We start from the raw sequence: 567,718 nt of genomic DNA on the forward strand, positions 1-567,718 counted from the left end.
AGGGTGGATGTGTTTGAGGTGGATGGGTTAGGGGGTGGATGGGTTTGAGGGTGGATTGGTTTGAGTGGATGGGTTAGGGGTTGGATGGGTTTGAGGTGGATGCGTTTGAGGGTGGATGGGTTTGAGGGTGGATGGATTTGTGGGTGGATGTGTTTGACGGTGATGGATTAGTGGGGGGAGGGGTTAGAGGGTGGATGGGTTAGAGGGTGGATGGTTAGTGGGTGGAGGGGTCAGAGGGTGGATGGTTTAGAGGGTGGATGGGTTAGAGGGTGGATGGCTTTGAGGTGGATGGGTTAGGGGTGGATGGGTTTGAGGGTGGATGGGTTTGAGTGGATGGGTTAGGAATTGGATGGGTTTGAGGTGGATGGGTTTGAGGGTGGATGGTTTAGTGGGTGGATGGGTTTGAGGGTGGATGGGTTTGTGTGGATGTGTTAGGGATTGGATGGGTTAGAGGGTGGATGGGTTTGAGGTGGATGGGTTTGAGGGTGGATGGGTTAGGGGTTGGATGGGTTTGAGGGTGGATGGGTTTGAGTGGATGGGTTAGGGATTGGATGGGTTTGAGGCTGGATGCGTTTGAGGGTGGATGGGTTTGAGGTGGATGGGAAAGGGGGTGGATGGGTTTGAGGTGGATAGGTTTGGAGGTGGATGGGTTTGAGGGTGGATGGCTTTGAGGTGGATGGGTTAGGGGGTGGATGGGTTTGAGGTGGATGGGTTTGAGGTTGGATGGGTTTGAGGGTGGATGGGTTTGAGGTGGATGGGTTAGGGGTGAATGGATTTGAGGTTGATGTGTTTGAGGGTGGATGGATTAGAGGGTGGATGGGTTTGAGGGTGGATGGGTTTGAGGTGGATGGTTAGAGGGTGGATGGGTTTGTGGTGGATTGGTTTGAGTGTGGTTGGATTAGAGGTTGGATGGATTAGAGGGTGTATGGATTTGAGGTTGGATGGATTAGAGGGTGGATGGATTTGAGGGTGGATGGATTTGAGGTTGGATGGATTAGAGGGTGGATGGATTTGAGGGTGGATGGGTTCGAGGGTTGATGTTTTAGAGGGTGGATGCGTAAGAGGGTGGATGGGTTTGAGGGTGGATGGGTTTGAGGTGGATGGGTTTGAGGGTGGATGGGTTTGAGGGTGGATGGATTAGTGGGTGGATGGGTTTGAGGTGGATGGGTTCGGGGGTGGATGGGTTTGAGGTGGATGGGTTTGAGGTTGGATGGGTTTGAGGGTGGATGGGTTTGCGGTGGATGGGTTTGAGTGTGGATGGGTTTGAGGGTGGATGGATTAGTGGGTGGATGTGTTTGAGGGTAGATGGATAAGAGGGTGGATGGATTTGAGGGTGGATGTGTTCGAGGGTTGATGTTTTAGATGGTGGATTCGTAAGAGGGATGGGTTAGTGGGTGGATGAGTTAGTGGGTGGATGGGTTTGAGGTGGATGGGTTTGAGTGTGGATGGGTTTGAGGTTGGATGGATTAGTGGGTGGATGGGTTTGAGGTGAATCGGTTTGAGGGTGGATGGGTTTGAGGGTGGATGGGTTTGAGGTGGATGGGTTAGGGGTTGGATGGGTTTGATGTGGTTGGGTTTGAGGGTGGATGGGTTTGAGGGTGGATGGCTTAGGGGTGGATGGGTTTGAGGTGGATGGGTTTGAGGTTGGATGGGTTTGAGGGTGGATGTGTTTGAGGTGAATGGGTTAGGCGTGGATGGATTTGAGGTTGATGTGTTTGAGGGTGGATGGATTAGAGGGTGGATGGGTTTGAGGGTGGATGGGTTTGAGGTGGATGGGTTAGAGCGTGGATGGGTTTGTGGTGGATTGGTTTGAGTGTGGTTGGATTAGAGGTTGGATGGATTAGAGGGTGTATGGATTTGAGGTTGGATGGATTAGAGGGTGGATGGATTTGAGGGTGGATGGATTTGAGGTTGGATGGATTAGAGGGTGGATGGTATTGAGGGTGGATGGGTTCGAGGGTTGATGTTTTAGAGGGTGGATACGTAAGAGGGTGGATGGGTTTGAGGGTGGATGGGTTATTGGGTGGATGAGTTAGTGGGTGGATGGGTTTGAGGTGGATGGGTTTGAGGTGGATGGGTTTGAGGGTGGATGGGTTTGAGGTGGATGGGTTAGTGGTGGATGGGTTTGAGGTGGATGGGTTTGAAGGTAGATGGGTTTGAGGGTGGATGAGTTTGAGGGTGGATGGGATTGAGGTGGATGGGTTAGCGGTGGATGGGTTTGAGGTGGATGGATTAGTGGGTGGATGGGTTTGAGGTGGATGGGTTTGAGGGTGGATGGGTTTGAGGGTGGATGGGATTGAGGTGGATGGGTTCGGGGGTGGATGAGTTTGAGGGTGGATGGGTTTGAGGGTGGATGGGTTTGAGGTGGATGGATTAGGGGTTGGATTGGTTTGATGTGGATGGGTTTGAGGTGGATGGGTTTGAGGTGGATGGATTAGTGGGTGGAGGGGTTAGAGGGTGGATGGGTTAGAGGGTGGATGGGTTAGTGGGTGGAGGGGTTAGAGGGTGGATGGTTTAGAGGGTGGATGGGTTCGAGGGTGGATGTATTTGAGGTGATGGGTTAGGGGGTGGATGTGTTTGAGGGTGGATTGGTTTGAGTGGATGGGTTAGGGGTTGGATGGGTTTGAGGGTGGATGGGTTTGTGTGGATGGGTTAGGGATTGGATGGGTTAGAGGGTGGATGGGTTTGAGGTGGATGGGTTTGAGGGTGGATGGGTTAGGGGTTGGATGGGTTTGAGGGTGGATGGGTTTGAGTGGATGGGTTAGGGATTGGATGGGTTTGAGGCTGGATGCGTTTGAGGATGGATGGGTTTGAGGTGGATGGGAAAGGGGGTGGATGGGTTTGAGGTGGATGGGTTTGAGGGTGGATGGGTTTCAGGGTGGATGGCTTTGAGGTGGATGGCTTAGGGGTGGATGGGTTTGAGGTGGATGGGTTTGAGGTTAGATGGGTTAGAGGGTGGATGGGTTTGAGGTGAATGGGTTAGGGGTGGATGGATTTGAGGTTGATGTGTTGGAGGGTGGATGGATTAGAGGGTGGATGGGTTTGAGGGTGGATGGGTTTGAGGTGGATGGGTTAGAGGGTGGATGTGTTTGTGGTGGAATGGTTTGAGTGTGGTTGGATTAGAGGTTGGATGGATTAGAGGGTGTATGGATTTGAGGTTGGATGGATTAGAGGGTGGATGGATTTGAGGGTGGATGGATTTGAGGTTGGATGGATTAGAGGGTGGATGGTATTGAGGGTGGATGGGTTCGAGGGTTGATGTTTTAGAGGGTGGATACGTAAGAGGGTGGATGGGTTTGAGGGTGGATGGGTTATTGGGTGGATGAGTTAGTGGGTGGATGGGTTTGAGGTGGATGGGTTTGAGGTGGATGGGTTTGAGGGTGGATGGGTTTGAGGGTGGATGGATTATTGGTTGGATGTTTTTGAGGTGGATGGGTTAGGGGGTGGATGGGTTTGAGGTGGATGGGTTTGAGGTTGGATGGGTTTGAAGGTGGATGGGTTTGAGGTGGATGGGTTAGGGGGTGGATGGATTTGAGGTTGATGTGTTTGAGGGTGGATGGATTCGAGATTGGATGGGTTTGAGGGTGGATGGGTTTGAGGTGGATGGGTTAGAGGGTGGATGGGTTTGTGGTGGATTGGTTTGAGTGTGGTTGGATTAGAGGTTGGATGGATTAGAGGGTGTATATATTTGAGGTTGGATGGATTAGAGGGTGGATGGATTTGAGGTGGATGGGTTAGGGGGTGGATGGATTTGAGGTTGATGTGTTTGAGGGTGGATGGATTAGAGGTTGGATGGGTTTGAGGGTGGATGGGTTTGAGGTGGATGGGATGGAGGGTGGATGGGTTTGTGGTGGATTGGTTTGAGTGTGGTTGGATTAGAGGTTGGATGGATTAGAGGGTGTATATATTTGAGGTTGGATGGATTAGAGGGTGGATGGATTTGAGGGAGGATGGATTTGAGGGTGGATGGATTTGAGGTTGGATGGATTAGAGGGTGGATGGATTTGCGGTGGATGGGTTTGAGGGTGGATGTGTTAGTGGGTGGATCGGTTTGAGGTGGATGGCTTTGAGGGTGGATGGCTTTGAGGGTGGATGTGCTTGAGGGTGGATGGATTAGTGGGTGGATGGGTTTGAGGGTGGATGAATGAGTCGGTGGATGGGTTTGAAGTGAATGGGTTTGAGGGTGGATGGTTTGAGCGTGGATCGGTTTGAGGTGGATGGGTTCGGGGTTAGATGGGTTTGATGTGGATGGGTTAGTGGGTGGATGGGTTAGAGGGTGGATGGATTAGTGGCTGGATGGGTTTGAGGGTGGATGGATTGGTGGGTGGATGGGTTTGAGGTGGATGGGTTTGAGGGTGGATGGGTTTTGAGGGTGGATGAGTTTGAGGGTGGATGGGTTTGAGGGTGGATGGGTTTGAGGTGGATGGGTTAGGGGTTGGATGGGGTTGATGAGGATGGTTTAGTGGGTGGATGGGTTAGAGGGTGGATTGTGTAGAGGGTGGATGGGTTAGAGAGTGAATGGGTTAGAGGTGGATGGGGTTGAGGGTGGATGGGTTTGAAGGTGGATGGATTAGTGGGTGGAAGGGTTTGAGGGTGGATGGATTAGTGGGTGGATGGGTTTGAGGGTGGATGGGTTTGAGGGTGGATGGGATTGAGGTGGATGGGTTAGTGGTTGGATGAGTTTGTGTGTGGAGGTGTTAGAGGGTGGATGGGTTAGATAGTGGATGGGTTAGAGGTGGATGGGGTTGAGGGAGGATGGGTTTGAAGGTGGATGGATTAGTGGGTGGATGGGTTTGAGGGTCGATGGATTAGTGTGTGGATGGGTTTGAGGTGGATGGGTTTGAGGGTGGATGTGTTTGAGGGTGGATGGGATTGAGGGTGGATGGGATTGAGGTGGATGGGTTCGGGGGTGGATGGGTTTGAGGTGGATGGGTTTGAGGGTGGATGGGTTTGAGGGTGGATGGGTTTGATGTGGATGGGTTAGGGGGTGGATGGTTTTGAGGTGGATGTGTTTGAGGGTGGATGGATTGGAGGGTGGATGGGTTTGAGGGTGGATGTGTTTGTGGTGGATGGGTTGGAGGGTGCATGGGTTTTTGGTGGATGGGTTTGATTGTGGTTGGATTAGAGGTTGGATGGATTAGAGGGTGGATGGATTTGAGGGTAGATGGATAAGAGGATGGATGGATTTGAGGGTGGATGTGTTCGAGGGTTGATGTTTTAGATGGTGGATGCGTAAGAGGGTGAATGGGTTAGTGGGGGGATGAGTTAGTGGGTGGATGGGTGTGAGTTGGATGGGTTTGAGGTGGATGGGTTTGAGTGTGGATGGGTTTGAGGGTGGATGGATTAGTGGGTGGATGGGTTTGAGGTGAATCGGTTTGAGGGTGGATGGGTTTGAGGGTGGATGGGTTTGAGGTGGATGGGTTAGGGGTTGGATGGGTTTCATGTGGATGGGTTAGAGGTGGATGGGGTTGTGGGTGGATGGGTTTGATGGTGGATGGATTTTTGGATGGATGGGTTTGAGGTGGATGGGTCTGAGGGTGGATAGGATTGAGGTGGATGGGATTGAGGTGGATGGGTTAGGGGTGGATGTGTTTGATGTGGATGGGTTTGAAGGTGGATGCGTTTGAGGGTGGATGAGTTTGAGGGTGGATGGGATTGAGGTGGATGGGTTAGGGGTGGATGGGTTTGAGGTGGATGGATTAGTGGGTGGATGGGTTTGAGGTGGATGGGTTTGAGGGTGGATGGGTTTGAGGGTGGATGGGATTAAGGTGGATGAGTTAGGAGTGGATGTTTTTTGGATGTGGATGGGTTTGAAGGTGGATGGGTTTGAGGGTGGATGAGTTTGAGGGTGGATGGGTTTGAGGGTGGATGGGTTTGAGGTGGATGGATTAGGGGTTGGATGGGTTTGATGTGGATGGGTTAGTGGGTGGATGGTCTGGAGGGTGGATGGTTTAGAGGGTGGATGGGTTTGAGGTGGATGTGTTTGAGGTGGATGGATTAGTGGGAGGAGGGGTTAGAGGGTGGATGGGTTAGAGGGTGGATGGGTTAGTGGGTGGAGGGGTTAGAGGGTGGATGGGTTTGAGGTGGATGGGTTAGAGGGTGGATGGGTTTGAGGGTGGATGGGTTTGAGTGGATGTGTTAAGGGTTGGATGGGTTTGAGGTGGATGGGTTTGAGGGTGGATGGGTTTGAGGGTGGATGGATTAGTGGGTGGATGTGTTTGACGGTGGATGGATTAGTGAGCGGAGGGGTTAGAGGGTGGATGGGTTAGAGTGTGGATGGGTTAGTGGGTGGAGGGGTTAGAGAGTGGATGGGTTTGAGCTGGATGGGTTAGGGTGGATGGGTTTGAGGTGGATGGGTTTGAGGGTGGATGGGTTTGAGGGTGGAAGGGTTAGGGTGTGCATGTGTTTGAGGTGGATGGGTTTGAGGCTGGATGGGTTCGGTGGTGGATGGGTTTGAGGGTGGATGGGTTTGAGGTCGATGGGTTAGAGGGTGGATGGGTTTGAGGGTGGATGTGTTTGAGGTGGATGGGAAAGGGGGTGGATGGGTTTGAGGTGGATGGCTTTGAGGGTGGATGGGTTTGAGGGTGGATGGCTTTGAGGTGGATGGGTTTGAGGGTGGATGGGTTTGAGGGTGGATGGGTTGAGGTGGATGGGTTTGAGGTGGATGGGTTAGGGGATGGATGGGTTTGAGGTGGATGGGTTTGAGGGTGGATGGATTAGAGGGTGGATGGTTTTGAGGTGGATGGGTTTGAGGGTGGATGGGATTGAGGTGGATGGGTTAGAGGGTGGATGGGTTTGAGGTGGATGGATTAGTGGGTGGAGGGGTTAGAGGGTGGATGGTTTAGAGGGTGGATGGGTTAGAGGGTGGATGGGTTTGTGGTGGATGGGTTAGGGGGTGGATGGGTTTGAGGGTGGATGGGTTTGATTGGATGGGTTAGTGGTTGGATGAGTTTGAGGTGGATGGGTTTGAGGGTGGATGGGTTTGAGGTTGGATGGATTAGTGGGTGGATGTGTTTGACGGTGGATGGATTAGTGGGGGGAGGGGTTAGAGGGTAAATGGGTTAGAGGGTGGATGGGTTAGTGGGTGGAGGGGATAGAGGGTGGATGGTTTATTGGGTGGATGGGTTAGAGGGTGGATGGGTTTGAGGTGGATGGGTTAGGGATTGGACGGGTTTGAGGTGGATGGGTTTGAGGGTGGATGGGTTAGAGGGTGGATGGGTTTGAGGGTGGATGGATTTGTGTGGATGGGTTAGGGATTGGATGGGTTAGAGGGTGGATGGGTTTGAGGTGGATGTGTTTGAGGGTGGATGGGTTAGGGGTTGGATGGGTTTGAGGGTGGATAGGTTTGAATGGATGGGTTAGGGATTGGATGGGTTTGAGGCTGGATGGGCTTGAGGGTGGATGGGTTTGAGGTGGATGGGAAAGGGGGTGGGTGGGGTTGAGGGGGATGGGTTTGAGGGTGGATGGTTTTGAGGGTGGATGGCTTTGACGTGGATGGGTTAGGGGGTGGATGGGTTAGAGGGTGGATGGGTTTGAGGTGGATGGGTTAGAGGGTGGATGGGTTTGAGGGTGGATGGGTTTGAGTGGATGTGTTAAGGGTTGGATGGGTTTGAGATGGATGGGTTTGAGGGTGGATGGGTTTGAGGGTGGATGGATTAGTGGGTGGATGTGTTTGACGGTGGATGGATTTGTGAGCGGAGGGGTTAGAGGGTGGATGGGTTAGAGTGTGGATGGGTTAGTGGGTGGAGGGGTTAGAGAGTGGATGGGTTTGAGCTGGATGGGTTAGCTTGGATGGGTTTGAGGTGGATGGGTTTGAGGGTGGATGGGTTTGAGGGTGGAAGGGTTAGGGTGTGCATGTGTTTGAGGTGGATGGGTTTGAGGCTGGATGGGTTCGGTGGTGGATGGGTTTGAGGGTGGATGGGTTTGAGGTCGATGGGTTAGAGGGTGGATGGGTTTGAGGGTGGATGTGTTTGAGGTGGATGGGAAAGGGGGTGGATGGGTTTGAGGTGGATGGCTTTGAGGGTGGATGGGTTTGAGGGTGGATGGCTTTGAGGTGGATGGGTTTGAGGGTGGATGGGTTTGAGGGTGGATGAGGTTGAGGTGGATGGGTTTGAGGTGGATGGGTTAGGGGATGGATGGGTTTGAGGTGGATGGGTTTGAGGGTGGATGGATTAGAGGGTGGATGGTTTTGAGGTGGATGGGTTTGAGGGTGGATGGGTTTGAGGTGGATGGGTTAGAGGGTGGATGGGTTTGAGGTGGATGGATTAGTGGGTGGAGGGGTTAGAGGGTGGATGGTTTAGAGGGTGGATGGGTTAGAGGGTGGATGGGTTTGTGGTGGATGGGTTAGGGGGTGGATGGGTTTGAGGGTGGATGGGTTTGATTGGATGGGTTAGTGGTTGGATGAGTTTGAGGTGGATGGGTTTGAGGGTGGATGGGTTTGAGGTTGGATGGATTAGTGGGTGGATGTGTTTGACGGTGGATGGATTAGTGGGGGGAGGGGTTAGAGGGTAAATGGGTTAGAGGGTGGATGGGTTAGTGGGTGGAGGGGATAGAGGGTGGATGGTTTATTGGGTGGATGGGTTAGAGGGTGGATGGGTTTGAGGTGGATGGGTTAGGGGTGGATGGGTTTGAGGGTGGATGGGTTTGAGTGGATGGGTTAGGGATTGGACGGGTTTGAGGTGGATGGGTTTGAGGGTGGATGGGTTAGAGGGTGGATGGGTTTGAGGGTGAATGGGTTTGTGTGGATGGGTTAGGGATTGGATGGGTTAGAGGGTGGATGGGTTTGAGGTGGATGTGTTTGAGGGTGGATGGGTTAGTGGTTGGATGGGTTTGAGGGTGGATAGGTTTGAATGGATGGGTTAGGGATTGGATGGGTTTGAGGCTGGATGGGCTTGAGGGTGGATGGGTTTGAGGTGGATGGGAAAGGGGGTGGGTGGGGTTGAGGGGGATGGGTTTGAGGGTGGATGGTTTTGAGGGTGGATGGCTTTAACGTGGATGGGTTAGGGGGTGGATGGGTTTGAGGTGGATGTGTTTGAGGGTGGATGGGTTAGGGGTTGGATGGGTTTGAGGGTGGATAGGTTTGAATGGATGGGTTAGGGATTGGATGGGTTTGAGGCTGGATGGGCTTGAGGGTGGATGGGTTTGAGGTGGATGGGAAAGGGGGTGGGTGGGGTTGAGGGGGATGGGTTTGAGGGTGGATGGTTTTGAGGGTGGATGGCTTTGACGTGGATGGGTTAGGGGGTGGATGGGTTAGAGGGTGGATGGGTTTGAGGTGGATGTGTTTGAGGGTGGATGGGTTAGGGGTTGGATGGGTTTGAGGGTGGATGGGTTTGAGGTGGATGGGAAAGGGGGTGGGTGGGGTTGAGGGGGATGGGTTTGAGGGTGGATGGGTTTGAGGGTGGATGGGTTTGAGGTGGATGGGTTTGAGGGTGGATGGGTTTGAGGGTGGAAGGGTTAGGGTGTGCATGTGTTTGAGGTGGATGGGTTTGAGGCTGGATGGGTTCGGTGGTGGATGGGTTTGAGGGTTGATGGGTTTGAGGTCGATGGGATAGAGGGTGGATGGGTTTGAGGGTGGATGTGTTTGAGGTGGATGGGAAAGGGGGTGGATGGGTTTGAGGTGGATGGCTTTGAGGGTGGATGGGTTTGAGGGTGGATGGCTTTGAGGTGGATGGGTTTGAGGGTGGATGGGTTTGAGGGTGGATGGGGTTGAGGTCGATGGGTTTGAGGTGGATGGGTTAGGGGATGGATGGGTTTGAGGTGGATGGGTTTGAGGGTGGATGGATGAGAGGGTGGATGGTTTTGAGGTGGATGGGTTTGAGGGTGGATGGGTTTGAGGTGGATGGGTTAGAGGGTGGATGGGTTTGAGGTGGATGGATTAGTGGGTGGAGGGGTTAGAGGGTGGATGGTTTAGAGGGTGGATGGGTTAGAGGGTGGATGGGTTTGTGGTGGATGGGTTAGGGGGTGGATGGGTTTGAGGGTGGATGGGTTTGATTGGATGGGTTAGTGGTTGGATGAGTTTGAGGTGGATGGGTTTGAGGGTGGATGGGTTTGAGGTTGGATGGATTAGTGGGTGGATGTGTTTGACGGTGGATGGATTAGTGGGGGGAGGGGTTAGAGGGTAAATGGGTTAGAGGGTGGATGGGTTAGTGGGTGGAGGGGATAGAGGGTGGATGGTTTATTGGGTGGATGGGTTAGAGGGTGGATGGGTTTGAGGTGGATGGGTTAGGGGTGGATGGGTTTGAGGGTGGATGGTTTTGAGTGGATGGGTTAGGGATTGGACGGGTTTGAGGTGGAGGGGATTGAGGGTGGATGGGTTAGAGGGTGGATGGGTTTGAGGGTGGATGGATTTGTGTGGATGGGTTAGGGATTGGATGGGTTAGAGGGTGGATGGGTTTGAGGTGGATGTGTTTGAGGGTGGATGGGTTAGGGGTTGGATGGGTTTGAGGGTGGATAGGTTTGAATGGATGGGTTAGGGATTGGATGGGTTTGAGGCTGGATGGGCTTGAGGGTGGATGGGTTTGTGGTGGATGGGAAAGGGGGTGGGTGGGGTTGAGGGGGATGGGTTTGAGGGTGGATGGTTTTGAGGTTGGATGGCTTTGACGTGGATGGGTTAGGGGGTGGATGGGTTTGAGGTGGATGGGTTTGAGGTTGGATGGGTTTGAGGGTGGATGGGTTTGAGGTCGATGGGTTAGAGGGTGGATGGGTTTGTGGTGGATTGGTTTGAGTGTGGTTGGATTAGAGGTTGGATGGATTAGAGGGTGTATGGATTTGAGGTTGGATGGATTTGAGGGTGGATGGATTTGAGGTTGGATGGATCAGAGGGTGGATGGATTTGAGTGTGGATGGGTTCGAGGGTTGATGTTTTAGAGGGTGGATGCGTAAGAGGGTGGATGGGTTTGAGGGTGGATGGAGTTATTGGGTGGATGAGTTCGTGGGTGGATGGGTTTCAGGTGGATGGGTTTGAGTTGGATGGGTTTGAGGGTGGATGGATTAGTGGGTGGATGGGTTTGAAGTGGATGGGTTTGAGGTTGGATGTGTTAGTGGGTGGATTGGTTGAGGTGGATGGCTTAGGGGTGGGTGGGTTTGAGGTGGATGGGTTTGAGGTTGGATGGGTTTGAGGGTGGATGGGTTTGAGGTGGATGGGTTAGGGGTGGATGGATTTGAGGTTGATGTGTTTGAGGGTGGATGGATTAGAGGGTGGATGGGTTTGAGGGTGGATGGGTTTGAGGTGGATGGGTTAGAGGGTGGATGGGTTTGTGGTGGATTGGTTTGAGTGTGGTTGGATTAGAGGTTGGATGGATTAGAGGGTGTATGGATTTGAGGTTGGATGGATTTGAGGGTGGATGGATTTGAGGGTGGATGGATTTGAGGTTGGATGGATTAGAGGGTGGATGGTATTGAGGGTGGATGGGTTCGAGGGTTGATGTTTTAGAGGGTGTATACGTAAGAGGGTGGATGGGTTAGAGGGTGGATGGGTTATTGGGTGGATGAGTTCGTGGGTGGATGGGTTTGAGGTGGATGGGTTTGAGGGTGGATGGGTTTGAGGTGGATGGGTTAGTGGTGGATGGGTTTCAGGTGGATGGGTTTGAAGGTAGATGGGTTTGAGGGTGGATGAGTTTGAGGGTGGATGGGATTGAGGTGGATGGGTTAGCGGTGGATGGGTTTGAGGTGGATGGATTAGTGGGTGGATGGGTTTGAGGTGGATGGGTTTGAGGGTGGATGGGTTTGAGGGTGGATGGGTTTGAGGTGGATGGGTTCGGGGGTGGATGTGTTTGATGTGGATGGGTTTGAAGGTGGATGGGTTTGAGGGTTGATGAGTTTGAGGGTGGATGGGTTTGAGGGTGGATGGGTTTGAGGTGGATGGATTAGGGGTTGGATGGGTTTGATGTGGATGGGTTTGAGGTGGATGGGTTTGAGGTGATTGGATTAGTGGGTGGAGGGGTTAGAGGGTGGATGGGTTAGAGGGTGGATGGGTTAGTGGGTGGAGGGGTTAGAGGGTGGATGGTTTAGAGGGTGGATGGGTTAGCGGGTGGATGTGTTTGAGGTGAATGGGTGAGGGGGTGGATGGGTTTGAGGGTGGATTGGTTTGAGTGGATGGGTTAGGGGTTGGATGGGTTTGAGGTGGATGGGGTTGAGGGTGGATGGGTTTGAGGGTGGATGGGTTTGAGGGTGGATGGGTTTGTGTGGATGGGTTAGGGATTGGATGGGTTAGAGGGTGGATGGGTTTGAGGTGGATGGGTTTGAGGGTGGTTGGGTTAGGGGTTGGTTGGGTTTGAGGGTGGATGGGTTTGAGGGTGGATGGGTTTGAGGTGGATGGGAAAGGGGGTGGATGGGTTTGAGGTTGATGGGTTTGAGGGTGCATGGGTTTGAGGGTGGATGGCTTTGAGGTGGATGGCTTAGGGGTGGATGGGTTTGAGGTGGATGGGTTTGAGGTTAGATGGGTTTGAGGGTGGATGGGTTTGAGGTGGATGGGTTAGGGGTGGATGGATTTGAGGTTGATGTGTTTGAGGGTGGATAGATTAGAGGGTGGATGGGTTTGAGGGTGGATGGGTTTGAGGTGGATGGGTTAGAGGGTGGATGGGTTTGTGGTGGAATGGTTTGAGTGTGGTTGGATTAGAGGTTGGATGGATTAGAGGGTGTATGGATTTGAGGTTGGATGGATTAGAGGGTGGATGGATTTGAGGGTGGATGGATTTGAGGTTGGATGGATTAGAGGGTGGATGGTATTGAGGGTGGATGGGTTCGAGGGTTGATGTTTTAGAGGGTGGATACGTAAGTTGGTGGATGGGTTTGAGGGTGGATGGGTTTGAGGTGGATGGGTTTGAGGGTGGATGGGTTTGAGGGTGGATGGATTAGTGGGTGGATGTTTTTGAGGTGGATGGGTTAGGGGGTGGATGGGTTTGAGGTGGATGGGATTGAGGTTGGATGGGTTTGAGGGTGGATGGGTTTGCGGTGGATGGGTTAGGGGGTGGATGGATTTGAGGTTGATGTGTTTGAGGGTGGATGGATTAGAGGTTGGATGGGTTTGAGGGTGGATGGGTTTGAGGTGGATGGGTTAGAGGGTGGATGGGTTTGTGGTGGATTGGTTTGAGTGTGGTTGGATTAGAGGTTGGATGGATTAGAGGGTGTATGTATTTGAGGTTGGATGGATTAGAGGGTGGATGGATTTGAGGGTGCATGGATTTGAGGTTGGATGGATTAGAGGGTGGATGGATTTGAGGTGGATGGGTTTGAGGGTGGATGTGTTAGTGGGTGGATCGGTTTGAGGTGGATGGCTTTGAGGGTGGATGGCTTTGAGGGTGGATGTGCTTGAGGATGGATGGATTAGTGGGTGGATGGGTTTGAGGGTGGATGAATGAGTCGGTGGATGGGTTTGAGGTGAATGGGTTAGAGGGTGGATGGGTTTGAGGGTGGATGGGTTTGTGTGGATGGGTTAGGGATTGGATGGGTTAGAGGGTGGATGGGTTTGAGGTGGATGTGTTTGAGGGTGGATGGGTTAGAGGTTGGATGGGTTTGAGGGTGGATAGGTTTGAATGGATGGGTTAGGGATTGGATGGGTTTGAGGCTGGATGGGCTTGAGGGTGGATGGGTTTGTGGTGGATGGGAAAGGGGGTGGGTGGGTTTGAGGGGGATGGGTTTGAGGGTGGATGGTTTTGAGGGTGGATGGCTTTGACGTGGATGGGTTAGGGGGTGGATGGGTTTGAGGTGGATGGGTTTGAGGTTGGATGGGTTTGAGGGTGGATGGGTTTGAGGTGGATGGGTTAGAGGGTGGATGGGTTTGTGGTGGATTGGTTTGAGTGTGGTTGGATTAGAGGTTGGATGGATTAGAGGGTGTATGGATTTGAGGTTGGATGGATTAGAGGGTGGATGGATTTGAGGGTGGATGGATTTGAGGTTGGATGGATCAGAGGGTGGATGGATTTGAGGGTGGATGGGTTCGAGGGTTGATGTTTTAGAGGGTGGATGCGTAAGAGGGTGGATGGGTTTGAGGGTGGATGGAGTTATTGGGTGGATGAGTTCGTGGGTGGATGGGTTTCAGGTGGATGGGTTTGAGTTGGATGGGTTTGAGGGTGGATGGATTAGTGGGTGGATGGGTTTGAAGTGGAAGGGTTTGAGGTTGGATGGGTTTGAGGGTGGATGGGTTTGAGGTGGATGGGTTAGGGGTGGATGGGTTTGAGGTGGATGGGTTTGAGGTTGGATGGGTTTGAGGGTGGATGGGTTTGAGGTGGATGGGTTAGGGGTGGATGGATTTGAGGTTGATGTGTTTGAGGGTGGATGGATTAGAGGGTGGATGGGTTTGAGGGTGGATGGGTTTGAGGTGGATGGGTTAGAGGGTGGATGGGTTTGTGGTGGATTGGTTTGAGTGTGGTTGGATTAGAGGTTGGATGGATTAGAGGGTGTATGGATTTGAGGTTGGATGGATTTGAGGGTGGATGGATTTGAGGGTGGATGGATTTGAGGTTGGATGGATTAGAGGGTGGATGGTATTGAGGGTGGATGGGTTCGAGGGTTGATGTTTTAGAGGGTGTATACGTAAGAGGGTGGATGGGTTTGAGGGTGGATGGGTTATTGGGTGGATGAGTTCGTGGGTGGATGGGTTTGAGGTGGATGGGTTTGAGGGTGGATGGGTTTGAGGTGGATGGGTTAGTGGTGGATGGGTTTGAGGTGGATGGGTTTGAAGGTAGATGGGTTTGAGGGTGGATGAGTTTGAGGGTGGATGGGATTGAGGTGGATGGGTTAGCGGTGGATGGGTTTGAGGTGGATGGATTAGTGGGTGGATGGGTTTGAGGTGGATGGGTTTGAGGGTGGATGGGTTTGAGGGTGGATGGGTTTGAGGTGGATGGGTTCGGGGGTGGATGTGTTTGATGTGGATGGGTTTGAAGGTGGATGGGTTTGAGGGTTGATGAGTTTGAGGGTGGATGGGTTTGAGGGTGGATGGGTTTGAGGTGGATGGATTAGGGGTTGGATGGGTTTGATGTGGATGGGTTTGAGGTGGATGGGTTTGAGGTGATTGGATTAGTGGGTGGAGGGGTTAGAGGGTGGATGGGTTAGAGGGTGGATGGGTTAGTGGGTGGAGGGGTTAGAGGGTGGATGGTTTAGAGGGTGGATGGGTTAGAGGGTGGATGTGTTTGAGGTGGATGGGTGAGGGGGTGGAATGGTTTGAGGGTGGATTGGTTTGAGTGGATGGGTTAGGGGTTGGATGGGTTTGAGGTGGATGGGTTTGAGGGTGGATGGGTTTGAGGGTGGATGGGTTTGAGGGTGGATGGGTTTCTGTGTATGGGTTAGGGATTGGATGGGTTAGAGGGTGGATGGGTTTGAGGTGGATGGGTTTGAGGGTGCTTGGGTTAGGGGTTGGTTGGGTTTGAGGGTGGATGGGTTTGAGGGTGGATGGGTTTGAGGTGGATGGGAAAGGGGGTGGATGGGTTTGAGGTTGATGGGTTTGAGGGTGCATGGGTTTGAGGGTGGATGGCTTTGAGGTGGATGGCTTAGGGGTGGATGGGTTTGAGGTGGATGGGTTTGAGGTTAGATGGGTTTGAGGGTGGATGGGTTTGAGGTGGATGGGTTAGGGGTGGATGGATTTGAGGTTGATGTGTTTGAGGGTGGATGGATTAGAGGGTGGATGGGTTTGAGGGTGGATGGGTTTGAGGTGGATGGGTTAGAGGGTGGATGGGTTTGTGGTGGAATGGTTTGAGTGTGGTTGGATTAGAGGTTGGATGGATTAGAGGGTGTATGGATTTGAGGTTGGATGGATTAGAGGGTGGATGGATTTGAGGGTGGATGGATTTGAGGTTGGATGGATTAGAGGGTGGATGGTATTGAGGGTGGATGGGTTCGAGGGTTGATGTTTTAGAGGGTGGATACGTAAGAGGGTGGATGGGTTTGAGGGTGGATGGGTTATTGGGTGGAGGAGTTAGTGGGTGGACGGGTTTGAGGTGGATGGGTTTGAGGTGGATGGGTTTGAGGGTGGATGGGTTTGAGGGTGGATGGATTAGTGGGTGGATGTTTTTGAGGTGGATGGGTTAGGGGGTGGATGGGTTTGAGGTGGATGGGATTGAGGTTGGATTGGTTTGAGGGTGGATGGGTTTGCGGTGGATGGGTTAGGGGGTGGATGGATTTGAGGTTGATGTGTTTGAGGGTGGATGGATTAGAGGTTGGATGGGTTTGAGGGTGGATGGGTTTGAGGTGGATGGGTTAGAGGGTGGATGGGTTTGTGGTGGATTGGTTTGAGTGTGGTTGGATTAGAGGTTGGATGGATTAGAGGGTGTATGTATTTGAGGTTGGATGGATTAGAGGGTGGATGGATTTGAGGGTGGATGGATTTGAGGTTGGATGGATTAGAGCGTGGATGGATTTGAGGTGGATGGGTTTGAGGGTGGATGTGTTAGTGGGTGGATCGGTTTGAGGTGGATGGCTTTGAGGGTGGATGGCTTTGAGGGTGGATGTGCTTGAGGATGGATGGATTAGTGGGTGGATGGGTTTGAGGGTGGATGAATGAGTCGGTGGATGGGTTTGAGGTGAATGGGTTTGAGGGTGGATGGGCTTGAGGGTGGATCTGTTTGAGGTGGATGGGTTCGGGGTTGGATGGGTTTGATGTGGATGGGTTAGTGGGTGGATGGGTTAGAGGGTGGATGGTTTAGAGGGTGGATGGGTTGGAGAGTTGATGGGCTAGATGTGGATGGGGTTGAGGGTGGATGGGTTTGAAAGTGGATGGATTGGTGGGTGGATGGGTTTGAGAGTGGATGGATTAGTGGGTGGATGGGTTTGAGGTGGATGGGTTTGAGGGTGGATGGGTTTTGAGGGTGGATGAGTTTGAGGGTGGATGGGTTTGAGGGTGGATGGGTTTGAGGTGTATGGGTTAGGGGTTGGATGGGGTTGATGAGGATGGGTTAGTGGGTGGATGGGTTAGAGGGTGGATGGTTTAGAGGGTGGATGGATTAGAGAGTGGATGGGTTAGAGGTGGATGGGGTTGAGGGTGGATGGGTTTGAAGGTGGATGGATTAGTGGGTGGAAGGGTTTGAGGGTGGATGGATTAGTGGGTGGATGGGTTTGAGGGTGGATGGGTTTGAGGGTGGATGGGATTGAGGTGGATGGGTTAGTGGTTGGATGAGTTTGTGTGTGGAGGTGTTAGAGGGTGGATGGGTTAGATAGTGGATGGGTTAGAGGTGGATGGTGTTGAGGGAGGATGGGTTTGAAGGTGGATGGATTAGTGGGTGGATGGGTTTGAGGGTCGATGGATTAGTGTGTGGATGGGTTTGAGGGTGGATGGGTTTGAGGGTGGATGGGTTTGAGGGTGGAAGGGATTGAGGTGGATGGGTTCGGGGGTGGATGGGTTTGAGGTGGATGGGTTTGAGGGTGGATGGGTTTGAGGGTGGATAGCTTTGAGGTGGACGGGTTAGGGGGTCGATGGGTTTGAGGTGGATGTGTTTGATGGTGGATGGGTTTGAGGGTGGATGGGTTTGATGTGGATGGGTTAGGGGGTGGATGGTTTTGAGGTGGATGTGTTTGAGGGTGGATGGATTGGAGGGTGGATGTGTTTGAGGGTGGATGTGTTTGAGGTGGATGGGTTGGAGGGTGCATGGGTTTTTGGTGGATGGGTTTGATTGTGGTTGGATTAGAGGTTGGATGGATCAGAGGGTGGATGGATTTGTGGGTAGATGGATTAGCAGATGGATGGATTTGAGGGTGGATGTGTTCGAGGGTTGATGTTTTAGATGGTGGATGTTTAAGAGGGTGAATGGGTTAGTGGGGGGATGAGTTAGTGGGTGGATGGGTGTGAGTTGGATGGGTTTGAGGTGGATGGGTTTGAGTGTGGATGGGTTTGAGGGTGGATGGATTAGTGGGTGGATGGGTTTGAGGTGAATCGGTTTGAGGGTGGATGGGTTTGAGGGTGGATGGGTTTGAGGTGGATGGGTTAGGGGTTGGATGGGTTTGATGTGGATGGGTTAGAGGTGGATGGGGTTGTGGGTGGATGGGTTTGATGGTGGATGGATTTTTGGGTGGATGGGTTTGAGGTGGATGGGTTTGAGGGTGGATGGGATTGAGGTGGATGGGATTGAGGTGGATGGGTTCGGGGTGGATGTGTTTGATGTGGATGGGTTTGAAGGTGGATGCGTTTGAGGGTGGATGAGTTTGAGGGTGGATGGGATTGAGGTGGATGGGTTAGGGGTGGATGGGTTTGAGGTGGATGGATTAGTGGGTGGATGGGTTTGAGGTGGATGGGTTTGAGGATGGATGGGTTTGAGGGTGGATGGGATTAAGGTGGATGGGTTTGAGGGTGGATGTTTTTTGATGTGGATGGGTTTGAAGGTGGATGGGTTTGAGGGTGGATGAGTTTGAGGGTGGATGGGTTTGAGGGTGGATGGGTTTGAGGTGGATGGATTAGGGGTTGGATGGGTTTGATGTGGATGGGTTAGTGGGTGGATGGCAAGGAGGGTGGATGGTTTAGAGGGTGGATGGGTTTGAGGTGGATGTGTTTGAGGTGGATGGATTAGTGGGAGGAGGGGTTAGAGGGTGGATGGGTTAGAGGGTGGATGGGTTAGTGGGTGGAGGGGTTAGAGGGTGGATGGGTTTGAGGTGGATGGGTTAGGGGTGGATGGGTTTGAGGGTGGATGGGTTTGAGTGGATGTGTTAAGGGTTGGATGGGTTTGAGGTGGATGGGTTTGAGGGTGGATGGGTTTGAGGGTGGATGGATTAGTGGGTGGATGTGTTTGACGGTGGATGGATTAGTGAGCGGAGGGGTTAGAGGGTGGAGGGGTTAGAGGGTGGATGGGTTTGAGCTGGATGGGTTTAGGGTGGATGGGCTTGAGGTGGATGGGTTTGAGGGTGGATGGGTTTGAGGGTGGAAGGGTTAGGGTGTGCATGTGTTTGAGGTGGATGGGTTTGAGGCTGGATGGGTTCGGGGGTGGATGGGTTTGAGGGTGGATGGGTTTGAGGTGGATGGGTTAGAGGGTGGATGGGTTTGAGGGTGGATGTGTTTGAGGTGGATGGGAAAGGGGGTGGATGGGTTTGAGGTGGATGGCTTTGAGGGTGGATGGGTTTGAGGGTGGATGGCTTTGAGGTGGATGGGTTTGAGGGTGGATGGGTTTGAGGGTGGATGGTGTTGAGGTGGATGGGTTTGAGGTGGATGGGTTAGGGGATGGATGGGTTTGAGGTGGATGGGTTTGAGGGTGGATGGATTAGAGGGTGGATGGGTTTGAGGTGGATGGGTTTGAGGGTGGATGGGTTTGAGGTGGATGGGTTTGAGGTGGATGGGTTTGAGGTGGATGGATTAGTGGGTGGAGGGGTTAGAGGGTGGATGGGTTAGAGGGTGGATGGGTTAGTGGGTGGAGGGGTTAGAGGGTGGATGGTTTAGAGGGTGGATGGGTTAGAGGGTGGATGGGTTTGTGGTGGATGGGTTAGGGGGTGGATGGGTTTGAGGGTGGATGGGTTTGAGTGGATGGGTTAGTTGTTGGATGAGTTTGAGGTGGATGGGTTTGAGGGTGGATGGGTTTGAGGGTGGATGGATTAGTGGGTGGATGTGTTTGACGGTGGATGGATTAGTGGGGGAGGGGTTAGAGGGTGAATGGGTTAGAGGGTGGATGGGTTAGTGGGTGGAGCGGATAGAGGGTGGTTGGTTTAGAGGGTGGATGGGTTAGAGGGTGGATGGGTTTGAGGTGGATGGGTTAGGGGTGGATGGGTTTGAGGGTGGATGGGTTTGAGTAGATGGGTTAGGGGTTGGACGGGTTTGAGGTGGATGGGTTTGAGGGTGGATGGGTTAGAGGGTGGATGGGTTTGAGGGTGGATGGGTTTGTGTGGATGGGTTAGGGATTGGATGGGTTAGAGGGTGGATGGGTTTGAGGTGGATGGGTTTGAGGGTGGATGGGTTAGGGGTTGGATGGGTTTGAGGGTGGATAGGTTTGAATGGATGCGTTAGGGATTGGATGGGTTTGAGGCTGGATGGACTTGAGGGTGGATGGGTTTGAGGTGGACGGGAAAGGGGGTTGGTGGGGTTGAGGTGGATGGGTTTGAGGGTGGATGGTTTTGAGGGTGGATGGCTTTGAGGTGGATGGGTTAGGGGGTGGATGGGTTTGAGGGTGGATGGGTTTGAGGTGGATGGGTTAGAGGGTGGATGGGTTTGTGGTGGATTGGTTTGAGTGTGGTTGGATTAGAGGTTGGATGGATTAGAGGGTGTATGGATTTGAGGTTGGATGGATTAGAGGGTGGATGGATTTGAGGGTGGATGGATTTGAGGTTGGATGGATTAGAGGGTGGATGGATTTGCGGGTGGATGGGTTCGAGGGTTGATGTTTTAGAGGGTGGATGCGTAAGAGGGTGGATGGGTTTGAGGGTGGATGGGTTATTGGGTGGATGAGTTCGTGGGTGGATGGGTTTCAGGTGGATGGGTTTGAGTTGGATGGGTTTGAGGGTGGATGGATTAGTGGGTGGATGGGTTTGAAGTGGATGGCTTTGAGGGTGGATTGGTTTGAGGTGTATGGGTTTGACGTGGATGGCTTTGAGGGTGGATGTGCTTGAGGGTGGATGGATTAGTGGGTGGATGGGTTTGAGTTTGGATGAATGAGTCGGTGGATGGGTTTGAGGTGAATGGGTTTGATGGTGCATGGGTTAGAGGGTGGATGGTTTAGAGGGTGGATGTGTTGGAGAGTGGATGGGCTAGATGTGGATGGGTTTGAGGGTGGATGGGTTTTGAGGGTGGATGAGTTTGAGGGTGGATGGGTTTGAGGGTGGATGGGTTTGAGGTGGATGGGTTAGGGGTTGGACGGGGTTGATGAGGATGGGTTAGTGGGTGGATGGGTTAGAGGGTGGATGGTTTAGAGGGTGGATGGGTTAGAGGTGGATGGGGTTGAGTGTGGATGGGTTTAAAGGTGGATGGATTAGTGGGTGGATAGGTTTGAGGGTGGATGGATTAGTGGGTGGATGGGATTGAGATGGATGGGTTTGTGGGTGGATGGGTTTGAGGGTGGATGGGATTGAGGTGGATGGGTTAGGGGGTGGATGGGTTTGAGGTGGATGGGTTTGAGGGTGGATGGTTTGAGGTGGATGGGTTTGAGGGTGGATGAGTTTGAGGTGGATGGATTAGTGGGTGGATGGGTTTGACGGTGGATGGATTAGAGGTTTGATGGGTTTGAGGGTGGATGGGTTTGAGGTGGATGGGTTAGAGGGTGGATGGCTTTGTGGTGGATTGGTTTGAGTGTGGTTGGATTAGAGGTTGGATGGATTAGAGGGTGTATGTATTTGAGGTTGGATGGATTAGAGGGTGGATGGATTTGAGGGTGGATGGATTTGAGGTTGGATGGATTAGAGGGTGGATGGATTTGACGTGGATGGGTTTGAGGGTGGATGTGTTAGTGGGTGGATCGGTTTGAGGTGGATGGCTTTGAGGGTGGATGGCTTTGAGGGTGGATGTGCTTGAGGATGGATGGATTAGGGGGTGGATGGGTTTGAGGGTGGATGAATGAGTCGGTGGATGGGTTTGAGGTGGATGGGTTCGGGGTTAGATGGGTTTGATGTGGATGGGTTAATGGGTGGATGGGTTAGAGGGTGGATGGTTTAGAGGGTGGATGGGTTGGAGAGTGGATGGGCTAGATGTGGATGGGGTTGAGGTTGGATGGGTTTGAAGGTGGATGGATTAGTGGGTGGATGGGTTTGAGGGTGGATGGATTAGTGGGTGGATGGGTTTGAGGTGGATGGGTTTGAGGGTGGATGGGTTTTGAGGGTGGATGAGTTTGAGGGTGGATGGGTTTGAGGGTGGATGGGGTTGATGAGGATGGGTTAGTGGGTGGATGGGTTAGAGGGTGGATGGTTTAGAGGGTGGATGGGTTAGAGAGTGGATGGGTTAGAGGTGGATGGGGTTGAGGGTGGATGGGTTTGAAGGTGGATGGATTCGTGGGTGGAAGGGTTTGAGTGTGGATGGATTAGTGGGTGGATGGGATTGAGGTAGATGGGTTAGTGGTTGGATGAGTTTGTGTGTGGAGGTGTTAGAGGGTGGATGGGTTAGATAGTGGATGGGTTAGAGGTGGATGGGGTTGTGGGAGGATGGGTTTGAAGGTGGATGGATTAGTGGGTGGATGGGTTTGAGGTGGATGGGTTTGAGTGTGGATGGGTTTGAGCGTGGATGGGATTGAGGTGGATGGGTTCGGGGGTGGATGGGTTTGAGGTGGATGGGTTTGAGGGTGGATGAGTTTGAGGGTGGATAGCTTTGAGGTGGACGGGTTAGGGGGTCGATGGGTTTGAGGTGGATGTGTTTGAGGGTGGATGGGTTTGAGGGTGGATGGGTTTTATGTGGATGGGTTAGGGGGTGGATGGTTATGAGGTGGATGTGTTTTAGGGTGGATGGATTGGAGGGTGGATGGGTTTGAGGGTGGATGTGTTTGAGGTGGATGGGTTGGAGGGTGCATGGGTTTTTGGTGGATGGGTTTGATTGTGGTTGGATTAGAGGTTGGATGGATTAGAGGGTGGATGGATTTGAGGGTAGATGGATAAGAGGATGGATGGATTTGAGGGTGGATGTGTTCGAGGGTTGTTGTTTTAGATGGTGGATGCGTAAGAGGGTGAATGGGTTAGTGGGGGGATGAGTTAGTGGGTGGATGGGTGTGAGTTGGATGGGTTTGAGGTGGATGGGTTTGAGTGTGGATGGGTTTGAGGGTGGATGGATTAGTGGGTGGATGGGTTTGAGGTGAATCGGTTTGAGGGTGGATGGGTTTGAGGTGGATGGGTTAGGGGTTGGATGGGTTTGATGTGGATGGGTTAGAGGTGGATGGGGTTGTGGGTGGATGGGTTTGATGGTGGATGTATTTTTGGGTGGATGGGTTTGAGGTGGATGGGTTTGAGGGTGGATGGGATTGAGGTGGATGGGATTGAGGTGGATGGGTTCGGGGCGGATGTGTTTGATGTGGATGGGTTTGAAGGTGGATGCGTTTGAGGGTGGATGAGTTTGAGGGTGGATGGGATTGAGGTGGATGGGTTAGGGGTGGATGGGTTTGAGGTGGATGGATTAGTGGGTCGATGGGTTTGAGGTGGATGGGTTTGATGGTGGATGGGTTTGAGGGTGGATGGGATTCAGGTGGATGGGTTAGGAGTGGATGTTTTTTGATGTGGATGGGTTTGAAGGTGGATGGGTTTGAGGGTGGATGAGTTTGAGGGTGGATGGGTTTGAGGGTGGATGGGTTTGAGGTGGATGGATTAGGGGTTGGATGGGTTTGATGTAGATGGGTTAGTAGGTGGATGGCCTGGAGGGTGGATGGTTTAGAGGGTGGATGGGTTTGAGGTGGATGTGTTTGAGGTGGATGGATTAGTGGGAGGAGGGGTTAGAGGGTGGATGGGTTAGAGGGTGGATGGGTTAGTGGGTGGAGGGGTTAGAGGGTGGATGGGTTTGAGGTGGATGGGTTAGGGGTGGATGGGTTTGAGGGTGGATGGGTTTGAGTGGATGTGTTAAGGGTTGGATGGGTTTGAGGTGGATGGGTTTGAGGGTGGATGGGTTTGAGGGTGGATGGATTAGTGGGTGGATGTGTTTGTCGGTGGATGGATTAGTGAGCGGAGGGGTTAGAGGGTGGATGGGTTAGAGGGTGGATGGGTTAGTGGGTGGAGGGGTTAGAGGGTGGATGGGTTTGAGGTGGATGGGTTTGAGGGTGGATGGGTTTGAGGGTGGAAGGGTTAGGGTGTGCATGTGTTTGAGGTGGATGGGTTTGAGGCTTGATGGGTTCGGGGGTGGATGGGTTTGAGGGTGGATGGGTTTGAGATGGATGGGTTAGAGGGTGGATGGGGTTGAGGGTGGATGTGTTTGAGGTGGATGGGAAAGGGGGTGGATGGGTTTGAGGTGGATGGCTTTGAGGGTGGAAGGGTTTGAGGGTGGATGGCTTTGAGGTGGATGGGTTTGAGGTGGATGGGTTTGAGGTGGATGGGTTTGAGGTGGATGGGTTTGAGGTGGATGGATTAGTGGGTGGAGGGGTTAGAGGGTGGATGGGTTAGAGGGTGGATGGGTTAGTGGGTGGAGGGGTTAGAGGGTGGATGGGTTTGAGGTGGATGGGTTAGAGGGTGGATGGGTTTGAGGGTGGATGTGTTTGAGGTGGATGGGAAAGGGGGCGGATGGGTTTGAGGTGGATGGCTTTGAGGGTGGATGGGTTTGAGGGTGGATGGGGTTGAGGTGGATGGGTTTGAGGTGGATGGGTTAGGGGATGGATGGGTTTGAGGTGGATGGGTTTGAGGGTGGATGGATTAGAGGGTGGATGGGTTTGAGGTGGATGGGTTTGAGGGTGGATGGGTTTGAGGTGGATGGGTTTGAGGTGGATGGGTTTGAGGTGAATGGATTAGTGGGTGGAGGGGTTAGAGGGTGGATGGGTTAGAGGGTGGATGGGTTAGTGGGTGGAGGGGTTAGAGGGTGGATGGTTTAGAGGGTGGATGGGTTAGAGGGTGGATGGGTTTGTGGTGGATGGGTTAGGGGGTGGATGGGTTTGAGGGTGGATGGGTTTGAGTGGATGGGTTAGTGGTTGGATGAGTTTGAGGTGGATGGGTTTGAGGGTGGATGGGTTTGAGGCTGGGTGGATTAGTGGGTGGATGTGTTTGACGGTGGATGGATTAGTGGGGGGAGGGGTTAGAGGGTAAATGGGTAAGAGGGTGGATGGATGAGTGGGTGGAGCGGATAGAGGGTGGATGGTTTAGAGGGTGGATGGGTTAGAGGGTGGATGGGTTAGAGGGTGGATGGGTTTGAGGTGGATGGGTTAGGGGTGGATGGGTTTGAGGGTGGATGGGTTTGAGTGGATGGGTTAGGGATTGGACGTGTTTGAGGTGGATGGGTTTGAGGGTGGATGGGTTAGAGGGTGGATGGATTTGAGGTTGGATGGATTTGAGGTTGGATGGATTAGAGGGTGGATGGTATTGAGGGTGGATGGGTTCGAGGGTTGATGTTTTAGAGGGTGGATGCATAAGAGGGTGGATGGGTTTGAGGGTGGATGGGTTATTGGGTGGATGCGTTAATGGGTGGATGGGTTTGAGGGTGGATGGGTTTGAGGGTGGAAGGGTTAGGGTGTGCATGTGTTTGAGGTGGATGGGTTTGAGACTGGAAGGGTTCGGGGGTGGATGGGTTTGAGGGTGGATGGGTTTGAGGTGGATGGGTTAGAGGGTGGATGGGTTTGAGGCTGGATGTGTTTGAGGTGGATGGGAAAGGGGGTGGATGGGTTTGAGGTGGATGGCTTTGAGGGTGGAAGGGTTTGAGGGTGGATGGCTTTGAGGTGGATGGTTTTGAGGGTGGATGGGTTTGAGGGTGGATGGGGTTGAGGTGGATGGGTTTGAGGTGGATGGGTTAGGGGATGGATGGGTTTGAGGTGGATGGGTTTGAGGGTGGATGGATTAGAGGGTGGATGGGATTGAGGTGGATGGGTTTGAGGGTGGATGGGTTTGAGGTGGATGGGTTTGAGGTGGATGGGTTTGAGGTGGATGGATTAGTGGGTGGAGGGGTTAGAGGGTGGATGGGTTAGTGGGTGGAGGGGTTAGAGGGTGGATGGTTTAGAGGGTGGATGGGTTAGAGGGTGGATGGGTTTGTGGTGGATGGGTTAGGGGTGGATGGGTTTGAGGGTGGATGGGTTTGAGTGGATGGGTTAGTGGTTGGATGAGTTTGAGGTGGATGGGTTTGAGGGTGGATGGGTTTGAGGGTGGATGGATTAGTGGGTGGATATGTTTGACGGTGGATGGATTAGTGGGGGGAGGGGTTAGAGGGTAAATGGGTTAGAGGGTGGATGGGTTAGTGGGTGGATGTGTTTGACGGTGGATGGATTAGTGGGGGGAGGGGTTAGAGGGTAAATGGGTTAGAGGGTGGATGGGTTAGTGGGTGGGGCGGATAGAGGGTGGATGGTTTAGAGGGTGGATGGGTTAGAGGGTGGATGGGTTTGAGGTGGATGGGTTAGGGGTGGATGGGTTTGAGGGTGGATGGGTTTGAGTGGATGGGTTAGGGATTGGACGGGTTTGAGGTGGATGGGTTTGAGGGTGGATGGTTTAGAGGGTGGATGGATTTGAGGTTGGATGGATTTGAGGTTGGATGGATTAGAGGGTGGATGGTATTGAGGGTGGATGGGTTCGAGGGTTGATGTTTTAGAGGGTGGATGCATAAGAGGGTGGATGGGTATGAGGGTGGATGGGTTATTGGGTGGATGCGTTAAAGGGTGGATGGGTTTGAGGTGGATGGGTTTGAGGGTGGATGGATTAGTGGGTGGATGGGTTTGAGGTGGATGGGTTAGGGGGTGGATGGATTTGAGGTTGATGTGTTTGAGGGTGGATGGATTAGAGGTTGGATGGGTTTGAGGGGGGATGGGTTTGTGGTGGATTGGTTTGAGTGTGATTGGATTAGAGGTTGGATGGATTAGTGGGTGTATGGATTTGAGGTTGGATGGATTAGAGGGTGGATGGATTTGAGGGTGGATGGATTTGAGGTTGGATGGATTAGAGGGTGGATGGATTTGAGGGTGGATGGTTTCGAGGGTTGATGTTTTAGAGCGTGGATGCGTAAGAGGGTGGATGGGTTTGAGGGTGGATGGGTTATTGGGTGAATGAGTTCGTGGGTGGATGGGTTTCAGGTGGATGGGTTTGAGTTGGATGGGTTTGAGGGTGGATGGATTAGTGGGTGGATGGGTTTGAAGTGGATGGGTTTGAGGTTGGATGTGTTAGTGGGTGGATTGGTTTGAGGTGGATGGCTTTGAGGGTGGATTGGTTTGAGGTGTATGGGTTTGACGTGGATGGCTTTGAGGGTGGATGTGCTTGAGGGTGGATGGATTAGTGGGTGGATGGGTTTGAGTTTGGATGAATGAGTCGGTGGATGGGTTTGAGGTGAATGGTTTTGAGGGTGGATGGGTTAGAGGGTGGATGGGTTGGAGAGTGGATGGGCTAGATGTGGATGGGGTTGAGGGTGGATGGGTTTGAAGGTGGATGGATTAGTGGGTGGATGGGTTTGAGGGTGGATGGATTAGTGGGTGGATGGTTTTGAGGTGGATGGGTTTGAGGGTGGATGGGTTTTGAGGGTGGATGAGTTTGAGGGTGGATGGGTTTGAGGGTGGATGGGTTTGAGGTGGATGGGTTAGGGGTTGGATGGGGTTGATGAGGATGGGTTAGTGGGTGGATGGGTTAGAGGGTGGATGGTTTAGAGGGTGGATGGGTTAGAGAGTGGATGGGTTAGAGGTGGATGGGGTTGAGGGTGGATGGGTTTGAAGGTGGATGGATTTGTGGGTGGATGGGTTTGAGGGTGGATGGATTAGTGGGTGGATGGATTAGTGGGTGGATGGGTTTGAGGTGGATGGGTTTGAGTGTGCAAGGGTTTGAGGGTGGATGGGATTGAGGTGGATGGGTTAGTAGTTGGATGAGTTTGTGTGTGGAGGGGTTAGAGGGTGGATGGGTTAGAGAGTGGATGGGTTAGAGGTGGATGGGGTTGAGGGTGGATGGGTTTAAAGGTGGATGGATTGGTGGGTGGATAGGTTTGAGGGTGGATGGATTAGTGGGTGGATGGGTTTGAGGTGGATGGGTTTGTTGGTGGATGGGTTTGAGGGTGGATGGGATTGAGGTGGATGGGTTAGGGGGTGGATGGGTTTGAGGTGGATGGGTTTGAGGGTGGATGGTTTGAGGTGGAGGCGTTTGATGGTGGATGAGTTTGAGGTGGATGGATTAGTGGGTGGATGGGTTTGACGGTGGATGGACTAGTGGGTGGAGGGGTTAGAGGGTGGATGGGCTCGAGGGTGGATGGGTTAGTGGGTGGAGGGGTTAGAGGGTGGATGGTTTAGAGGGTGGATGGGTTAGAGTGTGGATGGGTTTGAGGGTGGGTTCGTTTGAGTTGATGGGTTTGGGATTGGATGGGTTTGAGGGTGGATGGGTTTGAGGGTGGATGGGTTAGTTACTGGATGGATTTGAGGGTGGATGTGTTTGAGGTGGATGGGAAAGGGGGTGGATGGGTTTGAGGTGGATGTGTTTGAGGGTGGATGGGTTTGAGGGTGGATGGGTTTGAGGTGGATTGGTTTGAGGTGGATGGGTTAGGGGATGGATGGGTTTGAGTTGGATGGGTTTGAGGGTGGATGGATTAGAGGGTGGATGGGTTTGAGGTGGATGGGTTTGAGGGTGGATGGGTTTGAGGTGGATGGGTGTGGTTTGGATGGGTTTGAGGTGGATGGATTAGTGGGTGGAGGGGTTAGAGGGTGGATGGTTTAGAGGGTGGATGGGTTAGTGGGTGCAGGGGTTAGAGGGTGGATGGTTTAGAGGGTGGATGGGTTAGAGGGTGGATGGGTTTGAGGTGGATGGGTTAGGGGGTGGATGGGTTTGAGGGTGGATGGGTTTGATTGGATGGGTTAGGGGTTGGATGGGTTTGAGGTGGATGGGTTTGAGGGTGGATGGGTTTGAGGGTGGATGGAATAGTGGGTGGATGTGTTTGACGGTGGATGGATTAGTGGGGGGAGGGGTTAGAGGGTAGATGGGTTAGAGGGTGGATGGGTTCGTGGGTGGAGGGGTTCGAGGGTGGATGGTTTAGAGGGTGGATGGGTTTGAGGTGGATGGGTTAGGGGTGGATGGGTTTGAGGGTGGATGGGTTTGAGTGGATGGGTTAGGGATTGGATGGGTTTGAGGTGGATGGGTTTGAGGGTGGATGGGTTTGCGGGTGGATCGGTTTGTGTGGATGGGTTAGGGATTGGATGGGTTAGAGGGTGGATGTGTTTGACGGTGGATGGGTTTGAGGGTGGATGGGTTAGGGGTTGCATGGGTTTGAGGTTGGATGGGTTTGAGTGGATGGGTTAGGGATTGGATGGGTTTGAGGCTGGATGGGTTTGAGGGTGGATGGGTTTGAGGTGGATGGGTTAGGGGGTGGATGGATTTGAGGTTGATGTGTTTGAGGGTGGATGGATTAGAAGGTGGATGTGTTTGAGGGTGGATGGGTTTGAGGTGGATGGGTTAGAGTGTGGATGGGTTTGTGGTGGATTGGTTTGAGTGTGGTTGGATTAGAGGTTGGATGGATTTGAGGGTGTATGGATTTGAGGTTGGATGGATTAGAGGGTGGATGGATTTGAGGGTGGATGGATATGAGGTTGGATGGATTAGAGGGTGGATGGATTTGCGGGTGGAAGGGTTCGAGGGTTGATGTTTTAGAGGGTGGATGCGTAAGAGGGTGGATGGGTTTGAGGGTGGATGGGTTATTGGGTGGTTGAGTTAGTGGGTGAATGGGTTTGAGGTGGATGGGTTTGAGGTGGATGGGTTTGAGGGTGGATGAGTTTGAGGGTGGATGGATTAGTGGGTGGATGGGTTTGAGGTGGATGTGTTTGAGGGTGGATGTGTTAGTGGGTGGATCTGTTTGAGGTGGGTGGCTTTGCGGGTGGATGGGTTTGAGGTGGATGGGTTTGAGGTGGATGGCTTTGAGGGTGGATGGGTTAGTGGTTGGATGGGTTTGAGGTTGGATGGGTTTGAGTGGATGGGTTAGGGATTGGATGGGTTTGAATCTGGATGGGTTTGAGGGTGGATGGGTTTGAGGTGGATGGGAAAGGGGGTGGATGGGTTTGAGGTGGATGGGTTTGAGGGTGGATGGGTTTGAGGTGGATGGGTTAGGGGTGGATGGATTTGAGGTTGATGTGTTTGAGGGTGGATGGATTAGAGGTTGGATGGGTTTGAGGGGGGATGGGTTTGTGGTGGATTGGTTTGAGTGTGATTGGATTAGAGGTTGGATGGATTAGAGGGTGTATGGATTTGAGGTTGGATGGATTAGAGGGTGGATGGATTTGAGGGTGGATGGATTTGAGGTTGGATGGATTAGAGGGTGGATGGATTTGAGGGTGGATGGGTTCGAGGGTTGATGTTTTAGAGCGTGGATGCATAAGAGGGTGGATGGGTTTGAGGGTGGATGGGTTATTGGGTGAATGAGTTCGTGGGTGGATGGGTTTCAGGTGGATGGGTTTGAGTTGGATGGGTTTGAGGGTGGATGGATTAGTGGGTGGATGGGTTTGAAGTGGATGGGTTTGAGGTTGGATGTGTTAGTGGGTGGATTGGTTTGAGGTGGATGGCTTTGAGGGTGGATTGGTTTGAGGTGTATGGGTTTGACGTGGATGGCTTTGAGGGTGGATGTGCTTGAGGGTGGATGGATTAGTGGGTGGATGGGTTTGAGTTTGGATGAATGAGTCGGTGGATGGGTTTGAGGTGAATGGTTTTGAGGGTGGATGGGTTAGAGGGTGGATGGGTTGGAGAGTGGATGGGCTAGATGTGGATGGGGTTGAGGGTGGATGGGTTTGAAGGTGGATGGATTAGTGTGTGGATGGGTTTGAGGGTGGATGGATTAGTGGGTGGATGGTTTTGAGGTGGATGGGTTTGAGGGTGGATGGGTTTTGAGGTTGGATGAGTTTGAGGGTGGATGGGTTTGAGGGTGGATGGGTTTGAGGTGGATGGGTTAGGGGTTGGATGGGGTTGATGAGGATGGGTTAGTGGGTGGATGGGTTAGAGGGTGGATGGTTTAGAGGGTGGATGGGTTAGAGAGTGGATGGGTTAGAGGTGGATGGGGTTGAGGGTGGATGGGTTTGAAGGTGGATGGATTTGTGGGTGGATGGGTTTGAGGGTGGATGGATTAGTGGGTGGATGGATTAGTGGGTGGATGGGTTTGAGGTGGATGGGTTTGAGTGTGCAAGGGTTTGAGGGTGGATGAGATTGAGGTGGATGGGTTAGTGGTTGGATGAGTTTGTGTGTGGAGGGGTTAGAGGGTGGATGGGTTAGAGAGTGGATGGGTTAGAGGTGGATGGGGTTGAGGGTGGATGGGTTTAAAGGTGGATGGATTGGTGGGTGGATAGGTTTGAGGGTGGATGGATTAGTGGGTGGATGGGTTTGAGGTGGATGGGTTTGTGGGTGGATGGGTTTGAGGGTGGATGGGATTGAGGTGGATGGGTTAGGGGGTGGATGGGTTTGAGGTGGATGGGTTTGAGGGTGGATGGTTTGAGGTGGAGGCGTTTGATGGTGGATGAGTTTGAGGTGGATGGATTAGTGGGTGGATGGGTTTGACGGTGGATGGACTAGTGGGTGGAGGGGTTAGAGGGTGGATGGTTTAGAGGGTGGATGGGTTAGAGAGTGGATGGGTTAGAGGTGGATGGGGTTGAGGGTGGATGGGTTTGAAGGTGGATGGGTTAGTGGGTGGAGGGGTTAGAGGGTGGATGGTTTAGAGGGTGGATGGGTTTGAGGGGGGATGGATTAGAGGTTGGATGGGTTTGAGGGGGGATGGGCTTGTGGTGGATTGGTTTGAGTGTGATTGGATTAGAGGTTGGATGGATTAGAGGGTGTATGGATTTGAGGTTGGATGGATTAGAGGGTGGATGGATTTGAGGGTGGATGGATTTGAGGTTGGATGGATTAGAGGGTGGATGGATTTGAGGGTGGATGGGTTCGAGGGTTGATGTTTTAGAGCGTGGATGCATAAGAGGGTGGATGGGTTTGAGGGTGGATGGGTTATTGGGTGAATGAGTTCGTGGGTGGATGGGTTTCAGGTGGATGGGTTTGAGTTGGATGGGTTTGAGGGTGGATGGATTAGTGGGTGGATGGGTTTGAAGTGGATGGGTTTGAGGTTGGATGTGTTAGTGGGTGGATTGGTTTGAGGTGGATGGCTTTGAGGGTGGATTGGTTTGAGGTGTATGGGTTTGACGTGGATGGCTTTGAGGGTGGATGTGCTTGAGGGTGGATGGATTAGTGGGTGGATGGGTTTGAGTTTGGATGAATGAGTCGGTGGATGGGTTTGAGGTGAATGGTTTTGAGGGTGGATGGGTTAGAGGGTGGATGGGTTGGAGAGTGGATGGGCTAGATGTGGATGGGGTTGAGGGTGGATGGGTTTGAAGGTGGATGGATTAGTGTGTGGATGGGTTTGAGGGTGGATGGATTAGTGGGTGGATGGTTTTGAGGTGGATGGGTTTGAGGGTGGATGGGTTTTGAGGTTGGATGAGTTTGAGGGTGGATGGGTTTGAGGGTGGATGGGTTTGAGGTGGATGGGTTAGGGGTTGGATGGGGTTGATGAGGATGGGTTAGTGGGTGGATGGGTTAGAGGGTGGATGGTTTAGAGGGTGGATGGGTTAGAGAGTGGATGGGTTAGAGGTGGATGGGGTTGAGGGTGGATGGGTTTGAAGGTGGATGGATTTGTGGGTGGATGGGTTTGAGGGTGGATGGATTAGTGGGTGGATGGATTAGTGGGTGGATGGGTTTGAGGTGGATGGGTTTGAGTGTGCAAGGGTTTGAGGGTGGATGAGATTGAGGTGGATGGGTTAGTGGTTGGATGAGTTTGTGTGTGGAGGGGTTAGAGGGTGGATGGGTTAGAGAGTGGATGGGTTAGAGGTGGATGGGGTTGAGGGTGGATGGGTTTAAAGGTGGATGGATTGGTGGGTGGATAGGTTTGAGGGTGGATGGATTAGTGGGTGGATGGGTTTGAGGTGGATGGGTTTGTGGGTGGATGGGTTTGAGGGTGGATGGGATTGAGGTGGATGGGTTAGGGGGTGGATGGGTTTGAGGTGGATGGGTTTGAGGGTGGATGGTTTGAGGTGGAGGCGTTTGATGGTGGATGAGTTTGAGGTGGATGGATTAGTGGGTGGATGGGTTTGACGGTGGATGGACTAGTGGGTGGAGGGGTTAGAGGGTGGATGGTTTAGAGGGTGGATGGGTTAGAGAGTGGATGGGTTAGAGGTGGATGGGGTTGAGGGTGGATGGGTTTGAAGGTGGATGGGTTAGTGGGTGGAGGGGTTAGAGGGTGGATGGTTTAGAGGGTGGATGGGTTAGAGTGTGGATGGTTTTGAGGGTGGGTTCGTTTGAGTTGATGGGTTTGGGATTGGATGGGTTTGAGGGTGGATGGGTTTGAGGGTGGATGGGTTAGAGGGTGGATGGATTTGAGGGTGGATGTGTTTGAGTTGGATAGGTTAGAGGGTGGATGGGTTAGTTACTGGATGGGTTTGAGGCTGGATGTGTTTGAGGTGGATGGGAAAGGGGGTGGATGGGTTTGAGGTGGATGTGTTTGAGGGTGGATGGGTTTGAGGGTGGATGGGTTTGAGGTGGATTGGTTTGAGGTGGATGGGTTAGGGGATGGATGGGTTTGAGTTGGATGGGTTTGAGGGTGGATGGATTAGAGGGTGGATGGGTTTGAGGTGGATGGGTTTGAGGGTGGATGGGTTTGAGGGTGGATGGGTTTGAGGCTGGGTGGATTAGTGGGTGGATGTGTTTGACGGTGGATGGATTAGTGGGGGGAGGGGTTAGAGGGTAAATGGGTAAGAGGGTGGATGGATGAGTGGGTGGAGCGGATAGAGGGTGGATGGTTTAGAGGGTGGATGGGTTAGAGGGTGGATGGGTTTGAGGTGGATGGGTTAGGGGTGGATGGGTTTGAGGGTGGATGGGTTTGAGTGGATGGGTTAGGGATTGGACGTGTTTGAGGTGGATGGGTTTGAGGGTGGATGGGTTAGAGGGTGGATGGATTTGAGGTTGGATGGATTTGAGGTTGGATGGATTAGAGGGTGGATGGTATTGAGGGTGGATGGGTTCGAGGGTTGATGTTTTAGAGGGTGGATGCATAAGAGGGTGGATGGGTTTGAGGGTGGATGGGTTATTGGGTGGATGCGTTAATGGGTGGATGGGTTTGAGGGTGGATGGGTTTGAGGGTGGAAGGGTTAGGGTGTGCATGTGTTTGAGGTGGATGGGTTTGAGGCTGGATGGGTTCGGGGGTGGATGGGTTTGAGGGTGGATGGGTTTGAGTTGGATAGGTTAGAGGGTGGATGGGTTAGTTACTGGATGGGTTTGAGGCTGGATGTGTTTGAGGTGGATGGGAAAGGGGGTGGATGGGTTTGAGGTGGATGTGTTTGAGGGTGGATGGGTTTGAGGGTGGATGGGTTTGAGGTGGATTGGTTTGAGGTGGATGGGTTAGGGGATGGATGGGTTTGAGTTGGATGGGTTTGAGGGTGGATGGATTAGAGGGTGGATGGGTTTGAGGTGGATGGGTTTGAGGGTGGATGGGTTTGAGGTGGATGGGTGTGAGGTGGATGGGTTTGAGGTGGATGGATTAGTGGGTGGAGGGGTTAGAGGGTGGATGGTTTAGAGGGTGGATGGGTTAGTGGGTGCAGGGGTTAGAGGGTGGATGGTTTAGAGGGTGGATGGGTTAGAGGGTGGATGGGTTTGAGGTGGATGGGTTAGGGGGTGGATGGGTTTGAGGGTGGATGGGTTTGAGTGGATGGGTTAGGGGTTGGATGGGTTTGAGGTGGATGGGTTTGAGGGTGGATGGGTTTGAGGGTGGATGGAATAGTGGGTGGATGTGTTTGACGGTGGATGGATTAGTGGGGGGAGGGGTTAGAGGGTAGATGGGTTAGAGGGTGGATGGGTTCGTGGGTGGAGGGGTTCGAGGGTGGATGGTTTAGAGGGTGGATGGGTTTGAGGTGGATGGGTTAGGGGTGGATGGGTTTGAGGGTGGATGGGTTTGAGTGGATGGGTTAGGGATTGGATGGGTTTGAGGTGGATGGGTTTGAGGGTGGATGGGTTAGAGGGTGGATGGGTTTGCGGGTGGATCGGTTTGTGTGGATGGGTTAGGGATTGGATGGGTTAGAGGGTGGATGTGTTTGACGGTGGATGGGTTTGAGGGTGGATGGGTTAGGGGTTGCATGGGTTTGAGGTTGGATGGGTTTGAGTGGATGGGTTAGGGATTGGATGGGTTTGAGGCTGGATGGGTTTGAGGGTGGATGGGTTTGAGGTGGATGGGTTAGGGGGTGGATGGATTTGAGGTTGATGTGTTTGAGGGTGGATGGATTAGAAGGTGGATGTGTTTGAGGGTGGATGGGTTTGAGGTGGATGGGTTAGAGTGTGGATGGGTTTGTGGTGGATTGGTTTGAGTGTGGTTGGATTAGAGGTTGGATGGATTTGAGGGTGTATGGATTTGAGGTTGGATGGATTAGAGGGTGGATGGATTTGAGGGTGGATGGATTTGAGGTTGGATGGATTAGAGGGTGGATGGATTTGCGGGTGGAAGGGTTCGAGGGTTGATGTTTTAGAGGGTGGATGCCTAAGAGGGTGGATGGGTTTGAGGGTGGATGGGTTATTGGGTGGTTGAGTTAGTGGGTGAATGGGTTTGAGGTGGATGGGTTTGAGGTGGATGGGTTTGAGGGTGGATGAGTTTGAGGGTGGATGGATTAGTGGGTGGATGGGTTTGAGGTGGATGTGTTTGAGGGTGGATGTGTTAGTGGGTGGATCTGTTTGAGGTGGGTGGCTTTGCGGGTGGATGGGTTTGAGGTGGATGGGTTTGAGGTGGATGGCTTTGAGGGTGGATGGGTTAGTGGTTGGATGGGTTTGAGGTTGGATGGGTTTGAGTGGATGGGTTAGGGATTGGATGGGTTTGAATCTGGATGGGTTTGAGGGTGGATGGGTTTGAGGTGGATGGGAAAGGGGGTGGATGGGTTTGAGGTGGATGGGTTTGAGGGTGGATGGGTTTGAGGTGGATGGGTTAGGGGTGGATGGATTTGAGGTTGATGTGTTTGAGGGTGGATAGGTTTGAGGGTGGATGGGTTTGAGGTGGATGGATTAGAGGGTGGATGGCTTTGCAGGTGGATGTGTTCGAGGGTTAATGTTTTAGAGGGTGGATGGGTTTGAGGGTGGATGTGTTATTGGGTGGATGAGTTCGTGGGTGGATGGGTTTGAGGTGGATGGGTTTGAGGTGGATGGGTTTGAGGGTGGATGAGTTTGAGGGTGGATGGATTAGTGGGTGGCTGGGTTTGAGGTGGATGGGTTTGAGGGTGAATGTGTTAGTGGGTGGATCGGTTTGAGGTGGATGGCTTTGAGGGTGGATGGGTTTGAGGTGGATGGGTTTGAGGTGGATGGCTTTGAGGGTAGATGTGCTTGAGGGTGGATGGATTAGTGGGTGGATGGGTTTGCGGGTGGATGAACGAGTCGGTGGATGGTTTTGAGGTGAATGGGTTTGAGGGTGGATGCATTTGAGGGTGGGTGGGTTTGATGTGGATCGGTTCGGGGTTAGATGGGTTTGATGTGGATGGGTTAGTGGGTGGATGGGTTAGAGGGTGGATGGGTTGGAGAGTGGATGGGCTAGATGTGGATGGGGTTGAGGGTGGATGGGTGTGAAGGTGGATGGATTAGTGGGTGGATGGGTTTGAGGTTGGATGGATTAGTGGGTGGATGGGTTTTGAGGGTGGATGAGTTTGAGGGTGGATGGGTTTGAGGATGGATGGGTTTGAGGTGGATGGGTTCGGGGTTGGATGGGGTTGATGAGGATGGGTTAGTGGGTGGATGGGTTAGAGAGTGGATGGGTTCGAGGTGGATGGGGTTGAGGGTGGACAGGTTTGATGGTGGATGGATTAGTGGGTGGATGGGTTTGAGGTGGATGGGTTTGAGGGTGGATGGGTTTGAGGTGGATGGGTTCGTGGTTGGATGGGGTTGATGAGGATGGGTTAGTGGGTGGATGGGTTAGAGCGTGGATGGTTTAGAGGGTGGATGGGTTAGAGAGTGAATGGGTTCGAGGTGGATGGGGTTGAGGGTGGATAGGTTTGATGGTGGATGGATTAGTGGGTGGATGGGTTTGAGGTGGATGGGTTTGAGGGTGGATGGGTTTGAGGTGGATGGGTTAGTGGTTAGATGAGTTTGTGTGTGGAGGGGTTAGAGGGTGGATGGGTTAGAGAGTGGATGGGTTAGAGGTGGATGGGGTTGAGGGTGGATGGGTTTGAAGGTGGATGGATTAGTGGGTGGATGGGTTTGAGGGTGGATGGATTAGTGGGTGGATGGGATGAGGTGGATAGGTTTGAGGGTGGACGTGTTTGAGGGTGGATGGGTTAGGGGGTGGATGGGTTAGGGGGTGGATGGGTTTGAGGGTGGATGGGTTTGAGGTGGATGGGTGTGAGGTGGATGGGTTTAAGGTGGATGGATTAGTGGGTGTAGGGGTTAGAGGATGGATGGTTTAGAGGGTGGATGGGTTAGTGGGTGCAGGGGTTAGAGGGTGGATGGTTTAGAGGGTGGATGGGTTAGAGGGTGGATGGGTTTGAGGTGGATGGGTTAGGGGGTGGATGGGTTTGAGGTGGATGGGTATGAGGGTGGATGGGTTTGAGGGTGGATGGATTAGTGGGTGGATGTGTTTGACGATGGATGGATTAGTGGGGGGAGGGGTTAGAGGGTAGATGGGTTAGAGGGTGGATGGGTTCGTGGGTGGAGGGGTTCGAGGGTGGATGGTTTAGAGGGTGGATGGGTTTGAGGTGGATGGGTTAGGGGTGGATGGGTTTGAGGGTGGATGGGTTAGAGGGTGGATGGGTTTGCGGGTGGATCGGTTTGTGTGGATGGGTTAGGGATTGGATGGGTTTGAGGTGGATGGGTTTGAGGGTGGATGGGTTAGAGGGTGGATGGGTTTGCGGGTGGATCGGTTTGTGTGGATGGGTTAGGGATTGGATGGGTTAGAGGGTGGATGGGTTTGAGGTGGATGGGTTTGAGGGTGGATGGGTTAGGGGTTGCATGGGTTTGAGGCTGGATGTGTTTGAGGGTGGATGGGTTTGAGGTGGATGGGTTAGAGGGTGGATGGGTTTGAGGTTGATGTGTTTGAGGGTGGATGGATTAGAGGGTGGATGGGTTTGAGGGTGGATGGGTTTGAGGTGGATGGGTTAGAGTGTGGATGGGTTTGTGGTGTATTGGTTTGAGTGTGGTTGGATTAGAGGTTGGATGGATTTGAGGGTGTATGGATTTGAGGTTGGATGGATTAGAGGGTGGATGGATTTGAGGGTGGATGGATTTGAGGTTGGATGGATTAGAGGGTGGATGGATTTGCGGGTGGAAGGGTTCGAGGGTTGATGTTTTAGAGGGTGGATGCGTAAGAGGGTGGATGGGTTTGAGGGTGGATGGGTTATTGGGTGGTTGAGTTAGTGGGTGGATGGGTTTGAGGTGGATGGGTTTGAGGTGGATGGGATGGAGGGTGGATGAGTTTGAGGGTGGATGGATTAATGGGTGGATGGGTTTGAGGTGGATGTGTTTGAGGGTGGATGTGTTAGTGGGTGGATCTGTTTGAGGTGGGTGGCTTTGCGGGTGGATGGGTTTGAGGTGGATGGGTTTGAGGGTGGATGGGTTAGGGGTTGCATGGGTTTGAGGTTGGATGGGTTTGAGTGGATGGGTTAGGGATTGGATGGGTTTGAGGCTGGATGGGTTTGAGGGTGGATGGGTTTGAGGTGGATGGGTTAGGGGGTGGATGGATTTGAGGTTGATGTGTTTGAGGCTGGATGGATTAGAAGGTGGATGTGTTTGAGGGTGGATGGGTTTGAGGTGGATGGGTTAGAGTGTGGATGGGTTTGTGGTGGATTGGTTTGAGTGTGGTTGGATTAGAGGTTGGATGGATTTGAGGGTGTATGGATTTGAGGTTGGATGGATTAGAGGGTGGATGGATTTGAGGGTGGATGGATTTGAGGTTGGATGGATTAGAGGGTGGATGGATTTGCGGGTGGAAGGGTTCGAGGGTTGATGTTTTAGAGGGTGGATGCGTAAGAGGGTGGATGGGTTTGAGGGTGGATGGGTTATTGGGTGGTTGAGTTAGTGGGTGGATGGGTTTGAGGTGGATGGGTTTGAGGTGGATGGGATGGAGGGTGGATGAGTTTGAGGGTGGATGGATTAATGGGTGGATGGGTTTGAGGTGGATGTGTTTGAGGGTGGATGTGTTAGTGGGTGGATCTGTTTGAGGTGGGTGGCTTTGCGGGTGGATGGGTTTGAGGTGGATGGGTTTGAGTTGGATGGCTTTGAGGGTGGATGGGTTAGTGGTTGGATGGGTTTGAGGTTGGATGGGTTTGAGTGGATGGGTTAGGGATTGGATGGGTTTGAGGCTGGATGGGTTTGAGGGTGGATGGGTTTGAGGTGGATGGGAAAGGGGGTGGATGGGTTTGAGGTGGATGGGTTTGAGGGTGGATGGGTTTGAGGTGGATGGGTTAGGGGTGGATGGATTTGAGGTTGATGTATTAGAGGGTGGATAGGTTTGAGGGTGGATGGGTTTGAGGTGGATGGATTAGAGGGTGGATGGGTTTGTGGTGGATTGGTTTGAGTGTGGTTGGATTAGAGGTTGCATGGATTTGAGGGTGTATGGATTTGAGGTTGGATGGATTAGAGGGTGGATGTATTTGAGGGTGGATGGATTTGAGGTTGAATGGATTAGAGGGTGGATGGCTTTGCAGGTGGATGGGTTCGAGGGTTGATGTTTTAGAGGGTGGATGCTTAAGAGGGTGGATGGGTTTGAGGGTGGATGAACGAGTCGGTGGATGGTTTTGAGGTGAATGGGTTTGAGGGTGGATGCATTTGAGGGTGGGTCGGTTTGAGGTGGATGGGTTAGGGGGTGGATGGTTTGGAGGTGGTTGGGTTTGAGGGTGGATGTATTGGAGTGTGGATGGGTTTGAGGGTGGATGTGTTTGAGGAAATGGGTTTGATTGTGGTTGGATTAGAGGTTGGATGGATTAGAGGGTGGATGGATTTGAGGGTGAATGGATAAGAGGGTGGATGGATTTGAGGGTGGATGTGTTCGAGGGCTGATGTTTTAGATGGTGGATGCGTAAGAGGTTGGATGGGTTAGTGGGTGGATGGGTTTGAGGTGGATGGGTTTGAGGTGGATGGGTTTGAGTGTGGATGGGTTTGAGGGTGGATGGATTAGTGGGTGGATGGGTTTGAGAGTGGATGGATGAGTGGGTGGATGGGTTTGAGGTGAATCGGTTTGAGGGTTGATGGGTTTGAGGGTGGATGGGTTTGAGGTGGATGGGTTAGGGGTTGGATGGGTTTGATGTGGATGGGTTTGAGGTGGATGGGGTTGTGGGTGGATGGGTTTGAGGGTCGATGGGATTGAGGTGGATGGGATTGAGGTGGATGCGTTAGGGGGTGGATGTGTTTGATGTGGATGGGTTTGAAGGTGGATGGGTTTGAGGCTGGATGCGTTTGAGGGTGGATGGGATTGAGGTGGATGGGTTAGGAGGTGGATGGGTTTGAGGTGGATGGATTAGTGTGTGGATGGGTTTGAGGTGGATGGGTTTGAGGGTGGATGGGTTTGAGGGTGGATGTGATTGAGGTGGATGGGTTAGGGGGTGGATGTGTTTGATTTGGATGGGTTTGAAGGTGGATGTGTATGAGGGTGGATGAGTTTGAGGGTGGATGCGTTTGAGGGTGGATGGGTTTGAGGTGGATGGGTTAGGGGTGGATAGGTTGGACCGTGGATGGTTTAGTGGGTGGTTGGGTTTGAGGTGGATTGGTTTGAGGTGGATGGATTAGTGGGTGGAGGGGTTAGAGGGTGGATGGGTTAGAGGGTGGATGGGTTAGTGGGTGGAGGGGTTAGAGGGTGGATGGTTTAGAGGGTGGATGGGTTAGAGTGTGGATGGGTTTGAGGTGGATGGGTTCGGGGGTGGATGGGTTTGAGGGTGGATGTGTTTGAGTGGATGGGTTAGGGGATGGATGGGTTTGAGGTGGATGGGTTTGAGGGTGGATGGGTTTGAGGGTGGATGGATTAGTGGGTGGATGTGTTTGACGGTGGATGGATTAGTGGGGGGAGGGGTTAGAGGGTGGATGGTTTAGAGGGTGGATGGGTTTGAGGGTGGAAGGGTTTCAGTTGGATGGGTTAGTGGGTGGATGGGTTTGAGGGTGGATGGCGTTGAGCTGGATGGGTTTAGGGTGGATGGGTTTGAGTGGATGGGTTTGAGGGTGGATGGGTTTGTGGGTGGATGGGTTAGGGTGTGGATGGGTTTGAGGTGGATGTGTTTGAGGGTGGATGGGTTCGGGGGTGGATGGGTTTGAGGGTGGATGGGTTTGAGGTGGATGGGTTTGAGGGTCGATGGATTAGAGGATGGATGGATTAGAGGGTGGATGGGTTTGAGGGTGGATGGTTTAGAGGGTGGATGGGTTGGAGGGTGGATGGTTTAGAGGGTGGATGGGTTAGAGGGTGGATGGCTTAGAGGGTGGATGGGTTAGTGGTTGGATGGGTTAGTGTATGGAGGGGTTAGAGAGTGGATGGGTTTGAGGGTGGATCGCTTTGATGGTGGATGGATTAGTGGGTTGTTGGGTTTGAGGGTGGATGGATTAGTGGGTGGATGGGTTTGAGGTGGATGGGTTTGATGGTGGATGTGTTTGAGGGTGGATGGGTTTGAGGGTGGATGGGTTTGAGGTGGATGGGTTAGGGGTGGATGGGTTTGAGGTGGATGTGTTTGAATGTGGATGGGTTAGATGGTGGATGGGTTTGAGGGTGCATGGTTTTGAGGTGGATGGGTTTGAGTGTGGATGGGTTTGAGGTGGATGGGTTAGGGGGGATGGTGTTGAGGTGGATGGGTTTGAGGGTGGATGGGGTAGAGGGTGGATGGGTTGAGTTGGATGGGTTTGAGGGTGGATGGGTCTGAGGGTGGATGGGTTTGAGTTGGATGGGTTTAGGGTGGATGGGATTGAGGCGGATGGGTTTGAGTGTGGATGGGTTTTAGGGTGGATGGGTTTGAGGTGGATGGGATTGAGGGTGGATGGGTTAAGGGGTGGAAGGGTTTGAGTGTGGATGGGTTTGAGGTGGATGGGTTTGAGGGTGGATGGATTGGAGGTTGGATGGATTCGAGGGTGGATGGGTTTGATGGTGGATGGATCAGAGGGTAGATGTGTTAGAGGGTGGATGGTTTAGAGGGTGGATGTGTTTGAGGGTGGATGGGTTTGAGGGTGGATGTGTTTCAGGGTGGATGGGTTTCAGTTGGATGGGTTTGAGAGTGGATGGGTTTGAGGGTGGATGGTTTAGAGGGTGGATGTGTTTGTGGGTGGATGGGTTTGAGGGTGGATGGGTTAGAGGGTGGATGGGTTAGTGGGTGGATGGTTTATTGGGTGGATGAGTTAGTGGGTGGATGGGTTTGAGGTGGATTGGTTTGAGGTGGATGGATTTGAGGGTGGATGGGTTTGAGGGTGGATGGATTAGTGGGTGGATGAGTTAGAGGGTGGATGGTTTAGAGTTTGGATGGGTGGGAGAGTGGATGGGTTTGAGGGTAGATGGGTTAGTGGGTGGATGGGTTTGAGGTGGATGGGTTTGAGGGTGGATCGGTTTGAGGGTGGATGGATTAGTGGGTGGATGGCTTTGAGGTGGATAGGTTTGAGGGTGGATGGGTTTGAGGGTGGATGGGATTGAGGTGGTTGGGTTAAGGGTTGGATGGGTTTGAGGTGGATGGGTTCTAGGGTGGATGGGTTAGAGGGTGGATGGTTTAGAGGGTGGATGGTTTAGAGGATGGATGTGTTAGAGAGTGGATGGTTTGGAGGGTGGAGGGGTTAGAAGGTGGATGGTTTAGAGGGTGGATGGGTTAGAGAGTGGATGGGTTTGAGCTGGATGGGTTTGAGGGTGGATGGGGTTGTGGGTGGATGGATTAGTGGGTGGATGGGTTTGAGGGTGGATGGATTAGTGGGTGGAGGGGTTTGAGGGTGGATGGATTAGTGGGTGGATGTGTTTGAGGAGGATGGGTTTGTGGGTGGATGGGTTTGAGGGTGGATGTGTTTGAGTGCGGATGAGTTTGTGGGTGGATGGGTTTGAGGGTGGATGGGTTTGAGGTGGATTGGTTAGGGGGTGGATGGGTTTGAGGTGGATGGGTTTGAATGAGGATGTGTTAGATGGTGGATGGGTTTGAGGGTGCATGGGCTTGAGGGTGGATGGGGTTGAGGGTGGATGGTTTTGATGGTGGATGGATTAGTGGGTGGATGGGTTTGAGGTGGATGGGTTTGAGGGTGGATGGGTTTGAGGTGGATGGGTTAGTGGTTAGATGAGTTTGTGTGTGGAGGGGTTAGAGAGTGGATGGGTTAGAGAGTGGATGGGTTAGACGTGGATGGGGTTGAGGGTGGATGGGTTTGAAGGTGGATGGATTAGTGGGTGGATGGGTTTGAGGGTGGATGGATTAGTGGGTGGATGGGATGAGGTGGATAGGTTTGAGGGTGGACGTGTTTGAGGGTGTATGGGATTGAGGTGGATGGGTTAGGGGGTGGATGGGTTTGAGGTGGATGGGTTTGAGGGTGGATGGGTTTGAGGGTGGATGTCTTTGAGGTGGACGGGTTAGAGGGTAGATTGGTTTGAGGTGGATGGGTTTGAGCGTGGATGGGTTTGAGTGTGGATGGGTTTGAGGTGGATGGGTTAGGGGGTGGATGGTTTGGAGGTGGTTGGGTTTGAGGGTGGATGTATTGGAGGGTGGATGGGTTTGAGGGTGGATGTGTTTGAGGAAATGGGTTTGATTGTGGTTGGATTAGAGGTTGGATGGATTAGAGGGTGGATGGATTTGAGGGTGAATGGATAAGAGGGTGGATGGATTTGAGGGTGGATGTGTTCGAGGGCTGATGTTTTAGATGGTGGATGTGTAAGAGGTTGGATGGGTTAGTGGGTGGATGGGTTTGAGGTGGATGGGTTTGAGGTGGATGGGTTTGAGTGTGGATGGGTTTGAGGGTGGATGGATTAGTGGGTGGATGGGTTTGAGAGTGGATGGATGAGTGGGTGGATGGGTTTGAGGTGAATCGGTTTGAGGGTTGATGGGTTTGAGGGTGGATGGGTTTGAGGTGGATGGGTTAGGGGTTGGATGGGTTTGATGTGGATGGGTTTGAGGTGGATGGGGTTGTGGGTGGATGGGTTTGAGGGTCGATGGGATTGAGGTGGATGGGATTGAGGTGGATGGGTTAGGGGGTGGATGTGTTTGATGTGGATGGGTTTGAAGGTGGATGGGTTTGAGGCTGGATGCGTTTGAGGGTGGGTGGGATTGAGGTGGATGGGTTAGGAGGTGGATGGGTTTGAGGTGGATGGATTAGTGGGTGGATGGGTTTGAGGTGGATGGGTTTGAGGGTGGATGGGTTTGAGGGTGGATGTGATTGAGGTGGATGGGTTAGGGGGTGGATGTGTTTGATTTGGATGGGTTTGAAGGTGGATGTGTATGAGGGTGGATGAGTTTGAGGGTGGATGCGTTTGAGGGTGGATGGGTTTGAGGTGGATGGGTTAGGGGTGGATAGGTTGGACCGTGGATGGTTTAGTGGGTGGTTGGGTTTGAGGTGGATTGGTTTGAGGTGGATGGATTAGTGGGTGGAGGGGTTAGAGGGTGGATGGGTTAGAGGGTGGATGGGTTAGTGGGTGGAGGGGTTAGAGGGTGGATGGTTTAGAGGGTGGATGGGTTAGAGTGTGGATGGGTTTGAGGTGGATGGGTTCGGGGGTGGATGGGTTTGAGGGTGGATGTGTTTGAGTGGATGGGTTAGGGGATGGATGGGTTTGAGGTGGATGGGTTTGAGGGTGGATGGGTTTGAGGGTGGATGGATTAGTGGGTGGATGTGTTTGACGGTGGATGGATTAGTGGGGGGAGGGGTTAGAGGTTGGATGGGTTAGGGGGTGGATGGGTTAGTGGGTGGAGGGGTTAGAGGGTGGATGGTTTAGAGGGTGGATGGGTTTGAGGGTGGAAGGGTTTCAGTTGGATGGGTTAGTGGGTGGATGGGTTTGAGGGTGGATGGCGTTGAGCTGGATGGGTTTAGGGTGGATGGGTTTGAGTGGATGGGTTTGAGGGTGGATGGGTTTGTGGGTGGATGGGTTAGGGTGTGGATGGGTTTGAGGTGGATGTGTTTGAGGGTGGATGGGTTCGGGGGTGGATGGGTTTGAGGGTGGATGGGTTTGAGGTGGATGGGTTTGAGGGTCGATGGATTAGAGGATGGATGGATTAGAGGGTGGATGGGTTTGAGGGTGGATGGTTTAGAGGGTGGATGGGTTAGAGGGTGGATGGTTTAGAGGGTGGATGGGTTAGAGGGTGGATGGCTTAGAGGGTGGATGGGTTAGTGGTTGGATGGGTTAGTGTATGGAGGGGTTAGAGAGTGGATGGGTTTGAGGGTGGATCGCTTTGATGGTGGATGGATTAGTGGGTTGTTGGGTTTGAGGGTGGATGGATTAGTGGGTGGATGGGTTTGAGGTGGATGGGTTTGATGGTGGATGTGTTTGAGGGTGGATGGGTTTGAGGGTGGATGGGTTTGAGGTGGATGGGTTAGGGGTGGATGGGTTTGAGGTGGATGTGTTTGAATGTGGATGGGTTAGATGGTGGATGGGTTTGAGGGTGCATGGTTTTGAGGTGGATGGGTTTGAGTGTGGATGGGTTTGAGGTTGATGGGTTAGGGGGGATGGTGTTGAGGTGGATGGGTTTGAGGGTGGATGGGGTAGAGGGTGGATGGGTTGAGTTGGATGGGTTTGAGGGTGGATGGGTCTGAGGGTGGATGGGTTTGAGTTGGATGGGTTTAGGGTGGATGGGATTGAGGCGGATGTGTTTGAGTGTGGATGGGTTTTAGGGTGGATGGGTTTGAGGTGGATGGGATTGAGGGTGGATGGGTTAAGGGGTGGAAGGGTTTGAGTGTGGATGGGTTTGAGGTGGATGGGTTTGAGGGTGGATGGATTGGAGGTTCGATGGATTCGAGGGTGGATGGGTTTGATGGTGGATGGATCAGAGGGTAGATGTGTTAGAGGGTGGATGGTTTAGAGGGTGGATGTGTTTGAGGGTGGATGGGTTTGAGGGTGGATGGGTTAGTGGGTGGATGTGTTTGAGGGTGGATGTGTTTCAGGGTGGATGGGTTTCAGTTGGATGGGTTTGAGAGTGGATGGGTTTGAGGGTGGATGGTTTAGAGGGTGGATGTGTTTGTGGGTGGATGGGTTAGAGGGTGGATGGGTTAGTGGGTGGATGGTTTATTGTGTGGATGAGTTAGTGGGTGGATGGGTTTGAGGTGGATTGGTTTGAGGTGGATGGATTTGAGGGTGGATGAGTTTGAGGGTGGATGGATTAGTGGGTGGATGAATTAGAGGGTGGATGGTTTAGAGTTTGGATGGGTGGGAGAGTGGATGGGTTTGAGGGTAGATGGGTTAGTGGGTGGATGGGTTTGAGGTGGATGGGTTTGAGGGTGGATCGGTTTGAGGGTGGATGGATTAGTGGGTGGATGGCTTTGAGGTGGATAGGTTTGAGGGTGGATGGGTTTGAGGGTGGATGGGATTGAGGTGGTTGGGTTAAGGGTTGAATGGGTTTGAGGTGGATGGGTTCCAGGGTGGATGGGTTAGAGGGTGGATGGTTTAGAGGGTGGATGGTTTAGAGGATGGATGTGTTAGAGAGTGGATGGTTTGGAGGGTGGAGGGGTTAGAAGGTGGATGGTTTAGAGGGTGGATGGGTTAGAGAGTGGATGGGTTTGAGGTGGATGGGTTTGAGGGTGGATGGGGTTGTGGGTGGATGGATTAGTGGGTGGATGGGTTTGAGGGTGGATGGATTAGTGGGTGGAGGGGTTTGAGGGTGGATGGATTAGTGGGTGGAACTGTTTGAGGAGGATGGGTTTGTGGGTGGATGGGTTTGAGGTGGATGGGTTTGAATGTGGATGTGTTAGATGGTGGATGGGTTTGAGGGTGCATGGGCTTGAGGGTGGATGGGGTTGAGGGTGGATGGATTAGTGGGTGGATGGGTTAGATGGTGGATGCATTAGTGGGTGAATGGGTTAGTGGGTGGAGGGGTTAGAGTGTGGATGGGTTAGAGGGTAGATGGGTTAGTGGGTGGAGGGGTTAGAGTGTGGATGGTTTAGAGGGTGGATGGGTTTGAGGTGGATGGGTTAGGGGGTGGATGGGTTTGAGGGTGGATGGGTTTGAGTTGATGGGTTAGGGTTTGGATGGGTTTAAGGTGGATGGGTTTGAGGGTGGATGGGTTTGAGGTGGATAGATTAGTGGGTGGATGGGTTTGACGGTGGATGGATTAGTGGGTGGAGGGGTTAGAGGGTGGATGGGTTAGAGGGTGGATGGGTTTGAGGTGGATGGGTTAGAGGGTGCATGGGTTTGTGGTGGATTGGTTTGAGTGTGGTTCGATTAGAGGTTGGATGGATTAGAGGGTGGATGGATTTGAGGTTGGATGGATTAGAGGGTGGATGGATTTGAGGGTGGATGGGGTCGAGGGTTGATGTTTTAGAGGGTGGATGCGTAAGAGGGTGGATGGGTTTGAGGTGGATGGGTTTGATGTGGAAGGGTTTGAGGGTGGATGTGTTTGAGGGTGGATGTGTTTGTGGGTGGATCGGTTTGAGGTGGATGGCCTTGAGGGTGGATGGGTTTGAGGTGGATGGGTTTGAGGTGGATGGCTTTGAGGGTAGATGAGCTTGAGGGTGGATGGATTAGTGGGTGGATGGGTTTGAGGGTGGATGAATGAGTCGGTGGATGGGTTTGAGGTGAATGGGTTTGGGGGTGGATGGGCTTGAGGGTGGATGGGTTTGAGGTGGATGGGTTAGGGGTTAGATGGGTTTGATGTGGATGGGTTAGTGGGTGGATGGGTCAGAGGGTGGATGGTTTAGAGGGTGGATGGGTTAGAGAGTGGATGGATTAGTGGGTGGATGGGTTTGAGGGTGGATGGATTAGTGGGTGGATGGGTTTGAGGTGGATGGGTTTGAGGGTGGATGGGTTTTGAGGGTGGATGAGTTTGAGGGTGGATGGGTTTGAGGGTGGATGGGTTTGAGGTGGATGGGTTAGGGGTTGGATGGGGTTGATGAGGATGAGTTAGTGGGTGGATGGGTTAGAGGGTGGATGGTTTAGAGGGTGGATGGGTTAGTGGTTGGATGAGTTTGTGTGTGCAGGGGTTAGAGGGTGGATGGGATAGAGAGTGGATGGGTTAGAGGTGGATGGGGTTGAGGGTGGATGGGTTTGAAGGTGGATGGATTAGTGGGTGGATGGGTTTGAGGGTGGATGGATTTGTGGGTTGATGGATTTGAGGTGGATGGGTTTGACGGTGGATGGGTTTGAGGGTGGATGGGATTGAGGTGGATGGGTTTGAGGGTGGATGGCATTGAGGTTGATGGTTTGGGGGTGGATGGTTTTGAGGTGGATGTGTTTGAGGGTGGATGGATTAGAGGGTGGATGGGTTTGAGGGTGGATGGGTTTGAGGTGGATGAGTTAGGGGGTGGATGGATTTGAGGTGGATATGTTTGAGGGTGGTTGGATTAGAGGGTGGATGGGTTTGAGGGTGGATCGGTTTGAGGTGGAAGGATTAGAGGGTGGATGGGTTTGTGGTGGATGGGTTTGAGTGTGGTTGGATTAGAGGTTGGATGGATCAGAGGGTGATTGGATTTGAGGGTGGATGTATAAGAGGGTGGATGGGTTTGATGTGGATGGGTTAGTGGGTGGATGGGTTAGAGGGTGGATGGTTTAGAGGGTGGATTGGTTAGAGCTGGATGGAGTTGAGGGTGGATGGGTTTGAAGGTGGATGGGTTTGAAGGTGGATGTGTTTGATGTGGATGGGTTTGAAGGTGGATGGGTTTGAGGGTGGATGGTTTAGAGGGTGGATGGGTTTGAGGGTGGATGGGTTTGAGGGTGGATGGGTTAGGTGTGGATGGGTGTGAGTTGGATGGGTTTGAGACTGGATGGGTTTGAGGGTGGATGGATTAGTTTGTGGATGGGTTTGAGGTGGATAGGTTTGAGGGTGGATGGGTTTGAGGGTGGATGGGAGTGAGGTGGATGGGTTAGGGGTTGGATGGGTTTGAGGTGGATGGGTTATAGGGTGGATGGGTTAGAGGGTGGATGGTTTAGAGGGTGGATGCGTTAGTGGGTGGATGGGATAGTGTGTGGATGGGTTTGAGGTGGATGGGTGTGAGGGTGGATGGGGTTGAGGGTGGATGGATTAGTGGGTGGATGGGTTTGAGGGTGGATGGATTAGTGGGTGGAGGGGTGAGAGGGTGGATGGGTTAGAGGGTGGTTGGGTTAGTGGGTGGAGGGGTTAGAGGGTGGATGGTTTAGAGGGTGGATGGGTTAGAGGGTGGATGGGTTTGAGGTGGATGGGTTAGGGGGAGGATGGGTTTGAGGGTGGATGGGTTTGAGTGGATGGGTTAGGGTTTGGATGGGTTTGAGGTGGATGGGTTTGAGGCTGGATGGGTTTGTGGTGGATTGGTTTGAGTGTGGTTCGTATAGAGGTTGGATGGATTAGAGGGTGGATGGATTTGAGGTTGGATGGATTAGAGGGTGGATGGGTTCGAGGGTTGATGTTTTAGAGGGTGGATGCGTAAGAGGGTGGATGGGTTTGAGGTGGATGTGTTTGATGTGGAAGGGTTTGAGGGTGTATGGTTTTGAGGTGGATGGGTTTGAGGGTGGATGTGTTTGTGGGTGGATCGGTTTGAGGTGGATGGCTTTGAGGGTGGATGGATTAGTGGGTGGATGGGTTTGAGGGTGGATGAATGAGTCGGTGGATGGGTTTGAGGTGAATGGGTTTGGGGGTGGATGGGTTTGAGGTGGATGGGTTTGATGTGGATGGGTTAGGGGTTAGATGGGTTTGATGTGGATGGGTTAGTGGGTGGATGGGTTAGAGGGTGGATGGATTTGAAGGTGGATGGATTAGTGGGTGGATGGGTTTGAGGGTGGATGGATTAGTGGGTGGATGGGTTTGAGGTGGATGGGTTTGAGGGTGGATGGATTTTGAGGGTGGATGAGTTTGAGGGTGGATGGGTTTGAGGGTGGATGGGTTTGAGGTGGATGGGTCAGGGGTTAGATGGGGTTGATGAGGATGGGTTAGTGGGTGGATGGGTTAGAGGGTGGATGGTTTAGAGGGTGGATGGGTTAGTGGTTGGATGAGTTTGTGTGTGGAGGGGTTAGAGGGTGGATGGGTTAGAGAGTGGATGGGTTAGAGGTGGATGGGGTTGAGGGTTGATGGGTTTGAGGTGGATGGGTTTGAGGGTGGATGGGTTTGAGGGTGGATGGGATTGAGGTGGATGGGTTTGAGGGTGGATGGCTTTGAGGTTGATGGGTTAGGGGGTGGATGGGTTTGAGGTGGATGGGTTTGAGGGTGGATGGGTTTGAGGGTGGATGGGTTTGAGGTGGATGGGTTAGGGGGTGGATGTTTTTGAGGTTGATGTGTTTGAGGGTGGATGGATTAGAGGGTGGATGGGTTTGAGGGTGGATGGGTTTGAGGTGGATGGGTTAGGGGGTGGATGGTTTTGTGGTGGATGGGTTTGAGGGTGGAAGGATTAGAGGGTGGATGGGTTTGTGGTGGATGGGTTTGAAGGTGGATGGGTTTGATTGTGGATGGGTTTGATGGTGGATGGATTAGTGGTTGGAGGGGTGAGAGGGTGGATGGGTTAGAGGGTGGATGGGTTAGTGGTTGGAGGGGTGAGAGGGTGGATGGGTTAGAGGGTGGATGGGTTAGTGGGTGGAGGGGTTAGAGTGTGTATGGTTTAGAGGTTGGATGGGTTAGAGGGTGGATGGGTTTGAGGTGGATGGGTTAGGGGGTGGATGGGTTTGAGGGTGGCTGGGTTTGACGGTGGATGGATTAGTGGGTGGAGGGGTTAGAGGGTGGATGTGTTAGAGGGTGGATGGGTTTGAGGTGGAAGGATTAGAGGGTGGATGGGTTTGTGGTGGATGGGTTTGAGTGTGGTTGGATTAGAGGTTGGATGGATCGGAGGGTGGATGGATTTGAGGGTGGATGTATAGGAGAGTGGATGGGTTCGAGGTGAATGGGTTTGGGGGTGGATGGGTTTGAGGGTGGATGGTTTCGAGGGTGGATTGGTGAGAGGTGGATGGAGTTCAGGGTGGATCGGTTTGAAGGTGGATGTGTTTGATGTGGATGGGTTTGAAGGTGGATGGGTTTGAGGGTGGATGGTTTAGAGGGTGGATGGGTTTGCGGGTGGATGGGTTTGAGGGTGGATGGGTTAGGTGTGGATGGGTGTGAGTTGGATGGGTTTGAGGGTGGATGGGTTCGTGGGTGGATGGATTAGTTTGTGGATGGGTTTGAGGTGGATAGGTTTGAGGGTGGATGGGTTTGAGGGAGGATGGGATTGAGGTGGATGGGTTAGGGGTTAGATGCGTTTGAGGTGGATGGGTTATAGGGTGGATGGGTTAGAGGGTGGATGGTTTAGAGGGTGGATGGGTTAGTGGGTGGATGGGATAGTGTGTGGATGGGTTTGAGGTGGATGGGTTTGAGGGTGGATGGGATTGAGGGTGGATGGATTAGTGGGTGGATGGGTTTGAGGGTGGATGGATTAGTGGGTGGAGGGGTGAGAGGGTGGATGGGTTAGAGGGTGGTTGGCTTAGTGGGTGGAGGGGTTAGAGGGTGGATGGTTTAGAGGGTGGATGGGTTAGAGGGTGGATGGGTTTGAGGTGGATGGGTTAGGGGGTGGATGGGTTTGAGGGTGGATGGGTTTGAGTGGATGGGTTAGGGTTTGGATGGGTTTGAGGTTGATGGGTTTGAGGGTGGATGGGTTTTAGGTGGATGGATTAGTGGGTGGATGGGTTTGACGGTTGATGGATTAGTGGGTGGAGGGGTGAGAGGGTGGATGTGTTTGAGGTGGATGGGTTTGATGTGGAAGTGTTTGAGGGTGTATGGGTTTGAGGTGGATGTGTTTGAGGGTGGATGTGTTTGTGGGTGGATTGGTTTGAGGTGGATGGCTTTGAGGGTGGATGGGTTTGAGGTGGATGGGTTTGAGGTGGATGGCTTTGAGGGTAGATGTGTTTGAGGTGGATGGGTTAGAGGGTGGATGGGTTTGTGGTGGATTGGTTTGAGTGTGGTTCGATTAGAGGTTGGATGGATTAGAGGGTGGATGGATTTCAGGTTGGATGGATTAGAGGGTGGCTGGATTTGAGGGTGGATGGGTTCGAGGGTTGATGTTTTAGAGGGTGGATGCGTAAGAGGGTGGATGAGTTTGAGGTGGATGGGTTTGAGGGTGGATGGGTTTGAGGGTGTATGGGTTTGAGGTGGATGTGTTTGAGGGTGGATGTGTTTGTGGGTGGATTGGTTTGAGGTGGATGGCTTTGAGGGTGGATGGGTTTGAGGTGGATGGGTTTGAGGTGGATGGCTTTGAGGGTAGATGTGCTTGAGGGTGGATGGATTAGTGGGTGGATGGGTTTGAGGGTGGATGAATCAGTTGGTGGATGGGTTTGAGGTGAATGGGTTTGGGGGTGGATGGGTTTGAGGGTGGATGGGTTTGAGGTGGATGGGTTTGAGGTGGTTGGGTTAGGGGTTAGATGGGTTTGATGTGGATGGGTTAGTGGGTGGATGGGTTAGAGGGTGGATGGATTTGAAGGTGGATGGATTAGTGGGTGGATGGGTTTGAGGGTGGATGGATTAGTGGGTGGATGGGTTTGAGGTGGATGGGTTTGAGGGTGGATGGGTTTTGAGGGTGGATGAGTTTGAGGGTGGATGGGTTTGAGGGTGGATGGGTTTGAGGTGGATGGGTCAGGGGTTAGATGTGGTTGATGAGGATGGGTTAGTGGGTGGATGGGTTAGAGGGTGGATGGTTTAGAGGGTGGATGGGTTAGTGGTTGGATGAGTTTGTGTGTGGAGCGGTTAGAGGGTGGATGGGTAAGAGAGTGGATGGGTTAGAGGTGGATGGGGTTGAGGGTTGATGGGTTTGAGGTGGAATGGTTTGAGGGTGGATGCGTTTGAGGGTGGATGGGATTGAGGTGGATGGGTTTGAGGGTGGATGGCTTTGAGGTTGATGGGTTAGGGGGTGGATGGGTTTGAGGTGGATGGGTTTGAGGGTGGATGGGTTTGAGGGTGGATAGGTTTGAGGGTGGATGGGTTTGAGGGTGGATGGGATTGAGGTGGATGGGTTAGGGGTTGGATGGGTTTGAGGTGGATGGGTTATAGGGTGGATGGGTTAGAGGGTGGATGGTTTAGAGGGTGGATGCGTTAGTGGGTGGATGTGATAGTGTGTGGATGGGTTTGAGGTGGATGGGTTTGAGGGTGGATGGGGTTGAGGGTGGATGGATTAGTGGGTGGATGGGTTTGAGGGTGGATGGATTAGTGGGTGGAGGGGTGAGAGGGTGGATGGGTTAGAGGGTGGTTGGGTTAGTGGTGGAGGGGTTAGAGGGTGGATGGTTTAGAGGGTGGATGGGTTAGAGGGTGGATGGGTTTGAGGTGGATGGGTTAGGGGGAGGATGGGTTTGACGGTGGATGGGTTTGAGTGGATGGGTTAGGGTTTGGATGGGTTTGAGGTGGATGGGTTTGAGGCTGGATGGGTTTGTGGTGGATTGGTTTGAGTGTGGTTCGTATAGAGGTTGGATGGATTAGAGGGTGGATGGATTTGAGGTTGGATGGATTAGAGGGTGGATGGACTTGAGGGTGGATGGGTTCGAGGGTTGATGTTTTAGAGGGTGGATGCGTAAGAGGGTGGATGGGTTTGAGGTGGATGGGTTTGATGTGGAAGGGTTTGAGGGTGTATGGTTTTGAGGTGGATGGGTTTGAGGGTGGATGTGTTTGTGGGTGGATCGGTTTGAGGTGGATGGCTTTGAGGGTGGTTGGGTTTGAGGTGGATGGGTTTGAGGTGGATGGCTTTGAGGGTAGATGTGCTTGAGGGAGGATGGATTAGTGGGTGGATGGGTTTGAGGGTGGATGAATGAGTCGGTGGATGGGTTTGAGGTGAATGGGTTTGGGGGTGGATGGGTTTGAGGTGGATGGGTTTGAGGTGGATGGGTTAGGGGTTAGATGGGTTTGATGTGGATGGGTTAGTGGGTGGATGGGTTAGAGGGTGGATGGATTTGAAGGTGGATGGATTAGTGGGTGGATGGGTTTGAGGGTGGATGGATTAGTGGGTGGATGGGTTTGAGGTGGATGGGTTTGAGGGTGGATGGGTTTTGAGGGTGGATGAGTTTGAGGGTGGATGGGTTTGAGGGTGGATGGGTTTGAGGTGGATGGGTCAGGGGTTAGATGGGGTTGATGAGGATGGGTTAGTGGGTGGATGGGTTAGAGGGTGGATGGTTCAGAGGGTGGATGGGTTAGTGGTTGGATGAGTTTGTGTGTGGAGGGGTTAGAGGGTGGATGGGTTAGAGAGTGGATGGGTTAGAGGTGGATGGGGTTGAGGGTTGATGGGTTTGAGGTGGATGGGTTTGAGGGTGGATGGGTTTGAGGGTGGATGGGATTGAGGTGGATGGGTTTGAGGGTGGATGGCTTTGAGGTTGATGGGTTAGGGGGTGGATGGGTTTGAGGTGGATGGGTTTGAGGGTGGATGGGTTTGAGGGTGGATGGGTTTGAGGTGGATGGGTTAGGGGGTGGATGTTTTTGAGGTTGATGTGTTTGAGGGTGGATGGATTAGAGGGTGGATGGGTTTGAGGGTGGATGGGTTTGAGGTGGATGGGTTAGGGGGTGGATGGTTTTGTGGTGGATGGGTTTGAGGGTGGAAGGATTAGAGGGTGGATGGGTTTGTGGTGGATGGGTTTGAAGGTGGATGGGTTTGATTGTGGATGGGTTTGATGGTGGATGGGTTTGAGGGTGGATGGATTAGTGGTTGGAGGGGTGAGAGGGTGGATGGGTTAGAGGGTGGATGGGTTAGTGGGTGGAGGGGTTAGAGTGTGTATGGTTTAGAGGTTGGATGGGTTAGAGGGTGGATGGGTTTGAGGTGGATGGGTTAGGGGGTGGATGGGTTTGAGGGTGGATGGGTTTGACGGTGGATGGATTAGTGGGTGGAGGGGTTAGAGGGTGGATGTGTTAGAGGGTGGATGGGTTTGAGGTGGAAGGATTGGAGGGTGGATGGGTTTGTGGTGGCTGGGTTTGAGTGTGGTTGGATTAGAGGTTGGATGGATCGGAGGGTGGATGGATTTGAGGGTGGATGTATAGGAGAGTGGATGGGTTCGAGGTGAATGGGTTTGGGGGTGGATGGGTTTGAGGGTGGATGGTTTAGAGGGTGGATTGGTGAGAGGTGGATGGAGTTCAGGGTGGATCGGTTTGAAGGTGGATGTGTTTGATGTGGATGGGTTTGAAGGTGGATGGGTTTGAGGGTGGATGGTTTAGAGGGTGGATGGGTTTGCGGGTGGATGGGTTTGAGGGTGGATGGGTTAGGTGTGGATGGGTGTGAGTTGGATGGGTTTGAGGGTGGATGGGTTCGTGGGTGGATGGATTAGTTTGTGGATGGGTTTGAGGTGGATAGGTTTGAGGGTGGATGGGTTTGAGGGAGGATGGGATTGAGGTGGATGGGTTAGGGGTTAGATGCGTTTGAGGTGGATGGGTTATAGGGTGGATGGTTTAGAGGGTGGATGGGTTAGTGGGTGGATGGGATAGTGTGTGGATGGGTTTGAGGTGGATGGGTTTGAGGGTGGATGGGATTGAGGGTGGATGGATTAGTGGGTGGATGGGTTTGAGGGTGGATGGATTAGTGGGTGGAGGGGTGAGAGGGTGGATGGGTTAGAGGGTGGTTGGCTTAGTGGGTGGAGGGGTTAGAGGGTGGATGGTTTAGAGGGTGGATGGGTTAGAGGGTGGATGGGTATGAGGTGGATGGGTTAAGGGGTGGATGGGTTTGAGTGGATGGGTTTGTGGTGGATTGGTTTGAGTGTGGTTCGATTAGAGGTTGGATGGATTAGAGGGTGGATGGATTTCAGGTTGGATGGATTAGAGGGTGGCTGGATTTGAGGGTGGATGGGTTCGAGGGTTGATGTTTTAGAGGGTGGATGCGTATGAGGGTGGATGAGTTTGAGGTGGATGGGTTTGAGGGTGGATGGGTTTGAGGGTGTATGGGTTTGAGGTGGATGTGTTTGAGGGTGGATGTGTTTGTGGGTGGATTGGTTTGAGGTGGATGGCTTTGAGGGTGGATGGGTTTGAGGTGGATGGGTTTGAGGTGGATGGCTTTGAGGGTAGATGTGCTTGAGGGTGGATGGATTAGTGGGTGGATGGGTTTGAGGGTGGATGTATCAGTCGGTGGATGGGTTTGAGGTGAATGGGTTTGGGGGTGGATGGGTTTGAGGGTGGATGGGTTTGAGGTGGATGGGTTAGGGGTTAGATGGGTTTGATGTGGATGGTTTAGAGGGTGGATGGGTTTCAGGGTGGATGGATTTGAAGGTGGATGGATTAGTGGGTGGATGGGTTTGAGGGTGGATGGATTAGTGGGTGGATGGGTTTGAGGTGGATGGGTTTGAGGGTGGATGGGTTTTGAGGGTGGATGAGTTTAAGGGTGGATGGGTTTGAGGGTGGATGGGTTTGAGGTGGATGGGTTAGGGGTTGGATTGGGTTGATGAGGATGGGTTAGTGGGTGGATGGGTTTGAGGGTGGAGGGATTAGTGGGTGGATGGGTTTGAGGTGGATGGGTTTGAGGGTGAATGGGTTTTAAGGGTTCATGAGTTTGAGGGTGGATGGGTTTGAGGGTGGATGGGATTGAGGTGGATGGGTTAGGGGTTGGATTGGGTTGATGAGGATGGGTTAGTGGGTGGATGGGTTAGAGGGTGGATGGTTTAGAGGGTGGATGGGTTAGTGGTTGGATGAGTTTGTGTGTGGAGGGGTTAGAGGGTGGATGGGTTAGAGAGTGGATGGATTAGAGGTGGATGGGGTTGAGGGTTGATGGGTTTGAGGTGGATGGGTTTGAGGGTGGATGGGTTTGAGGGTGGATGGGATTGAGGTGGATGGGTTTGAGGGTGGATGGCTTTGAGGTTGATGGGTTAGGGGGTGGATGGGTTTGAGGTGGATGTGTTTGAGGGTGGATGGGTTTGAGGGTGGATGGGTTTGAGGTGGATGAGTTAGGGGGTGGATGGTTTTGAGGTGGATGGGTTTGAGGGTGGATGGATTAGAGGGTGGATGGGTTTGAGGGTGGATGGGTTTGAGGTGGATGGGTTTGTTGCTGGATGGTTTTGTGGTGGATGGGTTTGAGGGTGGAAGTATTAGAGGGTGGATCGGTTTGTGGTGGATGGGTTTGAGTGTGGTTGGATTAGAGGTTGGATGGATCAGAGGGTGGTTGGATTTGAGGGTGGATGTATAAGAGGGTGGATGGATTTGAGGGTGGATGGGTTCGAGGGTTGATGGGTTTGAGGTGGATGGGTTTGCGGTGGATGGGTTTGAGGGTGGATGGGTTTGAGGTTGGATGGATTAGTGGGTGGATGGGTTTGAGGTGGATGGATTTGAGGGTGGATGTGTTATTGGGTGGATCGGTTTGAGGTGGTTGGCTTTGAGGGTGGATGGGTTTGAGGTGGATGGGTTTGAGGTGGATGACTTTGAGGGTGGATGCGTTTGAGGGTGGATGGATGAGTGGGTGGATGGGTTTGAGTTGAATCGGTTTGAAGGTGGATGGGTTTGAGTGTGGATGGGTTTGAGGGTGGATGGGGTTGAGGGTGGATGGATTAGTGGGTGGATGGGTTTGAGCGTGGATGGATTAGTGGGTGGAGGAGTGAGAGGGTGGATGGGTTAGAGGGTGGATGGGTTAGTGGGTGGAGGGGTTAGAGTGTGGATGGTTTAGAGGGTGGATGGGTTAGAGGGTGGATGGGTTTGAGGTGGATGGGTTTGAGGGTGGATGGGTTTGAGTGGATGGATTAGTGGGTGGATGGGTTTGAGGTGGATGGGTTTGAGTGTGGTTCGATTAGAGGTTGCATGGATTAGAGGGTGGATGGATTTGTGGTTGGATGGATTAGAGGGTGGATGGATTTGAGGGTGGATGGGTTCGAGGGTTGATGTTTTAGAGGGTGGATGCGTAAGAGGGTGGATGGGTTTGAGGTGGATGGGTTCGAGGGTTGATGGGTTTGAGGTGGATGGGTTTGCGGTGGATGGGTTTGAGGGTGGATGGGATTGAGGTTGGATGGATTAGTGGGTGGATGGGTTTGAGGTGGATGGATTTGAGGGTGGATGTGTTAGTGGGTGGATCGGTTTGAGGTGGTTGGCTTTGAAGGTGGATGGGTTTGAGGTGGATGGGCTTGAGGTGGATGACTTTGAGGGTGGATGCGTTTGAGGGTGGATGGATGAGTGGGTGGATGGGTTTGAGGGGAATCGGTTTGAAGGTGGATGTGTTTGAGTGTGGATGGGTTTGAGGTGGATGGGTTAGGGGTTGGATGGGATTGAGGTGGATGGGTTTGAGGGTGGATGGCTTTGAGGTTGATGGGTTAGGGGGTGGATGGGTTTGAGGTGGATGGGTTTGAGGGTAATTGGGTTTGAGAGTGGATGGGTTTGAGGTGGATGAGTTAGGGGGTGGATGGTTTTGAGGTGGATGGGTTTGAGGGTGGATGGATTAGAGGGTGGATGGGTTTGAGGGTGGATGGGTTTGAGGTGGATGGGTTAGGGGGTGGATGGTTTTGTGGTGGATGGGTTTGAGGGTGGAAGTATTAGAGGGTGGATGGGTTTGTTGTGGATGGGTTTGAGTGTGGTTGGATTAGAGGTTGGATGGATCAGAGGGTGGTTGGATTTGAGGGTGGATGTATAAGAGGGTGGATGGATTTAGGGTGGATGGGTTCGAGGGTTGATGGGTTTGAGGTGGATGGGTTTGAGGTGGATGGGTTTGAGGTTGGATGGATTAGTGGGTGGATGGGTTTGAGGTGGATGGATTTGAGGGTGGATGTGTTATTGGGTGGATCGGTTTGAGGTGGTTGGCTTTGAGGGTGGATGGGTTTGAGGTGGATGGGTTTGAGGTGGATGACTTTGAGGCTGGATGCGTTTGAGGGTGGATGGATGAGTGGGTGGATGGGTTTGAGTTGAATCGGTTTGCAGGTGGATGGGTTTGAGGGTGGATGGGGTTGAGGGTGGATGGATTAGTGGGTGGATGGGTTTTAGGGTGGATGGATTAGTGGGTGGAGGGGTGAGAGGGTGGATGGGTTAGAGGGTGGATGGGTTAGTGGGTGGGTGGTTTAGAGGGTGGATGGTTTAGAGGGTGGATGGGTTAGAGGGTGGATGGGTTTGAGGTGGATGGGTTTGAGGGTGGATGGGTTTGAGTGGATGGATTAGTGGGTGGATGGGTTTGAGGTGGATGGGTTTGAGTGTGGTTCGATTAGAGGTTGCATGGATTAGAGGGTGGATGGATTTGTGGTTGGATGGATTAGAGGGTGGATGGATTTGAGGGTGGATGGGTTCGAGGGTTGATGTTTTAGAGGGTGGATGCGTAAGAGGGTGGATGGGTTTGAGGTGGATGGGTTTGATGTGGAAGGGTTTGAGGGTGGATGTTTATGAGGGTGGATGGATTAGTGGGTGTATGGGTTTGAGGTGGATGGGTTTGAGGGTGGATGTGTTTGTGGGTGGATCGGTTTGAGGTGGATGGCTTTGACGGTGGATGGGTTTGAGGTGGATGGGTTTGAGGTGGATGGCTTTGAGGGTAGATGTGCTTGAGGGTGGATGGATTAGTGGGTGGATGGGTTTGAGGGTGGATGAATGAGTCGGTGGATGGGTTTGAGGTGCATGGGTTTGGGGGTGGATGGGTTTGAGGTGGATGGGTTAGGGGTTAGATGTGTTTGGTGTGGATGGGTTCGTGGGTGGATGGATTAGAGGGTGGATGGTTTAGAGGGTGGATGGGTTAGAGAGTGGATGGATTAGTGGGTGGATGGGATTGAGGGTGGATGGATTAGTGGGTGGATGGGTTTGAGGTGGATGGGTTTGAGGGTGGATGGGTTTTAAGGGTGGATGAGTTTGAGGGTGGATGGGTTTGTGGGTGGATGGGTTTGAGGTGGATGGGTTAGGGGTTGGATGGGGTTGATGAGGATGGGTTAGTGGGTGGATGGGTTAGAGGGTGGATGGTTTAGAGGGTGGATGGGTTAGTGGTTGGATGAGTTTGTGTGTGCAGGGGTTAGAGGGTGGATGGGTTAGAGGTGGATGGGGTTGAGGGTGGATGGGTTTGAAGGTGGATGGATTAGTGGGTGGATGGGTTTGAGGGTGGATGGATTTGTGGGTTGATGGATTTGAGGTGGATGGTTTTGAGGGTGGATGGGTTTGAGGGTGGATGGGATTGAGGTGGATGGGTTTGAGGGTGGATGGCTTTGAGGTTGATGGGTTAGGGGGTGGATGGTTTTGAGGTGGATGTGTTTGAGGGTGGATGGAATGGATGGTGGATGGGTTTTAGGGTGGATGGGTTTGAGGTGGATGAGTTAGGGGGTGGATGGTTTTGAGGTGGATGTGTTTGAGGGTGGATGCATTAGAGGGTGGATGGGTTTGACGGTGGATGGGTTTGAGGTGGATGGGTTAGGGGTTGGATGGTTTTGTGGTGGATGGGTTTGAGGGTGATTGGATTAGAGGTTGGATGGATCAGAGGGTGGATGGATTTGAGGGTGGATTTATAAGAGGGTGGATGGATTTGAGGGTGGATGGATTCGAGGGTTGATGGGTTTGAGGTGGATGGGTTTGCGGTGGATGGGTTTGAGGGTGGATGGGTTTGAGGTTGGATGGATTAGTGGGTGGATGAGTTTGAGGTGGATGGTTTTGAGGGTGGATTTGTTAGTGGGTGGATCGGTTTGAGGTGGTTGGCTTTGAGGGTGGATGGGTTTGAGGTGGATGGGCTTGAGGTGGATGACTTTGAGGGTGGATGCGTTTGAGGGTGGATGGATGAGTGGGTGGATGGGTTTGAGGTGAATCGGTTTGAAGGTGGATGGGTTTGAGTGTGGATGGGTTTGAGGTGGATGGGTTAGGGGTTGGATGGGTTTGATGTGGATGGGTTAGTGGGTGGATGGGTTAGAGGGTGGATGGTTTAGAGGGTGGATTGGTTAGAGGTGGATGGAGTTGAGGGTGGATGGGTTTGAAGGTGGATGTGTTTGATGTGGATGGGTTTGAAGGTGGATGCGTTTGAGGGTGGATGGTTTAGAGGGTGGATGGGTTTGAGGGTGGATGGGTTAGGTGTGGATGGGTGTGAGTTGGATGGGTTTGAGACTGGATGGGTTTGAGGGTGGATGGGTTTGAGGGTGGATGGGTTTGATGTGGATAGGTTTGAGGGTGGATGGGTTTGAGGGTGGATGGGATTGAGGTGGATGGGTTAGGGGTTGAATGGGTTTGAGCTGGATGGGTTTGAGGGTGGATGGGGTTGAGGGTGGATGGATTAGTGGGTGGATGGATTTGAGGGTGGATGGATTAGTGGGTGGAGGGGTGAGAGGGTGGATGGGTTAGAGGGTGGTTGGGTTAGTGGGTGGAGGGGTTAGAGGGTGGATGGTTTAGAGGGTGGATGGGTTAGAGGGTGGATGGGTTTGAGGTGGATGGGTTACGGTTTGGATGGGTTTGAGGTGGATGGGTTTGAGGGTGGATGGGTTTGAGGTGGATGGATTAGTGGGTGGATGGGTTTGACGGTGGATGGATTAGTGGGTGGAGGGGTTAGAGGGTGGATGGGTTAGAGGGTGGATGTGTTTGAGGTGGATGGGTTAGAGGGTGGATGGGTTTGTGGTGGATTGGTTTGAGTGTGGTTCGATTAGAGGTTGGATGGATTAGAGGTTGGATGGATTTGAGGTTGGATGGATTAGAGGGTGGATGGATTTGAGGGTGGAAGGGTTTGAGGGTTGATGTTTTAGAGGGTAGATGTGTAAGAGGGTGGATGGGTTTGAGGTGGATGGGTTTGAGGGTGGATGTGTTTGTGGGTGGATCGGTTTGAGGTGGATGGCTTTGAGGGTGGATGGGTTTGAGGTGGATGGGTTTGAGGTGGATGGCCTTGAGGGTAGATGTGCTTGAGGGTGGATGGATTAGTGGGTGGATGGGTTTGAGGGTGGATGAATGAGCCGGTGGATGGGTTTGAGGTGAATGGGTTTGGGGGTGGATGGGTTTGAGGGTGGATGGGTTTGAGGTGGATGGGTTAGGGGTTAGATGGGTTTGATGTGGATGGGTTAGTGGGTGGATGGGTTAGAGGGTGGATGGTTTAGAGGGTGGATGGGTTAGAGAGAGGATGGGTTTTGAGGGTGGATGAGTTTGATGGTGGATGGGTTTGAGGGTGGTTGGGTTTGAAGGTGGATGGATTAGTGGGTGGATGGGTTTGAGGGTGGATGGGTTTGAGGGTGGATGCGTTTTGAGGGTGGATGAGTTTGAGGGTGGATGGGTTTGAGGGTGGATGGGTTTGAGGTGGATGGGTTATGGGTTGGATGGGGTTGATGAGGATGGGTTAGTGGGTGGATGGGTTAGAGGGTGGATGGTTTAGAGGGTGGATGGGTTAGTGGTTGGATGAGTTTGTGTGTGGAGGGATTAGAGGGTGGATGGGTTAGAGAGTGGATGGGTTAGAGGTGGATGGGGTTGAGGGTTGATGGGTTTGAGGTGGATGGGTTTGAGGGTGGATGGGTTTGAGGGTGGATGGGATTGAGGTGGATGGGTTTGAGGGCGGATGGAATTGAGGTTGATGGGTTAGGGGGTGGATAGGTTTGAGGTGGATGGGTTTGAGGGTGGATGGGTTTGAGGGTGGATGGGTTTGAGGTGGATGAGTTAAGGGGTGGATGGTTTTGAGGTGGATGGGTTTGAGGGTGGATGGATTAGTGGGTGGATGGATTAGAGGGTGGATGGGTTTGAGGGTGGATGGGTTTGAGGTGGATGGGTTAGGGGGTGGATGGTTTTGTGGTGGATGGGTTTGAGGGTGGAAGGATTAGAGGGTGGATGGGTTTGTGGTGGATGGGTTTGAGTGTGGTTGGATTAGAGGTTGGATGGATCAGAGGGTGGATGGATTTGAGGGTGGATGTATGAGGGTGGATGGATTTGAGGGTGGATGGGTTCGAGGGTTGATGGTTTTGAGGTGGATGGGTTTGAGGTGGATGGGTTTGAGGGTGGATGGGTTTGAGGTTGGATGGATTAGTGGGTGGATGGGTTATTGGGTGGATCGGTTTGAGGTGGTTGGCTTTGAGGGTGGATGGGTTTGAGGTGGATGGGTTTGAGGTGGATAACTTTGAGGGTGGATGCGTTTGAGGTGAAACGGTTTGAAGGTGGATGGGTTTGAGTGTGGATGGGTTTGAGGTGGATGGGTTAGGGGTTGGACGGGTTTGATGTGGATGGGTTAGTGGGTGGATGGGTTAGTGGGTGGATGGATCAGAGGGTGGATGGATTTGAGGGTGGATTTATAAGAGGGTGGATGGATTTGAGGGTGGATGGGTTCGAGGGTTGATGGGTTTGAGGTGGATGGGTTTGCGGTGGATGGGTTTGAGGGTGGATGGGTTTGAGGGTGGATGTGTTTGAGGGTGGATGGATTAGTGGGTGTATGGGTTTGAGGTGGATGGGTTTGAGGGTGGATGTGTTTGTGGGTGGATCGGGTTGAGGTGGATGGCTTTTACGGTGGATGGGTTTGAGGTGGATGGGTTTGAGGTGGATGGCTTTGAGGGTAGATGTGCTTGAGGGTGGATGGATTAGTGGGTGGATGGGTTTGAGGGTGGATGAATGAGTCGGTGGATGGGTTTGAGGTGCATGGGTTTGGGGGTGGATGGGTTTGAGGGTGGATGGGTTTGAGGTGGATGGGTTAGGGGTTAGATGTGTTTGGTGTGGATGGGTTAGTGGGTGGATGGGTTAGAGGGTGGATGGTTAGAGGGTGGATGGGTTAGAGAGTGGATGGATTAGTGGGTGGATGGGATTGAGGGTGGATGGATGAGTGGGTGGATGGGTTTGAGGTGGATAGGTTTGAGGGTGGATGGGTTTTAAGGGTGGATAAGTTTGAGGTGGTTGGGTCAGGGGTTGGATGGGGTTGATGAGGATGGGTTAGTGGGTGGATGGGTTAGAGGATGGATGGTTTAGAGGGTGGATGGGTTAGTGGTTGGATGAGTTTGTGTGTGCAGGGGTTAGAGGGTGGATGGATTAGAGGGTGGATGGGTTTGACGGTGGATGGGTTTGAGGTGGATGGGTTAGGCGATGGATGGTTTTGTGGTGGATGGGTTTGAGGGTGGAAGGATTAGAGGGTGGATGGGTTTGTGGTGGATGGATTTGAGTGTGGTTGGATTAGAGGTTGGATGGAACAGAGGGTGGATGGATTTGAGGGTGGATTTATAAGAGGGTGGATGGATTTGAGGGTGGATGGGTTCGAGGGTTGATGGGTTTGAGGTGGATGGGTTTGCGGTGGATGGGTTTGAGGGTGGATGGGTTTGAGGGTGGATGTGTTTGAGGGTGGATGGATTAGTGGGTGTATGGGTTTGAGGTGGATGGGTTTGAGGGTGGATGTGTTTGTGGGTGAATCGGGTTGAGGTGGATGGCTTTGACGGTGGATGGGTTTGAGGTGGATGGGTTTGAGGTGGATGGCTTTGAGGGTAGATGTGCTTGAGGGTGGATGGATTAGTGGGTGGATGGGTTTGAGGGTGGATGAATGAGTCGGTGGATGGGTTTGAGGTGCATGGGTTTGGGGGTGGATGGGTTTGAGGGTGGATGGGTTTGACGTGGATGGGTTAGGGGTTAGATGTGTTTGGTGTGGATGGGTTAGTGGGTGGATGGGTTAGAGGGTGGATGGTTAGAGGGTGGATGGGTTAGAGAGTGGATGGATTAGTGGGTGGATGGGATTGAGGGTGGATGGATGAGTGGGTGGATGGGTTTGAGGTGGATAGGTTTGAGGGTGGATGGGTTTTAAGGGTGGATAAGTTTGAGGTGGATGGGTTAGGGGTTGGATGGGGTTGATGAGGATGGGTTAGTGGGTGGATGGGTTAGAGGATGGATGGTTTAGAGGGTGGATGGGTTAGTGGTTGGATGAGTTTGTGTGTGCAGGGGTTAGAGGGTGGATGGGTTAGAGGTGGATGGGGTTGAGGGTGAATGGGTTTGAAGGTGGATGGATTAGTGGGTGGATGGATTTGAGGGTGGATGGATTTGTGGGTTGATGGATTTGAGGTGGATGGTTTTGAGGGTGGATGGGTTTGAGGGTGGATGGGATTGAGGTGGATGGGTTTGAGGGTGGATGGCTTTGAGGTTGATGGGTTAGGGGGTGGATGGTTTTGAGGTGGATGTGTTTGAGGGTGGATGGAATGGATGGTGGATGGGTTTGAGGGTGGATGGGTTTGAGGTGGATGAGTTAGGGGGTGGATGGTTTTGAGGTGGATGTGTTTGAGGGTGGATGGATTAGAGGGTGGATGGGTGTGACGGTGGATGGGTTTGAGGTGGATGGGTTAGGGGATGGATGGTTTTGTGGTGGATGGGTTTGAGGGTGGAAGGATTAGAGGGTGGATGGGTTTGTGGTGGATGGATTTGAGTGTGGTTGGATTAGAGGTTGGATGGATCAGAGGGTGGATGGATTTGAGGGTGGATTTATAAGAGGGTGGATGGATTTGAGGGTGGATGGGTTCGAGGGTTGATGGGTTTGAGGTGGATGGGTTTGCGGTGGATGGGTTTGAGGGTGGATGGGTTTGAGGTTGGATGGATTAGTGGGTGGATGGGTTTGAGCTGGATGGATTTGAGGGTGGATGTGTTAGTGGGTGGATCGGTTTGAGGTGGTTGGCTTTGAGGGTGGATGGGTTTGACGTGGATGGGCTTGAGGTGGATGACTTTGAGGGTGGATGCGTTTGAGGGTGGATGGATGAGTGGGTGGATGGGTTTGAGGTGAATCGGTGTGAAGGTGGATGGGTTTGAGTGTGGATGGGTTTGAGGTGGAAGGGTTAGGGGTTGGATGGGTTTGATGTGGATGGGTTAGTGGGTGGATGGGTTAGAGGGTGGATGGTTTAGAGGGTGGATTGGTTAGAGGTGGATGGAGTTGAGGGTGGATGGGTTTGAAGGTGGATGTGTTTGATGTGGATGGGTTTGAAGGTGGATGCGTTTGAGGGTGGATGGTTTAGAGGGTGGATGGGTTTGAGGGTGGATGGGTTTGAGGGTGGATGGGTTAGGTGTGGATGGGTGTGAGTTGGATGGGTTTGAGACTGGATGGGTTTGAGGGTGGATGGATTAGTTTGTGGATGGGTTTGATGTGGATAGGTTTGAGGGTGGATGGGTTTGAGGGTGGATGGGATTGAGGTGGATGGGTTAGGGGTTGAATGGGTTTGAGGTGGATGGGTTATAGGGTGGGTGGGTTAGAGGGTGGATGGTTTAGAGGGTGGATGGGTTAGTGGGTGGATGGGATAGTATGTGGAGGGGTTGGAGGGTGGATGGTTTAGAGGGTGGATGGGTTAGAGAGTGGATGGGTTTGAGCTGGATGGGTTTGAGGGTGGATGGGGTTGAGGGAGGATGGATTAGTGGGTGGATGGGTTTGAGGGTGGGTGGATTAGTGGGTGGAGGGGTGAGAGGGTGGATGGGTTAGAGGGTGGTTGGGTTAGTGGGTGGAGGGGTTAGAGGGTGGATGGTTTAGAGGGTGGATGGGTTAGAGGGTGGATGGGTTTGAGGTGGATGGGTTAGGGTTTGGATGGGTTTGAGGTGGATGGGTTTGAGGGTGGATGGGTTTGAGGTGGATGGATTAGTGGGTGGATGGGTTTGACGGTGGATGGATTAGTGGGTGGAGGGGTTAGAGGGTGGATGGGTTAGAGGGTGGATGTGTTTGAGGTGGATGGGTTAGAGGGTGGATGGGTTTGTTGTGGATTGGTTTGAGTGTGGTTCGATTAGAGGTTGGATGGATTAGATGGTGGATGGATTTGAGGTTGGATGGATTAGAGGGTGGATGGATTTGAGGGTGGATGGGTTCGAGGGTTGATGTTTTAGAGGGTGGATGCGTAAGAGGGTGGATGGGTTTGAGGTGGATGGGTTTGAGGGTGGATGTGTTTGTGGGTGGATCGGTTTGAGGTGGATGGCTTTGAGGGTGGATGGGTTTGAGGTGGCTGGGTTTGAGGTGGATGGCCTTGAGGGTAGATGTGCTTGAGGGTGGATGGATTAGTGGGTGGATGGTTTTGAGGGTGGATGAATGAGCCGGTGGATGGGTTTGAGGTGAATGGGTTTGGGGGTGGATGGGTTTGAGGGTGGATGGGTTTGAGGTGGATGGGTTAGGGGTTAGATGGATTTGATGTGGATGGGTTAGTGGGTGGATGGGTTAGAGGGTGGATGGTTTAGAGGGTGGATGGGTTAGAGAGTGGATGGGTTTTGAGGGTGGATGAGTTTGATGGTGGATGGGTTTGAGGGTGGTTGGGTTTGAAGGTGGATGGATTAGTGGGTGGATGGGTTTGAGGGTGGATGGGTTTGAGTGTGGATGCGTTTTGAGGGTGGATGAGTTTGAGGGTGGATGGGTTTGAGGGTGGATGGGTTTGAGGTGGATGGGTTATGGGTTGGATGGGGTTGATGAGGATGGGTTAGTGGGTGGATGGGTTAGAGGGTGGATGGTTTAGAGGGTGGATGGGTTAGTGGTTGGATGAGTTTGTGTGTGGAGGGGTTAGAGGGTGGATGGGTTAGAGAGTGGATGGGTTAGAGGTGGATGGGGTTGAGGGTTGATGGGTTTGAGGTGGATGGGTTTGAGGGTGGATGGGTTTGAGGGTGGATGGGATTGAGGTGGATGGGTTTGAGGGCGGATGGCTTTGAGGTTGATGGGTTAGGTGGTGGATGGGTTTGAGGTGGATGGGTTTGAGGGTGGATGGGTTTGAGGGTGGATGTGTTTGAGGTGGATGAGTTAGGGGGTGGATGGTTTTGAGGTGGATGGGTTTGAGGGTGGATGGATTAGAGTGTGGATGGATTAGAGGGTTGATGGCTTTGAGGGTGGATGGGTTTGAGGTGGATGGGTTAGGGGGTGGATGGTTTTGTGGTGGATGGGTTTGAGGGTGGAAGGATTAGAGGGTGGATGGGTTTGTGGTGGATGGGTTTGAGTGTGGCTGGATTAGAGGTTGGATGGATCAGAGGGTGGATGGATTTGAGGGTGGATGTATAAGAGGGTGGATGGATTTGAGGGTGGATGGGTTCGAGGGTTGATGGGTTTGAGGTGGATGGGTTTGAGGTGGATGGGTTTGAGGGTGGATGGGTTTGAGGTTGGATGGATTAGTGGGTGGATGGGTTTGAGGTGGATGGATTTGAGGGTGGATGTGTTATTGGGTGGATCGGTTTGAGGTGGTTGGCTTTGAGGGTGGATGGGTTTGAGGTGGATGGGTTTGAGGTGGATGACTTTGAGGGTGGATGCGTTTGAGGGTGGATGGATGAGTGGGTGGATGGGTTTGAGGTGAATCGGTTTGAAGGTGGATGGGTTTGAGTGTGGATGGGTTTGAGGGTGGATGGGTTAGGGGTTGGATGGGTTTGATGTGGATGGGTTAGTGGGTGGATGGGTTAGAGGGTGGATGGTTTAGAGGGTGGATTGGTTAGAGGTGGATGGAGTTGAGGGTGGATGGGTTTGAAGGTGGATGTGTTTGATGTGGATGGGTTTGAAGGTGGATGGGTTTGAGGGTGGATGGTTTAGAGGGTGGATGGGTTTGAGGGTGGATGGGTTTGAGGTGGATGTTTTAGGGGTTGGATGGGTTTGATGTGGATGGGTTAGTGGGTGGATGGGTTAGAGGGTGGATGGTTTAGAGGGTGGATGGGTTAGTGGTTGGATGGGTTTGTGTGTGGAGGGGTTAGAGGGTGGATTGTTTAGAGGGTGGATGGGTTAGAGGGTGGATGCGTTTGTGGGTGGATGGGTTTGAGGGTGGATGGGTTTGAGGGTGGATGGGTTAGGGGGTGGCTGGGTTTGATGTGGATGGCTTTGTGGGTGGATGGGTTTGAGGGTGGATGGATTTGAGGGTGGATGGGTTTCAGTTGAATGGGTAAGGGGTGGATGGGTTTGAGCTCGATGGGAATGACTGTGGATGGTTTAGAGGGTGGATAGTTTTGAGGGTGCATGGGTTTGAGGTGGATGGGTTTGAGGGTGGATGGGTTTGAGGGTGGATGGGTTGAGGTGGATAGGTTTGAGGGTGGATGGGTTAGAGGGTGGATGGGTTGAGGTGGATGGGTTTGAGGGTGAATGCGTTTGAGGGTGGATGGGTTTGAGTTGGATGGGTTAGTGGGTGGATGGGTTTGAAGGTGGATCGGTTTGAGGTGGATGGCTTTGAGGGTGGATGGGTTTGAGGTGGCTGGGTTTGAGGTGGATGGCCTTGAGGGTAGATGTGCTTGAGGGTGGATGGATTAGTGGGTGGATGGTTTTGAGGGTGGATGAATGAGCCGGTGGATGGGTTTGAGGTGAATGGGTTTGGGGGTGGATGGGTTTGAGGGTGGATGGGTTTGAGGTGGATGGGTTAGGGGTTAGATGGATTTGATGTGGATGGGTTAGTGGGTGGATGGGTTAGAGGGTGGATGGTTTAGAGGGTGGATGGGTTAGAGAGTGGATGGGTTTTGAGGGTGGATGAGTTTGATGGTGGATGGGTTTGAGGGTGGTTGGGTTTGAAGGTGGATGGATTAGTGGGTGGATGGGTTTGAGGGTGGATGGGTTTGAGTGTGGATGCGTTTTGAGGGTGGATGAGTTTGAGGGTGGATGGGTTTGAGGGTGGATGGGTTTGAGGTGGATGGGTTATGGGTTGGATGGGGTTGATGAGGATGGGTTAGTGGGTGGATGGGTTAGAGGGTGGATGGTTTAGAGGGTGGATGGGTTAGTGGTTGGATGAGTTTGTGTGTGGAGGGGTTAGAGGGTGGATGGGTTAGAGAGTGGATGGGTTAGAGGTGGATGGGGTTGAGGGTTGATGGGTTTGAGGTGGATGGGTTTGAGGGTGGATGGGTTTGAGGGTGGATGGGATTGAGGTGGATGGGTTTGAGGGCGGATGGCTTTGAGGTTGATGGGTTAGGTGGTGGATGGGTTTGAGGTGGATGGGTTTGAGGGTGGATGGGTTTGAGGGTGGATGTGTTTGAGGTGGATGAGTTAGGGGGTGGATGGTTTTGAGGTGGATGGGTTTGAGGGTGGATGGATTAGAGTGTGGATGGATTAGAGGGTTGATGGCTTTGAGGGTGAATGGGTTTGAGGTGGATGGGTTAGGGGGTGGATGGTTTTGTGGTGGATGGGTTTGAGGGTGGAAGGATTAGAGGGTGGATGGGTTTGTGGTGGATGGGTTTGAGTGTGGCTGGATTAGAGGTTGGATGGATCAGAGGGTGGATGGATTTGAGGGTGGATGTATAAGAGGGTGGATGGATTTGAGGGTGGATGGGTTCGAGGGTTGATGGGTTTGAGGTGGATGGGTTTGAGGTGGATGGGTTTGAGGGTGGATGGGTTAGGGGTTGGACGGGTTTGATGTGGATGGGTTAGTGGGTGGATGGGTTAGAGGGTGGATGGTTTAGAGGGTGGATTGGTTAAAGGTGGATGGAGTTGAGGGTGGATGGGTTTGAAGGTGGATGGGTTTGAGGGTGGATGTGTTTGAGGGTGGATGGATTAGTGGGTGTATGGGTTTGAGGTGGATGGGTTTGAGGGTGGATGTGTTTGTGGGTGGATCGGGTTGAGGTGGATGGCTTTGACGGTGGATGGGTTTGAGGTGGATGGGTTTGAGGTGGATGGCTTTGAGGGTAGATGTGCTTGAGGGTGGATGGATTAGTGGGTGGATGGGTTTGAGGGTGGATGAATGAGTCGGTGGATGGGTTTGAGGTGCATGGGTTTGGGGGTGGATGGGTTTGAGGGTGGATGGGTTTGAGGTGGATGGGTTAGGGGTTAGATGTGTTTGGTGTGGATGGGTTAGTGGGTGGATGGGTTAGAGGGTGGATGGTTTAGAGGGTGGATGGGTTAGAGAGTGGATGGATTAGTGGGTGGATGGGATTGAGGGTGGATGGATGAGTGGGTGGATGGGTTTGAGGTGGATAGGTTTGAGGGTGGATGGGTTTGTGGGTGGATGGGTTTGAGGTGGATGGGTTAGGGGTTGGATGGGGTTGATGAGGATGGGTTAGTGGGTGGATGGGTTAGAGGATGGATGGTTTAGAGGGTGGATGGGTTAGTGGTTGGATGAGTTTGTGTGTGCAGGGGTTAGAGGGTGGATGGGTTAGAGGTGGATGGGGTTGAGGGTGAAAGGGTTTGAAGGTGGATGGATTAGTGGGTGGATGGATTTGAGGGTGGCTGGATTTGTGGGTTGATGGATTTGAGGTGGATGGTTTTGAGGGTGGATGGGTTTGAGGGTGGATGGGATTGAGGTGGATGGGTTTGAGGGTGGATGGCTTTGAGGTTGATGGGTTAGGGGGTGGATGGTTTTGAGGTGGATGTGTTTGAGGGTGGATGGAATGGATGGTGGATGGGTTTGAGGGTGGATGGGTTTGAGGTGGATGAGTTAGGGGGTGGATGGTTTTGAGGTGGATGTGTTTGAGGGTGGATGGATTAGAGGGTGGATGGGTTTGACGGTGGATGGGTTTGAGGTGGATGGGTTAGGCGATGGATGGTTTTGTGGTGGATGGGTTTGAGGGTGGAAGGATTAGAGGGTGGATGGGTTTGTGGTGGATGGATTTGAGTGTGGTTGGATTAGAGGTTGGATGGATCAGAGGGTGGATGGATTTGAGGGTGGATTTATAAGAGGGTGGATGGATTTGAGGGTGGATGGGTTCGAGGGTTGATGGGTTTGAGGTGGATGGGTTTGCAGTGGATGGGTTTGAGGGTGGATGGGTTTGAGGGTGGATGTGTTTGAGGGTGGATGGATTAGTGGGTGTATGGGTTTGAGGTGGATGGGTTTGAGGGTGGATGTGTTTGTGGGTGGATCGGGTTGAGGTGGATGGCTTTGACGGTGGATGGGTTTGAGGTGGATGGGTTTGAGGTGGATGGCTTTGAGGGTAGATGTGCTTGAGGGTGGATGGATTAGTGGGTGGATGGGTTTGAGGGTGGATGAATGAGTCGGTGGATGGGTTTGAGGTGCATGGGTTTGGGGGTGGATGGGTTTGAGGGTGGATGGGTTTGAGGTGGATGGGTTAGGGGTTAGATGTGTTTGGTGTGGATGGGTTAGTGGGTGGATGGGTTAGAGGGTGGATGGTTAGAGGGTGGATGGGTTAGAGAGTGGATGGATTAGTGGGTGGATGGGATTGAGGGTGGATGGATGAGTGGGTGGATGGGTTTGAGGTGGATAGGTTTGAGGGTGGATGGGTTTTAAGGGTGGATAAGTTTGAGGTGGTTGGGTCAGGGGTTGGATGGGGTTGATGAGGATGGGTTAGTGGGTGGATGGGTTAGAGGATGGATGGTTTAGAGGGTGGATGGGTTAGTGGTTGGATGAGTTTGTGTGTGCAGGGGTTAGAGGGTGGATGGATTAGAGGGTGGATGGGTTTGACGGTGGATGGGTTTGAGGTGGATGGGTTAGGCGATGGATGGTTTTGTGGTGGATGGGTTTGAGGGTGGAAGGATTAGAGGGTGGATGGGTTTGTGGTGGATGGATTTGAGTGTGGTTGGATTAGAGGTTGGATGGAACAGAGGGTGGATGGATTTGAGGGTGGATTTATAAGAGGGTGGATGGATTTGAGGGTGGATGGGTTCGAGGGTTGATGGGTTTGAGGTGGATGGGTTTGCGGTGGATGGGTTTGAGGGTGGATGGGTTTGAGGGTGGATGTGTTTGAGGGTGGATGGATTAGTGGGTGTATGGGTTTGAGGTGGATGGGTTTGAGGGTGGATGTGTTTGTGGGTGGATCGGGTTGAGGTGGATGGCTTTGACGGTGGATGGGTTTGAGGTGGATGGGTTTGAGGTGGATGGCTTTGAGGGTAGATGTGCTTGAGGGTGGATGGATTAGTGGGTGGATGGGTTTGAGGGTGGATGAATGAGTCGGTGGATGGGTTTGAGGTGCATGGGTTTGGGGGTGGATGGGTTTGAGGGTGGATGGGTTTGAGGTGGATGGGTTAGGGGTTAGATGTGTTTGGTGTGGATGGGTTAGTGGGTGGATGGGTTAGAGGGTGGATGGTTAGAGGGTGGATGGGTTAGAGAGTGGATGGATTAGTGGGTGGATGGGATTGAGGGTGGATGGATGAGTGGGTGGATGGGTTTGAGGTGGATAGGTTTGAGGGTGGATGGGTTTTAAGGGTGGATAAGTTTGAGGTGGATGGGTTAGGGGTTGGATGGGGTTGATGAGGATGGGTTAGTGGGTGGATGGGTTAGAGGATGGATGGTTTAGAGGGTGGATGGGTTAGTGGTTGGATGAGTTTGTGTGTGCAGGGGTTAGAGGGTGGATGGGTTAGAGGTGGATGGATTTGAGGGTGGATGGATTTGTGGGTTGATGGATTTGAGGTGGATGGTTTTGAGGGTGGATGGGTTTGAGGGTGGATGGGATTGAGGTGGATGGGTTTGAGGGTGGATGGCTTTGAGGTTGATGGGTTAGGGGGTGGATGGTTTTGAGGTGGATGTGTTTGAGGGTGGATGGAATGGATGGTGGATGGGTTTGAGGGTGGATGGGTTTGAGGTGGATGAGTTAGGGGGTGGATGGTTTTGAGGTGGATGTGTTTGAGGGTGGATGGATTAGAGGGTGGATGGGTGTGACGGTGGATGGGTTTGAGGTGGATGGGTTAGGGGATGGATGGTTTTGTGGTGGATGGGTTTGAGGGTGGAAGGATTAGAGGGTGGATGGGTTTGTGGTGGATGGATTTGAATGTGGTTGGATTAGAGGTTGGATGGATCAGAGGGTGGATGGATTTGAGGGTGGATTTATAAGAGGGTGGATGGATTTGAGGGTGGATGGGTTCGAGGGTTGATGGGTTTGAGGTGGATGGGTTTGCGGTGGATGGGTTTGAGGGTGGATGGGTTTGAGGTTGGATGGATTAGTGGGTGGATGGGTTTGAGCTGGATGGATTTGAGGGTGGATGTGTTAGTGGGTGGATCGGTTTGAGGTGGTTGGCTTTGAGGGTGGATGGGTTTGACGTGGATGGGCTTGAGGTGGATGACCTTGAGGGTGGATGCGTTTGAGGGTGGATGGATGAGTGGGTGGATGGGTTTGAGGTGAATCGGTGTGAAGGTGGATGGGTTTGAGTGTGGATGGGTTTGAGGTGGAAGGGTTAGGGGTTGGATGGGTTTGATGTGGATGGGTTAGTGGGTGGATGGGTTAGAGGGTGGATGGTTTAGAGGGTGGATTGGTTAGAGGTGGATGGAGTTGAGGGTGGATGGGTTTGAAGGTGGATGTGTTTGATGTGGATGGGTTTGAAGGTGGATGCGTTTGAGGGTGGATGGTTTAGAGGGTGGATGGGTTTGAGGGTGGATGGGTTTGAGGGTGGATGGGTTAGGTGTGGATGGGTGTGAGTTGGATGGGTTTGAGACTGGATGGGTTTGAGGGTGGATGGATTAGTTTGTGGATGGGTTTGATGTGGATAGGTTTGAGGGTGGATGGGTTTGAGGGTGGATGGGATTGAGGTGGATGGGTTAGGGGTTGAATGGGTTTGAGGTGGATGGGTTATAGGGTGGGTGGGTTAGAGGGTGGATGGTTTAGAGGGTGGATGGGTTAGTGGGTGGATGGGATAGTATGTGGAGGGGTTGGAGGGTGGATGGTTTAGAGGGTGGATGGGTTAGAGAGTGGATGGGTTTGAGCTGGATGGGTTTGAGGGTGGATGGGGTTGAGGGAGGATGGATTAGTGGGTGGATGGGTTTGAGGGTGGGTGGATTAGTGGGTGGAGGGGTGAGAGGGTGGATGGGTTAGAGGGTGGTTGGGTTAGTGGGTGGAGGGGTTAGAGGGTGGATGGTTTAGAGGGTGGATGGGTTAGAGGGTGGATGGGTTTGAGGTGGATGGGTTAGGGTTTGGATGGGTTTGAGGTGGATGGGTTTGAGGGTGGATGGGTTTGAGGTGGATGGATTAGTGGGTGGATGGGTTTGACGGTGGATGGATTAGTGGGTGGAGGGGTTAGAGGGTGGATGGGTTAGAGGGTGGATGTGTTTGAGGTGGATGGGTTAGAGGGTGGATGGGTTTGTTGTGGATTGGTTTGAGTGTGGTTCGATTAGAGGTTGGATGGATTAGATGGTGGATGGATTTGAGGTTGGATGGATTAGAGGGTGGATGGATTTGAGGGTGGATGGGTTCGAGGGTTGATGTTTTAGAGGGTGGATGCGTAAGAGGGTGGATGGGTTTGAGGTGGATGGGTTTGAGGGTGGATGTGTTTGTGGGTGGATCGGTTTGAGGTGGATGGCTTTGAGGGTGGATGGGTTTGAGGTGGCTGGGTTTGAGGTGGATGGCCTTGAGGGTAGATGTGCTTGAGGGTGGATGGATTAGTGGGTGGATGGTTTTGAGGGTGGATGAATGAGCCGGTGGATGGGTTTGAGGTGAATGGGTTTGGGGGTGGATGGGTTTGAGGGTGGATGGGTTTGAGGTGGATGGGTTAGGGGTTAGATGGATTTGATGTGGATGGGTTAGTGGGTGGATGGGTTAGTGGGTGGATGGTTTAGAGGGTGGATGGGTTAGAGAGTGGATGGGTTTTGAGGGTGGATGAGTTTGATGGTGGATGGGTTTGAGGGTGGTTGGGTTTGAAGGTGGATGGATTAGTGGGTGGATGGGTTTGAGGGTGGATGGGTTTGAGTGTGGATGCGTTTTGAGGGTGGATGAGTTTGAGGGTGGATGGGTTTGAGGGTGGATGGGTTTGAGGTGGATGGGTTATGGGTTGGATGGGGTTGATGAGGATGGGTTAGTGGGTGGATGGGTTAGAGGGTGGATGGTTTAGAGGGTGGATGGGTTAGTGGTTGGATGAGTTTGTGTGTGGAGGGGTTAGAGGGTGGATGGGTTAGAGAGTGGATGGGTTAGAGGTGGATGGGGTTGAGGGTTGATGGGTTTGAGGTGGATGGGTTTGAGGGTGGATGGGTTTGAGGGTGGATGGGATTGAGGTGGATGGGTTTGAGGGCGGATGGCTTTGAGGTTGATGGGTTAGGTGGTGGATGGGTTTGAGGGTGGATGGGTTTGAGGGTGGATGTGTTTGAGGTGGATGAGTTAGGGGGTGGATGGTTTTGAGGTGGATGGGTTTGAGGGTGGATGGATTAGAGTGTGGATGGATTAGAGGGTTGATGGCTTTGAGGGTGGATGGGTTTGAGGTGGATGGGTTAGGGGGTGGATGGTTTTGTGGTGGATGGGTTTGAGGGTGGAAGGATTAGAGGGTGGATGGGTTTGTGGTGGATGGGTTTGAGTGTGGCTGGATTAGAGGTTGGATGGATCAGAGGGTGGATGGATTTGAGGGTGGATGTATAAGAGGGTGGATGGATTTGAGGGTGGATGGGTTCGAGGGTTGATGGGTTTGAGGTGGATGGGTTTGAGGTGGATGGGTTTGAGGGTGTATGGGTTTGAGGTTGGATGGATTAGTGGGTGGATGGGTTTGAGGTGGATGGATTTGAGGGTGGATGTGTTATTGGGTGGATCGGTTTGAGGTGGTTGGCTTTGAGGGTGGATGGGTTTGAGGTGGATGGGTTTGAGGTGGATGACTTTGAGGGTGGATGCGTTTGAGGGTGGATGGATGAGTGGGTGGATGGGTTTGAGGTGAATCGGTTTGAAGGTGGATGGGTTTGAGTGTGGATGGGTTTGAGGGTGGATGGGTTAGGGGTTGGATGGGTTTGATGTGGATGGGTTAGTGGGTGGATGGGTTAGAGGGTGGATGGTTTAGAGGGTGGATTGGTTAGAGGTGGATGGAGTTGAGGGTGGATGGGTTTGAAGGTGGATGTGTTTGATGTGGATGGGTTTGAAGGTGGATGGGTTTGAGGGTGGATGGTTTAGAGGGTGGATGGGTTTGAGGGTGGATGGGTTTGAGGTGGATGTTTTAGGGGTTGGATGGGTTTGATGTGGATGGGTTAGTGGGTGGATGGGTTAGAGGGTGGATGGTTTAGAGGGTGGATGGGTTAGTGGTTGGATGGGATTGTGTGTGGAGGGGTTAGAGGGTGGATTGTTTAGAGGGTGGATGGGTTAGAGGGTGGATGCGTTTGTGGGTGGATGGGTTTGAGGGTGGATGGGTTTGAGGGTGGATGGGTTAGGGGGTGGCTGGGTTTGATGTGGATGGCTTTGTGGGTGGATGGGTTTGAGGGTGGATGGGTTTGAGGGTGGATGGGTTTCAGTTGAATGGGTAAGGGGTGGATGGGTTTGAGCTCGATGGGAATGACTGTGGATGGTTTAGAGGGTGGATAGTTTTGAGGGTGCATGGGTTTGAGGTGGATGGGTTTGAGGGTGGATGGGTTTGAGGGTGGATGGGTTGAGGTGGATAGGTTTGAGGGTGGATGGGTTAGAGGGTGGATGGGTTGAGGTGGATGGGTTTGAGGGTGAATGCGTTTGAGGGTGGATGGGTTTGAGTTGGATGGGTTAGTGGGTGGATGGGTTTGAAGGTGGATCGGTTTGAGGTGGATGGCTTTGAGGGTGGATGGGTTTGAGGTGGCTGGGTTTGAGGTGGATGGCCTTGAGGGTAGATGTGCTTGAGGGTGGATGGATTAGTGGGTGGATGGTTTTGAGGGTGGATGAATGAGCCGGTGGATGGGTTTGAGGTGAATGGGTTTGGGGGTGGATGGGTTTGAGGGTGGATGGGTTTGAGGTGGATGGGTTAGGGGTTAGATGGATTTGATGTGGATGGGTTAGTGGGTGGATGGGTTAGAGGGTGGATGGTTTAGAGGGTGGATGGGTTAGAGAGTGGATGGGTTTTGAGGGTGGATGAGTTTGATGGTGGATGGGTTTGAGGGTGGTTGGGTTTGAAGGTGGATGGATTAGTGGGTGGATGGGTTTGAGGGTGGATGGGTTTGAGTGTGGATGCGTTTTGAGGGTGGATGAGTTTGAGGGTGGATGGGTTTGAGGGTGGATGGGTTTGAGGTGGATGGGTTATGGGTTGGATGGGGTTGATGAGGATGGGTTAGTGGGTGGATGGGTTAGAGGGTGGATGGTTTAGAGGGTGGATGGGTTAGTGGTTGGATGAGTTTGTGTGTGGAGGGGTTAGAGGGTGGATGGGTTAGAGAGTGGATGGGTTAGAGGTGGATGGGGTTGAGGGTTGATGGGTTTGAGGTGGATGGGTTTGAGGGTGGATGGGTTTGAGGGTGGATGGGATTGAGGTGGATGGGTTTGAGGGCGGATGGCTTTGAGGTTGATGGGTTAGGTGGTGGATGGGTTTGAGGTGGATGGGTTTGAGGGTGGATGGGTTTGAGGGTGGATGTGTTTGAGGTGGATGAGTTAGGGGGTGGATGGTTTTGAGGTGGATGGGTTTGAGGGTGGATGGATTAGAGTGTGGATGGATTAGAGGGTTGATGGCTTTGAGGGTGGATGGGTTTGAGGTGGATGGGTTAGGGGGTGGATGGTTTTGTGGTGGATGGGTTTGAGGGTGGAAGGATTAGAGGGTGGATGGGTTTGTGGTGGATGGGTTTGAGTGTGGCTGGATTAGAGGTTGGATGGATCAGAGGGTGGATGGATTTGAGGGTGGATGTATAAGAGGGTGGATGGATTTGAGGGTGGATGGGTTCGAGGGTTGATGGGTTTGAGGTGGATGGGTTTGAGGTGGATGGGTTTGAGGGTGGATGGGTTAGGGGTTGGACGGGTTTGATGTGGATGGGTTAGTGGGTGGATGGGTTAGAGGGTGGATGGTTTAGAGGGTGGATTGGTTAAAGGTGGATGGAGTTGAGGGTGGATGGGTTTGAAGGTGGATGGGTTTGAGGGTGGATGTGTTTGAGGGTGGATGGATTAGTGGGTGTATGGGTTTGAGGTGGATGGGTTTGAGGGTGGATGTGTTTGTGGGTGGATCGGGTTGAGGTGGATGGCTTTGACGGTGGATGGGTTTGAGGTGGATGGGTTTGAGGTGGATGGCTTTGAGGGTAGATGTGCTTGAGGGTGGATGGATTAGTGGGTGGATGGGTTTGAGGGTGGATGAATGAGTCGGTGGATGGGTTTGAGGTGCATGGGTTTGGGGGTGGATGGGTTTGAGGGTGGATGGGTTTGAGGTGGATGGGTTAGGGGTTAGATGTGTTTGGTGTGGATGGGTTAGTGGGTGGATGGGTTAGAGGGTGGATGGTTTAGAGGGTGGATGGGTTAGAGAGTGGATGGATTAGTGGGTGGATGGGATTGAGGGTGGATGGGTTGAGGTGGATGGGTTTGAGGGTGAATGCGTTTGAGGGTGGATGGGTTTGAGTTGGATGGGTTAGTGGGTGGATGGGTTTGAAGGTGGATGGGTTTGAGCTGGATGGGTTTAGGGTGGATGGATCAGAGGGTGGATGGGTTTGAGGGTGGATGGTTTAGAGGGTGGATGGGTTAGAGGGTGGATGGTTTAGAGGGTGGATGGGTTAGTGGTTGGATGGGTTAGTGTGTGGAGGGGCTAGAGTGTGGATGGTGTAGAGGGTGGATAGGTTAGAGGGTGGATGGTTTAGAGGGTGGATTGGTTAGAGAGTGGATGGGTTTGAGGTGGATGGGTTTGAGGGTGGATGGATTTGTGGGTGGATGGGTTTGAGGGTGGATGGGTTTGATATGGATTGGTTTGATGGTGGATGGGTTTGAGGGTGGATGGATTTGTGGGAGGATGGGTTTGAGGTGGATGGGTTAGGGGGTGGATAGGTTTGATGTGGATGGGTTTGAGATTGGATGGGTTTGAGAGTGGATGAGTTTGAGGGTGGATGTGTTTGTGGGTGGTTGGTTTTGAGATGGATTGGTTTGACAGTGGATGGGTTTGAGGGTGCATGGTTTTGAGAGTGGATGGGTTTGAGGGTTGATGGGTTTGAGGTGGATGGGTTAGGGGGTGGATGGTTTTGAGGTAGATGGGTTTGAGGGTGGATGGATTAGAGGGTGGATGGGTTTGAGGGTGGATGGGTTTGAGTGTGGTTGGATTAGAGGTTGTTTAGATTAGAGGGTGGATGGATTTGAGGGTGGATGGATTTGAGGGTGGATGGGTTCGACGGTGGATGTTTTTGAGGGTGGATGGGTTAGTGGGTGGATGGGTTTGAGGGTGGATGGTTTAGAGGGTGGATGGTTTAGTGGGTGGATGTGTTTGAGGGTGGATGAGTTAGTGGGAGGATGGGTTAGTGGGTGGATGAGTTTGAGGTGGATGGGTTTGAGGTGGATGGGTTTGAGGGTGGATGGGTTTGAGGGTGGATGGATTAGTGGGTGTAGAGGTTAGAGGGTGGATGGTTTAGAGGGTGGATGGGTTTGTGGGTGGATGGGTTAGTGGGTCGAGGGCTTAGAGGGTGGATGGTTTAGAGGGTGGATGGGTGAGAGACTGGATGGGTTTGAGGGTAGATGTGTTAGTGGGTGGATGGGTTTGAGGGTGGATGGATGAGTGGGTGGAAGGGTTTGAGGTGGATGGCTTTGAGGGTGGATGGGTTAGAGAGTGGATGGGCTTGAGGGTGGATGGATTAGAGGGTGGATGGATTTGAGGGTGGATGGATTAGAGGGTGGATGGATTTGAGGGTGGATGGGTTAGAGAGTGGATGGGTTTGAGGGTGGATGGATTAGAGGGTGGATGGATTTGAGGGTGGATGGATTAGAGAGTGGATGGGTTTGAGGGTGGATGGATTAGAGTGTGGATGGATTTGAGGGTGGATGGATTAGAGGGTGGATGGATTTGAGGGTGGATGGATTAGAGGGTGAATGGATTTGAGGGTGGATGGGTTAGAGTGTGGATGGGTTTGAGGGTGGATGGATTAGAGGGTGGATGGCTTTGAGGGTGGACAGATTAGAGGGTGGATGGATTTGAGGGTGGATGGATTAGTGGGTGGATGGGTTTGAGGGTGGATGGATGAGTGGGTGGAAGGGTTTGAGGTGGATGGCTTTGAGGGTGGATGGGTTTGAGGCTGGATGTGTTTGAGGGTGGATGGATTAGTGGGTGGATGGGTTTGAGGGTGGATGGATTAGAGGGTGGATGGATTTGAGGGTGGATGGATTAGAGGGTGGATGGGTTTGAGGGTGGATGGGTTCGAGGTGGATGGCTTTGAGGGTGGATGTGTTTGAAGGTGGATGGATTAGTGGGTGGATGGGTTTGAGGGTGGATGGATTAGAGGGTGGATGGATTTGAGGGTGGATGGATTAGAGGGTGGATGGATTTGAGGTTGGATGGGTTCGAGGGTTGATGTTTTAGAGGGTGGATGCCTAAGAGGGTGGATGGGTTTGAGGTGGATGGGTTTGAGGGTGGATGGGTTGGAGGGTGGATGGGTTAGGGGTGGTTGGGTTTGATGTGGATGGGTTTGAGGGTGGATGCGTTTGACGGTGGATGAGTTTGAGGGTGGATGGGTTTGAGGGTGGATGGGTTTGAGTTGGATGGTTTAGGGGGTGGATGGGGTTGAGGGTGGATGGGTGTGAGGGTGGATGGCTTTGAGGTGGATGGGTTTGAGGTGGATGGCTTAAAGGGTGGATGGGTTTGTGGTGGATGGATTTGAGTGTGGTTGGATTAGAGGTTGGATGCATTTGAGGGTGGATGGTTTCGAGGGTGGATATTTTAGAGGGTGGATGCGTTAGAGGGTGGTAGGATTAGAGGTTGGATGGATTGGAGGGTGGATGGATTTGAGGGTGGATGGATTAGAGGATGGATGGATTTGAGGGTGGATGGGTTCGAGGGTGGATGTTTTAGAGGGTGGATGCATTAGAAGGTGGATGGTTTTGAGGGTGGATGGGTTAGTGGGTGGATGGGTATGAGGTGGATGGGTTTGAGGTGGATGGGTTTGAGGGTGGATGGATTAGTGGGTGGATGGGTTTGAGGGTGGATGGTTTAGAGGGTGGATGGGTTAGTGGGTGGATGGGTTAGTGGGTGGAGGGGTTAGAGGGTGGATGGTTTAGTGGGTGGATGGGTTTGAGGTGGATGGCTTTGTGGGTGGATGGGTTTGAGGGTGGATGGATGAGTGGGTGGATGGGTTTGAGGTGGATGGCTTTGAGGGTGGATGGGTTAGAGAGTGGATGGGTTTGAGGGTGGATGTGTTTGAGGGTGGATGAGTTAGTGGGTGGATGGGTTAGTGGGTGGATGGGTTTGAGGTGGATGGGTTTGAGGTGGATGGGTTTGAGGGTGGATGGGTTTGAGGGTGGATGGATTAGTGGGTGGTGAGGTTAGAGGGTGGATGGTTTAGAGGGTGGATGGGTTAGTGGGTGGATGGGTTAGTGGGTTGAGGGCTTAGAGGGTGGATGGTTTAGAGGGTGGATGGGTGAGAGACTGGATGGGTTTGAGGGTAGATGTGTTAGTGGGTGGATGGGTTTGGGGTGGATGGCTTTGAGGGTGGATGGGTTTGAGGTTGGATGGATTAGTGGGTGGATGGGTTTGAGGGTGGATGGATTAGAGGGTGGATGGATTTGAGGGTGGATGGATTAGAGGGTGGATGGATTAGTGTGTGGATGGGTTTGAGGGTGGATGGATGAGTGGGTGGAAGGGTTTGAGGTGGATGGCTTTGAGGGTGGATGGGTTAGAGAGTGGATGGGTTTGAGGGTGGATGTGTTTGAGGTTGGATGGATTAGTGGGTGGATGGGTTTGAGGGTGGATGGATTAGAGGGTGGATGGATTTGAGGGTGGATGGATTAGAGGGTGGATGGATTTGGGGGTGGATGGGTTCGAGGTGGATGGCTTTGAGGGTGGATGTGTTTGAGGGTGGATGGATTAGCGGGTGGATGTGTTTGAGGGTGGATGGATTAGAGGGTGGATGGATTTGAGGGTGGATGGATTAGAGGGTGGATGGATTTGAGGGTGGATGGGTTCGAGGGTTGATGTTTTAGAGGGTGGATGCGTAAGAGGGTGGATGGGTTTGAGGTGGATGGGTTTGAGGGTGGATGGGTTTGAGGGTGGATGGGTTAGGGGGTTGTTGGGTTTGATGTGGATGGGTTTGAGGGTGGATGGGTTTGACGGTGGATGAGTTTGAGGGTGGATGGGTTTGAGGGTGGATGGGTTTGAGTTGGATGGGTTAGGGGGTGGATGAGATTGTGGGTGGATGGGTTTGAGGGTGGATGAGTTTGAGGGTGGATGGGTTCGTGGGTGGATGAGTTTGTGGGTGGATGGGTTTGAGGTGGATGGGTTTGTGGTGGATGGTTTTGAGAGTGGAGGGTTTTGAGGGTGTTTGGTTCAGTGGGTGGATGGGTTTGAGGTGGATGGGTTTGAGGGTGGATTTTTTAGTGGGTGGATGGGTTTGAGGTGGATGGCTTTGAGGGTGGATGGGTTAGAGAGTGGATGGGTTTGAGGGTAGATGTGTTAGTTCGTGGATTGGTTTGAGGTGGATGGGTTTGAGGTGGATGGCTTTGAGTGTGGATGTGTTTGAGGGTGGATGGATTAGTGGGTGCAGGGTTTTGAGGGTGGATGGATGAGTGGGTAGATGGGTTTGAGGTGAATGGGTTTGAGGGTGGATGGGTTTGAGGGTGGATGGGTTTGAGGTGGATGGGTTACGGGTTGGATGTGTTTGATCTGGATTGATTAGAGGGTGGATGGGTTTGAGGGTGGATGGGTTTGAAGGTGGATGGATGAGTGGGTAGATGGGTTTGAGGTGAATGGGTTTGAGGGTGGATGGGTTTGAGGGTGGATCGGTTTGAGGTGGGTGGGTTAGGGGTTGGATGTGTTTGATCTGGATTGATTAGAGGGTGGATGGGGTTGAGGGTGGATGGGTTTGAAGGTGGATGGAACCGTGGGTGGATGTGTTTGAGGAGGATTGGTTTGAGGGTGGATTGGTTTGAGGGTGGATTGGATTGAGGTGGATGGGTTAGGGGGTGGATGGGTTTGATGTGGATGGGTTTGAGGGTGGATCTGTTTGAGGGTGGATGAGTTTGAGGGTGGATGGGTTTGAGGGTGGATGGGTTTGAGTTGGATGGGTTAAGGGGTGGATTGGTTTGTGGTTGATGGGTTTGACTGTGGATGGTTTAGAGGGTGGATAGGTTTGAGGGTGCATGGGTTTGAGGTGGATGGGGTTGAGGGTGGATGGGTTTGAGGGTGGATGGTTTGAGGTGGATGGGTTTGAGGGTGGATGGGTTAGAGTGTGGATGGGTTGAGGTGGATGTGTTTGAGGGTGGATGCGTTTGCGGGTGGATGAGTTTGAGTTGGATGGGTAAGTGGGTGGATGGGTTTGAGCGTGGATGGGTTTGAGGTGGATGGGTTTGAGGGTGGATGGGTTTGAGGGTGGATGGGAGAGGGGGTGGATGGGTTTGAGGTGGATGGGTTTGAGGGTGGATGGGTTAGGGAGTGGATGGGTTTGATGGTGGATGTGTTTGAGGAGAATGGGTTTGAGGGTGGATGGATTTGAGGGTGGATGAGTTTGAGGGTGGATGGTTTAGAGGGTGGATGGGTTAGAGGGTGGATGGTTTAGAGGGTGGATGGTTCAGTGGTTGGATGGGCTAGTGTGTGGAGGGGCTAGAGGGTGGATGGTTTAGAGGGTGGATGGGTTAGAGAGTGGATGGGTTTGAGGTGGATGGGTTTGAGGGTGGATGGGTTAGAGGGTGGATGGGATTGAGGTGGATGGGTTAGGGGGTGGATGGGTTTGATGTGGATGGGATTGAGGGTGGATGTGTTTGAGGGTGGATGAGTTTGAGGGTGGATGGGTTTGAGGGTGGAGGGGTTTGACTGTGGATGGTTTAGAGGGTGGATAGGTTTGAGGGTGCATGTGTTTGAGGTGGATGGGTTTGAGGGTGGATGGGTTTGAGGGTGGATGGTTTGAGGTGGATGGGTTTGAGGGTGGATGGGTTGGTGGGTGGATGGGTTGAGGTGGATGGGTTTGAGGGTGGATGCGTTGCGGGTGGATGGGTTTTAGTTGGATGGGTTAGTGTGTGGATGGGATTGAGCGTGGATGGGTTTGAGCTGGATGGGTTTAGGGTGGATGGGTTTGAGGTGGATGGGTTTGAGGGTGGATGGGTTTGAGGGTGGATGGGATAGGGGTTGGATGTGTTTGTGGTGGATCGGTTTGAGGGTGGATCGGTTAGGGAGTGGATGGGTTTAATACTGGATTTGTTTGAGGAGAATGGGTTTGAGGGTGTATGGATTAGAGGTTGGATGGATTAGAGGGTGGATGGGTTTGAGGGTGAAAGGTTTAGAGGGTGGATGGGTTAGAGTGTGGATGGTTTGGAGGGTGGATGGGTTAGTGGTTGGATGGGTTAGTGTGTGGAGGGTCTGGAGGGTGGATGGTTTGGAGGGTGGATGGGTTAGAGAGTGGATGGGTTTGAGGTGGATGGGTTTGAGGGTGGATGGGTTAGAGGGTGGATGGGTTTGAGGTGGATGGGTTTGAGGGTGGATGGGTTTGAGCGTGGATTGGGTTGAGGTGGATGCGTTAAGGGGTGGATGGGCTTGATGTGGATGGGTTTGAGGGTGGATGGGTTCATGGGTGGATGAGATTGAGGGTGGATGGGTTTGAGGGTGGATGGGTTTGAGTTGGATGGGTCAGGGGGTGGATGGTTTTGAGGTGGATGGGTTTGACGGTGGATGGGTTAGTGGGTGGATGGGTTTGAGGGTGGATGGGAGAGGGGGTGGATGGGTTTGAGGTGGATGGAATTGAGGGTGGATGGGTTAGGGAGTGGATGGGTTTGATGGTGGATGTGTTTGAGGAGAATGGGTTTGAGGGTGGGTGGTTTAGAGGGTGCATGGGTTAGAGGGTGGATGGTTTAGAGGGTGGATGGTTCAGTGGTTGGATGGGCTAGTGTGTGGAGGGGCTAGAGGGTGGATGGTTTAGAGGGTGGATGGGTTAGAGAGTGGATGGGTTTGAGGTGGATGGGTTTGAGGGTGGATGGGTTAGAGGGTGGATGGGATTGAGGTGGATGGGTTAGGGGGTGGATGGGTTTGATGTGGATGGGTTTGAGGGTGGATGTGTTTGAGGGTGGATGAGTTTGAGGGTGGATGGGTTTGAGGGTGGATGGGTTTGAGTTGGATAGGTTTGAGGGTGCATGTGTTTGAGGTGGATGGGTTTGAGGGTGGATGGGTTTGAGGGTGGATGGTTTGAGGTGGATGGGTTTGAGGGTGGATGGGTTTGAGGGTGGATGGGTTGAGGTGGATGGTTTTGAGGGTGGATGCTTCTGCGGGTGGATGGGTTTTAGTTGGATGGGTTAGTGGGTGGATGGGATTGAGCGTGGATGGGTTTGAGCCGGATGGGTTTAGGGCGGATGGGTTTGAGGTGGATGGGTTTGAGGGTGGATGGGTTTGAGGGTGGATGGGATAAGGGGTGGATGTGTTTGTGGTGGATCGGTTTGAGGGTGGATCGGTTAGGGAGTGGATGGGTTTAATACTGGATGTGTTTGAGGAGAATGGGTTTGAGGGTGGATGGATTAGAGGTTGGATGGATTAGAGGGTGGATGGGTTTGAGGTTGGAAGGTTTAGAGGGTGGATGGGTTAGAGTGTGGATGGTTTAGAGGGTGGATGGGTTAGTGGTTGGATGGGTTAGTGTGTGGAGGGTCTGGAGGGTGGATGGTTTAGAGGGTGGATGGGTTAGAGAGTGGATGGGTTTGAGGTGGATGGTTTTGAGGGTGGATGGGTTAGAGGGTGGATGGGTTTGAGGTGGATGGGTTTGAGGGTGGATGGGTTTGAGCGTGGATTGGGTTGAGGTGGATGGGTTAAGGGGTGGATAGGCTTGATGTGGATGGGTTTGAGTGTGGATGGGTTCGTGGGTGGATGAGTTTGAGGGTGGATGGGTTTGAGGGTGGATGGGTTTGAGTTGGATGGGTCAGGGGGTGGATGGTTTTGAGGTGGATGTGTTTGACGATGGATGGGTTAGTGGGTGGATGGGTTTGAGGGTGGATGGGTTTGAGTTGGATGGGCTAGTGGGTGGATGGGTTTGAGGGTGGATGGGTTTGAGCTGGATGGGTTTATGGTGGATGGGTTAGTGTGTGGATGGGTTTGAGGGTGGATGCGTTTGAGGGTGGATGGGTTTGAGGGTAGATGGGTTAGGGGGTGGATTGGTTTGAGGTGGATGGGTTTGAGGGTGGATGGGTCAGTGGGTGGATGGGTTAAAGGCTGGATGGGTTGAGGGTGGATGGGTTTGAGGGTGGATGGCTTTGAGGTGGATGGGTTAGTGGGTGGATTGGATAGAGGTGGATGGTTTTGAGGGTGGATGGCTTTGAGGGTGGATGGGTTTGAGGTGGATGTGTTTGATGTGGATGAGTTTGAGGGTGGAAGGGTTTGAGGGTGGATGGCTATGAGGTGGATGGGTTCGTAGGTGGATTGGTTTGAGGTGGATGGGTTTGAGGGTGGATGGGTTTGAGGTGGATGGGTTTGAGTTGGTGGGTAAGGGGGTGGATGGGTTTGATTTGGATGTGTTTGAGGGTGAATGGATTCGAGAGTGGATGGGTTTGAGTGTGGATGGGTTTGAGGTGGATAGGTTAGAGGGTGGATGGGTTTGAGGGTGGATGGGTTTGAGTGTGGTTGGATTAGAGGTTGGATGCATTTGAGGGTGGATGGTTCCGAGGGTGGATATTTTAGAGGGTGGATGCTTTAGAGGGTGGTTGGATTAGAGGTTGGATGGATTACAGGGTGGATGGGTTCAAGGGTGGATATTTTAGAGGGTGCATGTGTCAGAGGGTGGATGGGTTTGAGGGTGGATTGGTTAGTGGGTGGATGGGTTTTAGGTGGATGGATTAGAGGGTGGATTGGTTAGAGGGTGGATGGTTTAGAGGGTGGATGGGTTTGAAGGTGGATGGGTTAGATGGTGGATGGATTAGTGGGTGGATGGGGTTAAGGGTGGATGGTTTTGAGGGTGGATGGGTTTGAGGGTGGATGGGTTTGAGGTGGATGGGTTAGTGGGTGGATTGGGTTGAGGGTGGATTGTTTTGAGGGTGGATGGGTCTGACGTGGATGGGTTAGTGGGTGGATGGGTTTGATGGTGGATGGATTAGAGGGTGGATGGGTTTGAGTGTGGATGGGTTTGAGGGTGGATGGGTTCGAGGGTGGATGGTTTTGAGGGTGGATGGGTTACTCGGTGGATGTTTTTGAGTGTGGATGGGTTTGAGGTGGATGGGTTCGAGGGTGGATGGGTTACTGGGTGGATGGTTTTGAGGTTGGACGGGTTAGAGGGTGGATGGGTTTGAGGGTGGATGAATTAGAGGGTGGATGGGTTACTGGGTGGATGGTTTTGAGTGTGGATGGGTTAGAGGACGGATGGGTTTGTGGGTGGATGGGTTTGAGTGTGGATGGGTTTGAGGTGGATGGGTTTGTGAGTGGATGGGTTTGAGGTGGATGGGTTTGAGGGTGGATGGATTAGAGGGTGGATGGTTTTGAGGGTGGATGTGTTAGAGGTTGATGGGTTTGAGGGTGGATGAATTAGAGGGTGGATGGGTTACTGGGTGGATGGGTTTGAGTGTGGATGGGTTAGAGGATGGATGGGTTTGTGGGTGGATGGGTTTGAGTGTGGATGGGTTTGAGGTGGATGGGTTTGAGGGTGGATGGGTTTGAGGTGGATGGGTTTGAGGGTGGATGGATTAGATGGTGGATGTTTTTGAGTGTGGATGGGTTTGAGGTGGATGGGTTCGAGGGTGGATGGGTTACTGGGTGGATGGTTTTGAGGTTGGACGGGTTAGAGGGTGGATGGGTTTGAGGGTGGATGAATTAGAGGGTGGATGGGTTACTGGGTGGATGGTTTTGAGTGTGGATGGGTTAGAGGACGGATGGGTTTGTGGGTGGATGGGTTTGAGTGTGGATGGGTTTGAGGTGGATGGGTTTGTGAGTGGATGGGTTTGAGGTGGATGGGTTTGAGGGTGGATGGATTAGAGGGTGGATGGTTTTGAGGGTGGATGTGTTAGAGGTTGATGGGTTTGAGGGTGGATGAATTAGAGGGTGGATGGGTTACTGGGTGGATGGGTTTGAGTGTGGATGGGTTAGAGGATGGATAGGTTTGTGGGTGGATGGGTTTGAGTGTGGATGGGTTTGAGGTGGATGGGTTTGAGGGTGGATGGGTTTGAGGTGGATGGGTTTGAGGGTGGATGGATCAGAGGGTGGATGGTTACTGGGTGGATGGGTTTGTGGGTTGATGGGTTTGAGGGTGGATAGGTTTGAGGTGGATGGGTTTGTGGATGGATGGATTAGATGGTGGATGGTTTTGAGGGTGGATGGGTTTGAGGTGGATGAGTTTGAGGGTGGATGGATTAGAGTGTGGATGGGTTGGTGGGTGGATGGGTTTGAGGTGGATGGGTTGGAGGGTGGATGTCTTCGTGGGTGGATGTGTTTGAGGGTGGATGGGTTTGAGGTGGATGGGTATGAGGGTGGATGGATTAGAGTGTGGATGGGTTAGAGGGTGGATGGGTTACTGGGTGGATGGTTTTGAGGTTGGACGGGTTAGAGGGTGGATGGGTTTGAGGGTGGATGAATTAGAGGGTGGATGGGTTACTGGGTGGATGGTTTTGAGTGTGGATGGGTTAGAGGACGGATGGGTTTGTGGGTGGATGGGTTTGAGTGTGGATGGGTTTGAGGTGGATGGGTTTGTGAGTGGATGGGTTTGAGGTGGATGGGTTTGAGGGTGGATGGATTAGAGGGTGGATGGTTTTGAGGGTGGATGTGTTAGAGGTTGATGGGTTTGAGGGTGGATGAATTAGAGGGTGGATGGGTTACTGGGTGGATGGGTTTGAGTGTGGATGGGTTTGAGGTGGATAGGTTTGAGGGTGGATGGGTTTGAGGTGGATGGGTTTGAGGGTGGATGGATCAGAGGGTGGATGGTTACTGGGTGGATGGGTTTGTGGGTTGATGGGTTTGAGGGTGGATAGGTTTGAGGTGGATGGGTTTGAGGGTGGATGGATTAGATGGTGGATGGTTTTGAGGGTGGATGGGTTTGAGGTGGATGAGTTTGAGGGTGGATGGATTAGAGTGTGGATGGGTTGGAGGCTGGATGGGTTTGAGGTGGATGGGTTGGAGGGTGGATGTCTTCGTGGGTGGATGTGTTTGAGGGTGGATGGGTTTGAGGTGGATGGGTTTGAGGGTGGATGGATTAGAGTGTGGATGGGTTCGAGGGTGGATGGGTTTGTGGGTGGATGTGTTTGAGGTGGATGGGTTTGACATGGATGGGTTTGAGGGTGGATGGATTAGAGGGTGGATGGGTTTGAGGGTGGATGTGTTTGTGGGTGGATGGGTTTGAAGTGGATGGGTTTGAGGGTAGATGGTTTAGAGGGTGGATGGGTTTGAGGTGGATGCGTTGGAGGGTGGATTTGTTTGAGGGTGGATGGATTAGAGGATGGATGAGTTAGAGGGTGGATGGATTTGTGATTGGTTGGGTGAGAGGGTGGATGTGTTTGAGGGTGGATGGGTTAGAGGAGGGTGGATGGGTTTGAGGATGGATGTGTTTGAGGTGGATGGGTTTGAGGTTGGATGGATTAGAGGGTGGATGGGTTAGAGGGTGGATGGGTTTGTGGGTGGATGTGTTTGAGGTGGATGGGTTTGAGGGTGGATGGCTTACTGGGTGGATGGTTTTGAGGGTGGATGGGTTTGAGATGGATGGGTTTGAGGGTGGATGGATTAGAGGGTGGATGGGTTTGAGGGTTGATGGGTTTGTGGGTGGATGGGTTTGAAGTGGAGGGTTTGAGGGTGGATGGTTTAGAGGGTGGATGGGTTTGAGGTGGATGGGTTGGAGGGTGGATTGGTTTGAGGGTGGATGGATTAGAGGGTGGATGGGTTAGAGGGTGGATGGGTTTGTGGTTGGTTCAGTGAGAGGGTGGATGGGTTTGCGGGTGGATAGATTAGTGGGTGGATGGGTTACTGGGTGGATGGTTTTGAGGGTGGATGGGTTAGAGGATGGATGGGTTTGTGGGTGGATGGGTTTGAGGGTGGATGGGTTTGAGGTGGATTGGTTTGAGGGTGGACGGATTAGAGGGTGGATGGGTTACTGGGTGGATGGGTTTGTGGGTGGATGGGTTAGAGGGTGGATGGGTTTGAGGTGGATGGATTTGAGGGTGGATGGATTAGACGGTGGATGGGTTACTGGGTGGATGTGTTTGGTGGATGGGTTTTAGGGTGGATAGGTTTGAGGTGGATGGGTTTGAGGGTGGATGTGTTTGTGTGTGGATGGGTTTGAGGTGGATGGGTTTGAGGGTGGATGGGTTACTGGGTGACTGGTTTTGTGGGTGGATGGGTTTGGGATGGATGGGTTTGAGGGTGGATGGATTAGAGGGTGGATGGGTTTGAGGGTGGATGGGTTTGTGGGTGGATGGGTTCGAGGTAGATGGGTTTGAGGGTCGATGGTTTAGAGGGTGGATGGGTTTGAGGTGGATGGGTTGGACGGTGGATGGGTTTGAGGGTGGATGGATTAGAGGGTGGATGGGTTCGAGGGTGGATGGGTTTGTGGTTGGATGGGTGAGCGGGTGGATGGGTTTGAGGGTGGATGGGTTAGAGGGTGGATGGTTCTGAGGGTGGATGTGTTAGTGTGTGGATGGGTTTGAGGGTGGATGGGTTTGAGGTGGATGGGGTTGAGGTGGATGGGTTGGAGTGTGGATGTGTTCGTGGGTGGATGGGTTAGTGGCTGGATGGGTTTGAGGTGGATGGGTCTGAGTGTGGATGTGTTCGTGGGTGGATGGGTTTGAGGTGGATGGGTTAGGGGTTGGATGGGTTGGAGGGTGGATGGGATAGAGGGTGGATATGTTGGAGGGTGGATGGTTTTGAGTTGGATGGGTTGCAGGGTGGATGGTCTGGAGGGTGGATGGGTTGGAGGGTGGATGGGATAGAGGGTGGATGGGTTAGCGGGTGGATGGATTGGAGGTTGGATGGGTTTGAGGGTGGATGGGTTTGTGGGTGGATGGGTTAGTGGGTGGCTGGGTTTGAGGTGGATGGGTTAGAGGGTGGATGGGTTAGAGGGTGGATGGGTTTGAGGCGGATGGGTTGGATGGTGGATGGGTTCGAGGGTGGATGGGATAGAGGGTGGATGGGATAGAGGGTGGATAGGTTTGAGGGTGGATGGGTTAGAGGGTGGATGGGTTTGAGGGTGGATGTGTCTGAGGGGGGATGGATTAGAGGGTGGATGGGTTTGAGGGTGGATGGGTTTGAGGGTGGATGGGTTTGACACTGGATGGGTTTGAGGGTGGATGGGTCTGAGGGTGGATGGATTAGAGGGTGGATGGATTTGAGGGTGGATGGGTCTGAGGGAGGATGGATTAAATGGTGGATGGGTTTGAGGGTGGATGGGTCTGAGGGTGGTTGGATTCGAGGGTGGATGGATATGAGGGTGGATGGGTCTCTGAGGGTGGATGGATTAGAGGGTGGATGGGTTGGAGGCTGGATGGGTTTGTGTTGGATGGGTTTGAGGTGGATGGGTTTGAGGGTGGATGGGTTTGAGGTGGATGGGTTGGAGGCTGGATGGGTTGGAGGGTGGATGGGTTTGAGGTGGATGGATTTGAGGTGGATGGGTTTGCGGGTGGATGGGTTTGAGGTGGATTGGTTTGAGGGTGGATGGATTAGAGGGTGGATGGGTTACTGGGTGGATGGGTTTGTGGGTGGATGGGTTAGAGGGTGGATGGGTTTGAGGGTGGATGGATTAGATGGTGGATGGGTTACTGGGTGGATGGGTTTGGTGGATGGGTTTTAGGGTGGATAGGTTTGAGGTGGATGGGTTTGAGGGTGGATGGGTTACTGGGTGACTGGTTTTGTGGGTGGATGGGTTTGGGATGGATGGGTTTGAGGGTGGATGGATTAGAGGGTGGATGGGTTTGAGGGTGGATGTGTCTGAGGGGGGATGGTTTAGAGGGTGAATGGGTTTGAGGGTGGATGGGTTTGAGGGTGGATGGGCTTGACACTGGATGGGTTTGAGGGTGGATGCGTCTGAGGGTGGAAGGATTAGAGGGTGGATGGGTTTGAGGGTGGATGGGTCTGAGGGAGGATGGATTAAATGGTGGATGGGTTTGAGGGTGGATGTGTCTGAGGGTGGATGGATTCGAGGGTGGATGGGTATGAGGGTGGATGGGTCTGAGGGTGGATGGATTAGAGGGTGGATGGGTTGGAGGCTGGATGGGTTAGTGTTGGATGGGTTTGAGGTGGATGGGTTTGAAGGTGGATGGGTTTGAGGTGGATGGGTTGAAGGCTAGATGGGTTGGAGGGTGGATGGGTTTGAGGGTGGATGGGTTTGAGGTGGATGGGTTTGAGGTGGATGGGTTTGAGGGTGTATGGGTTTGAGGCGGATGGGTTGGATGGTGGATGGGTTCGAGGGTGGATGGGATAGAGGGTGGATGGGATAGAGGGTGGATAGGTTTGAGGGTGGATGGGTTAGAGGGTGGATGGGTTTGAGGGTGGATGTGTCTGAGGGGGGATGGATTAGAGGGTGGATGGGTTTGAGGGTGGATGGGTTTGAGGGTGGATGGGTTTGACACTGGATGGGTTTGAGGGTGGATGGGTCTGAGGGTGGATGGATTAGAGGGTGGATGGATTTGAGGGTGGATGGGTCTGAGGGAGGATGGATTAAATGGTGGATGGGTTTGAGGGTGGATTGGTCTGAGGGTGGATGGATTCGAGGGTGGATGGATATGAGGGTGGATGGGTCTCTGAGGGTGGATGGATTAGAGGGTGGATGGGTTGGAGGCTGGATGGGTTTGTGTTGGATGGGTTTGAGGTGGATGGGTTTGAGGGTGGATGGGTTTGAGGTGGATGGGTTGGAGGCTGGATGGGTTGGAGGGTGGATGGGTTTGAGGTGGATGGATTTGAGGTGGATGGGTTTGCGGGTGGATGGGTTTGAGGTGGATTGGTTTGAGGGTGGATGGATTAGAGGGTGGATGGGTTACTGGGTGGATGGGTTTGTGGGTGGATGGGTTAGAGGGTGGATGGGTTTGAGGGTGGATGGATTAGATGGTGGATGGGTTACTCGGTGGATGGGTTTGGTGGATGGGTTTTAGGGTGGATAGGTTTGAGGTGGATGGGTTTGAGGGTGGATGGGTTACTGGGTGACTGGTTTTGTGGGTGGATGGGTTTGGGATGGATGGGTTTGAGGGTGGATGGATTAGAGGGTGGATGGGTTTGAGGGTGGATGTGTCTGAGGGGGGATGGTTTAGAGGGTGAATGGGTTTGAGGGTGGATGGGTTTGAGGGTGGATGGGCTTGACACTGGATGGGTTTGAGGGTGGATGCGTCTGAGGGTGGATGGATTAGAGGGTGGATGGGTTTGAGGGTGGATGGGTCTGAGGGAGGATGGATTAAATGGTGGATGGGTTTGAGGGTGGATGTGTCTGAGGGTGGATGGATTCGAGGGTGGATGGGTATGAGGGTGGATGGGTCTGAGGGTGGATGGATTAGAGGGTGGATGGGTTGGAGGCTGGATGGGTTAGTGTTGGATGGGTTTGAGGTGGATGGGTTTGAAGGTGGATGGGTTTGAGGTGGATGGGTTGAAGGCTAGATGGGTTGGAGGGTGGATGGGTTTGAGGGTGGATGGGTTTGAGGTGGATGGGTTTGAGGTGGATGGGTTTGAGGGTGGATGGGTTTGAGGTGGATGTTTTGGAGGCTAGATGGGTTGGAGGGTGGATGGGTTTGAGGGTGTATGGGTTTGAGGGTGGATGGGTTGGAGGCTGGATGCGTTGGAGGGTGGATGGGTTTGAAACCTCATTTTGTCGCGGCGACAGGGAGAGCGATCTGGCAGCTCCTTAAGTGAGTTTGCAACTTATAAAAACTTCCCTTTTTGTTCCCACAATTTTTTCTGCAGCGGCGACAGGGAGAGCGAGGTGGCACCTGGGTAAGTAAGTCCTATATATTTGGGCAGCAGCTGAACCCGAGACACTGCACCTGTAGTGTCTCCCACCCGCCCTCCTCCTCTAACCAGAAAAAAAAAGGACTCGGTGGTGTGCAGATAAGGTAAAGCTTTTTCTATTTATTTTTTTTTCGTGTGATTCGTAAAAACCTTTCGTTCCTTTTTCATTTATCTAAGTTAAGACTAAGTTAAGCTGAAGATTAAAAATGGCAGGAGATCTCAGACCCGTGTTATGCTCCTCTTGCTCAATGTGGGAGCTCAGGGACACGGCTGATGCCCCTGACTCCTTCAGGTGCTGGAAGTGTGTCCAGCTGCAGCTCTTGTTGGACCTCATGACGGCTCTCGTGCTGCGGATGGACTCACTTTGGAGCATCCGTCATGCTGAGGAGGTCATGGCTAGCACGTTTAGCGAATTGGTCACACCGCAGATTAGGATTGCTGAGGGAGAAAGGGAATGGGTGACCAAAAGGCAGAGAAAGAGCAGGAAGGCAGTGCAGGTGTCCCCTGAGGTCATCTCCCTCCAAAACAGGTATACCGTTTTGGATACTGTTGAGGGAGATGGCCCACCAGGGGAAGGCAGCAGTAGCCAGGTTCATGGCACCATGGCTGGCTCTGCTGTTCGGAAGGGCGGGAAAAAGAGTGGAAGGGCGATAGTCATAGGGGATTCGATTGTAAGGGAGTAGATAGGCGATTCTGTGGTCGAAAACGAGACTCCCGAATGGTACGTTGCCTCCCAGGTGCACGGGTCAGGGATGTCTCAGATTGGCTGCAGAACATTCTGAAAGGGGAGGGTGAACAGCCAGTTGTCCTTGTGCACATAGGCACCAATGATATAGGTAAAAAATGGGTTGAGGTCCTACAAGCAGAATTTAGGGAGTTAGGAGCCAAGTTAAAAAGTAGGACCTCAGAGGTAGTAATCTCAGGATTGCTACCAGTGCCACGTGATAGTCAGAGTAGAAATGAAAGAATAGTCAGGATGAATGCATGGCTTGAGAGATGGTGCAGGAGGGAGGGGTTCAGATTTTTGGGACATTGGGACCGGTTCTGGGGGAGGTGGGACAATTACAAATTGGACGGTCTACACCTGGGCCGGACTGGAACCAATGTCCTTGGGGGTGCTTTTGCTAACGCTGTTGGGGAGGGTTTAAACTAAAGTGGCAGGGGGATAGGAACCAAATGAGGAGGTCAGTGGAAAATAAGGAGGTAGTAACTAAAGCCTGTAAGGAACTAGATAATGAAGTCAGCGTGACGAAGGGAAAGAGTAGACAGGGAGCAGATGATGAACGCAAAGGGACTGGTGGTCTGAGGTGCATTTGTTTTAATGCAAGGAGTGTAGTAGGTCAGGCAGATGAACTTAGGGCTTGGATTAGTACCTGGGAGTATGATGTTATTGCTATTACTGAGACTTGGTTGAGGGAAGGGCATGATTGGCAACTAAATATCCCAGGAAAGCGATGCTTCAGGCGGGATAGAGAGGGAGGTAAAAGGGGTGGAGGAGTTGCATTTCTGGTCAAAGAGGATATCACAGCTGTGCTGAAGGAGGGCACAATGGAGGACTCGAGCAGTGAGGCAATATGGGCAGAACTCAGAAATAGGAAGGGTGCGGTAACAATGTTGGGGCTGTACTACAGGCCTCCCAACAGCGAGCATGAGATAGACGTACAAATATGTAAACAGATTATGGAAAGATGTAGGAGCAACAGGGTGGTGGTGATAGATTTTAATTTTCCCAACATTGACTGGGGTTCACTTAGTGTTAGAGGTCTAGATGGAGCAGAATTTGTAAGGAGCATCTAGGAGGGTTTTCTAGAGCAGTATGTAAATAGTCCAACTCGGGAAGGGGCCATACTGGACCTGGTGCTGGGGAATGAGCCGGGCCAGGTGGTTGAAGTTTCAGTAGGGGACTACTTTGGGAATAGTGATCACAATTCCGTAAGTTTTTTTTTTTAGATTAGATTAGAGATACAGCACTGAAACAGGCCCTTCGGCCCACCGAGTCTGTGCCGAACATCAACCACCCATTTATACTAATCCTACACTAATCCCATATTCCTACCAAACATCCCCACCTGTCCCTATATTTCCCTACCACCTACCTATACTAGTGACACTTTATAATGGCCAATTTACCTATCAACCTGCAAGTCTTTTGGCTTGTGGGAGGAAACCGGAGCACCCGGAGAAAACCCACGCAGACACAGGGAGAACTTGCAAACTCCACACAGGCAGTACCCGGAATCGAACCCAGGTCCCTGGAGCTGTGAGGCTGCGGTGCTAACCACTGCGCCACTGTGGACAAAGACGAGAGTGGTCCAAAAGGAAGAGTGCTAAATTGGGGGAAGGCCAACTGTACCAAAATTCGGCAGGAGCTGGGGAATGTAGATTGGGAGCAGCTGTTTGAAGGTAAATCAACATTTGATATGTGGGAAGCTTTTAAAGAGAGGTAGATTAGCGTGCAGGAGAGACATGTTCCTGTGAAAAAGAGGGATAGAAATGGCAAGATTAGGGAACCATGGATGACAGGTGAAATTGTGAGACTAGCTAAGAGGAAAAAGGAAGCATACATAAGGTCTAGGCGGCTGAAGAAAGACGAAGCTTTGAAAGAATATCGGGAATGTCGGACCAATCTGAAACAAGGAATTAAGAGGGCTAAAAGGGGTCATGAAATATCTTTAGCAAACAGGGTTAAGGAAAATCCCAAAGCCTTTTATTCATATATAAGGAGCAAGAGGTTAACTAGAAAAAGGATTGGCCCACTCAAGGACAAAGGAGGAAAGTTATGCGTGGAGTCAGAGAAAATGGGTGAGATTCTAAACGAGTACTTTGCATCAGTATTCACCGAGGAGAGGGACATGACGGATGTTGAGGTTAGGGACAGATGTTTGATTACTCTAGGTCAAGTCGGCATAAGGAGGGAGGAAGTGTTGGGTATTCTAAAAGGCATTAAGGTGGACAAGTCCCCAGGTCCGGATGGGATCTATCCCAGGTTACTGAGGGAAGCGAGAGAGGAAATGGCTGGGGCCTTAACAGATATCTTTGCAGCGTCCTTAAACATGGGTGAGGTCCCGGAGGACTGGAGAATTGCTAATGTTGTCCCCTTGTTTAAGAAGGGTAGCAGGGATAATCCAGGTAATTATAGACCGGTGAGCCTGACGTCAGTGGTAGGGAAGCTGCTGGAGAAGATACTGAGGGATAGGATCTATTCCCATTTGGAAGAAAATGGGCTTATCAATGATAGGCAACATGGTTTTGTGCAGGGAAGGTCATGTCTTACCAACTTAATAGAATTCTTTGAGGTAGTGACAAAGTTGATTGATGAGGGAAGGGCTGTAGATGTCATATACATGGACTTCAGTAAGGCGTTTGATAAGGTTCCCCATGGTAGGCTGATGGAGAAAGTGAAGTCGCATGGGGTCCAGGGTGTACTAGCTAGATGGATAAAGAACTGGCTGGGCAACAGGAGACAGAGAGTAGCAGTGGAAGGGAGATTCTCAAAATGGAGACGTGTGACCAGTGGTGTTCCACAGGGATCCGTGCTGGGACCACTGTTGTTTGTGATATCCATAAATGATTTGGAGGAAAGTATAGGTGGTCTGATTAGTAAGTTTGCAGACGACACTAAGATTTGTGGAGTAGCAGATAGTGAAGGGGACTGTCAGAGAATACAGCAGAATATAGATAGATTGGAGAGTTGGGCAGAGAAATGGCAGATGGAGTTCAATCAGGGCAAATGCGAGGTGATGCATTTTGGAAGATCCAATTCAAGAGTGAACTATACAGTAAATGGGAAAATTGATGTACAGAGAGATTTGGGTGTTCAGGTCCATTGTTCCCTGAAGGTGGCAACGCAGGTCAATAGAGTGGTCAAGAAGGCATACGGCATGCTTTCCTTCATCGGACGGGGTATTGAGTACAAGGGTTGGCAGGTCATGTTACAGTTGTATAAGACTTTGGTTCGGCCACATTTGGAATACTGAGTGCAATTCTGGTCGCCACATTACCAAAAGGATGTAGATGCTTTGGAGAGGGTGCAGAGGAGGTTCACCAGGATGTTGCCTGGTTTGGAGTGCGCTAGCTATGAAGAGAGGTTGAGCAGATTAGGATTGTTTACATTAGAAAGGCGGAGGTTGGGGGGGACCTGATTGAGGTGTACAAAATCATGAGAGGTACAGACAGGGTGGATAGCAAGAAGCTTTTTCCCAGAGTGGGAGATTCAATTACTAGGGGTCACGAGTTCAAAGTGAGAGGGGAAAAGTTTAGGGGGGATGTGCGTGGAAAGTTCTCTACGCAGAGGGTGGTGGGTGCCTGGAACGCGTTGCCAGCGGAGGTGGTAGACGCAGGCACGATCGTGTCCTTTAAGATGTATCTAGACAGATACATGAATGGGCAGGAAGCAAAGAGATACAGACCCTTAGAAGATAGGCGACATGTTTAGATAGAGGAACTGGATCGGCGAAGGCTTGGACGGTCGAAGGGCCTGTTCCTGTGCTGTAATTTTCTTTGTTATTTGTTCATTGAGGGTGGATGGATTTGAGGGTGGATGGATTTGAGGGTGGATGGGTTTGAGGGTGGATGGGTTAGAGGGAGGATGGGTTAGATGGTGGATGGGTTAGAGCGTGGAATGGCTTGAGGGTGGATGGGTTTGAGGGTGGATGTGTTAGTGGGTGGATGCTTTAGAGGGTGGATGGATTTGAGGATGGATGGGTTGGGGGTGGATGTGTTAGAGGGTGGATGCTTTAGAGGGTGGATGGGTTTGAGGATGGATGGGTTAGTGAGTGGATGGGTTATAGTGTGGATGGGTTGGCGGTGGATGGGTTAGTGGGTGGATGGGTTAGATGGTGGATGTGTTATAGGGTGGATGGGTTGGCGGTGATTGGGTTAGAGGGTGGATAAGTTGGGGGTGGATGGGTTAGAGGGTGGATGGGTTAGTTGGTGGATGGGTTAGAGGGTGGATGGGTTAGAGGGTGGATGGGTTAGAGGGATGATGGGTTGGCGTCGGATGGGTTAGACGGTGGATGGGTTTGAGGATGGATGGGTTGGGGGTGGATGGGTTTGTGGGTGGATGGGTTAGAGGGTGGAAAGGTTAGAGGGTGGATCGTTTAGAGGGTGGGCGGGTTAGAGGGTGGATGGGTTAGTGTGTGGATGGCTTAGAGGTTGGATGAGTTGGGGCTGGATGGGTTTGAGGGTGGATGGGTTGGGGCTGGATGGGTTTGAGGGTGGATGGGTTAGAGGGTGGATGGGTTAGAGGGTGGATGGGTTAGAGGGTGGATGGGATAGAGGGTGGAAGGGTTTGAGGGTGGATGGGATTGAGGGTGGATGTGTTAGTGGGTGGATGGTTTAGAGGGTGGATTGATTTGAGGATGGATATGATGGGGGTGGATGTGTTAGAGGGTGGATGGGTTTGAGGGTGGATGGGTTAGAGAGTGGATGGGTTAGATGGTGGATGGGTTGGCGTCGGATGGGTTAGACGGTGGATGGGTTTGAGGATGGATGGGTTGGGGGTTGATGGGTTTGTGGGTGGATGGGTTAGAGGGTGGAAAGGTTCGAGGGTGGATAGGTTAGTGTGTGGATGGCTTAGAGGTTGGATGGGTTGGGGCTGGATGGGATTGAGGATGGATGGGTTGGGGCTGGATGGGTTTGAGGGTGGATGGGTTAGAGGGTGGATGGGTTTGAGGGAGGATGGGTTAGAGGGTGGATGGGATAGAGGGTGGAAGGGTTTGAGGGTGGATGGGATTGAGGGTGGATGTGTTAGTGGGTGGATGGTTTAGAGGGTGGATTGATTTGAGGATGGATGGGATGGGGGTGGATGTGTTAGAGGGTGGATGGGTTTGAGGGTGGATGGGTTGGGGTGGATGGGCTAGATGGTGGATGGGTTAGTTGGTGGATGAGTTAGTGGGTGGATGGGTTAGATGGTGGATGTGTTATAGGGTGGATGGGTTGGGGGTGGATGGGTTAGAGGGTGGATGGGTTGGGGTGGATGGGTTAGATGGTGGATGGGTTGGGGTGGATGGGTTAGATGGTGGATGGGTTAGTGGGTGGATGGGTTAGTGGGTGGATGGGTTAGATGGTGGATGTGTTATAGGGTGGATAGGTTGGCGGTGGATGGGTTAGTGGGTGGATGGGTTCGAGTGTTGATGGGATGGAGGGTGGATGGGTTAGTGGGTGGATGGGTTAGAGGGTGGATTGGTTAGAGGTTGGATGGGTTGAGGGTGGATGGGTTAGAGGGTGGATGAGTCAGTTTGTGGATGGGTTAGAGGGTGGATGGATTAGAGGGTGGATGGGTTAGTGGGTGGATGGGTTAGAGGGTGGATGGGTTAGAGGTTGGATGGGTTGAGGGTGGATGGGTTAGAGGGTGGATGGGTCAGTTTGTGGATGGGTTAGAGGGTGGATGGATTAGAGGGTGGATGGGTTAGTGGGTGGATGGATTTGAACAAAGAACAAAGAACAAAGAACAAAGATAATTACAGCACAGGAACAGGCCCTTCGGCCCTCCAAGCCTTGCCCGATCCAGATCCTCTCTCTAAACATGTCGCCTATTTTCTAAGGTTCTGTATCTCTTTTCTTCCTGCCCATTCATGTATCTGTCTAGATACATCTTAAAAGACTCCATCGTGCCCGCATCTACCACCTCCGCTGGCAATGCGTTCCAGGTGCCCACCACCCTCTGCGTAAAGAACTTTCCACGCATGTCCCCCCTAAACTTTTCCCCTTTCACTTTGAACTCGTGTCCTCTAGTAATTGAAACCCCCACTCTGGGAAAAAGCCTCTTGCTATCCACCCTGTCTATACCTCTCATGATTTTGTACACCTCAATCAGGTCCCCCCCCAACCTCCGCCTTTCTAATGTAAACAATCCTAATCTGCTCAACCTCTCTTCATAGCTAGCGCACTCCAAAACAGGCAACATCCTGGTGAACCTCCTCTGCACCCTCTCCAAAGCATCTACATCCTTTTGGTAATGTGGCGACCAGAATTGCACTCAGTATTCCAAATGTGGCCGAACCAAAGTCTTATACAACTGTAACATGACCTGCCAACCCTTGTACTCAATACCCATCCGATGAAGGAAAGCATGCCGTATGCCTTCTTGACCACTCTATTGACCTGCGTTGCCACCTTCAGGGAACAGTGGACCTGAACACCCAAATCTCTCTGTACATCAATTTTCCCCAGGACTTTTCCATTTACTGTATAGTTCACTCTTGAATTGGATCTTCCAAAATGCATCACCTCGCATTTGCCCTGATTGAACTCCATCTGCCATTTCTCTGCCCAACTCTCCAATCTATCTATATTCTGCTGTATTCTCTGACAGTCCCCTTCACTATCTGCTACTCCACCAATCTTAGTGTCGTCTGCAAATTTGCTAATCAGTCCACCTATACTTTCCTCCAAATCATTAATGTATATCACAAACAACAGTGGTCCCAGCACGGATCCCTGTGGAACACCACTGGTCACACGTCTCCATTTTGAGAAACTCCCTTCTACTGCTACTCTCTGTCTCCTGTTGCCCAGCCAGTTCTTTATCCATCTAGCTAGTACACCTTGGACCCCAAGCGCCTTCACTTTCTCCATCAGCCTGCCATGGGGAACCTTATCAAACGCCTTACTGAAGTCCATGTATATGACATCGACAGCCCTTCCGTCATCAATCAACTTTGTCACTTCCTCAAAGAATTTTATTAAGTTGGTAAACTTAAGTGGGTGGATGGGTTAGAGGGTGGATGTGTTTGAGGGTGGATGGTTTAGAGGGTGGATGAGTTAGTGGGTGGATGGGTTAGTCGGTGGATGGGTTAGAGGGTGGATGCATTTGAGGGTGGACGGGTTAGAGGGTGGATGGGTTAGTGGGTGGATGGGTCAGTCGGTGGATGGGTTAGAGGGTGGATGGGTTTGAGCATGGATGGTTTAGAGGGTGGATGTGTTAGAGGGTGGATGGGTTAGTCGGTGGATGGGTTTGTGGATGGATGGGTTGGAGGGTGGAAAGGTTAGAGGGTGGATCGTTTAGAGGGTGGATGGGTTAGAGGGTGGATGGGATAGCTGGTGGATGGTTTAGAGGGAGAATGGTTTAGAGGTTTGATGGTTTAGAGAGTGGATGGTTCAGAGGGTGGAATGGGTTAGAGAGTGGATGGGGCTGAGGGTGGATGTGTCGGGGGTCGATGGGTTTGTGGGTGGATGGGTTAGAGGGTGGAAAGTTTAGAGGGTGGAAAGTTTAGAGGGTGGATCGTTTAGAGGGTGGACGGGTTAGTCGGTGGATGGGTTAGAGGGTGGAAGGCTTAGAGGGTGGATGGGTTAGTCGGTGGATGGGTTAGAGGGGGGATGGGTTTGAGGGTGGATGGGTTAGTGGGTGGATGGCTTAGAGGGTGGATGGGTTACAGGGTGGATGGGTTAATCGGTGGTTGGGTTAGAGGATGGATGGGTTTGAGGGTGGATGGTTTACAGGGTGGATGGGTTAGAGGGTGGATGGGTTAGAGGATTGGATGGGTTAGTGGGTGGATGGGTTAGAGGGTGGATGGGTTAGACGGTGGATGGGTTAGAGGATGGATGTGTTTGAGGGTGGATGGTTTAGAGGGTGGATTGGTTAGAGGGTGCATGGCTTAGAGGGTGGATGGGTTACAGGGTGGATGGGTTAGTCGGTGGTTGGGTTAGAGGATTGGATGGGTTAGTGCTTGGATGGGTTAGAGGGTGGATGGGTTAGACGGTGGATGGGTTAGAGGGTGGATGGGTTTGAGGATGGATGGTTTAGAGGGTGGATGGTTTAGAGGGTGGACGGGTTAGACGGTGGAATGGGTTTGTGGATGGATGGGTTGGGGGTGGCTGGGTTTGAGGGTGGATGGTTTAGAGGGTGGATGGCTTAGAGGGTGGATCGTTTAGAGGGTGGACGGGTTAGAGGGTGGATGGGTTAGTGGGTGGATCGGTTTGAGCTTGGATGGGTTAGTGGGTGGATGGGTTAGTGGGTGGAAGGGGTAGTGGGTGGATGGGTTAGAGGGTGGATGGGTTAGTGGGTGGATGGGTTTGTGGGTGGATGGATTAGTGGGTGGATGGGTTTGAGGGTGGATGGGTTAGAGGTTGGATGGGTTGAGGGTGGATGGGTTAGAGGGTGGATGGGTCAGTTTGTGGATGGGTTAGAGGGTGGATGGATTAGAGGGTGGATGGGTTAGTGGGTGGATGGGTTTGAAGATGGATGGGTTGTGGGTGGAAGGGAATGAGGGTGGATGGGATAGAGGGTGAATGGGTTGGGGGTGGATGGGGATGAGGGTGGATGGGTTAGAGGGTGGATGGGTTGGGGGTGGATGGGATGAGGGTGGACGGGTTAGAGGGTGGATAGGTTAGAGGGTGGATGGGTTGGGGGTGGATGGGTTAGTTGGTGGATTGGCCAGAGGGTGGATGGGTTACCAGGTGGATGGCTTAGAGGGTGGACAGGTTGGGGGTGGATGGGTTTGAGGGTGGAGGGGTTACAGCGTGGATGGGTTAGAGGGTGGATGGTTTAGAGGGAGAATGGTTAGAGGTTTGATGGGTTAGAGGGTGGATGGTTCAGAGGGTGGATGGGTTTGAGGGTGGATGGGGCTGAGGGTGGATGGGTCGGGGGTCGATGGGCTTGTGGGTGGATGGGTTAGAGGGTGGAAAGGTTAGAGGGTGGATCGATTAGAGGGTGGACGGTTTAGAGGGTGTATGGGTTACAGGGTGGATGGGTTAGTCGGTGGATGGGTGAGAGGGTGGATTGGTTTGAGGGTGGATGGTTTAGAGGGTGGATGGGTTAGTGGGTGGATGGGTTAGAGGGTGGATGTGTTTGAGGGTGGATGGTTTAGAGGGTGGATGAGTTAGTGGGTGGATGGGTTAGTCGGTGGATGGGTTAGAGGGTGGATGCATTTGAGGGTGGACGGGTTAGAGGGTGGATGGGTTAGTGGGTGGATGGGTCAGTCGGTGGATGGGTTAGAGGGTGGATGGGTTTGAGCATGGATGGTTTAGAGGGTGGATGGGTTAGAGGGTTGATGGGTTAGTCGGTGGATGGGTTTGTGGATGGATGGGTTGGAGGGTGGAAAGGTTAGAGGGTGGATCGTTTAGAGGGTGGATGGGTTAGAGGGTGGATGGGTTAGAGGGTGGATGGGATAGTTGGTGGATGGTTTAGAGGGAGAATGGTTTAGAGGTTTGATGGTTTAGAGGGTGGATGGTTCAGAGGGTGGAATGGGTTAGAGAGTGGATGGGGCTGAGGGTGGATGTGTCGGGGGTCGATGGGTTTGTGGGTGGATGGGTTAGAGGGTGGAAAGTTTAGAGGGTGGATCGTTTAGAGGGTGGACGGGTTAGTCGGTGGATGGGTTAGAGGGTGGAAGGCTTAGAGGGTGGATGGGTTAGTCGGTGGATGGGATAGAGGGGGGATGGGTTTGAGGGTGGATGGGTTAGTGGGTGGATGGCTTAGAGGGTGGATGGTTTACAGGGTGGATGGGTTAGAGGGTGGATGGGTTAGAGGATTGGATGGGTTAGTGGGTGGATGGGTTAGAGGGTGGATGGGTTAGACGGTGGATGGGTTAGAGGATGGATGTGTTTGAGGGTGGATGGTTTAGAGGGTGGATTGGTTAGAGGGTGGATGGCTTAGAGGGTGGATGGGTTACAGGGTGGATGGGTTAGTCGGTGGTTGGGTTAGAGGATTGGATGGGTTAGTGCTTGGATGGGTTAGAGGGTGGATGGGTTAGACGGTGGATGGGTTAGAGGGTGGATGGGTTTGAGGATGGATGGTTTAGAGGGTGGATGGTTTAGAGGGTGGACGGGTTAGACGGTGGAATGGGTTTGTGGATGGATGGGTTGGGGGTGGCTGGGTTTGAGGGTGGATGGTTTAGAGGGTGGATGGGTTAGAGGGTGGATCGTTTAGAGGGTGGACGGGTTAGAGGGTGGATGGGTTAGTGGGTGGATCGGTTTGAGCTTGGATGGGTTAGTGGGTGGATGGGTTAGTGGGTGGAAGGGGTAGTGGGTGGATGGGTTAGAGGGTGGATGGGTTAGTGGGTGGATGGGTTTGTGGGTGGATGGATTAGTGGGTGGATGGGTCAGAGGGAGGATGGATTTGAGGGTGGATGGGTTAGTGGGTGGATAGGTTAGTGGGTGGATGGGTTAGGGTGTGGATGGGTTAGAGAGTGGAAGAGATTGAGGGTGGATGGGTTTGAGGGTGGATGTGTTAGTGGGTGGATGGTTTAGAGGGTGGATGGGTTTGAGGATGGATGGGTTAGTGAGTGGATGGGTTACGGCGTGGATGGGTTGGTGGTGGATGGGTTAGAGGGTGGATGGGTTAGAGGGTGGAGGGTTTAGAGGGTGGATGGGTTTGAGGGTGGATGTGTTAGTGGGTGGATGGTTTAGAGGGTTGATGGGTTTGAGGGTGGATGTGTTAGTGGCTGGATGGTTTAGAGGGTGGATGGGTTAGAGGGTGGAGGGTTTAGAGGGTGGATGGGTTTGAGGGTGGATGGGTTTGTGGATGGATGGGTTGGGGGTGGATGGGTTTGTGGGTGGATGGGTTAGAGGGTGGAAAGGTTAGAGGGTGGATCGTTTCGAGGGTGGACGGGTTAGATGGTGGATGGTTTTGAGGGTGGATGGTTTAGAGGGTGGATCGGTTTGACGATGGATGGGTTGGGGGTGGATGGGTTTGAGGGTGGATGGGTTAGAGGGTGGATGGGTTTGAGGGTGGATGCTTTAGACGGTGAATGGGTTTGAGGATGGATGGGTTGGGGGTGGATCGTTTCGAGGGTGGATGGGTTAGAGCGTGGATGGGTAAGTGGGTGGATGGGGATGAGGGTGGATGGGTTAGAGGGTGGATGGGTTAGTGGTTGGATGGGTTAGAGGGTGGATGGGTTAGTGGGTGGATGGGTTTGAGGATGGATGGGTTGGGGGTGGAAGGGGATGAGGGTGGATGGGTTAGAGGGTGGATGGGTTGGGGGTGGATGGGGATGATGGTGGATGGGTTAGAGGGTGGATGGGTTAGAGGGTGGATGGGTTGAGGGTGGATGGGTTAGAGGATGGATGGGTTAGTTGGTGGATGGGTTAGAGGGTGGATGGGGTTGTAGGTGGATGGCTTAGAGGATGGATAGGTTGGGGGTCGATGGGTTTGAGGGTGGATGGGTTTGAGGATGGATAGGTTGGGGTTGGATGTGTTAGAGGGTGGATGGGTTTTGAGGATGGATGGGTTGGGGGTGGATGGTTTAGAGGGTGGATGGGTTAGAGGGTGGATAGGTTAGTCGGTGGATGGGTTTGTGGATGGATGGGTTGGAGGGTGGAAAGGTTAGAGGGTGGATGGGTTAGTTGGTGGATGGTTTAGAGGGAGAATGGTTTAGAGGTTTGATGGTTTAGAGGGTGGATGGTTCAGAGGGTGGATGGGTTAGAGGGTGGATGGGGCTGAGGGTGGATGGGTCGGGGGTCGATGGGTTTGTGGGTGGATGGGTTAGAGGGTGGAAAGTTTTGAGGGTGGATCGTTTAGAGGGTGGACGGGTTAGTCGGTGGATGGGTTAGAGTGTGGATGGCTTAGAGGGTGGATGGGTTAGTCGGTGGATGGGTTAGAGGGGGGATGGGTTAGAGGGTGGATGGGTTAGAGGGTGGATGGGTTAGTTGGTGGATGGCTTAGAGGATGGATAGGTTGGGGGTGGATCGGTTTGAGGGTGGATGGGTTAGAGCTTGGATGGGTTAGAGGGTGGATGGGTTAGAGGGTGGATGGGATTGAGGGTGGATGGGTTAGAGGGTGGATGGGCTAGAGGGTGGATGGCTTAGAGGGTGGATGGGTTACAGGGTGGATGGGTTAGTCGGTGGTTGGGTTAGAGGATTGGATGGGTTAGTGCTTGGATGGGTTAGAGGGTGGATGGGTTAGACGGTGGATGGGTTAGAGGGTGGATGGGTTTGAGCATGGATGGTTTAGAGGGTGGATGGGTTAGAGGGTGGATGGGTTAGTCGGTGGATGGGTTTGTGGATGGATGGGTTGGAGGGTGGAAAGGTTAGAGGGTGGATCGTTTAGAGGGTGGATGGGTTAGAGGGTGGATGGGTTAGAGGGTGGATGGGATAGTTGGTGGATGGTTTAGAGGGAGAATGGTTTAGAGGTTTGATGGTTTAGAGGGTGGATGGTTCAGAGGGTGGAATGGGTTAGAGAGTGGATGGGGCTGAGGGTGGATGTGTCGGGGGTCGATGGGTTTGTGGGTGGATGGGTTAGAGGGTGGAAAGTTTAGAGGGTGGATCGTTTAGAGGGTGGACGGGTTAGTCGGTGGATGGGTTAGAGGGTGGAAGGCTTAGAGGGTGGATGGGTTAGTCGGTGGATGGGATAGAGGGGGGATGGGTTTGAGGGTGGATGGGTTAGTGGGTGGATGGCTTAGAGGGTGGATGGTTTACAGGGTGGATGGGTTAGAGGGTGGATGGGTTAGAGGATTGGATGGGTTAGTGGGTGGATGGGTTAGAGGGTGGATGGGTTAGACGGTGGATGGGTTAGAGGATGGATGTGTTTGAGGGTGGATGGTTTAGAGGGTGGATTGGTTAGAGGGTGGATGGCTTAGAGGGTGGATGGGTTACAGGGTGGATGGGTTAGTCGGTGGTTGGGTTAGAGGATTGGATGGGTTAGTGCTTGGATGGGTTAGAGGGTGGATGGGTTAGACGGTGGATGGGTTAGAGGGTGGATGGGTTTGAGGATGGATGGTTTAGAGGGTGGATGGTTTAGAGGGTGGACGGGTTAGACGGTGGAATGGGTTTGTGGATGGATGGGTTGGGGGTGGCTGGGTTTGAGGGTGGATGGTTTAGAGGGTGGATGGGTTAGAGGGTGGATCGTTTAGAGGGTGGACGGGTTAGAGGGTGGATGGGTTAGTGGGTGGATCGGTTTGAGCTTGGATGGGTTAGTGGGTGGATGGGTTAGTGGGTGGAAGGGGTAGTGGGTGGATGGGTTAGAGGGTGGATGGGTTAGTGGGTGGATGGGTTTGTGGGTGGATGGATTAGTGGGTGGATGGGTCAGAGGGAGGATGGATTTGAGGGTGGATGGGTTAGTGGGTGGATAGGTTAGTGGGTGGATGGGTTAGGGTGTGGATGGGTTAGAGAGTGGAAGAGATTGAGGGTGGATGGGTTTGAGGGTGGATGTGTTAGTGGGTGGATGGTTTAGAGGGTGGATGGGTTTGAGGATGGATGGGTTAGTGAGTGGATGGGTTACGGCGTGGATGGGTTGGTGGTGGATGGGTTAGAGGGTGGATGGGTTAGAGGGTGGAGGGTTTAGAGGGTGGATGGGTTTGAGGGTGGATGTGTTAGTGGGTGGATGGTTTAGAGGGTTGATGGGTTTGAGGGTGGATGTGTTAGTGGCTGGATGGTTTAGAGGGTGGATGGGTTAGAGGGTGGAGGGTTTAGAGGGTGGATGGGTTTGAGGGTGGATGGGTTTGTGGATGGATGGGTTGGGGGTGGATGGGTTTGTGGGTGGATGGGTTAGAGGGTGGAAAGGTTAGAGGGTGGATCGTTTCGAGGGTGGACGGGTTAGATGGTGGATGGTTTTGAGGGTGGATGGTTTAGAGGGTGGATCGGTTTGACGATGGATGGGTTGGGGGTGGATGGGTTTGAGGGTGGATGGGTTAGAGGGTGGATGGGTTTGAGGGTGGATGCTTTAGACGGTGAATGGGTTTGAGGATGGATGGGTTGGGGGTGGATCGTTTCGAGGGTGGATGGGTTAGAGCGTGGATGGGTAAGTGGGTGGATGGGGATGAGGGTGGATGGGTTAGAGGGTGGATGGGTTAGTGGTTGGATGGGTTAGAGGGTGGATGGGTTAGTGGGTGGATGGGTTTGAGGATGGATGGGTTGGGGGTGGAAGGGGATGAGGGTGGATGGGTTAGAGGGTGGATGGGTTGGGGGTGGATGGGGATGATGGTGGATGGGTTAGAGGGTGGATGGGTTAGAGGGTGGATGGGTTGAGGGTGGATGGGTTAGAGGATGGATGGGTTAGTTGGTGGATGGGTTAGAGGGTGGATGGGGTTGTAGGTGGATGGCTTAGAGGATGGATAGGTTGGGGGTCGATGGGTTTGAGGGTGGATGGGTTTGAGGATGGATAGGTTGGGGTTGGATGTGTTAGAGGGTGGATGGGTTTTGAGGATGGATGGGTTGGGGGTGGATGGTTTAGAGAGTGGATGGGTTAGAGGGTGGATAGGTTAGTCGGTGGATGGGTTTGTGGATGGATGGGTTGGAGGGTGGAAAGGTTAGAGGGTGGATGGGTTAGTTGGTGGATGGTTTAGAGGGAGAATGGTTTAGAGGTTTGATGGTTTAGAGGGTGGATGGTTCAGAGGGTGGATGGGTTAGAGGGTGGATGGGGCTGAGGGTGGATGGGTCGGGGGTCGATGGGTTTGTGGGTGGATGGGTTAGAGGGTGGAAAGTTTTGAGGGTGGATCGTTTAGAGGGTGGACGGGTTAGTCGGTGGATGGGTTAGAGTGTGGATGGCTTAGAGGGTGGATGGGTTAGTCGGTGGATGGGTTAGAGGGGGGATGGGTTAGAGGGTGGATGGGTTAGAGGGTGGATGGGTTAGTTGGTGGATGGCTTAGAGGATGGATAGGTTGGGGGTGGATCGGTTTGAGGGTGGATGGGTTAGAGCTTGGATGGGTTAGAGGGTGGATGGGTTAGAGGGTGGATGGGATTGAGGGTGGATGGGTTAGAGGGTGGATGGGCTAGAGGGTGGATGGCTTAGAGGGTGGATGGGTTACAGGGTGGATGGGTTAGTCGGTGGTTGGGTTAGAGGATTGGATGGGTTAGTGCTTGGATGGGTTAGAGGGTGGATGGGTTAGACGGTGGATGGGTTAGAGGGTGGATGGGTTTTTGGATGGATGGTTTAGAGGGTGGATGGTTTAGAGGGTGGACGGGTTAGACGGTGGAATGGGTTTGTGGATGGATGGGTTGGGGGTGGCTGGGTTTGAGGGTGGATGGTTTAGAGGGTGGATGGGTTAGAGGGTGGATCGTTTAGAGGGTGGACGGGTTAGAGGGTGGATGGGTTAGTGGGTGGATCGGTTTGAGCTTGGATGGGTTAGTGGGTGGATGGGTTAGTGGGTGGAAGGGGTAGTGGGTGGATGGGTTAGAGGGTGGATGGGTTAGTGGGTGGATGGGTTTGTGGGTGGATGGATTAGTAGGTGGATGGGTCAGAGGGAGGATGGGTTTGAGGGTGGATGGGTTAGTGGGTGGATGGGTTAGTGGGTGGATGGGTTAGGGTGTGGATGGGTTAGAGAGTGGAAGAGATTGAGGGTGGATGGGTTTGAGGGTGAATGTGTTAGTGGGTGGATAGTTTAGAGGGTGGATGGGTTTGAGGATGGATGGGTTAGTGAGTGGATGGGTTACGGCGTGGATGGGTTGGCGGTGGATGGGTTAGAGGGTGGATGGGTTAGAGGGTGGATGTTTTAGAGGGTGGATGTGTTTGAGGGTGGATGTGTTAGTGGGTGGATGGTTTAGAGGGTTGATGGGTTTGAGGGTGGATGTGTTAGTGGCTGGATGGTTTAGAGGGTGGATGGGTTAGAGGGTGGAGGGTTTAGAGGGTGGATGGGTTTGAGGGTGGATGGGTTTGTGGATGGATGGGTTGGGGGTGGATGGGTTTCTGGGTGATGGGTTAGAGGGTGGAAAGGTTAGAGGGTGGATCGTTTCGAGGGTGGACGGGTTAGATGGTGGATGGGTTTGAGGGTGGATGGTTTAGAGGGTGGATCGGTTTGACGATGGATGGGTTGGGGGTGGATGGGTTTGAGGGTGGATGGGGTAGAGGGTGGATGGGTTTGAGGGTGGATGCTTTAGACGGTGAATGGGTTTGAGGATGGATGGGTTGGGGGTGGATCGTTTCGAGGGTGGATGGGTTAGAGCGTGGAAATGTTACAGGGTGGATCGTTTAGAGGGTGGACGGGTTAGAGGGTGGATGGGTAAGTGTGTGGATGGGGATGAGGGTGGATGGGTTAGAGGGTGGATGGGTTAGTGGTTGGATGGGTTAGAGGGTGGATGGGTTAGTGGGTGGATGGGTTAGAGGGTGAATGTGTTAGTGGGTGGATGGTTTAGAGGGTGGATGGGTTTGAGGATGGATGGGTTAGTGAGTGGATGGGTTACGGCGTGGATGGGTTGGCGGTGGATGGGTTAGAGGGTGGATGGGTTAGAGGGTGGATGGTTTAGAGGGTGGATGTGTTTGAGGGTGGATGTGTTAGTGGGTGGATGGTTTAGAGTGTTGATGGGTTTGAGGGTGGATGTGTTAGTGGCTGGATGGTTTAGAGGGTGGATGGGTTAGAGGGTGGAGGGTTTAGAGGGTGGATGGGTTTGAGGGTGGATGGGTTTGTGGATGGATGGGTTGGGGGTGGATGGGTTTCTGGGTGATGGGTTAGAGGGTGGAAAGGTTAGAGGGTGGATCGTTTCGAGGGTGGACGGGTTAGATGGTGGATGGGTTTGAGGGTGGATGGTTTAGAGGGTGGATCGGTTTGACGATGGATGGGTTGGGGGTGGATGGGTTTGAGGGTGGATGGGGTAGAGGGTGGATGGGTTTGAGGGTGGATGCTTTAGACGGTGAATGGGTTTGAGGATGGATGGGTTGGGGGTGGATCGTTTCGAGGGTGGATGGGTTAGAGCGTGGAAATGTTAGAGGGTGGATCGTTTAGAGGGTGGACGGGTTAGAGGGTGGATGGGTAAGTGTGTGGATGGGGATGAGGGTGGATGGGTTAGAGGGTGGATGGGTTAGTGGTTGGATGGGTTAGAGGGTGGATGGGTTAGTGGGTGGATGGGTTTGAGGATGGATGGGTTCGAGGGTGGATGGGTTAGAGGGTGGATGGGTTGAGGGTGGATGGGTTAGAGGATGGATGGGTTAGTTGGTGGATGGGTTAGAGGGTGGATGGGGTTGTAGGTGGATGGCTTAGAGGATGGATAGGTTGGGGGTCGATGGGTTTGAGGGTGGATGGGTTTGAGGATGGATAGGTTGGGGGTGGATGTGTTAGAGGGTGGATGGGTTTTGAGGATGGATGGGTTGGGGGTGGATGGTTTAGAGGGTGGATGGGTTAGAGGGTGGATGGGTTAGTCGGTGGATGGGTTTGTGGATGGATGGGTTGGAGGGTGGAAAGGTTAGAGGGTGGATGGGTTAGTTGGTGGATGGTTTAGAGGGAGAATGGTTTAGAGGTTTGATGGTTTAGAGGGTGGATGGTTCAGAGGGTGGATGGGTTAGAGGGTGGATGGGGCTGAGGGTGGATGGGTCGGGGGTCGATGGGTTTGTGGGTGGATGGGTTAGAGGGTGGAAAGTTTTGAGGGTGGATCGTTTAGAGGGTGGACGGGTTAGTCGGTGGATGGGTTAGAGTGTGGATGGCTTAGAGGGTGGATGGGTTAGTCGGTGGATGGGTTAGAGGGGGGATGGGTTAGAGGGTGGATGGGTTAGAGGGTGGATGGGTTAGTTGGTGGATGGCTTAGAGGATGGATAGGTTGGGGGTGGATCGGTTTGAGGGTGGATGGGTTAGAGCTTGGATGGGTTAGAGGGTGGATGGGTTAGAGGGTGGATGGGATTGAGGGTGGATGGGTTAGAGGGTGTAAAGGTTAGAGGGTGGATCGATAAGAGGGTGGACGGGTTAGAGGGTGGATGGGTTATTGTGTGGATGGCTTAAAGATTGGATGGGTTAGTCTGTGGATGGGTTAGAGGGTGCATGTGTTTGAGGGTGGATGGTTTAGAAGGTGGATGTGTTAGAGGGTGAATGTGTTTGTGGGTGGATGGTTTAGACGGTGGATGGGTTTGTGGGTGGATGGGTTAGTGGGTGGCTGGCTTCGTGGGTGGTTGGGTTTGAGGATGGAAGGGTTGGGGGTGGATGGGTTAGTGGGTGGATGGGTTGGGGTGGATGGGTTAGAGGGTGGATGGGTTGGGGTGGATGGGTTAGAGGGTGGATGGGTTGGGGGTGGACGGAATGGATGGTGGATGGGTTAGTGGGTGGATGGGTTAGTGGGTGGGTGGGTTAGAGGGAGGATGGGTTAGTGGGTGGATGGGTTAGTGGGTGGATGGGTTAGTGGGTGGATGGGTTAGAGGGAGGATGGGTTAGTGGGTGGATGGGTTAGTAGGTGGCTGGCTTCGTGGGTGGTTGGGTTTGAGGATGGAAGGGTTGGGGGTGGATGTGTTAGTGGTTGAATGGGTTGGCGGTGGACGGAATAGAGGGTGCATGGTTCGACGGTGGGTGGGTTGGGGGTGGATGGTTTAGAGGGTGGATGGGTTAGAGGGTGGGTGGGTTAGTGGGTGGATGGGTTAGAAGGTGGATGGGTTCGTGGTTGAATGGGTAAGTGGGTGGATGGGTTAGAGGGTGGATGGGTTCGAGGCTGGATGTTTTAGTGGGTGGATGGGTTAGAGGGTGGATGGGGTGGGGGTGGATGGGTTGGAGGGTGGATGGGTTAGTTGGTGGATGGGTTAGACGGTGGATGGGTTTGAGGATGGATGGTTGAGTGGGTGGAGAGGTTAGACGGTGGATGGGTTTGAGGATGGATGGGTTGGGGGTGGATGGGTTTGTGGGTGGTTGGTTTAGAGGGCGGATCGGTTTAAGGATGGATGAATTGGGGGTGGATGGGTTTGAGGGTGGATGGGTTTGAGGGTGGATGGTTTGGAGGGTGGATCGGTTTGAGGATGGATGTGTTGGGCGTGGATGGGTTTGAGGGTGGATGGTTTAGAGGGTGGATCGGTTTGAGGATGGATGGGTTGGGGGTGGATGGGTTAGAGGGTGGAAAGGTTAGAGGGTGGATGGATTGGGGGTGGATGGGGATGAGGGTGGATGGGTTTGAGGGTGGATGGGTTAGAGGGTGGATGGGTTGGGGGTGGATGGGTTAGAGGGTGGAAAGGTTAGAGGGTGGATCGTTTAGAGGGTGGACGTGTTAGGGGGGGGATGGGTTTGAGGATGGATGGTTTAGAGGGTGGACGGGTTAGACGGTGGAATGGGTTTGTGGATGGATGCGTTGGGGGTGGCTGGGTTTGAGGGTGGATGGTTTAGAGGGCGGATGGGTTAGAGGGTGGATCGTTTAGAGGGTGGACGGGCTAGAGGGTGGATGGGTTAGTGGGTGGATCGGTTTGAGCTTGGATGGGTTAGTGGGTGGATGGGTTAGTGGGTGGAAGGGGTAGTGGGTGGATGGGTTAGAGGGTGGATGGGTTAGTGGGTGGATGGGTTCGTGGGTGGATGGATTAGTGGGTGGATGGGTCAGAGGGAGGATGGGTTTGAGGGTGGATGGGTTAGTGGGTGGATGGGTTAGTGGGTGGATGGGTTAGGGTGTGGATCGTTTAGAGGGTGGACGTGTTAGGGGGGGGATGGGTTTGAGGATGGATGGTTTAGAGGGTGGACGGGTTAGACGGTGGAATGGGTTTGTGGATGGATGCGTTGGGGGTGGCTGGGTTTGAGGGTGGATGGTTTAGAGGGCGGATGGGTTAGAGGGTGGATCGTTTAGAGGGTGGACGGGCTAGAGGGTGGATGGGTTAGTGGGTGGATCGGTTTGAGCTTGGATGGGTTAGTGGGTGGATGGGTTAGTGGGTGGAAGGGGTAGTGGGTGGATGGGTTAGAGGGTGGATGGGTTAGTGGGTGGATGGGTTCGTGGGTGGATGGATTAGTGGGTGGATGGGTCAGAGGGAGGATGGGTTTGAGGGTGGATGGGTTAGTGGGTGGATGGGTTAGTGGGTGGATGGGTTAGGGTGTGGATGGGTTAGAGAGTGGAAGAGTTTGAGGGTGGATGGGTTTGAGGGTGGATGTGTTAGTGGGTGGATGGTTTAGAGGGTGGATGGGTTTGAGGATGGATGGGTTAGTGAGTGGATGGGTTACGGCGTGGATGGGTTGGCGGTGGATGGGTTAGAGGGTGGATGGGTTAGAGGGTGGAGGGTTTAGAGGGTGGATGGGTTTGAGGGTGGACGGGTTTGTGGATGGATGGGTTAGAGGGTGGATGGTTTAGAGGGTGGATTGTATAGAGAGTGGATGGTGTAGAGGTTGGATGGTTTAGAGGGTGGATGGTTTAGAGGGTGGATGGGTTAGAGGGTGGATGGGGTTGAGGGTGGATAGGTTTGGGGTCGATGGGTTTGTGGGTGGATGGGTTAGAGGGTGGATGGATTAGAGGTTGGATGCGTTACTGGGTGGATGGGTTTGTGGGTGGATGGCTTAGAGGATGGATAGGTTGGGGGTGGATGGGGTTGAGGGTGGATGGGTTAGTCGGTGGATGGGTTAGAGGGTGGATGGGTTAGTCGGTGGATGGGGTAGAGGGTGGATGGGTTTGAGGGTGGATGGTTTAGAGGGTGGATGGGTTGGGGGTGGATGGTTTTGTGGGTGGACGGATGGAGTGTGATGGGTTAGTGTGTGGATGGCTTAGAGGTTGGATAGGTTGGTGGGTGGATGGGTTTGAGGATGGATGGGTTGGGGGTGGATGGGGTTGAGGGTGGATGGGTTAGAGGGTGGATGGGTTAGAGGGTGGATGTGTTCGTGGGTGGATGGGTGTATTGATGGATGGGTTAGAGGGTGGATGGGCTCGAGGGAGGATGTGTTAGTGGTTGGATGGGTTGGAGGGTGGATGGTTTAGAGGCTGGATGGGTTCGTGTGTGGAGGGGTTAGAGGGTGGATGGGTTAGAGGGTTGATGGGTTGGGGGTGGATGGGTCAGAGGGTGGATGGGTTAGTTGGTGGATGGGTTAGAGGGTGGATGGGTTAGTTGGTGGATGGCTTAGAGGATGGATAGGTTGGGGGTGGTTCGGTTTGAGGGTGGATGGGTTAGAGCTTGGATGGGTTAGAGGGTGGATGGGTTAGAGGGTGGATGGGATTGAGGGTGGATGTGTTAGAGGGTGGAAAGGTTAGAGGGTGGATCGATAAGAGGGTGGACGGGTTAGAGGGTGGATGGGTTATTGGGTGGATGGCTTAAAGATTGGATGGGTTAGTGTGTGGATGGGTTAGAGGGTGGATGGGTTAGTCGGTGGATGGGTTAGAGTGTGCATGTGTTTGAGGGTGGATGGTTTAGAAGGTGGATGTGTTAGAGGGTGAATGTGTTTGTGGGTGGATGGTTTTGACGGTGGATGGGTTTGTGGGTGGATGGGTTAGTGGGTGGCTGGCTTCGTGGGTGGGTGGGTTTGAGGATGGAAGGGTTGGGGGTGGATGGGTTCGAGGGTGGACGCGTTAGTGGGTTAATGGGTTAGTGGGTGGATGGGTTGGCGGTGGGCGGAATAGAGGGTGGATGGGTTAGACGGTGGGTGGGTTGGGGGTGGATGGGTTAGTGGGTGGATGGGTTAGAGGGTGGGTGGGTTAGTGGGTGGATGGGTTAGAGGGTGGATGGGTTCGTGGTTGAATGGGTTAGTGGGTGGATGGGTTAGAGGGTGGATGGGTTCGAGGCTGGATGTTTTAGTGGGTGGATGGGTTTGAGGATGGATGGTTTAGTGGGTGGAGAGGTTAGACGGTGGATGGGTTTGAGGATGGATGGGTTGGGGGTGGATGGGTTTGTGGGTGGTTGGTTTAGAGGGTGGATCGGTTTAAGGATGGATGAATTGGGGGTGGATGGGTTTGAGGGTGGATGGGTTTGAGGGTGGATGGTTTGGAGGGTGGATCGGTTTGAGGATGGATGGGTTGGGGGTGGATGGGTTTGAGGGTGGATGGTTTAGAGGGTGGATCGGTTTGAGGATGGATGGGTTGGGGTGGATGGGTTAGAGGGTGGCTGGGTTTGAGGGTGGTAGATTTAGAGGGTGGATGGGTTGAGGATGGATGGGTTAGAGGGTGGAAAGGTTAGAGGGTGGATCGTTTAGAGGTGGACGGGTTAGTGGGTGGATGGGTTTGAGGATGGATGGTTTAGAGGGTGGACGGGTTAGATGGTGGAATGGGTTTGTGGATGGATGGGTTAGAGGGTGGATGGGTTAGTGGGTGGATCGGTTTGAGCTTGGATGGGTTAGTGGGTGGATGGGTTAGTGGGTGGATGGGTTCGTGGTTGGATGGATTAGTGGGTGGATGGGTCAGAGGGAGGATGGGTTTGAGGGTGGATGGGTTAGTGGGTGGACGGGTTAGTGGGTGGATGGGTTAGGGTGTGGATGGGTTAGAGGGTGGAAGAGTTTGAGGGTGGATGGGTTTGAGGGTGGATGTGTTAGTGGGTGGATGGTTTAGAGGGTGGATGTGTTTGAGGATGGATGGGTTAGTGAGTGGATGGGTTACGGCGTGGATGGGTTGGCGGTGGATGGGTTAGAGGGTGGATGGGTTAGAGGGTGGAGGGTTTAGAGGGTGGATGGGTTTGAGGGTGGATGTGTTAGTGGCTGGATGGTTTAGAGGGTGGATGGGTTAGAGGGTGGAGGGTTTAGAGGGTGGATGGGTTTGAGGGTGGATGGGTTTGTGGATGGATGGGTTAGAGGGTGGATGGTTTAGAGGGTGGATGGGTTAGTGGGTGGATGGGTTAGTTGGTGGATGGGTTAGAGTGTGGATGGGTTAGTGGGTGGATTGTATAGAGAGTGGATGGTGTAGAGGTTGGATGGTGTAGAGGTTGGATGGTTTAGAGGGTGGATGGTTTAGAGGGTGGTTGGGTTAGTGGGTGGATGGGGTTGAGGGTGGATAGGTTTGGGGTCGATGGGTTTGTGGGTGGATGGGTTAGAGGGTGGATGGAATAGAGGTTGGATGCGTTACTGGGTGGATGGGTTTGTGGGTGGATGGCTTAGAGGATGGATAGGTTGGGGGTGGATGGGGTTGAGGGTTGATGGGTTAGTCGGTGGATGGGTTAGAGGGTGGATGGGTTAGTCGGTGGATGGGGTAGAGGGTGGATGGGTTTGAGGGTGGATGGTTTAGAGGGTGGATGGGTTGGGGGTGGATGGTTTTGTGGGTGGACGGATGGAGTGTGGATGGGTTAGAGGGTGGATGTGTTCGTGGGTGGATGGGTTTATTGATGGATGGGTTAGAGGGTGGATGGGCTCGAGGGAGGATGTGTTAGTGGATGGATGGGTTGGAGGGTGGATGGTTTAGAGGCTGGATGGGTTAGTGGGTGGAGGGGTTAGAGGGTAGATGGGTTAGAGGGTTGATGGGTTGGGGGTGGGAGGGTCAGAGGGTGGATGGGTTAGTTGGTGGATGGGTTAGAGGGTGGATGGGTTAGAGGGTGGATGGGTTAGTTGGTGGATGGCTTAGAGGATGGATAGGTAGGGGGTGGATCGGTTTGAGGGTGGATGGGTTAGAGCTTGGATGGGTTAGAGGGTGGATGGGTTAGAGGGTGGATGGGATTGAGGGTGGATGGGTTAGAGGGTGGCAAGGTTAGAGGGTGGATCGATAAGAGGGTGGACGGGTTAGAGGGTGGATGGGTTATTGGGTGGATGGCTTCAAGAATGGATGGGTTAGTGTGTGGATGGGTTAGAGGGTGGATGGTTAGTCGGTGGATGGGTTAGAGGGTGCATGTGTTTGAGGGTGGATGGTTTAGAAGGTGGATGTGTTAGAGGGTGAATGTGTTTGTGGGTGGATGGTTTAGATGGTGGAGGGGTTTGTGGGTGGATGGGTTAGTGGGTGGCTGGCTTCGTGGGTGGGTGGGTTTGAGGATGGAAGGGTTGGGGGTGGATGGGTTAGTGGGTGGATGGGTTGGGGTGGATGGGTTAGAGGGTGGATGGGTTGGGGTGGATGGGTTAGAGGGTGGATGGGTTGGGGGTGGACGGAATGGATGGTGGATGGGTTAGTGGGTGGATGGGTTAGTGGGTGGATGGGTTAGAGGGAGGATGGGTTAGTGGGTGGATAGGTTAGTGGGTGGATGGTTTAGAGGGTGAATGGATTTGAGGATGTATGGGTTGGGGGCTCATGTGTTAGAGGGTGGATGGGTTTGAGGATGGATGCGTTAGTGAGTGGATGGGTTAGAGGGTGGATGGGTTAGTGGTTGAATGGGTTAGTGGGTGGATGGGTTAGAGGGTGGATGGGTTCGAGGGTGGATGCGTTAGTGGGTTAATGGGTTAGTGGGTGGATGGGTTGGCGGTGGATGGGTTAGAGGGTGGATGGGTTCGTGGGTGGATGGGTTAGTGGGTGGATGGGTTGGGGGTGGACGGAATAGAGGGTGGATGGGTTAGACGGTGGGTGGGTTGGGGGTGGATGGGTTAGAGGGTGGATGGGTTAGAGGGTGGGTGGATTAGTGGGTGGATGGGTTAGAGGGTGGATGGATTAGAGGTTGGATGCGTTACTGGGTGGATGGGTTTGTGGGTGGATGGCTTAGAGGATGGATAGGTTGGGGGTGGATGGGGTTGAGGGTGGATGGGTTAGTCGGTGGATGGGTTAGAGGGTGGATGGGTTAGTCGGTGGATGGGGTAGAGGGTGGATGGGTTTGAGGGTGGATGGTTTAGAGGGTGGATGGGTTGGGGGTGGATGGTTTTGTGGGTGGACGGATGGAGTGTGATGGGTTAGTGTGTGGATGGCTTAGAGGTTGGATAGGTTGGTGGGTGGATGGGTTTGAGGATGGATGGGTTGGGGGTGGATGGGGTTGAGGGTGGATGGGTTAGAGGGTGGATGGGTTAGAGGGTGGATGTGTTCGTGGGTGGATGGGTTTATTGATGGATGGGTTAGAGGGTGGATGGGCTCGAGGGAGGATGTGTTAGTGGTTGGATGGGTTGGAGGGTGGATGGTTTAGAGGCTGGATGGGTTCGTGTGTGGAGGGGTTAGAGGGTGGATGGGTTAGAGGGTTGATGGGTTGGGGGTGGATGGGTCAGAGGGTGGATGGGTTAGTTGGTGGATGGGTTAGAGGGTGGATGGGTTAGTTGGTGGATGGCTTAGAGGATGGATAGGTTGGGGGTGGTTCGGTTTGAGGGTGGATGGGTTAGAGCTTGGATGGGTTAGAGGGTGGATGGGTTAGAGGGTGGATGGGATTGAGGGTGGATGTGTTAGAGGGTGGAAAGGTTAGAGGGTGGATCGATAAGAGGGTGGACGGGTTAGAGGGTGGATGGGTTATTGGGTGGATGGCTTAAAGATTGGATGGGTTAGTGTGTGGATGGGTTAGAGGGTGGATGGGTTAGTCGGTGGATGGGTTAGAGTGTGCATGTGTTTGAGGGTGGATGGTTTAGAAGGTGGATGTGTTAGAGGGTGAATGTGTTTGTGGGTGGATGGTTTTGACGGTGGATGGGTTTGTGGGTGGATGGGTTAGTGGGTGGCTGGCTTCGTGGGTGGGTGGGTTTGAGGATGGAAGGGTTGGGGGTGGATGGGTTCGAGGGTGGACGCGTTAGTGGGTTAATGGGTTAGTGGGTGGATGGGTTGGCGGTGGACGGAATAGAGGGTGGATGGGTTAGACGGTGGGTGGGTTGGGGTTGGATGGGTTAGTGGGTGGATGGGTTAGAGGGTGGGTGGGTTAGTGGGTGGATGGGTTAGAGGGTGGATGGGTTCGTGGCTGAATGGGTTAGTGGGTGGATGGGTTAGAGGGTGGATGGGTTCGAGGCTGGATGTTTTAGTGGGTGGATGGGTTTGAGGATGGATGGTTTAGTGGGTGGAGAGGTTAGACGGTGGATGGGTTTGAGGATGGATGGGTTGGGGGTGGATGGGTTTGTGGGTGGTTGGTTTAGAGGGTGGATCGGTTTAAGGATGGATGAATTGGGGGTGGATGGGTTTGAGGGTGGATGGGTTTGAGGGTGGATGGTTTGGAGGGTGGATCGGTTTGAGGATGGATGGGTTGGGGGTGGATGGGTTTGAGGGTGGATGGTTTAGAGGGTGGATCGGTTTGAGGATGGATGGGTTGGGGTGGATGGGTTAGAGGGTGGCTGGGTTTGAGGGTGGTAGATTTAGAGGGTGGATGGGTTGAGGATGGATGGGTTAGAGGGTGGAAAGGTTAGAGGGTGGATCGTTTAGAGGTGGACGGGTTAGTGGGTGGATGGGTTTGAGGATGGATGGTTTAGAGGGTGGACGGGTTAGATGGTGGAATGGGTTTGTGGATGGATGGGTTAGAGGGTGGATGGGTTAGTGGGTGGATCGGTTTGAGCTTGGATGGGTTAGTGGGTGGATGGGTTAGTGGGTGGATGGGTTCGTGGTTGGATGGATTAGTGGGTGGATGGGTCAGAGGGAGGATGGGTTTGAGGGTGGATGGGTTAGTGGGTGGACGGGTTAGTGGGTGGATGGGTTAGGGTGTGGATGGGTTAGAGGGTGGAAGAGTTTGAGGGTGGATGGGTTTGAGGGTGGATGTGTTAGTGGGTGGATGGTTTAGAGGGTGGATGTGTTTGAGGATGGATGGGTTAGTGAGTGGATGGGTTACGGCGTGGATGGGTTGGCGGTGGATGGGTTAGAGGGTGGATGGGTTAGAGGGTGGAGGGTTTAGAGGGTGGATGGGTTTGAGGGTGGATGTGTTAGTGGCTGGATGGTTTAGAGGGTGGATGGGTTAGAGGGTGGAGGGTTTAGAGGGTGGATGGGTTTGAGGGTGGATGGGTTTGTGGATGGATGGGTTAGAGGGTTGATGGGTTAGAGGGTGAATGGGTTAGTGGTTGGATGGGTTAGAGGGTGGATGGTTTAGAGGGTGGATGGGTTAGTGGGTGGATGGGTTAGTTGGTGGATGGGTTAGAGTGTGGATGGGTTAGTGGGTGGATTGTATAGAGAGTGGATGGTGTAGAGGTTGGATGGTGTAGAGGTTGGATGGTTTAGAGGGTGGATGGTTTAGAGGGTGGTTGGGTTAGTGGGTGGATGGGGTTGAGGGTGGATATGTTTGGGGTCGATGGGTTTGTGGGTGGATGGGTTAGAGGGTGGATGGAATAGAGGTTGGATGCGTTACTGGGTAGATGGGTTTGTGGGTGGATGGCTTAGAGGATGGATAGGTTGGGGGTGGATGGGGTTGAGGGTTGATGGGTTAGTCGGTGGATGGGTTAGAGGGTGGATGGGTTAGTCGGTGGATGGGGTAGAGGGTGGATGGGTTTGAGGGTGGATGGTTTAGAGGGTGGATGGGTTGGGGGTGGATGGTTTTGTGGGTGGACGGATGGAGTGTGGATGGGTTAGAGGGTGGATGTGTTCGTGGGTGGATGGGTTTATTGATGGATGGGTTAGAGGGTGGATGGGCTCGAGGGAGGATGTGTTAGTGGATGGATGGGTTGGAGGGTGGATGGTTTAGAGGCTGGATGGGTTAGTGGGTGGAGGGGTTAGAGGGTAGATGGGTTAGAGGGTTGATGGGTTGGGGGTGGGAGGGTCAGAGGGTGGATGGGTTAGTTGGTGGATGGGTTAGAGGGTGGATGGGTTAGAGGGTGGATGGGTTAGTTGGTGGATGGCTTAGAGGATGGATAGGTAGGGGGTGGATCGGTTTGAGGGTGGATGGGTTAGAGCTTGGATGGGTTAGAGGGTGGATGGGTTAGAGGGTGGATGGGATTGAGGGTGGATGGGTTAGAGGGTGGCAAGGTTAGAGGGTGGATCGATAAGAGGGTGGACGGGTTAGAGGGTGGATGGGTTATTGTGTGGATGGCTTCAAGATTGGATGGGTTAGTGTGTGGATGGGTTAGAGGGTGGATGGTTAGTCGGTGGATGGGTTAGAGGGTGCATGTGTTTGAGGGTGGATGGTTTAGAAGGTGGATGTGTTAGAGGGTGAATGTGTTTGTGGGTGGATGGTTTAGATGGTGGAGGGGTTTGTGGGTGGATGGGTTAGTGGGTGGCTGGCTTCGTGGGTGGGTGGGTTTGAGGATGGAAGGGTTGGGGGTGGATGGGTTAGTGGGTGGATGGGTTGGGGTGGATGGGTTAGAGGGTGGATGGGTTGGGGTGGATGGGTTAGAGGGTGGATGGGTTGGGGGTGGACGGAATGGATGGTGGATGGGTTAGTGGGTGGATGGGTTAGTGGGTGGATGGGTTAGAGGGAGGATGGGTTAGTGGGTGGATAGGTTAGTGGGTGGATGGTTTAGAGGGTGAATGGATTTGAGGATGTATGGGTTGGGGGCTCATGTGTTAGAGGGTGGATGGGTTTGAGGATGGATGCGTTAGTGAGTGGATGGGTTAGAGGGTGGATGGGTTCGAGGGTGGATGCGTTAGTGGGTTAATGGGTTAGTGGGTGGATGGGTTGGCGGTGGATGGGTTAGAGGGTGGATGGGTTCGTGGGTGGATGGGTTAGTGGGTGGATGGGTTGGGGGTGGACGGAATAGAGGGTGGATGGGTTAGACGGTGGGTGGGTTGGGGGTGGATGGGTTAGAGGGTGGATGGGTTAGAGGGTGGGTGGATTAGTGGGTGGATGGGTTAGAGGGTGGATGGGTTCGTGATTGAATGGGTTAGTGGGTGGATGGGTTAGAGGGTGGATGGGTTCGAGGCTGGATGTTTTAGCGGGTGGATGGGTTAGAGGGTGGATGGGTTGGAGGGTGGATGGGTTAGTTGGTGGATGGGTTAGACGGTGGATGGGTTTGAGGATGGATGGTTTAGTGGGTGGATGGGTTAGACGGTGGATGGGTTTGAGGATGGATGGGTTGGGAGTGGATGGGTTTGTGGGTGGTTGGTTTAGAGGGTGGATCGGTTTAAGGATGGATGAATTGGGGGTGGATGGGTTTGAGGGTGGATGGGTTTGAGGGTGGATGGTTTGGAGGGTGGATCGGTTTGAGGATGGATGGGTTGGGGGTGGATGGGTTTGAGGGTGGATGGTTTAGAAGGTGGATCGGTTTGAGGATGGATGGGTTGGGGGTGGATGGGTTAGAGGGTGGCTGGGATTGAGGGTGGCAGATTTAGAGGGTGGATGGGTTGAGGATGGATGGGTTAGAGGGTGGAAAGGTTAGAGGGTGGAAAGGTTAGAGGGTGGATCGTTTAGAGGGTGGACGGGTTAGAGGGTGGATGGGTTTGAGGATGGATGGGTTGGGGGTGGATGGGGATGAGGGTGGATGGGTTAGAGGGTGGATGGGTTAGTGGGTGGATGGTTTAGAGGGTGGATGGATTTGAGGTTGGATGGGTTGGGGTGGATGGGGATGAGGGTGGATGTGTTAGAGGGTGGATGGGTTAGTGGGTGGATGGTTTAGAGGGTGGATGGGTTTGAGGATGGATGGGTTAGTGGGTGGATGGCTTAGTGGTTGGATCGGTTAGAGGTTGGATGGGTCAGAGGGTGGATGGGTTAGTGGGTGGATGGCTTAGTGGGAGGATGGGTTAGAGGTTGGATGGGTTGGAGGGTGGATGGGTTAGTGGGTGGATGGGTTCGAGTTTGGATGGGTTAGAGGGTGGATGGGTTAGTGGGAGGATGGGTTAGAGTTTGGATGTGTTAGAGGGTGGATGGGTTAGTGGGTTGATGGGTTAGAGGTTGGATGGGTTAGAGGGTGGATGGGTTGGGGTGGATGGGTTAGTGGGTGGATGGCTTAGAGGGTGGATGTGTTAGAGGGTGGATGGGTTAGTGGGTGGATTGGTTAGAGGGCGGATGGGTTGAGGGTGGATGGGTTAGAGGGTGGATGGGTTGGGGTGGATGGGTTAGAGGGTGGATGGGTAGGGGGTGGATGGTTTAGAGGGTGGATCGGTTTGAGGATGGATGGGTTGGGGGTGGATGGGTTTGAGGGTGGATGGGTTTGAGGGTGGATCGGTTTGAGGATGGATGGGTTGGGGGTGGATGGGTTACAGGGTGGATGGGTAGGGGGTGGATGGTTTAGAGGGTGGATCGGTTTGAGGATGGATGGGTTGGGGTGGATGGGTTTGAGGGTGGATGGGTTTGAGGGTGGATGGTTTCGAGGGTGAATCGGTTTGAGGATGGATGGGTTGGGGGTGGCTGGGTTTGACGGTGGATGGTTTAGAGGTTGGATCGGTTTGAGGATGGATGGGTTGGGGGTGGATGGGTTTGAGGATGGATGGGTTAGAGGGTGGAAAGGTTAGAGGGTGGATCGTTTAGAGGGTGGATGGGTTAGAGGGTGGATGGGTTTGAGGATGGATGGGTTGGGGGTGGATAGGGATGAGGGTGGATGGGTTAAGGGGTGGATGGGTTAGTGGGTGGATGGTTTAGAGGGTGGATGGATTTGAGGATGGATGGGTTGGGGTTGGATGGGTTTGAGGGTGGATGGGTTTGAGGGTGGATGGTTTCGAGGGTGGATCGGTTTGAGGATGGATGGGTTGGGGGTGGATGGGTTTGAGGGTGGATGGTTTTGAGGGTGGATCGGTTTGAGGATGGATGGTTTGGGGGTGGATGGGTTTGAGGGTGGAAGGTTTAGAGGGTGGATCGGTTTGAGGATGGATGGGTTGGGGGTGGATGGGTTTGAGGATGGATGGGTTAGAGGGTGGAAAGGTTAGAGGGTGGATCGTTTAGAGGGTGGACGGGTTAGAGGGTGGATGAGTTGGAGGATGGATGGGTTGGGGTGGATAGGGATGAGGGTGGATGGGTTAGAGGGTGGATGGGTTAGTGGGTGGATCGTTTAGAGGGTGGATGGATATGAGGATGGATGGGTTGGGGTGGATGGGGATGAGGGTGGATGGGTTAGAGGGTGGATGGGTTTGTGGGTGGATGGTTTAGAGGGTGGATGGGATTGAGGATGGATGGGTTAGTGGGTGGATGGCTTAGTGGTTGGATGGGTTAGAGGTTGGATGGGTTAGAGGGTGGATGGGTTAGTGGGTGGATGGTTTAGAGGGTGGATGGGTTTGAGGATGGATGGGTTAGTGGGTGGATGGCTTCGTGGGAGGATGGGTTAAAGGTTGGATGGTTTAGAGGGTGGATGCGTTAGTGGGAGGATGGGTTAGAGGTTGGATGGGTTAGAGGGTGGATGGTTTAGAGGGTGGATGGGTTAGAAGGTGGATGGCTTAGAGGATGGATGGGGTAGAGGGTGGATGTGTTAGAGGGTGGATGGGTTAGTGGGTGGATGGTTTAGAGGGTGGATAGGGTAGAGGGTGGATGGTTTACAGGTTGGATGGTTGAGAGGGTGGATGGTTTCGAGGGTGGATGGGTTAGAGTGTGGATGGGGCTGAGGGTGGAAGGGTTAGAGGGTGGAAAGGTTAGAGGGTGGATCGATTAGAGGGTGGATGGGTTAGAGGGTGGATGGGTTAGTCGGTGGATGGGTTAGAGGGTGGATGGGTTTGAGGGTGGATGGTTTAGAGGGTGGATGGGTTTGAGGATGGATGGGTTGGGGGTGGATGGGTTTGTGGGTGGATGGTTTAGAGGGTGGATCGGTTTGAGGATGGATGGGTTGGGGGTGGATGGGTTTGAGGGTGGATGTGTTTGGGGTGGATGGGTTTGAGGGTGGATGGTTTAGCGGGTGGATCGGTTTGAGGATGGATGGGTTGGGGTTGGATGGGTTTGAGGGTGGATGGTTTCGAGGGTGGATCGGTTTGAGGATGGATGGATTTGGGGTGGATTAGTTTGAGGGTGGATGGGTTTGAGTGTGGATGGTTTAGAGGGTGGATGGGCTGGGGGTGGATGGTTTTGTGGGTGGACGGATGGAGTGTGGATGGGTTAGTGTGTGGATGGCTTAGAGGTTGGATAGGTTGGTGGGTGGATGGGTTTGAGGATGGATGGGTTGGGGGTGGATGGGGTTGAGGGTGGATGGGTTAGAGGGTGGATGGGTTAGAGGGTGGATGTGTTCGTGGGTGGATGGGTTTATTGATGGATGGGTTAGAGGGTGCATGGGCTCGAGGGAGGATGTGTTAGTGGTTGGATGGGTTGGAGGGTGGATGGTTCAGAGGCTGGATGGGTTAGAGGGTGGAGGGGTTAGAGGGTAGATGGGTTAGTGGGTTGATGGGTTGGGGGTGGATGGGTCAGAGGTTGGATGGGTTAGTTGGTGGATGGGTTAGAGGGTGGATGGGTTAGAGGGTGGATGGGTTAGTTGGTGGATGGCTTAGAGGATGGAAAGGTAGGGGGTGGATTGGTTTGAGGGTGGATGGGTTAGAGCTTGGATGGGTTAGAAGGTGGATGGGTTAGAGGGTGGATGGGATTGAGGGTGGATGGGTTAGAGGGTGGAAAGGTTAGAGGGTGGATCGATAAGAGGGTGGACGGGTTAGAGGGTGGATGGGTTATTGGGTGGATGGCTTCAAGATTGGATGGGTTAGTGTGTGGATGGGTTAGAGGGTGGATGGTTAGTCGGTGGATGGGTTAGAGGGTGCATGTGTTTGAGGGTGGATGGTTTAGAAGGTGGATGTGTTAGAGGGTGAATGTGTTTGTGGGTGGATGGTTTAGACGGTGGATGGGTTTGTGGGTGGATGGGTTAGTGGGTGGCTGGCTTCGTGGGTGGGTGGGTTTGAGGATGGAAGGGTTGGGGGTGGATGGGTTAGTGGGTGGATGGGTTGGGGTGGATGGGTTAGAGGGTGGATGGGTTGGGGTGGATGGGTTAGAGGGTGGATGGGTTGGGGGTGGACAGAATGGATGGTGGATGGGTTAGTGGGTGGATGGGTTTGTGGGTGGATGGGTTAGAGGGAGGATGGGTTAGTGGGTGCATAGGTTAGTGGGTGGATGGTTTAGAGGGTGAATGGATTTGAGGATGTATGGGTTGGGGGTTCATGTGTTAGAGGGTGGATGGGTTTGAGGATGGATGCGTTAGTGAGTGGATGGGTTAGAGGGTGGATGGGTTAGTTGTTGAATGGGTTAGTGGGTGGATGGGTTAGAGGGTGGATGGGTTCGAGGGTGGATGCGTTAGTGGGTTAATGGGTTAGTGGGTGGATGGGTTGGCGGTGGATGGGTTAGAGGGTGGATGGGTTCGTGGGTGGATGGGTTAGTGGGTGGATGGGTTGGGGGTGGACGGAATAGAGGGTGGATGGGTTAGACGGTGGGTGGGTTGGGGGTGGATGGGTTAGAGGGTGGATGGGTTAGAGGGTGGGTGGATTAGTGGGTGGATGGGTTAGAGGGTGGATGGGTTCGTGATTGAATGGGTTAGTGGTTGGATGGGTTAGAGGGTGGATGGGTTCGAGACTGGATGTTTTAGTGGGTGGATGGGTTAGAGGGTGGATGGGTTGGAGGGTGGATGGGTTAGTTGGTGGATGGGTTAGACGGTGGATGGGTTTGAGGATGGATGGTTTAGTGGGTGGATGGGTTAGACGGTGGATGGGTTTGAGGATGGATGGGTTGGGAGTGGATGGGTTTGTGGGTGGTTTGTTTAGAGGGTGGATCGGTTTAAGGATGGATGAATTGGGGGTGGATGGGTTTGAGGGTGGATGGGTTTGAGGGTGGATAGGTTTGAGGGTGGATGGTTTGGAGGGTGGATCGGTTTGAGGATGGATGGGTTGGGGGTGGATGGGTTTGAGGGTGGATGGTTTAGAGGGTGGATCGGTTTGAGGATGGATGGGTTGGGGGTGGATGGGTTAGAGGGTGGCTGGGTTTGAGGGTGGCAGATTTAGAGGGTGGATGGGTTGAGGATGGATGGGTTAGAGGGTGGAAAGGTTAGAGGGTGGAAAGGTTAGAGGGTGGATCGTTTAGAGGGTGGACGGGTTAGAGGGTGGATGGGTTTGAGGATGGATGGGTTGGGGGTGGATGGGGATGAGGGTGGATGGGTTAGAGGGTGGATGGGTTTGTGGGTGGATGGTTTAGAGGGTGGATGGATTTGAGGTTGGATGGGTTGGGGTGGATGGGGATGAGGGTGGATGTGTTAGAGGGTGGATGGGTTAGTGGGTGGATGGTTTAGAGGGTGGATGGGTCAGAGGGTGGATGGGTTAGTGGGTGGATGGCTTAGTGGGAGGATGGGTTAGAGGTTGGATGGGTTGGAGGGTGGATGGGTTAGTGGGTGGATGGGTTCGAGTTTGGATGGGTTAGAGGGTGGATGGGTTAGTGGGAGGATGGGTTAGAGTTTGGATGTGTTAGAGGGTGGATGGGTTAGTGGGTTGATGGGTTAGAGGTTGGATGGGTTAGAGGGTGGATGGGTTGGGGTGGATGGGTTAGTGGGTGGATGGCTTAGAGGGTGGATGTGTTAGAGGGTGGATGGGTTAGTGGGTGGATGGGTTAGAGGGCGGATGGGTTGAGGGTGGATGGGTTAGAGGGTGGATGGGTTGGGGTGGATGTGTTAGAGGGTGGATGGGTTGGGGGTGGATGGGTTAGAGGGTGGATGGGTTGGGGGTGGATGGGTTAGAGGGTGGATGGGTAGGGGGTGGATGGTTTAGAGGGCGGATCGGTTTGAGGATGGATGGGTTGGGGTGGATGGGTTTGAGGGTGGATGGTTTACAGGGTGGATCGGTTTGAGGATGGATGGGTTGGGGTGGATGGGTTTGAGGGTGGATGGGTTTGAGGGTGGATGGTTTCGAGGGTGAATCGGTTTGAGGATGGATGGGTTGGGGGTGGATGAGTTTGAGGGTGGATGGTTTAGAGGGTGGATCGGTTTGAGGATGGATGGGTTGGGGGTGGATGGGTTTGAGGATGGATGGGTTAGAGGGTGGAAAGGTTAGAGGGTGGATCGTTTAGAGGGTGGACGGGTTAGAGCGTGGATGGGTTTGAGGATGGATGGGTTGGGGGTGGATAGGGATGAGGGTGGATGGGTTAGAGGGTGGATGGGTTAGTGGGTGAATGGTTTAGAGGGTGGATGGATTTGAGGATGAATGGGTTGGGGTTGGATGGGTTTGAGGGTGGATGGGTTTGAGGGTGGATGGTTTCGAGGGTGGATCGGTTTGAGGATGGATGGGTTGGGGTGGATGGGTTTGAGGGTGGATGGTTTTGAGGGTGGATCGATTTGAGGATGGATGGTTTGGGGGTGGATGGGTTTGAGGGTGGAAGGTTTAGAGGGTGGATCGGTTTGAGGATGGATGGGTTGGGGGTGGATGGGTTTGAGGATGGATGGGTTGGGGGTGGATGGGTTTGAGGATGGATGGGTTAGAGGGTGGAAAGGTTAGAGGGTGGATGGTTTAGAGGGTGGATGGGTTAGAGGGTGGATGAGTTTGAGGATGGATGGGTTGGGGGTGGATAGGGATGAGGGTGGATGGGTTAGAGGGTGGATGGGTTAGTGGGTGGATGGTTTAGAGGGTGGATGGATATGAGGATGGATGGGTTGGGGTGGATGGGGATGAGGGTGGATGGTTTAGAGGGTGGATGGGTTTGTGGGTGGATGGTTTAGAGGGTGGATGGGTTTGAGGATGGATGGGTTAGTGGGTGGATGGCTTAGTGGTTGGATGGGTTAGAGGTTGGATGGGTTAGAGGGTGGATGGGTTAGTGGGTGGATGGTTTAGAGGGTGGATGGGTTTGAGGATGGATGGGTTAGTGGGTGGATGGCTTCGTGGGAGGATGGGTTAAAGGTTGGATGGTTTAGAGGGTGGATGTGTTAGTGGGAGGATGGGTTAGAGGTTGGATGGGTTAGAGGGTGGATGGTTTAGAGGGTGGATGGGTTAGTGGGTGGATGGTTTAGAGGGTGGATGGGGTAGAGGGTGGATGGTTTAGAGGTTGGATGGTTGAGAGGGTGGATGGTTTAGAGGGTGGATGGGGCTGAGGGTGGATGGGGCTGAGGGTGGAAGGGTTAGAGGGTGGAAAGGTTAGAGGGTGGATCGATTAGAGGGTGGATGGGTTAGAGGGTGCATGGGTTAGTCGGTGGATGGGTTAGAGGGTGGATGGGTTTGAGGGTGGATGGGTTGGGGGAGGATGGGTTTGAGGGTGGATGGTTTAGCGGGTGGATCGGTTTGAGGATGGATGGGTTGGGGGTGGTTGGCTTTGAGGGTGGATGGTTTCGAGGGTGGATCGGTTTGAGGATGGATGGATTGGGGGTGGATTAGTTTGAGGGTGGATGGGTTTGAGGGTGGATGGTTTAGAGGGTGGATCTGTTTGAGGATGGATGAGTTAGTGGGTGGATGGCTTAGTGGTTGGATCGGTTAGAGGTTGGATGGGTCAGAGGGTGGATGGGTTAGTGGGTGGATGGCTTAGTGGGAGTATGGGTTAGAGGTTGGATGGGTTGGAGGGTGGATGGGTTAGTGGGTGGATGGGTTCGAGTTTGGATGGGTTAGAGGGTGGATGGGTTAGTGGGAGGATGGGTTAGAGTTTGGATGTGTTAGAGGGTGGATGGGTTAGTGGGTTGATGTGTTAGAGGTTGGATGGGTTAGAGGGTGGATGGGTAGGGGTGGATGGGTTAGTGGGTGGATGGCTTAGAGGTTGGATGGTTTGCGGGTGGATGGGTTAGAGGGTGGATGGGTTGGGGTGGATGGGTTAGAGGGTGGATGGGTTGGGGGTGGATGGGTTAGAGGGCGGATGGGTTGAGGGTGGATGGGTTAGAGGGTGGATGGGTTGGGGTGGATGGGTTAGAGGATGGATGGGTTGGGGGTGGATGGGTTAGAGGGTGGATGGGTTGGGGTGGATGGGTTAGAGGGTGGATGGGTAGGGGGTGGATGGTTTAGAGGGTGGATCGGTTTGAGGATGGATGGGTTGGGGGTGGATGGGTTTGAGGGTGGAAGGTTTAGAGGGTGGATCGGTTTGAGGATGGATGGGTTGGGGTGGATGGGTTTGAGGGTGGATGGGTTTGAGGGTGGATGGTTTCGAGGGTGAATCGGTTTGAGGATGGATGGGTTGGGGGTAGATGGGTTTGAGGGTGGATTGTTTAGAGGGTGGATCGGTTTGAGGATGGATGGGTTGGGGGTGGATGGGTTTGAGGATGGATGGGTTAGAGGGTGGAAAGGTTAGAGGGTGGATCGTTTAGAGGGTGGACGGGTTAGAGGGTGGATGGGTTTGAGGATGGATGGGTTGGGGGTGGATAGGGATGAGGGTGGATGGGTTAGAGGGTGGATGGGTTAGTGGGTGGATGGTTTAGAGGGTGGATGGATTTGAGGATGGATGGGTTGGGGTTGGATGGGTTTGAGGGTGGATGGGTTTGAGGGTGGATGGTTTCGAGGGTGGATCGGTTTGAGGATGGATGGGTTGGGGGTGGATGGGTTTGAGGGTGGATGGTTTTGAGGGTGGATCGGTTTGAGGATGGATGGTTTGGGGGTGGATGGGTTTGAGGGTGGAAGGTTTAGAGGCTGGAACGGTTTGAGGATGGATGGGTTGGGGGTGGATGGGTTTGAGGATGGATGGGTTAGAGGGTGGAAAGGTTAGAGGGTGGATCGTTTAGAGGGTGGACGGGTTAGAGTGTGGATGAGTTTGAGGATGGATGGGTTGGGGGTGGATAGGGATGAGGGTGGATGGGTTAGAGGGTGGATGGGTTTGAGGATGGATGGGTTAGTGGGTGGATGGCTTCGTGGGAGGATGGGTTAAAGGTTGGATGGTTTGGAGGATGGATGCGTTAGTGGGAGGATGGGTTAGAGGTTGGATGTGTTAGAGGGTGGATGGTTTAGAGGGTGGATGGGTTAGAAGGTGGATGGCTTAGAGGATGGATGGGGTAGAGGGTGGATGTGTTAGAGGGTGGATGGGTTAGTGGGTGTATGGTTTAGAGGGTGGATGGGTTAGAGGGTGGATGGTTTAGAGGTTGGATGGTTGAGAGGGTGGATGGTTTAGAGGGTGGATGGGTTAGAGGGTGGATGGGGCTGAGGGTGGATGGGTTAGAGGGTGGAAACGTTAGAGGGTGGATCGATTAGAGGGTGGATGGGTTAGAGGGTGGATGGGTTAGTCGGTGGATGGTTTAGAGGGTGGATGGGTTTGAGGGTGGATGGTTTAGAGGGTGGATCGGTTTGAGGGTGGATGGGTTTGAGGGTGGATGGTTTAGCGGGTGGATCGGTTTGAGAATGGATGGGTTGGGGGTGGATGGGTTTGAGGATGGATGGGTTGGGGGTGGATGGGTTTGTGGGTGGATGGTTTAGAGGGTGGATCGGTTTGAGGGTGGATGGGTTTGAGGGTGGATGGTTTAGCGGGTGGATCGGTTTGAGGATGGATGGGTTGGGGGTGGATGGGTTTGAGGATGGATGGGTTAGAGGGTGGACGGGTTAGAGGGTGGATGGGTTTGAGGATGGATGGGTTTGGAGTGGATAGGGAAGAGGGTGGATGGGTTAGAGGGTGGATGGGTTTGAGGATGGATGGGTTGGGAGTGGATAGGGAAGAGGGTGGATGGGATAGTGGGTGGATGGTTTAGCGGGTGCATAGATTTGACGATGGATGGGTTGGGGGTGGATGGGGATGAGGGTGGATGGGTTAGAGGGTGGATGGGTTTGTGGGTGGATGGTTTAGAGGGTGGATAGGTTTGAGGATGGATGGGTTAGTGGGTGGATGGCTTAGTGGTTGAATGGGTTAGAGGTTGGATGGGTTAGAGGGTGGATGGGTTAGTGGGTGGATGGTTTAGAGGGTGGATGGGTTTGAGGATGGATGGGTTAGTGGGTGGATGGCTTCGTGGGAGGATGGGTTAAAGGTTGGATGGGTTAGAGGGTGGATGGGTTCGTGGGTGGATGGGTTCGAGTTTGGATGGGTTAGAGGGTGGATGGGTTAGTGGGAGGATGGGTTAGAGGTTGGATGGGTTAGAGGGCGGATGGGTTAGTTGGTGGATGGGTTAGAGGGTGGATGGGTTCGAAGGTGGATGGCTTAGAGGATGGATGGGGTAGAGGGTGGATGATTTAGAGGTTGGATGGTTTAGAGGGTGGCTGGTTTAGAGGGTGGATGGGTTTGAGGGTGGATGGGTTAGAGCGTGGATGGGTTGGAGGGTGGATGTGTTAGTGGGTGGATGGTTTAGAGGGTGGATGGGGTAGAGCTTGGATGGTTTGGAGGTTGGATGGTTGAGAGGGTGGATGGTTTAGAGGGTGGACGGGTTAGAGGGGGAAGGGGTTTGAGGATGGATGGGTTGGGGGTGGATAGGGATGAGGGTGGATGGGTTAGAGGGTGGATGGGTTTGTGGGTGGATGGTTTAGAGGGTGGATGGGTTTGAGGATGGATGGGTTAGTGGGTGGATGGCTTAGTGGTTAGATGGGTTCGAGGTTGGATGGGTTAGAGGGTGGATGGGTTAGTGGGTGGATGGTTTAGAGGGTGGATGGGTTTGAGGATGGACGGGTTAGTGGGTGGATGGCTTCGTGGGAGGATGGGTTAAAGGTTGGATGGGTTAGAGGGTGGATGGGTTAGTGGGAGGATGGGTTAGAGGTTGGATGGGTTAGAGGGTGGATGGGTTAGTTGGTGGATGGTTTAGAGGGTGGATGGGTTAGAAGGTGGATGGCTTAGAGGATGGATGGGGTAGAGGGTGGATGATTTAGTGGTAGGCTGGTTTAGAGGGTGGCTGGTTTAGAGGGTGGATGGGTTTGAGGGTGGATGGGTTCGAGCGTGGATGTGTTAGAGGGTGGATGGGTTAGTGGGTGGATGATTTAGAGGGTGGATGGGGTAGAGGGTGGATGGTTTAGAGGGTGGATGGGTTCGAGGGTGGATGGGTTAGAGGGTGGAAAGGTTAGAGGGTGGATCGATTAGAGGGTGGATGGGTTAGAGGGTGGATGGGTTTGAGGGTGGATGGTTTTGTGGGTGGTTGGGTTAGAGGGTGGATGGGTTAGAGTGTGGATGGGTGAGAGGGTGGATGTGTTAGTGGGTGGAGGGGTTAGAGGGTAGTTCGTTTAGAGGATGGACGGGTTAGAGGGTGGATGGGTTAGTGTGTGGATGGCTTAGAGGTTGGATAGGTTAGTGGGTGGATGGGTTTGAGGATGGATGGGTTGGGGGTGGATGGGGTTGAGGGTGGAAGGGTTAGAGTGTGGATGGATTTGAGGATGGATGGGTTGAGGGTGGATGGGTTGAGGGTGGATGTTTTAGTGGTTGGATGGGTTAGAGGGTGGCCGGGTTAGTGGGTGGATGTGTTAGTGGGTGGATGGTTTAGAGGGTGGATGGATTTGAGGATGGATGGGTTGAGGGTGGATGTGTTAGTGGTTGGATGGGTTAGAGGGTGGCCGGGTTAGTGGGTGGAGGGGTTAGAGGGTGGATGGGTTAGAGGGTGGATGGGTTAGAGGGTGGATGGGTTAGTGGGTGGAGGGGTTAGAGGGTGGATGAGTTAGAGGGTGGATGGTTTGGGGGTGGATGGGTTAGTTGGTGGATGGGTTAGAGGGTGGATGGGTTAGTAGGTGGATGGCTGAGAGGATGGATGGGGGAGAGGGTGGATGGTTTAGAGGTTGGATGGTTTAGAGGGTGGATGGTTTAGAGGGTGGATGGGTTTGAGGGTGGATGGTTTAGTGGGTGGATGGGTTAGACGGTGGATGGGTTTGAGGAATGATGGGTTTGGGGTGGATGGGTTTGTGGGTGGATGGTTTAGAGGGTGGATCGGTTTGAGGATGGATGGGTTGGGGGTGGATGTGTTTGAGGGTGGATGGGTTTGAGGGTGGATGGTTTAGCGGGTGGATCGGTTTGAGGATGGATGGGTTGGGGGTGGATGGGTTTGAGGGTGGATGGTTTAGAGGGTGGCTGGTTTAGAGGGTGGATGGATTTGAGGATGGATGGGTTGAGGGTGGATGGGTTGAGGGTGGATGTTTTAGTGGTTGGATGGGTTAGAGGGTGGCCGGGTTAGTGGGTGGATGTGTTAGTGGGTGGATGGTTTAGAGGGTGGATGGATTTGAGGATGGATGGGTTGAGGGTGGATGTGTTAGTGGTTGGATGGGTTAGAGGGTGGCCGGGTTAGTGGGTGGAGGGGTTAGAGGGTGGATGGGTTAGAGGGTGGATGGGTTAGAGGGTGGATGGGTTAGTGGGTGGAGGGGTTAGAGGGTGGATGGGTTAGAGGGTGGATGGGTTAGTAGGTGGATGGCTGAGAGGATGGATGGGGGAGAGGGTGGATGGTTTAGAGGTTGGATGGTTTAGAGGGTGGATGGTTTAGAGGGTGGATGGGTTTGAGGGTGGATGGTTTAGTGGGTGGATGGGTTAGACGGTGGATGGGTTTGAGGAATGATGGGTTGGGGGTGGATGGGTTTGTGGGTGGATGGTTTAGAGGGTGGATCGGTTTGAGGATGGATGGGTTGGGGGTGGATGTGTTTGAGGGTGGATGGGTTTGAGGGTGGATGGTTTAGCGGGTGGATCGGTTTGAGGATGGATGGGTTGGGGGTGGATGGGTTTGAGGGTGGATGGTTTAGAGGGTGGCTGGTTTAGAGGGTGGATGGATTTGAGGATGGATGGGTTGAGGGTGGATGGGTTGAGGGTGGATGTTTTAGTGGTTGGATGGGTTAGAGGGTGGCCGGGTTAGTGGGTGGATGTGTTAGTGGGTGGATGGTTTAGAGGGTGGATGGATTTGAGGATGGATGGGTTGAGGGTGGATGTGTTAGTGGTTGGATGGGTTAGAGGGTGGCCGGGTTAGTGGGTGGAGGGGTTAGAGGGTGGATGGGTTAGAGGGTGGATGGGTTAGAGGGTGGATGGGTTAGTGGGTGGAGGGGTTAGAGGGTGGATGAGTTAGAGGATGGATGGGTTGGTGGTGGATGGGTTTGAGGGTGGATGTGTTAGAGGGTGGCTGGGTTAGAGGGTGGATGGGTTTGAGGGAGGATGGTTTAGAGGGTGGATGGGTTAGACGGTGGATGTGTTTGAGGATGGATGTGTTGGGGGTGGATGGGGATGAGGGTGGATTGATTTCAGGATGGATGTGTTGGGGGTGGATGGGTTTGAGGATGGATGGGTTAGTGCTTGGTTGGGTTAGAGGTTGGTTGGGTTAGAGGGAGAATGGGTGAGTGGGAGGAAGGGTTAGAGGTTGGATGGGTTACAGTGTGGATGGGTTAGAGGGTGGATGGGTTAGTGGGAGGATGGGTTAGAGTTTGGATGGGTTAGAGGGTGGATGGGTTAGTGGGAGGATGGGTTAGAAGTTGGATGCGTTATCGTGTGGATGGGTTATAGGGTGGATGGTTTAGAGGGTGGATGTGTTAGAGGGTGGATGGGTTAGTGGGTGGATGGGTTAGAGGGTGGATGAGTTTGAGGATGGATGGGTTAGAGGGTGGATGTGTTAGATGGTGGATGGGTTAGTGGGTGGATATCTTAGAGGGTGGATGGGTTCGAGGTTGGATGGGTTAGAGGGTGGATGGGTTATTGGGTGGATGGGTTAGTGGGTGGATGTGTTAGAGGGTGGATGTGTTAGAGGGTGGGTGGGTTAGAGGGTAGATGGGTTTGAGGATGGAAGGGTTGGGGGTGGATGGGTTAGTGGGTGGATGGCTTAGAGGGTGGATGGTTAGAGGGTGGATGGGTTGTGGGTGGATGGGTTAGAGGGTGGATGGGTTAGAGGGTGGATGGGTTGGGGTGGATGGGTTAGAGGATGGATGGGTTGGGGGTGGATGGGTTAGAGGGTGGATGTGTTGGGGGTGGATGGGTTAGAGGGTGGATGGGTAGGAGGTGGATGGTTTAGAGGGTGGATCGGTTTGAGGATGGATGGGTTGGGGGTGGATGGGTTTTAGGGTGGATGGTTTAGAGGGTGGATCGGTTTGAGGATGGATGGGTTGGGGTGGATGGGTTTGAGGGTGGATGGGTTTGAGGGTGGATGGTTTCGAGGGTGAATCGGTTTGAGGATGGATGGGTTGGGGGTGGATGGGTTTGAGGGTGGATTGTTTAGAGGGTGGATCGGTTTGAGGATGGATGGGTGGGGGGTGGATGGGTTTGAGGATGGATGGGTTAGAGGGTGGAAAGGTTAGAGGGTGGATCGTTTAGAGGGTGGACGGGTTAGAGGGTGGATGGGTTTGAGGATGGATGGGTTGGGGGTGGATAGGGATGAGGGTGGATGGGTTAGAGGGTGGATGGGTTAGTGGGTGGATGGTTTAGAGGGTGGATGGATTTGAGGATGGATGGGTTGGGGTTGGATGGGTTTGAGGGTGGATGGGTTTGAGGGTGGATGGTTTCGAGGGTGGATCGGTTTGAGGATGGATGGGTTGGGGGTGGATGGGTTTGAGGGTGGATGGTTTTGAGGGTGGATCGGTTTGAGGATGGATGGTTTGGGGGTGGATGGGTTTGAGGGTGGAAGGTTTAGAGGGTGGAACGGTTTGAGGATGGATGGGTTGGGGGTGGATGGGTTTGAGGATGGATGGGTTAGAGGGTGGAAAGGTTAGAGGGTGGATCGTTTAGAGGGTGGACGGGTTAGAGTGTGGATGAGTTTGAGGATGGATGGGTTGGGGGTGGATAGGGATGAGGGTGGATGGGTTAGAGGGTGGATGGGTTTGAGGATGGATGGGTTAGTGGGTGGATGGCTTCGTGGGAGGATGGGTTAAAGGTTGGATGGTTTGGAGGATGGATGCGTTAGTGGGAGGATGGGTTAGAGGTTGGATGTGTTAGAGAGTGGATGGTTTAGAGGGTGGATGGGTTAGAAGGTGGATGGCTTAGAGGATGGATGGGGTAGAGGGTGGATGTGTTAGAGGGTGGATGGGTTAGTGGGTGTATGGTTTAGAGGGTGGATGGGTTAGAGGGTGGATGGTTTAGAGGTTGGATGGTTGAGAGGGTGGATGGTTTAGAGGGTGGATGGGTTAGAGGGTGGATGGGGCTGAGGGTGGATGGGTTAGAGGGTGGAAACGTTAGAGGGTGGATCGATTAGAGGGTGGATGGGTTAGAGGGTGGATGGGTTAGTCGGTGGATGGTTTAGAGGGTGGATGGGTTTGAGGGTGGATGGTTTAGAGGGTGGATGGGTTTGAGGATGGATGGGTTGGGGGTGGATGGGTTTGTGGGTGGATGGTTTAGAGGGTGGATCGGTTTGAGGGTGGATGGGTTTGAGGGTGGATGGTTTAGCGGGTGGATCGGTTTGAGGATGGATGGGTTGGGGGTGGATGGGTTTGAGGATGGATGGGTTAGAGGGTGGACGGGTTAGAGGGTGGATGGGTTTGAGGATGGATGGGTTGGGTGTGGATAAGGAACAGGGTGGATGGGTTAGTGGGTGGATGGTTTAGCGGGTGCATAGATTTGACGATGGATGGTTAGTGGGAGGATGGGTTAGAGGTTGGATGTGTTAGAGAGTGGATGGTTTAGAGGGTGGATGGGTTAGAAGGTGGATGGCTTAGAGGATGGATGGGGTAGAGGGTGGATGTGTTAGAGGGTGGATGGGTTAGTGGGTGTATGGTTTAGAGGGTGGATGGGTTAGAGGGTGGATGGTTTAGAGGTTGGATGGTTGAGAGGGTGGATGGTTTAGAGGGTGGATGGGTTAGAGGGTGGATGGGGCTGAGGGTGGATGGGTTAGAGGGTGGAAACGTTAGAGGGTGGATCGATTAGAGGGTGGATGGGTTAGAGGGTGGATGGGTTAGTCGGTGGATGGTTTAGAGGGTGGATGGGTTTGAGGGTGGATGGTTTAGAGGGTGGATGGGTTTGAGGATGGATGGGTTGGGGGTGGATGGGTTTGTGGGTGGATGGTTTAGAGGGTGGATCGGTTTGAGGGTGGATGGGTTTGAGGGTGGATGGTTTAGCGGGTGGATCGGTTTGAGGATGGATGGGTTGGGGGTGGATGGGTTTGAGGATGGATGGGTTAGAGGGTGGACGGGTTAGAGGGTGGATGGGTTTGAGGATGGATGGGTTGGGTGTGGATAAGGAACAGGGTGGATGGGTTAGTGGGTGGATGGTTTAGCGGGTGCATAGATTTGACGATGGATGGATTGGGGGTGGATGGGGATGAGGGTGGATGGGTTAGAGGGTGGATGGGTTTGTGGGTGGATGGTTTAGAGGGTGGATAGGTTTGAGGATGGATGGGTTAGTGGGTGGATGGCTTAGTGGTTGAATGGGTTAGAGGTTGGATGGGTTAGAGGGTGGATGGGTTAGTGGGTGGATGGTTTAGAGGGTGGATGGGTTTGAGGATGGATGGGTTAGTGGGTGGATGGCTTCGTGGGAGGATGGGTTAAAGGTTGGATGGGTTAGAGGGCGGATGGGTTAGTTGGTGGATGGGTTAGAGGGTGGATGGGTTGGAAGGTGGAAGGCTTAGAGGATGGATTGGGTAGAGGGTGGATGATTTAGAGGTTGGATGGTTTAGAGGGTGGCTGGTTTAGAGGGTGGATGGGTTTGAGGGTGGATGGGTTAGAGCGTGGATGGGTTGGAGGGTGGATGTGTTAGTGGTTGGATGGTTTAGAGGGTGGATGGGGTAGAGCTTGGATGGTTTGGAGGTTGGATGGTTGAGAGGGTGGATGGTTTAGAGGGTGGACGGGTTAGAGGGGGAAGGGGTTTGAGGATGGATGGGTTGGGGGTGGATAGGGATGAGGGTGGATGGGTTAGAGGGTGGATGGGTTTGTGGGTGGATGGTTTAGAGGGTGGATGGGTTTGAGGATGGATGGGTTAGTGGGTGGATGGCTTAGTGGTTGGATGGGTTCGAGGTTGGATGGGTTAGAGGGTGGATGGGTTAGTGGGTGGATGGTTTAGAGGGTGGATGGGTTTGAGGATGGACGGGTTAGTGGGTGGATGGCTTCGTTGAAGGATGGGTTAAAGGTTGGATGGGTTAGAGGGTGGATGGGTTAGTGGGAGGATGGGTTAGAGGTTGGATGGGTTAGAGGGTGGATGGGTTAGTTGGTGGATGGTTTAGAGTGTGGATGGGTTAGAAGGTGGATGGCTTAGAGGATGGATGGGGTAGAGGGTGGATGATTTAGTGGTAGGCTGGTTTAGAGGGTGGCTGGTTTAGAGGGTGGATGGGTTTGAGGGTGGATGGGTTAGAGGGTGGATGGGTTAGTGGGAGGATGGGTTAGAGGTTGGATGGGTTAGAGGGTGGATGGGTTAGTTGGTGGATGGTTTAGAGGGTGGATGGGTTAGAAGGTGGATGGCTTAGAGGATGGATGGGGTAGAGGGTGGATGATTTAGTGGTAGGCTGGTTTAGAGGGTGGCTGGTTTAGAGGGTGGATGGGTTTGAGGGTGGATGGGTTCGAGCGTGGATGTGTTAGAGGGTGGATGGGTTAGTGGGTGGATGATTTAGAGGGTGGATGGGGTAGAGGGTGGATGGTTTAGAGGGTGGATGGGTTCGAGGGTGGATGGGTTAGAGGGTGGAAAGGTTAGAGGGTGGATCGATTAGAGGGTGGATGGGTTAGAGGGTGGATGGGTTAGTCGGTGGACGGGTTAGAGGGTGGATGGGTTTGAGGGTGGATGGTTTTGTGGGTGGTTGGGTTAGAGGGTGGATGGGTTAGAGTGTGGATGGGTGAGAGGGTGGATGTGTTAGTGGATGGAGGGGTTAGAGGGTAGTTCGTTTAGAGGATGGACGGGTTAGAGGGTGGATGGGTTAGTGTGTGGATGGCTTCGAGGTTGGATAGGTTAGTGGGTGGATGGGTTTGAGGATGGATGGGTTGGGGGTGGATGGGGTTGAGGGTGGAAGGGTTAGAGTGTGGATGGATTTGAGGATGGATGGGTTGAGGGTGGATGGGTTGAGGGTGGATGTTTTAGTGGTTGGATGGGTTAGAGGGTGGCCGGGTTAGTGGGTGGATGTGTTAGTGGGTGGATGGTTTAGAGGGTGGATGGATTTGAGGATGGATGGGTTGAGGGTGGATGTGTTAGTGGTTGGATGGGTTAGAGGGTGGCCGGGTTAGTGGGTGGAGGGGTTAGAGGGTGGATGGGTTAGAGGGTGGATGGGTTAGAGGGTGGATGGGTTAGTGGGTGGAGGGGTTAGAGGGTGGATGAGTTAGAGGGTGGATGGTTTGGGGGTGGATGGGTTAGTTGGTGGATGGGTTAGAGGGTGGATGGGTTAGTAGGTGGATGGCTGAGAGGATGGATGGGGTAGAGGGTGGATGGTTTAGAGGTTGGATGGTTTAGAGGGTGGATGGTTTAGAGGGTGGATGGGTTTGAGGGTGGATGGTTTAGTGGGTGGATGGGTTAGACGGTGGATGGGTTTGAGGAATGATGGGTTGGGGGTGGATGGGTTTGTGGGCGGATGGTTTAGAGGGTGGATCGGTTTGAGGATGGATGGGTTGGGGGTGGATGTATTTGAGGGTGGATGGGTTTGAGGGTGGATGGTTTAGCGGGTGGATCGGTTTGAGGATGGATGGGTTGGGGGTGGATGGGTTTGAGGGTGGATGGTTTAGAGGGTGGCTGGTTTAGAGGGTGGATGGGTTTGAGGGTGGATGGGTTAGAGCGTGGATAGGTTGGAGGGTGGATGTGTTAGTGGGTGGATGGTTTAGAGGGTGGATGGGGTAGAGCTTGGATGGTTTGGAGGTTGGATGGTTGAGAGGGTGGATGGTTTAGAGGGTGGACGGGTTAGAGGGGGAAGGGGTTTGAGGATGGATGGGTTGGGGGTGGATAGGGATGAGGGTGGATGGGTTAGAGGGTGGATGGGTTTGTGGGTGGATGGTTTAGAGGGTGGATGGGTTTGAGGATGGATGGGTTAGTGGGTGGATGGCTTAGTGGTTGGATGGGTTCGAGGTTGGATGGGTTAGAGGGTGGATGGGTTAGTGGGTGGATGGTTTAGAGGGTGGATGGGTTTGAGGATGGACGGGTTAGTGGGTGGATGGCTTCGTGGGAGGATGGGTTAAAGGTTGGATGGGTTAGAGGGTGGATGGGTTAGTGGGAGGATGGGTTAGAGGTTGGATGGGTTAGAGGGTGGATGGGTTAGTTGGTGGATGGTTTAGAGGGTGGATGGGTTAGAAGGTGGATGGCTTAGAGGATTGATGGGGTAGAGGGTGGATGATTTAGTGGTAGGCTGGTTTAGAGGGTGGCTGGTTTAGAGGGTGGATGGGTTTGAGGGTGGATGGGTTCGAGCGTGGATGTGTTAGAGGGTGGATGGGTTAGTGGGTGGATGCTTTAGAGGGTGGATGGGGTAGAGGGTGGATGGTTTAGAGGGTGGATGGGTTCGAGGGTGGATGGGTTAGAGGGTGGAAAGGTTAGAGGGTGGATCGATTAGAGGGTGGATGGGTTAGAGGGTTGATGGGTTAGTCGGTGGACGGGTTAGAGGGTGGATGGGTTTGAGGGTGGATGGTTTTGTGGGTGGTTGGGTTAGAGGGTGGATGGGTTAGAGTGTGGATGGGTGAGAGGGTGGATGTGTTAGTGGGTGGAGGGGTTAGAGGGTAGTTCGTTTAGAGGATGGACGGGTTAGAGGGTGGATGGGTTAGTGTGTGGATGGCTTCGAGGTTGGATAGGTTAGTGGGTGGATGGGTTTGAGGATGGATGGGTTGGGGGTGGATGGGGTTGAGGGTGGAAGGGTTAGAGTGTGGATGGATTTGAGGATGGATGGGTTGAGGGTGGATGCGTTGAGGGTGGATGTTTTAGTGGTTGGATGAGTTAGAGGGTGACCGGGTTAGTGGGTGGATGTGTTAGTGGGTGGATGGTTTAGAGGGTGGATGGATTTGAGGATGGATGGGTTGAGGGTGGATGTGTTAGTGGTTGGATGGGTTAGAGGGTGGCCGGGTTAGTGGGTGGAGGGGTTAGAGGGTGGATGGGTTAGAGGGTGGATGGGTTACAGGGTGGATGGGTTAGTGGGTGGAGGGGTTAGAGGGTGGATGAGTTAGAGGATGGATGGGTTGGGGGTGGATGGGTTTGAGGGTGGATGTGTTAGAGGGTGGCTGGGTTCGAGGGTGGATGGGTTTGAGGGTGGATGGTTTAGAGGGTGGATGGGTTAGACGGTGGATGTGTTTGAGGATGGATGTGTTGGGGGTGGATGGGGATGAGGGTGGATTGATTTCAGGATGGATGTGTTGGGGGTGGATGGGTTTGAGGATGGATGGGTTAGTGCTTGGTTGGGTTAGAGGTTGGTTGGGTTAGAGGGAGAATGGGTGAGTGGGAGGAAGGGTTAGAGGTTGGATGGGTTACACTGTGGATGGGTTAGAGGGTGGATGGGTTAGTGGGAGGATGGGTTAGAGTTTGGATGGGTTAGAGGGTGGATGGGTTAGTGGGAGGATGGGTTAGAAGTTGGATGCGTTATCGTGTGGATGGGTTATAGGGTGGATGGTTTAGAGGGTGGATGTGTTAGAGGGTGGATGGGTTAGTGGGTGGATGGGTTAGAGGGTGGATGAGTTTGAGGATGGATGGGTTAGAGGGTGGATGTGTTAGATGGTGGATGGGTTAGTGGGTGGATGTCTTAGAGGGTGGATGGGTTCGAGGTTGGATGGGTTAGAGGGTGGATGGGTTATTGGGTGGATGGGTTAGTGGGTGGATGTGTTAGAGGGTGGATGTGTTAGAGGGTGGGTGGGTTAGAGGGTAGATGGGTTTGAGGATGGAAGGGTTGGGGGTGGATGGGTTAGTGGGTGGATGGCTTAGAGGGTGGATGGTTAGAGGGTGGATGGGTTGTGGGTGGATGGGTTAGAGGGTGGATGGGTTTGAGGATGGATGGGTTAGAGGGTGGATGTGTTAGATGGTGGATGGGTTAGAGGGTGGATGGGTTTGAGGGTGGATGGGTTTGAGGATGGATGGGTTATAGGGTGGATGGTTTAGAGGGTGGATGTGTTAGAGGGTGGATGGGTTCGTGGGAAGATGGGTTAGTGGGTGGATGGGTTAGAGGGTGGATGGGTGAGAGGGTGGATGGGTTATCGGGTGGATGGTTTTGAGGGTGGATGGCTTAGAGGGTGGATGGGTTAGAGGGTGGATGGGTTAGTGGGTGGATGGGTTAGAGGGTGGATGGGTTTGTGGGTAGATGGGTTAGTGGGTGGATGGTTTAGAGAGTGGATGGGTTAGTGGGTAGATGGGTTATCGGGTGGATGGTTTAGAGGGTGGATGGGTTAGAGGGTGGATGGTTTTGAGGGTGGATGGGTTGGAGGGTGGATGGGTAGAGGTTCGATGGTTTAAAGGGCGGATGGGTTAGAGGGTGGATGGGTTGGGGGTGGATGGGTTAGTGGGTGGATGGCTTAGTGGGTGGATGGGTTCGAGGTTGGATGGTTTAGAGGGTGGATGGCTTAGAGGGTGGCTGGGTTAGAGGGTGGTTGGGTTAGAGGGTGGATGGGTTAGAGGGTGGTTGGGTTAGAGGGTGGATGGGTTAGAGGGTGGATGGGTTAGTGGGTGGATGGGTTAGTGAGTGGATGGGTTAGTGGGTGGATGGGTTAGTGTGTGGATGGTTTAGTGGGTGGATGGGTTAGAGGATGTATGGATTAGTGGTTGGATGGCTTAGTGGTTGGATGGGTTCGAGGTTGGATCAGTTAGAGGGTGGATGGCTTAGTGGGTGGATGATTTAGAGGGTGGATGGATTTGAGGATGGATGGGTTAGTGGGTGGATGGCTTCGTGGGAGGATGGGTTAAAGGTTGGATGGGTTAGAGGGTCGATGGGTTAGTGGGTGGATGTGTTCGAGTTTGGATGGGTTAGAGGGTGGATGGGTTAGTGGGAGGATGGGTTAGAGGTTGGATGGGTTAGTTGGTGGATGGGTTAGAGGGTGGATGGGTTAGAAGGTGGATGGCTTAGAGGATGGATGGGGTAGAGGGTGGATGATTTAGAGGTTGGATGGTTTAGAGGGTGGCTGGTTTAGAGGGTGGATGGGTTTGAGGGTGGATGGGTTAGAGCGTGGATGGGTTAGAGGGTGGATGGGTTAGTGGGTGGATGGTTTAGAGGGTGGATGGGGTGGAGGGTGGATGGTTTAGAGGTTGGATGGTTGAGAGGGTGGATGGTTTAGAGGGTGGATGGGTTAGAGGGTGGATGGGGCTGAGGGTGGATGGGTTAGAGGGTGGAAAGGTTAGAGGGTGGATCGATTAGAGGGTGGATGGGTTTGAGGGTGGATGGTTTAGAGGGTGGATGGGTTTGAGGATGGATGGGTTGGGGGTGGATGGTTTTGTGGGTGGATGGGTTCGAGGATGGATGGGTTAGAGGGTGGATGGGTGAGAGGGTGGATGTGTTACTGGTTGGAGGGGTTAGAGGGTGGATCGGTTAGAGGGTGGACGGGTTAGTGGGTGGATGGGTTAGTGTGTGGATGGCTTAGAGGTTGGATAGGTTAGTGGGTGGATGGGTTTGAGGATGGATGGGTGAGAGGGTGGATGGGGAAGAGGGTGGATGTGTTAGTGGGTGGATGGGTTAGTGGGTGGATGGGTTAGAGGGTGGATGAGTTTGAGGATGGATGGGTTAGAGGGTGGATGTGTTAGATGGTGGATGGGTTAGTGGGTGGATGTCTTAGAGGGCGGATGGGTTAATGGGTGGTGGCTTAAAGGGTGGATGGTTTAGTGGGTGGATGGGTTAGTGGGTGGATGTGTTAGAGGGTGGATGTGTTAGAGGGTGGATGGGTTAGAGGGTAGATGGGTTTGAGGATGGAAGGGTTGGGGGTGGATGGGTTAGTGGGTGGATGGCTTAGAGGGTGGATGGTTAGAGGGTGGATGGGTTGTGGGTGGATGTGTTAGAGGGTGGATGGGTTTGAGGATGGATGGGTTAGAGGGTGGATGTGTTCGAGGTTGGATGGGTTTGAGGATGGATGGGTTATAGGGTGGATGGTTTAGAGGGTGGATGTGTTAGAGGGTGGATGGGTTAGTGGGAAGATGGGTTAGTGGGTGGATGGGTTAGAGGGTGGATGGGTTAGAGGGTGGATGGGTTAGTGGGTAGATGGGTTAGTGGATGGATGGGTTTGAGGGTGGATGGGTTCGTGGGCAGATGGGTTATCGGGTGGATGGTTTAGAGGATGGATGGGTTAGAGTGTGGATGGTTTTGAGGGTGGATGGGTTAGAGGGTGGATGGTTTAGAGGGTGGATGGGTTAGAGGGTGGATGGTTTTGAGGGTGGATGTGTTGGAGGGTGGATGGGTAGAGGTTCGATGGTTTAAAGGGTGGATGGGTTAGAGGGTGGATGGGTTGGGGGTGGATGGGCTAGTGGGTGGATGGCTTAGTGGGTGGATGGGTTCGAGGTTGGATGGGTTAGAGGGTGGATGGGCTATTGGGCGGATGGTTTCGAGGGTGGATGGGTTGGAGGGTGGATGGGTTTGTGGGAGGATGGCGTAGAGGGTGGCTGGTTTAGAGGGTGGATGGCTTAGAGGGTGGCTGGGTTAGAGGGTGGTTGGGTTAGAGGGTGGATGGGTTAGAGGGTGGTTGGGTTAGAGGGTGGATGGGTTAGAGGGTGGATGGATTCGTGGGTGGATGGGTTAGTGAGTGAATGGGTTAGTGGGTGGATGGGTTAGTGTGTGGATGGTTTAGTGGGTGGATGGGTTAGAGGGTGGATGGGTTAGAGGATGGATGGGTTAGTGGGTGGATGGCTTAGTGTTTGGATGGGTTCGAGGTTGGATCAGTTAGAGGGTGGATGGGTTAGTGGGTGGATGGGTTAGAGGGTGGATGGGTTTGAGGATGGATGGGTTAGTGGGTGGATGGCTTCGTGGGAGGATGGGTTAAAGGTTGGATGGGTTAGAGGGTCGATGGGTTAGTGGGTGGATGTGTTCGAGTTTGGATGGGATAGAGGGTGGAATGGGTTAGTGGGAGGATGGGTTAGAGGTTGGATGGGTTAGTTGGTGGATGGGTTAGAGGGTGGATGGGTTAGAAGGTGGATGGCTTAGAGGATGGATGGGGTAGAGGGTGGATGATTTAGAGGTTGGATGGTTTAGAGGGTGGCTGGTTTAGAGGGTGGATGGGTTTGAGGGTGGATGGGTTAGTGGGTGGATGGTTTAGAGGGTGGATGGTTGAGAGGGTGGATGGTTTAGAGGGTGGATGGGTTAGAGGGTGGATGGGGCTGAGGGTGGATGGGTTAGAGGGTGGAAAGGTTAGAGGGTGGATCGATTAGAGGGTGGATGGGTTTGAGGGTGGATGGTTTAGAGGGTGGATGGGTTTGAGGATGGATGGGTTGGGGGTGGATGGTTTTGTGTGTGGATGGGTTAGAGGGTGGATGGGTTAGAGGGTGGATGGGTGAGAGGGTGGATGTGTTAGTGGTTGGAGCGGTTAGAGGGTGGATCGGTTAGAGGGTGGACGGGTTAGAGGTTGGATAGGTTAGTGGGTGGATGGGTTTGAGGATGGATGGGTTAGAGGGTGGATGGGTTAGAGGGTGGATGTGTTAGTGGGTGGATGGTTTAGAGGGTGGATGGATTTGAGGATGGATGGGTTGAGGGTGGATGTGTTAGAGGGTGATGGGTTTGAGGATGGATGGGTTAGTGGTTGGATGGGTTAGAGGGTGGACGGGTTAGTGGGTGGAGGGGTTAGAGGGTGGATGGGTTAGAGGCTGGATTTGTTAGAGGGTGGATGGGTTAGTGGGTGGATGTGTTAGAGTGTGGATGAGTTAGTGGGTGGATGGGTTGGGGGTTGATGGGTTAGTTGGTGGATGGGTTAGAGGGTGGATGGGTTAGTAGGTGGATGGCTGAGAGGATAGATAGGTTGGGGGTGGATGGGTTTGTGGGCGGATGGGTTAGAGGGTGGATGGGTTAGAGGGTGGATGGGTTAGTAGGTGGATGGCGTAGAGGGTGGATGGGCTAGAGGGTGGATGGGATTGAGGGTCGATGGGTTGGGGTTGGTGGGTTTGAGGTTGGATGGGTTAGAGCGTGGATGGGTTCGTATGTGGATGGCTTAGAGGGTGGATGGGTTAGAGGGTGGATGGTTTAGAGGGTGGATGGTTTAGAGTTTGGATGGTTTAGAGGGTGGATGGTTTAGAGGGTGGATGGGGCTGAGGGTGGATGGGTTAGAGGGTGGAAAGGTTAGAGGGTGGATCGATTAGAGGTTGGATGGGTTTGAGGGTGGATGGTTTAGAGGGTGGATGGGTTTGAGGATGGATGGGTTGGGGGTGGATGGTTTTGTGGGTGGATGGGTTAGAGGGTGGATGGGTTAGAGGGTGGATGTGTTAGTGGTTGGAGGGGTTAGAGGGTGGATCTGTTAGAGGGTGGACGGGTTAGAGGGTGGATGGGTTAGTGTGTGGATGGCTTAGAGGTTGGATAGGTTAGTGGGTGGATGGGTTTGAGGATGGATGGGTTGGAGGGTGGATGGGTTAGAGGGTGGATGTGTTATTGGGTGGATGGATTAGAGGGTGGATGGATTTGAGGATGGATGGGTTGAGGGTGGATGTGTTAGAGGGTGATGGGTTTGAGGATGGATGGGTTAGTGGTTGGATGGGTTAGAGGGTGGACGGGTTAGTTGGTGGAGGGGTTAGAGGGTGGACGGGTTAGTTGGTGGAGGGGTTAGAGGGTGGATGGGTTAGTGGGTGGATGTGTTAGAGTGTGGATGAGTTAGTGGGTGGATGGGTTGGGGGTGGATGGGTTAGTTGGTGGATGGGTTAGAGGTTGGATGGGTTAGTAGGTGGATGGCTGAGAGGATAGATAGGTTGGGGGTGGATGGGTTTGTGGGCGGATGGGTTAGAGGGTGGATGGGTTAGAGGGTGGATGGGTTAGTAGGTGGATGGCGTAGAGGGTGGATGGGCTAGAGGGTGGATGGGATTGAGGGTCGATGGGTTGGGGTTGGTGGGTTTGAGGTTGGATGGGTTAGAGCGTGGATGGGTTCGTATGTGGATGGCTTAGAGGTGGATGGGTTAGAGGGTGGATGGTTTAGAGTTTGGATGGTTTAGAGGGTGGATGGTTTAGAGGGTGGATGGGCTAGAGGGTGGATGGGATTGAGGGTGGATGGGTTGGGGGTCGATGGGTTTGTGGGTGGATGGGTTAGAGGGTGGAAATGTTAGAGGGCGGATTGATAAGAGGGTGGACGGGTTAGATGGTGGATGGGTTAGTGGGTGGATGGCTTAAAGATTGGATGGGTTAGTATGTGGATGGGTTAGAGGGTGGATGGGTTTGAGGGTGGAAAGGTTAGAGGGTGGATCATTTAGAGGGTGGACTGGTTAGTGGGTGGCTGGCTTAGTGGGTGGATGGGTTTGAGGATGTAAGTGTTGGGGGTGGATGGGTTAGAGGATGGATGGGTTAGAGGGTGGATGGGTTAGAGGGAGAACGTGTTTGTGGGTGAATGGGTTGGGGTGGATCGGTTAGAGGGTGGATGGGTTGGGGGTGGATTGGTTAGAGGGTGGATGGGTTAGAGGGTGGATGGGTTAGTGGGTGGATGGTTTAGAGGGTGGATGGGGTGGAGGGTGGATGGTTTAGAGGTTGGATGGTTGAGAGGGTGGATGGTTTAGAGGGTGGATGGGTTAGAGGGTGGATGGGGCTGAGGGTGGATGGGTTAGAGGGTGGAAAGGTTAGAGGGTGGATCGATTAGAGGGTGGATGGGTTTGAGGGTGGATGGTTTAGAGGGTGGATGGGTTTGAGGATGGATGGGTTGGGGGTGGATGGTTTTGTGGGTGGATGGGTTCGAGGATGGATGGGTTAGAGGGTGGATGGGTGAGAGGGTGGATGTGTTACTGGTTGGAGGGGTTAGAGGGTGGATCGGTTAGAGGGTGGACGGGTTAGTGGGTGGATGGGTTAGTGTGTGGATGGCTTAGAGGTTGGATAGGTTAGTGGGTGGATGGGTTTGAGGATGGATGGGTGAGAGGGTGGATGGGGAAGAGGGTGGATGTGTTAGTGGGTGGATGGGTTAGTGGGTGGATGGGTTAGAGGGTGGATGAGTTTGAGGATGGATGGGTTAGAGGGTGGATGTGTTAGATGGTGGATGGGTTAGTGGGTGGATGTCTTAGAGGGCGGATGGGTTAATGGGTGGTGGCTTAAAGGGTGGATGGTTTAGTGGGTGGATGGGTTAGTGGGTGGATGTGTTAGAGGGTGGATGTGTTAGAGGGTGGATGGGTTAGAGGGTAGATGGGTTTGAGGATGGAAGGGTTGGGGGTGGATGGGTTAGTGGGTGGATGGCTTAGAGGGTGGATGGTTAGAGGGTGGATGGGTTGTGGGTGGATGTGTTAGAGGGTGGATGGGTTTGAGGATGGATGGGTTAGAGGGTGGATGTGTTCGAGGTTGGATGGGTTTGAGGATGGATGGGTTATAGGGTGGATGGTTTAGAGGGTGGATGTGTTAGAGGGTGGATGGGTTAGTGGGAAGATGGGTTAGTGGGTGGATGGGTTAGAGGGTGGATGGGTTAGAGGGTGGATGGGTTAGTGGGTAGATGGGTTAGTGGATGGATGGGTTTGAGGGTGGATGGGTTCGTGGGCAGATGGGTTATCGGGTGGATGGTTTAGAGGATGGATGGGTTAGAGTGTGGATGGTTTTGAGGGTGGATGGGTTAGAGGGTGGATGGTTTAGAGGGTGGATGGGTTAGAGGGTGGATGGTTTTGAGGGTGGATGTGTTGGAGGGTGGATGGGTAGAGGTTCGATGGTTTAAAGGGTGGATGGGTTAGAGGGTGGATGGGTTGGGGGTGGATGGGCTAGTGGGTGGATGGCTTAGTGGGTGGATGGGTTCGAGGTTGGATGGGTTAGAGGGTGGATGGGCTATTGGGCGGATGGTTTCGAGGGTGGATGGGTTGGAGGGTGGATGGGTTTGTGGGAGGATGGCGTAGAGGGTGGCTGGTTTAGAGGGTGGATGGCTTAGAGGGTGGCTGGGTTAGAGGGTGGTTGGGTTAGAGGGTGGATGGGTTAGAGGGTGGTTGGGTTAGAGGGTGGATGGGTTAGAGGGTGGATGGATTCGTGGGTGGATGGGTTAGTGAGTGAATGGGTTAGTGGGTGGATGGGTTAGTGTGTGGATGGTTTAGTGGGTGGATGGGTTAGAGGGTGGATGGGTTAGAGGATGGATGGGTTAGTGGGTGGATGGCTTAGTGTTTGGATGGGTTCGAGGTTGGATCAGTTAGAGGGTGGATGGGTTAGTGGGTGGATGGGTTAGAGGGTGGATGGGTTTGAGGATGGATGGGTTAGTGGGTGGATGGCTTCGTGGGAGGATGGGTTAAAGGTTGGATGGGTTAGAGGGTCGATGGGTTAGTGGGTGGATGTGTTCGAGTTTGGATGGGATAGAGGGTGGAATGGGTTAGTGGGAGGATGGGTTAGAGGTTGGATGGGTTAGTTGGTGGATGGGTTAGAGGGTGGATGGGTTAGAAGGTGGATGGCTTAGAGGATGGATGGGGTAGAGGGTGGATGATTTAGAGGTTGGATGGTTTAGAGGGTGGCTGGTTTAGAGGGTGGATGGGTTTGAGGGTGGATGGGTTAGTGGGTGGATGGTTTAGAGGGTGGATGGTTGAGAGGGTGGATGGTTTAGAGGGTGGATGGGTTAGAGGGTGGATGGGGCTGAGGGTGGATGGGTTAGAGGGTGGAAAGGTTAGAGGGTGGATCGATTAGAGGGTGGATGGGTTTGAGGGTGGATGGTTTAGAGGGTGGATGGGTTTGAGGATGGATGGGTTGGGGGTGGATGGTTTTGTGGGTGGATGGGTTAGAGGGTGGATGGGTTAGAGGGTGGATGGGTGAGAGGGTGGATGTGTTAGTGGTTGGAGCGGTTAGAGGGTGGATCGGTTAGAGGGTGGACGGGTTAGAGGTTGGATAGGTTAGTGGGTGGATGGGTTTGAGGATGGATGGGTTAGAGGGTGGATGGGTTAGAGGGTGGATGTGTTAGTGGGTGGATGGTTTAGAGGGTGGATGGATTTGAGGATGGATGGGTTGAGGGTGGATGTGTTAGAGGGTGATGGGTTTGAGGATGGATGGGTTAGTGGTTGGATGGGTTAGAGGGTGGACGGGTTAGTGGGTGGAGGGGTTAGAGGGTGGATGGGTTAGAGGCTGGATTTGTTAGAGGGTGGATGGGTTAGTGGGTGGATGTGTTAGAGTGTGGATGAGTTAGTGGGTGGATGGGTTGGGGGTTGATGGGTTAGTTGGTGGATGGGTTAGAGGGTGGATGGGTTAGTAGGTGGATGGCTGAGAGGATAGATAGGTTGGGGGTGGATGGGTTTGTGGGCGGATGGGTTAGAGGGTGGATGGGTTAGAGGGTGGATGGGTTAGTAGGTGGATGGCGTAGAGGGTGGATGGGCTAGAGGGTGGATGGGATTGAGGGTCGATGGGTTGGGGTTGGTGGGTTTGAGGTTGGATGGGTTAGAGCGTGGATGGGTTCGTATGTGGATGGCTTAGAGGGTGGATGGGTTAGAGGGTGGATGGTTTAGAGGGTGGATGGTTTAGAGTTTGGATGGTTTAGAGGGTGGATGGTTTAGAGGGTGGATGGGGCTGAGGGTGGATGGGTTAGAGGGTGGAAAGGTTAGAGGGTGGATCGATTAGAGGTTGGATGGGTTTGAGGGTGGATGGTTTAGAGGGTGGATGGGTTTGAGGATGGATGGGTTGGGGGTGGATGGTTTTGTGGGTGGATGGGTTAGAGGGTGGATGGGTTAGAGGGTGGATGTGTTAGTGGTTGGAGGGGTTAGAGGGTGGATCTGTTAGAGGGTGGACGGGTTAGAGGGTGGATGGGTTAGTGTGTGGATGGCTTAGAGGTTGGATAGGTTAGTGGGTGGATGGGTTTGAGGATGGATGGGTTGGAGGGTGGATGGGTTAGAGGGTGGATGTGTTATTGGGTGGATGGATTAGAGGGTGGATGGATTTGAGGATGGATGGGTTGAGGGTGGATGTGTTAGAGGGTGATGGGTTTGAGGATGGATGGGTTAGTGGTTGGATGGGTTAGAGGGTGGACGGGTTAGTTGGTGGAGGGGTTAGAGGGTGGATGGGTTAGTGGGTGGATGTGTTAGAGTGTGGATGAGTTAGTGGGTGGATGGGTTGGGGGTGGATGGGTTAGTTGGTGGATGGGTTAGAGGTTGGATGGGTTAGTAGGTGGATGGCTGAGAGGATAGATAGGTTGGGGGTGGATGGGTTTGTGGGCGGATGGGTTAGAGGGTGGATGGGTTAGAGGGTGGATGGGTTAGTAGGTGGATGGCGTAGAGGGTGGATGGGCTAGAGGGTGGATGGGATTGAGGGTCGATGGGTTGGGGTTGGTGGGTTTGAGGTTGGATGGGTTAGAGCGTGGATGGGTTCGTATGTGGATGGCTTAGAGGTGGATGGGTTAGAGGGTGGATGGTTTAGAGTTTGGATGGTTTAGAGGGTGGATGGTTTAGAGGGTGGATGGGCTAGAGGGTGGATGGGATTGAGGGTGGATGGGTTGGGGGTCGATGGGTTTGTGGGTGGATGGGTTAGAGGGTGGAAATGTTAGAGGGCGGATTGATAAGAGGGTGGACGGGTTAGATGGTGGATGGGTTAGTGGGTGGATGGCTTAAAGATTGGATGGGTTAGTATGTGGATGGGTTAGAGGGTGGATGGGTTTGAGGGTGGAAAGGTTAGAGGGTGGATCATTTAGAGGGTGGACTGGTTAGTGGGTGGCTGGCTTAGTGGGTGGATGGGTTTGAGGATGTAAGTGTTGGGGGTGGATGGGTTAGAGGATGGATGGGTTAGAGGGTGGATGGGTTAGAGGGAGAACGTGTTTGTGGGTGAATGGGTTGGGGTGGATCGGTTAGAGGGTGGATGGGTTGGGGGTGGATTGGTTAGAGGGTGGATGGGTTTGTGGGTGGATGGGTTAAGGTGGATGGGTTAGAGGATGGATGGGTTGGGGGTGGACGGGATAGAGGGTGGATGGTTTAGTGGGTGGATGGGTTAGTGGGTGGATGGTTTTGAGGGTGGCTGGGTTGGGAGTGGATGGGTTAGAAGGTGGATGGGTTGGGGTGGATGGGTTAGAGGGTGGATGGGATAGTGGGTGGATGGGTTAGAGGGTGGATGGGTTAGAGGGAGGATGGGTTAGTGGGGGATGATTTAGAGGGTGGATGGATTTGAGGATGGATGGGTTGGGAGCGGATGTGTTAGAGGCTGGATGTGTTTGAGGACGGATGGGTTCGAGAGTGGATGGGTTAGGGGGTGGATGGGTCGGCGGTGGATGGGTTAGAGTGTGGATGGGTTGGGGGTGGATGGGTTAGTGGGTGGATGGATTTGTGGGTGGATGGGTTGGCGGTGGATGGGTTGGTTGGTGGATGGGTGAGAGGGTGGATGGGTTAGAGGGTGGATGGGTTAGAGGGTGGATGGGGTAGAATGTGGATGGGTTAGAGGGTGGATGGGTTCGAGGGTGGATGGGTTAGAGGGTGGATGGGTTAGTGGGTGGATGGGTTAGAGGGTGGATGGGTTAGAGGGTGGATGGGTTGGGGGTGGATGGATTAGAGGGTGGATGGTTTAGTTGGATGGGTTAGAGGGTGGATGGGTTAGAGGGTGGATGGGTTAGTGGGTGGATGGGTTAGAGGGTGGATGGGTTCGAGGGTGGATGCGTTAGTGGGTGGATGGTTCAGAGGGTGGATGGGTTAGAGGGTGGATGGGTTGGGGTGGATGGGTTAGAGGGTGGATGGGTTAGTTGGTGGATGGGTTAGAGGGTGCATGGGTTTGAGGGTGGATGGTTTAGTGGGTGGATGGGTTAGACGGTGGATGGGTTTGTGGATGGATGGGTTGGGGGTGGATGGGGTTGAGGGTGGATGGTTTGGAGGGTGGATGGTTTAGAGGGTGGATGGGTTTGAGGATGGATGGGTTGGGGGTGGATGGGTTTGAGGGTGGATGGTTTGGAGCGTGGATGGTTTAGAAGGTGGATGGGTTTGAGAGTGGATGGGTTAGTAGGTGGATGGGTTTGAGGGTGGATGGTTTGGAGGGTGGATGGGTTTGAGGGTGGATGGTTTGGAGGGTGGATGGTTTAGAGGGTGGATGGGTTTGAGTGTGGATGGTTTAGTGGGTGGATGGGTTAGACGGTGGATGGGTTTGAGGATGGATGTGTTGGGTGTGGATTGACATGAGGGTGGATTGATTACAGGATGGATGTGTTGGGTGTGGATGGGTTTTAGGGTGGATGTGGTAGAGGGTGGCTGGGTTTGAGGGTGGATGGTTTAGAGGGTGGATGGGTTAGAGGGTGGATGGGTTTGAGGGTGGATTGTTTAGAGGGTGGATGGGTTAGACGGTGGATGGGTTTGACGATGGATGTGTTGGGGGTGGATTGACATGAGGGTGGATTGATTACAGGATGGATGTGTTGGGTGTGGATGGGTTTGAGGATGGATGTGTTAGTGGTTGGATGGGTTAGAGGTTGGTTAGGTTAGAGGGAGAATGGGTGAGTGGGAGGATGGGTTAGAGGGTGGATGGGTTAATGGGAGGATGGGTTAGAGTTTGGATGGGTTATAGTGTGGATGGGTTAGAGGCTGGATGGTTTAGAGGATGGATGTGTTAGAGGGTGGATGGGTTAGAGGGTGGATGGGTTAATGGGTGGATGGGTTAGAGGGTGGATGGGTTTGAGGATGGATGTTTTAGAGGGTGGATGTCTTAGATGGTGGAGGGGTTAGTGGGTGGATGTCTTAGAGGGTGGATTGGTTAATAGGTTAATGGCTTAAAGGGTGGATGGTTTAGTGGGTGGATGGGTTAGTGGGTGGATGAGTTAGAGGGTGGATGTGTTAGAGGGTGGATGGGTTAGAGGGTAGATGGGTTTGAGGATGGATGGGTTGGGGGTGGATGGGTTAGTGGGTGGATGGGTTAGAGGGTGGATGGGTTTGAGGATGGATGGGTTAGAGGGTGGATGTGTTAGATGGTGGATGGGTTCGTGGGTAGATGGGTTAGTGGGTGGATGGGTGTGAGGGTGGATGGGTTCGTGGGCAGATGGGTTAGTGGGTGGATGTGTTAGATGGTGGATGGGTTAGTGGGTAGATGGGTTAGTGGGTGGATGGGTTTGAGGGTGGATGGGTTCGAGGTTGCATGGGTTTGAGGATGGATGGGTTATAGGGTGGATGGTTTAGAGGGTGGATGTGTCAGAGGGTGGATGGGTTAGTTTGTAGATGGGTTAGTGGGTGGATGGGTTAGAGGGTGGATGGGTTAGAGGGTGGATGGGTTAGTGGGTAGATGGGTTAGTGGGTGGATGGGTTTGAGGGTGGATGGGTTCGTGGGCAGATGGGTTATCGGGTGGATGGTTTAGAGGATGGATGGGTTAGAGTGTGGATGGTTTTGAGGGTGGATGTGTTAGAGGGTGGATGTGTTAGAGGGTGGATGGGTTAGAGGGTGGATGGGTTAGAGGGTGGATGGTTTTGAGGGTGGATGGGTTGCTGGGTGGATGGGTAGAGGTTGGATGGTTTAAAGGGTGGATGGGTTCGAGGGTGGATGGGTTGGGGGTGGATGGGTTAGTGGGTGGATGGCTTAGTGGGTGGATGGGTTCGAGGTTGGATGGGTTAGATGGTGAATGGGTTATTGGGTGGATGGTTTCGATGGTGGATGGGTTGGAGGGTGGATGGGTTTGTGGGAGGAGGGCTTAGAGGGTGGCTGGGTTAGAGGGTGGATGGCTTAGAGGGTGGCTGGGTTAGAGGGTGGTTGGGTTAGAGGGTGGATGGGTTAGAGGGTGGTTGGGTTAGAGGGTGGATGGGTTAGAGGGTGGATGGGTTAGTGGGTGGATGGGTTAGTGAGTGGATGGGTTCGTGGGTGGATGGGTTAGTGTGTGGATGGTTTAGTGGGTGGATGGGTTAGAGGGTGGATGGGTTATTGGGTGGATGGTTTCGAGGGTGGATGGGTTGGAGGGTGGATGGGTTTGTGGGAGGATGGCTTAGAGGGTGGCTGGGTTAGAGGGTGGATGGGTTTGAGGATGGATGGGTTAGTGGTTGGACGGTTTAGAGGTTGGTTGGGTTGGAGGGTGGATGGGTGAGTGGGAGGATGGGTTAGAGGTTGGTTGGGTTAGAGGGTGTTTGGGTGAGTGGGAGGATCCGTTAGAGGTTGGATGGGTTATAGTGTGGATAGGTTAGTGGGTGGATGGGTTAGATGGTGGATGTGTTAGATGGTGGATGGGTTAGTTGGAGGATGGGTTAGAGGTTGGTTGGGTTAGAGGGTGGATGGGTTAGTGGGTGGATGGGTTAGATGGTGGATGTGTTAGATGGTGGATGGGTTAGTGGGTGGATGGCTTAGAGGGTGGATGGGTTAATGGGTGGATGGCTTAGAGGGTGGATGGGTTAGTGGGTGGATGGCTTAGAGGGTGGATGGGTTAGAGGGTGGATGGGTTAGTGGGTGGATGGGTTAGAGGGTGGATGTGTTAGAGGGTGGATTTGTTGGAGGGTAGATGGGTTTGGGGATGGATGGGTTAGAGGGTGGAGGTGTTCAAGTGTGGATGGGTTAGTGAGTGGATGTCTTAGATGGTGGATGGTTTCGAGGGTGGATGGGTTCGTTGTTGGATGGGTTTGAGGATGGATGGGTTATAGGGTGGATGGTTTAGAGGGTGGATGTTTTAGAGGGTGGATGGGTTAGTGGGTAGATGGGTTAGTGGGTGGATGGGTTAGAGGGTGGATGGATTAGAGGGTGGATGGGTTAGTGGGTAAATGGGTTCGTGGGTGGATGGGGTTGAGGGTGGATGGGTTCGTGGGCAGATGGGTTATCGGGTGGATGGTTTAGAGGATGGATGGGTTAGAGTGTGGATGGTTATGTGGGTGGATGGGTTCGAGGGTGGATGGGCTAGACGGTGGATTGGTTAGTGGGTGGATGGGTTAGAGGGTGGATGGGTTAGAGGGTGGATGGGTTCGTGGGTAGATGGGTTAGTGGGTGGATGGTTTAGAGAGTGGATGGGTTAGTGGGTAGATGGGTTATCGGTTGGATGGTTTAGAGGGTGGATGGGTTAGAGGGTGGATGGTTTTGAGTGTGGATGGGTTGGAGGGTGGATGGGTTAGAGGTTGGATGGTTTAAAGGGTGGATGGGTTAGAGGGTGGATGGGTTGGGGGTGGATGGGTTAGTGGGTGGATGGCTTAGTGGGTGGATGCGTTGGAGGGTGGTTGGGTTTGTGGGTGGATGGCTTAGAGGGTGGTTGTGTTAGAGGGTGGTTGGGTTAGAGGGTGGATGTGTTAGAGGGTGGTTGGTTTAGAGGGTGGATGGGTTAGAGGGTGGATGGGTTAGTGGGTGGATGGGTTATCGGGTGGATGGTTTAGAGGGTGGATGGGTTAGTGGGTGGATGGTTTTGAATGTGGATGGGTTGGAGGGTGGATGGGTTAGAGGTTGGATGGTTTAAAGGGTGGATGGGTTAGAGGGTGGATGGGTTGGGGGTGGATGGGTTAGTGGGTGGATGGCTTAGTGGGTGGATGGATTCGAGGTTGGATGGGTTAGTGGGTGGATGGTTTCGAGGGTGGATGCATTGGAGGGTGGATGGGTTTGTGGGTGGATGGCTCAGAGGGTGGCTGGGTTAGAGGGTGGATGGCTTAGAGGGTAGCTGGGTTAGAGGGTGGTTGTGTTAGAGGGTTCATGGGTTAGTGCGTGGATGGGTTAGTGCGTGGATGGGTTAGTGGGTGGATGGGTTAGTGGGTGGATGGGTTAGTGTGTCGATGGTTTAGTGGGTGGATGGGTTAGAGGGTGGATGGGTTAGAGGGTGGATGGGTTAGAGGGTGGATGGGTTAGTGGGTGGATGGGTTTGTGGGTGGATGGGTTAGCGGGTGGATGGGTTAGTGTGTGGATGGGTTAGTGGGTGGATGGATTTGTGGGTGGATGGGTTAGAGGGTGGTTGGGTTAGTGGGTGGATGGGTTTGTGGGTGGATGGGTTAGAGGGTGGATGGGTTCGTGGTTGGATGCGTTAGGTTGTGGATGGGCAGTGGGTGGATGGGTTAGAGGGTGGATGGGTTAGAGGGTGGATGGGTTAGTGGGTGGATGGGTTCGTGGTTGGATGCGTTAGTGGGTGGATGGGTAGTGGGTGGATGGGTTAGAGGGTGGATGGGATAGAGGGTGCATGGGTTAGTGGGTGAATGGGTTAGTGGGTGGATGGGTTAGAGGGTGGATGGGATAGAGGGTGCATGGGTTAGTGGGTGAATGGGTTAGTGGGTGAATGGGTTAGTGGGTGGCTGTGTTAGTTGGCGGATGGGTTAGAGGGTGGATGGGTTCGTGGGTGGATGGTTTCGAGGGTGGATGGTTTAGAGGATGGATGGGTTAGAGGGTGGATGGTTTAGAGGGTGGATGGGTTAGATGGTGGATGGGTTAGTGGTTGGATGGTTTAAAGAGTGGATGGGTTAGAGGGTGGATGGATTGTGGGTGGATGGGTTAGTGGGTGGATGGCTTAGAGGGTGGATGCGTTAGAGGGTGGATGGGTTCGATGTTGGATGGGTTGGGGTGGATGGGTTAGTGGGTGGATGGCTTAGAGGGTGGATGCGTTAGTGGGTGGATGGGTTCGATGTTGGATGGGTTGGGGTGGATGCGTTAGTGGGTGGATGCGTTAGAGTGTGGATGGGTTTGAGGGTAGATGGTTTAGAGGGTGGATGTGTTAGAGGTTAGATGGGTTTGAGGATGGATGGGTTAGAGGATGGATGGCTTATCAGGTGGACGGTTTCGAGGGTGGATGTGTTAGAGTGTTGATGGGTTAGTGGGTGGATGGGTTAGAGGGTGGATGGGTTGTGGTTGGATTGGTTTGAGGGTGGATGGGTTATTGGGTGGATGGTTTCGAGGGTGGATGGTTTCGAGGGTGGATGCGTTAGAGTGTTGATGGGTTAGTGGGTGGATGGGTTAGAGGGTACATAGGTTGGGGGTGGATGGGTTTGAGGTGGATGTGTTAGAGGGTTGAATGGTTACTGGGCGGATGGGTTAGAGGGTGGATGGTTTATCGGGTGGATGGTTTCGAGGGTGGATGTGTTAGTGGGTGGAATGGTTAGTGGGTGGATGGGTTAGAGGGTGGATGGGTTAGTGGCTGGATGTCTTTGAGGGTGGATGTGTTTGAGGGTGGATGGTTTAAAGGGTGGATACGTTAGAGGGTGGATGGTTTAGAGGGTGTAGGTTTAGAGGGTGGATGGGTTGGAGGGTGGATGGGTTTGAGTGTGGCTGGGTTGGGGGTGGATGGGTTAGTGGGTGGATGGCTTAGAGGGTGGATGGGATAGAGGGTGGATGGGTTATTGGTTGGTGGGATGGTGGGTGGATGAATTAATGTGTGGATGGGTTCATGGGTGGATGGGTTAGTGGGTGGATGGGTTAGTGGCTGGATGGGTTAGTGAGTGGATGGGTTTGTTGGAGGATGGGTTAGAAGGTGGATGGCTTGGAGGTTGTATGGGTCAGAGGGTGGATGGGTTAGAGGGTGGATGCATTCTTGGGTCGATGGGTTAGTGGGTGGTTGGGTTAGAGGGTGGATGGGTTTCAGTGTTGATGGGTTAGTGGGTGGATGGGTTAGTGGGTGGTTGGGTTAGAGGGTGGATGGGTTAGAGGGTGGATGGGTTAGAGGGTGGATGGCTTAATGGGTAGATGGTCAGTGGGTGGATAGGTTAGTGGGTGGCTGGGTTAGAGGGTTGATAGCTTAATGGGGAGATGGGTCTGTGGGTGGATGTGTTAGAGGGTGGATGGGTTCGTGGGTGGTGGGTTATAGGGTGGATGGCTTAATGGGTAGATGTAACTGTGGGTGGATGTGTTAGAGGGTGGATGAGTTAGTGGATGGATGGATTGGAGGGTGGATGGCTTCATGGGTATATGGGTCTGTGGGTGGATGGGTTAGAGTGTGGATTGTTTAGAGGGTGTATGGGTTAGTGGGTGGATGGGTTAGAGGGTGCATGGGTTGGAGGGTGGATGGTTTAGAGGGTGGATGGGTTAGTGGGTGGATGGGTTGGGTGTTGATGGGTTAATGGGTGGGTGCGTTAGTGGCTGGATGGGTTAAAGGGTGGTTGGGATGGGGGTGGATGGGTAAGTGGGTGAATGAGTTAGTGGGTGGATGGCTTAGAGGGTGGATGGGTTCGTGGGTGGATGGGTTAGGGGGTGGATGGGTTGGGGGTGGATGGGTTAGAGGGCGGATGGGTTAGAGGGTGGATTGGTTAGAGGGTGGATGGGTTAATGGGTGGATGGGTTGGGGGTGGATGGGTTAGAGGGTGGATGGCTTCGTGGGTGGATGGGTTAGTGGGTGGATGGGTTAGTGGGTGGATGGGTGAGTGGGTGGATGGGTACGAGGGTCGATGGCTTAGATGGTGGATGGGTTGGTGTGTCGATGGTTTGAGGGTGGATAAGTGAGAGGGTGGATGGGTTAGTGGACGGATGGCTTAGATGGTGGATGGGTTAGTGTGTGGATGGGTTAGTGGGTGGATGGGTTCGAGGGTGGATGGCTTAGATGGTGGATGGGTTAGTGGGTGGATGTGTTAGAGGGTGGATAAGTGAGAGGGTGGCTGGGTTAGTGGGTGGATGGGTTAGAGGGTGGATGGGTTAGAGGGTGGATGGGTTAGAGGGTGGATGGGTTGGGGGTGGATGGGTTAGTGGGTGGATGGGTTTGAGGGTGGATGGTTGAGAGGTTGGATAGGTTAGAGGGTGGATGGGTTCGTGGGTGGATGGGTCAGAGGGTGGATGGGTTAGAGGGTGGATGGGTTAGTGGGTGGATGGGTTTGAGGGTGGATGCGCTCGAGGGTGGATGGGTTAGAGGGTGGATGGGTTTGAGGGTGGATGGTTGAGAGGGTGGATAGGTTAGACGGTGGATGGGTTTGAGGATGGATGGGTTGGGGGTGGATGTGTTAGAGGGTGGATGGGTTAGTGGGTGGATGGGTTAGTGGGAAGATGGGTGAGTGGGTGGATGGGTTATTGGGTGGATGGGTTAGTGGTTGGATGTGTTAGTCTGTGGATGGGTTAGTGGGTGGATAGGTTAGTGGGTGGATGGGTTAGTGGGTGGATGGTTTATCGGGTGGATGGTTTCGAGGGTGGATGTGTTAGAGTGTTGATGGGTTAGTGGGTGGATGGGTTAGAGGGTAGATAGGTTGGGGGTGGATGGGTTTGAGGTGGATGTGTTGGAGGGTGGAATGGTTACTGGGCGGATGGGTTAGAGGGTGGATGGTTTAGTGGGTGGATGGGTTAGAGGGTGGATGGGTTACAGGGTGGAATGTTTAGTGGGTGTAAAGGTTAGAGGGTGGATGGGTTAGTGGGTGGATGGGTTAGAGGGTGGATGGGTTAGAGGTTGGAATGGTTAGTGGGTGGATGGGTTAGTGGGTGGATGTCTTTGAGGGTGGATGTGTTTGAGGGTGGATGGTTTAGAGGGTGGATACGTTAGAGGGTGGATGGTTTAGAGGGTGTAGGTTTAGAGGGTGGATGGGTTGGAGGGTGGATGGGTTTCAGTGTGGCTGGGTTGGGGGTGGATGGGTTAGTGGGTGGATGGCTTAGAGGGTGGATGGGATAGAGGGTGGATGGGTTTGTGGGTGGTGGGTTATAGGGTGGATGGCGTAATGGGTAGATGTATCTGTGGGTGGATGTGTTAGAGGGTGGATGGGTTAGTGGATGGATGGATTGGAGGGTGGATGGCTTCATGGGTATATGGGTCTGTGGGTGGATGGGTTAGAGTGTGGATTGTTTAGAGGGTGTATGGGTTAGTGGGTGGATGGGTTAGAGGGTGCATGGGTTGGAGGGTGGATGGTTTAGAGGTTAGATGGGTTATTGGGTGGATGGGATAGAGGGTGGCTGGGTTAGTGGGTGGTTGGGTTCGAGGGTGGATGGGTTAGTGGGTGGATGGGTTGGGTGTTGATGGGTTAATGGGTGGGTGCGTTAGTGGCTGGATGGGTTAGAGGGTGGTTGGAATGGGGGTGGATGGGTTAGTTGGTGGTTGGGTTAGAGGCTGGTTGGGTTGGAGTGGATGGGTAAGTGGGTGAATGAGTTAGTGGGTGGATGGCGTAGAGTGTGGATGGGTTCGTGGGTGGATGGGTTAGGGAGTGGATGGGTTGGGGGTGGATGGGTTAGAGGGCGGATGGGTTAGAGGGTGGATTGGTTAGAGGGTGGATGGGTTAATGGGTGGATGGGTTGGGGGTGGATGTGTTAGTGGGTGGATGGGTTAGAGGGTGGATGGCTTCGTGGGTGGATGTGTTAGTGGGTGGATGTGTTAGAGAGTGGATAAGTGAGAGGGTGGCTGGGTTAGTGGGTGGATGGGTTAGAGGGTGGATGGGTTAGAGGGTGGATGGGTTAGAGGGTGGATGGGTTGGGGGTGGATGGGTTAGTGGGTGGATGGGTTTGAGGGTGGATGGTTGAGAGGTTGGATCAGTTAGAGGGTGGATGGGTTCGTGGGTGGATGGGTCAGAGGGTGGATGGGGTGGAGGGTGGATGGCTGAGAGGGTGGATGGGTTAGAGGGTGGATGGGTTAGTGGGTGGATGGGTTTGAGGGTGGATGCGCTCGAGGGTGGATGGGTTAGAGGGTGGATGGGTTTGAGGGTGGATGGTTGAGAGGCTGGATAGGTTAGACGGTGGATGGGTTTGAGGATGGATGGGTTGGGGGTGGATGTGTTAGAGGGTGGATGGGTTAGTGGGTGGATGGGTTAGTGGGTGGATGGGTGAGTGGGTGGATGGGTTATTGGGTGGATGGGTTAGTGGTTGGATGTGTTAGTCTGTGGATGGGTTAATGGGTGGATAGGTTAGTGGGTGGATGGGTTAGTGGGTGGATGGGTTAGAGGGAGGATGGGTTAATGGGTGGATGGGTTATTGGGTGGATGGTTTAATGGGTGGATGGGTTGGAGGGTGGATGGCTTATTGGGGACGTGTTAGTGGGTGGATGGGTTAGTGGGTGGATGGGTTAGTGGGTGGATCAGTTAGAGGGTGGATGGGTTCGTGCGTGGATGGGTTAGTGGGTGGTTGGGATAGAGGGTGGATGTGTTTCAGTGTTGATGGGTTAGTGGGTGGATGGGTTACTGGGTGGTTGGGTTCGAGGGTGGATGGGTTAGTGGGTGGATGGGTTAGAGGGTGGATGTATTAGAGGGTGGATGGCTTAATGGGGAGATGGCTCTGTGGGTGGATGGATTAGTGGGTGGATGGTTTGGAGTGTGGATGGGTTAGCGGGTGGATGGGTTAGAGGGTGGATGGATTAGAGGTTGGATGGGTTAGTAGGTGGATGTTTGAGAGGGTGGATGGGTGAGAGGGTGGATCGGTTAGTGGGTGGATGGGATCGAGGGTGGATGGGTTAGAGGGTGGATGGGTTTGAGGGTGGGTGGTTGAGAGGTTGGATAGGTTAGACGATCGATGGGTTTGAGGATGGATGGGTTGGGGGTGGATGTGTTAGAGGGTGGATGGTTTAGTGGGTGGATGGGTTAGTCGGTGGATGGGTTATTGGGTGGATGGGTTAGTGGTTGGATGCGTTAGTGAGTGGATGGGTTAGTGGGTGGATAGGTTAGTGGGTGGATGGGTTAGTGGGTGGATGGGTTGGAGGGAGAATGGGTTAGTGGGTGGATGGGTTAGTGGGAGGATGGCTTCATGGGTAGATGGTTCTGTGGGTGGATAGGTTTGCGGGTGGCTGGGTTAGATTGTGGATGGCTTAATGGGGCGATGGGTCTGTGGGTGGATGTGTTAGAGGGTGGTTGGGTTGGTGGGTGGTGGGTTAGAGGGTGGATGGCTTAATGGGTAGATGGTTCTGTTGGTGGATGGGATAGAGGGTGGATGGGTTAGCGGATGGATGGATTGGAGGGTGGATGGCTTCACGGGTAGATGGGTCTATGGGTGGATGGGTTAGAGGGTGCATTGTTTAGAGGGTGGATGGGTTTGTGGGTGGATGCTTTAGAGGGTGCATGGTTTAGAGGGTGGATGGGTTAGAGGCTAGATGGGTTAATGTTTGGATGGCATAGAGGGTGGATGGGTTAGTGGGTGGATGGGTTAGATGGTGGATGGCTTAGAGGTTGGATGGGTTATTAGGTGGATGGGATAGAGGCTGGATGGATTAGTGGGTGGATGGCTTAGAGGGTGGATGGGTTAGTGGGTGGATGGGTTAGGCGGTGGATGGGTTAGGGGTGGATGGGATAGGGGGTGGATGGGTTAGTGGGTGGATGGGTTAGTGGGTGAATGAGTTAGAGGGAGGATGGGTTAGTGGGTGGATGGGTTAGTGGGTGGATGGTTTAATGGGTGGATGGGTTGGAGGGTGGATGTCTTATTGGGGGGATGGTTTAGTGGGTGGATGGGTTAGAGGGTGGTTGGGTTGGGGGTGGATGGGTTAGTGGGTGGTTGGGTTAGAGGGTGGTTGGGTTGGGGGTGGATGGGATAGTGGGTGGATGAGTTAGTGGGTGGATGGGTTAGAGGGAGGATGGGTTAGTGGGTGGATGGATTAGTGGGTGGATGGTTTAATGGGTGGATGGGTTGCAGGGTGGATGGATTATTGGGGGGATGGGTTAGTGGGTGGATGGTTTCGTGGGTGAACGGGTTAGGGGTGGATGGGTTGGGGGTGGATGGGTTAGAGGGTGGATGGGTTAGTGGGTTGATGGGTTAGTGGGTGGATGGGTTCGAGGGAGGATGGGTTAGTTTGTGGAAGGGTTAGTGGGTGGATGGTTTAATGGGTGGATGTGTTGGAGGGTGGATGGCTTATTGGCGGGAAGGGTTAGTGGGTGGATGGTTTCGTGGTTGGACGGGTTAGTGGGTGGATGAGTTAGAGGGTGGATGGTTTAGTGAGTGGATGGGTTGGTGGGTGGATGGGTGAGTGGGTGGATGGTTTAGAGGGTGGATGGGTTAGTGGGTGGATGGGTTAGAGGGTGGATGGGTTAGAGGGTGGATGGGTTAGATGGTGCATTTGTTAGTGGGTGGATGGGTTAGAGGGTGGATGGGTTAGTGGGTGGATGGGTTACAGGGTGGATGGGTTAGAGGGTGGATGGGTTGGGGTTGGATTGGTTTGAGGGTGGATGGGTGAGTGGGTGGATGGGTTAGAGGGTGGATGGGTTAGAGGGTGGAATGGTTCGTGGGTGGAAAGGTTAGAGGGTGGATGGGTTAGTGGGTGGATGGGTTAGAGGGTGGAATGGTTAGTGGGTGGATGGGTTAGAGGGTGGATGTATTAGTGGGTGGATGGGTTGGGTGTTGATGGGTTAATGGGTGGGTGAGGTAGTGGCTGGATGGGTTAGAGGGTGGTTGGGTTGGGGGTGGATGGGTTAGTGGGTGGTTGGGTTAGAGGGTTGTTGGGTTGGGGGTGGATGGGTTAGTGGGTGGATGAGTTAGTGGGTGGATGGGTTAGAGGGTGGATGGGTTAGTGGGTGGATAGGTTAGGGGGTGGATGGGTTGGGGGTGGATGGGTAAGAGGGTGGATGTGTTAGAGGGTGGATTGGTTAGAGGGTGGATGGGTTAATGGGTGGATGGGTTGGGGGTGGATGGGTTAGTGGGTGGATGGGTTAGTGGGTGGATGGGTTATTGGGTGGATGTGCTAGAGGGTGGATACGTTAGAGGGTGGATGGGTTAGTGGGTGGATGGGTTAGCGGGTGGATGGGTTAGAGGGTGGATGGGTTAGAGGGTGGATGGGTTGGGGGTGGATGGGTTAGTGGGTGGACGGGTTAGAGTGTGGATGGGTTAGAGGGTGGATGGGTTAGAGGGTGGATGGGTTAGAGGTTGGATTGGTTAGTGGGTGGATTGGTTAGTGGGTGGATGGGTGAGAGGGTGGATGGTTTAGAGGGTGGATGGGTTAGTGGGTGGCTGGGTTAGAGGGTGGATGGGTGAGAGGGTGGATGGGTTAGAGGGTGGATGGGTTAGAGGGTGGATGGGTTTGAGGGTGGATGGGTTAGAGGGTGGATGGCTCAATGGGTCGATGGTTCTGTGGGTGGATGGGTTAGAGGGTGGATGGGTTAGTGGATAGATGGATTGGAGGGTGGATGGCCTAATGGGCAGATGGGTCTCTGGGTGGATGGGTTAGAGTGTGGATTGTTTAGAGGGTGTATGGGTTATTGGGTTGATGGGTTAGAGGGTGCATGTGTTGGAGGGTGGATGGTTTAGAGGTTAGATGGGTTATTGGGTGGATGGGATAGAGCGTGCATGAGTTAGTGGGTGGATGGGTTAGATGGTGGATGTGTTAGTGGGTGGATGCGTTGGGTGTTGATGGGTTAATGGGTGGGTGGTGTAGTGGCTGGATGGGTTAGAGGGTGATTGGGTTATTGGGTGGATGAGTTAGTGGGTGGATGGTTTAGAGGGTGGATGGGTTAGTGGGTGGATGGGTTAGGGGTGGATGGGTTGGGGGTGGATGGGTTAGAGGGTGGATGGGTTAGAGGGTGGTTTGGTTAGAGGGTGGATGGGTTCATGGGTGGATGGGTTAGGGGTGGATGGGTTAGTGGGTGGATGGGTTAGAGGGAGGATGGCTTAGTGGGTGGATGGGTTAGTGGGTGGATGGGTTAGTTGGTGGATGGGTTAGTGGGTGGATGGGTTAGAGAGTGGTTGGGTTGGGGGTGGATGGGTGAGTGTGTGGATGGGTTAGTGGGTGGATGGGTTATTGGGTGGATGGGTTAGAGGGTGGATAAGTTAGAGGGTGGATGTGTTAGTGGGTGGATGGATTAGAGGGTGGATGGGTTAGAGTGTGGATTGGTTAGAGGGTGGATGGGTTAGTGGGTGGATGGGTTATTGGGTGGATGGGTTAGAGGGTGGATAAGTTAGAGGGTGGATGTGTTAGTGGGTGGATGGATTAGAGGGTGGATGGGTTAGAGGGTGGATGGGTTAGAGGGTGGATGGGTTGGGGGTGTATGGGTTAGTGGGTGGACGGGTTAGAGTGTGGATTGGTTAGAGGGTGGATGGGTTAGAGGGTGGATGGGTTAGAGGTTGGATTGGTTAGTGGGTGGATGGGTGAGAGGGTGGATGGGTTAGAGGGTGGATGGGTTAGTGGGTGGATGGGTTAGAGGGTGGATGGGTTAGAGGGTGGATGGGTTAGAGGGTGGATGGGTTTGAGGGTGGATCGGTTAGACGGTGGATGGGTTTGAGGATGGATGGGTTGGGGTGGATGTGTTAGAGGGTGGATGGGTTAGTGGGTGGAGGGGTTAGAGGGTGGATGGGTAAGTGGGTGGATGGGTTATTGGGTGGATGGGTTAGTGGTTGGATGGGTTAGTGAGTGGATGGGTTCGCGGGTGGATAGGTTAGTGGGTGGATGGGTTAGTGGGTGGATGGGTTAGTGGGTGGATGGGTGAGAGGGTGGATGGGTGAGAGGGTGGATGGGTTAGAGGGTGGATGGGTTAGTGGGTGGATGGGTTAGAGGGTGGATGGGTTAGAGGGTGGATGGGTTAGAGGGTGGATGGGTTTGAGGGTGGATCGGTTAGACGGTGGATGGGTTTGAGGATGGATGGGTTGGGGTGGATGTGTTAGAGGGTGGATGGGTTAGTGGGTGGAGGGGTTAGAGGGTGGATGGATAAGTGGGTGGATGGGTTATTGGGTGGATGGGTTAGTGGTTGGATGGGTTAGTGAGTGGATGGGTTCGCGGGTGGATAGGTTAGTGGGTGGATGGGTTAGTGGGTGGATGGGTTAGTGGGTGGATGGCGAAGTGGGTGGATGTTTTAATGGGTTGATGGGTTGGAGGGTGGATGGCTTATTGGGTGATGTGTTAGTGGGTGGATTGGTTAGAGGGGGGCTGGGTTGGTGGGTGGATGGGTTAGAGGTTGGATGGGTAACAGGGTGGATTGGTTAGATAGTGGATGGGTTAGTGGGTTAATGGGTTGGGGGTGGATGGGTTAGTGGGTGGATGGGAGAGAGGGTGGATGGCTTAGTGGGTGGATGGGTTAGTGGGTGGATGCGTTAGTGGGTGGATGGGTTAAAGGGTGGTTGGGTTGTGGGTGGATGGGTTCGTGGGTGGATGGGTTAGTGGATGGATGTGTTAGTGGTTGCATGGGTTAGAGGGTGGTTGGGTTAGATGGTGGATGGGTTAGTGGGTGAATGTGTTAGAGGTTGGATAAGTTAGAGGGTGGATGGGTTAGAGGGTGGATGTGTTAGAGGGTGGATGGTTTGGGGGTGAATGGGTTCGTGGGTAGATGGGTAGAGGCTGGATGGGTTTGAGGTTAGATGGGTTAGAGGGTGGATGGGTCAGTGGGTGGATGGTTTCGTGTGTGGATGTGTTAGTGGTTGGATGGGTTAGTGAGTGGATGGGTTAGTGGGTGGATGGGTTAGAGGGAGGATGGGTTAGTGGGTGGATGGGTTAGTGGGTGGATGGTTTATTGGGTGGATGGGTTGGAGTGTGGATGGCTTATTGGGGGATGGGTTAGTGGGTGGATGGGTTAGTGGGTATACGGGTTAGTGGGTGCATGGGTTAGAGGGTGGATGGGTTAGTGAGTGGATGGGTGAGAGGGTGGATGGGTTTGAGGGTGGATGGCTTAGAGGGTGGCTGGGTTTGAGGGTGGATGGGTTAGAGGGTGGATGGGTTGGGGGTGGATGGGTGAGAGGGTGGATGGGTTAGTGAGTGGATGGGTTAGTGGGTTGATGGGTTGGTGGGTGGATGGGTTAGTGGGCGGATGGTCAGTGGTAGGATGTGTTAGAGGGTGGATGGGCTCGTGGGTGGATGGGTTAGTGCGTGGATGGGTCAGTGGGCGGATGGGTTAGTGGTTGGATGTGTTAGAGGGTGGATGGGTTCGTGTTTGGATGGGTTAGTGGGTGGATGGGTTAGTGGTTGGATGGGTTCGTGAGTTGATGGGTTAGTGGGTGGAAGGGTTAGAAGGTGCAAGGGTTAGATGTTGGATGGGTTAGTGGGTGGATGGGTTAGAGGGTGGATGGGTTTGAGGGTGGATGGTTTAGAGGGTGGATGGGTTTGAGGATGGATGGGTTAGATGGTGGATGGGTTATCGGGTGGATGGGTTAGAGGGTGGATGTGTTAGAGGGTGGATGGGTAGGGGGTGGATGGGTTAGTGGGTGTATGGATTAGAGGTTGGATGGGTTATAGTGTGGATGGTTTAGAGGGTGGATGTGTGAGAGGGCGGATGGTTAGTGGGTGGAAGGGTTAGAGGGTGGATGGGTTAGTGGGTGTCTGGGTTAGAAGGTGGATGTGTTAGAGGGTGTATGCGTTAGTGAGTGGATGGGTTAGTGGGTGGATGGGTTAGAGGTTGGATGGGTTAGAGGGTGGATGGGTGAGTGTGTCGATGGGTTAGAGGGTAGATGTGTTAGAGGGTGGATGGGTTAGTGGTTGGATGGGTTAGAGGGTGGATGGGTTAGAGGGTGGATGGGTTAGATGGTGGATGGGTTAGTGGGTAGATGGGTTAGAGGGTGGATTGGTTAGTGGGTGGATGAGTTGGAGGGTGGATTGGTTAGTGGGTGGATGGGTTCGAGGGTGGATTGGTTAGTGGGTGGATGGATTAGAGGGTGGATTGGTTTGTGGGTGGATGGGTTAGAGGGTGGATGGGTTAGATGGTGGATGGGTTAGTGGGTGGATGGGTTAGATGGTGGATGGGTTAGTGGGTGGATGGGTGAGAGGGTGGATTGGTTAGAGGGTGGATGGGTTAGAGGGTGGATCAGTTAGAGGGTGGATGGGTTGGGGTTGGATGGGTTTGAGGGTGGATGGGTTAGTGGGTGGATAGGTTGGGGGTGGATGGGTTTGAGGGTGGATGGGTTCGAGGGTGGAATGGTTAGTTGGTGGATGCGTTGGAGGGTGGATGGTTTAGTCGGTGGATTGGTTAGAGGATGGATGGGTTAGAGGGTGGATGGGTTAGTGGGTGGATGTGCTTGAGGGTGGATGGTTTAGATGGTGGATGGTTCAGAGGGTGGATGGTTTAGAAGGTGGATGGGTTGGAGGGTGGATGGGTTAGAGGGTGGATGGGTTAGAGGTTGGGTGGGTTAGAGGGTGGATGGGTTAGAAGGTCGATGGGTTAGAGGTTGGATGGTTTAGTGGGTGGATGGGTGAGAGGGTGGATGGGTTAGAGGGTGGATGGGTTAGTGCGTGGATGGCTTAGAGGGTGGATGGTTTGGAGGGTGGATGGGTTTGAGGGTGGATGGTTGAGAGGGTGGATAGGTTAGTGGGTGGATGGGTTAGTGTGTGGATGGGTTAGTGGTTGGATTGGTTAGTGAGTGGATGGGTTAGTGGGTGGATGTGTTATTGCGTGGATGGGTTAGTGTGTGGATGGGATAGTGGGTGGATGCTTCAGTATGTGGACGGGTTAGTGGGTGGATGATTTAGAGGGTGGATTGGTTAGTGAGTGGATGGGTTGGTGGGTGGATGGGTTAGTGGGTGGATGGGTTAGAGGGTGGATGGGTTTGAGGGTGGATGGGTTAGTGGGTGGATGGGTTAATGGGTGGATGGCTTAGTGGGTGGATGGTTTAGTGGGCAGATGGGTTAGTGGTTGGATGGGTTAGAGGGTGGATGGGTTAGAGGGTGGATGGGTTAGAGGGTGGATGGGTTGGGGTTGGATGGGTTTGAGGGTGGATGGGTTCGAGGGTGGATCGGTTGGGGGTGGATTGGTTTGAGGGTGGATGGGTTAGAGGGTGTAATGGTTAGTGGGTGTATGGGTTAGAGGGTGGATGGTTCAGTGGTTGGATGGGTTAGAGGGTGGATGGGTTAGAGGGTGGAATGTTTAGTGGTTGGAAGGGTTAGAGGGTGGATGTGTTAGTGGGTGGATGGGTTAGAGGATGGATGGGTTAGAGGGTGGAATGTTTAGTGGGTGGAAGGGTTAGAGGGTTGATGGGTTAGTGGGTGGACAGCTAGGGGTGGATGGGTTCGGGGTGGATGAGTTAGAGGGTGGATGGGTTAGTGGGTTGATGGGTTAGTGGGTGGATGTGTTCGAGGGAGGATGGGTTAGTGGGTGGATGGGTTAGTGGGTGGATGGTTTAATGGGTGGATGGGTTGGAGGGTGGATGGCTTATTGGGGGGATGTGTTAGTGGGTGGATGGTTTAGTGGGTGGAAGTGTTAGTGGGTGGATGAGTTAGAGGGTGGATGGTTTAATGAGTGGATGGGTTGGTGGGTGCATGGGTTAGTGGGTGGATGGGTTAGAGGGTGGATGGGCTAGATGGTGGATGGGTTAGTGGGTGGATGGGTTAGTGGGTGGATGGGTTAGTGGGTGGATGGGTTAGAGGGTGGATAAGTTAGAGGGTGGATGTGTTAGTGGGTGGATGGGTTAGAGTGTGGATGGGTTAGAGGGTGGATGGGTTAGAGGGTGGATGGGTTGGGGGTGGATGGGTTAGTGGGTGGACGGGTTAGAGTGTGGATTGGTTAGAGGGTGGATGGGTTAGAGGGTGGATGGGTTAGAGGTTGGATTGGTTAGTGGGTGGATGGGTGAGAGGGTGGATGGGTTAGAGGGTGGATGGGTTAGTGGGTGGATGGGTTCGAGGGTGGATGGGTTAGAGGGTGGATGGGTTAGAGGATGGATGGGTTTGAGGGTGGATCGGTTAGACGGTGGATGGGTTTGAGGATGGATGGGTTGGGGGTGGATGTGTTAGAGGGTGGATGGGTTAGTGGGTGGAGGGGTTAGAGGGTGGATGGGTAAGTGGGTGGATGGGTTATTGGGTGGATGGGTTAGTGGTTGGATGGGTTAGTGAGTGGATGGGTTCGCGGGTGGATAGGTTAGTGGGTGGATGTGTTAGTGGGTGGATGGGTTAGTGGGTGGATGGCGAAGTGGGTGGATGGTTTAATGGGTTGATGGGTTGGAGGGTGAATGGCTTATTGGGTGGTGTGTTCGTGGGTGGATTGGTTAGAGGGGCCTGCGTTGGTGGGTGGATGGGTTAGGGGGTGGATGGGTTGGGGGTGGATGGGTTAGAGGGTGGATGGGTAAGAGGGTGGATTGGTTAGATAGTGGATGGGTTAGTGGGTTAATGGGTTGGGGGTGGATGGGTTAGTGGGTGGATGGGATAGAGGGTGGATGGCTTAGTGGGTGGATGGGTTAGTGGGTGGATGCGTTAGTGGGTGGATGGGTTAAAGGGTGGTTGGGTTGTGGGTGGATGGGTTCGTGGGTGGATGGGTTAGTGGATGGATGTGTTAGTGGTTGCATGGGTTAGAGGGTGGTTGGGTTAGATGGTGGATGGGTTAGTGGGTGAATGTGTTAGAGGTTGGATAAGTTAGAGGGTGGATGGGTTAGTGGGTGGATGTGTTAGAGGGTGGATGGTTTGGGGGTGAATGGGTTCGTGGGTAGATGGGTAGAGGCTGGATGGGTTTGAGGTTAGATGGGTTAGAGGGTGGATGGGTCAGTGGGTGGATGGTTTCGTGTGTGGATGGGTTAGTGGTTGGATGGGTTAGTGAGTGGATGGCTTAGTGGGTGGATGGGTTAGAGGGAGGATGGGTTAGTGGGTGGATGGGTTAGTGGGTGGATGGTTTATTGGGTGGATGGGTTGGAGTGTGGATGGCTTATTGGGGGATGGGTTAGTGGGTGGATGGGTTAGTGGGTATACGGGTTAGTGGGTGCATGAGTTAGAGGGTGGATGGGTTAGTGAGTGGATGGGTTAGAGGGTGGATGGGTTTGAGGGTGGATGGCTTAGAGGGTGGATGGGTTTGAGGGTGGATGGGTTAGAGGGTGGATGGGTTGGGGGTGGATGGGTGAGAGGGTGGATGGGTTAGTGAGTGGATGGGTTAGTGGGTGGATGGGTTGGTGGGTGGATGGGTTAGTGGGCGATTGGTCATTGGTAGGATGTGTTAGAGGGTGGATGGGCTCGTGGGTGGATGGGTTAGTGCGTGGATGGGTTAGTGCGTGGATGGGTTCGTGAGTTGATGGGTTAGTGGGTGGAAGGGTTAGAAGGTGCAAGGGTTAGATGTTGGATGGGTTAGTGGGTGGATGGGTTAGAGGGTGGATGGGTTTGAGGGTGGATGGTTCAGAGGGTGGATGGGTTTGAGGATGGATGTGTTAGATGGTGGATGGGTTATCGGGTGGATGGGTTAGAGGGTGGATGTGTTAGAGGGTGGATGGGTTGGGGGTGGATGGGTTAGAGGGTGGATGGGTTAGATGGTGGATGTGTTAGTGGGTGGATGTGTTAGAGGTTGGATAAGTTAGAGGGTGGATGGGTTAGTGTGTGGAAGGGTTAGAGGTTAGATGTGTTATTGGGTGGATGGGATAGAGTGTGGATGGGTTAGTGGGTGGATGGGTTAGATGGTGGATGGCTTAGAGGTTGGATGGGTTATTGGGTGGATGGGATAGAGGGTGGATGGGTTAGTGGGTGGATGGGTTAGTGGGTGGATGGGTTAGTGGGTGGATGGGTTGGGTGTTGATGGGTTAGTGGGTGGATGGGTTAGAGGGTGGTTGGTTTGGGGGAGGGTGGGTTAGCAGGTGGTTGGGTTAGAGGGTGGCTGGGTTGGGGGTGGATGGGTTAGTGGGTGGATGAGTTAGTGGGTGGATGGGTTAGAGGGTGGATGGGTTAGTGGGTGGATGGGTTAGGGGGTGGATGGGTTGGGGTGGATGGGTTAGAGGGTGGATGGGTTAGATGGTGGTTGGGTTGGGGGTGGATGGGTTAGTGGGTGGATGGGTTAGTGGGTGGGTGGGTTATTGGGTGGATGGGTTAGAGGGTGGTTGGGTTTGGGGTGGATGGGTTAGTGGGTGGATGGGTTAGTGGTTGGATGGGTTAGAGGGTGGATGGGTTAGATGGTGGATGTGTTAGTGGGTGGATGTGTTAGAGGTTGGATAAGTTAGAGGGTGGATGGGTTAGTGGGTGGATGGGTTAGAGGGTGGATGGGTAAGAGGGTGGATGGGTTGGGGGTGGATGGGTTAGTGGGTGGATGGGTAGAGGGTGGATGGGTTTGAGGTTGGATAGTTTAGTGGGTGGATGGGTGAGAGGGTGGATGGGTTAGAGGGTGGATGTGTTCGAGGGTGGATGGGTTAGTGGGTGGGTGGGTTAGAGGGTGGATGGCTTAATTGGTACATGGATCTGTGGGTGGATGGGTTAGAGGGTGGATGGGTTAGTGGATGGATGGATTGGAGCATGGATGGCTTCATGGGTAGATGGGTCTGTGGGTGGATGGGTTGGAGGGTGGATTGTTTAGAGGGTGGATGGGTTCGTGGGTGGAATTCTTTAGAGGGTGCATGGGTTAGAGGGTGGATGGGTTAGAGGTTAGATGGGTTATTGGGTGGATGGGATAGAGTGTGGATGGGTTAGTGGGTGGATGGGTTAGATGGTGGATGGCTGAGAGGTTGGATGGGTTAGTGGGTGGATGGGTTCGAGGGTGGATGTGTTAGTGGGTGGATGGGTTGGGTGTTGATGGGTTAATGGGTGGGTGGGTTAGAGAGTGGATGGATTAGAGGGTGGATGGCTTAATGGGTAGATGGTCACTGGGTGGATAGGTTCGTGGGAGGCTGGGATGGAGGGTGGATGGCTTACTGGGAGATGGGTCTGTGGGTGGATGGGTTAGAGGGTGGATGGGTTGGGGGCGGATGGATTAGTGGGTGGATGGGTTGGAGTGTGGATGGGTTAGAGGGTGGATGGGTTAGAGGGTGGATGGGTTAGAGGTTGGATGGGTTAGTGGGTGGATGGGTCAGAGGTTGGATGGGTTAGAGGGTGGATGGGTTAGTGGGTGGATGGGTTAGAGGGTGGATGGGTTAGAGGGTGGATGGGTTAGTGGGTGGATGGGTTAGAGGGTGGATGGGTTAGAGGTTGGATGGGTTAGTGGGTGGATGGGTCAGAGGTTGGATGGGTTTGAGGGTGGGTGGGTTAGTGGGTGGATGGGTTAGAGGGTGGATGGGTTAGAGGGTGGATGGGTTAGAGGTTGGATGGGTTAGTGGGTGGATGGGTCAGAGGTTGGATGGGTTTGAGGGTGGGTGGTTGAGAGGGTGGATAGGTTAGACGATGGTTGGGTTTGAGGATGGATGGGTAGGGGTGGATGTGTTAGAGGGTGGATGGGTTCGTGGGTGGATGGGTTTGTGGGTGGATGGGTTATTGGGTGGATGGTTTAGTGGTTGAATGGGTTCGTGAGTGGATGGGTTAGTGGGTGGATAGGTTAATGGGTTTATGGGTTAGTGGGTGGATGGGTTAGTGGGTGCATGGCTTAATGGGTAGATGGTTCTGTGGGTGGATAGGATAGCGGGTGGCTCGGTTAGATGGTGGATGGCTTAATGGGGAGATGGGTCTGTGGGTGGATGTGTTCGAGGGTGGATGGGTTAGTGGGTGGGTGGGTTAGAGGGTGGATGGCTTAATTGGTACATGGATCTGTGGGTGGATGGGTTAGAGGGTGGATGGGTTAGTGGATGGATGAATTGGAGGGTGGATGGCTTCATGGGTAGATGGGTCTGTGGGTGGATGGGTTAGAGGGTGGAATTCTTTAGAGGGTGCATGGGTTAGAGGGTGGATGGGTTAGAGGTTAGATGGGTTATTGGGTGGATGGGATAGAGTGTGGATGGGTTAGTGGGTGGATGGGTTAGATGGTGGATGGCTGAGAGGTTGGATGGGTTAGTGGGTGGATGGGTTGGGGGTGGATGGGTGAGAGGGTGGATGGGTTAGTGAGTGGATGGGTTAGTGGGTGGATGGGTTGGTGGGTGGATGGGTTAGTGGGCGATTGGTCATTGGTAGGATGTGTTAGAGGGTGGATGGGCTCGTGGGTGGATGGGTTAGTGCGTGGATGGGTTAGTGCGTGGATGGGTTCGTGAGTTGATGGGTTAGTGGGTGGAAGGGTTAGAAGGTGCAAGGGTTAGATGTTGGATGGGTTAGTGGGTGGATGGGTTAGAGGGTGGATGGGTTTGAGGGTGGATGGTTCAGAGGGTGGATGGGTTTGAGGATGGATGTGTTAGATGGTGGATGGGTTATCGGGTGGATGGGTTAGAGGGTGGATGTGTTAGAGGGTGGATGGGTTGGGGGTGGATGGGTTAGAGGGTGGATGGGTTAGATGGTGGATGTGTTAGTGGGTGGATGTGTTAGAGGTTGGATAAGTTAGAGGGTGGATGGGTTAGTGTGTGGAAGGGTTAGAGGTTAGATGTGTTATTGGGTGGATGGGATAGAGTGTGGATGGGTTAGTGGGTGGATGGGTTAGATGGTGGATGGCTTAGAGGTTGGATGGGTTATTGGGTGGATGGGATAGAGGGTGGATGGGTTAGTGGGTGGATGGGTTAGTGGGTGGATGGGTTAGTGGGTGGATGGGTTGGGTGTTGATGGGTTAGTGGGTGGATGGGTTAGAGGGTGGTTGGTTTGGGGGAGGGTGGGTTAGCAGGTGGTTGGGTTAGAGGGTGGCTGGGTTGGGGGTGGATGGGTTAGTGGGTGGATGAGTTAGTGGGTGGATGGGTTAGAGGGTGGATGGGTTAGTGGGTGGATGGGTTAGGGGGTGGATGGGTTGGGGTGGATGGGTTAGAGGGTGGATGGGTTAGATGGTGGTTGGGTTGGGGGTGGATGGGTTAGTGGGTGGATGGGTTAGTGGGTGGGTGGGTTATTGGGTGGATGGGTTAGAGGGTGGTTGGGTTTGGGGTGGATGGGTTAGTGGGTGGATGGGTTAGTGGTTGGATGGGTTAGAGGGTGGATGGGTTAGATGGTGGATGTGTTAGTGGGTGGATGTGTTAGAGGTTGGATAAGTTAGAGGGTGGATGGGTTAGTGGGTGGATGGGTTAGAGGGTGGATGGGTAAGAGGGTGGATGGGTTGGGGGTGGATGGGTTAGTGGGTGGATGGGTAGAGGGTGGATGGGTTTGAGGTTGGATAGTTTAGTGGGTGGATGGGTGAGAGGGTGGATGGGTTAGAGGGTGGATGTGTTCGAGGGTGGATGGGTTAGTGGGTGGGTGGGTTAGAGGGTGGATGGCTTAATTGGTACATGGATCTGTGGGTGGATGGGTTAGAGGGTGGATGGGTTAGTGGATGGATGGATTGGAGCATGGATGGCTTCATGGGTAGATGGGTCTGTGGGTGGATGGGTTGGAGGGTGGATTGTTTAGAGGGTGGATGGGTTCGTGGGTGGAATTCTTTAGAGGGTGCATGGGTTAGAGGGTGGATGGGTTAGAGGTTAGATGGGTTATTGGGTGGATGGGATAGAGTGTGGATGGGTTAGTGGGTGGATGGGTTAGATGGTGGATGGCTGAGAGGTTGGATGGGTTAGTGGGTGGATGGGTTCGAGGGTGGATGTGTTAGTGGGTGGATGGGTTGGGTGTTGATGGGTTAATGGGTGGGTGGGTTAGAGAGTGGATGGATTAGAGGGTGGATGGCTTAATGGGTAGATGGTCACTGGGTGGATAGGTTCGTGGGAGGCTGGGATGGAGGGTGGATGGCTTACTGGGAGATGGGTCTGTGGGTGGATGGGTTAGAGGGTGGATGGGTTGGGGGCGGATGGATTAGTGGGTGGATGGGTTGGAGTGTGGATGGGTTAGAGGGTGGATGGGTTAGAGGGTGGATGGGTTAGAGGTTGGATGGGTTAGTGGGTGGATGGGTCAGAGGTTGGATGGGTTAGAGGGTGGATGGGTTAGTGGGTGGATGGGTTAGAGGGTGGATGGGTTAGAGGGTGGATGGGTTAGTGGGTGGATGGGTTAGAGGGTGGATGGGTTAGAGGTTGGATGGGTTAGTGGGTGGATGGGTCAGAGGTTGGATGGGTTTGAGGGTGGGTGGGTTAGTGGGTGGATGGGTTAGAGGGTGGATGGGTTAGAGGGTGGATGGGTTAGAGGTTGGATGGGTTAGTGGGTGGATGGGTCAGAGGTTGGATGGGTTTGAGGGTGGGTGGTTGAGAGGGTGGATAGGTTAGACGATGGTTGGGTTTGAGGATGGATGGGTAGGGGTGGATGTGTTAGAGGGTGGATGGGTTCGTGGGTGGATGGGTTTGTGGGTGGATGGGTTATTGGGTGGATGGTTTAGTGGTTGAATGGGTTCGTGAGTGGATGGGTTAGTGGGTGGATAGGTTAATGGGTTTATGGGTTAGTGGGTGGATGGGTTAGTGGGTGCATGGCTTAATGGGTAGATGGTTCTGTGGGTGGATAGGATAGCGGGTGGCTCGGTTAGATGGTGGATGGCTTAATGGGGAGATGGGTCTGTGGGTGGATGTGTTCGAGGGTGGATGGGTTAGTGGGTGGGTGGGTTAGAGGGTGGATGGCTTAATTGGTACATGGATCTGTGGGTGGATGGGTTAGAGGGTGGATGGGTTAGTGGATGGATGAATTGGAGGGTGGATGGCTTCATGGGTAGATGGGTCTGTGGGTGGATGGGTTAGAGGGTGGAATTCTTTAGAGGGTGCATGGGTTAGAGGGTGGATGGGTTAGAGGTTAGATGGGTTATTGGGTGGATGGGATAGAGTGTGGATGGGTTAGTGGGTGGATGGGTTAGATGGTGGATGGCTGAGAGGTTGGATGGGTTAGTGGGTGGATGGGTTCGAGGGTGGATGTGTTAGTGGGTGGATGGGTTGGGTGTTGATGGGTTAATGGGTGGGTGGGTTAGTGGCTGGATGGGTTAGAGAGTTGTTGGGTTGGGGGGGGATGGGTTAGTGGGTGGTTGGGTTAGAACGTGGTTGGGTTGGGGGTGGATGGATTATTGGGTGGATGAGTTAGTGCGGTGGATGGGTTAGAGAGTGGATGGGTTAGTGGGTGGATGGGTTAGGGGGTGGATGGGTTGGGGGTGGATGGTTTAGAGGGTGGATGGGTTAGAGGGTGGATTGGTTAGAGGGTGGATGGGTTAATGGGTGGATGGGTTGGGGGTGGATGGGTTAGTCGGTGCATGGGTTAGAGGGTGCATGGCTTCGTGGGTGGATGGGTTAGTGGGTGGATGGGTTAGTTGGTGGATGGGTTAGTGGGTGGATGGGTTAGAGAGTGGTTGGGTTGGGGGTGGATGGCTTATTGGGTGATGTGTTAGTGGGTGGATGGGTTAGTGGGTGGACGGGTTAGTGAGTGGATGGGTTGGTGGGTGGATGAGTTAGAGGGTGGATGGGTTAGTGGATGGATGGGTTAGTGGGTGGATGGGTTAGAGGGAGGATGGGTTCGTGGGTGGTTGGGATAGAGGGTGGATGGGTTTCAGTGTTGAATGGTTAGTGGGTGGATGGGTTACTGGGTGGTTGGGTTAGAGAGTGGATGGGTTAGAGGGTGGATGGCTTAATGGGTAGATGGTCACTGGGTGGATAGGTTCGTGGGAGGCTGGGTTGGAGGGTGGATGGCTTCCCGGGGAGATGGGTCTGTGGGTGGATGGGTTAGAGGGTGGATGGGTTGGGGGCGGATGGATTAGTGGGTGGATGGGTTGGAGTGTGGATGGGTTAGAGGGTGGATGGGTTAGAGGGTGGATGGGTTAGAGGTTGGATGGGTTAGTGGGTGGATGGGTCAGAGGTTGGATGGGTTAGAGGGTGGATGGGTTAGTGGGTGGATGGGTTAGAGGGTGGATGGGTTAGAGGGTGGATGGGTTAGAGGGTGGATGGGTTTGAGGGTGGGTGGTTGAGAGGGTGGATAGGTTAGACGATGGATGGGTTTGAGGATGGATGGGTAGGGGGTGGATGTGTTAGAGGGTGGATGGGTTCGTGGGTGGATGGGTTTGTGGGTGGATGGGTTATTGGGTGGATGGGTTAGTGGTTGAATGGGTTCGTGAGTGGATGGGTTAGTGGGTGGATAGGTTAATGGGTGGATGGGTTAGTGGGTGGATGGGTTAGAGTGAGGATGGGTTAGTGGGTGGATGGGTTAGTGGGTGCATGGCTTAATGGGTAGATGGTTCTGTGGGTGGATAGGATAGCGAGTGGCTCGGTTAGAGGGTGGATGGCTTAATGGGGAGATGGGTCAGTGGGTGGATGTGTTCGAGGGTGGATGGGTTAGTGGGTGGGTGGGTTAGAGGGTGGATGGCTTAATTGGTACATGGATCTGTGGGTGGATGGGTTAGAGGTTGGATGGGTTAGTGGGTGCATGGCTTAATGGGTAGATGGTTCTGTGGGTGGATAGGATAGCGGGTGGCTCGGTTAGAGGGTAGATGGCTTAATGGGGAGATGGATCTGTGGGTGGATGGGTTAGAGGGTGGATGGGTTAGTGGATGGATGGATTGGAGGGTGGATGGCTTCATGGGTAGATGGGACTGTGGGTGGATGGGTTAGAGGGTGGATTGTTTAGAGGGTGGATGGGTTCGTGGGTGGAATTCTTTAGAGGGTGCATGGGTTAGAGGTTAGATGGGTTATTGGGTGGATGGGATAGAGTGTGGATGGGTTAGTGGGTGGATGGGTTAGATGGTGGAGGGCTTAGAGGTTGGATGGGTTATTGGGTGGATGGGATAGAGGGTGGATGGGTTAGTGGGTGGATGGGTTAGAGGGTGGATGGGTTAGTGGGTGGATGGGCTGGGTATTGATGGGTTAGTGGGTGGATGTGTTAGAGGGTGGTTGGTTTGTGGGAGGGTGGGTTAGTAGGTGGTTGGGTTAGAGGGTGGGTGTGTTGGGGGTGGATGGGTTAGAGGGTGGATGGGTTAGAGGTTAGATGGGTTATTGGGTGGATGGGATAGAGTGTGGATGGGTTAGTGGGTGGATGGGTTAGATGGTGGATGGCTTAGAGGTTGGATGGGTTATTGGGTGGATGGGATAGAGGGTGGATGGGTTAGTGGGTGGATGGGTTAGTGGGTGGATGGGTTAGTGGGTGGATGGGTTGGGTGTTGATGGGTTAGTGGGTGGATGGGTTAGAGGGTGGTTGGTTTGGGGGAGGGTGGGTTAGCAGGTGGTTGGGTTAGAGGGTGGCTGGGTTGGGGGTGGATGGGTTAGTGGGTGGATGAGTTAGTGGGTGGATGGGTTAGAGGGTGGATGGGTTAGTGGGTGGATGGGTTAGGGGGTGGATGGGTTGGGGTGGATGGGTTAGAGGGTGGATGGGTTAGATGGTGGTTGGGTTGGGGGTGGATGGGTTAGTGGGTGGATGGGTTAGTGGGTGGGTGGGTTATTGGGTGGATGGGTTAGAGGGTGGTTGGGTTTGGGGTGGATGGGTTAGTGGGTGGATGGGTTAGTGGTTGGATGGGTTAGAGGGTGGATGGGTTAGATGGTGGATGTGTTAGTGGGTGGATGTGTTAGAGGTTGGATAAGTTAGAGGGTGGATGGGTTAGTGGGTGGATGGGTTAGAGGGTGGATGGGTAAGAGGGTGGATGGGTTGGGGGTGGATGGGTTAGTGGGTGGATGGGTAGAGGGTGGATGGGTTTGAGGTTGGATAGTTTAGTGGGTGGATGGGTTAGAGGTTGAATGGGTTAGTGGGTGGATGGGTGTGAGGGTGGATGGGTTAGAGGGTGGATGGGTTATTGGGTCAATCGGTTAGGGGGTGGATGGATCAGTGGGTGGATGGTTTAGTGTGTGGATGGGTTAGTGGTTGGATGGGTTAGTGAGTGGATGGGTTAGTGGGTGGATGGGTTAGTGGGTGGATGGGTTAGAGGGAGGATGGGTTAGTGGGTGGATGGGTTAGTGGGTGGATGGTTTAATGGGTGGATGGTTTGGAGGGTGGATGGCTTATTGGGGGGATGGGTTAGTGGGTGGATGGGTTAGTGGGTGGACAGTTTAGTGGGTGCATGAGTCAGAGGGTGGATGGGTTAGTGGGTGGATGGGTTAGTGGGTGGATGGGTAAGAGGGAGGATGGGTTAGTGGGTGGATGGGTTAGTGGGTGGATGGTTTAATGGGTGGATGGTTTGGAGGGTGGATGGCTTATTGGGGGGATGGGTTAGTGGGTGGATGGATCAGTGGGTGGATGGTTTAGTGTGTGGATGGGTTAGTGGTTGGATGGGTTAGTGAGTGGATGGGTTAGAGGGTGGATGGTTTTGAGGGTGGATGGGTTAGAGGGTGGATGGGTTTGAGGGTGGATGTGTTATTGGGTGGATCGGTTAGGGGGTGGATGGGTCAGTGGGTGGATGGTTTGGTGTGTGGATAGGTTAGTGGTTGGATGGGTTAGTGGGTGGATGGTTTAATGGGTGGATGGGTTGGAGGGTGGATGGCTTATTGGGGGGATGGGTTAGTGGTGGATGGGTTAGTGGGTGGACAGTTTAGTGGGTGCATGAGTCAGAGGGTGGATGGGTTAGTGAGTGGATGGGATGGTGGGTGGATGGTTAGTGAGTGGATGGGTTAGTGGGTGGATGGGTTAGTGGGTGGATGGGTTAGTGGGTGGATGGGTTAGAGGGAGGATGGGTTAATGGGTGGATGGATTAGTGGGTGGATGGTTTAATGGGTGGATGGGTTGGAGGGTGGATGGCTTATTGGGGGGATTGGTTAGTGAGTGGATGGGTTAGTGGGTGGACAGGTTAGTGGGTGCCTGAGTTAGAGGGTGGATGGGTTAGTGAGTGGATGGGATGGTGGGTGGATGGGTTAGAGGGTGAATGGGTTTGAGGGTGGATGGGTTAGAGGGTGGATGGGTTTGAGGGTGGATGGGTTAGAGGGTGGATGGGTTGGGGGTGGATGGCTTAGAGGGTGGATGGGTTAGTGAGTGGATGGGTTAGTGGGTGGATGGTTTAGTGGGTGGATGGGTTAGTCGGCGGTTGGGTCAGTGGTTGGATGTGTTTGAGGGTTGAAGGGCTCGTGGGTGGATGGGTTAGTGGGTGGATGGGTTATTGGGCGGATGGGTTAATGGTTGGATGTGTTAGAGGGTGGATGGGTTTTTGGTTGGATGGGTTCGTGAGTTGATGGGTTCGTGGGTGGAAGGGTTAGAAGGTGCAAGGGTTAGATGTTGGATGGGTTAGTGGGTGGATGGGTTAGAGGGTGGATGGGTTTGAGGGTGGATGGTTTAGAGGGAGGATGGGTTTGAGGATGGATGGGTTAGAGGGTGGATGGGTTATAGGGTGGATGGGTTAGAGGGTGGATGTGTTAGAGGGTGAATGGGTTGGGGGTGGATGGGTTAGTGGTTGGATGGGTTAGAGGTTGGATGGGTGAGAGGGTGGATGGGTGAGTGTGTCGATGTGTTAGAGGGTAGATGGGTTAGAGGGTGGATGGGTTATAGTGTGGATGGTTTAGAGGGTGGAAGTTTTAGAGGGCGGATGGTTAGTGGGTGGAAGGGTTAGAGGGTGGATGGGTTAGTGGGTGTCTGTGTTAGAAGGTGGATGTGTTAGAGGGTGTATGCGTTAGTGAGTGGATGGGTTAGTGGTTGGATGGGTTAGAGGTTGGATGGGTGAGAGGGTGGATGGGTGAGTGTGTCGATGGGTTAGAGGGTAGATGGGTTAGAGGGTGGATGGGTTAGAGGGTGGATGGGTTAGAGGGTGGATGGGTTAGATGGTGAATGGTATAGAGGGTGGATTGGTTAGAGGGTGGATGGGTTAGAGGGTGGATAGATTAGAGGATGGATGGGACGGGGTTGGATGGGTTTGAGGGTGGATGGGTTAGTGGGTGGATAGGTTGGGGGTGGATGGGTTTGAGGGTGGATGGGTTAGTGGGTGGATAGGTTGGGGGTGGATGGGTTTGAGGGTGGATGGGTTAGTGGGTGGATGGGTTAGAGGGTGGATTGGTTAGTGGGTGGATGGGTTAGAGGGTGGATGGGTTAGAGGGTGGATCGATTAGAGGGTGGATGGGACGGGGTTGGATGGGTTTGAGGGTGGATGGGTTAGTGGGTGGATAGGTTGGGGGTGGATGGGTTTGAGGGTGGATGGGTTAGAGGGTGGAATGGTTAGTGGGTGGATGGGTTAGTGGTTGGATGGGTTAGTGAGTGGATGGGTTAGTGGGTGGATGGGTTAGTGGGTGGATGGGTTAGTGGGTGGATGGGTTAGAGGGAGGATGGGTTAGTGGGTGGATGGGTTAGTGGGTGGATGGTTTAATGGGTGGATGGGTTGGAGGGTGGGTGGCTTATTGGGGGGATGGGTTAGTGGGTGGATGGGTTAGTGGGTGGACAGTTTAGTGGGTGCATGAGTCAGAGGGTGGATGGGTTCGTGAGTGGATGGGATGGTGGGTGGATGGTTAGTGGGTGGATGGGTTAGAGGGTGGAAGGGTTTGAGAGTGGATGTGTTATTGGGTGGATCGGTTAGGGGTTGGATGGGTCAGTGGGTGGATGGTTTGGTGTGTGGATGGGTTAGTGGTTGGATGGGTTAGTGAGTGGATGGGTTAGTGGGTGGATGGGTTAGTGGGTGGATGGGTTAGTGGGTGGATGGGTTAGAGGGAGGATGGGTTAATGGGTGGATGGATTAGTGGGTGGATGGTTTAATGGGTGGATGGGTTGGAGGGTGGATGGCTTATTGGGGGGATGGGTTAGTGGGTGGATGGGTTAGTGGGTGGACAGGTTAGTGGGTGCATGAGTTAGAGGGTGGATGGGTTAGTGAGTGGATGGGATGGTGGGTGGATGGGTTAGAGGGTGAATGGGTTTGAGGGTGGATGGGTTAGAGGGTGGATGGGTTTGAGGGTGGATGGGTTGTGGGTGGATGGCTTAGAGGGTGGATGGGTTAGTGAGTGGATAGGTTAGTGGGTGGATGGTTTAGTGGGTGGATGGGTTAGTGGGCGGTTGGGTCAGTGGTTGGATGTGTTTGAGGGTGGATGGGCTCGTGGGTGGATGGGTTAGTGGGTGGATGGGTAATTGGGCGGATGGGTTAGTGGTTGGATGTGTTAGAGGGTGGATGGGTTCGTGTGTGGATGGGTTAGTGGGTGGATGGGTTTTTGGTTGGATGGGTTTGTGAGTTGATGGGTTAGTGGGTGGAAGGGTTAGAAGGTGCAAGGGTTAGATGTTGGATGGGTTAGTGGGTGGATGCGTTTGAGGGTGGATGGTTTAGAGAGTGGATGGGTTTGAGGATGGATGGGTTATAGTGTGGATGGTTTAGAGGGTGGATGTTTTAGAGGGTGGATGGGTTGGGGGTGGATGGGTTATAGTGTGGATGGTTTAGAGAGTGGATGTTTTAGAGGGTGGATGGGTTGGGGGTGGATGGGTTGGGGGTGGATGGGTTAGTGGGTGTATGGATTAGAGGGTGGATGGGTTATAGTGTGGATGGTTTAGAGGGTGGATGTGTTAGAGGGCGGATGTTTAGTGGGTGGAAGGGTTAGAGGGTGGATGGGTTAGTGGGTGTCTGGGTTAGAATGTGGATGTGTTAGAGGGTGTATGCGTTATTGAGTGGATGGGTTAGTGGTTGGATGGGTTAGATGTTGGATGGGTTAGTGGTTGGATGGGTTAGAGTGTGGATGGGTTAGAGGGTGGATGGGTTAGATGGTGGATGGGTTAGTGGGTGGATGGGTTAGAGGGTGGATGGTTTAGAGGGTGGATGGGTTTGAGGATGGATGGGTTAGAGGGTGGATGGGTTATAGGGTGGATGGGTTGGGGGTGGATGGGTTAGTGGGTGTATGGATTAGAGGGTGGATGGGTTATAGTGTGGATGGTTTAGAGGGTGGATGTTTTAGAGGGCGGATGTTTAGTGGGTGGAAGGGTTAGAGGGTGGATGGGTTAGTGGGTGTCTGGGTTAGAATGTGGATGTGTTAGAGGGTGTATGCGTCAGTGAGTGGATGGGTTAGTGGTTGGATGGGTTAGATGTTGGATGGGTTAGTGGTTGGATGGGTTAGAGGGTGGATGGGTTAGAGGGTGGATTGGTTAGATGGTGGATGGGTTAGTGGGTGGATTGGTTAGAGGGTGGATTGGTTAGTGGGTGGATGGGTTCGAGGGTGGACTGGTAGGTGGGTGGATGGGTTAGAGGGTGGATGGGTTAGATGGTGGATGGGTTAGTGGGTGGATGGGTTAGATGGTGGATGGGTTAGAGGGTGGATTGGTTAGTGGGTGGATGGGTTAGAGGGTGGATGGGTTAGATGGTGAATGGTTTAGAGGGTGGATTGGTTAGAGGGTGGATCGGTTAGAGGGTGGATGGGTCGGGGTTGGATGGGTTTGAGGGTGGATGGGTTAGTGGGTGGATAGGTTGGGGGTGGATGGGTTTGAGGGTGGATGGGTTAGAGGGTGGAATGGATAGTGGGTGGATGAGTTGGACGGTGGATGGTTTAGTGGGTGGATGGGCAGAGGGTGGATGGGTTAGAGGATGGAATGATTAGTGGGTGGATGGGTTAGAGGGTGGATCGGTTAGTGGGTGGATGTGCTTGAGGGAGGATGGTTTAGATGGTGGATGGTTTAGAGGGTGGATGGGTTGGTGGGTGGTTGGGTTAGAGGGTGGGTGGGTTCGAAGGTGGATGAGTTAGAGGTTGGATGGGTTAGAGGTTGGATGGGTTAGTGGGTGGATGGGTTAGAGGGTGGATGGTTTAGAGGGTGGATGGATTTGAGGGTGGATGATTGAGAGGGTGGATAGGTTAGTGGGTGGATGGATTAGTGTCTGGATGGGTTAGTGGGTGGATGGGTTAGTGAGTGGATGGGTTAGTGGGTGGATGTGTTAGAGGGTGGATGGGTTCGTGTGTGGATGGGTTAGTGGGTGGATGGGTTTTTGGTTGGATGGGTTCCTGAGTTGATGGGTTAGTGGGTGGAAGGGTTAGAAGGTGCAAGGGTTAGATGTTGGATGGGTTAGTGGGTGGATGGGTTAGTGGGTGGATGGGTTAGAGGGTGGATGGGTTTGAGGGTGGATGGTTTAGAGGGTGGTTGGGTTTGAGGATGGATGGGTTAGAGGGTGGATGTGTTAGAGGGTGGATGGGTTGGGGGTAGATGGGTTAGTGGGTGGATTGGTTAGTGGGTGGATGGGTTCGAGGGTGGACTGCTAGGTGGGTGGATGGGTTAGAGGGTGGATTGGTTAGTGGGTGGATGGGTTAGAGGGTGGATGGGTTGGAGTGTGGATGGGTTGGTTGGTGGTTGGGTTAGAGGGTGGGTGGGTTAGAATCTGGATGGGTTAGAGGGTCGATGGGTTAGAGGTTGGATGGGTTAGTGGGTGGATGGGTTAGAGGGTGGATGGTTTAGAGGGTGGATGGATTTGAGGGTGGATGATTGAGAGGGTGGATAGGTTAGTGGGTGGATGGGTTAGTGTCTGGATGGGTTAGTGGTTGGATGGGTTCGTGAGTGGATGGGTTAGTGGGTGGATGGGTTAGTGGGTGGATGGGTTAGTGAGTGGATGGGATAGTGGGTGGATGGGTTAGTGGGTGGATGCTTTAGTGGGTGGACGGGTTAGTGGCTGGATGAGTTAGAGGGTGGATGGCTTAGTGAGTGGAGGGGATAGTGGGTGGATGGGTAGGAGGGTGGATGGGATAGTGGGTGGATGTGTTAGAGCGTGGATGGGTTTGAGGGTGGATGGTATAGAGGGTGGATGTGTTAGAGGGTGGATGGGTTATAGGGTGGATGGTTTAGAGGGTGGATGTGTTAGAGGGCGGATGGTTAGTGGGTGGATGGGTTAGAGGGTGGATGGGTTAGTGGGTGGCTGGGTTAAAGGGTGGATGTGTTAGAGGGTGTATGCGTTAGTGAGTGGATGGGTTAGTGGGTATTTGGGTGAGAGGGTGGATGGGTTAGAGGGTGGATGGGTTAGTGGATAGATGGGTTAGAGGGTGGATGGGTTAGGGGGTGCATGGGTTAGTGGGTGGATAGGTTGGAGGGTGGATGGGTTAGAGGGTGGATGGGTTAGATGGTGGATGGGTTAGTGGGTGGATGGGTTAGAGGGTTGATGGGTTAGTGGGTGGATGGGTTTGAGGGTGGATGGGTTATAGGATGGATGGGTTAGGGTTCGATTGGTTTGAGGGTGGATGGGTTAGAGGGTAGATAGGTTGGGGGTGGATGGGTTTGAGGTGGATGTGTTAGCGGGTGGAATGGTTACTGGGTGGATGGTTTAAAGGGTGGATGGTTTAGTGGGTGGATAAGTTAGAGGTTGAATGTGTTAGAGGGTGGAATGTTTAGTGGGTGGAAGGGTTAGAGGGTGGATGGGTTAGTGGGTGGATGGGTTAGAGGGTGGATGGGTTAGAGGGTGGAATGGCTAGTGGGTGGATGGGTTAGAGGGTGGATGGGTTAGTGGGTGGATATGTTTGAGGGTGGATGGTTTAGAGGGTGGATACGTTAGAGGGTGGATGGTTTAGAGGGTGGATTGTTTAGAGGATAGATGGATTGGAGGGTGGATGGGTTTGAGTGTGGATGGGTTGGGTGTGGATGGGTTTGTGGGTGGATGGCTTAGAGGGTGGATGGGATAGAGGGTGGATGGGTTATTGGTTGGTGGGTTAGTGGGTGGATGAATTAGTGTGTGGATGAGTTCGTGGGTGGATGGGTTAGTGGGTGGATGGGTTTGTGGCTGGATGGGTTTGTGAGTGGATGGGTTAGTGGGAGGATGGGTTAGAAGGTGGATGGCTTGGAGGGTCGATGGGTTGGAGGGTGGATGGGTTAGAGGTTGGGTGGATCAGAGGGTGGATGGGTTAGAGGGTTGATGGGTTAGAGGGTGGATGGGTTGGTGGGTGGATGGGTTAGTGGGTGGATGGTTTAGAGGGTGGATGGGTTAGAGGGTGGATGGGTTAGTGGGTGGATGGGCTAGTGGGTAGATGGGTTAGAGGGTGGATGGGTTCGAGGGTCGATGGGTAAGTGTGTGGATGGGTTAGAGGGTGGATGGGTTCGAGGGTCGATGGGTTAGTGGGTGGATGGGTTAGAGGGTGGATGGGTTAGAGGGTGGATGGGATGGTGGGTGTATGGGATTGGAGTGGATGGGTTCAAGGGTGGATGTTTTGGAGGGAGGATGGGTTCGAGGTTGGATGGGTTAGTGGATGGATGGGTTAGAGTGTGGATGGGTTATAGGGTGGATGGTTTAGAGGGTGGATGTCTTAGAGGGCGGATGGTTAGTGGGTGGATGGGTTAGAGGGTAGATGGGTTCGTGGGTGTCTGGGTTAGAAGGTGGATGTGTTAGAGGGTTTATGCGTTAGTGAGTGGATGGGTTAGTGGGTGGATGGGTTGGAGGTTGGATGGGTTAGAGGATGGATGGGTTAGTGTGTCGATGGGTTAGAGGGTGGATGGGTTAGACGGTGGATGGGTTAGTGGGTGGATGGGTTAGAGGGTGGATGGGTTAGAGGGTGGATGGGTTAGATGGTGGATGGGTTAGTGGGTGGATGGGTTAGAGGGTGGATGGGTTCGTAGGTGGATGGGTTAGAGGGTGGATGGGTTCGATGGTGAGTGGTTTAGAGGGTGGAAGGGTGAGAGGGTGGATGGGTTAGAGGGTGGATGGGTTGGGGTTGGATGGGATTGAGGTTGGATGGGTTTGTGGGTGGATAGGTTGGGGGTGGATGGGTTTGAGGGTGGATGGGTTAGAGGGTGGAATGGTTGGTGGGTGGAAGGGTTAGAGGGTGGATGGGTTAGTGGGTGGATGGGCTAGAGTGTGGATGGGTTAGAGGGTGGAATGGTTAGTGGGTGGAATGGTTAGTGGGTGGAAGGGTTAGAGGGTGGATGGGTTAGTGGGTGGATGGGTTAGTGGGTGGATGGGTTAGAGGGTGGATGGTTTAGAGGGTGGATGGTTTAGAGGGTGGATGGGTTAGAGGGTGGATGGGTTAGAGAGTGGATGTGTTGGGGGTTGATGGGTTACTGGGTGGATGGCTTAGAGGGTGGATGGGATAGAGGGTGGATGGGTTAGAGGGTGGATCGGTTAGAGGGTGGTTGGTTTAGAGGGTGGATGGTTTAGAGGGTGGATGAGTTAGAGGGTGGAAGGGTTAGAGGTGGATGGTTTAGAGGGTGGATGGGTTGGAGGGTGGATGGGTTTGAGAGTGGATGTGTTGTGGGTGGATGGGTTAGTGGGTGGATGGCTTAGAGGGGGGATGGGTTAGTGGGTGGATGGGTTAGAGGGTGGATTGGTTAGTGGGTGGATGGCTTAGTGGTTCGATGGCTTTGAGGGGGGATGGGTTAGAGGGTGGATGTCTTAGAGGGTGGATGGGTTAGAGGATGGATGGGTTAGTGGGTGGATGGGTGAGACGGTGGATGTGTTAGAGGGTCGATGGGTTATTGGGTGGATGGTTTAGAGGGTGAATGGGTCAGTGGGTGGATGGGTTAGTGTGTGGATGGGTGAGTGGTTGGATGGGTTAGTGAGTGGATGGGTTAGTGGGTGGATGGGTTAGTGGGTGGATGGGTTAGTGGGAGGATGGGTTAGAGTGTGGATGGTTTAGTGGGTGGATGGGTTTGTGGGTGGATGGTTTAATTGGTGGATGGGTTGGAGGGTGGATGGCTTATTGGGGGATGGGTTAGTGGGTGGATCGGTTAGTGGGTGGACGGGTTAGTGGGTGGATGAGTTAGTGGGTGGATGGGTGAGAGGGTGGATGGTTTTGAGGGTGGATGGGTTAGAGGGTGGATGGGTTTGAATGTGGATGGGTTAGAGGGTGGATGGGTTGGGGGTGGATGGGTTAGAGGGTGGATGGGTTAGTGGGTGGATGGGTTAGTGGGTGGATGGGTTTGTGGTTGGATGGGTTAGTGGGCTAATGGGTTAGTGGTTGGATGTGTCAGAGGGAGGATGGGTTCGTGGGTGGATGTGTTAGTGGGTGGATGGGTTAGTGGGCGGATGGGTTAGTGGTTGGATGTGTTAGAGGGTGGATGGGTTCGTGGGTGGATGGGTTAGAGGGTGGATGGGTTAGATGTTGGATGGGTTTGAGGATGGATGGGTTAGAGGGTGGATGGGTTATAGTGTGGATGTGTTAGTGGGAGGTTGTGTTAGAGGGTGGATGTGTTGGCGGTGGATGGGTTAGTGGGTGGATGGATTAGAGGGTGGATGGGTTACATGGTGGATGGTTTAGACGGAGGATATGTTAGAGGTCGGATGGTTAGTGGCAGGATGGGTTAGAGGGTGGATGGGTTAGTGGGTGTCTGGGTTAGAGTCTGGATGTGTTAGAGGGTTTATGCATTAGTGAGTGGATGGCTTAGTGGGTGGATGGGTTAGAGGTTGGATGGGTTAGTGGGTGGATGGGTTAGTGTGTCGATGTGTTAGAGGGTGGATGGGTTAGAGGGTGGATGGGTTAGTGGGTGGATGGGTTAGAGGGTGGATGGGTTAGAGGGTGGATGGGTTAGATGGTGAATGGGTTAGTGGGTGGATGGGTTTGAGGGTGGATGGGTTAGTAGGTGGATGGGTTAGAGGGTGGATGGGTTAGATGGTGAATGGTTTAGAGGGTGGATTGGTTCGAGGGTGGAAGGGTTAGAGGGTGGATGGGTTAGAGGGTGGATGGGTTGGGGTTGGATGGGTTTGAGGGTGGATGGGATAGTGGGTGGATAGGTTGGGGGTGGATGGGTTTGAGGGTGGATGGGTTAGAGGGTGGAATGGTTAGTGGGTGGATGGGTTAGAGGGTGGATGGTTTAGTGGGTGGATGGGTTATTGGGTGGATGGGTTAGAGGGTGAATGGGTCAGTGGGTGGATGGGTTAGTGTGTGGATGGGTTAGTGGTTGGATGGGTTAGTGAGTGGATGGGTTAGTGGGTGGATGGGTTAGTGGGTGGATGGGTTAGTGGGTGGATGGGTTAGTGGTTGGATGTGTTGGAGGTTGGATGGGTTCGTGGGTGAACGGGTTAGTGGGTGAATGGGTTAGTGGGTGGATGTGTTAGAAGGTGGATGGGTTAGATGTTGGATGGGTTTGAGGATGGATGGGTTAGAGGGTGGATGGGTTATAGGGTCGAAGGGTTAGAGGGTGGTTGTGTTAGAGGGTGGATGGGTTGGGGGTGGATGGGTTAGTGGGTGGATGGATTAGAGGGTGGATGAGTTTGAGGGTGGATGATTTAGAGGGTGGATGGGTTTGAGGATGGATGGGTTAGAGGGTGGATGGGTTATAGGGTGGATGGGTTAGAAGGTGGTTGTGTTAGAGGGTGGATGGGTTGGGGGTGGATCTGTTAGTGGGTGGATGGATTAGAGGGTGGATGGGTTGCAGGGTGGATGGTTTAGAGGGAGGATGTGTTAGAGGTCGGATGGTTAGTGGGTGGATGGCTTAGAGGGTGGATGGGTTAGTGGGTGTCTGGGTTAGAAGGTGGATGTGTTAGAGGGTTTATGCATTAGTGAGTGGATGGGTTAGTGGGTGGATGGGTTAGGGGTTGGATGGGTTAGAGTGTGGATGGGTTAGAGGGTGGATGGGTTAGTAGGTGGATGGGTTAGAGGGTGGATGGGTTAGAGGGTGGATTGGTTGGAGGGTGGATGGGTTAGAGGGTGGATGGGTTAGAGGGTGGATGGGTTAGATGGTGAATGGTTTAGAGGGTGGATTGGTTAGAGGGTGGATGGGTTAGAGGGTGGATGGGTTAGAGGGTGGATGGGTTAGTGGGTGGATGGATTGGAGGGAGGATGGGTTAGTGGGTGGATGGGTTTGTGGGTGGATGGTTTCATGGGTGGATGGTTTGGAGGGTGGATGGCTTATTGGGGGGATGGATTACTGGTTGGATCGGTTAGTGGGTGGACGGGTTAGTGGGTGGATGAGTTAGAGGGTGGATGGGTTAGTGAGTGGATGGGTTGGTGGGTGGATGGGTTAGTGGGTGGATGGGTGAGAGGGTGGATGGGTTTGAGGGTGGATGGGTTAGAGGGTGGATGGGTTTGAGTGTGGAAGGGTTAGAGGGTGGATGGGTTGGGGGTGGATGGGTTAGAGGGTGGATGGGTTCGTGGGTGGATAGGTTAGTGTGTGGATGGGTTAGTGGGCGGATGGGTTAGTGGTTGGATGTGTTGGAGGGTGGATGGGTTCGTGGGTGAACGGGTTAGTGGGTGGATGGGTTAGAGGGTGGATGGGTTAGTGAGTGGATGGGTTAGTGGGTGGATGGGTTAGAGGGTGGATGGGTTAGATGTTGGATGGGTTTGAGATTGGATGGGTTAGAGGGTGGATGGGTTATAGGGTGGATGGGTTAGAGGGTGGTTGTGTTAGAGGGTGGATGGGTTGGGGGTGGATGGGTTAGTGGGTGGATGGGTTAGAGGGTGGATGATATAGAGGGTGGATGGATTAGAGGGTGGATGGGTTAGAGGGTGGATGGGTTAGAGAGTGGATGTGTTGGGGGTTGATGGGTTACTGGGTGGATGGCTTAGAGGGTGGATGGGATAGAGGGTGGATGGGTTAGAGGGTGGATGGTTTAGAGGGTGGATGGGTTTGAGTGTGGATGGGTTGGGGGTTGATGGGTTAGTGGGTGGATGGCTTAGAGGGTGGATGGGATAGAGGGTGGATGGGATAGAGGGTGGGTGGGTTAGCGGGTGGGTGGTTTAGAGGGTGGATGGTTTAGAGGGTGGATGAGTTAGAGGGTGGAAGGGTTCGAGGTGGATGGTTTAGAGGGTGGATGGGTTGGAGGGTGGATTTGTTTGAGGGTGGATGGGTTGGGGGTGGATGGGTTAGTGGGTGGATGGTTTAGAGGGGGGATGGGTTAGTGGGTGGATGGGTTGGAGGGTGGATTGGTGAGTGGGTGGATGGCTTAGTGGGTGGATGGGTTAGAGGATGGATGGGTTAGTGGGTGGATGCCTTAGAGGGTGTATGGGTGAGAGGGTGGATGGGTTGGGGGTGGATGGGTTAGTGGGTGGATGGCTTAGAGGGTGGATGGGATAGAGGGTGGATGGTTTAGTGGGTTGATGGCTTAGTGGGTGGATGGGTTAGAGGGTGGATGGGTTAGTGGGTGAATGGGTTAGAGGTTGGATGGGTTAGTGGGTGGATGGGTGAGAGGGTGGATGGGTTAGAGGGTCGATGGGTTATTGGGTGGATGGGTTAGAGGGTGAATGGGTCAGTGGGTGGATGGGTTAGTGTGTGGATGGGTTAGTGGTTGGATGGGTTAGTGAGTGGATGGGTTAGTGGGTGGATGGGTTAGTGGGTGAATGGATTAGTGGTGGATGGGTTGGAGTGAGGATGGGTTAGTAGGTGGATGGGTTTGTGGGTGGATGGTTTCATGGGTGGATGGGTTGGAGGGTGGATGGCTTATTGGGGGGATGGGTTAGTGGGTGGATCGGTTAGTGGGTGGACGGGTTAGTGGGTGGAAGGGTCAGTGGGTGGATGAGTTAGAGGGTGGATGGGTTAGTGAGTGGATGGGTTGGTGGGTGGATGGGTGAGAGGGTGGATGGGTTTGAGGGTGGATGGGTTAGAGGGTGGATGGGTTTGAGTGTGGATGGGTTAGAGGGTGGATGGGTTGGGGGTGGATGGGTTAGAGGGTGGATGGGTTTGAGGGTGGATGGGTTAGAGGGTGGATGGGTTTGAGTGTGGATGGGTTAGAGGGTGGATGGGTTAGTGAGTGGATGGGTTAGTGGGCTAATGGGTTAGTGGTTGGATGTGTTAGAGGGTGGATGGGTTCGTGGGTGGATGGGTTAGTGGGTGGATGGGTTAGTGGGCGGATGGGTTAGTGGTTGGATGTGTTAGAGGGTGGATGGGTTCGTGGGTGAACGGATTAGTGGGTGAATGGGTTAGTGGCTGGATGGGTTAGTGGGTGGATGGGTTAGAGGGTGGATGGGTTAGATGTTGGATGGGTTTGAGGATGGATGGGTTAGAGGGTGGGTGGGTTGGAGGGTGGATGGGTTGGGGGTGGATGGGTTAGTGGGTGGATGGATTAGAGGGTGGATGGGTTTGAGGGTGGATGGTTTAGAGGGTGGATGGGTTTGAGGATGGATGGGTAAGAGGGTGGATGGGTTATAGTGTGGATGTGTTAGTGGGTGGTTTTGTCAGAGGGTGGATGGGTTGGGGGTGGATGGGTTAGTGGGTGGATGAATTAGAATTTGGATGGGTAACATGGTGGATGGTTTAGAGGGAGGATGTGTTAGAGGTCGGATGGTTAGTGGGTGGATGGGTTATTGGGTGGATGGGATAATGGGTGGATGGGTTAGAGGGTGGATGGGTTAGTGGGTGGATGGGTTAGAGGGTGGATGGGTTAGAGTGTGGATGGGTTCGTGGGTAGATGGATTAGAGGGTGGATGGGTTATAGGGTGGATGGTTTAGAGGGTGGATGTGTTAGAGGGTGGATGGTTAGTGGGTGGATGGTTTAGAGGGTGGATGGGTTAGTGGGTGTCTGGGTTAGAAGGTGGATGTGTTAGAGGGTTTATGCGTTAGTGAGTGGATGGGTTAGTGGGTGGATGGGTTAGAGGTTGGATGGGTTAGAGGGTGGATGGGTTAGTGTGTCGATGGGTTAGAGGGTGGATGGGTTAGAGGGTGGATGGGTTAGTGGGTGGATGGGTTAGAGGGTGGATGGGTTAGAGGGAGGATGGGTTAGATGGTGGATGGGTTAGTGGGTGGATGGGTTAGAAGGTGGATGGGTTAGTAGGTGGATGGGTTAGAGGGTGGATGGGTTCGATGGTGAATGGTTTAGAGGGTGGATGGGTTAGTGGGTGGATGGGTTAGAGGGTGGATGGGTTAGAGGGTGGATGGGTTAGATGGTGGATGGGTTAGTGGGTGGATGGGTTAGAGGGTGGATGGGTTAGTAGGTGGATGGGTTAGAGGGTGGATGGGTTCGATGGTGAATGGTTTAGAGGGTGGATGGGTTAGAGGGTGGATGGGTTAGAGGGTGGATGGGTTGGGGTTGGATGGGTTTGAGGGTGGATGGGTTTGTGGGTGGATAGGTTGGGGGTGGATGGGTTTGAGGGTGGATGGGTTAGAGGGTGGAATGGTTAGTGGGAGGATGGGTTAGAGGGTGGATGGTTTAGTGGGTGGATGGGTTAGAGGATGGATGGTTTAGAGGGTGGAATGTTTAGTGGGTGGAAGGGTTAGAAGGTGGATGGGTTAGTGGGTGGATGGGCTAGAGGGTGGATGGGTTAGCGGGTGGAATGGTTAGTGGGTGGAAGGGTTAGAGGGTGGATGGGTTAGTGGGTGGATGGGTTAGTGGGTGGATGGGTTAGAGGGTGGATGGTTTAGAGGGTGGATGGTTTAGAGGGTGGATGGGCTAGAGGGTGGATGGGTTAGCGGGTGGAATGGTTAGTGGGTGGAAGGGTTAGAGGGTGGATGGGTTAGTGGGTGGATGGGTTAGTGGGTGGATGGGTTAGAGGGTGGATGGTTAGAGGGTGGATGGTTTAGAGGGTGGATGGTTTAGAGGGTGGATGGGTTACTGGGTGGATGGCTTAGAGGGTGGATGGGATAGAGGGTGGGTGGGTTAGCGGGTGGGTGGTTTAGAGGGTGGATGGTTTAGAGGGTGGATGAGTTAGAGGGTGGAAGGGTTAGAGGTGGATGGTTTAGAGGGTGGATGGGTTGGAGGGTGGATGGGTTTGAGGGTGGATGGGTTGGGGGTGGATGGGTTAGTGGGTGGATGGCTTAGAGGGGGGATGGGTTAGTGGGTGGATGGGTTGGAGGGTGGATTGGTTAGTGGGTGGATGGCTTAGTGGGTGGAAGGCTTAGAGGGGGATGGGTTAGAGGGTGGATATCTTAGAGGGTGGATGGGTTAGAGGATGGATGGGTTAGTGGGTGGATGCCTTAGAGGGTGGATGGGTGAGAGGGTGGATGGGTTGGGGGGTGGATGGGTTAGTGGGTGGATGGCTTAGAGGGTGCATGGGACAGAGGGTGGATGGTTTAGTGGGTGGATGGCTTAGTGGGTGGATGGGTTAGAGGGTGGATGGGTGAGTGGGTGGATGGGTTAGAGGTTGGATGGGTTAGTGGGTGGATTGGTGAGAGGGTGGATGGGTTAGAGGGTCGATGGCTTATTGGGTGGATGGGTTAGAGGGTGAATGGGTCAGTGGGTGGATGGGTTAGTGTGTGGATGGGTAAGTGGTTGGATGGGTTAGTGAGGGGATGGGTTAGTGGGTGGATGGGTTAGTGGGTGGATGGGTTAATGGGTGGATGGGTTGGAGTGAGGATGGGTTAGTAGGTGGATGGGTTTGTGGGTGGATGGTTTCATGGGTGGATGGGTTGGAGGGTTGACGGCTTATTGGGGGGATGGGTTAGTGGGTTGATCCGTTAGTGGGTGGACGGGTTAGTGGGTGGATGAGTTAGAGGGTGGATGGGTTAGTGAGTGGATGGGTTTGAGGGTGGATGGGTTGGGGGTGGATGGGTTAGTGGGTGGATGGGTTAGTGGGGGGATGGGTTAGTGGGTGGATGGGTTGGAGGGTGGATTGGTTAGTGGGTGGATGGCTTAGTGGGTGGATGGCTTAGAGGGGGGATGGGTTAGAGGGTGGATGTCTTAGAGGGTGGATGGGTTAGAGGATGGATGGGTTAGTGGGTGGATGCCTTAGAGGGTGGATGGGTGAGAGGGTGGATGGGTTGGTAGGTGGATGGGTTAGAGGGTGGATGGGTTTGAGGGTGGATGGGTTAGAGGGTGGATGGGTTTGAGTGTGGATGGGTTAGAGGGTGGATGGGTTGGGGGTGGATGGGTTAGAGGGTGGATGGGTTTGAGGGTGGATGTGTTAGAGGGTGGATGGGTTTGAGTGTGGATGGGTTAGAGGGTGGATGGGTTAGTGGGTGGATGGGTTAGTGGGTGGATGGGTTAGTGGGCTAATGGGTTAGTGGTTGGATGTGTCAGAGGGTGGATGGGTTCGTGGGTGGATGGGTTAGTGGTTGGATGTGTTAGAGGGTGGATGGGTTCTTGGGTGAATGGATTAGTGGGTGAATGGGTTAGTGGCTGGGTGGGTTAGTGAGTGGATGGGTTAGTGGGTGGATGGGTTAGAGGGTGGATGGGTTAGATGTTGGATGGGTTTGAGGATGGATGGGTTAGAGGGTGGATGGGTTGGAGGGTGGATGGGTTGGGGGTGGATGGGTTAGTGGGTGGATGGATTAGAGAGTGGATGGGTTTGAGGGAGGATGGTTTAGAGGGTGGATGGGTTTGAGGATGGATGGGTAAGAGGGTGGATGGGTTATAGTGTGGATGTGTTAGTGGGTGGTTTTGTCAGAGGGTGGATGGGTTGGGGGTGGATGGGTTAGTGGGTGGATGGATTAGCGGGTGGATGGGTAACATGGTGGATGGTTTAGAGGGAGGATGTGTTAGAGGGTGGATGGGTTAGAGTGTTGATGGGTTTGTGGGTGGATGGGTTAGAGGGTGGATGGGATAATGGGTGGATGGTTTAGAGGGTGGATGGGTTAGTGGGTGGATGGGTTAGAGGGTGGATGGGTTAGAGTGTTGATGGGTTTGTGGGTGGATGGGTTAGAGGGCGGATGGCTTAATGGGTAGATGGGTCTCTGGGAGGATGGGTTAGAGGGTGGATGGGCTAGTGGACGGATGTGTTACCGGGTGGATGGCTTAATGGGTAGATGGGTCTCTGGGTGGATGGGTTAGAGGGTGGATGGGTTAGTGGGTGGATGGGTTAGAGGGCGGATGGCTTAATGGGTAGATGGGTCTGTGGGTGGATGGGTTCGAGGATGGATGGCTTAATGGGTAGATGGGTCTGTGGGTGGATGGGTTAGTGGTTGAATGGGTTAGAGGGTGGATGGGTTGGAGGGTGGATGGGTTAGTGGTTGGATGTGTTAGAGGGTGGATGGGTTCGTGGGTGGATGGGTTAGTGGGTGGATGTGTTAGAGGGTGGATGGGTTCGTGGGTGAACGGATTAGTGGGTGAATGGGTTAGTGGCTGGATGGGTTAGTGGGTGGATGGGTTAGAGGGTGGATGGGTTAGATGTTGGATGGGTTTGAGGATGGATGGGTTAGAGGGTGGGTGGGTTGGAGGGTGGATGGGTTGGGGGTGGATGGGTTAGTGGGTGGATGGATTAGAGGGTGGATGGGTTTGAGGGTGGATGGTTTAGAGGGTGGATGGGTTTGAGGATGGATGGGTAAGAGGGTGGATGGGTTATAGTGTGGATGTGTTAGTGGGTGGTTTTGTCAGAGGGTGGATGGGTTGGGGGTGGATGGGTTAGTGGGTGGATGAATTAGAGGGTGGATGGGTAACATGGTGGATGGTTTAGAGGGAGGATGTGTTAGAGGTCGGATGGTTAGTGGGTGGATGGGTTATTGGGTGGATGGGATAATGGGTGGATGGGTTAGAGGGTGGATGGGTTAGTGGGTGGATGGGTTAGAGGGTGGATGGGTTAGAGTGTGGATGGGTTCGTGGGTAGATGGATTAGAGGGTGGATGGGTTATAGGGTGGATGGTTTAGAGGGTGGATGTGTTAGAGGGTGGATGGTTAGTGGGTGGATGGTTTAGAGGGTGGATGGGTTAGTGGGTGTCTGGGTTAGAAGGTGGATGTGTTAGAGGGTTTATGCGTTAGTGAGTGGATGGGTTAGTGGGTGGATGGGTTAGAGGTTGGATGGGTTAGAGGGTGGATGGGTTAGTGTGTCGATGGGTTAGAGGGTGGATGGGTTAGAGGGTGGATGGGTTAGTGGGTGGATGGGTTAGAGGGTGGATGGGTTAGAGGGAGGATGGGTTAGATGGTGGATGGGTTAGTGGGTGGATGGGTTAGAAGGTGGATGGGTTAGTAGGTGGATGGGTTAGAGGGTGGATGGGTTCGATGGTGAATGGTTTAGAGGGTGGATGGGTTAGTGGGTGGATGGGTTAGAGGGTGGATGGGTTAGAGGGTGGATGGGTTAGATGGTGGATGGGTTAGTGGGTGGATGGGTTAGAGGGTGGATGGGTTAGTAGGTGGATGGGTTAGAGGGTGGATGGGTTCGATGGTGAATGGTTTAGAGGGTGGATGGGTTAGAGGGTGGATGGGTTAGAGGGTGGATGGGTTGGGGTTGGATGGGTTTGAGGGTGGATGGGTTTGTGGGTGGATAGGTTGGGGGTGGATGGGTTTGAGGGTGGATGGGTTAGAGGGTGGAATGGTTAGTGGGAGGATGGGTTAGAGGGTGGATGGTTTAGTGGGTGGATGGGTTAGAGGATGGATGGTTTAGAGGGTGGAATGTTTAGTGGGTGGAAGGGTTAGAAGGTGGATGGGTTAGTGGGTGGATGGGCTAGAGGGTGGATGGGTTAGCGGGTGGAATGGTTAGTGGGTGGAAGGGTTAGAGGGTGGATGGGTTAGTGGGTGGATGGGTTAGTGGGTGGATGGGTTAGAGGGTGGATGGTTTAGAGGGTGGATGGTTTAGAGGGTGGATGGGCTAGAGGGTGGATGGGTTAGCGGGTGGAATGGTTAGTGGGTGGAAGGGTTAGAGGGTGGATGGGTTAGTGGGTGGATGGGTTAGTGGGTGGATGGGTTAGAGGGTGGATGGTTAGAGGGTGGATGGTTTAGAGGGTGGATGGTTTAGAGGGTGGATGGGTTACTGGGTGGATGGCTTAGAGGGTGGATGGGATAGAGGGTGGGTGGGTTAGCGGGTGGGTGGTTTAGAGGGTGGATGGTTTAGAGGGTGGATGAGTTAGAGGGTGGAAGGGTTAGAGGTGGATGGTTTAGAGGGTGGATGGGTTGGAGGGTGGATGGGTTTGAGGGTGGATGGGTTGGGGGTGGATGGGTTAGTGGGTGGATGGCTTAGAGGGGGGATGGGTTAGTGGGTGGATGGGTTGGAGGGTGGATTGGTTAGTGGGTGGATGGCTTAGTGGGTGGAAGGCTTAGAGGGGGATGGGTTAGAGGGTGGATATCTTAGAGGGTGGATGGGTTAGAGGATGGATGGGTTAGTGGGTGGATGCCTTAGAGGGTGGATGGGTGAGAGGGTGGATGGGTTGGGGGGTGGATGGGTTAGTGGGTGGATGGCTTAGAGGGTGCATGGGACAGAGGGTGGATGGTTTAGTGGGTGGATGGCTTAGTGGGTGGATGGGTTAGAGGGTGGATGGGTGAGTGGGTGGATGGGTTAGAGGTTGGATGGGTTAGTGGGTGGATTGGTGAGAGGGTGGATGGGTTAGAGGGTCGATGGCTTATTGGGTGGATGGGTTAGAGGGTGAATGGGTCAGTGGGTGGATGGGTTAGTGTGTGGATGGGTAAGTGGTTGGATGGGTTAGTGAGGGGATGGGTTAGTGGGTGGATGGGTTAGTGGGTGGATGGGTTAATGGGTGGATGGGTTGGAGTGAGGATGGGTTAGGAGGTGGATGGGTTTGTGGGTGGATGGTTTCATGGGTGGATGGGTTGGAGGGTTGACGGCTTATTGGGGGGATGGGTTAGTGGGTTGATCCGTTAGTGGGTGGACGGGTTAGTGGGTGGATGAGTTAGAGGGTGGATGGGTTAGTGAGTGGATGGGTTTGAGGGTGGATGGGTTGGGGGTGGATGGGTTAGTGGGTGGATGGGTTAGTGGGGGGATGGGTTAGTGGGTGGATGGGTTGGAGGGTGGATTGGTTAGTGGGTGGATGGCTTAGTGGGTGGATGGCTTAGAGGGGGGATGGGTTAGAGGGTGGATGTCTTAGAGGGTGGATGGGTTAGAGGATGGATGGGTTAGTGGGTGGATGCCTTAGAGGGTGGATGGGTGAGAGGGTGGATGGGTTGGTAGGTGGATGGGTTAGAGGGTGGATGGGTTTGAGGGTGGATGGGTTAGAGGGTGGATGGGTTTGAGTGTGGATGGGTTAGAGGGTGGATGGGTTGGGGGTGGATGGGTTAGAGGGTGGATGGGTTTGAGGGTGGATGTGTTAGAGGGTGGATGGGTTTGAGTGTGGATGGGTTAGAGGGTGGATGGGTTAGTGGGTGGATGGGTTAGTGGGTGGATGGGTTAGTGGGCTAATGGGTTAGTGGTTGGATGTGTCAGAGGGTGGATGGGTTCGTGGGTGGATGGGTTAGTGGTTGGATGTGTTAGAGGGTGGATGGGTTCTTGGGTGAATGGATTAGTGGGTGAATGGGTTAGTGGCTGGGTGGGTTAGTGAGTGGATGGGTTAGTGGGTGGATGGGTTAGAGGGTGGATGGGTTAGATGTTGGATGGGTTTGAGGATGGATGGGTTAGAGGGTGGATGGGTTGGAGGGTGGATGGGTTGGGGGTGGATGGGTTAGTGGGTGGATGGATTAGAGAGTGGATGGGTTTGAGGGAGGATGGTTTAGAGGGTGGATGGGTTTGAGGATGGATGGGTAAGAGGGTGGATGGGTTATAGTGTGGATGTGTTAGTGGGTGGTTTTGTCAGAGGGTGGATGGGTTGGGGGTGGATGGGTTAGTGGGTGGATGGATTAGCGGGTGGATGGGTAACATGGTGGATGGTTTAGAGGGAGGATGTGTTAGAGGGTGGATGGGTTAGAGTGTTGATGGGTTTGTGGGTGGATGGGTTAGAGGGTGGATGGGATAATGGGTGGATGGTTTAGAGGGTGGATGGGTTAGTGGGTGGATGGGTTAGAGGGTGGATGGGTTAGAGTGTTGATGGGTTTGTGGGTGGATGGGTTAGAGGGCGGATGGCTTAATGGGTAGATGGGTCTCTGGGAGGATGGGTTAGAGGGTGGATGGGCTAGTGGACGGATGTGTTACCGGGTGGATGGCTTAATGGGTAGATGGGTCTCTGGGTGGATGGGTTAGAGGGTGGATGGGTTAGTGGGTGGATGGGTTAGAGGGCGGATGGCTTAATGGGTAGATGGGTCTGTGGGTGGATGGGTTCGAGGATGGATGGCTTAATGGGTAGATGGGTCTGTGGGTGGATGGGTTAGTGGTTGAATGGGTTAGAGGGTGGATGGGTTGGAGGGTGGATGGGTTGGTGGGTGGATGGGTTAGTGGGTGGATGGTTTAGAGGGTGGATGGGTTAGAGGGTGGATGGGCTAGAGGGTGGATGGGTTAGTGGGTGGATGGCTTAGAGGGTAGATGGGTTAGAGGGTGGATGGGTTCGAGGGTCGATGGGTAAGTGTGTGGATGGGTTAGAGGGTGGATGGGTTAGAGGGTGGATGGGTTAGTGGGTGGATGGGTTAGAGGGTGGATGGGTTAGAGGGTGGATGGGTTAGTGGGTGTATGGGATTGGAGTGGATGGGTTCAAGGGTGGATGTTTTGGAGGGAGGATGAGTTCGAGGTTGGATGGGTTAGTGGATGGATGGGTTAGAGTGTGGATGGGTTCGTGGGTAGATGGATTAGAGGGTGGATGGGTTATAGGGTGGATGGTTTAGAGGGTGGATGTGTTAGAGGGCGGATGGTTAGTGGTTGGATGGGTTAGAGGGTGGATGGGTTAGTGGGTGTCTGGGTTAGAAGGTGGATGTGTGAGAGGGTTTATGCGTTAGTGAGTGGATGGGTTAGTGGGTGGATGGGTGAGAGGTTGGATGGGTTAGAGCGTGGATGGGTTAGTGTGTCGATGGGTTAGAGGGTGGATGGGTTAGAGGGTGGATGGGTTAGTGGGTGGATGGGTTAGAGGGTGGATGGGTTAGAGGGTGGATGGGTTAGATGGTGGATGGGTTAGTGGGTGGATGGGTTAGAGGGTGGATGGGTTAGTAGGTGGATGGGTTAGAGGGTGGATGGTTTCGATGGTGAATGGTTTAGAGGGTGGATGGGTTAGAGGGTGGATGGGTTGGAGGGTGGATGGGTTGGGGTTGGATGGGTTTGAGGGTGGATGGGTTTGTGGGTGGATAGGTTGGGGGTGGATGTGTTTGAGGGTGGATGGGTTAGAGGGTGGAATGGTTAGTGGGTGGATGGGTTAGAGGGAGGATGGGTTAGTGGGTGGATGGGCTAGAGGGTGGATGGGTTAGCGGGTGGAATGGTTAGTGGGTGGAAGGGTTAGAGGGAGGATGGGTTTGAGGGTGGATGGGTTGGGGGTGGATGGGTTAGTGGGTGGATGGGTTAGAGGGTGGATTGGTTAGTGGGTGGATGGCTTAGTGGTTGGATGGCTTAGAGGGGGGATGGGTTAGAGGGTGGATGTCTTAGAGGGTGGATGGGTTAGAGGATGGATGGGTTAGTGGGTGGATGCCTTAGAGGGTGGATGGGTTGGGGGTGGATGGGTTAGTGGGTGGATGGCTTAGCGGGTGGATGGGTTAGAGCGTGGATGGTTTAGTGGGTGGATGGCTTAGTGGGTGGATGGGCTCGAGGGTGGATGGGTTAGTGGGTGGATGGGTTGGAGGGTGGATTGGTTAGTGGGTGGATGGCTTAGTGGGTGGATGGCTTAGAGGGGGGATGGGTTAGAGGGTGGATGTCTTAAAGGGTGGATGGGTTAGAGGATGGATGGGTTAGTGGGTGGATGCCTTAGAGGGTGGATGTGTGAGAGGGTGGATGGGTTGGGGGTGGATGGGTTAGTGGGTGGATGGCTTAGAGGGTGGATGGGATAGAGGGTGGATGGTTTAGTGGGTGGATGGCCTAGTGGGTGGATGGGTTAGAGGGTGGATGGGTTAATGGGTGGATGGGTTAGAGGTTGGATGGGTTAGTGGGTGGATGGGTGAGAGGGTGGATGGGTTAGAGGGTCGATGGGTTATTGGGTGGATGGGTTAGAGGGTGAATGGGTCAGTGGGTGGATGGGTTAGTGTGTGGATGGGTTAGTGGTTGGATGGGTTAGTGAGTGGATGGGTTAGTGGTTGGATGGGTTAGTGGGTGGATGGGTTAGTGGGTGGATGGTTTGGAGTGAGGATGGTTAGTGGGTGGATGGGTTATTGGGTGGATGGGATAATGGGTGGATGGGTTAGAGAGTGGATGGGTTAGTGGTTGGATGGGTCAGAGGGAGGATGGGTTGGAGGGTGGATGGGTTGGTGGGTGGATGGGTTAGAGGGTGGATGGGTTAGTGGGTGGATGGGTTGTGGGTAGATGGGTTAGAAGGTGGATGTGTTAGAGGGTTTATGCGTTAGTGAGTGGATGGGTTAGTGGGTGGATGGGTTAGAGGTTGGATGGGTTAGAGGGTGGATGGGTTAGTGTGTCGATGGGTTCGAGGGTGGATGGGTTAGAGGGTGGATGGGTTAGTGGGTGGATGGGTTAGAGGGTGGATGGGTTAGAGGGTGGATGGGTGAGATGGTGGATGGGTTCGTGGGTGGATGGGTTAGAGGGTGGATGGGTTAGTAGGTGGATGGGTTAGAGGGTGATGGGTTCGATGGTGAATGGTTTAGATGGTGGGAGGGTTAGTAGGTGGATGGGTTAGAGGGTGGATGGGTTAGAGGGTGAATGGGTTAGATGGTGGATGGGTTAGTGGGTGGATGGGTTAGAGGGTGGAAGGGTTAGTAGGTGGATGGGTTAGAGGGTGGATGGGTTCGATGGTGAATGGTTTAGAGGGTGGATGGGTTAGAGGGTGGATGGGTTAGAGGGTGGATGGGTTGGGGTTGGATGGGTTTGAGGGTGGATGGGATTGTGGGTGGATAGGTTGGGGGTGGATGGGTTTGAGGGTGGATGGGTTAGAGGGTGGAATGGTTAGTGGGTGGATGGGTTAGAGGGTGGATGGTTTAGTGGGTGGATGGGTTAGAGGATGGATGGGTTAGAGGGTGGAATGTTTAGTGGGTGGAAGGGTTAGAGGGTGGATGGGTTAGTGGGTGGATGGGCTGGAGGGTGGATGGGTTAGCGGGTGGAATGGTTAGTGGGTGGAAGGGTTAGAGGGTGGATGGGTTAGTGGGTGGATGGGTTAGTGGGTGGATGGGTTAGAGGGTGGATGGTTTAGAGGGTGGATGGTTTAGAGGGTGGATGGGTTAGAGGGTGAATGGGTTAGAGAGTGGATGTGTTGGGGGTTGATGGGTTACTGGGTGGATGGCTTAGAGGGTGGATGGGATAGAGGGCGGATGGGTTAGAGGGTGGATCGGTTAGAGGGTGGATGGGTTATAGGGTGGATGGGTTAGAGGGTGGATGTGTTGGGGGTTGATGGGTTACTGGGTGGATGGCTTAGAGGGTGGATGGGATAGAGGGTGGATGGCTTAGAGGGTGGTTGGTTTAGAGGGTGGATGGTTTAGAGGGTGGATGAGTTAGAGGGTGGAAGGGTTAGAGGTGGATGGTTTAGAGGGTGGATGGGTTGGAGGGTGGATGGGTTTGAGGGTGGATGTGTTGGGGGTGGATGGGTTAGTGGGTGGATGGCTTAGAGGGGGGATGGGTTAGTGGGTGGATGGGTTAGAGGGTGGATTGGTTAGTGGGTGGATGGCTTAGTGGTTGGATGGCTTCGAGGGGGGATGGTTTAGAGGTTGGATGTCTTAGAGGGTGGATGGGTTAGAGGATGAATGGGTTAGCGGGTGGATGCCTTAGAGGGTGGATGGGTTAGAGGGTGGATGGGTTGGGGGTGGATGGGTTAGTGGGTGGATGGCTTAGAGGATGGATGGGTTAGAGGGTGGATGGTTTAGTGGGTGGATGGCTTAGTGGGTGGATGGACTCGAGGGTGGATGGGTTAGTGGGTGGATGGGTTAGAGGTTGGATGGGTTAGTGGGTGGATGGGTGAGAGGGTGGATGTGTTAGAGGGTCGATGGGTTATTGGGTGGATGGTTTACAGGGTGAATGGGTCAGTGGGTGGATGGGTTAGTGTGTGGATGGGTTAGTGGTTGGATGGGTTAGTGAGTGGATGGGTTAGTGGGTGGATGGGTTAGTGGGTGGATGGGTTAGTGGGTGGATGGGTTGGAGTGAGGATGGGATAGTGGGTGGATGGGTTTGTGGGTGGATGGTTTAATGGGTGGATGGGTTGGAGGGTGGATGGCTTATTGGGGGGATGGGTTAGTGGGTGGATCGGTTAGTGGGTGGACGGGTTAGTGGGTGGATGAGTTAGAGGGTGGATGGGTTAGTGAGTGGATGGATTGGTGGGTGGATGGGTTAGTGGGTGGATGGGTGAGAGGGTGGATGGGTTTGAGGGTGGATGGGTTAGAGGGTGGATGGGTTTGAATGTGGATGGGTTAGAGGGTGGATGGGTTGGGGGTGGATGGGTTCGAGGGTGGATGGGTTAGTGGGTGGATGGGTTAGTGGGTGGATGGGTTAGTGGGCTAATGGGTTAGTGGTTGGATGTGTTAGAGGGTGGATGGGTTCGTGGGTGGATGTGTTAGGGGGTGGATGCGTTAGTGGGCGGATGGGTTAGTGGTTGGATGTGTTAGAGGGTGGATGGGTTCGTGGGTGGATGGGTTAGAGGGTGGATGGGTTAGATGTTGGATGGGTTTGAGGATGGATGGGTTAGAGGGTGGATGGGTTATAGGGTGGATGGGTTAGAGGGTGGTTGTGTTAGAGGGTGGATGGGTTGGGGGTGGATGGGTTAGTGGGTGGATGGATTAGAGGGTGGATGGGTTTGAGGGTGGATGGTTTAGACGGTGGATGGGTTTGAGGATGGATGGGCTAGAGGGTGGATGGGTTATAGTGTGGATGTGTTAGTGGGTGGTTGTGTTAGAGGGTGGATGGGTTGGGGGTGGATGGGTTAGTGGGTGGATGGATTAGAAGGTGGATGGGTTACATGGTGGATGGTTTAGAGGGAGGATGTGTTAGAGGTCGGATGGTTAGTGGGTGGATCGGTTAGAGGGTGGATGTGTTAGTGGGTGTCTGGGTTAGAGGCTGGATGTGTTAGAGGGTTTATGCATTAGTGAGTGGATGGGTTAGTGGGTGGATGGGTTAGAGGTTGGATGGGTTAGTGGGTGGATGGGTTAGTGTGTCGATGTGTTAGAGGGTGGATGGGTTAGTAGGTGGATGGGTTAGAGGGTGGATGGGTTAGATGGTGAATGGTTTAGAGGGTGGATTGGTTCGAGGGTGGATGGGTTAGAGGGTGGATGGGTTGGGGTTGGATGGGTTTGAGGGTGGATGGGTTAGTGGGTGGATAGGTTGGGGTTGGATGGGTTTGAGGTTGGATGGGTTAGAGGGTGGAATGGTTAGTGGGTGGATGGGTTCGAGGGTGGATGGTTTAGTGGGTGGATGGGTTAGAGGGTGGATGTGTTAGAGGGTGGAATGTTTAGTGGGTGGAAGGGTTAGAGGGTGGATCGGTTAGTGGGTGAATGGGTTAGAGGGTGGATGGGTTAGAGGGTGCAATGGTTAGTGGGTGGATGGGTTAGAGGGTGGATGGTTCAGAGGGTGGATGGTTTAGAGGGTGGATGGTTTAGAGGGTGGATGGTTTAGAGGGTAGATGGGTTGGTGTTTGATGGGTTTGTGGGTGGATGGCTTAGAGGGTGGATGGGATAGAGGGTGGATGGGTTAGAGGTTGGATGGGTTAATGGGTGGATGGGTTAGTGTGTCGGTGGGTTAGAGGGTGGATGGGTTAGAGGGTGGATGGGTTAGTGGGTGGATGGGTTAGAGGGTGGATGGGTTAGAGGGTGGATGGGTTCGAGGGTGGATGGGTTGGGGCTGGATGGGTTTGAGGGTGGATGGGTTAGTGGGTGGATAGGTTGGGGGTGGATGGGTTTGAGGGTGGATGGGTTAGAGGGTGGAATGGTTAGTGGGTGGATAGGTTAGAGGGTGGATGGTTTAGTGGGTGGATGGGTTAGAGGGTGGATGGGTTAGAGGGTGGAATGTTTAGTGGGTGGAAGGGTTAGAGGGTGGATGGGTTAGTGGGTGAATGGGTTAGAGGGTGGATGGGATAGAGGGTGGATGGGTTAGAGGGTAGATGGGTTAGCGGGTGGGTGCTTTAGAGGGTGGATGGTTTAGAGGGTGGATGGGTTTGAGTGTGGATGGGTTGGGGGTTGATGTGTTAGTGGGTGGATGGCTTAGAGGGTGGATGGGATAGAGGGTGGATGGGTTAGAGGGTGGATGGGTTAGCGGGTGGGTGGTTTAGAGGGTGGATGGTTTAGAGGGTGGATGAGTTAGAGGGTGGAAGGGTTAGAGGTGGATGGTTTAGAGGGTGGATTGGTTGGAGGGTGGATGGGTTTGAGGGTGGATGTGTTGGGGGTGGATGGGTTAGTGGGTGGATGGCTTAGAGGGGGGATGGGTTAGAGGGTGGATGGGTTAGAGGGTTGATTGGTTAGTAGGTGGATGGTTAAGAGGGTGGATGGGTTTGAGTGTGGATGGGTTGGGGGTTGATGGGTTAGTGGTTGGATGTGTTAGAGGGTGGATGGGTTCGTGGGTGAATGGGTTAGTGGGTGAATGGGTTAGTGGCTGGAAGGGTTAGTGAGTGGATGGGTTAGTGGGTGGATGGGTTTGAGGGTGGATGGTTTCGATGTTGGATGGGTTAGTGGGTGGATGGGTTTGAGGCTGGATGGTTTAGAGGGTCGATGGGTTTGAGGGTGGATGGGTTAGATGTTGGATGGGTTAGTGGGTGGATGGGTTTGAGGCTGGATGGTTTAGAGGGTGGATGGGTTATAGGGTGGATGGGTTAGAGGGTGGATGGTTTAGAGGGTGGATGGGTTATAGGGTGGATGGTTTAGAGGGTGGATGGTTTAGAGGGTGGATGTGTTAGAGGGCGGATGGTTAGTGGGTGGATGGGTTAGAGGGTGGATGGGTTAGTGGGTGTCTGGGTTAGAAGGTGGATGGGTTAGAGGGTGGATGGGTTAGAGGTTGGATGGGTGAGAGGGTGGATGGGTTAGTGTGTCGATGGGTTCGAGGGTGGATGGGTTAGAGGGTGGATGGGTTAGTGGGTGGATGGGTTAGAGGGTGGATGGGTTAGAGGGTGGATGGGTTAGATGGTGGATGGGTTAGTAGGTGGATGGGTTAGAGGGTGGATGGGTTCGATGGTGAATGGTTTAGAGGGTGGATTGGATAGAGGGTGGATGGGTTAGTGGGTGGATGGGTTAGAGGGTGGATGGGTTAGTAGGTGGATGGGTTAGAGGGTGGATGGGTTCGATGGTGAATGGTTTAGAGGGTGGATTGGATAGAGGGTGGATGGGTTAGAGGGTGGATGGGTTAGAGGGTGGATGGGTTGGGGTTGGATGGGTTTGAGGGTGATTGGTTTTGTGGGTGGATAGGTTGGCGGTGGATGGGTTTGAGGGTGGATGGGTTAGAGGGTGGAATGGTTAGTTTTTGGATGGGTTAGAGGGTGGATGGTTTAGTGGGTGGATGGGTTAGAGGGTGGATGGGTTAGAGGGTGGAATGTTTAGTGGGTGGAAGGGTTAGAGGGTGGATGGGTTAGTGGGTGGATGGGTTAGAGGGTGGATGGGTTAGAGGGTGGAATGGTTATTGGGTGGATGGGTTAGAGGGTGGATGGTTTAGAGGGTGGATGGTTTAGAGGGTGGATGGTTTAGAGGTTGGATGGTTTAGAGGGTGGATGGGTTAGAGGGTGGATGTGTTGGGGTTGATGGGTTAGTGGGTGGATGGCTTAGAGGGTGGTGGGGATAGAGCGTGGATGGGTTAGAGGGTGGATGGGTTAGCGGCTGGGTGGTTTAGAGGGTGGATGGTTTAGAGGGTGGATGGGTTTGAGTGTGGATGGGTTGGGGGTTGATGGGTTAGTGGGTGGATGGCTTAGAGGGTGGATGGGATAGACGGTGGATGGGCTAGAGGGTGGATGGGTTAGCGGGTGGGTGGTTTAGAGGGTGGATGGTTTAGAGGGTGGATGAGTTAGAGGGTGGAAGGGTTAGAGGTGGATGGTTTAGAGGGTGGATGGGTTGGAGGGTGGATGGGTTTGAGGGTGATTGGTTTTGTGGGTGGATAGGTTGGCGGTGGATGGGTTTGAGGGTGGATGGGTTAGAGGGTAGAATGGGTTAGAGCGTGGATGGATTAGAGGGTGGATTGGTTAGTGGGTGGATGGCTTAGTGGGTGGATGGCTTAGAGGGGGGATGGGTTAGAGGGTGGATGGCTTAGAGGGTGGATGGGTTAGAGGATGGATGGTTTAGTGGGTGGATGCCTTAGAGGGTGGATGGGTTCGAGGGTGGATGGGTTGGGGGTGGATGGGTTAGTGGGTGGATGGCTTAGAGGGTGGATGGGTTAGAGGGTGGATGGTTTAGTGGGTGGATGGCTTCGAGGGTGGATGGGTTAGAGGGTGGATGGGTTTGAGGATGGATGGTCCCAACCGCATCCTCTTCACTATGGACGTCCAATCGCTCTGCACCTCCATCCCCCACCAGGATGGTTTGAGGGCACTCCGCTTCTTCCTGGAACAGAGGCCCAACCAGTCCCCATCCACCAACGCCCTCCTCCGCCTGGCTGAACTTGTTCTCACATTGAACAACTTCTCCTTCAACTCCATGCATTTCCTTCAAGTAAAAGGTGTCGCTATGGGTACCCGCATGGGTCCTAGTTATGCCTGTCTTTTTGTGGGATATGTCGAGCATTCTTTGTTCCAGTCCTACTCAGGCCCCCTCCCCCAACTCTTTTTCCGGTACATTGATGACTGTATCGGTGCCGTTTCCTGCTCCCGCCCCGAACTCGAAAACTTTATCAACTTTGCTTCCAATTTCCAGCCTTCTCTCACCTTTACATGGTCCATCTCTGACACTTCCCTTCCCTTCCTCGACTTCTCTGTCTCCATCTCTGGGGATAGGTTGTCTGCCAATATCCATTATAAGCCCACTGACTCCCACAGCTACCTCGATTACACTTCTTCACACCCTACCTCCTGTAAGGACTCCATTCCATTCTCCCAGTTTCTCCGTCTCCGACGCATCTGCTCTGATGCTGCTACCTTCCATGACGGTGCTTCTGATATGACCTCCTTTTTCCTCAACCGAGGATTTCCCCCCACTGTGGTTGACAGGGCCCTCAACCGTGTCCGACCCATTCCCCGCACCTCTACCCTCACCCCTTCCCCTCCCTCCCAGAACCGTGACAGGGTTCCCCTTGTCCTCACTTTTCATCCCACCAGCCTCCATATTCAAAGGATCATCCTCCGCCATTTTCGCCACCTCCAGCGTGATGCCACTCCCAGTCGCATCTTCCCCTCCCTTCCCCTGTCAGCATTCCGAAGGGATCGTTCCCTCCGCGACACCCTGGTCCACTCCTCCATTACCCCCACCACCTCGTCCCCGTCCCAGGGCACCTTCCCTTGCAATCGCAGGAGGTGTAATACCTGCCCATTTACCTCCTCTCTCCTCACTATCCCAGGCCCCAAACACTCCTTTCAGGTGAAGCAGCGATTTACTTGTACTTCTTTCAATGTAGTATACTGTATTCGCTGCTCACAGTGTGGTCTCCTCTACATTGGGGAGACCAAGCGCAGACTGGGTGACCGCTTTGCGGAACATCTCCGTTCAGTCCGCAAGCAGGACCCTGAGCTTCCGGTTGCTTGCCATTTCAACACTCCCCCCTGCTCTCATGCTCGCATCTCAGTCCTGGGATTGCTGCAGTGTTCCAGTGAACATCAACGCAAGCTCGAGGAACAGCATCTCATCTACCGATTAGGCACACTACAGCCTGCCGGACTGAACATTGAGTTCAATAATTTCAGAGCATGACAGCCCCCCACTTTACTTTCATTTTTAGTCATTTTTAGTTATTTGTTTTTCTTCCTTTTTTTACATTCCTTTTTACATTTTTTACAATCTTTTTTTGCATTTATTTCGTTTCATCTTAGTTTGTTCAGTTTGCTTACCCACTGTTTTTTTCAGGTTGTTTTTCTTCAGGTTTGCACTTGCTGTTGTTCAATATTCAGTATATTCACACCTAATCTGTACTAATGCTTTGTCTTTCAACACACCATGAACATATTGTTTGCCTTTGCTCAGTGACCTTTTGGTCAGCTATGTGGCCTGGTCCAATCTGCACCTTCTCCTTTGTTATCTCTTGCCCAACCCCCACCTCACTTGTTTATAATCTGTGACTTTTCTAATATTTGTCAGTTCCAAAGAAGGGTCACTGACCCGAAACGTTAACTCTGCTTCTCTTTCCACAGATGCTGCCAGACCTGCTGAGTTATTCCAGCATTTCTTGTTTTTGTTTCAGATTTCCAGCATCCGCAGTATTTTGCTTTTATATTATTGAGGATGGATGGGTTGGGGGTGGATGGGTTTGAGGGTGGATGGGTTTGAGGATGGATGGATTTGAGGATGACGGGTTGGGCGTAGATGGGTTAGAGGGTGGATGGGTTTGTGCGTGGATGGTTTAGAGGGTGGATGTGTTTGAGGATGTATGTGTTTGAAGGTGGATGGGTTGAAGGGTGGATGGGTTAGAGGTTGGGTGCATGCTTGGGTGGATGGGTTAGTGGGTGGATGGGTAAGTGGGTGGATGGGTTAGAGGGTGGATGGCTTAATGGGCAGATGGGTCAGTGGGTGGATGTGTTAGAGGGTGGATGGGTTAGTGGGTGGATGGGTTAGAGGGTGGATGGGTTAGAGGGTGGAGGGGTTAGGGGGTGGATGGGTAATTTGGTGGATGGGATAGAGGGTGGATGGGTTAGTGGGTGGATGGGTTATTGGGTGGATGGGATAGAGGGTGGATGGGTTAGGGGGTGGATGGGCTATTGGATGGATGGGATAGAGGGTGGATGGGTTAGTGGGTGGATGGGTTATTGGGTGGATGGGATAGAGGGTGGAGGGGTTAGAGGGTGGATGGGTTATTGGGTGAATGGGATAGAGGGTGGATGGGTTAGTGGGAGGATGGGTTATTGGCTGGATGGGATAGAGGGTGGATGGGTTTTTGGGTGGATGGGTTATTGGGTTGATGGGATAGAGGGTGGAGGGGTTAGGGGGTGGATGGGTTATTGGGTGGATGGGATAGAGGGTGGATGGGTTAGTGGGTGCATGGGTTAGAGGTTGGATGGGTTTGAGGGTGGATGGGCTAGTGTGTCGATGAGTTAGAGGGTGGATGGGTTAGAGGGTGGATGGGTTCCTGGGTGGATGGGTTAGAGGGTGGATGGGTTAGTGGGTGGATGGGTTAGATGGTGGATGGGTTACAGGGTGGATTGGTTAGAGGGTGGATGGGTTAGAGGGTGGATGGGTTAGAGGGTGGAAAGGTTGGGGTTGGATGGGTTTGAGGGTGGATGGGTTAGTGGGTGGATAGGTTGGGGGTGGATGGGTTTGAGGGTGGATGGGTTAGAGGGTGGAATGGTTAGTGGGTGGATGGGTTAGAGGGTGGATGGTTTAGTGGGTGGATGGTTTAGTGGGTGGATGCATTAGAGGGTGGAATGTTTAGTGGGTGGAAGGGTTAGAGGGTGGATGGGTTAGAGGGTGGATGGGTTGGTGGGTGGATGGGTTAGAGGGTGGATGGGTTAGAGGGTGGAATGGTTAGTGGGTGGATGGGTTTGAGTGTGGATGGGTTGGGGGTTGATGGGTTAGTGGGTGGATGGGTTACAGGTTGGATGGGATAGAGGGTGGATGGGTTCGCGGGTGGGTGGTTTAGAGGGTGGATGGTTTAGAGGGTGGATGAGTTAGAGGGTGGAAGGGTTAGACGTAGATGGTTTAGAGGGTGGATGGTTTGGAGGGTGGATAGGTTTGAGGGTGGATGGGTTGGTGGTGGATGGGTTTGTGGGTGGATGGCTTAGAGAGGGGATGGGTTAGAGGGTGCAAGGCTTCGAGGGTGGATGTGTTAGAGGATGGATGGGTTAGTGGGTGAATGCCTTAGAGGGTGGATGGGGTAGTGGGTGGATTGGTTGGGGGTGGATGGGTTAGTGGGTGGATGGTATAGAGGGTGGATGGGTTAGAGGCTGGATGGTTTAGTGGGTGGATGGCTTAGAGGGTGGATGGGTTAGAGGGTGGATGGGTTTGACGGTGGATGGTTTAGAGGGTGAATGTGTTTGAGGATGTATTTGTTTGAGGGTGGATGGGTTGGAGGGTGGATGGGTTAGAGGTTGGATGCATGCTTCGGTGGATGGGTTAGTGGGTGGTAGGGTTAGAGGGTGGATGGGTTAGTGGGTGGATGGGTTAGAGGGTGGATGGCTTAATGGGCAGATGGGTCGGTGGGTGGATGTGTTAGAGGGTGGATGGGTTAGTGGGTGGATGGGTTAGAGGGTGGACGGCTTAATGGGTAGATGGGTCTGCAGGTGGATGGGTTAGAGGGTGGATGGTTTAGAGGATGGATGGGTTAGAGGTTGGATAGCTTCATGGGTAGATGGTTCTGTGGGTGGATGGGTTAGAGGGTGGATGTGTTAGAGGGTGGATGGGTTAGTGGGTGGATAGGTTAGAGGGTGGAGGGGTAAGGGGGTGGATGGTTAATTGGGTGGATGGAATAGAGGGTGGATGGGTTAGTGGGTGGATGGGTTATTGGGTGGATGGGATAGAGGGTGGATGGGTTAGGGGCTGGATGGGTTCTTGGGTGGATGGGATAGAGGGTGGATGGGTTAGTGGGTGGATGGGTTATTGGGTGGATGGGATAGAGGGTGGAGGGGTTAGGGGGTGTATGGGTTATTGGGTGGATGGGATAGAGGGTGGATGGGTTAGTGGGTGCATGGGTTATTGGGTGGATGAGATAGAGGGTGGATGGGTTAGTGGGTGGATGTGTTGGAGGGTGGATGGGTTGGAGGGTGGATGGGTTAGACGATGGATGGGTTATTGGGAGGATGGGATAGTGGGTGGATGGGTTAGAGGGTGGATGGTTAGTGGGTGGATGGTTTGGAGGTTGGATGGGTTGGAGGGTGGATGGGTTAGTGGGTGGATGGGTTAGAGGGTGGATGGGTTAGTGGGTGGATGGGTTATTGGGTGGATGGGATAGAGGGTGGATGGGTTAGGGGCTGGATGGGTTATTGGGTGGATGGGATAGAGGGTGGATGGGTTAGTGGGTGGATGGGTTATTGGGTGGATGGGATAGAGGGTGGAGGGGTTAGGGGGTGGATGGGTTATTGGGTGGATGGGATAGAGGGTGGATGGGTTAGTGGGTGCATGGGTTATTGGGTGGATGAGATAGAGGGTGGATGGGTTAGTGGGTGGATGTGTTGGAGGGTGGATGGGTTGGAGGGTGGATGGGTTATAGGATGGATGGGTTATTGGGTGGATGGGATAGAGGGTGGAGGGGTTAGGGGGTGGATGGGTTATTGGTTGGATGGGGTCGAGGGTGGATGGGTTGGAGGGTGGATGGGTTAGTGGGTGGATGGGTTAGAGGGTGGATGGGTTAGAGGGTGGAAGGGTTAGTGGGTGGATGGGTTAGAGGGTGGATGGGTTAGAGAGTTGATGGGTTAATGGGTGGATGGGTCTGTGGGTGGATGGGTTAGAGCGTGGATGGATTAGTGGGTGGATGGGTTAGTGGGTGGATGGGTTGGAGGGTGGATGGGTTAATGGGTGGATGGGTCTGTGGTTGGATGGGGTCGAGGGTGGATGGGTTGGTGGGTGGATGGGTTAGTGGGTGGATGGGATAGAGGGAAGATGGGTTAGAGTGTAGATGGGTTAGTGGGTGGATGGGCTAGTGGGTAGATGGGTTAAAGGGTGGATGGGTTAGAGGGAGGATGGATTAGAGGGTGGATAGCTCAGTGGGTGGTTGTGTTAGAGGGTGGATGGGTGAGTGGGTGGATAGGTTAGTGGGTGGATGGGTTAGCGGGTGGATGGGTTCGTGGGTGGATGTGTTGGGGGTTGATGGGGTAGTGGGTGGATGCGTTAGTGGGTGGATTGGTTAGAGGATGGTTGGGTTGGGTGTGGTTGGGTTAGTGGGTGTATATGTTCATGGGCAGATGGGTGAGTGGGTGGATAGGATAGTGGGTGGATGGGTTAGCGGGTGGATGGGTTAGTGGGTGGATGGGTTGGCGGTGGATGGATTAGAGGGTGGTTGGGTTGGTGGTGGATGGTTTAGTGGGTGGATGGGTTAGAGGGTGGATGGGTTAGAGGGTGGATAGGTTAGTGGGTGGATGGGTTAGCGGGTGGATGGGTTCGTGGGTGGATGTGTTGGGGGTTGATGGGGTAGTGGGTGGATGCGTTAGTGGGTGGATTGGTTAGAGGGTGGTTGGGTTGGGTGTGGTTGGGTTAGTGGGTGTATATGTTCATGGGCAGATGGGTGAGTGGGTGGATAGGTTAGTGGGTGGATGGGTTAGCGGGTGGATGGGTTAGTGGGTGGATGGGTTGGCGGTGGATGGATTAGAGGGTGGTTGGGTTGGTGGTGGATGGTTTAGTGGGTGGATGGGTTAGAGGGTGGATGGGTTAGAGGGTGGATGGCTTAGAGGGTGGATGGGTTAGTGGGTAGATGGGTCAGTGGCTGGATATGTCAGTCGGTGGATGGGTTAGAGTTTGGATGGGTTGGAGGGTGGATGGGTTAGAGGGTGGATGGCTCAATGGGCAGATGGGTCTGTAGGTGGATAGGTTAGAGGGTGGATGGTTTAGTGGATGGATGGGTTAGAGGTTGGATGGCTTCATGGGTAGATGGGTCTGTGGGTGGATGGGTTAGAGGGTGGATGTGTTAGAGGGTGGATGGGTTAGTGGGTGGATAGGTTAGAGGGTGGAGGGATTAGGGGGTGGATGGGTAATTGGGTGGATGGGATAGAGGGTGGATGGGTTAGGGGCTGGATGGGTTAGAGGGTGGATGGGTTAGAGGGTGGATGGCTTAATAGGGAGATGGGTCTGTGGGTGGATGGGTTAGATGGTGAATGGGTTGGGGGTGGCATGGGTAGTGGGTGGATGGGTTAGAGTGTGGATGCGTTAGAGGGTGGATGGGTTAGAGGGTGGATGGGTTATTGGGTGGATGGGATAGAGGGTGGATGGGTTAGTGGGTGGATGGGTTATTGGGTGGATGGGATAGAGGGTGGATGGGTTAGGGGCTGGATGGGATAGAGGGTGGATGGGTTAGAGGGTGGATGGCTTAATGGGGAGATGGGTCTGTGGGAGGATGGGTTAGAGGGTGAATGGGTTGGGGGTGGCATGGGTAGTGGGTGGATGGGTTAGAGTGTGGATGCGTTAGAGGGTGGATGGGTTAGAGGGTGGATGGGTTAGAGGCTGGATGGGTTAGTTGGTAGATGGATCTGTTTGTGGATGGGTTAGTGGGTGGATGTTTTAGAGGGTGGATGGGTTAGTGGTTGGATGGGTTGGGTGTTGATGGGTTAGTGGGTGGGTGGGTTAGTGGGTGGATGAGTTAGATGGTGGATGGGTTGGGGTGGATGGGTTAGAGGGTGGATGGGTTAGTGGGTGGATGGGTTGGGGGTGGATGGGTTAGAGGGTGGATGGGTTAGTGGGTGGATGGGTTAGTGGGTGGATGGGTTAGTGGGTGGATGGGTTAGAGGGTCGTTGGGTTGGGGGTGGATGGGTTAGTGGGGGGATGGGTTAGTGGGTGGATGGGTTAGAGGGTGGATGGGTTAGATGGTGGATGTGTTAGTGGGTGGATGGGTTAGTGGGTGGATGGGTTAGTGGGTGGATGGGATTCGGGTGGATGGGTTCAAGGGTGGATGTGTTGGAGGGAGGATGGCTTAATGGGTAGATGGCTCTGTGGGTGGATGTCTTAGAGGGTGGATGGCTTAATGGGTAGATGGGTCTGTGGGTGGATGGGTTAGTGGGTGGATGGGTTAGAGGGTGGATGGGTTAGTGGGTGGATGGGTTGGAGGGTGGATGGGTTGGAGGTTGAATGGGTTAGAGGGTGGATGGGTTAGAGGGTGGATGGGTGATTGGGTGGATGCGATAGAGGGTGGATGGGTTAGTGGGTGGATGGTTTAGAGGTTGAATGGGTTATTGGGTAGATGGGTTGGATGTTGATGGGTTAGTGAGTGGGTGGGTTAGTGCATGGATGGGTTAGATGGTGGATGGGTAAGTGGGTGGATGGGTCAGAGGGTGGACGGGTTAGAGGGTGGATGGCTTGGAGGGTGGATGGGTTAGTTGGTAGCTGGATCTGTGGGTGGATGGGTTAGTGGGTGGATGTTTTAGAGGGTGGATGGGTTAGTGGTTGGATGGGTTGGGTGTTGATGGGTTAGTGGGTGGGTGGGTTAGTGGGTGGATGAGTTTGATGGTGGATGGGTTGGGGTGGATGGGTTAGAGGGTGGATGGGTTGGGGGTGGATGGGTGAGTGGGTGGATAGGTTAGAGGGCGGATGGGTTAGTGGGTGGATGGGTTAGTGGGTGGATGGGTTAGTGGGTGGATGGGTTAGAGGGTGGTTGGGTTGGGGGTGGATGGGTTAGTGGGGGGATGGGTTAGTGGGTGGATGGGTTAGAGGGTGGATGGGTTAGATGGTGGATGTGTTAGTGGGTGGATGGGTTAGTGGGTGGATGGGTTAGTGGGTGGATGGGATTCGGGTGGATGGGTTCAAGGGTGGATGTGTTGGAGGGAGGATGGCTTAATGGGTAGATGGGTCTGTGGGTGGATGTGTTAGAGGGTGGATGGCTTAATGGGTAGATGGGTCTGTGGGTGGATGGGTTCGTGGTTGGATGGGTTAGAGGGTGGATGGGTTAGTGGGTGGATGGGTTGCAGGGTGGATGGGTTGGAGGTTGAATGGGTTAGAGGGTGGATGGGTTAGAGGGTGGAAGGGTGATTGGGTGGATGCGATAGAGGGTGGATGGGTTAGTGGGTGGATGGTTTAGAGGTTGGATGGGTTATTGGGTGGATGGGATAGAGAGTGCATGGGTTAGTGGGTGGATGGATTAGTGGGTGGATGGGTTGGAGGGTGGATGGGTTGGAGGTTGGATGGGTTAGAGGGTGGATGGGTTAGAGGGTGGATGGTTTACAGGGTGGATGGGTTAGAGGGTGGATGGGTTAGTGGGTGGGAGGGATAGAGGGTAGATGGGTTAGAGTGTAGATGGGTTAGTGGGTGGATGGGTTAGAGGGTGGATGGGTTAGAGGGTGGATGGGTAAGTGTGTGGATGGGTTAGAGGGTGGATGGGTTAGAGGGTGGATGGGTTAGAGGGTGGATGGGTTAGTGGGTGGATGGGTTAGAGGGTGGATAGCTCAGTGGGTGGATGTGTTAGAGGGTGGATGGGTGAGTGCGTGGATAGGTTAGTTGGTGGATGGGTTAGCGGGTGGATGGGTTAGTGGGTGGATGGGTTAGAGGGTGGATGGGTTAGTGGGTGGATGGTTTAGAGGGTGGATGGGTTATTGGGTGGATGGGATAGAGGGTGCAAATGTTAGTGGGTGGATGGGTTGGAGGGTGGATGGGTTGGAGGGTGGATGGGTTAGTGGGTGGATGGTTTACAGGGTGGATGTGTTGGAGGGAGGATGGGTTCGAGGGTGGATGGGTTAGTGGGTAGATGTATTAGAGGGTGCAGGGGTTAGAGGGTGGATAGATCAGTGGGTAGATGGATTAGAGGGTGCAGGGGTTAGAGGGTGGATAGATCAGTGGGTGGATTGTTAGAGGGTGCATGGGTGAGTTGGTGGATAGGTTAGTGGGTGGATGGGTAAGCGGGTGGATGGGTTAGTGGGTAGATGGGTTGGGGGTTGATGGGTTAGTGGGTGGATCGGTTAGTGGGTGGATGGGTTAGCGGGTGAATGGGTTAGTGGGTGGATGGGTTGGGGGTTGATGGGTTAGTGGGTGGATGCGTTAGTGGGTGGATGCGTTAGAGGGTGGTTGGGTTGGGTGTGGATGGGTTAGTGGGTGCATATGTTAGTGGGTAGATGGGTGAGTGGGTGGATGGGTTAGTTGGTGGATGGGTTGGGGGTTGATGGGTTAGTGGGTGGATGCATTAGTGGGTGGATGGGCCAGAGGGTGGTTGGGTTGGGGGTGGATGGTTTAGTGGGTGGATGGGTTAGAGGGTGGATGGGTTAGCGGGTGGATGGGTTAGTGGGTGGATGGGTTGGGGGTTGATGGATTAGTGGGTGGATGCGTTAGTGGGTGGATGGGTTCGAGGGTGGTTGGGTTGGGCGTGGATGGGTTAGTGGGTGTATATGTTCGTGGGTAGATGGGTGAGTGGGTGGATAGGTTAGTGGGTGGATGGGTTAGTGGGTGGATGGGTTAGCGGGTGGATGGGTTAGTTGGTGGATGGGATGGGGGTTGATGGGTTAGTGGGTGGATGCGTTAGAGGGTGGTTGGGTTGGGGGTGGATGGGTTAGTGGGTGGATGGGTTAGAGGGTGGATGGGTTAGAGGGTGGATGGCTTAGAGGGTGGATGGGTTTGTGGGTAGATGAGTCAGTTGCTGGATAGGTTAGTCGGTGGCTGGGTTAGAGTTTGGATGGGTTAGATGGTGGATGGGTAAGTGGGTGGATGGGTTAGAGGGTGGATGGGTTAGAGGGTGGATGGCCTAGAGGGTGGATGGGTTAGTGGGTAGATGGGTCAGTGGCTGGATAGGTTAGTCGGTGGCTGGGTTAGTGTTTGGATGGGTTAGAGGGTTGTTGGGTTAGAGGGTGGATGGCTTAGAGGGTGGATGTGTTAGTGGGTAGATGGATCTGTGGGTGGATGTTTTAGAGGGTGGATGGGTTAGTGGGTGGTTGGGTTGGTTGTTGATGGGTTAGTGAGTGGGTGGGTTAGTGGGTGGATGGGTTCGAGGGTGGATGGGTTAGATGGTGGATGTGTTAGTGGGTGGATGGATTAGTGGGTGGATGGGTTGGGTGTTGATGGGTTCGTGGGTGGGTGGGTTTTTGGGTGGATGGGTTAGAGGGTGGTTGGGTTAGTGGGTGGATGGGTTAGAGGGTGGATGGGTAAGTGGGTGGATGGGTTGGGGGTGGATGGGAGAGTGGGTGTATGGGTTAGAGGGTGGATGGGTTAGTGGGTGGATGGGTTAGTGGGTGGATGGATTAGTGGGTGGATCTGTTAGTGGGTGGATGGATTAGTGGGTGGATGGGTTAGAGGGTGGTTGGGTTGGGGGTGGATGGGTTAGTGGGTGGATGGGTTAGTGGGTGGATGGGTTAGACACTGGTTGGGTTGGGGGTGGATGGGTGGATGTATTAGAGCTTGGATGGGTTAGAGGGTGGATGGGTTAGAGGGTGGATGGGTTAGAGGGTGGATGGGTTAGAGGTTGGATGGGTTAGATGGTGGATGGGATCTTGGGTGGATGGGTTAGAGGGTGGATGGGTTAAAGGGTGGATGGATTGGAGGGTGGATGGGTTAGAGGGTGAATGGAACAGAGGGTGGATGGGTTAAAGGGTGGATGGGTTAGAGGGTGGATGGGTTAGTGGGTGGATGGGTTGGTGGTGGATGGGTGAGTGGGTGGATGGGTTAGTGGGTGGATGGGTTAGTGGGTGGATGGGTTAGAGGGTGGTTGGGTTGGGGGTGGATGGGTTAGTGGGTGGATGCGTTAGTGGGTGGATGGGTTAGACGGTGGTTGGGTTGGGGGTGGATGGGTTAGTGGGTGGATGGGTTAGTGTGTGGATGGGTTAGTGGGTGGATGGATTAGAACTTGGATGGGTTAGAGGGTGGAAGGGTTAGAGGGTGGATGGGTTAAAGGGTGGATGGGTTAGAGGTTGGATGGGTTAGAGGGTGGATGGGTTAAAGGGTGGATAGGTTGGAGGGTGGATGGGTTAGAGGGTGAATGGGTTAGAGGGTGGATGGGTTAGTGGGTGGATGGGTTAATGTGTGGATGGGTTAAAGGGTGGATGGGTTAGAGGGTGGATAGGTTGGAGGGTGGATGGGTTAGACGGTGGATGGGTTAGAGGGTGGATGGGTTAAAGGGTGGATGGGTTAGAGGGTGGATGGGTTAGAGGGTGGATGGGTTAGAGGGTGGATGGGTTAAAGGGTGGATGGGTTGGAGGGTGGATGGGTTAGAGGGTGAATGGGTTAGAGGGTGGATGGGTTAGAGGGTGGATGGGTTAAAGGGTGGATGGGTTAGAGGGTGGTTGGGTTGGGGGTGGATGGGTTAGAGGGTGGATGGGTTCAAGGGTGGATGGGTTAGAGGGTGGATGGGTTAAAGGGTGGATAGGTTGGAGGGTGGATGGGTTAGAGGGTGAATGGGTTAGAGGGTAGATGGGTTCGAGGGTGGATGGGTTAAAGGGTGGATGGGTTCGAGGGTGGATGGGTTGGAGGGTGGATGGGTTAGAAGGTGAATGGGTTAGAGGGTGGATGGGTTAGAGGGTGGATGGGTTAGAGGGTGGATGGGTTGGAGGGTGGATGGGTTAGAGGGTGAATGGGTTAGAGGGTGGATGGGTTATTGGGTGGATGGGTTACAGGGTGGATGGGTTAAAGGGTGGATGCGTTGGAGGGTGGATGGGTTAGAGGGTGAATGGGTTAGATGGTGGATGGGTTAAACGGTGGATGGGTTAGAGGGTGGATGGGTTAGAGGGTGGATGGAATAGAGGGTGGATGGGTTAGGGGGTGGATGGGTTAGAGGGTGGATGGGTTAAAGGGTGGCTCGGTTAGAGGGTGGATGGAATAGAGGGTGGGTGGGTTAGAGGGTGGATGGGTTAAAAGGTGGATGGGTTAGAGGGTGGATGGATTAGAGGGTGGATGGGTTAGAGGGTGGATGGGTTAAAGGGTGGATGTGTTAGAGGGTGGCTGGGTGAGTGGGTGGATAGGTTAGTGGGTGGATGGGTTAGCGGGTGGATGGGTTAGTGGGTGGATGGGTTGGGGGTTGATGGGTTAGTGGGTGGATGCGTTAGTGGGTGGATGGGTTAGAGGGTGGTTGGGTTGGGGGTGGATGGGTTAGTTGTTGTATATGTAGGTGGGTAGATGGGTGAGTGGGTGGATAGGTTAGTGGGTGGATGGGTTAGCGGGTGGATGGGTTAGTGGGTGGATGGGTTAGTGGGTGGATGCGTTAGTGGGTGGATAGGTTAGAGGGTTGTTGGGTTGGGGGTGGATGGGTTAGTGGGTGTATATGTTCGTGGGTAGATGGGGAGTGGGTGGATAGGTTAGTGGGTGGATGGTTTAGCGGGTGGATGGGTTAGAGGGTGGATGGCTTAGAGGGTGGATGGGTAAGTGGGTGGATGGGTTAGAGGGTGGTTGGGTTAGAGGGTGGATGGCTTGGAGGGTGGATGGGTTAGTGGGTAGATGGATCTGTGGGTGGATGGTTTAGAGGGTGGATGGGTTAGTGGGTGGATGGGTTGGGTGTTGATGGGTTAGTGGGTGGGTGGGTTGGGGGTGGATGGGTGAGTGGGTGGATGGGTTAGAGGGTGGATGGGTTAGTGGGTGGATGGGTTAGTGGGTGGATGGGTTCGTGGGTGGATGGGTTGGGGGTGGATGGGTGAGAGGGTGGATGGGTTAGTGGGTGGATGGGTTGGGGGTGGATGGGTGAGTGGGTGGATGGGTTAGAGGGTGGATGGGTTAGTGGGTGGATGGGTTAGTGGGTGGATGGGTTAGTGGGTGGATGGGTTAGAGGGTGGTTGGGTTGGGGGTGGATGGGTTAGTGGGTGGATGGGTTACTGGGTGGAAGGGTTACTGGGTGGATGGGATTCGCGTGGATGGGTTAGTGGGGGGATGGGTTAGTGGGTGGATGGGTTAGAGGGTGGATGGGTTAGCGGGTGGATGGGTTAGTGGGTGGATGGGTTGGGGGTTGATGGATTAGTGGGTGGATGCGTTAGTGGGTGGATGGGTTAGAGGGTGGTTGGGTTGGGCGTGGATGGGTTAGTGGTTGTATATGTTCGTGGGTAGATGGGTGAGTGGGTGCATAGGTTAGTGGGTGGATGGGTTAGTGGGTGGATGGGTTAGCGGGTGGATGGGTTAGTTGGTGGATGGGATGGGGGTTGATGGGTTAGTGGGTGGATGCGTTAGAGGGTGGTTGGGTTGGGGGTGGATGGGTTAGTGGGTGGATGGGTTAGAGGGTGGATGGGTTAGAGGGTGGATGGCTTAGAGGGTGGATGGGTTTGTGGGTAGATGAGTCAGTGGCTGGATAGGTTAGTCGGTGGCTGGGTTAGAGTTTGGATGGGTTAGATGGTGGATGGGTAAGTGGGTGGATGGGTTAGAGGGTTGATGGGTTAGAGGGTGGATGGCTTAGAGGGTGGATGGGTTAGTGGGTAGATGGGTCAGTGGCTGGATAGGTTAGTCAGTGGCTGGGTTAGTGTTTGGATGGGTTAGAGGGTTGTTGGGTTAGAGGGTGGATGGCTTAGAGGGTGGATGGGTTAGTGGGTAGATGGATCTGTGGGTGGATGTTTTAGAGGGTGGATGGGTTAGTGGGTGGTTGGGTTGGTTGTTGATGGGTTAGTGAGTGGGTGGGTTATTGGGTTTTTGGGTTCGAGGGTGGATGGGTTAGATGGTGGATGTGTTAGTGGGTGGATGGGTTAGTGGGTGGAAGGGTTGGGTGTTGATGGGTTCGTGGGTGGGTGGGTTTTTGGGTGGATGGGTTAGAGGGTGGTTGGGTTAGTGGGTGGATGGGTTAGAGGGTGGATGGGTAAGTGGGTGGATGGGTTGGGGGTGGATGGGAGAGTGGGTGTATGGGTTAGAGGGTGGATGGGTTAGTGGGTGGATGGGTTAGTGGGTGGATGGATTAGTGGGTGGATCTGTTAGTGGGTGGATGGATTAGTGGGTGGATGGGTTAGAGGGTGGTTGGTTTGGGGGTGGATGGGTTAGTGGGTGGATGGGTTAGACACTGGTTGGGTTGGGGGTGGATGGGTGGCTGTATTAGAGCTTGGATGGGTTAGAGGGTGGATGGGTTAGAGGGTGGATGGGTCAGACGGTTGATGGATTAGACGGTGGATGGGTTAGAGGTTAAATGGGTTAGAGGGTGGATGGGTTAGAGGGTGAATGGGTTAGAGGGTGGATGGGTTAGAGGGTGGATGGGTTAGAGGGTGGTTGGGTTAGAGGGTGAATGGGTTAGAGGGTGGATGGGTTAGAGGGTGGATGGGTTAGAGGGTGGATGGGTTAGAGGTTGGATGGGTTAGTGGGTGGATGGGTTAAAGGGTGGATGGGTTAGAAGGTGGATGGGTTCTTGGGTGGATGGGTTAGAGGGTGAATGGAACAGAGGGTGGATGGTTTAAAGGGTGGATGGGTTAGAGGGTGGATGGGTTAGTGGGTGGATGGGTTGGTGGTGGATGGGTGAGTGGGTGGATGGGTTAGTGGGTGGATGGGTTAGTGGGTGGATGGGTTAGAGGGTGGTTGGGTTGGGGGTGGATGGGTTAGTGGGTGGATGCGTTAGTGGGTGGATGGATTAGACGGTGGTTGGGTTGGGGGTGGATGGGTTAGTGGGTGGATGGGTTAGTGTGTGGATGGGTTAGTGGGTGGATGGATTAGAACTTGGTTGGGTTAGAGGGTGGAAGGGTTAGAGGGTGGATGGGTTAAAGGGTGGATGGGTTAGAGGGTGGATGGGTTAGAGGGTGGATGGGTTAAAGGGTGGATAGGTTGGAGGGTGGATGGGTTAGAGGGTGAATGGGTTAGAGGGTGGATGGGTTAGTGGGTGGATGGGTTAATGTGTGTATGGGTTAAAGGGTGGATGGGTTAGAGGGTGGATGGGTAAAGGGTGGATGGGTTAGAGGGTGGATAGGTTGGAGGGTGGATGGGTTAGAGGGTGGATGGGTTAGAGGGTGGATGGGTTAAAGGGTGGATGGGTTAGAGGGTGGATGGGTTAGAGGGTGGATGGGTTAGAGGGTGGATGGGTTAAAGGGTGGATGGGTTGGAGGGTGGATGGGTTAGAGGGTGAATGGGTTAGAGGGTGGATGGGTTAGAGGGTGGATGGGTTAAAGGGTGGATGGGTTAGAGGGTGGTTGGGTTGGGGGTGGATGGGTTAGAGGGTGGATGGGTTCAAGGGTGGATGGGTTAGAGGGTGGATGGGTTAATGGGTGAATAGGTTGGAGGGTGGATGGGTTAGAGGGTGAATGGGTTAGAGGGTAGATGAGTTCGAGGGTGGATGGGTTAAAGGGTGGATGGGTTCGAGGGTGGATGGGTTGGAGGGTGGATGGGTTAGAGGGTGAATGGGTTAGAGGGTGGATGGGTTAGAGGGTGGATGGGTTAGAGGGTGGATGGTTTGGGGGTGGATGGGTTAGTGGGTGGATGCGTTAGTGGGTGGATGGGTTAGACGGTGGTTGGGTTGGGGGTGGATGGGTTAGTGGGTGGATGGGTTAGAGGGTGGTTGGGTTGGGGGTGGATGGGTTAGTGGGTGGATGCGTTAGTGGGTGGATGGGTTAGACGGTGGTTGGGTTGGGGGTGGATGGGTTAGTGGGTGGATGGGTTAGTGTGTGGATGGGTTAGTGGGTGGATGGATTAGAACTTGGATGGGTTAGAGGGAGGAAGGGTTAGAGGGTGGATGGGTTAAAGGGTGGATGGGTTAGAGGGTGGATGGGTTAGAGGTTGGATGGGTTAAAGGGTGGATAGGTTGGAGGGTGGATGGGTTAGAGGGTGAATGGGTTAGAGGGTGGATGGGTTAGTGGGTGGATGGGTTAATGTGTGTATGGGTTAAAGGGTGGATGGGTTAGAGGGTGGATGGGTAAAGGGTGGATCGGTTAGAGGGTGGATAGGTTGGAGGGTGGATGGGTTAGAGGGTGGATGGGTTAGAGGGTGGATGGGTTAAAGGGTGGATGGGTTAGAGGGTGGATGGGTTAGAGGGTGGATGGGTTAGAGGGTGGATGGGTTAAAGGGTGGATGGGTTGGAGGGTGGATGGGTTAGAGGGTGAATGGGTTAGAGGGTGGATGGGTTAGAGGGTGGATGGGTTAAAGGGTGGATGGGTTAGAGGGTGGTTGGGTTGGGGGTGGATGGGTTAGAGGGTGGATGGGTTCAAGGGTGGATGGGTTAGAGGGTGGATGGGTTAATGGGTGAATAGGTTGGAGGGTGGATGGGTTAGAGGGTGAATGGGTTAGAGGGTAGATGGGTTCGATGGTGGATGGGTTAAAGGGTGGATGGGTTCGAGGGTGGATGGGTTGGAGGGTGGATGGGTTAGAGGGTGAATGGGTTAGAGGGTGGATGGGTTAGAGGGTGGATGGGTTAGAGGGTGGATGGGTTGGAGGGTGGATGGGTTAGAGGGTGAATGGGTTAGAGGGTGGATGGGTTAGAGGGTGGATGGGTTACAGGGTGGATGGGTTAAAGGGTGGATGCGTTGGAGGGTGGATGGGTTAGAGGGTGAATGGGTTAGAGGGTGGATGGGTTAAACGGTGGATGGGTTAGAGGGTGGATGGGTTAGAGGGTGGATGGAATAGAGGGTGGATGGGTTAGAGGGTGGATGGGTTAAAGGGTGGATGGGTTAGAGGGTGGATGGAACAGAGGGTGCATGGGTTAGAGGGTGGATGGGTTAAAGAGTGGATGTGTTAGAGGGTGGCTGGGTGAGTGGGTGGATAGGTTAGTGGGTGGATGGGTTAGCGGGTGGATGGGTTAGTGGGTGGATGGGTCGGGGGTTGATGGGTTAGTGGGTGGATGCGTTAGTGGGTGGATGGGTTAGAGGGTGGTTGGGTTGGGGGTGGATGGGTTAGTTGTTGTATATGTAGGTGGGTAGATGGTTGAGTGGGTGGATAGGTTAGTGGGTGGATGGGTTAGCGGGTGGATGGGTTAGTGGGTGGATGGGTTAGTGGGTGGATGCGTTAGTGGGTGGATGGGTTAGAGGGTTGTTGGGTTGGGGGTGGATGGGTTAGTGGGTGTATATGTTCGTGGGTAGATGGGGAGTGGGTGGATAGGTTAGTGGGTGGATGGTTTAGCGGGTGGATGGGTTAGAGGGTGGATGGCTTAGAGGGTGGATGGGTAAGTGGGTGGATGGGTTAGAGGGTGGTTGGGTTAGAGGGTGGATGGCTTGGAGGGTGGATGGGTTAGTGGGTAGATGGATCTGTGGGTGGATGGTTTAGAGGGTGGATGGGTTAGTGGGTAGATGGGTTGGGTGTTGATGGGTTAGTGGGTGGGTGGGTTAGTGGGTGGATGGGTTAGTGGGTGGATGGGTTGGGGGTGGATGCGTTAGAGGGTGGATGGGTTAGTGGGTGGATGGGTTGGGGGTGGATGGGTGAGTGGGTGGATGGGTTAAAGGGTGGATGGGTTAGTGGGTGGATGGGTTAGTGGGTGGATGGGTTCGTGGGTGGATGGGTTGGGGGTGGATGGGTTAGAGGGTGGATGGGTTAGTGGGTGGATGGGTTGGGGGTGGATGGGTGAGTGGGTGGATGGGTTAGAGGGTGGATGGGTTAGTGGGTGGATGGGTTAGTGGGTGGATGGGTTAGTGGGTGGATGGGTTAGAGGGTGGTTGGGTTGGGGGTGGATGGGTTAGTGGGTGGATGGGTTACTGGGTGGAAGGGTTAGTGGGTGGATGGGATTCGGGTGGATGGGTTAGTGGGGGGATGGGTTAGTGGGTGGATGGGTTAGAGGGTGGATGGGTTAGATGGTGGATGTGTTAGTGGGTGGATGGGATTCGGGTGGATGGGTTCAAGGGTGGATGTGTTGGAGGGAGGATGGGTTCGAGGGTGGATGGGTTAGTGGGTAGATGGATTAGAGGTTGCAGGGGTTAGAGGGTGGATAGGTTATTGGGTGGATGGGTTAGCGGGTGGATGGGTTAGAGGGTGGTTGGGTTGGGGGTGGATGGGTTAGTTGTTGTATATGTTAGTGGGTAGATGGGTGAGTGGGTGGATAGGTTAGTGGTTGGATGGGTTAGCGGGTGAATGGGTTAGTGGGTGGATGGGTTGGGGGTTGATGGGTTAGTGGGTGGATGCGTGAGTGGGTGGATGCGTTAGAGGGTGGTTGGGTTGGGTGTGGATGGGTTAGTGGGTGCATATGTTAGTGGGTAGATGGGTGAGTGGGTGGATAGGTTAGTGGGTGGATGGGTTAGCGGGTGGATGGGTTAGTGGGTGGATGGGTTAGCGGGTGGATGGGTCAGAGGGTGGTTGGGTTGGGGGTGGATGGGTTAGTGGGTGGATGGATTGGGGGTTGATGGGTTAGTGGGTGGATGCGTTAGTGGGTGGATGGGTTAGAGGGTGGTTGGGTTGGGGGTGGATGCGTTAGTGGGTGGATGCGTTAGAGGGTGGATGGGTTAGCGGGTGGATGGGTTAGTGGGTGGATGGGTTGGGGGTTGATGGGTTAGTGGGTGGATGCGTTAGTGGGTGGATGGGTTAGAGGGTGGTTGGGTTGGGGGTGGATGGGTTAGTGGGTGGATGCGTTAGTGGATGGATGGGTCAGAGGGTGGATGGGTTAGCGGGTGGATGGGTTGGGGGTGGATGGGTTGGAGCGTGGAAGGGTTAGTGGGTGGATGGGATTCGGGTGGATGGGTTAGTGGGGGGATGGGTTAGTGGGTGGATGGGTTAGAGGGTGGATGGGTTAGCGGGTGGATGGGTTAGTGGGTGGATGGGTTGGGGGTTGATGGATTAGTGGGTGGATGCGTTAGTGGGTGGATGGGTTAGAGGGTGGTTAGGTTGGGCGTGGATGGGTTAGTGGGTGTATATGTTCGTGGGTAGATGGGTGAGTGGGTGGATAGGTTAGTGGGTGGATGGGTAAGTGGGTGGATGGGTTAGCGGGTGGATGGGTTAGTTGGTGGATGGGATGGGGGTTGAAGGGTTAGTGGGTGGATGCGTTAGAGGGTGGTTGGGTTGGGGGTGGATGGGTTAGTGGGTGGATGGCTTAGAGGGTGGATGGGTTTGTGGGTAGATGAGTCAGTGGCTGGATAGGTTAGTCGCTGGCTGGGTTAGAGTTTGGATGGGTTAGATGGTGGATGGGTAAGTGGGTGGATGGGTTAGAGGGTGGATGGGTTAGAGGGTGGATGGCTTAGAGGGTGGATGGGTTAGTGGGTAGATGGGTCAGTGGCTGGATAGGTTAGTCGGTGGCTGGGTTAGTGTTTGGATGGGTTAGAGGGTTGTTGGGTTAGAGGGTGGATGGCTTAGAGGGTGGATGGGTTAGTGGGTAGATGGATCTGTGGGTGGATGTTTTAGAGGGTGGATGGGTTAGTGGGTGGTTGGGTTGGTTGTTGATGGGTTAGTGAGTGGGTGGGTTAGTGGGTGGATGGGTTCGAGGGTGGATGAGTTAGATGGTGGATGTGTTAGTGGGTGGATGGGTTAGTGGGTGGATGGGTTGGGTGTTGATGGGTTCGTGGGTGGGTGGGTTTTTGGGTGGATGGGTTAGAGGGTGGTTGGGTTAGTGGGTGGATGGGTTAGAGGGTGGATGGGTAAGTGGGTGGATGGGTTGGGGTGGATGGGAGAGTGGGTGTATGGGTTAGAGGGTGGATGGGTTAGTGGGTGGATGGGTTAGTGGGTGGATGGATTAGTGGGTGGATCTGTTAGTGGGTGGATGGATTAGTGGGTGGATGGGTTAGAGGGTGGTTGGGTTGGGGGTGGATGGGTTAGTGGGTGGATGGGTTAGTGGGTGGATGGGTTAGTGGGTGGATGGGTTAGACACTGGTTGGGTTGGGGGTGGATGGGTGGATGTATTAGAGCTTGGATGGGTTAGAGGGTGGATGGGTTAGAGGGTGGATGGGTTAGAGGGTTGATGGATTAGACGGTGGATGGGTTAGAGGTTAAATGGGTTAGAGGGTGGATGGGTTAGAGGGTGAATGGGTTAGAGGGTGGATGGGTTAGAGGGTGGATGGGTTAGAGGGTGGATGGGTTAGAGGGTGAATGGGTTAGAGGGTGGATGGGTTAGAGGGTGGATGGGTTAGAGGGTGGATGGGTAAGAGGTTGGATGGGTTAGTGGGTCGATGGGTTAGAGGGTGGATGGGTTAGATGGTGGATGGGTTCTTGGGTGGATGGGTTAGAGGGTGGATGGGTTAGTGGGTGGATGGGTTGGTGGTAGATGGGTGAGTGGGTGGATGGGTTAGTGGGTGGATGGGTTAGTGGGTGGATGGGTTAGAGGGTGGTTGGGTTGGGGGTGGATGGGTTAGTGGGTGGATGCGTTAGTGGGTGGATGCGTTAGACGGTGGTTGGGTTGGGGGTGGATGGGTTAGTGGGTGGATGGGTTAGTGTGTGGATGGGTTAGTGGGTGGATGGATTAGAACTTGGATGGGTTAGAGGGTGGAAGGGTTAGAGGGTGGATGGGTTAAAGGGTGGATGGGTTAGAGGGTGGATGGGTTAGAGGGTGGATGGGTTAAAGGGTGGATAGGTTGGAGGGTGGATGGGTTAGAGGGTGAATGGGTTAGAGGGTGGATGGTTTAGTGGGTGGATGGGTTAATGTGTGGATGGGTTAAAGGGTGGATGGGTTAGAGGGTGGATTGGTTAAAGGGTGGATGGGTTAGAGGGTGGATAGGTTGGAGGGTGGATGGGTTAGAGGGTGGATGGGTTAGAGGGTGGATGGGTTAAAGGGTGGATGGGTTAGAGGGTGGATGGGTTAGAGAGTGGATGTGTTAGAGGGTGGATGGGTTAAAGGGTGGATGGGTTGGAGGGTGGATGGGTTAGAGGGTGAATGGGTTAGAGGGTGGATGGGTTAGAGGGTGGATGGGTTAAAGGGTGGATGGGTTAGAGGGTGGTTGGGTTGGGGGTGGATGGCCTAGAGGGTGGATGGGTTAGTGGGTAGATGGGTCAGTGGCTGGATAGGTTAGTCGGTGGATGGGTTAGTGTTTGGATGGGTTAGAGGGTTGTTGGGTTAGAGGGTGGATGGCTTAGAGGGTGGATGGGTTAGTGGGTAGATGGATCTGTGGGTGGATGTTTTAGAGCGTGGATGGGTTAGTGGGTGGTTGGGTTGGTTGTTGATGGGTTAGTGAGTGTGTGGGTTAGTGGGTGGATGGGTTCGAGGGTGGATGGGTTAGATGGTGGATGTGTTAGTGGGTGGATGGGTTAGTGGGTGGATGAGTTGGGTGTTGATGGGTTCGTGGGTGGGTGGGTTTTTGGGTGGATGGGTTAGAGGGTGGTTGGGTTAGTGGGTGGATGGGTTAGAGGGTGGATGGGTAAGTGGGTGGATGGGTTGGGGGTGGATGGGAGAGTGGGTGTATGGGTTAGAGGGTGGATGGATTAGTGGGTGGATCTGTTAGTGGGTGGATGGATTAGTGGGTGGATGGGTTTGAGGGTGGTTGGGTTGGGGGTGGATGGGTTAGTGGGTGGATGGGTTAGTGGGTGGATGGGTTAGTGGGTGGATGGGTTAGACACTGGTTGGGTTGGGGGCGGATGGGTGGATGTATTAGAGCTTGGATGGGTTAGAGGGTGGATGGGTTAGAGGGTGGATGGGTTAGAGGGTGGATGGGTTAGAGGGTGGATGGGTTAGAGGTTGGATGGGTTAGATGGTGGATGGGTTCTTGGGTGGATGGGTTAGAGGGTGGATGGGTTAAAGGGTGGATGGATTGGAGGGTGGATGGGTTAGAGGGTGAATGGAACAGAGGGTGGATGGGTTAAAGGGTGGATGGGTTAGAGGGTGGATGGGTTAGTGGGTGGATGGGTTGGTGGTGGATGGGTGAGTGGGTGGATGGGTTAGTGGGTGGATGGGTTAGTGGGTGGATGGGTTAGAGGGTGGTTGGGTTGGGGGTGGATGGGTTAGTGGGTGGATGCGTTAGTAGGTGGATGGGTTAGACGGTGGTTGGGTTGGGGGTGGATGGGTTAGTGGGTGGATGGGTTAGTGTGTGGATGGGTTAGTGGGTGGATGGATTAGAACTTGGATGGGTTAGAGGGTGGAAGGGTTAGAGGGTGGATGGGTTAAAGGGTGGATGGGTTAGAGGGTGGATGGGTTAGAGGGTGGATGGGTTAAAGGGTGGATAGGTTGGAGGGTGGATGGGTTAGAGGGTGAATGGGTTAGAGGGTGGATGGGTTAGTTGGTGGATGGGTTAATGTGTGGATGGGTTAAAGGGTGGATGGGTTAGAGGGTGGATGGGTTAAAGGGTGGATGGGTTAGAGGGTGGATAGGTTGGAGGGTGGATGGGTTAGAGGGTGGATGGGTTAGAGGGTGGATGGGTTAAAGGGTGGATGGGTTAGAGGGTGGATGGGTTAGAGGGTGGATGGGTTAGAGGGTGGATGGGTTGGAGGGTGGATGGGTTAGAGGGTGAATGGGTTAGAGGGTGGATGGGTTAGAGGGTGGATGGGTTAAAGGGTGGATGGGTTAGAGGGTGGTTGGGTTGGGGGTGGATGGGTTAGAGGGTGGATGGGTTCAAGGGTGGATGGGTTAGAGGGTGGATGGGTTAAAGGGTGGATAGGTTGGAGGGTGGATGGGTTAGAGGGTGAATGGGTTAGAGGGTAGATGGGTTCGAGGGTGGATGGGTTAAAGGGTGGATGGGTTCGAGGGTGGATGGGTTGGAGGGTGGATGGGTTAGAGGGTGAATGGGTTAGAGGGTGGATGGGTCAGAGTGTGGATGGGTTAGAGGTTGGATGGGTTGGAGGGTGGATGGGTTAGAGGGTGAATGGGTTAGAGGGTGGATGGGTTAAACGGTGGATGGGTTAGAGGGTGGATGGGTTAGAGGGTGGATGGAATAGAGGGTGGATGGGTTAGGGGGTGGATGGGTTAGAGGGTGGATGGGTTAAAGGGTGGCTCGGTTAGAGGGTGGATGGAATAGAGGGTGGATGGGTTAGAGGGTGGATGGGTTAAAAGGTGGATGGGTTAGAGGGTGGATGGAATAGAGGGTGGATGGAATAGAGGGTGGATGGGTTAAAGGGTGGATGTGTTAGAGGGTGGCTGGGTGAGTGGGTGGATAGGTTAGTGGGTGGATGGGTTAGCGGGTGGATGGGTTAGTGGGTGGATGGGTTGGGGGTTGATGGGTTAGTGGGTGGATGCGTTAGTGGGTGGATGGGTTAGAGGGTGGTTGGGTTGGGGGTGGATGGGTTAGTTGTTGTATATGTAGGTGGGTAGATGGGTGAGTGGGTGGATAGGTTAGTGGGTGGATGGGTTAGCGGGTGGATGGGTTAGTGGGTGGATGGGTTAGTGGGTGGATGCGTTAGTGGGTGGATAGGTTAGAGGGTTGTTGGGTTGGGGGTGGATGGGTTAGTGGGTGTATATGTTCGTGGGTAGATGGGGAGTGGGTGGATAGGTTAGTGGGTGGATGGGTTAGTGGGTGGATGGGTTAGCGGGTGGATGGGTTAGTTGGTGGATGGGATGGGGGTTGATGGGTTAGTGGGTGGATGCGTTAGAGGGTGGTAGGGTTGGGGGTGGATGGGTTAGTGGGTGGATGGGTTAGAGGGTGGATGGGTTAGAGGGTGGATGGCTTAGAGGGTGGATGGGTTTGTGGGTAGATGAGTCAGTGGCTGGATAGGTTAGTCGGTGGCTGGGTTAGAGTTTGGATGGGTTAGATGGTGGATGGGTAAGTGGGTGGATGGGTTAGAGGGTGGATGGGTTAGAGGGTGGATGGCCTAGAGGGTGGATGGGTTAGTGGGTAGATGGGTCAGTGGCTGGATAGGTTAGTCGGTGGATGGGTTAGTGTTTGGATGGGTTAGAGGGTTGTTGGGTTAGAGGGTGGATGGCTTAGAGGGTGGATGGGTTAGTGGGTAGATGGATCTGTGGGTGGATGTTTTAGAGGGTGGATGGGTTAGTGGGTGGTTGGGTTGGTTGTTGATGGGTTAGTGAGTGGGTGGGTTAGTGGGTGGATGGGTTCGAGGGTGGATGGGTTAGATGGTGGATGTGTTAGTGGGTGGATGGGTTAGTGGGTGGATGAGTTGGGTGTTGATGGGTTCGTGGGTGGGTGGATTTTTGGGTGGATGGGTTAGAGGGTGGTTGGGTTAGTGGGTGGATGGGTTAGAGGGTGGATGGGTAAGTGGGTGGATGGGTTGGGGGTGGATGGGAGAGTGGGTGTATGGGTTAGAGGGTGGATGGGTTAGTGGGTGGATGGGTTAGTGGGTGGATGGATTAGTGGGTGGATCTGTTAGTGGGTGGATGGATTAGTGGGTGGATGGGTTAGAGGGTGGATGGGTTAGACACTGGTTGGGTTGGGGGTGGTAGGGTGGATGTATTAGAGCTTGGATGGGTTAGAGGGTGGATGGGTTAGAGGGTGGATGGGTTAGAGGGTGGATGGGTTAGAGGTTGGATGGGTTAGATGGTGGATGGGTTAGTGGGTGGATGGGTTAGAGGGTGGTTGGGTTGGGGGTGGATGGGTGGATGTATTAGAGCTTGGATGGGTTAGAGGGTGGATGGGTTAGAGGGTGGATGGGTTAGAGGGTGGATGGGTTAGAGGGTGGATGGGTGAGAGGGTGGATGGGTTAGAGGTTGGATGGGTTAGATGGTGGATGGGTTCTTGATTGGATGGGTTAGAGGGTGGATGGGTTAAAGGGTGGATGGATTGGAGGGTGGATGGGTTAGAGGGTGAATGGAACAGAGGGTGGATGGGTTAAAGGGTGGATGGGTTAGAGGGTGGATGGGTTAGTGGGTGGATGGGTTGGTGGTGGATGGGTGAGTGGGTGGATGGGTTAGTGGGTGGATGGGTTAGTGGGTGGATGGGTTAGAGGGTGGTTGGGTTGGGGGTGGATGGGTTAGTGGGTGGATGTGTTAGTGGGTGGATGGGTTAGACGGTGGTTGGGTTGGGGGTGGATGGGTTAGTGGGTGGATGGGTTAGTGTGTGGATGTGTTAGTGGGTGGATGGATTAGAACTTGGATGGGTTAGAGGGTGGAAGGGTTAGAGGGTGGATGGGTTAAAGGGTGGATGGGTTAGAGGGTGGATGGGTTAGAGGGTGGATGGGTTAAAGGGTGGATAGGTTGGAGGGTGGATGGGTTAGAGGGTGAATGGGTTAGAGGGTGGATGGGTTAGTGGGTGGATGGGTTAATGTGTGGATGGGTTAAAGGGTGGATGGGTTAGAGGGTGGATGGGTTAAAGGGTGGATGGGTTAGAGGGTGGATAGGTTGGAGGGTGGATGGGTTAGAGGGTGGATGGGTTAGAGGGTGGATGGGTTAAAGGGTGGATAGGTTGGAGGGTGGATGGGTTAGAGGGTGAATGGGTTAGAGGGTAGATGGGTTCGAGGGTGGATGGGTTAAAGGGTGGATGGGTTCGAGGGTGGATGGGTTGGAGGGTGGGTGGTTTAGTGGGTGGATGAGTTAGATGGTGGATGGGTTGGGGTGGATGGGTTAGAGGGTGGATGGGTTAGTGGGTGGATGGGTTGGGGGTGGATGGGTTAGAGGGTGGATGGGTTAGTGGGTGGATGGGTTAGTGGGTGGATGGGTTAGTGGGTGGATGGGTTAGAGGTTCGTTGGGTTGGGGGTGGATGGGTTAGTGGGGGGATGGGTTAGTGGGTGGATGGGTTAGAGGGTGGATGGGTTAGATGGTGGATGTGTTAGTGGGTGGATGGGTTAGTGGGTGGATGGGTTAGTGGGTGGATGGGATTCGGGTGGATGGGTTCAAGGGTGGATGTGTTGGAGGGAGGATGGCTTAATGGGTAGATGGCTCTGTGGGTGGATGTCTTAGAGGGTGGATGGCTTAATGGGTAGATGGGTCTGTGGGTGGATGGGTTAGTGGGTGGATGGGTTAGAGGGTGGATGGGTTAGTGGGTGGATGGGTTGGAGGGTGGATGGGTTGGAGGTTGAATGGGTTAGAGGGTGGATGGGTTAGAGGGTGGATGGGTGATTGGGTGGATGCGATAGAGGGTGGATGGGTTAGTGGGTGGATGGTTTAGAGGTTGAATGGATTATTGGGTGGATGGGTTGGATGTTGATGGGTTAGTGGGTGGGTGGGTTAGTGCATGGATGGGTTAGATGGTGGATGGGTAAGTGGGTGGATGGGTCAGAGGGTGGACGGGTTAGAGGGTGGATGGCTTGGAGGGTGGATGGGTTAGTTGGTAGCTGGATCTGTGGGTTGATGGGTTAGTGGGTGGATGTTTTAGAGGGTGGATGGGTTAGTGGTTGGATGGGTTGGGTGTTGATGGGTTAGTGGGTGGGTGGGTTAGTGGGTGGATGAGTTTGATGGTGGATGGGTTGGGGTGGATGGGTTAGAGGGTGGATGGGTTGGGGGTGGATGGGTGAGTGGGTGGATGGGTTAGAGGGCGGATGGGTTAGTGGGTGGATGGGTTAGTGGGTGGATGGGTTAGTGGGTGGATGGGTTAGAGGGTGGTTGGGTTGGGGGTGGATGGGTTAGTGGGGGGATGGGTTAGTGGGTGGATGGGTTAGAGGGTGGATGGGTTAGATGGTGGATGTGTTAGTGGGTGGATGGGTTAGTGGGTGGATGGGTTAGTGGGTGGATGGGATTCGGGTGGATGGGTTCAAGGGTGGATGTGTTGGAGGGAGGATGGCTTAATGGGTAGATGGGTCTGTGGGTGGATGTGTTAGAGGGTGGATGGCTTAATGGGTAGATGGGTCTGTGGGTGGATGGGTTAGTGGTTGGATGGGTTAGAGGGTGGATGGGTTAGTGGGTGGATGGGTTGGAGGGTGGATGGGTTGGAGGTTGAATGGGTTAGAGGGTGGATGGGTTAGAGGGTGGATGGGTGATTGGGTGGATGCGATAGAGGGTGGATGGGTTAGTGGGTGGATGGTTTAGAGGTTGGATGGGTTATTGGGTGGATGGGATAGAGAGTGCATGGGTTAGTGGGTGGATGGATTAGTGGGTGGATGGGTTGGAGGGTGGATGGGTTGGAGGTTGGATGGGTTAGAGGGTGGATGGGTTAGAGGGTGGATGGTTTACAGGGTGGATGGGTTAGAGGGTGGATGGGTTAGTGGGTGGGAGGGATAGAGGGTAGATGGGTTAGAGTGTAGATGGGTTAGTGGGTGGATGGGTTAGATGGTGGATGGGTTAGAGGGTGGATGGGTAAGTGTGTGGATGGGTTAGAGGGTGGATGGGTTAGAGGGTGGATGGGTTAGAGGGTGGATGGGTTAGTGGGTGGATGGGTTAGAGGGTGGATAGCTCAGTGGGTGGATGTGTTAGAGGGTGGATGGGTGAGTGCGTGGATAGGTTAGTTGGTGGATGGGTTAGCGGGTGCATGGGTTAGTGGGTGGATGGGTTAGAGGGTGGATGGGTTAGTGGGTGGATGGTTTAGAGGGTGGATGGGTTATTGGGTGGATGGGATAGAGGGTGCAAGTGTTAGTGGGTGGATGGGTTGGAGGGTGGATGGGTTGGAGGGTGGATGGGTTAGTGGGTGGATGGTTTACAGGGTGGATGGGTTAGAGGGTGGATGGGTTAGTGGGTGGATGGGATAGTGGGGAGATGGGTTAGAGTGTAGATGGGTTAGTGGGTGGATGGGCTAGTGGGTAGATGGGCTAGAGGGTGGATGGGTTAGTGTTTGGATGGGATTCGGGTGGATGGGTTCAAGGGTGGATGTGTTGGAGGGAGGATGGGTTCGAGGGTGGATGGGTTAGTGGGTAGATGGATTAGAGGGTGCAGGGGTTAGAGGGTGGATAGATCAGTGGGTAGATGGATTAGAGGGTGCAGGGGTTAGAGGGTGGATAGATCAGTGGGTGGATGTGTTAGAGGGTGCATGGGTGAGTGGGTGGATAGGTTAGTGGGTGGATGGGTAAGCGGGTGGATGGGTTAGTGGGTGGATGGGTTGGGGGTTGATGGGTTAGTGGGTGGATCGGTTAGTGGGTGGATGGGTTCGCGGGTGAATGGGTTAGTGGGTGGATGCATTAGTGGGTGGATGCGTTAGAGGGTGGTTGGGTTGGGTGTGGATGGGTTAGTGGGTGCATATGTTAGTGGGTAGATGGGTGAGTGGGTGGATGGGTTAGTTGGTGGATGGGTTGGGGGTTGATGGGTTAGTGGGTGGATGCGTTAGTGGGTGGATGGGCCAGAGGGTGGTTGGGTTGGGGGTGGATGGTTTAGTGGGTGGATGGGTTAGAGGGTGGATGGGTTAGCGGGTGGATGGGTTAGTGGGTGGATGGGTTGGGGGTTGATGGATTAGTTGGTGGATGCGTTAGTGGGTGGATGGGTTCGAGGGTGGTTGGGTTGGGCGTGGATGGGTTAGTGGGTGTATATGTTCGTGGGTAGATGGGTGAGTGGGTGGATAGGTTAGTGGGTGGTTGGGTTAGCGGGTGGATGGGTTAGTTGGTGGATGGGATGGGGGTTGATGGGTTAGTGGGTGGATGCGTTAGAGGGTGGTAGGGTTGGGGGTGGATGGGTTAGTGGGTGGTTGGGTTAGAGGGTGGATGGGTTAGAGGGTGGATGGCTTAGAGGGTGGATGGGTTTGTGGGTAGATGAGTCAGTGGCTGGATAGGTTAGTCGGTGGCTGGGTTAGAGTTTGGATGGGTTAGATGGTGGATGGGTAAGTGGGTGGATGGGTTAGAGGGTGGATGGGTTAGAGGGTGGATGGCCTAGAGGGTGGATGGGTTAGTGGGTAGATGGGTCAGTGGCTGGATAGGTTAGTCGGTGGCTGGGTTAGTGTTTGGATGGGTTAGAGGGTTGTTGGGTTAGAGGGTGGATGGCTTAGAGGGTGGATGGGTTAGTGGGTAGATGGATCTGTGGGTGGATGTTTTAGAGGGTGGATGGGTTAGTGGGTGGTTGGGTTGGTTGTTGATGGGTTAGTGAGTGGGTGGGTTAGTGGGTGGATGGGTTCGAGGGTGGATGGGTTAGATGGTGGATGTGTTAGTGGGTGGATGGGTTAGTGGGTGGATGAGTTGGGTGTTGATGGGTTCGTGGGTGGGTGGGTTTTTGGGTGGATGGGTTAGAGGGTGGTTGGATTAGTGGGTGGATGGGTTAGAGGGTGGATGGGTAAGTGGGTGGATGGGTTGGGGGTGGATGGGAGAGTGGGTGTATGGGTTAGAGGGTGGATGGGTTAGTGGGTGGATGGGTTAGTGGGTGGATGGATTAGTGGGTGGATCTGTTAGTGGGTGGATGGATTAGTGGGTGGATGGGTTAGAGGGTGGTTGGGTTGGGGGTGGATGGGTTAGTGGGTGGATGGGTTAGTGGGTGGATGGGTTAGTGGGTGGATGGGATAGACACTGGTTGGGTTGGGGGTGGATGGGTGGATGTATTAGAGCTTGGATGGGTTAGAGGGTGGATGGGTTAGAGGGTGGATGGGTTAGAGGGTGGATGGGTTAGAGGTTGGATGGGTTAGATGGTGGATGGGTTCTTGGGTGGATGGGTTAGAGGGTGGATGGGTTAAAGGGTGGATGGATTGGAGGGTGGATGGGTTAGAGGGTGAATGGAACAGAGGGTGGATGGGTTAAAGGGTGGATGGGTTAGAGGGTGGATGGGTTAGTGGGTGGATGGGTTGGTGGTGGATGGGTGAGTGGGTGGATGGGTTAGTGGGTGGATGGGTTAGTGGGTGGATGGGTTAGAGGGTGGTTGGGTTGGGGGTGGATGGGTTAGTGGGTGGATGCGTTAGTGGGTGGATGGGTTAGACGGTGGTTGGGTTGGGGGTGGATGGGTTAGTGGGTGGATGGGTTAGTGTGTGGATGTGTTAGTGGGTGGATGGATTAGAACTTGGATGGGTTAGAGGGTGGAAGGGTTAGAGGGTGGATGGGTTAAAGGGTGGATGGGTTAGAGGGTGGATGGGTTAGAGGGTGGATGGGTTAAAGGGTGGATTGGTTGGAGGGTGGATGGGTTAGAGGGTGAATGGGTTAGAGGGTGGATGGGTTAGTGGGTGGATGGGTTAATGTGTGGATGGGTTAAAGGGTGGATGGGTTAGAGGGTGGATGGGTTAAAGGGTGGATGGGTTAGAGGGTGGATAGGTTGGAGGGTGGATGGGTTAGAGGGTGGATGGGTTAGAGGGTGGATGGGTTAAAGGGTGGATGGGTTAGAGGGTGGATGGGTTAGAGGGTGGATGGGTTAGAGGGTGGATGGGTTAAAGGGTGGATGGGTTGGAGGGTGGATGGGTTAGAGGGTGAATGAGTTAGAGGGTGGATGGGTTAGAGGGTGGATGGGTTAAAGGGTGGATGGGTTAGAGGGTGGATGGGTTGGGGTGGATGGGTTAGAGGGTGGATGGGTTCAAGGGTGGATGGGTTAGAGGGTGGATGGGTTAAAGGGTGGATAGGTTGGAGGGTGGATGGGTTAGAGGGTGAATGGGTTAGAGGGTAGATGGGTTCGAGGGTGGATGGGTTAGAGGGTGGATGGGTTCGAGGCTGGATGGGTTGGAGGGTGGATGGGTTAGAGGGTGAATGGGTTAGAGGGTGGATGGGTCAGAGGGTGGATGGGTTAGAGGGTGGATGGGTTGGAGGGTGGATGGGTTAGAGGGTGAATGGGTTAGAGGGTGGATGGGTTAGAGTGTGGATGGGTTACAGGGTGGATGGGTTAAAGGGTGGATGCGTTGGAGGGTGGATGGGTTAGAGGGTGAATGGGTTAGAGGGTGGATGGGTTAAACGGTGGATGGGTTAGAGGGTGGATGGGTAAGAGGGTGGATGGAATAGAGGGTGGATGGGTTAGGGGGTGGATGGGTTAGAGGGTGGATGGGTTAAAGGGTGGCTCGGTTAGAGGGTGGATGGAATAGAGGGTGGATGGGTTAGAGGGTGGATGGGTTAAAAGGTGGATGGGTTAGAGGGTGGATGGAATAGAGGGTGGATGGGTTAGAGGGTGGATGGGTTAAAGGGTGGATGTGTTAGAGGGTGGCTGGGTGAGTGGGTGGATAGGTTAATGGGTGGATGGGTTAGCGGGTGGATGGGTTAGTGGGTGGATGGGTTGGGGGTTGATGGGTTACTGGGTGGATGCGTTAGTGGGTGGATGGGTTAGAGGGTGGTTGGGTTGGGGGTGGATGGGTTAGTTGTTGTATATGTAGGTGGGTAGATGGGTGAGTGGGTGGATAGGTTAGTGGGTGGATGGGTTAGCGGGTGGATGGGTTAGTGGGTGGATGGGTTAGTGGGTGGATGCGTTAGTGGGTGGATAGGTTAGAGGGTTGTTGGGTTGGGGGTGGATGGGTTAGTGGGTGTATATGTTCGTGGGTAGATGGGGAGTGGGTGGATAGGTTAGTGGGTGGATGGTTTAGCGGGTGGATGGGTTAGAGGGTGGATGGCTTAGAGGGTGGATGGGTAAGTGGGTGGATGGGTTAGAGGGTGGTTGGGTTAGAGGGTGGATGGCTTGGAGGGTGGATGGGTTAGTGGGTAGATGGATCTGTGGGTGGATGGTTTAGAGGGTGGATGGGTTAGTGGGTGGATGGGTTGGGTGTTGATGGGTTAGTGGGTGGGTGGGTTAGTGGGTGGATGGGTTAGTGGGTGGATGGGTTGGGGGTGGATGGGTGAGTGGGTGGATGGGTTAGAGGGTGGATGGGTTAGTGGGTGGATGGGTTAGTGGGTGGATGGGTTCGTGGGTGGATGGGTTGGGGGTGGATGGGTTAGAGGGTGGATGGGTTAGTGGGTGGATGGGTTGGGGGTGGATGGGTGAGTGGGTGGATGTGTTAGAGGGTGGATGGGTTAGTGGGTGGATGGGTTAGTGGGTGGATGGGTTAGTGGGTGGATGTGTTAGAGGGTGGTTGGGTTGGGGGTGGATGGGTTAGTGGGTGGATGGGTTACTGGGTGGAAGGCTTAGTGGGTGGATGGGATTCGGGTGGATGGGTTAGTGGGGGGATGGGTTAGTGGGTGGATGGGTTAGAGGGTGGATGGGTTAGCGGGTGGATGGGTTAGTGGGTGGATGGGTTGGGGGTTGATGGATTAGTGGGTGGATGCGTTAGTGGGTGGATGGGTTAGAGGGTGGTTGGGTTGGGCGTGGAAGGGTTAGTGGGTGTATATGTTCGTGGGTAGATGGGTGAGTGGGTGGATAGGTTAGTGGGTGGATGGGTTAGTGGGTGGATGGGTTAGCGGGTGGATGGGTTAGAGGGTGGTTGGGTTGGGGGTGGATGGGTTAGTGGGTGGATGGGTTAGAGGGTGGTTGGGTTGGGGGTGGATGGGTTAGTGGGTGGATGCGTTAGAGGGTGGATGGGTTAGAGGGTGGATGGGTTGGGGGTGGATGGGTTAGTGGGTGGATGCGTTAGAGGGTGGTTGGGTTGGGGGTGGATGGGTTAGTGGGTGGATGGGTTAGAGGGTGGATGGGTTAGAGGGTGGATGGCTTAGAGGGTGGATTGGTTTGTGGGTAGATGAGTCAGTGGCTGGATAGGTTAGTCGGTGGCTGGGTTAGAGTTTGGATGGGTTAGATGGTGGATGGGTAAGTGGGTGGATGGGTTAGAGGGTGGATGGGTTAGAGGGTGGATGGCTTAGAGGGTGGATGGGTTAGTGGGTAGATGGGTCAGTGGCTGGATAGGTTAGTCGGTGGCTGGGTTAGTGTTTGGATGGGTTAGAGGGTTGTTGGGTTAGAGGGTGGATGGCTTAGCGGGTGGATGGGTTAGTGGGTAGATGGATCTGTGGGTGGATGTTTTAGAGGGTGGATGGGTTAGTGGGTGGTTGGGTTGGTTGTTGATGGGTTAGTGAGTGGGTGGGTTAGTGGGTGGATGGGTTCGAGGGTGGATGGGTTAGATGGTGGATGTGTTAGTGGGTGGATGGGTTAGTGGGTGGATGGGTTGGGTGTTGATGGGTTCGTGGGTGGGTGGGTTTTTGGGTGGATGGGTTAGAGGGTGGTTGGGTTAGTGGGTGGATGGGTTAGAGGGTGGATGGGTAAGTGGGTGGATGGGTTGGGGGTGGATGGGAGAGTGGGTGTATGGTTAGAGGGTGGATCGGTTAGTGGGTGGATGGGTTAGTGGGTGGATGGATTAGTGGGTGGATCTGTTAGTGGGTGGATGGATTAGTGGGTGGATGGGTTAGAGGGTGGTTGGGTTGGGGGTGGATGGGTTAGTGGGTGGATGGGTTAGTGGGTGGATGGGTTAGTGGGTGGATGGGTTAGACACTGGTTGGGTTGGGGGTGGATGGGTGGATGTATTAGAGCTTGGATGGGTTAGAGGGTGGATGGGTTAGAGGGTGGATGGGTTAGAGGGTTGATGGATTAGACGGTGGATGGGTTAGAGGTTAAATGGGTTAGAGGGTGGATGGGTTAGAGGGTGAATGGGTTAGAGGGTGGATGGGTTAGAGGGTGGATGGGTTAGAGGGTGGATGGGTTAGAGGGTGAATGGGTTAGAGGGTGGATGGGTTAGAGGGTGGATGGGTTAGAGGGTGGATGGGTTAGAGGTTGGATGGGTTAGTGGGTGGATGGGTTAGAGGGTGGATGGGTTAGATGGTGGATGGGTTCTTGGGTGGATGGGTTAGAGGGTGGATGGGTTAAAGGGTGGATGGATTGGAGGGTGGATGGGTTAGAGGGTGAATGGAACAGAGGGTGGATGGTTTAAAGGGTGGATGGGTTAGAGGGTGGATGGGTTAGTGGGTGGATGGGTTGGTGGTGGATGGGTGAGTGGGTGGATGGGTTAGTGGGTGGATGGGTTAGTGGGTGGATGGGTTAGAGGGTGGTTGGGTTGGGGGTGGATGGGTTAGTGGGTGGATGCGTTAGTGGGTGGATGGGTTAGACGGTGGTTGGGTTGGGGGTGGATGGGTTAGTGGGTGGATGGGTTAGTGTGTGGATGGGTTAGTGGGTGGATGGATTAGAACTTGGATGGGTTAGAGGGTGGAAGGGTTAGAGGGTGGATGGGTTAGAGGGTGGATGGGTTAGAGGGTGGATGGGTTAGAGGGTGTTTGGGTTAAAGGGTGGATAGGTTGGAGGGTGGATGGGTTAGAGGGTGAATGGGTTAGAGGGTGGATGGGTTAGTGGGTGGATGGGTTAATGTGTGGATGGGTTAAAGGGTGGATGGGTTAGAGGGTGGATGGGTTAAAGGGTGGATGGGTTAGAGGGTGGATAGGTTGGAGGGTGGATGGGTTAGAGGGTGGATGGGTTAGAGGGTGGATGGGTTAAAGGGTGGATGGGTTAGAGGGTGGATGGGTTGGAGGGTGGATGGGTTAGAGGGTGAATGGGTTAGAGGGTGGATGGGTTAGAGGGTGGATGGGTTAAAGGGTGGATGGGTTAGAGGGTGGTTGGGTTGGGGGTGGATGGGTTAGAGGGTGGATGGGTTCAAGGGTGGATGGGTTAGAGGGTGTTTGGGTTAAAGGGTGAATAGGTTGGAGAGTGGATGGGTTAGAGGGTGAATGGGTTAGAGGGTAGATGGGTTCGAGGGTGGATGGGTTAAAGGGTGGATGGGTTCGAGGGTGGATGGGTTGGAGGGTGGATGGGTTAGAGGGTGAATGGGTTAGAGGGTGGATGGGTTAGAGGGTGGATGGGTTAGAGGGTGGATGGGTTGGAGGGTGGAAGGGTTAGAGGGTGAATGGGTTAGAGGGTGGATGGGTTAGAGGGTGGATGGGTTACAGGGTGGATGGGTTAAAGGGTGGATGCGTTGGAGGGTGGATGGGTTAGAGGGTGAATGGGTTAGAGGGTGGATGGGTTAAACGGTGGATGGGTTAGAGGGTGGATGGGTTAGAGGGTGGATGGAATAGAGGGTGGATGGGTTAGAGGGTGGATGGGTTAAAGGGTGGATGGGTTAGAGGGTGGATGGAACAGAGGGTGGATGGGTTAGAGGGTGGATGTGTTAAAGGGTGGATTAGTTAGAGGGTGGCTGGGTGAGTGGGTGGATAGGTTAGTGGGTGGATGGGTTAGCGGGTGGATGGGTTAGTGGGTGGATGGGTTAGATGGTGGATGTGTTAGTGGGTGGATGGGTTAGTGGGTGGATGGGTTGGGTGTTGATGGGTTCGTGGGTGGGTGGGTTTTTGGGTGGATGGGTTAGAGGGTGGTTGGGTTAGTGGGTGGATGGGTAAGTGGGTGGATGGGTTGGGGGTGGATGGGAGAGTGGGTGTATGGGTTAGAGGGTGGATGGGTTAGTGGGTGGATGGGTTAGTGGGTGGATGGATTAGTGGGTGGATCTGTTAGTGGGTGGATGGATTAGTGGGTGGATGGGTTAGAGGGTGGTTGGGTTGGGGGTGGATGGGTTAGTGGGTGGATGGGTTAGTGGGTGGATGGGTTAGTGGGTGGATGGGTTAGACACTGGTTGGGTTGGGGGTGGATGGGTGGATGTATTAGAGCTTGGATGGGTTAGAGGGTGGATGGGTTAGAGGGTGGATGGGTTAGAGGGTTGATGGATTAGACGGTGGATGGGTTAGATGTTAAATGGGTTAGAGGGTGGATGGGTTAGAGGGTGAATGGGTTAGAGGGTGGATGGGTTAGAGGGTGGATGGGTTAGAGGGTGGATGGGTTAGAGGGTGAATGGGTTAGAGGGTGGATGGGTTAGAGGGTGGATGGGTTAGAGGGTGGATGGGTTAGAGGTTGGATGGGTTAGTGGGTGGATGGGTTAGAGGGTGGATGGGTTAGATGGTGGATGGGTTCTTGGGTGGATGGGTTAGAGGGTGGATGGGTTAAAGGGTGGATGGATTGGAGGGTGGATGGGTTAGAGGGTGAATGGAACAGAGGGTGGATGGTTTAAAGGGTGGATGGGTTAGAGGGTGGATGGGTTAGTGGGTGGATGGGTTGGTGGTGGATGGGTGAGTGGGTGGATGGGTTAGTGGGTGGATGGGTTAGTGGGTGGATGGGTTAGAGGGTGGTTGGGTTGGGGGTGGATGGGTTAGTGGGTGGATGCGTTAGTGGGTGGATGGGTTAGACGGTGGTTGGGTTGGGGGTGGATGGGTTAGTGGGTGGATGGGTTAGTGTGTGGATGGGTTAGTGGGTGGATGGATTAGAACTTGGATGGGTTAGAGGGTGGAAGGGTTAGAGGGTGGATGGGTTAAAGGGTGGATGGGTTAGAGGGTGGATGGGTTAGAGGGTGGATGGGTTAAAGGGTGGATAGGTTGGAGGGTGGATGGGTTAGAGGGTGAATGGGTTAGAGGGTGGATGGGTTAGTGGGTGGATGGGTTAATGTGTGGATGGGTTAAAGGGTGGATGGGTTAGAGGGTGGATGGGTTAAAGGGTGGATGGGTTAGAGGGTGGATAGGTTGGAGGGTGGATGGGTTAGAGGGTGGATGGGTTAGAGGGTGGATGGGTTAAAGGGTGGATGGGTTAGAGGGTGGATGGGTTAGAGGGTGGATGGGTTAGAGGGTGGATGGGTTAAAGGGTGGATGGGTTGGAGGGTGGATGGGTTAGAGGGTGAATGGGTTAGAGGGTGGATGGGTTAGAGGGTGGATGGGTTAAAGGGTGGATGGGTTAGAGGGTGGTTGGGTTGGGGGTGGATGGGTTAGAGGGTGGATGGGTTCAAGGGTGGATGGGTTAGAGGGTGTTTGGGTTAAAGGGTGAATAGGTTGGAGGGTGGATGGGTTAGAGGGTGAATGGGTTAGAGGGTAGATGGGTTCGAGGGTGGATGGGTTAAAGGGTGGATGGGTTCGAGGGTGGATGGGTTGGAGGGTGGATGGGTTAGTGGGTGAATGGGTTAGAGGGTGGATGGGTTAGAGGGTGGATGGGTTAGAGGGTGGATGGGTTGCAGGGTGGATGGGTTAAAGGGTGGATGCGTTGGAGGGTGGATGGGTTAGAGGGTGAATGGATTAGAGGGTGGATGGAATAGAGGGTGGATGGGTTAGAGGGTGGATGGGTTAGAGGGTGGATGGAATAGAGGGTGGATGGGTTAGAGGGTGGATGGGTTAAAGGGTGGATGGGTTAGAGGGTGGATGGAACAGAGGGTGGATGGGTTAGAGGGTGGATGGGTTAAAGGGTGGATGTGTTAGAGGGTGGCTGGGTGAGTGGGTGGATAGGTTAGTGGGTGGATGGGTTAGCGGGTGGATGGGTTAGTGGGTGGATGGGTTGGGGGTTGATGGGTTAGTGGGTGGATGCGTTAGTGGGTGGATGGGTTAGAGGGTGGTTGGGTTGGGGGTGGATGGGTTAATTGTTGTATATGTAGGTGGGTAGATGGGTGAGTGGGTGGATAGGTTAGAGGGTTGTTGGGTTGGGGGTGGATGGGTTAGTGGGTGTATATGTTCGTGGGTAGATGGGGAGTGGGTGGATAGGTCAGTGGGTGGATGGTTTAGCGGGTGGATGGGTTAGAGGGTGGATGGCTTAGAGGGTGGATGGGTAAGTGGGTGGATGGGTTAGTGGGTGGATGGGTTAGAGGGTGGATGGCTTAGCGGGTGGATGGGTTAGTGGGTGGATGGGTTAGTGGGTGGATGCGTTAGTGGGTGGATGGGTTAGAGGGTTGTTGGGTTGGGGGTGGATGGGTTAGTGGGTGTATATGTTCGTGGGTAGATGGGGAGTGGGTGGATAGGTCAGTGGGTGGATGGTTTAGCGGGTGGATGGGTTAGAGGGTGGATGGCTTAGAGGGTGGATGGGTAAGTGGGTGGATGGGTTAGAGGGTGGTTGGGTTAGAGGGTGGATGGCTTGGAGGGTGGATGGGTTAGTGGGTAGATGGATCTGTGGGTGGATGGTTTCGAGGGTGGATGGGTTAGTGGGTAGATGGGTTGGGTGTTGATGGGTTAGTGGGTGGGTGGGTTAGTGGGTGGATGGGTTAGTGGGTGGATGGGTTGGGGGTGGATGGGTGAGTGGGTGGATGGGTTAGAGGGTGGATGGGTTAGTGGGTGGATGGGTTAGAGGGTGGATGGGTTCGAGGGTGGATGGGTTAGAGGGTGGATGGGTTAAAGGGTGGATGGGTTAGAGGGTGGATGGGTTAGAGGGTGGATGGGTTAGAGGGTGGATAGGTTGGAGGGTGGATGGGTTAGAGGGTGGATGGGTTAGAGGGTGGATGGGTTAAAGGGTGGATGGGTTAGAGGGTGGATGGGTTAGAGGGTGGATGGGTTAGAGGGTGGATGGGTTAAAGGGTGGATGGGTTGGAGGGTGGATGGGTTAGAGGGTGAATGGGTTAGAGGGTGGATGGGTTAGAGGGTGGATGGGTTAAAGGGTGGATGGGTTAGAGGGTGGTTGGGTTGGGGGTGGATGGGTTCGTGGGTGGATGGGTTGGGGGTGGATGGGTTAGTGGGTGGATGGGTTCGTGGGTGGATGGGTTGGGGGTGGATGGGTTAGAGGGTGGATGGATTAGTGGGTGGATGGGTTGGGGGTGGATGGGTGAGTGGGTGGATGGGTTAGAGGGTGGATGGGTTAGTGGGTGGATGGGTTAGTGGGTGGATGGGTTAGTGGGTGGATGGGTTAGAGGGTGGTTGGGCTGGGGGTGGATGGGTTAGTGGGTGGATGGGTTACTGGGTGGAAGGGTTAGTGGGTGGATGGGATTCGGGTGGATGGGTTAGTGTGGGGATGGGTTAGTGGGTGGATGGGTTAGAGGGTGGATGGGTTAGATGGTGGATGTGTTAGTGGGTGGATGGGTTAGTGGGTGGAAGGGTTAGTGGGTGGATGGGATGCGGGTGGATGGGTTCAAGGGTGGATGTGTTGGAGGGAGGATGGGTTCGAGGGTGGATGGGTTAGTGGGTAGATGGATTAGAGGGTGCAGGGGTTAGAGGGTGGATAGGTTATTGGGTGGATGGGTTAGCGGGTGGATGGGTTGGAGGGTGGTTGGGTTGGGGGTGGATGGGTTAGTTGTTGTATATGTTAGTGGGTAGATGGGTGAGTGGGTGGATAGGTTAGTGGGTGGATGGGTTGGGGGTTGATGGGTTAGTGGGTGGATGCGTGAGTGGGTGGATGCGTTAGAGGGTGGTTGGGTTGGGTGTGGATGGGTTAGTGGGTGCATATGTTAGTGGGTAGATGGGTGAGTGGGTGGATAGGTTAGTGGGTGGATGGGTTAGCGGGTGGATGGGTTAGTGGGTGGATGGGTTAGCGGGTGGATGGGTCAGAGGGTGGTTGGGTTGGGGGTGGATGGGTTAGTGGGTGGATGGGTTGGGGGTTGATGGGTTAGTGGGTGGATGCATTAGTGGGTGGATGGGTTAGAGGGTGGTTGGGTTGGAGGTGGATGGGTTAGTGGGTGGATGGGTTAGTGGGTGGATGGGTTGGGGGTTGATGGGTTAGTGGGTGGATGCGTTAGAGGGTGGATGGGTTAGTGGGTAGATGGATCTGTGGGTGGATGTTTTAGAGGGTGGATGGGTTAGTGGGTGGATGGGTTAGATGGTGGATGTGTTAGTGGGTGGATGGGTTAGTGGGTGGATGGGTTGGGTGTTGATGGGTTCGTGGGTGGGTGGGTTTTTGGGTGGATGGGTTAGAGGGTGGTTGGGTTAGTGGGTGGATGGGTTAGAGGGTGGATGGGTAAGTGGGTGGATGGGTTGGGGGTGGATGGGAGAGTGGGTGTATGGGTTAGAGGGTGGATGGGTTAGTGGGTGGATGGGTTAGTGGGTGGATGGATTAGTGGGTGGATCTGTTAGTGGGTGGATGGATTAGTGGGTGGATGGGTTAGAGGGTGGTTGGGTTGGGGGTGGATGGGTTAGTGCGTGGATGGGTTAGTGGGTGGATGGGTTAGTGGGTGGATGGGTTCGACACTGGTTGGGTTGGGGGTGGATGGGTGGATGTATTAGAGCTTGGATGGGTTAGAGGGTGGATGGGTTAGAGGGTGGATGGGTTAGAGGGTTGATGGATTAGACGGTGGATGGGTTAGAGGTTAAATGGGTTAGAGGGTGGATGGGTTAGAGGGTGAATGGGTTAGAGGGTGAATGGGTTAGAGGGTGGATGGGTTAGAGGGTGGATGGGTTAGAGGGTGAATGGGTTAGAGGGTGGATGGGTTAGAGGGTGGATGGGTTAGAGGGTGGATGGGTTAGAGGTTGGATGGGTTAGTGGGTGGATGGGTTAGAGGGTGGATGGGTTAGATGGTGGATGGGTTCTTGGGTGGATGGGTTAGAGGGTGGATGGGTTAAAGGGTGGATGGATTGGAGGGTGGATGGGTTAGAGGGTGAATGGAACAGAGGGTGGATGGGTTAAAGGGTGGATGGGTTAGAGGGTGGATGGGTTAGTGGGTGGATGGGTTGGTGGTGGATGGGTGAGTGGGTGGATGGGTTAGTGGGTGGATGGGTTAGTGGGTGGATGGGTTAGAGCGTGGTTGGGTTGGGGGTGGATGGGTTAGTGGGTGGATGCGTTAGTGGGTGGATGGGTTAGACGGTGGTTGGGTTGGGGGTGGATGGGTTAGTGGGTGGATGGGTTAGTGTGTGGATGGGTTAGTGGGTGGATGGATTAGAACTTGGATGGGTTAGAGGGTGGAAGGGTTAGAGGGTGGATGGGTTAAAGGGTGGATGGGTTAGAGGGTGGATGGGTTAGAGGGTGGATGGGTTAAAGGGTGGATAGGTTGGAGGGTGGATGGGTTAGAGGGTGAATGGGTTAGAGGGTGGATGGGTTAGTGGGTGGATGGGTTAATGTGTGGATGGGTTAAAGGGTGGATGGGTTAGAGGGTGGATGGGTTAAAGGGTGGATGGGTTAGAGGGTGGATAGGTTGGAGGGTGGATGGGTTAGAGGGTGGATGGGTTAGAGGGTGGATGGGTTAAAGGGTGGATGGGTTAGAGGGTGGATGGGTTAGAGGGTGGATGGGTTAGAGGGTGGATGGGTTAAAGGGTGGATGGGTTGGAGGGTGGATGGGTTAGAGGGTGAATGGGTTAGAGGGTGGATGGGTTAGAGGGTGGATGGGTTAAAGGGTGGATGGGTTAGAGGGTGGTTGGGTTGGGGGTGGATGGGTTAGAGGGTGGATGGGTTCAAGGGTGGATGGGTTAGAGGGTGGATGTGTTAAAGGGTGGATAGGTTGGAGGGTGGATGGGTTAGAGGGTGAATGGGTTAGAGGGTAGATGGGTTCGAGGGTGGATGGGTTAAAGGGTGGATGGGTTCGAGGGTGGATGGGTTGGAGGGTGGATGGGTTAGAGGGTGAATGGGTTAGAGGGTGGATGGGTTAGAGGGTGGATGGGTTAGAGGGTGGATGGGTTGGAGGGTGGATGGGTTGGAGGGTGGATGGGTTAGAGGGTGAATGGGTTAGAGGGTGGATGGGTTAGAGGGTGGATGGGTTACAGGGTGGATGGGTTAAAGGGTGGATGCGTTGGAGGGTGGATGGGTTAGAGGGTGAATGGGTTAGAGGGTGGATGGGTTAAACGGTGGATGGGTTAGAGGGTGGATGGGTTAGAGGGTGGATGGAATAGAGGGTGGATGGGTTAGGGGGTGGATGGGTTAGAGGGTGGATGGGTTAAAGTGTGGCTCGGTTAGAGGGTGGATGGAATAGAGGGTGGATGGGTTAGAGGGTGGATGGGTTAAAGGGTGGATGGGTTAGAGGGTGGATGGAATAGAGGGTGGATGGGTTAGAGGGTGGATGGGTTAAAGGGTGGATGTGTTAGAGGGTGGCTGGGTGAGTGGGTGGATAGGTTAGTGGGTGGATGGGTTAGCGGGTGGATGGGTTAGTGGGTGGATGGGTTGGGGGTTGATGGGTTAGTGGGTGGATGCGTTAGTGGGTGGATGGGTTAGAGGGTGGTTGGGTTGGGGTGGATGGGTTAGTTGTTGTATATGTTAGTGGGTAGATGGGTGAGTGGGTGGATAGGTTAGTGGGTGGTTGGGTTGGGGGTGGATGGGTTAGTGGGTGGATGGGTTGGGGGTTGATGGGTTAGTGGGTGGATGCATTAGTGGGTGGATGGGTTAGAGGGTGGTTGGGTTGGAGGTGGATGGGTTAGTGGGTGGATGGGTTAGTGGGTGGATGGGTTGGGGGTTGATGGGTTAGTGGGTGGATGCGTTAGAGGGTGGATGGGTTAGTGGGTAGATGGATCTGTGGGTGGATGTTTTAGAGGGTGGATGGGTTAGTGGGTGGATGGGTTAGATGGTGGATGTGTTAGTGGGTGGATGGGTTAGTGGGTGGATGGGTTGGGTGTTGATGGGTTCGTGGGTGGGTGGGTTTTTGGGTGGATGGGTTAGAGGGTGGTTGGGTTAGTGGGTGGATGGGTTAGAGGGTGGATGGGTAAGTGGGTGGATGGGTTGGGGGTGGATGGGAGAGTGGGTGTATGGGTTAGAGGGTGGATGGGTTAGTGGGTGGATGGGTTAGTGGGTGGATGGATTAGTGGGTGGATCTGTTAGTGGGTGGATGGATTAGTGGGTGGATGGGTTAGAGGGTGGTTGGGTTGGGGGTGGATGGGTTAGTGCGTGGATGGGTTAGTGGGTGGATGGGTTAGTGGGTGGATGGGTTCGACACTGGTTGGGTTGGGGGTGGATGGGTGGATGTATTAGAGCTTGGATGGGTTAGAGGGTGGATGGGTTAGAGGGTGGATGGGTTAGAGGGTTGATGGATTAGACGGTGGATGGGTTAGAGGTTAAATGGGTTAGAGGGTGGATGGGTTAGAGGGTGAATGGGTTAGAGGGTGAATGGGTTAGAGGGTGGATGGGTTAGAGGGTGGATGGGTTAGAGGGTGAATGGGTTAGAGGGTGGATGGGTTAGAGGGTGGATGGGTTAGAGGGTGGATGGGTTAGAGGTTGGATGGGTTAGTGGGTGGATGGGTTAGAGGGTGGATGGGTTAGATGGTGGATGGGTTCTTGGGTGGATGGGTTAGAGGGTGGATGGGTTAAAGGGTGGATGGATTGGAGGGTGGATGGGTTAGAGGGTGAATGGAACAGAGGGTGGATGGGTTAAAGGGTGGATGGGTTAGAGGGTGGATGGGTTAGTGGGTGGATGGGTTGGTGGTGGATGGGTGAGTGGGTGGATGGGTTAGTGGGTGGATGGGTTAGTGGGTGGATGGGTTAGAGCGTGGTTGGGTTGAGGGTGGATGGGTTAGTGGGTGGATGCGTTAGTGGGTGGATGGGTTAGACGGTGGTTGGGTTGGGGGTGGATGGGTTAGTGGGTGGATGGGTTAGTGTGTGGATGGGTTAGTGGGTGGATGGATTAGAACTTGGATGGGTTAGAGGGTGGAAGGGTTAGAGGGTGGATGGGTTAAAGGGTGGATGGGTTAGAGGGTGGATGGGTTAGAGGGTGGATGGGTTAAAGGGTGGATAGGTTGGAGGGTGGATGGGTTAGAGGGTGAATGGGTTAGAGGGTGGATGGGTTAGTGGGTGGATGGGTTAATGTGTGGATGGGTTAAAGGGTGGATGGGTTAGAGGGTGGATGGGTTAAAGGGTGGATGGGTTAGAGGGTGGATAGGTTGGAGGGTGGATGGGTTAGAGGGTGGATGGGTTAGAGGGTGGATGGGTTAAAGGGTGGATGGGTTAGAGGGTGGATGGGTTAGAGGGTGGATGGGTTAGAGGGTGGATGGGTTAAAGGGTGGATGGGTTGGAGGGTGGATGGGTTAGAGGGTGAATGGGTTAGAGGGTGGATGGGTTAGAGGGTGGATGGGTTAAAGGGTGGATGGGTTAGAGGGTGGTTGGGTTGGGGGTGGATGGGTTAGAGGGTGGATGGGTTCAAGGGTGGATGGGTTAGAGGGTGGATGTGTTAAAGGGTGGATAGGTTGGAGGGTGGATGGGTTAGAGGGTGAATGGGTTAGAGGGTAGATGGGTTCGAGGGTGGATGGGTTAAAGGGTGGATGGGTTCGAGGGTGGATGGGTTGGAGGGTGGATGGGTTAGAGGGTGAATGGGTTAGAGGGTGGATGGGTTAGAGGGTGGATGGGTTAGAGGGTGGATGGGTTGGAGGGTGGATGGGTTGGAGGGTGGATGGGTTAGAGGGTGAATGGGTTAGAGGGTGGATGGGTTAGAGGGTGGATGGGTTACAGGGTGGATGGGTTAAAGGGTGGATGCGTTGGAGGGTGGATGGGTTAGAGGGTGAATGGGTTAGAGGGTGGATGGGTTAAACGGTGGATGGGTTAGAGGGTGGATGGGTTAGAGGGTGGATGGAATAGAGGGTGGATGGGTTAGGGGGTGGATGGGTTAGAGGGTGGATGGGTTAAAGTGTGGCTCGGTTAGAGGGTGGATGGAATAGAGGGTGGATGGGTTAGAGGGTGGATGGGTTAAAGGGTGGATGGGTTAGAGGGTGGATGGAATAGAGGGTGGATGGGTTAGAGGGTGGATGGGTTAAAGGGTGGATGTGTTAGAGGGTGGCTGGGTGAGTGGGTGGATAGGTTAGTGGGTGGATGGGTTAGCGGGTGGATGGGTTAGTGGGTGGATGGGTTGGGGGTTGATGGGTTAGTGGGTGGATGCGTTAGTGGGTGGATGGGTTAGAGGGTGGTTGGGTTGGGGTGGATGGGTTAGTTGTTGTATATGTTAGTGGGTAGATGGGTGAGTGGGTGGATAGGTTAGTGGGTGGATGGGTTAGCGGGTGAATGGGTTAGTGGGTGGATGGGTTGGGGGTTGATGGGTTAGTGGGTGGATGCGTGAGTGGGTGGATGCGTTAGAGGGTGGTTGGGTTGGGTGTGGATGGGTTAGTGGGTGCATATGTTAGTGGGTGGATGGGTTAGCGGATGGATGGGTTAGTGGGTGGATGGGTTAGCGGGTGGATATGTCAGAGGGTGGTTGGGTTGGGGGTGGCTGGGTTAGTGGGTGGATGGGTTGGGGGTTGATGGGTTAGTGGGTGGATGCGTTAGTGGGTGGATGGGTTAGAGGGTGGTTGGGTTGGGTGTGGATGGGTTAGTGGGTGGATGCGTTAGAGGGTGGATGGGTTAGCGGGTGGATGGGTTAGTGGGTGGATGGGTTGGGGGTTGATGGGTTAGTGGGTGGATGCGTTAGTGGGTGGATGGGTTAGAGGGTGGTTGGGTTGGGGGTGGATGGGTTAGTGGGTGGATGCGTTAGTGGATGGATGGGTCAGAGGGTGGATGGGTTAGCGGGTGGATGGGTTGGGGGTGGATTGGTTGGAGGGTGGAAGGGTTAGTGGGTGGATGGGATTCGGGTGGATGGGTTAGTGGGGGGATGGGTTAGTGGGTGGATGGGTTAGAGGGTGGATGGGTTAGCGGGTGGATGGGTTAGTGGGTGGATGGGTTGGGGGTTGATGGATTAGTGGGTGGATGCGTTAGTGGCTGGATGGGTTAGAGTGTGGTTGGGTTGGGCGTGGATGGGTTAGTGGGTGTATATGTTCGTGGGTAGATGGGTGAGTGGGTGGATAGGTTAGTGGGTGGATGGGTTAGTGGGTGCATGGGTTAGCGGGTGGATGGGTTAGTTGGTGGATGGGATGGGGGTTGATGGGTTAGTGGGTGGATGCGTTAGAGGGTGGTTGGGTTGGGGGTGGATGGGTTAGTGGGTGGATGGCTTAGAGGGTGGATGGGTTTGTGGGTAGATGAGTCAGTGGCTGGATAGGTTAGTCGGTGGCTGGGTTAGAGTTTGGATGGGTTAGATGGTGGATGGGTAAGTGGGTGGATGGGTTAGAGGGTGTATGGGTTAGAGGGTGGATGGCTTAGAGGGTGGATGGGTTAGTGGGTAGATGGGTCAGTGGCTGGATAGGTTAGTCGGTGGCTGGGTTAGTGTTTGGATGGGTTAGAGGGTTGTTGGGTTAGAGGGTGGATGGCTTAGAGGGTGGATGGGTTAGTGGGTAGATGGATCTGTGGGTGGATGTTTTAGAGGGTGGATGGGTTAGTGGGTGGTTGGGTTGGTTTGTTGATGGGTTAGTGAGTGGGTGGGTTAGTGGGTGGATGGGTTCGAGGGTGGATGGGTTAGATGGTGGATGCGTTAGTGGGTGGATGGGTTAGTGGGTGGATGGGTTGGGTGTTGATGGGTTCGTGGGTGGGTGGGTTTTTGGGTGGATGGGTTAGAGGGTGGTTGGGTTAGTGGGTGGATGGGTTAGAGGGTGGATGGGTAAGTGGGTGGATGGGTTAGAGCGTGGTTGGGTTGGGGGTGGATGGGTTAGTGGGTGGATGCGTTAGTGGGTGGATGGGTTAGACGGTGGTTGGGTTGGGGGTGGATGGGTTAGTGGGTGGATGGGTTAGTGTGTGGATGGGTTAGTGGGTGGATGGATTAGAACTTGGATGGGTTAGAGGGTGGAAGGGTTAGAGGGTGGATGGGTTAAAGGGTGGATGGGTTAGAGGGTGGATGGGTTAGAGGGTGGATGGGTTAAAGGGTGGATAGGTTGGTGGGTGGATGGGTTAGAGGGTGAATGGGTTAGAGGGTGGATGGGTTAGTGGGTGGATGGGTTAATGTGTGGATGGGTTAAAGGGTGGATGGGTTAGAGGGTGGATGGGTTAAAGGGTGGATGGGTTAGAGGGTGGATAGGTTGGAGGGTGGATGGGTTAGAGGGTGGATGGGTTAGAGGGTGGATGGGTTAAAGGGTGGATGGGTTAGAGGGTGGATGGGTTAGAGGGTGGATGGGTTAGAGGGTGGATGGGTTAAAGGGTGGATGGGTTGGAGGGTGGATGGGTTAGAGGGTGAATGGGTTAGAGGGTGGATGGGTTAGAGGGTGGATGGGTTAAAGGGTGGATGGGTTAGAGGGTGGTTGGGTTGGGGGTGGATGGGTTAGAGGGTGGATGGGTTCAAGGGTGGATGGGTTAGAGGGTGGATGTGTTAAAGGGTGGATAGGTTGGAGGGTGGATGGGTTAGAGGGTGAATGGGTTAGAGGGTAGATGGGTTCGAGGGTGGATGGGTTAAAGGGTGGATGGGTTCGAGGGTGGATGGGTTGGAGGGTGGATGGGTTAGAGGGTGAATGGGTTAGAGGGTGGATGGGTTAGAGGGTGGATGGGTTAGAGGGTGGATGGGTTGGAGGGTGGATGGGTTGGAGGGTGGATGGGTTAGAGGGTGAATGGGTTAGAGGGTGGATGGGTTAGAGGGTGGATGGGTTACAGGGTGGATGGGTTAAAGGGTGGATGCGTTGGAGGGTGGATGGGTTAGAGGGTGAATGGGTTAGAGGGTGGATGGGTTAAACGGTGGATGGGTTAGAGGGTGGATGGGTTAGAGGGTGGATGGAATAGAGGGTGGATGGGTTAGGGGGTGGATGGGTTAGAGGGTGGATGGGTTAAAGTGTGGCTCGGTTAGAGGGTGGATGGAATAGAGGGTGGATGGGTTAGAGGGTGGATGGGTTAAAGGGTGGATGGGTTAGAGGGTGGATGGAATAGAGGGTGGATGGGTTAGAGGGTGGATGGGTTAAAGGGTGGATGTGTTAGAGGGTGGCTGGGTGAGTGGGTGGATAGGTTAGTGGGTGGATGGGTTAGCGGGTGGATGGGTTAGTGGGTGGATGGGTTGGGGGTTGATGGGTTAGTGGGTGGATGCGTTAGTGGGTGGATGGGTTAGAGGGTGGTTGGGTTGGGGTGGATGGGTTAGTTGTTGTATATGTTAGTGGGTAGATGGGTGAGTGGGTGGATAGGTTAGTGGGTGGATGGGTTAGCGGGTGAATGGGTTAGTGGGTGGATGGGTTGGGGGTTGATGGGTTAGTGGGTGGATGCGTGAGTGGGTGGATGCGTTAGAGGGTGGTTGGGTTGGGTGTGGATGGGTTAGTGGGTGCATATGTTAGTGGGTGGATGGGTTAGCGGATGGATGGGTTAGTGGGTGGATGGGTTAGCGGGTGGATATGTCAGAGGGTGGTTGGGTTGGGGGTGGCTGGGTTAGTGGGTGGATGGGTTGGGGGTTGATGGGTTAGTGGGTGGATGCGTTAGTGGGTGGATGGGTTAGAGGGTGGTTGGGTTGGGTGTGGATGGGTTAGTGGGTGGATGCGTTAGAGGGTGGATGGGTTAGCGGGTGGATGGGTTAGTGGGTGGATGGGTTGGGGGTTGATGGGTTAGTGGGTGGATGCGTTAGTGGGTGGATGGGTTAGAGGGTGGTTGGGTTGGGGGTGGATGGGTTAGTGGGTGGATGCGTTAGTGGATGGATGGGTCAGAGGGTGGATGGGTTAGCGGGTGGATGGGTTGGGGGTGGATGGGTTGGAGGGTGGAAGGGTTAGTGGGTGGATGGGATTCGGGTGGATGGGTTAGTGGGGGATGGGTTAGTGGGTGGATGGGTTAGAGGGTGGATGGGTTAGCGGGTGGATGGGTTAGTGGGTGGATGGGTTGGGGGTTGATGGATTAGTGGGTGGATGCGTTAGTGGCTGGATGGGTTAGAGTGTGGTTGGGTTGGGCGTGGATGGGTTAGTGGGTGTATATGTTCGTGGGTAGATGGGTGAGTGGGTGGATAGGTTAGTGGGTGGATGGGTTAGTGGGTGGATGGGTTAGCGGGTGGATGGGTTAGTTGGTGGATGGGATGGGGGTTGATGGGTTAGTGGGTGGATGCGTTAGAGGGTGGTTGGGTTGGGGGTGGATGGGTTAGTGGGTGGATGGCTTAGAGGGTGGATGGGTTTGTGGGTAGATGAGTCAGTGGCTGGATAGGTTAGTCGGTGGCTGGGTTAGAGTTTGGATGGGTTAGATGGTGGATGGGTAAGTGGGTGGATGGGTTAGAGGGTGTATGGGTTAGAGGGTGGATGGCTTAGAGGGTGGATGGGTTAGTGGGTAGATGGGTCAGTGGCTGGATAGGTTAGTCGGTGGCTGGGTTAGTGTTTGGATGGGTTAGAGGGTTGTTGGGTTAGAGGGTGGATGGCTTAGAGGGTGGATGGGTTAGTGGGTAGATGGATCTGTGGGTGGATGTTTTAGAGGGTGGATGGGTTAGTGGGTGGTTGGGTTGGTTTGTTGATGGGTTAGTGAGTGGGTGGGTTAGTGGGTGGATGGGTTCGAGGGTGGATGGGTTAGATGGTGGATGCGTTAGTGGGTGGATGGGTTAGTGGGTGGATGGGTTGGGTGTTGATGGGTTCGTGGGTGGGTGGGTTTTTGGGTGGATGGGTTAGAGGGTGGTTGGGTTAGTGGGTGGATGGGTTAGAGGGTGGATGGGTAAGTGGGTGGATGGGTTGGGGGTGGATGGGAGAGTGGGTGTATGGGTTAGAGGGTGGATGGGTTAGTGGGTGGATGGGTTAGTGGGTGGATGGATTAGTGGGTGGATCTGTTAGTGGGTGGATGGATTAGTGGGTGGATGGGTTAGAGGGTGGTTGGGTTGGGGGTGGATGGGTTAGTGGGTGGATGGGTTAGTGGGTGGATGGGTTAGTGGGTGGATGGGTTAGACACTGGTTGGGTTGGGGGTGGATGGGTGGATGTATTAGAGCTTGGATGGGTTAGAGGGTGGATGGGTTAGAGGGTGGATGGGTTAGAGGGTTGATGGATTAGACGGTGGATGGGTTAGAGGTTAAATGGGTTAGAGGGTGGATGGGTTAGAGGGTGAATGGGTTAGAGGGTGGATGGGTTAGAGGGTGGATGGGTTAGAGGGTGGATGGGTTAGAGGGTGAATGGGTTAGAGGGTGGATGGGTTAGAGGGTGGATGGGTTAGAGGGTGGATGGGTTAGAGGTTGGATGGGTTAGTGGGTGGATGGGTTAGAGGGTGGATGGGTTAGATGGTGGATGGGTTCTTGGGTGGATGGGTTAGAGGGTGGATGGGTTAAAGGGTGGATGGATTGGAGGGTGGATGGGTTAGAGGGTGAATGGAACAGAGGGTGGATGGGTTAGAGGGTGGATGGGTTAGAGGGTGGATGGGTTAGTGGGTGGATGGGTTGGTGGTGGATGGGTGAGTGGGTGGATGGGTTAGTGGGTGGATGGGTTAGTGGGTGGATGGGTTAGAGGGTGGTTGGGTTGGGGGTGAATGGGTTAGTGGGTGGATGCGTTAGTGGGTGGATGGGTTAGACGGTGGTTGGGTTGGGGGTGGATGGGTTAGTGGGTGGATGGGTTAGTGTGTGGATGGGTTAGTGGGTGGATGGATTAGAACTTGGATGGGTTAGAGGGTGGAAGGGTTAGAGGGTGGATGGGTTAAAGGGTGGATGGGTTAGAGGGTGGATGGGTTAGAGGGTGGATGGGTTAAAGGGTGGATAGGTTGGAGGGTGGATGGGTTAGAGGGTGAATGGGTTAGAGGGTGGATGGGTTAGTGGGTGGATGGGTTATTGTGTGGATGGGTTAAAGGGTGGATGGGTTAGAGGGTGGATGGGTTAAAGGGTGGATGGGTTCGAGGGTGGATAGGTTGGAGGGTGGATGGGTTAGAGGGAGGATGGGTTAGAGGGTGGATGGGTTAGAGGGTGGATGGGTTAGAGGGTGGATGGGTTAGAGGGTGGATGGGTTAGAGGGTGGATGGGTTAAAGGGTGGATGGGTTGGAGGGTGGATGGGTTAGAGGGTGAATGGGTTAGAGGGTGGATGGGTTAGAGGGTGGATGGGTTAAAGGGTGGATGGGTTAGAGGGTGGTTGGGTTGGGGGTGGATGGGTTAGAGGGTGGATGGGTTCAAGGGTGGATGTGTTAGAGGGTGGATGGGTTAAAGGGTGGATAGGTTGGAGGGTGGATGGGTTAGAGGGTGAATGGGTTAGAGGGTAGATGGGTTCGAGGGTAGATGGGTTCGAGGGTGGATGGGTTAAAGGGTGGATGGGTTCGAGGGTGGATGGGTTGGAGGGAGGATGGGTTAGAGGGTGAATGGGTTAGAGGGTGGATGGGTTAGAGGGTGGATGGGTTAGAGGGTGGATGGGTTGGAGGGTGGATAGGTTAGAGGGTGAATGGGTTAGAGGGTGGATGGGTTAGAGGGTGGATGGGTTACAGGGTGGATGGGTTAAAGGGTGGATGCGTTGGAGGGTGGATGGGTTAGAGGGTGAATGGGTTAGAGGGTGGATGGGTTAAACGGTGGATGGGTTAGAGGGTGGATGGGTTAGAGGGTGGATGGAATAGAGGGTGGATGGGTTAGGGGGTGGATGGATTAGAACTTGGATGGGTTAGAGGGTGGAAGGGTTAGAGGGTGGATGGGTTAAAGGGTGGATGGGTTAGAGGGTGGATGGGTTAGAGGGTGGATGGGTTAAAGGGTGGATAGGTTGGAGGGTGGATGGGTTAGAGGGTGAATGGGTTAGAGGGTGGATGGGTTAGTGGGTGGATGGGTTAATGTGTGGATGGGTTATAGGGTGGATGGGTTCGAGGGTGGATAGGTTGGAGGTGGATGGGTTAGAGGGTGGATGGGTTAGAGGGTGGATGGGTTAAAGGGTGGATGGGTTAGAGGGTGGATGGGTTAGAGGGTGGATGGGTTAGAGGGTGGATGGGTTAAAGGGTGGATGGGTTGGAGGGTGGATGGGTTAGAGGGTGAATGGGTTAGAGGGTGGATGGGTTAGAGGGTGGATGGGTTAAAGGGTGGATGGGTTAGAGGGTGGTTGGGTTGTGGGTGGATGGGTTAGAGGGTGGATGGGTTCAAGGGTGGATGGGTTAGAGGGTGGATGGGTTAAAGGGTGGATAGGTTGGAGGGTGGATGGGTTAGAGGGTGAATGGGTTAGAGGGTAGATGGGTTCGAGGGTGGATGGGTTAAAGGGTGGATGGGTTCGAGGGTGGATGGGTTGGAGGGTGGATGGGTTAGAGGGTGAATGGGTTAGAGGGTGGATGGGTTAGAGGGTGGATGGGTTAGAGGGTGGATGGGTTGGAGGGTGGATAGGTTAGAGGGTGAATGGGTTAGAGGGTGGATGGGTTAGAGGGTGGATGGGTTACAGGGTGGATGGGTTAAAGGGTGGATGCGTTGGAGGCTGGATGGGTTAGAGGGTGAATGGGTTAGAGGGTGGATGGGTTAAACGGTGGATGGGTTAGAGGGTGGATGGGTTAGAGGGTGGATGGAATAGAGGGTGGATGGGTTAGGGGGTGGATGGGTTAGAGGGTGGATGGGTTAAAGGGTGGCTCGGTTAGAGGGTGGATGGAATAGAGGGTGGATGGGTTAGAGGGTGGATGGGTTAAAGGGTGGATGGGTTAGAGGGTGGATGGAATAGAGGGTGGATGGGTTAGAGGGTGGATGGGTTAAAGGGTGGATGTGTTAGAGGGTGGCTGGGTGAGTGGGTGGATAGGTTAGTGGGTGGATGGGTTTGCGGGTGGATGTGTTAGTGGGTGGATGGGTTGGGGGTTGATGGGTTAGTGGGTGGATGCGTTAGTGGGTGGATGGGTTAGAGGGTGGTTGGGTTGGGTGTGGATGGGTTAGTTGTTGTATATGTAGGTGGGTAGATGGGTGAGTGGGTGGATAGGTTAGTGGGTGGATGGATTAGCGGGTGGATGGGTTAGTGGGTGGATGGGTTAGTGGGTGGATGCGTTAGTGGGTGGATGGGTTAGAGGGTTGTTGGGTTGGGGGTGGATGGGTTAGTGGGTGTATATGTTCGTGGGTAGATGGGGAGTGGGTGGATAGGTTAGTGGGTGGATGGTTTAGCGGGTGGATGGGTTAGAGGGTGGATGGCTTAGAGGGTGGATGGGTAAGTGGGTGGATGGGTTAGTGGGTGGATGGGTTGGGTGTTGATGGGTTAGTGGGTGGGTGGGTTCGTGGGTGGATGGGTTAGTGGGTGGATGGGTTGGGGGTGGATGGGTTAGAGGGTGGATGGGTTAGTGGGTGGATGGGTTGGGGGTGGATGGGTGAGTGGGTGGATGGGTTAGAGGGTGGATGGGTTAGTGGGTGGATGGGTTAGTGGGTGGATGTGTTCGTGGGTGGATGGGTTGGGGGTGGATGGGTTAGAGGGTGTATGGGTTAGTGGGTGGATGGGTTGGGGGTGGATGGGTGAGTGGGTGGATGGGTTAGAGGGTGGATGGGTTAGTGGGTGGATGGGTTAGTGGGTGGATGGGTTAGTGGGTGGATGGGTTAGAGGGTGGTTGGGTTGGGGGTGGATGGGTTAGTGGGTGGATGGGTTACTGGGTGGAAGGGTTAGTGGGTGGATGGGATTCGGGTGGATGGGTTAGTGGGGGGATGAGTTAGTGGGTGGATGGGTTAGAGGGTGGATGGGTTAGATGGTGGATGTGTTAGTGGGTGGATGGGTTAGTGGGTGGAAGGGTTAGTGGGTGGATGGGATTCGGGTGGATGGGTTCAAGGGTGGATGTGTTGGAGGGAGGATGGGTTCGAGGGTGGATGGGTTAGTGGGTAGATGGATTAGAGGGTGCAGGGGTTAGAGGGTGGATAGGTTAGTGGGTGGATGGGTTAGCGGTTGGATGGGTTAGAGGGTGGTTGTGTTGGGGGTGGATGGGTTAGTTGTTGTATATGTTAGTGGGTAGATGGGTGAGTGGGTGGATAGGTTAGTAGGTGGATGGGTTAGCGGGTGAATGGGTTAGTGGGTGGATGGGTTGGGGGTTGATGGGTTAGTGGGTGGATGCGTGAGTGGGTGGATGCGTTAGAGGGTGGTTGGGTTGGGTGTGGATGGGTTAGTGGGTGCATATGTTAGTGGGTAGATGGGTGAGTGGGTGGATAGGTTAGTGGGTGGATGGGTTAGCGGGTGGATGGGTTAGTGGGTGGATGGGTTAGCGGGTGGATGGGTCAGAGGGTGGTTGGGTTGGGGGTGGATGGGTTAGTGGGTGGATGGGTTGGGGGTTGATGGGTTAGTGGGTGGATGCGTTAGTGGGTGGATGGGTTAGAGGGTGGTTGGGTTGGGGGTGGATGGGTTAGTGGGTGGATGCGTTAGAGTGTGGATGGGTTAGCGGGTGGATGGGTTAGTGGGTGGATGGGTTGGGAGTTGATGGGTTAGTGGGTGGATGCGTTAGTGGGTGGATGGGTTAGAGGGTGGTTGGGTTGGGGGTGGATGGGTTAGTGGGTGGATGGGTTAGTGGATGGATGGGTCAGAGGGTGGATGGGTTAGCGGGTGGATGGGTTGGGGGTGGATGGGTTGGAGGGTGGATGGGTTAGAGGGTGGATGGGTTACAGGGTGAATGGGTTAGAGGGTGGATGGGTTAGAGGGTGGATGGGTTCTTGGGTGGATGGGTTAGAGGGTGGATGGGTTAAAGGGTGGATGGATTGGAGGGTGGATGGGTTAGAGGGTGAATGGAACAGAGGGTGGATGGGTTAAAGGGTGGATGGGTTAGAGGGTGGATGGGTTAGTGGGTGGATGGGTTGGTGGTGGATGGGTGAGTGGGTGGATGGGTTAGTGGGTGGATGGGTTAGTGGGTGGATGGGTTAGAGGGTGGTTGGGTTGGGGGTGGAAGGGTTAGAGGGTGGATGGGTTAAAGGGTGGATGGGTTAGAGGGTGGATGGGTTAGAGGGTGGATGGGTTAAAGGGTGGATAGGTTGGAGGGTGGATGGGTTAGAGGGTGAATGGGTTAGAGGGTGGATGGGTTAGTGGGCGGATGGGTTAATGTGTGGATGGGTTAAAGGGTGGATGGGTTAGAGGGTGGATGGGTTAAAGGGTGGATGGGTTAGAGGGTGGATAGGTTGGAGGGTGGATGGGTTAGAGGGTGGATGGGTTAGAGGGTGGATGGGTTAAAGGGTGAATGGGTTAGAGGGTGGATGGGTTAGAGGGTGGATGGGTTAAAGGGTGGATGGGTTAGAGGGTGGTTGGGTTGGGGGTAGATGGGTTAGAGGGTGGATGGGTTCAAGGGTGGATGGGTTAGAGGGTGGATGGGTTAAAGGGTGGATATGTTGGAGGGTGGATGGGTTAGAGGGTGAATGGGTTAGAGGGTAGATGGGTTCGAGGGTGGATGGGTTAAAGGGTGGATGGGTTCGAGGGTGGATGGGTTGGAGGGTGGATGGGTTAGAGGGTGAATGGGTTAGAGGGTGGATGGGTTAGAGGGTGGATGGGTTAGAGGGTGGATGGGTTGGAGGGTGGATGGGTTAGAGGGTGAATGGGTTAGAGGGTGGATGGGTTAGAGGGTGGATGGGTTACAGGGTGGATGGGTTAAAGGGTGGATGCGTTGGAGGGTGGATGGGTTAGTGGGTGGATGGGTTAGAGGGTGGATGGGTTAAACGGTGGATGGGTTAGAGGGTGGATGGATTAGAGGGTGGATGGAATAGAGGGTGGATGGGTTAGGGGGTGGATGGGTTAGAGGCTGGATGGGTTAAAGGGTGGCTCGGTTAGAGGGTGGATGGAATAGAGGGTGGATGGGTTAGAGGGTGGATGGGTTAAAGGGTGGATGGGTTAGAGGGTGGATGGAATAGAGGGTGGATGGGTTAGAGGGTGGATGGGTTAAAGGGTGGATGTGTTAGAGGGTGGCTGGGTGAGTGGGTGGATAGGTTAGAGGGTGGATGGGTTCTTGGGTGGATGGGTTAGAGGGTGGATGGGTTAAAGGGTGGATGGATTGGAGGGTGGATGGGTTAGAGGGTGAATGGAACAGAGGGTGGATGGGTTAAAGGGTGGATGGGTTAGAGGGTGGATGGGTTAGTGGGTGGATGGGTTGGTGGTGGATGGGTGAGTGGGTGGATGGGTTAGTGGGTGGATGGGTTAGTGGGTGGATGGGTTAGAGGGTGGTTGGGTTGGGGGTGGAAGGGTTAGAGGGTGGATGGGTTAAAGGGTGGATGGGTTAGAGGGTGGATGGGTTAGAGGGTGGATGGGTTAAAGGGTGGATAGGTTGGAGGGTGGATGGGTTAGAGGGTGAATGGGTTAGAGGGTGGATGGGTTAGTGGGCGGATGGGTTAATGTGTGGATGGGTTAAAGGGTGGATGGGTTAGAGGGTGGATGGGTTAAAGGGTGGATGGGTTAGAGGGTGGATAGGTTGGAGGGTGGATGGGTTAGAGGGTGGATGGGTTAGAGGGTGGATGGGTTAAAGGGTGAATGGGTTAGAGGGTGGATGGGTTAGAGGGTGGATGGGTTAAAGGGTGGATGGGTTAGAGGGTGGTTGGGTTGGGGGTAGATGGGTTAGAGGGTGGATGGGTTCAAGGGTGGATGGGTTAGAGGGTGGATGGGTTAAAGGGTGGATATGTTGGAGGGTGGATGGGTTAGAGGGTGAATGGGTTAGAGGGTAGATGGGTTCGAGGGTGGATGGGTTAAAGGGTGGATGGGTTCGAGGGTGGATGGGTTGGAGGGTGGATGGGTTAGAGGGTGAATGGGTTAGAGGGTGGATGGGTTAGAGGGTGGATGGGTTAGAGGGTGGATGGGTTGGAGGGTGGATGGGTTAGAGGGTGAATGGGTTAGAGGGTGGATGGGTTAGAGGGTGGATGGGTTACAGGGTGGATGGGTTAAAGGGTGGATGCGTTGGAGGGTGGATGGGTTAGTGGGTGGATGGGTTAGAGGGTGGATGGGTTAAACGGTGGATGGGTTAGAGGGTGGATGGATTAGAGGGTGGATGGAATAGAGGGTGGATGGGTTAGGGGGTGGATGGGTTAGAGGGTGGATGGGTTAAAGGGTGGCTCGGTTAGAGGGTGGATGGAATAGAGGGTGGATGGGTTAGAGGGTGGATGGGTTAAAGGGTGGATGGGTTAGAGGGTGGATGGAATAGAGGGTGGATGGGTTAGAGGGTGGATGGGTTAAAGGGTGGATGTGTTAGAGGGTGGCTGGGTGAGTGGGTGGATAGGTTAGTGGGTGGATGGGTTAGCGGGTGGATGGGTTAGTGGGTGGATGGGTTGGGGTTTGATGGGTTAGTGGGTGGATGCGTTAGTGGGTGGATGGGTTAGAGGGTGGTTGGGTTGGGGGTGGATGGGTTAGTTGTTGTATATGTAGGTGGGTAGATGGGTGAGTGGGTGGATAGGTTAGTGGGTGGATGGGTTAGCGGGTGGATGGGTTAGTGGGTGGATGGGTTAGTGGGTGGATGCGTTAGTGGGTGGATGGGTTAGAGGGTTGTTGGGTTGGGGGTGGATGGGTTAGTGGGTGTATATGTTCGTGGGTAGATGGGGAGTGGGTGGATAGGTTAGTGGGTGGATGGTTTAGCGGGTGGATGGGTTAGAGGGTGGATGGCTTAGAGGGTGGATGGGTAAGTGGGTGGATGGGTTAGAGGGTGGTTGGGTTAGAGGGTGAATGGCTTGGAGGGTGGATGGGTTAGTGGGTAGATGGATCTGTGGGTGGATGGTTTAGAGGGTGGATGGCTTAGTGGGTGGATGGGTTGGGTGTTGATGGGTTAGTGGGTGGGTGGGTTAGTGGGTGGATGGGTTAGTGGGTGGATGGGTTGGGGGTGGATGGGTTAGAGGGTGGATGGGTTAGTGGGTGGATGGGTTGGGGGTGGATGGGTGAGTGGGTGGATGGGTTAGAGGGTGGATGGGTTAGTGGGTGGATGGGTTAGTGGGTGGATGGGTTCGTGGGTGGATGGGTTGGGGGTGGATGGGTTAGAGGGTGGATGGGTTAGTGGGTGGATGGGTTGGGGGTGGATGGGTGAGTGGGTGGATGGGTTAGAGGGTGGATGGGTTAGTGGGTGGATGGGTTAGTGGGTGGATGGGTTAGTGGGTGGATGGGTTAGAGGGTGGATGGGTTACTGGGTGGAAGGGTTAGTGGGTGGATGGGATTCGGGTGGATGGGTTAGTGGGGGGATGGGTTCGTGGGTGGATGGGTTAGAGGGTGGATGGGTTAGATGGTGGATGTGTTAGTGGGTGGATGGGTTAGTGGGTGGAAGGGTTAGTGGGTGGATGGGATTCGGGTGGATGGGTTCAAGGGTGGATGTGTTGGAGGGAGGATGGGTTCGAGGGTGGATGGGTTAGTGGGTAGATGGATTAGAGGGTGCAGGGGTTAGAGGGTGGATAGGTTAGAGGGTGGTTGGGTTGGGGGTGGATGGGTTAGTTGTTATATATGTTAGTGGGTAGATGGGTGAGTGGGTGGATAGGTTAGTGGGTGGATGGGTTAGCGGGTGAATGGGTTAGTGGGTGGATGGGTTGGGGGTTGATGGGTTAGTGGGTGGATGCGTGAGTGGGTGGATGCGTTAGAGAGTGGTTGATTTGGGTGTGGATGGGTTAGTGGGTGCATATGTTAGTGGGTAGATGGGTGAGTGGGTGGATAGGTTAGTGGGTGGATGGGTTAGCGGGTGGATGGGTTAGTGGGTGGATGGGTTAGCGGGTGGATGCGTCAGAGGGTGGTTGGGTTGGGGGTGGATGGGTTAGTGGGTGGATGGGTTGGGGGTTGATGGGTTAGTGGGTGGATGCGTTAGTGGGTGGATGGGTTAGAGGGTGGTTGGGTTGGGGGTGGATGGGTTAGTGGGTGGATGCGTTAGAGGGTGGATGGGTTAGCGGGTGGATGGGTTAGTGGGTGGATGGGTTGGGGGTTGATGGGTTAGTGGGTGGATGCGTTAGTGGGTGGATGGGTTAGAGGGTGGTTGGGTTGGGGGTGGATGGGTTAGTGGGTGGATGCGTTAGTGGATGGATGGGTCAGAGGGTGGATGGGTTAGCGGGTGGATGGGTTGGGGGTGGATGGGTTGGAGGGTGGATGGGTTAGAGGGTGGATGGGTTAGAGGGTGGATGGGTTAGCGGGTGGATGGGTTGGGGGTGGATGGGTTGGAGGGTGGATGGGTTAGAGGGTGGATGGGTTAGTGGGTGGATGGGTTAGAGGTTGGATGGGTTAGAGGGTGGATGGGTTAGAGGGTGGATCGGTTTTGAGGTTGGATGGGTTAGAGGGTGGATGGGTTAGAGGGTGGATCGGTTAGTGGGTGGGTGGGTTTGAGGGTCAATGCTGCTTGGATGGAGGTTGATCTGTCAGATATTTTGTAGTTGTTCTCAGTGTGATTGTCTTGGGTTGAGTGTCTGAGTGCTGTGCAATTTCCGAGCTCTTATTCCCTGTGTCTCGGTGTGTGCCTTTCATCCCTGTTATCTGGGGATTCGTTCGATTGCAGAATTGAACAAGAAAAACTCTTATTAGTGTGTTTTAACTCCTGTTTATATCACATGCCCTTACATAGTCCTCCCCAATATCATAGTGGAATAAATACTTCACTGGTCTGTAGCTGATACTTCTTATTGAGAAATCCGGAGAGGATTTATTTACACAGTTGATCGTTGGGCATTGAAAACAAACCATAAATTGGGGGGGAACAGACTGCAGAAGAGCGTTTAAATTGGGTGTTGCATAATACTTGAAAATGCAACATTTGAAAGGTATGGGTAAGTGGCGTGGACTGGGACTCGGGGGCAGGGGATGTTCTTTCACGGAGTGGGCACAGGAGCGATATGGGGTTATGTCTTGCCTTCTTACCTTGCTGGGGGTCTGAGCTATTTATACATCACAAACTGAGCCATGTGTAAAGGAACCGCCTGCAGTTTAATGAGCTGCTCATTACAAACCTGCTCCTGGCTCCGACATGGAACAGAGATCAAGGAATAAAATGGCAAGAAAGGATCATGATTGGGAACAGCTGGCCAGAATAAAGCCCAACACTTGATCTGCACGCGTCCTCCATGCAGTCACTCTGCAGAGAGCTAAAATCTTCCTGTTCTTTAACTCTGTTTCCCAGACCCTCCTCCACCTTCCCTCACTCTCGGTGGGCCGCTAGCCATCCCCAGTACCTTCCTGCTTTAGCTTTACTCTGTTGGATTCAGTATTACTGGGCTCTCCCAGAAGCAGACCCCATGTCCCTTATGACCAGGAGTGGGCCATTGCTGTGTCCTGTCTCGTCACATGACACTGTGGCCCTGGGCCAGTAATATTGGTGTCTCCAGCTTATGTTAAATGGACACTGTGATCTCACATGATCACACTCACTTATCTGGGATATTTATGAAGTGGCGGAATGAGCTGAGTCAGATTGAACTCAATGTTGTTACATATGAAACCCAGCAGTGAATGGAAGCAGGTTCGGGCTGTGAAAGAGCAGAGGGGTTTGAGGGCCACTGGTTCACAGCTATTAACGGCAGCTCCGCAGCTTGTTGACAGAAAGAAGTGAATGGAACTGGAAACAGTTTCCAGTGGCGGGAGGCTCAGTAATCGGAGGGACACAGATTTAAGGTAATTGGCAAAAGAACCAGAGGGGGAGATGAGGAGAATGTTTTTTACGCAGTGGGTTGTTGTGATGTGGAGCGCGCTGCCTGAAAGGGCGGTGGAAGCAGATTCAATAGTAACTTTTCAAAAGAGAATTGGAGAAATACTTGAAGGTGATAAAAGTTTGCAGGGCTGTGGGGGAAAGAGCAGAGGAATCGAACTAATTGGATTGCTTTTCAAAGAGCTGGCAGAGACACGATGGGCCCAATAGCCTCCTTCTGTGCTGTGCAATTCCTTGAATGCTAGGTTTCATCACGAGGCTTGGAATATAGAAGCCAAAGGTTAACAATGAGCCAATGTAAAACCCTCAGTTTACTGTGTGTAGTCCTGGGCTCCACACTACAGGAAGGAAACTGAGGTGGGAACAGTACAGAATCATTGAAACTTGTGATGGCTTGAAGAATTGGGACTTTTCCCTGGAATAGCACAAATTATGGGTCATAGGATAGAGATGTTTCAAATGATTGAAGACTGGGACTAGGTAGATAGGAGCAGACTCTTCCTGGTAATTGAGGGGCTAGAACGAGACTGAAAGAGATTTGAAAGGGAGGGATGGAGAACGTCTGCATATCGAGACAGTTGGAAGGTTGTGGAATTCACTCCCATGGTTAAGTGATTGAGACAGAAACTGTCAGCACTCAGACTCAGGAATAAAGTAATCTGGAACCAGGGGCGGTAATGGTGAATTGATTTACTTGCTCAGGTGGAGGGTAAATGACAGCACAGACCTGGTTGTGTTGAATGTCCTGTTCCAATCTTGTAATGTCTATGTGCTGTCATGTAACCTTCCAAGGTGGCCCTAATTAAACCTACACTGAGGCGAAGCCACAATCAAACCGAGCTTCTCTACTTGAGTAAGTGAAGGTGCAGAGTAACAGTTACAATCAATCACCACAACTTCATTTCAGTCATTTTAAAGCTCCTCGGAGTTTTGGTAATGACAAAAACTCGCTGTACTGCAACAAATAATCATCACTTCTCAGCAAGTCAGGCAGCATCTGTGGAGAGAGAAATAGAATTAACGTTTCTGAACTGATCCGAAATCGAGCTGAAACACTCACTTTCCTTCTCTCTCCACGGGTGTTGCCTGACTTGCTGAGTATTTCCAGCACTTACTGTTTTTATCTCAGATTTCCAGCATCTGCAGTATTTTGTTTTTGTGTTAACCCTTCTCCTGTCGTCCTTTCTGTGATCAGAGTTGGGTGAGCTGATCAGTCAGACCTTCCTGAAAGGAGAGATCGGGAGGGAAAGAGGTGGGTTTTAAAAGAGGAGAGGGAGGGGTAGAGACGCAGAGAGGAAATTCCAGAGGGAGGAGTCGAGCTGGCTAAAGGCATGACTGCCATTGGTGGAGTGAAGGGAGAGGGGGATGCTCAAGAGGCCAGAATTAGAGGAGTGCAGTTATCTCAGAGGGTGGTGAGGCTGGAGGAGATTACAGAGATGGGAGGGGGGGCAAGGCATGTGAAAGCAAGGATGAGAATTTTAAAATGGAGCTGTTGCTTAACTGTGAGCCAACGTAGGAGGGGTGGAAGTAGACGGTCTCGATGATGGAGAGAAACAGACCATGGGCTCCCAGCCACCCCACTCCAAGCTCATAGAACACCCCGTCCCCTCCTCCTCCCCCTTCCCCCTCCCCTCCCCCCCACCGTTATCAGCTCCCCAAGTTCACAGATGCACCCCCCCCCTGTTAAGTTCCCGATTCTCACTCCCCTTTGTGTGAAGGAATGCTTCCCGACATCAGCCCTGAACGGGCTGGCTCTAGTTTTTAAGGTTATGCTGCCTTGTTCTGGACTACCCCCATCAGAGGAAATAGTTTCTCTCTATCAACCCTATCAACTCCTTCAATCAAGTGAAAGACTTTGATTGGATCACACCTCAAGGGAATGCAAGCTGAGTCTGTACAAACGAAACACATAATTAGAATTATTTTTTTTATTAGAACATTACAGCGCAGTACAGGCCCTTCGGCCCTCGATGTTGCGCCGACCTGTGAAACCATCTGACCTACACTATTCCATTTTCATCCATATGTCTATCCAATGACCACTTAAATGCACTTAAAGTTGGCGAGTCTACTACTGTTGCAGGCAGGGCGTTCCACGCCCCTACTACTCTCTGAGTAAAGAAACTACCTCTAACATCTGTCCTATATCTATCACGCCTCAACTTAAAGTTATGTCCCCTCGTGTTTGCCATCACCATCCGAGGAAAAAGACTCTCACTATCCACCCTATCTAACCCTCTGATTATCTTATATGTCTCTATTAAGTCACCTCTCCTCCTCCTTCTCTCCAACGAAAACAACCTCAAGTCCCTCAGCCTTTCCTCTTAAGACCTTCCCTCCATACCAGGCAACATCCTAGTAAATCTCCTCTGCACCTTTTCCAAAGCTTCCACATCCTTCCTATAATGCGGTGACCAGAACTGCACGCAATACTCCAGGTGCGGTCTCACCAGAGTTTCGTACAGCTGCAGCATGACCTCGTGGCTCCGAAACTCGATCCCCCTACTAATAAAAGCTAACACACCATATGCCTTCTTAACAGCCCTATTAACCTGGGTAGCAACCTTCAGGGATTTATGCACCTGGACACCAAGATCTCTCTGTTCATCTACACTACCAAGAATCTTCCCATTAGCCCAGTACTCTGCATTCCTGTTACTCCTTCCAAAGTGAATCGCCTCGCACTTTTCCGCATTAAACTCCATTTGTCATCTCTCAGCCCAGCTCTGCAGCCTATCTATGTCCCTCTGTAACCTACAACATCCTTTGGCACTATCCACAACTCCACCGACCTTAGTGTCATCCGCAAATTTACTAACCCACCCTTCTACACCCTCTTCCAGGTCATTTATAAAAATGACAAACAGCAGTGGCCCCAAAACAGATCCTTGCGGTACACCACTAGTAACTAAACTCCAGGATGAACATTTGCCATCAACCACCACCCTCTGTCTTCTTTCAGCTAGCCAATTTCTGATCCAAAGCTCTAAATCACCTTCAACCCCATACTTCCGTATTTTCTGCAATAGCCTACCGTGGGGAACCTTATCAAACGCCTTACTGAAATCCATATACACCACATCCACTGCTTTACCCTCATCCACCTGTTTGGTCACCTTCTTGAAAAACTCAATAAAGTTTGTGAGGCACGACCTACCCGTCACAAAACCGTGCTGACTATCGCTAATGAACTTATTCTTTTCAAGATGATTATAAATCCTGTCTCTTATAACCTTTTCCAACATTTTACCCACAACCGAAGTAATCCTTTCAGCCCCGGTAACAATCTAGTCTGGAGCTACTCCAAGGCGTTCCTCAGATGCAGTGCCCAGAAGTGAACACAGCCCTCTACATGGGGTTTAACCCGAGTTCTATAATGTAACTTCTTCCACTTTGTATTCTACCCCTCCAGATAAAGGCCACCATTCCATTAGCATTTTAATTATTTTTGTACCTGTTCATTAGCTTTTAGTGATTTCTGTACACGGATCTCTAAATCCCTCTGCTCCTCCACAGTTTCTAATTTCTCACCGTTTAGGAACTACTCTGATCGATCTTTGATGTAAAGTGGATGACTTCACACTTTCCCACATTAAGCTCCATCTGCCACAGTTTTGCCAACTCACTTAATCTATCAATGTCCCTTTGCAACTCACTGCTGCCATCGAGACTGTTTATTGTGCCACCCAACTCAGTGTCAGCAACCTTGGATATCCAGTTCACTCATCCTTCATCCAAATTGTTGATAACTATGGTGAAAAACAGAGGCCTCAGTACAGATCCCCGACGGATACCACTGGTCACATCCTACCAATTAGAGCACATCTCCATTATCACTACTCTCTGTCTCTACCTCCTAACTAATTCCCTATTCCAGACAGTAGGTTGCCTCCAATTCTGTGTACTCTCATAGAATCATAGAATGGTTGCAGCACAGAAGGAAGCCATTCGGCCTGTCATGTCTGTGCTAGCTCTCTGCAAGAGCAACTCACCTAGTCGCACTCCCCCGCCTTTTCCCTGGAGCCCTGCAAACTTTTCCTCTTCAGATAATTATCCAATTCCCTCTTGAAAGCCTCGATTGAATCTGCCTCCGCCACACTGTCAAGCCGTGCATTCATGATCCTAACCACTCGCTGCACGAAAAAGTTTTTCCTCATGTCACCTTTGCTCCTTTTGCCAGTCACCTTTAATCGGTGTCCTCTGGTTCTTAATCCTTCAGCCAATAGGAAGAGCTTTTCCCTCTCTACTCTGTCCAGACGCCTCATGATTTTGAACATCTCTATCAAATCTCCTCTCAATTTCTCTTCTGCAAGGAGAACAGCCCCAGCTTCTCCAATCTACTTGCATCATTGAAGTTCCTGATCCCTGGGACCATTCTCATCAATATTTTATGCATCCTCTCTAATGCCTTCATATCCTTCCTAAAGTGCGGTGCCCAGAACTGGACACAATACTCCAGTTGATTTGAACCATTGCTTTATACAGGTTTCCTTGTTCTTGTACTCTATGCCCCTGTTTGGAAGATGTCCTGACAGTGCTATCAAGCGGCACTTGCTTAGCAATAACATGCTCAGTGACACTCAGTTTGGGTTCCTCCAGGGCCACTCAGCTCCTGACCTCATTACAGCCTTGGTTCAAACATGGACAAAAGAGCCGAACTCAAGAGGTGATGTGAGAGTGACTGCCCTTGACATCAAGGTTGCATTTGACCGAATATGGCATCAAGCAGCCCTAGCAAAACTGGAGTGAATGGGAATCAGGGGGAAAACTATCCGCTGGTTGGAGTGCAAAGGAAGATGGTTGTGGTTGTTGGAGGTCAATCATTTCAGCTCCAGGACATCACTGCAGGAATTCCTCAGGGTAGTGTCCTAGGCCCAACCATCTTCATCTGCTTCATCAATGACCTTCCTGCAATCATAAGGTCAGAAGTGGGGAGGTTCACTGATGATTGCACAATGTTCACCATTCGCGACTCCTCAAATACTGAAGCAGTCCATGTAGAAATGCAGCAAGACCTGGACAATATCCAGGCTTGGGCAGATAAGTGGAAAGTAACATTCACACCACACAAGTGCCAGGCAATGACTATCTTCAACAAGAGAGAATCTAACCATCTCCCCTTGACATTCAATGATATTACAATTGCTGAATCCCCCACTATCAACATCCTGGGGGGCTACCATTGACCAGAAACTGAACTGGAGTAGCCATACAAATACCCTGACTACAGGTCAGAGGCTAGGAATCCTGCGGCGAGTAACTCACCTCCTGACTCCCCAAAGCCTGTCCACCATCGACAAGGTACAAGTCAGGAGTGTGATGGAATACTCTCCACTTGCCTGGATGAGTGCAGCTCCAACAACACTTAAGAAGCTCAACACCATCCAGGACAAAGCAGCCCGCTTGATTGGCACCCCATCCACTAACATTCACTCCCTCCACCACCGACGCACAGTGGCAGCAGTGTGTACCATCTACAAGATGCACCGCAGCAACTCACCAAGGCTCCTTCAACAGCACTTTCCAAACCTGCGACCTCTACCACCTAGAAGGACAAGGGCAGCAGATGCATGGGAACACCACCACCTGCAAGTTCCCCTCCAAGTCACACACCATCCCGACTTGGAACTATATCGTCGTTCCTTCACTGACACTGGGGCAAAATCCTGGAACTCCCTTCCTAACGGCACTGTTGGTGTACCTACCCCACATAGACTGCAGCAGTTCTAGAAGGCAGCTCACCACCACCTTCTCAAGGGCAATTAGGGATGGGCAATAAATGCTGGCCTGGCCAGTGACACCCACATCCCATGAACGAATAAAAAAAAATTATAAAGCCCAGGATCCCATATTGCTTTATTAACCACTTTCTCAACTTGCCCTGCAAACTTCAATGATTTGTCTGCATCTACCCCCAGGTTCCTGCACCCCATTTTGAATTGTACCCTTTATTTACGTTGCCTCTCTTCATTCTTCCTACCAAAATGAATCACTATACATTTTTCTGCATTAAATTTCGTCTGTCACTTTCTGCCCATTTCAGCAGCCTTTTGAAGTTTATCACTACCTTCCTCACAGTTTATTATTGCTAACAATTTGTTATGCGGAACCTTGTAGAATTCCCTCTGGGATTCCGTATGAATAACATAGACTCTCCTTTATCTACCACTTTAATTAACGCCCCAAAAAATTCAACGAGTTTCAACAGACGTGACTTACCCTTTACAAATCCATGCTGGCTCTCTCTGATCACTTCATATTTGTCCCAGTACTCAGTCACTCTGTCCCTAGTAACAGATTCTAGTCACTTCTCCACAACAGACATTAGACTAATGGGCCTATCATTTCCCAGTTTATCTCTCTTACCCTCTTAAATTGTGGAGTGACATTGGTAATTTTCCAATCATAGTGGACAATTTCTGAATCAAGAGTGTTTGGAAAATTGAATTGCAGCTCCAACATTGGCTAAGGGACAGAAAGCAAAGATTCATGGTGAAAGGATGACTTTAAACTGGAAGTATACACTGGTGACCCCAGTGGTGGGATTTAGGACCACTGCTCTTTTTAATATGTTTTACTGATCTAGACTTGGGTATGCAGGGTGTAATTTCAAAGTTTGGAGATGGTCTGAAACTTGGAAAAGTAGTAAACAGTGAGGTGGACAGTAACAGGCTTCAGGGAAGACATAGACGGGCTGGTGAAATGAGCAGATGCATGGCAGATGCAATTTAACACAGGGAAGTGTTAGTTGATGCAATTTGGTAGAAAGAATGAGGGGAGGCAAGATAAACTAAATGATACAATCCTAAAGAGGGTTCAGGAACAGAGAGACCTGGGGTGTATATACACCAATCTTCGAAGGTGGAAGGAGAAGTTGAGAAGGCTTTTAAAATGGAATAGTGGAGGCTTGGCTTTATATCTCGAGCCATAGAGTAGAAAACCAAGGAAGTTATTCTAAACCTTTATGGTTAGGCGTTCGGTGATGTTTCCAGCTCTGGGCATGCACTTTGGGAAGGATGTCAAGGCTTGTGAGAGGGTGCAGAGGAGAGTCACCAGAACGATATCAGGGATGCAGGACTTCAGTTAGTTGAAGAGACTGGAGAAGCTGGGGCTGTTCTCAGAGCAGGCCATTCAGCCCCTCGAACCTGATGCACCATTTGATAAGATCATGGCTCATCTGATCGTGGACTCAACTCTACTTTCCTGTCTACCCCTATAACCTTTGACTCCCTTGTCAATTAAGAATTTATCTAACTCAGTCTTGAATATATTCAATGATCCCGCCTCCACTGCTCTCTGGGGGAGAGAATTCCACAGACTAACCACCCTCTGAGAGAAAAAATTTCCCCCTATCTCCATCTTAAATGGAAGACCCCTTATTTTTAAGCCATGTCCTCTAGTTCTAGTCTCTCCCACAAGGGGAAACATCCTCTCAGCATCCACCCGGTCCAGTCCCCTCAGAATCTTATATGTTTCAATAAGATCACCGCTCATTCTTCTAAACGCCAATGGATACAGGCCCAACCTGTCCAACCTTTCCTCATCGCAGGAATCCATCTAGTAAACCTTCTCTGAACTGCCTCCAATGTAATTATATCCTTTCTTAAGTAAGTTGATAAAAGTGTTGAAAATCATGATGAGTAAATAAGGAGAAACAGTGTCCACTGCAGAAGGATTGATAACTAGAGGATACAGGTTGCCAGAAGAACAAGGGTGGAGATTAAAAGATTTTATTTTTACTCAGCACATTGTTGTGATCTGGAATGCGCTGCCTAAAAGGAAGCAGATTCAATAGTAACGTTCAAAAGGGGAATTGGATAATTACTTGAAGGGGAAAAAATGACAGGGATATAGGGAAAGAGCATGGGTATGAGATTCATTAGATTGCTCTTTGAATGTTTCAGAACAGGCACAATGGGCCAAATGGCCTCCTTCTGCACTATATTATTCTTCTTCTTATTGCTAACAGGTATTTATTCGCAAAGTGGAATGATGACCCAGCAAAGCACAATGTCCTGGAGCTTGCTTGCTACCACAGTGCTGACCATGTTCATCCTGCCTGGTGAGTGACTACATCCTGAAACTGGAAGCTGGAGCAGACCTGGGAATGGGGAGTCGGAGCTTCCACAGGAAGAGTGAGATTACACAGGGAGAGTGAGATTACACAGGGAGAGCGAGATTACACAGGGAGAGTGAGATTACACAGGGAGAGTGAGATTACATGGGCATCATAACATTGTGAGATTATAGAGTATGGGGTATATGAGTTTTTTTGTTATTGATTCATGGGATGTGGGTGTCACTGGCCAGGCCAGCATTCATTGCCCATCTGTAATTGCCCTTGAGAAGGTGGTGGTGAGCTGCCTTCTTGAACCGCTGCAGTCCATGTGGGGGTAGGCACACCCACAGTGCTGTTAGGAAGGGAGTTCCAGGATTTTGACCCAGCGACAGTGAAAGAATGGCGAAATAGTTCCGAGTCAGGATGGTGTGTGTCTTGGATGGGAACTTGCAGGTGGTGGTGTTCCCATGCATCTGCTGCCCTTGAGCTTCTAGGTGGTAGAGGTCGTGGGATTGGAAGGTGCTGTCAAAGGAGCCTTGGTGCATTGCTGCAGTGCATCTTGTAGATGGTACACACTGCTGCCACTGTGCGTCGGTGGTGGAGGGAGTGAATGTTTAAGGTGATAGAAGGGGTGCTGATCAAGCGGACTCCTTTGTCCTAGTTGGTGGAGAGTATTCTATCACACTCCTGACTTGTGTCTTGTAGATGGTGGACAGGCTTTGGGGAGTCAGGAGGTGAGTTACTCGCCGCGGGACTCCCAGCCTCTGACCTGCTCTTGTAGCCACAGTATTTATATGACTACTCCAGTTCAGTTTCTGGTCAATGATAACCCCTAGGATGTTGATAGTGGGGGATTCAGCGATGGTAATGCCATTGATTGTCAACGGGAGATGACTGGATTCTCTCTTATTGGTGATCATCATCTGGCACTCATGTGGTGCGAATGTTATTTGCCACTTATCAGCGTAAGCCTGAAAGTTGTCCAGGTTTCGCTGTATGTAGACACGGACTGTGTCAGCAACTGAGCAGTCACGAATGGTACTGAACATCGAACAATATAAAAACAAGAACAAGAAATGCTGGATTCACTCAGCAGGTCTGGCAGCATCTGTGGAAAGAGAAGCAGAGTTAACGTTTCGGGTCAGTGACCCTTCTTCGGAACTGACAAATATTAGAAAAGTCACAGATTATAAACAAGTGAGGTGGGGGTTGGGCAAGAGATAACAAAGGAGAAGGTGCAGATTGGACCAGGCCACATAGCTGACCAAAAGGTCACGGAGCAAAGGCAAACAATATGTTAATGGTGTGTTGAAAGACAAAGCATTAGTACAGATTAGGTGTGAATATACTGAATATTGAACAGCAGCAAGTGCAAACCTGAAGAAAAACAACCTGAAAAAAACAGTGGGTAAGCAAACTGAACAAACTAAGATGAAATGAAATAAATGCAAAAAAAGATTGTAAAAAATGTAAAAAGGAATGTAAAAAAAAGAGGAAGAAAAAATAACTAAAAATGACTAAAAATGAAAGTAAAGTGGGGGGCTGTCATGCTCTGAAATTATTGAACTCAATGTTCAGTCCGGCAGGCTGTAGTGTGCCTAATCGGTAGATGAGATGCAATTTGGTGACTTTTCTAATATTTGTCAGTTCCGAAGAAGGGTCACTGACCCGAAACGTTAACTCTGCTTCTCTTTCCACAGATGCTGCCAGACCTGCTGAGTGATTCCAGCATTTCTTGTTTTTGTTTCAGATTTCCAGCATCTGCAGTATTTTGCTTTTATTTTAATATAAAAACAAGAGCAGCAGTAGGCCCATTTCAGCCCATTGAGCCTGCTCCACCATTCAAACACATCATGGCTGATTATCTACCTCAATGCCACTTCCCTGTGCTATCCCCATGTCCATTGATGTCATTAGTATCCAGATATCTATCGATTTCTGTCTTGAACATGCTCAATGATTGAACTTCCACAGCCCTCTGGGGTAGAGAATTCCAACGATTCACCACCCTCTGAGTGAAGAAATGGCCTGCCCCTTATTCTAACATGATGCCCCTTGGTTCTAGACTCACCAGCCAAGGGAAGAATCCTATCTACAGCCACCCTGTCATGCCCTGTAAGAACTTTGTAAGATTCAGCAAAAAATCATCAGCGAACATCCCCACTTCTGACCTTATGATGGAGAAAAACTCATTGATGAAGCAGCTGAAGTTGGTTGGGCCTCGGGCAGCACACTGAGGAACGCCTATTTTGTCAAAAATTGTTTTCTCAAGTTTTGATTTCCTTTAAATCTATAAAAAAGTGACATTGGCCTTCAACAATCAAAACAATCACATCATTAGAATTCAGCAAAGGAAGACCAAGGGATTGATTAAGAAGGGGAAAATAGAGTATAAGAGCAAGCTTGCGGGCAACATAAAAACTGACTGTAAAAGTTTCTGTAAGTATGTGAACAGAAAAAGATTGCTGAAGAAAAATGTAGGTCCCTTACAGTCAGAAATAGGGGAATTTATTATTGGGAATAAAGAAATGGCTGACCAACTAAATGCATACTTTAGTTCTGTCTTCACAAAGGAGGACACAAATAACATACTAGAAATGTTGGGGAACAGAGGGCTTAATGAGAGAGAGGAACTGAAAGAAATCAGTATGAGTAGAGAAATGGTGTTGGGGAAACTGATGGGATTGAAGGCCGATAAATCCCCAGGGCCTGATGGTATGCATCCCAGAGTACTTAAGGAAGTGGCCCTAGAAATTGTGGATGCATTGGTGGTCATCTTCCAAGACTCTATAGACTCTGGAACAGTTCCTACAGATTGGGGGTTAACCCCACTATTTAAAAAGGGAGGTAGAGAGAAAGCAGGGAATTATAGACCAGTCAGCCTGACGTCGGTAGTGGGGAAAATTCCATTATCAAAGATTTTATAGTGGAGCACTTGGAGAACAGTGGTAGAATCGGGCAGAGTCAGCATGGATTTACGAAAGGGAAATCATGCTTGACAAATCTACCAGAATTCTTCGAGGATGTAACCAGTAGAGTTGATGAGGGGGAGCCAGTGGATGTGGTTTATTTGGACTTTCAGAAGGCTTTCGACAAAGTCCCACATAAGAGATTAGCATTGGCTGGGCAACAGGAGACAGAGAGTAGCAGTAGAAGGGAGTTTCTCAAAATGGAGACGTGTGACCAGTGGTGTTCCACAGGGATCCGTGCTGGGACCACTGTTGTTTGTGATATACATTAATGATTTGGAGGAAAGTATAGGTGGACTGATTAGCAAGTTTGCAGACGACACTAAGATTGGTGGAGTAGCAGATAGTGAAGGGGACTGTCAGAGAATACAGCAGAATATAGATAGATTGGAGAGTTGGGCAGAGAAATGGCAGATGGAGTTCAATCAGGGCAAATGCGAGGTGATGCATTTTGGAAGATCCAATTCAAGAGTGAACTATACAGTAAATGGAAAAGTCCTGGGGAAAATTGATGTACAGAGAGATTTGGGTGTTCAGGTCCACTGTTCCCTGAAGGTGGCAACGCAGGTAAATAGAGTGGTCAAGAAGGCATACGGCATGCTTTCCTTCATCGGACGGGGTATTGAGTACAAGAGTTGGCAGGTCATGTTACAGTTGTATAGGACTTTGGTTCGACCACATTTGGAATACTGCGTGCAGTTCTGGTCGCCACATTACCAAAAGGATGTGGATGCTTTGGAGAGGGTGCAGAGGAGGTTCACCAGGATGTTGCCTGGTATGGAGGGCGCTAGCTATGAAGAGAGGTTGAGTAGATTAGGATTATTTTCATTAGAAAGACGGAGGTTGAGGGGGGACCTGATTGAGGTGTACAAAATCATGAGAGGTATAGACAGGGTGGATAGCAAGAGGCTTTTTCCCAGAGTGGGGGATTCAATTACTAGAGGACACGAGTTCAAAGTGAAAGGGGAAAAGTTTAGGGGGGATATGCGTGGAACGTTCTTTACGCAGAGGGTGGTGGGTGCCTGGAACGCGTTGCCAGCGGAGGTGGTAGATGCGGGCACGATGGCGTCTTTTAAGATGTATTTAGACAGATACATGAATGGGCAGGAAGAAAAGAGATACAGACCCTTAGAAAATAGGCGACATGTTTAGATAGAGGATCTGGATCGGCGCAGGCTTGGAGGGCCGAAGGGCCTGTTCCTGTGCTGTAATTTTCTTTGTTCTTTGTTCTTTGTTAAAATTAAAGCGCATGGGATTGGGGGTAGTGTATTGCGATGGATAGAAAATTGGATGGCGGACAGGAAACAAAGAGTAGGGATAAATGGGTCTTTTTCCGAATGGCAGGCAGTGACTAGTGGGGTACCGCAGGGATCGGTGCCAGGACCCCAGCTATTCACAATATACATTATGATTTAGATGAGGGAAGTAAATGTAATATCTCCAAATTTGCAGATGACACAAAACTGGGTGGGAGGGTGAGTTGTGAGGAGGATGCAGAGAGGCTTCAGGGTGATTTGGACAAGTTGAGAGAGTGGGCTAATGCATGGCAGATGCAGTATAATGTGGATAAATGTGAGGTTATCCACTTTGGTAGCAAAAACAGGAAGGCAGATTCTTATCTGAATGGCTATAAACTGAGAGAGGGGACTATGCAGCGAGATCTGGGTGTTCTCGTACACCAGTCGCTGAAGGTAAGCATGCAGGTGCAACAGGTGGTAAAAAAGGCAAATGGTATGTTGGTCTTCATAGCAAGAGGATTCCAGTACAGGAGCAAGGATGTGTCGCTGCAATTATACAGGGCCTTGGTGAGGCCACACCTGGAATATTGTGTGCAGTTTTGGTCTTCTTATCTGAGGAAGGATGTTCTTGCTATGGAGGGAATGCAGCGAAGGTTTACCAGACTGATTCCTGGGATGTTGGGACTGACGTATGAGGAGAAATTGAGTCGGTTAGGATTATATTCGCTGGAGTTCAGAAGAGTGATGGGGAATCTCTTAGAAACCTATAAAATTCTAACAGGACTTGACAGGGTAGATGCAGGAAGGATGTTCCCGATGGTGGGGGAGTCCAGAAGCATGGGTCACAGTCATAGAGTCGTACAGCATAGAAAAAGGCCCTTCGGCCCACCGCATCCATGCCGACCATGATGCCTGTCTATACTAATCCCACCTGCCTGCATTAATTCCATATCCCTCTATGCCTTGCTCATTCAAGTACCTGTCCAGATGCCTCTTAAATGTCGCTACTATAGTCTAAGGATACGGGATAAACCTTTCAGGACTGAGATGAGGAGAAATTTCTTCACCCAGACAGTGGTGAGCCTGTGGAATTCGCTACTATAGAAAGCAGTTGAGGCCAAAACATTGTATGTTTTCAAGAAAGAGTTAGATAGAGCTCTTGGGGCTAAAGGGATCAAAGGATATGGGGAGAAAACGGGAAGAGGTTACTGAGTTGGATGATCAGCCATAATCATAATGAATGGCGGAGCAGGCTCGAAGGGCCGATTGGCCTACTCCTGCTCCTATTTTCCATGTTTCTATTTATCTTCTCTTAAGACTCCAGCCAGTGGAGAGATTTCCCCTAGTAGTTCAATCTCAAGCCAGGGTGTTAAATTTGAACAAAGGACATTATGAAGGTATGAGGGGCAAATTGGCTGAGGTGGATTGGGAAAATACATTAAAAGGTATGACAGTACATAGGCAATGGATAGTCTTTCAAGAAATATTACATAGTTTACAGAAACTAAACAAACCTTCAAGGCACAAAAAGCCCAAAATTAAAGGCAGTCAACTGTGGATAACAAAAGAAGTTAAGGGTTGTATAAAATTAAAAGAAAAGACCTATAAAGTTGCCAGAAATACTAGTAAACCTGAGGATTGGGAGGATTTTAGAATACAGCAAAGGAGGACCAAGAAACTGATAAAGAAAGGGAGAATGGAATATGAATGTAAACTAGCAAAAAACATTAAAACGGACCGTAAAAGCTTCTATGGGATGTAAAAAGGAAACGTTTGGCTAAGACAAATGTGGGTCCATTACAGGCAGAATCAGGAGAATTTATAATGGGGAATAGAGAAATGGCAGAGAAGCTAAATGATTATTTTGTGTCTGTCTTCACTGAGGAAGATACCAAGAAATCTCCCAGAATTAGAGATCCAAGGGTTTAGGGAGAATGAGGAAATGAAGGAAATTAGTATTAGTAAGAAAGTTGTATTGGAGAAATTAATGGGGCTGAAGGTTGATAAGTCCCTGGGACCTGATATTCTACATCCCAGAGTGTTAAGAGAGATATCTATGGAGATAGTGGATGCATTGGTGATCATCTTCCAAAATTCTATAGATTCTGGAATGGTTCCTGCAGATTGGAAGGTAACAAATGTCACCCACTATTTATGAAGGGAGGGAGCGAGAAAACAGGGAATTACAGACCTGTTAGTCTTACATCAGTCGTTGGGAAAATGCTCGAATCTATTCTAAAGGATGTGATAAATGTACACTTGGATGATAATGATCTGATTGGGCATAGTCAACATGGATTTATGAATGGCAAATCATGTTTGATGAACCTGTTGGGAGTTTTTTGAGGATGTTAATAACAGAATTGATAAAAGCTGGACATGGTATATTTGGATTTTCAGAAAGCTTTTGATAAAGTCCCCCACAGGAGGTTGGTTAGCAAAATGAAAGTGCATGGGATAGGAGGTAATATACTGGCATGGATTAAGGATTGGTTGACAGGCAGGAAACAGGGATTAGGAAGAAACGGGTCATTCTCGCATTGACAGGCTGTGACTAGTGGGGTACCACAGGGATCAGTTCTTGGGGCCCAGCTGTTCACAATATATATCAATGATTTGGATGTGGGGACCAAATGTAGTATTTCCAAGTTTGCGGATGACACAAAACTAGGTTGGAACGTGTGTTGTGAGGAAGATGCAAAGCGGCTTCAAGGGGATTTGGACAGACTTAGTGCGTGGGCACGAACGTGGCAGATGGAATATAATGTGGAAAAATGTGAGGTTATCCACTTTGGTAGGAGGAACAGAAGTGCAGAGTATTTCTTAAATGGTCTTCTCTTTGGCCTCCTTGTCTCGAGAGACAATGGGTAAGCGCCTGGAGGTGGTCAGTGGTTTGTGAAGCAGCGCCTGAAGTGGCTATAAAGGCCAATTTTAGTGACAGACTCTTCCACAGGTGCTGCAGATAAAATTGGTTGTTGGGGCTGTTACACAGTTGGCTCTCTCCTTGCGCTTCTGTCTTTTTTCCTGCCAACTGCTAAGTCTCGTCGACGCTTTAGCCCCACCTTTATGGTTGCCCGCCAGCTCTGGCAATCGATGGGAACTGATTCCCACGACTTGTGATCAATGTCACAGGACTTCATGTCGCGTTTGCAGACGTCTTTAAAGCGGAGACATGGACGGCCGGTGGGTCTGGTACCAGTGACGAGTTCGCTGTACAATGTGTCCTTGAGGATCCTGCCATCTTCCATGCGGCTCACATGGCCAAGCCATCTCAAGTGCCGCTGGCTCAGTAGGGTGTATATGTTGGGGATGTTGGCCGCCTCGAGGACTTCTGTGTTGGAGATATGGTCCTGCCACCTGATGCCAAGGATTCTCCGGAAGCAGCGAAGATGGAATGAATTGAGACGTCGCTCTTGGCTGACATACATTGTCCAGGCCTCGCTGCCATAGAGCAAGGTACTGAGGACACAGGCCTGATACACTTGGACTTTTGTGTCTGTGTCAGTGCGCCATTTTCCCACACTCTCTTGGCCAGTCTGGATATAGCAGTGGAAGCCTTTCCCATGCGCCTGTTTAATTCTGCATCGAGAGACAGGTTACTGGTGATAGTTGAGCTGATGAGGTCAAAGGCTTTGGTGAGATCAATGAAAGCAATGTAGAGGGGCAACTGTTGTTCACGGCATTTCTTCTGTAGCTGGCGAAGGGAGAACAGCATGTCAATGGTGGATCTCTTTGCTCGAAAGCCACACTGTCCCTCAGGGTAGACACGCTCAGCCAGCTTCTGGAGCCTGTTTAAGGTGACATGAGCGAAGACTTTCCCCACTATACTAAGCATTTCTTAAATGGTAAGAGATTAGAAAGTGTAGATGTACAAAGGGACCTGGGTGTCCTTGTTAATAAGTCACTGAAAGCTAACATGTAGGGGCAGCAAGCAATTAGGAAAGCTAATGGTATGTTAGCCTTTATTGCAAGAGGATTTGAGTACAGGAGTAGCAAAGTCTCGCTTCAATTGTATAGAACCTTGGTTAGACCGCACCTGGAGTACTGTGTGCAGTTTTGATCCCCTTACCTTAGGAAGGATATTCTTGCCATAGAGGGAGTGCAACGAAGGTTCACCAGACATGTTCCCGGGATGGTGGGACTGTCCTGTGAGGAGAGCTTGGGGAAACTGGGCCTGTATTCTCTAGAGTTTTGAAGAATGAGAGGTGATCTCATTGAAACCTACAAAATACTTAAAGGGATAGACAGGGTCGATGCATCTAAGATGTTTCCCCTGGTTGGTGAGCCTAGAACCAGGGGACACAATTTCAAAATAAGGGAGAAGCCACTTAGGACAGAGATGAGGAGAAATTTCTTTACTCAGAGGGTTGTGAATCTTTGGAATTCTCTACCCCAGAGGGCTGTGGAAGCTCAGTCATTGAGTACGTTTAAAGCAGAGATTGACAGATTTCTAAATACACATGACAGAAAATGATAGGGGGATAGTGTGGGAAAAAGACATTGAAGTGGATGATCAGCCATGATCGTATTGAATGGCGGAGCAGGCTCGATGGGCTGAATGGCCTACTACTGCTCCTGTGTTCCTATGTTCCTAATGCAGCAGTAGAGATGAGAAACAAGGTGCATCGAAATCCAGGAGGGACAAACAGCGGCAGAATAAAGAATCGTGTCGGAATTAAATGGAGGAAAGAAAGTTGGCTTGGTGTTGGAATGCATGTGTGCGAATGTGAGGAGCTTTATAAATAAAGCTGATAAGCTACAAGTGAAATGTGAGGTTACGACACAGGGACTATAGTTGGAGACATGGTTTAAACTTGGACAGGAATGGGAATGAAACATTCCTGGCTAGAATGTATTCAGGAGGGATAGGGAAGTGATAAAGGAAGGAGGGGGTGGCTGTAATATTACAGTCCTACAGAGGGATGATATGTTAGCGGGTTCAAAGACTGAATCTGTTTGGTTGGAGTTGAGGAGTAGGAAAGGATTGTTAGATTACTGGGTGTTTAGTATAGATCTGCAAATAATGAGAAGGAGATAGAGGAGCGAATTTCAAAGAAATGCAAAAATACTAGAACAGTGAAAAGTATGGGACTTCAGTTACTGTAATACAGAGCTGTGGCGGGGGGTGGGGGGGGGCGGCGGGGGTGCGGGTAGAGTGGAGTGGGGAGACAGAGTAAAGGGAAAGGAGGGTGAAGAATTCCAAAATTGTGCACAACAGAACTTCCTGTTCAGTATGTTTCTAGTCAGACAAGGCAGGAAGCAATGCTGAACCTAGATCTGGAGAGCGAAGTAGGACAAGTGGAGTGTGCTTCAGTGGGTAATAGCGATCATAATATAATTAGGTTTAAAGTAGCCATGGAAAAGAACAAAGAAAAATCAAAGGTGGAAATACTCAACTGGAAGAGAGGCGGTATCACTGATTTGAGAATGAATCCAGCTCAGGGGATGCGCCAGGACAGCAGTGAATGAGCAATGTCGGGCCATCACGGTGAAGATCATTCAGGTACAAAGAAAGCATATTTATTTCTATAAGGAGGGTTGACTGGACACCCAAAGCTAGAGCTGTCTCGATGACAAAGGGAATGGAGCAGGGTAAGTTGATATGGCAGGTAAGGAATTGTGTGGGATACTTGGCTATGTAAATAGTGTCACGGAACTATTTTTTTTTCTTCTCCTCTGATTAAGTGTGCCTTTAAGACACTGTTCAAAAACAAGTGTGCCTTTAAAAACTAAGAGGCACAGTGTGCCACAGCTGCACCTGTTACTGAGGTAACAGCAGGAATGTAGAGAAGTCACATGGTGCAATGTAACTTTTAACTGTGTGTAAAAAAACAGCTAAAACCAGTTTTGAGAGACACCAGCGAAGTGTGCTTGCCTTGAAAGAAGAGAATTCTCTCAGCAGAAATTCTACAATGAGCTACAGGCTATGTTAATTGCCTAAGAAGAAAATAAAATCCCTTTTGAAGAGAACATTTGTATTGCTGGAGGTAGCAAAATTCCTTTTTCTTTACTTCCAATCTAAGAGTCTTTGCTTCAAGATTGAATATCTCTTGACTGATTGTGTTTTCTGGAATTCGCAGTAAAGTTTCAACTGAAATCTACCAATTTTAAAATCCAAATAATAGACCTGTCATTATATCCTGTGTTGAAGGAACTGTTTGATGTCTGCTGCAGCTGAAGTGCTTTGAATGCCTATCAAGTAAACATTGCTCTTCAAATCCGCATGGAGACTTTTGAGTGGCATCTGATTATTTTTACACCAGGATACCTCACCCATCAGGAACATAACCCACAAAGACTTATAACCCAGTGATTTATTTATTCTTAAGAAACAGCTAATTTTAAAAACATAATTAAAAAAAAAGAAAACCGTTGATTTTTGAATGTATGTGTGTGAATGGAGGAGTTAGGTTAAAATGAAAAGTTATAAGGTCTTTAGACATAGGTTTATCTTAACTGTGTTTAAGATTTAGTTTTAATACTGTTGTCTAAACATACCTGGTTTGGTTTGTTTTATTCTGGGGTTACGAGAGTGTTTAATTTGGCTGTTTTCTGGTTGGGTGGGAAAACTTTAATAATATGCTGCGACCTGTGGAGTGGTGGGACTGAATTAACAGTGCATTGCTCCCGCCTCGCTCGTAACAATAGTGACACTGAATACAAAAATAAGGAAGTCAAGATAAACCTTTACAAACTCCTGATTAGGCTTCAGCTAGAGAATTGCATTCAATTCTGCATGGCACAGGTTTATGACGGATGTCAAGGCCTTGGAGAGATTGCAGGAACTGGGCCTGTATTCTCCAGAGTTTCGATGAATGAGAGGTGATTTAATTGAAACTTACAAAATTCTTACGGGGCATGACAGGGTAGATGTGGATAGGATGTTTCCCTTCACTGGTGCATCTAGAATAAGGGGACACAGTCTCAGAATAAGGGGTAGGCCATTTAAGACTGAGATGAGGAGGAATTTCTTCATTCAGAGGGTGGTGAATCAGTGGCATTCTCTACCCCAGAGGGCTGTGGAAGCTCAATCATTGAACATGTTCAAGACAGAAATCGATAGATTACTGGATACTAATGACATCAAGGGATATGGGGATAGCGCGGGAAAGTGGCATTGAGGTAGATAATCAGTCATGATCTGATTGATTGGCGGAGGGAGCTCGATGGTGCAAATGGCCTACTGCTGCTCCTATTTCCTATGTTCTGGAACCGCTGCAGTCCATGTGGTGTAGGTCCACCCACAGTGCTGTTAGGAAGAGAGTGGCAGGATTTTGACCCAGCGATTGTGAAGAACGGTGATATAGTTCCAAGTCAGGATGGTGTGTGGCTTGGAGGGGAACTTGCTGGCAGTTCCCAAGCAACTGCTGCCCTTGTCCTTCTAGGTGATTATAAGATCATAAAATCATAAGAAATCGGAGCAGTAGACCATTCGGCCCCTCGAACCTGCTCCATCATTCAATAAGATCATGGCTGATTTGATTGTGGCCTATAACCCTTGACTCACTTGCAGATCAAAAATCTCTCTGGCTCAGTCTTGAAAAAAGGGAGGTGGTAGAAGTCACAGGTTTGGAAGGTGCTGTCGGCAGAGCCTTGGTGCGTTGCATCTTGTAGATGGTACACACTGCTGCCACTGTGCGTCGGTGGTGGAGGGAGTGGATGTTGAAGGTGGTGGTTGGAGTGCTGATCAAGCGGGCTGCTTTGTCCTGGATGGTGTCGAGCTTCTTAAGTGTTGTTGGAGCTGCACCCATCCAGGCAGAGGAGAGTATTCCATCACACTCCTGGCTTGTGCCTTGTAGATGGTGGACAGGCATTTGAGGAGACAGGAGGTGAGTTACTCACCACAGAATTCCCAGCCTCTGACCTGCTCTTGTAGCCACTGTATTTATATGGCTACTCCAGTTCAGTTTCTGCTCAATGGTAACCCCGCAAGATGTGGATGGTGGGGATTCAGCAATGGTAATGCTGTCGAACATCAAGGGGAGATGGTTAGATTCTCTCTTGTTGGTGATGATCACTGCCTGCCACTTGTGTGGTGCAAATGTTTGTATTTTATTTATTTTTATTTAGAGATACAGCACTGAAACAGGCCCTTCGGCCCACCAAGTCTGTGCCAACCAACAACCACCCATTTATGCTAATCCTACATTAACCCCATATTCCCTACCATCCACCTACACTAAAGGCAATTTACAATGGTCAATTTACCTATCAACCTGCAAGTCTTTGGCTGTGGGAGAAAACAGGAGCACCCAGCGGAAACCCACGCAGTCACAGGCAGTACCCAGAACTGAACCCGGGTCACTGGAGCTGTGAGGCTGCAGTGCTAACCACTGCGCCACTGCCACTTATCAGGACATAGGCTGATTCAGTATGTGAGGAGTCGCGAAGGGTACTGAACATTGTGCAATCATCAGCGAACATCCCCACTTCTGACCTTATGATGGAGGGAAGGTCATAGAGTTATACAGCACAGAAACAGGTCCTTCTGCCCATCGTGTCTGTGCCGGCCATCAAGCACCTGGCTATTCTAATCCCATTTTCTAGCACTTGGCCCGTAGCCTTGTATGCTATGGCGTTTCAAAGGCTCATCTAAATACTTCTTAAATGTTGTGAGGGTTCCTACCTCTACCACCTCTTCAGGCAGTGCGCTCCTGATTACAAACACCCTTTGGGTGAAAAATCTTTTCCTTAAATCCCCTCTAAACCTCCTGCCTCTTACCTTAAATTTATGCCCCCTGGTTATTGACCCGTCCTAAGGGAAAATGTTTCTTCCTATCTAATCTATCAATGCCCCTCATAATTTTGTATACCTCAATCAGGTTCCCCCTCAGCCTTCTCTGCTCTAAGGAAAACAACCCTCGCCTTTTCAGTCTCTCTTCATAGCTGAAATGCTCCAGCCCAGGTAACATCCTGGTGAATCTCCTCTGCACCCTCTCCAGTGCAATCACATCCTTCCTGTAGTGTGGTGCCCAGAACTGTACACAGTACTCCAGCTGTGGCCTAACTAGCGTTTTATACAGCTCCATCATAACCTCCCTGCTCTTATATTCTATGCCTTGGCTAATAAAGGCAAGTATCCCGTATGCCTTCCTAACCACCTTATCTACCTGTGCTGCTGCCTTCAGTGATCTATGGACAAGTACAACAAGGTCCCTCTGACCCTCTGTACTTCAAAGAACAAAAGAACAAAGAACAAAGAAAATTACAGCACAGGAATAGGCCCTTCGGCCCTCCAAGCCTGCGCCGATCCAGATCCTCTATCTAAACATGTCGCCTATTTTCTAAGGGTCTTTATCTCTTTGCTTCCTGCCATTCATGTATCTGTCTAGATACATCTTAAAAGACGCTATCGTGCCCGCGTCTACCACCTCCGCTGGCAACGCGTTCCAGGCACCCACCACCCTCTGCGTAAAGAAATTTCCACGCATATCCCCTCTAAACTTTTCCCCTCTCACTTTGAACTCGTGGGGTCCTACCATCCATTGTATATTCCCTTGTCTTGTTAGTCCTCCCAAAATGCACCACCTCACACTTCTCAGGGTTAAATTCCATTTGTCGCTGCTCCGCCCATCTTACCAGCCCATCTATATCGGCCTGTAACCCAAGGCTTTCCTCCTCACTATTTACGACACCCTAATTTTTGTGTCATCTGCGAACTTACTGATCATACCTCCTATATTCACGCCTAAATCATTAATGTCATTGATGAAGCAGCCGAAGATGGTTGGGCCTAGGACACTACCCTGAGGAACCCCTGCAGTGATGCCCTGGAGCTGAGATGATTGACCTCCAACAACCACAACCATCTTCCTTTGCGCTAGGTATGACTCCAGCCAGCGGAGAGTTTTCCCCCTGATTTCCATTGACTCCAGTTTTGTTAAGGCTCCTTGATGCCATACTCGGTCAAATGCTGCCTTGACTCTCACCTCCCTCATTATAGAATCATAGAATGATAAGGCACAGAGAAGGCCATTCAGCCCATCATTCCTGTGCCAGCTCTTTGACACAGCTAACCAATTAGTCCCACACGACCGCTCTTTCCCCAAAACCCTAAAAATTTCCCCCTTCAAGTATTTATCCACATCCCTTTTGAAAGTTACTATTGAATCTGTTTCCACCGCCCTTTCAGGCAGCGCGTTCCAGATCACAACAACTTGCTGCCTTTAATAAAAAATTACCTCATCTCCCCTCTGGTGCTTTTGCCAATCACATTAAAAAACATTAAAACTGTGTCCCTCTGGTTACTGAGCCTCCTGCCACCTTATTTACTCTATCAAAATACTTCATAATTTTGAACACCTCTATCAAATGTCCCATTCTCTCTCTCTCTCCCTGTACCTACTGCCACTCACTGCGCTGTAACTTCACCCTGTTGCCCTCTGCTCACACTAATTTCTCTCTCTACCCCGATAGTCTGTCTCACTGCCCCCCACGCCCCCATTTTCACTGTCCCTGACCACATTCGCCTCCCTTCGTCTGCCATCCCTGTGTTCTCCCCGAGCCCCCATTCTCACTGTCCCCGCATGTCCCCCACCAGAGTCTCACTGTCCCTGTGCTCCCCATCCCCACCCTCCCCCACTGCTCTCACTGTCCTCTTGGGCACCCCTGGACCCTGTTCCCACACTCCTGTCTGTATTTCTCTCCCGCTCTGCAGACCCCTACCCTCCCACTCTCGCTCTCTTTCTCTGTCCCTGCACATGTCTGTCTCCCTCAGTGCATACGCGTGCAATCTCACCCTACCCTCCCGCTGTCTCTCTCTCTCTCTGTTCCAAATACCATCCTGTTCGCACCCTCAGGTGGTGCTCCCTCTCTTTGTCTCTCGCTCCGGCCCTGCACTCACTCGCTCTCTTTCTGTGCATTGTGACTCTCGCACATGCCTGTAACCTCTGTGTTTCTATATTTCAGTCTGGGACTGCTGTCTTTGGCTACTAATGGGCTCACATTCCTTTGCCATGCGTTTGTAATCTGGGGTCTAATTCTGGTTATTTTACAGGTCTCCTGCCTGGGGCTGTCAGCAATACAGCAGCAGCTGTCGCTACCCAGGCCCGGGACCTGTGACACCCAGTGATTTTATGAGGCAGCAGATGGAGCAGTTTCTGATGTGTTGCCAGTGTCTGACTGCGGGCTCCCTGTTGCTGGGATGTTAGTTGCAAATAGCTGTTTGGACTCCTGTTGAATCTACCCAATGTCGGTCTCAATGTTACAATGTCCTTCTCTTGCAGATGGAGTCAAGGCTGGGAGACTGCAAGATCTCTTCAGACCAGGTGGGCAACACCCCGGAGCCTTCAGATTAACCTGCTGTTTGCTGCAGCACTGGGCCTGAGGGGAGAGAGGAGAGGAGAGAGGAGGGTGAGGGAACAGGAAGGAGGGAGAGATGGAAGCAGAGGAAGGGGGAGAGACCAAGGTGGAGGGCGAGGCAGGAGGGGGAAGAGATGGGGTAGAGGGAGAGACAGGGTGGGGAAGAGAGAGGTGGAGGAGGGAGAGACGGGGTAGCACGAGTATGATGGAGGGAGGGAGGAGCAGACAGGGGAGGGGAAGGGGAGGGGGAGAGGGAGGGAAGGTGAAAGTTATAGAGAGAGATGCAGGGAAGAGGAGAGACAGACAGTGATGATATAGAAAAGAGGGGTTAGATGTGAGGGAAGAGATGGAAGGGAGATAGAGGGAGGGGGGATGATGAGGGAGGGGAAGATGGGGGGGGGTGGCAGTGGAGTGGGGAAGGGGGAGAGACAGAGAGTGAGGGTAGAGGAAGGAGGGGATAGACATAGGGAGGAGATCTGGAGAAACAAGGAGTGGGAGGGGAGGGGAGGGAGAAGAGAGAGGAAGAGAGGGACAATAAGAGGACGAGGAAGCTACAAAGGGAAGGAAGAGACAGCAAGAGAGATGGGGGGGGTGGATGAGAAGGAAAAGGGAGAGGGAGGGGAGGGGAAAGGAGTGAGGGGAAAGCGAGGGGGAGAGAAAGAGAGACAGAGGGGGACAGGAAGAGGGAGAGGGAAGGGGAGATATAATAGGAGGCAAGGAGATGGAGGGGAAGCGGAGACAGAGAGTGGGGGAAGGGAGATGCAGAAGAGGGGGAGAGGCAGAGACGGATATGCAGAAGGAGGGAGAGAAATGGAGGATTAGAGGCAGAGACATGGAGGGGAAGAGGGACGGAGAGACAGAGAGATAGAGGGAGGGGCGAAGGGGGTGAGAATCAGGGAGACAAAGGGAGCAGTAGATTGGGAGCAGGAGGGGGAGAGGAAGAAGGGTGGGGGAGGGGAGGTGGGGTGCTGTGGATCTGTGTGGTCCATTCCCGAGCCAGTGACTTTATCCCCATTTCTGACCGCTATCTGACGCTGAGCCACACAACTGGAAACTTCGATGTCCCACTTGAACCTGTGTGTGGCATGTGATGTGTGTGTGTGTGTGTGTGTGTGTGTGCGTGTGCGAGGTGCAAGTGTCTATTTGTGCGAGGTGTGGGTGAGCGTTTATGTGCACATGAGGTACTGGTGTGTGTTTGTGCATGTGTGAGGTGTTGGTGTTTGGGTGGGTGTGTGCGTGAGGTGTGGGCCTGTGTGAGGGGCGGGTGTGTATGTGCACAAGGTGCAGTGTGTGTGCGAGGTGTTTGTGTATGTGTGTTCAAGGTGTGGGGTTGTGTGCATGTATGCGTACGAGGTGTGTGTGTGTGTGTGCGCGCGAGGTCTGTGTGTGTCTACAAGGTGCAAGTGTGGGTGTATGTGAGGTGTGCGTGCACCTGTGTGAGGTGTGGGAGTGTGTGCGCTTATGTTTGTGTGTGAGGTGGGGGTGTGAGTGTGCAACATGCTGGTGTATGTGTAAGTGTGTGGGATATGTGGGTGTGAGTGTGTGAAGTGCAGGTTTGTGTTTGAGGGGCGTGTGTCTGTGTGTGTGAGGTGTGTGTGTGTGAGTGTGAGACATGTGGGTGTGTTTGTCTGTGTGTGTGAGGCTTGGCTGTGCGTTTGAGGGGCAGGTGGGTGCGAGGCGAGGGTCTGTGTGAGTGTGAAGTGTGGTCTGTGCAATGTCAGTAATATTATCACTCCTGATAGTGAAAGCTCACCGCTCACAATGCCTGTTACCTTAACAGCAAAAGGAGATGAAGGAATAATACTGGAATCACATGAGGCGACAGATTTCCTGCGAACAGATCCTACACGAATCAGACGCCACCTCAAGTGGTACCAACAAAATCCCGACTTCCAGTCGTGGTACAAGTACTATCAGAAAATTGGTCACAATGAGGGGGTGAGTGTCAGCACTCGGGGTCTGGACCAGCGTGGGTTTGGGATGTTAAATATCTCTTCAAACAACTACTACGTGTTGAGGACAAAATTAGTTCTCACTTAAGAGAAGCTTGTGTTAATAAGGGATGGCCAGCACAGATTTGCTGAAGACAAATCATGTCTGACTAACCTGACTGAGGTTTCTGATGAAGTCACGTTGAAAGTTAATGTTGATAAAAGTGCCACACAATGGGCAGGATTTTAAGAGCCGGCTGCCGGGATTGGCACTGTTGTCGTAAAAATTCTTTCAGCCCTTTCCCACTCCCCAATAACAATGAAATTAAGTATTTACCCATCCTCCCCCCAAAATACCTACCTTTGAAATATGACCTTCCTCCCGTCAGACTGTACAAAGTTTAAAGTTCACCCCTTCCCACCATCCTCGACACTGATGACAATTATTTGAACTCGTATCCGCCCTCCCCCCACACACACACAAAACGTCTCAACTCCACCCCCCCATTCCCCACCAGTGTCTCACCTACTTTCCCCAGACGGGGAAGTGAAGGCGTGGGAGGGTGCCAGCCGCTGCACTGAAAATTGCGGCAGACCCAAAAGATCCAGGGCAAGTTTATTTAAATGTATTGAGTTTAGTGAGTTAAATGATTAAATTCCGGTCCCGTCGCCCAGCAGCGGAAGGGGCCGACCACCACACTGCCTCGCTGCTACTGGGAGGGTTGGGCCCCGGCCCTCCCGACATCGGCCTCTGTGGCGGGCCTTTGCCGGAACCATCTCCAGCCACCACCCGCCCCACCCCCCACGCTCCCTGCCACGGAGCCTGATATCGGGGGGCCCAGTAAAATCTAGCCCGATTATTCAGAAAATAGAAGCACATGTATTAAATGGACAATGGTCACTTGGGGATGAAATCGGCAAAGGGACAGGAGCAGAGATTTGTGGTGAACTGATATTTGTGTGACTGGAGAGAAGTTTGCAGTGGGGATGCCTCCCAGACCTCAGGCCTGGGGCCATTGCTTATCTTTTTAATCTATAATGTGGATAAATTTCATTCAGAAAGCAAGGAGGCATGGGATTCAGGGAAATTTGGCTGTCTGGATACAAAATTGGCTGGCCCATAGAAGTCAGAGGATGGTAGTAGATGGAAAGCCTGGAGCTCAGTGACCACTGGTGTTCCACAAGGATCTGTTCTGGGACCTCTGCTCTTTGTGATTTTTATAAATGACTTGGATGAGGAAGTGGAAGGCCGGGTTAGCAAGTATGCCGACGACACGAAGGTTGCTGGAGTTGTGGATAGTGTGGAAGGCTGTTGTAGGTTGCAACGGGACATTGACAGGATGCAGAGCTGGGCTGAGAAGTGACAGATGGAGTTCAACCTGGAAAAGTGTGAAGTGATTCATTTTGGAAGGTCAAATTTGAATGCAGAATACAGGCTTACAGACAGGATTCTTGGTAGTGTGGAGGAACAGAGGGATCTTGGGGTCCATGTCCATAGATCGCTCAAAGTTGCCACCCAAGTTGATAGGGTTGTGAAGAAGGCGTATGGTGTGTTGGCTTTCATTAACAGGGGGATTGAGTTTAAGAGCCGCGAGGTTATGCTGCAGCTCTATAAGGCCCTGGTTCGACCACACTTGGAATATTGTGTTCAGTTCTGGTCGCCTCATTATCGGAAGGATGTGGAAGCTTTAGAGAGGGTGCAGAGGAGATTTACCAGGATGCTGTCTGGACTGGAGGGCATGTCCTACGAAGAAAGATTGAGGGAGCTAGGGCTTTTCTCATTGGAGCGAAGAAGGATGAGAGGTGACTTGATAGAGGGGTACAAGATGATGAGAGGCATAGATAGAGTGGATAGTCAGAGACTTTTTCCCAGGGCGGAAAGGTCTGTCACCAGGGGGCATAATTTTACGGTGATTGGAGGAAGGTTTAGGGGAGATGTCAGAGGTAGGTTCTTTACACAGAGAGTGGTGGGTGCGTGGAATGCGCTGCCAGCGGTGGTAGTAGAAACAGATACATTAGGGACATTTAAGCAACTCTTGGATAGGTACATGGATGATAGTAGAATGAAGGGTAGGTAGTTAGTTTGATCTTAGAGTAGGTTAAAGGTTCGGCACAGCATCGTGGGCCGAAGGGCCTGTACCGTGCTATACTGTTCTATGTTCTCTGATGCACTTTGGAAGGAAGTAGAATCGAAATGGTATGATTTTGAGGTGGGGGGAAAAAGCAAAGTGATGTGTGGGTGCATTTTCACAAAACTTTGGAAGCGACAAGGCAAGTTGATAAGGTACTTGAGAAAGTGTTTGTGATCCCTAGCTTTTTAAATAGGGGCATTGAATACAAAACAAGGAAGTTAGGCCTCAGCTGGATTATTGTGTCCAATTCTGGGCGCCACACTTTAGGAAGGATCCCAAGGCCTTGGAGAGGGTGCGGAGGAGATTTAACAGGATGAAAGCAGGGATGAGAGACTTCAGTTAGTGTGGAGAGACTGGAGAAGCTGGGGTTGTTCTCCTTACAGCAGAGAAGGTTAAGGGGAGATTTAACAGAGATGTTCAAAATTATGAGGAGATAGAGCAAGTAGGTGACAACTGTTGGAAATACTCAGCTGATATACTCAGATACTCAGTAGTATCTGTGGAGAGAGAAGCAGATTTAACATTTCAGGTCAATGGCCTTTCATTGGAACTGGAGGACTTCGACATGTAACAGTTTTAAAGCACAGAAAGGGAAAGCGGGGATGGGAGGGCACTTCAACAATTTGTTTTAAATTTCCTTTCAAGTGTCAAGGATTGCAAGCTTCAACGACTCATGAATACCAATGTCCCTTCAGCCCTTCCTCCCCTACACTTTCACCTGACCCCATGTCTTCTTTCAATCTCATCCCTTGTGTTTTCACAATGCCCCCTCAGCAAAGGCCTTAGCTTCATTCCCTTAGTCCACCCACCCCGCCCCCCACCACAGTGAATTTCAAGCTCACATGAACTCTTCTTCCATCCTCTTCACTTTGACGCCACTTCCTTAGTCTTCCTCCCGCACAGCAAGCCCTTTCTCCTGTCTCCAGACTACCCCTTCCACCCGGAACCCCTCCCTCCAGATTCTTACTCTCTCTTGATCTTTTCATTGAGAACTGTTGGCGTGACATCGGCTGTCACAATTTCTCTGCTCCCCTCACTCACTCTAACCTGTCTCCCTCTGAGCTATGTCTTCCTTTATCCTCACCCAAGGATTCCTCCCCCACTGTCCCCATCCCACAGTGGTTGACAGGTCACTCAACTGTGTCTGTTCCATTTCCAACACTCTGCTCTCCCCCTTCCCAGAACCATGATGGGGTCCCCCTTTGTCCATTTCTGCTACCTCCAGTGCGATGCCACCACCAAACACATTTTCCCCTCCCCTTTCAGCACAATGGAGTCCTTCTGTGCTCCAAGAGTCTATGACTGTGATTAATGGAGCTGTCTCCATGATAAGATTGCTGGGGATCTCTCAAAGTCATTGTGATCTGGAATGCTCTACTTGAAAGGGCGGTGGAAGCAGATTCATTAGTAACTTTCAAAAGGGAATTGGGTAAATACTGGAAAAGGAGACATTTGCAGGGCTATGGGGATAGAGCAGGGGAGTGGGACTTATTGGCTGGTTCTTTCAATGAACTGGTACAGTCATGATGGACCGAATGGCCTCCTTCTGTGCTGTGAGATTCTATGATATCAGAATTGATGAGCTTTCACAGTGTTAGAATGTCAAGGTCTTTCAATGGGAATCCTCCAATATTGGAATGAGTGGAGCTCTCCCAGTGGTGGGATCTATCGCTGTCCTAATATTGGGATGAATGGGGCTCTGACAGTGCAATGTTCCAATGGGGTGGTTATGGGGATCTCCTAATGTTGTGATGAATGGGGATCTCCAATGTTGGGATTTATCGGGATCTCACAGTGGTAGATTTGTAGAAGTGGAATGTGGTTAATGGAGTATTGATGGGATTTATTGAGATCTTCCAATATGATTAATGTGAATTTCCCTAAAGTACAATTAGATGGAATCACCCAATATTGGGATTAATGCGAATCATGAAATAATGGGTCAATGGGGCTCTCGTGCTCTTGGGATGTATTTGGAGTTTTGAATGGGGTGAGTTAGAGGGATCTCCCACTATCTGCATTGATTGGGATCTTGCAATGGGGAAGCGGAGGGGTGGGGGGTGGGGGGGAGAGAATTATGACGATTTGCCAATATTGGGATTGATGGGCATCTCCAAGTGATGGAATTCACGGGGATCTCCCACTGATAGGAATTCTGGGGATTGTCAATGGGGGACTGATGGGCATCTCTTTGTGGTAGGTTTTATAGGGATCACTTCGTAGTGGGATTTATAGGGGTTTCTAACATCGGAATGGTTGGTATCCCTCATGATGTTAATTAAAGGGTCTCCAGTGGTGGGATTTATGGGAATCTTCCAGTATTGGATTTATGAGGCTGTCCCCATTGGTAGCATTAATGCAGCAGTTAAGGAATTTATGGAGGCTTGCCAAAATTGGGATTGATGGTAATCCTTCGTTGGTGAGAATTAAGGGGATCATCAAAGGGATATTTATGGTCATCTTCCAATATTGTGATTAATGGGGACTTCCAAATGTTGGGGATTTATGAAGTGCCCCTGGTGATGGGAATTCTAGGGATCTTTGGTGATGGGATTCTCCAAATATTGGGATTTGTCAGCATTTTCCAGTATTGGGATTAATGGGGTTCTCATTGGTGGGTTGTATATTCCAATAGGATGTTATGGGGATTCCCCCATATTGGGATCCTCTAACGGTGGGATTTATAGGAATCTCCAATATTGGGATTTATGGGGAATTTCTAATGGTGGGATTTGTGGAGTGGTGCAGTTGATGGACTTTAAAAAGGTTTTTGACGAAGTACAACATAATAAACTTATCAGCAAAATTAAAATCCTCCGGATTAAAGGGACAGCGGCAGCATTGGGCATAAAATTGGCTAAGCAGAGAAAAGTGATGAATGGTTATTGCAGAGACTGAAGGGAAGTATACAGTGGTGTCCCCCAAGGGTCAGTATTATTACCACTGTTCATTTTGATATATAAACGGTTTTTAGAGCATTATTTCAAGTTTGCAGATGATACAAAACTAGGAAATGTTAGCAAATACTGAAGAGGATAATAATAACTTCAGGAGGACATAGGCTGGTCAAATGGGCCGACATGTGGCAGATGAAAGTTAACGCAAAGAAGTGTGAAGTGATATATTTTGGTCGGAGGAATGAGGCAAGGCATTACAAACCAAATGGTACAATTTTAAAGGGGGTGCAGGAACAGAGAGACATGGGGGGTGGGGGGGGGGGGGTGGGGGGGAGCGTATGTACACAATCTTTGATGATGGCAGATAAGTTGTGAAAGTTGTTAATAAAAGCATATGGGAACTTTGCCTTTATTAGTAGAGGAACTGAGTACAAAAGCAAAGATGTTATGCTAAACCTGTATAAAACACTTGTTAGCCCTTAGATGGACTAGTGTGCTCTGTTCTGAGTGCCACACTTTAGGAACTTAAGTCCTTGGAGAAGATGCAGAAGAGATTTACTAGAATGGTACAAGGGATAAGAGACTTCAGTTTTGTGGATAGACTGGAGAAGATGGGGTTGTTCTCCTTAGAAGAGAGAAGGTTAAGGGGAGATTTGCTAAATGCATTCAAAAGAATGAATTGGTTTTGATAGGGTAAATAAGGAGAATTAGCAAGGAACTAATTGCAGGTAGTCCCGCTCAGCTGGATGATAGATGAGAGATATTGGCGGAGGATGGTGTGATCAACCATGTCAAAGTCTGCAGACAGGTCGAGAAGGATACATAGGATGTAATTTGTGACTTTGATAAGAGCAGTTTCAGAACTGTGGCAGGAGCAGAAACCTGTTTGAAGGAATTCAAACATGGAGTTCCAGGAAAGAAGTCCATGAGCTTCTGGTATTTGTTGGCGATAGGAGTGGAGGGGACAGGGCAGAGGGGTTTAAGAAGATGGTTTGTAGTGAAGAGAAGCAGGGAATGAGAGAGGAAGACCATACCAGAGAGAATGAGCAGGGTGAGAGAGAGAAACAGTTCAAATGAGGACACAGGCATCAAAGGTGGAGGTAAGAGTGCAAAGAAAAGTCATGGTGAATGGAAGGCCAAAGTCTAGACAGTTTGGAATTTGCAAGTGCCATTGTAAGTTTTTTTTAATTCTTTCATGGGATGTGGGCGTCACTGGCAAGGCCAGCATTTGTTGCCCAACCCTAAGTGACCTTGACAACTGAGTGGTTTACTAGGCCATTTCAGAGGGCAGTTAAGAGTCAACCACAGTGCTGTGGGTCTGGAGTCGCCAGACCAGATGAGGTCAGTGGATTTCCTTCCCTAAAGGACATTAAAGAACCAGATGGGTTTTTACAACAATCAATGATAGTTTCATGGCACCATTACGGAGACTAGCTTTCAATTTCTATATTTTTATTAAAAAATTGAATTTATTAACTAATTGAGTTTAAACTCCACCAGCTGCCAAGTGGAATTTGAACCCATGTCCCCAAGGTATCTTGAGCTCCCAGATTACCAGTTCAGTGACATTACCACTAAACCACCATCTCACCCCTTCGTGAAAGCTTTGTCTGGGGTAGAACACAGAAGAAAGTGAGATGGATTGGGGGGAGGGTATGAATGGAAGGACACAAGGAAGTGATCATTGCTTTATCTATGATTGACACGATGGGAGCAGAGAGGCCACGAAAGATGGCAAGGCCGATGGCAAGGCAATGAATAGCGGGCGGGGATTTTAAAGGAGGTTGAGATTAAGGGTGGCTAGGAGGGCAGTGAACTCAGAGGAGAGAGCTTGATGAGTTGGGATGGAGGTTGAAATCAGTGAAAGAGGAGAAGTCACTCAGGGAGGAAAGCAGTGCAGATAGCTTGGTGAGTGATGTAGCAATGAGGGACCCACAGGGCAGTGAAGAGGCTGACCTCCAGATAGAAACATAAACATAGAAAATAGGAACAGGAGTAGGCCATTTGGCCCTTCGAGCCTGCTCCACCATTCATTATGATCATGGCTGATCATCCAACTCAGTAACCTGTTCCCGTTTTCCCCTCATATCCTTTGATCCAATTTGCCCCAAGAGCTATATCTAACTCCTTCTTGAAAACATACAATGTTTTGGCCTCAACTGCTTTCTGTAGTAGCGAATTCCACAGGCTCACCACTGTCTGGGTGAAGAAATTTCTCCTCATCTCAGTCCTGAAAGGTTTATCCCGTATCCTTAGACTATGACCCTGGTTCGGAACTCCCCCACCATCGGGAACATCCTTCCTGCATCTACCCTGTCAAATCCTGTTAGAATTTTATAGGTTTCTAGGAGATCCCCCCTCACTCTTCTGAACTCCAGCAAATATAATCCTAACCGACTCAATCTCTCCTCATACGTCAGTCCCGCCATCCTGTGAATCAGTCTGGTAAACCTTCGCTGCATTCTCTCTATAGCAAGAACATCCTCAGGTAAGGAGACCAAAACTGCACACAGTATTCCAGGTGTGGCCTCACCAAGGCCCTGTATAATTGCAGCAAGACATCCCTGCTGCTGTACTTGAATCCTCTCGCTACGAAGGCCAACATACCATTTGCCCTTTTTACCGCCTGTTGCATCTGCATGCTTACCTTCAGCGACTGGTGTACGAGAACGCCCAGGTCTCGCTGCATATTCCCTTCTCTCAGTTTATAGCTGTTCAGATAATAATCTGCCTTCCTGTTTTTGCTACCAAAGTGGATAACCTCACATTTATCCACATTACACTGCATCTGCCATGCATTAGCCCACTCACTCAACTTGTCCAAATCACCCTGAAGCCTATCTGCATCCTCCTCATAACTCACCCTCCCACCCAGTTTTGTGTCATCTGCAAATTTGGAGATATTACATTTACTTCCCTCATCTAAATCATTAATATATATTGTGAATAGCTGGGCTCCTAGCACCGATCCTTGCGGTACCCCACTAGTCACTGCCTGCCATTCGGAAAAAGACCAGTTTATTCCTACTCTTTGTTTCCTGTCCGCCAATCAATTTTCTATCCAGCGCAATACACTGCCCCCCAATCCCATGAGCTTTAATTTTACATACTAATCCCTTATTTGTCGAAAGCCTTCTGATAGTCCAAATAAACCACATCCACTGGCTCCCCCTCATCAACTCTGCTAGCTACATCCTCAAAGAATTCTGGCAGATTTGTCAAGCATGATTTCCCTTTCGTAAATCCATGCTGACTCTGTCCAATTCTACCACTGTTCTCCAAGTGCTCTGCTATAAAATCTTTGATAATGGACTCTCGACTTTTCTTCACTACCGATGTCAGACTGACTGGTCTATAATTCCCTGTTTTCTCTCTACCTCCCTTTTTAAAGTGGGGTGACATTAGCTACCCTCCAATCTGTAGGAACTGTTCCAGAGTCTATAGAATCTTGGAAGATGACCACCAATGCATCCATTATTTCTAGGGCCACTTCCTTAAGTACTCTGGGATGTAGATTATCAGGCCCTGGGGATTTATCGGCCTTCAATCCCATCAATTTCCCCAACACCATTTCTTGTCTAATACTGATTTCCTTCAGTTCCTCCCTCTCACTAAACCCTATGTTCCCCAACATTTCTGGTATGATATTTGCGTCCTCCCTTGTGAAGACAGAACCAAAGTATGCATTTAGTTGGTCAGCCATTTCTTTGCTCCCCATTATAAATTCCCCTGTTTCTGACTGTAAGGGACCTACATTTGATCGGTTTCCTAACAATTTCATTCCTTCTATTTTTTCAGCTCTATGAAATCGATCGTATTCGGTTAACCTATCTCCAGATGAGGCATCTGGAGAATGTTTATGGAAAGAGTGCTCCTTACTATCAGTACACAATTGGTTTAGCACCAACACTTGGGACTGTCAAAGGGGTATCTGCACCCTCCTGTGACCCCAAGACAGATAAGAACTGTAAGTCTCAGCCTCCAGCCCCTAAGGTCCCTGTGGCTAAGCCTCCACCTGCACCCCAAAAGGCTCAGCCTCAGAGTCCACCCCAGCTGTCTTGTAACCCTCACGATCCAGCATGTCTTCTGCAGTATTTCTACTACATACTGGCAAACATTCAGACAGGCTCTGACTGCGATCCCAAAACAGATCCCAAATGCTCGCGGGGTGTAAGAACACTGCCCTGTGACCCCAAGCATGATTCTGCCTGTGCTCCGTCCAAACCTGTGACAATCCCCTACAATCCCATGGGATGCAACCCTATGTACGATCCAGATTGCAATGAAGAGGAAGAGAACAGAGAGGCGCAGCAACCAGAACCTGGACCGACCTACTTTGAGGTAGCCGAGGATGATGAGGAATCTGAGGACGATGATGAAATTGACCCCTATGATCCCCATTATCCTGGTTACTATGGATATCCTGGTTCATATTATGATCACCATAATCCACACGGTGCCTCGCCATATGGAAATCCATATGGTGCCTCTTCATACGGAAATCCACACGGCTCCTCTCCCTACGGAAATCCATACGGTGCCTCTCCATATGCATCTCCTTACAACTCACCATATGAATCTCCTTACAACTCTCCATATGAATCTCCTTACAACTCTCCATATGCATCTCCTTACAACTCTCCATATGAATCTCCTTACAACTCTCCATATGCATCTCCTTATGACCCTCAATATGGTCACGAAGATGAGGATGAAGATGACTATGAGGACGATGAGTATTAACTGTGCTAATATTATTGCACTCCAAGTCACTAGGACAGGGAACTGTGAAGGCATTCTTCCCCAGCCCCCACCCCCCCCCCTACCCCTTTATGCTTCTCTAGGATGTGGGATTTTTATTGTTCTGATCAGAGATAGGCTTATGTTGTGATTTACAAAGGAATTCAGGAGTTTGTGAAAAATGAGGCGTGGAGCCTGGGCTCAAACACTTGCCTGTTATAAAACGCCCCACTTGGAGGCAGCAGTGCCGGGCTCCCAGGTCTCACCTTCTATTCATTACTCAGAACAGGCTCAGGACAGAAAAATATCCTCTGATCATTTTCTTCAGTCTTGTCTAAATAGTAAATGCCCTTGTGACTTTTGGACTGGGTTACAGTGGAACTTGCTTGGGAATATCACAGAACAGGGCATCACTGGCTCCTTAAAGGTTATTCCATTAAACAGACCAAACAAGGCCATTAGCTGGGGGAGTTGGCAGGGAGTAATAAAAGATAAAGGCCTCATACTAACAGGAGAACAGACCCTGTGAGTGGGAGGGTCAAACTTCACAAGGATAGGAAGCCCCAGGAGTAGAAATGGGAAAGTTAGCTAAAGGGAACTGGATTCTGCAGTGAGATCAGGATGAGATGCAGTTCCTGATTGCTGCTGATGTAGAGTTCCTGTCTCGTGTAATTGACGAGCTTTTTCCCATTTTGAACTGAAATTTGCCCCAAGTGTTGCCCACTTTGAATGGCAGCTGGCAGATTCCTGAGCAGTCTGAAGCTGGGCATCGCATATGGGAGATCACTGGGCCAGAGCTGCCTGGGATCCTCTCTACAACACATTTTGCACAGATTTCATCAATTGAACTATACATTTCTTGCTCTACTGGGTGAGTGAAACAACTGCCTCCGTCCCTCCAGAGTGAGTGAAACAGCTGCCTCCCTCCCTCCAGAGTGAGTGAAACAGCTGCCTCCCTCCCTCCCTCCAGAGTGAGTGAAACAACTGCCTCCCTCCCTCCAGAGTGAGTGAAACTGCCTCCCTCCATCCAGAGTGAGTGAAACTGCCTCCCTCCCTCCAGAGTGAGTGAAACAGCTGCCTCCCTCCCTCCAGAGTGAGTGAAACATCTGCCTCCCTCCCTCCAGAGTGAGTGAAACATCTGCCTCCCTCCCTCCAGCATTAATTTACCAGCTAGCTGCCTGCCTGCCATTCTAACAGTTATCTGTTGTTTGCAGAGCTCCACCCCAGGGAAAGGGGAAGGAGATAACGGGTATAAAGTGCCCAGGTCTGAGTGTGATGTGACAGCACCTTTCACAATGCTCGGGGAGATTGTTCTGTGTCCTGTTGTCTTGGAGTTCACTTTGTTTCATATCCTTCTATTGTTAAAATGTAATATTAAAACAGCAATCATTGTTTGTATGGAAGTTAAATTCACTCAGAGGAGTAAAGGTATATAGCATTCTGGTTCATTCAGACTCTGATCCCCCTGTTCAGTTTAGTCAGTCACCGATCGTCCTGTCCTGTTCAGTCAGACACCGTTCATCCTGTCCTGTTCAGTTCAGTCAGACACCGATCGTCCTGTTCTGTTCAGTCAGACACCGATCGTCCTGTTCAGTTCAGTCAGACACCGATCGTCCTGTCCTGTTCAGTTCAGACACTGACCGTCCTGTTCAGTTCAGTCAGACACCGATCGTCCTGTTCAGTTCAGTCAGACACCGATCGTCCTGTCCTGTTCAGTTCAGACACTGACCGTCCTGTTCAGTTCAGTCAGACACCGATCGTCCTGTTCAGTTCAGTCAGACACCGATCATCCTGTCCTGTTCAGTTCAGACTCCGATCGTCTTGTTCTGTTCAGTCAAACACCGATCGTCCTGTTCAGTTCAAGTCAGACACCGATCGTCCTGTTCAGTTCAAGTCAGACACCAAGTGTTCCGTCTCGTCCAGTCAGACACTGATTGGCCTGACCCAGTTGTTTCAGATGCTGATTTACTCAATGCTAAAAGCAGTGTGTCTTGCTGCACCAGATATTGCTGTAACTGTACTTGGCTGTTGTGATCAATAAATTCTGCTGTACACCAGCCACGATTTGTCTGCTTTATATTGGACTTCACCTGTTCACCAGCTCTCTGGCCTCATTCTGCAGAGCTGCCAGTGCCCCTGATTGATGGGATGGGCAGCAAGTGGTGTCAGAAACCGCAGGGGAGGAGGAAGAGTCATGATATCGGGGCTCGGTCTGACTATTGCATTTCTATAGCGCCATAAACAACAGCACTTTATATCATTATATTTACATAGCTCCTTTAATGTAATGAAACTGCCCAAGGTGCTTCACAGGAATGTTATAAGCAAAATTAGACACTGAACCAGATTAGGCGATATTAGGGACAGATGATCAAACGTTTGGTCAGAGAGGTAGGTTTTAAGGAACATTTTAAAGGATGGAAGAGATGTAGAGAGGCAGAGAGGAATTCTAGAATTTAGGGCCTAGGCTACTGAAAGCATGGCTATCTGGTATGATTCAATGGGGGATGCTGAAGAGGCTGGAATTAGAGGAGCACTGATATCTTGGAGGGTGGTGGGGCTGGAGGAGATTACAGAGATAGGGAGGGGGGATTTGACAAGGATGAAAATGTTTTAAATCAAGGTGTTGCTTAACTGGAAGCCAATGTATGTCAGCGAGCACAGGGGTGACAGGCGAACAGGACTTGGTGCAAGTAAGGACACAAGAAGCACGTTTTGGATTTTCTAAGAGTATATGAAATAGGAGCTGGAGTAGGCCATTCGGCCCCTCGAGCCTGCTCCGCCATTCAATAAGATCATGGCTGATCTGATCTTGGGATCAACTCCTTTCCTGCGTGTTCCCCATAACCTTCAACTCCCCTATAGCTCAAAAATCTGTCGAACTCGGCCTTGAATATATTCAATGATTCAGCCTCCACTGCTCTCTGGGGTAGAGAATTCCAAAGGTTAACGACCCTCTGGGAGAAGAAATTCCACCTCATCTCCGTCTTAAATGGGTGACTCCCATATTCTGAAATTATGCCCCCTAGTTCTAGATTCCCTACAAGGGGAAACATCCTCTCAGCACCTAAGCTGTCAAACCTCCTCAGAATCATAGTTTTCAATAAGATCACCTCTCATTCTTCTAAACTCCAATGAGTATAGGCCCAACCTGCTCAACCTTTCCTCATAAGGCAACCCCTTCATCCCGGGGAACCTTCTCTGAACTGATTCCAATGCAAGTATATCCCTCCTTCAATAAGACCAAAACTGTACGCAGTACTCTAGGTGTGGTCTCACCAATGTACAGTTGTAGCAAGACTTCCCTACTTTTATACTCCACCCCTTGTAATAAAAGCCAACATTCCATTTGCCTTCCTAATTACTTGTTGTATCTGCATGCTAACGTTTTGTGATTCATGTATGAGGATATCCAGATCCCATTGCACTGCACCATTCTGCACTCTGCTTAAATATTTTACTTTTATATTCCTCTTACCAAAATGGATAAGCCCACATTAAACTCCATCTGCCACATTTTTTTTTCACTCACTTAACCTATCTTTATCCCTTTGCAGACACTTTGTATTCTCCTCACAACTTGCTTTCCCACCTATCTCTGTATTGTCAGCAAGCCCTTCATCCAAGTCATTAATATAGCTGGTAAATAGTTGAGGCCCCAACACTGATCCTTGTGGCAACACACTAATTACAGTTTGCCTCCCTGAAAATGACCCATTCATCCTCACTCTCTGTTTTCTGTTAGCCAATTTTCTATCCATGCTGATATATTACCCCCAAACACCATGAGCTTGTATCTTGTGTAGTTCCTTTTATGTGGCTCTTTATCAAATGCATTTTGGAAATCCACATACACTATATCTGCTAGTCCCCCTTTATCCACCCTGCTCGTTACATCCTCAGAGAACTCAAATAAATTTGTCAAGCACTATTTCCCTTCTAGGGCGGCACAGTAGTGCAGTGGTTAGCACCACAGCTCCAGCGACCTGGGTTCAATTCTGGGTACTGCCTGTGCGGAGTTTGCAAGTTCTCCCTGTGACTGCGTGGGTTTCCACCGGGTGCTCCGGTTTCCTCCCACAAGCCAAAGACTTGCAGGTTGATAGGTAAATTGGCCATTATGAACTGCCCTTAGTATGGGAAGGTGGGGATGTGGTAGGGTAGGCGGTGGCGTAGTGGTATTATCACTGGACTAGTAACCCAGGGTATTCCTCTGGTGTTTGATAAGGTATCTACCAAAACTCGTTTTCACAGCCACATCTCCTTCCTGGTGTTTGATAAGGTATCTACCAAAACTCGTTTTCACAGCCACATCTCCTTCCTCAGTGACTGTCTCCGGCTCCGACTGATTCCACGTGGATTCCAACTGCAGTTTCACCCATCATGCTTTGAAACCACCCAGGATCACAGGTATCTCCGAGAAATACAACGTTCCTCGGACTGCTACTCTCGCCGTATCCTGAGATCCACGCTCAGTGCTATGCGCCGCCATATGCACACACTGGACCTCTCTCTCCAGCAGCACCGTCTCACCTTATCTCAAATCTGTTCTACTCCGCAGTTTCATCTCATCTTACGTCTCATCCGACGCATTAACAAAAAACTTTTTTTCTTCCTTTCAGGTGTCAAGGAACGCAAGCTCCAGCAGCTGATGGGGACTAATGCCCCTCCAGATCCTCCTTCCGCTTCACTTCCCTCTGACCCCACCCCTTCTGATCTGACCCCTTGCCGTGTATTCACTATACCCTCTGACCTCCCCCTCTCTGATGCTGAGCGTTCTGTACTCAGCAAAGGACTCAGTTTTATCCCCTTACGCCCCCACCTCAATGAATTTCGCACTCGGCATGACGTTGAGCTCTTCTTCCGTCGCCTCCGCCTCCGGGCTCACTTCTTTGACCAGGAGTCCTCCCCCCGACCAGCAGACCCATTCACCTGCCTCCAGTATTCTCCCTCTACCTGGACCCCTCACCCTGGCCTCTTACCCGCTCTTGATCTCTTCATTGAAAACTGTCGGCGAGACATTGGTCGTCTCAATTTCTCTGCCCCCCTCACTCACTCTAACCTGTCCCCCTCTGAACTTGAGGCACTCCGTTCTCTCAGGTCTAACCCCGACATGGTCATCAAACCTGCAGACAAGGGTGGTGCTGTTGTTGTATGGCGTACCGACCTCTACCTTGCAGAAGCTCAACGCCAACTCACAGACACCTCTTCCTACCTCCCTCTGGACCATGACCCCACCACCGAACATCAAGCCACCGTCCAAAGGACTGTCACTGACCTCATCTCCTCTGGAGATCTTCCCTCTACAGCTTCCAACCTCATAGTCCCGCAACCACGGACAGCCCGCTTCTATCTCCTTCCCAAAATCCACAAACGGGACTGTCCCGGCAGACCCATTGTGTCAGCCTGCTCCTGCCCAACTGAACTTATTTCTTCCTATCTAGACTCTATCTTTTCTCCGCTGGTGCAGTCTCTTCCCACCTACATCCGTGACTCTTCTGACGCCCTACGTCATTTTGACAATTTCCAGTTTCCTGGTCCCAACCGCCTCCTCTTCACTATGGACGTCCAATCGCTCTACACCTCCATCCCCCACCAGGATGGTTTGAGGGCTCTCCGCTTCTTCCTGGAACAGAGGCCCAACCAGTCCCCATCCACCACCACCCTCCTCCGCCTGGCTGAACTTGTTCTCACATTGAACAACTTCTCCTTCAACTCCACGCACTTCCTTCAAGTAAAAGGTGTCGCTATGGGTACCCGCATGGGTCCTAGTTATGCCTGTCTTTTTGTGGGATATGTCGAGCATTCTTTGTTCCAGTCCTACTCAGGCCCCCTCCCCCAACTCTTTTTCCGGTACATTGATGACTGTATCGGTGCCGTTTCCTGCTCCCGCCCCGAACTCGAAAACTTTATCAACTTTGCTTCCAATTTCCACCCTTCTCTCACCTTTACATGGTCCATCTCTGACACTTCCCTTCCCTTCCTCGACTTCTCTGTCTCCATCTCTGGGGATAGGTTGTCTACCAATATCCATTATAAGCCCACTGACTCCCACAGCTACCTCGACTACACTTCTTCACACCCTACCTCCTGTAAGGACTCCATTCCATTCTCCCAGTTTCTCCGTCTCCGACGCATCTGCTCTGATGATGCTACCTTCCATGACGGTGCTTCTGATATGACCTCCTTTTTCCTCAACCGAGGATTTCCCCCCACTGTGGTTGACAGGGCCCTCAACCGTGTCCGACCCATTCCCCGCACCTCTACCCTCACCCCTTCCCCTCCCTCCCAGAACCGTGACAGGGTTCCCCTTGTCCTCACTTTTCATCCCACCAGCCTCCATATCCAAAGGATCATCCTCCGCCATTTTCGCCACCTCCAGCGTGATGCCACTACCAGTCGCATCATCCCCTCCCTTCCCCTGTCAGCATTCCGAAGGGATCGTTCCCTCCGCGACACCCTGGTCCACTCCTCCATTACCCCCACCACCTCGTCCCCGTCCCAGGGCACCTTCCCTTGCAATCGCAGGAGGTGTAATACCTGCCCATTTACCTCCTCTCTCCTCACTATCCCAGGCCCCAAACACTCCTTTCAGGTGAAGCAGCGATTTACTTGTACTTCTTTCAATGTAGTATACTGTATTCGCTGCTCACAGTGTGGTCTCCTCTACATTGGGGAGACCAAGCGCAGACTGGGTGACCGCTTTGCGGAACATCTCCGCTCAGTCCGCAAGCAGGACCCTGAGCTTCCGGTTGCTTGCCATTTCAACACTCCCCCCTGCTCTCATGCTCACATCTCTGTCCTGGGATTGCTGCAGTGTTCCAGTGAACATCAACGCAAGCTCGAGGAACAGCATCTCATCTACCGATTAGGCACACTACAGCCTGCCGGACTGAACATTGAGTTCAATAATTTCAGAGCATGACAGCCCCCCACTTTACTTTCATTTTTAGTTATTTTTTCTTCCTTTTTTTTGCATTCCTTTTTATATTTTTTGCATTTATTTCATTTCATCTTAGTTTGTTCAGTTTGCTTACCCACTGTTTTTTTCAGGTTGTTTTTCTTCAGGTTTGCACTTGCTGATGTTCTATATTCAGTATATTCACACCTAATCTGTACTAATGCTTTGTCTTTCAAAACACCATTAACATATTGTTTGCCTTTGCTCTGTGACCTTTTGGTCAGCTATGTGGCCTGGTCCAATCTGCACCTTCTCCTTTGTTATCTCTTGCCCAACCCCCACCTCACTTGTTTATAATCTGTGACTTTTCTAATATTTGTCAGTTCCGAAGAAGGGTCACTGACCCGAAACGTTAACTCTGCTTCTCTTTCTACAGATGCTGCCAGACCTGCTGAGTGAATCCAGCATTTCTTGTTTTTGTTTCAGATTTCCAGCATCCGCAGTATTTTGCTTTTATTCCTCTGGGGACATGGGTTCGAATCCCACCACAGCAGAAGGTGGAATTTGAACTTAATAAAAAATATGGAATTAAAAACTAGTCTAATGATGGCCATGAAACCATTGTCGATTGTTGTAAAAACCCATCTGGTTCACTAATGCCTTTAGGGAAGGAAACCTGCTGTCCTTACCTGGTGTGGCCTACATGTGACTCCAGACCCACAGCAATGTGGTTAACTCTTACATGCCCTCTGAAATGGCCTAGCAAGCCACTCAGTTGTACCTAACCGCTACGAAGTCTGTAAAAAGGAATGAAACCGGACGGACCACCCGGCATCGAACTAGGCACCGGAAACGACAATGGCAAACCCAGCCCTGTCGACCCTGCAAAGTCCTCCTTACTAACATCTGGAGGCTTGTGCCAAAGTTGGGAGAGCTGTCCCACAGACTAGTCAAGCAGCAGCCTGACATAGTCATACTCACGGAATCATACTTAACAGACAATGTCCCAGACACTGCCATCACCATCCCCGGGTACGTCCTGCCCCACCGGCAAGACAGACCCAGCAGAGGTGGTGGCACAGTGGTATACAGTAGGGAGGGAGTTGCCCTGGGAGTCCTCAACATCGACTCCGGACCTCATGAAGTCTCATGGCATCAGGTTAAATATGGGCAAGGTAACCTCCTACTGATTACCACCTACCGCCCTCCCTCAGCTGATGAGTCAGTACTCCTCCATGTTGAACACCACTTGGAGGAAGCACTGAGGGTGGCAAGGGCACAAAATGTACTCTGGGTGGGGGACTTCAATGTCCATCACCATGAGTGGCTCGGTAGCACCACTACTGACCGAGCTGGCCAAGTCCTAAAGGACATGGCTGCTAGACTGGGTCTGCGGCAGGTGGTGGGGGAACCAACACGAGGGAAGAACATACTCGACCTCGTCCTCACCAATCTGCCTGCCGCGGATGCATCTGTTCATGACAGTATTGGTAGGAGTGACCACCGCACAGTCCTTGTGGAGACGAAGTCCCGCCTTCACATTGAGGATACCGTCCATCGTGTTGTGTGGCACTATCACCGTGCTGAATGGGACAGATTTCGAACGGATCTAGCAATGCAAAACTGGGAATCCATGAGGCGCTGTGGGCCATCAGCAGCAGCAGAATTGTACTCAACCACAATCTGTAACCTCATGGCCCGGCATATCCCCCACTCTACCATTACCATCAAGCCAAGAGACCAACCCTGGTTCAATGAAGAATGCAGGAGGGCATGCCAGGAGCAGCACCAGGCATACCTCAAAATGAGGTGTCAATCTGGTGAAGCTACAACCCAGGACTACTTGCATGCCAAACTGCGTAAGCAGCATGCGATAGACAGAGCTAAGCGATCCCATAACCAACGGATCAGATCTAAGCTCTGCAGTCCTGCCACATCCAGCCGTGAATGGTGGTGGACAATTAAACAACTAACTGGAGGAGGTGGCTCCACAAATATCCCCATCCTCAATGATGGGGGAGCCCAGCACATCAGTGCGAAAGATAAGGCTGAAGCATTTGCAACAATCTTCAGCCAGAAGTGCCGAGTTGATGATCCATCTCGGCCTCCTCCTGAAGTCCCCAGCATCACAGATGCCAAACTTCAGCCAATTCGATTCACTCCACGTGATATCAAAAAACGACTGAAGGCACTGGATACTGCAAAAGCTATAGGCCCTGACAACATTCTGGCAATAGTACTGAAGACCTGTGCTCCAGAACTTGCCGCGCCCCGAGCCAAGCTGTTCCAGTACAGCTACAACACTGGCATCTACCCTGCAATGTGGAAAATTGCCCAGGTATGTCCTGTACACAAAAGGCAGGAAATCCAACCCGGCCAATTACCGCCCCATCAGCCTACTCTCAATCATCAGTAAAGTGATGGAATGTGTCATCAACAGTGCCATCAAGCGGCACTTGCTTAGCAACAACCTGCTCAGCGATGCTCAGTTTGGGTTCCGCCAGGGCCACTCAGCTCCTGACCTCATTACAGCCTTGGTTCAAACATGGACAAAAGAGCTGAACTCAAGAGATGAGGTGAGAGTGACTGCCCTTGACATCAAGGCAGCATTTGACCGAGTATGGCATCAAGGAGCCCTAGCAAAACTGAGGTCAATGGGAATCAGGGGGAAAACCCTCCGCTGGCTGGTCATACCTAGCGCAAAGGAAGATGGTTGTGGTTGTTGGCGGTCAATCATCTGAGCTCCAGGACATCACTGCAGGAGTACCTCAGGGTAGTGTCCTAGGCCCAACCATCTTCAGCTGCTTCATCAATGACCTTCCTTCATTCATAAGGTCAGAAGTGGGGATGTTCGCTGATGATTGTACAATGTTCAGCACCATTCGCAACTCCTCAGATACTGAAGCAGTCTGTGTAGAAATGCAGCAAGACCTGGACAATATCCAGGCTTGGGCTGATAAGTGGCAAGTAACATTCGCGCCACACAAGTGCCAGGCAATGACCATCTCCAACAAAAGAGAATCTAACCATCTCCCCTTGACATTCAACGGCATTACCATCGTTGAATCCCCCACTATCAACATCCTGGGGGTTACCATTGACCAGAAACTGAACTAGAGTAGCCATATAAATACCGTCGCGACAAGAGCAGGTCAGAGGCTACGAATCCTGAGGTGAGTAACTCACCTCCTGACTCCCCGAAGCCTGTCCACAATCTACAAGGCACAAGTCAGGAGTGTGATGGAATACTCTCCACTTGCCTGGATGGGTGCAGCTCCAACAACACTCAAGAAGCTCGACACCATCCAGGACAAAGCGGCCCGCTTGATTGGCACCCCATCTACAAACATTCACTCCCTACACCACCGACGCACAGTGGCAGCAGTGTGTACCATCTACAAGATGCATTGCGGCAATGCACTAAGGCTCCTTCGACAGCACCTTCCAAACCCGCGACCTCTACCAACTAGAAGGACAAGGGCAGCAAATACATGGGAACACCACCACCTGCAAGTTCCCCTCCAAGTCACACACCACCCTGACTTGGAACTATATCGCCGTTCCTTCACTGTCGCTGGGTCAAAATCCTGGAACTCCCTTCCTCACAGCACTGTGGGTGTACCTACCCCACATGGACTGCAGCGGTTCAAGAAGGCAGCTCACCACCACCTTCTCAAGGGCAATAATGGATGGGCAATAAATGCTGGCCTGGCCAGCGACACCCACATCCCGTGAATGAAAAAAAAAAATGGGATTGATGTAGGATTAGTATAAATGGGTGGTTGATGGTCGGCACAGACTCAGTGGGCCAAAGGGCCTGTTTCAGTGCTGTATCTCTAAATAAAATTAAAATAAAACCATTTTGACTCTGCTTGATTGTATGATGAGTTTCTAAATGTCCTGCTACTACTATCTTAATAGTGGATTCCAGCACTTTCCCAATGACAAACATTAGACTAACTGGCCTATAGTTTCCTGCTTTCTATTTCCCTCCTTTTTTTGAAAATGATTGTTATATTTGCAGTTTTCCAATCCACTGGGCCCTTTCCAGAATCTATGGAATTTTGGAAGATCACACCAATGAATCCACTATCTCTGCACCCACTTCTTGTAAGACCCTAGGATGCAGGCCATCAAGTTCAGGGGACTTGTCAGCCTTTAGTCCCATTAGCTTGCCTAGTACTTTTTCTCTAGCGATAGTGATTGTTTTAAGTTCCTCCCTTCCTTTTGCCTCTTGATTTTCTATTATTAGGATGCTTTTAGTGTCTTCTACCATGAAGACAGATACAAAATATTTGTTCAAAGTCTCTGCCATTTCCTTGTTTCCCATCATTAATTTCCCAGCCTCACCCTCAAGGGTCCAATGTCTATTTACCCTCTTCCTTTTTATATACTTGTAGAAGCTCTGTCTGTTTTTATATTTCTTGCTAGTTTACTCTCAATCTACTTTGTCCCTTCTTTTGTCATCCTTTTCTGGTTTCTAAAATTTCCCAGTTTCTTTCTCAATGGAATATATCCTTGTTGAGAATTATGAAATATCTCCTTAAATGTCTGCCACTGCTTCTCCACTATGTTACCTTTTGATCTATTTCCCCGTCCACTTTAGCCAACTCTGTCTTCATACCTTTATGCTTGCCTTTATTTAAGTTTAAGATTATAGTTTCAGATCCAAGTTTCTCCCCCTCAAACTGAAATGTGAAATTCTATCATGTTATGATCACTCTTCCCTAGATCATTTAGTATGAGAACATTAATTAATCCTGTCCCATTACACATTACCAGATCTAAAATAGCATGTTCCCTGGTTGTTTCTATTGTTCTAAGAAACTGTCCTGAATACACTCTATGAACTCGTCCTCAAAGTTACCTTTGCCAATTTGATTTTCCTTATAAGATTGAAGTTGCCCACGATTATTGCAGTATCTTTCTTACAAGCCCTTATTATTTCTTGATTTATACCCCGTCCTGCAGTGTAGCCTCTGTTAGGGGGTCTTTAGACTACTCCCACCACTGACTTCTTTCCCTTGCTATTTCTTTTCTTGATCTCCCGAGTGAAGATGATTTCTCACTATTGTACTGATCTCATCCTATATTAGCAGAGCTACCCCACCTCCTTTTCCTTTCTGCCCATCCCTTTGAAATGTCAAGTACTCTAGAACCCTTGGTCACCTTGCAACCACTTCTCTTTAATGGCTATCAGATCATACCCATTTATTTCTATTTGTATCATTAATTCATCTGTCTTGTTATGAATAATGCGTGCTTTCAGATAAAGAGCCTTTAATTTTGTCTTTTAATCATTTTTCCCTACTCTGACCTTATTTGTTGCGAACTCTTATGTTTGTACACTCTTTCTCTTCTTGTCACACTCTGGTTATCATTACCCATATCACCACACTGCAGTATTGCCTTAGCTTTTTTCTTTAACTTGCCAAATTTCCCTCACTTGAACCCCCCCCCCCCCCCACCCCCCCCACACTATTTAGTTTAAAGTTTTATCTACAGACCTAGTTATTTGACTTGCCAGGATACTGGTCCCAGTACAGTTCAAATGAAGTCCAACCCAATGAAACAGCTCCCTCTTTTCCCAGTACTGGTGCCAGTGCCCTATAAATTGACATCCATTTCTCTACTCCCATTGTGACCTTCCTTTTTTAAATTAATGTGCCAGTAAAATATTTTACTATTTTGTCCTTGATAATTTAACCACAAAGGTTCCTTTTTCCCAATTGCTTTTTTTTTTGACTTCTCTTCCAATTTCTTCATATTTTCCCGCGTCATGCTCTCTCCTGCAGTCCATGTACTTAGTCTATATCTCTTTCCTTACCCTCAATTTTTCCCTTATGTCTTTATTCATCCATGATGACTCACTAGTGTTTAGTTTGTTCATCGTTTTTAGCAGAATATATTTTTCCTGAGCTCTGTTGAACAGTTTTAACTGTTTCCCATTGCTGTTCTACATCGTTGTTTGCTGATATTGTTGTCCATTTTATTTTCCCAAGTTCTATTCTCAGCCCCTCAAAATCAGCTTTCCGCCAATCTATTTCCCTGGTGGACTTAATTTTTATGTCCTTCTCAATTATTATGTTAAAGCTTATAATATTATGGTCACTATTGCCTAGCTGTTCCCCTACTTTTACATCTTTTTTCTGCTCTGTCTCATTCCCCATTAGTAGAGCCAGTAGCAAATCCTCCCTTGTTGGACTTCTTATATACTGGGTCAGAACAAAGTCCTGTACACACTGTAGAAACTCTATTTCCTTGTTCCCTTTACCTACCTTCTCTGGCCAATTAATATCAAGGTAGTTGAAATCACACATGACTATTGTTCTTTTTTTTTTACTCATTTCACTAATTTCTTTGCATATTTTTCCTCTACCTCCCTTCCACTATGGCCTGGTCTGCAGACTACCCCATTAATGTGATTGATCCTTTATTATCTTTTATCTCTATCCATATGAATTCTATTTTTGTCTTGCTGATAGCTGCAGCACTTTTTTTCTGCTGCCATTATGTTATCCCTAATAAATACAGCAACTCCATGTTCCCTTTTCCCCTCTTTATCTTTTCTAAATATGTTACATCCTGCAATGTCCTGACCTTCCTAAAGCCATGTCTCAGTAATCCCTACTATGTCTGATTTCTTGCAATGCAATATTGCCTCCAGTTCCCGTTTTGTTTTAGACTCAATGTGCATTGCTTTACAGACAGTTTAACTCATTTCTAATAGCAGCTCCTCTTACTTTATTTTTTAACCATCTTTTTACACTCTTGTTCCATAATTCTATTTATTCCCTGGCCATCTAAGCTCTCACTTAGTCTATTCTTTCCCATGCTCTCCTTTCCTGTTTAATTTATATTTAGCCTGATTTCATTTCTTGTACATCTCTAGCCCTCCCCATCATCCCAGTCTTGCTCGTTTAAAACCTTTGCCACCTCCTTATTTACTCTATCCACTAGGATTCTGGTTCAGGTGGAGTCCGATCCTTGATACATCTCCTCCTTGTCCTAGTACAGGTGCCAGTGTCCCATGAAAAGAAACTCCTCTTTCCCACACCATTTCTTGAGCCATGTGTTAGTTCTCTTGATCTGTTCCTTTCCAAATGTGCATGCAGTTCAGGCAATAACCCAGAGATTATGACCCTGCCTTTCAACTTAGCTCTGAACTCCTGACAATCCCTCAGCAGGACCTCCTCCCTGCTCTTAAGTACATCATTTGATCCGACATGGACTATGACAACTGGATTATTCCCCCCTTATCCAGTTCCCTTGGATTTATACAGTGCATTTAACACAGTGAAATGGCACAAGGTGCTTCACAGGAGCATTAGCAAACACAATTTGACACGAGGGCACATGAGATTTTAGGGCAGGTTTGGTCAAAGAGGTAGGTTTTAAGGAGCATCATAAAGACAGAAAGAGAGGTGGAGAGGTTTAAGGAGAGAATTCCAGGGCTCAGGGTCTCGGTGCTGAAGGCACAGCCACCAATGGTGGAGCAATTAAAATCAGGGATGCGCGATTGGCCAAAATTGGAGCAGCGCAGAGATCGTGGTAGGTTATAGGGCTGGAGGAGGCACTAGAGACAGGGAGGGGTGGAGGTTACAGAGATAGGAATTTTAAAAATCGAGGCATTGTTGAACTGGAAGCCAAGGGTGATGGTGAATACAGCAGTGATGGGTGATTGGGACCTGGTGTGAGTTAGGATATGGGCAACAGAGTTTAAAATGAGCCCAAGTTTATGAAGTAAGATGGGCGGCTAGCCAGCAGAGTGCTGGAATAGTCAACTTTCGGGGGAACAAAGGGACAGATGAGGGGTTCCAACAGCAGATGTGTTGAAGCAGGCTGGAAGTATGGAGGGGGAGAGCAGAGGAGCGAGGGGAATGAAAAAAAGAGAGACAGTGGAATAAAGAAGCAGTGCAAAATGAGGAGGCACTGTCAGTCTGCTGTTCTAGAGGACTTGAGTACTTTCAAAGGAGTTATACTGAATTAGTTGCTTTGAACTTTATTTCTCATGCACATGGTTTAGCTGCACAACTGACAAGTTCACATCTGCTCCCCAGCAGTAACATCAGACACATTCACCCACAGTGTGAACTCAAATACAGGTCGAACCATGTCACTGGCTCTGACGCAACAAAACCAGAGAATGAAACTGGGCACCGTCCACAGGGCGAGAAGTTAGCCTAGGTCACAAGCCTAGCATGAGCAGAGGGAGAGATGGTGAGAGGGGTGTGTGGAGGAGGGAGAGGTGGTGAGGGGGGAGGGTATGGAGGAGGGAGAGGTGGTGAGATGAGGTGTGTGGAGGAGGGAGAGGTGATGAGAGTGGGGTGTGGAGGAAGGAGAGGTGGTGAGGGGGGGGGGTGTGGAGGAGGGAGAGGTGGTGAGGGGGAGTGTGCTGAGGAGGGAGAGGTGGTGAGGGGGGGTGTGTGGAGGAGGGAGAGGTGGTGAGGGGGAGTGTGTGGAGGAGGGAGAGGTGGTGAGGGGGTGTGTGTGGAGGAGGGAGAGGTGGTGAGAGGGGGGTGTGGAGGAGGGAGAGGTGGTGAAGGGGAGTGTGTGGAGGAGGAAGAGGTGATGAGGGGAGGGTGTGGAGGAGGGAGAGGTGGTGAGGGGGAGTGTGTGGAGGAGTGAGAGGTGGTGGGGGAGGTTATGGAGGAAGGAGAGGGACTCTAGAGAAATCACTGATATATTTCAGCAGGTGCCTGCTACAGTCGGAGGGTGTCTTGTTCAGGATACAAACTCTCCCCTCCCTCTGGCTTCTGGAGGGGTAGAGGCTACTTGTCGTAATCAGAAGAAGAGGCCTCGCATGCGTCGGCCGATGCCCTGTCGATCATACAGGATATTGAACTTGTTCACAAACTGGTTCATGGTGTTGCAGGTCTTGGTGATGGTGCCAAGGTAAGCCATCAATCCCACATCGTTACATTGCTGAGAGAGAGAGAGAGAGAGAGAGAGACAGCAGTAATAACACCGTGATACATGTCTGGAAAACCTCACACTGCCACAACCTCAGGCCCCGTCACTGGTCCGGCTCTGGATGATGTATAGCAGTCAGGTACAAAAAAAAAAAATCACAAGGCTACCGGAATGTTTGCCTTTGTAACGAGAGGGCTGAAATATAAAGGTGAGGATGTATTACTACGGTTATCCAAAACCTTGTTTGGACCACATCCGCAGTGCTGTTCTGGGCACCACAGGCTAAATTAGGTTTACAGGGCATGTATGCAAACGCACAAAGCATGGTAAATAAGGTTGGTGAGTTGCAGGTGCAGGCAACCACATGTGGCAATAATAGAGACCTGGCTGAAAAAATGGCATGATTGGGTACTAAATATGCCTGGATACAAGGTGTTCAGGAAAATCAGGAAGGAAAGATAGGAGGGGTGGCAGTATTGATTAAGGAGAATGTTAAAGTGCTGGAACGAGAGAGGATGTCCAGGAGTGGTCAAGGACAGAATCAGTTTGGTTAGAGTTAAGAAGCAGAAGAGGTCCCATTACATTGCTGGGTGTACTCTATACATTACCAACTAGGGGGAATGCTATAAAGGAGCAAACATGCAGGGAAACAAATGACTTGCATTTATACAGCGTCTTTCATGACCTCAGGTGGCCCAAAGCGCTCCACAGACAATTCAGTACTTTTGAAGATTAGTCACTGACACAATGTAGGAAATACGCAGCCAATTTGCGCACAGCAAGCTCCCACAAGCTGCAATGTGATAACAACCAGATAATCTGTTTTTTTGGATTGAGGAATAAATATTAGCCAGGACACCAGGGAGAACGCCCCTGCTCTTCTTTGAAAAAGTGCCATGGGATCCGTTACGTCCACCCGTGAGGGCAAATAAGGCCTTGATTGAAGCGTCTCATCCAAAAGACGGCACAGCTGACAGTGCAGCACTCCTTTAGTACTGCACGAGTATCAACTTAGGTTTTGTGCTCAAGTCTCTGGGGTAGGACTTGAACCCAAAACCTTCCAACTCAGATGAGAGTGCGACCCACTGAGCCACAGCTGAGGAGCAGCAAGAACTAGAGTAGTGCCAATGAGGGGCTTCAATTATCCTAATATAGATTGGGATAATAAAAACATAAAGAGTAGAGAGGGGCAAGAGTTTCTGAAGTTCTGAAATTCTGGGAGTTTTCTTGCTCATTATGTTTCTGACTCAACGAGGCAGGAGGATCTGATTCTGGGGAATGAGGTGGGTCAAGTGAATCAAATGTCAGTAGGGGAACTTTTAGGGAACAGTGATCATAGTATCATAAGGTTTAGATTAGCTATGGAAAAGGATAACGAGCAATCTAGAGATTGGAGGAGGGCAAATTTTAGTGGATTGAGAACAGATTTGTCCTGGGTAAATGGAATGGAAGATTGGCAGGCAAATCTGTAACGGAACAATGGGCTGGCTGCCTTTAAAGAGGAGATGGTTCAGGTACAGTTGAGGTACATGCCAATGAGGGGGAAATGTAGGGCATCAAGGCTAGAGCTCCCTGAATGACGAAAGAAATACAGAGTGAGATGATGTAGAAAAAGGATGCATATGACAGATGTCTGGTTGATAATACAAGTGAAAACCAGGTTGAATATCGAATGTTCAGAGATGAAGTAAACAGAGAAATGAGAAGCAAAGAGAGTGTATGAGAAGAGACTGGCAGCTAACATAAAAAGGAATTCAAAAGTCTTTTATAGGGATACAAATAGTGAAAGGGTAGTAAAAGGAGTGGGTGGGACCGAAAGGAGGATTTATGCATACAGGCAGAGGGTGTAGCTAAGGTACTAAATGAGAACTTTGTATCTTTACCAAGGAGGAAGATGCTGCCAAAGTGACAGTGAAAGAGGATGTAGTTGAGACACTGGATGGTCTAAAAATTAATAAAGAGAAGGTATGAAAGGCTGGCGGTACTTAAAAGTTGATAAATCACCAAGACTGGATGAGATGCATCGGAGAATGCTGAGGGAAGTAAGGGTGGAAATTTCAGAGGTACTGGTCACAATCTTCCAACCTTTTTTAGATTCAGGGGTGGTGCCAGAGGACTGGAGAATTGGAAATGTTATACCCTTATTCAAGAAAGATGCAAGGATAAACAGGCCAGTCAGTTTAACCTCGGTGGTGGGAAAGCTTTTAGAAACGATAATCTGAGACAAATTTAACAGTCATTTGGACAAATGTGAATTAATTAAGTAAGGAGAGCAGAGATTTGCATATGTGAACAAACCAAAAGTTGGAGGGCAGCTTGAGAAAGTCGTGAAAAAGACATACTGGATCCTGGGCTTTCTAAATAGAGGCACAGAGTACAAAATCAAAGAAGTGATGTTGAACCTTTATAGAACACTGGTTTGGCCTCAACTGCAGTATTGTACTACACTTTAGGAAGGATGTGAAGGCTTCAGAGAGGGTGCAGAAAAGATTTACGAGAATGGTTCCAGGATGAGGGACTTCGGTTAAGTGACTAGATTGGAGAAGTTGGGGTTGTTCTCCTTATAGAAGAAGGTTGAGATGGGATTTGCTAGAAGTGTTCAAAATCACGAGGGGTCTAAACAGAGTAGATAGATAGATATTGTTCGTATTGGCAAAAACGTCGCGAGTCAGAGGACACCAACACAGGGTGAATGGCAAAGAAACCAAAGGTAGCATGAGGAAAAACTATATTTTTTTTTTACAAAAATGCAGTGAGTGGTTCGGATCTGGAATGCACTGTCTGAGAGTGTGTTGGAGTCAGATTCAATCGAGGCATTTAAGAGGGAATTGGATAAGCACCTGAAGGGGTACAAAACAATCGCAGGGCTACGGTGAAAGAGTGGGGGTGGGGGGTGGAGGGAGAGGGAGTGGGACTAGCCGAGTTGCTCATGCAGAGATATGGTACAGACACGACGGGCCGAACGGCCTCCTTCTGTGTTGTTGCCATTCTATGATTCGATTGTCATGCTTCAGAAAGAATATATTGGCCTTGGAAGGAGTGCAGTGCAGATTTAGCAGAATGTTACCCAGGCTCCAAGAGTTAGATTACGGGGAACAATTACATAAACTAGGTTTGTATTCCCTGGAATATAGAAGGTGATTTGATTGAGGTTATTTAGGATTCTGAAAGGAATTGAGAGAGTAGAGAGAAACTCTTCCTGCTGGTCAGGGAGTCTAGGAAAAGGGGGCCTAACCTTCAAATAAGAGCCAGGCCATTGAGGCGAGAAGACAGGAAACACTGCCTCACACAATGGACAGCAGAAGTGTGGAACTCCCTCTCACAAAAAAGCAGCTCAATTAATAATTTTAAAGATCGACAGACTTTTGCTGGCCAAGGATGTTAAAGGGTATGGATCGACAGGCGAATGGATGGAGTTACGATGCAGATCAGCTATGATCTCATTGAATGGCCTCTTTCCTGCTCCCATCGAGGGCTCCTCGCAGAATGATGGGTCTCATTTTGTGAAGGTTACAGCCCAATCATGTTTCCCAGATAGCGAGATGAGCAACTACCTCCGACTTACATCGTAGAAGTCTGTCTTAAACTTGTCAGTGCTGAGGACTGGCAGCCGGTGACACAGGGCGTAGGCCTCACGCAGAATTTCATGGTTAAATGGCACTTCACCTGTGGATACATGAACGGGACGTTGGCAAACCAGCAACTCAACACCCATCAGCACTGGCCCCATCACCCGGCAGTGACCAACCCACGCGCCCACCACAGTCCTCCTCGCCACCCATGCACCAGCCCACATACCCGCCCCGAGGCCCCGCACTGGTCCCCTCACCCTGCAGCGACCATCCAATGGGCCCAAAACACCAACCCCTCACTCCGTCTCCAAGGTCCCACACCACTGCACTGGCCCCCACGCACCAGCCCCACGGCCCCGCACCAATCCTTGCCTTGCACCAGCCCCTTCGGCCCCACAAACCCCTCCCCATACCAGCCCACTCGCCCGCCCCGCCACGTCTACGCGACGCCTCCCCACAGCGGCCCACTCGTCTATCCTGCACCCACCCTCCCCGCCCCCAAAAACCTGACCCAAAGCCCCCGGCACTGACCCCAGGGCCCATCTCCACCAACCCCACTGTTCCCGAGGACCCGACACCTGGTCCAGGCCATCGATGGGGCGGCGGAGTGCTGGGAGTTGGAGTGGGCTCTCCTACCTGATTCTACTGCTTTGACGTACTCCAGGATGACTCGGACCCGACTGTGCAGCATCTTGATGGCGCTGTGTTGTGCAATTAGATGTTCAGCTACTGTACCAGGAGGAGAAATAAGAGAATTTAGCAAATAGTTTGGGGGAAGAGGGTGGCAGAGATTTACGGGGGAAGTTGAATATACTTGGTTCCCGTTGAAACTCCACTTCACTAGAACGTCATCAGGCAAAAGGCACTGAACCACATAAGGCGATATTGGGGCCAGTGGCCAGAAGCTCGGTCAAAGCAGTAGGTTCTACGGAACGTTTTAAAAGAGGAGAACAGTCAAGAGACGGAGAAAGTTAGGTAGGGAATTCCAAAGCTTATGCCTTAGGCAGCTGAAGGCAAGTCCACCATTGGAGGAGCACAGAGTTCTCGGAGGGCTGCAGAGTGGAAGGAGGCTTTTATCTTTTTTATATTGGTTCATGAGATATGAGTGTCGCTGGCAAGGCCAGCATTCACTGCCCATCGCTAATTGCTCGAGAAGGTGGTGGTGAGCTACCTTCTTGAACCGTTCCACCCACAGTGCTGTTAGGCCGGCAGTTCCAGGGTTTTGACCCAGCGACAGTGAAGGAACGGCAATATAGTTCCAAGTCAGGATGGTGTGTGACTTGGAGGGGAACTTGCAGGTGGTGGTGTTCCCATGCATCTGCTGCCCTTGTCCTTCTAGGTGGTAGAGGTCGCGGGTTTGGAAGGTGCTGTCTAAGGAGCTTTGGTGCGTTGCTACAGTGCAACGATGGTACACACTGCTGCCACTATGCATCAGTGGTGGAGGGAACGATTGTTTAAGGTGGTAGATGGAGTGCCAATCAAGTGGGCTGTTTTGTCCTGGATGGTGTTGAGCCTCATGAGTGTTGTTGGAGCTGCACCCATCCGGGCAAGTGGAGAGTATTCCATCACACACCTGATTTGTGCCTTGTAGATGGTGGACAGGCTTTTGGGAGTCAGGAGGTGAGTTACGTGCCGCGTAATTACCAGTCTGTGATCTGCTGATGTAGGCACAGTATTTATGTGGCTGGTTCAGTTCAGTTGCTAGTCTGTGGTGACCCCCCATCCCGCCCCCAGGATGTTGGTGCTGGGGAATTCAGTGACGGTTAGATTTTCTCTTGGTGGAGGTGGTCATTACCTGGCACTTTTTTGCAAGGGGCTCGAGAGGGCTGCTGGGCTGGAGGAGGACCCGGGGTCTGCTGGGGCTGGAGGAGGACCCGGGGGGCTGCTGGGGCTGGAGGAGGACCCGGGGGGCTGCTGGGGCTGGAGGAGGACCCGGGGGGCTGCTGGGGCTGGAGGAGGACCCGGGGGGCTGCTGGGGCTGGAGGAGGACCCGGGGGGCTGCTGGGGCTGGAGGAGGACCCGGGGGGCTGCTGGGCTGGAGGAGGACCCGGGGGGCTGCTGGGGCTGGAGGAGGACCCGGGGGGCTGCTGGGGCTGGAGGAGGACCCGGGGGGCTGCTGGGGCTGGAGGAGGACCCGGGGGGCTGCTGGGGCTGGAGGAGGACCCGGGGGGCTGCTGGGGCTGGAGGAGGACCCGGGGGGCTGCTGGGGCTGGAGGAGGACCCGGGGGGCTGCTGGGGCTGGAGGAGGACCCGGGGGGCTGCTGGGGCTGGAGGAGGACCCGGGGGGCTGCTGGGGCTGGAGGAGGACCCGGGGGGCTGCTGGGGCTGGAGGAGGACCCGGGGGGCTGCTGGGGCTGGAGGAGGACCCGGGGGGCTGCTGGGGCTGGAGGAGGACCCGGGGGGCTGCTGGGGCTGGAGGAGGACCCGGGGGGCTGCTGGGGCTGGAGGAGGACCCGGGGGGCTGCTGGGGCTGGAGGAGGACCCGGGGGGCTGCTGGGGCTGGAGGAGGACCCGGGGGGCTGCTGGGGCTGGAGGAGGACCCGGGGGGCTGCTGGGCCTGGAGGAGGACCCGGGGGGCTGCTGGGCCTGGAGGAGGACCCGGGGGGCTGCTGGGCCTGGAGGAGGACCCGGGGGGCTGCTGGGGCTGGAGGAGGACCCGGGGGGCTGCTGGGGCTGGAGGAGGACCCGGGGGGCTGCTGGGGCTGGAGGAGGACCCGGGGGGCTGCTGGGGCTGGAGGAGGATCCGGAGGGCTGCTGGGGCTGGAGGAGGACCCGGGGGGCTGCTGGGCCTGGAGGAGGACCCGGGGGGCTGCTGGGGCTGGAGGAGGACCCGGGGGGCTGCTGGGGCTGGAGGAGGACCCGGGGGGCTGCTGGGGCTGGAGGAGGACCCGGGGGGCTGCTGGGGCTGGAGGAGGACCCGGGGGGCTGCTGGGGCTGGAGGAGGACCCGGGGGGCTGCTGGGGCTGGAGGAGGACCCGGGGGGCTGCTGGGCTGGAGGAGGAGCCTGGGGGCTGTGGGGCTGGAGGAGGACCCTGGGGACTGCGGAGCTGGAGGAGGACCCGGGGGCTGGAGGAGGGTCCAGAGGTAGGGAGAGGCGATGCCAGGGAGAGAATTGATTGAAAGGTGCAATACCTCTGGAAGCTTGAGACCACCCACCATTTCAAACCTGCAATGTTTGTGTTTTATGCGCAATTCCCAATCTTGTTAAGACTTCGAACACAGAAAAGATGGAAAATGCAAAAAGGTTTGTCGTTAATTTGACCAATCTACTGGTGAGTGTTCCAACATCACCATATTGACAGAACGTTAACAGTAAATCTCTTGTCTTTATATTTATATTTTGTATATCTTGCACGCACTAGAACCTTGGTTTGCTATATGATCCCAACCTGAGCAGCAACTCCATATTCTCCAACTTTACTGCCTGTACCCTAACTCGCACCAAGTCCCCTTCACCCGTCATCCCCATGCTCGCTGACCTACACTGGCTCCCAGTCCAGCAACACCTCAATTTTCAAATTCCCTCCTTGTTTTCCAATTCCTCCGTGACCTCCCCTTGCTGTATCTCTGTAATTTCCTCCAGCCCTACAACCCTCTGAGATATCTGCAGTCCACCAATTCTGGATTCCTGAGCATCCGACTTTAATTGCTTGACCATTAGAGGCCGTGCTTTTAGCTGCCTGGGCCCCCAGCTCTAGAACTCCGCCCCTTAAACCTTTCCGACACACTCTCTCTCTTTTAAGAGACCCCTTAAAATCTGGATCTTTGACCAAGCTTTTTTTCACCCCTCCTAATGTCTCTTTCTTTGGCTCAGTGTCAAATTATTGTTTGATTACACTCTTTTGAAGTCTATATTAATGCAAGTTTTTTTATTCTTTCATGGGATATGGGCGCTGCTGGCAAGGTCAGCATTTGCTGCACATCCCCAATTGCCCTTGACAACTCAGTCTCTTGCTAGGCCATTTCAGAGGGCAGTTAAGACTGAACCACATTGCTGTTGGTCTGGAGGGTTCACATGTTGGCCAGACCAGGGAAGGATGGTAAAAGACATCAGTGAACCAGATGGGTGATAGTTTCATGGCACCATTACTAAGACTAGCTTTCAATTCAAGATTTTTATTAATTAATTGAATTTTAATTCCACCAGGGGCCAGGGTAGGATTTGAACCGGTGTCCCCAGGGCATTAGCCTGGGCCTCTGGATTACTAGCTCTGTGACATTACCACTACGCCACTACCTCCTTAGAGGTAACCTGTTTGGCTTCCTGGCAAGTGACGGAACAAAGATGAAGAACACAGCACATGGGGAGGGCTCACGGAGGGCAGGGATAGGATCCTGAGTGAGCAGGTCAGTTGCCTCATTATGAGCTACTCAGTTGGAGAAGGGCAACGTTCGACAGTGAATTTTGTTACTTTCTATAAATGTTGAATGGGACTAGGGATTACCCAGCCTCCCGACAGTTGTGACAGGACAGGCAACAACCCCCCGACCGCCCCCCACCCCCTCCACCTCCACTGAATGCACTGGTTCACAGAACGCTGGAAAGTCTCCTTGCCTGTGGAGTTCTCCCCTGTGCCAGTAGCTGTCATACGAGCTACATGATCAACTCCGATACGCTCTGCCTCCTCTGTGGCCAACGTGTAGGTCAGTTCAGCAAACAGCACCGTGGCCTGGACAAAGGATAGAAAAAAAAACAATCAGCGTCGGAGACTCTGTCAGCATCTCTGCACGGGGAACGTGGACATTGTCCAGGGAAACACTGAGAACTGGGCCTTGGTGCCCCACCTAGTGTGGTACTCAGCTGTATACAGCAGAATGGGTCCTGCTTCAACCCCTGGTTGTGGGGTAGTGGGAATAGTGGGATCACTCGGTTCCCACTCATCACTCATCAGCGCTTCCTGCTGCATGAGGTCAGATGACAACAGAATTGGGCCCGAATGTGATGCTCCTTCTGGTGGAATATCTTGCTGAGTCTCACTAGGACTCATTAAGAATAGTCACTTGGTCAGCCAGCGCGCATGGAGCTATATCCCAAGCCTGAGTCAGTGACTGCAGCAGAGAAAAATATATGGATGAATAAAGGAATAATGGGAATAAATTTCTCAATTGGGGGAAAGATAATTTTACTGAGCTCAGATGTGATTTAGCAAGAGTGGACTGGAAGCAGCTACTTGAAGGTAAATCAGTGCCAGATCAGTGGGAGGCATTCAAGGAAGAGATAGTGAGGGTTCAAAGCAAGTATGCGCCCTGAAAGAAAAAGGCTGGGACTAAATAATTAAGCCCCTCGACATCCAGGGGCTCTAAGGAGAGGATAAAGAAAAAAAAGGGAAGCTTATAACAGATACCAAAGCCTCACTATTGCAGAAAACCTAGAGGAGTATAAAAAGTGGAGGAGTGAATTTAAAAAGAAAATTAGGAAAACAAAGAGAGCTAGAAAAAATATTGAAAAGAAAAATCCAAAGTTTTTTTTATAAATTCATATACAGCAAAAGGATAACTGAAGGAGGAGTAGGGCCCATTAGGAACCATAAGGGTAACTAACCTGTGTGTGGAGGCGGAGGACATTGGTATGGTAGTTAATGAAAAGCTGGTGTCTGTTTTCACAAAAGAGAGGGATGATACAGACATTGCAATCAGGGAAGAGGAATGTGAAATATTAGATGAAACTAACATCGTGAAGGAGGAAGTATTAAGGGGTTTAACATCTTTGAAAATGGTTAGATCCCCATGGACAAAATGTATACTGGGCTGTCAAGAGAAGCAAGAGAAGAAATAGTGGAAGCTCTAACCAGATTTTCGAATCCTCTCTGGCTACAGGCATGGTGCCAGAGGACTGGAGGACAGCGAATGTTGTACCCATTGTTTAAAAGGGGAAAAGGGGATAGACCGAAGGGATAGCCTGTCAGCCTAACCTCGGTGGTGGGAAAGTTATTGGGAAAATTCTGAGGGACAGGATAAATCTTCATTTAGAAAGACAGTCAACATGGATTTGTTAATAGAAGGGTCATGTCTGACTACGCGATTGAGTTTTTTGATGAAGTAATAAGGAAGGTCGATGCGGGTAGTGCATTTGATGTAGTCTATGTGGACTTCAGCAAGGCTCTTGAAAAGATCCCACATGGCAGACTAATCACAAAAGTAAAAGCCCATGAGATCCAAGGCAAGTTAGATTTGAAACTGGCTTGGAGACAAGAAGCAAAGGGTCATGGTCAATGGGTATTTTTGTGACAGGAAGGCTGTTTCTGCAGGGTTCAGTGCCAGGTCCCTTGCTTTCTATGGTACCTATCAGTGATTTGTACTTGAACGTAGTGGGTATGATTAAGAAGTTTGCAGATGATATAATAACTGGCTGTGTGGTTGATAAAGAAGAAAGCTGTAGACTGCAGGAAGATATCAATGGACTAGTCAGCTGGGTGGAACAGTGGCAAATAGAGTTCAATCCAGAAAAGTGTGAGGTAATGCAATTAGGGAAGGCTAACAAAGCAAGGGAATACACAATAAATGGTAGGATGCTGAGAAGTGTAGAGGAACAGAGGGACCTTGGAGTGCTTGTCCACAGATCCTGAAGGCGGCTGGAGAGGCAGATAAGGTGGTCAAGAAGGTATACGGGCTACTTGCCTTTATTAGCTGAGGCACAGAGTATAAGAGCAGGGAGGTATTGCTGGAACTGTATAGAATACTATTTAGGCCACAGCTGGAATACTGCGAGCAGTTCTGGTTATGCACTCTAGGAAAGATGTGACTGCACCAGACAGGGTACAGAGGGGATTTACGAGGATGTTGCCTGGACTGGAGAATTTTAGTTATGAGGAAAGATTGGATAGTCTAGGGTTGTTTTCTTTGGAACAGAGGAGGCTGAAGGGAAACCTAATTAAAGTGTATAAAATTGAGGGGTCTAGACAGAGTGAATAGGAAGGCACTATTCATCATGGATGAGGGGCCCCTAACCAGGTAACATAGATTTAGGGTAAGAGGTAGGAGGTTTAGATTCGAGGGGAAGTATTTTCACCCAGAGGGTGGTGGGGATCTGGAACTCACTGCCTGAAAGGGTGGTAGAGGCAGGAACCCTCATAACATTTAAAAATTACTTGGCTATGCACTTAAGTGCTGAAACCTATATGGCTACAGACCAAGAGCTGGAAAGTGGCATTAGGCTGGAAGGCTCCTTGTTGGCCACTGTGGAGCCGATGGGCCAAATGTCCTCCTTCTGTGTTGTATGAAGGTGGCAGAAACCTGGTAAAAATAGGAAGGAGGGAAAATAGCAGTCAGCCATGCCAGGTGTGGGGTGGGAACGGGGGTGGGGTTTTCTGGGGGAACGGGGTTGTCAGTGCCTGTCAAACGGTGCTTGCGAACCTCGGTGGGGGGAGGAGGGGTGGGGGGTGGTATGTGCAGGGATGATTGTGTTGGCGAGTGCCTGCTAGAGCATGTCTACCCGACCCAAACCCAACGGGACCCGACGACGGGTTCAGGTCGCTCTTCCGGGACCGGCATTCGGGCTGGGGACGGGCACAGTCTATCACCACCTCTGGTACGTGGCTCCAATCGTAATGTACTTTTTAAACAACCTTTCAAGTCCAGTTGCAGTTTTGGTTGCTTATCTGCACAAGCTTAAAAAGTGAAAACGGAAGCTAGGGTAACTGAGCATTCCTGTGGTTGGGTCGGGCGTGGGAAAAAATGAAAGGACCCAGGCCGGGTCGGGTTCGGGTCGGGTGTGGTTCTGTCAGGCTCGGGTCAGGTTTCATTTGCAGACCCGAGCCGGCCTTTAGTGCCTGCCAGCCTGGCCGGTGGGGTTGAGGAGTGTGGGTGGTGGCGAGTGCCATGCCAGCCTGGCCGGTGGAGGTTGAGGAGTGTGGGTGGTTGCGAGTGCCATGCCAGCCTGGCCGGTGAGGGTTGAGGAGTGTGGGTGGTGGCGAGTGCCATGCCAGCCTGGCCGGTGGGAGTTGAGGAGTGTGGGTGGTGGCGAGTGCCATGCCAGCCTGGCCGGTGGAGGTTGAGGAGTGTGGGTGGTGGCGAGTGCCAGGCCAGCCTGGCCGGTGGAGGTTGAGGAGTGTGAGTGGTGACGAGTGCCATGCCAGCCTGGCCGGTGGAGGTTGAGGAGTGTGGGTGGTGGTCAGTGTCTGCTACTGTGTGAATGCACGGCCCCAGCTGGATGCAGTGCGGTAAAGTGGGGTCCCACACCGGGGCGTGCGTCTCTGTCCCAGGGCTAAGAGGCTGACTGACTCCCAGCATGACTCTGTCATGGAGGAGCTGTGGTCAGTGTTGGCATTTTGAACACAGCAGCTAGTCGGAATTGACCCCAAACCTGTCCCATCAGGATGGGGAGACTTCACTCCTCAAGCATTCAGACTCTGTGGGTTACTAACTGGCCAGGGGAGGGAGGGGAGCAGGAGGTGGTTCAACCTGGGGATGGGACCAAAAGATGGTTAGCTGGGTTTGGGGGTGGGGGAGGGGGCGCGGTTGCCACCAAGTGGTGTATCCCACTTTTATTCTCGGTATATTTGACTAAATTGTCAATTTGAGACTTGACTTGAGAACAGTTACTACAATCTTCAGATTTTCTAACAAAGGATTAGGAAAACAGTGAAGAGGCTTGCAAAAGACAGACAGTGTCAGTGAGGGTAGGAATAGGAGGATTAGGCAAATGAATGTGTGGCTGAAGAGCTGGTGTAGGCGGGAGGGCTTCAGCTACTTGGATCATTGAGATCTCTTCTGGTGCAGAGGTAACCTGTACAAGAGGGACGGGTTGCATCTAAACGGGAGGGGGACCAATATCCTTGCGGGGAGGTTTGCTAGTACTACTCGGGAGGGGTAAACTAGTCTTGCAGGGGGGTGGGACCCAAAGTAGTAATCTCTCAGATGAGAGAGTTGAGGCAAATCTAGAGGTTAAAGCAAGCAAGTCCAGTAGGCAGGCCGGGCAGGGGCAGGACAGGGAGTGTGGAAGGTCTGGTAGGCTAAACTGCATTTACTTTAAAGCAAGAAGCCTTACAGGAAAGGCAGATGAACTCAGAGCATGGATCAGTACATGGGATTGTGATATTATAGCTATTACGGGGGAAACGTGGTTGAGGGATGGGCAGGACTGGCAGCTCAATGTTCCGGGGTACCGATCTTTCCGGCATGACAGAGGTGGAGGTAAGAGAGGAGGGGGAGTTGCACTATTGATTAGGGAGGACATCACGGCAGTACTTAGAGAGGATATTCCGGGGGGAATGTCCAGCGAGGCCATATGGGTAGAACTTGGAAATAAGACAGGGGTGATCACTTTGATGGGATTATATTATAGGTCCCCCAATAGTCAGAGGAAAGTGGAGGAGCATATATGTAGGGAAATCACAGATAGGTGTAGGAATTATAGGGTTGTAATAGTAGGTGATTTTAACTTCTCTGATATTGACTGGGACTGCCTTAGTGCTAAGGGATCAGATGGGGAAGAATTTGTTAAGTGTGTCCAGGATAGTCTTCTGAAGCAATATGTGGATGGCCCTACTAGAGAAGGGGCTACACTCGACCTCCTCTTAGGAAATGAGGCTGGGCAGGTGTCAGTGAGGGAGCACTTTGGGACCAGTGACCATAACTCTATTAGCTTCAAGATAGTTATGGAAAAGGATACGACTAGTCCTCAGGTTGAAGTCCTAAATTGGGGGAATGCTAATTTCGATGGCATCAGACAGGAACTCTCAAAAGTTGAATGGGAGAGGCTGTTTACAGGTAAAGGGACGTCTGGCAAGTGGGAGGCTTTTAAAAGTGAGATAGGAAGAGTTCAGTGCCGGCATGTTCCTGTTAGATGGAAGGGCAAGGCTGACAAGTTTAGGGAACCTTGGTTGACGAGGGATATTGAGGGTCTGGTCAGGACAAAGAAGGAGGCATATGTCAGGTATAGGCAGCTGGGATCGAGCAAGTTCCTCGAGGAGTATAGGGGATGTAGGAAGGAAAGGAAATGAGGAGGGCAAAAAGGGGCCATGAGATTTCCTTGGCAGATAAGATAAAGGATAATCCTAAAAGATTCTATAAATATATGAAGAGTAAAAGGGTAGCTAGGGAGAGAGTAGGTCCCCTTAAGGATCAGTGTGGCAATCCATGTTTGGAGCCACAGGAAATGGGCGAGGTCTTAAATGAATATTTCTCGTCCTGGAAGCGAGTGAGTTCAAGGGAGGGAACACCGATATCCTGGAGCATATCAACATTACAAAGGAGGAGGTGTTGGAGGTTTTGAAGTGCATTAAGGTGGATAAATCCCCAGGGCCTGACCAGGTGTATCCTAGGATGCTGTGGGAAGCAAGGGAGGAGATTGCTGGGGTCCTGGCAGAGATTTTTGTATTATCGATAGCCACGGGTGAGGTACCGGAAGGCTGGAGGATAGCTAATGTTGTGCCTTTATTTAAGAAGGGCAGCAGGGATAAGCGAGGGAACTACAGGCCGGTGAGCCTTACATCAGTGGTGGGGAAGTTACTGGAAGGGATTCTGAGAGACAGGATTTATATGCATCTGGAAAGGCATGGTCTGATTAGGGATAGTCAGCATGGCTTTGTGCGTGGGAAATCATGTCTCACGAATCTGATCGAGTTTTTTGAGGAGGTGACCAAGAGGATTGACGAGGGCAGGGCGATGGACGTTGTCTACATAGACTTTAGCAAGGCCTTTGACAAGGTCCCACATGGTAGGCTGGTCCAGAAGGTTCGAACGCATGGGATCAAGGGTGAGCTAGCAAATTAGATACAAAATTGGCTTGGTGATAGGAGGCAGAGGGTGGTAGTAGAGGGTTGTTTTTCAGATTGGGGGCCGGTGACCAGTGGTGTGCCGCAGGGATCGGTGCTGAGCCCTTTGTTTGTCATATATATTTAGTTTAGAGATACAGCACTGAAACAGGCCCTTCTGCCCACCGAGTCTGTGCCGACCATCAACCACCCATTTATACTAATCCTACAGTAATCCCATATTCCTACCAAACATCCCCACTTGTCCCTATATTTCCCTACCACCTACCTATACTAGTGGCAATTTATAATGGCCAATTTACCTACCAACCTGCAAGTCTTTTGGCTTGTGGGAGGAAACCGGAGCACCCGGAGAAAACCCACGCAGACACAGGGAGAACTTGCAAACTCCACATTGATGACTTGGATGTGAATGTAAGGGGCATGATTAGTAAGTTTGCAGATGACACCAAAATTGGTGGTATAGTGGAGAGTGAAGAAGGTTGTCTAACGTTACAACAGGATATAGATCAACTGGGAAAGTGGGCAAGGGAGTGGCAAATGGAATTTAACACAGACAAGTGTGAAGTGATGCATTTTGGGAAGTTAAACCAGGGCAGGACATATACAGTGAATGGCAGGGCCCTGGGGAGTGTTCTTGAGCAGACAGACCTTGGGGTGCAAGTACATAGTTCCCTGAAAGTGGCAACACAGGTAGACAGGGTGGTGAAAAAGGCATGTGGCATGCTTGCCTTCATCGGCCGAGGCACTGAGTACAAGAGTTGGGACATCATGTTACAGTTGTACATTTGTACAGTTGTAGGCCGCATTTGGAGTACTGTGTGCAGTTCTGGTCGCCGCACTACAGGAAAGATGTGATTAAGCTAGAGAGGGTGCAGAGAAGATTCACAAGGATGCTGCCTGGTTTGGAGGGCTTGAGTTACAAAGAGAGATTGGATAGGCTGGGTCTATTTTCCCTGGAGCGGAGGAGGCTGAGAGGGGACATGATAGAGGTATATAAAATTATGAGAGGCATAGATAGGGTAGGTAGCCAGAGTCTGTTTCCCATGGTAGGGGTCACTAAAACTAGAGGGCATAGATTTAAGGTGAGAGGGAGGAGGTTTAAAGTGGATCAAAGGGGTAAATTTTTCACACAAAGAATAGTGGGTATCTGGAATGAGCTTCCAGAGGAGGTGGTGGAGGCAGGAACAGTAGCGACATTTAAGAGGCATCTGGACAGGTACTTGAATGAGCAAGGCATAGAGGGATATGGAATTAATGCAGGCAGGTGGGATTAGTACAGATAGGCATTAAGGGCGGCATGGATGCAGTGGGCCAAAGGGCCTGTTTCTATGCTGTACGACTCTATGACTCTCTAGGACAACAGAACAGGCAGAGAGGAGGCAGATATTGTTTAATGGGAAGAGGCCGGAGGTGAGACATTTTTGGAGGAAAAATATGTATTCGAAGTAAACAATGAATGGAAAGACACAGAAGGGTGTGAATGAAGAGTGAGATCCTGGGTTCTAATACAGAGTCCCCTGAAAGTGTGAGAGAAGGGAGATGAAGGCATTAAAAAGCTCAACAGAATGCAGAAGTAAATAAGTAATGATAAATTTGTACAAAAATTTAGTTAGTGTGGTTTTGTACAGCCACTATCGAAAGGACATTCAAGCCACACAGAGAGCAGACAGTGTAGATTCACCAGGCTGATGACAGGGATGGGAAATTGTTATATGGAGAGATATGAAACAAAGGGTAATGGACGACGGATGTTTTTGCGACTGAAAAGTGATTTCCAGTGGTTCCACAGGGCTCAGTGTTGGGTCCCTTGCTGTGTTTTTTATTCATTCATGGGATGTGGGTGTCACTGGCTAGGACAGCATTTATTGCCCATCCCTAATTTCCCTTAAGAAGGTGGTGGTGAGCTGCCTTCTTGAACCACAGCAGTCCGTGTGGGGTAGGTACACCCACAGTACTGTTAGGAAGGGAGTTCCAGGATTTTCACCCAGCGACAGTGAAGCAACGGTGATATAGTTCCAAATCAGGATGGTGTGTGACTTTTTTTTTTAGAATTTTTTTTAGAATTAGAACATTACAGCGCAGTAGAGGCCCTTCAGCCCTCGATGTTGCGCCGACCTGTGAAACCATCTGACCTACACTATTCCATTTTCATCCATATGTCTATCCAATGACCACTTAAATGCCCTTAAAGTTGGCGAGTCTACTACTGTTGCAGGCAGGGCGTTCCACGCCCCTACTACTCTCTGAGTAAAGAAACTTGGAGGAGACCTTGCAGGTGGTGGTGTTCCATGCAACTGCTCCCTTGTCCTTCTGGGTGGTGGAGGTCATGGGTGGTGGAGGGAGTGAATGTTTGTGGATGGAGTGCCAATCAGCGGGCTGCTTTGTCCTGGATGGTGTCGAGCTTCTTGGGTGTTGTTGGAGCTGCACCCATCCAGACAAGTGGAGAGTGTTCCATCAGACTCCTGACTTGTGTCTTGTAGATGGTGGATAGGCTTTGGGGAGTCAGAAGGTGAGTTACCCGCCACAGGATTCCTAGTCTGACCTGCTGTTGTAGCCACTGTATTTATACGGCTACTCCAGTTCAGTTTCTGGTTAATGATAACCTCCCAGGATGTTGATAGTGGGGGATTCAGCGATCATAATGCCATTGAATGTCAAGTGAAGATGGTTAGATTCTCACTTGTTGGAGATAGTCATTGTCTGCCACTTGTGTGGTGTGAATGTTACTTGCCACTTATCAGCCCAAGCCAGGTCTTGCTGCATTTCTACACGGACTGCTTCTGTATATGAGGAGTCGCGAATGGTGCTGAGCATTGTGCAATCATCAGCGAACATCCCCACTTTACCCCTTGTGATTGAGGGAAGGTGATTGATGAAGCAGCTGAAGATGGTTCGGCCTAGGATACTACCCTGATGAACTCCTGCAGTGATGTCCTATTACGGTATATATTAATGATTTGGACTTAAATGTGGGAGGCATGATTGGGAGATTTGCAGATGACACAAAAATTGTCCGTTTAGTTGATAGTGAAGAGAATAGCTGTAGAGTCCAGAACGATATCAATGGTTTGGTTGAATGGGAGGAAAAGTGGCAAAAGGAATTCAATCCGGAGAAGTGTGAGGTAATGCATTTGGGGCGAACAAGCAAAGCAAGGGAATACACAATAAACAGGAGGACATTGAGAGGGGTAAAGGAAGTGAGAGACCTTGGAGTGCATGTCCACAGGTCCTTGAAGGTGGCAGGACAGGTAGATAAAGTGGTGAAAAAGGCCAAGGGGTGGAATATAAAATGAACTGTATAAAACACTAGTTAGGCCACAGCTGGAGTATTGTGTACAGTTCTGGTCACCACATTACAGAAAGGACATAATTGCTCTGGAGAGAGTACAGAGGAGATTTACAAGAATGTTGCCAGGGCTCGAAAGTTGCAGCCATGAGGAAAGATTGGATAGGCTAGGGTTGTTTTCATCAGAACAGAGGAGGCTGAGGGGTGACTTAATTGAGGTGTACAAAATTATGAGCGGCCTAGATAGAGTAGACAGGAAGGAACTGTTTCCCCTAGCGGAGAGGTCAGTTACCGGGAGCACAGATTTAAGGTGATTGGTAGAAGGATTAAAGGGGGCATGAGGGAAAGCTTTTGCACCCAGAGGGTGGTGGGTGTCTGGAATTCACTGCCCAGATCGGTGGTGGAGGCAGAAACCCTCGACTCATTTAAAAAGAACCTGGACGTGGACCTGAAGAGCTGTAACCTGCAAGGCTACGGACCAGGTGCTGGAAGGTGGAATTAGAACGGGCGGCAAGTTTTTTTAGCCGGTGCTGACCCAATGGGCCGAATGGCCTCTTTTTTTGCCGTATCTTTTCTATGGTACTAGATTTGAGAGACTGAAGGAGATTTAATAGAGGTATTCTGGACTGAAGTGAGTGGAAGATTTCTTCCGGATGGGGAGTCAATGGTTAAAAATTGTCACTAATAAAGTGGCAAAGTCAGCAGAAATCTCTTTACACAGAGGATTGTTACAGCCTGGAATGATTAACCAGAGGGAATGGTAGAGGCAGAGACCATTACATCTTTAAATGCAAAACCAGATGAATATTTGAACCAGAGGAAGATACAGGGCTATGGTGAGAGAGTGGGGCACTGGGATTAGTTTAGGATTGATACAGGGCTATGGGGAGAGAGTGGGGCACTGGGATTAGTTTAGGATTGATACAGGGCTATGGGGAGAGAGTGGGGCACTGGGATTAGTTTGGAATTGCTACAGGGTTGTGGGGAGAGAGTGTGGCAGTGGGATTAGTTTGGCATTGATACAGGGCTATGGGGAGAGCGGGGCAGTGGGATTAGTTTGGGATTGATATCGGGCTATGGGGAGAGAGCGGGGCAATGGGATTAGTTTGGCATTGATACAGGGCTGTGGGGAGACAGCAAGGCAGTGGGATTAGTTTGGGATTGATACAGGGCTATGGGGAGAGAGCAGGGCAGTGAGATTAGTTTGTGATTGATACAGGGCTATGGGGAGAGAGCGGGGCAGTGGTATTAGTTTGGGATTGATACAGGGCTGTGGGGAGACAGCAGGGCAGTGAGATTAGTTTGTGATTGATACAGGGCTATGGGGAGAGAGCGGGGCAGTGGTATTAGTTTGGGATTGATACAGGGCTGTGGGGAGAGAACGGGACAGTGGGATTAGTTGGTTGATTTCTCTAGCAAGGAGTCAGCACAGGCACTATGTGCCAAATGACCTCCCCCTGTGATGGAAAAGTTTTAATGAACAGCTGAAGTATTGTGCAGATGGATTGAGAGTTGGCTAACTGAATATGAGCTGATGAACAGAAAGCCTCCTGCATCAGAATGTGCTGCAGCTCTGCTCTTTATATTATGCGAATGGCATGGAACAAGTTGGCTGTAGTTAATTATATATCCGTTGGTTACACAAAGCCTTTTTGTCAGGTAAGAGGGAGGGAACAAAGAATAGAAATCGAGAGAAAATTGAGGCAAGATGCAGACTAGCTGAGGTATGGCTGATCCAGGTAAATGCAAAGATGAAAAATAACATTCAAGAGATGGACAACATTATAAGCGTCTCCACTGAGGTACAGGCCAAATTATATTGCGCAGTACACACACAGACTGACAGGAATAGAGAGGGACTGTACATCGTGCAGGATACACACACAGACTGACAGGAACAGAAAGGGACTGTACATAGTGCAGGATACACATAGACTGACAGGAATACAGAGGGACTGTACATAGTGCAGGATACACACACAGACTGACAGGAATAGAGAGGGACTGTACATCGTGCAGGATACACACACAGACTGACAGGAACAGAGAGGAACAGAGAGGGCGGCACAGTGGCGCAGTGGTTAGCACAGCAGCCTCACAGCTCCAGGGACCCGGGTTCGATTCCGGGTACTGCCTGTGTGGAGTTTGCAAGTTCTCCCTGTGTCTGCGTGGGTTTTCTCCGGGTGCTCCGGTTTCCTCCCACAAGCCAAAAGACTTGCAGGTTGATAGGTAAATTGGCCATTATAAATTGTCACTAGTATAAGTAGGTGGTAGGGAAATATAGGGACAGGTGGGGATGTTTGGTAGAAATATGGGATTAGTGTAGGATTAGTATAAATGGGTGGTTGATGTTCGGCACAGACTCGGTGGGCCGAAGGGCCTGTTTCAGTGCTGTATCTCTAATCTAATCGTGCAGGATACACACACAGACTGACAGGAATAGAGAGGGACTGTACATAGTGCTGGATACACACACAGACTGACAGGAACAGAGAGGGACTGTACATCGTGCAGGATACACACACAGACTGACAGGAACAGTGGGACTGTACATAGTGCAGGATACACACAGACTGACAGGAATACAGAGGGACTGTACATAGTGCAGGATACACACACAGACTGACAGGAATAGAGAGGGACTGTACATCGTGCAGGATACACACACAGACCGACAGGAACAGAAAGGGCTGTACATAGTGCAGGATACACACACAGACCGACAGGAACAGAAAGGGACTGTACATAGTGCAGGATACACACAGACTGACAGGAACAGAGAGAGATGGTATAGAATGCAAGATACACACATGGGGCTTACAGGAACAGTGAGGGACTGTACATCGTGCAGGATACACACACAGACTGACAGGAATAGAGAGGGACTGTACATCGTGCAGGATACACACACAGACTGAGAGGAACAGAGAGGGACTGTACATAGTGCAGGATACACACACAGACTGACAGGAATACAGAAGGACTGTACATAGTGCAGGATACACACACAGACTGACAGGAAGAGAGAGGGACTATACATAGTGCGGGATACACACAAAGACTGACAGGAACAGAGAGGGACTGTACATAGTGCAGGATACACGCACAGACTGACAGGAGTAGAGAGGGACTGTACATAGTGCAGGATACACACACAGACTGACAGGAATACAGAGGGACTGTACATAGTGCAGGATACACACAGACTGACAGCAATACAGAGGGACTGTACATGCAGGATACACACACAGACTGAGAGGAACAGAGAGGGACTGTACATAGTGCAGGATATACACACAGACTGACAGGAATACAGAGGGACTGTACATAGTGCAGGATACACACACAGACTGACATGAACAAAGAGGGAATGTGCATAGTACACTTGGAGAACAGTGGTAGAATTGGACAGAGTCAGCATGGATTTACGAAAGGGAAATCATGCTTGACAAATCTGCTAGAATTCTTCAAGGATGTAACTAGTAGAGTTGATGAGGGGGAGCCAGTGGATTGGATTTATTTGGACTTTCAGAAGGCTTTTGACAAAGTCCCACATAAGAGATTAGCATGTAAAATTAAAGCGCATGGGATTGGGGGTAGTGTATTGCGATGGATAGAAAATTTGTTGGCAGACAGGAAACAAAGAGTAGGGATAAATGGGTCTTTTTCCGGATGGCAGGCAGTGACTAGTGGGGTACCGCAGGGATCAGTGCTCAGTCCTCAGCTATTCACAATATACATTAATGATTTAGATGAGGGAACTAAATGTAATATCTCCAAATTTACAGATGACACAAAACTGGGTGGGAGGGTGAGTTGTGAGGAGGATGCAGAGAGGCTTCAGGGTGATTTGGACAAGTTGAGTGAGTGGGCTAATGCATGGCAGATGCAGTATAATGTGGATAAATGTGAGGTTATCCACTTTGGTAGCAAAAACAGGAAGGCAGATTATTATCTGAATAGCGATAAACTGAGAGAGGGGAATATGCAACGAAACACCAGTCCCTGAAGGTAAGCATGCAGGTGCAACAGGCGGTAAAAAAGGCAAATGGTATGTTGGCCTTCATAGCGAGAGGATTCGAGTACAGGAGCAGGGATGTGTTGCTACAATTATAAAGGGCCTTGGTGAGGCCACACCTGGAATAGTGTGTGCAGTTTAGGTCTCCTTATCTGAGGAAGGATGTTCTTGCTATAGAGGGAGTGCAGCGAAGGTTTACCAGATTGATTCCTGGTTTGGTGGGACTGACGTATGAGGAGAGATTGAGTCGGTTAGGATTATATTGGCTTGAGTTCAGAAGAGTGATGGGGAATCTCATAGAAACCTATAAAATTCTAACAGGAATTGACAAGGCAGATGCAGGAAGGATGTTCCTGATGGTGGGGGAGTCCAGAACCAGGGGTCATAGTCTAAGGATATGGGGCAAACCTTTCAGGACTGAGATGAGGAGAAATTTCTTCACCCAGAGAGTGGTGAGCCTGTGGAATTCACTAACACCGAAAGCAGTTGAGGCCAGAACATTGAATGTTTTCAAAAAGGAGTTAGATATAGCTCTTGGGTCTAAAGGGATCAAAGGGCATGGGGCGAAAGCCAGAACAGTCCACTTAGTTGGATGATCAGCCATGATCATAATGACTGGCGGAGCAGGCTCGAAGGGCCAAATGGCCTACTCCTGCTCCTATTTTCTACCTTTCTATGTTAAGTGCAGGATACACAGAGACTGACATGAACAAAGAGGGACTGTACATAGTGCAAGATACACACATAAAATGACAAAACAGGACTGAAGCCAATTAATTACATACCTCTCCTGCGATGATATCGATAACTGACTCATAAACGCTAACTGGAAGCTGTAAGATAAGACACACAGAGTCAGACATCAAACATTTATTGCACTTAGTCTTTTTTCTGAAGCCAAGTCTTTCCCAATTAAGTGTTACATGGTAAGGATCAAGCTGTGGACCCTTTAGAACAGAAACATGCTTTCAATTTTCAAATCTGGTACATTTTTATGTTTTCCTGTAATTACCTGCTGTAATATCAAAGGCAGCATCCTCCTGTGTTCAATACCTACTCCACTGGAATCAAACCTCTTCTACTTGAACTCTTTTTTTTCTAGGACCCCTTTCCCCTCCTGCAGTTTTCCAATCCTCCTTACAGGCTTTTGAAACTCAGGCTTGGCCCCATCTAACTAACCGCTGCTCACTGCTGAACCTCACCCTCCCTCACTCCTCACTGGGGTCCTACACGACCTGCCTCGTTCCTTCCCACATGACATAGATTGTGGGCAGCACTCAAACAAATTGGAAATGAAACTCCTATAGCTTTACTGCAGGCAAATCTCACAATTCAAGCATTAACAAGGGCTCTTTTTTCTATTACAAACAGCTGGATTTTACTCAGTCAACAGCTGTAATTAGCAGCATCTGTGGGAACGTTCATTTCCATTTAGAAAGCAGAACAAGGCCGATTCATCAAGAAAGGGTCTGCTTTTCTCAGCTGAGATGTCGAACAGTATTTCAGTATTTAAAGATAGCTGGAAAATGGAGGTGAATTCTTGGGTCCTTTCTGATCCATGTTTGGAGATTAGCAGATGGCCAGAATTGGAGGGAAGTAAAGATCTCAGAGAATTGTGATTGGGAAACGATTGGAAAAAGTTCTGAGGGACAGGATTAATCTCCACTTGGAGAGGCAGGGATTAATCAGGGATAGTCAGCATGGCTTTGTCAGGGGGAGATCGTGTATAACAAACTTGATTGAATTTTTCAAGGAGGTGACTGGATGTGTAGCTGAGGGTAAAGCAGTTGATGTAGTCCACATGGACTTCAGCAAGGCTTTTGATAAGGTCCCACATGGGAGATTGGTTAAGAAGGTAAGAGCCCATGGGATCCAGGGTAATTTGGCAAACTGGATCCAAAATTTTGGCAGGAGGCAGAGGGTGACAGTCGAGGGTTGTTTTTACAAGTAGAAGCCTGTGACCAGTGGTGTACCGCAGGGATCGGTGCTGGGACTTGCTGTTTGTAGTGTATATTACTGATTTAGACGTGAATATAGGAGGTATGTTCAGTAAGTTCGCAGATGACACGAGAATTGGTGATGTCGTAAATAGTGAGGAGGAAAGCCTTAGATTACAGGATGATAAAGATGGGCTGGTAAGATGGGCGGAGCAGTGGCAAATGGAATTTAATCCTGAGAAATGTGAGGTGATGCATTTTGGAAGGACTAACAAGGCCAGGGAATATACAATGGACGGTAGGACCCTAGGAAGTACAGATGGCCAGAGGGACCTTGGTGTACTTGTCCATAGATCACTGAAGACAGCAGCACAGGTCGATAAGGTGGTTAGGAAGGCATAAAGAAGAATAAAAAGAACAAAGAACAGTACAGCACAGGAATAGGCCATTCGGCCCTCCAAGCCTGCGCCGATCTTGATGCCTGCCTAATAAACTAACACCTTCTGCACTTCCGGGGTCCATATCCCTCTATTCCCTTCCTATTCATATATTTTTCAAGATGTCTCTTAAACGTCGCTATCGTATCTGCTTCCACCACCTCCCCTGGCAGCAAGTTCCAGGCACTCACCACCTTCTGTATAAAAAACTTGCCTCGCACATCCCCTCTAAACTTTGCCCCTCGCAACTTAAACCTATGTCCCCTAGTAACTGACTCTTCCACCCTGGGAAAAAGCTTCTGACTATGTTAGTTAGAGTTAGAGATACAGCACTGAAACAGGCCCTTCGGCCCACCGAGTCTGTGCCGTCCATCAACCACCCATTTATACTAATCCTACACTAATTCCATAATCCTATCACATCCCCACCTGTCCCTATATTTCCCTACCACCTATCTATAGTAGGGGCAATTTATAATGGCCAATTTACCTATCAACCTGCAAGTCTTTTGGCATGTGGGGGGAAACCGGAGCACCCGGAGGAAACCCATGCAGACACAGGGAGAACTTGCAAACTGCACATAGGCAGTACTCAGAATTGAACCCGGGTCGCTGGAGCTGTGAGGCTGCGGTGCTAACCACTGCGCCACTGTGCCGCCCTATCCACTCTGTCCATGCATATGGGATACTTGCCTCAATTAGCCAAGGCATAGAATATAAGAGCAGGGAGGGAATGATGGAGCTGTATAAAACTCTCGTTAGGCACAGCTGGAGTACTGTGTACAGTTCTGGGAACCACAGAATAGGAAGGATATGATGGCACTGGGGAGGGTGCAGAGGAGATTCACCAGGATGTTGCCTGGGCTGGAGCATTTCAGATATGAAGAGAGACTGAAAAGGCTAGGGTTGTTTTCCTGAGAGCAGAGAAGGCTGAGGGGGGACCTGACTGAGGTATACAAAATTATGAGGGGCATAGATAGGGTAGATAGGAAGAAACTTTTTCCCTTAGTGGAGGGGTCAATAACCAGGGAGCATAGATTTAAGGTAAGGGGCAGGAGGTTTAGAGGGGATTTGAGGAAAGATGTTTTCACCCAGAGGGTGGTTGGAATCTGGAACACACTGCCTGAAGGGGTGGTAGAGGCAGGAACCCTCACAACATTTAAGAGGTATTTAGATGAGCACTTGAAACGCCATAGCATACAAGGCTACGGGCCAAGTGCTGGAAAATGGGATTAGAATAGTTAGGTGCTTGATGGCCGGCACAGACACGATGGGGTGAAGGGTCTGTTTCTGTGCTGTATAACTCTATGACTAAATGTAGGGCTGGAGGAAGTTACAGAGATAGGAAGGGGTGAAGTCATGGAGGGATTTAAATATTTTGAAGTGTTGGAGACTGGGAGCCAACACAAATCAGTGCGCACAGTGGTGATGGATGGTGCAGGATAGGATATGGTCAGCAGAGTTTTGGATGAATAAATACGGAGGGAAAAACCTACTTGACCTCGTCCTCACTAATCTACCTGTCACAGATGCATCTGTCCCTGACAGTATTGGTAGGAGTGACCACCGCACAGTCCTTGTGGAGACAAAGTCCCATCTTCACATTGAGGATACCTTCTATTGTGTTGTTTGGCACTACCACCATGCTAAATGGGATAGATTTCAAACAGATCTAGCAACTCAAAACTGGGAATCCATGAGGCGCTGTGGGCCATCAGCAGCAGCAGAATTATATTCAACCACAATCTATAACCTCATGGTCTGGCATATCCCCCGCTCTACCATTACCATCAAGCCAGGGGATCAACCCTGGTTCAATGATGAATGCAGGAGAGCATGCCAGGAGCAGCACCAGGCATACCTCAAAATGAGGTGCCAACCTAGCGAAGCTGCAACACAGGACTACTTGCATACTAAACAGTAGAAGCAGCATGCGATAGAGCAAAGCGATTCCACAACAAATCAGATCAAAGCTCTGCAGTCCTGCCACATCTAGTTATGAATGGGGGAGGACAATTAAACAACTAACTGGAGGTGGAGGCTCCACAAACAACCCCATCCTCAATGATGGCAGAGACCAGCACATCAGTGCCAAAGATGAGGCTGAAGCATTTGCAAACATCTGCAGCCAGAAGTGCCAAGTGGATGATACATATTGGCCTCCTCCTAAGGACCCTTGCATCACAGATGTCAGTCTTCAGCCAATTTAATTCACTCCACATGATATCAAGAAATGGCTGAAGGCACTGGATACAGAAAAGGCTATGGGCCCTGACAACATCCTGGCTGTAGTACTGAAGATTTGTGCTCCAGAACTAGCCACACCCCCAGCCAAGCAACACCGGCAGCTACACGACGAAGTGGAAAATTGCTCAGGCACATCCTGTCCACAAAAAGCAGGACAAATTCAACCTGGCTAATTACCACCCCATCAGTCCAGTCACAATCATCAGCAAAGTGAAGGAAGGCGTCATTGACAGTGCTATCAGGCAGCACTTACTCAGCAATAACCTGCTCAACGATGCTCAGCTTGGGTTCTGCCAGGGCCACTTGGCTCCACAACTCATTACAGCCTTGCTCCAAACACGGGCACAAGAGTTGAATTCAAGAGGGTAGGAGAGAGTGACTGCCCTTGACATTAAGGCAGCATTTGACTGAGTGTGGCATCAAGGAGACTTAGTAAAAATAAAGTCAATCGGAATTGGGGGGAAAACTCTCCACTGGCCCTCCACCAAGTTTGACTGTCGTCTGCTAAAACTGCTCACTATTCCAGGATCAGGAATGCAGCGATAACCTCCAGCTACTTTTCTCTACTGCAAACCCTTTCCCCTCTACCCTCACCTCCAACGATAAGTGCGAGGAGCCCGTGCAAACTACCATCCTATCGCCAACCTCCCTTTCTTCTCCAAAGTCCTTGATTGTGTTGTTGCCTCCCAAATCCGTTCTCATCTTTCCCGGGACTCCATGTTTGAATCCCTCCACTTAGGTTTCTGCCCCTGCCACAGTACCGAAGTCACTAATGACGTCCTATGTGACCATGACAAAGGTAAACTTTCCCTCCTCGTCCTGTCTGCAGCCTTTAACACGGGTAGCCACATCATCCTCTGCCAACGCTCCTCCACTGTTGTCCAACTGTTGTTCCATTCTTATCAACCTAATCATAGCCAGAGAATCACTTACAATGGCTTCTCTTCCTGCTCCCACACCGTTACCTCTGGTGTCCCCCAAGGATCTACCCTTGGCCCCCTCCTATTTCTCATCTACACGCTGCCCCTCAGCGACATCATCCGAAAGCAGAGTGTTAATTTTCACATGTGTGCTGATGACACTCGGCTCTACCCCATCATCACCTCTCTCGACTGCATCACTGCTGCTAAATTATCAGGCTGTTTATCCGATATCCAGTACTGGATGAGCAGAAATTTCCTCCAATTAAACATTGGGAAGACTGAAGCCATTCTTTTCAGTCCCTGCTCCAAACTCCGTTCCCTAGCTACAGACTCCATCCCTCTCCCTGGCAACAGTCTGAGATTAAGCCAGTCTGTTCACAACCTTGGTGTCACATTTGACCTCAAGATGACCTTCCAACCTTATATTCGTGCCATCACTAATACCGCCCATTTCCACCTCCGTAACATCGCCCAACTTCGACCATCTCAGCTCATCTGCTGCTGAAACCCTCATTCATGCCTTTGTTACCTCTAGACTTGACTATTCTAACGCACTCCTGGCTGGTCCCCCACATTCTACACTCCATAAACTTGAGTCACCCAAAACTTTACTGCCTGTGTCTTAATTCACACCAAGTCCCATTCCCCTATCACCCCTGTGCTCGCTGACCAACATTGGCTCCAGGTCAAGCAACATCTTGATTTTAAAATTCTCAGCCATGTTTTCAAGTCGCTCCATGGCCTCGCCCCCCACCCCCCCCCCGCCGCCTCTGAAATCTCCAGCCCCACAACTCTCCAAGGTATCTGCACTCCGCTAATTCTGGCCTCTTGTGCATCTCTGATTTTAATTGCTCCACCATTGGTGGCCACGCCTTCAGTTGCCTTGGTCCCAAGCTCTGGAGTACCCTCACTACACCTCTCCACCTCACTTTCCTCCTTTAAGACAATCCTTAAAACCTACCTCTTTGACCAAGATTTTGGTCAACTGACCTAATAATGCCTTTTGTGGCTCAGTGTCATACTTTGTTTTATGATGCTCCTTTAAAGCACCTTGGAACGTTAAAGGCACTATATAAATATAAGTTGTTGTTGGTTGCAGTCAACCAAGCACAAAGGAAAATGGTTGTGGCTTTTGGAGGCCAATCATCTCAGCCCCAGGACATTGCGACAGGAGTTTCTCAGGGTAGTGTCCTAGGCCCAACCATCTTCAGCTGCATCATCAACGACCTTCCCTCCATCATAAGGTCAGAAATGGGAGTTTTGCTGACAATTGCACAGTGTTCAGCACCAGTCACAACTTGTCATGATACTGAAGCAGTCCGTGCCCGCATACAGCAAGGCCTGGACACCGTTCAGGCTTGGGCTGATAAATGGCAAGTAAAATTTGTGCCAGGCAATGACCATCTCCAACAAGAGAGAATCTAACCATCTCCCCTTGATGTTCAACAGCATTACCATCACTGAATCCCCCACTAGCAACATCCTGGTGGTTACCATTGACCAGAAACTGAACATAAATACTGACCTGCACTTGTAGCCACAGAGGCTGGGAATTCTGTGGCGGGTAACTCACTACCTGACTCCTCAAAGCCTGTCCCCCATCTACGAGACACAAGTCAGGAGTGTGACGGAATACTCTCCACTTGCCTGGATGAGTGCAGCTCCAACAACACTCAAGAAGTTCGACACTCACAACCACCTTCTCAAGGGCAATTAGGGATGGGCGACAAAAGCTGGCCTTGCCAGCGATGCTCACATTCCACAATCAAATATGGAAAAACAAATTTACGGAAGGTGGAAGAGGAAGGTCGGCCAGGACAGCATTTTAATTCATGAGTCTGGAGGTGGCAAAAGCATGGACGAGGGCTTCAGCAGCAGATGGGCTGAGGTAGTGGTGATGACGGACAATACTATGAAGGTGGAAGGGGGCAGACTTTGTGTTGGTGAGAATTTGGGGTTAGAATTTCACTCAGGGTGAAATAGGCTGGGCAGCAAACTGGTGGTGAGGGTACGAAGATTGTGGTGGGCGTGGAAGACCATGGCTTTGATCTTCCCAATGATTAACTGAGGGAAACAGTAGCTCATGCAGGACAGGATGTCTGACACCACAGAGACTGTGCAGGGGTCGAGAGAGGTGGTGCTGAGGTAGAGCTGGATGTCGTCAGCGTACACGTGGAATCTGATCCCAAAGGGAATGTGTCACTGAGGGGGTCGATGAGAAATGGGACAGACCTTTGGGGCACTCCTGAGATAACGATGCAGGGTGGCAAGAGAAAGCACTGCAGGAGATGCTCTGACTATGACTAGATTAATGGGAACAGAGCCATGGCAGAGGAGAGGTGATGGAGGATGATGGTGTGACCAACAACAGTTTGAGAAGGATGAGGAGGGATCGTTTACCATAGTCCACAGTCACAGAGGATGTCATTGGTGATGTTGGTTAGGGCTGTTCTAATGCTATGGCAGGGGCAGAAACCCAATTGGGGGAATTAAAAACAGAGTGTTGCAGGTCAGATACCATGGGACCTGGAGGTGGGGGGGGGGGTGACAAAACTTGACAGGAAAGAGGTTGGAGGTGGCAGCAATAGATTTAAGGGCAGAGGGTGGTTTTTTTGAAGTATGTGTGTGCCGGCAGTTTTGAAAGGGAGTGGGGCAGTTCCTGAAGAGAGGGAACTGTTTACAATGACAGCGACATGTGGGGGGGGGGGGGGGGGGGTCAGGAAGCAAAGTTAGGTGGTCAACATTTCAGTGCGAGTGACGTCGAGGGAGCAGGAGGTGGGTCTCATAGACAAGATGAGTTGGGAGAGATAGAAATCAGAGAGCAGGACGCAAAATTAGGGCTAGGGTACAAGGGAAGAGGAGGGATCTTTGAGTAGTTGGGGGGCAGGTGGTAGGTCAAAGAGGTAGCTGAATGAATGGTCTCAATCCTGGTGACTAGGGAGGGAAAGAGCTCCTCGTATTAGTTGCAGGAGGCAGGAGAGAGGGGTTGAAGGACAACACTTCAGGTCATTGAGGGCAATCATCTCTCAAAGGGAAACAGACTAATGGTGAGACACTTCTTGTGTACAATCCATTTATAGTGTTTCCTCCTCCTCCTTTTCTGCTTTAGTCACTGGGGGTGCTGCTCACTTCAAACAGCTGCAGCTCTTTAACTATTAACAAAAACAGGTACTGGAGCCTCCTAACAGCCAAAGTTAAAATAAACTACCGTCAAACAATCAGGTTATGGCTTTGTTCGAAAACAGCTTGGATAAAAACTTCATCTTTCCAGACAAGCAAATCTAAAACATTTGTACTGAGACTAAATTAGTACAAAATTTTGGCATCTGTTGGTTTTAAAAACTCCACTGTGCATTACGACCGGATGTCAGAACAAGACAAAAACAAAATACATCACAGAGACAAAGCATGCCACCACAGGGGAAGAGACAAGGGAAAAGGACAAGTGACTCATGACTGGGGAGATAGCTCGCAGCAGAGGGGGAATGTGAAGAGGAACAGATTTTTATTTATTCATTCGTGGGCATTGCTGACAAGGCCGACATTTATTGCCCATCCCTAATTGCCTGCGAGAAGGTGCTGGTGAGCTGCCCTCTTGAACCGCTACAGTCCTTGGGATGTAGGTACACCCACAGTGTTGTTAGGGAGGGAGTTCCAGGATTTTGACCCAGTGACAGTGAAGGAACAGCGATATAGTTCCAAGTCAGGATGGTGTGTGGCTTAGAGGGGAACTTGCAGGTGGTGGCATTCCCATGCATCTGCTGCCCTTGTCCTTCTAGGTGGCAGAGGTTGGGGTTTGGAAGGTGCTGTCAAAGGAGGCTTGGCGTGTTGCTATAATGCATCTTGTAGATGGTACATACTGCTGCCACTGTGCGTCGGTGGTGGATGCTGTTGAGCTTCTTGAGTGTTGTTGGAGCTGCACCCATCCAGGCAAGTGGGGAGTATGCCATCACACTCCTGACTTGTGCCCTGTAGATGGTGAACAGGCTTGGGGAGTCTGCAGAATTCTCAGCCTCTGACCTGCTCTTGTAATAATATTTATATGGCTAATCCAGTTAAGTTTATGGTCAATGGTAACCTCCAGGATGTTGACAGTGGGGAATTCAGCGACGGTAATGCCATTGAATGTCAAGGGGAGATGGTTAGATTCTCTCTTGTTGGAGATGGCCATTGACTGGCACTGTGTGGTGCAAAGTCAGAGGCAGAGGGGTGAAAGGTGAAGAGGAACAAGTTGAATGCGAAGGTGGAGGAAAATGAGTAACACAACAGTGAGACACAACGAGGGGCAGCCTAATAGGATGGCGAGATTTAACAAGGGTTAACAAGTGTAACTATACAATGGGATTTAAAACAGAAACTGCTTTTCTTTGAACACAGTCTAACTTAAGTTAAAATATATCTCAAGCCAAGTAATGTTGCTTACTTACATCTGTGTGCTTTGTCATGGGGTTTAACTTGAGGAAGAGTGGGCTTTCAATAATCTCACACACCTGCAAATGGTAGAAAAAAGGCCAGGATTAGTGGAAAGTTATTCAGTTCTGCCCCGGAAAATCCCTAACGGAAGTGGAGGCTCCACAGCACATTTGTTGCATTGTGGCACACAGAGTCGGTGGCTGCACAGTAAAAGCACTGCAGGCACAAGAGATCTAGTAGGAGATCAGATAACCAGCAGTGTGGTACACAGACAGGGAGCCTGCCGGTCCATCCCACCCAAAAACTCGACTCCAGTCCCTGGTGCAGTGCACATCAGTCACTGGCCTTTTGCCTCTGCACCATGGGTCCAAATTCAGTCAAGGCTGAATCCATAATCCAAGCTGATAATGCAATACTGAGGGAGTGCTGCAATGTCTGTGAATAGGACATTAAACAGAGAGACCCGTCTTCCTTCTAAGGTGGGTGCAAAAGATCGCATTGCACTACTGAATGAAGAGTAATGCTGTTCTCCCTGGTGTCCTGACCAATATTTATCTCCCAATCAACACCACCAGAACAGATTATCTGGTTATTTATCTCACGGCTCAAAAACACCTGCTATATTTCCCTATATTACAGAAGTGACTGAACTTCAAAAGTACTTCATTGACTGTAAAGCACTTTGGGACATTCTGCGGCCAGGGATGGCGCTGTATAAACAAAAGTCTTTCTTACTGTCCATCTACCTGGGCTGTGCCTGCCCTGACAGTGCTTGATCAGATAATGTAAGAGTTTTACTCTGTACTCGGGGAGGTGGTGGCATAGTTTTATTGTCGCTGGACTAGTAATCCAGAGGCCTAGGCTAATGCTCCAGGGACATGGGTTCGAATCTCACCATGGCAGATGGTGAAATTTGAATTCAATGAATAAATATGGAATTACAAGCTGGTCCAATGGTGACCATAAAATCCCATCTCGTTCACTAATGTCCTTTAGGGAAGGAAATCTGACCTGCATGTGACTCCAGATCTACAGCAATGTGGTTGACTCTTAAAACCCGAGCAAGCCACACAGTTTTTTTTTTAGAGATACAGCATTGAAACAGGCCCTTCGGTCCACCGAGTCTGTGCCGACCAACAACCACCCATTTATACTAACCCTGCAGTAATCCCATATCATCTACCTATACTAGGGGCAATTTACAATGGCCAATTTACCTATCAGCCTGCAAGTCTTTGGCTGTGGGAGGAAACCGGAGCACCCGGCGAAAACCCACGCGGTCACAGGGAGAACTTGCAAACTCCGCACAGGCAGTACCCAGAATCGAGCCTGGGTTCCTGGAACTGTGAGGCTGCAGTGCTAACCACTGCGCCGCCTAAGCTAAAAAGTCTAAGAAAAGGATTGAAATCAGACAGAACATCCAGCATAGGCACTGAAAATAATAACGGCAAACCCAGCCTGTTGGCCAGACTAGTTAAGCAACAGCCCGATAGGCACAAACCCCAAATGTTTGGGTGGTGCAGTGGTTAGGGGTGGCGCAGCGGTTAGCACTGCAGCCTCACAGCTCCAGCAACCCGGGTTTGGTTCTGGGTACTGCCTGTGTGGAGTTTGCAAGTTCTCCCTGTGACCGCGTGGGTTTCTGCCGGGTGCTCCGGTTTCCTCCCACAGCCAAAGACCTGCAGGTTGAGAGGTAAATTGGCCATTTTACCTAGTGTAGGTAGGTGGTAGGAGAATTGAGGGAAGGTATGTGGTAAGGAATATGGAATTAATGTAAGATGGGTGGTTGATGGTCAGCACAGACTCTTCTGCCCTTTTCTGTCTTTATTTGCATGTGTGTATCATGTATACAATTGTTTATCCCAGTCTGGCGCAAAAGTAAAACAGGAAAGGTAGCCAAAACATGGCTTACAAGGGAAATTAGAGATAGCATTAGATCCAAGGAAGAGGCATATAAATTTGCCAGATAAAACAACAGACCTGAGGATTGGGAGCAGTTTAGAATTCAGCAAAGGAGGACCAAGGGATTGATTAAGAGGGGGAAAATAGAGTACGAGAGCAAGCTTAAGGGGAACATAAAAACTGACTGTAAAAGTTTCTATAGGTATGTGAAGAGAAAAAGACTGAAGACAAATGTAGGTCCCTTACAGTCAGAAACAGGGGAATTTATTATGGGGAACAAAGAAATGGCTGACCAACTAAATGCATACTTTGGTTCTGTCTTCACAAAGGAGGACACAAATATCATACCAGAAATGTTGGGGAACACAGGGCTTGGTGAGAGAGAGGAACTGAAGGAAATCAGTATTAGTAGAGAAACGGCATTGGGGAAATTGATGGGATTGAAGGCTGATAAATCCCCAGGGCCTGATGGTATGCATCCCAGAGTGCTTAAGGAAGTGGCCCTAGAAATAGTGGAGGCATTGGTGGTCATCTTCCAAGATTCTATAGACTCTGGAACAGTTCCTACAGATTGGAGGGTAGCTAATGTAACCCCACTATTTAAAAAGGGAAGTAGAGAGAAAACAGGGAATTATAGACCAGTCAGCCTGACGTCAGTAGTGGGGAAAATTCTAGAGTCCATTATCAAAGATTTTATAGCAGAGCAGAGTGGTAGAATCGGACAGAGTCAGCATGGATTTATAAAAGGGAAATCTTGCTTAACAAATCTACTAGAATTCTTCGAGGATGTAACTAGAAGAGCTGATGAGGGGGAACCAGTGGATGTGGTTTATTTGGACTTTCAGAAGGCTTTTGACAAAGTCCCACATAAGAGATTAGCGTGTAAAATTAAAGCTCATAGAATTGGGGGTAGTGTATTGCGATGGACAGAAAATTGGTTGGCAAATAGGAAACAAAGAGTAGGGATAAATGGGTCTTGTTCCAAATGGCAGGCAGTGACTAGTGGGGTACCGCGGGGATCGGTGCTAGGATCCCAGCTATTCACAACATACGTTAATGATTTAGATGAGGGAACTAAATGTAATATCTCCAAATTTGCAGATGACACAAAACTGGGTGGGAGGGTGAGTTGTGAGGAGGATGCAGAGAGGCTTCAGGGTGATTTGGACAAGTTGAGTGAGTGGGCTAATGCATGGCAGATGCAGTATAATGTGGACAAATGTGAGGTTATTCACTTTGGTAGCAAAAACAGGAAGGCAGATTATTATCTGAATGGCTATAAACTGAGAAAGGGGAATATGCAGCGAGACCTGAGATGAAGAAAAATTTCTTCACCCAGAGCGTAGTGAGCCTGTGGAATTCGCTACCACAGAAAGCAGTTGAGGCCAAAACATTGTATGTTTTCAAGAAGGAGTTAGATATAGCTCTTGGGTTTAAAGGGATCAAAGGATATGGGGCGAAAGAGGAAACAGGTTACTGAGTTGGATGATCAACTATGATCATAATGAATGGCGGAGTAGGCTCGAAGGGCCGAATAGCCTACTCCTATTTTCTATGTTTCCATGTTTCTATGCATGCTAGCGTGGGACGCGGCATATATCCATAGGCAGTAACCAAATTAGAGTTTGTTTAAGTTTTAATAAATTTCTCTTTTCTTCTTTAAACCTACAAAAACCAGTTTGTGCTCATTTCTTTGCCTTATAATTGGAAAGCAGTGAACAAGGATTCACCAAGGGGCAGTTCAAAACACAATGTTACAATAAGACCAGGTGAAGGCTAAGAAAAACCCCTGGACACCTTTCGCACCTGGGCATAACAGAAATTTGGGTGCTAGTGTCCAGAATTTGATCCACAGACAAACGAGAGAAATTGGAAGTGGGAAGCCAAATGGTTCCCAATCAAAACAAAAAAAGCAAGATTAATACAGGTTTTCTTGTGGTTGTGTGTAATTGAATACTAACATGTCTGCAACTGAAGTGAGTAGCTCTTCAAGCCAGGGTGAAGTAACTTGGGATAAGTTAAAAGCACTGTCTATGGAAGAGTTGAGAAAAATGGCTGAGCAGTGTGGGATCGCTGTACGTGGCAAGGCTAGGAAGTCTGAACTCCTCACGCTAGTGGCCAACTATTTTTCCCTTGAATCTGAAGAAGCAGAAGCAGTGTTAGAAGCAGACCCAGACAGGGTACTGTTAGAAAAGATATAAGTGGAACAGAGGAAACTTGAATTAGAGGAAAGAGAAAAAGAGAGGCAGGCAGGAGAGGGAGAAAGAGAGAGCCTTCCAGAAGGAACGGGAAGAGAAAGAGAGACAGGAGAAGGAAAGAGAGAAGTAGGAGAGAGAGAAAGAATATTCCAGAAAGAATGCGAAGATAGTGAGTTGAGGCGGCTTGAGTTAAGTAGGAGGTGACAGAGTAACCCCAGTGAAAGCATGGCCAATATGGAGGAGCATAATTCAGGGCTGGGTACAAGATTGCTAAACTTGCTCAATTAATTCCAAAATTCAATAAGATGTGGAAGCGTTTTTTGTGTCTTTTGAGAAACTGGCGAGGCAGTTAAAATGGCCCTGAGACCTGGTCTCTTTTCATACAAGGTAAGCTAACCGGAAAAGCCCATGAAGTTTATTCCTTTTTGCCAGATGAAAGTTCATCAAATTATGAACTGACCAAAAATGCTATCCTCGGGGCATATGAATTAGCACCCGAAACCTACCGCCAAAAGTTTAGAACCGTCAAGAAGCAAGCAAATCAAATTTATCTGGAATTTGAAAGAAGTAAGCAGCTGGCTTTTGACCGGTGGCTGAGGGCTCTTAAAATACAGCTCAGCTGTGAGACTCACAGAGAAGTAATTCTGTTAGAGGAATTTAAAAACTCTCCCCCACTCTCAATAAAGACTCATGTAGAGGAGCAGCGGCCGTTCTGGCCAATGAGTTTGCTTTAATTTACAAGTCAGTTTCCCGGGGAGAACCTTTCCTAATCACCCTTTCAAATCCAAAAAGGACAAAGGGTGGGAAGGTGATCTCTGCCCAGCCAGTCCTGGGAGAGGAAGGAAAGCAGGAGACACAGGGGGCCCTCCTCCAGCCAAAAAGGAAGGTGCTGTGAGAAAGAGTAAGACCTGGAGACCTGTGTGCTTCCATTGTAATAAAGTGGGGCATTTAAAAGCTGACTGCTGGAAACTAAAGGTAGGGTTAATCAGGGCACACCCGCTCAGTGAAGACTGGACCCTGATGGAAAGCCCAGCAGAACAAGCTGTGGCTTTAACTGCAGTAACAGTGAGACCCAGGAAGCTTACTACGGCCAGTGCAGGAAAAGTTAATAGGATTCCTGAAGGTTATCAGGGTTTCATGTCTGAAGGGAAAGTAACCCCATACCCCTCGAGTGGGGTAAGCAAGCCCATGGTAATGCTCAGGGACACAGGGGCTACTAGATCCCTTTTACTGGGAAAAGGCCGATCCTTTCCCCCAGAGAGTGCAGTGAACAGCAAAATGGTGGTGAATTGTATTGGAGGGCAGTGTATGCCTGTACCTGTACACTGGGTGCACCTGGATTGCGACTTAGTTTTGGGACTGATGACCGTAGGGATTGTCCCTAGTTTGCTTGTGGACGGGGTTGGTCTGCTCCTAGGTATTGATCTGGTGGGGGTAATGCCCCCCAGTAGTGAAAGAAAGACTGCAGGAGGTTAGAGAGACAGGGTTGTGGCAGGTTCCCTGCAGTTTCCCTGAATGTGTCGTGAATCAGATCAGCTCCCCCAGAGAAGACTGAATTGGCACTGCAGGCAGATGACCATGAGATCTCCTGTCCGAGACTTTCTTTAGAAAGTTAGGAGATTCAGGGAATGAATTATATGGATTTTTCCTAGGTGACGCTCGGCGAGCCGACCCAGTATTGCGAGAGTTAGCACAGGATGCCCAGTCTGAAAGTGAAGCAGAGGGAGTCCCTGATTGCTACTATTTAAAGATTGAGGTATTGATGAGGAAATGGAGTTCTCCTCACAGACCTGAGAGCAAAGAGTGGACAGTAATTCACCAGTTAGTCGTGCCACAGAGGTACCGGACAGAAATATTCAGAAGGGCCCACGAGACTACGGTGGCTGTACATGCTGGTATACAAAAGATCAAAGTCTGCAGAAGACAGCAGTTTGAGGCCAAAACTCCACAAAGATGTGGTGAGCACTGCAGGAGTTCCAACATGTGTCAGGTTGAGGGGAAATCCCAACCTACATTGAAACCTGCACCCCTAAACCGGTGTTAGGAGGACCCTCCAGCCGAGGGCTGGTGAACTGTAAGGGACCCCCGGGGAGAACAAAAGGGGACAGGCAGGCACATGGCTGGCAAAGGTTTGGAAAGAGAAGGGGAAAAAGTGACCAAGAGGGCAGGTTAAAGGAAGTCCGGGAGGAATTCCGGATGAAAACCCCTACTGTCTGGTCAGCCAACCCTGAAAAATTTGAAGTTAGACCTCACATCCTCCTACGTAAATACAGACTCTAGTAGCATCCCACCAAAGTTGTTAACAGCATGCTAACGGCAGTCATGGCAATGGGCAAACTGAAGAAATGCTTCCCCAAAGAACCACATTGTTACTGGGATGCCAAAAAGGGGAAATTAAAGCAGCACTGGCACCCAGAAAAGACAATTTTAATAGGCTTTAAGATTGATGAATGAATGGAAATAAATGAGAGAAATGCATGGTTTTCTTTCTGTATCTTATATTTCTCTCAAACATTTTAATGAAATGCGCCTTTTTTTAAAAATCGTATTTCATTCCCCTGGGTGTGGAGGTGTCATGCAGGCCCCCACCTGCCAAGAATGAGGCACACATATCTCGCCAGATGAACATTAAAACTTAAAATTGTTGCTGGGAAGAAAAGAGGGCCTATTACAAGGAATTGTCAAGTCCCTCGCCAGAAAGATCTTTTTTGCACACTACCAGGCAGTGTTGGAACAAAGGAACCAGTCCCTGCTCCCCCAATACACAGAAGATGTGGTCAGACAGTTTAGTCACATGACTAACTGGCTGTTGGAGTTTTTTAAATTTGAACTTGCCACAGAGTTTTAAAACTCAGAAAGCTGCTTGCTCCTGGACTGAAAAGACCTCTCTCCTGTTTGCTCCCATTTCTTTCTCACGAACTGAAGACCCATTAACCCCGAGAGAGAAAAGTCTCCAACAGTGAACAAGGTTTAACAAGAATACTGGGCCCCAACGAAAAGCAAGAATTACCTATAAGCACGAACTACCTACAAAAGGACTACAGTGAGCTTGTAGCACAGTAACAAGAAACTCTTCTGATATTGCCTCAAGCCTCTCCACTTTATTTTTCTTGCGCTCTTTTGTGTCTCTATTTGCATGTGCGTATCGCGTATGCATGCTAGCGTGGGCAAGGCGTGTATCCGTAGGCGTTAACTGAATTAGAGTTTAAGTTTTAATAAATTTCACTTTTCTTCTTTAAACCTATGAAAACCTGGTTGTGCTCATTTCTTTGCCTTATAATTGGAAAGCGGTGAACAAGGATTCAGCAAGGGGGAGCTCAAAACACACTGTGTTTAAAATTAAACCCTGTTACACAATATGACCAGGTGAAGGCTGAGAAAGACCCCTAGACACCTTTCTCACCTGGTCATAACATTGTTTTCAGTGCCTATGTGGGGTGTTCCATCTGGTTTCATTCCTTTTCTTAGACTTTGTAGCTTAGGTTTGATACAACTGAGTGGCTTGCTAGGCCTTTTTAGAGGGCATTTAAGAGTCAACCACATTGGTCTTCACATTAAGGCTCCCCACCATCGTGTTGTGTGGCACTACCACTGTCCTAAATGGGATAGATTTCGAACAGATCTAGCAACTCAAAACTGGGCATTCATGAGGCGCTGTGGGCCACCAGCAGCAGACGAACTGTATTCAACCACAATCTATAACCTCATTACCCGGCAGATCCCCTACTCTACCATCACCATCAAGCCGGGGGACCAACCCTGGTTCACTGAAGACTGCAGGAGGGCATGCCAGGTGCAGCACTAGGCATACCTAAAAATGAGGTGTCTGCCTGGTGAAGCTACAACAAAGGACTAGTTGCATGCCAAACAGCAGAAACAGCATGCAATAGACAGGGCTAAGCCATCCCGCAATCAATGGATCAGATCTAAGCTGCCACATCTAGTCGTGAATGGTGGAGGACAATTAAACAACTTACAGGAGGAGGCGGCTCCACAAATATCCCCATCCTCAACGATGGGGGATCCCAGCCCATCAGTGCAAAAGACTGAAGCATTTGCATCTTCAGCCATAAGCGTTGAGTGGATGATCCATCTCGGCCTCCTCCTGAAGTCCCCAGCATCACAGATGCCAGTCTTCAGCCAATCCGATTCACTCCATGTGATATCAAGAAACGGCTGAAGGCGCTGGTTACTGCAAAGACTATGGGTCCTGACAACATTCCAACAATAGTACTGAAGACTTGTGCTCCAGAACTAGCTGTGCCCCTAGCCAAGCTGTTCCAGTACAGCTACAACACTGGCTTTTACCTGGCAATTGCCAGGTGGGAAATCGCCCAACTATGTCCTGTCCACAAAAAGCAGGACAAATCCAACCTGGCAATTACCGCCCTATCAGTCGACTCTTGATTATCAGCAAAGTGATGGAAGGTGCCATCGTGAGTGCTAAAAAGAGGCAATTCCACAGCAATAACCTGCTCAATGACGCTCAGTTTGGGTTCCGCCAGGGCCACTCAGCTCCTGACCTCATTACAATCTTTGTCCAAACATGGACAAAAGAGCTGAACTCCAGAGGTGAGTTGAGAATGACTGCTTTTGAGAAAGCAGCATTTGATTGAGTATGGCATCAAGGAGTCCGAGCAAAACTGGAGTCAATGGGAATCGGCGGGGGGGGCGGGGGTGGGGACAACTCTCCGCTGGTTGGAGTCATACCTAGCACAAAGAAAAATGGTTGTGGTTGTTGGAGGTCAGTCATCTCAGCTTCAGGACATCACTGCAGGAGTTCCTCAGGGTAGTGTCCTAGGTCCAACCATCTTCAGCTGCTTCATCAATGACCTTCCCTCCATCATAAGGTCAGAAGCAGGGATGTTCACTGATAATTGCACCATTTGCGACTCCTCAAATATTGAAGCAGACTGTGTCCAGATGCAGCAAGACCTGGACAACATCCAGGCTTGGGCTGATAAGTGACAAATAACATTCGTGCCACACAAGTACCAAGCAATGACCATCTCAAACAAGGAAGAATCTAATCATCCCCTCTTGATGTTCAATGGCATTACCATTGCTGAATCCCCCAACTATCAACATCCTGGGGGTTACTATTGACCAGAAACTAAACTGGACCAGCCACATAAATACTGTGGCTACAAGAGCAGATCAGAGGCTGGGGATTCTGCGGCGAGTAACTCACCTCCTGACTGCCAATGCCTGTCCACCATCTACAAGGCACAACTCAGGAGTGTGATGGAATACTCCCCACTTACCTGGATGGGTGCAGCTCCAACAACACTCAAGGAGCTCGACACCATCCAGGGCAAAGCAGCCCGCTTGATAGGCACCCTCATCCACCATCTTCAACATTCACCCCCTTCAGCAGCAACATACAAAGGCAGCAGTGTGTACCATCTACAAGATGCACTGCAGCAACTCACCAAGACTCCTTCGACAGCACCTTCCAAACCCGTGACCTCTACCATCTAGGACAAGGGCAGCAGATGCATGGGAATACCACCACCACCTGCAAGATCCCCTCCAAGCCACACGCCTTCCTGACTTGGAACTATATCACCGTTCCTCCACTGTTGCTGGGTCAAATTCCTGAACTCCCTTCCTGACACCCCAAGGACTGCAGCGGTTTAAGAAGGCAGCTCACCACCAGCTTCTCAAGGGCAATTAGGGATGGGCAATAAATACTGGCCTAGCCAGCGACGCCCACATCCCAGTAAAAAAGTATCCTTCAAATCTACCAACATCTCCCCATCCTCAACCTCCTTTCCCTCTCCAAAGTCTTTGAGCGTGTTGTCACCTCCCAACTCCGTGCCCATCTCTCTTGTAGCTCCATGTTTGAACCTTGACAATCGGGTTTCCACCCTTACCACAGCTCTAAACAGGTAATGCAGGAATCCCCTAAGTGCATCTCACTCAGTTCTGAACATTGGTGCGGGCAATGGTTCCTCTGGGAAATATAGCCAGAACCAAGTCCATGGCAGACTCGGCTGTGCTGGGAAGGAGCAGGAAGGTCAGGAAAGCAATAGTGGTAAGGGATTTTCCTTTCCCCGTCCATGGCATGTGCACGTCACTGGCAAGGCCTGCATTTATTGCCAACCCTTCAGAAGGTGGTGGCGAACTGCCTTGACACCACATGGACTGCAGGAAGGGAATTCCAGGATTCTAATCCAGTGACCGTGAAGGAGCAGCGATACAGTTCTAAGTCAGGAGGGTGTGTGGCTTGGAAGAGAACTTGCAGGTGGTGGTGTTCCCATGCATCTGCTGCCCGTGTCCTTCTAGGTGGTAGAGGTCACAGGTTTGGAAGTGCTTTAGAAGGAGGCTGGACGATGTCAATGGTACACACTGTTGCCATTGTGTGCTGGTGGTGGAGGGAGTGAATGTTAAAGGTGGTGGATGGGGTGCTGGCCAAGCGGGCTGCTTTGTGCTGTAGATGGTGGACAGGCACTGGGGAGTCAGGAGGTGAGTCAATCCCCACTGAATTCCAACTTCTGACCTACTCTTGTTGCCACAGCATGTATATAGCTGGTCCAGTTAAGTTTCTGGTCTTTGGTAACCCCCAGGATGTTAATAGTGCAGTATTCAATGATGGCAATGCTGTTGAATGTCAAGAGAATATGGCTAGATTCTTTCCTGTTGGAGATGGTGATTGCTTGGCATTTGTGTGCCGCACTTATCAGCCCGAACTTTAATGTCATCCAGGTCTTGCTGCATCTGGACACGGGCTGCTTCAGTATCTGAGGAGTCACAAATGGTGCTGAACACTGTGCAATCATCAGTGAACATCCCCATTTCTGACCTTATGATAGAGGGAAGGTCATTGATGAAGAAGCTGAAGATGGATGGGCCTAGGACACTACCCTGAGGAACACCTGCAGTGATGTCCTGGGGCTGATATGATTGGTCTCCAACAACCACAATCATCTTCCTAGGTGCTTGGTATGACTCCAACCAACTCAATAAAGATAGTCCGAGAGTAAAATTTTTAAATTGGGGAAAGGTCAATTTTACTGAGTTGAGATTTTGGCAAAAATGGACTCAAAGCTGAAGGTAAATCAGTTGCAGAGCAGTGGGAGGCTTCAAGGAGCAGATAAAGAGGGTCCCCATAAAGAAAAAATGTGGTACTCACAAATCTAGAGCCCCCTGAATGTTAAAGAGCATACAGAGTAGGATAGAAGGTAAAAAATATTACACATCAGAGCTTTCTGCTCAATACTGCAAAAAGCCGAGGGGAGCACAGAAAGTGCAAGATGAAATTAAAAAGGAAATGAGGAAACGAAGAGAGAGGATATGAAAAAGTCTTCTAAAGTAGAATCAATGAAAACCCAAAGAGCTTTTATAGCCTCCAGAGTCCCACACCAGCGGAGAACAGTTTCGGTGCCTGGAGGCTGGTACCTGGTGGCAGTCCGAGGTGGGGGTGGTGGGGGGGGTCAGCACCCCTGGCAGGCCTAGAGGCTCTCCCTGCTTGTCTGCCTGGGTGCAAGAGCAGCCACAGGCCACCCTGTAGTGGGATTCCCCCCCCCCCCCCCGCCACAGTGGCGGCCTGGCTGCAAAAAAACATTTTTTGATTAAAGATTTTAAAAAGTTGGAGAGATGATGCCTCCATGTTGAAGCACCAACTTACTTTTGGTTACAACCTGCTGCTCCTCTCAAGCTCCAAGAGCCTACCCACCTCCCTTAATTGGACAGAGAACCTGTCTCCATGCCAATTAAGGAAGCGCGCCGGTGATAATCTCAGTTAGTGACTGTTTCTCCCAGAGGCGGGTTTGGGACCCAGAAACATTCCTGACTTCTGTTACCCGCCCCAGAGGGAAAATCCAGCTTTTACTGTCTTAAATTTTGAAAGTTCAGTATCAAAGTGTTTTAGTGATCAGGATCTCAGTAATTTAGGCCAGTGGACTGAATATCATGACAGTAGGGGAGGGATATGTTGCATACACATCATGTTCTATATGGGAACTCCAGGACAGTTCTTACATCCTGGATAACCACGTGTACAGGAAGCGCTGCCTGTTGCTCCAGCTCAAGTCCCGAGTTTTGGAATCTGAGGAGCGGCTGGAGTCGCTGCAGTGCAGCCAAGAGTCTGAGAGTTTCATGGAATGTAGAGGAACACATGAGTAGTTTAGGAATCCCCCAAATTAGTGGCAGTCAGTTTTCAGTTTTGAATATCGGGGAGGGTGACAATTCCTTGAAGGAATGCAGGAAGAACCAAACCCACGGCACTGCACACAGCGGAAAGAAAAAGAGTAGAAATGCGATAGTCATAGAGGATTCAATAGTTAAGGACATAGACAGTCGTCAATGTAACCACAAACATGATTCCTGAACGGTATGGAATCACACAGTGAAGAAGGCGGCCATTCGGCCCATTGTGCATATGCCGTGTCTTTCAAAGAGCAATCGAATTAGTACCACTCCCTTGCTCTTTTTCCATAGGCCTGCATTTGTCTCCTTTTCAAGTCTATCATCTAATTCCCTTTTGAAAGTTATCATCTGGGTCAATGACAATCATAGTGGACATTGTAATTCCAGTGGGATTATTGCCAGGGAGGAACATTCAGGCCACAGTGTCCACTTGACAGCCCAGTAAACATCAGTAACCACATGCCAGGCCTCAGACGATCTGTGGGTAAAGTCACAGGAGATCTTGCAGTGACAACAAGTGAAGTACACAACCCTGCTGTGACTCAGTGTTACTCGGTCTGATCAAATCTTCACGGTAGAATCTGCTCCATGATTCCACTAGACCAAATCATGTCTGTAACCCAATGACCATTCCAGCCTATTCCTCATCTACTATTGCTCAACTGCAGAACACAACAGCACCATTTAGACTGTTCACCTGTGCCCAGTGCAGGTTTGTCAATCTTTGCCTTTCCCCAAATCCTATTACATTCTTCCTTCTCAAATATCCAATTCTATTGAAATGATTTAACAATTTCTGTCTCAACAGACACATGTTCCAACAACTGTATGTGTGCAGAATTTCTTTAACTCCCTCCTTAATTCATCGAGTTTTAACCCTGAACTCTCAGTGCTGACTTAGTAGCTGACTATTCAGTTTTTCTCTCTCGCTCTTTCTCTCAGCCTCTCTCCTTATTTAGACCCAATCATTCTGTCCCAAAACAGCACAGAGTAGGACACTATCAATCAGTGGTTTAAATAGGGAGGCTCTTGATCATCTAAATGGTGGGTTTGGGCCAATGCCCTCCGTTGATTAAATGGTGGGTTAAGACCAACTCCCTCTGCTGTTTAAATGGTGGGTTTGGGCCAACTCACTCCGCTGTTTAAATGGTGGGTCAGAGCTCAGCTGTTCCAAAGGGGACAGCAGTGGCGTATTGTCACTAGACTAGTAACCCAGAGACCCAGGATATTCCTCTGGGGACATGAGTTCCAATCCCACCATGGCAGAAGGTGGAATTTGAATTCAATTTATAAAAAAAAAATCTGGAATTAAAAAGCTAGTCTAAAGATGGCCATGAAACCATTGTCGATTGTCGCAAAAACCCATCTGGTTCACTAATGTTCTTTAGGAAAGGAAATCTGCTGTCCTTACCTGGTCTGGCCTACATGTGACTGCAGACCCACAGCAATGTGGTTGACTCTTAAAATGCCCTCTGAAATGGCCTAGCAAGTCACTCAGTTCAGCCTTTCCTAATAGCACAGTGGATGTACCGACCCCACATGGACTGCAGCGGTTCAAGAAGGCAGCTCATTACCACCTTCTCATGGGCAATTAGGAATGGGCAATAAATGCTGGCCGGGCCAGTGACACCCACATCCCATGAAACAAATTTTAAAAAAAGCTATTCCAGGGTCCAGCACAAGCTGATCAGAACTGCCAATTTATTTTACACTGACTGATTTCAGTTTCCAGGGTTGAACCTTTATGTCTGTAAGGCCACGACAGTGAATTTTACTGTTTTTCGCATTTCCGCAGGGATTGGTGAAAAGCTGAAACTGTAGGTCTGAACAATCCTTGTACAGTAAAACCTGCTGAGTGCCAGGTGGCTGCAATATTTCCAATTTTCACAAAGTAAAGCTGTTCAGATCTTCTACCCGATCACATTCACTCCTAGATCAATCAGCCAGTTAGTCAGTCAGTGCAGATCCCTTTCCTTCACTGAAACTGGGTGTGCAGCCAGTTAACAAACCTATTGTGATGTCTGTTCTCACTGTGATGTACAGTGCGAGGGTGAGACTTGCTCTGTGATATCTCGGTTTAACCCATCTAGTTAAATAGGTTTCACTTTGATGACACCGTGGGGTGAAGCTTCCACTGATATATACAGTTTTTTGGGGTCAATTCAGCATAACCAGATAATTCGCCTCAAATCAGCATAACCAGAGAAAAAAATTGGGGAATTTCAACCGCAAATTATGTTCACAGCAAATCACGTTTCTGCGATATTTTGCGCTCATTTAAAAAACATCGTACTAAAAGCAAGTCCCGCTCACAAACTGGCCACGCCCCTGATTGCATTAATCACTGCTAATTGTGCAAGTTTGCAGGCCTTGGAGGAGGCATTTAAAAGTTTAGCTGGTTCTTTTGAGCGAAAGGACGCGAATAGGAATGATTTAAAATGAGGTCAACAAAAACTCTGGGGGTGGGGGTGGACAGGAGGTAGAGAGTAGGGATAATGGGCAGGTACTTCAATTGGCAGGATTACTAGTGGTGCCCCACAAGTATCCCTGTGTTGGGACCTCAACATTTATTAAGGACTTAGATGATGGGATGGAAAGCCACACATCCAAATTTGCTGATGGCACAAAGATAGGCAGGCAGCATTTTAAGCAGTGCAGCTGGAAGCATAAAATTGCAAAGAGATTTAAGTGAATCGGCAAAACTGTGGTGAATGGATTTCACTGTAGGCAAATGTGAGGTCATCCACTTTGGACCTAAAAAGGGCAGATAGTGAAATAAATAGTGAAAAGCTAGAAACAGTGGCCAAAGAGACTTGGGGGTCCATCTACATAGATCATTAAAATGCCATGAACAGGTATAGAAGATAATCAAAAAGGAGAATGGAATGGTGGCCTTTATGTCCAGAGGATATGAATACAAGGGGGTAGAAGTCATGCTTCGGCTATACAACGCCCTGGCTAGACCACACCTGGAGTATAGTGTTCAGTTTTCTTAGAACATTAGAGCGCAGTACAGGCCCTTCGGCCCTCGATGTTGCTCCGACCTGTGAAACCATCTGACCTACACTATTCCATTTTCATCCATATGTCTATCCAATGACCACTTAAATGCCCTTAAAGTTGGCGAATCTACTACTGCTGCAGGCAGGGCGTTCCACGCCCCTACTACTCTCTGAGTAAAGAAACTACCTCTGACATCTGTCCTATATCTATCACCCCTTAACTTGAAGCTATGTCCCCTCGTGTTTGCCATCACCATCTGAGGAAAAAGACGCTCACTATCCACCCTATCTAACCCTCTGATTATCTTATATGTCTCTATTAAGTCACCTCTCCTCCTCCTTCTCTCCAACGAAAACAACCTCAAGTCCCTCAGCCTTTCCTCGTAAGACCTTCCCTCCATACCAGGCAACATCCTAGTAAATCTCCTCTGCACCCTTTCCATAGCTTCCACATGACCACTTAAATGCCCTTAAAGTTGGCGAATCTACTACTGCTGCAGGCAGGGCGTTCCACGCCCTTACTACTCTCTGAGTAAAGAAACTACCTCTCACAAGTTCTGGGCACGGTACTTTAGGAAGAATATAATGACCTTGGAGGGAGCCTAGGCTTACCAGAATAATACCAGTACTCCAAAGGTTAAAAGGAGCACACACCACCTTCCCAAGGGCAATTAGCATGGACAATAATGTTAAAGGGTGATTTGATTGACATTTTCAAGGTATTAAGGGGAACAAATAGGGTTGATAGACAGAAGCTATTTTTGCTGGTTGGGGAGTTGAAGACTAGGGGGCATAGTCTAAAAATTAGAGCCAGGTCTCTCAGGAGTGAAATGAAGAAAGACTTCTACACGCAAAGGGCGGTAGAAGTTTGAAACTCTTTTCTGCAAACAGTAAGTGATGCTACATTAATTTTAAATCTGAGCTTGAATCCTATGTTGCTAGGTTCCTATCACCTCCCTACACTCAGAATATATCAACACATCACCCCATCACTGAATGAATTGGATTAAAGTCAGCTCTTGTGCTGTACAGGGGTCGGACAGCACAAGGTGCAGCTCTGCTCCATCTGATTGCACACGCTGTTTACTGACCTGCTTGTGAACGTGGATGTCGGACTCGTCTGGAGGACCCCCGGTGGTGTACCAGCCCAGGAACTCCATGTCTTTAAATACCTGCTTAACTAGAGGGAAAAATCAGACACAGAAAGGTCACAGACAGGCACAAAGTGCATGTGGGCAAGCTGTCCCCTTCAGTGATGGTCTCCAATCCATGGGGTGGGTATTAAGAAGCAGGAGGAGAGGAATTTTTCATCTGGTGGTAATGCTGTAGAATAAACTGTCAGAGGATGATAAATATGATCAAGAGACAATTAGATGTTTCTGGAAAGGGAGGGGCAGGGGGTGGGGTGCCGGAGAATAAGTGCAGATTCGTCTGCCATGGAACCTGATGCCGTAATCCTGGGTTCTGATTTTCTGGGAGCGGCGAAGATCCGTGGTGGCACCTCTGTGACAGGACCATACTTTAAATATGTTAAAGATCGTTCTTCAGGAATTAGAATGCAATTCACCATGATCCTACCAGTTGAATGCAATCTTCTGCAATGACGTTCGGCACTCAGATACCTTCACTTTACTGGCTTTGAAAAGCTGGCGCCAGCGAGGTGAGAGCCCTCCGTGTCTGCAAAGGCTTGGCAGGTTATGTCTCGTTATCCTGTTGAAACTGTTTTAACATCGGACATTGCCACTCAGGTCAATCTGCAGATGTGAGGAGAAGTTGGAGCTCTGCAAGTAGGTACTGTGGTAGGGGGAGCTCTGCAAGTGGGTACTGTGGTAGGGGGAGCTCTGCAAGTGGGTACAATGGTGGGGGGAAGGGGGAGCTCAGCAAGTGGGTACAATGGTGGGGGGAAGGGGGAGCTCAGCAAGTGGGTACAGTGGCAGGGGGAAGGGAGAGCTCTGCAAGTGGGTACAATGGTGGGGGGAAGGGGGAGCTCAGCAAGTGGGTACAGTGGCAGGGGGGAAGGAGGAGCTCAGCAAGTGGGTACAGTGGCGGGGGAAGGGGGAACTCTGCAAGTGGGTACAATGGCGGGGGAAGGGGGAGCTCTGCAAGTGGGTACAGTGGCAGTGGGAGCTCTGCAAGTGGGTAATGTGGTAGGGGGAAGGGGGAACTCTGCAAGTGGGTACTGTGGCAGGGGGAAGGGGGAGCTCTGCAAGTGGGTACAGTGGCAGTGGGGAAGTTGGAACTCTGCAAGTGGGTACGGTGGCAGGAGGAAGGGGGAACTCTGCAAGTGGGTAATGTGGTAGGGGGAAGGGGGAACTCTGCAAGTGGGTACTGTGGTAGGGGGAACTCTACAAGTGGGTACTGTGGCAGGGAAAGGGGGAGCTCTGTAAGTGGGTACTGTGGCGGGGGAAGGGGGAATGGGAAACTCTGCAAGTGGGTACTGTGGTGGGGGGGGGGGGGGAAGGGGAAACTCTGCAAGTGGGTACTGTGGTGGGGGGGGGGAGGGAAACTCTGCAAGTGGGTACTGTGGTGGGGGGGGGAAGGGGAAACTCTGCAAGTGGGTACTGTGGTGGGGGGGGGGGGGGAAGGTGGTGCTCTGCAAGTGGGTACTGTGGCGGGGGGGGAAGGTGGTGCTCTGCAAGTGGGTACTGTGGCGGGGGAGGGGGGAAGGTGGTGCTCTGCAAGTGGGTACTGTGGCGGGGGGGAAGGTGGTGCTCTGCAAGTGGGTACAGTGGCAGTGGGGAAGTTGGAACTCTGCAAGTGGGTACAATGGTGGAGGAAGGGGGAGCTCTGCAAGTGGGTACAGTGGCGGGGGAAGGGGGAACTCTGCAAGTGGGTACAATGGTGGGGGAAGGGGGAGCTCTGTAAGTGGGTACTGTGGCGGGGGAAGGGGGAACTCTGCAAGTGGGTAATGTGGTAGGGGGAAGGGGGAACTCTGCAAGTGGGTACTGTGGTAGGGGGTAGGGGGAACTCTGCAAGTGGGTACTGTGGTAGGGGGAAGGGGGAACTCTGCAAGTGGGTACGGTGGCAGGAGGAAGGGGGAACTCTGCAAGTGGGTACTGTGGCAGGGGAAGGGGGAACTCTGCAAATGGGTTCTATGGCAGTGGGGAAGTTCGAACTCTGCAAGTGGGTACAGTGGTGGGGGGGAAGGGGAAACTCTGCAGGTGGGTACAATGGTGGGGGAAAGTGGGAGCTCTGTAAGTGGGTACTGTGGCGGGGGAAGAGGGAGCTCTGCAAGTGGGTACTGTGGCGGGGGAAGGGGGAACTCTGCAAGTGGGTACAATGGTGGGGGAAAGGGGGAGCTCTGTAAGTGGGTACTGTGGCGGGGGAAAGGGGGAGCTCTGCAAGTGGGTACTGTGGCAGGGGGAAGGGGGAGCTCTACACGTAGGTACTGTGGCAGGGGGAAGGGGGAGCTCTGCAAGTGGGTACTGTGGCATGTGGGTACTACTTCAAACCTTCCACCCCCTTAATTCTTTCTCCTCCTCTGTATCTATTTGTGTATCTGTGTTTATTGCGTATGCATGCTAGCGTCGCTTATTGTAACGACCAGGTGAGAAGTGGTCTATGGGGTTCCCCCTCAGCCTTTGCCTGGTTTAACTATAGTAGGGTTCAATTTGAAAACACCATGTTTTTAGCTCCCACTTAGTGAATCCTTGTTCACTGATCCAATTGTAAGGTAAAAAATCAAACAGGTTTCCTTAGATTTAAACAAGAAAGATAGAAGTTTATTAACCTTAAACTCTAATCCGGTTAACAACTATGAATATGTGAGACCCCCATGAAAAAGTAGAAGGAATGAAGGGGAAATGTCTGAGGCACTATCACAGTCCTTTAAGTTCAATGTGGAGTCTTTGTTTGCCGATAAGTCTTACAATTCGTTGGGGCCCAGCTTCAACTTGTTCCGATGTAGGAGTCTTTTCTCTCTTGTGGTTTACGTGACTTCTGTGGGTCCGGTGGCTTGGGAGAAAATGAGAGAGAGATAGATAGAGAGATAGATAGAGAGAGAGAGAGATAGATAGAGAGATAGAGAGAGAGAGAGATAGAGAGATAGAGAGAGAGAGAGATAGATAGAGAGATAAAGAGAGAGAGAGAGAGATAGAGAGAGAGAGAGACAGAGAGACTATTCCTTGCTCCAGCCTCAGTTGCACACTATGGAGGCACTATGGAGGACTCGAGCTGTGAGGCAATATGGGCAGAACTCAGAAATAGGAAGGGTGCGGTAACAATGTTGGGGCTGTACTACAGGCCTCCCAACAGCGAGCGTGAGATAGAGGTACAAATATGTGAACAGATTATGGAAAGCTGTAGGAGCAACAGGGTGGTGGTGATAGGAGATTTTAATTTTCCCAACATTGACTGGGATTCACTTAGTGTTAGAGGTCTAGATGGAGCAGAATTTGTAAGGAGCATCCAGGAGGGTTTTCTAGAGCAGTATGTAAATAGTCCAACTCGGGAAGGGGCCATACTGGACCTGGTGTTGGGGAATGAGCCGGGCCAGGTGGTTGACGTTTCAGTAGGGGACTACTTTGGGAATAGTGATCACAATTCCGTAAGTTTTAGAATACTCATGGACAAAGAAGAGAGTGGTCCGAAAGGAAGAGTGCTAAATTGGGGGAAGGCCAACTATACCAAAATTCGGCAGGAGCTGGGGAATGTAGATTGGGAGCAGCTGTTTGAAGGTAAATCCACATTTGATATGTGGGAGGCTTTTAAAGAGAGGTTGATTAGCGTGCAGGAGAGACATGTTCCTGTGAAAATGAGGGATAGAAATGGCAAGATTAGGGAACCATGGATGACAGGTGAAATTGTGAGACTAGCTAAGAGGAAAAAGGAAGCATACATAAGGTCTAGGCGGCTGAAGAAAGACGAAGCTTTGAAAGAATATCGGGATTGTAGGCGCAATCTGAAACGAGGAATTAAGAGGGCTAAAAGGGGTCATGAAATATCTTCAGCAAACAGGGTTAAGAAAAATCCCAAAGCCTTTTATTCATATATAAGGAGCAAGAGGGTAACTAGAGAAAGGATTGGCCCACTCAAGGACAAAGGAGGAAAGTTATGCGTGGAGTCAGAGAAAATGGGTGAGATTCTAAACGAGTACTTTGCATCGGTATTCACCGAGGAGAGGGACATGACGGATGTTGAGGTTAGGGACAGATGTTTGATTACTCTAGGTCAAGTCGGCATAAAGAGGGAGGAAGTGCTGGGTATTCTAAAAGGCATTAAGGTGGACAAGTCCCCAGGTCCGGATGGGATCTATCCCAGGTTTCTGAGGGAAGCGAGAGAGGAAATAGCTGGGGCCTTAACAGATATCTTTGCAGCATCCTTAAACACGGGTGAGGTCCCGGAGGATTGGAGAATTGCTAATGTTGTCCCCTTGTTTAAGAAGGGTAGCAGGGATAATCCAGGTAATTATAGACCGGTGAGCCTGACGTCAGTGGTAGGGAAGCTGCTGGAGAAGATACTGAGGGATAGGATCTATTCCCATTTGGAAGAAAATGGGCTTATCAATGATAGGCAACATGGTTTTGTGCAGGGAAGGTCATGTCTTACCAACTTAATAGAATTCTTTGAGGAAGTGACAAAGTTGATTGATGAGGGAAGGGCTGTAGATGTCATATACATGGACTTCAGTAAGGCATTTGATAAGGTTCCCCATGGTAGGCTGGTGGAGAAAGTGAAGTCGCATGGGGTCCAGGGTGTACTAGCTAGATGGATAAAGAACTGGCTGGGCAACAGGAGACAGAGAGTAGCAGTGGAAGGGAGTTTCTCAAAATGGAGACGTGTGACCAGTGGTGTTCCACAGGGATCCGTGCTGGGACCACTGTTGTTTGTGATATCCATAAATGATTTGGAGGAAAGTATAGGTGGTCTGATTAGTAAGTTTGCAGACGACACTAAGATTTGTGGAGTAGCAGATAGTGAAGGGGACTGTCAGAGAATACAGCATATTATCGATAGACTGGAGAGTTGGGCAGAGAAATGGCAGATGGAGTTCAATCAGGGCAAATGCGAGGCGATGCATTTTGGAAGATCCAATTCAAGAGTGAACTATACAGTAAATGGAAAAGTCCTGGGGAAAATTGATGTACAGAGAGATTTGGGTGTTCAGGTCCATTGTTCCCTGAAGGTGGCAACGCAAGTCAATAGAGTGGTCAAGAAGGCAGACGGCATGCTTTCCTTCATCGGACGGGGTATTGAGTACAAGGGTTGGCAGGTCATGTTACAGTTGTATAAGACTTTGGTTCGGCCACATTTGGAATACTGCGTGCAGTTCTGGTCGCCACATTACCAAAAGGATGTGGATGCTTTGGAGAGGGTGCAGAGGAGGTTCACCAGGATGTTGCCTGGTACGGAGGGCGCTAGCTATGAAGAGAGGTTGAGTAGATTAGGATTATTTTCATTAGAAAGACGGAGGTTGAGGGGGGACCTGATTGAGGTGTACAAAATCATGAGAGGTATAGACAGGGTGGATAGCAAGAAGCTTTTTCCCAGAGTGGGGGATTCAATTACAAGGGGACACGAGTTCAAAGTGAAAGGGGAAAAGTTTAGGGGGGATATGCGTGGAAAGTTCTTTATGCAGAGGGTGGTGGGTGCATGGAACGCGTTGCCAGCGGAGGTGGTAGACGCGGGCACGATCGTGTCTTTTAAGATGTATCTAGACAGATACATGAATGGGCAGGAAGTAAAGAGATACAGACCCTTAGAAAATAGGCGACAGGTTTAGATACAGGATTTGGATCGGCGTAGGCTTGGAGGGCCGAAGGGCCTGTTCCTGTGCTGTAATTTTCTTTGTTCTTTGTTCTGAATTTAAACTGCCCTGTGGCTAGCTCAAAAAACCTGGACCAGCCAGTTACTCATGTTACCAGCTAGTTTAACCAGTCTTGGCTCTGTGGATTGTATCATCTTAGCAGGCCCTGGAATGCACTTCCTCACACCTTCAATGTCTGGTGATCAAAGCCCATTTGGGTTAATCTGTCGCCACAAGCAGTGTCTCTCAGTATGCAAATGTCCTTCCAGCCCAGTATCTGGTGATCTTCAAACAAGTCATTTCTTCACTCCAGCAATAGTTTAAAATCAATCCTGATACGACAAAATTAGTATGCCTCATTCTTGGCAGGTGGGGGTCTGCACGACAGCATTCTTAGTAGTTTTAACTGATTTATAGTTTAAGGTTAATAAACTTACACCTTCCTTGTTTAAACCTGAGAAAACCTGTCTGGTTGATTCCTTTACAATTACAATTAGAGAGCAGTAAACAAGGACACACTGAGGGGAAGCTAAAAACACTGTGTTATTGAAAATTAAACCCTGTTGCGGATCTATTTGTGCGTGATAGGGGAGTTTGAGACCCCTGCCTCACCTGGTCGTAACAACCAATAAACAATCCAGACACAAAACCAGCATGTGGAGCAAAAACTCAATACAGCCCCAGCGACACAATGCCAGTACGCAGGCCCGACACAGCACCAACACTATTGTGCAGGATGTGGGGAATGTGAGGATGAGAAGTGCGGTGATTACTCACATTGCTCCTCTTTGGTGTAGTAATACTCTTTGTCAATTACGATCTTTTCCTCCACTGTGTGAGAGAGAAGCTCAAAAGAGTTCATCACCTCGATGTTTCTACCTTCCTGCTTTCCAATCAAGGCACCAATCACTGAAAACACAAACCAAATCAGATTCAACAGACAAAAAAAATTACTACTTTAACAGCAAAAGTAACAATAGCACGGGGCCTGTCACTGCAATATGAGGAGGTGGTGATGGATAGGAGGCCACGAGAGGAGAAGGCTGCATGACAGTATTAGCAGAGTGACCATCACACAGTCCTCCTTTCAGCTGTGGCTCAGTGGGTAGCACTCTCGCCTCGGAGTCAGAAGATTATGGGTTCAAGTCCCACTCCAGGGACTTCAGCACCAAGAGCTAGCCTGACACTCCAGTTCAGTGCTGAGGGACTGCTGCACGTTTGGAGATGTGGGCTTTCAGATGAGGCATTAAACAGAGGCCCTTTCTGCCCCCTAAGGTAGATGTAAAAGATCCTATGGCATTATTTGGAGAAGCAGGGGAGTTCTCCCCAGTGTCCTGGCCAGTATTTATCCCTCAATCAACATCACTAAAACAGATCATCTGTTCATCATCACATTGCTGACTGTGGGATCTTGCTGTATGCAAACTGGCTTTCGTGTTTCCAACATTACAACAGTGACTACACTTTAAAAGTACTTCATAGGCTGGAAAACGCATTGGGTTGTCCTCAGGTTGTGGAAGATGGTATATAAATGCAAGTCTTTCTTTTTCTTGTCTTCAGTGCGCAGAGGCACTGGCCATAATCTTTCAGTTTTCCTTAGACTCAGGGTAGTGCCAGAGGACAGGAGAATTGCAAACACTACACCCTTGATCAAAAAAGGGTGTAAAGATAAACCCAGCAACTACAGGCCAGTCAGTTTAACTTCGGTGATGGGGAAACATCTGGAAAAAATAATTTGGGACAAAATTAATAGTCACATGGACAAATGCGATGTTCATTAAGGAAAGCCAGCATGGATTTCTTCAGGGAAAATCATGTTTAACTGACCTGCTGGAGCTTTTTGAGGAGGTAACAGAGAGGGTTGATGAGGGCAATGCTGTTGATGTGTACATCGACTTCCAAAAGGCATTTGATACATTGCCACACAACAGACTTGTGAGCAAACTTGTAGCTCATGGAATAAAAGGGACAGAAGGTAGCAACATGGATACATAATTGGCTGAGTGACAGGAAACAAAGAGTAGTGGTTAATGGATGTTTTTCGGGCTGGAGGAAGGTTTGTAGTGGAGTTCCCCAGGGATCAGTGTTGGGACCCTTGCTTTTCCTGATATATATTAATAACCTCGGCCTTGGTGGCACAATTTCAAAGTTTGCAGACAATATGAAACTTGGAACCATTGTGAGCTGTGAGGAGGATAGTGTAGAACTTCAAAAGGAAATGTTGGTGGAATGGGCAGACAGGTGGCAGATGAAGTTCAATGCAGAGAAATGTGAAGTGATTCATTTTGGTAGGAAGAACATGGAGAGATAATATAGAATAAAGGGTACAATTCTAAAGGGGGTGCAGGAGCAGAGGGACCTGGGTGTATATATTATTGAAGGTGGCAGGACAGGTTGAGAGAGGGGTTAATAAAGCATACAGTATCCTGGGCTTTATTAATAGAGGCATAGAGTACAAGAACAAGGAAGTTATCTTGAACTTGTATAAGACACTAGTTCAGCCTCAGCTGGAGTACTGCGTCCAGTTCTGGGCGCCACAGTTTAGGAAAGACGCAAGGGCATTGGAGAGAGTACAGAAAAGATTCATGAGAATGGTTCCAGGGATGAGGAACTTCAGTTATGACGAAAGATTGGAGAAGTTAGGACTGTTTTCCCTGGAGAAGAGAAGGCTGAGAGGTGATTTGATAGAAGTATTCAAAATCATGAGAGGCCTGGACAGAGTAGATAGAGAGAAACTGTTCCCAGTCGTGAAAGGATCGAGAATGAGAGGGCACAGATTTAAAGTATTTTCCCCTGAGGAAAAACCTTTTCACGCAGCGAGTGATTAAGGTCTGGAATGCGCTGCCTGAGAACGTGGTGGAGGCAGGTTCAATTGAAGCATTTAAAAGGGAATTAGACAGTTATATGAAAAGGGAGAATGTGCAGGGTTATGTGGAGAAGGCAGGGGAATGGAACTGAGGGAGTTGCTCTTTCAGAGAGCCAGTGCGGACACGATGGCCCAAATGGCCTCCTTCTGCACTGTAACAATTCTGTGATTCACACTGAGGACTCTCCATCCTGTTGTGTGGCACTGCCACCATGCTAAATGGGGTAGATTCTGTGGCTCAAAAGTGGTCATTCATGAGGTGCACTGGGCCACCAGCAACAGCAGAATGGTATTCCATGACGATCAGTAACCTCCTGCCTGGCATACCCCTCAGTCTATCATTACCATCAAGCCAGGAGACCAAACCTGGTTCAATAAGGAGTGTAGAAGAGCATGGAAGGTAATGTCTTACCAAGTTAATAGAATTCTTTGAGGAAGTGACAAAGTTGATTGATGAGGGAAGGGCTGTAGATGTCGTATACAAGGACTTCAGCAAGGCGTTTGATTAGGTTCCCCATGGTAGGCTGATGGAGAAAGTGAAGGCGCATGGGGTCCAGGGTGTACTAGCTAGATGGATAAAGAACTGGCTGGGCAACAGGAGACAGAGAGTAGCAGTGGAAGGGAGTTTCTCAAAATGGAGACGTGTGACCAGTGGTGTTCCACAGGGACCCGTGCTGGGACCACTGTTGTTTGTGATATACATAAATGATTTGGAGGAAAGTATAGGTGGTCTGATTAGCAAGTTTGCAGACGACACTAAGATTGGTGGAGTAGCAGATAGTGAAGGGGACTGTCAGAGAATACAGCAGAATATAGATAGATTGGAGAGTTGGGCAGAGAAATGGCAGATGGAGTTCAATCAGGGCAAATGCGAGGTGATGCATTTTGGAAGATCCAATTCAAGAGTGAACTATACAGTAAATGGAAAAGTCCTGGGGAAAATTGATGTACAGAGAGATTTGGGTGTTCAGGTCCATTGTTCCCTGAAGGTGGCAACGCAAGTCAATAGAGTGGTCAAGAAGGCAGACGGCATGCTTTCCTTCATCGGACGGGGTATTGAGTACAAGGGTTGGCAGGTCATGTTACAGTTGTATAAGACTTTGGTTCGGCCACATTTGGAATACTGCGTGCAGTTCTGGTCGCCACATTACCAAAAGGATGTAGATGCTTTGGAGAGGGTGCAGAGGAGGTTCACCAGGATGTTGCCTGGTACGGAGGGCGCTAGCTATGAAGAGAGGTTGAGTAGATTAGGATTATTTTCATTAGAAAGACGGACGTTGAGGGGGGACCTGATTGAGGTGTACAAAATCATGAGAGGTATAGACAGGGTGGATAGCAAGAAGCTTTTTCCCAGAGTGGGGGATTCAATTACTAGGGGTCACGAGTTCAAAGTGAGAGGGGAAAAGTTTAGGGGGGATATGCGTGGAAAGTTCTTTACGAAGAGGGTGGTGGGTGCCTGGAACGCGTTGCCAGCGGAGGTGGTAGACGCGGGCACGATAGCGTCTTTTAAGATGTATCTAGACAGATACATGAATGGGCAGGAAGCAAAGAGATACAGACCCTTAGAAAATAGGCGACATGTTTAGGTAGAGGATCTGGATCGGCGCAGGCTTGGAGGGCTGAAGGGCCTGTTCCTGTGCTGTAATTTTCTTTGTTCTTTGTTTTGGAAGGCGACATCAACAATGCCATCAAGCAGCACTTACTCACCAATAACCTGCTCAGCGATGGGCAGTTTGGGTTCCGTCAGGATCACTCAGCTCCAGACTTCATTACAGCCTTGGCTCAAACACAGACAAAAGACTGAATTCTAGAAGCGAGGAGAGAGTGACTGCCCTTGGCATCAAAGCAGCATTTGATTAAGTGTGGCACCAAGGAGCCCTGGTAAAATTGAAGTCAATGGGGATTTGGGGTGGAAACTCTCCACAGGTTGGAATCATAACTAGCACAATGGAGGATGGTTGTGGTTGTTGGAGGCCAATCATCTCAGCCCCAGGACACCGCTGCAGGAGTTGCTCAGGGTCATGTCCTAGGCCCAACCATCTTCAGCTGTTTCATGGAGTGTCACCGGGGAGCGGAGCTCGAGCGGACCCGGAGGGGCGGAGCATCGGAGCTGTGAGTATAAATAACTTACCTCGGGGATTTCACGGCCTAGTCACCGGGGAGCGGAGGTAGAGCGGACCCGGAGGGGCGGAGCATTGGAGCTGTGAGTATAAATAACTTACCTCAGGGATTACATGGCCTAGTCACCGGGGAGCGGAGGTAGAGCGGACCCGGAGGGGCGGAGCTGCTTTCACTGCTTCAGTGCTCCAACTGAAACTGAGAAAAATCTGAAAAAAGTGACGTCACAGGAAAACTGGTCGGGAATCTGCACTAAATTTGAAAAACTAATTTGAAAAATTTGAAAAACCAATTAACTAAAGTCAAGGAGAGATGGCAGGACAGGTGATGTGTCATAGCTGCATGATGTAGGAGCTGGTAGATCCCATTGCGAGCCACAGTGACCACATCTGCAGCAAGTACTTGCAGTTCGAAGAACTTCAGCTCAGAGTTGATGGGGGGACCTGATTGAGGTGTACAAAATCATGAGAGGTATAGACATGAGTTGATTAAGCATCCTGTGGAGACCTTATGGGTGGAACTGAGGAACAGAAAAGGCTCTAAAACTGTAATGGGTGTTGTGTATAGACTCCCTGGTAGCAGTTCTGAGGTGTTAGATTGTATAAATGCATAAATTAGGCAAGTGTGTAACAAAGGCAGAGTAGTATTAATGGGGGATTTTAACTTACACATAGATTGGGAGAGGCAGACTAGCACCTGTCAGAAAGGTAGTGAATTTCTGGAATGTGTCCGGGATAGTTTCCGACAGCAATATGTCCGAGATGTAACAAGGGGACAGGCAATATTAGATTTAATTATGAGTAATGAGCCAAATTTAATTAGTAGCCTAACTGTGCGTGAACATTCAGACACTGCCGCACATCAGGGAGGGAGAGGGGTTCCTGCACACTATGCTTAAGGCAGTCACACCCCATAGATTAAGTATCTCAAATTCGGCCAGTGGTCAGGGACAGGAGGGTGTGACTGCAAGTGAGGCAGGTAGAGGGATCCTGAATTCAGCAACGGAGGAGCCTCAGTTCTTGACCTTGTCTAACAGGTATGAGGTACTTGCTCCCTGTGTGCATGAGGAAAAGGACTGTAGGCAGGATGAGCAAACTGACCACTGCACCATGGTACAGGAGGCCATTCAAGCGGGAGGAGCAAAAAGAAAAGTGGTAGTGGTAGGGATTCCATAATTATGGGTACTGATAGCATCCTTTGTAAGCAGGACCGAGAGTCCCGCATGGTATGTTGCCTACCCGGTGCCAGGGTGAGAGAAATCTCTAACCAGCTTGAAAGGATATTGGAGGGAGGGGGAGGATCTAGTTGTCGTGGTCCACGTTGGGACAAACAACATAGGCAACACTCGGCAAGAGGACCTGTTTGGGGATTATCAGGAACTAGGAACTATTAAAAAACAGGTTCTCAAGGGTTATAATCTCTGGATTATTACACGAACCACGTGCAAATTGGCATAGGGATAAGAAAATTAGGGAAGTAAACACGTGACTAAAGGAGTGGTGTGGGAAAGAGGGGTTCCATTTCATGGGGCACTGGCATCAGTATTGGGAGAGGAGGGAACTGTACCGTTTGGACGAGCTCCACCTGAACTGATCTGGGACCAGTGTCCTAGCGGAAAGGATAAATAGGGTGGTCACAAGGAGTTTAAACTAGTAAATGGGGAGGAGGGGGAGGCCTCAGGGGGAGTCAATACAGTTTCAAAAACAAGTAACAGGGCAGAGAGTAAAGAAACAGTCAGGAACCCTACTTCAGGAACTGCAGGTAATGGCAAAACTGCAAGTAGTATACTGGTTAAACCAGAGAGAAATAATAAACAGGCGAATAAAGCATCAGTGCTGAGAGACAGGTTAGGGGGTGTAGCCCAAATAAGAGTTCTATATACAAATGCACGCGGCGTAAGGAATAAACTAGATGAGCTGCAGGCACAAATTCAAATGGAAGATTATGATGTGGTGGCCATTGCGGAGACGTGGCTGCAGGATGGTCAGGACTGGGAACGAAATATACCTGGTTATAAAGTTTACAGGAGGGACAGGGAAAATGGCAGAGGGGGTGGAGTAGCCTTACTGATTAGAAATAATATCACCTCATTGGTGAGGGAGGATATAATGAGGGGAAAGCATCCTGTGGAGACCTTATGGGTGGAACTGAGGAACAGAAAAGGATCTAAAACTGTAATGGGTGTTGTGTATAGACTCCCTGGTAGCAGGGAGTTTAGTTTAGTTTAGAGATACAGCACTGAAACAGGCCCTTCGGCCCACCGAGTCTGTGCCGACCATCAACCACCCACTTATACTAATCCTACACTAATCCCATATCCCTACCACATCCCCACCTGTCCCTATATTTCTCTACCACCTACCTATACTAGGGGCAATTTATAATGGCCAATTAACCTATCAACCTGCAAGTCTTTGGCATGTGGGAGGAAACCGGAGCACCCGGAGGAAACCCACGCAGACACAGGGAGAACTTGCAAACTCCACACAGGCAGAGTTCTGAGGTGTTAGATTGTATAAATGCATAAATTAGGCAAGTGTGTAACAAAGGCAGAGTAGTATTAATGGGGGATTTTAACTTACACATAGATTGGGAGAGGCAGACTAGCACCTGTCAGAAAGGTAGTGAATTTCTGGAATGTGTCCGGGATAGTTTCCTACAGCAATATGTCCGACATGTAACAAGGGGACAGGCAATATTAGATTTAGTTATGAGTAATGAGCCAAATTTAATTAGTAGCCTAACTGTGCATGAACATTTATCAAATAGTGATCACAACACGATTAAACTCAAGGTAGTGTTTGAAAGTGAAAAGCACGAATCATCTACTAGAATTTTAGACTTGGGTAAGGCTGACTTTACCGAGATGAGACAGAGACTGTCCACGGTAAACTGGGAAGATCTGTTAATGGGTCAAACGACTGAAGAACAGTGGAGAATATTTAAAGAAACATTTAATGAAATACAGAGCGAGTATATACCCCTGAGAGGAAAAAGCTCCACTTCACAGAAAAAAAGAGTCATGGACAACTAAAGAGATTAGGGATCGCATAAAACAAAAAGAAAGGGCTTACAAAAATGCAAAACGCAGCACAGATCCAGCCGAATGGGATCAATACAAAGACCAGCAAAGGGTCACAAAGCAGCTTTTAAGAGCTACTAAACGAGATTATGAAAGTAAACTTGCAAGGGACATCAAAATCAATAAGAAGAAATGTGATAGTTACATAAAGGGAAAGCGGATGGTCAAGAGCAATGTAGGCTCACTAAAAGCTGAAAATGGAGATATTGTCATTGATAATGGGGAAATGGCAGACATGTTGAACAATTACTTTGCCTCAGTATTTACAGTTGAAAAGGAGGATAACTTGCCGGAAGTCCCGAAAAAACTAATAGCCAATAGGGGACAGGGACTTAATACAATTAACGTGTAAAACATCAGTAACAAGGAGATTAATGAAACTAAAGAGAGAGAAATCCCCAGGACCTGACGGTTTCCATCAGAGGGTGTAAAAGGAAGTAGGCGAGCACATTGTAGATGCCCTAACTATAGTCTTTCAGAGTTCCCTAGATTCAGCAGTGGTCCCTCTGGATTGGAAAGTTGCACATGTCACTCCACTTTTTAAGAAGGGTGAAAGGGGGAACCAAGGAAATTACAGACCAGTTAGCCTGACATCTGTGGTGGGCAAGTTGCTGGAGTCTATAATCAAGGATAGGGTGACTGAACATCTAGAAAAATTTCAGTTAATCAGGGACAGCCAGCATGGATTCATGACGGGAAGGTCATGCCTGACAAATCTCATTGAATTTTTTGAAGAGATGACTAAGGTAGTGGACAGGGGAGTGTCCATAGATGTTATTTATATGGACTTCCAGAAAGCATTTGATTTAGTCCCACATAAGAGACTGTTAACTAAGGTAGAAGCCCATGGAGTTGAGGGCAAATTATTGACATGGTTAGGAAGTTGGTTGAGTGTAGGCGACAGAGAGTGGGGATAATGGGAATGTACTCTGATTGGCAGGATGTAACTAGTGGTGTCCCACAGGGATCTGTGTTGGGGCCTCAATTATTCATTAACGACTTGGATGATGGCACAGTAAGTCATATATCCAAATTTGCTGATGATACAAAGTTAGGCGGCATTGTAGACAGTCTGGATGATAGCATAACATTGCAAGGAGATATCGACAGACTAGGTGAATGGGCAAAACTGTGGCAGATGGATTTCAATGTGGGCAAGTGTGAGGTTATCCATTTTGGACCAAAAAGGATAGAGCAGGGTACTTTCTAAATGGGAAGAGGCTAAATACAGTGGATGTCCAAAGAGACTTGGGGGTTCAGGTGCATAATCTTTAAAATGCCATGAGCAAGTGCAGAAAATAATCAAAAAGACTAATGGAATGCTAGCCTTTATATCTAGAAGATTGGAGTGTAAAGACACAGAGGTTATGCTGGGGCTATAAAAAACCCTGGTTAGACCCCACTTGGAGTACTGTGAGCAATTCTGGGCACCACACCTTAGGAAGGATATAAAAGCAAAATACTGCGGATGCTGGAAATCTGAAATAAAAACAAGAAATGCTGGAACCACTCAGCAGGTCTGGCAGCATCTGTGAAAAGAGAAGCAGAATTAACGTTTCGGGTCAGTGACCCTTCTTCGGAACTAACAAATATTAGAAAAGTCACAGATTATAAGCAAGTGAGGTGGGGGTGGGGCAAGAGATAACAAAGGAGGTCCAGATTGGACCAGGCCACATAGCTGACCAAAAGGTCACGGAGCAAAGGCAAACAATATGTTAATGGTGTGTTGAAAGACAAAGCATTAGTACAGATTAGGTGTTAATACACTGAATATTGAACAGCAGCAAGTGCAAACCTGAAAAAAAAAACAGTGGGTAAGCAAACTGAACAAACTAAGATGAAATGAAATAAATGCAAAAAAAGATTGTAAAAAATGTAAAAAAAAGGAAGAAAAAATAATTTAAAATGTAAGTAAAATGGGGGGCTGTCATGCTCTGAAATTGTTGAACTCAATGTTCAGTCCGGCAGGCTGTAGTGTGTCTAATCGGTAGATGAGATGCTGTTCTTCGAGCTTGCGTTGATGTTCACCGGAACACTGCAGCAATCCCAGGACAGAGATGTGAGCATGAGAGCAGGGGGGAGTGTTAAAATGGCAAGCAACCAGAAGCTCAGGATCCTGCTTGCGGAAGGATATATTGGCCTTGGAGGGAGTGCAACATAGGTTTACAAGAATGATACCTGGACTACAGGGGTTAAGTTACGAGGAGAGATTACACAAATTAGGCCTGTTTTCGCTAGAATTTAGAAGGTTAAGGGGTGATTTGATTGAAGTCTTTAAGATATTAACAGGAAAAGACAGGCTAGATAAACTCTTTCCACTGGTTGGAGATTCTAAAACTCGGGGGCATAGTCTAAAAATTAGGACCAGACCGCTCAGGAGAGATGTTAGGAAGCACTTCTTCACGCAAAGGGTGGTAGAGGTTTGGAACTATCTCCCACAAACAGCAGTTGAAGCTAGAACAGTTGTTAATTTAAAATCTGAGATAGATAAGACTTTTGTTAAGCCAAGATATGAAGGAATATGGGCCAAAGGCAGGTATATGGAGTTAGGCCGTGGATCAGCCATGATCTCATTGAATGGCGGGACAGGCTCAAGGGGCTGAATGGCCTACTCCTGTTCCTATCTTCCTATGAATGACCATCATTCAAAATCACGAGGGGTCTGGACAGAGTAGATAGGGAGAAAATGTTTCCACTGGCTGAAGGATTGAGAACCAGGGGACACCGATTTAAGGTAATTGGCAAAAGAAGCAACAGTGACACGAGGAAAAGCTTTTTTTTTTATGCAGTGAGTGGTTGCACTGCCTGAGAGTGTGGTGGACTTCAAAAGAGAACTGGATAACTATCTGGAGAGAAAAAATCTGCAGGATTACGGGAAAAAGGCAGGGGGAGTGGGACTCGGTGACTTGCTCTTGCAGAGAGCTGGCATGGGTATGCCGGACGAATTGTCTCCTTCTGTGCTATAATCATTCTATGATAATGTCATAAGTGGGGATGTTCGTTGATGATTGCATTGTCCAGTTCCATTCACAAGTCCTCAAATAATGAAGCAGTCTGTGCCCACATGCAGCAAGACCTGGACAACATCCAGGCTTGGGCTGGTAACTGGCAAATAACCATTCGCACCACACAAGTGCCAGGCAATGACCATCTCCAACAAGAGAAAATCTAACCACTTTCCCATGACATTTAATGGCAATACCATTTTTGAATCACCCACCATCAACACCCTGCAGTTACCATTGATTACAAACTTAATTTGGACCAGCCATATAAATACTGCGGCTACAAGAGCAGATCAGAGGCTGGGAATTCTGCAGTGAGTAACTCACCTCCTGATTCCCCAAAGCCTACTATCCACAAGGCACAAGTCAGGAGTGTGATGGAATACTGTCCACTTGCCTGGATGAGTGCAGCTCCAACAACACTCAAGAAGCTCGACACCATCCAGGACAAGCAGCCCACTTGATTGGTACCCCATCCACCACCTCAAACATTCACTCCCTCAACCACCGGTACACAGAGTAGAATGATGGAGTGGTAATTGGCTGAATTGGATTTGTCCTGCTTCTTGTGGACAGGATATACCTGGTCAATTTTCCATATTGTCGGACAGATGCCAGTATTTATAGCTGTACTGGAACAGCTTGGCTGGAGCACTGCTATTCTGGAGCACATGTCTTCAGTACTACAGGCAGGATGTAGTCAAGGCCCAAAGCCTTTGCTGTATCCAGTACCTTTGGCCGTTTCTTGATATCATATGGAGTGAATCAAATTGGCTGAAGACTGACATCTGTGATGTTGGGGACCTGAGGAGGACGCAATGGATCATTCACCCATGGACCTGAAACATTAGCTCTCTTTCTCTCTCCACAGATGCTGAGTATTTCCAGCATTTTCTGCATTTAGTTCAGATTTCCAGCATCCATGGTTTTCACTTTTATACCACTGCATTTACAGAAACCATTTGGAATCCGGAATAAGTACAATTCCAAAAATTGTGAACGACACCAAATTAGGGAGTGCAGTTAAAACAGAGCAAGAATGCACCAAAATACAGGAAAACATTAATAAGCTTGGAGAAGGGGTGAGCAATTGGCAAATGAACTTCAATATCGATAAGTGAGCTGGAACATTTCGGTAGGAAGAATAAGACTGCTTTGAAAATAACAGTCTAGATAATGTAGAAGGATCTCAGCGTACAGATACACAAATCTCCTGACAATACAGAGTGATCATCAGTATGTCCGAACATTTGCCAGCTTGCCAGTATGAGTCCGCGCACATGCGCAGCGACCTCACCACGTAATGACATCAGATGTAATGTCGTCCAAGTGTTGCCTCACCCTTCAAAGGCCGCAATCACGGCCCCCATCCCCAACAGTACCCCATTCCCTCCCACAATCACCACTTCTCTTCCCCGCTCACTCCCGCAACCGTTTCTTCTCTTCCCTGCTCCCTCCCGCAATCGCCACTATCAGTTTCCCGCACCCGCCTGCTCACCGCTCCATTTCGCTGCTTCCAACTCGCTTCCCGCCTCACCGCTATCCCCCACTTGCCGCTTTAACCCCCACTCCTGCCGCTCCTCCAAGTGGCCAGTGAATGGTGAAGGGAATGGCAAGCAGATGGGCGTGAGAGAGAACAATGAGATGGAGCGACGAGAAGGAGGGCATGGAGGGAGCGGCGAAGGGAAGCAACAATCGCAAGAGGGAGCAGGAAAGAGAAGTGGCAATCGCGAGAGGGAGTGGGGTACTGTTGTGGGTGGGGGGGGGGGCAGAGTTTGGAGGTGGCGATCGCAGTCATTGAGGAGTGAGGGGATTTGGATTCAATTTGGTTTTTTTTGTGTTAAATTGAACAGTGCCATTTTTATTGCCAGCAGCTGCCTGAGATATTGCAGACAGTGATGTTTCAGTCGATAAGGCTGCATTTGCACATGTGACAGTGCTGTGCCACCTAGAGGCTGGGTTGTCAGCAAATGCAGCCATCACTAAAAGCAGCAACACAAGTTAATTAAAAAAAAGACTTGCATTTATATAGCGCTTTCCACAACCACCAGACATCTCTACAGCCAATGAAATACTTTTTTTTGAAGTGTAGTCACTGTTATAATGTAGGAAACGTGGCAGCTAAATGGCACACAGCAAGATCCCACATTCAGCAATGTGATAATAAGTAGATACGCTGTGTTTTGTTGGCTGAGGAATAAAACATTGGCCAGGACACCAGGGAGAACTCCCCCGCTCTTCTCCGAAATAGTGCCATGGGATCTTGTACATCCATCCAAGCAGGTAGATGGGGCCTCAGTTTAATGAAAGATGGCAACTCTGACAGTGCAGCACTACCTCAGTACTACACTGGAGCATCAGCATAGATTTCTGTGCTCAAACCCTGGAGTGTGACTTGAACCCGGAACCTTGTGACTCAGAGGCAAGGGTGTTAATAAGGTCACAAAACGCAAACCAAGGACTGGGATTCATTTCTAGAAAGATGGACTTACATACACACGAACATATGAATTCGAAGCAGGAGTAGGCCACTCGGCCCTTCGAGCCTGCTCTGCCATTCAATATGATCATGGCCGATCTGATTGTAACCTCAACTCCACATTCCCGTCAAAAGCAGGAGAAGTTATGGTAGCTTTATACCACACTTGCAGTACTATGAACAGTTCTGGTCCCCACGTTATAAAAAGAATATCGAGTCACTGGAGATGGTGTAATATACATTTACCAAAATGATAGTTATAACCTCTCAGTTCTGCTATCAGGCTGGGCTCTTTTCCCCAGAAAAGAGAAGACGTGGAGTGATCTGATAGAGGTCTTCACCATTGTGAAAGGGTTTGATAGAGTCGACATAAAGAAGCTATTTGCAGTTGTAGAGGAGACCAAAACTAGGGGTCATAAATATATCTTGGTCACTGAGAAATCCGATAGGGAATTCAGGAGAAACCTCTTTACCCACAGAGTGGTTAGAATGTGGAACTCGCTCCCACAAGGAGTGGTTGAGGCGGATGGCAAAGATGCATTGTAGGGAAAGTTGGATAAACACATGAAAGAGAAGGAAATAGAAAGATTTGTTGATAGGGTTAGATGAAGAGGGGTGGCAGGTGATTTGTGTGGAGCATAAACACCAGCATGGACCTTTTGGGCGGAATGGCCTGATTCTGTACTGTAAATACTATGTAATGCTATATACCTCACATATCCAGCACAGACCCTGTCTGTCTCTTCAACCATTACTGTATATTCCACATACCCTGCACATACCCTGTCTATCCCTTTAAACATTCCTGTATACCTCATGTACCCTGCACAGACCCTGTCTGTTCCTAATCATTCCTCTATATCCCATGACCCTTGCACAGGCCCTGTCTGCCCCTTTAACCATTCCTGTACACACAACGTACCCTGCAGACCCTCTCTGCCCATTCCTGCATACCCTATGTGCCCTGCACAAACCCTCTCCATCCCTTTAATTATTCCTGTACATCCCACGCACCCTGCATAGACCGTGTCTGTCTCTTTAACCATTCCTGTATACCCCACACACCCTGCACAAACTGTGTCTGTCGCTTTAACCATTCCTGTATACCCCTCGCACCCTGCACAGACCGTGTCTGTCTCTTTAATCATTCCTGTTTACCCCACGTACCCTGCACAGGTCTCCCCTCCTGTGAGCGCATCCGGATCCAGTGGTCAGAGATGTTGAGAATGACAAGCGGGTGCAATGCCACAGAGACACTCCCCGTCACTCCAGAAGCCATCACACTCGGTGTTGCTGCAGGGAGAGAGAAAAAAACACAGGGGAGTTCAGAACTTTCATTCTTCCAGAAAAACACTGCCCTCTCCTCAAACTTTGATATTATTTCAGCAAGGACCAGGGACTGCTCAACAACAATTACATTTATTTAGCGGTTTCAAAGTATTAAAATGTCCCAAGGTGCTTCAGAGCAGAGGTTTCAAACAAAATTTGAGACTGAGCCACATAAGGCGATGTTGGGACAGACGACCAAAAGCTTAGTCAGAGTTGGGTTTTAAGGAGTGCCTTTAAGCACATCCTGTGTGACTGTGACAAAAGTAAACTATCCCACCTGTCCTTCTCCACCTGTCTGCAGCCTTTAACATGCTTACACACACCATTCTCCCCAAACGCCTCTCCACCATCATCCAGTTGGATAGGACTGCCTGCACCCAATTCCTTTCTTATCTATGTAATCATAGGCATGCAATGGCTTCTCCTCCTGCTTCCTCATCATTACCTCTGGTAATCATTGGCCCCTCTCCTATTTCTCATCTATAGGCTACTCCTCGGCAAAATCATCGAAAAGCACAGCATTAGTTTTCACATGTACGCTGATGACACCCAGCTCTATCTCACCACCAACACCACCTCTCTCTGGACATGCACACTGTTGCTAAATTGTCAGATTGCCTGTCCAGACTGTTCGCAACCTTGGTGTCCCATTCGAACCCGAAATGAGCTTCCAACCACATATCACTAAGACCACCTATTTCTACCTCTAACATTGCTGACTTCGCCCCTGCCTCAGCTCATCCACTGCTGAAACCCTCATATCCCCCTGCCTTTGCTACCTCTAGACTTGACTATTCTAATGCACTCCTGGCCGGCCACTCACGTTCTACCGTCCGTAAACTTGAGGTTATCTAAAACTCTGCAGCTCATGTCCTAACCCTCACCAAGTCCCATTCATGCATCACCGTTTCTTTATGCTGGACGGGCTACAAACTCCCAGTACTACCTTTTTGTCCATGGGCAGCTCACGTTAACAAATTTCACAACGTCGTGAGCAGCTTGTTTATTTCAAAGCACGATTCACTTAAAGAGAATATTGTTCTCTTCCACTAGTCCTATTCTCCCTCTCCTGGCAGGTATTATTCCACATCCACCTCTCCTCGAACAGGACACATTAACCTCCACTCTCACGTGTCCCAATCTACCTCTCCGCTCACTGCCTTTAGGCTACTACTTAGAACTATATTCCAATATCTTCTTTAGTGGCTCGCTGTCATATTTATATTATAATGCTGTTGTGAAGTGCCTTAGGACCTTTTGTCACCGTAAATGTGCTATATAAACACAAGTTCTTGTTGCTGGCCCCATTCTGCCTCTCCTCTCACACATCGCATTCTACCTCTCCTCACATCCATCTCATCTTTACTACTGTCAGTGGGCAAAAACGTCACAGACAGTGACGTTTCAGTAGACAGACAGGTTTGAGCAGAGAGAGATAGACAGACAGTGCATTTGCGCAGGGGGAGGGTGAACACCCAGTGGTTGTGGTACACATTGGTACAAACGATGTAGGTAAAAAAAAGGATGAGGGGGGAATCTCATAGAAACCTATAAAATTCTAACAGGACTTGACAGGGTAGATGCAGGAAGGATGTTCTCGATGGTGGGGGAGTCCAGAACCAGGGGTCATAGTCTAAGGATACGGGGTAAACCTTTCAGGACTGAGATGAGGAGAAATTTCTTCATCCAGAGAGTGGTGAGTCTGTGGAATTCACTACCATAGAAAGCAGTTGAGGCCAAAACATTGTATGTTTTCAAGAAGGAGTTAGATATAGCTCTTGGGGCGAAAGGGATGAAAGGATATGGGGGGAAAGCAGGAACAGGTTACTGAGTTGGATGATCAGTCATGATCATAATGAATGGCGGAGCAGGCTCGAAGGGCCGAACGGCCTCGTCCTGCTCCTATTTTCTATTTCTCTGTGCAAGTACGGCGCCACCTAGTGGCTACATTGTCAGCAAACGCAGCCTTATTACAATGAGTGGTACATTCCAGATTGCAGCACATCCACACACTCTGTACCTCAGCAGGAACATTGCCTATCACCCTTTTGCTCACTGACCTACACTGACTCCCGGTTAAGCAACATCTCAGTTTTAAAATTCTCACCCTTGTTTTCAAATCCCTCCCAAGGCCTCTCCCCTCCCTATCTCACTACCCTCCTCCAGCCCAACAGACCTCCGCAATATCAGTGCTCCTCTAATTCTAGACTCGAGTTTCCCAGTTTTAATCGCTCCACCATCCGCCTCTTTCCTCCTTCAAGACACTCCTTAAAAGCTACCTCTGAACAAGCTTTTGATCGAATGTGGCTCAGTGTCATATTTTGTTTTATAATGTCCCTGTGAAGGGTGCTGGGACATTTTATTATATTAAAGGCGCTATACAAATACAAATTATTGCTGTTTTTTAATGTAGTAAAACATGTAATAAATGTGAAATATTTAGGACAGAGAGACAGACAGGTTTGAGAAGAGAGACAGACAGGTCAGAGGAGAGAGACAGACAGACAGGTCAGAGGAGAGAGACAGACAGACAGGTCTGAGGAGAGAGAGACACAGACAGGTCTGAGGAGAGAGGCAGACAGACAGGTCTGAGGAGAGAGAGACACAGACAGGTTTGAGGAGAGAGAGAGAGAGACACACAGACAGGTTTGAGGAGAGAGAGAGACACAGACAGGTTGGAGGAGAGAGAGAGAGACACACACAGACAGGTTGGAGGAGAGAGACACACACAGACAGGTTGGAGGAGAGAGAGACACAGACAGGTTGGAGGAGAGAGAGACACAGACAGGTTGGAGGAGAGAGAGACACAGACAGGTTGGAGGAGAGAGAGACACAGACAGGTTGGAGGAGAGAGAGACACAGACAGGTTGGAGGAGAGAGAGACACAGACAGGTTGGAGGAGAGAGAGAGACACAGACAGGTTGGAGGAGAGAGAGAGACACAGACAGGTTGGAGGAGAGAGAGACACACAGACAGGTTGGAGGAGAGAGAGAGACACAGACAGGTTGGAGGAGAGAGAGAGACACAGACAGGTTGGAGGAGAGAGAGAGAGACAGACAGGTTTGAGGAGAGAGAGACAGACAGGTTTGAGGAGAGAGAGACAGACAGGTTTGAGGAGAGAGAGACAGACAGGTTTGAGGAGAGAGAGACAGACAGGTTTGAGGAGAGAGAGACAGACAGGTTTGAGGAGAGAGAGACAGACAGGTTTGAGGAGAGAGGCAGACAGACAGGTTTGAGGAGAGAGGCAGACAGACAGGTTTGAGGAGAGAGGCAGACAGACAGGTTTGAGGAGAGAAGCAGACAGACAGGTTTGAGGAGAGAGGCAGACAGACAGGTTTGAGGAGAGAGGCAGACAGACAGGTTTGAGGAGAGAGGCAGACAGACAGGTTTGAGGAGAGAGGCAGACAGACAGGTTTGAGGAGAGAGACAGACAGACAGGTTTGAGGAGAGAGACAGACAGACAGGATTGAGGAGAGAGACAGACAGACAGGATTGAGGAGAGAGACAGACAGACAGGATTGAGGAGAGAGACAGACAGACAGGTTTGAGGAGAGCGACAGATAGACAGGTCTGAGGAGACAGACAGGTCTGAGGAGAGAGACAGACAGACAGGTCAGAGGAGAGAGACAGATAGACAGGTCTGAGGAGAGAGACACACAGACAGGTTTGAGGAGAGAGAGACAGACAGACATGTTTGAGGAGAGAGAGACAGAAAGACAGGTTTGAGGAGAGAGAGACAGACAGACAGGTTTGAGGAGAGAGAGACAGACAGACAGGTTTGAGGAGAGAGAGACAGACAGACAGGTTTGAGGAGAGAGAGACAGACAGGTTTGAGGAGAGAGAGACAGACAGATAGGTTTGAGGAGAGAGAGACAGACAGACAGGTTTGAGGAGAGAGAGACAGACAGACAGGTTTGAGGAGAGAGAGACAGACAGACAGGTTTGAGGAGAGAGAGACAGACAGACAGGTTTGAGGAGAGAGAGACAGACAGACAGGTTTGAGGAGAAAGAGACAGACAGACAGGTTTGAGGAGAGAGAGACAGACAGACAGGTTTGAGGAGAGAGAGAGAGAGACAGACAGGTTTGAGGAGAGAGAGAGAGACAGACAGGTTTTAGGAGAGAGAGAGAGAGAGACAGACAGGTTTGAGGAGAGAGAGAGACAGGCAGGTTTGAGGAGAGAGAGAGAGACAGGCAGGTTTGAGGAGAGAATTCCAGAGCTAGGGTCGAGATGACTGAAGGCACAGCCAGGGTGAAGGAACCGGGAAATACACAAGAGGTCAGAGTTGGAGGAACGGAGAGCTCTCGGAGGGTAATAGGACTGGAGGAAGTTATAGAGATAGGGAAGGACAAGACCATGGAGAGATCTGAACACAAGGATAATAATTTTAAAATGAATGCATTTGTCGACCGCGAGCCAACATACATCAGGAAGCACATAGCTGCTGGGTGAATGGGACTTGACACGAGTTAGGAAACAGGCAGCAGAACTTTGGAGGGTGGAAGATGGATGGCCAACTAGAAGAACATCAGAATAGCTGTATTCTAGAAGTAACAAAAGCATGGATAAGGGTTTCAGCGACAGTGACGGGATATATTACAGAGGTGGAAGTAGGCGGTCTTGGTGATGGATAGGATAAGGGATTGGAAGCTCAGCTTCAGCTTAAATAGGATGCCAAGGTTCCGAATAATCCTGAGACGGTGATCAGGGAATCAGTGGCTAAGGATTGGACTTTGTTGCAGGTACCAAAGAAAATGGCTTTGGTCTTTCCAACGCTTAGGGAAATTTTCAGCTCATTCAGAACTGGATGTAGGACAAGCAGTCTGACAACTCAGAAACATGGAAGGATTGAGAGAGGTGATGGTGAGGTAGAGTGGCATCAGTGTACATGTGAAACTTGACGTTGTGTCAAAAGAACAAAGAACAGTACAGCACAGGAACAGGCCATTCGGCCCTCCAAGCCTGCGCCAATCTTGATGCCTGCCTAAACTAAAACCTTCTGCACTTCCGGGGTCCGTATCCCTCTATTCCCATCCTATTCATGTATTTGTCAAGATGTCTCTTAAACGTCTCTATGGTACTTGCTTCCACCACCTTCCCCAGCAACAAGTTCCAGGCACTCACCACCCTCTGTGTAAAGAGCTTGCCTCGCACATCCCCTCTAAACTTTGCCCCTCTCACCTTAAACCTATGCCCCCTAGTAACGGACTCTTCCACCCTGGGAAAAGCTTCTGACTATCTACTCTGTCCATGCCGCTCATAACTTTGTAAACCTCTATCATGTCGCCCCTCCACCTCCGTCGTTCCAGTGAAAACAATCTGAGTTTATCCAACCTCTCCTCATAGCTAATGCCCTCCAGACCAGGCAACATCCTGGTAAACCTCTTCTGTACCCTCTCCAAAGCCTCCATGTCCTTCTGGTAGTGTGGCGACCAGAAATGCACGCAATATTCTAAGTGTGGCCGAACTAAAGTTCTGTACAGCTGCAGCATGACTTGCCTATTTTTATACTCTATGCCCCGACCGATGAAGGCAAGCATGCCGTATGCCTTCTTGACTACCTGATCCACCTGCGTTTCCACTTTCAGTGACCTGTGGACCTGTACGCCCAGATCTCTCTGCCTGTCAATACTCTTAAGGGTTCTGCCATTTACTGTATACTTCCCACCTGCATTAGACCTTCCAAAATGCATTACCTCACATTTGTCCGAATTAAACTCCATCTGCCATTTCTCCGCCCAAGTCTCCAACCTATCTATATCCTGCTGTATCCTCTGACAATCCTCATCACTGTCCGCAACTCCACCAACCTTTGTGTCGTCCTCAAACTTACTAATCAGACCAGCGACATTTTCCTCCAAATCATTCATATATACTACAAACAGCAAAGGTCCCAGCACTGATCCCTGCAGAACACCACTAGTCACATCCCTCCATTCAGAAAAGCACCCTTCCACTGCTACCCTCTGTCTTCTGTGACCGAGCCAGTTCTGTATCCATCTTGCCAGCTCCCCTCTGATCCCATGTGACTTCACCTTTTGTATCAGTCTGCCATGAGGGACCTTGTCAAAGGCTTTACTGAAGGTCCATATAGATAACATCCACTGCCCTTCCTTTATCAATCATCTTTGTCACTTCCTCAAAAAACTCAATCAAATTAGTGAGGCACGACCTCCCCTTCACGAAACCATGCTGTCTCTCGCCAATAAGTCCGTTTGTTTCCAAATGGGAGTAAACTCTGTCCCGAAGAATACTCTCTAATAATTTCCCTACCACTGACGTAAGGCTCACCGGCCTATAATTTCCTGGATTATCCTTGCTACCCTTCTTAAACAAAGGAACAACATTTGCTATTCTCCAGTCCTCTGGGACCTCACCTGTAGCCAATGAGGATGCAAAGATTTCTGTCAAGGCCCCAGCAATTTCTTCCCTTGCCTCCCTCAGTATTCTGGGGTAGATCCCATCAGGCCCTGGGGACTTATCTACCTTAATGCTTTGCAAGACACCCAACACCTCCTCCTTTTTGATAATGAGATGACTGAGACTATCTACACTCCCTTCCCAAGGCTCATCATCCACCAAGTCCTTCTCCTCGGTGAATACTGAAGCAAAGTACTCATTTAGTACCTCGCCCATTTCCTCTGGCTCCACACATAGATTCCCTTCTCTGTCCTTGAGTGGGCCAACCCTTTCCCTGGTTACCCTCTTGCTCTTTATATATGTATAAAAAGACTTGGGATTTTCCTTAATCCTGTTTGCCAATGACTTCTCATAACCCCTTTTAGCCCTCCTGACTCCTTGCTTAAGTTCCTTCCTACTGTCTTTATATTCCTCAAGGGATTCGTCTGTTCCTAGCCTTCCAGCCCTTACGAATGCTTCCTTTTTCTTTTTGACGAGGCTCACAATATCCCGTGTTATCCAAGCTTCCCGAAATTTGCCAAACTTATCCTTTTTCCTCACAGGAACATGCTGGTTATGGATTCTAATCAACTGACATTTGAAAGACTCCCACGTCAGATGTTGATTTACCCTCAAACAGCCGTCCCCAATCTAAATTCTTCAGTTCCTGCCTAATATTGTTATACTTAGCCTTCCCCCAGTTTAGCACCTTCACCCGAGGACTACTCTTATCCTTATCCACAAGTACCTTAAAGCTTATGGAATTATGGTCACTGTTCCCGAAATGCTCCCCTACTGAAACTTCGACCACCTGGCCGGGCTCATTCCCCAATGTCCTTAGATAATGTGACAAAAAGATAAGAAATAAGAGGCAGGCCAAGGATAGATTCTTGCTATAGAGGTAACAGTGCGTGAGTAGGAAGAGAAGCCACTGAGAGGTTCTCTGACTACAACTATATAAATAGGAACGGAACCAGGGCAGTTTCACTGAGTTGGATAATGGATAAGCGATGGAGGAGGATGGTGTGGTCAACCATGTCAAAGATAGAGAGGTGGAGAAGGATGAGGAGGCATAGCACACCACAGTCACCCAGGATGCAATTGGTGACTTTGATTAGGGCCATTTCAATGTCCCGCAAGGGCAGAAACCTGATTGGATAGTGTCCATGCAGGCCTCCACCTGCCAAAACTGAGGCACATTCATTTCAGCACATGGTCATTAAACTTAAAATTATTGCTGGGAAGAAAAGAGGGCCCATTTCAAGGAATTGCCAGGCCCCTAGCTGGAAAGACAGTTTTTGCATACTAGCAGACAGCGTTGGAACAAAGGAACCAGTCCCTGCTCCCAATACACAGAACGGACGTGGTCAGACCAGTTTAGTCACATGACTAATTGTCTGTGGCAGAGTTTTGAACTGAGAGTTTTTAATTGGAGAAACAGTGTTTTGAAGACAGAAAGCTCCTGGCTCCTGTCTGCTCTCATCTCTTTCTCATCAGCTTTACAATCCATTGAAGACACAGGAACCCCAAGAGAGAAAGTCTCCTGCAGTGAACAAGGTTTAAGAAGAATACTGGGCCCCAACGAAAAGCAAGAATTACCTACAAGCAAGAACTACCTACAAAAGGACTCTACAGTGAGCTCGAAGCACAGTAACAAGAAACTCTTCAGATATTGCCTCAAATCTTTCCACTTTATTTTTCTTCTGCTCTTTTCTGTCCCTATCTGCATGTATGTATCGCATACGCATGCGAGTATGGGCACGTCATGTATCTGTAGGCATTAACCGAATAAGAGTTGAAGTTTAGGTTTTAATAATTTTCACTTTTCTTCTTTAAAAAAAAGAAAGCCTGTTTGTGCTCATTTCTTTGCCCTGTAATTGGAAAGCAGTGAATGAGCATTCAGCAAGGGGGAGCTCAAAACATGGTGTATTAAGATTAAACCCTGTTACAATAAGACCAGGTTAAGGCTGAAAGAGACCCCGAGACCTTTCTCACCTGGCCGTAACAGAGAGGTTCAAACATGTCATTGTGGTCAGTAATTTAGTGAGGGAGCAGGAGGTGGACTCATGGACATGATGAACTCAAAAGAGGGCATGAGGGAAAATAGGAGAGAAATTAAATATGTGGAATCAGGAGGAGGATAGAGTGGAGTTTGGTTGAGGGATGGTTTGGGGGGGGGGGGTGAGCGGGGTGGTTGTGGTTTGGTGTTGTCGTCATTGGCTGTCCCTTGATTCGAGGATGACGTCTATTCAAGGTTGCTAGCTTCTGCCATGGGTCTTCAGGTGACTGCACAGGCCGATTCTCGGCCTGCAGATCTTTGGGCACATGGGGCAGGACATCCCACCAGGTAGTGGGATCCGGAGTGCAGGATTTTCTTCATTTTCCTTGTCTGTCGCCGCTCTGCCTCATCATTAAGACGTTTGGACTTGAAGCAGCTTGATGGACAAGTTGTAGTCATCTTGAACGATTGGTAGCAAGCACCTCCCAGTCATCAATGTCAATGCTGCCACACTTCAAAGAGAGCTGCAGAGTGTCTTTGAAGTGGTTTCTTTGTCCTCCCTTGGAACACTGGCCATTTGAGAGTTGAGAAAACAGGACCTGGCAGGGAGATAGTTTTCGGCCACCTGGACACAGTGGCTAGTCCATCGAAGTTTGCCTGAATGCTTGTGGAGCTGGCTTCAAGAAGGACACTAGCGTTTGTTCGGCAGTCCTCCCATTGATCCGGAGGATGCGGCGGAGGCATTGCTGCTGGAATTTCTCTAGCGTTCCTATGTGTCGCTGATACACAGTCCAGGAGTACAGATGTGTGGTAACAACAACTGCTCTGTACACTAGGACTTTTGTTACCTTGTGGAGGTCTTTGTTGTCAAACACTCACTGCTGTAGCTTATAGAAGGCTGAGCTGGCACAGCTGCTCTGGTGTTGGATCTCCTCGTCAATGGTGGTCTTTTGAGAGAGGTGGCTGCCAAGGTATAGGAAGTGCTTATCATATTCAAAAGTCTTTGCTTCAACATATATAGGAGGTGGAATATTTGGCTGACCAGGTGTGGGCTGATATGAGGTTTTTTTGGCACCATTTGACAACTGGCCAAGTCTCTTGTATGCAGAATTGAAGAGATCGAGAGCGGCTTGCAAATCTGGTGCAGAGTGGGCAACAACACTGCAGTCATCCACAAACTGTAGATCACAAGTGTCTATGGTGGCTTGGTGTACAATGGGAAGAGGGTTAGTGCAGCAGAGGAAAGTGAACAGATGGACTATTCCCTAGTCCTTGAGCCCCTCCCACTTACTGGAGGTGTGGGTGGAGGGGGCAGGTGAGGGGGGGGCAGTTTAAGGAAAGGGTTGTATTTGAAGAGAGAATCTGTGGGTTATCCTTGCTCTCTAGGATGATCCTGGAGTATTGGGAAGTTTGGCAGAGGAGAGGCCAGGTAGTGCTTGATGTGGTCCAGTCAGATCTGATGAATACTGGCTAAGCCAGCCAGATATGTGCCTCATAGCCTCTATTTTATGCTTCCTGGAGTGAAAAGATAGGAGCAGGCAGAATAAGGACTCGAAACCAGTATGGGAGAAAGTAGAGAGAGTTTTGAAATGGAATCCTGAAAGTGTGATTAAAAATCCCAGAATATATTTTAACAGATCTTATCTTATTCAGTCACTGTAAGTCAGTAGCATGGATGATATCCTCAACATCCCATCATTAAAAAAAAGTGAATCATATATAATGATATATGCAAACTCATTTATACTCATTTTATCAAAAATCTGATGACTGTGCAGCCTGGCCTAGTTATCCCCCACCCTGTAATCCTGCTTCATCTGAAGACTGCATTCAACCTTCACAACTCCACACCAGGTCAACGAGTTACTAACTCATGCAGTGGGGAGGGTTTAAACACATTTGGTAGAGGGAGGATCAGCAGGATGTAAGTATTAGAGAGGAGACACAGACAGACAGCATTACAATAAAGAGCAGCTCAGGAATGAGTAGGGGGAAATGTGAGGCAGACTAAGATAGGTCTAGAGTGCATGTGCAGGTTAATCAGATTTTCTGCTTCATCTGGGGATCTAAAATGGACCGGGTCCGGAGGGACACGATGTTCAAATCCCTGGACAAGGGCGGGAAAAATGTACCCAACGTGGCCCTCATCCTGATGACCACCTTCGTGTGCAGCTGCATTAAGCTGTGTGTAGATCTCCAGTACGCAAACTCCAAGTGTCACTACGTGCTGAGGTTCTATCTCTCCTCCGTGTTGCGAAGGATAGGCCTGGTCACATTGCCGCGGAACGCTCTATGCAGTTGGGCCGTGCCATACCACCTATCCTTCGTGGAGCAGTTTCTGCGGGAAAACACCTTTGACCACCGGTCCATCAGGCAGTGGTCTGCACGGAATGTCCTCAAGGCCCTAAGGGAAAAGGAGACGGTGGATGCTGTCGGATGGTTCCCCGAGCAGACCGTCAAAGTCATTTGGCGGAATGCCTCATCACCAGAACTTTCAAACAAGCACCAAGACGTAGCTTGGCTGATGGTGAGAAGGGCCCTCCCCGTCAGATCCTTCATGCACACCCGAAGTCTCGCCCCCTCCGCACAGTGCCCCCGCGTTGGCGGTGGTGGGGAAGAGACGGTCGCCCACCTCCTCCTGGAATGTGCCTTTGCAAAGCAGGTGTGGAAAGAGATGCAGTGGTTTTTGTCAAGGTTCATCCCAAGCAGCTCTGTAACACAGGAGTCTGTGCTCTACGGGCTGTTCCCAGGGACGCACACCGAGACAAACATCAACTGCTGCTGGAGGACTATCAATTCGGTGAAAGACGCCCTTTGGTCTGCCCGAAACTTGCTGGTCTTCCAGCCCAAAGAGTTGTCCACCACTGAATGTTGCAGACTGGCACATTCCAAGGTCCAGGACTACGTGCTGAGGGACGCACTAAAGCTTGGGGCAGCCGCAGCAAAGGCTCAATGGGGAAAGACCACAGTGTAAGGTTCCCCGACCAAGCTGGACTGAGGGGCTGGATCAATGGGAAACCCCTCGAACTGTATCGTTAATATTCTCAATTGCTGTAAATGTAAAACTGTAATTGACATAACAATTGTGAAACGGAAGGGTTGTGAAGAAACTCATGACAGTATTGAAGGAAACTGATCTCCCTTGCAATGTTTGTATTTTTTGGTGCTGTTTTGAAACTGTTTGGCAATGTAATTTTTACAGATTTTTATGAATAAAGTATATTTTGGAAATTAAAAAAAAGATCTGTCGAGGTTCATCCCAAGCAGCTCTATAACACAAGAGTCTTTGCTCGATGGGCTGTTCCAGGGACGCACACCGAGATAAACATCAACTGCTGCTGGAGGACGATCAATTCGGTGAAAGATGCCCTTTGGTCTGCCCGAAACTTACTGGTCTTCCAGCGCAAAGAGTTGTCCACGACCGAATGTTGCAGACTGGCACATTCCATGGTCCAGGACTACGTGCTGAGGGGCGCACTAAAGCTTGGGGCAGCTGCAGCAAAGGCTCAATGGGGAAAGACCACTGTGTAAGGTCCCCCCGCCAAGTTGAACTGAGGGGCTGGATCCATGGGAAACCCCTCGAACTGTATCGAGAAAATTTTCATTTGCTGTAAAATGTAAATGGCATGAAAAATGAAATGGAAGGGTTGTGAGGCAACTTACTCCTGTATTGAAGGAAACTGACCTCCTTTGCACTGTTTGTATTTTTTTGACTTGGTGCTGTTTGGAACAGTTTTGTCATGTTTTTTTTTACAGATTTTTATGAATAAAGTATATTTTGGAAATAAAAAAAAAAATCTGTGATCAGCAGCCTGAAGGAAGAGGATGGCTTGGTACATCTTCGCAGTCTGACAGACTAAGGATCAGCAAATCCTTTTATGCTGAGCTGTACGACGTGAAGCCCACAGACAGCACGGCCTCCCAGTCCTTCCTGTCATCTATCACGGAGGTCTTAGATGATAGCACGAGGGAGAGACTGGACAAACCGCTAACTCTGGACGAGCTGACAAACGCCGTCAGGTCCTGCGAGACAAGTAGAACTCCTGGAAGCGACGGCTTACCGGTTGAGTTATATTCGGCTCTATGGACTGGGTCGGCCCAGACCTGCTGGAAGTATACGAGAGTATGCTTCTGGCCAGCAGCATGTCAGAATCCATGAGGAAAGGCATCATCACCCTCATCTACAAGCAGAAGGGGGAGAGGGCGGAAATCAGAAATTGGCTGCCCATCTCACTGCTTAATGTTGACTACAAGATTCTGTCCAAAATCATCGCCGGTCGGGTCAAGTCTGCTCTGGAGTTGGTGATTCACCCTGACCAGACCTGTACTGTACCCGACAGGAAGATCTCTGATAGTCTCACGCTACTCAGGGATACGATCGCCTACGTACGGGACAGGAGGGTGGACACCTGCCTCATCAGCCTGGACCAGGAGAAGGCTTTTGACAGGATATCGCACACCTAAATGATGGACGTGCTTTCCAAAATGGGGTCTGGGGACTGAATCTTCAATTGGATCAAACTGCTCTACACAAACATCAGTAGCGCAGTCACAATCAATGGGTGGGAATCAGAAAGTTTCCCGATCAAATCTGGAGTCTGACAGGGCTGTCCTCTCTCCCCAGTCTTGTCTGATTGCTGTATCGAACCTTTTGCTGAGTCCATTAGGAAGGATGCGAGCATAAGAGGGGTGACAATCTTAGGCAGCGGAGGCACTCAGGTTAAAACCTCCCTGTACATGGACGACGTCGCCGTCTTCTGCTCGGACCCGCTGTCCGTTCACAGACTGATGAGCATCTGCGACCAGTTCGAACTGGCCTCAGGAGCCAAAGTCAACCACGGCAAGAATGAGGCCATGTTGTTTGGGACCCTTCGTCAAGTCAGACGACCTGAAGGTGCTGTAGATATGGTTTGGAAGGGAGGGGACATGCGCCAAAACTTGGAAGGAGCGAGTAGCCAGGGTACACCATAAACTGAGCATGTGGGAGCAGCGATCTCTCTCCATTGTGGGTAAGAACCTGGTCATCGGGTGCGAGGCGCTCACATCGTTGTTGTATGTGGCGCAGGTCTGGCCCATACCCCACTCCTGTGCCGTGGCAGTCACCTGAACCATTTTCTGCATTATCTGGAGATCCAAAATGGACTGGGTTGGGAGGGACACGATGTTCAAACCTCTGGATAAGGGGGGGAAAAATGTACCCAATGTCGCCCTCATCCTGATAACCACTTTCGTGTGGAGCCCCAGTACGCAAACATCAAGTGTCACTATGTGCTGTGGTTCTATCTGTCCCCGGTGTTATGAAGGATGGGCCTGGTCACATTGCCGTGGAACACTCCATCCAGTTGGTCCTTGCCGTACCACCTATCCTTCATGGAAAAGTTGCTGCAGGAAAACACCTCTGACCACCAATCCATCAGGCAGTGGTCTGCACGGAATATCCTCAAGGCCCAATGGGAAAAGGAGATGGTGGATCCGGTTGGATGGTTTCCCGAGCAGACTGTCTCATCACCAGAACTTTCAAACAAGTACCAAGACGTAGCTTGGCCGGTGGTGAGAAGGGCCCTCCCCGTCAGATCCTTCCTGCACACCCGGAGTCTCACACCCTCCACACGCTGCCCTCGAGGTGGCTGTGGTGGGGAAGAGACAGTTGTCCATCTCCTGGAATGTGTCTTTGCAAAGCAGGCGTGGAAAGAGATGCAGTGGTTTTTGTCGAGGTTCATCCCACGCAGCTCTGTAACACAGGAGTCTATGCACTACGGGCTGTTCCCAGGGACGCACACCGAGAAAAACATCAACTGCTGCTGGAGGACCATCAATTCGGTGAAAGACGCTCTTTGGTTTGTCTGAAACGTGCTGGTCTTTCAGCGCAAAGAGTTGTCCACAACCAAGCTTTGCAGACTGGCACATTCCAAGGTCCAGGACTAGGGTTCCGAAGAAGGGTCGCTGACCCGAAACGTTAACTCTGCTTCTCTTTCCACAGATGCTGCCAGACCTGCTGAGTGATTCCAGCATTTCTTGTTTTTGTTCCAGGACTAAGTGCTGAGGGACGCACTAAAGCTTGGGGCAGCCACTGCAAAGGCTCAATGGGGAAAGACCCACTGTGTAAGGTCCTCCCAAAGTGAACTGAGGGGCTGGACCCATGGGAAACCCCTCGGGCTGTATACACCAAATATGGCTTTGCTGTAAAATGTACATGGCTTGTAAAATGGAATGGAAGGGTTGTGAGGCAACTCACTCCTGTATTGAAGAAAACTGATTTCCTTTGCACTTTTTGGAATTTCAACTTGGTGCTGTTTTGAACTGTTTTGTAATGCATTTTTAACAGAATTTTATGAATAAAATATATTTTGGGGGAAAAAAGGCACATGGAATTGTGATATAAAGGCAATAACAAAGACCTGGCTCAAACAAGGGGAGGAATGGACACATAATATTCCTGGCTGTAACGTATTCAGGAAAAGATAGGGAGAGATAAAGGAGAAGAGGTGACAGTAACAATAGAAGATACTGTTACAGCACTAAAGATGGATGATGCACTTGAGATTTGTAAGGAACAATAGAGGAGCTATTATGCTAATGGTTCAAACAATAGGCTGCCAATAGTGGGAAGGAGATTGAGGAGTAAATTTGCAGGCTAATGGCTGAAAGATGCAAGAACTTTATTGTAGAATTTTAACTGCCACTTCTAATGAAAGGTCACCAACCTGAAGCGTTAACTCTGCTTCTTTTTATTTATTTTTATTCATTTAGAGATACAGCACTGAAACAGGCCCTTCGGCCCACCGAGTCTGTGCCGACCAACAACCACCCATTTATACTAACCCTACAGTAATCCCATATGCCCTACCACCTACCTACACTAGGGGCAATTTACAATGGCCAATTTACCTATCACCTGCAAGTCTTTGGCGGTGGGAGGAATCCGGAGCACCCGGAGGAAACCCACGCAGACACAGGGAGAACTTGCAAACTCCACACAGACAGTACCTAGAATTGAACCCGGGTCCCTGGAGCTGTGAGGCTGCGGTGCTAACCACTGCGCCACTGTGCCGCCCAAATCTTCATATCTCTCTCCATAGATGCTGCCAGACCTGAGTATTTTCAGCACTTTGTTTTTATTTTATATTAAACATTGATTGTTCATTTATTGTTTTACCTGCTAGAGATCATAGAAATTTACAGCATGGAAGGCTGTCATTCAGCCTGTCGTTTCTGTGCGAGCTCTTTCAGTTGTGCTTAGCCCCACACGCTCTTATTTTGTCCGTGACCCTGTAAGTACCTCATCCTCAAGTAACTGTCCAACGCCCTTCTAAAATTATTTATGTAACCAGCTTTCACCACCTTTCCAGCTAAAGTGTTCCAGATCCTGACAGCTGAGTGAAAACATTGCTCCTCACCTCCCTCCTCCATCTTTTTCCAATGATTTCTGAATCTATGGCCTCTGGTTATTGACCCACTTGCCAGAGGGAATCATTTTTTCTCTATCAAAACCTCTCATCATCTTGAAAACCTCCAGGAGGTTCACCTCTTAACTTTCTCTGTTCCAAGGTGAACACTCCTAACGTTTCCAGCCTCTTCACCTGAAAGGAGTGTTTGGGGCCTTGGATAGTGAAAAGAGAGGAGGTAAAATTGCAGGTATTACACCTCCTGCCATTGCATGGGAAGGTGCCGTGGGAAGGGAACGAGGTGTTGGGGGTAATGGAGGAGTGGACCAGGGTGTCATGGAGGGAACGACCCCTCCGGAATGCTGACAGGGGAGGGGAAGATGCATTTGGTAATGGCATCACGCTGGAGGTGGTGGGAATGGCGGAGGATCATCCTTTGGATGTGGAGGCTGGTGGGGTGGAAAGTGAGGACAAGGTGAAGGGGTGAGGGCAGAGGTACGGGAAATGGGCCGGACACGGTTGAGGAGCCTGTCAACTACAGTGGGGGGAATCCTCGGTTGAAGAAAAAAACATGTCAAGCGCTGTTGTGGAAGGTTGCATCATCAGAGCAGATTGGTCGGAGAGGGAGAAACTGGGAGAATGGAATGGAGTCCTTACTGGAAGCAGGGTGTGAAGAAGTATAGTCGAGCTAGCTGTGGGAGTCGGAGGGCGTATAATGAATATTCGTACACAGCCTATCCCCAGAGATGGGGGCAGAGAAGTCGAGGAAGGGAAGGGAAGTGTCAGAGATGGACCATGTAAAGGTGAGAGAAGGGTGGAAATTAGAAGCAAAGTTGATAATGTTTTCCAGTTCGGGGCGGGAGCAGGAAATGGCACCGATACAGTCATCAATGTACCGGAAAAAGAGTTGGGGGAGGGGGCCTGAGTAGGACTGGAACAAGGAATGTTCGACATATCCCACAAAAAGACAAGCATAACTAGGACCCATGTGGGTACCCATAGCAACACCTTTTACTTGAAGGAAGTGAGTGGAGTCGAAGGAGAAGTTGTTCAATATGAGAACAAGTTCAGTCAAGCGGAGGAGGATGGTGGTGGATGGGGACTGGTTGGGCCTCTGTTCAAGGAAGAAGTGGAGAGCCCTCAAACCGTCCTGGTGGGGGATGGAGTGTGGAGAGATTGGATGCCCATCGTGAAGAGGAGGCGGTTGGGGCCAGGAAACTGGAAATTGTCAAAATGACGTATGGTGTCAGAACATTCACGGATGTAGGTGGGAAGAGACTGGACCGGGGAGAAAAGATAGTCAAGATAGTGGGGTCTTGGTCCAGGGGGAGGTAGGAAGAAGTGTCTGAGAGTTGGCGCTGAGCCTCTACAAGTAACATTTGCGCCACACAAGTGCCAGGCAATGACCATCTCCAACAAGAGAGAATCTAACCATCTCCCCTTGACATTCAATGGCATTACCATTGCTGAATCCCCCACTATCAACAACTTAGGGGCTACCATTGACCAGAAACTAAACTGGAGTAGCCATATAAATACTGTGGCAAAAGGAGCAGGTCAGAAGCTAGGAATCCTGCAGCGAGTAACTCATCTCCTGACTCCCCAAAGCCTGCCCACCATCTACAAGGCACAAGTCAGGAGTGTGATGGAATACTGCCTGGATGGGTGCAGCTCCAACAACACTCAAGAAGCTCGACACCGTCCAGGACAAAGCAGCCCACTTGATTGCACACCATCCACAAACATTCACTCCCTCCACCACCGACGCACAGTGGCAGCAGTGTGTACCATCTACAAGATGCACTGCAGCAATGCACCAAGGCTCCTTAGACAGAACCTTCCAAACCCACGACCTCTACCACCTCGAAGGACAAGAGCAGCAGATGCATGGGAACATCACCACCTGGAAGTTTCCCTCCAAGTCACACACCCCATCCTAACTTGGAAGCATATCGCCGTTCCTTCACTGTCGCTGGGTCAAAATCCTGGAACTCCCTTCCCAACAGCACTGTGGGTGTACCTACCTCACATGGACTGCAGAGGTTCAAGAAGGCAGCTCACCACCACCTTCTCAAGGGCAATTAGAGATGGGCAACAAATGCTGGTATAGCCAGTGACACCCACATCCCATGATGAATAAAAAAAAAAGGTAGAGGTCGGTACGCCAGACAATAGCAGCACCACTCTTGTCTGCAGGTTTGATGACAATGTTGGGGTTAGACCTGAGAGAACGCAGCAAGTTCTTATTTATTTCTATTTCTATTTCTTTTTATGCAGGCAGATAGATGGGTGACCGCTAGAAGGGGCAGGCAGTCAATGCAGGAATCCCCTGTGGCTATCCCCCTCTCTAACAAGTATACCGTTTTGGATACTGTTGGGGGGATGGCCTATCAGGGGAAAACAACAGCAGCAGCCAGAGCAGTGGCACCACGGCTGGCACTGTTGTTCAGCAGGGAGGGACAAAGCGCAGAAGAGCAATAGTTATCGGGGACTCTATAGTCAGGGGCACAGATAGGCGCTCCTGTGGAAGTGAAAGAGACTCCAGGATGGTATGTTGCCTCCCTGGTGCCAGGGTCAAGGATGTCTCTGAACGGACAGGGGGAATTCTGAAGGGGGAGGGTGAACAGCCAGAGGTTGTGGTACACATCGGTACCAATGACATAGGCAGGAAGAGTGATGAGGTCCTGCAGGGGGAGTTGAGGGAGTTAGGTAGTAAATTAAAAAACAGGACCTCTAGGGTTGTAATCTCGGGATTACTCCCTGTGCCATGTGCCAGTGAGGCTGGAAATAGGAAGATAGTGCAGCTAAACACGTGGCTGAGCAGCTGGTGTAGAAGGGAGGGTTTCAGGGACAGATGGGACCTGTACAAGAAGGACGGGTTGCATCTAAACTGGAAGGGCATTAATATCCTGGCTGCAAGGTTTGCTAGCGTCACTCGGGAGGGTTTAAACTAGTGTGGCAGGGGGGTGGGAACCAGAGCAGTAGGAGAGCTAGTGAAATAAATGAGGAGGACATAGTAAATAAGGCCAGTAGGACTAAGAGGAAGAGCAGGCAGGGAGATGTTGCTGAGCACAGCGGGACTGGTGGTCTGAAGTGCATTTGTTTCAATGCGAGAAGTATAACAGGTAAGGCAGATGAACTTAGAGTTTGGATTAGTACTTGGAAATATGATGTTGTTGCTATTACAGAAACTTGGTTGAGGGAAGGGCAGGATTAGCAGCTAAATGTTCCAGGTTTTAGAAGCTTCGGGCGGGATAGAGGGGGATGTAAAAGGGGTGGGGGAGTTGCATTACTGGTTAAGGAGAATATCACAGCTGATCTGCGGGAGGACACCTCAGAGAGGCCATGCAGCGAGGCAATATGGGTGGAGCTCAGGAATAGGAAGGGTGCAGTCATGATGTTGGGGGTTTACTACAGGCCTCCCAACAGCCAGCGGGAGGTAGAGGAGCAGATATGTAGACAGATTTTGGAAAGATGTAAAGGTAACAGGGTTGTGGTGGTGGGTGATTTTAACTTCCCCAATATTGACTGGGACTCACTTAGTGCTAGGGGCTTGGATGGGGCAGAATTTGTAAGGAGCATCCAGGAGGGCTTCTTGAAACAATACGTAGATAGTCCAACTAGGGATGGGGCCGTTCTGGACCTGGTATTGGGGAATGAGCCTGGCCAGGTGGACGAAGTTTCAGTGGGGGAGCATTTCGGGAGCAGTGACCATAATTCCATAAGTTTTAAGGTACTTGTGGATAAGGATAAGAGTAGTCCTCGGGTGAAGGTGCGAAATTGGGGGAAGGCTAATTATAACAATATTAGGCAGGAACTGAAGAATTTAGATTGGGGGCGGCTGTTTGAGGGTAAATCAACATCTGACATGTGGGAGTCTTTCAAATGTCAGCTGATTAGAATCCAGGACCAGCATGTTCCTGTGAGGAAGACAGACAAGTTTGGCAAGTTTCGGGAAGCTTGGATAACACGGGATATTGTGAGCCTAGTCAAAAAGAAAAGGGAAGGACAGCATTACCCCTGAAATAATCAAGAGTGCCAAGCCTGCTATACTCTCAGCACTACATGAACTGCTATGCCTGTGCTGGAACGAGGGAGCAGTACCTCAGGACATGCGCGATGCCAATATCATCACCCTCTATAAAAACAAAGGTGACCGTGGTGACTGCAACAACTACCGTGGAATCTCCCTGCTCAGCATAGTGGGGAAAGTCTTTGCTCGAGTCGCTCTGAACAGGCTCCAGAAGGTGGCCGAGCGCGTCTACCCTGAGGCACAGTGTGGCTTTCGTGCAGAGAGATTGACCGTTGACATGCTGTTCTCCCTTCGTCAGATACAGGAGAATTGCCGCGAACAACAGATGCCCCTCTACATTGCTTTCATTGATCTCACCAAAGCCTTTGACCTCGTCAGCAGACGTGGTCTCTTCAGACTACTAGAAAAGATTGGATGTCCACCAAAGCTACGAAGTATCATCACCTCATTCTGTGACAATATGAAAGGCACAATTCAACATGGTGGCTCCTCATCAGACCCTTTTCCTATCCTGAGTGGCGTGAAACAGGGCTGTTCTCGCACCCACACTTTTTGGGATTTTCTTCTCCCTGCTGCTTTCAGATGCGTTCAAGTCCTCTGAAGAAGGAATTTTCCTCCACACAAGATCAGGGGGCAGGTTGTTCAACCTTGCCCGTCCAAGAGCCAAGTCCAAAGTACGGAAAGTCCTCAACAGGGAACTCCTCTTTGCTGACGATGCTACTTTAACATCTCACACTGAAGAGTGCCTGCAGAGTCTCATCGACAGGTTTGCGGCTGCCTGCAATGAATTTGGCCTAACTATCAGCATCAAGAAAACGAACATCATGGGGCAGGACGTCAGAAATGCTCCATCCATCAATATCGGTGACCACGCTCTGGAAGTGGTTCAAGAGTTCACCTACCTAGGCTCAACTATCACCAGTAACCTGTCTCTCGATACAGAAATCAACAAGCGCATGGGTAAGGCTTCCACTGCTACGTCCAGACTGGCCAAGAGAGTGTGGGATAATGGCGCACTGACACAGAACACAAAAGTCCGAGTGTATCAAGCCTGTGTCCTCAGTACCTTGCTCTATGGCAGCGAGGCCTGGACAACGTATGCCAGCCAAGAGCGACGTCTCAATTCATTCCATCTTTGCTGCCTCCGGAGAATACTTGGCATCAGGTGGCAGGACCATATCTCCAACACAGAAGTCCTCGAGGATGCCAACATCCCCAGCTTATACACACTACTGAGTCAGCGACGCTTGAGATGGCTTGGCCATGTGAGCCGCATGGAAGATGGCAGGATCCCCAAAGACACATTGTACAGCGAGCTCGCCAGTGGCATCAGACCCACCGGCCGTCCATGTCTCCGCTTTAAAGACATCTACAAACGCGACATGAAGTCCTGCGATATTGATCACAAGTCGTGGGAGTCAGTTGCCAGCGTTCGCCAGAGCTGGCGGGCAGCCATAAAGGCGGGGCTAAAGTGTGGCGAGTTGAAGAGACTTAGCAGTTGGCAGGAAAAAAGACAGAGGCACAAGGGGAGAGCCAACTGACTAACAGCCCCGACAAACAAATTTTTCTGCAGCACCTGTGGAAGAGCCTGTCACTCTAGAATTGGCCTTTATAGCCACTCCAGGCGCAGCTCCACACACCACTGACCACCTCCAGGCACTTACCCATTGTCTCTCGAGATAAGGAGGCCAAAGAAGAGTCAAAAAGAAAAAGGAAGCATTTGTAAGGGCTGGAAGGCTAGGAACAGATGAAGCACTTGAGGAATATAAAGACAGGAGGAAGGAACTGAAGCAAGGAGTTAGGAGGGCTAAAAGGGGTCATGAAAAGTCATTGGCAAACAGGATTAAGGAAAATCCCAAGGCTTTTTATACATATATAAAGAGCAAGAGGGTAACCAGGGAAAGGGTTGGCCCACTCAAGGACAGAGATGGGAATCTATGTGTGGAGCCGGAGGAAATGGGTGAGGTGCTAAATGAGTACTTTGCATCAGTATTCACCAAAGAGAAGGACTTGGTCGATGATGAGCCTTGGGAAGGGAGTGCAGAGAGTCTCAGTCATTATCAAAAAGGAGGAGGTGTTGGGTGTCTTGCAAAGCATTAAGGTAGATAAGTCCCCAGGGCCTGATGGGATCTACTTCAGAATACTGAGGGAGGCAAGGGAAGAAATTGCTGGGGCCTTGACAGAAATCTCTGCATCCTCATTGGCTACAGGTGAGGTCCCAGAGGACTGGAGAATAGCCAATGTTGTTCCTTTGTTTAAGAATAATCCAGGAAATTATAGGCCGGTGAGCCTTACATCAGTGGTAGGGAAATTATTAGAGAGGATTCTTCGGGACAGGATTTACTCCCATTTGGAAACAAATGGACTTATTAGCGAGAGGCAGCATGGTTTTGTGAAGGGGAGGTCGTGCCTCACTAATTTGATTGAGTTTTTTGAGGAAGTGATGAAGATGATTGATGAAGGAAGGGCAGTGGATGTTATCTATATGGACTTCAGTAAAGCCTTTGACAAGGTCCCTCATGGCAGACTGATACAAAAGGTGAAGTCACATGAGATCAGAGGGGAGCTGGCAAGATGGATACAGAACTGGCTCAGTCATAGAAGACAGAGGGTAGCAGTGGAAGGGTGCTTTTCTGAATGGAGGGATGTGACTAGTGGTGTTCCGCAGGGATCAGTGCTGGGACCTTTGCTGTTTGGAGTATATATAAATGATTTGGAGGAAAATGTCGCTGGTCTGATTAGTACGTTTGCGGACGACACAAAGGTTGGTGGAGTTGCGGACAGTGATGAGGATTGTCAGAGGATACAGCAGGATATAGATCGGTTGGAGACTTGGGCGAAGAAATGGCAGATGGAGTTTAATTCAGACAAATATGAGGTAATGCATTTTGGAAGGTCTAATGCAGGTGGGAAGTATACGGTAAATGACAGAACCCTTAGGAGTATTGACAGGCAGAGAGATCTGGGCGTACAGGTGCACAGGTTACTAAAAGTGGAAACACAGGTGGATAAGGTAGTCAAGAAGGCATACCGCATGCTTGCCTTCATCGGTCGGGGCATAGAGTATAAAAATAGGCAAGTCATGATGCAGCTGTACAGAACTTTAGTTAGGCCACACTTAGAATATTGCGTGCAATTCTGGTCGCCACACTACCAGAAGGATGTGGAGGCTTTGGAGAAGATACAGAAGAGGTTTACCAGGATGTTGCCTGGTTTAGTTTAGTTTAGAGATACAGCACTGAAACAGGCCCTTCGGCCCACCGAGTCTGTGCCGACCATCAACCACCCACTTACACTAACCCTACACTAATTCCGTATTTCTACCACATCCCCACCTGTCCCTGTATTCCCCTACCACCTACCTATGCTAGGGGCAATTTATAATGGCCAATTAACCTATCAACCTGCAAGTCTTTGGCATGTGGTAGGAAACCGGAGCACCCGGAGGAAACCCACGCAGACACAGGGAGAACTTGCAAACTCCACACAGGCAGTACCCAGAATTGAACCCGGGTCGCTGGTCTGGAGGGCATTTGCTATGAGGAGAGGTTGGAAAAACTCGGATTGTTTTCACTGGAACGACGGAGGTGGAGGGGCGACATGATAGAGGTTTACAAAGTTATGAGCGGCATGGACAGAGTAGATAGTCAGAAGCTTTTCCCAGGGTGGAAGAGTCCGTTACTAGGGGACATAGGTTTAAGGTGAGAGGGGCAAAGTTTAGAGGGGATGTGTGAGGCAAGTGCTTTACACAGAGGGTGGTGAGTGCCTGGAACCTGCTGCCGGGGGAGGTGGGGGAAGCAGGTACCATAGAGACGTTTGAGAGGCATCTTGACAAATACATGAATAGGATGGGAATAGAGGGATACGGATCCCGGAAGTGCAGAAGGTTTTAGTTTCGGCAGGCATCAAGATCGGTGCAGGCTTGGAAGGCCGAATGGCCTGTTCCTGTGCTGTACTGTTCTTTGTTCTATTTGCGCTCTCAGTTCATCTGTTTTGTTTTGAATGCTCCGTGCATTCAGATACGGAGCCTTTAGTTGTGTCCTTTTATTATTTTTGTAACCTCTGGCATTATCTGTTGATTTACTCTTAGATTTATACGCTCTATCGCTTCCTGTCACAGTCTATCATTTCCCATATTAATACCTTTCTCTCTTGCCTTGTCTCTACTTCTTGATTTACCATATTGTCTCAAATTTGATCCCTTGCCCCCAATATTCAGTTTAAAACTCTCTCTCTGATGGAGAAGGATGAGGTGGTAAAGGGGTGGGTGAGGGGAAATGAGGGGTTAAAGAAGGGTGGGTGAGGAATTGAGGAAGAATGGGTGGGGGTAACTGGGAGGACGGGGGGTTAAGGGTGGGTGGGTGAGGGGATGGGGAAGGAGGTGGGGGGGGAAGGGGGTGGGGGGGGAAGGAGGTGGGGGGGGAAGGAGGTGGGGTGGGAGAGGGGGGATTGGGGGGGAAGGGGATGGGGGGGGAAGTGGGGTGCGGGAGAGGGGGGGGAAGTGGGGTGGGGGAGAGGGGGGGAAGTGGGGGGAGGAGGGGAAATGTTTTCAGACCTCTGGGGTTTGACGCTGGTGTGTTGTAACCAATCAGCAACAGAATCCACAAACCAGCCAACCAATCAGCCGTCTTTGGAGGCGGTACTTCCGCCAGCAACTTCCGGCTTCGACGACATTAGCGCCATGGCGACCAAGCTGCCGCGCTGGGGTGCGGAGAGCATCGAGATTCCCTCCGGCCCGCTCACTGCACCAATACCGAGAACCGCAACTCCAAAGGCTGGTGACAGCCGGTTACTCACTGACCTGCGGGCTCCACCTCCATCCCGTTGGTCGCCATCTCCTCGCTGCAAGCCGTGCGCTTGCGTGAACAACGGCTTTGCCCTTGGTGACGTAATGGGATGGGGCAGATCAACCAATCAGAGGCCACGTGGCCGCCATCTTAGTATAGGGCAAGGCACCCGGATGTGCTGAAGGAGTGGACCATTCGGCCCATCGAGCCTGTTCCACCATCATGGCTGATCTTGGGCTTCAACTCCACTTTCCTGCCTGCTCCCCATAATCCCTTGATTCCCTGAAACACCAAAAATTTGTCCATCCCAGCCTTAAATGTATTCAATGTTGGAGCATCCACAACTCTGAAGTAATTTCTCCTCATCCAAGTTCTAAATGATTGGCCTCTTATGCTAATGCTGTGCCCTGGTATTTTAGATGCCCCGACTAGCAGGAACAATGTCTCAGCTTCTATCCTATTCAGCCCCTGCAGAATCTTGTGTATTTCAATGATATCACCTCTCATTCTTCTGAACTCCAGAGAATATAGGCCCAATTTACTCAGTCTCTCATCCCACAGATTAATTTCGTGAACTTTCGCTGTACTGCCTCAAATGCAAGTATATCCTTTCTTAAATGTGGAGACCAAAACTGTACACACTATTTCAGATGTGATCTCACTAATATAATTGTAGCAAGACTTCTTTATTCCTGTACTCCAATCCCCTTGCAATAAAGGCCAACATGCATTTTGCCTTCCTAATTGCTTGCTGTACATGCATGTTAACTTTGTGTGTTCCTTGTACAAGCACACCCAAGTCTCTTTGAACATCAACACGTACAAGTTTCTCACCTTTTAAAAAAATATTCTGCTTTTCTTATCTTACAACCAAAGTGAATAACTTCACACTTCCCTAAATTATACTCCATCTGCCATCTTGTTGCCCACTCACTTAACCTGTCTATATATCTGCAGCCTCTCTGTGTCCTCCCCACAGCTTACCCTTCCACCTACCTTTGTATCATCAACAAACTTAGATACATTACTCTCTCTTCATCTAAGTCATTAATATAGATTGTAAATAGCTGAGGCCCCAGCACTGATCCTTGTGGCACTCCACTATTTACTGCCTGCCAACTTGAAAGTGCCCCATTTATGCCCACTCTTTGCTTCCTGTCCCTTAACCAATCCTCTATCCATGTTAATATATTACCCTCAACTCCATGAGCCCTTTCCTATTAACCTTTTATGTTATCAAATGCCTTTTGGAAATCCAGGTATACTACATCTACTGGTTCCCCTTTATCAACCCTACTAGTTACATCCTCAAAAAGCTCTAATCAGTTTGTCATACAGGATTTCCCTCCAGTAAAACCATGTTGACATGTTCTCATTACACTGTGCTTTTCTAAGTGCATTGTAAAGACTTCATTAATATTAGATTCCAGCACGGGCAGAAATAGCGCCATCTTGATTGTAAGGGTTTAATTTAATGAAGTGGTTTAGTTAGAAAGGGGCAAGGTGGCTGCACTGATTTACCAGACACTGAGCTGCGGTTTGGAGTCCTGCTAATTCATGAATTTCTTTTTAATCGTTCACATGATTCCTCATCCCTAATTGCTCTTGAGAAGATGGTGATGAGCTTCTTGATCTTGAACCACTGCAGTCCATGTGGTGTAAGTATGCCCACAGTGCTGTTAGGATGGCAGTTCCAGGATTTTAAGCCAGCGACAGTGAAGGAATGGCGTTTATAGTTTCAAGTCAGGATGGTGTGTGGCTTGGAGGGGCTCTTGCAGGTGCTGATGTTCCCATGCATTGGCTGCCCTCGTCCTTCTAGGTGGTAGAGGTCATGGGTTTGGAAGATTTTTGGTTTCCCTTTTACATTAACTGCCATTCTATTCTCATATTCTCTCACTGCCAGTCGTATTTTCCTCTTCACTACTCTCTCAACTTATTGTATTTGGCCTGGTTCTCACTTAAGAATTCAATTGACAGGCATTATACACCATCTTTTCATCATATTCTCTATCACCCTCATCATCCAAGGAGCCCTGGCTTTGTTTCCTTTACCTTTTGCCCTTGGTGCAATGTACTGAGCCTGTACCTGAAACATCTCCTTAAAGATCACCCATTGTTCCTTTACAATTTTTCCTGTCAGTCTTTGGTTCCATTTCTCCCTGGCTGGATCCCCTCTCATCCCATTGAAGTTAGCCCTCTTCTAATTTAGAAGTTTTTCTTTAAATTGTTCCTTGTTCTTCGCCACTGCTAATCTAAACCTTATGATCACTCTTACCTAAATGTTTCCCCACAAACACTTGGTCCATTAGGCCCGCCTTATTCTCCAGCACCAGATCCAGCAGTGCCTCCTTCCTAGTTGGACCAAGAACATACTAGTCAAGGAAGTTCTCCTAACACATTTCAGAAATTCCTCCTCCTCCTTTCCCTTTACTCTTAACATTATCCTACTCGATATTTGGGTAATTAAAGTTCCCCAATATCACCACACTATAGTTCTATGAGTGGCGCAGTGGTTAGCACTGCAGCCTGATAGCTCCAGCAACCTGGGTTCGGTTCTGGTACTGCCTGTGCGGTGTACTCCCTGTGACCATGTAGGTTTCCGCCGGGTGCTCTGGTTTCCTCCCACAGCCAAAGACTTGCAGGTTGATAGGTAAATTGGCCATTGTAAATTGTCCCTGGTGTAGGAGAATTGAGGGAAGGTGGGGATGTGGTAAGGAATATGGGATTAATGTAGGATTAGTATAAATGGTTGATGGTCGGCACAGACTCGGTGGCCTGTTTCAGTGCTATCTCTCTCTCTCTCTTGCACATCTATGTTATTTCCATGCAGATTTGCTCCTCTATCTCCCTCTCACTATTTGGAGGTCTATAGAATACCCCCAGTAGTGTGATCATCCCCTTTTTTGCTTCTCAATTCTAACTAAATGGATTCTGTCTTTGACCTTCTCAAGGGCCTCCTCACTTTCCAACACTACCACGTCTTCTCTAATCAGTACTGCCACCTCACTTCTCTTTTCTCCTTCTCTATCTTTTCTGAACGCTTCGTATCCATAAATATTAAATGCCCAGTCCTCACCATTTTTAAGCCATGTTTTTGTTATTGCCACTACATCATATTCCCACACGGCTATTTGAGCTTGTAGCTCACCAACCTTATTCACCACACTGTGCATTTACATATCTGCATTCTAAACCTGTCTTTGTATTCCTTGAAGTACTTCTTAGTTGTCATTTTTATAAATGACCTGGAAGAGGGTGTAGAAGGGTGGGTTAGTAAATTTGCGGATGACACGAAGGTCGGTGGAGTTGTGGATAGTGCCGAAGGATGTTGTAGGTTACAGAGGGACATAGATAGGCTGCAGAGCTGGGCTGAGAGATGGCAAATGGAGTTTAATGCGGAAAAGTGTGAGGTGATTCACTTTGGAAGGAGTAACAGGAATGCAGAGTACTGGGCTAATGGGAAGATTCTTGGTAGTGTAGATGAGCAGAGAGATCTTGGTGTCCAGGTACATAAATCCCTGAAAGTTGCTACCCAGGTTAATAGGGCTGTTAAGAAGGCATATGGTGTGTTAGCTTTTATTAGTAGGGGGATCGAGTTTCGGAGCCACGAGGTCATGCTGCAGCTGTACAAAACTCTGGTGCGGCCGCACCTGGAGTATTGCGTGCAGTTCTGGTCACCGCATTATAGGAAGGATGTGGAAGCTTTGGAAAGGGTGCAGAGGAGATTTACGAGGATGTTGCTTGGTATGGAGGGAAGGTCTTACGAAGAAAGGCTGAGGGACTTGAGGTTGTTTTCGTTGGAGAGAAGGAGGAGGAGAGGTGACTTAATAGAGACATATAAGATAATCAGAGGGTTAGATAGGGTGGATAGTGAGAGTCTTTTTCCTCGGATGGTGATGGCAAACACGAGGGGACATAGCTTTAAGTTGAGGGGTGATAGATATAAGACAGATGTCAGAGGTAGTTTCTTTACTCAGAGAGTAGTAGGGGCGTGGAACGCCCTGCCTGCAACAGTAGTAGACTCGCCAACTTTAAGGGCATTTAAGTGGTCATTGGATAGACATATGGATGAAAATGGAACAGTGTAGGTCAGATGGTTTCACAGGTCGGCGCAACATCGAGGGCCGAAGGGCCTGTACTGCGCTGTAATGTTCTATGGTATTATGTCCTTCTCTAGTACTATCCAACACTCTCACTCCTTTATGCTCCTTAGTCTCTTTTTCTACATCTATATGCTGGAGCCAATCCCCCTGCCAGTTTAATTTAAATCCTCCCCAATCACACTAGTGAACCACCCCACGAAGACGAAGGTCCCAGTCCTGTTGAGGTGCAACCCATCCCTTTTGAATAGGTGCCTTCTGCCCCAGAACTGGTCCCAATGCCCCAAGAATCTGAAGCCTTCCCTCCTGCACCATGTCTAAAGTCACATATTGATCCTCCCTATCTTCCTATTTCTACTCTTGCTAGCACATGGCATTAGGAGTAATGCAGCGATTACAACCTTTGAAGTCCTACTTTTTAACTTACTCCCTAGCTCCTGAAAATCTAACTGTTGGACCTCAATACCTGCCCTTGCTATGTCGTTGGTATTGACATGTACCTCAACCTTCGGCTCACTCCTTCCCCCTCCAGAATATTAAGTACCTTCTCCATGATGTCCTTTACCCTGGCACCAGGGAGGCAACACACCATGCGAGACTCACACTGATGGTAACAGAAATGCCTGTCTGTCCACCGAACTATGGAATCTCCTATAATGACTGCATTTTTGCTCTTTGCTGTTCCCTCCTGTGCAGTCCCTTGCCCATTGGTGCCATGGTCTGGACTGCACTCCTTCAAGGTAATGTTACTCCCAGCAGTCTCCAAAGCTGAGTATGGTTTGAGAGTGGCACACACCCCAAAAACTCCTGCACTTCCTGCCTCTTCCTACTCTTCTAGATGGCCACCCATCTACTATCTTGAACTCTCACTGCCTGTGTATGTGGTAGTTATTTTTCAGACTGGAGGATGGTAGACAGTGGTGTTTTTTTTTAATTCATTCATGGAATGTTGGCGTCGCTGGCTAGGCCAGCATTTATTGCCCATCCCTAATTGCCCTTGAGAGGTGGTGGTGAGCTGCCTTCTTGAACCGTTGCAGTCCATGTGGGGTAGGTACACCCACAGTACTGTTAGGGAGTTCCAGGATTTTGACCCAGCAGCAGTGAAGGAACGGTGATCTAGTTCCAAGTCAGGATGGTGTGTGACTTGGCGGGAACTTGCAGGTGGTGATGTTCCCATGCATCTGCTGCCCTTCAATTCCTAGAGGTCGCGGGTTTGGAAGGTGCTGTCGAAGGAACCTCGGTGCATTGCTGCAGTGCATCTTGTAGATGGTACACACTGCTGCCACTGTGTGTCGGTGGTGGAGGGAGTGAATGTTTGTGGATGGGGTGCCAATGAGTGGGCTGCTTTGTCCTGGATGATGTTGAGCTTCTTGAGTGTTGTTGGAGCTGCACCCATCCAGGCAAGTGGACAGTATTCCATCACACTCCTGACTTGTACTTTGTAGATGGTGGACAGGCTTTGGGGAGTCAGGAGGCAAGTTACTCGCTGCAGGATTCCCAGCCTCCGACCTGCTCTTCTAGCCATGGTATTTATATGGCTACTCCAGTTCAGTTTCTGGTCAATAGTGACCCCCAGGATGTTGATAGTGGGGGATTCAGTTATCGTAATGCCATTGAATGTCAAGGGAAGATGGTTAGCTTCTCTCTTGTTGGAGATGGTCATTGCCTGGCACTTGCATGGCATGTATGTACCAAGGGTTAGTGCTCGGACCACTAAGTAAAATTTCAAAATTACAAAATTTGCCGATGATACCAAACTTGCAGGTGTGACAACAGTGAGGAAGATACCAATTGACTGGAACAGGACATAGGCTAGCAAAATGGGCAGACAAGTGGCAGATGGCATTTAAAACAGAGAAGTGGTGAGATGATGCATTTTGGCAGGAGTGATACGGATAGGTAATATAGACTAAAAAGCAAAGTTCTAAAGAGTGTGCAGGGTCAGAGGGACCTGGGGGTTCATGTGTATAGAACTTTAAAGGTGGCAGGACATATTGAAAAAGTAGTTTGCAAAACAGATGAGACCTTGACCTTTGTAAATAGAGATATTGAGTACAAAAGCAGGGAGATTATTCTGAACATTTATAAAGCTCTCATTAGGCCACAACTAGAGTATTGCACCCAGCTCTGGTCAGCACAATTCAGGAAGGATGTGAGGGTCCTTGAGAGGGTACAAAGCAGATTTACCTGAACGGTTCAAGCTTGGAGCAAAGGAGATTGAGGGGAGATTTAATAGATGTGTACAAGATTCTGACAGGTTTGGATAGGGTAGACAAAGAAAAGCTATTCCCATCAGCTGATGGTATAAGCACTAGCGGACACAGATTGAAGGTTTTGGGAAAGATATGCAGGGGGAATGTGAGGAAGAACCTTTTTTACGCAGCAAGTGGTAATGACCCAGATCTCGCTGCCTACGAGGGTGGTGGACGCGGAGACAATGAATGATTTCAAAAGGAAATTGGATGAACACTTGAGGGAAATAAACTTAGAGGGCTATGGGGATAGGGCCAGGGAATGGGGCTGATTGGGTCGCTCTACAGAGAGCCAGCATGGACTTGATGGGGCAAATGGCCTCTTTCTGAACTGTTATAACTCCATGACTCACTGTATTCTGTCCTTTAGCTATTTTTTAAAATCCAAGCAGACAATGACCCTTCTATTCCTTGAGCCTGAATTCTGTTAACCGGCCTTTTATGTGGTACTTTGTCAAGCAATTTCTTGAAATGCATTCAGACAAAATCCACTGCATTTCCTTTATCAACCTTCTCTGTTACTTCATCAAAAGAAAATTCAGCTAGACTAGTCCAACATGATCTGCCGTTTACAAATCTGTGCTGGTTCTCCTTAATTAACTCAACCTCTCCAAGCTCCTGTTAATTTTTTTCCCCGATTATTGTTTGTAAAACTTTACCCACCACTGATTTTAAACTGACCGGCCCATAGTTACTAGGAATGTCCTTACACCCTTTCCTGAATAAGGGTTTCTCATTTTCCAGTTTCCAATCCTCCCCAGTATCTCGGGAAGTTTGGAAGATTATGGCAAACACTTCTGCTATCTCCACCCCCAATTCCCTTAGCAACCTGGGACGCAAGCTATCTGAACCAGGTGTCTTCTCCACTCTAAGCATAGCCAGCCTTTCCAGTGTAACTTCCCTATTATTACAAACTCCGTTGAGACCGTTAACGTTAAAACATGAGATATGAACACCCCAGACTGAATAAAGAATTACACGACAAGATTTCATGTTTAAAGACTTTTACTGTACCTAAACTAAAATTCAACATTAACTAAAAAGTATTTAGCAGGTAGCAAATACACTAAATTACATAGAAATGTACTTCCTATTAATTTATCAACACACTCGAAAACCCCACAACACATTTATATGTTACGCAGTGTTCTCTGCAAAAAAGAGGTGTCCTAGCAGTTAAAAGTCCCAAACTCCTCCCAGTTGCTTTGGGTTGGATCTCCCAGTACTTCTCAAAACCAATGTCCTCTTCACTCACTTCTCTTGAGCACATTCGACTGGTCTTCCATTAATAAGGCAATCTCTGGTGACCCCATTGGTCTTTTCTCCTTCACAAACCCTCAATTTTCGAATGGGGTTCAAGTCTCAACAGTTTTTTGCTGTATCGATAATCTGAGAGCAGCTGTTTCTCTTTCTCTCTTTTTAAGCTGCACAGGTCTGCTTGCTGGTCTTCCTTTCCTCCTTTCAGCTTGCCTCCAGAGCTAGGAAAGCCTGTTGAATTTATCCACATCAAAAAGTCAATAGTTGTTTGCCTTTCACAATTCTCAGAGACCATAAGTCTAACCATAACAAAACCACCTGGACCTTCCTTTGTTTCCAGGTGTTAACAATTACAACTCAAACTTGCATTTTTAGAGCCTCGAGCTCCCTGTTTACAATCTGAGAGTCTGGGAGAGTGAAACACATTGTCCCTTAGGTGTTACAACCTTAGAACATAGAACATTACAGCGCAGTACAGGCCCTTCAGTCCTCGATGTTGCGCCGACCTGTGAAACCATCTGACCTACACTATTCCATTTTCATCCATATGTCTATCCAATGACCACTTAAATGCCCTTAAAGTTGGCGAGTCTACTACTGTTGCAGGCAGGGCGTTCGACGCCCCTACTACTCTCTGTGTAAAGAAACTACCTCTGACATCTGTCCTATATCTATCACCCCTCAACTTAAAGCTATGTCCCCTCGTGTTTGCCATCACCATCTTATTGTATAAGAGCAACAAAGTGTGGAGTGGGGGAAGGGTAATTTCAACTTTGCGTTGTAGTGTAAAACGTGCAATAGTGGATTGGCAGCCTGAAGGAATTGACTCTTCAATGGAAATAAATGTCGGAAGAGATGTAAATTGGACTGTCAACATGCTATCACTCCTTCCGACCTTGTGCAAATTCGAATTTAATTACCCCCAAGGTTCTGTTATTGTCGGCAACTTGAGATAGATGGAAATTAACAAGAACAGGGATTTAAAGTTTACATATGTGGCCCCGCGGCGGGGCGCATTGAACTCAGCGGCCTTCCGACACTGAAGTGCCACCGCCGAGCCTCCGCGATATTACACACGGGCTCATTTAAATAGTGGGGATGGAGCGGTTGCCCTCGGTGACGTAGAGAGGGCAGCCGCCACATCCCCGGCAACGGCGTCCGGCACCACCGCGCAGGCGCCGGTGCCATTTTTAAAGGGCTTCAAGCCCTTCAGTAGCACTTTAATATATAAAAATCCCGATCTACAGGAAATAAAAATAAAAGTTTATTTCAACTTTAATCCTTGCACCTTGCTTTCAAAAGTTCTTTGTTTCCATGGTAACAAGACTCCTGGTTTGTCTCTGGGCAGAAATGGTGTGAAGTCACATGTCTCCTCTGAATATTCATTTTACACTCCATTAAAGATGTTTTTAAAACATAACCATAGTACAAAGTCCATCATTCATAACACAATCAATTTTCACCCCATCCATTACCTCGACCATATTTTGCCAACATCTTTTTCCTTACAAAGTGAAGAGTGTTCCAGAACACTCCTGACTTACATCTTGAGATGGTGAAGAAGCTTTGGGGAGTCAGGAGGAGAGTTACTCACTGCAGAATTCCCAGCCTCTGACTGGCCACAGCATTTACGTGGCTGGTCCAGTTAAGTTTATGGTCAATGGTGGCCCTGCAGAATGCTGATAGTGGGGGATTCAGCAGTGGTAATGCCGTTGAATGTCAAGGGTAAATGGCTGTACTTTATCAGGTTGGAGATGGTTATTGCCTGACACTTGTAAATGTAACTCGCCACTTCTTAGCCCAAGCCTGAATGTTGTCCAGGTCTTGCTGCACGTGGAAACAGACTGCTTCAGTATCTGAGGAGTTGCGAATGGAACTGAATGCTGTGCAATTATTAGTGAACATCCCACTTCTGGCCTTATGGTGGAGGGAAGGTCATCAATGAAGCAGCTGAAGATAGTTGGGGTCTAGGACACTATGAGGAATTCCTGCAGTGATGAAATGGAGCTAAGATGATTGGACTCCAAAAAAACACATCTTCCTTTGCGCTAGGTATGACTCAGCCAGCAGAGAGTTTTCCCCCATTCCCATTGATTCCAGTTGTTCTGGGGCTCCTTGATGCTGCACTAGGTCAATTGCTGCCTTGATGTCAATAACAATGGATAACAAAGGAAGTTAAGGATTGTATAAGATTAAAAGAAAAGGCCTATAAAGCTGCCAGAAATAGTAGTAAACCTGAGGATGGGAGGATTTTAGAGGAGGACAAAGAAACTGATAAAGAAAGGGAAAATAGCATATGCATGTAAGTTAGCAAAAAATATAAAAACGGACTATAAAAGCTTTTATAGGTACGTAAAAAGGAAACTTTTGGCAAGGACAAATGTGGGTCCATTACAGGCAGAGTCAGGAGAATTTACAACGGGGAATAGAGAAATGGCAGAGAAGCTAAACAATTAGCTTATGTTTTCACTAAGGAAGATACAAGAAATCTCCCAGAATTAGAGATCCAAGGGATTGGGGGAATGAAAAATTGAAGGAAATTAGTATTAGTTAGAAGGTTGTATTGGAGAAATTAATGGGGCTGAAGGTTGATAAGTACAAAGGACCTGATATTCTACCTCCCAGAGTGTTGAAAGCAGTAGCTACAGAGATAGTGTATGCATTGGTGATCAACTTCCAAAATTCTAGATTCTGGAGCAGTTCCTGCAGTTTGGAAGGTCGCAGATCTCCCCCCACTATTTAAGAAGGGAGGGAGAGAGAAAACAGGGAATTACAGACCTGTTAGCCTTACATGAGTCATTGGGAAAATGCTAGAATCTATATACTGGCATGGATTAAGGATTGATTAACAGGCAGAAAACAGAGAGTAGGAATAAACAGGCCATTCTTGCTTTGGCAGGCTGTGACTAGTGGGGAATCAGTTCTTGGGTCCCAGCTGTTCACCATATATATCAATGATTTGGATGTGGGGACTAAATGTCATTTTTCCATGTTCGCAGATGACACAAAACTAGATGGGAATGTGTGTTGTGAAGAAGATGCAAAGCGACTTCAAGGGGATTTGGACAGACTCAGTGAGTGGGCAAGAACGTGGCAGATGGAATATAATGTGGAAAAATGTGAGATTATCCACTTTGGTAGGAGGAACAGATGTGCAGAGTATTTCTTAAATGGTAAGAGATCAGAAAGTGTAGATGTACAAAGGGACCTAGGTGTCCTTGTCAATAAATCACTGAAAACTAACATGCAGCTGCAGCAAGCAATTAAGAAGGCTAATGGTATGTTAGTCTTTATCATAAGAGGATTTGAGTGCAGGAGTAGTGAAGTCTTGCTTCAATGGTTAGACCGCACCTGGAGTACTGTGTGCAGTTTTGATCCCCCTTACCTTAGGAAGGATATTATTGCCATAAAGGGAGTGCAACAAAGGTTCACCAGACTTGTTCCTGGGATGGCGGGACTGTCCTATGAATAGAGATTGAGGAAACTGGGTCTGTATTCTCTAGAGTTTTGAAGATGAGAGGTGATCTCATTAAAACATACAAAATACTTAAAGGGATAGACAGGGTAGATGTAGGTAAGATGTTTCCCCTGGTTGAAGAGTCTAGAACCAGGGGACACAATTTCAAAATAAGGGGGAAGCCACTTAGGACCGAGATGAGGAGAAATGTCTTTACTCAGAAGGTTGTGAATCTTTGGAATTCTCTACCCCAGAGGGCTGTGGAAGCTCAGTCATTGAGTACGTTTAAAGCAGAGATTGACAGATTCCTAAATACCAATGACATAAGGGGATACGACGATAGTATGGGAAAAAGGCATTGAAGTGGATTATCAGCCACGATCGTAATAAATGGCGGAGCAGTCTCGATGAGCTGAATGGCCTACTCCTGCTCCTATGTTAAGGGCAGTCACACTCACCTCACGTCTGGAATTAAGCTCTTTGGTTCATGTTTGAACCAAGGCTATAAGGCCTGTAACTGAGTGGCCCTGACGGAACCCAAACTGAGTGAGCAGGTTATTGCTGGGTAAGTGCTGCTTGATTGCACTGTCAATGATACCTTCCATCACTTTGCTGATGATTGAGAGTAGACTGATGGGGCATTAGTTGGCCAAATTGGATTTGTCCTGCTTTTTGATGGGAAGTTTTCATTTTGTTGGGTAGATGCCAGTGCTGAAGCTGTACTGGAACAGCTTGGATAGGGGCATGGCAAGTTCAGGAGCAGAAATCTTCAGGACTACAGCTGGGAAGTTGTCAGGGCCCATAGGCTTTGCTGTGTCCAATGCTTGGAGTCTCTAATACCGAGAGGGATCCCACCACCAGTGAATGGTTGCAGACAGAGCTGGGTGTCTGGACAGTTCCCCGTACCACATGGTGCAGGGCGGGAGACCGATTTAGGTAAGAAATTCAGAGTTTTCATGTTTGTATTTTTAGAAATCTAACCCTCTATCACATCATTTAACAATATTAACAAAGAGTATTATTTACATTTTATATAAATATGAGCACGGTGATACAAACATTTAAAGAAATATGGAAAAATTGAATTGATTGTGTGCAGATACAACATAATAAGCTGAATACCAAATGCAAACAAAAGCCTGCACATTCATGTCGCGCCTTAAACATAAGGAAAAACTCCACAAATGGAAGTTGGCAGGAAAGGGACGCACACCATGGAGGGAGAAGTCAGTAAGGGATGATCAAAACCTGGCCAAAAAAAAAAGTGGTTTTTGAGAAGACTTTTAAAGGAGCAGTGACTGGTGGACATGCAGCAGAGGGAGAACGGAGCCAATGCCACCAAAGAATCCACCACTGGTGAGGTAGAGAGGGAGTTGTATTCAAAAAAATCAGAATCAAAGGACTGAAGGATGCTGCAGAAGGTAATGATAGACATGGAGGATGTAATAGTGATAGAGTGCAACCATGGAGGAGTTTGATAAGAATGAGTGGTTCAAACTTAATATGTTGTGGGGCATGGGACTTAGTGCACATCAGGACACAGGTTGCTGTGTTTTGGGCAGACGGGAGTTGTGGAGAATGGGAGAGCATTAGAATAATCAAGTCTGGAGGTGACAAAGGACGGATAAGGGTTTCCATGGCAGAGGTGCTGAAATGATGCCCAAATGGAAACAGGTGGTGTTGGTGATGGTTAGGATATGGGATTTAAAACTCAACTCAGTATCAGACAGAATGCCAAGAATTCAGTTTGTTTCAGTCTGATTGAGTGGCTGGGAAGAGGACTGAAATCAGTGGTGGAGAAGCATGGGTTAATAAGGAATGCCAGTACTGATTCGTTAAAAACAAATTGTGTCTGACGAACCTGACTGAATTCTTTGATGAATTAGCAGTGAAGATTGTGCAATAGAAGTTCCGAAGAAGGGTCACTGACCCGAAACGTTAGCTCTGCTTCTCTCTCCACAGATGCTGCCAGACCTGCTGAGTATTTCCAGCATTTCTTGTTTTTATTGCAATAGAAGTGTGTATGGATTTGCAAAAGGCACTTGATAAAGTACCACATAAAAGACTTATTTGGAAAATGGAAGGAATTGGCATTAAAGGGATGATGGTAACTTGAGTATGAAATTGCCTTAGGAATCGGAGCCAGAGAGTAGTAGTGATTGAATATATTTCTGACTGTAGAGAAGGATGCCTTGGGGTCTCCTAGGGCTTGGTATTGGGGCCATTACTTTTCTTATATATAAATGACCTGGATTGGGTATGGCCTTTTTCTGTGCTGTAAGATTCAATGGTTTGAAGGGAATGGAGTTTTTGGCAGCTACTTTCATCTTTATCTGTCTGTATACTATGATGTGCAGTGATAGCAGATAGTGAGAGATTATTCCCATAGTTAGACCATTGGCAACAATTCAGAAAATGGTGATTGAATGAAGTTAAAAAGGAGGGATAATCTGGTTGGGGGTGGGGGGGGGGAGGGGTAGGGAGGTCCAGGTGTTTGGGTGGTAGGCAGGAACAAAGGATTAGCAAAAGTTCTGTTCACGCGACTGTGGAGTGCACATAAATTTGCCATTGTGCTTCAATGTCCAACTTACAACTCAAACTATCACCTATCATTCCAAATATCATGCGCCGATGCTCAAGCAAACAACCTCATCCGTCACATTAATGGCGAGTAGCACTATTAAGGCATTCAGTTATATATGTGTATTATATTTTGTACATTTTGTACAATGCTTGGGCATTAAAGGGGTGAATATATTAAGCCTGTATGCCGGTAGGGGTACACAGGTAGCAGCTAGCTAGAAGGGGGTACGCAAAAAGTAAAGTTTGAGAACCTCTGCGATAATATATTGAGCTACCCCTCCCCCAGTAGAGATAAGGTAAGGTTAGCAATACAAGTTCGTCATTCCTGGAGGTTTAATCATGTGAAATTCTGACCACAGGACATCTGATCACATCTTCTACAAATGTTCTTGCAATTCCCAGGGGTGAGAGTGGCCAAAGACCAAAAGGTCTGAAAATTAGTGGCCGAAGACAAAAACAAGTCTGATTTTTTTTTTGACAAGGAATCATGTAATTATAGCACTGTTAATGATCTGTAATGAATGCAAATGCGTCCAGGCCACTTCGAATGTGTAGAAACATTAGTTTTTCCCTTTGTTTACCTTCAATTACTGTCAAGACAGTGGACCAATACATTACCAAAGTGACCTCAGTATTCCAACATTGCAGAACTTAATACAGTTAATACATCATATGATTATGAAGGATGAAGTAAATTTTAAAATCAGAACATGACTTTGAAAACTTATTTGTAAAATCAGTGCTCAACCGTTGTCACTGTAGTCTTAGTTGGGCTGTTGGCATCGTCTTGCCTCTTCTCTGGCTTTCTTCAAACCTCCCTCAGTCCACATCTCAATGTTATCCACCCATCCAAGTTTTCCTCTTCCCCTTCTGTTTTTTCCCTCAATTTCTCCTTCATTCATTGCCAAGATAAAGCTGTTGGATCTTCGTTTCCGATATCCATACTTGGCTATCTTTCGCTCTCTGACTGTACTTAGCAACCCTTTTGATTCCTGAATTTCTCCTCTTGATCTAACCCACTCATTTGTCTGTTTGTCCAGCTGATTCTGAGCACCCTCCGCCATAACCACATTTCATTAGCTGTTATCCTCCTCTCACATCCATAGAGTGCATCACTCCACACCAGTGACTGAACTTTTTTTTTTTTTAAAGAGATACAGCACTGAAACAGGCCCTTCGGCCCACCGAGTCTGTGCCGACCATCAACCACCCATTTATACTAATCCTGCACTAATTCCACATTCCTACCACATCCCCACCTGTTCCTATATTTCCCTACCACCTACCTATCCTAGGGGTAATTTATAATGGCCAATTTACCTATCAACCTGCAAGTCTTCGGCATGTGGGAGGAAACCGGAGCACCCGAAGGAAACCCACACAGACACAGGGAGAACTTGCAAACTCCACACAGGCAGTACCTGGAATTGAACCCGGGTCGCTGGAGCTGTGAGGCTGCGGTGCTAACCACTGCGCCACTGTAAACTAGATGTTTTTTCCACTTCATGCTGATGCCTTTGTACTTACAGACGTAACTTAAGTCACTGGTCACACCTCTTGCCATAGCTAATCTAACCTAATTACATTTTTGGATGTAACTTTGGTGTTTATCATCGAGCCAAGATACTTATTCCGAGATACCAAGCTTCTACCTCTTGGTTAATCTGTTTAACAAATGACCTGCCTGCATCAACAGCATGGACACTCGATTTTCACTGCATTGTTTTGTGTATTGGCTGATTCCAAACCTGAAGACAAAAGAATAGTTTTAAAGATAACAGCTCCTGAAAGCAAATGTTAAAGAATCTGTCCAGGGTCTTGGATTTGCTGCCTGGAACAGCACACTCGTTCCAGTTATAACTCTCCACAAGACATGGATTGCTTTTTGACAGATGTATTCACCCCTCAGCTGACCTCCTGGACTCTACAGTTGCCACTATCTTGCACACAGTCATCGACAGCAGGAGATTTGTGGCTAGAGTTACATTTCATGTTTGTCCCCATAACCTAGTCTACCTAGTGGCACTGCCCTGGTCTTTACAGCCATTGAACAGCTTGGGCGGTTTTCCTACCACAGGGAACTTGCTGTGCTCGCAGCTGATCCCATTATCACCTGTAGATTCCCCTTGACTGAGGTTTGAGGCAATCCTTTATTGTACTTCATCAAGTACGCTTGATGAACTGATGATGTGTTCCTGGGTTAAAATGATGCCATACCAACATTACACTGACTTCATTACAAGGTCAGTGCTCCCTTCTCATAGAGCTGAATCTCCATCACTTCAACCCAGTTCACGCTGTGGAGACTCCCCTACGGCCGTCCACCAACTGAGTGGGTCATTGTTTTCAGAGTTACTAAAGCAAGTCCAAAAGGCATTTGATAACGTGCCACATCAAAAATTACAACACGAGCGTTGTTTTCCTTAAAGCAGAGAAGGCTGAGAGGGGACCTGATTGAGGTATACAAAATTATGAGGGGCATAGATAGGGTAGATAGGAAGAAACGTTTTCCCTTAGCGGAGGTGTCAATAACCAGGGAGCATAGATTTAAGGTAAGGGGCAGGAGGCTTAGAGAGGATTTGAGGAAAAATGTTTTCACCCAGTGGTTGGAATCTGGAACACACTGCATGAATGGGTGGTAGAGGCAGGAACCCTCACAACATTTAAGAAGTATCAGACGAGCACTTGAAATGCCATAGCATACAAGGCTATGGCCAAGTGCTGAAAAATGGGATTAGAATAGATAGGTGCTTGATGGCCGGCATGGACACAATGGGCCGAAGGGCCTGTTTCTGTGCTGTATAACTCTGACTCCAAGATAAGAGCACATGGTGTAGGCGGTAACATAATAGTCTGGATAAAGGACTGGTTAGCTCACAGGAAGCAGTGAGTGGGGATACCTGGGTCTTTTTCAGGTTGCCAAGCTGTAACTAGTGGAGTGCCACAGGGATCAGTGCTGGGGTCTCAACTATTCACAATCTATATCAATGACTTGGATGAAGAGACCGAATGTACGGTAGCTAAATGTGCCGATGGCATCAAGATAGAAAGGAAAGTGAGTTGTGAAAAGGAGGTAAAGAGTCTACAAAGGGATATAGATAGGTTAAGTCAGTGGGCAAAAATTTGGCAGATGTGGGGAAATCTGAACTTGTCCACTTTGGCAAAAAGAATAGAAAAGCAGTATACTGTTTAAATGGAGAGAGATTGCAGTCAGTGGTACAGAGGAATCTGGGTGTCCTGGTATATGAATCACAACAGGTTAGTATGCAGGTACAGCAAGCAATTGGGACGGCAAATGAAATATTGGCGTCTATTGCAAGGGGAATTGGGTATAAAAGTAGGGAAGTTTTACTGCAGCTGGAAAGGACCTGAGTGAGACCACATCTGGAGTACTGCGTACAGTTTTCATCTCCTTATTTGAACAAGGATATAATTGCATTAGAAGCAGTTCAGAGAAGATTCACTCGACTCATTCTGAGGATAAAGGATTTATCATATGAAGAAAGGTTGAACAAGTTGGCCTATACCCATTGGAGTTTAGAAGAATGAGATTTGAAACATATAAGATCCTGAGCGGACTTGACAGAATCGATACCGTGAAGATGTTTCCTCTTGTGTGGGAGACTAGAACTAGCACATACAGTGTAAGAATAAGAGGTCTCCCTTTTAAGACAGAGATGAGGAGAAATCTTTTCCTCTGAGAGGGTCATTAGTCTGTGGAATTCTCTTCCCCAGAAAGTTGTGGATGCTGGGTCATTGCATTTATTCAAGGCTGAGTTAGACAGATTTTTGAAAGACAAGGGAGTCAAGAGTTATGAGGGGCAGAGAGGAAGGTAGAGACGAGGCCGCAACCAGATCAGTCACGATCTTATCCAATGAAGGCGCAGGCTCGAGGGCCAAATTCCCTACTCCAGCTCGTAAGTTCTATGTTCCTCTTCTTCTATACTGTGTTCAGGGTGGTTGGGTAGTTACCCCTGCTTAGACGCCACCAGTGTCTACAGAAACCAATGCATGGTTTCTTGTTTTTTTCCCCCCAGTCTGGCCCATTAATTACACAGGCTACTGATACGTGGGCATTTTAAATTATTCTCCAAAAGTGCTTTATACTGAAGTGACACGACAGCGACTTTTTTTTTGCCACCCACAACAGACACAATTTGATTATGTGCACATCAATCACCCTCAAAATAACATGAATGTGGATGCTTCTGTAGAAACTAAACCTCCCACACTGGATGTGGTGTAATAGTGTCAGAGTACACCCATATCACACTAGTCTACTGTTAAGTCACTCATTTACAATGATAAAGCACTATATTCAGCCACCAGCTTAGTGTCTCGCAGCAGCACTCAACTTCACTGATTGTGCCTCAGACTCCGTTTGTCATTCCTTACTGAATCTATGATGTTTGATATTTCTGGAATCCCTTTGTCTATGATCTGCTGGATTGTGCCATCAGTGCTGTGGGTATTGGCTGACCTATATGTATATAAAGAGCAAGAGGGTAACCAGGGAAAGGGTTGGCCCACTCAAGGACAGAGAAGGGAATCTAGGTGTGGAGCCAGAAGAAATGGGCGAGGTACTAAATGAGTACTTTGCAACAGTATTCACCAAGGAGAAGGACTTGGTGGATGATGAGCCTAGGGAAGGGAGTGTAGATAGTCTCAGTCATCTCATTATCAAAGAGGAGGTGGTGTTGGGTGTCTTGCAAAGCATCAAGGTAGATAAGTCCCCAGGGCCTGATGGGATCTACCCCAGAATACTGAGGGAGGCAAGGGAAGAAATTGCTGGGGTCTTGACAGAAATCTTTGCATCCTCATTGGCTACAGGTGAGGTCCCAGAGGACTGGAGAATAGCCAATGTTGTTCCTTTGTTTAAGAAGGGTAGCAAGGATAATCCAGGAAATTATAGGCCGGTGAGCCTTATGTCAGTGGTAGGGAAATTATTAGAGAGGATTCTTCGGGACAGGATTTACTCCCATTTGGAAACAAATGGACTTATTAGCGAGAGGCAGCATGGTTTTGTGAAGGGGAAGTCGTGTCTCACTAATTTGATTGAGTTTTTTGAGGAAGTGATGATGATGATTGATGAAGGAAGGGCAGTGGATGTTATCTATATGGACCTTCAGTAAAGCCTTTGACAAGGTCCCTCATGGCAGACTGATAAAAAAGGTGAAGTCACATGGGATCAGAGGGGAGCTGGCAAGATGGATACAGAACTGGCTCTGTCATAGAAGACAGAGGGTAGCAGTGGAAGGGTGCTTTTCTGAATGGAGGGATGTGACTAGTGGTGTTCCGCAGGGATCAATGCTGGGACCTTTGCTGTTTGTAGTATATATAAATGATTTGGAGGAAAATGTAGCTGGTCTGATTAGTAAGTTTGTGGACGACACAAAGGTTGGTGGAGTTGCGGACAGTGACGAGGATTGTCAGAGGATACAACAGGATATAGATCGGTTGGAAACTTGGGCGGAGAAATGGCAGATGGAGATTAATCCAGACAAATGTGAGGTAATGCATTTTGGAAGGTCTAATGCAGGTGGGAAGTATACAGTAAATGGCAGAACCCTTGGGAGTATTGACAGGCAGAGAGATCTGGGCTTACAGGTCCACAGGTCACTGAAAGTGGCAACGCAGGTGGATAAGGTAGTCAAGAAGGCATACGGCATGCTTGCCTTCATCGGTCGGGGCATAGAGTATAAAAATTGGCAAGTCATGCTGCAGCTGCACAGAACTTTAGTTAGGCCATACTTAGAATATTGCGTGCAATTCTGGTCGCCACACTACCAGAAGGACGTGGAGGCTTTGGAGAGTGTACAGAAGAGGTTTACCAGGATGTTGCCTGGTCTGGAGGGCATTAGCTATGAGGAGACGTTGGATAAAGTCACAATGTTTTCACTGGAGGGGCGACATGATAGAGGTTGACCAAGTTATGAGCGGCATGGACAGAGTGGATAGTCGGAAGCTTTTTCCCAGGGTGTAAGAGCCAGTTACTGGGGGACATAGGTTTAAGGTGAGAGGGGCAAAGTTTAGAGGGGATGTGCGAGGCAAGTTCTTTGCACAGAGGGTGGTGAGTGCCTGGAACTTGTTGCTGGGGGAGGTGGTGGAAGCAGATACCATAGAGACGTTTAAGAGGCATCTTGATAAATACATGAATAGGATGGGAATAGAGGGATACGGACGCCGGAAGTGCAGAAGGTTTTAGTTTAGGCAGGCATCAAGATCGGCGCAGGCTTGGAGGGCCGAATGGCCTGTTCCTGTGCTGTACTGTTCTTGGTTGCCAGTGTCTGGTTTCCCACTGTTCAATGGTTTCTCAGCGCTGGTGATGATCAGTTCATTCACCTGTCTGACAGGCTCCTAGGATGTTGGTCCACAAAGCCTGCCCTAAAATCATCTGGAATCATTGTCAGAAAATGATAATGGATGAATAATGCAGGTAATCTGGAGATTTGTTTGAATTACCCAGGGATGAGGTTAGGGCAGCTTTGAATCTTATCCAAGAAAATGGGAATTGTTTGTTTCACAGCAGACATGTACTATGAGTAGGAAAGGCTGCATCCCACCTTCGGGGCAGATTCGTGGTTATCTGGCAGGCTTTTTAAAAACAATCGCAACTGTCAGCACCCCCAACCCACAGCTCCCTCAGCACTGACCCTCCGACAATGCAAACTCCCTCAGCGCTGACCCTCCGGCAGTGCAAACTCCCTCAGCGCTGACCCTCCGGCAGTGCAAACTCCCTCAGTGCTGACCCTCCGGCAGTGCAAACTCCCTCAGTGCTGACCCTCCGGCAGTGCAAACTCCCTCAGTGCTGACCCTCCGGCAGTGCAAACTCCCTCAGTGCTGACCCTCCGACAGTGCAAACTCCCTCAGCCCTGACCCTCCGACAGTGCAAACTCCCTCATGCTGACCCTCCGACAGTGCAAACTCCCTCATGCTGACCCTCCGACAGTGCAAACTCCCTCAGCCTGACCCTCCGACAGTGCAAACTCCCTCAGCCTGACCCTCCGACAGTGCAAACTCCCTCAGCCCTGACCCTCCGGCAGTGCAAACTCCCTCAGTGCCGACCCTCCGACAGTGCAAACTCCCTCAGCCAGACCCTCCGACAGTGCAAACTCCCTCAGCCTGACCCTCCGACAGTGCAAACTCCCTCAGCCTGACCCTCCGACAGTGCAAACTCCCTCAGCCTGACCCTCCGACAGTGCAAACTCCCTCAGCCCTGACCCTCCGACAGTGCAAACTCCCTCAGTGCCGACCCTCCGACAGTGCAAACTCCCTCAGCCTGCCCCTCGGACAGTGCAAACTCCCTCAGCCCTGACCCTCCGGCAGTGCAAACTCCCTCAGTGCCGACCCTCCGACAGTGCAAACCCCCTCAGCCTGACCCTCCGACAGTGCAAACACCCTCAGCCCTGACCCTCCGACAGTGCAAACTCCCTCAGCCCTGACCCTCCGGCAGTGCAAACTCCCTCAGTGCCGACCCTCCGAAAGTGCAAACTCCCTCAGCCTGACCCTCCGACAGTGCAAACTCCCTCAGCCTGACCCTCCGACAGTGCAAACTCCCTCAGTGCCGACCCTCCGACAGTGCAAACTCCCTCAGCCTGACCCTCCGACAGTGCAAACTCACTCAGTGCCGACCCTCCGACAGTGCAAACTCCCTCAGCCTGACCCTCCGACAGTGAAAACTCCCTCAGCCTGACCCTCCGACAGTGCAAACTCCCTCAGCCCTGACCCTCCGGCAGTGCAAACTCCCTCAGCCCTGACCCTCCGACAATGCAAACTCCCTCAGCCTGACTCTCCGACAGTGCAAACTCCCTCAGCCCTGACCCTCCGGCAGTGCAAACTCCCTCAGTGCCGACCCTCCGACAGTGCAAACTCCCTCAGCCTGACCCTCCGACAGTGCAAACTCCCTCAGCCCTGACCCTCCGGCAGTGCAAACTCCCTCAGTGCCGACCCTCCGACAATGCAAACTCCCTCAGCCTGACCCTCCGACAGTGCAAACTCCCTCAGCCCTGACCCTCCGGCAGTGCAAACTCCCTCAGTGCCGACCCTCCGACAATGCAACCTCCCTCAGCCTGACCCTCCGACAGTGCAAACTCCCTCAGCCCTGACCCTCCGGCAGTGCAAACTCCCTCAGCCCTGACCCTCCGGCAGTGCAAACTCCCTCAGCCTGACCCTCCGACAGTGCAAACTCCCTCAGCCTGACCTTCCGACAGTGCAAACTCCCTCAGCCTGACCCTCGACAGTGCAAACTCCCTCAGCCTGACCCTCCGACAGTGCAAACTCCCTCAGCCCTGACCCTCCGGCAGTGCAAACTCCCTCAGTGCCGACCCTCCGACAGTGCAAATTCCCTCAGCCTGACCCTCCGACAGTGCAAACTCCCTCAGCCCTGACCCTCCGACAGTGCAAACTCCCTCAGCCTGACCCTCCGACAGTGCAAACTCCCTCAGCCTGACCCTCCGACAGTGCAAACTCCCTCAGACCTGACCCTCCGACAGTGCAAACTCCCTCAGTGCCGACCCTCCGACAATGCAAACTCCCTCAGCCTGACCCTCCGACAGTGCAAACTCCCTCAGCCCTGACCCTCCGGCAGTGCAAACACTCTCAGCCTGACCCTCCGACAGTGCAAACTCCCTCAGCCTGACCCTCCGGCAGTGCAAACTCCCTCAGTGCCGACCCTCCGATAGTGCAAACTCCCTCAGCCTGACCCTCCGACAGTGCAAACTCCCTCAGTGCCGACCCTCCGACAGTGCAAACTCCCTCAGCCTGACCCTCCGACAGTGCAAACTCCCTCAGCCTGACCCTCCGGCAGTGCAAACTCCCTCAGTGCCGACCCTCCGACAGTGCAAACTCCCTCAGCCTGACCCTCCGACAGTGCAAACTCCCTCAGCCTGACCCTCCGACAGTGCAAACTCCCTCAGCCCTGACCCTCCGGCAGTGCAAACTCCCTCAGTGCCGACCCTCCGACAGTGCAAACTCCCTCAGCCTGACCCTCCGACAGTGCAAACTCCCTCAGCCTGACCCTCCGACAGTGCAAACTCCCTCAGCCTGACCCTACGACAGTGCAAACCCCCTCAGCCCTGACCCTCCGGCAGTGCAAACTCCCTCAGTGCCGACCCTCCGACAGTGCAAACTCCCTCAGCCTGACCCTCCGACAGTGCAAACTCCCTCAGTGCCGACCCTCCGACAGTGCAAACTCCCTCAGCCTGACCCTCCGACAGTGCAAACTCCCTCAGCCCTGACCCTCCGGCAGTGCAAACTCCCTCAGTGCCGACCCTCCGACAGTGCAAACTCCCTCAGCCTGACCCTCCGACAGTGCAAACTCCCTCAGCCTGACCCTCCGACAGTGCAAACTCCCTCAGCCTGACCCTCCGACAGTGCAAACTCCCTCAGCCCTGACCCTCCGGCAATGCAAACTCCTTCAGTGCCGACCCTCCGACAGTGCAAACTCCCTCAGCCTGACCCTCCGACAGTGCAAACTCCCTCAGCCCTGACCCTCCGGCAGTGCAAACTCCCTCAGTGCCGACCCTCCGACAGTGCAAACTCCCTCAGCCTGACCCTCCGACAGTGCAAACTCCCTCAGCCCTGACCCTCCGACAGTGCAAACTCCCTCAGTGCCGACCCTCCGACAGTGCAAACTCCCTCAGCCCTGACCCTCCGACAGTGCAAACTCCCTCAGCCCTGACACTCCGACAGTGCAAACTCCCTCAGTGCCGACCCTCCGACAATGCAAACTCCCTCAGCCCTGACCCTCCGACAGTGCAAACTCCCTCAGCCCTGACCCTCCGACAGTGCAAACTCCCTCAGCCCTGACCCTCCGACAGTGCAAACTCCCTCAGCGCCGACCCTCCGACAGTGCAAACTCCCTCAGCGCCGACCCTCCGACAGTGCAAACTCCCTCAGCCCTGACCCTCCGACAGTGCAAACTCCCTCAGCCCTGACCCTCCGGCAGTGCAAACTCCCTCAGCGCCGACCCTCCGACAGTGCAAACTCCCTCAGCGCCGACCCTCCGACAGTGCAAACTCCCTCAGCCCTGACCCTCCGACAGTGCAAACTCCCTCAGCCCTGACCCTCCGACAGTGCAAACTCCCTCAGTGCCGACCCTCCGACAGTGCAAACTCCCTCAGCGCCGACCCTCCGACAGTGCAAACCCCCTCAGCCCTGACCCTCCGACAGTGCTAACTCCCTCAGCCCTGACCCTCCGACAGTGCAAACTCCCTCAGTGCCGACCCTCCGACAGTGCAAACTCCCTCAGCCCTGACCCTCCGACAGTGCAAACTCCCTCAGCCCTGACCCTCCGACAGTGCAAACTCCCTCAGCCCTGACCCTCCGACAGTGCAAACTCCCTCAGTGCCGACCCTCCGACAGTGCAAACTCCCTCAGCCCTGACCCTCCGACAGTGCAAACTCCCTCAGCCCTGACCCTCCGACAGTGCAAACTCCCTCAGCCCTGACCCTCCGGCAGTGCAAACTCCCTCAGCGCCGACCCTCCGACAGTGCAAACTACCTCAGTGCCGACCCTCCGACAGTGCAAACTCCCTCAGTGCCGACCCTCCGACAGTGCAAACTCCCTCAGTGCCGACCCTCCGACAGTGCAAACTCCCTCAGCCCTGACCCTCCGACAGTGCAAACTCCCTCAGTGCCGACCCTCCGACAGTGCAAACTCCCTCAGCCCTGACCCTCCGACAGTGCAAACTCCCTCAAACCTGACCCTCCGACAGTGCAAACTCCCTCAGCCCTGACCCTCCGACAGTGCAAACTCCCTCAGCCCTGACCCTCCGACAGTGCAAACTCCCTCAGCCCTGACCCTCCGACAGTGCAAACTCCCTCAGCCCTGACCCTCCGGCAGTGCAAACTCCCTCAGCGCTGACCCTCCGACAGTGCAAACTCCCTCAGTGCCGACCCTCCGACAATGCAAACTCCCTCAGCCCTGACCCTCCGACAGTGCAAACTCCCTCAGCCTGACCCTCCGACAGTGTAAACTCCCTCAGTGCCGACCCTCCGACAATGCAAACTCCCTCAGCCCTGACACTCCGACAGTGCAAACTCCCTCAGCCTGACCCTCCGACAGTGCAAACTCCCTCAGTGCCGACCCTCCGACAGTGCAAACTCCCTCAGTGCCGACCCTCCGACAGTGCAAACTCCCTCAGCCTGACCCTCCGACAGTGCAAACTCCCTCAGCCTGACCCTCCGACAGTGCAAACTCCCTCAGCCCTGACCCTCCGGCAGTGCAAACTCCCTCAGTGCCGACCCTCCGACAGTGCAAACTCCCTCAGCCTGACCCTCCGACAGTGCAAACTCCCTCAGCCTGACCCTCCGACAGTGCAAACTCCCTCAGCCTGACCCTCCGACAGTGCAAACCCCCTCAGCCCTGACCCTCCGGCAGTGCAAACTCCCTCAGTGCCGACCCTCCGACAGTGCAAACTCCCTCAGCCTGACCCTCCGACAGTGCAAACTCTCTCAGTGCCGACCCTCCGACAGTGCAAACTCCCTCAGCCTGACCCTCCGACAGTGCAAACTCCCTCAGCCCTGACCCTCCGGCAGTGCAAACTCCCTCAGTGCCGACGCTCCGACAGTGCAAACTCCCTCAGCCTGACCCTCCGACAGTGCAAACTCCCTCAGCCTGACCCTCCGACAGTGCAAACTCCCTCAGCCTGACCCTCCGACAGTGCAAACTCCCTCAGCCCTGACCCTCCGGCAATGCAAACTCCTTCAGTGCCGACCCTCCGACAGTGCAAACTCCCTCAGCCTGACCCTCCGACAGTGCAAACTCCCTCAGCCCTGACCCTCCGGCAGTGCAAACTCCCTCAGTGCCGACCCTCCGACAGTGCAAACTCCCTCAGCCTGACCCTCCGACAGTGCAAACTCCCTCAGCCCTGACCCTCCGACAGTGCAAACTCCCTCAGCCCTGACCCTCCGACAGTGCAAACTCCCTCAGTGCCGACCCTCCGACAATGCAAACTCCCTCAGCCCTGACCCTCCGACAGTGCAAACTCCCTCAGCCCTGACCCTCCGACAGTGCAAACTCCCTCAGTGCCGACCCTCGGACAGTGCAAACTCCCTCAGCCCTGACCCTCCGGCAGTGCAAACTCCCTCAGTGCCGACCCTCCGGCAGTGCAAACTCCCTCAGTGCCGACCCTCCGACAGTGCAAACTCCCTCAGCCTGACCCTCCGAAAGTGCAAACTCCCTCAGCCCTGACCCTCCGACAGTGCAAACTCCCTCAGTGCCGACCCTCCGACAATGCAAACTCCCTCAGCCCTGACCCTCCGACAGTGCAAACTCCCTCAGCCCTGACCCTCCGACAGTGCAAACTCCCTCAGCCCTGACCCTCCGACAGTGCAAACTCCCTCAGCGCCGACCCTCCGACAGTGCAAACTCCCTCAGCGCCGACCCTCCGACAGTGCAAACTCCCTCAGCCCTGACCCTCCGACAGTGCAAACTCCCTCAGCCCTGACCCTCCGGCAGTGCAAACCCCCTCAGCGCCGACCCTCCGACAGTGCAAACTCCCTCAGCGCCGACCCTCCGACAGTGCAAACTCCCTCAGCCCTGACCCTCCGACAGTGCAAACTCCCTCAGTGCCGACCCTCCGACAGTGCAAACTCCCTCAGCGCCGGCCCTCCGACAGTGCAAACCCCCTCAGCCCTGACCCTCCGACAGTGCAAACTCCCTCAGCCCTGACCCTCCGACAGTGCAAACTCCCTCAGTGCCGACCCTCCGACAGTGCAAACTCCCTCAGCCCTGACCCTCCGACAGTGCAAACTCCCTCAGCCCTGACCCTCCAACAGTGCAAACTCCCTCAGCCCTGACCCTCCGGCAGTGCAAACTCCCTCAGCGCCGACCCTCCGACAGTGCAAACTCCCTCAGCCCTGACCCTCCAACAGTGCAAACTCCCTCAGCCCTGACCCTCCGGCAGTGCAAACTCCCTCAGCGCCGACCCTCCGACAGTGCAAACTCCCTCAGTGCCGACCCTCCGACAGTGCAAACTCCCTCAGTGCCGACCCTCCGACAGTGCAAACTCCCAACGTGCCGACCCTCCGACAGTGCAAACTCCCTCAGCCCTGACCCTCCGACAGTGCAAACTCCCTCAGTGCCGACCCTCCGACAGAGCAAACTCCCTCAGCCCTGACCCTCCGACAGTGCAAACTCCCTCAGCCCTGACCCTCCGACAGTGCAAACTCCCTCAGCCCTGACCCTCCGACAGTGCAAACTCCCTCAGCCCTGACCCTCCGACAGTGCAAACTCCCTCAGCCCTGACCCTCCGACAGTGCAAACTCCCTCAGCCCTGACCCTCCGACAGTGCAAACTCCCTCAGCCCTGACCCTCCGACAGTGCAAACTCCCTCAGCCCTGACCCTCCGGCAGTGCAAACTCCCTCAGTGCTGACCCTCCGACAGTGCAAACTCCCTGAGCCCTGACCCTCCGACAGTGCAAACTCCCTCAGCCTGACCCTCCGACAGTGCAAACTCCCTCAGCCTGACCCTCCGACAGCGCAAACTCCCTCAGCCCTGACCCTCCGGGAGTGCAAACTCCCTCAGTGCTGACCCTCCGGCAGTGCAAACTCCCTCAGCGCTGAACCTCCAGCAGTGCAAACTCCCTCAGTGGCGACCCTCCGGCAGTGCAAACTCCCTCAGTGCCGACCCTCCGGCAGTGCAAACCCCCTCAGTGCCGACCCTCCGGCAGTGCAAACTCCCTCAGCCCTGACCCTCTGGCAGTGCAAACTCCCTCAGCCTGACCCTCCGACAGTGCAAACTCCCTCAGCCTGACCCTCCGACAGTGCAAACTCCCTCAGCCCTGACGCTCCGGCAGTGCAAACTCCCTCAGCCTGACCCTCCGACAGTGCAAACTCCCTCAGCCCTGACCCTCCGACAATGCAAACTCCCTCAGCCCTGACCCTCCGACAGTGCAAACTCCCTCATGCTGACCCTCCGACAGTGCAAACTCCCTCAGTGCCGACCCTCCGACAGTGCAAACTCCCTCAGCCTGACGCTCCGACAGTGCAAACTCCCTCAGCCCTGACCCTCCGGCAGTGCAAACTCCCTCAGTGCCGACCCTCCGACAGTGCAAACTCCCTCAGCCTGACCCTCCGGCAGTGCAACCTCCCTCAGCGCTGAACCTCTGGCAGTGCAAACTCCCTCAGTGGCGACCCTCCGGCAGTGCAAACTCCCTCAGTGGCGACCCACCGGCAGTGCAAACTCCCTCAGTGCCGACCCTCCGGCAGTGCCAACTCCCTCAGCCTGACCCTCCGGCAGTGCAAACTCCCTCAGCCCTGACCCACCGGCACTGCAAACTCCCTCAGTGCCGACCCACCGACAGTGCAAACTCCCTCAGTGCCGACCCTCCGACAGTGCAAACTCCCTCAGCCCTGACCCTCCGACAGTGCAAACTCCCTCAGCCTGACCCTCCGACAGTGCAAACTCCCTCAGCCCTGACCCTCCGGCAGTGCAAACTCCCTCAGTGCCGACCCTCCGACAATGCAAACTCCCACAGCCCTGACCCTCCGGCAGTGCAAACTCCCTCAGTGCCGACCCTCCGACAGTGCAAACTCCCTCAGCCTGACCCTCCGACAGTGCAAACTCCCTCAGTGCCGACCCTCCGACAGTGCAAACTCCCTCAGCCCGACCCTCCGACAGTGCAAACTCCCTCAGCCTGACCCTCCGACAGTGCAAACTCCCTCAGCCCTGACCCTCCGGCAGTGCAAACTCCCTCACTGCCGACCCTCCGACAATGCAAACTCTCTCATCCTGACCCTCCGACAGTGCAAACTCCCTCAGCCTGACCCTCCGACAGTGCAAACTCCCTCAGCCCTGACCCTCCGGCAGTGCAAACTCCCTCAGCCCTGACCCTCCGGCAGTGCAAACTCTCTCAGTGCCGACCCTCCGACAGTGCAAACTCCCTCAGCCTGACCCTCCGACAGTGCAAACTCCCTCAGCCCTGACCCTCCGGCAGTGCAAACTCCCTCAGCCCTGACCCTCCGGCAGTGCAAACTCCCTCAGCCCTGACCCTCCGGCAGTGCAAACTCCCTCAGTGCCGACCCTCCGGCAGTGCAAACTCCCTCAGCCTGACCCTCCGACAGTGCAAACTCCCTCAGCCCTGACCCTCCGACAGTGCAAACTCCCTCAGTGCCGATCTCCGACAATGCAAACTCCCTCAGCCCTGACCCTCCGACAGTGCAAACTCCCTCAGCCTGCCCCTCCGACAGTGCAAACTCCCTCAGCCCTGACCCTCCGGCAGTGCAGACTCCCTCAGTGCCGACCCTCCGACAGTGCAAACTCCCTCAGCCTGACCCTCCGACAGTGCAAACTCCCTCAGCCTGACCCTCCGACAGTGCAAACTCCCTCAGCCTGACCCTCCGACAGTGCAAACTCCCTCAGCCTGACCCTCCGACAGTGCAAACTCCCTCAGCCCTGACCCTCCGGCAGTGCAAACTCCCTCAGTGCCGACCCTCCGACAGTGCAAACTCCCTCAGCCTGCCCCTCCGACAGTGCAGACTCCCTCAGCCCTGACCCTCCGGCAGTGCAGACTCCCTCAGTGCCGACCCTCCGACAGTGCAAACTCCCTCAGCCTGACCCTCCGACAGTGCAAACTCCCTCAGCCCTGACCCTCCGACAGTGCAAACTCCCTCAGTGCCGACACTCCGACAATGCAAACTCCCTCAGCCCTGACCCTCCGACAGTGCAAACTCCCTCAGCCTGACCCTCCGACAGTGCAAACTCCCTCAGCCCTGACCCTCCGGCAGTGCAAACTCCCTCAGCCCTGACCCTCGGCAGTGCAAACTCCCTCAGCCTGACCCTCGACAGTGCAAACTCCCTCAGCCTTACCCTCCGACAGTGCAAACTCCCTCAGCCTGACCCTCCGACAGTGCAAACTCCCTCAGCCCTGACCCTCCGGCAGTGCAACCTCCCTCAGCCTGACCCTCCGACAGTGCAAACTCCCTCAGCCTGACCCCCCGACAGTGCAAACTCCCTCAGCCCTGACCCTCCGGCAGTGCAAACTCCCTCAGTGCCGACCCTCCGACAGTGCAAACTCCCTCAGCCTGACCCTCCGACAGTGCAAACTCCCTCAGTGCCGACCCTCCGACAGTGCAAACTCCCTCAGCCTGACCCTCCGACAGTGCAAACTCCCTCAGCCTGACCCTCCGGCAGTGCAAACTCCCTCAGTGCCGACCCTCCGACAATGCAAACACCCTCAGCCTGACCCTCCGACAGTGCAAACTCCCTCAGCCCTGACCCTCCGGCAGTGCAAACTCCCTCAGTGCCGACCCTCCGACAATGCAAACTCCCTCAGCCTGACCCTCCGACAGTGCAAACTCCCTCAGCCCTGACCCTCCGGCAGTGCAAACTCCCTCAGTGCCGACCCTCCGACAATGCAACCTCCCTCAGCCTGACCCTCCGACAGTGCAAACTCCCTCAGCCCTGACCCTCCGGCAGTGCAAACTCCCTCAGCTCTGACTGTCCGGCAGTGCAAACTCCCTCAGCCTGACCCTCCGACAGTGCAAACTCCCTCAGCCTGACCCTCCGACAGTGCAAACTCCCTCAGCCTGACCCTCCGACAGTGCAAACTCCCTCAGCCTGACCCACGACAGTGCAAACTCCCTCAGCCTTACCTTCCAACAGTGCAAACTCCCTCAGCCTGACCCTCCGACAGTGCAAACTCCCTCAGCCTGACCCTCCGACAGTGCAAACTCCCTCAGCCCTGACCCTCCGACAGTGCAAACTCCCTCAGCCCTGACCCTCCGACAGTGCAAACTCCCTCAGTGCTGACCCTCCGACAGTGCAAACTCTCTCAGCCTGACCCTCCGACAGTGCAAACTCCCTCAGTGCCGACCCTCCGACAGTGCAAACTCCCTCAGCCTGACCCTCCGACAGTGCAAACTCCCTCAGCCTGACCCTCCGACAGTGCAAACTCCCTCAGCCTGACCCTCCGACAGTGCAAACTCCCTCAGCCCTGACCCTCCGACAGTGCAACCTCCCTCAGCCTGACCCTCCGACAGTGCAAACTCCCTCAGCCTGACCCCCCGACAGTGCAAACTCCCTCAGCCCTGACCCTCCGGCAGTGCAAACTCCCTCAGTGCCGACCCTCCGACAGTGCAAACTCCCTCAGCCTGACCCTCCGACAGTGCAAACTCCCTCAGTGCCGACCCTCCGACAGTGCAAACTCCCTCAGCCTGACCCTCCGACAGTGCAAACTCCCTCAGCCTGACCCTCCGGCAGTGCAAACTCCCTCAGTGCCGACCCTCCGACAATGCAAACACCCTCAGCCTGACCCTCCGACAGTGCAAACTCCCTCAGTGCCGACCCTCCGACAGTGCAAACTCCCTCAGCCTGACGCTCCGACAGTGCAAACTCCCTCAGCCCTGACCCTCCGGCAGTGCAAACTCCCTCAGTGCCGACCCTCCGACAGTGCAAACTCCCTCAGCCTGACCCTCCGGCAGTGCAACCTCCCTCAGCGCTGAACCTCTGGCAGTGCAAACTCCCTCAGTGGCGACCCTCCGGCAGTGCAAACTCCCTCAGTGGCGACCCACCGGCAGTGCAAACTCCCTCAGTGCCGACCCTCCGGCAGTGCCAACTCCCTCAGCCTGACCCTCCGGCAGTGCAAACTCCCTCAGCCCTGACCCACCGGCACTGCAAACTCCCTCAGTGCCGACCCACCGACAGTGCAAACTCCCTCAGTGCCGACCCTCCGACAGTGCAAACTCCCTCAGCCCTGACCCTCCGACAGTGCAAACTCCCTCAGCCTGACCCTCCGACAGTGCAAACTCCCTCAGCCCTGACCCTCCGGCAGTGCAAACTCCCTCAGTGCCGACCCTCCGACAATGCAAACTCCCACAGCCCTGACCCTCCGGCAGTGCAAACTCCCTCAGTGCCGACCCTCCGACAGTGCAAACTCCCTCAGCCTGACCCTCCGACAGTGCAAACTCCCTCAGTGCCGACCCTCCGACAGTGCAAACTCCCTCAGCCCGACCCTCCGACAGTGCAAACTCCCTCAGCCTGACCCTCCGACAGTGCAAACTCCCTCAGCCCTGACCCTCCGGCAGTGCAAACTCCCTCACTGCCGACCCTCCGACAATGCAAACTCTCTCATCCTGACCCTCCGACAGTGCAAACTCCCTCAGCCTGACCCTCCGACAGTGCAAACTCCCTCAGCCCTGACCCTCCGGCAGTGCAAACTCCCTCAGCCCTGACCCTCCGGCAGTGCAAACTCTCTCAGTGCCGACCCTCCGACAGTGCAAACTCCCTCAGCCTGACCCTCCGACAGTGCAAACTCCCTCAGCCCTGACCCTCCGGCAGTGCAAACTCCCTCAGCCCTGACCCTCCGGCAGTGCAAACTCCCTCAGCCCTGACCCTCCGGCAGTGCAAACTCCCTCAGTGCCGACCCTCCGGCAGTGCAAACTCCCTCAGCCTGACCCTCCGACAGTGCAAACTCCCTCAGCCCTGACCCTCCGACAGTGCAAACTCCCTCAGTGCCGATCTCCGACAATGCAAACTCCCTCAGCCCTGACCCTCCGACAGTGCAAACTCCCTCAGCCTGCCCCTCCGACAGTGCAAACTCCCTCAGCCCTGACCCTCCGGCAGTGCAGACTCCCTCAGTGCCGACCCTCCGACAGTGCAAACTCCCTCAGCCTGACCCTCCGACAGTGCAAACTCCCTCAGCCTGACCCTCCGACAGTGCAAACTCCCTCAGCCTGACCCTCCGACAGTGCAAACTCCCTCAGCCTGACCCTCCGACAGTGCAAACTCCCTCAGCCCTGACCCTCCGGCAGTGCAAACTCCCTCAGTGCCGACCCTCCGACAGTGCAAACTCCCTCAGCCTGCCCCTCCGACAGTGCAGACTCCCTCAGCCCTGACCCTCCGGCAGTGCAGACTCCCTCAGTGCCGACCCTCCGACAGTGCAAACTCCCTCAGCCTGACCCTCCGACAGTGCAAACTCCCTCAGCCCTGACCCTCCGACAGTGCAAACTCCCTCAGTGCCGACACTCCGACAATGCAAACTCCCTCAGCCCTGACCCTCCGACAGTGCAAACTCCCTCAGCCTGACCCTCCGACAGTGCAAACTCCCTCAGCCCTGACCCTCCGGCAGTGCAAACTCCCTCAGCCCTGACCCTCGGCAGTGCAAACTCCCTCAGCCTGACCCTCGACAGTGCAAACTCCCTCAGCCTTACCCTCCGACAGTGCAAACTCCCTCAGCCTGACCCTCCGACAGTGCAAACTCCCTCAGCCCTGACCCTCCGGCAGTGCAACCTCCCTCAGCCTGACCCTCCGACAGTGCAAACTCCCTCAGCCTGACCCCCCGACAGTGCAAACTCCCTCAGCCCTGACCCTCCGGCAGTGCAAACTCCCTCAGTGCCGACCCTCCGACAGTGCAAACTCCCTCAGCCTGACCCTCCGACAGTGCAAACTCCCTCAGTGCCGACCCTCCGACAGTGCAAACTCCCTCAGCCTGACCCTCCGACAGTGCAAACTCCCTCAGCCTGACCCTCCGGCAGTGCAAACTCCCTCAGTGCCGACCCTCCGACAATGCAAACACCCTCAGCCTGACCCTCCGACAGTGCAAACTCCCTCAGTGCCGACCCTCCGACAGTGCAAACTCCCTCAGCCCGACCCTCCGACAGTGCAAACTCCCTCAGCCTGACCCTCCGACAGTGCAAACTCCCTCAGCCCTGACCCTCCGGCAGTGCAAACTCCCTCACTGCCGACCCTCCGACAATGCAAACTCTCTCATCCTGACCCTCCGACAGTGCAAACTCCCTCAGCCTGACCCTCCGACAGTGCAAACTCCCTCAGCCCTGACCCTCCGGCAGTGCAAACTCCCTCAGCCCTGACCCTCCGGCAGTGCAAACTCTCTCAGTGCCGACCCTCCGACAGTGCAAACTCCCTCAGCCTGACCCTCCGACAGTGCAAACTCCCTCAGCCCTGACCCTCCGGCAGTGCAAACTCCCTCAGCCCTGACCCTCCGGCAGTGCAAACTCCCTCAGCCCTGACCCTCCGGCAGTGCAAACTCCCTCAGTGCCGACCCTCCGGCAGTGCAAACTCCCTCAGCCTGACCCTCCGACAGTGCAAACTCCCTCAGCCCTGACCCTCCGACAGTGCAAACTCCCTCAGTGCCGATCTCCGACAATGCAAACTCCCTCAGCCCTGACCCTCCGACAGTGCAAACTCCCTCAGCCTGCCCCTCCGACAGTGCAAACTCCCTCAGCCCTGACCCTCCGGCAGTGCAGACTCCCTCAGTGCCGACCCTCCGACAGTGCAAACTCCCTCAGCCTGACCCTCCGACAGTGCAAACTCCCTCAGCCTGACCCTCCGACAGTGCAAACTCCCTCAGCCTGACCCTCCGACAGTGCAAACTCCCTCAGCCTGACCCTCCGACAGTGCAAACTCCCTCAGCCCTGACCCTCCGGCAGTGCAAACTCCCTCAGTGCCGACCCTCCGACAGTGCAAACTCCCTCAGCCTGCCCCTCCGACAGTGCAGACTCCCTCAGCCCTGACCCTCCGGCAGTGCAGACTCCCTCAGTGCCGACCCTCCGACAGTGCAAACTCCCTCAGCCTGACCCTCCGACAGTGCAAACTCCCTCAGCCCTGACCCTCCGACAGTGCAAACTCCCTCAGTGCCGACACTCCGACAATGCAAACTCCCTCAGCCCTGACCCTCCGACAGTGCAAACTCCCTCAGCCTGACCCTCCGACAGTGCAAACTCCCTCAGCCCTGACCCTCCGGCAGTGCAAACTCCCTCAGCCCTGACCCTCGGCAGTGCAAACTCCCTCAGCCTGACCCTCGACAGTGCAAACTCCCTCAGCCTTACCCTCCGACAGTGCAAACTCCCTCAGCCTGACCCTCCGACAGTGCAAACTCCCTCAGCCCTGACCCTCCGGCAGTGCAACCTCCCTCAGCCTGACCCTCCGACAGTGCAAACTCCCTCAGCCTGACCCCCCGACAGTGCAAACTCCCTCAGCCCTGACCCTCCGGCAGTGCAAACTCCCTCAGTGCCGACCCTCCGACAGTGCAAACTCCCTCAGCCTGACCCTCCGACAGTGCAAACTCCCTCAGTGCCGACCCTCCGACAGTGCAAACTCCCTCAGCCTGACCCTCCGACAGTGCAAACTCCCTCAGCCTGACCCTCCGGCAGTGCAAACTCCCTCAGTGCCGACCCTCCGACAATGCAAACACCCTCAGCCTGACCCTCCGACAGTGCAAACTCCCTCAGCCCTGACCCTCCGGCAGTGCAAACTCCCTCAGTGCCGACCCTCCGACAATGCAAACTCCCTCAGCCTGACCCTCCGACAGTGCAAACTCCCTCAGCCCTGACCCTCCGGCAGTGCAAACTCCCTCAGTGCCGACCCTCCGACAATGCAACCTCCCTCAGCCTGACCCTCCGACAGTGCAAACTCCCTCAGCCCTGACCCTCCGGCAGTGCAAACTCCCTCAGCTCTGACTGTCCGGCAGTGCAAACTCCCTCAGCCTGACCCTCCGACAGTGCAAACTCCCTCAGCCTGACCCTCCGACAGTGCAAACTCCCTCAGCCTGACCCTCCGACAGTGCAAACTCCCTCAGCCTGACCCACGACAGTGCAAACTCCCTCAGCCTTACCTTCCAACAGTGCAAACTCCCTCAGCCTGACCCTCCGACAGTGCAAACTCCCTCAGCCTGACCCTCCGACAGTGCAAACTCCCTCAGCCCTGACCCTCCGACAGTGCAAACTCCCTCAGCCCTGACCCTCCGACAGTGCAAACTCCCTCAGTGCTGACCCTCCGACAGTGCAAACTCTCTCAGCCTGACCCTCCGACAGTGCAAACTCCCTCAGTGCCGACCCTCCGACAGTGCAAACTCCCTCAGCCTGACCCTCCGACAGTGCAAACTCCCTCAGCCTGACCCTCCGACAGTGCAAACTCCCTCAGCCTGACCCTCCGACAGTGCAAACTCCCTCAGCCCTGACCCTCCGACAGTGCAACCTCCCTCAGCCTGACCCTCCGACAGTGCAAACTCCCTCAGCCTGACCCCCCGACAGTGCAAACTCCCTCAGCCCTGACCCTCCGGCAGTGCAAACTCCCTCAGTGCCGACCCTCCGACAGTGCAAACTCCCTCAGCCTGACCCTCCGACAGTGCAAACTCCCTCAGTGCCGACCCTCCGACAGTGCAAACTCCCTCAGCCTGACCCTCCGACAGTGCAAACTCCCTCAGCCTGACCCTCCGGCAGTGCAAACTCCCTCAGTGACGACCCTCCGACAATGCAAACACCCTCAGCCTGACCCTCCGACAGTGCAAACTCCCTCAGTGCCGACCCTCCGACAGTGCAAACTCCCTCAGCCTGACGCTCCGACAGTGCAAACTCCCTCAGCCCTGACCCTCCGGCAGTGCAAACTCCCTCAGTGCCGACCCTCCGACAGTGCAAACTCCCTCAGCCTGACCCTCCGGCAGTGCAACCTCCCTCAGCGCTGAACCTCTGGCAGTGCAAACTCCCTCAGTGGCGACCCTCCGGCAGTGCAAACTCCCTCAGTGGCGACCCACCGGCAGTGCAAACTCCCTCAGTGCCGACCCTCCGGCAGTGCCAACTCCCTCAGCCTGACCCTCCGGCAGTGCAAACTCCCTCAGCCCTGACCCACCGGCACTGCAAACTCCCTCAGTGCCGACCCACCGACAGTGCAAACTCCCTCAGTGCCGACCCTCCGACAGTGCAAACTCCCTCAGCCCTGACCCTCCGACAGTGCAAACTCCCTCAGCCTGACCCTCCGACAGTGCAAACTCCCTCAGCCCTGACCCTCCGACAGTGCAAACTCCCTCAGCCTGACCCACGACAGTGCAAACTCCCTCAGCCTTACCCTCCAACAGTGCAAACTCCCTCAGCCTGACCCTCCGACAGTGCAAACTCCCTCAGCCTGACCCTCCGACAGTGCAAACTCCCTCAGCCTGACCCACGACAGTGCAAACTCCCTCAGCCTTACCTTCCAACAGTGCAAACTCCCTCAGCCTGACCCTCCGACAGTGCAAACTCCCTCAGCCTGACCCTCCGACAGTGCAAACTCCCTCAGCCCTGACCCTCCGACAGTGCAAACTCCCTCAGCCCTGACCCTCCGACAGTGCAAACTCCCTCAGTGCTGACCCTCCGACAGTGCAAACTCTCTCAGCCTGACCCTCCGACAGTGCAAACTCCCTCAGTGCCGACCCTCCGACAGTGCAAACTCCCTCAGCCTGACCCTCCGACAGTGCAAACTCCCTCAGCCTGACCCTCCGACAGTGCAAACTCCCTCAGCCTGACCCTCCGACAGTGCAAACTCCCTCAGCCCTGACCCTCCGACAGTGCAACCTCCCTCAGCCTGACCCTCCGACAGTGCAAACTCCCTCAGCCTGACCCCCCGACAGTGCAAACTCCCTCAGCCCTGACCCTCCGGCAGTGCAAACTCCCTCAGTGCCGACCCTCCGACAGTGCAAACTCCCTCAGCCTGACCCTCCGACAGTGCAAACTCCCTCAGTGCCGACCCTCCGACAGTGCAAACTCCCTCAGCCTGACCCTCCGACAGTGCAAACTCCCTCAGCCTGACCCTCCGGCAGTGCAAACTCCCTCAGTGCCGACCCTCCGACAATGCAAACACCCTCAGCCTGACCCTCCGACAGTGCAAACTCCCTCAGCCCTGACCCTCCGGCAGTGCAAACTCCCTCAGTGCCGACCCTCCGACAATGCAAACTCCCTCAGCCTGACCCTCCGACAGTGCAAACTCCCTCAGCCCTGACCCTCCGGCAGTGCAAACTCCCTCAGTGCCGACCCTCCGACAATGCAACCTCCCTCAGCCTGACCCTCCGACAGTGCAAACTCCCTCAGCCCTGACCCTCCGGCAGTGCAAACTCCCTCAGCTCTGACTGTCCGGCAGTGCAAACTCCCTCAGCCTGACCCTCCGACAGTGCAAACTCCCTCAGCCTGACCCTCCGACAGTGCAAACTCCCTCAGCCTGACCCTCCGACAGTGCAAACTCCCTCAGCCTGACCCTCCGACAGTGCAAACTCCCTCAGCCCTGACCCTCCGACAGTGCAAACTCCCTCAGCCCTGACCCTCCGACAGTGCAAACTCCCTCAGTGCTGACCCTCCGACAGTGCAAACTCTCTCAGCCTGACCCTCCGACAGTGCAAACTCCCTCAGTGCCGACCCTCCGACAGTGCAAACTCCCTCAGCCTGACCCTCCGACAGTGCAAACTCCCTCAGCCTGACCCTCCGACAGTGCTAACTCCCTCAGTGCTGACCCTCCGGCAGTGCAAACTCCCTCAGCCTGCCCCTCCGACAGTGCAAACTCCCTCAGCCTGCCCCTCCGACAGTGCAAACTCCCTCAGCCTGCCCCTCCGACAGTGCAAACTCCCTCAGCCCTGACCCTCCGGCAGTGCAAACTCCCTCAGTGCCGACCCTCCGACAGTGCAAACTCCCTCAGCCTGACCCTCCGACAGTGCAAACTCCCTCAGCCTGACCCTCCGACAGTGCAAACTCCCTCAGCCTGACCCTCCGACAGTGCAAACTCCCTCAGCCTGACCCTCGACAGTGCAAACTCCCTCAGCCTGACCCTCGACAGTGCAAACTCCCTCAGCCTTACCCTCCAACAGTGCAAACTCCCTCAGCCTGACCCTCCGACAGTGCAAACTCCCTCAGCCTGACCCTCCGACAGTGCAAACTCCCTCAGCCCTGACCCTCCGACAGTGCAAACTCCCTCAGCCCTGACCCTCCGACAGTGCAAACTCCCTCAGTGCCGACCCTCCGACAGTGCAAACTCTCTCAGCCGGACGCTCCGACAGTGCAAACTCCCTCAGTGCCGACCCTCCGATAGTGCAAACTCCCTCAGCCTGACCCTCCGACAGTGCAAACTCCCTCAGCCTGACCCTCCGACAGTGCAAACTCCCTCAGTGCTGACCCTCCGGCAGTGCAAACTCCCTCAGCCTGACCCTCCGACAGTGCAAACTCCCTCAGCCCTGACCCTCCGGCAGTGCAAACTCCCTCAGCCTGACCCTCCGACAGTGCAAACTCCCTCAGCCTGACCCCCCGACAGTGCAAACTCCCTCAGCCCTGACCCTCCGGCAGTGCAAACTCCCTCAGTGCCGACCCTCCGACAGTGCAAACTCCCTCAGCCTGACCCTCCGACAGTGCAAACTCCCTCAGTGCCGACCCTCCGACAGTGCAAACTCCCTCAGCCTGACCCTCCGACAGTGCAAACTCCCTCAGCCTGACCCTCCGACAGTGCAAACTCCCTCAGCCCTGACCCTCCGGCAGTGCAAACTCCCTCAGTGCCGACCCTCCGACAGTGCAAACTCCCTCAGCCTGACCCTCCGACAGTGCAAACTCCCTCAGCCTGACCCTCCGACAGTGCAAACTCCCTCAGCCTGACCCTCCGACAGTGCAAACTCCCTCAGCCTGACCCTCGACAGTGCAAACTCCCTCAGCCTGACCCTCGACAGTGCAAACTCCCTCAGCCTTACCCTCCGACAGTGCAAACTCCCTCAGCCTGACCCTCCGACAGTGCAAACTCCCTCAGCCTGACCCTCCGACAGTGCAAACTCCCTCAGCCCTGACCCTCCGACAGTGCAAACTCCCTCAGCCCTGACCCTCCGACAGTGCAAACTCCCTCAGTGCCGACCATCCGACAGTGCAAACTCTCTCAGCCTGACCCTCCGACAGTGCAAACTCCCTCAGTGCCGACCCTCCGATAGTGCAAACTCCATCAGCCTGACCCTCCGACAGTGCAAACTCCCTCAGCCTGACCCTCCGACAGTGCAAACTCCCTCAGCCTGACCCTCCGACAGTGCAAACTCCCTCAGTGCTGACCCTCCGGCAGTGCAAACTCCCTCAGCCTGACCCTCCGACAGTGCAAACTCCCTCAGCCCTGACCCTCCGGCAGTGCAAACTCCCTCAGCCTGACCCTCCGACAGTGCAAACTCCCTCAGCCTGACCCCCCGACAGTGCAAACTCCCTCAGCCCTGACCCTCCGGCAGTGCAAACTCCCTCAGTGCCGACCCTCCGACAGTGCAAACTCCCTCAGCCTGACCCTCCGACAGTGCAAACTCCCTCAGTGCCGACCCTCCGACAGTGCAAACTCCCTCAGCCTGACCCTCCGACAGTGCAAACTCCCTCAGCCTGACCCTCCGACAGTGCAAACTCCCTCAGCCCTGACCCTCCGGCAGTGCAAACTCCCTCAGTGCCGACGCTCCGACAGTGCAAACTCCCTCAGCCTGACCCTCCGACAGTGCAAACTCCCTCAGCCTGACCCTCCGACAGTGCAAACTCCCTCAGCCTGACCCTCCGACAGTGCAAACTCCCTCAGCCTGACCCTCCGACAGTGCAAACTCCCTCAGCCTGACCCTCGACAGTGCAAACTCCCTCAGCCTGACCCTCGACAGTGCAAACTCCCTCAGCCTTACCCTCCAACAGTGCAAACTCCCTCAGCCTGACCCTCCGACAGTGGAAACTCCCTCAGCCCTGACCCTCCGGCAGTGCAAACTCCCTCAGCCTGACCCTCCGACAGTGCAAACTCCCTCAGCCTGACCCCCCGACAGTGCAAACTCCCTCAGCCCTGACCCTCCGGCAGTGCAAACTCCCTCAGTGCCGACCCTCCGACAGTGCAAACTCCCTCAGCCTGACCCTCCGACAGTGCAAACTCCCTCAGTGCCGACCCTCCGACAGTGAAAACTCCCTCAGCCTGACCCTCCGACAGTGCAAACTCCCTCAGCCTGACCCTCCGGCAGTGCAAACTCCCTCAGTGCCGACCCTCCGACAATGTAAACTCCCTCAGCCTGACCCTCCGACAGTGCAAACTCCCTCAGCCCTGACCCTCCGGCAGTGCAAACTCCCTCAGTGCCGACCCTCCGACAATGCAACCTCCCTCAGCCTGACCCTCCGACAGTGCAAACTCCCTCAGCCCTGACCCTCCGGCAGTGCAAACTCCCTCAGCCCTGACTGTCCGGCAGTGCAAACTCCCTCAGCCCTGACCCTCCGACAGTGCAAACTCCCTCAGCCTGACACTCCGACAGTGCAAACTCCCTCAGCCTGACCCTCCGACAGTGCAAACTCCCTCAGCCCTGACCCTCCGGCAGTGCAAACTCCCTCAGTGCCGACCCTCCGACAGTGCAAACTCCCTCAGCCAGACACTCCGACAGTGCAAACTCCCTCAGCCTGACCCTCCGACAGTGCAAACTCCCTCAGCCTGACCCTCCGACAGTGCAAACTCCCTCAGCCTGACCCTCCGACAGTGCAAACTCCCTCAGCCCTGACCCTCCGGCAGTGCAAACTCCCTCAGTGCCGACCCTCCGACAGTGCAAACTCCCTCAGCCTGACCCTCCGACAGTGCAAACTCCCTCAGTGCCGACCCTCCGACAGTGCAAACTCCCTCAGCCTGACCCTCCGACAGTGCAAACTCCCTCAGCCTGACCCTCCGACAGTGCAAACTCCCTCAGCCCTGACCCTCCGGCAGTGCAAACTCCCTCAGTGCCGACCCTCCGACAGTGCAAACTCCCTCAGCCTGACCCTCCGACAGTGCAAACTCCCTGAGCCTGACCCTCCGACAGTGCAAACTCCCTCAGCCTGACCCTCCGACAGTGCAAACTCCCTCAGCCTGACCCTCCGACAGTGCAAACTCCCTCAGCCCTGACCCTCCGACAGTGCAAACTCCCTCAGCCTGACCCTCCTACAGTGCAAACTCCCTCAGCCTGACCCTCCGACAGTGCAAACTCCCTCAGCCTGACCCTCCGACAGTGCAAACTCCCTCAGCCTGACCCTCCGACAGTGCAAACTCCCTCAGCCTGACCCTCCGACAGTGCAAACTCCCTCAGCCTGACCCTCCGACAGTGCAAACTCCCTCAGCCTGACCCTCCGACAGTGCAAACTCCCTCAGCCCTGACCCTCCGGCAGTGCAAACTCCCTCAGTGCCGACCCTCCGACAGTGCAAACTCCCTCAGCCTGACCCTCCGACAGTGCAAACTCCCTCAGTGCCCACCCTCCGACAGTGCAAACTCCCTCAGCCTGACCCTCCGACAGTGCAAACTCCCTCAGCCTGACCCTCCGACAGTGCAAACTCCCTCAGCCCTGACCCTCCGGCAGTGCAAACTCCCTCAGTGCCGACCCTCCGACAGTGCAAACTCCCTCAGCCTGACCCTCCGACAGTGCAAACTCCCTGAGCCTGACCCTCCGACAGTGCAAACTCCCTCAGCCTGACCCTCCGACAGTGCAAACTCCCTCAGCCTGACCCTCCGACAGTGCAAACTCCCTCAGCCTGACCCTCCGACAGTGCAAACTCCCTCAGCCCTGACCCTCCGACAGTGCAAACTCCCTCAGCCTGACCCTCCGACAGTGCAAACTCCCTCAGCCTGACCCTCCGACAGTGCAAACTCCCTCAGCCTGACCCTCCGACAGTGCAAACTCCCTCAGCCTGACCCTCCGACAGTGCAAACTCCCTCAGCCTGACCCTCCGACAGTGCAAACTCACTCAGCCTGACCCTCCGACAGTGCAAACTCACTCAGCCTGACCCTCCGACAGTGCAAACTCCCTCTGCCCTGACCCTCCAGCAGTGCAAACTCCCTCAATGCCGACCCTCCAACAGTGCAAACTCCCTCAGCCCGGACCCTCCGACAGTGCAAACTCCCTCAGCCCGGACCCTCCGACAGTGCAAACTCCCTCAGCCTGACCCTCCGACAGTGCAAACTCCCTCAGTGCCGACCCTCCGACAGTGCAAACTCCCTCAGCCTGACCCTCCGACAGTGCAAACTCCCTCAGCCTGACCCTCCGACAGTGCAAACTCCCTCAGCTCTGACCCTCCGGCAGTGCAAACTCCCTCAGTGCCGACCCTCCGACAATGCAAACTCCCTCAGCCTGACCCTCCGACAGTGCAAACTCCCTCAGCCCTGATCCTCCGGCAGTGCAAACTCCCTCAGTGCCGACCCTCCGACAATGCAACCTCCCTCAGCCTGACCCTCCGACAGTGCAAACTCCCTCAGCCCTGACCCTCCAGCAGTGCAAACTCCCTCAGCCCTGACTGTCCGGCAGTGCAAACTCCCTCAGCCTGACCCTCCGACAGTGCAAACTCCCTCAGCCTGACCCTCCGACAGTGCAAACTCCCTCAGCCTGACCCTCCGACAGTGCAAACTCCCTCAGCCTGACCCTCCGACAGTGCAAACTCCCTCAGCCTTACCCTCCAACAGTGCAAACTCCCTCAGCCTGACCCTCCGACAGTGCAAACTCCCTCAGCCTGACCCTCCGACAGTGCAAACTCCCTCAGCCCTGACCCTCCGACAGTGCAAACTCCCTCAGCCCTGACCCTCCGACAGTGCAAACTCCCTCAGCCCTGACCCTCCGACAGTGCAAACTCTCTCAGCCTGACCCTCCGACAGTGCAAACTCCCTCAGTGCCGACCCTCCGACAGTGCAAACTCCCTCAGCCTGACCCTCCGACAGTGCAAACTCCCTCAGCCTGACCCTCCGACAGTGCAAACTCCCTCAGTGCTGACCCTCCGGCAGTGCAAACTCCCTCAGCCTGCCCCTCCGACAGTGCAAACTCCCTCAGCCTGCCCCTCCGACAGTGCAAACTCCCTCAGCCCTGACCCTCCGGCGGTGCAAACTCCCTCAGTGCCGACCCTCCGACAGTGCAAACTCCCTCAGCCTGACCCTCCGACAGTGCAAACTCCCTCAGCCTGACCCTCCGACAGTGCAAACTCCCTCAGCCTGACCCTCCGACAGTGCAAACTCCCTCAGCCTGACCCTCCGACAGTGCAAACTCCCTCAGCCTGACCCTCCGACAGTGCAAACTCCCTCAGCCTGACCCTCCGACAGTGCAAACTCCCTCAGCCTGACCCTCCGACAGTGCAAACTCCCTCAGCCTGACCCTCCGACAGTGCAAACTCCCTCAGCCTGACCCTCGACAGTGCAAACTCCCTCAGCCTTACCCTCCAACAGTGCAAACTCCCTCAGCCTGACCCTCCGACAGTGCAAACTCCCTCAGCCTGACCCTCCGACTGTGCAAACTCCCTCAGCCCTGACCCTCCGATAGTGCAAACTCCCTCAGCCCTGACCCTCCGACAGTGCAAACTCCCTCAGTGCCGACCATCCGACAGTGCAAACTCTCTCAGCCTGACCCTCCGACAGTGCAAACTCCCTCAGTGCCGACCCTCCGATAGTGCAAACTCCCTCAGCCTGACCCCCCGACAGTGCAAACTCCCTCAGCCCTGACCCTCCGACAGTGCAAACTCCCTCAGTGCCGACCCTCCGACAGTGCAAACTCCCTCAGCCTGACCCTCCGACAGTGCAAACTCCCTCAGCCTGACCCTCGACAGTGCAAACTCCCTCAGCCTTACCCTCCAACAGTGCAAACTCCCTCAGCCTGACCCTCCGACAGTGCAAACTCCCTCAGCCCTGACCCTCCGGCAGTGCAAACTCCCTCAGCCTGACCCTCCGACAGTGCAAACTCCCTCAGCCTGACCCCCCGACAGTGCAAACTCCCTCAGCCCTGACCCTCCGGCAGTGCAAACTCCCTCAGTGCCGACCCTCCGACAGTGCAAACTCCCTCAGCCTGACCCTCCGACAGTGCAAACTCCCTCAGTGCCGACCCTCCGACAGTGCAAACTCCCTCAGCCTGACCCTCCGACAGTGCAAACTCCCTCAGCCTGACCCTCCGGCAGTGCAAACTCCCTCAGTGCCGACCCTCCGACAATGCAAACTCCCTCAGCCTGACCCTCCGACAGTGCAAACTCCCTCAGCCCTGACCCTCCGGCAGTGCAAACTCCCTCAGTGCCGACCCTCCGACAATGCAACCTCCCTCAGCCTGACCCTCCGACAGTGCAAACTCCCTCAGCCCTGACCCTCCGGCAGTGCAAACTCCCTCAGCCCTGACTGTCCGGCAGTGCAAACTCCCTCAGCCCTGACCCTCCGACAGTGCAAACTCCCTCAGCCTGACACTCCGACAGTGCAAACTCCCTCAGCCTGACCCTCCGACAGTGCAAACTCCCTCAGCCCTGACCCTCCGGCAGTGCAAACTCCCTCAGTGCCGACCCTCCGACAGTGCAAACTCCCTCAGCCAGACCCTCCGACAGTGCAAACTCCCTCAGCCAGACCCTCCGACAGTGCAAACTCCCTCAGCCTGACCCTCCGACAGTGCAAACTCCCTCAGCCCTGACCCTCCGACAGTGCAAACTCCCTGAGTGCCGACCCTCCGACAGTGCAAACTCCCTCAGCCTGACCCTCCGACAGTGCAAACTCCCTCAGCCTGACCCTCCGACAGTGCAAACTCCCTCAGCCTGACCCTCCGACAGTGCAAACTCCCTCAGCCTGACCCACGACAGTGCAAACTCCCTCAGCCTTACCCTCCGACAGTGCAAACTCCCTCAGCCTGACCCTCCGACAGTGCAAACTCCCTCAGCCTGACCCTCCGACAGTGCAAACTCCCTCAGCCCTGACCCTCCGACAGTGCAAACTCCCTCAGCCCTGACCCTCCGACAGTGCAAACTCCCTCAGTGCTGTCCCTCCGACAGTGCAAACTCTCTCAGCCTGACCCTCCGACAGTGCAAACTCCCTCAGTGCCGACCCTCCGACAGTGCAAACTCCCTCAGCCTGACCCTCCGACAGTGCAAACTCCCTCAGCCTGACCCTCCGGCAGTGCAAACTCCCTCAGTGCTGACCCTCCGGCAGTGCAAACTCCCTCAGCCTGCCCCTCCGACAGTGCAAACTCCCTCAGCCTGCCCCTCCGACAGTGCAAACTCCCTCAGCCCTGACCCTCCGGCGGTGCAAACTCCCTCAGTGCCGACCCTCCGACAGTGCAAACTCCCTCAGCCTGACCCTCCGACAGTGCAAACTCCCTCAGCCTGACCCTCCGACAGTGCAAACTCCCTCAGCCTGACCCTCGACAGTGCAAACTCCCTCAGCCTGACCCTCGACAGTGCAAACTCCCTCAGCCTGACCCTCGACAGTGCAAACTCCCTCAGCCTTACCCTCCGACAGTGCAAACTCCCTCAGCCTGACCCTCCGACAGTGCAAACTCCCTCAGCCTGACCCTCCGACAGTGCAAACTCCCTCAGCCCTGACCCTCCGATAGTGCAAACTCCCTCAGCCCTGACCCTCCGACAGTGCAAACTCCCTCAGTGCCGACCATCCGACAGTGCAAACTCCCTCAGCCTGACCCTCCGACAGTGCAAACTCCCTCAGTGCCGACCCTCCGACAGTGCAAACTCCCTCAGCCTGACCCTCCGACAGTGCAAACTCCCTCAGCCTGACCCTCCGACAGTGCAAACTCCCTCAGCCCTGACCCTCCGGCAGTGCAAACTCCCTCAGTGCCGACCCTCCGACAGTGCAAACTCCCTCAGCCTGACCCTCCGACAGTGCAAACTCCCTCAGCCTGACCCTCCGACAGTGCAAACTCCCTCAGCCTGACCCTCCGACAGTGCAAACTCCCTCAGCCTGACCCTCCGACAGTGCAAACTCCCTCAGCCTGACCCTCGACAGTGCAAACTCCCTCAGCCTTACCCTCCAACAGTGCAAACTCCCTCAGCCTGACCCTCCGACAGTGCAAACTCCCTCAGCCCTGACCCTCCGGCAGTGCAAACTCCCTCAGCCTGACCCTCCGACAGTGCAAACTCCCTCAGCCTGACCCCCCGACAGTGCAAACTCCCTCAGCCCTGACCCTCCGGCAGTGCAAACTCCCTCAGTGCCGACCCTCCGACAGTGCAAACTCCCTCAGCCTGACCCTCCGACAGTGCAAACTCCCTCAGCCTGACCCTCCGACAGTGCAAACTCCCTCAGCCTGACCCTCCGACAGTGCAAACTCCCTCAGCCTGACCCTCTGACAGTGCAAACTCTCTCAGCCTGACCCTCCGACAGTGCAAACTCCCTCAGCCCTGACCCTCCGGCAGTGCAAACTCCCTCAGCCCTGACCCTCCGATAATGCAAACTCCCTCAGCCTGACCCTCCGACAGTGCAAACTCCCTCAGCCTGACCCTCCGACAGTGCAAACTCCCTCAGCCTGACCCTCCGACAGTGCAAACTCCCTCAGCCTGATCCTCCGACAGTGCAAACTCCCTCAGCCCTGACCCTCCGGCAGTGCAAACTCCCTCAGTGCCGACCCTCCGACAGTGCAAACTCCCTCAGCCTGACCCTCCGACAGTGCAAACTCCCTCAGCCTGACCCTCCGACAGTGCAAACTCCCTCAGCCTGACCCTCCGACAGTGCAAACTCCCTCAGCCTGACCCTCCGACAGTGCAAACTCCCTCAGCCTGACCCTCCGACAGTGCAAACTCCCTCAGCCTGACCCTCCGACAGTGCAAACTCCCTCAGCCCTGACCCTCCGACAGTGCAAACTCCCTCAGCCCTGACCCTCCGACAGTGCAAACTCCCTCAGCCCTGACCCTCCGACAGTGCAAACTCCCTCAGCCTGACCCTCCGACAGTGCAAACTCCTTCAGCCTGACCCTCCGACAGTGCAAACTCCCTCAGCCTGACCCTCCGACAGTGCAAACTCCCTCAGCCTGACCCTCCGACAGTGCAAACTCCCTCAGCCTGACCCTCCGACAGTGCAAACTCCCTCAGCCTGACCCTCCGACAGTGCAAACTCCCTCAGCCTGACCCTCCGACAGTGCAAACTCCCTCAGCCTGACCCTCCGACAGTGCAAACTCCCTCAGCCTGACCCTCCGACAGTGCAAACTCCCTCAGCCTGACCCTCCGACAGTGCAAACTCCCTCAGCCTGACCCTCCGACAGTGCAAACTCCCTCAGCCCTGACCCTCCAGCAGTGCAAACTCCCTCAGTGCCGACCCTCCGACAGTGCAAACTCCCTCAGCATGACCCTCCGACAGTGCAAACTCCCTCAGCCCGGACCCTCCGACAGTGCAAACTCCCTCAGCCTGACCCTCCGACAGTGCAAACTCCCTCAGTGCCGACGCTCCGACAGTGCAAACTCCCTCAGCCTGACCCTCCGACAGTGCAAACTCCCTCAGCCTGACCCTCCGATAGTGCAAACTCCCTCAGCCCTGACCCTCCGGCAGTGCAAACTCCCTCAGTGCCGACCCTCCGACAATGCAAACTCCCTCAGCCTGACCCTCCGACAGTGCAAACTCCCTCAGCCCTGACCCTCCGGCAGTGCAAACTCCCTCAGTGCCGACCCTCCGACAATGCAACCTCCCTCAGCCTGACCCTCCGACAGTGCAAACTCCCTCAGCCCTGACCCTCCGGCAGTGCAAACTCCCTCAGCTCTGACTGTCCGGCAGTGCAAACTCCCTCAGCCTGACCCTCCGACAGTGCAAACTCCCTCAGCCTGACCCTCCGACAGTGCAAACTCCCTCAGCCTGACTCTCCGACAGTGCAAACTCCCTCAGCCTGACTCTCCGACAGTGCAAACTCCCTCAGCCTTACCCTCCAACAGTGCAAACTCCCTCAGCCTGACCCTCCGACAGTGCAAACTCCCTCAGCCTGACCCTCCGACAGTGCAAACTCCCTCAGCCCTGACCCTCCGACAGTGCAAACTCCCTCAGCCCTGACCCTCCGACAGTGCAAACTCCCTCAGCCCTGACCCTCCGACAGTGCAAACTCTCTCAGCCCTAACCCTCCGGCAGTGCAAACTCCCTCAGTGCCGATCCTCCGACAGTGCAAACTCCCTCAGCCTGACCGTCCGACAGTGCAAACTCCCTCAGCCCTGACCCTCCGGCAGTGCAAACTCCCTCAGTGCCGACCCTCCGACAATGCAACCTCCCTCAGCCTGACCCTCCGACAGTGCAAACTCCCTCAGCCCTGACCCTCCGGCAGTGCAAACTCCCTCAGCCCTGACCCTCCGGCAGTGCAAACTCCCTCAGCCCTGACCCTCCGACAGTGCAAACTCCCTCAGCCCTGACCCTCCGGCAGTGCAAACTCCCTCAGCCCTGACTGTCCGGCAGTGCAAACTCCCTCAGCCTGACCCTCCGACAGTGCAAACTCCCTCAGCCCTGACCCTCCGACAGTGCAAACTCCCTCAGCCCTGACCCTCCGGCAGTGCAAACTCCCTCAGCCCTGACTGTCCGGCAGTGCAAACTCCCTCAGCCTGACCCTCCGACAGTGCAAACTCCCTCAGCCTGACCCTCCGACAGTGCAAACTCTCTCAGCCCTGACCCTCCGACAGTGCAAACTCCCTCAGCCCTGACCCTCCGGCAGTGCAAACTCCCTCAGCCCTGACCCTCCGGCAGTGCAAACTCCCTCAGCCCTGACTGTCCGGCAGTGCAATTTCCCTCAGCCTGACCCTCCGACAGTGCAAACTCCCTCAGCCTGACCCTCCGACAGTGCAAACTCCCTCAGCCCTGACCCTCCGACAGTGCAAACTCCCTCAGCCCTGACCCTCCGGCAGTGCAAACTCCCTCAGCCTGACCCTCCGACAGTGCAAACACGCTCAGCCAGACCCTCCGACAGTGCAAACTCCCTCAGCCTGACCCTCCGACAGTGCAAACTCCCTCAGCCTGACCCTCCGACAGTGCAAACTCCCTCAGTGCTGACCCTCCGGCAGTGCAAACTCCCTCAGTGGCGACCCTCCGGCAGTGCAAACTCCCTCAGTGCCGACCCTCCGGCAGTGCAAACTCCCTCAGCCCTGACCCTCTGGCAGTGCAAACTCCCTCAGCCTGACCCTCCGACAGTGCAAACTCCCTCAGCCTGACCCCCCGACAGTGTAAACTCCCTCAGCCCTGACCCTCCGGCAGTGCAAACTCCCTCAGTGCCGACCCTCCGACAGTGCAAACTACCTCAGCCTGACCCTCCGACAGTGCAAACTCCCTCAGTGCCGACCCTCCGACAGTGCAAACTCCCTCAGCCTGACCCTCCGACAGTGCAAACTCCCTCAGCCTGACCCTCCGACAGTGCAAACTCCCTCAGCCCTGACCCTCCGGCAGTGCAAACTCCCTCAGTGCCGACCCTCCGACAATGCAAACTCCCTCAGCCTGACCCTCCGACAGTGCAAACTCCCTCAGCCCTGACCCTCCGGCAGTGCAAACTCCCTCAGTGCCGACCCTCCGACAATGCAACCTCCCTCAGCCTGACCCTCCGACAGTGCAAACTCCCTCAGCCCTGACCCTCCGGCAGTGCAAACTCCCTCAGCCCTGACCCTCCGGCAGTGCAAACTCCCTCAGCCCTGACCCTCCGACAGTGCAAACTCCCTCAGCCCTGACCCTCCGGCAGTGCAAACTCCCTCAGCCCTGACTGTCCGGCAGTGCAAACTCCCTCAGCCCTGACCCTCCGGCAGTGCAAACTCCCTCAGCCCTGACCCTCCGACAGTGCAAACCCCCTCAGCCCTGACCCTCCGGCAGTGCAAACTCCCTCAGCCCTGACCCTCCGGCAGTGCAAACTCCCTCAGCCCTGACTGTCCGGCAGTGCAAACTCCCTCAGCCTGACCCTCCGACAGTGCAAACTCCCTCAGCCTGACCCTCCGACAGTGCAAACTCCCTCAGCCTGACCCTCAGACAGTGCAAACTCCCTCAGCCTGACCCTCCGACAGTGCAAACTCCCTCAGCCTGACCCTCCGACAGTGCAAACTCCCTCAGCCCTGACCCTCCGGCAGTGCAAACTCCCTCAGTGCCGACCCTCCGACAATGCAAACTCCCTCAGCCTGACCCTCCGACAGTGCAAACTCCCTCAGCCCGGACCCTCCGACAGTGCAAACTCCCTCAGCCTGCCCCTCCGACAGTGCAAACTCCCTCAGCCCTGACCCTCCGGCAGTGCAAACTCCCTCAGTGCTGACCCTCCGGCAGTGCAAACTCCCTCAGCCTGCCCCTCCGACAGTGCAAACTCCCTCAGCCTGCCCCTCCGACAGTGCAAACTCCCTCAGCCCTGACCCTCCGGCAGTGCAAACTCCCTCAGTGCCGACCCTCCGACAGTGCAAACTCCCTCAGCCTGACCCTCCGACAGTGCAAACTCCCTCAACCTGACCCTCCGACAGTGCAAACTCCCTCAGCCTGACCCTCCGACAGTGCAAACTCCCTCAGCCTGACCCTCGACAGTGCAAACTCCCTCAGCCTTACCCTCCAACAGTGCAAACTCCCTCAGCCTGACCCTCCGACAGTGCAAACTCCCTCAGCCTGACCCTCCGACAGTGCAAACTCCCTCAGCCCTGACCCTCCGACAGTGCAAACTCCCTCAGCCCTGACCCTCCGACAGTGCAAACTCCCTCAGTGCCGACCCTCCGACAGTGCAAACTCTCTCAGCCTGACCCTCCGACAGTGCAAACTCCCTCAGTGCCGACCCTCCGACAGTGCAAACTCCCTCAGCCTGACCCTCCGACAGTGCAAACTCCCTCAGCCTGACCCTCCGACAGTGCAAACTCCCTCAGCCTGACCCTCCGACAGTGCAAACTCCCTCAGTGCTGACCCTCCGGCAGTGCAAACTCCCTCAGCCTGACCCCCCGACAGTGCAAACTCCCTCAGCCCTGACCCTCCGGCAGTGCAAACTCCCTCAGTGCCGACCCTCCGACAGTGCAAACTCCCTCAGCCTGACCCTCCGACAGTGCAAACTCCCTCAGTGCCGACCCTCCGACAGTGCAAACTCCCTCAGCCTGACCCTCCGACAGTGCAAACTCCCTCAGCCTGACCCTCCGACAGTGCAAACTCCCTCAGCCCTGACCCTCCGGCAGTGCAAACTCCCTCAGTGCCGACCCTCCGACAATGCAAACTCCCTCAGCCTGACCCTCCGACAGTGCAAACTCCCTCAGCCCTGACCCTCCGGCAGTGCAAACTCCCTCAGTGCCGACCCTCCGACAATGCAACCTCCCTCAGCCTGACCCTCCGACAGTGCAAACTCCCTCAGCCCTGACCCTCCGGCAGTGCAAACTCCCTCAGCCCTGACCCTCCGGCAGTGCAAACTCCCTCAGCCCTGACCCTCCGACAGTGCAAACTCCCTCAGCCCTGACCCTCCGGCAGTGCAAACTCCCTCAGCCCTGACTGTCCGGCAGTGCAAACTCCCTCAGCCCTGACCCTCCGGCAGTGCAAACTCCCTCAGCCCTGACCCTCCGACAGTGCAAACTCCCTCAGCCCTGACCCTCCGGCAGTGCAAACTCCCTCAGCCCTGACCCTCCGACAATGGAAACTCCCTCAGCCTGACCCTCCGACAGTGCAAACTCCCTCAGCCCGGACCCTCCGACAGTGCAAACTCCCTCAGCCTGACCCTCCGACAGTGCAAACTCCCTCAGTGCCGACCCTCCGACAGTGCAAACTCCCTCAGCCTGACCCTCCGACAGTGCAAACTCCCTCAGCCTGACCCTCCGACAGTGCAAACTCCCTCAGCCCTGACCCTCCGGCAGTGCAAACTCCCTCAGTGCCGACCCTCCGACAATGCAAACTCCCTCAGCCTGACCCTCCGACAGTGCAAACTCCCTCAGCCCTGACAGTCCGGCAGTGCAAACTCCCTCAGCGCCGACCCTCCGACAATGCAACCTCCCTCAGCCTGACCCTCCGACAGTGCAAACTCCCTCAGCCTTGACCCTCCAGCAGTGCAAACTCCCTCAGCCCTGACTGTCCGGCAGTGCAAACTCCCTCAGCCTGACCCTCCGACAGTGCAAACTCCCTCAGCCTGACCCTCCGACAGTGCAAACTCCCTCAGTCTGACCCTCCGACAGTGCAAACTCCCTCAGCCTGACCCTCGACAGTGCAAACTCCCTCAGCCTTACCCTCCGACAGTGCAAACTCCCTCAGCCTGACCCTCCGACAGTGCAAACTCCCTCAGCCTGACCCTCCGACAGTGCAAACTCCCTCAGCCCAGACCCTCCGACAGTGCAAACTCCCTCAGCCCTGACCCTCCGACAGTGCAAACTCCCTCAGCCTGACCCTCCGACAGTGCAAACTCCCTCAGTGCCGACCCTCCGACAGTGCAAACTCCCTCAGCCTGACCCTCCGACAGTGCAAACTCCCTCAGCCTGACCCTCCGACAGTGCAAACTCCCTCAGTGCTGACCCTCCGGCAGTGCAAACTCCCTCAGCCTGCCCCTCCGACAGTGCAAACTCCCTCAGCCTGCCCCTCCGACAGTGCAAACTCCCTCAGCCCTGACCCTCCGGCAGTGCAAACTCCCTCAGTGCCGACCCTCCGACAGTGCAAACTCCCTCAGCCTGACCCTCCGACAGTGCAAACTCCCTCAGCCTGACCCTCCGACAGTGCAAACTCCCTCAGCCTGACCCTCCGACAGTGCAAACTCCCTCAGCCTGACCCTCCGACAGTGCAAACTCCCTCAGCCTGACCCTCCGACAGTGCAAACTCCCTCAGCCTGACCCTCGACAGTGCAAACTCCCTCAGCCTGACCCTCGACAGTGCAAACTCCCTCAGCCTGACCCTCGACAGTGCAAACTCCCTCAGCCTTACCCTCCGACAGTGCAAACTCCCTCAGCCTGACCCTCCGACAGTGCAAACTCCCTCAGCCTGACCCTCCGACAGTGCAAACTCCCTCAGCCCTGACCCTCCGACAGTGCAAACTCCCTCAGCCCTGACCCTCCGACAGTGCAAACTCCCTCAGTGCCGACCCTCCGACAGTGCAAACTCTCTCAGCCTGACCCTCCGACAGTGCAAACTCCCTCAGTGCCGACCCTCCGATAGTGCAAACTCCCTCAGCCTGACCCTCCGACAGTGCAAACTCCCTCAGCCTGACCCTCCGACAGTGCAAACTCCCTCAGTGCTGACCCTCCGGCAGTGCAAACTCCCTCAGCCTGACCCTCCGACAATGCAAACTCCCTCAGCCCTGACCCTCCGGCAGTGCAAACTCCCTCAGCCTGACCCTCCGACAGTGCAAACTCCCTCAGCCTGACCCCCCGACAGTGCAAACTCCCTCAGCCCTGACCCTCCGGCAGTGCAAACTCACTCAGTGCCGACCCTCCGACAGTGCAAAGTCCCTCAGCCTGACCCTCCGACAGTGCAAACTCCCTCAGTGCCGACCCGACAGTGCAAACTCCCTCAGCCTGACCCTCCGACAGTGCAAACTCCCTCAGCCTGACCCTCCGCCAGTGCAAACTCCCTCAGCCCTGACCCTCCGGCAGTGCAAACTCCCTCAGTGCCGACCCTCCGACAATGCAAACTCCCTCAGCCTGACCCTCCGACAGTGCAAACTCCCTCAGCCCTGACCCTCCGGCAGTGCAAACTCCCTCAGTGCCGACCCTCCGACAATGCAACCTCCCTCAGCCTGACCCTCCGACAATGCAACCTCCCTCAGCCCTGACCCTCCGGCAGTGCAAACTCCCTCAGCCCTGACTGTCCGGCAGTGCAAACTCCCTCAACCTGACCCTCCGACAGTGCAAACTCCCTCAGCCCTGACCCTCCGGCAGTGCAAACTCCCTCAGCCCTGACTGTCCGGCAGTGCAAACTCCCTCAGCCTGACCCTCCGACAGTGCAAACTCCCTCAGCCTGACCCTCCGACAGTGCAAACTCCCTCAGTGCCGACCCTCCGGCAGTGCAAACTCCCTCAGCCTGACCCTCCGGCAGTGCAAACTCCCTCAGCCCTGACCCTCCGGCAGTGCAAACTCCCTCAGCCTGACCCTCCGACAGTGCAAACTCCCTCAGCCTGACCCCCCGACAGTGCAAACTCCCTCAGCCCTGACCCTCCGGCAGTGCAAACTCCCTCAGTGCCGACCCTCCGGCAGTGCAAACTCCCTCAGCCTGACCCTCCGACAGTGCAAACTCCCTCAGCCTGACCCTCCGACAGTGCAAACCCCCTCAGTGCCGACCCTCCGATAGTGCAAACTCCCTCAGCCCTGACCCTCCGGCAGAGCAAACTCCCTCAGTGCCGACCCTCCGACAATGCAAACTCCCTCAGCCTGACCCTCCGACAGTGCAAACTCCCTCAGCCCTGACCCTCCGGCAGTGCAAACTCCCTCAGTGCCGACCCTCCGACAATGCAACCTCCCTCAGCCTGACCCTCCGACAGTGCAAACTCCCTCAGCCCTGACCCTCCGACAGTGCAAACTCCCTCAGCCCTGACCCTCCGGCAGTGCAAACTCCCTCAGCCCTGACCCTCCGGCAGTGCAAACTCCCTCAGCCCTGACCCTCCGGCAGTGCAAACTCCCTCAGCCCTGACTGTCCGGCAGTGCAAACTCCCTCAGCCTGACCCTCCGACAGTGCAAACTCCCTCAGCCCTGACCCTCCGACAGTGCAAACTCCCTCAGCCCTGACCCTCCGGCAGTGCAAACTCCCTCAGCCCTGACCCTCCGGCAGTGCAAACTCCCTCAGCCCTGACTGTCCGGCAGTGCAAACTCCCTCAGCCCTGACCCTCCGACAGTGCAAACTCCCTCAGCCTGACCCTCCGACAGTGCAAACTCCCTCAGCCTGACCCTCCGACAGTGCAAACTCCCTCAGCCTGACCCTCCGACAGTGCAAACTCCCTCAGCCTGACCCTCCGACAGTGCAAACTCCCTCAGCCCTGACCCTCCGGCAGTGCAAACTCCCTCAGTGCCGACCCTCCGACAATGCAAACTCCCTCAGCCGGACCCTCCGACAGTGCAAACTCCCTCAGCCCTGACCCTCCGGCAGTGCAAACTCCCTCAGTGCCGACCCTCCGACAATGCAACCTCCCTCAGCCTGACCCTCCGACAGTGCAAACTCCCTCAGCCCTGACCCTCCGGCAGTGCAAACTCCCTCAGCCCTGACCCTCCGGCAGTGCAAACTCCCTCAGCCCTGACCCTCCGGCAGTGCAAACTCCCTCAGCCCTGACCCTCCGGCAGTGCAAACTCCCTCAGCCTGACCCTCCGACAGTGCAAACACGCTCAGCCTGACCCTCCGACAGTGCAAACTCCCTCAGCCTGTCCCTCCGACAGTGCAAACTCCCTCAGCCTGACCCTCCGACAGTGCAAACTCTCTCAGCCTGACCCTCCGACAGTGCAAACTCCCTCAGCCTGACCCTCCGACAGTGCAAACTCCCTCAGCCCTGACCCTCCGGCAGTGCAAACTCCCTCAGTGCCGACCCTCCGACAATGCAAACTCCCTCAGCCTGACCCTCCGACAGTGCAAACTCCCTCAGCCCGGACCCTCCGACAGTGCAAACTCCCTCAGCCTGACCCTCTGACAGTGCAAACTCCCTCAGTGCCGACCCTCCGACAGTGCAAACTCCCTCAGCCTGACCCTCCGACAGTGCAAACTCCCTCAGCCTGACCCTCCGACAGTGCAAACTCCCTCAGCCCTGACCCTCCGGCAGTGCAAACTCCCTCAGTGCCGACCCTCCGACAATGCAAACTCCCTCAGCCTGACCCTCCGACAGTGCAAACTCCCTCAGCCCTGACCCTCCGGCAGTGCAAACTCCCTCAGTGCCGACCCTCCGACAATGCAACCTCCCTCAGCCTGACCCTCCGACAGTGCAAACTCCCTCAGCCCTGACCCTCCGGCAGAGCAAACTCCCTCAGCCCTGACTGTCCGGCAGTGCAAACTCCCTCAGCCTGACCCTCCGACAGTGCAAACTCCCTCAGCCTGACCCTCCGACAGTGCAAACTCCCTCAGCCTGACCCTCCGACAGTGCAAACTCCCTCAGCCTGACCCTCGACAGTGCAAACTCCCTCAGCCTTACCCTCCAACAGTGCAAACTCCCTCAGCCTGACCCTCCAACAGTGCAAACTCCCTCAGCCTGACCCTCCGACAGTGCAAACTCCCTCAGCCCTGACCCTCCGACAGTGCAAACTCCCTCAGCCCTGACCCTCCGACAGTGCAAACTCCCTCAGTGCTGACCCTCCGACAGTGCAAACTCTCTCAGCCTGACCCTCCGACAGTGCAAACTCCCTCAGTGCCGACCCTCCGACAGTGCAAACTCCCTCAGCCTGACCCTCCGACAGTGCAAACTCCCTCAGCCTGACCCTCCGACAGTGCAAACTCCCTCAGTGCTGACCCTCCGGCAGTGCAAACTCCCTCAGCCTGCCCCTCCGACAGTGCAAACTCCCTCAGCCTGCCCCTCCGACAGTGCAAACTCCCTCAGCCCTGACCCTCCGGCAGTGCAAACTCCCTCAGTGCCGACCCTCCGACAGTGCAAACTCCCTCAGCCTGACCCTCCGACAGTGCAAACTCCCTCAGCCTGACCCTCCGACAGTGCAAACACACTCAGCCTGACCCTCCGACAGTGCAAACTCCCTTAGCCTGACCCTCGACAGTGCAAACTCCCTCAGCCTGACCCTCGACAGTGCAAACTCCCTCAGCCTGACCCTCGACAGTGCAAACTCCCTCAGCCTGACCCTCCAACAGTGCAAACTCCCTCAGCCTGACCCTCCGACAGTGCAAACTCCCTCAGCCTGACCCTCCGACAGTGCAAACTCCCTCAGCCCTGACCCTCCGACAGTGCAAACTCCCTCAGCCCTGACCCTCCGACAGTGCAAACTCCCTCAGCCCTGACCCTCCGACAGTGCAAACTCCCTCAGTGCCGACCCTCCGACAGTGCAAACTCTCTCAGCCTGACCCTCCGACAGTGCAAACTCCCTCAGTGCCGACCCCCCGATAGTGCAAACACCCTCAGCCTGACCCTCCGACAGTGCAAACTCCCTCAGCCTGACCCTCCGACAGTGCAAACTCCCTCAGTGCTGACCCTCCGGCAGTGCAAACTCCCTCAGCCTGACCCTCCGACAGTGCAAACTCCCTCAGCCCTGACCCTCCGGCAGTGCAAACTCCCTCAGCCTGACCCGACAGTGCAAACTCCCTCAGCCTGACCCCCCGACAGTGCAAACTCCCTTAGCCCTGACCCTCCGGCAGTGCAAACTCCCTCAGTGCCGACCCTCCGACAGTGCAAACTCCCTCAGCCTGACCCTCCGACAGTGCAAACTCCCTCAGTGCCGACCCTCCGACAGTGCAAACTCCCTCAGCCTGACCCTCCGACAGTGCAAACTCCCTCAGCCTGACCCTCCGCCAGTGCAAACTCCCTCAGCCCTGACCCTCCGGCACTGCAAACTCCCTCAGTGCCGACCCTCCGACAATGCAAACTCCCTCAGCCTGACCCTCCGACAGTGCAAACTCCCTCAGCCCTGACCCTCCGGCAGTGCAAACTCCCTCAGTGCCGACCCTCCGACAAGGCAACCTCCCTCAGCCTGACCCTCCGACAATGCAACCTCCCTCAGCCCTGACCCTCCGGCAGTGCAAACTCCCTCAGCCCTGACTGTCCGGCAGTGCAAACTCCCTCAGCCTGACCCTCCGACAGTGCAAACTCCCTCAGCCCTGACCCTCCGGCAGTGCAAACTCCCTCAGCCCTGACTGTCCGGCAGTGCAAACTCCCTCAGCCTGACCCTCCGACAGTGCAAACTCCCTCAGCCTGACCCTCCGACAGTGCAAACTCCCTCAGTGCCGACCCTCCGGCAGTGCAAACTCCCTCAGCCTGACCCTCCGGCAGTGCAAACTCCCTCAGCCCTGACCCTCCGGCAGTGCAAACTCCCTCAGCCTGACCCTCCGACAGTGCAAACTCCCTCAGCCTGACCCCCCGACAGTGCAAACTCCCTCAGCCCTGACCCTCCGGCAGTGCAAACTCCCTCAGTGCCGACCCTCCGACAGTGCAAACTCCCACAGCCTGACCCTCCGACAGTGCAAACTCCCTCAGTGCCGACCCTCCGACAGTGCAAACTCCCTCAGCCTGACCCTCCGACAGTGCAAACTCCCTCAGCCTGACCCTCCGACAGTGCAAACTCCCTCAGCCCTGACCCTCCGGCAGTGCAAACTCCCTCAGTGCCGACCCTCCGACAATGCAAACTCCCTCAGCCTGACCCTCCGACAGTGCAAACTCCCTCAGCCCTGACCCTCCGGCAGTGCAAACTCCCTCAGTGCTGACCCTCCGACAATGCAACCTCCCTCAGCCTGACCCTCCGACAGTGCAAACTCCCTCAGCCCTGACCCTCCGGCAGTGCAAACTCCCTCAGCCCTGACCCTCCGGCAGTGCAAACTCCCTCAGCCCTGACCCTCCGACAGTGCAAACTCCCTCAGCCCTGACCCTCCGGCAGTGCAAACTCCCTCAGCCTGACCCTCCGACAGTGCAAACTCCCTCAGCCTGACCCTCCGACAGTGCAAACTCCCTCAGCCCTGACCCTCCGGCAGTGCAAACTCCCTCAGCCTGACCCTCCGACAGTGCAAACACGCTCAGCCTGACCCTCGGACAGTGCAAACTCCCTCAGCCTGACCCTCCGACAGTGCAAACTCCCTCAGCCTGACCCTCCGACAGTGCAAACTCCCTCAGCCTGACCCTCCGACAGTGCAAACTCCCTCAGCCTGACCCTCCGACAGTGCAAACTCCCTCAGCCTGACCCTCGACAGTGCAAACTCCCTCAGCCTTACCCTCCAACAGTGCAAACTCCCTCAGCCTGACCCTCCAACAGTGCAAACTCCCTCAGCCTGACCCTCCGACAGTGCAAACTCCCTCAGCCCTGACCCTCCGACAGTGCAAACCCCCTCAGCCCTGACCCTCCGACAGTGCAAACTCCCTCAGTGCTGACCCTCCGACAGTGCAAACTCTCTCAGCCTGACCCTCCGACAGTGCAAACTCCCTCAGTGCCGACCCTCCGACAGTGCAAACTCCCTCAGCCTGACCCTCCGACAGTGCAAACTCCCTCAGCCTGACCCTCCGACAGTGCAAACTCCCTCAGTGCTGACCCTCCGGCAGTGCAAACTCCCTCAGCCTGCCCCTCCGACAGTGCAAACTCCCTCAGCCTGCCCCTCCGACAGTGCAAACTCCCTCAGCCCTGACCCTCCGGCAGTGCAAACTCCCTCAGTGCCGACCCTCCGACAGTGCAAACTCCCTCAGCCTGACCCTCCGACAGTGCAAACTCCCTCAGCCTGACCCTCCGACAGTGCAAACTCACTCAGCCTGACCCTCCGACAGTGCAAACTCCCTTAGCCTGACCCTCGACAGTGCAAACTCCCTCAGCCTGACCCTCGACAGTGCAAACTCCCTCAGCCTTACCCTCCAACAGTGCAAACTCCCTCAGCCTGACCCTCCGACAGTGCAAACTCCCTCAGCCTGACCCTCCGACAATGCAAACTCCCTCAGCCCTGACCCTCCGACAGTGCAAACTCCCTCAGCCCTGACCCTCCGACAGTGCAAACTCCCTCAGTGCCGACCCTCCGACAGTGCAAACTCTCTCAGCCTGACCCTCCGACAGTGCAAACTCCCTCAGTGCCGACCCCCCGATAGTGCAAACACCCTCAGCCTGACCCTCCGACAGTGCAAACTCCCTCAGCCCTGACCCTCCGGCAGTGCAAACTCCCTCAGCCCTGACCCTCCGACAGTGCAAACTCCCTCAGTGCCGACCCTCCGACAGTGCAAACTCCCTCAGCCTGACCCTCCGACAGTGCAAACTCCCTCAGTGCTGACCCTCCGGCAGTGCAAACTCCCTCAGCCTGACCCTCCGACAGTGCAAACTCCCTCAGCCCTGACCCTCCGGCAGTGCAAACTCCCTCAGCCTGACCCGACAGTGCAAACTCCCTCAGCCTGACCCCCCGACAGTGCAAACTCCCTTAGCCCTGACCCTCCGGCAGTGCAAACTCCCTCAGTGCCGACCCTCCGACAGTGCAAACTCCCTCAGCCTGACCCTCCGACAGTGCAAACTCCCTCAGTGCCGACCCTCCGACAGTGCAAACTCCCTCAGCCCTGACCCTCCGACAGTGCAAACTCCCTCAGCCTGACCCTCCGCCAGTGCAAACTCCCTCAGCCCTGACCCTCCGGCACTGCAAACTCCCTCAGTGCCGACCCTCCGACAATGCAAACTCCCTCAGCCTGACCCTCCGACAGTGCAAACTCCCTCAGCCCTGACTGTCCGGCAGTGCAAACTCCCTCAGCCTGACCCTCCGACAGTGCAAACTCCCTCAGCCTGACCCTCCGACAGTGCAAACTCCCTCAGTGCCGACCCTCCGGCAGTGCAAACTCCCTCAGCCTGACCCTCCGGCAGTGCAAACTCCCTCAGCCCTGACCCTCCGGCAGTGCAAACTCCCTCAGCCTGACCCTCCGACAGTGCAAACTCCCTCAGCCTGACCCCCCGACAGTGCAAACTCCCTCAGCCCTGACCCTCCGGCAGTGCAAACTCCCTCAGTGCCGACCCTCCGACAGTGCAAACTCCCACAGCCTGACCCTCCGACAGTGCAAACTCCCTCAGTGCCGACCCTCCGACAGTGCAAACTCCCTCAGCCTGACCCTCCGACAGTGCAAACTCCCTCAGCCTGACCCTCCGACAGTGCAAACTCCCTCAGCCCTGACCCTCCGGCAGTGCAAACTCCCTCAGTGCCGACCCTCCGACAATGCAAACTCCCTCAGCCTGACCCTCCGACAGTGCAAACTCCCTCAGCCCTGACCCTCCGGCAGTGCAAACTCCCTCAGTGCTGACCCTCCGACAATGCAACCTCCCTCAGCCTGACCCTCCGACAGTGCAAACTCCCTCAGCCCTGACCCTCCGGCAGTGCAAACTCCCTCAGCCCTGACCCTCCGGCAGTGCAAACTCCCTCAGCCCTGACCCTCCGACAGTGCAAACTCCCTCAGCCCTGACCCTCCGGCAGTGCAAACTCCCTCAGCCTGACCCTCCGACAGTGCAAACTCCCTCAGCCTGACCCTCCGACAGTGCAAACTCCCTCAGCCCTGACCCTCCGGCAGTGCAAACTCCCTCAGCCTGACCCTCCGACAGTGCAAACACGCTCAGCCTGACCCTCGGACAGTGCAAACTCCCTCAGCCTGACCCTCCGACAGTGCAAACTCCCTCAGCCTGACCCTCCGACAGTGCAAACTCCCTCAGCCTGACCCTCCGACAGTGCAAACTCCCTCAGCCTGACCCTCCGACAGTGCAAACTCCCTCAGCCTGACCCTCGACAGTGCAAACTCCCTCAGCCTTACCCTCCAACAGTGCAAACTCCCTCAGCCTGACCCTCCGACAGTGCAAACTCCCTCAGCCTGACCCTCCGACAGTGCAAACTCCCTCAGCCCTGACCCTCCGACAGTGCAAACTCCCTCAGCCCTGACCCTCCGACAGTGCAAACTCCCTCAGTGCTGACCCTCCGACAGTGCAAACTCTCTCAGCCTGACCCTCCGTCAGTGCAAACTCCCTCAGTGCCGACCCTCCGACAGTGCAAACTCCCTCAGCCTGACCCTCCGACAGTGCAAACTCCCTCAGCCTGACCCTCCGACAGTGCAAACTCCCTCAGTGCTGACCCTCCGGCAGTGCAAACTCCCTCAGCCTGCCCCTCCGACAGTGCAAACTCCCTCAGCCTGCCCCTCCGACAGTGCAAACTCCCTCAGCCCTGACCCTCCGGCAGTGCAAACTCCCTCAGTGCCGACCCTCCGACAGTGCAAACTCCCTCAGCCTGACCCTCCGACAGTGCAAACTCCCTCAGCCTGACCCTCCGACAGTGCAAACTCACTCAGCCTGACCCTCCGACAGTGCAAACTCCCTTAGCCTGACCCTCGACAGTGCAAACTCCCTCAGCCTGACCCTCGACAGTGCAAACTCCCTCAGCCTGACCCTCGACAGTGCAAACTCCCTCAGCCTTACCCTCCAACAGTGCAAACTCCCTCAGCCTGACCCTCCGACAGTGCAAACTCCCTCAGCCTGACCCTCCGACAATGCAAACTCCCTCAGCCCTGACCCTCCGACAGTGCAAACTCCCTCAGCCCTGACCCTCCGACAGTGCAAACTCCCTCAGTGCCGACCCTCCGACAGTGCAAACTCTCTCAGCCTGACCCTCCGACAGTGCAAACTCACTCAATGCCGACCCCCCGATAGTGCAAACACCCTCAGCCTGACCCTCCGACAGTGCAAACTCCCTCAGCCTCACCCTCCGACAGTGCAAACTCCCTCAGTGCTGACCCTCCGGCAGTGCAAACTCCCTCAGCCTGACCCTCCGACAGTGCAAACTCCCTCAGCCCTGACCCTCCGGCAGTGCAAACTCCCTCAGCCTGACCCGACAGTGCAAACTCCCTCAGCCTGTCCCCCCGACAGTGCAAACTCCCTTAGCCCTGACCCTCCGGCAGTGCAAACTCCCTCAGTGCCGACCCTCCGACAGTGCAAACTCCCTCAGCCTGACCCTCCGACAGTGCAAACTCCCTCAGTGCCGACCCTCCGACAGTGCAAACTCCCTCAGCCTGACCCTCCGACAGTGCAAACTCCCTCAGCCTGACCCTCCGCCAGTGCAAACTCCCTCAGCCCTGACCCTCCGGCACTGCAAACTCCCTCAGTGCCGACCCTCCGACAATGCAAACTCCCTCAGCCTGACCCTCCGACAGTGCAAACTCCCTCAGCCCTGACCCTCCGGCAGTGCAAACTCCCTCAGTGCCGACCCTCCGACAATGCAACCTCCCTCAGCCTGACCCTCCGACAATGCAACCTCCCTCAGCCCTGACCCTCCGGCAGTGCAAACTCCCTCAGCCCTGACTGTCCGGCAGTGCAAACTCCCTCAGCCTGACCCTCCGACAGTGCAAACTCCCTCAGCCCTGACCCTCCGGCAGTGCAAACTCCCTCAGCCCTGACTGTCCGGCAGTGCAAACTCCCTCAGCCTGACCCTCCGACAGTGCAAACTCCCTCAGCCTGACCCTCCGACAGTGCAAACTCCCTCAGCCTGACCCTCCGACAGTGCAAACTCCCTCAGTGCTGACCCTCCGGCAGTGCAAACTCCCTCAGCCTGCCCCTCCGACAGTGCAAACTCCCTCAGCCTGCCCCTCCGACAGTGCAAACTCCCTCAGCCCTGACCCTCCGGCAGTGCAAACTCCCTCAGTGCCGACCCTCCGACAGTGCAAACTCCCTCAGCCTGACCCTCCGACAGTGCAAACTCCCTCAGCCTGACCCTCCGACAGTGCAAACACACTCAGCCTGACCCTCCGGCAGTGCAAACTCCCTCAGCCTGACCCTCCGACAGTGCAAACACGCTCAGCCTGACCCTCCGACAGTGCAAACTCCCTCAGCCTGTCCCTCCGACAGTGCAAACTCCCTCAGCCTGACCCTCCGACAGTGCAAACTCTCTCAGCCTGACCCTCCGACAGTGCAAACTCCCTCAGCCTGACCCTCCGACAGTGCAAACTCCCTCAGCCCTGACCCTCCGGCAGTGCAAACTCCCTCAGTGCCGACCCTCCGACAATGCAAACTCCCTCAGCCTGACCCTCCGACAGTGCAAACTCCCTCAGCCCGGACCCTCCGACAGTGCAAACTCCCTCAGCCTGACCCTCCGACAGTGCAAACTCCCTCAGTGCCGACCCTCCGACAGTGCAAACTCCCTCAGCCTGACCCTCCGACAGTGCAAACTCCCTCAGCCTGACCCTCCGACAGTGCAAACTCCCTCAGCCCTGACCCTCCGGCAGTGCAAACTCCCTCAGTGCCGACCCTCCGACAATGCAAACTCCCTCAGCCTGACCCTCCGACAGTGCAAACTCCCTCAGCCCTGACCCTCCGGCAGTGCAAACTCCCTCAGTGCCGACCCTCCGACAATGCAACCTCCCTCAGCCTGACCCTCCGACAGTGCAAACTCCCTCAGCCCTGACCCTCCGGCAGAGCAAACTCCCTCAGCCCTGACTGTCCGGCAGTGCAAACTCCCTCAGCCTGACCCTCCGACAGTGCAAACTCCCTCAGCCTGACCCTCCGACAGTGCAAACTCCCTCAGCCTGACCCTCCGACAGTGCAAACTCCCTCAGCCTGACCCTCCGACAGTGCAAACTCCCTCAGCCTGACCCTCGACAGTGCAAACTCCCTCAGCCTTACCCTCCAACAGTGCAAACTCCCTCAGCCTGACCCTCCAACAGTGCAAACTCCCTCAGCCTGACCCTCCGACAGTGCAAACTCCCTCAGCCCTGACCCTCCGACAGTGCAAACTCCCTCAGCCCTGACCCTCCGACAGTGCAAACTCCCTCAGTGCCGACCCTCCGACAGTGCAAACTCCCTCAGCCTGACCCTCCGACAGTGCAAACTCCCTCAGCCTGACCCTCCGCCAGTGCAAACTCCCTCAGCCCTGACCCTCCGGCACTGCAAACTCCCTCAGTGCCGACCCTCCGACAATGCAAACTCCCTCAGCCTGACCCTCCGACAGTGCAAACTCCCTCAGCCCTGACCCTCCGGCAGTGCAAACTCCCTCAGTGCCGACCCTCCGACAATGCAACCTCCCTCAGCCTGACCCTCCGACAATGCAACCTCCCTCAGCCCTGACCCTCCGGCAGTGCAAACTCCCTCAGCCCTGACTGTCCGGCAGTGCAAACTCCCTCAGCCTGACCCTCCGACAGTGCAAACTCCCTCAGCCCTGACCCTCCGGCAGTGCAAACTCCCTCAGCCCTGACTGTCCGGCAGTGCAAACTCCCTCAGCCTGACCCTCCGACAGTGCAAACTCCCTCAGCCTGACCCTCCGACAGTGCAAACTCCCTCAGTGCCGACCCTCCGGCAGTGCAAACTCCCTCAGCCTGACCCTCCGGCAGTGCAAACTCCCTCAGCCCTGACCCTCCGGCAGTGCAAACTCCCTCAGCCTGACCCTCCGACAGTGCAAACTCCCTCAGCCTGACCCCCCGACAGTGCAAACTCCCTCAGCCCTGACCCTCCGGCAGTGCAAACTCCCTCAGTGCCGACCCTCCGACAGTGCAAACTCCCACAGCCTGACCCTCCGACAGTGCAAACTCCCTCAGTGCCGACCCTCCGACAGTGCAAACTCCCTCAGCCTGACCCTCCGACAGTGCAAACTCCCTCAGCCTGACCCTCCGACAGTGCAAACTCCCTCAGCCTGACCCTCCGACAGTGCAAACTCCCTCAGCCTGACCCTCGACAGTGCAAACTCCCTCAGCCTTACCCTCCAACAGTGCAAACTCCCTCAGCCTGACCCTCCGACAGTGCAAACTCCCTCAGCCTGACCCTCCGACAGTGCAAACTCCCTCAGCCTGAACCTCCGACAGTGCAAACTCCCTCAGCCTGACCCTCCGACAGTGCAAACTCCCTCAGCCCTGACCCTCCGGCAGTGCAAACTCCCTCAGTGCCGACCCTCCGACAATGCAAACTCCCTCAGCCGGACCCTCCGACAGTGCAAACTCCCTCAGCCCTGACCCTCCGGCAGTGCAAACTCCCTCAGTGCCGACCATCCGACAATGCAACCTCCCTCAGCCTGACCCTCCGACAGTGCAAACTCCCTCAGCCCTGACCCTCCGGCAGTGCAAACTCCCTCAGCCCTGACCCTCCGGCAGTGCAAACTCCCTCAGCCCTGACCCTCCGACAGTGCAAACTCCCTCAGCCCTGACCCTCCGGCAGTGCAAACTCCCTCAGCCTGACCCTCCGACAGTGCAAACACGCTCAGCCTGACCCTCCGACAGTGCAAACTCCCTCAGCCTGTCCCTCCGACAGTGCAAACTCCCTCAGCCTGACCCTCCGACAGTGCAAACTCTCTCAGCCTGACCCTCCGACAGTGCAAACTCCCTCAGCCTGACCCTCCGACAGTGCAAACTCCCTCAGCCCTGACCCTCCGGCAGTGCAAACTCCCTCAGTGCCGACCCTCCGACAATGCAAACTCCCTCAGCCTGACCCTCCGACAGTGCAAACTCCCTCAGCCCGGACCCTCCGACAGTGCAAACTCCCTCAGCCTGACCCTCCGACAGTGCAAACTCCCTCAGTGCCGACCCTCCGACAGTGCAAACTCCCTCAGCCTGACCCTCCGACAGTGCAAACTCCCTCAGCCTGACCCTCCGACAGTGCAAACTCCCTCAGCCCTGACCCTCCGGCAGTGCAAACTCCCTCAGTGCCGACCCTCCGACAATGCAAACTCCCTCAGCCTGACCCTCCGACAGTGCAAACTCCCTCAGCCCTGACCCTCCGGCAGTGCAAACTCCCTCAGTGCCGACCCTCCGACAATGCAACCTCCCTCAGCCTGACCCTCCGACAGTGCAAACTCCCTCAGCCCTGACCCTCCGGCAGAGCAAACTCCCTCAGCCCTGACTGTCCGGCAGTGCAAACTCCCTCAGCCTGACCCTCCGACAGTGCAAACTCCCTCAGCCTGACCCTCCGACAGTGCAAACTCCCTCAGCCTGACCCTCCGACAGTGCAAACTCCCTCAGCCTGACCCTCGACAGTGCAAACTCCCTCAGCCTTACCCTCCAACAGTGCAAACTCCCTCAGCCTGACCCTCCAACAGTGCAAACTCCCTCAGCCTGACCCTCCGACAGTGCAAACTCCCTCAGCCCTGACCCTCCGACAGTGCAAACTCCCTCAGCCCTGACCCTACGACAGTGCAAACTCCCTCAGTGCTGACCCTCCGACAGTGCAAACTCTCTCAGCCTGACCCTCCGACAGTGCAAACTCCCTCAGTGCCGACCCTCCGACAGTGCAAACTCCCTCAGCCTGACCCTCCGACAGTGCAAACTCCCTCAGCCTGACCCTCCGACAGTGCAAACTCCCTCAGTGCTGACCCTCCGGCAGTGCAAACTCCCTCAGCCTGCCCCTCCGACAGTGCAAACTCCCTCAGCCTGCCCCTCCGACAGTGCAAACTCCCTCAGCCCTGACCCTCCGGCAGTGCAAACTCCCTCAGTGCCGACCCTCCGACAGTGCAAACTCCCTCAGCCTGACCCTCCGACAGTGCAAACTCCCTCAGCCTGACCCTCCGACAGTGCAAACACACTCAGCCTGACCCTCCGGCAGTGCAAACTCCCTCAGCCTGACCCTCCGACAGTGCAAACACGCTCAGCCTGACCCTCCGACAGTGCAAACTCCCTCAGCCTGTCCCTCCGACAGTGCAAACTCCCTCAGCCTGACCCTCCGACAGTGCAAACTCTCTCAGCCTGACCCTCCGACAGTGCAAACTCCCTCAGCCTGACCCTCCGACAGTGCAAACTCCCTCAGCCCTGACCCTCCGGCAGTGCAAACTCCCTCAGTGCCGACCCTCCGACAATGCAAACTCCCTCAGCCTGACCCTCCGACAGTGCAAACTCCCTCAGCCCGGACCCTCCGACAGTGCAAACTCCCTCAGCCTGACCCTCCGACAGTGCAAACTCCCTCAGTGCCGACCCTCCGACAGTGCAAACTCCCTCAGCCTGACCCTCCGACAGTGCAAACTCCCTCAGCCTGACCCTCCGACAGTGCAAACTCCCTCAGCCCTGACCCTCCGGCAGTGCAAACTCCCTCAGTGCCGACCCTCCGACAATGCAAACTCCCTCAGCCTGACCCTCCGACAGTGCAAACTCCCTCAGCCCTGACCCTCCGGCAGTGCAAACTCCCTCAGTGCCGACCCTCCGACAATGCAACCTCCCTCAGCCTGACCCTCCGACAGTGCAAACTCCCTCAGCCCTGACCCTCCGGCAGAGCAAACTCCCTCAGCCCTGACTGTCCGGCAGTGCAAACTCCCTCAGCCTGACCCTCCGACAGTGCAAACTCCCTCAGCCTGACCCTCCGACAGTGCAAACTCCCTCAGCCTGACCCTCCGACAGTGCAAACTCCCTCAGCCTGACCCTCGACAGTGCAAACTCCCTCAGCCTTACCCTCCAACAGTGCAAACTCCCTCAGCCTGACCCTCCAACAGTGCAAACTCCCTCAGCCTGACCCTCCGACAGTGCAAACTCCCTCAGCCCTGACCCTCCGACAGTGCAAACTCCCTCAGCCCTGACCCTCCGACAGTGCAAACTCCCTCAGTGCTGACCCTCCGACAGTGCAAACTCTCTCAGCCTGACCCTCCGACAGTGCAAACTCCCTCAGTGCCGACCCTCCGACAGTGCAAACTCCCTCAGCCTGACCCTCCGACAGTGCAAACTCCCTCAGCCTGACCCTCCGACAGTGCAAACTCCCTCAGTGCTGACCCTCCGGCAGTGCAAACTCCCTCAGCCTGCCCCTCCGACAGTGCAAACTCCCTCAGCCTGCCCCTCCGACAGTGCAAACTCCCTCAGCCCTGACCCTCCGGCAGTGCAAACTCCCTCAGTGCCGACCCTCCGACAGTGCAAACTCCCTCAGCCTGACCCTCCGACAGTGCAAACTCCCTCAGCCTGACCCTCCGACAGTGCAAACACACTCAGCCTGACCCTCCGACAGTGCAAACTCCCTTAGCCTGACCCTCGACAGTGCAAACTCCCTCAGCCTGACCCTCGACAGTGCAAACTCCCTCAGCCTTACCCTCCAACAGTGCAAACTCCCTCAGCCTGACCCTCCGACAGTGCAAACTCCCTCAGCCTGACCCTCCGACAATGCAAACTCCCTCAGCCCTGACCCTCCGACAGTGCAAACTCCCTCAGCCCTGACCCTCCGACAGTGCAAACTCCCTCAGTGCCGACCCTCCGACAGTGCAAACTCTCTCAGCCTGACCCTCCGACAGTGCAAACTCCCTCAGTGCCGACCCCCCGATAGTGCAAACACCCTCAGCCTGACCCTCCGACAGTGCAAACTCCCTCAGCCTGACCCTCCGACAGTGCAAACTCCCTCAGTGCTGACCCTCCGGCAGTGCAAACTCCCTCAGCCTGACCCTCCGACAGTGCAAACTCCCTCAGCCCTGACCCTCCGGCAGTGCAAACTCCCTCAGCCTGACCCGACAGTGCAAACTCCCTCAGCCTGACCCCCCGACAGTGCAAACTCCCTTAGCCCTGACCCTCCGGCAGTGCAAACTCCCTCAGTGCCGACCCTCCGACAGTGCAAACTCCCTCAGCCTGACCCTCCGACAGTGCAAACTCCCTCAGTGCCGACCCTCCGACAGTGCAAACTCCCTCAGCCTGACCCTCCGACAGTGCAAACTCCCTCAGCCTGACCCTCCGCCAGTGCAAACTCCCTCAGCCCTGACCCTCCGGCACTGCAAACTCCCTCAGTGCCGACCCTCCGACAATGCAAACTCCCTCAGCCTGAACCTCCGACAGTGCAAACTCCCTCAGCCCTGACCCTCCGGCAGTGCAAACTCCCTCAGTGCCGACCCTCCGACAATGCAACCTCCCTCAGCCTGACCCTCCGACAATGCAACCTCCCTCAGCCCTGACCCTCCGGCAGTGCAAACTCCCTCAGCCCTGACTGTCCGGCAGTGCAAACTCCCTCAGCCTGACCCTCCGACAGTGCAAACTCCCTCAGCCCTGACACTCCGGCAGTGCAAACTCCCTCAGCCCTGACTGTCCGGCAGTGCAAACTCCCTCAGCCTGACCCTCCGACAGTGCAAACTCCCTCAGCCTGACCCTCCGACAGTGCAAACTCCCTCAGTGCCGACCCTCCGGCAGTGCAAACTCCCTCAGCCTGACCCTCCGGCAGTGCAAACTCCCTCAGCCCTGACCCTCCGGCAGTGCAAACTCCCTCAGCCTGACCCTCCGACAGTGCAAACTCCCTCAGCCTGACCCCCCGACAGTGCAAACTCCCTCAGCCCTGACCCTCCGGCAGTGCAAACTCCCTCAGTGCCGACCCTCCGACAGTGCAAACTCCCACAGCCTGACCCTCCGACAGTGCAAACTCCCTCAGTGCCGACCCTCCGACAGTGCAAACTCCCTCAGCCTGACCCTCCGACAGTGCAAACTCCCTCAGCCTGACCCTCCGACAGTGCAAACTCCCTCAGCCCTGACCCTCCGGCAGTGCAAACTCCCTCAGTGCCGACCCTCCGACAATGCAAACTCCCTCAGCCTGACCCTCCGACAGTGCAAACTCCCTCAGCCCTGACCCTCCGGCAGTGCAAACTCCCTCAGTGCTGACCCTCCGACAATGCAACCTCCCTCAGCCTGACCCTCCGACAGTGCAAACTCCCTCAGCCCTGACCCTCCGGCAGTGCAAACTCCCTCAGCCCTGACCCTCCGGCAGTGCAAACTCCCTCAGCCCTGACCCTCCGACAGTGCAAACTCCCTCAGCCCTGACCCTCCGGCAGTGCAAACTCCCTCAGCCTGACCCTCCGACAGTGCAAACTCCCTCAGCCTGACCCTCCGACAGTGCAAACTCCCTCAGCCCTGACCCTCCGGCAGTGCAAACTCCCTCAGCCTGACCCTCCGACAGTGCAAACACGCTCAGCCTGACCCTCCGACAGTGCAAACTCCCTCAGCCTGACCCTCCGACAGTGCAAACTCCCTCAGCCTGACCCTCCGACAGTGCAAACTCCCTCAGCCTGACCCTCCGACAGTGCAAACTCCCTCAGCCTGACCCTCCGACAGTGCAAACTCCCTCAGCCTGACCCTCGACAGTGCAAACTCCCTCAGCCTTACCCTCCAACAGTGCAAACTCCCTCAGCCTGACCCTCCAACAGTGCAAACTCCCTCAGCCTGACCCTCCGACAGTGCAAACTCCCTCAGCCCTGACCCTCCGACAGTGCAAACTCCCTCAGCCCTGACCCTCCGACAGTGCAAACTCCCTCAGTGCTGACCCTCCGACAGTGCAAACTCTCTCAGCCTGACCCTCCGACAGTGCAAACTCCCTCAGTGCCGACCCTCCGACAGTGCAAACTCCCTCAGCCTGACCCTCCGACAGTGCAAACTCCCTCAGCCTGACCCTCCGACAGTGCAAACTCCCTCAGTGCTGACCCTCCGGCAGTGCAAACCCCCTCAGCCTGCCCCTCCGACAGTGCAAACTCCCTCAGCCTGCCCCTCCGACAGTGCAAACTCCCTCAGCCCTGACCCTCCGGCAGTGCAAACTCCCTCAGTGCCGACCCTCCGACAGTGCAAACTCCCTCAGCCTGACCCTCCGACAGTGCAAACTCCCTCAGCCTGACCCTCCGACAGTGCAAACTCACTCAGCCTGACCCTCCGACAGTGCAAACTCCCTTAGCCTGACCCTCGACAGTGCAAACTCCCTCAGCCTGACCCTCGACAGTGCAAACTCCCTCAGCCTTACCCTCCAACAGTGCAAACTCCCTCAGCCTGACCCTCCGACAGTGCAAACTCCCTCAGCCTGACCCTCCGACAATGCAAACTCCCTCAGCCCTGACCCTCCGACAGTGCAAACTCCCTCAGCCCTGACCCTCCGACAGTGCAAACTCCCTCAGTGCCGACCCTCCGACAGTGCAAACTCTCTCAGCCTGACCCTCCGACAGTGCAAACTCCCTCAGTGCCGACCCCCCGATAGTGCAAACACCCTCAGCCTGACCCTCCGACAGTGCAAACTCCCTCAGCCTGACCCTCCGACAGTGCAAACTCCCTCAGTGCTGACCCTCCGGCAGTGCAAACTCCCTCAGCCTGACCCTCCGACAGTGCAAACTCCCTCAGCCCTGACCCTCCGGCAGTGCAAACTCCCTCAGCCTGACCCGACAGTGCAAACTCCCTCAGCCTGACCCCCCGACAGTGCAAACTCCCTTAGCCCTGACCCTCCGGCAGTGCAAACTCCCTCAGTGCCGACCCTCCGACAGTGCAAACTCCCTCAGCCTGACCCTCCGACAGTGCAAACTCCCTCAGTGCCGACCCTCCGACAGTGCAAACTCCCTCAGCCTGACCCTCCGACAGTGCAAACTCCCTCAGCCTGACCCTCCGCCAGTGCAAACTCCCTCAGCCCTGACCCTCCGGCACTGCAAACTCCCTCAGTGCCGACCCTCCGACAATGCAAACTCCCTCAGCCTGACCCTCCGACAGTGCAAACTCCCTCAGCCCTGACCCTCCGGCAGTGCAAACTCCCTCAGTGCCGACCCTCCGACAATGCAACCTCCCTCAGCCTGACCCTCCGACAATGCAACCTCCCTCAGCCCTGACCCTCCGGCAGTGCAAACTCCCTCAGCCCTGACTGTCCGGCAGTGCAAACTCCCTCAGCCTGACCCTCCGACAGTGCAAACTCCCTCAGCCCTGACCCTCCGGCAGTGCAAACTCCCTCAGCCCTGACTGTCCGGCAGTGCAAACTCCCTCAGCCTGACCCTCCGACAGTGCAAACTCCCTCAGCCTGACCCTCCGACAGTGCAAACTCCCTCAGTGCCGACCCTCCGGCAGTGCAAACTCCCTCAGCCTGACCCTCCGGCAGTGCAAACTCCCTCAGCCCTGACCCTCCGGCAGTGCAAAATCCCTCAGCCTGACCCTCCGACAGTGCAAACTCCCTCAGCCTGACCCCCCGACAGTGCAAACTCCCTCAGCCCTGACCCTCCGGCAGTGCAAACTCCCTCAGTGCCGACCCTCCGACAGTGCAAACTCCCTCAGCCTGACCCTCCGACAGTGCAAACTCCCTCAGTGCCGACCCTCCGACAGTGCAAACTCCCTCAGCCTGACCCTCCGACAGTGCAAACTCCCTCAGCCTGACCCTCCGACAGTGCAAACTCCCTCAGCCCTGACCCTCCGGCAGTGCAAACTCCCTCAGTGCCGACCCTCCGACAATGCAAACTCCCTCAGCCTGACCCTCCGACAGTGCAAACTCCCTCAGCCCTGACCCTCCGGCAGTGCAAACTCCCTCAGTGCTGACCCTCCGACAATGCAACCTCCCTCAGCCTGACCCTCCGACAGTGCAAACTCCCTCAGCCCTGACCCTCCGGCAGTGCAAACTCCCTCAGCCCTGACCCTCCGGCAGTGCAAACTCCCTCAGCCCTGACCCTCCGACAGTGCAAACTCCCTCAGCCCTGACCCTCCGGCAGTGCAAACTCCCTCAGCCTGACCCTCCGACAGTGCAAACTCCCTCAGCCTGACCCTCCGACAGTGCAAACTCCCTCAGCCCTGACCCTCCGGCAGTGCAAACTCCCTCAGCCTGACCCTCCGACAGTGCAAACACGCTCAGCCTGACCCTCCGACAGTGCAAACTCCCTCAGCCTGACCCTCCGACAGTGCAAACTCCCTCAGCCTGACCCTCCGACAGTGCAAACTCCCTCAGTGCTGACACTCCGGCAGTGCAAACTCCCTCAGTGGCGACCCTCCGGCAGTGCAAACTCCCTCAGTGCCGACCCTCCGGCAGTGCAAACTCCCTCAGTGCCGACCCTCCGGCAGTGCAAACTCCCTCAGCCCTGACCCTCTGGCAGTGCAAACTCCCTCAGCCTGACCCTCCGACAGTGCAAACTCCCTCAGCCTGACCCTCCGACAGTGCAAACTCCCTCAGCCCTGACCCTCCTGAAGTGCAAACTCCCTCAATGCCGACCCTCCGACAGTGCAAACTCCCTCAGCCTGACCCTCCGACAGTGCAAACTCCCTCAGCCCTGACCCTCCGACAGTGCAAACTCCCTCAGCCCTGACCCTCCGGCAGTGCAAACTCCCTCAGTGCCGACCCTCCGACAGTGCAAACTCCCTCAGCCTGACCCTCCGACAGTGCAAACTCCCTCAGCCCTAACCCTCCGGCAGTGCAAACTCCCTCAGTGCCGACCCTCCGACAATGCAACCTCCATCAGCCTGACCCTCCGACAGTGCAAACTCCCTCAGCCCTGACCCTCCGGCAGTGCAAACTCCCTCAGCCCTGACTGTCCGGCAGTGCAAACTCCCTCAGCCTGACCCTCCGACAGTGCAAACTCCCTCAGCCTGACCCTCCGACAGTGCAAACTCCCTCAGCCCTGACCCTCCGACAGTGCAAACTCCCTCAGCCCTGACTGTCCGGCAGTGCAAACTCCCTCAGCCTGACCCTCCGACAGTGCAAACTCCCTCAGCCTGACCCTCCGACAGTGCAAACTCCCTCAGCCCTGACCCTCCGGCAGTGCAAACTCCCTCAGTGCCGACCCTCCGACAATGCAAACTCCCTCAGCCTGACCCTCCGACAGTGCAAACTCCCTCAGCCTGACCCTCCGACAGTGCAAACTCACTCAGCCTGACCCTCGACAGTGCAAACTCCCTCAGCCTGACCCTCGACAGTGCAAACTCCCTCAGCCCTGACCCTCCGACAGTGCAAACTCCCTCAGTGCCGACCCTCCGACAGTGCAAACTCTCTCAGCCTGACCCTCCGACAGTGCAAACTCCCTCAGTGCCGACCCCCCGATAGTGCAAACTCCCTCAGCCTGACCCTCCGACAGTGCAAACTCCCTCAGCCTGACCCTCCGACAGTGCAAACTCCCTCAGTGCTGACCCTCCGGCAGTGCAAACTCCCTCAGCCTGACCCTCCGACAGTGCAAACTCCCTCAGCCCTGACCCTCCGGCAGTGCAAACTCCCTCAGCCTGACCCGACAGTGCAAACTCCCTCAGCCTGACCCCCCGACAGTGCAAACTCCCTTAGCCCAGACCCTCCGGCAGTGCAAACTCCCTCAGTGCCGACCCTCCGACAGTGCAAACTCCCTCAGCCTGACCCTCCGGCAGTGCAAACTCCCTCAGTGCCGACCCTCCGACAGTGCAAACTCCCTCAGCCTGACCCTCCGACAGTGCAAACTCCCTCAGTGCCGACCCTCCGACAGTGCAAACTCCCTCAGCCTGACCCTCCGACAGTGCAAACTCCCTCAGCCTGACCCTCCGACAGTGCAAACTCCCTCAGCCCTGACCCTCCGGCAGTGCAAACTCCCTCAGTGCCGACCCTCCGACAATGCAAACTCCCTCAGCCTGACCCTCCGACAGTGCAAACTCCCTCAGCCCTGACCCTCCGGCAGTGCAAACTCCCTCAGTGCCGACCCTCCGACAATGCAACCTCCCTCAGCCTGACCCTCCGACAGTGCAAACTCCCTCAGCCCTGACCCTCCGGCAGTGCAAACTCCCTCAGCCCTGACCCTCCGGCAGTGCAAACTCCCTCAGCCCTGACCCTCCGGCAGTGCAAACTCCCTCAGCCCTGACCCTCCGGCAGTGCAAACTCCCTCAGCCTGACCCTCCGACAGTGCAAACTCCCTCAGCCTGACCCTCCGACAGTGCAAACTCCCTCAGCCCTGACCCTCCGGCAGTGCAAACTCCCTCAGCCTGACCCTCCGACAGTGCAAACACGCTCAGCCTGACCCTCCGACAGTGCAAACTCCCTCAGCCTGACCCTCCGACAGTGCAAACTCCCTCAGCCTGACCCTCCGACAGTGCAAACTCCCTCAGCCTGACCCTCCGGCAGTGCAAACTCCCTCAGTGGCGACCCTCCGGCAGTGCAAACTCCCTCAGTGCCGACCCTCCGGCAGTGCAAACTCCCTCAGTGCCGACCCTCCGGCAGTGCAAACTCCCTCAGCCCTGACCCTCTGGCAGTGCAAACTCCCTCAGCCTGACCCTCCGGCAGTGCAAACTCCCTCAGCCTGACCCTCCGACAGTGCAAACTCCCTCAGCCTGACCCTCCGACAGTGCAAACTCCCTCAGCCCTGACCCTCCGGAAGTGCAAACTCCCTCAGTGCCGACACTCCGACAGTGCAAACTCCCTCAGCCTGACCCTCCGACAGTGCAAACTCTCAGCCTGACCCTCTGACAGTGCAAACTCTCTCAGCCTGACCCTCCGACAGTGCAAACTCCCTCAGCCCTGACCCTCCGGCAGTGCAAACTCCCTCAGCCCTGACCCTCCGACAATGCAAACTCCCTCAGCCTGACCCTCCGACAGTGCAAACTCCCTCAGCCTGACCCTCCGACAGTGCAAACTCCCTCAGCCTGATCCCCCGACAGTGCAAACTCCCTCAGCCCTGACCCTCCGGCAGTGCAAACTCCCTCAGTGCCGACCCTCCGACAGTGCAAACTCCCTCAGCCTGACCCTCCGACAGTGCAAACTCCCTCAGCGCCGACCCTCCGACAGTGCAAACTCCCTCAGCCGGACCCTCCGACAGTGCAAACTCCCTCAGCCTGACCCTCCGACAGTGCAAACTCCCTCAGCCTGACCCTCCGACAGTGCAAACTCCCTCAGCCTGACCCTCCGACAGTGCAAACTCCCTCAGCCCTGACCCTCCGACAGTGCAAACTCCCTCAGCCTGACCCTCCGACAGTGCAAACTCCCTCAGCCTGACCCTCCGACAGTGCAAACTCCCTCAGCCTGACCCTCCGACAGTGCAAACTCCCTCAGCCTGACCCTCCGACAGTGCAAACTCCCTCAGCCTGACCCTCCGACAGTGCAAACTCCCTCAGCCTGACCCTCCGACAGTGCAAACTCCCTCAGCCTGACCTTCCGACAGTGCAAACTCCCTCAGCCTGACCCTCCGACAGTGCAAACTCCCTCAGTGCCGACCCTCCGACAATGCAAACTCCCTCAGCCCTGACCCTCCAGCAGTGCAAACTCCCTCAGTGCCGACCCTCCGACAGTGCAAACTCCCTCAGTGCCGACCCTCCGACAGTGCAAACTCCCTCAGTGCCGACCCTCCGACAGTGCAAACTCCCTCAGCCCGGACCCTCCGACAGTGCAAACTCCCTCAGCCTGACCCTCCGACAGTGCAAACTCCCTCAGTGCCGACCCTCCGACAGTGCAAACTCCCTCAGCCTGACCCTCCGACAGTACAAACTCCCTCAGCCTGACCCTCCGACAGTGCAAACTCCCTCAGCCCTGACCCTCCGGCAGTGCAAACTCCCTCAGTGCCGACCCTCCGACAGTGCAAACTCCCTCAGCCTGACCCTCCGACAGTGCAAACTCCCTCAGCCCTGACCCTCCGGCAGTGCAAACTCCCTCAGTGCCGACCCTCCGACAATGCAACCTCCCTCAGCCTGACCCTCCGACAGTGCAAACTCCCTCAGCCCTGACCCTCCGGCAGTGCAAACTCCCTCAGCCCTGACTGTCCGGCAGTGCAAACTCCCTCAGCCTGACCCTCCGACAGTGCAAACTCCCTCAGCCTGACCCTCCGACAGTGCAAACTCCCTCAGCCTGACCCTCCGACAGTGCAAACTCCCTCAGCCTGACCCTCGACAGTGCAAACTCCCTCAGCCTTACCCTCCGACAGTGCAAACTCCCTCAGCCTGACCCTCCGACAGTGCAAACTCCCTCAGCCTGACCCTCCGACAGTGCAAACTCCCTCAGCCATGACCCTCCGACAGTGCAAACTCCCTCAGCCCTGACCCTCCGACAGTGCAAACTCCCTCAGTGCTGACCCTCCGACAGTGCAAACTCTCTCAGCCTGACCCTCCGACAGTGCAAACTCCCTCAGTGCTGACCCTCCGGCAGTGCAAACTCCCTCAGACTGCCCCTCCGACAGTGCAAACTCCCTCAGCCTGCCCCTCCGACAGTGCAAACTCCCTCAGCCCTGACCCTCCGGCAGTGCAAACTCCCTCAGTGCCGACCCTCCGACAGTGCAAACTCCCTCAGCCTGACCCTCCGACAGTGCAAACTCCCTCAGCCTGACCCTCCGACAGTGCAAAATCCCTCAGCCTGACCCTCCGACAGTGCAAACTCCCTCAGCCTGACCCTCCGACAGTGCAAACTCCCTCAGCCCTGACCCTCCGGCAGTGCAAACTCCCTCAGTGCCGACCCTCCGACAATGCAACCTCCCTCAGCCTGACCCTCCGACAGTGCAAACTCCCTCAGCCCTGACCCTCCGGCAGTGCAAACTCCCTCAGCCCTGACTGTCCGGCAGTGCAAACTCCCTCAGCCTGACCCTCCGACAGTGCAAACTCCCTCAGCCCTGACCCTCCGGCAGTGCAAACTCCCTCAGCCTGACCCTCCGACAGTGCAAACTCCCTCAGCCTGACCCTCCGACAGTGCAAACTCCCTCAGCCTGACCCTCCGACAGTGCAAACTCCCTCAGCCCTGACCCTCCGGCAGAGCAAACTCCCTCAGTGCCGACCCTCCGACAATGCAAACTCCCTCAGCCTGACCCTCCGACAGTGCAAACTCCCTCAGCCCTGACCCTCCGGCAGTGCAAACTCCCTCAGTGCCGACCCTCCGACAATGCAACCTCCCTCAGCCTGACCCTCCGACAGTGCAAACTCCCTCAGCCCTGACCCTCCGGCAGTGCAAACTCCCTCAGCCTGACCCTCCGACAGTGCAAACTCCCTCAGCCTGACCCTCCAACAGTGCAAACTCCCTCAGTGCCGACCCTCCGGCAGTGCAAACTCCCTCAGCCTGACCCTCCGACAGTGCAAACTCCCTCAGCCCTGACCCTCCGGCAGTGCAAACTCCCTCAGCCCTGACCCTCCGGCAGTGCAAACTCCCTCAGCCTGACCCTCCGACAGTGCAAAGTCCCTCAGCCCGACCCTCCGACAGTGCAAACTCCCTCAGCCTGACCCCCCGACAGTGCAAACTCCCTCAGCCCTGACCCTCCGGCAGTGCAAACTCCCTCAGTGCCGACCCTCCGACAATGCAAACTCCCTCAGCCTGACCCTCCGACAGTGCAAACTCCCTCAGCCTGACCCTCCGACAGTGCAAACTCCCTCAGTGCCGACCCTCCGACAATGCAACCTCCCTCAGCCTGACCCTCCGACAGTGCAAACTCCCTCAGCCCTGACCCTCCGGCAGTGCAAACTCCCTCAGCCCTGACCCTCCGGCAGTGCAAACTCCCTCAGCCCTGACCCTCCGGCAGTGCAAACTCCCTCAGCCCTGACCCTCCGGCAGTGCAAACTCCCTCAGCCCTGACTGTCCGGCAGTGCAAACTCCCTCAGCCTGACCCTCCGACAGTGCAAACTCCCTCAGCCCTGACCCTCCGACAGTGCAAACTCCCTCAGCCCTGACCCTCCGGCAGTGCAAACTCCCTCAGCCCTGACTGTCCGGCAGTGCAAACTCCCTCAGCCTGACCCTCCGACAGTGCAAACTCCCTCAGCCTGACCCTCCGACAGTGCAAACTCCCTCAGCCTGACCCTCCGACAGTGCAAACTCCCTCAGCCTGACCCTCCGACAGTGCAAACTCCCTCAGCCTGACCCTCCGACAGTGCAAACTCCCTCAGCCTGACCCTCCGACAGTGCAAACTCCCTCAGCCCTGACCCTCCGGCAGTGCAAACTCCCTCAGCCCTGACTGTCCGGCAGTGCAAACTCCCTCAGCCTGACCCTCCGACAGTGCAAACTCCCTCAGCCCTGACCCTCCGACAGTGCAAACTCCCTCAGCCCTGACCCTCCGGCAGTGCAAACTCCCTCAGCCCTGACCCTCCGACAGTGCAAACTCCCTCAGCCCTGACCCTCCGGCAGTGCAAACTCCCTCAGTGCCGACCCTCCGACAATGCAACCTCCCTCAGCCTGACCCTCCGACAGTGCAAACTCCCTCAGCCCTGACCCTCCGGCAGTGCAAACTCCCTCAGCCCTGACTGTCCGGCAGTGCAAACTCCCTCAGCCTGACCCTCCGACAGTGCAAACTCCCTCAGCCCTGACCCTCCGGCAGTGCAAACTCCCTCAGCCCTGACTGTCCGGCAGTGCAAACTCCCTCAGCCTGACCCTCCGACAGTGCAAACTCCCTCAGCCTGACCCTCCAACAGTGCAAACTCCCTCAGTGCCGACCCTCCGGCAGTGCAAACTCCCTCAGCCTGACCCTCCGACAGTGCAAACTCCCTCAGCCCTGACCCTCCGGCAGTGCAAACTCCCTCAGCCCTGACCCTCCGGCAGTGCAAACTCCCTCAGCCTGACCCTCCGACAGTGCAAAGTCCCTCAGCCCGACCCTCCGACAGTGCAAACTCCCTCAGCCTGACCCCCCGACAGTGCAAACTCCCTCAGCCCTGACCCTCCGGCAGTGCAAACTCCCTCAGTGCCGACCCTCCGACAATGCAAACTCCCTCAGCCTGACCCTCCGACAGTGCAAACTCCCTCAGCCTGACCCTCCGACAGTGCAAACTCCCTCAGTGCCGACCCTCCGACAATGCAACCTCCCTCAGCCTGACCCTCCGACAGTGCAAACTCCCTCAGCCCTGACCCTCCGGCAGTGCAAACTCCCTCAGCCCTGACCCTCCGGCAGTGCAAACTCCCTCAGCCCTGACCCTCCGGCAGTGCAAACTCCCTCAGCCCTGACCCTCCGGCAGTGCAAACTCCCTCAGCCCTGACTGTCCGGCAGTGCAAACTCCCTCAGCCTGACCCTCCGACAGTGCAAACTCCCTCAGCCCTGACCCTCCGACAGTGCAAACTCCCTCAGCCCTGACCCTCCGGCAGTGCAAACTCCCTCAGCCCTGACTGTCCGGCAGTGCAAACTCCCTCAGCCTGACCCTCCGACAGTGCAAACTCCCTCAGCCTGACCCTCCGACAGTGCAAACTCCCTCAGCCTGACCCTCCGACAGTGCAAACTCCCTCAGCCTGACCCTCCGACAGTGCAAACTCCCTCAGCCTGACCCTCCGACAGTGCAAACTCCCTCAGCCTGACCCTCCGACAGTGCAAACTCCCTCAGCCCTGACCCTCCGGCAGTGCAAACTCCCTCAGTGCCGACCCTCCGACAATGCAAACTCCCTCAGCCTGACCCTCCCTCAGCCCTGACCCTCCGGCAGTGCAAACTCCCTCAGTGCCGACCCTCCGACAATGCAAACTCCCTCAGCCTGACCCTCCGACAGTGCAAACTCCCTCAGCCCTGACCCTCCGGCAGTGCAAACTCCCTCAGTGCCGACCCTCCGACAATGCAACCTCCCTCAGCCTGACCCTCCGACAGTGCAAACTCCCTCAGCCCTGACCCTCCGACAGTGCAAACTCCCTCAGCCTGACCCTCCGACAGTGCAAACTCCCTCAGCCTGACCCTCCGACAGTGCAAACTCCCTCAGCCTGACCCTCCGACAGTGCAAACTCCCTCAGCCTGACCCCCCGACAGTGCAAACTCCCTCAGCCCTGACCCTCCGGCAGTGCAAACTCCCTCAGTGCCGACCCTCCGACAGTGCAAACTCCCTCAGCCTGACCCTCCGACAGTGCAAACTCCCTCAGTGCCGACCCTCCGTCAGTGCAAACTCCCTCAGCCTGACCCTCCGACAGTGCAAACTCCCTCAGCCTGACCCTCCGACAGTGCAAACTCCCTCAGCCCTGACCCTCCGGCAGTGCAAACTCCCTCAGTGCCGACCCTCCGACAATGCAACCTCCCTCAGCCTGACCCTCCGACAGTGCAAACTCCCTCAGCCCTGACCCTCCGGCAGTGCAAACTCCCTCAGCCCTGACCCTCCGGCAGTGCAAACTCCCTCAGCCCTGACCCTCCGACAGTGCAAACTCCCTCAGCCCTGACCCTCCGGCAGTGCAAACTCCCTCAGCCCTGACTGTCCGGCAGTGCAAACTCCCTCAGCCTGACCCTCCGACAGTGCAAACTCCCTCAGCCCTGACCCTCCGACAGTGCAAACTCCCTCAGCCCTGACCCTCCGGCAGTACAAACTCCCTCAGCCCTGACCCTCCGGCAGTGCAAACTCCCTCAGCCCTGACCGTCCGGCAGTGCAAACTCCCTCAGCCTGACCCTCCGACAGTGCAAACTCCCTCAGCCTGACCCTCCGACAGTGCAAACTCCCTCAGCCTGACCCTCCGACAGTGCAAACTCCCTCAGCCTGACCCTCCGACAGTGCAAACTCCCTCAGCCTGACCCTCCGACAGTGCAAACTCCCTCAGCCTGACCCTCCGACAGTGCAAACTCCCTCAGCCCTGACCCTCCGGCAGTGCAAACTCCCTGAGTGCCGACCCTCCGACAATGCAAACTCCCTCAGCCTTACCCTCCGACAGTGCAAACTCCCTCAGCCCTGACCCTCCGGCAGTGCAAACTCCCTCAGTGCCGACCCTCCGACAATGCAACCTCCCTCAGCCTGACCCTCCGACAGTGCAAACTCCCTCAGCCCTGACCCTCCGACAGTGCAAACTCCCTCAGCCCTGACCCTCCGGCAGTGCAAACTCCCTCAGCCCTGACCCTCCGGCAGTGCAAACTCCCTCAGCCCTGACCCTCCGACAGTGCAAACTCCCTCAGCCTGACCCTCCGGCAGTGCAAACTCCCTCAGCCTGACCCTCCGACAGTGCAAACTCCCTCAGCCCTGACCCTCCGACAGTGCAAACTCCCTCAGCCTGACCCTCCGACAGTGCAAACTCCCTCAGCCTGACCCTCCGACAGTGCAAACTCCCTCAGCCTGACCCTCGACAGTGCAAACTCCCTCAGCCTTACCCTCCGACAGTGCAAACTCCCTCAGCCCTGACCCTCCGGCAGTGCAAACTCCCTCAGCCTGACCCTCCGACAGTGCAAACTCCCTCAGCCCTGACCCTCCGACAGTGCAAACTCCCTCAGCCCTGACTGTCCGGCAGTGCAAACTCCCTCAGCCTGACCCTCCGACAGTGCAAACTCCCTCAGCCCTGACCCTCCGGCAGTGCAAACTCCCTCAGCCCTGACTGTCCGGCAGTGCAAACTCCCTCAGCCTGACCCTCCGACAGTGCAAACTCCCTCAGCCTGACCCTCCGACAGTGCAAACTCCCTCAGCCTGACCCTCCGACAGTGCAAACTCCCTCATCCTGACCCTCCGACAGTGCAAACTCCCTCAGCCCTGACCCTCCGGCAGTGCAAACTCCCTCAGTGCCGACCCTCCGACAATGCAAACTCCCTCAGCCTGACCCTCCGACAGTGCAAACTCCCTCAGCCCTGACCCTCCGGCAGTGCAAACTCCCTCAGTGCCGACCCTCCGACAATGCAACCTCCCTCAGCCTGACCCTCCGACAGTGCAAACTCCCTCAACCCTGACCCTCCGACAGTGCAAACTCCCTCAGCCCTGACCGTCCGGCAGTGCAAACTCCCTCAGCCCTGACTGTCCGGCAGTGCAAACTCCCTCAGCCTGACCCTCCGACAGTGCAAACTCCCTCAGCCCTGACCCTCCGGCAGTGCAAACTCCCTCAGCCCTGACCCTCCGGCAGTGCAAACTCCCTCAGCCTGACCCTCCGACAGTGCAAACTCCCTCAGCCTGACCCTCCGACAGTGCAAACTCCCTCAGTGCCGACCCTCCGGCAGTGCAAACTCCCTCAGCCTGACCCTCCGACAGTGCAAACTCCCTCAGCCCTGACCCTCCGACAGTGCAAACTCCCTCAGCCTGACCCTCCGACAGTGCAAACTCCCTCAGCCTGACCCGCCGACAGTGCAAACTCCCTCAGCCCTGACCCTCCGGCAGTGCAAACTCCCTCAGTGCGGACCCTCCGACAGTGCAAACTCCCTCAGCCTGACCCTCCGACAGTGCAAACTCCCTCAGTGACGACCCTCCGACAGTGCAAACTCCCTCAGCCTGACCCTCCGACAGTGCAAACTCCCTCAGCCTGACCCTCCGACAGTGCAAACTCCCTCAGCCCTGACCCTCCGGCAGTGCAAACTCCCTCAGTGCCGACCCTCCGACAATGCAAACTCCCTCAGCCTGACCCTCCGACAGTGCAAACTCCCTCAGCCCTGACCCTCCGACAGTGCAAACTCCCTCAGTGCCGACCCTCCGACAATGCAACCTCCCTCAGCCTGACCCTCCGACAGTGCAAACTCCCTCAGCCCTGACCCTCCGGCAGTGCAAACTCCCTCAGCCCTGACCCTCCGGCAGTGCAAACTCCCTCAGCCCTGACCCTCCGGCAGTGCAAACTCCCTCAGCCCTGACCCTCCGGCAGTGCAAACTCCCTCAGCCCTGACTGTCCGGCAGTGCAAACTCCCTCAGCCTGACCCTCCGACAGTGCAAACTCCCTCAGCCCTGACCCTCCGACAGTGCAAACTCCCTCAGCCCTGACCCTCCGGCAGTGCAAACTCCCTCAGCCCTGACTGTCCGGCAGTGCAAACTCCCTCAGCCTGACCCTCCGACAGTGCAAACTCCCTCAGCCTGACCCTCCGACAGTGCAAACTCCCTCAGCCTGACCCTCCGACAGTGCAAACTCCCTCAGCCTGACCCTCCGACAGTGCAAACTCCCTCAGCCTGACCCTCCGACAGTGCAAACTCCCTCAGCCTGACCCTCCGACAGTGCAAACTCCCTCAGCCCTGACCCTCCGGCAGTGCAAACTCCCTCAGTGCCGACCCTCCGACAATGCAAACTCCCTCAGCCTGACCCTCCCTCAGCCCTGACCCTCCGGCAGTGCAAACTCCCTCAGTGCCGACCCTCCGACAATGCAAACTCCCTCAGCCTGACCCTCCGACAGTGCAAACTCCCTCAGCCCTGACACTCCGGCAGTGCAAACTCCCTCAGTGCCGACCCTCCGACAATGCAACCTCCCTCAGCCTGACCCTCCGACAATGCAACCTCCCTCAGCCTGACCCTCCGACAGTGCAAACTCCCTCAGCCCTGACCCTCCGACAGTGCAAACTCCCTCAGCCTGACCCTCCGACAGTGCAAACTCCCTCAGCCTGACCCTCCGACAGTGCAAACTCCCTCAGCCTGACCCTCCGACAGTGCAAACTCCCTCAGCCTGACCCCCCGACAGTGCAAACTCCCTCAGCCCTGACCCTCCGGCAGTGCAAACTCCCTCAGTGCCGACCCTCCGACAGTGCAAACTCCCTCAGCCTGACCCTCCGACAGTGCAAACTCCCTCAGTGCCGACCCTCCGACAGTGCAAACTCCCTCAGCCTGACCCTCCGACAGTGCAAACTCCCTCAGCCTGACCCTCCGACAGTGCAAACTCCCTCAGCCCTGACCCTCCGGCAGTGCAAACTCCCTCAGTGCCGACCCTCCGACAATGCAACCTCCCTCAGCCTGACCCTCCGACAGTGCAAACTCCCTCAGCCCTGACCCTCCGGCAGTGCAAACTCCCTCAGCCCTGACCCTCCGGCAGTGCAAACTCCCTCAGCCCTGACCCTCCGACAGTGCAAACTCCCTCAGCCCTGACCCTCCGGCAGTGCAAACTCCCTCAGCCCTGACTGTCCGGCAGTGCAAACTCCCTCAGCCTGACCCTCCGACAGTGCAAACTCCCTCAGCCCTGACCCTCCGACAGTGCAAACTCCCTCAGCCCTGACCCTCCGACAGTGCAAACTCCCTCAGCCCTGACCCTCCGGCAGTGCAAACTCCCTCAGCCCTGACCGTCCGGCAGTGCAAACTCCCTCAGCCTGACCCTCCGACAGTGCAAACTCCCTCAGCCTGACCCTCCGACAGTGCAAACTCCCTCAGCCTGACCCTCCGACAGTGCAAACTCCCTCAGCCTGACCCTCCGACAGTGCAAACTCCCTCAGCCTGACCCTCCGACAGTGCAAACTCCCTCAGCCTGACCCTCCGACAGTGCAAACTCCCTCAGCCCTGACCCTCCGACAGTGCAAACTCCCTCAGCCTGACCCTCCGACAGTGCAAACTCCCTCAGCCTGACCCGCCGACAGTGCAAACTCCCTCAGCCCTGACCCTCCGGCAGTGCAAACTCCCTCAGTGCGGACCCTCCGACAGTGCAAACTCCCTCAGCCTGACCCTCCGACAGTGCAAACTCCCTCAGTGACGACCCTCCGACAGTGCAAACTCCCTCAGCCTGACCCTCCGACAGTGCAAACTCCCTCAGCCTGACCCTCCGACAGTGCAAACTCCCTCAGCCCTGACCCTCCGGCAGTGCAAACTCCCTCAGTGCCGACCCTCCGACAATGCAAACTCCCTCAGCCTGACCCTCCGACAGTGCAAACTCCCTCAGCCCTGACCCTCCGACAGTGCAAACTCCCTCAGTGCCGACCCTCCGACAATGCAACCTCCCTCAGCCTGACCCTCCGACAGTGCAAACTCCCTCAGCCCTGACCCTCCGGCAGTGCAAACTCCCTCAGCCCTGACCCTCCGGCAGTGCAAACTCCCTCAGCCCTGACCCTCCGGCAGTGCAAACTCCCTCAGCCCTGACCCTCCGGCAGTGCAAACTCCCTCAGCCCTGACTGTCCGGCAGTGCAAACTCCCTCAGCCTGACCCTCCGACAGTGCAAACTCCCTCAGCCCTGACCCTCCGACAGTGCAAACTCCCTCAGCCCTGACCCTCCGGCAGTGCAAACTCCCTCAGCCCTGACTGTCCGGCAGTGCAAACTCCCTCAGCCTGACCCTCCGACAGTGCAAACTCCCTCAGCCTGACCCTCCGACAGTGCAAACTCCCTCAGCCTGACCCTCCGACAGTGCAAACTCCCTCAGCCTGACCCTCCGACAGTGCAAACTCCCTCAGCCTGACCCTCCGACAGTGCAAACTCCCTCAGCCTGACCCTCCGACAGTGCAAACTCCCTCAGCCCTGACCCTCCGGCAGTGCAAACTCCCTCAGTGCCGACCCTCCGACAATGCAAACTCCCTCAGCCTGACCCTCCCTCAGCCCTGACCCTCCGGCAGTGCAAACTCCCTCAGTGCCGACCCTCCGACAATGCAAACTCCCTCAGCCTGACCCTCCGACAGTGCAAACTCCCTCAGCCCTGACCCTCCGACAGTGCAAACTCCCTCAGTGCCGACCCTCCGACAATGCAAACTCCCTCAGCCTGACCCTCCGACAGTGCAAACTCCCTCAGCCCTGACCCTCCGGCAGTGCAAACTCCCTCAGTGCCGACCCTCCGACAATGCAAACTCCCTCAGCCTGACCCTCCGACAGTGCAAACTCCCTCAGCCCTGACCCTCCGACAGTGCAAACTCCCTCAGTGCCGACCCTCCGACAATGCAACCTCCCTCAGCCTGACCCTCCGACAGTGCAAACTCCCTCAGCCTGACCCTCCGACAGTGCAAACTCCCTCAGCCCTGACCCTCCGACAGTGCAAACTCCCTCAGTGCCGACCCTCCGACAATGCAACCTCCCTCAGCCTGACCCTCCGACAGTGCAAACTCCCTCAGCCCTGACCCTCCGGCAGTGCAAACTCCCTCAGCCCTGACCCTCCGGCAGTGCAAACTCCCTCAGCCCTGACCCTCCGGCAGTGCAAACTCCCTCAGCCCTGACCCTCCGGCAGTGCAAACTCCCTCAGCCCTGACTGTCCGGCAGTGCAAACTCCCTCAGCCTGACCCTCCGACAGTGCAAACTCCCTCAGCCCTGACCCTCCGACAGTGCAAACTCCCTCAGCCCTGACCCTCCGGCAGTGCAAACTCCCTCAGCCCTGACTGTCCGGCAGTGCAAACTCCCTCAGCCTGACCCTCCGACAGTGCAAACTCCCTCAGCCTGACCCTCCGACAGTGCAAACTCCCTCAGCCTGACCCTCCGACAGTGCAAACTCCCTCAGCCTGACCCTCCGACAGTGCAAACTCCCTCAGCCTGACCCTCCGACAGTGCAAACTCCCTCAGCCTGACCCTCCGACAGTGCAAACTCCCTCAGCCCTGACCCTCCGGCAGTGCAAACTCCCTCAGTGCCGACCCTCCGACAATGCAAACTCCCTCAGCCTGACCCTCCCTCAGCCCTGACCCTCCGGCAGTGCAAACTCCCTCAGTGCCGACCCTCCGACAATGCAAACTCCCTCAGCCTGACCCTCCGACAGTGCAAACTCCCTCAGCCTGACCCTCCGACAGTGCAAACTCCCTCAGTGACGACCCTCCGACAGTGCAACCTCCCTCAGCCTGACCCTCCGACAGTGCAAACTCCCTCAGCCCTGACCCTCCGACAGTGCAAACTCCCTCAGCCTGACCCTCCGACAGTGCAAACTCCCTCAGCCTGACCCTCCGACAGTGCAAACTCCCTCAGCCTGACCCTCCGACAGTGCAAACTCCCTCAGCCTGACCCCCCGACAGTGCAAACTCCCTCAGCCCTGACCCTCCGGCAGTGCAAACTCCCTCAGTGCCGACCCTCCGACAGTGCAAACTCCCTCAGCCTGACCCTCCGACAGTGCAAACTCCCTCAGTGCCGACCCTCCGACAGTGCAAACTCCCTCAGCCTGACCCTCCGACAGTGCAAACTCCCTCAGCCTGACCCTCCGACAGTGCAAACTCCCTCAGCCCTGACCCTCCGGCAGTGCAAACTCCCTCAGTGCCGACCCTCCGACAATGCAACCTCCCTCAGCCTGACCCTCCGACAGTGCAAACTCCCTCAGCCCTGACCCTCCGGCAGTGCAAACTCCCTCAGCCCTGACCCTCCGGCAGTGCAAACTCCCTCAGCCCTGACCCTCCGACAGTGCAAACTCCCTCAGCCCTGACCCTCCGGCAGTGCAAACTCCCTCAGCCCTGACTGTCCGGCAGTGCAAACTCCCTCAGCCTGACCCTCCGACAGTGCAAACTCCCTCAGCCCTGACCCTCCGACAGTGCAAACTCCCTCAGCCCTGACCCTCCGACAGTGCAAACTCCCTCAGCCCTGACCCTCCGGCAGTGCAAACTCCCTCAGCCCTGACCGTCCGGCAGTGCAAACTCCCTCAGCCTGACCCTCCGACAGTGCAAACTCCCTCAGCCTGACCCTCCGACAGTGCAAACTCCCTCAGCCTGACCCTCCGACAGTGCAAACTCCTCAGCCTGACCCTCCGACAGTGCAAACTCCCTCAGCCTGACCCTCCGACAGTGCAAACTCCCTCAGCCTGACCCTCCGACAGTGCAAACTCCCTCAGCCCTGACCCTCCGGCAGTGCAAACTCCCTGAGTGCCGACCCTCCGACAATGCAAACTCCCTCAGCCTTACCCTCCGACAGTGCAAACTCCCTCAGCCCTGACCCTCCGGCAGTGCAAACTCCCTCAGTGCCGACCCTCCGACAATGCAACCTCCCTCAGCCTGACCCTCCGACAGTGCAAACTCCCTCAGCCCTGACCCTCCGACAGTGCAAACTCCCTCAGCCCTGACCCTCCGGCAGTGCAAACTCCCTCAGCCCTGACCCTCCGGCAGTGCAAACTCCCTCAGCCCTGACCCTCCGACAGTGCAAACTCCCTCAGCCTGACCCTCCGGCAGTGCAAACTCCCTCAGCCTGACCCTCCGACAGTGCAAACTCCCTCAGCCCTGACCCTCCGACAGTGCAAACTCCCTCAGCCTGACCCTCCGACAGTGCAAACTCCCTCAGCCTGACCCTCCGACAGTGCAAACTCCCTCAGCCTGACCCTCGACAGTGCAAACTCCCTCAGCCTTACCCTCCGACAGTGCAAACTCCCTCAGCCCTGACCCTCCGGCAGTGCAAACTCCCTCAGCCTGACCCTCCGACAGTGCAAACTCCCTCAGCCCTGACCCTCCGACAGTGCAAACTCCCTCAGCCCTGACTGTCCGGCAGTGCAAACTCCCTCAGCCTGACCCTCCGACAGTGCAAACTCCCTCAGCCCTGACCCTCCGGCAGTGCAAACTCCCTCAGCCCTGACTGTCCGGCAGTGCAAACTCCCTCAGCCTGACCCTCCGACAGTGCAAACTCCCTCAGCCTGACCCTCCGACAGTGCAAACTCCCTCAGCCTGACCCTCCGACAGTGCAAACTCCCTCATCCTGACCCTCCGACAGTGCAAACTCCCTCAGCCCTGACCCTCCGGCAGTGCAAACTCCCTCAGTGCCGACCCTCCGACAATGCAAACTCCCTCAGCCTGACCCTCCGACAGTGCAAACTCCCTCAGCCCTGACCCTCCGGCAGTGCAAACTCCCTCAGTGCCGACCCTCATACAATGCAACCTCCCTCAGCCTGACCCTCCGACAGTGCAAACTCCCTCAACCCTGACCCTCCGACAGTGCAAACTCCCTCAGCCCTGACCGTCCGGCAGTGCAAACTCCCTCAGCCCTGACTGTCCGGCAGTGCAAACTCCCTCAGCCTGACCCTCCGACAGTGCAAACTCCCTCAGCCCTGACCCTCCGACAGTGCAAACTCCCTCAGCCTGACCCTCCGACAGTGCAAACTCCCTCAGTGCCGACCCTCCGGCAGTGCAAACTCCCTCAGCCTGACCCTCCGACAGTGCAAACTCCCTCAGCCCTGACCCTCCGACAGTGCAAACTCCCTCAGCCTGACCCTCCGACAGTGCAAACTCCCTCAGCCTGACCCGCCGACAGTGCAAACTCCCTCAGCCCTGACCCTCCGGCAGTGCAAACTCCCTCAGTGCGGACCCTCCGACAGTGCAAACTCCCTCAGCCTGACCCTCCGACAGTGCAAACTCCCTCAGTGACGACCCTCCGACAGTGCAAACTCCCTCAGCCTGACCCTCCGACAGTGCAAACTCCCTCAGCCTGACCCTCCGACAGTGCAAACTCCCTCAGCCCTGACCCTCCGGCAGTGCAAACTCCCTCAGTGCCGACCCTCCGACAATGCAAACTCCCTCAGCCTGACCCTCCGACAGTGCAAACTCCCTCAGCCCTGACCCTCCGGCAGTGCAAACTCCCTCAGTGCCGACCCTCCGACAATGCAACCTCCCTCAGCCTGACCGTCCGACAGTGCAAACTCCCTCAGCCCTGACCCTCCGGCAGTGCAAACTCCCTCAGCCCTGACCCTCCGGCAGTGCAAACTCCCTCAGCCCTGACCCTCCGACAGTGCAAACTCCCTCAGCCCTGACCCTCCGGCAGTGCAAACTCCCTCAGCCCTGACCGTCCGGCAGTGCAAACTCCCTCAGCCTGACCCGCCGACAGTGCAAACTCCCTCAGCCCTGACCCTCCGACAGTGCAAACTCCCTCAGCCCTGACCCTCCGACAGTGCAAACTCCCTCAGCCCTGACTGTCCGGCAGTGCAAACTCCCTCAGCCTGACCCTCCGACAGTGCAAACTCCCTCAGCCTGACCCTCCGACAGTGCAAACCCCCTCAGCCTGACCCTCCGACAGTGCAAACTCCCTCATCCTGACCCTCCGACAGTGCAAACTCCCTCAGCCTGACCCTCCGACAGTGCAAACTCCCTCAGCCCTGACCCTCCGGCAGTGCAAACTCCCTCAGTGCCGACCCTCCGACAATGCAAACTCCCTCAGCCTGACCCTCCGACAGTGCAAACTCCCTCAGCCCTGACCCTCCGGCAGTGCCAACTCCCTCAGTGCCGACCCTCCGACAATGCAACCTCCCTCAGCCTGACCCTCCGACAGTGCAAACTCCCTCAGCCCTGAACCTCCGACAGTGCAAACTCCCTCAGCCCTGACCCTCCGGCAGTGCAAACTCCCTCAGCCTGACCCTCCGACAGTGCAAACTCCCTCAGCCCTGACCCTCCGACAGTGCAAACTCCCTCAGCCTGACCCTCCGACAGTGCAAACTCCCTCAGCCTGACCCTCCGACAGTGCAAACTCCCTCAGCCCTGACCCTCCGGCAGTGCAAACTCCCTCAGCCCTGACCCTCCGACAGTGCAAACTCCCTCAGCCCAGACCCTCCGGCAGTGCAAACTCCCTCAGCCCTGACTGTCCGGCAGTGCAAACTCCCTAAGCCTGACCCTCCGACAGTGCAAACTCCCTCAGCCCTGACCCTCCGACAGTGCAAACTCCCTCAGCCCTGACCCTCCGGCAGTGCAAACTCCCTCAGCCCTGACTGTCCGGCAGTGCAAACTCCCTCAGCCTGACCCTCCGACAGTGCAAACTCCCTCAGCCTGACCCTCCGACAGTGCAAGCTCCCTCAGCCTGACCCTCCGACAGTGCAAACTCCCTCAGCCTGACCCTCCGACAGTGCAAACTCCCTCAGCCTGACCCTCCGACAGTGCAAACTCCCTCAGCCCTGACCCTCCGGCAGTGCAAACTCCCTCAGTGCCGACCCTCCGACAATGCAAACTCCCTCAGCCTGACCCTCCGACAGTGCAAACTCCCTCAGCCCTGACCCTCCGGCAGTGCAAACTCCCTCAGTGCCGACCCTCCGACAATGCAACCTCCCTCAGCCTGACCCTCCGACAGTGCAAACTCCCTCAGCCCTGACCCTCCGACAGTGCAAACTCCCTGAGCCTGACCCTCCGACAGTGCAAACTCCCTCAGCCTGACCCTCCGACAGTGCAAACTCCCTCAGCCCTGACCCTCCGACAGTGCAAACTCCCTCAGCCTGACCCTCCGACAGTGCAAACTCCCTCAGCCTGATACTCCGACAGTGCAAACTCCCTCAGCCCTGACCCTCCGGCAGTGCAAACTCCCTCAGTGCCGACCCTCCGACAGTGCAAACTCCCTCAGCCTGACCCTCCGACAGTGCAAACTCCCTCAGCCTGACCCTCCGACAGTGCAAACTCCCTCAGCCCTGACCCTCCGGCAGTGCAAACTCCCTCAGCCCTGACCCTCCGGCAGTGCAAACTCCCTCAGCCCTGACCCTCCGGCAGTGCAAACTCCCTCAGCCCTGACTGTCCGGCAGTGCAAACTCCCTCAGCCTGACCCTCCGACAGTGCAAACTCCCTCAGCCCTGACCCTCCGACAGTGCAAACTCCCTCAGCCCTGACCCTCCGGCAGTGCAAACTCCCTCAGCCCTGACTGTCCGGCAGTGCAAACTCCCTCAGCCTGACCCTCCGACAGTGCAAACTCCCTCAGCCTGACCCTCCGACAGTGCAAACTCCCTCAGCCTGACCCTCCGACAGTGCAAACTCCCTCAGCCTGACCCTCCGACAGTGCAAACTCCCTCAGCCTGACCCTCCGACAGTGCAAACTCCCTCAGCCTGACCCTCCGACAGTGCAAACTCCCTCAGCCCTGACCCTCCGGCAGTGCAAAATCCCTCAGTGCCGACCCTCCGACAATGCAAACTCCCTCAGCCTGACCCTCCCTCAGCCCTGACCCTCCGGCAGTGCAAACTCCCTCAGTGCCGACCCTCCGACAATGCAAACTCCCTCAGCCTGACCCTCCGACAGTGCAAACTCCCTCAGCCCTGACCCTCCGGCAGTGCAAACTCCCTCAGTGCCGACCCTCCGACAATGCAACCTCCCTCAGCCTGACCCTCCGACAGTGCAAACTCCCTCAGCCCTGACCCTCCGACAGTGCAAACTCCCTCAGCCTGACCCTCCGACAGTGCAAACTCCCTCAGCCTGACCCTCCGACAGTGCAAACTCCCTCAGCCTGACCCTCCGACAGTGCAAACTCCCTCAGCCTGACCCCCCGACAGTGCAAACTCCCTCAGCCCTGACCCTCCGGCAGTGCAAACTCCCTCAGTGCCGACCCTCCGACAATGCAACCTCCCTCAGCCTGACCCTCCGACAGTGCAAACTCCCTCAGCCCTGACCCTCCGGCAGTGCAAACTCCCTCAGCCCTGACCCTCCGGCAGTGCAAACTCCCTCAGCCCTGACCCTCCGACAGTGCAAACTCCCTCAGCCCTGACCCTCCGGCAGTGCAAACTCCCTCAGCCCTGACTGTCCGGCAGTGCAAACTCCCTCAGCCTGACCCTCCGACAGTGCAAACTCCCTCAGCCCTGACCCTCCGACAGTGCAAACTCCCTCAGCCCTGACCCTCCGGCAGTGCAAACTCCCTCAGCCCTGACCCTCCGGCAGTGCAAACTCCCTCAGCCCTGACCGTCCGGCAGTGCAAACTCCCTCAGCCTGACCCTCCGACAGTGCAAACTCCCTCAGCCTGACCCTCCGACAGTGCAAACTCCCTCAGCCTGACCCTCCGACAGTGCAAACTCCCTCAGCCTGACCCTCCGACAGTGCAAACTCCCTCAGCCTGACCCTCCGACAGTGCAAACTCCCTCAGCCTGACCCTCCGACAGTGCAAACTCCCTCAGCCCTGACCCTCCGGCAGTGCAAACTCCCTGAGTGCCGACCCTCCGACAATGCAAACTCCCTCAGCCTTACCCTCCGACAGTGCAAACTCCCTCAGCCCTGACCCTCCGGCAGTGCAAACTCCCTCAGTGCCGACCCTCCGACAATGCAACCTCCCTCAGCCTGACCCTCCGACAGTGCAAACTCCCTCAGCCCTGACCCTCCGGCAGTGCAAACTCCCTCAGCCCTGACCCTCCGGCAGTGCAAACTCCCTCAGCCCTGACCCTCCGGCAGTGCAAACTCCCTCAGCCCTGACCCTCCGACAGTGCAAACTCCCTCAGCCTGACCCTCCGGCAGTGCAAACTCCCTCAGCCTGACCCTCCGACAGTGCAAATTCCCTCAGCCCTGACCCTCCGACAGTGCAAACTCCCTCAGCCTGACCCTCCGACAGTGCAAACTCCCTCAGCCTGACCCTCCGACAGTGCAAACTCCCTCAGCCTGACCCTCGACAGTGCAAACTCCCTCAGCCTTACCCTCCGACAGTGCAAACTCCCTCAGCCCTGACCCTCCGGCAGTGCAAACTCCCTCAGCCTGACCCTCCGACAGTGCAAACTCCCTCAGCCCTGACCCTCCGACAGTGCAAACTCCCTCAGCCCTGACTGTCCGGCAGTGCAAACTCCCTCAGCCTGACCCTCCGACAGTGCAAACTCCCTCAGCCCTGACCCTCCGGCAGTGCAAACTCCCTCAGCCCTGACTGTCCGGCAGTGCAAACTCCCTCAGCCTGACCCTCCGACAGTGCAAACTCCCTCAGCCTGACCCTCCGACAGTGCAAACTCCCTCAGCCTGACCCTCCGACAGTGCAAACTCCCTCATCCTGACCCTCCGACAGTGCAAACTCCCTCAGCCCTGACCCTCCGGCAGTGCAAACTCCCTCAGTGCCGACCCTCCGACAATGCAAACTCCCTCAGCCTGACCCTCCGACAGTGCAAACTCCCTCAGCCCTGACCCTCCGGCAGTGCAAACTCCCTCAGTGCCGACCCTCCGACAATGCAACCTCCCTCAGCCTGACCCTCCGACAGTGCAAACTCCCTCAACCCTGACCCTCCGACAGTGCAAACTCCCTCAGCCCTGACCGTCCGGCAGTGCAAACTCCCTCAGCCCTGACTGTCCGGCAGTGCAAACTCCCTCAGCCTGACCCTCCGACAGTGCAAACTCCCTCAGCCCTGACCCTCCGGCAGTGCAAACTCCCTCAGCCCTGACCCTCCGGCAGTGCAAACTCCCTCAGCCTGACCCTCCGACAGTGCAAACTCCCTCAGCCTGACCCTCCGACAGTGCAAACTCCCTCAGTGCCGACCCTCCGGCAGTGCAAACTCCCTCAGCCTGACCCTCCGACAGTGCAAACTCCCTCAGCCCTGACCCTCCGACAGTGCAAACTCCCTCAGCCTGACCCTCCGACAGTGCAAACTCCCTCAGCCTGACCCGCCGACAGTGCAAACTCCCTCAGCCCTGACCCTCCGGCAGTGCAAACTCCCTCAGTGCGGACCCTCCGACAGTGCAAACTCCCTCAGCCTGACCCTCCGACAGTGCAAACTCCCTCAGTGACGACCCTCCGACAGTGCAAACTCCCTCAGCCTGACCCTCCGACAGTGCAAACTCCCTCAGCCTGACCCTCCGACAGTGCAAACTCCCTCAGCCCTGACCCTCCGGCAGTGCAAACTCCCTCAGTGCCGACCCTCCGACAATGCAAACTCCCTCAGCCTGACCCTCCGACAGTGCAAACTCCCTCAGCCCTGACCCTCCGACAGTGCAAACTCCCTCAGTGCCGACCCTCCGACAATGCAACCTCCCTCAGCCTGACCCTCCGACAGTGCAAACTCCCTCAGCCCTGACCCTCCGGCAGTGCAAACTCCCTCAGCCCTGAACCTCCGGCAGTGCAAACTCCCTCAGCCCTGACCCTCCGGCAGTGCAAACTCCCTCAGCCCTGACCCTCCGGCAGTGCAAACTCCCTCAGCCCTGACTGTCCGGCAGTGCAAACTCCCTCAGCCTGACCCTCCGACAGTGCAAACTCCCTCAGTCCTGACCCTCCGACAGTGCAAACTCCCTCAGCCCTGACCCTCCGGCAGTGCAAACTCCCTCAGCCTGACCCTCCGACAGTGCAAACTCCCTCAGCCTGACCCTCCGACAGTGCAAACTCCCTCAGCCTGACCCTCCGACAGTGCAAACTCCCTCAGCCCTGACCCTCCGGCAGTGCAAACTCCCTCAGTGCCGACCCTCCGACAATGCAAACTCCCTCAGCCTGACCCTCCGACAGTGCAAACTCCCTCAGCCCTGACCCTCCGGCAGTGCAAACTCCCTCAGTGCCGACCCTCCGACAATGCAACCTCCCTCAGCCTGACCCTCCGACAGTGCAAACTCCCTCAGCCCTGACCCTCCGACAGTGCAAACTCCCTGAGCCTGACCCTCCGACAGTGCAAACTCCCTCAGCCTGACCCTCCGACAGTGCAAACTCCCTCAGCCCTGACCCTCCGACAGTGCAAACTCCCTCAGCCCTGACCCTCCGACAGTGCAAACTCCCTCAGCCTGACCCTCCGACAGTGCAAACTCCCTCAGCCTGACCCTCCGACAGTGCAAACTCCCTCAGCCCTGACCCTCCGGCAGTGCAAACTCCCTCAGTGCCGACCCTCCGACAGTGCAAACTCCCTCAGCCTGACCCTCCGACAGTGCAAACTCCCTCAGCCTGACCCTCCGACAGTGCAAACTCCCTCAGCCCTGACCCTCCGGCAGTGCAAACTCCCTCAGCCTGACCCTCCGACAGTGCAAACTCCCTCAGCCTGACCCTCCGACAGTGCAAACTCCCTCAGCCCTGACCCTCCGGCAGTGCAAACTCCCTCAGTGCCGACCCTCCGACAATGCAAACTCCCTCAGCCTGACCCTCCGACAGTGCAAACTCCCTCAGCCCTGACCCTCCGACAGTGCAAACTCCCTCAGTGCCGACCCTCCGACAATGCAACCTCCCTCAGCCTGACCCTCCGACAGTGCAAACTCCCTCAGCCCTGACCCTCCGGCAGTGCAAACTCCCTCAGCCCTGACCCTCCGGCAGTGCAAACTCCCTCAGCCCTGACCCTCCGGCAGTGCAAACTCCCTCAGCCCTGACCCTCCGGCAGTGCAAACTCCCTCAGCCCTGACTGTCCGGCAGTGCAAACTCCCTCAGCCTGACCCTCCGACAGTGCAAACTCCCTCAGCCCTGACCCTCCGACAGTGCAAACTCCCTCAGCCCTGACCCTCCGGCAGTGCAAACTCCCTCAGCCTGACCCTCCGACAGTGCAAACTCCCTCAGCCTGACCCTCCGACAGTGCAAACTCCCTCAGCCTGACCCTCCGACAGTGCAAACTCCCTCAGCCCTGACCCTCCGGCAGTGCAAACTCCCTCAGTGCCGACCCTCCGACAATGCAAACTCCCTCAGCCTGACCCTCCGACAGTGCAAACTCCCTCAGCCCTGACCCTCCGGCAGTGCAAACTCCCTCAGTGCCGACCCTCCGACAATGCAACCTCCCTCAGCCTGACCCTCCGACAGTGCAAACTCCCTCAGCCCTGACCCTCCGACAGTGCAAACTCCCTGAGCCTGACCCTCCGACAGTGCAAACTCCCTCAGCCTGACCCTCCGACAGTGCAAACTCCCTCAGCCCTGACCCTCCGACAGTGCAAACTCCCTCAGCCCTGACCCTCCGACAGTGCAAACTCCCTCAGCCTGACCCTCCGACAGTGCAAACTCCCTCAGCCTGATACTCCGACAGTGCAAACTCCCTCAGCCCTGACCCTCCGGCAGTGCAAACTCCCTCAGTGCCGACCCTCCGACAGTGCAAACTCCCTCAGCCTGACCCTCCGACAGTGCAAACTCCCTCAGCCTGACCCTCCGACAGTGCAAACTCCCTCAGCCCTGACCCTCCGGCAGTGCAAACTCCCTCAGCCCTGACCCTCCGGCAGTGCAAACTCCCTCAGCCCTGACCCTCCGGCAGTGCAAACTCCCTCAGCCCTGACTGTCCGGCAGTGCAAACTCCCTCAGCCTGACCCTCCGACAGTGCAAACTCCCTCAGCCCTGACCCTCCGACAGTGCAAACTCCCTCAGCCCTGACCCTCCGGCAGTGCAAACTCCCTCAGCCCTGACTGTCCGGCAGTGCAAACTCCCTCAGCCTGACCCTCCGACAGTGCAAACTCCCTCAGCCTGACCCTCCGACAGTGCAAACTCCCTCAGCCTGACCCTCCGACAGTGCAAACTCCCTCAGCCTGACCCTCCGACAGTGCAAACTCCCTCAGCCTGACCCTCCGACAGTGCAAACTCCCTCAGCCTGACCCTCCCACAGTGCAAACTCCCTCAGCCCTGACCCTCCGGCAGTGCAAACTCCCTCAGTGCCGACCCTCCGACAATGCAAACTCCCTCAGCCTGACCCTCCCTCAGCCCTGACCCTCCGGCAGTGCAAACTCCCTCAGTGCCGACCCTCCGACAATGCAAACTCCCTCAGCCTGACCCTCCGACAGTGCAAACTCCCTCAGCCCTGACCCTCCGGCAGTGCAAACTCCCTCAGTGCCGACCCTCCGACAATGCAACCTCCCTCAGCCTGACCCTCCGACAGTGCAAACTCCCTCAGCCCTGACCCTCCGACAGTGCAAACTCCCTCAGCCTGACCCTCCGACAGTGCAAACTCCCTCAGCCTGACCCTCCGACAGTGCAAACTCCCTCAGCCTGACCCTCCGACAGTGCAAACTCCCTCAGCCTGACCCCCCGACAGTGCAAACTCCCTCAGCCCTGACCCTCCGGCAGTGCAAACTCCCTCAGTGCCGACCCTCCGACAGTGCAAACTCCCTCAGCCTGACCCTCCGACAGTGCAAACTCCCTCAGTGCCGACCCTCCGTCAGTGCAAACTCCCTCAGCCTGACCCTCCGACAGTGCAAACTCCCTCAGCCTGACCCTCCGACAGTGCAAACTCCCTCAGCCCTGACCCTCCGGCAGTGCAAACTCCCTCAGTGCCGACCCTCCGACAATGCAACCTCCCTCAGCCTGACCCTCCGACAGTGCAAACTCCCTCAGCCCTGACCCTCCGGCAGTGCAAACTCCCTCAGCCCTGACCCTCCGGCAGTGCAAACTCCCTCAGCCCTGACCCTCCGACAGTGCAAACTCCCTCAGCCCTGACCCTCCGGCAGTGCAAACTCCCTCAGCCCTGACTGTCCGGCAGTGCAAACTCCCTCAGCCTGACCCTCCGACAGTGCAAACTCCCTCAGCCCTGACCCTCCGACAGTGCAAACTCCCTCAGCCCTGACCCTCCGGCAGTGCAAACTCCCTCAGCCCTGACCCTCCGGCAGTGCAAACTCCCTCAGCCCTGACCGTCCGGCAGTGCAAACTCCCTCAGCCTGACCCTCCGACAGTGCAAACTCCCTCAGCCTGACCCTCCGACAGTGCAAACTCCCTCAGCCTGACCCTCCGACAGTGCAAACTCCCTCAGCCTGACCCTCCGACAGTGCAAACTCCCTCAGCCTGACCCTCCGACAGTGCAAACTCCCTCAGCCTGACCCTCCGACAGTGCAAACTCCCTCAGCCTGACCCTCCGACAGTGCAAACTCCCTCAGCCCTGACCCTCCGGCAGTGCAAACTCCCTGAGTGCCGACCCTCCGACAATGCAAACTCCCTCAGCCTTACCCTCCGACAGTGCAAACTCCCTCAGCCCTGACCCTCCGGCAGTGCAAACTCCCTCAGTGCCGACCCTCCGACAATGCAACCTCCCTCAGCCTGACCCTCCGACAGTGCAAACTCCCTCAGCCCTGACCCTCCGACAGTGCAAACTCCCTCAGCCCTGACCCTCCGGCAGTGCAAACTCCCTCAGCCCTGACCCTCCGGCAGTGCAAACTCCCTCAGCCCTGACCCTCCGACAGTGCAAACTCCCTCAGCCTGACCCTCCGGCAGTGCAAACTCCCTCAGCCTGACCCTCCGACAGTGCAAACTCCCTCAGCCCTGACCCTCCGACAGTGCAAACTCCCTCAGCCTGACCCTCCGACAGTGCAAACTCCCTCAGCCTGACCCTCCGACAGTGCAAACTCCCTCAGCCTGACCCTCGACAGTGCAAACTCCCTCAGCCTTACCCTCCGACAGTGCAAACTCCCTCAGCCCTGACCCTCCGGCAGTGCAAACTCCCTCAGCCTGACCCTCCGACAGTGCAAACTCCCTCAGCCCTGACCCTCCGACAGTGCAAACTCCCTCAGCCCTGACTGTCCGGCAGTGCAAACTCCCTCAGCCTGACCCTCCGACAATGCAAACTCCCTCAGCCCTGACCCTCCGGCAGTGCAAACTCCCTCAGCCCTGACTGTCCGGCAGTGCAAACTCCCTCAGCCTGACCCTCCGACAGTGCAAACTCCCTCAGCCTGACCCTCCGACAGTGCAAACTCCCTCAGCCTGACCCTCCGACAGTGCAAACTCCCTCAGCCTGACCCTCCGACAGTGCAAACTCCCTCAGCCTGACCCTCCGACAGTGCAAACTCCCTCATCCTGACCCTCCGACAATGCAAACTCCCTCAGCCTGACCCTCCGGCAGTGCAAACTCCCTCAGTGCCGACCCTCCGACAATGCAAACTCCCTCAGCCTGACCCTCCGACAGTGCAAACTCCCTCAGCCCTGACCCTCCGGCAGTGCAAACTCCCTCAGTGCCGACCCTCCGACAATGCAACCTCCCTCAGCCTGACCCTCCGACAGTGCAAACTCCCTCAACCCTGACCCTCCGACAGTGCAAACTCCCTCAGACCTGACCGTCCGGCAGTGCAAACTCCCTCAGCCCTGACTGTCCGGCAGTGCAAACTCCCTCAGCCTGACCCTCCGACAGTGCAAACTCCCTCAGCCCTGACCCTCCGGCAGTGCAAACTCCCTCAGCCCTGACCCTCCGGCAGTGCAAACTCCCTCAGCCTGACCCTCCGACAGTGCAAACTCCCTCAGCCTGACCCTCCGACAGTGCAAACTCCCTCAGTGCCGACCCTCCGGCAGTGCAAACTCCCTCAGCCTGACCCTCCGACAGTGCAAACTCCCTCAGCCCTGACCCTCCGACAGTGCAAACTCCCTCAGCCTGACCCTCCGACAGTGCAAACTCCCTCAGCCTGACCCGCCGACAGTGCAAACTCCCTCAGCCCTGACCCTCCGGCAGTGCAAACTCCCTCAGTGCGGACCCTCCGACAGTGCAAACTCCCTCAGCCTGACCCTCCGACAGTGCAAACTCCCTCAGTGACGACCCTCCGACAGTGCAAACTCCCTCAGCCTGACCCTCCGACAGTGCAAACTCCCTCAGCCTGACCCTCCGACAGTGCAAACTCCCTCAGCCCTGACCCTCCGGCAGTGCAAACTCCCTCAGTGCCGACCCTCCGACAATGCAAACTCCCTCAGCCTGACCCTCCGACAGTGCAAACTCCCTCAGCCCTGACCCTCCGACAGTGCAAACTCCCTCAGTGCCGACCCTCCGACAATGCAACCTCCCTCAGCCTGACCCTCCGACAGTGCAAACTCCCTCAGCCCTGACCCTCCGGCAGTGCAAACTCCCTCAGCCCTGACCCTCCGGCAGTGCAAACTCCCTCAGCCCTGACCCTCCGGCAGTGCAAACTCCCTCAGCCCTGACCCTCCGGCAGTGCAAACTCCCTCAGCCCTGACCCTCCGGCAGTGCAAACTCCCTCAGCCCTGACTGTCCGGCAGTGCAAACTCCCTCAGCCTGACCCTCCGACAGTGCAAACTCCCTCAGCCCTGACCCTCCGACAGTGCAAACTCCCTCAGCCCTGACCCTCCGGCAGTGCAAACTCCCTCAGCCCTGACTGTCCGGCAGTGCAAACTCCCTCAGCCTGACCCTCCGACAGTGCAAACTCCCTCAGCCTGACCCTCCGACAGTGCAAACTCCCTCAGCCTGACCCTCCGACAGTGCAAACTCCCTCAGCCTGACCCTCCGACAGTGCAAACTCCCTCAGCCTGACCCTCCGACAGTGCAAACTCCCTCAGCCTGACCCTCCGACAGTGCAAACTCCCTCAGCCCTGACCCTCCGGCAGTGCAAACTCCCTCAGTGCCGACCCTCCGACAATGCAAACTCCCTCAGCCTGACCCTCCCTCAGCCCTGACCCTCCGGCAGTGCAAACTCCCTCAGTGCCGACCCTCCGACAATGCAAACTCCCTCAGCCTGACCCTCCGACAGTGCAAACTCCCTCAGCCCTGACACTCCGGCAGTGCAAACTCCCTCAGTGCCGACCCTCCGACAATGCAACCTCCCTCAGCCTGACCCTCCGACAGTGCAAACTCCCTCAGCCCTGACCCTCCGACAGTGCAAACTCCCTCAGCCTGACCCTCCGACAGTGCAAACTACCTCAGCCTGACCCTCCGACAGTGCAAACTCCCTCAGCCTGACCCTCCGACAGTGCAAACTCCCTCAGCCTGACCCCCCGACAGTGCAAACTCCCTCAGCCCTGACCCTCCGGCAGTGCAAACTCCCTCAGTGCCGACCCTCCGACAGTGCAAACTCCCTCAGCCTGACCCTCCGACAGTGCAAACTCCCTCAGTGCCGACCCTCCGACAGTGCAAACTCCCTCAGCCTGACCCTCCGACAGTGCAAACTCCCTCAGCCTGACCCTCCGACAGTGCAAACTCCCTCAGCCCTGACCCTCCGGCAGTGCAAACTCCCTCAGTGCCGACCCTCCGACAATGCAACCTCCCTCAGCCTGACCCTCCGACAGTGCAAACTCCCTCAGCCCTGACCCTCCGGCAGTGCAAACTCCCTCAGCCCTGACCCTCCGGCAGTGCAAACTCCCTCAGCCCTGACCCTCCGACAGTGCAAACTCCCTCAGCCCTGACCCTCCGGCAGTGCAAACTCCCTCAGCCCTGACTGTCCGGCAGTGCAAACTCCCTCAGCCTGACCCTCCGACAGTGCAAACTCCCTCAGCCCTGACCCTCCGACAGTGCAAACTCCCTCAGCCCTGACCCTCCGGCAGTGCAAACTCCCTCAGCCCTGACCCTCCGGCAGTGCAAACTCCCTCAGCCCTGACCCTCCGACAGTGCAAACTCCCTCAGCCTGACCCTCCGACAGTGCAAACTCCCTCAGCCTGACCCTCCGACAGTGCAAACTCCCTCAGCCTGACCCTCCGACAGTGCAAACTCCCTCAGCCTGACCCTCCGACAGTGCAAACTCCCTCAGCCTGACCCTCCGACAGTGCAAACTCCCTCAGCCTGACCCTCCGACAGTGCAAACTCCCTCAGCCCTGACCCTCCGGCAGTGCAAACTCCCTGAGTGCCGACCCTCCGACAATGCAAACTCCCTCAGCCTTACCCTCCGACAGTGCAAACTCCCTCAGCCCTGACCCTCCGGCAGTGCAAACTCCCTCAGCCCTGACCCTCCGACAATGCAACCTCCCTCAGCCTGACCCTCCGACAGTGCAAACTCCCTCAGCCCTGACCCTCCGACAGTGCAAACTCCCTCAGCACTGACCCTCCGGCAGTGCAAACTCCCTCAGCCCTGACCCTCCGGCAGTGCAAACTCCCTCAGCCCTGACCCTCCGACAGTGCAAACTCCCTCAGCCTGACCCTCCGGCAGTGCAAACTCCCTCAGCCTGACCCTCCGACAGTGCAAACTCCCTCAGCCCTGACCCTCCGACAGTGCAAACTCCCTCAGCCTGACCCTCCGACAGTGCAAACTCCCTCAGCCTGACCCTCCGACAGTGCAAACTCCCTCAGCCTGACCCTCGACAGTGCAAACTCCCTCAGCCTTACCCTCCGACAGTGCAAACTCCCTCAGCCCTGACCCTCCGGCAGTGCAAACTCCCTCAGCCTGACCCTCCGACAGTGCAAACTCCCTCAGCCCTGACCCTCCGACAGTGCAAACTCCCTCAGCCCTGACTGTCCGGCAGTGCAAACTCCCTCAGCCTGACCCTCCGACAGTGCAAACTCCCTCAGCCCTGACCCTCCGGCAGTGCAAACTCCCTCAGCCCTGACTGTCCGGCAGTGCAAACTCCCTCAGCCTGACCCTCCGACAGTGCAAACTCCCTCAGCCTGACCCTCCGACAGTGCAAACTCCCTCAGCCTGACCCTCCGACAGTGCAAACTCCCTCATCCTGACCCTCCGACAGTGCAAACTCCCTCAGCCCTGACCCTCCGGCAGTGCAAACTCCCTCAGTGCCGACCCTCCGACAATGCAAACTCCCTCAGCCTGACCCTCCGACAGTGCAAACTCCCTCAGCCCTGACCCTCCGGCAGTGCAAACTCCCTCAGTGCCGACCCTCCGACAATGCAACCTCCCTCAGCCTGACCCTCCGACAGTGCAAACTCCCTCAACCCTGACCCTCCGACAGTGCAAACTCCCTCAGCCCTGACCGTCCGGCAGTGCAAACTCCCTCAGCCCTGACTGTCCGGCAGTGCAAACTCCCTCAGCCTGACCCTCCGACAGTGCAAACTCCCTCAGCCCTGACCCTCCGGCAGTGCAAACTCCCTCAGCCCTGACCCTCCGGCAGTGCAAACTCCCTCAGCCTGACCCTCCGACAGTGCAAACTCCCTCAGCCTGACCCTCCGACAGTGCAAACTCCCTCAGTGCCGACCCTCCGGCAGTGCAAACTCCCTCAGCCTGACCCTCCGACAGTGCAAACTCCCTCAGTGCCGACCCTCCGGCAGTGCAAACTCCCTCAGCCTGACCCTCCGACAGTGCAAACTCCCTCAGCCCTGACCCTCCGACAGTGCAAACTCCCTCAGCCTGACCCTCCGACAGTGCAAACTCCCTCAGCCTGACCCGCCGACAGTGCAAACTCCCTCAGCCCTGACCCTCCGGCAGTGCAAACTCCCTCAGTGCGGACCCTCCGACAGTGCAAACTCCCTCAGCCTGACCCTCCGACAGTGCAAACTCCCTCAGTGACGACCCTCCGACAGTGCAAACTCCCTCAGCCTGACCCTCCGACAGTGCAAACTCCCTCAGCCTGACCCTCCGACAGTGCAAACTCCCTCAGCCCTGACCCTCCGGCAGTGCAAACTCCCTCAGTGCCGACCCTCCGACAATGCAAACTCCCTCAGCCTGACCCTCCGACAGTGCAAACTCCCTCAGCCCTGACCCTCCGGCAGTGCAAACTCCCTCAGTGCCGACCCTCCGACAATGCAACCTCCCTCAGCCTGACCGTCCGACAGTGCAAACTCCCTCAGCCCTGACCCTCCGGCAGTGCAAACTCCCTCAGCCCTGACCCTCCGGCAGTGCAAACTCCCTCAGCCCTGACCCTCCGACAGTGCAAACTCCCTCAGCCCTGACCCTCCGGCAGTGCAAACTCCCTCAGCCCTGACCGTCCGGCAGTGCAAACTCCCTCAGCCTGACCCGCCGACAGTGCAAACTCCCTCAGCCCTGACCCTCCGACAGTGCAAACTCCCTCAGCCCTGACCCTCCGACAGAGCAAACTCCCTCAGCCCTGACTGTCCGGCAGTGCAAACTCCCTCAGCCTGACCCTCCGACAGTGCAAACTCCCTCAGCCTGACCCTCCGACAGTGCAAACCCCCTCAGCCTGACCCTCCGACAGTGCAAACTCCCTCATCCTGACCCTCCGACAGTGCAAACTCCCTCAGCCTGACCCTCCGACAGTGCAAACTCCCTCAGCCCTGACCCTCCGGCAGTGCAAACTCCCTCAGTGCCGACCCTCCGACAATGCAAACTCCCTCAGCCTGACCCTCCGACAGTGCAAACTCCCTCAGCCCTGACCCTCCGGCAGTGCCAACTCCCTCAGTGCCGACCCTCCGACAATGCAACCTCCCTCAGCCTGACCCTCCGACAGTGCAAACTCCCTCAGCCCTGAACCTCCGACAGTGCAAACTCCCTCAGCCCTGACCCTCCGGCAGTGCAAACTCCCTCAGCCTGACCCTCCGACAGTGCAAACTCCCTCAGCCCTGACCCTCCGACAGTGCAAACTCCCTCAGCCTGACCCTCCGACAGTGCAAACTCCCTCAGCCTGACCCTCCGACAGTGCAAACTCCCTCAGCCCTGACCCTCCGGCAGTGCAAACTCCCTCAGCCCTGACCCTCCGACAGTGCAAACTCCCTCAGCCCAGACCCTCCGGCAGTGCAAACTCCCTCAGCCCTGACTGTCCGGCAGTGCAAACTCCCTAAGCCTGACCCTCCGACAGTGCAAACTCCCTCAGCCCTGACCCTCCGACAGTGCAAACTCCCTCAGCCCTGACCCTCCGGCAGTGCAAACTCCCTCAGCCCTGACTGTCCGGCAGTGCAAACTCCCTCAGCCTGACCCTCCGACAGTGCAAACTCCCTCAGCCTGACCCTCCGACAGTGCAAGCTCCCTCAGCCTGACCCTCCGACAGTGCAAACTCCCTCAGCCTGACCCTCCGACAGTGCAAACTCCCTCAGCCTGACCCTCCGACAGTGCAAACTCCCTCAGCCCTGACCCTCCGGCAGTGCAAACTCCCTCAGTGCCGACCCTCCGACAATGCAAACTCCCTCAGCCTGACCCTCCGACAGTGCAAACTCCCTCAGCCCTGACCCTCCGGCAGTGCAAACTCCCTCAGTGCCGACCCTCCGACAATGCAACCTCCCTCAGCCTGACCCTCCGACAGTGCAAACTCCCTCAGCCCTGACCCTCCGACAGTGCAAACTCCCTGAGCCTGACCCTCCGACAGTGCAAACTCCCTCAGCCTGACCCTCCGACAGTGCAAACTCCCTCAGCCCTGACCCTCCGACAGTGCAAACTCCCTCAGCCCTGACCCTCCGACAGTGCAAACTCCCTCAGCCTGACCCTCCGACAGTGCAAACTCCCTCAGCCTGATACTCCGACAGTGCAAACTCCCTCAGCCCTGACCCTCCGGCAGTGCAAACTCCCTCAGTGCCGACCCTCCGACAGTGCAAACTCCCTCAGCCTGACCCTCCGACAGTGCAAACTCCCTCAGCCTGACCCTCCGACAGTGCAAACTCCCTCAGCCTGACCCTCCGACAGTGCAAACTCCCTCAGCCTGACCCTCCGACAGTGCAAACTCCCTCAGCCCTGACCCTCCGACAGTGCAAACTCCCTCAGCCTGACCCTCCGACAGTGCAAACTCCCTCAGCCTGACCCTCCGACAGTGCAAACTCCCTCAGCCTGACCCTCCGACAGTGCAAACTCCCTCAGCCTGACCCTCCGACAGTGCAAACTCCCTCAGCCTGACCCTCCGAAAGTGCAAACTCCCTCAGCCTGACCCTCCGACAGTGCAAACTCCCTCAGCCTGACCCTCCGACAGTGCAAACTCCCTCAGCCTGACCCTCCGACAGTGCAAACTCTCTCAGCCCTGACCCTCCAGCAGTGCAAACTCCCTCAGTGCCGACCCTCCAACAGTGCAAACTCCCTCAGTGCCGACCCTCCAACAGTGCAAACTCCCTCAGTGCCGACCCTCCGACAGTGCAAACTCCCTCAGCCCGGACCCTCCGACAATGCAAACTCCCTCAGCCCGACCCTCCGACAGTGCAAACTCCCTCAGCCTGACCCTCCGACAGTGCAAACTCCCTCAGCCCTGACCCTCCGGCAGTGCAAACTCCCTCAGTGCCGACCCTCCGACAATGCAACCTCCCTCAGCCTGACCCTCCGACAGTGCAAACTCCCTCAGCCCTGACCCTCCGGCAGTGCAAACTCCCTCAGCCCTGACTGTCCGGCAGTGCAAACTCCCTCAGCCTGACCCTCCGACAGTGCAAACTCCCTCAGCCTGACCCTCCGACAGTGCAAACTCCCTCAGCCTGACCCTCCGACAGTGCAAACTCCCTCAGCCTGACCCTCGACAGTGCAAACTCCCTCAGCCTTACCCTCCGACAGTGCAAACTCCCTCAGCCTGACCCTCCGACAGTGCAAACTCCCTCAGCCTGACCCTCCGACAGTGCAAACTCCCTCAGCCCTGCCCCTCCGACAGTGCAAACTCCCTCAGCCTGCCCCTCCGACAGTGCAAACTCCCTCAGCCCTGACCCTCCGGCAGTGCAAACTCCCTCAGTGCCGACCCTCCGACAGTGCAAACTCCCTCAGCCTGACCCTCCGACAGTGCAAACTCCCTCAGCCTGACCCTCCGACAGTGCAAACTCCCTCAGCCTGACCCTCCGACAGTGCAAACTCCCTCAGCCTGACCCTCCGACAGTGCAAACTCCCTCAGCCTGACCCTCGACAGTGCAAACTCCCTCAGCCTTACCCTCCAACAGTGCAAACTCCCTCAGCCTGACCCTCCGACAGTGCAAACTCCCTCAGCCCTGACCCTCCGACAGTGCAAACTCCCTCAGCCCTGACCCTCCGACAGTGCAAACTCCCTCAGTGCCGACCCTCCGGCAGTGCAAACTCCCTCAGCCCTGACCGTCCGGCAGTGCAAACTCCCTCAGCCTGACCCTCCGATAGTGCAAACTCCCTCAGCCCTGACCCTCCGACAGTGCAAACGCCCTCAGCCCTGACCATCCGGCAGTGCAAACTCCCTCAGTGCCGACCCTCCGATAGTGCAAACTCCCTCAGCCTGACCCTCCGACAGTGCAAACTCCCTCAGCCCTGACCCTCCGGCAGTGCAAACTCCCTCAGTGCCGACCCTCCGACAATGCAACCTCCCTCAGCCTGACCCTCCGACAGTGCAAACTCCCTCAGCCCTGACCCTCCGGCAGTGCAAACTCCCTCAGCCCTGACCCTCCGGCAGTGCAAACTCCCTCAGCCCTGACCCTCCGACAGTGCAAACTCCCTCAGCCCTGACCCTCCGGCAGTGCAAACTCCCTCAGCCCTGACCGTCCGGCAGTGCAAACTCCCTCAGCCTGACCCTCCGACAGTGCAAACTCCCTCAGCCCTGACCCTCCGACAGTGCAAACGCCCTCAGCCCTGACCGTCCGGCAGTGCAAACTCCCTCAGCCCTGACTGTCCGGCAGTGCAAACTCCCTCAGCCTGACCCTCCGACAGTGCAAACTCCCTCAGCCTGACCCTCCGACAGTGCAAACTCCCTCAGCCTGACCCTCCGACAGTGCAAACTCCCTCAGCCTGACCCTCCGACAGTGCAAACTCCCTCAGCCTGACCCTCCGACAGTGCAAACTCCCTCAGCCCTGACCCTCCGGCAGTGCAAACTCCCTCAGTGCCGACCCTCCGACAATGCAAACTCCCTCAGCCTGACCCTCCGACAGTGCAAACTCCCTCAGCCCTGACCCTCCGGCAGTGCCAACTCCCTCAGTGCCGACCCTCCGACAATGCAACCTCCCTCAGCCTGACCCTCCGACAGTGCAAACTCCCTCAGCCCTGAACCTCCGACAGTGCAAACTCCCTCAGCCCTGACTCTCCGGCAGTGCAAACTCCCTCAGCCTGACCCTCCGACAGTGCAAACTCCCTCAGCCCTGACCCTCCGACAGTGCAAACTCCCTCAGCCTGACCCTCCGACAGTGCAAACTCCCTCAGCCTGACCCTCCGACAGTGCAAACTCCCTCAGCCCTGACCCTCCGGCAGTGCAAACTCCCTCAGCCCTGACCCTCCGGCAGTGCAAACTCCCTCAGCCCTGACCCTCCGACAGTGCAAACTCCCTCAGCCCAGACCCTCCGGCAGTGCAAACTCCCTCAGCCCTGACTGTCCGGCAGTGCAAACTCCCTCAGCCTGACCCTCCGACAGTGCAAACTCCCTCAGCCCTGACCCTCCGACAGTGCAAACTCCCTCAGCCCTGACCCTCCGGCAGTGCAAACTCCCTCAGCCCTGACTGTCCGGCAGTGCAAACTCCCTCAGCCTGACCCTCCGACAGTGCAAACTCCCTCAGCCTGACCCTCCGACAGTGCAAACTCCCTCAGCCTGACCCTCCGACAGTGCAAACTCCCTCAGCCTGACCCTCCGACAGTGCAAACTCCCTCAGCCTGACCCTCCGACAGTGCAAACTCCCTCAGCCCTGACCCTCCGACAGTGCAAACTCCCTCAGCCCTGACCCTCCGGCAGTGCAAACTCCCTCAGTGCCGACCCTCCGACAATGCAAACTCCCTCAGCCTGACCCTCCGACAGTGCAAACTCCCTCAGCCCTGACCCTCCGGCAGTGCAAACTCCCTCAGTGCCGACCCTCCGACAATGCAACCTCCCTCAGCCTGACCCTCCGACAGTGCAAACTCCCTCAGCCCTGACCCTCCGACAGTGCAAACTCCCTCAGCCTGACCCTCCGACAGTGCAAACTCCCTCAGCCTGACCCTCCGACAGTGCAAACTCCCTCAGCCCTGACCCTCCGACAGTGCAAACTCCCTCAGCCCTGACCCTCCGACAGTGCAAACTCCCTCAGCCTGACCCTCCGACAGTGCAAACTCCCTCAGCCTGATACTCCGACAGTGCAAACTCCCTCAGCCCTGACCCTCCGGCAGTGCAAACTCCCTCAGTGCCGACCCTCCGACAGTGCAAACTCCCTCAGCCTGACCCTCCGACAGTGCAAACTCCCTCAGCCTGACCCTCCGACAGTGCAAACTCCCTCAGCCTGACCCTCCGACAGTGCAAACTCCCTCAGCCTGACCCTCCGACAGTGCAAACTCCCTCAGCCTGACCCTCCGACAGTGCAAACTCCCTCAGCCCTGACCCTCCGACAGTGCAAACTCCCTCAGCCTGACCCTCCGACAGTGCAAACTCCCTCAGCCTGACCCTCCGACAGTGCAAACTCCCTCAGCCTGACCCTCCGACAGTGCAAACTCCCTCAGCCTGACCCTCCGACAGTGCAAACTCCCTCAGCCTGACCCTCCGACAGTGCAAACTCCCTCAGCCTGACCCTCCGACAGTGCAAACTCCCTCAGCCTGACCCTCCGACAGTGCAAACTCCCTCAGCCTGACCCTCCGACAGTGCAAACTCTCTCAGCCCTGACCCTCCAGCAGTGCAAACTCCCTCAGTGCCGACCCTCCAACAGTGCAAACTCCCTCAGTGCCGACCCTCCAACAGTGCAAACTCCCTCAGTGCCGACCCTCCAACAGTGCAAACTCCCTCAGCCCGGACCCTCCGACAATGCAAACTCCCTCAGCCCGACCCTCCGACAGTGCAAACTCCCTCAGCCTGACCCTCCGACAGTGCAAACTCCCTCAGCCCTGACCCTCCGGCAGTGCAAACTCCCTCAGTGCCGACCCTCCGACAATGCAACCTCCCTCAGCCTGACCCTCCGACAGTGCAAACTCCCTCAGCCCTGACCCTCCGGCAGTGCAAACTCCCTCAGCCCTGACTGTCCGGCAGTGCAAACTCCCTCAGCCTGACCCTCCGACAGTGCAAACTCCCTCAGCCTGACCCTCCGACAGTGCAAACTCCCTCAGCCTGACCCTCCGACAGTGCAAACTCCCTCAGCCTGACCCTCGACAGTGCAAACTCCCTCAGCCTTACCCTCCGACAGTGCAAACTCCCTCAGCCTGACCCTCCGACAGTGCAAACTCCCTCAGCCTGACCCTCCGACAGTGCAAACTCCCTCAGCCCTGCCCCTCCGACAGTGCAAACTCCCTCAGCCCTGACCGTCCGGCAGTGCAAACTCCCTCAGCCCTGACTGTCCGGCAGTGCAAACTCCCTCAGCCTGACCCTCCGACAGTGCAAACTCCCTCAGCCTGACCCTCCGACAGTGCAAACTCCCTCAGCCTGACCCTCCGACAGTGCAAACTCCCTCAGCCTGACCCTCCGACAGTGCAAACTCCCTCAGCCTGACCCTCCGACAGTGCAAACTCCCTCAGCCCTGACCCTCCGGCAGTGCAAACTCCCTCAGTGCCGACCCTCCGACAATGCAAACTCCCTCAGCCTGACCCTCCGACAGTGCAAACTCCCTCAGCCCTGACCCTCCGGCAGTGCCAACTCCCTCAGTGCCGACCCTCCGACAATGCAACCTCCCTCAGCCTGACCCTCCGACAGTGCAAACTCCCTCAGCCCTGAACCTCCGACAGTGCAAACTCCCTCAGCCCTGACTCTCCGGCAGTGCAAACTCCCTCAGCCTGACCCTCCGACAGTGCAAACTCCCTCAGCCCTGACCCTCCGACAGTGCAAACTCCCTCAGCCTGACCCTCCGACAGTGCAAACTCCCTCAGCCTGACCCTCCGACAGTGCAAACTCCCTCAGCCCTGACCCTCCGGCAGTGCAAACTCCCTCAGCCCTGACCCTCCGGCAGTGCAAACTCCCTCAGCCCTGACCCTCCGACAGTGCAAACTCCCTCAGCCCAGACCCTCCGGCAGTGCAAACTCCCTCAGCCCTGACTGTCCGGCAGTGCAAACTCCCTCAGCCTGACCCTCCGACAGTGCAAACTCCCTCAGCCCTGACCCTCCGACAGTGCAAACTCCCTCAGCCCTGACCCTCCGGCAGTGCAAACTCCCTCAGCCCTGACTGTCCGGCAGTGCAAACTCCCTCAGCCTGACCCTCCGACAGTGCAAACTCCCTCAGCCTGACCCTCCGACAGTGCAAACTCCCTCAGCCTGACCCTCCGACAGTGCAAACTCCCTCAGCCTGACCCTCCGACAGTGCAAACTCCCTCAGCCTGACCCTCCGACAGTGCAAACTCCCTCAGCCCTGACCCTCCGACAGTGCAAACTCCCTCAGCCCTGACCCTCCGGCAGTGCAAACTCCCTCAGTGCCGACCCTCCGACAATGCAAACTCCCTCAGCCTGACCCTCCGACAGTGCAAACTCCCTCAGCCCTGACCCTCCGGCAGTGCAAACTCCCTCAGTGCCGACCCTCCGACAATGCAACCTCCCTCAGCCTGACCCTCCGACAGTGCAAACTCCCTCAGCCCTGACCCTCCGACAGTGCAAACTCCCTCAGCCTGACCCTCCGACAGTGCAAACTCCCTCAGCCTGACCCTCCGACAGTGCAAACTCCCTCAGCCCTGACCCTCCGACAGTGCAAACTCCCTCAGCCCTGACCCTCCGACAGTGCAAACTCCCTCAGCCTGACCCTCCGACAGTGCAAACTCCCTCAGCCTGATACTCCGACAGTGCAAACTCCCTCAGCCCTGACCCTCCGGCAGTGCAAACTCCCTCAGTGCCGACCCTCCGACAGTGCAAACTCCCTCAGCCTGACCCTCCGACAGTGCAAACTCCCTCAGCCTGACCCTCCGACAGTGCAAACTCCCTCAGCCTGACCCTCCGACAGTGCAAACTCCCTCAGCCTGACCCTCCGACAGTGCAAACTCCCTCAGCCTGACCCTCCGACAGTGCAAACTCCCTCAGCCCTGACCCTCCGACAGTGCAAACTCCCTCAGCCTGACCCTCCGACAGTGCAAACTCCCTCAGCCTGACCCTCCGACAGTGCAAACTCCCTCAGCCTGACCCTCCGACAGTGCAAACTCCCTCAGCCTGACCCTCCGACAGTGCAAACTCCCTCAGCCTGACCCTCCGACAGTGCAAACTCCCTCAGCCTGACCCTCCGACAGTGCAAACTCCCTCAGCCTGACCCTCCGACAGTGCAAACTCCCTCAGCCTGACCCTCCGACAGTGCAAACTCTCTCAGCCCTGACCCTCCAGCAGTGCAAACTCCCTCAGTGCCGACCCTCCAACAGTGCAAACTCCCTCAGTGCCGACCCTCCAACAGTGCAAACTCCCTCAGTGCCGACCCTCCAACAGTGCAAACTCCCTCAGCCCGGACCCTCCGACAATGCAAACTCCCTCAGCCCGACCCTCCGACAGTGCAAACTCCCTCAGCCTGACCCTCCGACAGTGCAAACTCCCTCAGCCCTGACCCTCCGGCAGTGCAAACTCCCTCAGTGCCGACCCTCCGACAATGCAACCTCCCTCAGCCTGACCCTCCGACAGTGCAAACTCCCTCAGCCCTGACCCTCCGGCAGTGCAAACTCCCTCAGCCCTGACTGTCCGGCAGTGCAAACTCCCTCAGCCTGACCCTCCGACAGTGCAAACTCCCTCAGCCTGACCCTCCGACAGTGCAAACTCCCTCAGCCTGACCCTCCGACAGTGCAAACTCCCTCAGCCTGACCCTCGACAGTGCAAACTCCCTCAGCCTTACCCTCCGACAGTGCAAACTCCCTCAGCCTGACCCTCCGACAGTGCAAACTCCCTCAGCCTGACCCTCCGACAGTGCAAACTCCCTCAGCCCTGCCCCTCCGACAGTGCAAACTCCCTCAGCCCTGCCCCTCCGACAGTGCAAACTCCCTCAGCCCTGACCCTCCGGCAGTGCAAACTCCCTCAGTGCCGACCCTCCGACAGTGCAAACTCCCTCAGCCTGACCCTCCGACAGTGCAAACTCCCTCAGCCTGACCCTCCGACAGTGCAAACTCCCTCAGCCTGACCCTCCGACAGTGCAAACTCCCTCAGCCTGACCCTCCGACAGTGCAAACTCCCTCAGCCTGACCCTCGACAGTGCAAACTCCCTCAGCCTTACCCTCCAACAGTGCAAACTCCCTCAGCCTGACCCTCCGACAGTGCAAACTCCCTCAGCCCTGACCCTCCGACAGTGCAAACTCCCTCAGCCCTGACCCTCCGACAGTGCAAACTCCCTCAGTGCCGACCCTCCGACAGTGCAAACTCTCTCAGCCTGACCCTCCGACAGTGCAAACTCCCTCAGTGCCGACCCTCCGATAGTGCAAACTCCCTCAGCCTGACCCTCCGACAGTGCAAACTCCCTCAGCCTGACCCTCCGACAGTGCAAACTCCCTCAGTGCTGACCCTCCGGCAGTGCAAACTCCCTCAGCCTGACCCTCCGACAGTGCAAACTCCCTCAGCCCTGACCCTCCGGCAGTGCTAACTCCCTCAGCCTGACCCTCCGACAGAGCAAACTCCCTCAGCCTGACCCCCCGACAGTGCAAACTCCCTCAGTGCCGACCCTCCGACAGTGCAAACTCCCTCAGCCTGACCCTCCGACAGTGCAAACTCCCTCAGTGCCGACCCTCCGACAGTGCAAACTCCCTCAGCCTGACCCTCCGACAGTGCAAACTCCCTCAGCCTGACCCTCCGACAGTGCAAACTCCCTCAGTGCCGACCCTCCAACAGTGCAAACTCCCTCAGTGCCGACCCTCCAACAGTGCAAACTCCCTCAGTGCCGACCCTCCAACAGTGCAAACTCCCTCAGCCCGGACCCTCCGACAATGCAAACTCCCTCAGCCCGACCCTCCGACAGTGCAAACTCCCTCAGCCTGACCCTCCGACAGTGCAAACTCCCTCAGCCCTGACCCTCCGGCAGTGCAAACTCCCTCAGTGCCGACCCTCCGACAATGCAACCTCCCTCAGCCTGACCCTCCGACAGTGCAAACTCCCTCAGCCCTGACCCTCCGGCAGTGCAAACTCCCTCAGCCCTGACTGTCCGGCAGTGCAAACTCCCTCAGCCTGACCCTCCGACAGTGCAAACTCCCTCAGCCTGACCCTCCGACAGTGCAAACTCCCTCAGCCTGACCCTCCGACAGTGCAAACTCCCTCAGCCTGACCCTCGACAGTGCAAACTCCCTCAGCCTTACCCTCCGACAGTGCAAACTCCCTCAGCCTGACCCTCCGACAGTGCAAACTCCCTCAGCCTGACCCTCCGACAGTGCAAACTCCCTCAGCCCTGCCCCTCCGACAGTGCAAACTCCCTCAGCCCTGCCCCTCCGACAGTGCAAACTCCCTCAGCCCTGACCCTCCGGCAGTGCAAACTCCCTCAGTGCCGACCCTCCGACAGTGCAAACTCCCTCAGCCTGACCCTCCGACAGTGCAAACTCCCTCAGCCTGACCCTCCGACAGTGCAAACTCCCTCAGCCTGACCCTCCGACAGTGCAAACTCCCTCAGCCTGACCCTCCGACAGTGCAAACTCCCTCAGCCTGACCCTCGACAGTGCAAACTCCCTCAGCCTTACCCTCCAACAGTGCAAACTCCCTCAGCCTGACCCTCCGACAGTGCAAACTCCCTCAGCCCTGACCCTCCGACAGTGCAAACTCCCTCAGCCCTGACCCTCCGACAGTGCAAACTCCCTCAGTGCCGACCCTCCGACAGTGCAAACTCTCTCAGCCTGACCCTCCGACAGTGCAAACTCCCTCAGTGCCGACCCTCCGATAGTGCAAACTCCCTCAGCCTGACCCTCCGACAGTGCAAACTCCCTCAGCCTGACCCTCCGACAGTGCAAACTCCCTCAGTGCTGACCCTCCGGCAGTGCAAACTCCCTCAGCCTGACCCTCCGACAGTGCAAACTCCCTCAGCCCTGACCCTCCGGCAGTGCTAACTCCCTCAGCCTGACCCTCCGACAGAGCAAACTCCCTCAGCCTGACCCCCCGACAGTGCAAACTCCCTCAGCCCTGACCCTCCGGCAGTGCAAACTCCCTCAGTGCCGACCCTCCGACAGTGCAAACTCCCTCAGCCTGACCCTCCGACAGTGCAAACTCCCTCAGTGCCGACCCTCCGACAGTGCAAACTCCCTCAGCCTGACCCTCCGACAGTGCAAACTCCCTCAGCCTGACCCTCCGACAGTGCAAACTCCCTCAGCCTGACCCTCCGACAGTGCAAACTCCCTCAGCCCTGACCCTCCGGCAGTGCAAACTCCCTCAGTGCCGACCCTCCGACAATGCAACCTCCCTCAGCCTGACCCTCCGACAGTGCAAACTCCCTCAGCCCTGACCCTCCGGCAGTGCAAACTCCCTCAGCCCTGACTGTCCGGCAGTGCAAACTCCCTCAGCCTGACCCTCCGACTGTGCAAACTCCCTCAGCCCTGACCTTCCGGCAGTGCAAACTCCCTCAGCCCTGACTGTCCGGCAGTGCAAACTCCCTCAGCCTGACCCTCCGACAGTGCAAACTCCCTCAGCCTGACCCTCCGACAGTGCAAACTCCCTCAGTGCCGACCCTCCGGCAGTGCAAACTCCCTCAGCCTGACCCTCCGACAGTGCAAACTCCCTCAGCCCTGACCCTCCGGCAGTGCAAACTCCCTCAGCCTGACCCTCCGACAGTGAAAACTCCCTCAGCCTGACCCCCCGACAGTGCAAACTCCCTCAGCCCTGACCCTCCGGCAGTGCAAACTCCCTCAGTGCCGACCCTCCGACAGTGCAAACTCCCTCAGCCTGACCCTCCGACAGTGCAAACTCCCTCAGTGCCGACCCTCCGACAGTGCAAACTCCCTCAGCCTGACCCTCCAACAGTGCAAACTCCCTCAGCCTGACCCTCCGACAGTGCAAACTCCCTCAGCCCTGACCCTCCGGCAGTGCAAACTCCCTCAGTGCCGACCCTCCGGCAGTGCAAACTCCCTCAGCCCTGACCCTCGGACAGTGCAAACTCCCTCAGCCCTGACCCTCCGGCAGTGCAAACTCCCTCAGCCCTGACTGTCCGGCAGTGCAAACTCCCTCAGCCTGACCCTCCGACAGTGCAAACTCCCTCAGCCCTGACCCTCCGACAGTGCAAACTCCCTCAGCCCTGACCCTCCGGCAGTGCAAACTCCCTCAGCCCTGACCCTCCGGCAGTGCAAACTCCCTCAGCCCTGACTGTCCGGCAGTGCAAACTCCCTCAGCCTGACCCTCCGACAGTGCAAACTCCCTCAGCCTGACCCTGACAGTGCAAACTCCCTCAGCCTGACCCTCCGACAGTGCAAACTCCCTCAGTGCCGACCCTCCGACAGTGCAAACTCTCTCAGCCTGACCCTCCGACAGTGCAAACTCCCTCAGTGCCGACCCTCCGATAGTGCAAACTCCCTCAGCCTGACCCTCCGACAGTGCAAACTCCCTCAGCCTGACCCTCCGACAGTGCAAACTCCCTCAGTGCTGACCCTCCGGCAGTGCAAACTCCCTCAGCCTGACCCTCCGACAGTGCAAACTCCCTCAGCCCTGACCCTCCGGCAGTGCTAACTCCCTCAGCCTGACCCTCCGACAGAGCAAACTCCCTCAGCCTGACCCCCCGACAGTGCAAACTCCCTCAGCCCTGACCCTCCGGCAGTGCAAACTCCCTCAGTGCCGACCCTCCGACAGTGCAAACTCCCTCAGCCTGACCCTCCGACAGTGCAAACTCCCTCAGTGCCGACCCTCCGACAGTGCAAACTCCCTCAGCCTGACCCTCCGACAGTGCAAACTCCCTCAGCCTGACCCTCCGACAGTGCAAACTCCCTCAGCCTGACCCTCCGACAGTGCAAACTCCCTCAGCCCTGACCCTCCGGCAGTGCAAACTCCCTCAGTGCCGACCCTCCGACAATGCAACCTCCCTCAGCCTGACCCTCCGACAGTGCAAACTCCCTCAGCCCTGACCCTCCAGCAGTGCAAACTCCCTCAGCCCTGACTGTCCGGCAGTGCAAACTCCCTCAGCCTGACCCTCCGACAGTGCAAACTCCCTCAGCCCTGACCTTCCGGCAGTGCAAACTCCCTCAGCCCTGACTGTCCGGCAGTGCAAACTCCCTCAGCCTGACCCTCCGACAGTGCAAACTCCCTCAGCCTGACCCTCCGACAGTGCAAACTCCCTCAGTGCCGACCCTCCGGCAGTGCAAACTCCCTCAGCCTGACCCTCCGACAGTGCAAACTCCCTCAGCCCTGACCCTCCGGCAGTGCAAACTCCCTCAGCCTGACCCTCCGACAGTGAAAACTCCCTCAGCCTGACCCCCCGACAGTGCAAACTCCCTCAGCCCTGACCCTCCGGCAGTGCAAACTCCCTCAGTGCCGACCCTCCGACAGTGCAAACTCCCTCAGCCTGACCCTCCGACAGTGCAAACTCCCTCAGTGCCGACCCTCCGACAGTGCAAACTCCCTCAGCCTGACCCTCCGACAGTGCAAACTCCCTCAGCCTGACCCTCCGACAGTGCAAACTCCCTCAGCCTGACCCTCCGACAGTGCAAACTCCCTCAGCCCTGACCCTCCGGCAGTGCAAACTCCCTCAGTGCCGACCCTCCGACAATGCAAACTCCCTCAGCCTGGCCCTCCGACAGTGCAAACTCCCTCAGCCCTGACCCTCCAGCAGTGCAAACTCCCTCAGCACTGACCCTCCGGCAGTGCAAACTCCCTCAGCCCTGACCCTCCGACAGTGCAAACTCCCTCAGCCCTGACCCTCCGGCAGTGCAAACTCCCTCAGCCCTGACCCTCCGGCAGTGCAAACTCCCTCAGCCCTGACCCTCCGGCAGTGCAAACTCCCTCAGCCCTGACCCTCCGACAGTGAAAACTCCCTCAGCCTGACGCCCCGACAGTGCAAACTCCCTCAGCCCTGACCCTCCGGCAGTGCAAACTCCCTCAGTGCCGACCCTCCGACAGTGCAAACTCCCTCAGCCTGACCCTCCGACAGTGCAAACTCCCTCAGCCCTGACCCTCCGACAGTGCAAACTCCCTCAGCCCTGACCCTCCGGCAGTGCAAACTCCCTCAGCCCTGACCCTCCGGCAGTGCAAACTCCCTCAGCCCTGACTGTCCGGCAGTGCAAACTCCCTCAGCCTGACCCTCCGACAGTGCAAACTCCCTCAGCCTGACCCTCTGACAGTGCAAACTCCCTCAGCCTGACCCTCCGACAGTGCAAACTCCCTCAGCCTGACCCTCCGACAGTGCAAACTCCCTCAGCCTGACCCTCCGACAGTGCAAACTCCCTCAGCCCTGACCCTCCGGCAGTGCAAACTCCCTCAGTGCCGACCCTCCGACAATGCAAACTCCCTCAGCCTGACCCTCCGACAGTGCAAACTCCCTCAGCCCTGACCCTCCGGCAGTGCAAACTCCCTCAGTGCCGACCCTCCGACAATGCAACCTCCCTCAGCCTGACCCTCCGACAGTGCAAACTCCCTCAGCCCTGACCCTCCGACAGTGCAAACTCCCTCAGTCCTGACCCTCCGGCAGTGCAAACTCCCTCAGCCCTGACCCTCCGGCAGTGCAAACTCCCTCAGCCCTGACCCTCCGACAGTGCAAACTCCCTCAGCCTGACCCTCCGACAGTGCAAACTCCCTCAGCCCTGACCCTCCGACAGTGAAAACTCCCTCAGCCTGACCCTCCGACAGTGCAAACTCCCTCAGCCTGACCCTCCGACAGTGCAAACTCCCTCAGCCTGACCCTCGACAGTGCAAACTCCCTCAGCCTTACCCTCCGACAGTGCAAACTCCCTCAGCCTGACCCTCCGACAGTGCAAACTCCCTCAGCCTGACCCTCCGACAGTGCAAACTCCCTCAGCCCTGACCCTCCGGCAGTGCAAACTCCCTCAGTGCCGACCCTCCGACCGTGCAAATTCCCTCAGCCTGACCCTCCGACAGTGCAAACTCCCTCAGCCCTGACCCTCCGACAGTGCAAACTCCCTCAGCCTGACCCTCCGACAGTGCAAACTCCCTCAGCCCTGACCCTCCGACAGTGCAAACTCCCTCAGCCCTGACCCTCCGGCAGTGCAAACTCCCTCAGCCCTGACTGTCCGGCAGTGCAAACTCCCTCAGCCTGACCCTCCGACAGTGCAAACTCCCTCAGCCCTGACCCTCCGGCAGTGCAAACTCCCTCAGCCCTGACTGTCCGGCAGTGCAAACTCCCTCAGCCTGACCCTCCGACAGTGCAAACTCCCTCAGCCTGACCCTCCGACAGTGCAAACTCCCTCAGTGCCGACCCTCCGGCAGTGCAAACTCCCTCAGCCTGACCCTCCTACAGTGCAAACTCCCTCAGCCCTGACCCTCCGGCAGTGCAAACTCCCTCAGCCTGACCCTCCGACAGTGCAAACTCCCTCAGCCTGACCCCCCGACAGTGCAAACTCCCTCAGCCCTGACCCTCCGGCAGTGCAAACTCCCTCAGTGCCGACCCTCCGACAGTGCAAACTCCCTCAGCCTGACCCTCCGACAGTGCAAACTCCCTCAGTGCCGACCCTCCGACAGTGCAAACTCCCTCAGCCTGACCCTCCGACAGTGCAAACTCCCTCAGCCTGACCCTCCGACAGTGCAAACTCCCTCAGCCCTGACCCTCCCACAGTGCAAACTCCCTCAGTGCCGACCCTCCGACAATGCAAACTCCCTCAGCCTGACCCTCCGACAGTGCAAACTCCCTCAGCCCTGACCCTCCGGCAGTGCAAACTCCCTCAGTGCCGACCCTCCGACAATGCAACCTCCCTCAGACTGACCCTCCGACAGTGCAAAGTCCCTCAGCCCTGACCCTCCGGCAGTGCAAACTCCCTCAGCCCTGACCCTCCGGCAGTGCAAACTCCCTCAGCCCTGACCCTCCGACAGTGCAAACTCCCTCAGCCCTGACCCTCCGGCAGTGCAAACTCCCTCAGCCCTGACTGTCCGGCAGTGCAAACTCCCTCAGCCTGACCCTCCGACAGTGCAAACTCCCTCAGCCCTGACCCTCCGACAGTGCAAACTCCCTCAGCCCTGACCCTCCGGCAGTGCAAACTCCCTCAGCCCTGACCCTCCGGCAGTGCAAACTCCCTCAGCCCTGACTGTCCAGCAGTGCAAACTCCCTCAGCCTGACCCTCCGACAGTGCAAACTCCCTCAGCCTGACCCTCCGACAGTGCAAACTCCCTCAGCCTGACCCTCCGACAGTGCAAACTCCCTCAGCCTGACCCTCCGACAGTGCAAACTCCCTCAGCCTGACCCTCCGACAGTGCAAACTCCCTCAGCCCTGACCCTCCGGCAGTGCAAACTCCCTCAGTGCCGACCCTCCGACAATGCAAACTCCCTCAGCCTGACCCTCCGACAGTGCAAACTCCCTCAGCCCTGACCCTCCGACAGTGCAAACTCCCTCAGCCTGACCCTCCGACAATGCAAACTCCCTCAGCCCTGACCCTCCGACAGTGCAAACTCCCTCAGCCCTGACCCTCCAGCAGTGCAAACTCCCTCAGCCCTGACTGTCCGGCAGTGCAAACTCCCTCAGCCTGACCCTCCGACAGTGCAAACTCCCTCAGCCCTGACCCTCCGGCAGTGCAAACTCCCTCAGCCCTGACCGTCCGGCAGTGCAAACTCCCTCAGCCTGACCCTCCGACAGTGCAAACTCCCTCAGCCTGACCCTCCGACAGTGCAAACTCCCTCAGTGCCGACCCTCCGGCAGTGCAAACTCCCTCAGCCTGACCCTCCGACAGTGCAAACTCCCTCAGCCTGACCCTCCGACAGTGCAAACTCCCTCAGCCCTGACCCTCCGGCAGTGCAAACTCCCTCAGCCTGACCCTCCGACAGTGCAAACCCCCTCAGCCTGACCCGACAGTGCAAACTCCCTCAGCCCTGACCCTCCGGCAGTGCAAACTCCCTCAGTGCCGACCCTCCGACAGTGCAAACTCCCTCAGCCTGACCCTCCGAAAGTGCAAACTCCCTCAGTGCCGACCCTCCGACAATGCAACCTCCCTCAGCATGACCCTCCGACAGTGCAAACTCCCTCAGCCCTGACCCTCCGGCAGTGCAAACTCCCTCAGCCCTGACCCTCCGGCAGTGCAAACTCCCTCAGCCCTGACCCTCCGACAGTGCAAACTCCCTCAGCCCTGACCCTCCGGCAGTGCAAACTCCCTCAGCCCTGACTGTCCGGCAGTGCAAACTCCCTCAGCCTGACCCTCCGACAGTGCAAACTCCCTCAGCCCTGACCCTCCGACAGTGCAAACTCCCTCAGCCCTGACCCTCCGGCAGTGCAAACTCCCTCAGCCCTGTCTGTCCGGCAGTGCAAACTCCCTCAGCCTGACCCTCCGACAGTGCAAACTCCCTCAGCCTGACCCTCCGACAGTGCAAACTCCCTCAGCCTGACCCTCCGACAGTGCAAACTCCCTCAGCCTGACCCTCCGACAGTGAAAACTCCCTCAGCCTGACCCTCCGACAGTGCAAACTCCCTCAGCCCTGACCCTCCGGCAGTGCAAACTCCCTCAGTGCCGACCCTCCGACAATGCAAACTCCCTCAGCCTGACCCTCCGACAGTGCAAACTCCCTCAGCCCTGACCCTCCGGCAGTGCAAACTCCCTCAGTGCCGACCCTCCGACAATGCAACCTCCCTCAGCCCTGACCCTCCGACAGAGCAAACTCCCTCAGCCCTGACCCTCCGACAGTGCAAACTCCCTCAGCCTGACCCTCCGACAGTGCAAACTCCCTCAGCCTGACCCTCCGACAGTGCAAACTCCCTCAGCCCTGACCCTCCGACAGTGCAAACTCCCTCAGCCTGACCCTCCGACAGTGCAAACTCCCTCAGCCTGACCCTCCGACAGTGCAAACTCCCTCAGCCTGACCCTCCGACAGTGCAAACTCCCTCAGCCTGACCCTCCGACAGTGCAAACTCCCTCAGCCCTGACCCTCCGGCAGTGCAAACTCCCTCAGTGCCGACCCTCCGACAATGCAAACTCCCTCAGCCTGACCCTCCGACAGTGCAAACTCCCTCAGCCCTGACCCTCCGGCAGTGCAAACTCCCTCAGTGCCGACCCTCCGACAGTGCAACCTCCCTCAGCCTGACCCTCCGACAGTGCAAACTCCCTCAGCCCTGACCCTCCGACAGTGCAAACTCCCTCAGCCTGACCCTCCGACAGTGCAAACTCCCTCAGCCTGACCCTCCGACAGTGCAAACTCCCTCAGCCCTGACCCTCCGACAGTGCAAACTCCCTCAGCCCTGACCCTCCGACAGTGCAAACTCCCTCAGTGCCGACCCTCCGACAATGCAACCTCCCTCAGCCTGACCCTCCGACAGTGCAAACTCCCTCAGCACTGACCCTCCGACAGTGCAAACTCCCTCAGCCTGACCCTCCGACAGTGCAAACTCCCTCAGCCCTGACCCTCCGGCAGTGCAAACTCCCTCAGTGCCGACCCTCCGACAGTGCAAACTCCCTCAGCCTGACCCTCCGACAGTGCAAACTCCCTCAGCCCTGACCCTCCGGCAGTGCAAACTCTCTCAGTGCCGACCCTCCGACAATGCAACCTCCCTCAGCCTGACCCTCCGACAGTGCAAACTCCCTCAGCCCTGACCCTCCGGCAGTGCAAACTCCCTCAGCCCTGACTGTCCGGCAGTGCAAACTCCCTCAGCCTGACCCTCCGACAGTGCAAACTCCCTCAGCCTGACCCTCCGACAGTGCAAACTCCCTCAGCCTGACCCTCCGACAGTGCAAACTCCCTCAGCCTGACCCTCGACAGTGCAAACTCCCTCAGCCATACCCTCCGACAGTGCAAACTCCCTCAGCCTGACCCTCCGACAGTGCAAACTCCCTCAGCCTGACCCTCCGACAGTGCAAACTCCCTCAGCCCTGACCCTCCGACAGTGCAAACTCCCTCAGCCATGACCCTCCGACAGTGCAAACTCCCTCAGAGCTGACCCTCCGACAGTGCAAACTCTCTCAGCCTGACACTCCGACAGTGCAAACTCCCTCAGTGCCGACCCTCCGACAGTGCAAACTCCCTCAGCCTGACCCTCCGACAGTGCAAACTCCCTCAGCCTGACCCTCCGACAGTGCAAACTCCCTCAGTGCTGACCCTCCGGCAGTGCAAACTCCCTCAGCCTGCCCCTCCGACAGTGCAAACTCCCTCAGCCTGCCCCTCCGACAGTGCAAACTCCCTCAGCCCTGACCCTCCGGCAGTGCAAACTCCCTCAGTGCCGACCCTCCGACAGTGCAAACTCCCTCAGCCTGACCCTCCGACAGTGCAAACTCCCTCAGCCTGACCCTCCGACAGTGCAAACTCCCTCAGCCTGACCCTCCGACAGTGCAAACTCCCTCAGCCTGACCCTCGACAGTGCAAACTCCCTCAGCCTTACCCTCCAACAGTGCAAACTCCCTCAGCCTGACCCTCCGACAGTGCAAACTCCCTCAGCCCTGACCCTCCGACAGTGCAAACTCCCTCAGCCCTGACCCTCCGACAGTGCAAACTCCCTCAGTGCCGACCCTCCGACAGTGCAAACTCTCTCAGCCTGACCCTCCGACAGTGCAAACTCCCTCAGTGCCGACCCTCCGACAGTGCAAACTCCCTCAGCCTGACCCTCCGACAGTGCAAACTCCCTCAGCCTGACCCTCCGACAGTGCAAACTCCCTCAGTGCTGACCCTCCGGCAGTGCAAACTCCCTCAGCCTGACCCTCCGGCAGTGCAAACTCCCTCAGCCTGACCCTCCGACAGTGCAAACTCCCTCAGTCCTGACCCTCCGGCAGTGCAAACTCCCTCAGCCTGACCCTCCGACAGTGAAAACTCCCTCAGCCTGACCCCCCGACAGTGCAAACTCCCTCAGCCCTGACCCTCCGGCAGTGCAAACTCCCTCAGTGCCGACCCTCCGACAGTGCAAACTCCCTCAGCCTGACCCTCCGACAGTGCAAACTCCCTCAGTGCCGACCCTCCGACAGTGCAAACTCCCTCAGCCTGACCCTCCGACAGTGCAAACTCCCTCAGCCTGACCCTCCGACAGTGCAAACTCCCTCAGCCCTGACCCTCCGGCAGTGCAAACTCCCTCAGTGCCGACCCTCCGACAATGCAAACTCCCTCAGCCTGACCCTCCGACAGTGCAAACTCCCTCAGTGCCGACCCTCCGACAATGCAACCTCCCTCAGCCTGACCCTCCGACAGTGCAAACTCCCTCAGTGCCGACCCTCCGGCAGTGCAAACTCCCTCAGCCCTGACCCTCCGGCAGTGCAAACTCCCTCAGCCCTGACCCTCCGACAGTGCAAACTCCCTCAGCCCTGACCCTCCGGCAGTGCAAACTCCCTCAGCCCTGACCCTCCGGCAGTGCAAACTCTCTCAGTGCCGACCCTCCGACAATGCAACCTCCCTCAGCCTGACCCTCCGACAGTGCAAACTCCCTCAGCCCTGACCCTCCGGCAGTGCAAACTCCCTCAGCCCTGACTGTCCGGCAGTGCAAACTCCCTCAGCCTGACCCTCCGACAGTGCAAACTCCCTCAGCCTGACCCTCCGACAGTGCAAACTCCCTCAGCCTGACCCTCCGACAGTGCAAACTCCCTCAGCCTGACCCTCGACAGTGCAAACTCCCTCAGCCATACCCTCCGACAGTGCAAACTCCCTCAGCCTGACCCTCCGACAGTGCAAACTCCCTCAGCCTGACCCTCCGACAGTGCAAACTCCCTCAGCCCTGACCCTCCGACAGTGCAAACTCCCTCAGCCATGACCCTCCGACAGTGCAAACTCCCTCAGAGCTGACCCTCCGACAGTGCAAACTCTCTCAGCCTGACACTCCGACAGTGCAAACTCCCTCAGTGCCGACCCTCCGACAGTGCAAACTCCCTCAGCCTGACCCTCCGACAGTGCAAACTCCCTCAGCCTGACCCTCCGACAGTGCAAACTCCCTCAGTGCTGACCCTCCGGCAGTGCAAACTCCCTCAGCCTGCCCCTCCGACAGTGCAAACTCCCTCAGCCTGCCCCTCCGACAGTGCAAACTCCCTCAGCCCTGACCCTCCGGCAGTGCAAACTCCCTCAGTGCCGACCCTCCGACAGTGCAAACTCCCACAGCCTGACCCTCCGACAGTGCAAACTCCCTCAGCCTGACCCTCCGACAGTGCAAACTCCCTCAGCCTGACCCTCCGACAGTGCAAACTCCCTCAGCCCTGACCCTCCGGCAGTGCAAACTCCCTCAGTGCCGACCCTCCGACAATGCAAACTCCCTCAGCCTGACCCTCCGACAGTGCAAACTCCCTCAGCCCTGACCCTCCGGCAGTGCAAACTCCCTCAGTGCCGACCCTCCGACAATGCAACCTCCCTCAGCCTGACCCTCCGACAGTGCAAACTCCCTCAGTGCCGACCCTCCGGCAGTGCAAACTCCCTCAGCCCTGACCCTCCGGCAGTGCAAACTCCCTCAGCCCTGACCCTCCGACAGTGCAAACTCCCTCAGCCCTGACCCTCCGGCAGTGCAAACTCCCTCAGCCCTGACCCTCCGGCAGTGCAAACTCCCTCAGCCCTGACCCTCCGGCAGTGCAAACTCTCTCAGTGCCGACCCTCCGACAATGCAACCTCCCTCAGCCTGACCCTCCGACAGTGCAAACTCCCTCAGCCCTGACCCTCCGGCAGTGCAAACTCCCTCAGCCCTGACTGTCCGGCAGTGCAAACTCCCTCAGCCTGACCCTCCGACAGTGCAAACTCCCTCAGCCTGACCCTCCGACAGTGCAAACTCCCTCAGCCTGACCCTCCGACAGTGCAAACTCCCTCAGCCTGACCCTCGACAGTGCAAACTCCCTCAGCCATACCCTCCGACAGTGCAAACTCCCTCAGCCTGACCCTCCGACAGTGCAAACTCCCTCAGCCTGACCCTCCGACAGTGCAAACTCCCTCAGCCCTGACCCTCCGACAGTGCAAACTCCCTCAGCCATGACCCTCCGACAGTGCAAACTCCCTCAGAGCTGACCCTCCGACAGTGCAAACTCTCTCAGCCTGACACTCCGACAGTGCAAACTCCCTCAGTGCCGACCCTCCGACAGTGCAAACTCCCTCAGCCTGACCCTCCGACAGTGCAAACTCCCTCAGCCTGACCCTCCGACAGTGCAAACTCCCTCAGTGCTGACCCTCCGGCAGTGCAAACTCCCTCAGCCTGCCCCTCCGACAGTGCAAACTCCCTCAGCCTGCCCCTCCGACAGTGCAAACTCCCTCAGCCCTGACCCTCCGGCAGTGCAAACTCCTTCAGTGCCGACCCTCCGACAGTGCAAACTCCCTCAGCCTGACCCTCCGACAGTGCAAACTCCCTCAGCCTGACCCTCCGACAGTGCAAACTCCCTCAGCCTGACCCTCCGACAGTGCAAACTCCCTCAGCCTGACCCTCGACAGTGCAAACTCCCTCAGCCTTACCCTCCAACAGTGCAAACTCCCTCAGCCTGACCCTCCGACAGTGCAAACTCCCTCAGCCCTGACCCTCCGACAGTGCAAACTCCCTCAGCCCTGACCCTCCGACAGTGCAAACTCCCTCAGTGCCGACCCTCCGACAGTGCAAACTCTCTCAGCCTGACCCTCCGACAGTGCAAACTCCCTCAGTGCCGACCCTCCGATAGTGCAAACTCCCAGCCTGACCCTCCGACAGTGCAAACTCCCTCAGCCTGACCCTCCGACAGTGCAAACTCCCTCAGTGCTGACCCTCCGGCAGTGCAAACTCCCTCAGCCTGACCCTCCGACAGTGCAAACTCCCTCAGCCCTGACCCTCCGGCAGTGCAAACTCCCTCAGCCTGACCCTCCGACAGAGCAAACTCCCTCAGCCTGACCCCCCGACAGTGCAAACTCCCTCAGCCCTGACCCTCCGGCAGTGCAAACTCCCTCAGTGCCGACCCTCCGACAGTGCAAACTCCCTCAGCCTGACCCTCCGACAGTGCAAACTCCCTCAGTGCCGACCCTCCGACAGTGCAAACTCCCTCAGCCTGACCCTCCGACAGTGCAAACTCCCTCAGCCTGACCCTCCGACAGTGCAAACTCCCTCAGCCTGACCCTCCGACAGTGCAAACTCCCTCAGCCCTGACCCTCCGGCAGTGCAAACTCCCTCAGTGCCGACCCTCCGACAATGCAAACTCCCTCAGCCTGACCCTCCGACAGTGCAAACTCCCTCAGCCCTGACCCTCCGGCAGTGCAAACTCCCTCAGTGCCGACCCTCCGACAATGCAACCTCCCTCAGCCTGACCCTCCGACAGTGCAAACTCCCTCAGCCCTGACCCTCCGGCAGTGCAAACTCCCTCAGCCCTGACTGTCCGGCAGTGCAAACTCGCTCAGCCTGACCCTCCGACAGTGCAAACTCCCTCAGCCCTGACCCTCCGGCAGTGCAAACTCCCTCAGCCCTGACTGTCCGGCAGTGCAAACTCCCTCAGCCTGACCCTCCGACAGTGCAAACTCCCTCAGCCTGACCCTCCGACAGTGCAAACTCCCTCAGTGCCGACCCTCCGGCAGTGCAAACTCCCTCAGCCTGACCCTCCGACAGTGCAAACTCCCTCAGTCCTGACCCTCCGGCAGTGCAAACTCCCTCAGCCTGACCCTCCGACAGTGAAAACTCCCTCAGCCTGACCCCCCGACAGTGCAAACTCCCTCAGCCCTGACCCTCCGGCAGTGCAAACTCCCTCAGTGCCGACCCTCCGACAGTGCAAACTCCCTCAGCCTGACCCTCCGACAGTGCAAACTCCCTCAGTGCCGACCCTCCGACAGTGCAAACTCCCTCAGCCTGACCCTCCGACAGTGCAAACTCCCTCAGCCTGACCCTCCGACAGTGCAAACTCCCTCAGCCCTGACCCTCCGGCAGTGCAAACTCCCTCAGTGCCGACCCTCCGACAATGCAAACTCCCTCAGCCTGACCCTCCGACAGTGCAAACTCCCTCAGCCCTGACCCTCCGGCAGTGCAAACTCCCTCAGTGCCGACCCTCCGACAATGCAACCTCCCTCAGCCTGACCCTCCGACAGTGCAAACTCCCTCAGTGCCGACCCTCCGGCAGTGCAAACTCCATCAGCCCTGACCCTCCGGCAGTGCAAACTCCCTCAGCCCTGACCCTCCGACAGTGCAAACTCCCTCAGCCCTGACCCTCCGGCAGTGCAAACTCCCTCAGCCCTGACCCTCCGACAGTGCAAACTCCCTCAGCCCTGACCCTCCGGCAGTGCAAACTCCCTCAGCCCTGACTGTCCGGCAGTGCAAACTCCCTCAGCCTGACCCTCCGACAGTGCAAACTCCCTCAGCCTGACCCTCCGACAGTGCAAACTCCCTCAGCCTGACCCTCCGACAGTGCAAACTCCCTCAGCCTGACCCTCCGACAGTGCAAACTCCCTCATCCTGACCCTCCGACAGTGCAAACTCCCTCAGCCCTGACACTCCGGCAGTGCAAATTCCCTCAGTGCCGACCCTCCGACAATGCAAACTCCCTCAGCCTGACCCTCCGACAGTGCAAACTCCCTCAGCCCTGACCCTCCGGCAGTGCAAACTCCCTCAGTGCCGACCCTCCGACAATGCAACCTCCCTCAGCCTGACCCTTCGACAGTGCAAACTCCCTCAGCCCTGACCCTCCGACAGTGCAAACTCCCTCAGCCCTGACCCTCCGACAGTGCAAACTCCCTCAGCCCTGACCCTCCGGCAGTGCAAACTCCCTCAGCCCTGACCCTCCGGCAGTGCAAACTCCCTCAGCCCAGACCCTCCGACAGTGCAAACTCCCTCAGCCTGACCCTCCGGCAGTGCAAACTCCCTCAGCCTGACCCTCCGACAGTGCAAACTCCCTCAGCCCTGAGCCTCCGACAGTGCAAACTCCCTCAGCCTGACCCTCCGACAGTGCAAACTCCCTCAGCCTGACCCTCCGACAGTGCAAACTCCCTCAGCCTGACCCTCGACAGTGCAAACTCCCTCAGCCTTACCCTCCGACAGTGCAAACTCCCTCAGCCTGACCCTCCGACAGTGCAAACTCCCTCAGCCTGACCCTCCGACAGTGCAAACTCCCTCAGCCCTGACCCTCCGGCAGTGCAAACTCCCTCAGTGCCGACCCTCCGACAGTGCAAATTCCCTCAGCCTGACCCTCCGACAGTGCAAACTCCCTCAGCCCTGACCCTCCGACAGTGCAAACTCCCTCAGCCTGACCCTCCGACAGTGCAAACTCCCTCAGCCCTGACCCTTCGACAGTGCAAACTCCCTCAGCCCTGACCCTCCGGCAGTGCAAACTCCCTCAGCCCTGACTGTCCGGCAGTGCAAACTCCCTCAGCCTGACCCTCCGACAGTGCAAACTCCCTCAGCCCTGACCCTCCGGCAGTGCAAACTCCCTCAGCCCTGACTGTCCGGCAGTGCAAACTCCCTCAGCCTGACCCTCCGACAGTGCAAACTCCCTCAGCCTGACCCTCCGACAGTGCAAACTCCCTCAGTGCCGACCCTCCGGCAGTGCAAACTCCCTCAGCCTGACCCTCCGACAGTGCAAACTCCCTCAGCCCTGACCCTCCGGCAGTGCAAACTCCCTCAGCCTGACCCTCCGACAGTGCAAACTCCCTCAGCCTGACCCCCCGACAGTGCAAACTCCCTCAGCCCTGACCCTCCGGCAGTGCAAACTCCCTCAGTGCCGACCCTCCGACAGTGCAAACTCCCTCAGCCTGACCCTCCGACAGTGCAAACTCCCTCAGTGCCGACCCTCCGACAGTGCAAACTCCCTCAGCCTGACCCTCCGACAGTGCAAACTCCCTCAGCCTGACCCTCCGACAGTGCAAACTCCCTCAGCCCTGACCCTCCGACAGTGCAAACTCCCTCAGCCCTGACCCTCCGGCAGTGCAAACTCCCTCAGTGCCGACCCTCCGACAATGCAAACTCCCTCAGCCTGACCCTCCGACAGTGCAAACTCCCTCAGCCCTGACCCTCCGGCAGTGCAAACTCCCTCAGTGCCGACCCTCCGACAATGCAACCTCCCTCAGCCTGACCCTCCGACAGTGCAAACTCCCTCAGCCCTGACCCTCCGGCAGTGCAAACTCCCTCAGCCCTGACCCTCCGGCAGTGCAAACTCCCTCAGCCCTGACCCTCCGACAGTGCAAACTCCCTCAGCCCTGACCCTCCGGCAGTGCAAACTCCCTCAGCCCTGACCCTCCGGCAGTGCAAACTCCCTCAGCCTGACCCTCCGACAGTGCAAATTCCCTCAGCCCTGACCCTCCGGCAGTGCAAACTCCCTCAGCCCTGACCCTCCGGCAGTGCAAACTCCCTCAGCCCTGACTGTCCGGCAGTGCAAACTCCCTCAGCCTGACCCTCCGACAGTGCAAACTCCCTCAGCCTGACCCTCCGACAGTGCAAACTCCCTCAGCCTGACCCTCCGACAGTGCAAACTCCCTCAGCCTGACCCTACGACAGTGCAAACTCCCTCAGCCCTGACCCTCCGGCAGTGCAAACTCCCTCAGTGCCGACCCTCCGACAATGCAAACTCCCTCAGCCTGACCCTCCGACAGTGCAAACTCCCTCAGCCCTGACCCTCCGACAGTGCAAACTCCCTCAGCCCTGACCCTCCGGCAGTGCAAACTCCCTCAGCCTGACCCTCCGACAGTGCAAACTCCCTCATCCCTGACCCTCCGACAGTGCAAACTCCCTCAGCCTGACCCTCCGACAGTGCAAACTCCCTCAGCCTGACCCTCCGACAGTGCAAACTCCCTCAGCCCTGACCCTCCGGCAGTGCAAACTCCCTCAGTGCCGACCCTCCGACAATGCAACCTCCCTCAGCCTGACCCTCCGACAGTGCAAACTCCCTCAGCCCTGACCCTCCGGCAGTGCAAACTCCCTCAGCCCTGACCCTCCGGCAGTGCAAACTCCCTCAGCCCTGACCCTCCGACAGTGCAAATTCCCTCAGCCCTGACCCTCCGGCAGTGCAAACTCCCTCAGCCCTGACTGTCCGGCAGTGCAAACTCCCTCAGCCTGACCCTCCGACAGTGCAAACTCCCTCAGCCCTGACCCTCCGACAGTGCAAACTCCCTCAGCCCTGACCCTCCGGCAGTGCAAACTCCCTCAGCCCTGACTGTCCGGCAGTGCAAACTCCCTCAGCCTGACCCTCCGACAGTGCAAACTCCCTCAGCCTGACCCTCCGACAGTGCAAACTCCCTCAGCCAGACCCTCCGACAGTGCAAACTCCCTCAGCCTGACCCTCCGACAGTGCAAACTCCCTCAGCCTGACCCTCCGACAGTGCAAACTCCCTCAGCCTGACCCTCCGACAGTGCAAACTCCCTCAGCCTGACCCTCCGACAGTGCAAACTCCCTCAGCCCTGACCCTCCGGCAGTGCAAACTCCCTCAGTGCCGACCCTCCGACAATGCAAACTCCCTCAGCCTGACCCTCCGACAGTGCAAACTCCCTCAGCCCTGACCCTCCGGCAGTGCAAACTCCCTCAGTGCCGACCCTCCGACAATGCAAACTCCCTCAGCCTGACCCTCCGACAATGCAACCTCCCTCAGCCTGACCCTCCGACAATGCAAACTCCCTCAGCCCTGACCCTCCGACAGTGCAAACTCCCTCAGCCCTGACCCTCCGACAGTGCAAACTCCCTCAGCCTGACCCTCCGACAGTGCAAACTCCCTCAGCCCTGACCCTCCGACAGTGCAAACTCCCTCAGCCTGACCCTCCGACAGTGCAAACTCCCTCAGCCTGACCCTCCGACAGTGCAAACTCCCTCAGCCTGACCCTCCGACAGTGCAAACTCCCTCAGCCCTGACCCTCCGGCAGTGCAAACTCCCTCAGTGCCGACCCTCCGACAATGCAAACTCCCTCAGCCTGACCCTCCGACAGTGCAAACTCCCTCAGCCCTGACCCTCCGGCAGTGCAAACTCCCTCAGTGCCGACCCTCCGACAGTGCAACCTCCCTCAGCCTGACCCTCCGACAGTGCAAACTCCCTCAGCCCTGACCCTCCGACAGTGCAAACTCCCTCAGCCTGACCCTCCGACAGTGCAAACTCCCTCAGCCTGACCCTCCGACAGTGCAAACTCCCTCAGCCCTGACCCTCCGACAGTGCAAACTCCCTCAGCCCTGACCCTCCGGCAGTGCAAACTCCCTCAGTGCCGACCCTCCGACAATGCAAACTCCCTCAGCCTGACCCTCCGACAGTGCAAACTCCCTCAGCCCTGACCCTCCGGCAGTGCAAACTCCCTCAGTGCCGACCCTCCGACAATGCAACCTCCCTCAGCCTGACCCTCCGACAGTGCAAACTCCCTCAGCCCTGACCCTCCGACAGTGCAAACTCCCTCAGCCCTGACCCTCCGGCAGTGCAAACTCCCTCAGCCCTGACCCTCCGACAGTGCAAACTCCCTCAGCCCTGACCCTCCGACAGTGCAAACTCCCTCAGCCTGACCCTCCGACAGTGCAAACTCCCTCAGCCTGACCCTCCGACAGTGCAAACTCCCTCAGCCCTGACCCTCCGGCAGTGCAAACTCCCTCAGTGCCGACCCTCCGACAATGCAACCTCCCTCAGCCTGACCCTCCGACAGTGCAAACTCCCTCAGCCCTGACCCTCGGGCAGTGCAAACTCCCTCAGCCCTGACCCTCCGGCAGTGCAAACTCCCTCAGCCCTGACCCTCCGGCAGTGCAAACTCCCTCAGCCCTGACTGTCCGGCAGTGCAAACTCCCTCAGCCTGACCCTCCGACAGTGCAAACTCCCTCAGCCCTGACCCTCCGGCAGTGCAAACTCCCTCAGCCCTGACCCTCCGCAGTGCAAACTCCCTCAGCCCTGACTGTCCGGCAGTGCAAACTCCCTCAGCCTGACCCTCCGACAGTGCAAACTCCCTCAGCCTGACCCTCCGACAGTGCAAACTCCCTCAGCCTGACCCTCCGACAGTGCAAACTCCCTCAGCCTGACCCTCCGACAGTGCAAACTCCCTCAGCCTGACCCTCCGACAGTGCAAACTCCCTCAGCCCTGACCCTCCGGCAGTGCAAACTCCCTCAGCCTGACCCTCCGACAGTGCAAACTCCCTCAGCCTGACCCCCGACAGTGCAAACCTCCCTCAGCCCTGACCCTCCGGCAGTGCAAACTCCCTCAGTGCCGACCCTCCGACAGTGCAAACTCCCTCAGCCTGACCCTCCGACAGTGCAAACTCCCTCAGTGCCGACCCTCCGACAGTGCAAACTCCCTCAGCCTGACCCTCCGACAGTGCAAACTCCCTCAGCCTGACCCTCCGACAGTGCAAACTCCCTCAGCCCTGACCCTCCGACAGTGCAAACTCCCTCAGCCCTGACCCTCCGGCAGTGCAAACTCCCTCAGTGCCGACCCTCCGACAGTGCAAACTCCCTCAGCCTGACCCTCCGACAGTGCAAACTCCCTCAGCCCTGACCCTCCGGCAGTGCAAACTCCCTCAGTGCCGACCCTCCGACAATGCAAACTCCCTCAGCCTGACCCTCCGACAGTGCAAACTCCCTCAGCCCTGACCCTCCGACAGTGCAAACTCCCTCAGCCCTGACCCTCCGGCAGTGCAAACTCCCTCAGCCTGACCCTCCGACAGTGCAAACTCCCTCAGCCCTGACCCTCGGGCAGTGCAAACTCCCTCAGCCCTGACCCTCCGGCAGTGCAAACTCCCTCAGCCCTGACCCTCCGGCAGTGCAAACTCCCTCAGCCCTGACTGTCCGGCAGTGCAAACTCCCTCAGCCTGACCCTCCGACAGTGCAAACTCCCTCAGCCCTGACCCTCCGGCAGTGCAAACTCCCTCAGCCCTGACCCTCCGGCAGTGCAAACTCCCTCAGCCCTGACTGTCCGGCAGTGCAAACTCCCTCAGCCTGACCCTCCGACAGTGCAAACTCCCTCAGCCTGACCCTCCGACAGTGCAAACTCCCTCAGCCTGACCCTCCGACAGTGCAAACTCCCTCAGCCTGACCCTCCGACAGTGCAAACTCCCTCAGCCCTGACCCTCCGGCAGTGCAAACTCCCTCAGCCCTGACCCTCCGGCAGTGCAAACTCCCTCAGCCCTGACTGTCCGGCAGTGCAAACTCCCTCAGCCTGACCCTCCGACAGTGCAAACTCCCTCAGCCTGACCCTCCGACAGTGCAAACTCCCTCAGTGCCGACCCTCCGGCAGTGCAAACTCCCTCAGCCTGACCCTCCGACAGTGCAAACTCCCTCAGCCCTGACCCTCCGGCAGTGCAAACTCCCTCAGCCTGACCCTCCGACAGTGCAAACTCCCTCAGCCTGACCCCCCGACAGTGCAAACTCCCTCAGCCCTGACCCTCCGGCAGTGCAAACTCCCTCAGTGCCGACCCTCCGACAGTGCAAACTCCCTCAGCCTGACCCTCCGACAGTGCAAACTCCCTCAGTGCCGACCCTCCGACAGTGCAAACTCCCTCAGCCTGACCCTCCGACAGTGCAAACTCCCTCAGCCTGACCCTCCGACAGTGCAAACTCCCTCAGCCCTGACCCTCCGACAGTGCAAACTCCCTCAGCCCTGACCCTCCGGCAGTGCAAACTCCCTCAGTGCCGACCCTCCGACAGTGCAAACTCCCTCAGCCTGACCCTCCGACAGTGCAAACTCCCTCAGCCCTGACCCTCCGGCAGTGCAAACTCCCTCAGTGCCGACCCTCTGACAATGCAACCTCCCTCAGCCTGACCCTCCGACAGTGCAAACTCCCTCAGCCCTGACCCTCCGGCAGTGCAAACTCCCTCAGCCCTGACCCTCCGGCAGTGCAAACTCCCTCAGCCCTGACCCTCCGACAGTGCAAACTCCCTCAGCCCTGACCTTCCGGCAGTGCAAACTCCCTCAGCCCTGACTGTCCGGCAGTGCAAACTCCCTCAGCCTGACCCTCCGACAGTGCAAACTCCCTCAGCCCTGACCCTCCGGCAGTGCAAACTCCCTCAGTGCCGACCCTCCGACAATGCAACCTCCCTCAGCCTGACCCTCCGACAGTGCAAACTCCCTCAGCCCTGACCCTCGGGCAGTGCAAACTCCCTCAGCCCTGACCCTCCGGCAGTGCAAACTCCCTCAGCCCTGACCCTCCGACAGTGCAAACTCCCTCAGCCCTGACCCTCCGGCAGAGCAAACTCCCTCAGCCCTGACTGTCCGGCAGTGCAAACTCCCTCAGCCTGACCCTCCGACAGTGCAAACTCCCTCAGCCCTGACCCTCCGGCAGTGCAAACTCCCTCAGCCCTGACTGTCCGGCAGTGCAAACTCCCTCAGCCTGACCCTCCGACAGTGCAAACTCCCTCAGCCTGACCCTCCGACAGTGCAAACTCCCTCAGCCTGACCCTCCGACAGTGCAAACTCCCTCAGCCTGACCCTCCGACAGTGCAAACTCCCTCAGCCCTGACCCTCCGGCAGTGCAAACTCCCTCAGCCCTGACCCTCCGGCAGTGCAAACTCCCTCAGCCCTGACTGTCCGGCAGTGCAAACTCCCTCAGCCTGACCCTCCGACAGTGCAAACTCCCTCAGCCTGACCCTCCGACAGTGCAAACTCCCTCAGTGCCGACCCTCCGGCAGTGCAAACTCCCTCAGCCTGACCCTCCGACAGTGCAAACTCCCTCAGCCCTGACCCTCCGGCAGTGCAAACTCCCTCAGCCTGACCCTCCGACAGTGCAAACTCCCTCAGCCTGACCCCCCGACAGTGCAAACTCCCTCAGCCCTGACCCTCCGGCAGTGCAAACTCCCTCAGTGCCGACCCTCCGACAGTGCAAACTCCCTCAGCCTGACCCTCCGACAGTGCAAACTCCCTCAGTGCCGACCCTCCGACAGTGCAAACTCCCTCAGCCTGACCCTCCGACAGTGCAAACTCCCTCAGCCTGACCCTCCGACAGTGCAAACTCCCTCAGCCCTGACCCTCCGACAGTGCAAACTCCCTCAGCCCTGACCCTCCGGCAGTGCAAACTCCCTCAGTGCCGACCCTCCGACAGTGCAAACTCCCTCAGCCTGACCCTCCGACAGTGCAAACTCCCTCAGCCCTGACCCTCCGGCAGTGCAAACTCCCTCAGTGCCGACCCTCCGACAATGCAACCTCCCTCAGCCTGACCCTCCGACAGTGCAAACTCCCTCAGCCCTGACCCTCCGGCAGTGCAAACTCCCTCAGCCCTGACCCTCCGGCAGTGCAAACTCCCTCATCCCTGACCCTCCGACAGTGCAAACTCCCTCAGCCCTGACCCTCCGGCAGTGCAAACTCCCTCAGCCCTGACTGTCCGGCAGTGCAAACTCCCTCAGCCTGACCCTCCGACAGTGCAAACTCCCTCAGCCCTGACCCTCCGACAGTGCAAACTCCCTCAGCCCTGACCCTCCGGCAGTGCAAACTCCCTCAGCCCTGACCCTCCGGCAGTGCAAACTCCCTCAGCCCTGACTGTCCGCAGTGCAAACTCCCTCAGCCTGACCCTCCGGCAGTGCAAACTCCCTCAGCCTGACCCTCCGACAGTGCAAACTCCCTCAGCCTGACCCTCCGACAGTGCAAACTCCCTCAGCCTGACCCTCCGACAGTGCAAACTCCCTCAGCCTGACCCTCCGACAGTGCAAACTCCCTCAGCCCGACCCTCCGGCAGTGCAAACTCCCTCAGTGCCGACCCTCCGACAATGCAAACTCCCTCAGCCTGACCCTCCGACAGTGCAAACTCCCTCAGCCCTGACCCTCCGACAGTGCAAACTCCCTCAGCCCTGACCCTCCGGCAGTGCAAACTCCCTCAGCCTGACCCTCCGACAGTGCAAACTCCCTCAGCCCTGACCCTCCGACAGTGCAAACTCCCTCAGCCTGACCCTCCGACAGTGCAAACTCCCTCAGCCTGACCCTCCGACAGTGCAAACTCCCTCAGCCCTGACCCTCCGGCAGTGCAAACTCCCTCAGTGCCGACCCTCCGACAACGCAACCTCCCTCAGCCTGACCCTCCGACAGTGCAAACTCCCTCAGCCCTGACCCTCCGACAGTGCAAACTCCCTCAGCCTGACCCTCCGACAGTGCAAACTCCCTCAGCCTGACCCTCCGACAGTGCAAACTCCCTCAGCCATGACCCTCCGACAGTGCAAACTCCCTCAGCCTGACCCTCCGACAGTGCAAACTCCCTCAGCCTGACCCTCCGACAGTGCAAACTCCCTCAGCCCTGACCCTCCGGCAGTGCAAACTCCCTCAGTGCCGACCCTCCGACAATGCAAACTCCCTCAGCCTGACCCTCCGACAGTGCAAACTCCCTCAGCCCTGACCCTCCGGCAGTGCAAACTCCCTCAGTGCCGACCCTCCGACAGTGCAACCTCCCTCAGCCTGACCCTCCGACAGTGCAAACTCCCTCAGCCCTGACCCTCAGACAGTGCAAACTCCCTCAGCCTGACCCTCCGACAGTGCAAACTCCCTCAGCCTGACCCTCCGACAGTGCAAACTCCCTCAGCCTGACCCTCCGACAGTGCAAACTCCCTCAGCCCTGACCCTCCGACAGTGCAAACTCCCTCAGCCCTGACCCTCCGGCAGTGCAAACTCCCTCAGTGCCGACCCTCCGACAATGCAAACTCCCTCAGCCTGACCCTCCGACAGTGCAAACTCCCTCAGCCCTGACCCTCCGGCAGTGCAAACTCCCTCAGTGCCGACCCTCCGACAGTGCAACCTCCCTCAGCCTGACCCTCCGACAGTGCAAACTCCCTCAGCCCTGACCCTCCGACAGTGCAAACTCCCTCAGCCCTGACCCTCCGGCAGTGCAAACTCCCTCAGCCTGACCCTCCGACAGTGCAAACTCCCTCAGCCCTGACCCTCCGACAGTGCAAACTCCCTCAGCCTGACCCTCCGACAGTGCAAACTCCCTCAGCCTGACCCTCCGACAGTGCAAACTCCCTCAGCCCTGACCCTCCGGCAGTGCAAACTCCCTCAGTGCCGACCCTCCGACAATGCAACCTCCCTCAGCCTGACCCTCCGACAGTGCAAACTCCCTCAGCCCTGACCCTCGGGCAGTGCAAACTCCCTCAGCCCTGACCCTCCGGCAGTGCAAACTCCCTCAGCCCTGACCCTCCGACAGTGCAAACTCCCTCAGCCCTGACCCTCCGGCAGTGCAAACTCCCTCAGCCCTGACTGTCCGGCAGTGCAAACTCCCTCAGCCTGACCCTCCGACAGTGCAAACTCCCTCAGCCCTGACCCTCCGACAGTGCAAACTCCCTCAGCCCTGACCCTCCGGCAGTGCAAACTCCCTCAGCCCTGACTGTCCGGCAGTGCAAACTCCCTCAGCCTGACCCTCCGACAGTGCAAACTCCCTCAACCTGACCCTCCGACAGTGCAAACTCCCTCAGCCTGACCCTCCGACAGTGCAAACTCCCTCAGCCTGACCCTCCGACAGTGCAAACTCCCTCAGCCTGACCCTCCGACAGTGCAAACTCCCTCAGCCCTGACCCTCCGGCAGTGCAAACTCCCTCAGCCCTGACCCTCCGGCAGTGCAAACTCCCTCAGCCCTGACTGTCCGGCAGTGCAAACTCCCTCAGCCTGACCCTCCGACAGTGCAAACTCCCTCAGCCTGACCCTCCGACAGTGCAAACTCCCTCAGTGCCGACCCTCCGGCAGTGCAAACTCCCTCAGCCTGACCCTCCGACAGTGCAAACTCCCTCAGCCCTGACCCTCCGGCAGTGCAAACTCCCTCAGCCGGACCCTCCGACAGTGCAAACTCCCTCAGCCTGACCCCCCGACAGTGCAAACTCCCTCAGCCCTGACCCTCCGGCAGTGCAAACTCCCTCAGTGCCGACCCTCCGACAGTGCAAACTCCCTCAGCCTGACCCTCCGACAGTGCAAACTCCCTCAGTGCCGACCCTCCGACAGTGCAAACTCCCTCAGCCTGACCCTCCGACAGTGCAAACTCCCTCAGCCTGACCCTCCGACAGTGCAAACTCCCTCAGCCCTGACCCTCCGACAGTGCAAACTCCCTCAGCCCTGACCCTCCGGCAGTGCAAACTCCCTCAGTGCCGACCCTCCGACAGTGCAAACTCCCTCAGCCTGACCCTCCGACAGTGCAAACTCCCTCAGCCCTGACCCTCCGGCAGTGCAAACTCCCTCAGTGCCGACCCTCCGACAATGCAACCTCCCTCAGCCTGACCCTCCGACAGTGCAAACTCCCTCAGCCCTGACCCTCCGGCAGTGCAAACTCCCTCAGCCCTGACCCTCCGGCAGTGCAAACTCCCTCAGCCCTGACCCTCCGACAGTGCAAACTCCCTCAGCCCTGACCCTCCGGCAGTGCAAACTCCCTCAGCCCTGACTGTCCGGCAGTGCAAACTCCCTCAGCCTGACCCTCCGACAGTGCAAACTCCCTCAGCCCTGACCCTCCGACAGTGCAAACTCCCTCAGCCCTGACCCTCCGGCAGTGCAAACTCCCTCAGCCCTGACCCTCCGGCAGTGCAAACTCCCTCAGCCCTGACTGTCCGGCAGTGCAAACTCCCTCAGCCTGACCCTCCGACAGTGCAAACTCCCTCAGCCTGACCCTCCGACAGTGCAAACTCCCTCAGCCTGACCCTCCGACAGTGCAAACTCCCTCAGCCTGTCCCTCCGACAGTGCAAACTCCCTCAGCCCTGACCCTCCGGCAGTGCAAACTCCCTCAGTGCCGACCCTCCGACAATGCAAACTCCCTCAGCCTGACCCTCCGACAGTGCAAACTCCCTCAGCCCTGACCCTCCGACAGTGCAAACTCCCTCAGCCCTGACCCTCCGGCAGTGCAAACTCCCTCAGCCTGACCCTCCGACAGTGCAAACTCCCTCAGCCCAGACCCTCCGACAGTGCAAACTCCCTCAGCCTGACCCTCCGACAGTGCAAACTCCCTCAGCCTGACCCTCCGACAGTGCAAACTCCCTCAGCCCTGACCCTCCGGCAGTGCAAACTCCCTCAGTGCCGACCCTCCGACAATGCAACCTCCCTCAGCCTGACCCTCCGACAGTGCAAACTCCCTCAGCCCTGACCCTCCGGCAGTGCAAACTCCCTCAGCCCTGACCCTCCGGCAGTGCAAACTCCCTCAGCCCTGACCCTCCGACAGTGCAAACTCCCTCAGCCCTGACCCTCCGGCAGTGCAAACTCCCTCAGCCCTGACTGTCCGGCAGTGCAAACTCCCTCAGCCTGACCCTCCGACAGTGCAAACTCCCTCAGCCCTGACCCTCCGACAGTGCAAACTCCCTCAGCCCTGACCCTCCGGCAGTGCAAACTCCCTCAGCCCTGACTGTCATGCAGTGCAAACTCCCTCAGCCTGACCCTCCGACAGTGCAAACTCCCTCAGCCTGACCCTCCGACAGTGCAAACTCCCTCAGCCTGACCCTCCGACAGTGCAAACTCCCTCAGCCTGACCCTCCGACAGTGCAAACTCCCTCAGCCCTGACCCTCCGGCAGTGCAAACTCCCTCAGTGCCGACCCTCCGACAATGCAAACTCCCTCAGCCTGACCCTCCGACAGTGCAAACTCCCTCAGCCCTGACCCTCCGGCAGTGCAAACTCCCTCAGTGCCGACCCTCCGACAATGCAACCTCCCTCAGCCTGACCCTCCGACAATGCAACCTCCCTCAGCCTGACCCTCCGACAGTGCAAACTCCCTCAGCCCTGACCGTCCGACAGTGCAAACTCCCTCAGCCTGACCCTCCGACAGTGCAAACTCCCTCAGCCTGACCCTCCGACAGTGCAAACTCCCTCAGCCCTGACCGTCCGACAGTGCAAACTCCCTCAGCCTGACCCTCCGACAGTGCAAACTCCCTCAGCCTGACCCTCCGACAGTGCAAACTCCCTCAGCCTGACCCTCCGACAGTGCAAACTCCCTCAGCCCTGACCCTCCGGCAGTGCAAACTCCCTCAGTGCCGACCCTCCGACAATGCAAACTCCCTCAGCCTGACCCTCCGACAGTGCAAACTCCCTCAGCCCTGACCCTCCGGCAGTGCAAACTCCCTCAGCCCTGACCCTCCGACAGTGCAACCTCCCTCAGCCTGACCCTCCGACAGTGCAAACTCCCTCAGCCCTGACCCTCCGACAGTGCAAACTCCCTCAGCCTGACCCTCCGACAGTGCAAACTCCCTCAGCCTGACCCTCCGACAGTGCAAACTCCCTCAGCCCTGACCCTCCGACAGTGCAAACTCCCTCAGCCCTGACCCTCCGGCAGTGCAAACTCCCTCAGTGCCGACCCTCCGACAATGCAAACTCCCTCAGCCTGACCCTCCGACAGTGCAAACTCCCTCAGCCCTGACCCTCCGGCAGTGCAAACTCCCTCAGTGCCGACCCTCCGACAATGCAACCTCCCTCAGCCTGACCCTCCGACAGTGCAAACTCCCTCAGCCCTGACCCTCCGACAGTGCAAACTCCCTCAGCCCTGACCCTCCGGCAGTGCAAACTCCCTCAGCCTGACCCTCCGACAGTGCAAACTCCCTCAGCCCTGACCCTCCGACAGTGCAAACTCCCTCAGCCTGACCCTCCGACAGTGCAAACTCCCTCAGCCTGACCCTCCGACAGTGCAAACTCCCTCAGCCCTGACCCTCCGGCAGTGCAAACTCCCTCAGTGCCGACCCTCCGACAGTGCAACCTCCCTCAGCCTGACCCTCCGACAGTGCAAACTCCCTCAGCCCTGACCCTCCGGCAGTGCAAACTCCCTCAGCCCTGACCCTCCGGCAGTGCAAACTCACTCAGCCCTGACCCTCCGACAGTGCAAACTCCCTCAGCCCTGACCCTCCGGCAGCGCAAACTCCCTCAGCCCTGACCCTCCGGCAGTGCAAACTCCCTCAGCCTGACCCTCCGACAGTGCAAACTCCCTCAGCCCTGACCCTCCGACAGTGCAAACTCCCTCAGCCCTGACCCTCCGGCAGTGCAAACTCCCTCAGCCCTGACTGTCCGGCAGTGCAAACTCCCTCAGCCTGACCCTCCGACAGTGCAAACTCCCTCAGCCTGACCCTCCGACAGTGCAAACTCCCTCAGCCTGACCCTCCGACAGTGCAAACTCCCTCAGCCTGACCCTCCGACAGTGCAAACTCCCTCAGCCTGACCCTCCGACAGTGCAAACTCCCTCAGCCTGACCCTCCGACAGTGCAAACTCCCTCAGCCCTGACCCTCCGGCAGTGCAAACTCCCTCAGTGCCGACCCTCCGACAATGCAAACTCCCTCAGCCTGACCCTCCGACAGTGCAAACTCCCTCAGCCCTGACCCTCCGACAGTGCAAACTCCCTCAGTGCCGACCCTCCGACAATGCAACCTCCCTCAGCCTGACCCTCCGACAGTGCAAACTCCCTCAGCCCTGACCCTCCGACAGTGCAAACTCCCTCAGCCCTGACCCTCCGACAGTGCAAACACCCTCAGCCTGACCCTCCGACAGTGCAAACTCCCTCAGCCCTGACCCTCCGACAGTGCAAACTCCCTCAGCCTGACCCTCCGACAGTGCAAACTCCCTCAGCCCTGACCCTCCGGCAGTGCAAACTCCCTCAGTGCCGACCCTCCGACAGTGCAAACTCCCTCAGCCCTGACCCTCCGACAGTGCAAACTCCCTCAGCCTGACCCTCCGACAGTGCAAACTCCCTCAGCCTGACCCTCCGACAGTGCAAACTCCCTCAGCCCTGACCCTCCGGCAGTGCAAACTCCCTCAGCCTGACCCTGCGACAGTGCAAACTCCTTCAGTGCCGACCCTCCGACAGTGCAAACTCCCTCAGTGCCGACCCTCCGACAGTGCAAACTCCCTCAGCCTGACCCTGCGACAGTGCAAACTCCCTCAGCCTGACCCTCCGACAGTGCAAACTCCCTCAGCCCTGACCCTCCGACAGTGCAAACTCCCTCTTACCCTCAGCCCTGACCCTCCGACAGTGCAAACTCCCTCAGCCCTGACCCTCCGACAGTGCAAACTCCCTCTTACCCTCAGCCCTGACCCTCCGACAGTGCAAACTCCCTCAGCCTGACCCTCCGACAGTGCAAACTCCCTCAGCCTGACCCTCCGACAGTGCAAACTCCCTCAGCCCTGACCCTCCGACAGTGCAAACTCCCTCAGCCCTGACCCTCCGACAGTGCAAACTCCCTCTTACCCTCAGCCCTGACCCTCCGACAGTGCAAACTCACTCAGCCTGACCCTCCGACAGTGCAAACTCCCTCAGCCTGACCCTCCGACAGTGCAAACTCCCTCAGCCTGACCCTCCGACAGTGCAAACTCCCTCAGCCCTGACCCTCCGGCAGTGCAAACTCCCTCAGCCTGACCCTGCGACAGTGCAAATTCCTTCAGTGCCGACCCTCCGACAGTGCAAACTCCCTCAGCCCTGACCCTCCGACAGTGCAAACTCCCTCTTACCCTCAGCCCTGACCCTCCGACAGTGCAAACTCCCTCAGCCCTGAGCCTCCGACAGTGCAAACTCCCTCTTACCCTCAGCCCTGACCCTCCGACAGTGCAAACTCCCTCAGCCCTGACCCTCCGACAGTGCAAACTCCCTCAGCCCTGACCCTCCGACAGTGCAAACTCCCTCAGCCTGACCCTGCGACAGTGCAAACTCCCTCAGCCTGACCCTCCGACAGTGCAAACTCCCTCAGCCTGACCCTCCGACAGTGCAAACTCCCTCAGCCCTGACCCTCCGACAGTGCAAACTCCCTCAGCCTGACCCTGCGACAGTGCAAACTCCCTCAGCCCTGACCCTCCGACAGTGCAAACTCCCTCTTACCCTCAGCCCTGACCCTCCGACAGTGCAAACTCCCCCTTACCCTCAGCCCTGACCCTCCGACAGTGCAAACTCCCTCAGCCTGACCCTGCGACAGTGCAAACTCCCTCAGCCTGACCCTCCGACAGTGCAAAAACCTCAGCCTGACCCTCCGACAGTGCAAACTCCCTCAGCCCTGACCCTCCGACAGTGCAAACTCCCTCAGCCTGACCCTGCGACAGTGCAAACTCCCTCAGCCCTGACCCTCCGACAGTGCAAACTCCCTCTTACCCTCAGCCCTGACCCTCCGACAGTGCAAACTCCCTCAGCCCTGACCCTCCGACAGTGCAAACTCCCTCTTACCCTCAGCCCTGACCCTCCGACAGTGCAAACTCCCTCAGCCTGACCCTCCGACAGTGCAAACTCCCTCAGCCTGACCCTCCGACAGTGCAAACTCCCTCAGCCCTGACCCTCCGACAGTGCAAACTCCCTCAGCCCTGACCCTCCGACAGTGCAAACTCCCTCAGCCTGACCCTGCGACAGTGCAAACTCCCTCAGCCTGACCCTCCGACAGTGCAAACTCCCTCAGCCCTGACCCTCCGACAGTGCAAACTCCCTCTTACCCTCAGCCCTGACCCTCCGACAGTGCAAACTCCCTCTTACCCTCAGCCCTGACCCTCCGACAGTGCAAACTCCCTCAGCCTGACCCTCCGACAGTGCAAACTCCCTCAGCCCTGACCCTCCGACAGTGCAAACTCCCTCAGCCCTGACCCTCCGACAGTGCAAACTCCCTCTTACCCTCAGCCCTGACCCTCCGACAGTGCAAACTCCTTCAGCCTGACCCTCCAACAGTGCAAACTCCCTCAGCCTGACCCTCCGACAGTGCAAACTCCCTCAGCCTGACCCTCCGACAGTGCAAACTCCCTCAGCCCTGACCCTCCGGCAGTGCAAACTCCCTCAGCCTGACCCTGCGACAGTGCAAACTCCTTCAGTGCCGACCCTCCGACAGTGCAAACTCCCTCAGTGCCGACCCTCCGACAGTGCAAACTCCCTCAGCCTGACCCTGCGACAGTGCAAACTCCCTCAGCCTGACCCTCCGACAGTGCAAACTCCCTCAGCCCTGACCCTCCGACAGTGCAAACTCCCTCTTACCCTCAGCCCTGACCCTCCGACAGTGCAAACTCCCTCAGCCCTGACACTCCGACAGTGCAAACTCCCTCTTACCCTCAGCCCTGACCCTCCGACAGTGCAAGCTCCCTCAGCCTGACCCTCCGACAGTGCAAACTCCCTCTTACCCTCAGCCCTGACCCTCGGACAGTGCAAACTCCCTCAGCCCTGACCCTCCGACAGTGCAAACTCCCTCAGCCTGACCCTGCGACAGTGCAAACTCCCTCAGCTTGACCCTCCGACAGTGCAAACTCCCTCAGCCCTGACCCTCCGACAGTGCAAACTCCCTCAGCCTGACCCTGCGACAGTGCAAACTCCCTCAGCCCTGACCCTCCGACAGTGCAAACTCCCTCTTACCCTCAGCCCTGACCCTCCGACAGTGCAAACTCCCTCAGCCCTGACCCTCCGACAGTGCAAACTCCCTCTTACCCTCAGCCCTGACCCTCCGACAGTGCAAACTCCCTCAACCTGACCCTGCGACAGTGCAAACTCCCTCAGCCTGACCCTCCGACAGTGCAAACTCCCGCAGCCCTGACCCTCCGACAGTGCAAACTCCCTCTTACCCTCAGCCCTGACCCTCCGACAGTGCAAACTCCCTCTTACCCTCAGCCCTGACCCTCCGACAGTGCAAACTCCCTCAGCCTGACCCTCCGACAGTGCAAACTCCCTCAGCCTGACCCTCCGACAGTGCAAACTCCCTCAGCCCTGACCCTCCGACAGTGCAAACTCCCTCAGCCCTGACCCTCCGACAGTGCAAACTCCCTCAGCCTGACCCTGCGACAGTGCAAACTCCCTCAGCCTGACCCTCCGACAGTGCAAACTCCCTCAGCCCTGACCCTCCGACAGTGCAAACTCCCTCTTACCCTCAGCCCTGACCCTCCGACAGTGCAAACTCCCTCAGCCCTGACCCTCCGACAGTGCAAACTCCCTCTTACCCTCAGCCCTGACCCTCCGACAGTGCAAACTCCCTCAGCCTGACCCTCCGACAGTGCAAACTCCCTCAGCCTGACCCTCCGACAGTGCAAACTCCCTCAGCCCTGACCCTCCGACAGTGCAAACTCCCTCAGCCCTGACCCTCCGACAGTGCAAACTCCCTCTTACCCTCAGCCCTGACCCTCCGACAGTGCAAACTCACTCAGCCTGACCCTCCGACAGTGCAAACTCCCTCAGCCTGACCCTCCGACAGTGCAAACTCCCTCAGCCTGACCCTCCGACAGTGCAAACTCCCTCAGCCCTGACCCTCCGGCAGTGCAAACTCCCTCAGCCTGACCCTGCGACAGTGCAAATTCCTTCAGTGCCGACCCTCCGACAGTGCAAACTCCCTCAGCCCTGACCCTCCGACAGTGCAAACTCCCTCTTACCCTCAGCCCTGACCCTCCGACAGTGCAAACTCCCTCAGCCCTGAGCCTCCGACAGTGCAAACTCCCTCTTACCCTCAGCCCTGACCCTCCGACAGTGCAAACTCCCTCAGCCCTGACCCTCCGACAGTGCAAACTCCCTCAGCCCTGACCCTCCGACAGTGCAAACTCCCTCAGCCTGACCCTGCGACAGTGCAAACTCCCTCAGCCTGACCCTCCGACAGTGCAAACTCCCTCAGCCTGACCCTCCGACAGTGCAAACTCCCTCAGCCCTGACCCTCCGACAGTGCAAACTCCCTCAGCCTGACCCTGCGACAGTGCAAACTCCCTCAGCCCTGACCCTCCGACAGTGCAAACTCCCTCTTACCCTCAGCCCTGACCCTCCGACAGTGCAAACTCCCCCTTACCCTCAGCCCTGACCCTCCGACAGTGCAAACTCCCTCAGCCTGACCCTGCGACAGTGCAAACTCCCTCAGCCTGACCCTCCGACAGTGCAAAAACCTCAGCCTGACCCTCCGACAGTGCAAACTCCCTCAGCCCTGACCCTCCGACAGTGCAAACTCCCTCAGCCTGACCCTGCGACAGTGCAAACTCCCTCAGCCCTGACCCTCCGACAGTGCAAACTCCCTCTTACCCTCAGCCCTGACCCTCCGACAGTGCAAACTCCCTCAGCCCTGACCCTCCGACAGTGCAAACTCCCTCTTACCCTCAGCCCTGACCCTCCGACAGTGCAAACTCCCTCAGCCTGACCCTCCGACAGTGCAAACTCCCTCAGCCTGACCCTCCGACAGTGCAAACTCCCTCAGCCCTGACCCTCCGACAGTGCAAACTCCCTCAGCCCTGACCCTCCGACAGTGCAAACTCCCTCAGCCTGACCCTGCGACAGTGCAAACTCCCTCAGCCTGACCCTCCGACAGTGCAAACTCCCTCAGCCTGACCCTCCGACAGTGCAAACTCCCTCTTACCCTCAGCCCTGACCCTCCGACAGTGCAAACTCCCTCTTACCCTCAGCCCTGACCCTCCGACAGTGCAAACTCCCTCAGCCTGACCCTCCGACAGTGCAAACTCCCTCAGCCCTGACCCTCCGACAGTGCAAACTCCCTCAGCCCTGACCCTCCGACAGTGCAAACTCCCTCTTACCCTCAGCCCTGACCCTCCGACAGTGCAAACTCCTTCAGCCTGACCCTCCAACAGTGCAAACTCCCTCAGCCTGACCCTCCGACAGTGCAAACTCCCTCAGCCTGACCCTCCGACAGTGCAAACTCCCTCAGCCCTGACCCTCCGGCAGTGCAAACTCCCTCAGCCTGACCCTGCGACAGTGCAAACTCCTTCAGTGCCGACCCTCCGACAGTGCAAACTCCCTCAGTGCCGACCCTCCGACAGTGCAAACTCCCTCAGCCTGACCCTGCGACAGTGCAAACTCCCTCAGCCTGACCCTCCGACAGTGCAAACTCCCTCAGCCCTGACCCTCCGACAGTGCAAACTCCCTCTTACCCTCAGCCCTGACCCTCCGACAGTGCAAACTCCCTCAGCCCTGACACTCCGACAGTGCAAACTCCCTCTTACCCTCAGCCCTGACCCTCCGACAGTGCAAGCTCCCTCAGCCTGACCCTCCGACAGTGCAAACTCCCTCTTACCCTCAGCCCTGACCCTCGGACAGTGCAAACTCCCTCAGCCCTGACCCTCCGACAGTGCAAACTCCCTCAGCCTGACCCTGCGACAGTGCAAACTCCCTCAGCTTGACCCTCCGACAGTGCAAACTCCCTCAGCCCTGACCCTCCGACAGTGCAAACTCCCTCAGCCTGACCCTGCGACAGTGCAAACTCCCTCAGCCCTGACCCTCCGACAGTGCAAACTCCCTCTTACCCTCAGCCCTGACCCTCCGACAGTGCAAACTCCCTCAGCCCTGACCCTCCGACAGTGCAAACTCCCTCTTACCCTCAGCCCTGACCCTCCGACAGTGCAAACTCCCTCAACCTGACCCTGCGACAGTGCAAACTCCCTCAGCCTGACCCTCCGACAGTGCAAACTCCCGCAGCCCTGACCCTCCGACAGTGCAAACTCCCTCTTACCCTCAGCCCTGACCCTCCGACAGTGCAAACTCCCTCTTACCCTCAGCCCTGACCCTCCGACAGTGCAAACTCCCTCAGCCTGACCCTCCGACAGTGCAAACTCCCTCAGCCTGACCCTCCGACAGTGCAAACTCCCTCAGCCCTGACCCTCCGACAGTGCAAACTCCCTCAGCCCTGACCCTCCGACAGTGCAAACTCCCTCAGCCTGACCCTGCGACAGTGCAAACTCCCTCAGCCTGACCCTCCGACAGTGCAAACTCCCTCAGCCCTGACCCTCCGACAGTGCAAACTCCCTCTTACCCTCAGCCCTGACCCTCCGACAGTGCAAACTCCCTCTTACCCTCAGCCCTGACCCTCCGACAGTGCAAACTCCCTCAGCCTGACCCTCCGACAGTGCAAACTCCCTCAGCCATGACCCTCCGACAGTGCAAACTCCCTCAGCCCTGACCCTCCGACAGTGCAAACTCCCTCTTACCCTCAGCCCTGACCCTCCGACAGTGCAAACTCCCTCAGCCTGACCCTCCGACAGTGCAAACTCCCTCAGCCTGACCCTCCGACAGTGCAAACTCCCTCAGCCTGACCCTCCGACAGTGCAAACTCCCTCAGCCTGACCCTCCGACAGTGCAAACTCCCTCAGCCCTGACCCTCCGGCAGTGCAAACTCCCTCAGCCTGACCCTGCGACAGTGCAAACTCCTTCAGTGCCGACCCTCCGACAGTGCAAACTCCCTCAGTGCCGACCCTCCGACAGTGCAAACTCCCTCAGCCTGACCCTGCGACAGTGCAAACTCCCTCAGCCTGACCCTCCGACAGTGCAAACTCCCTCAGCCCTGACCCTCCGACAGTGCAAACTCCCTCTTACCCTCAGCCCTGACCCTCCGACAGTGCAAACTCCCTCAGCCCTGACCCTCCGACAGTGCAAACTCCCTCTTACCCTCAGCCCTGACCCTCCGACAGTGCAAACTCCCTCAGCCTGACCCTCCGACAGTGCAAACTCCCTCTTACCCTCAGCCCTGACCCTCGGACAGTGCAAACTCCCTCAGCCCTGACCCTCCGACAGTGCAAACTCCCTCAGCCCTGACCCTCCGACAGTGCAAACTCCCTCTTACCCTCAGCCCTGACCCTCCGACAGTGCAAACTCCCTCAGCCCTGACCCTCCGACAGTGCAAACTCCCTCTTACCCTCAGCCCTGACCCTCCGACAGTGCAAACTCCCTCAACCTGACCCTGCGACAGTGCAAACTCCCTCAGCCTGACCCTCCGACAGTGCAAACTCCCGCAGCCCTGACCCTCCGACAGTGCAAACTCCCTCTTACCCTCAGCCCTGACCCTCCGACAGTGCAAACTCCCTCTTACCCTCAGCCCTGACCCTCCGACAGTGCAAACTCCCTCAGCCTGACCCTCCGACAGTGCAAACTCCCTCAGCCTGACCCTCCGACAGTGCAAACTCCCTCAGCCCTGACCCTCCGACAGTGCAAACTCCCTCAGCCCTGACCCTCCGACAGTGCAAACTCCCTCAGCCTGACCCTGCGACAGTGCAAACTCCCTCAGCCTGACCCTCCGACAGTGCAAACTCCCTCAGCCCTGACCCTCCGACAGTGCAAACTCCCTCTTACCCTCAGCCCTGACCCTCCGACAGTGCAAACTCCCTCTTACCCTCAGCCCTGACCCTCCGACAGTGCAAACTCCCTCAGCCTGACCCTCCGACAGTGCAAACTCCCTCAGCCATGACCCTCCGACAGTGCAAACTCCCTCAGCCCTGACCCTCCGACAGTGCAAACTCCCTCTTACCCTCAGCCCTGACCCTCCGACAGTGCAAACTCCCTCAGCCTGACCCTCCGACAGTGCAAACTCCCTCAGCCTGACCCTCCGACAGTGCAAACTCCCTCAGCCTGACCCTCCGACAGTGCAAACTCCCTCAGCCTGACCCTCCGACAGTGCAAACTCCCTCAGCCCTGACCCTCCGGCAGTGCAAACTCCCTCAGCCTGACCCTGCGACAGTGCAAACTCCTTCAGTGCCGACCCTCCGACAGTGCAAACTCCCTCAGTGCCGACCCTCCGACAGTGCAAACTCCCTCAGCCTGACCCTGCGACAGTGCAAACTCCCTCAGCCTGACCCTCCGACAGTGCAAACTCCCTCAGCCCTGACCCTCCGACAGTGCAAACTCCCTCTTACCCTCAGCCCTGACCCTCCGACAGTGCAAACTCCCTCAGCCCTGACCCTCCGACAGTGCAAACTCCCTCTTACCCTCAGCCCTGACCCTCCGACAGTGCAAACTCCCTCAGCCTGACCCTCCGACAGTGCAAACTCCCTCTTACCCTCAGCCCTGACCCTCGGACAGTGCAAACTCCCTCAGCCCTGACCCTCCGACAGTGCAAACTCCCTCAGCCTGACCCTGCGACAGTGCAAACTCCCTCAGCTTGACCCTCCGACAGTGCAAACTCCCTCAGCCCTGACCCTCCGACAGTGCAAACTCCCTCAGCCTGACCCTGCGACAGTGCAAACTCCCTCAGCCCTGACCCTCCGACAGTGCAAACTCCCTCTTACCCTCAGCCCTGACCCTCCGACAGTGCAAACTCCCTCAGCCCTGACCCTCCGACAGTGCAAACTCCCTCTTACCCTCAGCCCTGACCCTCCGACAGTGCAAACTCCCTCAACCTGACCCTGCGACAGTGCAAACTCCCTCAGCCTGACCCTCCGACAGTGCAAACCCCCGCAGCCCTGACCCTCCGACAGTGCAAACTCCCTCTTACCCTCAGCCCTGACCCTCCGACAGTGCAAACTCCCTCTTACCCTCAGCCCTGACCCTCCGACAGTGCAAACTCCCTCAGCCTGACCCTCCGACAGTGCAAACTCCCTCAGCCTGACCCTCCGACAGTGCAAACTCCCTCAGCCTGACCCTCCGACAGTGCAAACTCCCTCAGCCTGACCCTCCGACAGTGCAAACTCCCTCAGCCCTGACCCTCCGGCAGTGCAAACTCCCTCAGCCTGACCCTGCGACAGTGCAAACTCCTTCAGTGCCGACCCTCCGACAGTGCAAACTCCCTCAGTGCCGACCCTCCGACAGTGCAAACTCCCTCAGCCTGACCCTGCGACAGTGCAAACTCCCTCAGCCCTGACCCTCCGACAGTGCAAACTCCCTCTTACCCTCAGCCCTGACCCTCCGACAGTGCAAACTCCCTCAGCCCTGACCCTCCGACAGTGCAAACTCCCTCTTACCCTCAGCCCTGACCCTCCGACAGTGCAAACTCCCACAGCCCAACCCTCCGACAGTGCAAACTCCCTCTTACCCTCAGCCCTGACCCTCCGACAGTGCAAACTCCCTCAGCCCTGACCCTCCGACAGTGCAAACTCCCTCAGCCTGACCCTGCGACAGTGCAAACTCACTCAGCCTGACCCTCCGACAGTGCAAACTCCCTCAGCCCTGACCCTCCGACAGTGCAAACTCCCTCAGCCTGACCCTGCGACAGTGCAAACTCCCTCTTACCCTCAGCCCTGACCCTCCGACAGTGCAAACTCCCTCAGCCTGACCCTGCGACAGTGCAAACTCCCTCTTACCCTCAGCCTGACCCTCCGACAGTGCAAACTCCCTCAGCCCTGACCCTCCGACAGTGCAAACTCCCTCATACCCTCAGCGCTGACCCTCCGACAGTGCAAACTCCCTCAGCCCTGACCCTCCGACAGTGCAAACTCCCTCTTACCCTCAGCCCTGACCCTCCGACAGTGCAAACTCCCTCAGCCCTGACCCTCCGACAGTGCAAACTCCCTCAGCCTGACCCTGCGACAGTGCAAACTCACTCAGCCTGACCCTCCGACAGTGCAAACTCCCTCAGCCCTGACCCTGCGACAGTGCAAACTCCCTCAGCCTTACCCTGCGACAGTGCAAACTCCCTCAGCCTGACCCTGCGACAGTGCAAACTCCCTCAGCCTGACCCTCCGACAGTGCAAACTCCCTCAGCCCTGACCCTCCGACAGTGCAAACTCCCTCTTACCCTCAGCCCTGACCCTCCGACAGTGCAAACTCCCTCAGCCCTGAGCCTCCGACAGTGCAAACTCCCTCATACCCTCAGCCCTGACCCTCCGACAGTGCAAACTCCCTCAGCCTGACCCTCCGACAGTGCAAACTCCCTCAGCCCTGACCCTCCGACAGTGCAAACTCCCTCAGCCCTGACCCTCCGACAGTGCAAACTCCCTCAGCCTGACCCTGCGACAGTGCAAACTCCCTCAGCCTGACCCTCCGACAGTGCAAACTCCCTCAGCCTGACCCTCCGACAGTGCAAACTCCCTCAGCCCTGACCCTCCGACAGTGCAAACTCCCTCAGCCTGACCCTGCGACAGTGCAAACTCCCTCAGCCCTGACCCTCCGACAGTGCAAACTCCCTCTTACCCTCAGCCCTGACCCTCCGACAGTGCAAACTCCCCTTACCCTCAGCCCTGACCCTCCGACAGTGCAAACTCCCTCAGCCTGACCCTGCGACAGTGCAAACTCCCTCAGCCTGACCCTCCGACAGTGCAAACTCCCTCAGCCTGACCCTCCGACAGTGCAAACTCCCTCAGCCCTGACCCTCCGACAGTGCAAACTCCCTCAGCCTGACCCTGCGACAGTGCAAACTCCCTCAGCCCTGACCCTCCGACAGTGCAAACTCCCTCTTACCCTCAGCCCTGACCCTCCGACAGTGCAAACTCCCTCAG

General features: G+C 53.7%; 2 protein-coding genes across 2 annotated transcripts; one reads left to right on the plus strand and one right to left on the minus strand.

The window, feature by feature from the left end:
- Positions 1-93,850: 93,850 nt before the first annotated feature.
- and3 (actinodin3) lies at positions 93,851-307,137 on the plus strand. Its single transcript, XM_068024039.1, has 5 exons — positions 93,851-93,920; positions 278,147-278,239; positions 293,669-293,710; positions 295,525-295,682; positions 304,503-307,137. The coding sequence occupies exons 2-5, from the start codon at positions 278,167-278,169 to the stop codon at positions 305,445-305,447; spliced, it is 1,218 nt and encodes a 405-aa protein (XP_067880140.1). The 5' UTR covers positions 93,851-93,920; positions 278,147-278,166; the 3' UTR covers positions 305,448-307,137.
- A 13,191-nt stretch (positions 307,138-320,328) lies between these two features.
- On the minus strand, positions 320,329-414,384 carry cops6 (COP9 signalosome subunit 6). The gene is made up of 10 exons (XM_068023855.1): positions 414,297-414,384; positions 389,519-389,644; positions 375,579-375,710; positions 369,148-369,236; positions 352,821-352,883; positions 343,635-343,682; positions 329,383-329,497; positions 325,464-325,556; positions 324,821-324,921; positions 320,329-321,267 (listed from the first exon to the last, which is right to left on the minus strand). The coding sequence occupies exons 1-10, from the start codon at positions 414,328-414,330 to the stop codon at positions 321,127-321,129; spliced, it is 942 nt and encodes a 313-aa protein (XP_067879956.1). The 5' UTR covers positions 414,331-414,384; the 3' UTR covers positions 320,329-321,126.
- Positions 414,385-567,718: the final 153,334 nt, after the last annotated feature.

Source organism: Heterodontus francisci, chromosome 48 (assembly GCF_036365525.1).
Source record: "Heterodontus francisci isolate sHetFra1 chromosome 48, sHetFra1.hap1, whole genome shotgun sequence".
In the NCBI taxonomy this organism is placed as follows: domain Eukaryota; kingdom Metazoa; phylum Chordata; class Chondrichthyes; order Heterodontiformes; family Heterodontidae; genus Heterodontus; species Heterodontus francisci.

What these genes read in the sequence shown, in the direction of transcription:
- and3 (XM_068024039.1), top strand. Translation starts at nt 278,167, where the DNA reads ATGATGACCCAGCAAAGCACAATGTCCTGGAGCTTGCTTGCTACCACA. An exon ending in GCAAGATCTCTTCAGACCAG is followed by an intron (nt 293,711 to 295,524) that starts GTGGGCAACACC and finishes TTACCTTAACAG; the next exon opens with CAAAAGGAGATGAAGGAATA. An exon ending in AAATTGGTCACAATGAGGGG is followed by an intron (nt 295,683 to 304,502) that starts GTGAGTGTCAGC and finishes CTATTTTTTCAG; the next exon opens with CTCTATGAAATCGATCGTAT.
- cops6 (XM_068023855.1), bottom strand. Translation starts at nt 414,330, where the DNA reads ATGGCGACCAACGGGATGGAGGTGGAGCCCGCAG. An exon ending in ACATCCACGTTCACAAGCAG is followed by an intron (nt 352,884 to 369,147) that starts GTCAGTAAACAG and finishes TACCATTTGCAG; the next exon opens with GTGTGTGAGATTATTGAAAG. An exon ending in CACAGGGGAGAACTCCACAG is followed by an intron (nt 325,557 to 329,382) that starts GCAAGGAGACTT and finishes CTCCTGGTACAG; the next exon opens with TAGCTGAACATCTAATTGCA.